The sequence below is a fragment of the Triplophysa dalaica genome, chromosome 4 (genome assembly GCF_015846415.1).
Source record: "Triplophysa dalaica isolate WHDGS20190420 chromosome 4, ASM1584641v1, whole genome shotgun sequence".
NCBI lineage: Eukaryota > Metazoa > Chordata > Actinopteri > Cypriniformes > Nemacheilidae > Triplophysa > Triplophysa dalaica.
This window is the reverse complement of record NC_079545.1, coordinates 11,078,937-11,547,493: the sequence shown is the minus strand read 5'-3', so window position 1 is coordinate 11,547,493 and position 468,557 is coordinate 11,078,937. Positions and strand designations below refer to the sequence as shown.

At 38.7% G+C, this 468,557-nt stretch overlaps 30 protein-coding genes, 1 non-coding gene and 3 pseudogenes across 54 annotated transcripts; 21 read left to right on the top strand and 13 right to left on the bottom strand.

Moving 5' to 3' along the window:
• The first annotated feature begins 72,118 nt into the window (after positions 1 to 72,118).
• fam222aa (family with sequence similarity 222 member Aa) lies at positions 72,119 to 123,308 on the top strand. 3 transcript variants are annotated; one of them, XM_056745871.1, is made up of 4 exons: positions 72,119 to 72,356; positions 73,070 to 73,124; positions 101,003 to 101,157; positions 120,121 to 123,308. In XM_056745871.1, the coding sequence occupies exons 3-4, from the start codon at positions 101,055 to 101,057 to the stop codon at positions 121,581 to 121,583; spliced, it is 1,566 nt and encodes a 521-aa protein (XP_056601849.1). In that variant the 5' UTR covers positions 72,119 to 72,356; positions 73,070 to 73,124; positions 101,003 to 101,054; the 3' UTR covers positions 121,584 to 123,308. The 3 variants fall into 3 exon arrangements, with proteins under 3 accessions (XP_056601849.1, XP_056601848.1, XP_056601850.1); XM_056745870.1 differs by having other exon boundaries at positions 72,120 to 73,124; XM_056745872.1 differs by lacking the exons at positions 72,119 to 72,356; positions 73,070 to 73,124 and adding an exon at positions 77,798 to 77,817.
• Positions 123,309 to 137,219: 13,911 nt separating this feature from the next.
• trpv4 (transient receptor potential cation channel, subfamily V, member 4) lies at positions 137,220 to 159,601 on the bottom strand. Its single transcript, XM_056747087.1, has 17 exons — positions 159,381 to 159,601; positions 155,063 to 155,141; positions 152,552 to 152,985; positions 151,105 to 151,280; positions 149,594 to 149,746; positions 147,869 to 148,009; positions 142,692 to 142,990; positions 142,141 to 142,320; positions 141,766 to 141,924; positions 141,537 to 141,629; positions 141,272 to 141,345; positions 140,652 to 140,817; positions 139,525 to 139,591; positions 138,950 to 139,254; positions 138,717 to 138,844; positions 138,512 to 138,624; positions 137,220 to 138,431 (listed from the first exon to the last, which is right to left on the bottom strand). The coding sequence occupies exons 2-17, from the start codon at positions 155,069 to 155,071 to the stop codon at positions 138,319 to 138,321; spliced, it is 2,610 nt and encodes an 869-aa protein (XP_056603065.1). The 5' UTR covers positions 155,072 to 155,141; positions 159,381 to 159,601; the 3' UTR covers positions 137,220 to 138,318.
• Positions 159,602 to 160,386: 785 nt separating this feature from the next.
• On the bottom strand, positions 160,387 to 165,654 carry gltpa (glycolipid transfer protein a). The gene is made up of 5 exons (XM_056746022.1): positions 165,410 to 165,654; positions 163,125 to 163,183; positions 162,882 to 163,015; positions 161,882 to 162,032; positions 160,387 to 161,758 (listed from the first exon to the last, which is right to left on the bottom strand). The coding sequence occupies exons 1-5, from the start codon at positions 165,510 to 165,512 to the stop codon at positions 161,576 to 161,578; spliced, it is 630 nt and encodes a 209-aa protein (XP_056602000.1). The 5' UTR covers positions 165,513 to 165,654; the 3' UTR covers positions 160,387 to 161,575.
• A 1,191-nt stretch (positions 165,655 to 166,845) lies between these two features.
• tchp (trichoplein, keratin filament binding) lies at positions 166,846 to 172,654 on the top strand. The gene is made up of 13 exons (XM_056745075.1): positions 166,846 to 167,077; positions 167,281 to 167,483; positions 167,786 to 167,996; positions 168,083 to 168,139; positions 169,590 to 169,658; positions 169,918 to 170,091; positions 170,997 to 171,109; positions 171,194 to 171,260; positions 171,345 to 171,517; positions 171,617 to 171,698; positions 171,775 to 171,960; positions 172,040 to 172,183; positions 172,296 to 172,654. The coding sequence occupies exons 2-13, from the start codon at positions 167,293 to 167,295 to the stop codon at positions 172,326 to 172,328; spliced, it is 1,500 nt and encodes a 499-aa protein (XP_056601053.1). The 5' UTR covers positions 166,846 to 167,077; positions 167,281 to 167,292; the 3' UTR covers positions 172,329 to 172,654.
• Positions 172,655 to 172,821: 167 nt separating this feature from the next.
• On the bottom strand, positions 172,822 to 194,347 carry git2a (G protein-coupled receptor kinase interacting ArfGAP 2a). 8 transcript variants are annotated; one of them, XM_056745074.1, is made up of 20 exons: positions 193,713 to 194,347; positions 189,904 to 190,037; positions 189,086 to 189,198; positions 188,832 to 188,937; positions 188,096 to 188,182; positions 187,855 to 187,985; positions 187,641 to 187,735; positions 187,354 to 187,399; positions 186,963 to 187,014; positions 186,472 to 186,544; positions 186,262 to 186,359; positions 182,341 to 182,452; positions 181,930 to 182,075; positions 181,662 to 181,811; positions 179,381 to 179,659; positions 178,354 to 178,440; positions 176,070 to 176,152; positions 175,666 to 175,857; positions 174,112 to 174,175; positions 172,822 to 173,993 (listed from the first exon to the last, which is right to left on the bottom strand). In XM_056745074.1, exons 1-20 carry the CDS (start codon positions 193,795 to 193,797, stop codon positions 173,781 to 173,783), a joined length of 2,346 nt encoding a protein of 781 aa, XP_056601052.1. In that variant the 5' UTR covers positions 193,798 to 194,347; the 3' UTR covers positions 172,822 to 173,780. The 8 variants fall into 8 exon arrangements, 7 of the variants coding, with proteins under 7 accessions (XP_056601052.1, XP_056601045.1, XP_056601046.1 ...); XM_056745067.1 differs by lacking the exon at positions 178,354 to 178,440 and adding an exon at positions 175,220 to 175,375 and having other exon boundaries at positions 175,666 to 175,860; XM_056745068.1 differs by lacking the exon at positions 178,354 to 178,440 and adding an exon at positions 175,220 to 175,375.
• Positions 194,348 to 194,599: 252 nt separating this feature from the next.
• On the top strand, positions 194,600 to 202,060 carry ankrd13a (ankyrin repeat domain 13A). Its single transcript, XM_056747095.1, has 15 exons — positions 194,600 to 195,110; positions 195,419 to 195,554; positions 195,872 to 195,996; positions 196,603 to 196,648; positions 196,729 to 196,872; positions 197,020 to 197,209; positions 197,405 to 197,471; positions 197,676 to 197,757; positions 197,881 to 197,942; positions 198,024 to 198,154; positions 198,385 to 198,542; positions 199,331 to 199,477; positions 199,663 to 199,838; positions 199,924 to 199,985; positions 200,261 to 202,060. Exons 1-15 carry the CDS (start codon positions 195,003 to 195,005, stop codon positions 200,454 to 200,456), a joined length of 1,830 nt encoding a protein of 609 aa, XP_056603073.1. The 5' UTR covers positions 194,600 to 195,002; the 3' UTR covers positions 200,457 to 202,060.
• A 6,123-nt stretch (positions 202,061 to 208,183) lies between these two features.
• Positions 208,184 to 216,002, bottom strand: slc6a4b (solute carrier family 6 member 4b). The gene is made up of 13 exons (XM_056745744.1): positions 215,522 to 216,002; positions 214,280 to 214,414; positions 213,894 to 214,113; positions 213,385 to 213,523; positions 213,154 to 213,288; positions 212,321 to 212,424; positions 211,444 to 211,571; positions 211,228 to 211,340; positions 210,820 to 210,951; positions 210,357 to 210,456; positions 210,085 to 210,185; positions 209,028 to 209,195; positions 208,184 to 208,497 (listed from the first exon to the last, which is right to left on the bottom strand). Exons 1-13 carry the CDS (start codon positions 215,739 to 215,741, stop codon positions 208,417 to 208,419), a joined length of 1,776 nt encoding a protein of 591 aa, XP_056601722.1. The 5' UTR covers positions 215,742 to 216,002; the 3' UTR covers positions 208,184 to 208,416.
• A 10,017-nt stretch (positions 216,003 to 226,019) lies between these two features.
• sgsm1a (small G protein signaling modulator 1a) lies at positions 226,020 to 257,312 on the top strand. Of its 3 annotated transcripts, XM_056746544.1 has the most exons (26): positions 226,020 to 226,094; positions 226,187 to 226,230; positions 235,027 to 235,102; positions 240,670 to 240,832; positions 241,577 to 241,729; positions 241,834 to 241,901; positions 242,610 to 242,755; positions 244,758 to 244,895; positions 245,297 to 245,421; positions 245,746 to 245,813; positions 246,431 to 246,594; positions 247,491 to 247,620; positions 247,814 to 247,978; positions 248,544 to 248,670; positions 248,796 to 248,860; positions 248,984 to 249,129; positions 250,740 to 250,868; positions 251,100 to 251,282; positions 252,029 to 252,100; positions 252,347 to 253,219; positions 253,307 to 253,431; positions 253,511 to 253,593; positions 253,722 to 253,831; positions 254,344 to 254,440; positions 254,830 to 254,997; positions 255,352 to 257,312. In XM_056746544.1, the coding sequence occupies exons 1-26, from the start codon at positions 226,076 to 226,078 to the stop codon at positions 255,438 to 255,440; spliced, it is 3,726 nt and encodes a 1,241-aa protein (XP_056602522.1). In that variant the 5' UTR covers positions 226,020 to 226,075; the 3' UTR covers positions 255,441 to 257,312. The 3 variants fall into 3 exon arrangements, with proteins under 3 accessions (XP_056602522.1, XP_056602523.1, XP_056602524.1); XM_056746545.1 differs by lacking the exon at positions 247,814 to 247,978; XM_056746546.1 differs by lacking the exons at positions 226,020 to 226,094; positions 226,187 to 226,230; positions 240,670 to 240,832 and having other exon boundaries at positions 235,039 to 235,102.
• Positions 257,313 to 257,915: 603 nt separating this feature from the next.
• trnak-uuu (transfer RNA lysine (anticodon UUU)) lies at positions 257,916 to 257,988 on the bottom strand. The gene has a single exon. It is a non-coding gene; the product is annotated as a tRNA-Lys (tRNA).
• An 18-nt stretch (positions 257,989 to 258,006) lies between these two features.
• On the top strand, positions 258,007 to 263,161 carry gatc (glutamyl-tRNA amidotransferase subunit C). 4 transcript variants are annotated; one of them, XM_056746327.1, is made up of 5 exons: positions 258,007 to 258,325; positions 258,447 to 258,488; positions 258,769 to 258,935; positions 261,937 to 262,040; positions 262,358 to 263,161. In XM_056746327.1, the coding sequence occupies exons 1-5, from the start codon at positions 258,164 to 258,166 to the stop codon at positions 262,408 to 262,410; spliced, it is 528 nt and encodes a 175-aa protein (XP_056602305.1). In that variant the 5' UTR covers positions 258,007 to 258,163; the 3' UTR covers positions 262,411 to 263,161. The 4 variants fall into 4 exon arrangements, with proteins under 4 accessions (XP_056602305.1, XP_056602304.1, XP_056602303.1 ...); XM_056746326.1 differs by having other exon boundaries at positions 258,766 to 258,935; XM_056746325.1 differs by having other exon boundaries at positions 258,438 to 258,488.
• A 142-nt stretch (positions 263,162 to 263,303) lies between these two features.
• On the top strand, positions 263,304 to 265,040 carry LOC130419520 (polyubiquitin-like). Its single transcript, XM_056746331.1, has 2 exons — positions 263,304 to 264,204; positions 264,299 to 265,040. The coding sequence occupies exon 2, from the start codon at positions 264,306 to 264,308 to the stop codon at positions 264,771 to 264,773; it is 468 nt and encodes a 155-aa protein (XP_056602309.1). The 5' UTR covers positions 263,304 to 264,204; positions 264,299 to 264,305; the 3' UTR covers positions 264,774 to 265,040.
• A 630-nt stretch (positions 265,041 to 265,670) lies between these two features.
• On the top strand, positions 265,671 to 267,210 carry LOC130419521 (polyubiquitin-like). The gene is made up of 2 exons (XM_056746332.1): positions 265,671 to 266,321; positions 266,422 to 267,210. Exon 2 carries the CDS (start codon positions 266,426 to 266,428, stop codon positions 266,891 to 266,893), a length of 468 nt encoding a protein of 155 aa, XP_056602310.1. The 5' UTR covers positions 265,671 to 266,321; positions 266,422 to 266,425; the 3' UTR covers positions 266,894 to 267,210.
• Positions 267,211 to 268,731: 1,521 nt separating this feature from the next.
• On the top strand, positions 268,732 to 269,637 carry LOC130419519 (polyubiquitin-like). Its single transcript, XM_056746329.1, has 2 exons — positions 268,732 to 268,848; positions 268,966 to 269,637. Exon 2 carries the CDS (start codon positions 268,973 to 268,975, stop codon positions 269,441 to 269,443), a length of 471 nt encoding a protein of 156 aa, XP_056602307.1. The 5' UTR covers positions 268,732 to 268,848; positions 268,966 to 268,972; the 3' UTR covers positions 269,444 to 269,637.
• Positions 269,638 to 272,787: 3,150 nt separating this feature from the next.
• LOC130419517 (polyubiquitin-like) lies at positions 272,788 to 273,338 on the top strand (annotated as a pseudogene).
• Positions 273,339 to 276,117: 2,779 nt separating this feature from the next.
• On the top strand, positions 276,118 to 277,123 carry LOC130419518 (polyubiquitin-like). The gene is made up of 2 exons (XM_056746328.1): positions 276,118 to 276,272; positions 276,390 to 277,123. The coding sequence occupies exon 2, from the start codon at positions 276,397 to 276,399 to the stop codon at positions 276,865 to 276,867; it is 471 nt and encodes a 156-aa protein (XP_056602306.1). The 5' UTR covers positions 276,118 to 276,272; positions 276,390 to 276,396; the 3' UTR covers positions 276,868 to 277,123.
• Positions 277,124 to 277,930: 807 nt separating this feature from the next.
• On the top strand, positions 277,931 to 278,901 carry LOC130419914 (polyubiquitin-like; annotated as a pseudogene).
• Positions 278,902 to 280,273: 1,372 nt separating this feature from the next.
• Positions 280,274 to 280,974, top strand: LOC130419516 (polyubiquitin-like; annotated as a pseudogene).
• A 1,733-nt stretch (positions 280,975 to 282,707) lies between these two features.
• On the top strand, positions 282,708 to 283,708 carry LOC130420109 (polyubiquitin-like). The gene is made up of 2 exons (XM_056747201.1): positions 282,708 to 282,851; positions 282,969 to 283,708. Exon 2 carries the CDS (start codon positions 282,976 to 282,978, stop codon positions 283,444 to 283,446), a length of 471 nt encoding a protein of 156 aa, XP_056603179.1. The 5' UTR covers positions 282,708 to 282,851; positions 282,969 to 282,975; the 3' UTR covers positions 283,447 to 283,708.
• Positions 283,709 to 291,615: 7,907 nt separating this feature from the next.
• LOC130420108 (polyubiquitin-like) lies at positions 291,616 to 292,609 on the top strand. The gene is made up of 2 exons (XM_056747200.1): positions 291,616 to 291,757; positions 291,875 to 292,609. The coding sequence occupies exon 2, from the start codon at positions 291,882 to 291,884 to the stop codon at positions 292,350 to 292,352; it is 471 nt and encodes a 156-aa protein (XP_056603178.1). The 5' UTR covers positions 291,616 to 291,757; positions 291,875 to 291,881; the 3' UTR covers positions 292,353 to 292,609.
• Positions 292,610 to 294,485: 1,876 nt separating this feature from the next.
• Positions 294,486 to 294,917, top strand: LOC130419911 (ubiquitin-like). The gene has a single exon (XM_056746919.1). The coding sequence runs from the start codon at positions 294,486 to 294,488 to the stop codon at positions 294,915 to 294,917; it is 432 nt and encodes a 143-aa protein (XP_056602897.1).
• An 847-nt stretch (positions 294,918 to 295,764) lies between these two features.
• pxmp2 (peroxisomal membrane protein 2) lies at positions 295,765 to 298,058 on the bottom strand. The gene is made up of 5 exons (XM_056747199.1): positions 297,870 to 298,058; positions 297,335 to 297,457; positions 296,870 to 297,032; positions 296,172 to 296,291; positions 295,765 to 296,075 (listed from the first exon to the last, which is right to left on the bottom strand). Exons 1-5 carry the CDS (start codon positions 297,977 to 297,979, stop codon positions 296,007 to 296,009), a joined length of 585 nt encoding a protein of 194 aa, XP_056603177.1. The 5' UTR covers positions 297,980 to 298,058; the 3' UTR covers positions 295,765 to 296,006.
• Positions 298,059 to 298,422: 364 nt separating this feature from the next.
• On the bottom strand, positions 298,423 to 303,150 carry usp30 (ubiquitin specific peptidase 30). Of its 4 annotated transcripts, XR_008906502.1 has the most exons (14): positions 303,023 to 303,150; positions 302,324 to 302,433; positions 301,966 to 302,148; positions 301,762 to 301,865; positions 301,552 to 301,650; positions 301,036 to 301,099; positions 300,857 to 300,951; positions 300,650 to 300,709; positions 300,407 to 300,493; positions 300,235 to 300,312; positions 299,913 to 300,132; positions 299,687 to 299,792; positions 298,959 to 299,601; positions 298,423 to 298,873 (listed from the first exon to the last, which is right to left on the bottom strand). XR_008906502.1 is itself a non-coding variant. In XM_056746148.1 (13 exons), exons 1-13 carry the CDS (start codon positions 303,091 to 303,093, stop codon positions 299,358 to 299,360), a joined length of 1,521 nt encoding a protein of 506 aa, XP_056602126.1. In that variant the 5' UTR covers positions 303,094 to 303,150; the 3' UTR covers positions 298,423 to 299,357. The 4 variants fall into 4 exon arrangements, 3 of the variants coding, with proteins under 3 accessions (XP_056602126.1, XP_056602127.1, XP_056602129.1); XM_056746148.1 differs by having other exon boundaries at positions 298,423 to 299,601; XM_056746149.1 differs by having other exon boundaries at positions 298,423 to 299,601; positions 300,235 to 300,309.
• An 834-nt stretch (positions 303,151 to 303,984) lies between these two features.
• svopa (SV2 related protein a) lies at positions 303,985 to 312,876 on the top strand. Its single transcript, XM_056746644.1, has 16 exons — positions 303,985 to 304,169; positions 305,981 to 306,141; positions 306,529 to 306,614; positions 306,806 to 306,904; positions 307,005 to 307,076; positions 307,175 to 307,299; positions 307,390 to 307,453; positions 307,563 to 307,688; positions 307,786 to 307,914; positions 308,064 to 308,137; positions 308,291 to 308,367; positions 308,700 to 308,804; positions 308,934 to 309,045; positions 309,508 to 309,589; positions 310,386 to 310,475; positions 310,660 to 312,876. Exons 1-16 carry the CDS (start codon positions 304,135 to 304,137, stop codon positions 310,870 to 310,872), a joined length of 1,650 nt encoding a protein of 549 aa, XP_056602622.1. The 5' UTR covers positions 303,985 to 304,134; the 3' UTR covers positions 310,873 to 312,876.
• A 147-nt stretch (positions 312,877 to 313,023) lies between these two features.
• On the bottom strand, positions 313,024 to 316,696 carry LOC130419716 (D-amino-acid oxidase-like). The gene is made up of 11 exons (XM_056746645.1): positions 316,470 to 316,696; positions 315,782 to 315,977; positions 315,498 to 315,612; positions 315,062 to 315,138; positions 314,516 to 314,581; positions 314,255 to 314,309; positions 314,071 to 314,175; positions 313,908 to 313,990; positions 313,649 to 313,766; positions 313,446 to 313,544; positions 313,024 to 313,332 (listed from the first exon to the last, which is right to left on the bottom strand). Exons 2-11 carry the CDS (start codon positions 315,973 to 315,975, stop codon positions 313,201 to 313,203), a joined length of 1,044 nt encoding a protein of 347 aa, XP_056602623.1. The 5' UTR covers positions 315,976 to 315,977; positions 316,470 to 316,696; the 3' UTR covers positions 313,024 to 313,200.
• A 243-nt stretch (positions 316,697 to 316,939) lies between these two features.
• Positions 316,940 to 319,713, bottom strand: LOC130419144 (D-amino-acid oxidase-like). Of its 2 annotated transcripts, none has more exons than XM_056745608.1 (11): positions 319,558 to 319,713; positions 319,281 to 319,476; positions 319,029 to 319,143; positions 318,836 to 318,912; positions 318,568 to 318,633; positions 318,376 to 318,430; positions 318,062 to 318,166; positions 317,898 to 317,977; positions 317,625 to 317,742; positions 317,419 to 317,517; positions 316,940 to 317,285 (listed from the first exon to the last, which is right to left on the bottom strand). In XM_056745608.1, exons 2-11 carry the CDS (start codon positions 319,472 to 319,474, stop codon positions 317,154 to 317,156), a joined length of 1,041 nt encoding a protein of 346 aa, XP_056601586.1. In that variant the 5' UTR covers positions 319,475 to 319,476; positions 319,558 to 319,713; the 3' UTR covers positions 316,940 to 317,153. The 2 variants fall into 2 exon arrangements, with proteins under 2 accessions (XP_056601586.1, XP_056601587.1); XM_056745609.1 differs by having other exon boundaries at positions 319,542 to 319,626.
• A 98-nt stretch (positions 319,714 to 319,811) lies between these two features.
• On the top strand, positions 319,812 to 360,715 carry ssh1a (slingshot protein phosphatase 1a). Of its 5 annotated transcripts, XM_056745606.1 has the most exons (17): positions 320,305 to 320,398; positions 323,912 to 323,949; positions 326,473 to 326,620; positions 339,521 to 339,659; positions 339,895 to 339,995; positions 346,983 to 347,047; positions 347,862 to 347,983; positions 348,671 to 348,739; positions 348,974 to 349,039; positions 350,583 to 350,777; positions 351,077 to 351,170; positions 351,246 to 351,374; positions 352,810 to 352,856; positions 353,373 to 353,519; positions 353,680 to 353,880; positions 355,145 to 355,748; positions 356,082 to 360,715. In XM_056745606.1, the coding sequence occupies exons 4-17, from the start codon at positions 339,655 to 339,657 to the stop codon at positions 357,135 to 357,137; spliced, it is 2,901 nt and encodes a 966-aa protein (XP_056601584.1). In that variant the 5' UTR covers positions 320,305 to 320,398; positions 323,912 to 323,949; positions 326,473 to 326,620; positions 339,521 to 339,654; the 3' UTR covers positions 357,138 to 360,715. The 5 variants fall into 5 exon arrangements, with proteins under 5 accessions (XP_056601580.1, XP_056601584.1, XP_056601582.1 ...); XM_056745602.1 differs by lacking the exons at positions 326,473 to 326,620; positions 339,521 to 339,659 and having other exon boundaries at positions 319,812 to 320,398; XM_056745605.1 differs by lacking the exons at positions 320,305 to 320,398; positions 323,912 to 323,949; positions 326,473 to 326,620 and adding an exon at positions 337,449 to 338,509 and having other exon boundaries at positions 339,004 to 339,659.
• Positions 360,716 to 369,570: 8,855 nt separating this feature from the next.
• LOC130419079 (coronin-1C-A) lies at positions 369,571 to 406,473 on the top strand. Of its 2 annotated transcripts, none has more exons than XM_056745502.1 (11): positions 369,571 to 369,710; positions 383,142 to 383,341; positions 395,416 to 395,538; positions 396,963 to 397,092; positions 398,031 to 398,212; positions 398,567 to 398,686; positions 398,937 to 399,041; positions 401,075 to 401,220; positions 401,803 to 401,860; positions 402,492 to 402,734; positions 404,046 to 406,473. In XM_056745502.1, exons 2-11 carry the CDS (start codon positions 383,144 to 383,146, stop codon positions 404,163 to 404,165), a joined length of 1,425 nt encoding a protein of 474 aa, XP_056601480.1. In that variant the 5' UTR covers positions 369,571 to 369,710; positions 383,142 to 383,143; the 3' UTR covers positions 404,166 to 406,473. The 2 variants fall into 2 exon arrangements, with proteins under 2 accessions (XP_056601480.1, XP_056601479.1); XM_056745501.1 differs by lacking the exon at positions 369,571 to 369,710 and adding an exon at positions 371,657 to 371,758.
• Positions 406,474 to 406,616: 143 nt separating this feature from the next.
• Positions 406,617 to 409,393, top strand: selplg (selectin P ligand). Its single transcript, XM_056745503.1, has 2 exons — positions 406,617 to 406,777; positions 407,286 to 409,393. Exon 2 carries the CDS (start codon positions 407,286 to 407,288, stop codon positions 408,165 to 408,167), a length of 882 nt encoding a protein of 293 aa, XP_056601481.1. The 5' UTR covers positions 406,617 to 406,777; the 3' UTR covers positions 408,168 to 409,393.
• A 719-nt stretch (positions 409,394 to 410,112) lies between these two features.
• Positions 410,113 to 413,571, top strand: LOC130419479 (transmembrane protein 119-like). The gene is made up of 2 exons (XM_056746260.1): positions 410,113 to 410,221; positions 412,638 to 413,571. Exon 2 carries the CDS (start codon positions 412,653 to 412,655, stop codon positions 413,331 to 413,333), a length of 681 nt encoding a protein of 226 aa, XP_056602238.1. The 5' UTR covers positions 410,113 to 410,221; positions 412,638 to 412,652; the 3' UTR covers positions 413,334 to 413,571.
• Positions 413,572 to 417,153: 3,582 nt separating this feature from the next.
• On the bottom strand, positions 417,154 to 419,045 carry LOC130419480 (iron-sulfur cluster assembly scaffold protein IscU-like). The gene is made up of 5 exons (XM_056746261.1): positions 418,889 to 419,045; positions 418,195 to 418,308; positions 417,997 to 418,107; positions 417,828 to 417,906; positions 417,154 to 417,688 (listed from the first exon to the last, which is right to left on the bottom strand). The coding sequence occupies exons 1-5, from the start codon at positions 419,021 to 419,023 to the stop codon at positions 417,597 to 417,599; spliced, it is 531 nt and encodes a 176-aa protein (XP_056602239.1). The 5' UTR covers positions 419,024 to 419,045; the 3' UTR covers positions 417,154 to 417,596.
• Positions 419,046 to 419,298: 253 nt separating this feature from the next.
• Positions 419,299 to 431,152, top strand: LOC130419478 (squamous cell carcinoma antigen recognized by T-cells 3). Its single transcript, XM_056746259.1, has 19 exons — positions 419,299 to 419,644; positions 421,508 to 421,634; positions 422,073 to 422,177; positions 422,400 to 422,584; positions 422,725 to 422,830; positions 423,769 to 423,893; positions 424,633 to 424,788; positions 427,113 to 427,251; positions 427,359 to 427,466; positions 427,618 to 427,695; positions 427,786 to 427,844; positions 427,948 to 428,057; positions 428,141 to 428,253; positions 428,339 to 428,415; positions 428,528 to 428,696; positions 428,896 to 429,344; positions 429,515 to 429,667; positions 429,865 to 430,052; positions 430,803 to 431,152. Exons 1-19 carry the CDS (start codon positions 419,444 to 419,446, stop codon positions 430,990 to 430,992), a joined length of 2,838 nt encoding a protein of 945 aa, XP_056602237.1. The 5' UTR covers positions 419,299 to 419,443; the 3' UTR covers positions 430,993 to 431,152.
• A 1,691-nt stretch (positions 431,153 to 432,843) lies between these two features.
• On the bottom strand, positions 432,844 to 436,084 carry LOC130419412 (protein adenylyltransferase FICD-like). The gene is made up of 3 exons (XM_056746140.1): positions 435,984 to 436,084; positions 435,161 to 435,499; positions 432,844 to 434,982 (listed from the first exon to the last, which is right to left on the bottom strand). Exons 2-3 carry the CDS (start codon positions 435,429 to 435,431, stop codon positions 433,904 to 433,906), a joined length of 1,350 nt encoding a protein of 449 aa, XP_056602118.1. The 5' UTR covers positions 435,432 to 435,499; positions 435,984 to 436,084; the 3' UTR covers positions 432,844 to 433,903.
• Positions 436,085 to 458,826: 22,742 nt separating this feature from the next.
• Positions 458,827 to 462,995, bottom strand: LOC130418841 (uncharacterized). The gene is made up of 7 exons (XM_056744978.1): positions 462,909 to 462,995; positions 462,692 to 462,757; positions 461,523 to 462,600; positions 460,265 to 461,328; positions 460,102 to 460,176; positions 459,958 to 460,023; positions 458,827 to 459,874 (listed from the first exon to the last, which is right to left on the bottom strand). The coding sequence occupies exons 3-7, from the start codon at positions 462,503 to 462,505 to the stop codon at positions 459,057 to 459,059; spliced, it is 3,006 nt and encodes a 1,001-aa protein (XP_056600956.1). The 5' UTR covers positions 462,506 to 462,600; positions 462,692 to 462,757; positions 462,909 to 462,995; the 3' UTR covers positions 458,827 to 459,056.
• Positions 462,996 to 464,720: 1,725 nt separating this feature from the next.
• LOC130419900 (uncharacterized) lies at positions 464,721 to 466,682 on the bottom strand. The gene is made up of 4 exons (XM_056746905.1): positions 466,582 to 466,682; positions 465,162 to 465,843; positions 464,919 to 464,987; positions 464,721 to 464,833 (listed from the first exon to the last, which is right to left on the bottom strand). Exons 2-4 carry the CDS (start codon positions 465,835 to 465,837, stop codon positions 464,757 to 464,759), a joined length of 822 nt encoding a protein of 273 aa, XP_056602883.1. The 5' UTR covers positions 465,838 to 465,843; positions 466,582 to 466,682; the 3' UTR covers positions 464,721 to 464,756.
• Positions 466,683 to 468,557: the final 1,875 nt, after the last annotated feature.

The following is a 468,557-nucleotide window of genomic DNA, read 5'->3' as shown; positions in this document are numbered from 1 at the left end:
GATGAAATAAACGCTCTGCACTTAGTGGCGAACAAATTTCCCTGGAAGTCCCCGAGAGGGGTGTAATTTTAGTGGAGTTTAGTGAGATACAGATAAAGAGGGCTGTCTTCAGAAATCAGGACGTTGAGCTGGAGAACAGGAAATGAAACGGTACAGAGTTGTGTGTGTTTCTCTGTACCGAAGGCCAGTAGAAGGTCAGAACCTTTGCTTTGTCAAATGCACTTTGAGAATACCTTCTCTTGAGGTCATAGATATGAATTTGAAATATTGCTTTGTTGTGAATGACAGTATTTTTTAAATTTGAAAAGGGCAGTTTTATTAAGGGGAACCTATTTCAAAGCAGTTACTATTTTGCAAAAGTAGTTCAACTAGAAAAGGAGGGTGTTAAAATTCAGAGACAAGACCACAGAGCTCAGAAAAAAACACTACAGAGTTCAGAGGAAGTGACCTCAGACCCCACATCTGAGTCTTCGTCAATCAGGGCATGTGGCATTTATCCATGAGCTTGGCTGCCGTACCTATAAATACATAATTATTTATTTGCCTGATTCCATCAGCTCTAAAGGGTAAAAATGACTTGCATCTTTCTCTCTGATTTTAGCTCGCCTCATCCACTTTAGCCAGATCCAATTTGGATCTCATCCTCAGACAGATTGAGGAATCGCTTTTCAATCTCTGATCTGTTGTAATGAAAAGAGAGGGTACTGCCTGTGAATGCGGTAACGGATTAGAGAAGGGAGGAGAGGGCGGAATCGGGTGTTTGCGAGAGAACAGATGAATGAGTAAAGCTGGCTTTAACCTCAGGGGGGCCCAGATCCTGCGTCCCTGGTCCGGCCCCCGCCACCAAATCCTGTCGACCTGCTGCTAGTCATGCGCCGCGTGTTTGTGCTGACAAACAATTTCTCTGTGAATCGTTATTGACTTTTCCCTCTTTTCTTGCTCTCCTTCGCTCCCTCTTTCAAACATTTTAAAGCACAGGCTACGAGTTAAACACTATTGGCAGTTTTGAAGTCTGTCCAACAAACTGCCAGTGGGGATGCTGAAGAGAAAAGGTCAGTTTGGGGGGGATCTGGAATGATTGATTTTTTCCTCTCCGTCTTTCTGTTGTTTTTATTCGTTTCTAAAAAAGTCAGGAGGCTTTTGTGGTGGACAGGTTGTATGAATGAATAGGAACTGGCTGGCCGGGGCGCCTCTTGCGAACCTTGACCCTTTGTGTGGCGTCTGCGTGTTCTCGGTTCTGTCGATCCGTAACCCCTCCCGTAACCCTGGCTCAAATTTAATTACCAATGAGCTCTTCTATTGAAATGCATGGATGAAGAGGAATGAGGGAAGAGCTCGCTGTTTCTTCTCCCTGTGAGGCACAGATGGTATTTTTTATCAATGTCACACGCAGCTTCTTTTTTGTGCTGAATAGATAGACGTTCAGATAACGCTGGCAGCCATGAAACGGGGTCAAGGATGGAGCGGAACGGCAAAGCTATTGAAATACCATAACAAACAAGTATTCAGGCCTCAGAGTGGGTTTATTCAGTTTCTCTTGCGTGTTAGTTTTGCATAAAGGAATGTCAGTTTAAATGAGTTCTCCTTGCCCGTGTTCGTGTAATCGTAGTTCAAGAGCGACAGTTCAAGTAATGGTTGAATGTGAGAATGTGTTGAGAGTTTTTCGCCTTTCTGTGCGCATGTGAACGCTGTGTGGTGTTGTGACTCATTCTCTGCGGGGATTTGACATTGCACATGATAGATATGAACTCAGCATTCGTCTGACTCTCTTGTAAACGAATCATAACAAAAGTGCACGACGGCGGCGTGGGGCTTTCTGAGAGAGTCGCAAAGATAAAAATTGATCTCTGACAGGCGCTCTAAGAGTCTGTATTCTGCAATTTATATGTCCACAGCAGGTTCTGCCTTTTTGTATTATTTCTTTAGCTTTTTCCTTTCCCCAGATGACTAGTTCGCATTTAAGTTCTTTATTTCTATGGGTATGTGTATGGTCCAAATCCTGGTGCTGACCCAACTCGACTGAAAGTCTTTCGTCCTGCCCACCCCTGACCCCCTCACCTTCGTTCAAGAGCGTGTGGCCCTGCAGCAGAGCAGGGCTCTTTTTTCTGGGCTTGTCTTGAGAAGATGCTGTGCGGTGTCAGGGTCAAGGTGGTGTAAAATAAGAGTGTGTGGGAGTTTGTGTGTCTTTCAGACTGGAGAAAGGCATTCCCCTTCTGCCTGGCCCTGGTGAAAAGTGAGAGCAGAGGTCAGGCGACCCCATTAAGACTGTCGGGTGCGGGAGAATCTGGCACAGACCTGCACATGTCGAGAGGCTGAGACACGCATGTGTGTTTGTGGGAGAAAAAGAAAGAAAGGGAGACTGTGAGCGATGAATCAATGTCGAGATGAATCAATGAGCAGAGAAGACCGATGCTTATATGTTCTTCAGATTGATAAATTTACTCCTGACTTGATTAATGACAGCATTTAATAATATCTCAAGCATATCACTTTAGTGATAAATAACTTTCTTCAGCACATGCCCGATTTTAAACCAAAATCGTGTTTCACGAATTGGTAGGCTTTTTAGACACAGTGCCAAGCTTTTTAGACATTTTATATAATTATGTGATTAATGCTTCACACACTTTACAAAAAGTTCTCATTTATTAAAGGAATAGTTCACCCAAACTTAATTTTCTGTCATTTGTTTTCTTATTTACTCATCCACAAGTTGTTCCAAATCTGTATTAAAGTCTTTGTTCTGATGAACACCGAGAAAAATATTGGGAAGAATGCTTGTAACCAAAAATTTTTTGGTCACCATTGACTACGATAGTAAGAAAAATTGCCATATACATTTCTTTGTTCTGTTGAACACAAAAGAAGATGTTTAGAAGACTGTAGAAAAGCCTACCAGTTTGACTTGCCGTTGGGATTTTTCCGACTATGGTAGTCAATGTTGGCCAAGAATTGTTTGATTTAGCTAATAAACTAACAATGCATTTATTTTTAAAATGTTTACAGTTAAAATTACATATACTGTATATGTATGTGTATATATATATATATATATATATGTATGTGTGTGTGTGTGTGTGTGTGTATGTGAAGAGTTTTTTCCAAAAAGAAGATAAATAATTTTTTAAATTGTTCAAAAATCATGTTTTTTAATGTTATCATGTTTTTACCTATGTTTGGTCGGTGTATTTTTTAGTTATTATGGTCTAAATAAAAAAAAAAACTGCAGTTTGATTGATATTAATTGGAATGCAAAATATCTAATTTTGGTATGAACTCTCCCCACATATATGGGCCATTCGGGCAAATTTCTGTCCGGCATAAATAAAAACACATTTATAAATCTTTTACTTCAAGTATTCAAATCTAAATTGTTCACTAAGATTCTTCTTTTCTCTCTAGAAACCCACAAGTGACCTCAATATATATAAAATAATAATTTATTGTGTTCCTTCAATTGGGAGATGGCTGTCCCAAATCCCTAAATTTCAATTTATGTAAATGATAAAAAAAATGTATTCTATATTTTATTTTAAAATGATAAAACTTAATGTAAATAATGTGTCCAGCATTTTCATGTCACTACCGAATGTTTCAGTCCATCGGCTGAGACTGATTTGAGCCACACCCCTTCATTTTTTATATAAAAAAATTGTCCCTTTCTATAGCAACATGATGAGTAGATCGGTCTTATTAACTAGAAGTAAATGTGTGTGGAAGTCTAAACATTTGTGTGGAAGTTTAAGGAACGTCACTACCAAACAACTTTTTTTTGCAATTTAACGTGGGGTAACCGATTTCAGAATTGCGCTTTAGACAACTGAGTCGGGCCGAGTACCAAAACAACCTTGTAACCATGCATTTATGCAAACTTTTTGAGGGTTATTCCATAACATTTAATTTTATGTGTGTATAACTGTTCAGAACTGTTCAGAACGGTGCTTGCTATAACCATGTGCTGATTAGCATCCTTAAGCTAGGCTCAAAAGTATTCCAAAATGGTCACTACCAAAACATTCACGACCGAAACATATCACTGGGTGTTGTTTTGGTAGTGACACATTTTTTTTGATAGTGAAAAAATGGAACACTTAATCCTTTATTTGGGAAAATTAACAAAAGTCGTTACAATTACAATCATATTTTAGTATGTTTAGTAGTAATATAGTTTGCGAGCTGTAGGTTTTGTATTAGATTCTTAATCTCAAATGTGACTGCTATATGTACTGGCTGCATGTGCAACATAGTTAGTTATTTGTATAAAATGTTGATAGTCTGATTCATATTAAATATTGTGGTCACTACTAAAGCATTACAAACACTGCTGAAAATCAATATATATATATATATTATCAACTAAGATGTTTGGATAGTGTTTGGTTCAATGTATATATAATCTAATGAATACTTAACTTTGAAATCAGTATGATCAATTGTATGCCTTTTACAAAGAAAGACTGCATTCAAAATACAACATTTTTTAATTGAAAATATGATTAAAAATAGAAAACATATATTTGTATGTAGATTTAAACAAAATCTTAAAAGGTCAATGTAATCATTCTTGTTAAATTATATATTACTTTATTTCATTTCGGTTGTGACAAAATGTGGGGAGAGGAAGAACATTCTAAAACTTTATGAAATGAAAATATGAAAAGTAATTGCACAATTACTGGAAATGTGTATCTTTTATATTATACAATTTGCAATTCTGGGGGATTTTTTTCCCAAGATGTTTCCAACTCTGACTTTCCACCAATTCCGTAGAATGGCCCATATAAATATTTATTTGCTCTGTACTTTTGTTTATGTGCAAAGTCAGATCTAATTGCAGAGTCCTTTTGGTTTGTACCGTAGCGTTTGAAGAGATTTATTGATTTTTTGGGTAGCAGTGCTCATCTCTGCGTGGCTAGTGCACAGAGCATGAGGCCTGTCAGGTTTTTCTCTGAAAATCTCCCCGGGCAAATCAAAGCAGTTTAGAGCGGATAGAGGAAAGGCACCTTTACACAACAGTATATTTTTGTAGCCTTCCCCTTTTGCTTCCATTAGCCTTGCAGAGAGAAAACGGCTCTGACTTATTGCAATGTCAGTGCACATTTACCAAGTCTTTTTAACTCCACTGTGAATGACGGTTGATTGCATGGTAGATTTTCAGGTGTCTGAATGCAGCCTTTGTGGAGGCGCTGGACACGGTCGCATGTCGAAAATTAATTAGCCTTCAGTTAATTCGTTCATCTGACATTTCGCTCAATTCTTCCTCTCCTTTTTAAAATGCAGATGTTCGTTTGATAAGAGAGCGTCGTCTGCCCACGGAGATAAGTGTAATTTAATCCAATGCAAATGCAATTGCCTAACCGCTTAATGGAGAATGTAACATCCCACTTTGATTTCTGCTGCATTTAAATCAAAATTGAAACAAGCAGTTGGCATCCATGCGAGTTCAAACCCTTCTCAGGCGCATCAACCGATTTGATCTGCATTTGAATATATTAATATTGAACAGTTCTATTCCAAAACCAAGTAGGCTGAGCTGCCTCGCTGCCCACATATGCAGCAGCCTTCAAAGGTAACCAAACTGTTTTGGAACCTTATAAAGGGTTCGATTGGAACATTGTACACATACAGTGGTAGCATCTACATAATACATAACTGTGTCTTCAGAGGTGTACAAAGACCTTACATAATGAAGAGTTATGTTTTTATTATCTAAGAATGAGCTATTTCTATCTTCATATACCGAAAGTTCCCTTTCATTGTCATGTTGTTTCTTTAGTAGCCCTTAACGGACAAACTACAGAGCATGTTTCGTAAATAAGATATATCTTAGTCCTGTGTCAGCCACCACAGTGCTTCGAAACCTCATCGCTAGATGTCGCTAAATTTCATACACTGGACCTTTAAATATACTTTTAATTCTACGTTTATTTACAGTTTAGTAAACATTTATCATGGCACTGTGGCCATTTTGTATGTTTTAGATGTTTCTTTCCTAAAATGTCACCTCACTCGGTTTTGGATTAGAGCAAATATACCGTATACCATATCAAATTATGTTTTATGTGATCGCACCATTTCATTTGCAGCAGTCAATTTTGCCCCCAGAGATACATACTAATTGTGAGACTTCATTCTCAGTGACTCGGACCGTGAGCGGGGATTTGTCCTGCGGTCACCTTGCCTTCAAATTATGTGTGCAAATGACCTGCGGTGGGGCCTGACTGTGCCAGCCCTTCTCCTTTCCGTCTGCCCACTCGGCTGCTGTAATTAGAGCCGCGCAGGTAGGAGTGTTTCGATTTCATCTGCTGAATTCCTGATAATATCTAATAATCTGAAAGCGTTTTAAAATTGGTCTCTTGCGCTCATGCATTATGCATGAGCCACTGATTGCTTCTTTGCATAGATTAGCAATCATTTTACAGATATATTTTAAGAGGGAAAACGCTCGGCGAGATTCTTCTGACGTTTATAAGGACGTGAAGACTGTGGCTTTTGCATTGGCTCGCATTTAAGATGCTAGTTACAGGTAATTTAGGCCTCGCTCGCCGTCTCTCTCTCTCCTCTCTGCCTCCTGATTTCTGTATCATCAGTGGAGGAATGTCTCTAATTTCTCGTCCTCTCTTCTCGTGATTACTCACTTGTTGAGCATCCAGGGATTCGGGCATCTTTTTGTGTCCTGCGATGTTTCACAGGGTTCTCTAGTGCTGTTGAGCAATCAGAGCACAGTTGTAAGGAGGCGCCGTCATCTGCATATATGTGGGGCTCTAACCGCAGTCAAACGCTTTTGGGGAGTGACCTCTCCCTGCCCCTTGCGGCAAGCACAGATTGGCACGAAACAGAAGGTGTGGGTATGGTCTAATGAGCGGGGATACGAAGCCATAACCTCATCCCAGGTGAGCTGTACTGCCTCCATCTCCCCGGCAGCCGGTTGACCTGCTCGCCACTGCGTGCGTTCATTTATATTAATGCTCGTGGTGTTAAATGCTCCGAGTCACCTTGGACTTAAATTGCTGTCAGGAGGAAGGGTGCTGAGACTTGACAGTGATATTCAGTAATAAGAAAACATGTTCTATGGAGCTTTCGAGTGGATTTAAAGAGCGTTTCTTAACACAGTGGGTCACAATATGAGTGACGCGCAGCCGGCCGCGTGGGAACTGTGGCACAGCGTAATACAGGCCCTTAAGATTCCACTTCAGAAATTAATAGTATATTTGAAAAATTGATAAGGACATGTGAGATAAAGACCTCAGTCATCGTCAATGGGCTATAAAAACTTTTTTTATTCAATATCAGATGTTTTGTAGCTCAGCTCATGGTGGTAAGATTTCCAAGGTCATGAACGCTTGGCAATGAACTGCATCTACTGATAAATGTATTTCTGTAATGCACAAAAGCAAGCAAACCTTACATTATGTGACACGTTTGTGTTTTCGAATAGGGTGTTAATGCCATCTGTAAAAGAAAATGTTTATGTGTGATGCTGCGTACACAGATATGGTGTCAGTATAAAGCAAAGTTATTATAGATGTTTTATTGATATTTTTAAATAGATTTTATGTTTAAAAATCTAATTTCATTTTAGTATAATTCATAGCAATTTTGTTAAACGCTTTTGTCATTCTATTTTTCGTTTATTTTTATATTTATACAAGTTTAAAAGTTTACTTTGCTTGGTCAGTTGATCATTTTTGTGCCTGATCTTAAACTTAAACTTTTCTTATTTTTATATTTAGTTTAAGTTTTAACATTTAAGCCTGTATTTTATTTGATTTAAATGATCAGAATTTTTTGTTTATTTAATTTCCTATTTCAATATTATTAGTTTTAGTTTACTATAGTATATCAAGTCCCAGATCATTGTCACATACACTAGAATAACATAAAAAATATTTTTTTGAAAAGTTCTAACTATGTCTCAAACTGATGGACTAATAGTATGTACTTCATGGGTGTGAGTATGTAATAAGATGAAGAAGCAATATTCAGACACTCCTACATCATAAAATAGTTTCTACCTTAATTCATTACCTTAAAAGTTACATTTAGGTTCATGCATTAAAAAAGCCAGAAAAGCACTCACCCCTACATTTATGCATTTGTCAGAAACTTCTCCAAAATAAATTACGCTGCATTCAAGCTATACATTTTATGTCTATATGACACTACCAGTTATTCACCTCCAATCACAAGTCTTCATTCGACTCCACATGATCGCCGCTACCTCACCTTTACTCCCAAACATTAACCGCCTCAAATCTATTGCATTCTCTCTACTATCTTGCCCCATCTGACTGTATGGGCCGCAGCCCTGCGGAAGTCACTGCCCTCTTACTGACAGTCCATCACTGCATGGGGTCGCCAGAGCAGGATTTTACCCGTCGGAGACAGAGCGTGATTGGGAGCAGTGTGTGAATGGCCCTGTCACACTCGATAAGCCGGCAAGACGCCCTGAGATGGGGACATATGGCATGTTTGACAGGGAAAGAGAGGGTGTGAATGGCACAGAATGATAAAATGCTGTTTTTCCCCCCTTTGGCAATGTCATGCTTTCAGGGAAGAGAAGCGTGCAGAGGGGCTGACCGCTATTCAGCCAGGCGCAAGACCGTCTCAAGCCCTCGACTGACATCTCCTTCAGAGTCATGAGGCTTCTTCTCTCTCTTACTCACTTACTCTTTCTCTCTTACTGGAAGATTTGGATGACACACACAATTTTAAGATTTCAACAACGCTTTCTCTCCTCATTGTCCTGTAAATTAATCTGTCATCAGTGTTGATAGCAATTGTGACTAATTAAAAAAAGATCTGTTGGTGTCACTCATTAACAATTATGTAAAATGATTTTAATAAATAATTAAATAATTTTTTTATTAGAAATGTGGCTCCAAGAAAGTTATGCTAAAATAAGACATATTATTTTAAAGACTACTGTTCCAGTGGATGAAATGTAGCGTCATCTAGTGGTGAGGTAGTAAATTTCAACCAACGGCTCACTCCACCCCTCTCTTTTGAAGCACTAGGCTGGGTGACAGATGATTAAGACGTTGTCACTTTTTGGGTTTTTTTTGCCGAAGAAGATAAGGTATTTAAGAAACACGTTCTGTAGAGCAGTTTGTCCTTCATTCAAAATAATTAACTGTCGCTGTTGTTAGTTTTAATAAACCCATCCTTGTTCACATCACATAAAGAATGCAATTAACGCTGTAAATGTTATTTACACTAAAAATGTTTACTTTCGGCATAACTTAAAAAGTGTTTGACTGGTCAACTTTACATTGTTGAGTAAATCGCAAAACCCTATAATGTTGGACCTGTAGTTGAGTTAACTTAAAATAAACAAGTTAATTCAACAGCTCATTCTAAGGTAATAAGAACATAATGCTTCATTGTGTAAGGTCTTCATACACCTCTGATCAAATAATTATGTATATTATACTGCATTTCTGTCAATAGATCCTTCAATAAATTATTCAATGAACTTTGAATTGATTATTTATTAATTATGATGACAATAAAACATATATATTTGTTTAAGTATATTTATCATATTTATTACAGTATGATTATGTTCTGTTGTCTCACACACACCTCTTAATCCAAACAGATCCACAACTCGTCCAGATGTTGCATCCGCTGGCCTTTTATTCTGAAGGTACATTAAACACATATATGTTTAATTGTTCTGACATAATTCCTGCTGTCAGTGCGGTCCGTGATTTAGACCACTATCCTTGTAACATGTCACAGAGTATATGTGTCAAACCCGAGTGCTACTGCTCCTTTAGCTTTCAGTCAGCTCTTTTCCCAAGGGGCCTTCAGTCAGAGAGTAATCACACACGCTCGCGTTATAGTGACACACTTGAGAAAATAGCTAAGGGACCTTTTGAGGACAATGCTAAGAATGCAAGCTAAATGTTACATGTATACAAAATCGGGATGGATTTGAAGACAAGCATGAAACAACCATTGATGTCAAACCTGGTGTGATTTCCAAATGCAACATTAGATTAAAGTTAATTTACATTCAGTCCTTAAGCAGACGTTTTTATCCAAAAGAACTTACACAGAGTTCAGGGAGCAATAAAGCGATATGTCATACAGGGACAATAATACGATAAGTGCTAATACCGAGTTACTAGTTTCCACAAAAGCCAGAACAATCGCTGTTAAGAGAAAGAGAGAGTGTTTGTTTAATAATTTACCTGTCAGGTAATTTCATTGTATCACATTTAATACTGTGGTGCTTTTTAAGAGCTTAACAGTACAAAAATCTCTATTTGAGTGAGAGAAAGCAAGTCATCTGAATGATGGGTGAGTAAGTAAAATCATTGCTGTGTTTGATTTTTGATCTATTAAGTGGCATATTTATGCAAGAGAATGCGCATCAGGTCTGATAGTGAGGTAACAGTAGTGTTTAAAGCCTAACATTAAAGGCTTAACTCTTTAAAGGGATAGTTCAGCCAAAACTGCTGGCATCATTTACTTATCCTCAAGTTGTTCTTAACCTGTGTCAATATTGTTGTTCTACTGAACACAGACAAAGATATTTGGTAAAATGTTTGTAAGCAAACAGTTCTGAGGCACTATTGGGTTCCATAGTAGGGAAGAAAACTATGGTAGTCAGTGGTGGTTCCCACATTCTTCAAAATCTTTTTTCATGTTCAACAGAACAGAGAATTTTATACAATGTTGATTAAATGATGACTGAATTTAATTTTTTGTGTGAACTGTCCCTGTAAAATTTTTCAAAAAAACTCTAGGCGAATGTTATATGTTTTGATTAGATGAGTACTTATATCGACAATATACAATATATTCACAATATCCCAAATGTTTCCAACTATTTGTATAGTAATAACACAGTCTCTGATGTAAACCTCGGATCCACTTTTACTCCCGTAGAAACCATGACAAGACAGTCTCGTGGACAAACGTGAAAGTATTAGTTTGTAGCGTCTATTAAGAAACTATCTTCTTTTGCACAGTCGATATGGAACACACATATTCTTTACTGTTTGCAGCTGGTTCTGTCGGCAAAGACAACTCCCTTAAACATACGTTATAAACAAATGACCCAAGAAGAGTTTGTGACAAAAATATATAACATTGGTGTGGCATTTCCTAAATGGAGAGAGCTGCTTTTAACTAGACAGAAACGTATCAGTTTTGAATGTGTAGCAGTGGAATATACATTTAACTTTTTTCACTTAATCATAACAAAACATTTCTTCTGAGGCCACGTTTTAAGCACGATGCCCTCAATCTCAGCAGGACAGTCTCTTCACTTCAGTGCGTTGATGGAGAAGTGGCTGCTATTTAGCATGAAATTCTGACGTTTTTGATTATCTCCTCTGATAGTGTGAGAGATTTTGTGAAGCTAAAAATCTCATGTTATGTTTTCAGTGTTTATGAAAGGGATGATTTTTCAAAGATGTGAGCGATGGCCAGAGGCAAACCTTCATTAAGTGGGGGCCCAACGCAAAATGAATAAATGGGGCCCTTATGATATTAACAATAAAAGCATATTTGTTTTTCATAGAAATAATAACAGCAATGCACCTAAATGTGCCATTTGTTACCATTGTGTAACATAAGCTGTGATATGCAGTTTCACTTCAGTTCATCTAATGCCACATACAGAATAACAATAGCAATATGATAATTTTCTTAACAATGTCGTCATGGTTGTGAAATGTTTTATTTAGAGGTAAATATCTGTACTGTATAGTGAGATGAGGTGGGGTGAACTGAGCGATAACTTTACAGTAGATGAGAAACTGTATTGTATTGGTCCAGGGTCACATTATGTAAACTGCACTTATAACAAGGTACAGCACATATGCTGATGTCATAAAAAATAGCAGTAAATACACATCCTGCCCTGTTCTTGGGAATTTCACTCCACGCTGCCAAGCAGCGGATTGGAGAACGCGCTAAAAAAAATTAAAGACGGGGCAGAGACAAAGTCTGCCACTGTTTTCATTTTGTGTGTTTCGGGGATATCATAATGAGCGTAGCGGGAGAGAGGGCCCAGCAAAGGAAGTTGCCGAAATGTTGTAGCGGTTTTATTGAGGCAATGTCTGACTCTTTTAATGGTCGGGCAATTTCCTACCTTCCTGCCCCATTACTACGTTTTGGGGTAGGTGATTACGTCACATTAGCAGCCCTATTAGGTGAGGTGCGGCAAGTCAATTTACTGCACCAAGTAAAAAATTCCGATATGTGCATTTAGATTATTTTTCAAGTTCAGTGTATTTTTTTGTCAAAATGAAACAACGCAGGGAGGCCAGCAGAGGAGGGCGAACAAAGTATTTTGGGGGTGCTGGCTGAGAAGTTTGGGAACCCATATTTTTGAGGCCATCCACATGGAGACCAGGTTAGCTGTATACATAAAGAATTTGTATCGTATTGGCGTTTTGTCCACACGGATCCGGCATTTTGGGAGCCTCAAACCAATTTTTTTTAAACCGGGTACTAGATTGGATGAATCTGAATACGCCACCTTTGCATTTTCGTGTGTACAGCCTATCTGTATATATTTTAAACCGATGATGTCATCACCCCAGCGCATAAAGTTTATGCGCATACACCAAATCTTCTTCTCTGTTTTTAGTGTGTCTCTCTGGCAGAATTCGAGTCAGTTTAGTGGTTGAGTGTGTACGCAGATATTTCTTGAGACGACACAACTGATCGGATAGGGAAAGCTGGGGCTTCGTTTGGATTTGGCCTAGTTGTCATGTGAGCTGTCTACTCTTTGACCTATACGATATTATCAACAACCTGTACGTAGGTGTTGGTAAAAACATAATTTAGTCACCAGAAATTAATTTATTGCTATTTACATTTGAAAAAAGGAAATCTGCCTTAAACTTTGCGATATTTTTATTGAATAAACTTTTGAATTTGATCTTTGCTCAGCTCCCGTGGCATCATGTCAAGGAATAGTGTCATCCGTTGCACATTCATAAATTTCGGTGGAACTAGTAGACCTTGCAAGTATGTCTTGCCAAATTTTTTTGCACATTGAGGTTTTCGGACATACTATTCATGACTCAGGCCTACTGATTTTCGCCTACTATAAACTATGGAAATAGGCGATTTTAGATGCAAGATTAGACATTAAAAAAGATGAACTGTTCTAGTATCAATAATGTAAGTGTACAAGAAACATAAGATCTGTGCTTTGATGAAAATCAGTTTAGGTGTATAAATATTTTCCAGTGAGCTCACTTGTTATATGTGACATTTCCGTTTTCATTTTTTGGAGGTGTTAATAAAAGGAAAACGAATCTGAAATGCAACATTTTTTTTTTTGTAAAGCAGCAAGAACAAAATGACCGCTGGCTGTGTTTGAAATGGCATGCTAGTATACTACTCATTTTGTAGTATGCTCAAGAGATACTATGCACAGAATATGAATAATGCATTTGTATTGTATACCTGACGTACTACAAAAAAATGCTATATGTGCAGTATACTGCAAAGAATACTATCCCACAATGCAATGCTCTCCACCTCCTCCAAGTCAATGTAAGGGTTATCGTTTTTGACAAGGTATTCCTAACTCATTATGTGATTAGAAGCACTGAGAAAACATTTTACAAAAATGGATTAAATATATAAGATTAATATTTTATATTTTATAACAAGACATGCTACAATGAGTTCATGATAAACATATATATATAGTATATAAAGTATCATGTAAAATTGAGTGTATACTCTGCAGTATGTTGTTGTTTCATTTCCAACACAGCCATTGGCCACATCGGTTCTCTAAAACTATTGCTGCTCATTTTATGTAAAGTAGTGCTCATGTGTAATTCCATCACCGAACGCTTCGCAATGTACAGAGTCTGCTCAATGTCCATGTCAGACGTAAATTAAGGTTGAGAAGAAAGAGAAACCTCTAGGTTGTGACTGACAGAGTTCTGCTCCTTAGAAGCAGGGCATGGATTCGAGAAAATGCAGTCAAAAGCTTTCCATGACAGCACTGCCTCACGCATAAGACGCTCCTGCTCTCCGCTATTCTGAGATGTACTCACAAAGTCTGTCCCTCACCACCACAAACATGAAAGAGTCTCCCTGATATTCCTCTCAGTAAGAAAAACATCTTAACTGTGAGTGTCATTCAGAGACCTGGGAAATGAAAGAAGCCTCTTTTATCTGTGCTCAGCTGAACAGCCTAAAGCCACTAAGACACATTACTGTACTCAGTCACAATGCTTATATTTCCTCTCACTGTTCGACGTGATAAAGATGGATGAGATGTGATATAAACGCACGTGTGAGTGATAGATTATAAATGGAACCTAGCAGAGATGTTTTTTGGTTCCTGTCCCTAATTGCCTGGCCCTCTGGGTGCTGCTTCCTCTGCTTGCCTTGGGCAATTACAGAAAGTTGTTTTGCATCCAAATTTCTCCTGCGTAATTTCTCGAATGACCATGGTGTGAATAATGTGGATGGTTTGGGGGGTGTCTGGCTCCCAAATTAGAGCTAACCATGGTTCTCGAGAGATTTTCCCTTTCTGAATTTGAATAGGACAGTACATTGACATCACTTGATGTCATTATTTGTTATTTGATTAAACAGTTTAATATCAGTAGTAACAAAAATATGTGTCATGTTTAAAACGATAAAATTAGAGATACATTTTTTTCGATGCAAATCTTATTTGTCTTGAATCTTGATTGAAAATTTCAGACATTAATGAATTACTTTGGTGGGTATTTGATTTAAATGGCATAGACAGTTTTGTAGAGGCTAGCAATAGCAAGCTAGCTTTGAAAGCATAAAAGGGGAAAACATACCACCCTCCAAAGCCATGTCAATGACATTTCTGTAGGACATGATTTTACATGAACAATTAACATAGACTTTTGTAATAATTATTGTTTGAACTCGGATTTGTAATTTTTTTGTTTATGTAATGAGTTATGCAACCCAAAACCTGACAGACAGGACATTTTTCATTTCAGACTGAGTGCAATGATTGGACATATGTTTTGTAGTCTTGAGACTTTGCAACAAGATATGTGTGTGTTTTTATTATTTAGACCACTTTACTTATTGATTGCTATCAGGAAGACACTTTCAACTGGTTAAGCAAAAGATGTATCGGAGCGATGATGTATTTCTGCTAAAATCTTATTCAGAGGAGAAGCGCTTCAGGCTATATGTTTCGTGCAAATGCCCTATTTCGTATGACTTCGTATGGTCTTATTTATACATTTCAGTACGATTTGCTTTCGTGCCAGTGACTTTTGGTTTAGGGGTCTTTTGTCTATTAATCATATTCACTCAATATTCACACAAATCCAGTGAGATCAGGTTGAAATCTTACCGACCTTAGCTGTAAATGATTTACACACTTCATAACTGAAGCTGTCTGAGTTGTTTGAGTATGTATCTGATCACATTTATAATGTGATGTCCTCCCCAGTAATATATTTACCCTAACGTGGGCGTACAGTAAGTCTCGGGTATATTACAGTAATACAATCTGTTTCTTTTTTTTCCTGCGTCTGTGGGTGGCATGTGCAAAAGTCTGTCAGATTATGTGCGTGTCTATATGCATAAGTGCACTTCTTATATTTTGTTATCGGAGTGAGCAGCAAATTTAAAGTAGATAGCGGCACGTCCTGTAAATTGACAGCGACACGCACGTCGCACAGAACACCTCCATTACTCCTTCTTCCCATCTCTGTAATTAAGAGAAACATTTGGTAGTAGATTACAGAGGGGCAAAGCCTTTGAGCCGGTCTGTCTGATTAATAAAAGGCCGCTAATTTCAGCTAAGGAAGGCTGCGCGCTTCACAGCCCCACCTAATTACACATTAGGGGTGTGAAAGGCCTTAGCGCTTCTGATCGGTGGCTTGCACACACCCACACTAATGCCTGATCGGCCAATTGCAGCCAGCCCACCGCGTCTCCACAGCTGTCAGAACACAGAAGGATGAGGTATGAGTGTAGAAGCAGAGATAGATGTAGACAAAACATGTGAGGCAAAGGCAATGATGCCAATGACCGTGGTTTCATTTTCCCTCAACCAATGAAACAAATTAGGGACGAGCGGACAAATCAATCACTGTTTGAATGCAATACTCTATCTACGTTGAAGCCATTAAAATCTGCGGCCCGATTTGTTGAGGGCTGGACTAAAATGTAATCTGTTTTAATTTATTAACAAAGTTCGCTGCTCATTTTACTTCCTTAACCTGACATTTGTGAGTTTTCATCGGTGATTCTTAATGGGTTGGAGAAAAATTGCCTTTATATGTACTCTGAGAGTAAGAAGGTAGATAGCCCTGTTGAAAGAAACCAGCATATGCTTGGTTAGGTATGTTTTGATGCTGGTTTGTGCTGGTTGAAGCTGGTCATGTGTTATGAACCAGCACATGACCATCTTAAACCAGCTAAGGACCAGCACAAACCAGCATCAACACATACCTAACCCAGCATATGCTGTTTTTTCAACAGGGAGTATCACACGAAAAACCGATGTTTGACGTTTTTGATTTAGTTGGCGAGGCTCTGTGTGTTATAAGCTCATATCCTCAGGGCTGTAATTGATGTTTGGGAATCTGAGCCTGGAAATATAGCTCATGTGCATCCCAGCATTATTGCGTTTGATAGGCGGGGGCGATGGCAACAGCTGCAGATGAGAGACGAGTCCACTAAATTACGCCGATCGGAAGCTGCTGGCTAACAGGCTGTTAAGGTGACGGGGAAAAGCAGGTTTTTATGGCAAGCTGCCGTCATTAACGGAATCAAGCTGGCTCACTTCAGTCTTCAGTCCTTTCTGCTCTGCATCATCTGCTTGTGTCTGTATGAAGAATCTCAAATTTGAAGTGTTTACTCAAAATTCTCACGCCCATATTCAATTTTCAATATTCAAAAAAATAATTTTGAAAAATCTTCACCAGTCAGTATGTTTTTTACCGATTCTCTTTAACTCCAGCGAGCTGTTTAGCCGAGAACTGCAATGACTAGATTGTTAAGTCAGTGAGCTGAACTCAAGAACTATTAATACAACCTTCAATATAAAGATAGATTTTTAAATGAATCAGACTGGTCCAGTGAAGGAACTCTTTGACCGAATAAAGATTTTAAATATTGCATCTATATCACATAAAATAAGTTTATGGATGTATGGGACACTTGTATAAAGTTCATTTAATTTAAAATTATGCTTCTTTTTAGTTAAATAAAGTTTACTTATGTACTTCACATAAATATACTTTCATTTAAGTATACATGACGTACACTGACAGAAATATCTATATTTGGCCTATATTTATACTCAGTAAAAGTTACAGTATATCTCCATCAAAAGACTGACAGAAATGTCTATTTAGCTTATATTTTTTCTCAGTGTTAGTCAAGCAAACTTAGTTTTAGGGTCTTTGCACAAACATTCCAAAGTTTTCGAATGCGTGAAATTTCGTGAAATTGTTTTGTGTTCATACAGTGGAAGTCAATGGGGGTCAGTGTTGTTGTGTTATCGACATTCATCAAAATATCGTCTGTGTTCTGCAGAAGAATGAAAGTCATACAGGTTAAGAATGACATGAAGGTGAGAAACAGTTTAACGTGTATTTTTCTACAATTTTACGATGCTTTTGTCTTTCAAGGAATTTTTGTTTAATGGAAAAACAGAATGCAGCTGTGGAACATGAGGGTTTTAAATTTTTGGTGAACTGTTCCTCTTATACATTCATTGAGTTTCACACTATACAATGTTGTCCTGATGAGTCTTTGTAAATCTGGCAGTGCACTCTGTTCTGGGTGGAGAAGCGAGATTTAGTAGGGTTGACTGGCTCTCTCAATGCTCGGACTTCACCAGATGTGATGATTGAATCAGACACCCTGTCAAAGCTGATGCCAAGCCTGTGATGTCATCTGGTCGTCGGGCAGCAGGTGCATCTCAGCGCACCTGGAGACCCCCAGGGTCACGTGAAGGATAGTAAAGGATATACGAGTGCAGAACGAGGGAAGAATTGGAAGGTGTGAAAGAAAAATGAGAAACGGTGGGGGTCATGAGTGTCTAAAACGTGTTGGATCTCTTTCTTTTTCTCACTCTCTCTCTAACTTCCCCTCTATCTTCCTTTCATCCATCACAAAGACATGACAGCAGAAAAGTCATGCTCCAAAGAGGGAGCAGAAAGCAGAAGATAATCTTTTTTTTTCAGACACTGATAGACTGTGTGCTGAGGGTCTCTGGTCGCTGAGAAATTAGGTTAAAACTGCAGGGGGGAGAGCAGATAATTGGCCCTGTCTATCACCGGGACCGGCCCCTCTGCAGTCACTCACGCAACCAATGACATTTGTTTCCTCTTCTTATCCACCTCGGTTGCTCTGAAACCTCACATTTTTCACAGGCAATATTGCAGAGAAAATTACATCCTTCCAGGCCAACTAACATGTTTGAAGTATTCTCAAAATATGAAATAAAGAAGATAAGACAAAATTGTTGCATTGGTAATTTATGTTATTTGCAGCGTAGCTGTTACATTTAAAGGGATAGTTCACCTAAAAAATCGAAATAGTTTTTTTATTAAAGCAACCTTATGTCGTTCCAAAGCTGTGCAGCAACCTTTTGCAGAACACAAAAGAAGATATTTTGAAGAATGATGGTAAACAAACAACATTGGACCCCATGACTTCCAACACTGTATAGACACATTTTTTACTTACATTAGTATGCAACCACATATAGCAACACTCTGGCCGGGACAATGCACAGTTTTGCACCATCAGCAACCACTCAGAAAACCTAGTTACATTAGTAATTATATAAGCAAAATGAATTTACAAGCAGTTCTGCAAAACAATTACGTATGAAGTACATGATGAGTCGTTTTCTTTCTGTCATCAGTTCCTTGTTCTCTGGGGACACGGTCCAGCATCATTTTGTACTTTTCACACTCGTCTTTTGTTCAGTTTGCTACACTTTTGTTCCAAGAGGCTTGTTAGTCCAATCGCCCACCCGTGTTTGCATAAAGAGTTTGGTCAGCAGAAAGCGCAGCCCACCATGCACAATTCAGCAAAATTCTCATCAAAAAGAGCTCTCATCAACATATTGTCATTTAATTGCATCTGATTGTGAGATTGAATCTCATGGCAGTTCAAAGTGAGTCATTACGCTTGTAAATTCATTAAAGCAAAGTCTCTTAAACTTCACCGAGCTCAACTTTACATTTCCGACACAAACTCTGAAACGAATGGGATTTATTGCAAGTAAAAAAAAGTGTCATTCTAATATGACAAGGAATCAGTTTTATTGCCACTGAAAATGAACGTTCTTGTTTCCATGCATCATTTTTTATTATATCTTTGGAGGTTGGCACCATACATATATCATGGATAACAGCGAAATCACTCAGATTAAAATTAACCTATACTCTGTTCTGATGACATTTCAATGCGGTAGAGTGGACTCGTGTCCTCCAGGGTCTTTATTTCTGTCAGTGAGTTGCTGTTTTTATTGATTTTGTTGCTGGACATTAAATATTGTAAATCTTTATATGTGTGTAATTTTTCTATTGGCAGAAATGCAATATAAAATACAAAACTTAGTCTTCAGAGGTGTATAAAAATCTTAGATAATGAAGCGTTATGTTTTTATTACCTTAGAATGAGCCAAAGTGCTTCGAAAGGGATCAGAGAGCATTGGAGTAAGCCATTAGTTGCAATTTACAACCTCACCACTAAGCGCACGCTAAATTTCATACGCTGGACGTTTAAAGGGACAGTTCCCACTGAAATAAAAATTCTGTATATGAGTCCTTCTTCTGTGAAACACATAGATACATTTTTTGAGAAATGTCTGAGTGGTCCATATAATTGAAGTCAATGGGTGCCAATGTTGTTTGGTTACGAGCATTTGTCAAAATGTCTTCTTTTGTGTTCTGACGAAGAAAGAAAGTCTTACAGGTTTATAATGTCGTAAGGATGAGTAAATGATCATCACCATAGTGACAATAAACAACGACAGTCCTTTTTGTAAAGTATTATTTCACATTTTATTCATTGCTAAATATTTTTATATTTAGAACTCACACTTATGCAGCTTCTGTGCCACAGTGTAAGTTTCCTCATGATGTCTTTAAATGCTGCTTACAGTCAGCTCAGTACCATCAAACACTTATTTAAAATAAGTCCCTCTTTCTGCTAAGCGTCTTTATTCACAGACTCTTACTTTCGTCTACACCTCGGCAGAATTTCCTCCTACTTGCAAGGCAGTTCATTCTTCACGTGGTGTGTGTCGCTGCATGCCACGAGAGGCCCAGGAGAGAAGGGAGGTGGAGACGAAGGACCTCGTTTTTCTTCATCCCTGACTACGCAGGACGCCGCTCGGCCGCCCTGCTCGCCACGATCCCCCCGCCGCTACCCCGGGCGGCTAAGCCAGCTGGTGTGTCCTGCACCGACAACCAGCCATTCATTTCCCCATCCCGTGATTTATGGTTCGCTGTGTCCGTGTGTACATGATTGTGTGTGCGTTTGGTATGGCGGAGCGTTTTGCTCGCTTGAGTTAGTGCACTGTCCGGCCTCGTCACGCGTTGCCGCACAACGGTCTGTAGCAGCTAATTTACACGGGCAGACAGTCACATATTTCAGGCCTGCGCCCGCTGGATGAAGATGGGTTGCTGTCATGAGGGATTGTGTATACAAATTGATTTTCACTGGAGCCTTCAGCCCCGGTCTGAGCCGTTTTTTGTCTTTCTTTCTGTTCCTTAATCTCCTCCTTGGTCTCTTTGCTTTCCATTTCTCATTCACCGTTTCCCTTATCTCAGTGGGTTTGTGTGTCTCTCCCTCTCAATCCATCTTTCTCATTGTGTGTGCTTGCGCATATGTGAATGTAATGTGATGTGACCGGGGTGAAGGTGGGCCGTGCCAGAGTTTTCTGGCTGTGCGCTAGACTCCAGCGCCTCGCTGAGGGCAGAGGGGAGGAAGGTCAGGCCGGGGCAGGGTTGAACTGGCAAGCCTGCATTCCGGGAGTATTAATGCCTCTCGCTGACCCCTGTGCTCAGAGAGAACTGGACAGAAAAGCATGTTTGATTCATGAGAGTCCTGCAGAGGTGCTTTGGGGCTTTTGGCTGCACTGTCCTTTTAGCGTAAAGAGAGCTGCCAGAGAATCGGACCACCCCCGAGCCTTGCATAGCACGGCGGATCATTCTAATGTGGGAATGCAGGCGGGCGCGTCTCTGCCCTGGGGTGGTAGAATCATATATACATCTAACTTTGCAGTCGTGGTTAAGGATGGGAAGTTTAACCTGGTGTTATGCTTCCCTGCAGAAATTGTACGGCGTAATGTTTGTGGATTTGTGTCATATTCGTTTTCAACGCGCTTTTAAAAAGCGAGAGGGCCAGTTCTCAGAGGGAGGTCATGAATTTTAGAGGGGGCGAATACAAGTAGTTTGCTTTCTCTACAGTTTAGATTGTAGTGCCATTTTTGCATTTCAAACGCTATTAAGATGCATCCTCAGAAGGCCACGATTCAAGGGTCACCCAAAGTTGCGTTCCAGGCTGAATCTCTCTTTTATTCTTCTCCAGCACCCAGAGGGGGATTAAAGTGCTCTAATCCCAACAAATGCTGGTTTTGAATTCAACCACAGCTAACAGAGGGAACGCCAAAACACAGCCTTGGTGTTCACCTAGGCAGATATTATTATTTTGGAGGGGGTATGTGCGTGCATTTGTTATGCGTTAAAAAGCTTAGACTTTCATGAGAGCCAGAGGATTCCGAGTGACACGGAGCTGACGAGCAGCACAGATTCTCTGAAAGATATGAATAGGAATACTTGGGGATTAACCGGTCAATATTGACAGTGTATTTAAAGGGATAGTTCACCCAAAATACAAATGTCAATGTTTTATTTACTGCTGTTCAAATATTGTAGTAACTATTTCTCTAAATATGAATCATAAGGCTTCCTTATGTGCTGTATGTGCACTATATAAAATCCAGTGTGTTTACACGCTCATTGTAGTAGTCCTGTTCCGGCATTACTCATGTTACCTTAATGACTTTAAAACAAATCTCAAATCCCTCTTATCCTTCATTTCCTGCCTCTCTCATCCTTTTTCATTGTTTCTTGCCAGGGAGTTATTTTGTTGTAAAGCCTGTGGGTTCTATTCCTCAGTGTGTTTCTTGAGCTCTGGCTTTTGTTTTGGCTAAAATTATGTCCAAGGATTAAAGGGAAAATAATCTTGCTTTTACTGTTGGTTCCGTCCCTGTTGAAAAGTGATATGTTGATAGTAGGTTGAAATCATGCCGAGATGCGGGCCGCAGTGAGTTTGTATATTTGAGCTGTTCGTTGAAGCAAATGACAACGATGGAGTAGAAAACTGATGTCACGTACACGTAACATTGTCAAAAGGATCTGCGTTCACCTGGATCCTTGGGAAGAGTCAAACACTCTATTATGCATGCAAGGTCAGTAGCGATGTCACTTTAAAAACACTACGTGCTGTGCACAAATGCATAACCAGGTTTTACTCAAAAGTGCTTTTACTACCTTTGGTCGGTGTATCTAGAATTAGGCAAATATAAATAGTGTGTCTTACTTCACTACTTTTTGTAGGGACATGTTGAAAAACACAAACTCATGAAGGCCATCATAGCCAAAACACATTTTTTTTGTCTTTAGTTGTTGAATGAATGACTAATTTGACTAAAAACCTAGTGAGCTGCACATGACTATAAAGGCAGCACCCATCGCCATCATATCTGGACCTCACAAGTGCTTTAATGCTCTGCATTAAAATTGTTGAAAAACGTTTTCAGATGAGCAATGTGGAGATTTTAGTGGCATCTAGATGTGAGTTTGCGACCAATGGCTGACTCCACCTCTCACACCTCTCTATCGAAGCACTACACTGGCTGACCAAGCTTGAAGATGTCGTCATGTTTTTGCTTCTTCTCCGAAGGAGATAACATATTTACGAAACACGGTCTGTAGAGCAGTTTGTCCATTTAGGGCTACTGTAGAAACAACATGCCGAATTCCATGTCAGGACCCGATGTGTAGGTCTATATGTATAGAAATAGCTCATTCTAAGATAATAAAAAGATAACGCTTCATTATGTAAGGTCTCTTTACACCTTTGAAGACAAGCAATAGATCCTCCTAAATATCACACACAGCACCTTTAATATGCAACTTGTTTTGATTAATATGTTTTACTATCATTTATTAATTTATGTTCTTCAAGATGAATTTATAGAGCAGTGTTTCCATGGGTTCAGATCTCAGTAGCTGATAAAAGTATACAAGTTGTTACTTTTAAGGAACACTTTGAACATCAGCACGTTTGATTTATTAAGTTCTTCAGCAGTTCTGTCTGCAAGTACGTTATCAACTAATAGGATCTACCCTCCCCTTTCCCACTGTCCGCTCTGTCAGCTGGTCGACTAATACTGATATTAATGAATTCATTGCTTTAGTCAGAAAATCAATAAGCACTCTGAAGCATCTGCGGATCTGAGCGTGCCCGGATGCTGACCCACTTCCCATGTAAAGCAACACGCATCCTGAGGTTTGTTTACCAATGCCTCATCGTACATTTATTAAATAATGCCGTAAATGAGGAAAATAACAGCTGCTGCCAATCCTAAACACCTAGATATGAATTTCAGGGGAAAACTAGGGCGTGCAAAATATTTTCTGCTGCGCTGAAAAAATGTGGACAGGAATACTCCGAAAAGCAAGATGCTGACACACAGTGCAGGATCAGAGGAAAGAGAGAAAATTCTTCTTGTAAACTGGATGTAAGATGTCAGATAAGACAGATCACCCGTTGATGTTGGTTTGGTAAGGAAAGTAGACCTTTGTTCTGGACTGCTGTGTGAATATGTTAAAGGTCAAGCAGCAGGGACGTACGGGGGCTGCTCAGGGGTCAAGCAGTCTGGGTCATTTACATATTGCTCGGAGAGAGATAAGAAAAAAAGAGTGATGGTAAAGAGAAGAGAAAGCATAGACGAACTATTGAAAGCAAGCAGAAAAAAGGGTGAGGAGTCAGAGACGTGTCTGGGCTGTCACAATATCAGATTTTCACCTCACGGTTATCGTGGCCAAGATTGTTTGTGGTAACGATAGTATCGCAATATCTTTTTGGATGAATAAAATTCAAATGCATCTCTCATTTGGTTTATTTTAAGTTTTCTCCTACATTGGCCAGAAAAAATCACACTTACATTTTTAGTGTAGGGATTAGAGTGAGAGAGTATCCATTGTGGCTCATGTGTACATGTTTCCAGAGCACACATAAGTAATCATTGTTGATAAATCCCACATGTTCTTAAAGAGACAATATGGAATAATTTTGTTATGAAATATCCAAAAATCACATGCACAGCGTGATATATTTCATGCAGAGTCTACTTACATTCTCCCAAATGTTCCCCATAATGTGCAAATCCAGAGAAAGTCCTATTTAAAATAATGGCCCGTCCCTTGCATTTGTTGCATATCAGTGACTTAATATCCGCTGCTCCGCACCACCTTCAGTTTCCGGTTGTAGAAACTACACAACACGCAAATGCGGAAGTGGTTATACAACATCTGGAACGCAACATCTGTTGTCCTGTTTTTATGGATTACGATAACTCTTTGGCGAATAAAGGAAACCGAAAAAGCGTATACGTAGGCCAAATATCGGATATGGTGATTAATATCGGAGTGGCGTTTTCTAAATGGAGAGAGCTTCGCGCCAAACTTGGATTCGACAGAGTCTCCGCGCTCGCATTTGTTTAACAGACAGGTAAGCAAAAAAAATATTGTACACGAAATTTGAATAGTTATGAATGCAGTTACCCTATGAAATACACTATATATCGCACAAAAATATGTAGCCAGTAACGTTACTTGTGAATGCTGTGGGTTCGTACAAATTTACTTTTTAAAGGACGACTGTATGACTGTTTTAAACATGTAAAACTGTGTAGCATTACGATACCAAATCAAAAAGTCAAATATCAATTCAGGGCTAACGTAGCATTACATTCCACGTTTCTTGCAAGCTAATTCATTACGATGAATAATTACGATTAATATGAATTCATTACCTGATGGGCGATCTCCATACGCCTCTGGATGGTAAAAACGACATGTCCCATAATTCCAGTCTCCTACATAACGTCATGTAGCTTCGCCTTTTGTTATTTTGAAAGTGCACCATCTGGCGGCCCAAATATTCCATATGGCGGCTTTAAGCACAATGTTTGTTAGTCAAGCGTTTTTACTGATACTGTTAACTGGGAAATCTTTCATGTAGCTCAGTGGTTGGAGAGTGGCGCTAACAACGGCAAAGTCATCGGTTTGATCCTAGGGATGCACATAGTCATACTCAGAAACCCTGAATTTATAGTATAAGTTAGGAATAACTGTCGACGGGCCGTTCAATTATTCTTAAATTAATGCACACCCCGAGGTGGTAATGCAGCCACGACGCGAAGCATTGACTTTCGAAAATAATTGAACGGATCGGAGTCAATTATTCCGCTTATATCACGGTTACCACAGCACATAGTTAAAATATTTAATTTCAACGTTTGTCATGTTTTTGTCTTGCTGTTGATGGTAGGACTACTTTCTTGCGCATCTCATTTCAAGCGTCCGCTAGAGCGAAGGGACTCAGAAGCTTGAGCCACCGCTACGTGGTGATGGTGCGTGTGAGTGAAATTGCGAGAGACCGCAGCCAGTGATAATAAATTATTTATTCCTCGTATTGTTTATATCATCAGCAGTAAGCACGCAAACTTTTGAATCAGTAGGTCTATCAAAATATATTTGTTATCAGTTATAAGCAGCATGAAGAGAAAAACGAGCCAGTAGGCTATCATTGTTTATTAACGTGATTTTATTTATTCGATTTCAGTATATTTCTTGTCTCTGAAATGCTTTGTTTATTTAAACGAAACGGCACACGCTTCCATTAACAGTAAAGTTTGACATTATAAACTTCAGATCAAGATCAGGGTGCTGTGAGGTGGTGTCCTGTAGGCTAGACTATTTAACCTTTCTGATGTTTAAACTAGGCGATTTGATATTGAACTGTAATGCGGTCAGTAGACCTGGAACACCTTCATAGGTGTACATTTACTGAAAGTTAATACATACCCATAGAATGTTTGTCAACCAATCAGATTGAAGCATTCAACAGCACCGTGGTATAATACAATGTAAGTCGCTTTGGATAAAAGCATATGCCACACGCTTAAATTTACTGTATATCATTAATTCTTAAATATATTTTATATATATATATATATTTGAATCCAGTTCTAAATATTCTGTTGGTTGTATTTTGTTCTAATGTTTGTGTAGTGTTAAAAAAACTGAAACAGGAAGTGCTGCTTAAACAATGTTGCTTTTGTTGATAATGACTTTACAGTTTGCATAGCAGCTGTACTACTTGTTACTAAATGCCTCAGACAAAGCTCTGTGGCCGCATAGCTTGCAAATCTTGGCAAATGCTGTAAACATTGTTTTTAACCTAATTTCAACCTGGTTTCATCTTAAATTTGATTGCAGTCCGAGTGATACAAAGCTGTGCATCCTGACTTCATGAAGCAAAGCCAGCCAGTCAGATCAGAACCGCTGACTCCAACCATCTCTCCATTTATGTGTTTCAATATCTGCATCAGACGGTTTGTGAAGGGTCTGTGGGTGGTCAATGGGCAATCTTAAATTTTTTATTCATTAAATCTCGGGCCAGTGAGTATACTGTAACAGATTTAATACTCAGTTAAGGCATCCCCCCTCTGGACTGCAGAACAGATGTGCCCGCGTAGATATTATGCCTGAATCGGGAAGCCTAATTGATATCCCCACCCCCTCTATTCCAAACAAACACACAAACTCTAAATCATCTCTCTTTGAGATTAGAATGACGTTGTTTACGTGAATACAGTATCAAAGTACGATTAAGCAGTAGTATGGCTGGATTATAGCTGTTTTTCTTCTAGGTCTCTGCAGCATTTGTGGGATTATTTTATTCACGCTGATGGGCTGCAACAGTGGATTATTAAAATACAGAGCCATTTAGCCACCCGGCACCGCAGCGTATTTTTATGACCTTCTATATTTGGGAATGAGTCATTGAAATATACTTTAATTTAATGCATGTCATTAATAAAGCATTTTAGATGGAATTCAAGTGCTCGACATGATGTTTAATATAGATAGAAATCTAAAGCAGAAATGAAGATTATCCATTATGTCCAAGTTATGAGTCACTTACTGATTCTTTATTTGTATTTTTTTCAATTTTTTAGAACTATAATATTTGTTATATACAATAGTGGTACAAAGGGGTGTCCTGGGGTTTTATTTGAACAATATTTGTTTTTAATGCTCGTTCAGGTTCGAGTAAGGCATAATTTGAGGTGTATGCTTCGAAATGGACAAAGCACTTAACTTTTATAGTATTTATTGGATGAAACTATTTGGCAAAAAAAGCTAATTGCAGTAGCCTATTCAGGGAATGTGGATTTCATTCAAATCTAGAAAAATGCATAGACAAACATAAAGCTTGTAGGAACTAAAAGAAACGTTGACTGCAGTTCTATCTGTTATTAATATTTGTTGATCCAGTTGTTTATTAATATTTTGTTGCCATTCTACTGAGGTATGTCCCTAAAAACTTATCATTTTTTTTAATATATATTGTGTCTATATTTATAGCGGTATATATATGAATACTTTTTTCTCTTTACATATATCATTTATAGTTCACATGATGTTAACTTGATGTGAGCACGGTTGTTATTTACTGTATATAAGCGCTTGTGAGCCTTCTTACATTCTGTGCTGCACATGTGATTGTAAACACTTTGGAAATGTTGTTAGCGAGACAGAAAGAAAAGCATACAGTTGAATCACGTTTGGTTGCGCAATCCTTCACGTCAACATCAAAAAGCAGATCATACATACTTGACTTTCCCTGCCTTCTTTGTCTCCATTTCAGCATTCCCCTCTTCGTCTTCACTTTCTTTAGTTGGCTTGTAAATGCAGCTTCTTGTCTTTTTAGCATTCAGCTGTGTGATCATGTGCATCCTGGTATGTCTTTCACACCGCGAAGGGCGTTCCAGAGCGCTTGAGCCCTTTCACAGGCTGGTGTGACCCCCTGACCCCCGCTGAGAGGCAGCTCTCCAGTGTCTGGCTCCTACAGGTCTGTGGGACCCGCCCCGGGTCTGAGGGTCAACAGGCACTGTCCCACTCCTTTTCTACAGAGGAAATAATGGAGACACCATCTCAAAGATCATGCAGATGTCAGGTGAAAAAGTTTCACAGGATGTTTCAAGACAGGTTTAATTTTTTACACCCATTAGGCAGTTTTCTTCTCTTTTAATAAGAGAATCATTTACATTAAAAAAAAATAGGTATTTAATTGGCATTTCTTTTAGATCTTCAAAGAAAGATGGGTCAGTTTTTATGTTGCTGTGGAGGTCAGGCCACAAAACATTTGCTGTGTAAATAACTGTGTGAGAGAACTACAGATCAAGCAGGTGCAGCTGAAGCAACTGAGTGTGTAACTGGTTTGGACTTGGTTCAGGGCTGTGATCCATTTGCTACATTTTAGGCATAGTGCGTCCCCTGGGGGCCGATAGAAATGGATGAGCAGTGACTACACGATACATACGAAATGTGGTACAAAATATAAAAAGTTGAAATTTGCCTAGTTATCTAAAACGTGCATCAGATCTTACAGTTTGGACCCCGAGGGGGGAAAACTCAGCAATTCGCAATTCTTGGTGGAAAGTGAGATGGGTGGGGGGCGGGTGCATCTTTTCTTCTCTCTTCTTCATTCTTTGCTTCCATTGTGCCTGTCAGGCCTCTTTAAATCAGTCAGTTCTCCTGCTTCATTCATGCTGTCATCATGCTGCCCTTCACTCATTCATCCTATCACGATTCATCCTGTCATCTCAGACATTTTGTCCTACAGTCGCTGTCACTTCCCGAGAGCCGTTTCATCCGCTGTCTCTCTCTATTTCTGCTGATGATGGTGCAGCTTTGTGCATTTATCTTGAAGTATATTACATTATTTATGATTAGTTTCATAGTGACACCTAATCATTTTAGCATGCCCTTCTTTATTGTTCTATCAGTTACAGTATCAGTTGTTCATTTACGAAAAGGAATAGTTCGCAAGATGTAAACACTTGTCCAGAAGCACCTCCATTTTTAGTTTTTATATCTTTTCATATATGAATAGGATTTATTTACATATATGTGACCCAGGACCACAAAGCTCATAATTCGCACGGATATATTTGTGGCAATAGCTAACAATACATTGGATGGCACTAAATGATGGATTTTTCTTTAATGCCAAAAATTATTAGGACGTTCAGTAAAGATCGTGTTCCATGAAGATATTTTGTAAATTTTCTACCATACATATATTTTTTTTTTTGTGAGGGGATGCAGCAAAATAGCTAACAGAAGTGCCCAGAAACACACCTACAATCTTTACTCGCTGTTGCCCGCTCTTTGGGAATTACCCACTCAAGTTTGGTATCTTTCGGGTTCATCTACTCTCCACAATGTCATTACAGCGGTAAGCCAATAGAGAGCGTTAAATCAAACCTGTTTCTTCTTACCAGCGGCCTGTTACAGCGCCTCTCTCTGATGGACAACTTTAATGGTGTTTTTCTCAATATTTTGAATTTTTGCAACCTCAGATCCAGTTGTATTAGTTGTATCTCAGCCAAATATAGTCTGATCCTAACAAACCATACAATCGTAAGCTTATTTATTCAGCTTTTAGATGATGTATAAATCTCAATAAAAAAATATCCTTATGACTGTTTTTGTTGTCCAGGGTCACACATAATGAAATCTTAAAGATGTTCTTTTAACATTATGATTCGGTTTTAAACGTTCTGTTGGGTGTATTTTGTTTGTACGTTGGTGTAGTGTTAAAAAACTGAAAAGGCAAGTTATTCTGGACCAGCATTGAACTAACATTGTTTACATCTTCTGAAGTGATCTATAGCCAAAAAGAAGAATACAGTTTTCATATACTCTCATCGTTCAGACCTGTATGACTTTGTTCTAGAAGTAAAGCATAAAAGTTTATTTTTCCACTATTGTTTGATCACTCTTATCTGTTTTTTAAATGTGGTCCACACAACATTGGTTGTATTAAAATTCTCTGAAAAATCACAAAACTTGGCTGAATGATTAGTTAGCATAAGATTAGTTCATTTAAAGTGAGAGATGTTTAGGTGAATGATGAGTTACGTTTCAGTCTAGTTCCAGACACAAAACTGTCAAAAAAATGTTGAACAGAAGTAGTTTGGTCTATTTGATATACATTTATTATTAATTTTGCTATAATGTTTTTACAATGTTGTTAGATCTTGACATCCACAATTCTAAAAGGGATTTTTGTATTTGGTGAACTGTTCCTTTAACATGTTTATTTATTTTTTCCTCTTAAGCAGTTTTTTTTGGGGGGTAATTTACAATCTTTGTTGTATCGATGCTAGTGCCTCTTAGCGACGAAAAACCGCTCACATTCATCCCCACAATGTAAGCATAATTACGGTGCAATTACTTATTCATCATATCTGCCAAATTCTGCCAACAGCCATGTGGTTGCAGCCCTCACAGACGACACTGAGCTCGGGCTCACGTGAACGCTCTTTTCCAAATTGGAGCCGGCCTGGCCCCGAGGGCTCGGAAATATAGGAAGAAAAAGTCAGACTACACTTTAGCGTGGACTCCAGAGCCGCTCCTTCGGTAAAGTAATTAGGTCTTATTCTCTCACGCACAATGGAGGCTTTTCTGAGCAGGGGGAGGGTGGGTAACAAATGCAGGTTGGATCCGGCCTCTCTTTTTTCCCAGATCTACAGTTTCTCTCGGTGGATGCATGGGTGCAGGAAGCGTGTATTTAGCGTGTATTCAGGGGTCGGTCCGGTGCACAATAAAACTGAAATTAGAGAGCCTGAGCGAGAGCCAGCTGTGACACAGGTCGCCTTGTTCAGACACATGTGCATAATGGATCGGTTTCATTCCACAGCCGTCGCATTTGCACACGAGGAAAGGGAGGGAGAGACAGAGCGGGCGAGAGAGAGAACAAATGGCCATGGCTGTTAAATTAAGTGTGGAATGAATGCATTATGAGCTATTAGGCCACAGATAAGAGGTGTCCTAAAAAACACAGCCGCATAATTGTAAATTGTGATGCTGGAGAGCGTTCAAAGACCTGCGCCCTGGGGCCGGATTTGGAATGGAACGGGGGGTTGTTGGGGTAACGGCTTTTTGCAGTAGGGTGGCATAAGCTATTTTACCAGCATTTGGGTCAAACTTTACCTCTGGTCTTTATTCCATCTGGCCCTGCTGCTCTAGTGAAGGTGCCCAAAGCCACGGGGTGGCATTCTGGCATTTTCTAGAGTCACGTACCACGTCGAGTAGAGATCAGCCCAGCGTGAGATTTTCCTTTCTTAGTGTGACTGTAATGCAACGTTGCCTTGCAGAACGCCCCTTGCCGTGCTAATAGGTAAGCAGCCCACTCTTGCATCTGCGTTTTAGGTGTTTTCTCTGTTTAGTGGCGTTCTCTGGGGAACCACAGCCTGAATGGATTAGGCCACGTTTAGACGGATGACTGCTGGCGACCAAAGCTTTAAATGTATTAATCCCTCTCTTATCAAGCGGGAAATGATAAATCGCACAAGCCTGCTACAGGCCAACCTTTGCTGTCGTTTGAACAGAATCAAAGCTTTAAATCACACGCCGGAGCACCTGGTGCTGTGTGTACGTTTGTGTGTGCGTGTATGTGTGTGTGTACTGTGCCCAATTTTAAAGTGATTTAGCAATGCTTTGATGGGGTGAGGGAGGTTAGGAAATGAGTATGAAAACTAAATTAAGAATTCTACACAGCCTTTAATAAATAGAATCGCTGAGTAGGGAAACTTGCTGCGCTGTTGTCGCGTTGCATTCAATCTGATAAATTCCCCCGTGGCGGCGAACCAGGAGCAGCAGTCAATCAGTGCTTTTTACGGCCTCTTTTTCGTGTGAATTACGCACTTTATGGCCCTGTCTGGCACCTGTACTCTATTTCTCAATGCCCTTGCCCCGTACTTCTATGCGTACTTCCGAAAAGAGGAACATCAGCATTCCCATTGCTCCCTCGGAGGAGACGTTCGCACAGTTTCTCGTTTATCATCTGTGGCTTTTAGGTGTAGCTGATAATGTGCTACAAAAATATGACCACGTAGCTCCTGAAGCACATGATGTACGGTTTTGGTAAACAATATGAAAGCACTTATTTGTAAATATCGAAACAAATAAATATCTGTTTGACTGTGACAACTGACCCCATATAGTGTCATGAATATGATGTGAGAAAGCTAGTAGGAACATATCATGTATCTTTGTCTTATGCATTAATTATACAAGTATTTGAAAGCTTTTCTTAGCCCGAATTTAAAGAAACTGATTTCCAAAATGAGTAAAAATACAATCACCTCATAAAAGTCAGTCACAAACGGAAATACAAAAACATCTTCAAGGGATAGTTTCCCTAGAAATGAAAATTCTGTCATTGTTCTGCCTCTTGTCATTTCAAAACCTGTATGAATTTCTTTCTTTTGCAAAACACAAAAGATGATATTTTAAAGGATGTTGGTAACAGAACAATGGTGATACCGGTTGACTGTTTTTGTGAGCATATAGACTTGAATGGGTTCTGTAAAATTTTCAACATTCTTCAAAATGTCTTCTTTTGTGTTTTGCAAAAGAAAGTCATGCAAGTATGAAATATAGAGGATGAGTAAATGATTACAGAATTTTCATTTTTTGGTAAACTGTCGCTTTAGGGTCAGCAAGCGTTGTCTGATACGGCCACTTCAGAAAGGACATCGGCAAGCGAATCTAAAGTGTGTCATGGCTCTTTCAGATATTTGAGTCTAGGAAAAGCAGCATACGGATTCATTGGATGTTACAAGGTGTACCAGGTTTGATTTTATTTTAAAGATTGCTGCTGTATTTTACTGCGCCTGTCGGATTAGCGTTATGTAATTTAAACCTTTCAAAATACACCCAGCCTCATCTGTTAATCTGTCTGTTGTGGCATTTAGAAGTGATGGTTTGATGATTTCCCCCACAAAGCATCAATCAAATTTAAATGTCAAGTCTTCACGGTGAAATTCAATGTCACTTTATTTCGTTTCATAAAGTTTGCTGCTTCTCTGTAATTTTTTAAGTGCCAGAACTTTCCTCCTGATGGCTTAATGGTGCCTGCGGACGCATTATTGAATTTGCACATTTAATCATATTTACACGCCATTAATCAAATGCCACGTCGATTCATTTTCATGACAACACGGACCAAATGTACATTAGTATGTTTCGAAGAATTAATAGTTTGAATGACTCACAGTAGCTGCTTTAGATGCAAATAGGAACCTTATGTTTTAATTTATGTTTAGATATGGCTGTATATATTCATATATTTTAATTAAATTTTTTTAACATCTACAGAGAGGATGTGTTTAATGTCTAAGAAGGACAGTAACTTATTTTATTCAACATTGAAGGATTAATCATTTCTCTGTGACATTTTTCACATCTGAAGGTGAACGTGTGTGTCTGTGCGCCTCAGTCTAATTTAATATAATCTCTTTATCTGTATTATTATTTTTTGTCTCTCAGTAAATTTAAATGATACTCATGGGGGATATGTGAAACGTAAACTACATCACAGCTACATTTCTGCTCTCGAATCAATAAAGCACCTGTCAATCAATCTATAAACTGTATCGGTTCAGCCACAAGTTCTAAATGAATGATTTTCATTGAAGGCTAGACTGCATAAAATATAAAGCAGTATTGACTTCTGGGCTGCAGTGAATTTTAATACGTCCCAATCTGCATTAGGCTCGGGGTTTGTGGGTAAACTTGCGGACCCTGGAGACTGCGCAGAAACAAGAACTCCATTTGAATGTGTGGAGGTCACAGGAAACATTTGCAAATTATCTCACCGATGCGTCTTTCTGATCTCCTCACAGATACTGGAAAACCAATCTGGCCTGCTGATTGCCATCTTATCTGACTGCACTTGGGAATTGTTCGCAGTTCGGTTCGGGGACAAAATATTATCCCCCACTTCTCTAGGACTGCTTTATTGCTCAGTGGTTGATCTTTCACGGCTCATTTTAAGGAGTTCTTGGCTTCCAAGTTTCAACTTGGTCTCAGATGTTTCTCCTGAGAGAAAATAGAAATAGAACAAACTAGACAAGTGGTTCTCAAACATTTTCATTGTAAGCCCCCTTTATATGTTGGGTGCATAGCTTTGTAATAAAGACTTATGTTTTAATTAAAGACATAGTCAATTGTACAATGCTGGACCATCAATTCTTAGGTTGGTGGTCTTATTTTTCTGATGTTTGATGGCACACAACAAATATTTCATAAAATGCCTCAAAAACTGCTTCCCCCGGACCGAATCCATATTGGGGTCTTGGCCCCCAGTTTCATAACCACTGCACTAGACAATTTTTAAAATACACTGAGAGTATGGAGCTATATTATTAATATAGAATGTATAAATAATCTAGATTTGGGTGGATTTGATAGGAAAAGTTCATATACAATTTTCCTAAAATAAATATCTGAGACTAGTAGACTTTAAATGATAGTTGACCCCAAAAACTGATGTCATGTCATTTATTCAATCTCTTGAGATTTCAAACCTGTATGACTTTCTTTCTTCTGCACATCACAAAATAAAATATTTTTGGAAGAATGTTGGAAGAATGTTGTTAACTGCCCCCATTCACTTGCATGGGTTTATGTCCTTACGATAAAAGTCAATGGCGACCAAAGCTGTTCGGTTCCTAACTTTTTATTTTAAAATATCTTTATTTTTGGATGAACTATCACTTTCCTCTCCTTTGATTCTCATTGTTGTCTAGGAGAAATAATTGAGATAATTAAAAGATCAGTCATTTTTCTTTCTCACGGGAAAGACTCGCAAACAAATGTGCCTTTGATTTATCTCTGCTAATGTAACAGTTGGAAGATTATGAAAGACGTGACACTGTTTCCGCATTTATAACCCCAGAAGAACCTATGAGAAAAATTGGAAACGTACTTTGTTTTGACAACTGTTTTTGGATATAGCAGATAAGAAAAACAAGACACTGTAAATAGAGCGTCAATCTGATTCACGTGTCAGAAAAGACATCCTCCATTTCCCTCTGTTTAGAGTCTTGTGTGAGGTTCTTTAAGTTGAGTTGTAACTTAAATTTCAGCTCAGAGATGAAGTATTTACATCCTTTGTTCTTCAAAGTGGTTTGCTGTACAGACAGACTGTGGGCAGTGTTGACTCTGTTCCTGTTATCCTTTTGATGAATGCTGTTGCCGCTGTGGGCATTACCTCCCTTCGTGAGGGGCCTATTGATCAGGGCCATGGCAACCTAGTACCTGCACAGGATTACTGTCTCCACCGTTAGTCACAATCAATGACTCCGAGACAGCCACGGCTACGATGTCCTTACAGGAGACAGAGGAGCTTCACTTTTTGTTTATTAAACAAGACGTACATATGGAGAACAATAGCGTGGGGCTGACATCTGACAGAGTTTACAGTGATAAACTGCCGGTATGAATTTTTGTCAGGGTAGATTAATGTCTGAAAGTTGGCGTTTGAAAATTGATGTATTGCGATTTGTTTAGCACTGAGACCATGGATGTAGTTTTTCTACGGTTGCATTTTTGCTTTTTAGGACATAGGAGTGGGTTTGATTCAATAGCTTTTCAGTAGCTTAACTGTATCTCAAGGAGCCGGTTTTTGGTTTGTTTTCAAGGGATTGCACTTTTTACTCCTAAACTGTGTAACCGAAATTCAATCTTAGGCTGAAAGCATCTCTCAAAAGCATACATGTAAGTGATTTTAAAGCGGCCCTAACACACAGGGTTTCTGCCAATCTTATATTAATCTTGAGTACCTATAGAGTAGTATTGCATACGTCGTATCTTTGAAGAGAGTTTAGTTTGATCACATTTATAAAAGATAGATAAACCTGTACGATTACGGGGGGGGATTGGTTTGGCTGAACTAAAGCACATTGTCAACAAAACACAGACATCAGTTTCAGTCACCACATGCGGTTCATGTCCAGCATCTTTTAGTGCATGTTACGGCTTCAGTTTAATCAGTTTCAAACAATCTCCAAATCCAGCGTTATATCCACAGTTTATATAACATTCATTCCCCAATTGCAATGAACAAACAAACACCTGAACTTCTCGAACATATGCTATTTCTCTCCTGCACACAAGTGAAAGTGACGTCTGCGCAAACTCCTCTCTATGCTGCCGCGTGAGCGTCCCGCGTGCTTTTCCGGGAGAATTTTTTTTATAAAACAGTTTTATATGTCTGAAAAAAACTTTTGTAAACCTGTACTGTTGATGGGGGAGTGTATTGAGCACAGAAATACTACGTAATACGCCCAAAAACGCCTTGTTTTTTGACAAGTTGACCATGTTAAGCAGAAGAAGACAGCACGTTTAACATTGTAAAGAAGTAAGAATGCATGACACATGGTTGCAGCACCCCTTTAAGAAATTACAGCCATGCATTAAAGTGATAGTTCACCCAAAAATGTATATTTTGTCATTGTTTACTCACCTTCAGATTGTTTCAAACCTGTAAACATTTCTTTGTTCTGCTAAACACAAAGAAAGCCATTTGAAAGAATGTCAGGAACCAAACAGATCTCATCTGTAAATGGGGGATGAGATCTGTTTTGTTACTGACATACTTTCAAATATCATTTCTTTTATCAACGTTTGTATCAACCTGAGGGTGATTAAATGATGACAGATTTTACATTTTTGGGTGAACTGTCCCTTTAAAATAGGATGAATTATTTGTAAATTTACATAAAAATGATTTAATAATTGTGACACAAATATTACTGTGCATTACTGGGATGTCAACTTAGGGTTTGATTTCTTTAAATTGTTGTGGTTCATTGTTTACAGTAAGTTGTGTTGATCTTTAAACTGTAGAACTGAAATGCTGTTGCATCTTTTAGCATTTTTTTGTGTCCTTTAGAATAAAGAAACACTTTTTAATGGATCTTAGGTGCTGTTCAAGGTAGGGCCCATGTTTTTCTTTAAACACATTAAGGCATATAGGAATTAAGTCCTTAAGTAGGTGAAGCAGCTTGCGTGAAAAAAAATAAGGACTAAATACTGTATCAATAGTTTATGAAGAACTTAGAACTTTAGTACGATAAACATTACTAAAGACTAAATTATGTCGTATTTAAATTCAGCCTCAGATGTTTCTCTTAATTAAAACAGATACAAAATTGGAGATAATTCCCCCCCAAACTAAAATGTTGCTATTATTTATTCACCTTCACATCTTTTAAAATCTGTATGACTCTTTGCTCCGTGGAACACAAAAGAAGATTTTCTGAAAAATGTCTTTGTGGTTTCGTGTCAATACAATGAAAGTCAATGGTGGACAATGTTTGGATCCCAGCGTTCCTCAAAATGTATTTTGCAGAAAAAAGAACATCATGAGAATGAGTAAATGATGAAAGAATTTTCATTATTCCTTTAAGACAATTGTTGATATAGCATTGTGATTTAGGCCTTTACAATTTTGTGCTTGGCTTTAAAATCTTGATCTTGTCAAATGTGAATATAATTTGTGACATTGTTAAGATCGCCAGAAGATACCCATATGAGACTTTATAGTTTAGTAGAACCATTTAAAATATTTATGAGGTATCGTGTGTGATTTTTCTTCCCTATGGGTGTACCCTTTTAAATTAGGCAAGAATTTTCTGCTTGGGAACTTGAGGAGATAACATCTGATAGATCAAACAGTTTCGAGAACACATGTGAATCATTGCCAAATATCTTCTCTTTTCATGAATCATTTTAAGCTTCCAAGGTTGATTTTTCCTTTTGAAATATCGCCAACAAAACAGGTCGCCATATTTACACTATAATTTGCCAACCCTTTCATATGGCATGAACACACAAACAATGATAACAAGGTCTGACAAATCAAGAAAACTAGACTTGACATATCATTTGCCATACATTTCACTGAATGTGTGATTGAACGTGACAGTTTTATTGTGTATGGGATTTTTATATGATGTGTAGTCTGTACAGAAAAGCAGACAATGCAATTCGGTCTGATCTTCTTCAATCCCTATTTTAAATGCAAATGAGGAGTGTTTATCGGAGCTTCTTTGCCTGTTTTGTGGCAGTGAGTTGTTGACCTTAAGGAAATGGAAATTTGCCATGAGTGAAGCAGCAGCCATCTGCCCTCCATCTGCAAAACAGAGGGAGAGATACAGTATCCCGTTCCTGGAGAGAGATGGACAGAGAGATTATACTTGTCTAATCAGAATAATGTTATTGGACTTGCAGAATCAGTGTAATTTTGTTAGGCCGATAACCCTTGTTGGTCTAGGTGGACCCTTAGAAACGTGCAAAACTATCCTGAGCTTTGGGTCCAGAGGGATCCACAGCAATAAGAAATAGCTTTGAAATTCCAGAGCTCTCAGATAGAAATGACCTGCCTATTGGCTTTATCGATTAAACCCTATTGATCCACTTGACCTCTTACGTTTTCACATTCCTACACATTCAATGTAATCCTGATTTTGTGATGTCAGCTTTGAAATGATCGACTCTTTGTTCCCGGCTAATTCAAACAAAGTGGAAAACAAAAAGACGAATTCCAATAAACGCATCCCATTGTGAGGGGTTTTCCTTCAAACAATGAGCGAGTTTCAATGAATACGTGGCCAATGCCGTTTCATGACACAAGTCTACTGGATGTTTTTTTTTAAAGCTTGATGTATAAGGCTATGAACAGGGGTTGATGCACAATGACCACATTCTGTATAAGCTGAAATAAACTGAACTCACTTGTTTGTCCGTTCACAGCTGCAGTCTTTAATTGGATCTGGAGTGAGTGACACTTAGTTTGTAAAAAATACATCTGGCCAGCTGTCAGCATCTGTGATCTCGTCTTCATTCTGTGCCCATTACTCAAAAATTAAGCACCAAGCGTGATAAGAGGTTCTTTTGTGAGGCGAGTGCCTTGTTTTTAAAGATGAACAACAAAGAGTATGACCAGACCTGCATTGTTCAGCTTGGGGACTTGTTTACTGGATTAGATGTGTCTTTTTAAATATACCCAGGTAAAAAAGTGCACTAAAATACAATTACACCGAGTACACTTCCATCAATGTACTCAAAGTGCTCTATTTTCACACATTAAGTTTGTACTCAATATTCTAAAAATATATTAGAACATAGCACAGTTGAGTACACTTGGGCTCAGGTATGTTTTTTTAAAAAGGGCAGCCTACAACTTGAGGGTCTCGAGACGCGGGCGCCTCCTCCGTCATGTAGCCGTCAAATAAAACAGTTGTCACGCCAAATTGCTACTTTAAAGAGAAGTTTTAACGGCATCTTAAAAACGTGGCGCTCGTGTGTGAGACGCTTCAAAAGACGCTAGCGTAACGGTCATGCACATCCGTCAAACGCGTGTTTATGTGGAAAAACAATGGGAAAGTAGCACATTGGAATGGAAAAATGCATTCTGTCTGAATGGCCCCTAAGGGCGGTTTCACATTAGCACTTTTGCTGCGCACCTGGGTTCAATTAACCTTAGAGTTCGGTTCGTTTGGATGATGTGAACGCTGTCTTCCGAACCCAGGTGCGCACCCGCAAACTGTACACTGTACACTGGGGTGCTGTTCATGTGAACTCAAGTATGCTTCGCTGCTAATATGAACGCAATCGAACCAAATCGCGGAAGTGAACCGCTATTAATGACATATTATTTGGAAAAATGTGTGTGCTTGTGTGTTTCACTCAGTTTTCAGACGAGCGAAACTGATGCGCTCCAAGCAGAGAGCTGAGAGCATCTAGTTTCAGTTTGCCTTCAGCATTCTTAAGAGCATCACATTCGTAAAAAGTATAAATAGATAAATACATAAATGTATAAAAGCAAACCAACCACTGTTCGGACCCATATAAAATTGTATATACGCAGTCCAGCAGGGACAGGGGGAGGGGGGAGAAATCGAACTAGGGTTCGGACCAGGTAATCGAACGAAATGTGCTACCACCCTTAGATCTCATAGGTCCGGTATATGAAATCTAGTGCCATCTAGCAGTGAGGTTGCGAAATGCAACCAACGGCTCATTCCACCCCTCCGCTGTGAAGCACTACGGGGGCTGACACAGGACAAAGATGCTGTTACATTTTTGCTTCTTTGCAAAAGGAGATCACACTCTGTAGAGCAGTTTGTCTGTTAAGGGTTCCTGTAGAAACAACATGGTGAATTCCATGCAAGGGAACCAGTTGTGTATATGTAGATATAAGTATCTCATTCTAAATTAATACATAACGCTTCATTATGTAAGGTCTTTATACACCTCTGAACACATAGCTATGTATATCATATTGCGTTCCTGTCAATAGATCCTCCAAAAAATGACACATTGAACCTTTAAGTTTATGTTAAAAAGTTTGAAATACCTTTTTGGTATATTAAGTACAACATTTGTGCTTTAAAATACATCTAAGTGAATTTGTGCACCTGGGTATGCTGTCATTAAGAAGATGGAACAGACTGATAAAGTATTGTGTGTGTTCATAATGTGTGTCAGGGATGTAAAAGTGATTTAAGGCGAAGGTCTTGTAGTGTGTTTTCATATTAAAACAGCATTTGAAAAACGAAAACAATCTTTGTTTATATTGGCGTTTCAGGAGAAATCTCAGTTTACCCTACACTATCATAAACGCATATCACATGAACATTCAGACACGCATGGCTTGCACACAAATGTAAACCGTGTCTTTATTTCTTTTTTGTATGTGTACTGATTATGATCTTTGTCTTGTTTTCCAGGAAACAATCTCAAAATCTAGATGAATTTACCTGAGAAACCAAACTGCATAAGATATGAAGACTTGTTGTCTTGATGAGTCATAAAAACAGTTTCCTTGGCAAATTTTCTGTTTTGAATAAACATCAAAACATTGAAAAAAATCCCACACCTTTATTTAAAACACTTTCTTTAAAATTAATTCTTACCTAAGTTTAAGCTTTTACATTTGATTTGGTCTATGTGTGGACAGTTTAAAAAAAATAACGTGCTATAAAAGGTTCTTCTCATTGGTACCATGGACAAAGAATTTTATGTTCTCAAACAACGCTTTAGTCAAAGATTCTTAAAAGAAACAATTTGTTCTCACCCATTTAAAGAACTATTTTCTTTTTTGGTTCTGTCGACATTAAAGGTTTATGCAACCATACAGCCAAAAATGGTTCTTCTATGTTGTCATGTAGCACCTTCATTTTTTATTGTGTGTGTGTGTGTGTGTGGTTGTAAAATATTGTGGTACTGATTTGATCAATGATCAGAATATGACCGATTGCATGTTGATGGAGAGCAGGTTCATTGAAAGTGTATGCGTGTGCTGATCTATATTTGTAGATATAAGTGAAGTTTGCATGTTCAGCATGCAACCGTCTCCCGCTGCTTCTCTCCGGCAGGAAGTGAAGTTACCGGTGAAGGGGTGGACGACAGCATCAGAGGCATATGGGTAAATGGAGCTGCACAGCTGGAGCTCCCCGCTGCGTCCTCATTGGCCCCCGCAGCCCGTTGCCACGGTACCAAATGCCCGGTCATGAAATATGGATTCAGATCAGGCGCCGTGTTGTCATAATAGAAAATAAACCAAACCTGAGAAAACAGAACTCGACACAATTTGGGAACACAAAACAACAAACCTCACAGGAATCTTTTATTTTACACCGATTCAGATTCCAGTCTGACCCCATTCTGCATTAAGTGCAATATCTCTGTTACGCCATATCATGACCGCTGGCTGTGATCTGTGTTTAGTTCTGCTGCCGGCTGCTTCAAATTCACCGTAGGTTTGCCAGGTGTAAATTAGCCACAATAATCTCTGCCCTTTATGCCGTTCTTTGGCTGCTATGACATAGTCTGCCAGACATTCAGATCAAACAAAGCCAAAGCTCAATGTTCTTTCAATAGCAAACATTAGAGGTTATAAATGTGTGTGTCTTTTTCGAGTCTTACCTTCAATCCATATATTTGGAAGGCCACGTCTGAGAGCAGCACACACACCGCTCCTATAAAGCGGTCGTATTATCTTTACCACGCTTCACGTCACATTGAATTTCCACTCCATTTGTGCATTTGAGCAATTAGCCACGGGCCCAGAGCAGCTCTTTGAACAATGAACCCCCCGGTGGTTTGTCTTTAGCTTTGATTACCAAATGCCTCAGGAAGTACTTTCTATTTAGTGATATTAAATCAGATTCAGAGATGACCGGTATCAACCGTATATCCTTAAGAGTTCAGACGCCTTATAGGGAGAGGAAGAGTCTTGCTAAAGTTTCGTTGGCCATGTATTAGGGAAATGGTTTTTAATGCCAAGCCATCAGGAGGAGGATGTTAAAAGGATGTATTTCTACACTACTAATGGAGACTAAACTTGTATGAAATATCAGGAATAGTAACTGATGTGACGTGCTATTAGGAAAATTGCTGGGAAAATGGCAACCACATGTATCTGATGACTTCACCGGTGTACTTCGCTGTGTTCAGATCGATTTTTATATACACTCAAGATATACAGTATACACATACAGTGCATATAGTGTATATACAAACGCACACACAGCTCATATCCCTCCTTGTGGACAAATCATTAAAATAAAATTGATCGAATGTTGTTTCCGTAATGGATTCAGAGTAGAGAATTGGTTAAATCGCATATTGGGGCTCACCAGAAACAACAAAAATGTATTGTATATTACAAAATGTGTATGTTAACAAATGAACGCACACACACACATTTTATTATCTCTGTGGGGACAGTCCATAGGAGTAATGAGTTGTATACTGTACAAACTGTATAGTTTATCCCCAACCCCTAAACCTAAAGATCGTAGAAAACTTTTTAGATGTTCAAAATTATCGTTCTGTACAATTTATAAGCTTGTGTGCCCATGGACCTCAATTTTGGTCCCTACAGTGACACGGGTCCCCATGAGTTGGTGTGCATTCAGGTTTAGGTCTCCACCAACACATAAAACCAAGTCCACACATACGTTGGGTTTCATGTTTTATGGGGACATTCCATAGACGCAGTGGTTATACTGTCATCATATTCCCTACCCCTAAACCTAACCATCACACAAAACTTTCTGCTCTTTTAGATTTTCAAAAAAGTTAATTCTGTATGATTTATAAGCTTGTTTCCTCATGGGGACCAAAACAAGTTCCCTAAAGGATTTTGGATATTGCCATCTTTTTGGGGGACATTTTGCCCCATACTGTAAGGTTTAGCAGGTACACATATATGCACACACATATGTATTTTTATATTGTTATTTGGTATATTGTTTGAATGTACAGTATATATAAATATAAGTGTGTGTGTGAGTGTGTGTGCATACATTTGTTAACATACACATATTTTGTAATATACAATCAATTTTTGTTGTTTCTGGTGAGCCCCAATATGCGATTGTACCAATCCTCTGCTCTGAATCCATTACGGAAACAACATTCAATCAATTTTTTTTAATGGTTTGTCCACACTGAGGGAAATGAGCTGTAGAAAGTTTTTCTATTACTATAATTTGTCGACTGTGTTTTCTGCGGATATCCTGCGTGACATCTAGAATATTCAATGCTGTTGTTTAAGAAAACAGTCAACTGTGGATTTGTTGGTAAAACCTGTTCAGTCAGTCATATGACGGGAGGAAATGACATGTAGCGCCTGGTGAAAACGTACCCTCATCTGACTTAATGGCCATCGAGCTTGCACACACACACACACACACACATACATACAGGAAATTATGCGTGAGGTGCTGGCCTGCACGCAGGAAGTGGAGGACTGCATGTCATGACGGATTTATACAGGTCGGTTTCTATCGACATAGACCGCCCACAAATAAATCTGCCACAAAACCTTTTAAATTATAAGGGAGGGTGACAATCTTTTGATCAGGATTTGAAAAGGTGGTATTTTTGTAGAACATCAGATGATGAAGTCACATTAGAATGCATTATTAAATTCAGACTTTTGAACAGAACTATAGGATGAATCCCATGGCGTAACATTTTTAATCTAGCGATATTTGCAATTGGTTTAAATTTTTATAGAGGTCAGGGATAAAAAAAAATGGATGAAATTTCAAATATATTTAAAAGTAAAATGGTTAAAGCTATCATGCATTATTTTTACAAAAATCAAGAAATCGAGCATATAGCGTTAGTTCTGGCAGGGTCACGTGAGTCAAGCTTGAATTGCTAGAAATATGAGGCAGTCACAGTTTCCGTTTCAAAATTCATTCAGCTAAAAGCAGCTTATCACTTTTCTCAGGAGCAAATCAACCTCCTCCATCCCCAGTTCCACCTCACATTTACAACCATGAATCGACTTCTGTTATTCCCATTCACAAGTCTCAACTACATTTTAATTATGTGTTGCACTTAAATGTCTTTAAGAACTAATGACATCTGCTTGTTCTGTTCTGTTTACCCTAAGGGAGGTTATTGCTGCATTCCCTGCTCTCACTCACGCTGGCTGCATGAATGTGCAGGGAGTTTTGCACATTTTTACCGTCATTTTTGACGGTAGTGAACCTGACAGAATTATCATAACAATTAGCAATATCACGAGGTGTTATGGCAGCCGGCATGATTTCCCCCGGCGTCCTCAAAAATCAGACAGTCTTTTCCAAAACAAACTTTGCGATGATGAATCACAACTGTGTTCCAAATCCCATTTAAAAAATAATAAGTAGATATGAAATGTCAAAAACTACTCCCACTCTCTCTTCTGCATGAGGTTGTCTGAAGAGGTGAAACCAATTTGTTTTCAATCTGAGAACACGGCTCCTCTGATCCCCATGCGTTCTTTAAGACAGGCCTTGATTATTGTTCTACGGAGGCCTTCAAAGTCAGCTTCAACAAAGACCATCTCACCGAGGTGTCACAATAAACACTGTCAGCTTTGACAGTTTGCTCAGCGTGACGCCTTTGAGTGCTATATGGACTAAAAAGCTTAATTTATTCATTTGTCTGTGAGAAAAATCGGCATTTATTGTTGATTTGTTGAACATTAAAGGAAACACGAAATAGCTTTTCGTATGAGGAGAGGAGCTGACAAAGCAAAGACCTTGTCGACATCAACCAACAAGAAAGGTCGGAAAAGGACGCTTATTGTATATTGATGCAAGACGAGAAAGGCGTACTTATTTTTTTCGTCTTTGAAACAATATTTCATAAATAAACCCAGCATGGGTATTAAGAGGAAGAGTAAGTAAACACAGACCACTTCATCCCATGTTGACTTTAAATTGTTCCTATTAAACATCTGCTGACTATGAATGGATATGTGGGGTCGCACAATATCATATCACCATTTGTGTGTGGGAGTGTGTTTGATCTGTAACCGAACCCGTAGACTTCTCTCACCTCTCCTCTCCAGAGTTTCGGGGTTGCCGAATGGTTCCTCATCATCTGCCACATCAAAGATCTCAAGATCTGCTGTCTTATCCAACCCTTCTCTTTTTTTACCTTCCCCAACCTTCTTCACATTAAAACACAGAATTGTTATATTTATAGTAGCGTATGTCACGTCACATTCTCCTTCTGATGTTTCTCGCCTCAGCCGCCCTCAACCAGCCCACCACAGACGTCCCTCTATAAAATTCCCTTTTATTTATGGCTTGTTTGCTTTTTATTAGGTGGCTGCGCAGACCCCAGTCGCTCCCCGCCGTTTGATGTGCGCTGCTCTCTTGTTACAGATTACGATTCACATCTGCAAAAAGACAGAAAGGAAGGAAGAAGAGATGTTAAAAGGAAACAAGGAGAATGCCACAGGCTCCGTTCTCGAGACAGAGGAGAGTGTGTCTATTTACCGTCCTACGTCTTGGGTGTCCAGTGATGTCCAATGAGCTCCACAGGTAATTGAGTCATTGTTTTTTTATTAAAAGTGGGTGACGATTCTTAAAGGGATAGTTCACCCAAAACACTTTCCTTGTAGCATGTATGTATAATGCAATATAAAAGTAGTTTTAAACCGTTGTAATGCACCTTTTAATGGATTGTAATGTCTTTTACAGTTAATACATTATAACACTTAGCAATTCATTGTTACACTACACATTTTAAATTGGTTATAATTCTTTATAACTACATATAATGCATTACAACACACATTATGAAGAATTATAATGCATTTACCCTTCAATAACTCTTCATAATGCATCATACATAAATGCTTCAAGGAAAGTGTTACCAATTTTCATCCTTTACTCAGCCTACGTCTTTCCAAACCTAAATGCATTTATTTTTTCTGCAGAACACAAAAGAAGATATTTTGAAGAATGCTGATACAGTAACCAAACAACATTAACCTCCATTGTATGGACAAAACCAAAAAAACTTTTATGAAAAAGATCTTCTTTTCTGGTCCACACAAAAATGAATTATGACCATTTTTTGGGGTTGAACTATATGGCATTTTTTAGAATCATCCTAGAAAGTATAAAAAGCGACACCACTCTGTAAAATCAAATAGTCCTAAATCCTGCCCCTCTTTCTGCCTCTAGGACACGACTAAAGCCACTAGCCTGTTCTGACTATTTACAATTGCTTCGTTGCCTTTTCTCCACCAAGTATATCTGTAAAATGGGTTTAGGAGTGGAGATGAGAGATTGCTTTTGGATTGGCCTCAGCTTTCTAATCCTCTCTCTCTATCTCATTCTTCCTCTCCCATCTCCCCTCCTGCTTGGCAGGCCCACCTGGAGTCATTAATATCAGCAGTTCCACCTGTTAGCTCCAGGGCTGTGCGGCTGCAGCCAGGGCTGTCATTAGCCTGAGTGAGGTTGAGCTCCCAAGCCCGCGACCTGCCTCGTTTGCCTGCCTAATTTATTTACTGCGAGTCAGTGGCAGCGTGGGGACTCGCCAGGGTCTTCCGCAGAGCTCGGTTTCTCTCTCTCTTTGCCTCTGCCTTTTAAAACCAAAGACTGAGTGCTGTAAATTATCTGAATGGTGCTCTTTAAAAGGAAAGGGCTAGCGGAGGCAATGATTGGTCACAGTTTAATGGGACTCTGGTTGTGCTTTAGAAAACTCTTAAAGCTGCCCGGCTTTCGTTGGTTTCTGCTTCACAGCATGCGCAGACACACAAGTAAAATAACGTCTGGTTTCCTGACACCGATAACAATACACGTCTAGTGTGGCAGAGTTGTTTTCTTTTTCTGTGGGTTTTCGTCTTAAAGTCAGCATGAAAGCAAAATCTATTGACTGCTGAGATCATATATGAATCTTAAATCAAATATTAATGATAAACTTTGCCTATAAATCCCGATGAATCTGAAGTTATTATATTTTGATGTAATTTCATGTATCAATAAATCGTTCAGAATAGAATGATAATTTTAAAGATAATTATAACTATATGAACCAGATTATTATGCTGTCTCAAAATAGCAGATGTAAGCACACTTAGTTTGTCTTAAAAAGTACTAAAAACCTTTTTTTGTATATTAACTATAAAAGTATTGTGTGAAAGTAGAGCACTTTAAATGGCTCTAAAAAAAATTAAACTAATATCATTTCTCTTTGTGTTTACTGTTATTGTTGTAATTTTTTTAAGTACAATGGCTTTACAAGTCATGGCCTGTGGTGAGTTGCTGTAACTTATGCAAATGAGTTGAAAAGTTCAAATTAATTTTGATAAGTTACAACTTCAAATAGTAAGTTGAATTGACTTGTAGGGCTAAATTGATTGTACTACAAAAATCGAGGCAGGTTTTTTCTCCAGTGTATAGTTATTTTTGGTGTGAATGGCCCTCAAGACCATAAAGTTATATTTAATGACATGTTGAACATCCAATAACATAACACTGTGTCCTAACCAGATGCCACACAACAACGTGATTAAGAATGGTTCTATTATTTAGAATTGAAGAAATTCTGAAGATAAGTTTGATGATGTCTCATTTGCTTAGGATCAATTCTGTTCTCTTCATTTCTGACGTTGTGCAGAAGTTCTGCTAGGCAGAGCAGTGAAAGTCTGAAGACGGCACAGTGGCACCATGAAGGTTCTTTGAAGAGCAGAGAGTGCTGATTAATGATCTCGTAAAGGGTGAGAGCTGATTTTGATGGAGGACTTTATAGATCCTGCTGCCTTGAAGGGTGGGGGATTCTTATCCATTCATTCAGCATTCTAAAGGCATTCGAAGCTTGGAAGAAAGCTGATGAAAATAAGCTTTTATATCAACAATGATGAACCGTCTCCCAGCTGCATGTACAGCGGAGGTCCGTCAGAGCCAAGTATGTCAATGCGGGTCATCTTGACTTGCCGAGTTAGCCACGTAGTCTCCGTCTATCAAAATATACAGACTGGACACACACACTCCAACAACAACCAATCTGGCCCAAAGTGCAGCTGTTTGTCATACGGCGCTATCGAGAGCTAATCATCCAGGAACCATTGGCCTCTTACAAACAATAAATCAATAGTTACTATGGCGATGGAATCTGAGAGAAAACAGCAGGGCCTTTTGACGCAGACAGGTAATGAAATGATAATACCTTGCAGATGGAGCGGTTGTCAAGGAGTCACTGACCTTGAGTTGCTTTGTTACTTTTCCTCCGGGTGGAAGAGGAGAGAGTTCTGTCAGCGGGGATAGAGGGGCATCTCAGGGGAGCGTTTGTGCACCTGCACTGACAAAATACTGTGTTGGAGAGAAAGAGCACATTAAGGTAAGAAAAAAATTTCTTTGTTTTGGTGCTTCTTTTGAATACTGTTATGTGTCCTTCAGGTAGATTGTTGTAGTTTGAAAAGCTTTACTGGGGAAGCATTATTGCATATTGTATTGAGTTTTTTATGACATTTCTGTGTGGTTTTCCTGTCTCTCTGGAGACTCTAGACTTGTTTTAGTCTGAGGTTTTAAAACTTCAATACAAAGGAAATGCTAACAACTTCTGATTATTCCATTAACGACATAATGCAGCTTCTCCGAAACATTTTGTTTGTCCAAAATGGTCCTGTCATACCAGATGTTTTCTTATTTTATATATTTTTTTCTCTACTAAATTTAGTTCTAAGCTGATTTGCAAGAATGAACATCATGCACATTGGGGAAAGGGCTTTAGAAATAAACTGAAACTGAAATTGAAAGAAATTAACACCTGGGCATGTGACGCCACATGTTCACATTTTTACTTTAATTACAATATATTCTATTATACCACGATACTTCTGTTTGGTAACATTAAAACATAAATTTTCTGCAAAGCTGCTTTGAAACAATATGCATTGTGAAAAGTGCTATACAAAAAAATGTAAGGAAATTGAATATTTCTTTGAATATTTATTATTGTTCTTAATAGGGATGCACCGATACTTCTTTTTCCTTGCCAATCCGATTCCGATACCTGAATTCTGCATAATGGCCGATACTGATCCGATTCGATACTAGCACTGTTTTTAGAGTTGCATATTTTATTTTTTATTGCCAGAGGTGGATAGTTCTTAAGAATGTTTACTTTCAGAGTACATTTTAAAATATCTGTACTTTATCAGAGTACTTTGGCCAAAAAATACTTCCCTACAGTATTAAGAACGTCATACTTATTCCACTACAGTCCATAAATAAATGTTGTTTTTAAACTTTGAATCCATGAGTACATTAAAATCTACCACTTTCCTTTACTTAAGTATTTTTACTTTTAAAAGTAGAAAATTATGATTTTTTTAATATAATTAAGTCGTACATTAAACTTAAAAAAACATACAAAAATTGTGGTCTCATGAAGCACAGATACTTACAAATGTTTAAGATAAAAATCTCTGTTTATTACACAAAACTATCACAGTATAAAAGTCTCCAAACTCGCTCATGCACATCCTGAACACAAAATGATGCGCTTAATACATTTGCTTCTATATTATTTAAAGTCATGCGCATTGGACGCATGATGGAGTGAGCGGACATTCCATCTCCTTTTTCGCCTTTTTTTTGGATAGTAGCAGCAAACACAAAACCTTTTCTGTTTCCTTGTCGAGCAGCTGCTTGCGAGACGCCATCTTGAATGATCTGAAGTAATTCCAGTAATATTCCTACTTCTCTTCTACTTCCTACGGATTTAAAGGACGATTTTGCTTGTGCGCCCCCTGTCGTTTCAAAGAATATCTCAACAGCGAACGCATCATTTGGGGAGATGGCGCACATTCAGCGGAGGCTTGCGAAGCGGAGCCAGGCGCATGTATGAACAAGGCTTAATGATGCGCTTGATGCACCCGCTTCACTCACGACCATCCCGGATGCTTAATAATGCATCCTAGTGATGATCCTGATGTCACGGGGATCTTTTCTTCCCAAGTTCAAAACAGTTATTAGACAAAGAGAAGAGATATGTCCAAACTGGCAGAGTGCATCGAGGACATAAAACATTGGATGACTAGTAATTTCCTCCTTTTAAACTCTAGCAAAACAGAAATATTACTTATAGCACCAAAATTAAGTAAACCGAATATCTCCGATTACAGCCTGCAAATTGAAAGCTGCACTGTTACTCCAACAAATACAGTTAAAGACCTAGGCGTTATATTAGACGGCAACCTGTCATTTAAAAATCACATCTCAAATATCACAAAAACAGCCTTCTTCCACCTTAGAAATGTTGCCAAATTACGAAATAGTTTATGTGTTGCAGACGCAGAAAAGCTTATTCATGCATTTGTGACCTCACGGCTTGACTATTGTAATGCTCTACTTAGTGGTTGTCCTGTATCATCTATAAACAAACTACAGTTAGTTCAGAATGCAGCTGCCAGAGTTCTTACTAGGTCAAGAAAATACGATCACATAACCCGAGTTTTATCATCGCTTCACTGGCTACCCATTAAGAATCGCATTGATTTTAAAATTATTTTAATTACTTACAAAGCCCTGAACGGTTTAGCACCTACTTACTTAACCGAGCTTTTATCACGTTACAACCCATCACGCTCGCTGAGATCTCAAAACTTAGGACTTTTGACAATACCTAGAATAACAAAATCCACCAAAGGTGGACGAGCTTTCTCATACGTAGCACCTAAACTCTGGAATAGCCTTCCTGATACTATTCGAGGGTCAGACACACTCTCCCAATTTAAATCTAGATTAAAGACACATCTTTTCAGCCAAGCTTTCACTTAATGCATAGTTAATGAACAGCAGCTACGCTAATTATTCTCTTTATTCTCTTTCCGCCAGGTAGGAAGAAGTTCCACCATGTCCAGACGACGGATAGATGCCCATCCCCAATTTGAGATTACACCAGATACAGCTGCAGACTGACTGACCATCCCAGCTCCATCTAAGGCAATTCCACCAGCTGCCAAGAGAAATATGACCATCGGACCATCCCAGCTCAGACCACTACATCCCCAACCAAGAGCAAAGACGGACTATTTGTCTTATTAATGCTGAAATTACAATATTTGGTATTAAATGCTAAACTTAAATCACATGTCAGCAGTTTGAGTGCAGCTATGACACGTCAGAGGGGATCTGGCCCTCCCGGTTGAGCCTGGTTTCTCCCGAGGTTTTTTTTCTCCATTAATCAATCATTGGAGTTTGGGTTCCTCGCCACAGCAGGGCAGTGTTGGCCTGCTCACCGGGAGACTGCATTCATTCATTTATTTATTTATTTAGAAATTAGATGTTATTTATTAGAATGAACTTACTCGTTGTATAAATACCATGCACTGTGCTGTGTTTTAACTTTTCTGTTTTTCCTGTTTGCCCCTGTAAAGCTGCTTTGAAACAATACACATTGTGAAAAGCGCTATATAAATAAACTTGAATTGAATTGAATTGAATATGTTATGTGTTTAAATCATAGAACATTGCATCCATCCTAAAGTTAAAGAAAAAGAGTTATTGTGTATGAATCACGCGTAACATAGACGATAACATAGCACCCATCATGTTCATGGAAGAGGTAATGAATTAATAATATGTCATCGTGATAAATTAGCTTGCAACAAACGTGGAATTTAATCCTACGTTAGTCCGCGACTGATATTGGACTTTGTCAATTGATTTGGTATCGTAATGCTACACAGTTTTACCTGTTTAGAATAGTCATACTGTCATCGTTTAAAAAGTAAATTGGAATGAACCCACAGCATTTACAAGTAATGTTATTGGCTACATATTTTTGTGCAACATATACTGTATTTCATAGGGTAACTCCATTCATACGTATTCAAATAATCTGTGCATGAGTATTTCGTGTACAGTAAAAAAAAAAGTGCTGACCTGTCTTTTAAAACACATGTCAGAGCAGATTCTCTGTCGAGGCCAAGTTGGTCAAGAAGCTCTCTCCATTTAGAAAACGCCACTCCGATATTAATCCTTTGTTTTATTTATACGTTTGTCTACATTTACACTTGTTGTGGTTTCCTTTACTCGCAAAAGAGTAATTGTGATCCATATTAACAGAACAACAGATGCTGCATCCCGATGCTGTATAGCGACTTCAGCTTAAGTTGACAGAACACCGGAAACTGAGGGTAGTGCAGAGCACCGGATATTAAGTCACTGATATGCAACAAATGCAAGGGAGACAAGGGACGGGCCAATTTTTTTAAATAGGAATTTCTCTGGATTTGCACATTCTTGGGAACATTTGGGATAATTTAAGTACACAACTGCATGAAATATGTCACACTGTGCAAGTTATTTTTGGATATTTCATAACAAAATTATTTCATATTGTGGCTTTAAAGGTCCTATGTGTATTTTTTTGGACGATCTATTGACAGAAAGGGAAACTAATATACATAACTATGTCTTTAGAGGTGTATAAAGACCTTACATAATGAAGCGTAATGTTTTATTACCTTAGAATGAGCTATTTCTGTCTAAATACAGCGTGCGTCCACTATCATGGAATTTCGGCATAAAACGGACAACCTGCTCTACAGCAAGTTTCGTAGATCTCCTTCGGTAAAGAAGCAAAAATGTGATGACAAGTTTTTCCTGTGTCAGTTGCCATAGTGATTCGAAAGGGAGGGGGAAGGGGTGGAGTGAGGCATTATTTGCAATTCGCAACCACTTCAGCAGATGGCGCTACAATCTCCACATTGCTCCTTTAAAAAAGAAAAGTGATTAAAAAAGTCAACATTTAAATGAATGCACATATAAATAATCTCTCACTGTGTAAGTTGTGTAATGGTTTATAGAAAGCTTATAATGTGGCTATTTTCACACTACTGTGTAAACTATAGGGATTTCACAGAAATTTAGAGAATGATTCACTGTATTTTAAATTGCCCACAACAACAATATTGTGCAAATAAATGATAATGATAAACCATATTATTGAATAACAGGCAAACACAACGGGAATCTATTGACACATGTGAAAATTTGTCACACCTGCAATTAGCATAATATGAACATTACATGAAAGGTTAATGTTAAAATTTCATTTATCCTCTAGTGAACAATATATGGTTCTAGTCCGTTCATCTGTGTGTCGTGCAGGGTGAAAGGTCATGCTCCAGGAAGCACTTCAAAGAAGAAGTCAAACTGGCCAATTGCATGATGCAAACACTGTGGGTGATCCTGAGTGTATGTGTTTCTCAGAGTGACAGAAAGAGCAGACAGATCGGTAAAAAAAGAGCGATGAGGGATGGAAAGTCAAAAACTGCCTTTTCGCTTGCTGATGAAATTGAGGACAGTGTAGAGTTGGGTGAAAATCGGCGTCTGTGATGGAGCAGAGCTCAAAATTGCTTTAGCCGAGACTCTATAAGGAGGAACAGAGAGGGAGAGAGTGAGAGAGAGACAAAGAGCGACACAGGGAGAGAGAGAAACTAGAGACAAAGAGAGCGAGAGTGGGCTCCCTGCAGGCCTTGGCAGCTCAATCCTATTTATTGATTTTCTGTCCACTCCTTCAATATGTGGAATGTGTGCAGGCCAATAGATGATGACAAACGGGGCCGCCAGGGACAGCAGCGGCTCTAATTGAACTTGATGGAGTACAGCTGAGGATCAAAGGTTGCACACACTCTGTGACATTACAGGTTCTCCTCTGCTGGAGACAGAGATGGGCTGTGTCCAAAACCTCAGAAGTGCTGCCTTTGCAGGCCGTACAGGGAGCATAGTGTCTATGCATAGTGTACAGCACAGTGTACAGGGTTTGCGTCAGAATCAGTCTAAGATTCCGTGATCTCCGCTTCCTTAATCTATGATATCCCACAATCGTGTGTGTGGGTTGGAAAGAAAACATTACATTTACATGTATGGATTTGGCAGATGCTTTCATCCAAAGCGACTTATCAGTATGTGTGATCCCTTGGGGTCGAACCCATGAACCGCTAACACAATGGTATCTGATAGATTTAGTAAATCACTGTAATTCATAAATGTGCATTTGTTCGACATATGATTGATTTTATGTACAGTAGTGGCCAAAAATGATGACCAATATTTACTTTTAATGATTATTTGGGTTCAATGAAACCAGCAAAATATTAGCTGTTATGGTACAACATGGTTAAAACACTGAACTTTAAATGCATGTTCACTCTCACAAAAAAGGTGCTTCACAGTGTCATAGAAGAACCTTTTTTAATGGAAATGGTTCCATAAAGAACCATTATCATTCAAAGAACAAAGGTTCTAAGAATATAAAAGGATAAGAAAGAAATGGTTCTTTAAAGAACCTTTGATTTAATGTTTTTTTGTATTGGACGAAATTGTTTATGACCCAGTCTGTGAAATCCAGGCTAAAGTCTCACAATGTAAATGTGAGACTCCATTTGTTTAATTTCAACTCAAAAAATAACTATTGTGCAGAGTTGTACACCATTTTGGGACACTACAGTAAATGGACATCGTTATGGCTAAAGCGCACTTGGATTTGTTTCCAAATCATTTAAAGGTCCAATGTGTATTTTTTTGGAGGATTAATTGACAGAAATGCAATATAATATACATTACTATGTTTTCAGAGGTGCATAAAGGGAGGAATGAGCGGCGGAGTGAGTTGTTGGTTGCAATTCGCAACCTTCCCGCTAAATGAAGCTAAATTTCATACACTGGACCTTTAACTTGCCGTTGGACCTCTTTGGAAGGCCGGTAGAAACATTGTCTACTTTACAATTTTCCATAAAACATCGTAAGGCTTCGAACCTTCATTGGTTTACACTGGCTCAATGACTGACCCCTGTGGCAGTGTGACAGCCACCTTTAGTTTCGGACACAGCCACAAAGAACAGGGAGAGGTTGATGAGGAAGAGAATGTGATCTTTTCCAATCTTCCCCTCCTCTTCCTCCTCCCTTTACTTTCGGGCCTCGGTAAAGCACAATGGAACCTGGTGCTTTACAATAACAGCCTCCTGCCAAAAGCACAAGAAAACAAGGGGAGAAGAAAAGCTCTGTGCTCTATTTTGATGAAAGTAACAAGCACAGCTTGTCGTAAATAGGCTTTCTGAGGCCCAGAGGCAACTCCTCCCCCCAGGGGAGCCGCTTTCTCTCTCTCTTTCTCTCTTTCTCTCTCTCTCTCTCTCTCTCTTCCTCTTTCCCCAGGCTGCTGTCGCCAAGAGGGCCTTGCAGCTGACACGGAAAAAGCACAAACAAGAAGTGTCTTCAGCTGTTCCGACAGAGGGAGGAAGTGATATTTTCTGGGAGAATGGTTACTTGCTCACTCAGGTTTTGCCGCCCTCCGCTCATGAGGGAATAAGACATGAGTATGACATGGTGGAGAAGCCCAGTGTGCTACAGCGTGCGGTGTAGTCTTTAATTTGAGGTTTTCTGGGAAGCCTGGAAAGTGGAACCCCGCTGACTTCAGGAGTCTGAAGACTTTTGTTTTGTGCATCTGTGACTGTGTGTGTGGTGTTTTTTGTGATGTGTTGAGTTATATGAATTTTGCAGAGTGAGGTGTTGCGTTTGTGAACTGTGACGTTTTTTATGATTATTTTAGGTTTCCTTTGTACCTTTTTATATAATATTTTGAATTCAACATTTACAGTAACACTTGTGCTATTAGAATTTTTGTTTGTGTTGTAATGTGTTGTGTTGTGCTGTGCTTTGACTAGGCATGAGCCGGTATTATATTTTGATGGTATGATAACCTTTAGCAAAAGTGTCACGGTTTAACGGTATTGCAATTACAACACTAAATGTTATTTTCATATGTTTTTTGTATACAAACAACAACTTTTCAACTGGACACAGATACATCAGATTTTTAACCAACATTCATAGAACATATATGACATGGAAAAAATAAAGCCTTAAATATATATTACTCTTTCAAAAAAACTTTTTTATATATATTAGGCCTAAACATCAAACATTGCATTACATAACTTAATTGTGCATTTTTGTGTAAACACAGCTCATACCTTAGAAACAATATCACAGAAAAAAAAAAATGGTTTTGAAACCTTGACTCTTTCGAACCTCTGTATACCTTGGAACCGGTATTCAACCCATGCGTAGCTGTGACCTATGCCATGCCATGCCGTGTTGTGTTTTCCATGAATTGTGTTGATTTTTGTATTGTGTCAGCTTGTGCTGTGTTGTCTGTTGTGTTATCTATCATACTGTGCCCTGCTGTGTTGTGTGTGTTACATGGTTTGTGTCATGCTGAGGATTGTGTCAGGCTGTTTTGTGTGTGTTATGTACTTTTAAACTGTGTTGTTGTGCTTTGTGTTGTGCCTCATTTGTGTGTTACATAGGTTGTGCCCTACGTTGTGTCAGGCTGTGTTATACTGTGTATAACATAAGTTGTGGTATGTTGTGCATTGCGTCAGCTATGTTCTGTGTTACATGTGTTATTCTGTGCTGTGTGATGATGCTGTGTTGTTTGTGTCATGTGTGCTGAGTTGTGTAATGCTGTGCATTTAGTCAGGCTGTGTTGTGTGTGATATGCTTTTAAAGTGTGCTGTGCTAAGTGTTGTATCAGACTTTGTTATACCTTGTGTAACATCGGTTGTGTTATGCTCTGCGTGTCTATGTTCTGTGTGATGCTGTGTTGTTGTGTTAAGCTTCACAGGTCATGTTGCCAGCACCACCTGGTCCTCCAGATTCATCCTCTACAACATTAGGAAAATTAGACCTTTCCTCTCCGAGCATGCTACGCAAGTCCTAGTCCAGGCTCTTGTCCTGTCCAGACTGGACTATTTCAATGCTCTACTGGCTGGACTTCCAGCTTGCACAACCAAACCTCTACAGATGATCCAGAATGCAGCAGTAAGAGTGGTCTTCAATGAGCAGAAGTCACTCCTTTCTTCGTTAGGTTACATTGGCTCCCTATAGACACTTGCATTAAATTCAGTGCTCTGCTCTTGGCCTACAAAACCACTGCTGGTTCGGCACCCCCATACCTTTACTCGCTAACAGTGTTATGCAAGTTACTTCCAAACTGTAATACATTACAGATTACTTGTAAATGTTATTTAAAAGTAATCCCTTACCTTACAAAATTGCTGTCTCAAAATTGTAATAAGTTACATTACTCCTGTATTACTTTTGAGTTACTTTCACCAATATAACTAGAGAAGTAGAACTTAACTTTAAAAAAATGTCTTTGTATTTTCAAAGTACAAAATACTGTTGCCAATCAACCTCTTTATTAGACTGCTGATTATTTGAATTAACTCGGCAACACAAAGATACTTACTGTCGTATACTGTGGTGGGCTAACTGAGACTAGTTTTTATTACACTTATGCATTCTTGTCCTTATGTTGGTCCAATTGCTTTTGGCAATTGTTTACCTCCTTTGTAAGTCGCTTTGGATAAAGCGACGCTGTTAGGCTGTGTTGTGTTGTCATAATTTGCTGTGTGTTGTGACAGGCTGTGTTATGTGTGTCACGTATTCTGCTGTTTTGCGTTGTGTCATGTTACATGGGTTGTGTCGTATTATGCTGTGTTGTGCTGTGCGTTGTGTCAGGCTGGGGCTGTGTTGTGCTTTTACTTTGCTGTGTGTTGTTTCATGTGTTGTGCTATTCTGCTGTGTTATCTATTAATCTCTGCCATGCACTTTAGTGTCAAGCTGTGTTGTGTTATGTTGTGTTGTGTTTTGTTAAGATGACGTGTGCTGCGCTGGTCTTACGTTGTGCTGTGCGGTTTTATGCCCCACTGGCGAAGGCCAAGCTAAACTCGTCACGCTCTGCTTGTCTGTGTGCACAGTTTCCTGATCCCTGATAACCCATATGTGCTTATTCAAATAGGAGCTGCTCCAGGCTCCCCCTTGCAAATAAGAGGCCATCCGCACGTATTGTCACACAAATTAAAAACGGCAGTTTGTCTGGCGGATAAGAGCGCGTGTCTGCACGAGAGAGATGGGGAAAGGTGTGGACACGCTCCAGACGGAGTCTTTGATGTGCACGCCCGTTCTCCTCCTCCACTGAACCTCTTCCACTTCCTCCTGTTGCTGTCATCTCCGTCCCTCCGGAATAAAGGAGGGAAAAAAAGAGAGAGAAAGTGATTTTCTCTGCATTTGAGAGCCCTGAGATTTCTGGGGGCTCTTTTTTCTTTTTGAATAAATCTTCCAACCTTTTCTCCTCCATTGAATTGAATCCTTCACCGAATAAGCCGATCCTTCCCAATAGTAAAAGTATTGCCGGCCAGTCTCTGTGAAAATAGTCTCGCCACATATTCATTTTAATTACTGCTGCATTCACAAGTCCACATACCCTCCTCCTCAGTAGGAACATACAGGACGGCCTGTCCTTTTTGGTCAGGTCTAATGGATGGTTTCGTCAGTTTGTGTGGAGGCTGTGAACTTGATCTGTGTGTAAATAAGGGGGTCAGGATGTTCCGCAGACTGATATTTAAATCCAAAGTCTCTTTTTCATCTACCCCTAGTTTTACCCTACCCTCAGGTGATTCTCAAATCTCCCACAATTCCACACTCTCACCCTCCCTCTCTGTTTCTGTGGCTAACAGCTGGTATCTGTGTGTTTCTAGTTGTAAATTCTCTGTGCTTGTGTAAAATCTTGTTAATTTCTCCAATTAAAAGATTCAAATTGCCAAACTGGATTTTTTAAATTTGATAAAATACTGAAAGTTTGTTATTATCTACAGTATTATCTTCATAAAATTGGTCATAAAACTGAATGTATTTTTCTTAAATGACTGAAAAAATATTATTTTTAAACCCCTTCAATTTTGAGCATAAATTACACATAATTTTGTTTGACGTGAAAAAAAAAATCTTTAAAATCTATTCTCTGATCCTATACAATATCTTGCTTAAGGGATATTTCAGTTTATTTATTTTTGTTTGTTTGTATGGATGGAAAACAAAAATACAAATATTTTAACAGTGTGCTCACACACATTCATGCTGGTCTTCTCAGGCAGGGATGGTTAATGACTTACTTTGCATACTTTACTTTTAGCGTTCGCTCAGTAGCCCCGAAGTTGTCCGGTTAGAGGGAATCAAACCGAGATGCACCTTCATGGGACTCACAATGCTTTAGCCGTTCACCTGGAAGGTTATTAATTGTTAATGGGACATTAACTGAAGGTCTTTGACAGATTTTTGTGTGATGTACCTGAGATTAGCAAGTGATATCCAATGAATTATGCATTTGAAATAACGTTCAAATAGTACACATATAAGTCTTTAGTTCTGTTATCATTGATTTACCGATTTTTTGATGAATTATAGATTTTATGTTTTAATTTGGGAACATCATCTTTCTTTAGAAAACCAAATGAAATATGTGAAACAACTGAATCCTAAAACATAAAAAAGGGGTACTGTATGACCATAAATCTGCCACTTACCGTAACAATGTCAACCGCCACACCTCTCTGCAGTGACCCCTCAGAGACTACACAGACCATGAGGTCAGATTTATGAAAGGACTTAATGGAGTTCTAAATAGTAGAAGCATGTCCATATAAACCTGTCAGTCACAGCAGTGAGTATAAACATAGCCTTCAGACTTTTTTTTCCAGAATCTCTGCCTACAGTTATATTGATGTGTGTGCATGTTAGAACCATTTCTTGTGTTGCTTTTTAGACATGTTCCCATGGTAGTACTATGGCTTTCTTGATCACCTTGATTGGGGTATTGTATAAATACTTCCGTACTCCAGTTTCTTTATAATTCTGTGCAATATCACAGTTCTATCTGGTGCAATTATTGTACCATGATAGTACTACATTGGTTTTTGTTACGACATAATGTGCTCTATGCACAGACAGTTTTGATTGTTTTACACACTATTTTGTACATCTGCTTTACGTTTCTCTCTCTCTGCAGGGCATGGTGGTGACGTGTCGACGCTAATGGCATAAACACATATATATGCCGAGGGTGTGCATGACACATAAGCCATACAACTGAAAACCCCTCGGCAGTGTTCATATGTGTGCATATGCTTGGCCCACAGTGTGTATGGGGAGCTTCAAACAGAAATGTGGCAACACCGGTGATTTATTTTACGCTCACCCCACGGAGTGGCACACAATCCCACCACCATATACATGCTGTGTTTAATAATATGGATGAAATAATTGCAGCAATTCCCTATAGGCAACCTGAATATACAGGATGTAAAAACACAATGCAAACGTGCAGACATGCAAACATTTTCCTCTAACAACAGAGCATGTACACAGCACTACAAGAAGGTATGTTTCTAATCTGTCTTTTTGACATTTTCTGTGAAAATGTGGCAATAGCCTTAATTTAACGAAATTGTAAGAGGCAACATTTAATATAATATGAACGTTTTATTCCATTGACAGACCGTTGGTAAGAATTTGGTTAGAAATTCGAATAATGTGTTAGATGTGGAAGTTAACATCAGATCATTTCTTATGCAATTTAGTAAATTGATTTATATATTATATTTATTGTGAAACTATTTAACCAAATATACGTATTAAGAAAATATGTCACTATTATTATTGCTGCAGTTAGAAATATATAAATAATGTGAGACTGCAACTTTTAAACTCATAATGCACGGCTGCATATTTCCCATCAGGCTTAACAACAGTTTAACTGTGACCAATTTGATTGTTTAGTAACTTTCAGCAGTAAGCTTTAACTTACCGTGGATGTTTGCTGGAAGATTTTCCATCACGGCTGTCTGTGTGTGACAGTCGCTCGCATTCAGGAGACTGTCTGCTCCCCATATTTCAGACAGTTTTCTCATTAAAAGAGCTGAATGTGCAAGACAAAGCACTAAACTCTGAGGGTTGTTTAAAAGCAGTTTAAGTCGCTTTTTCTGCACTTTGTGTGTGCTGTCTGTCAGAAACCCGGTGCATCTCAGTTTGACACAGACTGAGGATGCATGACAGCTATGCCATTATACACACACATATAATGTCCTCGCTTATTTATACCATATCTTCTTTCCCCGTACTTTATCCATACGTACCGCATGCCCATATATTTTTTTACCGATCTTGTTTCTTTCATTTAGCAGAAAAAGTGAGAGATCCATCTATCAATTTACACCTCAGAATTTTCTGTTGCCTCCCTCTAAAGTAATAGTTTCATCCCACACACAAAACATCACCTGAACCCTGTTTGCCTGCATTTATTACTCTTGAACACTTAAACACTTAAAACACACACGTGGTTTCCAATGAAGCTGAAAGCTCCATCCTGCACTTTTCCTGATCCGATCTCACAGGTTAATTACATTGTTTTGTTGGTGTGTTTTAAGTTTATTCAGACAAACAAATAATGCTCATCATCTCTCGGGTAATTAAACGGACCTCAACTGAGCGAATGCACAACCCCCCCGCCCGCTCTCACCCTCCCTTTCTAATAAAAAAGGGCTCATCTCCACAACGTTCAAGTGTTCTTCACTTTGACAAGTGTCATTTAAAAACCTCGTTGTTATGGCAACCGCAGACTCATTACAGTTAATTCACTAATTGCTAACTGGAGCTCTGATTGTTCGAAATTACCTCAGGGACGTGGTTAACCCTTCACTTGGTATGCAGATCAGGCGGCCTGCTAGTCGCTGCTGCTCATAAAGGCCTCTAATTTAACACAATGCTCTTTAAATTTGCTTCCTCCCCCTTCCCTTTTTTTTGCTACGGTTCTGCGTTGGTCCCCTTGCATCCCGAAGCCCCATCAGGCAGTTTGTAATCAAGAGGCCGGTTGCCATAGTGATTAATCGTCGCCCTTTCTGTCAGCAGTTTTCAGAAAGATGGGCTTGATGTTTGTTTGTTAATAGGCCAGTAAACAATGGGACCAGAGTTTTTTTTCTAAATCGCCCTTCGTGGATGTTTTCCATGAAATGCTCCATCGCTAAATGCTAAAGCTGTAGGCCTAATGAATCTGAGAGAAGGGTGATGATGGATAATCTGTTTTATAGGAAAAACCAATACAGCCTTATGGGAATTCATAACTGAATGTTTTAGTGAGTTAGTGGTTCATTTGTCTTATTTTGTAGGATTTGATTTCACATCAGTATTGGTTGTGTTCAGGGTTGAACTTCTTGCTTGCTTTTTTCTAATAATTGTATTTGTATTTTTCACATCGTAAAAATCACCACCTTATAAAATAGTTTTCCGTGAGATCAGGTTCTTACTTTACATGAAAATACACGCTCTGACCCTTAAAGGGATGATTCACCCCAAAAAAATATATTTACTTCATCCCTCATTCATCTTCAGGTAATTTGGAGACCTGAAGGTCTTTCTTTCTTCTGCAGAATACAAAAGAGGATATTTTGATGAACGCTGGTCCAAACAGCACTGAATCACATTTACTTCCATGTATGGACATAATCAAATATATAAAATATAAGAAAATATCTTCTTTTGTGTTTCACACAAAGTGAATAAATGATGACATCATTTTTATTTTGTAAGAATACATTGAAGTTGATCTGTGTTTAAGTACTTAGTTTGGCTTCATAGACCTTAACAGAGACACTAATGTCACCATCAGGCCACGCCCCCATCACCTACAGCCAAAGTTGCCAACCCATGCTTTGTTTTTGTGGTCGGTGAATGTACAAACACTAAGGCCTGGATGACATCGTGCATGTGTATATGTGAGAGATTGAGAGAGCCCTTTGAAGCACACACAGCTCAAAGGCCAGAAAGGCAATCTGAGAACTTCACAGGCACATGGGATAAAATTGCCTTGAACCCAGAGGTTCAGGGAAAGAGCAATTTGTGTTCCATCTGTTCGGGTACTACCTATTAAGGACATGGGCACTCTATGCCTGAGAGAAAGAGAGAGAGACTCTAAATCCAATTATTTTAGTACAGTACTGCGCTTTTCCTTTTGAGGGGCAGAACGTCTATGTTCTGTTTTGATGTTGTTGTTTTTGTCCTTAAAGACCAAGCCTCTGTCATGCTCTAGACAGGAAATCCTCTCACAATAAGGATTACGGTGCATAGAATATACAGTTCAATACAGGTCTGAAAAAGTACTGTGTCTGTGAAGATACTGAGAGAAATAGCTTTCCAAACCCTATAGGGACTTATGGGCCTAAGCATTTTCAATTAAGCTTAGTGAAAATATTAGACAATATGGAAGTGAGAGAAATGATGATGAATAAGTGAATATACTGTATATAGAAATGTTATTTGATTAATACGGAAAAGTAACAAAAAAGTCAGATATAAGGGGGCGTCTGCAACTTTTTATCCATTTTGGCTGTTCATTTACATTACTTTGGTAAAAGTTTTCTTGCCCCCAAAACGAACCAACTGCTGTTTGATTTTTATTAATTGGAATGCACGGAAAAACATGATTTTGGATTTTTTTTAACTGAGCTTAGTTTTGCAAATGAACTTTTGAGAAAGGGTTTTAAGTTCAAGTGTTTGATTTCAATACCATTGCTGTCTCGTTGTAACTGACAAAAAAACACATTTGTGTTACCTGTTGACTTTATTAGATTTTTTGTCATCTGTAAGCAAAACTTTTCAAAAACAGTGGAACGTTTACATTTTTTGTACATAACTGTCCTGTAAATATACCCTAAATAATGTTTATTAATTTATGCTTTTTTTAAATCTTTCATCTTTTACTCACACTTACGTGATTTCAAACCTGTATGACTTTGTTTGTACTTCAGAATATATTTATAAGAATGTGTATTCCTTTAGTTCATTTTGTTGAGTACTGCTTAAAAGGGGCTTTGTCATTTCTTGGAGGATCTGTTGACAGAAATGCAATATAATTGGGGATGCTCGATAAATTATCGGCCATATAGATAATAAAATGTATGCCAATATATTCTTGGTTTCCACTTTGAATTTTAAATAATAGCAGTTCTCCACTTTTGCCTTTTGTTTCAGTCTTAGGGAATTTTAGATTAATATTTATATTCTGTGTATCGGCCAATATATTGGTTTCCAGAGTTAAAGAATTATCGGTTATTGGCCAAGATTTTCATATCGGTGCACCCTTAAATATAATATACAAAACTATGTCTTCATAGGTGTAAAAGACCTTACATAAATAAGCGTGATGTTTTTATTATCTAAGAATGAGTTCATTCTCTTTAGGACTCTTTAGCTCTTACAGTAGCCCTACACAGTCTTTTTTGTAAATACATTGTCTCCTTCAGGAAAGAAGTAAAAACGTGACATTTTAGCCCTGTGTCAGCCTCCATAGTGTGTCGAACGGGAGGGGTGGAGTGAGCCGTTGGTTGCAATTTGCAACCACACCATGCATGGGACAGACACAAGAAATGTATTGATTGAACGAACTGCAAGTCACTTTGGATAAAAGCGTGTACATGTTAATGTGTCATGCCAATGCAAAGCATATTGAAATCGGAGGAGCAAAAGTTGCTGTTTATGTAAAGTGTCCTGGTCACCCTTCCGTCTCAGTTAAGGTGTTTCCTCGCATGATTGGATACAAGGTAATATCTTTCAGAACATAGCTTTTGCAGTATTAAAGATTTCTCTCCCTGACGTGAGTGATGTGAACGGATCGGTTCTCTTAACTTTTCACCCTCCGCTGAATTAACATAACACTAGCCAGGAGGGAAGTGTGTTGCCCGGGCAACGAATTGCCACCATTTGCAGTGGGATCAGAGTTGCAAACTGCAAAGGGTAAAACCTTTAGCGCTGGGTAAAAGACAGGCCCAGACGGTCTTATGCCTGTCAGAGCCTCCAGAGTGAAGGGAAATCGAGTGGTGGAATTGCTTTGGCAGTTGATTACATGGGCCCAAAAAAGACTAAGAGATTAAAATGCTGCATAAAGTCGCTCACCCAAAGGTAATCTCATTTTATCTGATGTGACTGCAGAGCTAGGGCTCTTTTCTCAGCAGGAAGTCTCTAAGGATTGCTGATGGAAACAGAAAAGGGCCCGAAATCCTGCGAGTCTTAGGTTCTTTGCGACGTCTGAGTGAGCGATGCATCGGACTTCGAGAGGTTCGATGCTAATCAGCCGGCCTGTTCTCGTCGGGGAAAGGTGGCTGATGAGAGCCACTGCAGATTAAAATGACGCGTGATTGTAGATTGCGAGAATTTCAAAGTGGCTGACATTATAGCTGCGTGATGAACGTCCTCGTGGTTTGGAGGCGGCCAGACAGGAAATCGGCTGCATTTACCATCCAATCACGGTCACGGGATGACAGTGACATTCCTCACCTTCGCCCGGAGGTGCGTATTTGTGAGTTCTCAGCGAGAGCCCAATTAAAGCATGGTGGGGGAAGGATTTCTTGACCATGCCCTGCATTAGTGAATGACAATAGCTGCATTGAGAGAGACGTGCCTCCTGACAAACTGATTTCCAGGTGCTAAACAGGCTGCAACACCTAAACGCCTCCTCAGGAAGGAGGAGGGGGAGATGAGGGTCTAATTCACGGTTTGAGTTATTAAGAGAGGCAGAGGAGGTGCCGGGATGTGGGTGGACAGACGATTAGCAACAGCGGTTTTCTGCGAGGCAGGGTAGTCGGCCTCTCTTCGCGCCAGCTGTGAAACAAATGGTGTTTAAACGCAGTAATGCGGCAAGAGCAGAGCGAAAGATTCTGGAGATTTGCACACAAAGACTGATTGACAGACGGAGAAGGAGGAAACGCAGCCAACCTTTAAGAAAGCAGAGGGGAAGGAAAGTCGAGTTTGATTAATAGATAAGCTGAGCCAGGTTCAGGCACCCAGCATCTTTCGGGAGGCATTAGACGGGGAGATTTTCCGGGTCAGAAATGAGCAGGTGCCGCTTCGGGGAGGTTGGAAATGGTAGATGTGAATATTGAATACTGAAATACGCCGCAGCCGAGAGAGACAGTGGAAGAGTGGTCGATTTCCGAAAAAAGAAAACCATGCGGGCAAACGGAGTGGCATACATCAAAATTGCATTGAGAGAAATAAAAAGCATGAAAGGAATGGTACACGGAGACATTGGGCCCCCCATCAGCCAAGTGACACAGTGAACTGGGGAGGTGGGGGCCGGCGGAAGAGCTAGCATGGAAATGAGCACCTGGAGCTTATTTATCTAAAAGCTTCTTTCTGCTCACACTTTTTATCACATAGCAGGAGCTGACTGGCAATAAAAACCACTTTGTGAATCAATTATGTCCCCGGAATGCTATATGGACTATTTAATTGTACAGCTCTCCATCCTGCAACTTTACTAATTGCACAGCGCTTCCTTCAGCCGGCCCCCCACTATCGAGCACTGATTGCATGTTACTTTTTTCACCCGTTCTGTTTGGTTTCTAGTGGTCTGAGCCTCTCCGTCTCTGATTTCTAGATAAGCCCCATTCTCAGAGCCAAAATGGTTCAGGTAGTTAATAATGCACATATTTCAGAGCAAGCGTTTCATGCTAAAAGCAAAAAGACTGTGGCGTTTCTTGTTTTATTCAGGTGCAAAGCTATTCGGAGAAAAGCCTTCTAATAAAACATAATACTCGAGGTCATAGGTTGCCAGGTTCGACTGTTGCTTCTGCAAGCTCTGTGGAAAGATTTTTTATGAATGGAGCTAATAAAAGTCCCCTTATTTGTCCCCAATCAGACACACAATTCAAATCATTTAAGTGCAGACTGACCACAAGAAAGTCTCATTTCAGTTTCAAAGGCAAACTGTGATTTAGTTGAACTTGAAATGGCACAAAAGTCCTTTCATAAATCCTGCAGTGACGACACAGGGGTCTGATTATGAGACCGAGAATAAGAATTCTTCCTGAATGTGAACGGCTGCCCATTTCAAATGTAGCAGAAGTGGATACTAAAAGGCAAAGAAGGGCGGAACATTCCTCATTTGGACTTTTGCACCTTTGCTATAGTATCAGTTCTGTCTGTACCTATCACGAGAGATGGATTGGAGAGAAGATGATGATGCTCTGGAGAGAGAGAGAAGGAGAGAGAGCACTTAAAATCCCAGATGAAAAAGAGGACCTGTCAGAATTAATGGTCCTGTTTCAGGTGAGAAAGGAGGTGTGAAATTGGTCTGAGCAGAATGTTCTCCAAAATCACACATGATCTGACTTTTTTTATCTGACCTCAATGAGGGACAATAATGATGAACTGCACTTCTAAAAACACACGTTCATGAATCATAACGGTTATATCGAGAGACAATGATCCTAAAATTTATTTGGACACAGTTAAAATGTGCATCTGCAAACAAAGGTTGCTAGGCATTTGTTCGCCATCGCTTCACTTTTCTTTGACATTTGGCAAATATTTTTTAAGCACCGTAAGCCTTTTTAGTAGATTTATGAAGTCTGTTCCCCCTTAAAGTGATAGTTCACCCAAAAATAAAATTGCAGTCAGAATTGAATAACCCTCATTTCAACCTGAATGACTTTTTTTCTTCTGCAAAATACTAAGAAGAGTATTGGTACCCGTTCACTACAAATGTGCCGACAAAAAACCAAAGCAATACAATGAGTGAATGGGATGTTCGGTTACCGACATTCTTCAAAATATCTTGTTTTGTGTTCAATTTCATTTATGTGTGTTCATTATCTACAAAACATTCTTTATGAAATATTTACGTTGAACAGTGTGCTAGTGCTGTTTTTATTCTTAAATAAATTGTTGCACTTGGAGGTAACTACCTTCATACATCCACTAAAAAGTGACCTTGGTACCAGTTAATGTGCCATCAAAAGCTCTTGAAAAATAGCAGAGAGAAGATACTTCTGTTCACAGAAAAATAGTTTGCCATTTCGCCAGTTATGTTTTATCTACCACAACGGCATCCATGTATACAGTATTTTACACCTACAATAAGTGTCCCAATGTTATTTGCTTTCCTTAGGCTCAGTGGTTAGAGCTTGGCACAAGCAATGGCAAGGTCATGGGATCGATCCCAGGGAATTGCACATAGTCAGAAACTGAAAAAATTATAATACAATTCAATGTAAATCACTTTGGATAAAAGCGCCTGCCAAATGCATAAATGTAAAGGTTATTTTATATGAGGATATACATCATGAGTGGGAAAAGAGTGCACTTAATTTACTTTTCACCAACCTAACTAACATTACCATTACACACCGACTATACCTTATGACTCCTGTCACACCCAGAGATCTCTCATGTTGTTGTCAGTTGCACTAAAGCCCCTTCTCTGTGTCAGAGTGCCTTTAGAAGAGCCATGCATGATGCTGACACACGGCCTGGTGAAAAAAGCCGAAAAAGCCTGTTGTTGGCAGTTCTGTCCAAATCAGCTGTTGATTACAGAGAAAACTGTCAATTCACTGGTGGTTTCTGTCAAAATTGAACCACTCGGAGTCTGCAAGAGCCTTTTCTGGGGGAGGACAGAGATCTCGATGTCGTGAGCTTTTGTTCGGATCACCGGGCGCCCAAGGCCAGCGGATCAGAGTCGTTTTGCATTTAAAAGAGGATTGAGCATTTTAACTGCTTTGCTTTTCCCAGGTGGCTGAATATCCCTTCACATTTGCAGGTAAAGAAAATCCAGGTTAAATTAGCTTTTGCACACAGGATGGTCTTATCTCATCAATATCGCTTTTTTTATCTCACCCAGATCACACCTGTTCTTTTGTTCTGCAATGGAAAGCAGGGGGAGTAAATCACCTTTAGCAGATTCCTCAGGTAAGTAGACCCGTCGGAGCCAGCGCGGGCCTTCACACCCAAAGGTTTAATCACACAAAGCCAAAATCCTCCACAGCAAGTCTCTTCGGTTATAGTATCAGGAAACGCAATTTCATTGTGCTAATAAAAGGCCTTATCTCCATTTTCCATCTAAAATGCTAACTTTGCCTATTGTACAGTTTCACACTTACTCAACCTGAGCCTCATCCTTCTGCTCTCTTAAGAAGGTGTCATTAAGATTAAGTAATACGTTAAAAAGCTAAAGTGACAGGAGGACTATTTAAATATTGGGAGATTAAGAGCACAATGGTGCCTTACATTGTGTCCTAACCAGGTGCGATGCGACGTGTTTCCATCGCAAGGTAATTTGTCTGTCCACACTGAATCGCTGATGTTATGTACATTAAAGGCAACGTGTCTGGAAGGATGGGAATTGCATGACTGACATAAAGAAAATAGAAAAATGATAGCTTGGGTCATTTGTAATTATGTGGTTTCTACTTGGATCAATACAATTTCTCGAGGTAAAATGTTTTTCTGTTTAAATTGTGTCACATAAATGGGTGCACGTAACTAACTGCTGACGTGTCACCGATCTTCATGGAAAATATACATCTCTCTTTAACCTTTACTGTTCTGCCTGAGGCCATAAAGCAGAAAAAGTCACCTGCGGTGGTTTGTGTGTGTGTGTCGTGTGTGATACCTGTGACCCTAAACCTGACTCCCTATTTCTCAATCTCATCAGATCAAATCAGCAGGGTTTTTTCAGCCTGATATCTATTTGCCCTTGCCCTCCTCTGTGCACTCCATCATCACATTGCCCTCTCAATCTCCCTCTCTCTCGCTCCCTCGTTCTCTTTCTGTGTCCTCTGACCACCTGACACCTTTTCAGATCCTCCCGTGTTGGCAGACAGCACACGTTTCACCTGGCAGCGGAATTCAGTGATCCAGCCATATTGATGGCAGATAAATCAATGTTATCTCTTTTTCCCATGCCTCTGTTTCCATCGATTTCTCTCTGTTACCTTGGTGTTTGTGAAGAAGAACCTCGGTCAATTAAACTGCCTTACTTCGTCCAAGGAACAAACAGAAATGCAAGGCGAGGACTCCGGAAGGGACAGAACAAATGTTATTTAGAGTAGAGCAAGATCAAGGAAATAAAAGAGTTGCTTCAATTTCGACTGAATTTTCTAATTTCAAGTGACAGTTTTATCAGAATGAACAATTTATCCAAAGCATTGATGACACATTTTGCCATTGTGCATCTCAGAAGCCGGTGAGTCACTTAAATGCTATTTCCCGACCATCTTCCTATTTAGTAAAATCCCATCAATCACAAAGTGAAAACTTGTAAGTATGCTTCACTCCTACTCATCTGTTGATTTAAAAACTAAACTGTAATTAAACACAAAAATCAATAATTAATTATAATTTAAATTTAAATAAATATTCTGTACACTCTCAATCACAGCAGTGGTTTCATAACCACAAATAGCCTATTATTATGGGAGACTGTTGTCACATTTTATACTGAATAAGTGAATATTTTGTCTTTTGTGACAACTTGTCCCATGGTGTTTTGCCCCAAGAGGCAGGTTGTCATACTAGTACTGTATATTCTATTTAACTGTCTATTATACGTTTTTGGCAAACGATAAAATATTAATAGTTGTAATGTATAATGTAATGTATTTTTATGACAAATAGCATCATAGTTGACCTTAGTCTAAATGTAGACCAAAGCCACTGTGTTTTAATGACATAGACCCATCATTGTTATTTAAGCGTGAAACATGGAATTCACAATATGTATTAATACAGTTTTACATGGTTTTGAACGAACAAAACAAACAACTGCAAATCTGCAAATATTTGCGAAATAATGCAAAATAATCTGCAAATAATGAGGTGTGAAGGCAAATGTACAGTTTACATGAGCTGTTCCTCTTTTTCTTTCGGTTCTAATCTACCTCATATCAATTATAAAATGATTTGATTAAAAACTGAAAAGGTCTTCATATTGTGCTCAAGACAGTGTGTGTTTATGCTTGGTTGATTTCAGATGTGAAAGGCATAGAAATGCATTAGTCAGAGCTGCAGTCTTCTGTCAGAATCTTTCCTCGGGTCATTCTATAGTATCAAGCCTTCTATATAATTCTGATCTTGTCAATGTCAAACTCACTGAAGCTTAAGGTGATTTGAGATGGATGGTAGTTTTAGAATAGAATAGAATAGAATAGAATAGCTTTCATGAATTGCCCTGAGTCTGCATTATTAATCCTAAACCGGTCTGTGTTTTGTGTTTCTTTCATTTGCACTTGCTGGTAACTATGCAATCTCATCTCATTGAGAACAATTCACTGGTAATCAATTGAGCTCCAGCTTTGACATGCATGTGGGAGAACATCTTATCTGTTGATTCCATAAGCAGATGACTCGACTAACATTCTGTTCGGGTTTGCTCAAGTTTGATTAAAGTGGACGCAATTTGCAACAAAGATTGAATGCGAGCAGTCTGGATGCATGAGGGCGCATAAAACTAATGAATTATTTATGCTCCAGACAAAACAAATGTGTCAAATGTCATATCATACTGGATAATTTCCCACTGGCTAAAAAATGGCATTTAAAATGATCGTAGTTCTCAGGAAATGCTATATATTTGCACATTGTTGCTATTATTATTTTGTGATTTTATCATGACACTAATTGTAGAATTTAATGAGTTGTACATTTTACAAGAGTATTATTTATGCAAATAAAGAGTTCCACCATTATTTGTTGCTAAAGGCGAATATAAGATGACCTGTGGTAATGCTATTTCCAGTCTCACAAGATCAACGTTCTGTCCCTTAGTATTTATAATCTTGCAAATAACAAACGTGCTTTCTAATATGACGTCTGGACGCTGACAGCGTCCCCGTGGTAACAACCCTCAATTACCCATGATTGGCCGACCCGTGGGAATATTTAAATTCCCCTGTGCGCTGATTGGCTGGTGGGCGGTCTGTGGAGCTGTGAGAGCCTGCACCGTTCCGGGTTATTGTCAGTCTCGGCAGCCCGGCGCAGGGGAGAGGCGCAGTGCCTGTGATCGTTTAACAGAGCCGCGGAATATAGACAATTTATTAACGTATGCTCGTTAATTCTTTCCTGACGTCATTGTGAACAACAACCGCAGGCATCGGAATGCTTCAGAGGATTAATTAAACGGACATCGGAGTTGAAATCGCGACTGAAGCTTTCCGAGTCAGGGGATGAAGAGAGCCGCTGGAAGTGAACGGTGATTTCTCTTCTCCTGGATTAAACGGCGTACATCCAATACCCGCACCTGCTCTACAATTGAAGGAATATCGCCTTAAACATAACAGGGGCTTTACAGTATGTTCCGTGATGAAATATTATAATTGATTGTAGACGCCAAAGTCCGTTCGCTGTTTGGATTTAAGGACATTCGCGAATCGCAGTTTATTTAATTGGCGAAGCACTTATTTATTTATCGAATGCGTGTCATCAGAATAAACTGTCGTTTTTACTGGAGTTTGCAATTTCCTATTTAGCCTTACTCGGAGATTAATCCAGTAAGCACACGGGTAAAACATCCTGAACGATTGAATCATTTACGGTTGTTCAAAACGCAGTTAACGGAGCGCAGTTGACACGGCGGTTTTTTTTTTGTTGGGAACATTTCCTCACTTTGGTCCGCTAACGTCTTTAACAAGAAGACAGATCGGATTCATTAAAAACACGATTTTTTACAAGTTATTTTACAGCAAATGAAAATTTCCCAGCGGTCCAGCAAAAGAGGCTCTTTTTGGCTGACTTTTTACGCGCATTTAAAACACAGATAAAAAGGAAATAAACTTTATAACAAATCGACAAAATCTACCAGGGATTACACATCTTTGCTTCACCTGAGGACAGAATGAGAGTTTGCTGATTTTATTTAATTTTTAACCTCATTCTGCTTTTTCCATCGCTACGTCGTTCCCACAGACTCGTCGGCACAAACCTGCATGGACATCTAGTCAGCACCCCAGAGCGATTTATGGTAAAAAAAACCCTCCTTATTTATCTTATACTTAACCATTTAATGTTCTTTTTCCTAATAACGACATTGCTGGCTTTTAGTGTCCAGCTCTCATAATTAAATAGTCTTTATATCAGTAGTGTGTACGTAGTTGATTACCGTCGTTATTGAAATATAGCGCAACAACTACAGTTTCTGCGCAAATAGCGTAGTTTTGTCGGTTATGCATTATTCTGTTATCTATATACGGAGTTTTCTGTCAATATTTATGCCAGTTTATTGCAAATACCTGAGTTTAAGAGTATCTGCTTAGGAGCAATATGGTTACCAAGGTCCATATTTGTAATAAGTATAAAATACAAAGATTAAACGTGTTTTAAGCATTTTTAAATTAAAAAGTTTCAACTACGCAGAACCTGTGACAGCAACCAGAAGGTAACGTAACAGGCTCGCCTTTGACTGGAGTTTTAGATTAGCTTCATTTGAATAACGCTCTCCTTCTGTGGCCATATAATCTTGTGAAGTGACACCGGGTGGGTTTATAGTAGAACATACACCTTTGTTTCAAGGTTTTACCTGCAATAAATAAAGGAAGTGCCGTAAAAATGGAGGTGTCGGGCACTAAATGGCCCCAGGACAGGCTTTGATGTGCGCTATGGGTGTTTTAAAGAGTGCGACAGGATGAATGCTCTGAAAGCATAAAATCTGGTTACGGCATGATGGCAGGCAGGAGAATCTGTATAAAAGGTGTGAAAGTCTTTGCAAGCACCCTCTCGTTTTAGTTTCGCCGCCGAGTGTATGCAACGATTTGCTTTTGGTCAAGAAATGGAAATGCTGGTGCAGGAGCTTAGTGGTTGATCTGGTCTGGTAGGTAAAGAATGGGCTGTAGATTCGAACCCCAACAGGGGTAATCCAATGACTGTGTTTGTGTCCCTGGCCTGAGGCAAGACGCTTAACCTGAGGTTGCTTAAGGGGACTGTCCCTGTGTAAAGGGTGGATTATAGCAAGCAAATGGAAAAAAGGTTATTTGGTTAAATGGATGTGCGGTTAGTCGTCACAACAGGCTTCTCACGTGGCACTATTATCCTCACACTCAAACGTGGGCTTTCGCCATGAATTGTTTGCAGTAGCAAGCATTTTCCAAGAACTGCCGCTTTGCTTATCCCGTCTCTTTGAAATCTAATCAGTACTCTTTCAGGGACGCTGGCTAAAGTACAGCCCAGGTTTTATTTGTTTGTGAACACAGGTCAGTTGGTCTAAACAAATTGTCCTTCCCAGAGACTTTAACCCATCAAATGGCAGAGTTTCTGAGATTAAAAGGATAGTCAGAAAAAGTGCTCGTTTTTGAGATGTTGCTGTGTTCCCAAGAATCAATGTCACAACAGCTTTGGAAGAATTGAAGTGTTTAGATGTGGGTTGTTACATACTTTTTAAACAAATGCGAGTAGTTTCCCATTGCAGGATAAGCAGCCGTTTGGACGAAACCTACTGTAAATGTGCATATCGATCGTCAGGTTAGACCTTAGTTTAAATTTCTTCCTATACATCACAATGTAAGTCTCGCGGCCCCCCCTTGTCATTTCTCCACTCTTCTGACTAATGCGATTGCCCCCTGCTCCACGGTGGACGTTCCACTCTGCAAGTCATCACTCTGGAGGCTTAGTGCTCTGGCTCTTAGCTTGGATCCAGCATGTGGCCTTCCTCAGGGCCTGGCAGCCTCATTACCCCAGCAGAGTCCCTCACTCTGAGGGCTGCGACTCCCTCCACCCGTGGAGACGGCACCTGTCAAGGAGTATGCTCACCACTCTATTGAATAAAACATTCGGTGATGTACGAGTGGAAAGGTTCACCTCCGGGGGCCAGAGTTGCCTCATTTCCTACTCGTGCTGCACATCCGTGACCCGCTGAGCAAATTGGCCCGGTATTAGCTCTGTGGCTCGATCTCACCTAAACAAATAGAGCTTCCAGCATAATGCTAATCTCGGCTGAGCCGAGCATGTGGGGGGGAGACGGAGAGATAGCTGTTGTGGAGATGGTATGGTCTAATATTTAGGTCACTGAATGGCGTTAAAGTCGATTCTCATTTTTCTTAGCTTATTAAATTTTTCTAGTTGTCAGTTTCTTGTTTTGGTTTACTTTTTTCACATTTATCTTAGTCACATTTGGAGAATCATTGGTTTTGGGTTTGCGTTGAGCGGTGCAGTATAGTAAGCTTAACAGAGGTAATTATGAACGGCTTTGCAACTGATGTCAAGATGTTTTGGAAGAATTGGGTACTGAAAGCCACCCAAAAACGTAATTTATTTTATCACCGTCAGCAGAAAGCTTTCTCTGTACGGGGAAACGCAATTTGGTTGCAGTTCAACCTCCACCGACTGTATTGAATGAGAAAGATCTTAGTGTGATTAAATCAGGAGTGAATTTCTGAAGTTAAGCTCGCACCCGTTTTACCGTTTCTGCCCTCCCTGCAGATGTTGATGGATAGTTTAATTTTGGAAGGATATTATTAAAGAAGCACGCACTGTTCATTTGAATATAGAGATAAATGTGCAGATTGATTGATTGATGGCCATGGGGTGAAATCACTCAACCGTTTTCTTATTAAAACGAGAGCCAGGAGAGAGAGCGAGGACTTCTTTTATGAATATTGTTATATTGGTAAAACTTTAATTTCCTGCTTTTTATATTAATCTACGTTTTCCTATAATATCCTAACCAGTATTGTCCCAGTAAAGATTTTTGGTTATGTAGTTAAACCTGAAGCGTAACTGAAAAACAGCAGGATATTTCTCTGTGGAAATCAATAAAAGTGAGGGGAAAAACCACCAGCTGACACACAAATGCTTTTTTTCTATTCTTCAAGTGTAAATAAGCTTTTACAGTAACACAGCTTTTAAAGCGGCAGTTGACACATGGCCTAAAACAAGCATTCTTGCATTTCACCCCTTTTCTTTTCCCGAGGGGCGTGTGGCAGGATTAGTTGGATGGATGGGGTGGGACATGGTGCTTGAACTTATCTCTCTGGAGTGTCCAAACAGTGGGTCATTAGGAATCAACCTCTCTCTCTCTCTCTCTCTCTCTCTCTCCCTCTCTTCCATAGCTCAGGGCAAAGTCTCTTTCTCATTCTAGTTTTCTCATATGACTGCTTGATTGAAGTGTAATGGGTTTGTTTGTTTGTTTGTTGTATAGTACATGTATAAAATGTATACATTTTTGTTTCTCAGCATTTTGTTTTGTTAATGCATAGAGGTCATTGCCACACAAATGCTTGGTCACTCTGTGTTTGTCTGATCTTGAGGTTCAGTTGAATTTTAACAGGTTAAAGGGGGGTGAGGCAAGACCTGATGCCGACCTTGTCCCAGATTCAGCTGTCGCCCATAGTATTGTTCAAAATGGCAGCTCTGATGTCCGCACGCCAGCGTGAAAAAAGTGTCTAAACTTGCTTGTTCATTTTGCCTTCACCACCAGAATTGTTCTCCTTCATTTTGTGCATTTTTGAAATCACTGGTACTTTGAAAAATGAATAGACCAATTTACTGCAGCTGCTGCGAAATATAGAATAAAAAAGCGTGTCAAAAGAAAATGTCTTTGTTGGTTTTGAAAGTGCGGTGAATGGAGTGTGAATGCTCTCGTGTCTTTGCTCTCCTACAGAGCTCCTTCTGCGAGTATTGAGCGCTAAGGAGGTGCCATTGTTCCGGAAGATCTATTATATCTGTGCCCCTGGTAATCCGCAATTCCAATCCTCTCTCCCCCACTTCGTTCCCCGAGCCGTTTGTACAATGCTAATGTTCCCAACATCTGTTAACGTGCAACACCTGCGGTGGAGACTGTTTGATTTTCTTCTTTATGGCATTCCTTTCTCCACTGTTGCTACATGAAAGGCTTAGCCTGAATCGCTTTCGTAGGTGATATTGATTAAAAGTGTCAGGATGAAAATCCGATCATGGAACGGGTGATTTTCCTGGTCTAAATGGAATTTTAGGCTAACGCATCTTGTTGTTGTTTACTTGACCTTTGCTTCGCTGTGGTTTCAATTTCGCCAGCTTTACCCTTATCCAGATGAGACCGCAAGTCGTTTGATGATGATTTAGCCGTCCCATCTCTGACACCTTGGCAGATTAAAGGAGACTATGATTACTCAACGTATTAGACGTCTGTGCTTTCTTAGCTGCTAAAATGTGAGCTGTTCGTCTTGTTCGTTTGACCTTCCATGTTACAATAAAAGTGAGGCAGAGTGAGGACAGTTCAACCCAAGTTGTCTCTTTTGAGGTTTAGCCTCAAACAGTTCAAAGTCCCGTCAAACTCTCTTTGAGCATCTGAGGGAGCTGTTTTATCATCTATTTAGAGTGAAAAAGATACCTGTGGACATGTTTGTCATTTTATGGTTCTGAGAACAGAAGAACGAGAGATTAAATGGTGTTTGAATTCAGCTCAACGCTTCTGAGCCTTCAATAAGACGTCCGCTCTGCCTCATAGCTAATCGTGCTAGCGAACAGGAATCTTATCAATGTCGCTGTCTCTGCGCAGACCGCGAGCTCATAGAGCTCCTTTGAAGGGCAAATTGTTCTTCCTTAAAAAACAAACGCCTGTGTAATCGGCCTCCTGGGCAGATTGATTTCCTGCTGGTGACAGTGGGGGATGCTGGGAAGAGGTCCCGCACATTTCTCCTGAAGGACTAAAAAGTTGACCAGAGCATCAATCATTGCGAGTTATGGTGAGTGTGTTTAAAATAACTTTTTCTGTGGAACTCATAGGGGGTCCTGTTTTTTCTTGTAAAAGGAACAGTTCAATTTCAATGAGTTATACTGCTTCTTGTTTTCAGTTACTGAGGTAGCACTCGCTTCACTGTTGTTTCTCTGCCAGCATAATTCAACGAAATGCTTTCAGGGCGCCTCAGTTATGTGCTCTTGCAGATATCTTAGTTCTTTCACCCATTTTCGCAACAAATGTGGACAATATCCTCACTCGCATACCCTCCCGTGCTTCATTTCATCATTGTGTCGCCCTGTAATGAAACCGCTGTTGCAAACCAAGGCGTTTAGACAACATTTCTGATCAGCGCTTTAAGGGATAGCTTAAAATTAACATTTTTGGTTATTACCCTACCAGACCAAACCTCTTTAACTTTTGGTTTTGAGGTAACTGTGTGATTTCATTATTTACACAGCACTTTTTATCATTTTTGGCTATATTGTGGATATACTGCTTGTTTATGTTTCCAATGTAGACTTTAACATTTGCATCATTTTGTTCACACAAGCGATGTATCTCTCATGGCTCCAGACCCTTACTTTATCCTGGATCAGCAGGATACGTTCCTGACGCCCGCTAAACTATATCAACCATGTCATGATAAAGAACAGTGTTGCATGAGCATATGGCCACTGATAGGTTGTGACACATGCAGAAGATATGGGTTTACAGTGGGCCTGATGTTCTCACTGAGTGGAAAGTTCTCCTAATCCCCCGGAGGATAAAACAGTCTGGAAGTCAAATCTCAATTATCCCACTGGCAGTTGGTCATCAGTTTATTCTCCCTATGTAGTGCTATTGAAAGGGAGATGGATGCATAGCCAAAGTTCTGTGAAAACTGAAACTGATCTGATTGCTGCTGTGTATAAACATCCTTGAATAGACGTATTTTCAACTCTATTTACTAGCGATATTGGCTGGCAGAGGGAGTGACTAATATTGTTCTCCCACAGCGCTCCTGGGCCTTATTTATTAACGTTGTAGTGGGCAGCCTTTAAAGTGGGGGTTGAAATTGCGTGCTCGCATTTCTGTTCCTGCGTATTAAGGCTATTAAAACATAGTGGGAGCCGTAGACTGTGACCTGTTTACAGATCCCGTTTAGTTTACTGCCAGGGAAAATGGGTTTTGTCATGCAGCGCGGTTCAAAGTTTAACACGTTTAATTGCGCTTTTAACCACAGCTGAAAATAAAGTTAAAAGCAGCAGTTTATTTTCCTCTTTTCGCATTCAAAGGCGACAAAGTGGGTTGCGTAAATCAAGATGGTGACAAAGAACAGTGTCGTCGCTTGCGACTTGAATAGCCCTCACACACACACAGCTCTAAATGTGTTAGTGCAGGCTGTGTTTCCGTTGAAGCTGTTAGTCAACTCTTGTAGTGTTGCTGAAAGGTAATGAAATTTCCAGCGACTGCAGGAAACAATGCCTCCCGCCTTGCCCACGTGCGATTAGCAATCCCACATCTTGGCTGGCAACTTCACGCTGCGTCCTGGGAATGCAACGGAGATTAATAAACTCTGGAGATTTCTATCACGTTTTGCCAGGCACGGACGTGAGGGCGCCAACGTCGTTCATGGGTCAGAATGCAATGTTTCACACCCAGACACCCTTTCTGTAGGTTTTGGATAGGAAAAAGGCTCATTGGTCTTTTTTATTATCGTTAAGAAACAGTAGGGAACAGCCAAGCATGCACACCTATAATGTAACTCCATTTTTTCCTGTTCAGCACACTGTATGCTGAAGTTTCTTCCATCTTCGGCCAGTGTTATTGCTCTTGTCCAACGGTTCTAAACCAACAGTGATATTAGGCCCTCGGGCGTCTACTTTTCTGCATGCCTTCCTCCACTGGAGCACAGGACGAAAGCCGGACACACACACTTTTCCACCCAACCTTCCCGCTTTATTACCTCCTGCCTGCTGTTGGAATTACTTTCCTCCCTCGAGTGAGCCGGGCATAGGCGGCTTTATTGTGTTAACCTATTTGTGTGTCAAGAGCGATTGCGCCAGTCTTTATCACTGTTTGTATACGGAGGGGTGGGGGAGGTAGAGTAGGACGGACGGTCGGTCACCTCGCACTCCTCTGGGGGATAATGACTAGTTGCCAAGCAATTTTTAGCCACCCCCAACCCTTCATCCATAGTAATCACTTTTATCTCTCAGAGATGTCATGTATATTTATAAGTCCAGTCTCATGCTATGAAACCTGCCTAATCGTTTGTTTCATTGGGCGAGTGAGAAGCCGAGCGTCTAAAGACCGCCCTGTTTGTTAATCAAAATGTTTTTTTAGCTCCTTCAGTTTGTCAGAGCTGATTTATAGAGAACTTATATCATGTCTGTTTGCTTTCTGATATGCCCCTCTCTTTTCTATCATAACTTAGAGGAAAATGTGTTTTTGAGTTTATATGGTGACAATTTTTGAACACTGTTTACTATACTATACTATACTGTTATATATATAATTATTTTATATATTAATATTAATGTTTATAAAATAAAATAAAATAGCATAATAAAGATTTATCTGTTATCTATATTTTTTTGCTTTCATAGGACACATTTAACATTTATTTGAAACTACCCATGTAGAGCTGTAAAGCTTTTCCTGTGCCTTATTTGCTTTTTAATGTTGATCATTTATGGCATGCATTTACTTAAAACCCTGAATGAACTTCCTCCCATGGACCTTTGGCCCTTAATATACCAACAACCCAGCAGTGATGAGGACATGTGATATGCATGCTCTTTGCTCATTGGCTTACTTGTTGTGTTTTTTTGTGCTCTCTTACTTTTATTAGCATTTTGATTGAGGTGGTGGAATTGCTGACCCTCCACAGACTAATGAATTGCCTGCACTGCTTAAGGGAAATGAAAGCTTTGGCAGATATGTTTGGCCCGAAGCCGAGTGTTTTATCTGTAGACGTCCCTTGCTGAGAACGTAGTCTAACCCAGCCTTTCAAACGAGCCTTTATTGTTTGTAAAATCCCATGTTTGCTACCCGCATCCTCTTGTGTGCACGACTGCACGTGCATGTGTGTTTTTCTTATGTTACCATCTGCGTCCGACCCCAATTTACACGTTAGCTTTTCCCGGCGAAAGTCATTGATGTTCTTTTATCCCACGTCAAGTTTCAAGCGTAATTTGTGTGCGGCCAATTATCTCTCAGGCTTTGAAGACTTTCCTCTCGCTTCTGCAGGTTGGGATGAAAAATTAATTTTGAGCTTCCCCAGAGCCTCAAAGCCCAAATTAGATTCTGATTTAAAATCAAGGATGCCTTGCTTTTAATTTGACATTTCAGTTTTGATATTTTTTCTGGGCTTAACGCCTTAATTGGAGTTTGAAGCACTTCAGTGATGCTGAAATTAAATTCCTCTTTTGTTTTATGCTTGAAATAAAAAAATTTGCCTTTAAAACGCAACAATTCTGAGGGTACTATGTTGTTTGTGTGGACCTATTTCAAGTTTAGATAGCAGTCTAGTTATGGTAATGGTTTCCGTCTGTCTGGTGTTTACACAGGGTTGCATGCGCGAGTTATTTGTTATATTGACGGGTTCAAGAATATGGTTTAATTATTGATAAATAGAAGTATTAACTCTTTGACTCTTGATGGTTCAATGTTTTTTATCGGCAAACAATATTTCCGTTCCATTGAGAAACATTAGGGAAACATGGAGGCAGGGCTGGTTTGAAAGTAAGCCATCATCTTTTTTGATACGTGTTTTTAAAAAAAAAGCAGTGTCGCATCAAAGCAGCAGGACTTTTTTGGAAACCTGCAGGCGACGGATGTGATTTTTGGATGGCTGGGATGTGTGCGAGTTCTCCTCATCCTGTCCCTCGCTTAAGCGACTCGGCGTTGATTCCGTGGGATCCGTCTGCGAGAACGGCTGTGACAGCTCTCCTGTTCATGGAGTTAGAATTCAGACATGCTGAAAAGACAACACGCACGTTCTAACCTCCCATGTGTGCCTCCTCTGGAACATCTGTCCAGCTGTCAGCCTGTCTCAGCCAATCAGATTGTGCTTTGGGCAGTAGCTGTGGAAGTGTAGTCAGTGTGTGTGTGTGTGTGTGTGTGTGTGTGTGTGTGTGTGTGTGTGTGTGTGTGTGTGTGTGTGTGTTTGTGTCTCTCTCTCTGAGGAATATGAGAGTGTGTTGGAGCATTGCTCTGTGCTTTTACACCAAACATGCATGCACACACTCCCTCAGTGCCTGTTTACCATTAATGTGCAGAGATGTGAAGAGCAGATGGCACCTCATTTTTCTCTCCTATGTTTCATGTTTAATTCCATTTTTTAAATAATCCTGTCAATTCACATGGTTTTCATAGCAAAGAAAAGAGGGGTGTGTTAGGAATTGTATGTCGCAGAGAAACAATGAGGCAATGACATTTTGTCTGACTGGCGAATAAACTGGTATCTATATATTAATGATTCCTAATGAGTGATAACGTGTAACTGAGGTAACATTTTTACGACATAAATAATGTAAATTTGACTCAATCTATAATGCGTTTTTGGACGCATAGTTACAAACTGCATCATTGAACTATACTATATATACCAAACTGCACATGTAAAATGGAGAGTGAATGCAAATGAAAAGGCTTTTGTACATTTGAAACAAAGAATTCGGTACATGCTGTATGTTACATTTGTATCTGACTTTTTTGTGTTACTTTCAAGTTTCTTTTGTATTTAACTAAAAATACTTTGTGATATAATAATGATAAGCAATTTAATCAAAATGTACGTGTGAGTAAATCTGATTTTGAACCTCTTCATTGAATCAATGCTAATGCGATGCTAACAAATTGAACGTTCGGATTAACATTATTATGTTTTAGTCACCCAAAATATGCAGTTATGCAGTAATGTAGTTTAAACAAAATGTTGTTTGTAAGTTGAATTAGATAAAGAAGTTGTCTAATAGTTGTAGATAAAAATTGTTAGATAAAAGTGTCATAAGTGTATTAGATAAAATCTGTTTTGTTCTTTTCTCATTGGACCCTATATCCTCCAAAAGGAACTTTTTCCTTTCATTTTTTTTTCTTCATCAGTCCATGACTGTAACACGTTCTCTTGAGTTTATTAGTGTGTCTCTTTGTTGTTTTTAACCTCTTTCCCCTCATGATGCGACCTCTCCTCAACGTGTACTCTTGGCTGTTAGATCATAACCCTAATTCTCGACTGCTTTTATAAGAGAGTCCATCCTTCATCAGTGGACAGGATGAAGCTTCAGATAAAGGAGGAGAATTCTATTTATGTCTGCCTGTAAACAAAGTCACAGTGAGGGAGAACTAATGGCCTGGAACTGACGAGAGCCTGCAGGGATATCTCAGTCTCCCCCCCCCCCCCACTCTCTCCCGCTCTTCCCGTCACCCTCTTTTCTCCACTCCCTGTATTCGTGGTGGTGTAGTAGATGAAGAATCGGGCTGAAAGGACCAATGTTGAAGCCGTCATTTTTCTGATACGAGTAGAAAAGCTTTCAGGTCTGTAAAAGAGCGAGAGAAAGAGAGACCAGAATCTGAGAGACCGTAGGGAAATTTCTCCTGGGAAGCAACTGTGCAGCGAGAACAGCTGTTCGAAATGTTTTCACTCTCTTTCTCTTCATATGTCTCGCTTTCTCTGTCTTTTGCTTTTAAGCTTTTGGCCCCAAATTCATTGCGCATGAAACAGTAAAGATAGGCTTTTACATATAGATGTTCGACCTGTGATTTTGTTTTGAAGGACATTTGATCTTTGCAACCCTCTTAAAATGTTTTTAAAGATTGACTGGGCGAAATGTGGGATCGCATGCTCAAAGTATTCTTTGATTGGTCCCACTTGAATTGATCAAACTTTAACGCATTGGTTTTTAATGGTGTAATTATCATCTTTATTTATGAATGACGTTTGATGGACGCTTCCTGCGCGATGACAGCTGCTGGTTATTGGAGAGCGGTTGATTGATCCACACTGATGGAGCAGACAAGCCGCAAAACTTTTCCATTGAGCCTCGCAACGCCGGGCCCATTCTGTTCTCTCTCTCTCGCGTGCGAGTGACAGACTCGCGCCGCGTATTGAAACGGGAATTGTTAAGCAGACGTTCGGTGGTAACGCTTTGTGTAGTGATTGAAGGACAGAGATTCAGCCTTCTCTGCAAAACTTGAATTCTGTGAAAACGCGTCCCCTCCCATGCTCTTCACGGCGATGCGTTCGCTAACCCCGGTGACAAGCAAAACGCTGCCGCTGGTGACTTTTCATTTTATCATTTAAATTCGCCCCATTGATGTCACCGGCTTTGATTGACAGGCTAACTTGAGAGAGTAGCGATAGCAATCAGTCCTCATCAGCTGCGTTTGTGACCGTGGACAATAGTTTTTTTCTCTTTCCGTTTTCACACTTGTTTTTTTCTCCCGAGCCCCCCTCCCTCCTGTCACAGAAAACTCAGACGATTGCATTTCTGTCACGACAGAGGGCTATTGATCTTTTAAATCCGAGCCAGACCTGAGCAGCATTGTGTTCAGGAATCCGAGACCGCTCTGCAGAGACCACTCTGAAACGGGCTCGGTCTCTTTGTAAACGGCGAAACCGAAGCTTTCTGAACAAACACAATATTAGAAATCTAATCTATCGGAGAGGGCGACATGCAGATGGCGAGCTGATTGTCAAATCGGGCAGTCCACTTTAACCCGATATCCCTCTGTTTCCTCGCTCTCATCTCTTCTGGTTTGTCAGTTCTGTTTGGTGTCGGCAGGTAAAATTTTTCTTGTAAGGAAATTCTCTTTTTAACCTCTATTTTTATTAGTGGCAGGTCATGAGGGTGCCTCTGCTCTTTTCGAAAGGTCATCATGCAGGGGTCACAGCTTTAGGCCAGGAGATATGGGACCGGCATGTTGAGGCACCCCTGGAGCGAATCATGCGGGTTCGTTGGTCTCGCTCGAGGGTGAAACAGCAGTGGAAAAACAGGCACATTAAAATCAACACATAGCTTAGAGGCAAAAACATCTCATCTGTCCTGTGAGGAATGTGAACTAATAACCTTTCACTAACTGAGCTGTTACAACTACATTTATACATGTTACATATATATATTGTCAAACCAAATTTTTTGTTGGTGGTTGCTAGGGTGTATTGAATAATTGATAGGTGCATGGTAGAGTTTCTGATTGGTTGCTCAGTTGTTTTTATCTCCCAAGTCAAAAGCCCACCAAGGAAATGTCCAATATTTAAAGTCAGATATCGCTTTCTCTTTTTTCTTGCCTCCAGCCTCACATCCATTTCATATTAAACAATAAACGCATGAATTTACATCATTTCCTCTAGTTTTGAAGGACTTTTGATCTTTCTGGCTCTCCTGCTTTTCAAGATCGAATTGAATGTTGATTAAAAAATGTCAGATCACTCGATAAGCTGGATATTTTGATGTTTTATGAAACAGAATTTAACATTTGTGTCATATAGGATCAATTGTACCGGCAGTAGTGATGCTTGCCTGATTGGCTTTAATTATGTGAAGGAAATGATCTTTTAACGTTACTTTTACGGACAATTAAGAAATCAAACCTTTCATGTAAGTTTCTAGAGCAAGGTCACAGATTCATTTTAGTGCACTTCAGCTTTAGCAACTCTCTCCGTTTAATGAAGTGTCGCCTTTTAGGAGGCTTAAAAAGTGTAAAACTAGTGATTTGAGGAAAAATAGCGCTGCGTCTGATAAACAAGATTTTACTGTTTTTTTATTTGTGTAGCAGGCTTAATAATATTAGTTCAAACGTGCTTCTTTTAATTGGTCATTTGGCATTTAGCTGACCATTTTTATTGAGAGCGGCTTACGGTACAGTAATTGCAGGAGCTGTCCCCCCACAGCGACGCTAGGTCAAGCGTCTCATCGTATGGCAAAATGCTAATCACTTCTAAGTAACTTTCCGGTCACAGTTCTACCTTGAATCGCTTTGTTTATTCCCAATGTTCTCGCCTCCCCCGGCCCCCTTCTCCAAATTAGGATGAGGTGGTCGGATCTCCACCTGAGGAAATTCGATCAGCGGGCAGAGAGGTCCAGATAGGGTCTGCTGGGTAGAGTGAGATGACGTGATGCTACTCGATAGGGGTTTCTCCCACGGACTGCTCAGGGATGAAGCTCTATTGACTTTCTCCAGCGGGAAATTTCTCCTGCGGTGTCTCCATTGGTTACCAGAGATTCGTTATATGAATTTTTCACTGGTTTCTTTTAAAGGCAGCAACAAAAAGTAGTAGAGGAACTTAAATGAGCACAGCGAGACAGTCTATCAGTTACACTTTCTTGAACATCTACCGCTGAGAAGACATGAGCTTTGAAATTTAGTCAAAGACAACATGAGGCAGTGTAGCAAAACTCATTTAGCTTCCATAATGTGATGTATTTTGTAGTGAAAAAGAATATTGGGTGTAAGTTATAGCTGGGTGGGACTCGATTTTATTTATTGGGATTAAATTGGGTTGTAAAACGCTGTTATTATATTGGGTAATTAAAAATAAAAATATTTTTTTCAGGCCCTATAATTTATGCCTATATATTTTTATAGTTAATATACTTTTACATAAATTTAAAAGTAAGCTAGAAAGCAATTTCTTGCAAAACATTTTTTAAACACGTCCATAAACCCGGCCGACTGGACAAGTCATGGAAGAGTGGTGAAAATTCATTGGTCAAGATGCGAACCTTCCTTTAGGTTACCGGTTTACATTTAATCATGATCTAATCTCCTTCCCGTTTTCTAACCAAACAATTTATTTATCTAAATATTTGTGAAGTTTCCCAGCTTGGTGATAAAAGGAACTGTTTGTTTTGATGATTCTCTGCCTGTCAGTAACCGTATCATCTCGCCGGCAATGTTTACTGTCCATTACGTCCAAGCAAACACAGACGCTGCTGATCTTGTGTGCTCTCCACACAACCTGTCTCCTCTATGTCTGGATCATAAAAGTGCATTCAAAGCTTTGAAATGCCTCCGCTCTCCCAAGCCCCAGACACTTGCTGCATAGCTCAGCTGTGTGCAAGCATTTCACCCCCCTCGCCCGCCCTCGCGGCCGCCCTGGTTCTCCTCCCTGTATTCATGTGTCTCTCTTGACTTCTCCAGCCCATTGTTTCCTCAGGGGATGGATTCAGCGAGCGGGGAGGGCGCGAGCCTTCCGATCAATAGCCGCCCCATCTGTCTGGCCTGTAGTTGAGGGTGGAATTCAGCACCGTCTGTGCGGTTTGTCGCCGGATTCTGCCTGAATGGGGCTCGAGGGCTGGGGGGCTGAGGTGGGGCAGCTTGTCCCCGCAAGCCTCTGCTTTTGTGCCGCCTCCCTCCCCAGCCTAGTGATTAGCTGGCTAGCATGTGTGTGTGGAGATGAGAGGCATCTATTGTGTCATTTCACAGGCTCCCGGGAGACAGGGTCACCTTGTACCCCGCACAAACGGTGTCCTCTCTGGGTATTTTGACCGTCTCTCTTATATGAGGTCCAGACACCCAGGCTCTGAGCACATCTATCTCTCATCTCACCCTTTTGAGATTGCCCCTATTGAGAGAAAGTCTGGAACTGGGCTTTCAAAGCAGACATCTGAGATAGTTGCACAGTTGACATCAATCTTCTTGTGAGACACTGGAGAAGCGCTAGATCGGACCGGGCAGCTGAAATCTCCTTTAAGGATACTGAAGTCTGTATTTGGGTAGTTGACAAATAAAACCGTAAATGTGTCACCGTTGGTGAGACGGCAAAAATGTAGAAAGAAAACTAGCAATGAAGAAAAGTCTCTCTTATGCTGTTTTATATTATAAATATAATTATTAATCATATAAAATAAATTATTAATGTTTCGTTTTCATTTGTTTTGCTATTGCACACCATAGGAGACCATTCCAAATGAAGGGACCATTCCACATTTTGATTTAATAAGCCTGCATTTCTAGATGTAGTGTGGCCATTCCAGTCCAGTATCTGTTGAATTTCAGAAAGATTGACAAGACTGTGATCGAAGTAAAAAAAATTAATCACATAACAAAATATTTTCGAACATGAATAAATATATTGGTTGTATTACTTTATAGTGGATCTGAATGTCCTTTCTTTGACGTAATTGAGGGTTTAAAAATGTTTCTCCAGATTTCATTTTCTGGAAAGGAATGCAAATAGAAACAATATTTTTATTTGAAATATGGGAGAAATATTTTTAGTAGTTCACAGAATGTAACTAAAACCATCATTTTACCTATAAATGGTAAATTCAGAAAAACTGAAAATAATTTTGACATGGTCTCTTTAAGTTTTTCCACACTGTAAATGTTAGCGTCTACAGTGCGTATTATGTGTGCGTGTATGTGTGTGTAGACTGTTGTGACAGCTGCTTTGCCTTGATCTGTGCACTATGAAGAGGATTGTGATCCTTGGGGAGGCTGCTCTGTACTGATATTTTAGAGCATTGGCTTCACATGAAGGACGGAAACAGTGGCCCCAACCTCTCTGGCTCAGGGACTCTCAGGTCAGACTGTACCTTTTTTACGTCTCTCATGGCCGCTGGTATATTTTTTCTATTTTTCAATACCAACATGAAAAGACCCGCAAACCTAGCATCAAGTTGACAGAAAAACAACATGAATGCAAGGACAGCGTGTCAACAGGGTTATCTTTTGCTGTCTTATTAGCTCATTTCTTTCGATCTCCAACAGCTCGGCTATTCTCTGTGGCTGTTAGCTACTGCTGCGCCATCCTGTCATGTAAATCTCCATTAACTTCGGTTCAGCCGTCAGAGGCCACACTGCTCCTCAATGAGCCCTTTATTACCTCATATCTAATTGTGTGGCTCATCACAGCAACTAATCAAAGAGACTCGTATCCAGCAGCAAGGTTACGTGGCGCTAAACTCAGGAACGCCAGAAATGTTTCCAAGAATAGCGCGATGGCAACCTGTTCTTTTTGTCTAGATACTCTTATTTATATAGTTTTAAACATGATTTTTTTTGGGACAAATTATCTATAAACAGTTTTTTTATCATTTAGCTCAATTTAGTTTGAAATGAGAAGGTTAGTTCACATACAATTTTAAATTGTCAATTGATTCACCTTTGTGTCCTTCTGAACCCATATGACTTCTGTTCTTTTGTTGAACACAGGGAGACATTAACAGTGATGTTAGCAACTGCCTCAGTTCCGCCCCATTCACGTACATTGAATTTATAGTGTCAACACTGTTTTTTCAGAAAGCTACATTTTTCAGAAGAAATAAAGTATTTTGGGTTTGGAACAGCATGCGGATGACAACACGATTTTTGCTGTTGGGTAAACTAAGCACATTCCTTAAGCAAGGGCAGTTTGAAGACAACAACCATCCATTACAGTGGTATTTCTAAATGAAACACTGTTTATTGGCAAATAATATAGGGAGGGGGTATGCATCAAGTTTTGATTGGATTGTTCAAAACAGACTATTATATTATTGGTTAATGTTTTTTTTCTTTCTCACGCAGTGTTACATCAGCAGAAAAGTAATTTCAGAGGTGGAGGAAGATATTACATCTTGATGAAAGATTATGAAAGCAAGCTTTTTTCCTCAGCTTCAATGCGCACTGCATAATGCACATCTTTCTAGCCGCTTAAACCAGTCTATGGTAATTTTACAACTCCATCTCCCAGTTTGTCCTTACAGCTTTTTATTTGGTTTACCTTGCTGGCCTGTTGGACTCCCAGACAACTAGCTGTGAAGTGCTCAAAACCATTTTACTACCAGCTTGACGGGCTGGGAGACCAGCAAACCATCTGAGGCTGGTTCCCAGCAGGCCACAATGTCCATTCATTAAAAATGCTTTTAATGCTCCTTTAAAGAGGAGAAAACCTCAGAACTAATATAATCTTCAATCCTATACCCACTAAGGCTTTAGCTGGAGAAAACGTTGGTTTTAAGGGATGGCGAAAGCAGTTGTGCTTTGCCTGCACATTCCAGCATTGCACAGCTCCTCTTGGCTTTCCTGGAAGGAACTCTGGGTCTAATTTTGCCTCTGCGAGTTTGGGAAAGAAAGAACGAACCTTAGTGGAGGGGTTGGTTTGCTCTTAATGGAGGCACTCAATGGCTATCTCCTCCAGCCAGCCCCGAGCTAATTTGAGACGAGGAGGATTGGTGTTTGCTGTCTCTATGTGCTCTTCCCACCTAACATGCTTTTATCGCAGCGTTTTAGCGGCCAAGGTTTGGTTGGGAGAGCGAGCGGGAGAGAGTGTAAAGGGACATCTGCCTTTTGTGTCTCCTGGGTTCTCTGCCATCTTCTCCTTTACTCTCAATTAAGAAGATTTAAACAGACAGTGTTTGTCTTAGTCCACACTAAAGAGGAAACATCAGCAGGTGTGTGTGTGTCTTTGTGTGTCCGAACAGACACGGCTGAAAGGCTTTCTCCGTCGGATGGGCTTCGTCGAGACTAGCGACGGCTTTCAGCGCGGGGGAGAAAACTGCAGTGACAGCACAATGAATAAATTGAATAAGGCTCGAGTAGTAAATTGTCTATCGTCGGTGACAAACGATCTGATAGGAGCGCGCGGGGCCCTCCGACGCCGCCATCCCGGCAGAGCTGTGAATAACTGGCCTGACTGCGCGCTGCTTAGCACAACGGCCTCGCATGTTCACTTAATAATTTATACACTCTGAAATATTTCCCCCCTGAACAGATCCGCCAGCAGGACGGGGACGACCTCTGGGAACGTCAGGGTAGTGCTAATTTGGGGGACTGTGACATGCAGAGGTTTCTCTCTTAGAATTTTCCCCCTCTTCGTTTGGAAAGGGATAGCGTTTGAGACGTCAGCTGTACGTTTCGAAAGTTTTGCCAGGGCTTATTTAGCATAGACGCTCCACAAGATAGTGGAAGTCTGCCAAGCTCTGACACACTGTTTATGCTGACATAATGTTATTTTTATTTACGTTTATGTAGATACGCAAACAATATTGGAGTGAATTCCCATCACTAAATACTTAAGTATTTGTTCTTGAGAAATCAAACCCATGACTGCCGTTGGTGGCACCATACTTTGAAGGTCCAGAGTATGAAATCTAGCGACATCTAGCGTTGAGGTTGCGAACTGCAACCAACAGCTCACTCCACCCCTACCCCCTCCCTTAGCTGTATGGCAGCTTACACAGGACTAAGATGTCTTCTGTGCCGAAGGAGATAATGCAATTTACGGAATGCGCTCTGGAGAGCAGTTTGTCCATTTTGGATACTGTAGAAACAACATGGGGAATTCCATGTGAGGGGACCCACGGTGTATGTAAATAGCTCATTCTAAGATAATTAAAACATAACCCATCATTATGTAAGGTCTTCATACACCTCTGAATACATGATAGTTATGTATATTATATTGCATTTTCAAAAATGACACATTGGACCTTTAACATCTGAGTTAATGGGACATCTTTACTTTTTGCTTTGACGTTGCAAATCATTGTCAGTGTAAACAGCCATTTATGCTGTTACGGACATTCTGAAATATTAAATGTGCATACTTGTGTACATTTTCCGAAATCTAGTCTCCGCTTTGTCCATTTCGGGGACCAATAAACCAAAAATCTGTTCTTGTCAGATGAGTTATATTTGGTGTCCTTCAGACCTTCAGCACTGATTTAACTTCTCGATGGGATTTACGGTCCACATACAATACATACTCTGTGTTTGCACTTATAGGGGCAGCTATAGTTCCTCATGTGGCTTTTGCGTTCCCTGCTATGTTTTATTTCTTTAATAAGCCAGGCATTTTTTTAAAGTCCCGTTCGGGGCCTGTAACCAATTATGCAAACTATTAAAAATTTAAGAGGGACAGTCTTTTATAATTTAATCCTAAAGTAATAGATTCTGTTAAATATGCATGAGCTTGGCTTTATAGATGAAACTGGAATTAATGTCTATCAGAGGCCCGACCATGAAGGCAGAGGAAGATGTGGAGTGCAGAAGGGGGGCGTACTGAGGGGAAACAGGAAAAGAGAAGGAGATGGGATATCTTGTCATTATTCAAATAGGGAATGATTGCCATGGACAGAGGCAGACTGTCTATAACCAGACCAGACGACTGGTTTAATCATAGCAAATATTGAGCACATTTACTAGGGCTTGGCAAGATGAGAGGCTGAAAGCTGATCCGGCTGTCCCCTAGTTCGATTGTCTCCGTTTTTTCTAGAAGGAAGGTTGTGTGGTTGAATGGAAGGGAGATGTGTTTTGGGCTCTGGTTTGTTTTTGGCAGGCCATGTGACAGCTTAATGAGGAAGTTAAGGAGCGTGCATCGGAAGGTCAGGGACTGCCGATCAGAGAGGGAGTCGTATATCCCCGCATAAAGTCTCCTCACCCGTATCCTGTACACTCAATCTGTCAATCTCTCGTCAGCTCCGCTTACCTCACCGGCAGGACACACATGGGGTTTCTACACAAACACATCCCTTTTTCAGGTCCACCTTGTGTGTAAATGTAAATATGTATTTATGGGGTATTTGAAGAATGATTCAAGGCAAAATGCTGATCAAGACCTCCACAAGCGATGTTTTTCCGTACCACACCTGTGAACCATCTTTCCACCCTGTTATTTCCAATGTAAACTGTAAACTGAGCTGCTTTGTAGTGGGTTTTCACGGTCCGATGGTTGCAGGCTAATTGCGTGTTGAGTTTTGCCCGGAGAAGGTCAGTCGGCGGTCCTTAACTTCCACACTGCCATTAATCCCACAGCGACAGACAGACTCCACTCGGCGCTGCTCGCAGCGTAAACGCTTTGTTTCGAGGAGGACTGCGAAGAGAAATAAAGGATTTATGAAATATTAGATTATGTGGCTGCTGAAGTTTTGCCTTTGAGGTGGATGTGGTTTTCTTCTTAACTGAATTGAGGGTTCTGGGTGAGTGGTTGAGAAGAGAGGATGTTCTGTGCACCAATTTCAGTATCTCCTTGATGGCAATGAGATGAAACGAAGAACATAGTCTTAAGTCTCACAGTAATCTCACATTTGACTCCTTTGGAGTGCTTTGTATTGTTACTGCATGTAAACATGTTTCTGTTTCTCTAGAAATATAACCAGATTAGCCAGCGATTGACCATTTACTTTGTAAATACCCATGTGCACAGAAATACGGTGCATCAAGAATTTACAATGGATGCGAATGCTGTTTACTGTTGACCCGAAGCTTCCATTTAGCTTCATGAGCTGTGAAAAAGCAACCTCCGAGCTATAATATTTTTCCTCTGATGTGTGTGTGAGTGCGTTTCAAATGTGAATTCCAACCTCAAATGTGATACGTAGGATTAAAAGAGGACTGCAGGCATGATTTAAGGATATCTAACCCCTTCAATACGCCCCGCATATCTCGAAACCACGTTTAACCGCCGACCCAAAACCTTCTCTCACTTTCTCCCGAAATACATATTAATAGATTAGAGAGATGAGGGGGTTTGTGGATACATTCAGCAGTTAAAACGGAGGCTGAGCTTCGGTCTTCAGGTCGGTTTTATCTGTTTTTTAAGTCAATGGCCACATCCTCTTTGCAATGTAATTTAATCAGAGACTGTGTGGCTGTAGGCAGCATCTGCACTCAAGAGTACAGCGAAAGAGAAGTGAGAGAACACGCTTTTTTTTAACTAATCCTTAGATTTCTCTGATCACTCTGCTGGATGAAGACAATTACCAGTCCGCTTTTTCATGCTAATGCAATCTCTAACCAGATCTCCTCCTAAAAATGTGGGGGAGAGAAAGCGAGAGACATAGGAAGAGATGGAAAGGTTTTTTTAGATTAACATTTAATTATGAACCGTTCCCCGTCAGGCAGGCGAAGGGGTCAGGAGAGGAGGGCAAGGCGCAGAAGAAAAAGGCCAGGCGGTAATTTAAGATGTGAACCCTGTCTGGGTACGTGCGTGTGCACCACTCTGAAGAGAGAGAGAGAGGGTCAAAGGCCATGTCTCATCATAAGCCAGGCTTCGCATGAATGTGCCTGTTTTCGAGCGTTTGCACGGGAGATTTTAAGTCTGGTGTTTGTTTTGTGGTAGGATTTTATGACATCTTACTTCGAATAAACAGCGTTCTTGAATAAATGGTCTTTGGCTCATAAGATTTGGAACTCAGTGGCAGATTAATTTCCCAAGCCTCTCTTGACTTCATAAGTCTCAAGCTGTCAAGACTCGTGAGGCTGTCGTGCTCAACTATCGGCGTTGGGGACTACAGCAAGGGTCTTTAACATTTTTCAGGTCATACAGAGATGGACTATGAACCCCTGTTACATTCAGTCAATGTCATTCCGAAACCTCGGATGTCCAGGGAAATGGAAAATCACTGTACTTTTTTAAATACTGTGTTGTCAAAGTTGGCAAGCACTTTCTATTGGTTAAATATTTGTCAAACCCATTGACCAACATAAAGGGTCACTAATAATAATGATTTATGGCAGTGAGTAGTAGGGATGCAACAATACAGCTCACCCACGGTTCAATACAAACCTCGGTTTATGGCCCGCGGTTTTCGGTTAGGTTCGGTTCTGATGGCTTCGGAACATTAAAGTGATTGTTTTATGCTTATGTGACAGGAACAGTAAAAACTTAAGAGGACTTTACTGAAATTCTCTTTATTTTACTTGACTTGTTGTATTATCTTTAAGCAAAAAACCACATGTACAAATTCCTGGTGTATTTAATAAATGTAAAGATTTTCACTGGCAGCTCACAGCAGTTTTTGGTTTACTGTTCATCAACATGCCAGTAAAATAAGCCACTTCAAATGGTTTTGCCCATCAGAGTTATTAAAATGACGGAATGCAAAACTTGCGATTGCTATAATAGAAGTAAACGTGGCTCAATGGGAAAAGCCAAAGATAATATATTAACAAGGTGCATCACTGCCATTGCAATAAACTGGAAGAAATGCAATGCTAAGTAGCTGCTTGGAGGCGCTCTTGCTATGGCGTAAATAGCTGCCCGAAAGGCCGCCAAGTGGCATGATGATTTTCGTTAAACGGACTTTGGCATGGTGCTGTAGACGCTCTTTCTGCATGTGCTGAGAGTATCGCGAATGTGCTGCTTTCGTATGTAGTGTTAAAATACATTCTTAATGTGCCGAATTTGGACAATATCACTTTAGTACAACGGGAATACCATAAAGCCAGCTCGCGTCTGTTTGTCAGCATTATACTCTACAGCAGCATATTGCTCCTCGTGTTGAAGTCTCGCTTCACCGGCCGATCACCACTCGCTATTAGATATTTGGAATGCGTTTATCCATCTCAGCATAATGACAAACACGGATAGAGCCAGTTCACAGTGTAATTAAGTGCAGATTTTTTTTTTTACGCGAACCGGAAAATCTCAATTCACTTACACGTATTGAACCGTGGAGGTCGAACCAAACCCAATATTATATTGAGTATTGTGGCATTCCTAGTGAGTAGGCTATAGTGCCATTTCAGTGTATTCACTTTCTACATACATGTTATTTTTTATGGCTTTGCAGCCTAAGCATTATACTGAAAGCATTTTTGTTTTAAAGGAATCATTTAGCCAACAACTGGTCCCCATTTGACTCTCTATAGTTTCAATAAAAATTGCTATGGTGAAGTCAAAAGGACAATTTTTGGTGAACTTTTCCTTTAAAAAAATTCTAATGCATTTTATTATGTGAGAGACCGAGAATTCACTGAACGTTCCATTCTTACCTATAAGTTTAATTGAAGTTAATAAGTATGTCACATTTTATTGTAGCAAAAACTTTTAGTTTCAGAATTGTAATTTTCAGCCTCCCCAGATATGCTGACATTCTCTGGGAGATGTGGAAAATCAGTTGCGTGTGTTGTGCGTTTGTACAGGCGTATCAGGTCGACCCGGCCCGTGTTTGGAAAAGCTCTGCTTTGTATGTTGATTTGCAAGCCTTGCAAGTTTGTTTCGTTCAGGTGCACATCGTGTGGCGACACAAGGAGATAATGACCACATGATCTCATCAGTGTTGGACTGCGACACCCTTCTATGAAGCTCATATAAGCACACACACACACACGTAGGGGAGTCTTATCTCAGATAAACACAGTGGAAAGCAGATGAGAGGTAGAGGTGTACATGTGTGTGCGTCCTTGAGGATAAGACGGTCATGTGAGGTTATAAGCCAGTCACATTACTGGAGACAAAATTTGTTTTTTAGATGAACAGTACAATGGCATTCATCAAATTATAATAGTGTGTGTGATAGAAATGACGACCATTAGCCAAACTAGATTTAAACATTTTCTTAATGGCTTTACTGTGCAAAACTGCATGCAAGTCCGTTGCTATGAGGTTGATAAGGTATTCCATAGCCGTATTTACACAAGTCAACATCAGTTTGTCAGCTCCGTAATAGGATGCTATTAAAGAGTCTTCGACTGGATTGTTATGTCTTTGCGCCATTAACCAAACAGCTATAATGGAGACAACTAATAGTGCAATGTTTATGTGCATTTCTTTTATCCGGGCAGTGTTTGATCTATATAGATCGCATTACAGTTTCTTTTGGTTTGCCTTTACTGGTTTTGTTACAGTCATTATAAAAGTGTTCTAGGTTACAGTCGAACCCAACTGTGTGTTATTTTGGCTTTCAAAATGTATTTCTTCCAGTAATTGATTGTTTCTCACTCGATGGTAATGACTCATGGGAAATTGAGGTCGGCAGGCCTGCAAGTGCATTCTGGGATACCGAAGTGAGTGCACTGACACTGTACATAGGGTTTTTAAAACAGTTTGGCTTTTCTTTTGATTTTTCTATTGATTCGAGCTGTCGATGGTACATTAAGCTTTCAGTCGTTTTGGCTGACCGTCTGGTCATGATTTAGGCGTTTGTACTTCTCGTTCCTCATTTTCTTAAATGACGGAGGATCATCTTTCAGCCGTCATCCCCTTAGGCTGCGATCAAAAAGCTCAACAAACAATGAACAAAATATGGCGAGAGAAGGCGCTTGAATATTCAGACTAACAAATGAATGCCCTCAAGGGTTGGGGGTGTTGTGGGTAGAATGGACCATTGTTTTCATCTCGTGTTAATCCTAAACAGCGTCCCAGTGTTATGTGAATGAGATTAGATGGGTGACAGTTTGATGGTCGGCACTGTTCCTTTTTAGTTTAGCGGTGCTTTTTTTAAAGGGTTGGTTATTGTTTACGGACTACCAGTGATTTAGGCCTGGCGTATGCAAGCGTTTCTTTTTCTCTCAGTTTATATAGTAATAAATGCATATAATGGACAAATTTTTTTTAGTTTGATTTGTTTCCGAGAATTGATTGATACTGACCCAAAATGATTGTTTCTTCATCAACACAATGCCAGAGATGTCATCCACAAAGCTTATTTTAAAGACTCGACTTTTCTCTTCAGCATTAAAAAAGAGCTACGCCAGCAAACAGTGTAAAAACTCAAAATGTTGTTTTACTAAAAAGGGGATTTTGAGTGAATTTGTGAATACATGAGTCCTATCCGTCTATTGTAAAAGACATGTTCCTCCACACATTCATAGCGTCTTATCTCAGCCGATTCGAGATAACAGGCGCACAGTCTTGTGTGCCGTGACGGAGATAGATTGAAAGGACAAATTTACTGCCGGCATATGTTTACGTACGTTCCGCTAGAAGCAAAATAAATGCTCTCCCATCTGCTTACAGTTGCAACAATGGATGACCTGTGTTTGACCCCGGAATGGAAACGGCGTGGCAGCAGATGTGGATGCTGTATGCATATATTGTCAGTCACTGAATGAGACTGTATGTATAGTGAAAGCTTGCGTGTGCGTTGTTTGTTTGTTTTCGGTTGGACTGTTTGCGCTTTGTGAGGCTCTGTAGGTTTTACATCCTCTCCGGCATTCATGTGTCCGCAGGCCTGTGTCGGGTCTCCCTTTGCATGCATGTGTGTCTGTGTGCGTGCAGTCTTGTTAGCAATCCCTGTATTTATGACCCTGAGTGTGTGCCTGTCTGCAGATGTCCCTATCACGGTTTTGTTTGTTTGTGTTTTGCATCCGTGTTTGTCCTTGTCCCATTGCACTGTGTCTGTATGCGGGCGGGACTGGCTGGGTTATTGTGATTTCGTAAATTTTCTCCACCTGCATACACTGCATATTTGTACGTGTGTCAGTGTGACACAGTTTTTGACCCAAAATGATTATTAAAGTTAGGTTTTAATTGCTACTAAACTTTAATACAATTAGTTTTATCTAAATTCAATACAAAGTGTATTCTAAAAGGGGTCGAGAACACTGTCTGTCCGTCTAATGGGCTTTTTCATTGCTTTCAATTTATCGTGTGTGTGTGTTTGAGAGAGAGAGAGGGAGAGAGAGAGAGAGAGAGGGATTATAGGGAACTGTAGTGGCTGCTTGTTGAAGCTGAAGAAAAGGGACTGGGTGTGTCGATTGGATTAACTTGTTTGGGCTTATTAAGAGGGGACATGCACAAGCCTTTTAAAAGCTCTACATGGGGTGCTGTGTCTGTCTCTGTTTCTCTCTCACACACACACCGAGCTGGCAGGTCACCATTCAATTAGGAAGAGAAGCCCCCCACCATCCATCCCCTGGTTTCTCAAATGCAGGCCCTCTCTCCATCTCCCCCTCGCTACCCTTTACATCAATACACTTAGATTATCTAAAGGTCTTTCTTGGTCATAATGGATGACGCGCAAAGATTTTATAGACAGGAAATCAACTTTTGTCTCTCTCACATTTCCCATCGTGCTTTTTGTGTTATTTTCTCCACTCTTCTTTTGTTCTCACTTATACCTGTTTTTGTTCTCACCTTCCCTCACTTTTCAGCCTATCGATCGTTCAGCTCTCCCACAGAAGGGCACTTCAGAGAATATAGAGGGCTCAGGCCAGCGTGAGGTTAATTCTCCCGCTGGAGATCTCGGCATGCATCAGACAAACTAAGTGGGTATGTCCACCTGGACTGTATATGGTTACAGATTCAAAAGCACTTTGAATGCGGAAACCGACTTGCGCACAGTATTCCAAATTTCTTTTACTAGAATTTCTCGTCTCGGCTAGGGATTTCGCGGTCCTTTTAAGCATTAGTGTAGTGAGACCATACTAATGGTTAGGGCTGTCGGAGACGGCATAGGTGGAAACTGACCACTTATTCAAAAATTAATGGGAGAAATTGTAACATTCAATATGGTTTTAGGATAGAGCCCTCACCTCTTAACGCAAATATACAGGTATGGTTTTTACACTAACCAAATTCAAGCAGGATGCTGTTGAGTGACTAATATGCTGTCGATCAGGCTATTTCTCATTCATGAGACAAGGAATCAGTCATACGTTCTACAATCTGACCGTTTGATTGAACATTGGGTTTTGTATGACATTTGCTCTCAACAACAGCTCATAAACCCAGCAGTTTGAGGGCAATAAAGGTGATAACAAACCTTGTAAGTGTTAAATGAGTCAATGTCACAAAGTAACAAACTGGAGATCTGTCGCTAGTGATCAAAGCTAGACATTGTTGCGTCTGCTGTCGTTTTGCGCAGGCTTTATTGCTGTTGCGGTTGATTTATTCACACAAGCACATGTTAGCCAACATAGTAACACAATTTGGAGTTGAATGTGTATGTACTATAAATAAATATTGACAACCAGACAGGCAACAAAGAGTTGCTTGTCGATCTCGCTCTCATTCTACTCTCAGCTCCTTCTCATCTGTCCGCATTCACGTGCAGATTTTTGGAAAAAGAGTCTCGGGCTAATCCATTTCCTTGCTGTGACAGAAAACCATTGAAGAGACTGGAGAGACAGAGATGTGTACCGATGAGTTGCGATCTTTAACACTGATTTCTCATGTCAACTAAACAGAGTGATTTAGCAATCTTTGTGATTGACTGGATTTCTTTTTCTGAAAGTCAGATTGATAAAATCAGGAGGACTTGTCAGGCTATTTTTAATAAAGCTAAAGGTTGTTTAGCATTTGTTCAAAGGGATAATTCACCCAAAATCCAAACCTGTCATTCTTTATTCAGAAAATACTTTACTAGAAAATTCACACAAATACATACCATGAACTTTGGTAAAAATTAACCAAAAAGTTCTGGACCTGCCTGTAAATGCCTCATGCCTGATGATCAGATCACATGTGTTGTTAATAAAAATCAAAGTACGCTACCCTTGCACATTGGAGATGAAATAATAGTACTGATCTTGGTAAGAAGATGAATCTACTATATAATGCATGCAAAGCATTTTACCTCCATTTACTCCCGTGGCCTTTTCCTTGTTGCTTAACATGATGCCATTTTCCGCACATTTTACCCTGATTTTAGTTTTTACTTTGCATCTTAAAACTGGGTAGGCGCTGATGGTGGGCGGCCCCCTGATCTGCCGTCAGATGCTCCCAATCACGTATTCACCGACAGAGCTGCCGTTTCCTGTGTCGGCTGCCTGGCAGCGAGCCCCTTCTCCACCTCCTCTAAAGCGAGGGAGAAGATGGAAGGATGCAGAGGAATACAGCCAGAGATTTATGGCCCGGGGGGAGATTGATTACGCCCGTCACTGGCCCTGATGTGCGCTTGGCATTTGGCCCCCCCACCCAACTCATCAGCATGTTATACACACACAAACAAACACACACACACTGTTTGGACATTCGTACTCCAAACAGCCACTCTGACAAGCTCCTGTAAATCGCCTCTAGCCTTGTTCTGACAAAACACTGCGTCAGTCGCCATCTGAACTGCAGACAGACGGTTTTCTCACACTCTCTCTGTCGCATTCTCTCTATTTCTAAAACCCATCATCTCATAAAAACACACATCAGTACCTAGAAAGCGTTTCCTTCAGGTCAACACAGGATTTGTTCTGTTCGCGTTGGTTTTTGGAACAGCTTTGTTTCTCGTGTGAAGGAAAATTGCGATAGGCCGCTGATGGATGAGTGTTTTGGGTTGGCCAGGAAGGATGAGGCTGTTGGATTCTCATGTGATGCAGCAGGTGTGTGTTTGTAATTCAGACCACAGAGCAGAGGGGCAGCTGGAGCAACATTAGACTTCCACCTCACATAAGTTTCTCCTCCTGTGCTTCACAGGTGTGAGCTAATAGAGCCGAATTTAAGACATATATGTCTTTTATATGTGTGTGTGTAACCATATATATGGTTCCCAAATGTCTTTTCCAACATTATCTATAAGTTTCACTTATTTAATGCTAAGTGTACTCTTTTCCTTCTTCAGGTCGGCCTCGGCAAACCAGCGGCTGTAAAATTGTACCTGCGTCTGCGCAGTCATGCTGGCCTGTTTGCAGAGGAGGCAGAATCCTGCGCCCCAGCACGCCACAGCCGTCTGCAGCAGCAAGAGTCTGGAGGCAACGCAGCACATCAACCGCAAATGTGAGCAGAAAACACATAAAAACGTTCACACTCAGTCTGTATTTACGGTATCGGTCAAAAGTTTGAGATTAGGTGGAAAAAGGCTTAAATTGTTTTAAGTGATTTTCCCAGACCAAAATATAGGTGTGCCAACATGTTCATTTCGGTCATAACAAAACGAACATTTATTAGAATGCATGATTGGATAAAGTAAAGTAAAGAAAAGCCGCCAATAAAAGTCCAGAATGGATAGAAAGTCCTAAATATGAATTAAAAAGCATTTTTGGATCAGACCTCAAGACGTTGGCTAATAAAATGCCAAAAGTAGATTTTACACAAACTGTGAAGATGCTAAAATGTTGATTTATTTACATTTTTCTTCATTCGCATTTTCTTCATAATTATATTTTAATATGTATAATTTTTTTTAAATGAATTAGTCTGGGATCCTAAACGTTTGACTGGTAGTGTAGATTTCTCATGTTTGATTGTTTCAAATGTTCTGATCTTTTTATCAGGTTATTTTGATCATTAATATTTTATTATTGGCCAACATCTGTGCTTGAAAGTAAATAGTTTTTGTTGCGTTTGTCACTGACACAGTATGTTAGACTTGCGTCTAACGATGCTCAGAATAATTGAATCTGTCTGTACAGGAGCAGATGAATAAAACAAACTGACTATAGATTTTCTTTAACACATTTTACGTTTGCGGCTTTTTGTGCCAGCTTGAAGAGATCTTAAGATCATTTTATGGCATTCTGACCCCCAGCAACTTGAAATTATATTCATTTGATGCTCCAAGAAGCTTCACAATACTAACATCTTGTTATTCACGGCCTCAAATCAAACGCTAGTGGCTTTTTATTCTTGTATTTGAGTTTCCTCACAATCTTCTCTCTCTTCCTGTACTGTATGTTGACCTACACTTGCATTCTGTAGTTAAATATATTCTGTTGTGCTGTACTTTCCCTTTATCTTATTATTTAATTTGAACAGATCTGGAATCATTAATAACAAGCTGTGTGATTCTGTTAACATATCGTACCTCAACATGCTCTCATATCTTGTTGTATCTGATAACCAGAAATGATACTGGTAGTTCCAGGTAACTTTAGCAGAAGTAAAACATCAGATCTGTTAAATACTGTACACGGTTTGTATAACGGCTGTCTACTGATCTGTGACTAACTACCAGATTTTGTGACGATATATGGATCGTTTGTATTCAGTTTCATCGTTCAAAAGCCACAGTATCGGCAATAATGACAAACAAGCTTCTCAACATGGCTTCAAGGCTTCACCTCAACCCTGGCCTTCAGGTTAGCTAAACATTTGCAGCTAAAAACGTCCTTGCTAACCCACACGGACACATGGCGCACAAACAAATCTGCTTATTTTCCAGATGAGGGTTTCACACGTACAGTACTTGCGCAAAACATTCTCTCATTGTGTTTTTTTTGGAGCGTGGTGTCTAAAGTTAGGTGTCCCTGTTTGTTAAGGGTTCACGAGAATTTTTACAGACAAACTAAACTCAGTCTGACAGGCTCCCGGATTCAAGAACACTGTGTTTGTCCGATAGAAGATCCGGCGGCTCGCCTTAAAGCCTCAGATTAGATTTAAATTGAGGGAGCTCTTCCTGTAATGAGGAGGGAAAGAAAGGAAAGAATAGAGGGGGGTTGTCTTGCGTTTGGATTTTTCCATGACTTTGGTTCCTTTTGTTGACATGGCAATATTCCACATGCGCAAGCTGATTACAGTAAGGATGGGCAGATGAATGTGTAACTCCTAACGGCTATCCCTGAGGTTCAGCTGTGAGCTCAGAGCAGCTTAAAGGTAATAGGATGGTGTGTTCCTCCTGCTGTTCACTGATCAGCGTGGTATCATTCTGCTTTCTCCTTCCTATGCAGATAGGAGTGGGATGAAAGAGCTTTCGAAGAAAGGGTCACCTTAATGGTTCCATAAAGCAGGGGTTTTCAAACTTTATGATGCCTATGACCCAAATAAGATGTGTGTGGGACCCCCTTTTTCAAATACACACCCATCTTTAATTTTTATGTGTAAAGAACATTTCGGCTTTGTTAGATAAATAGCAAATGTAATAATGTAAAGACAACATATTGTTTCCAGTAGTTGGCTACACTCGTGAAATGTATAGACTGTTTCATTGGCAAACAACATTAACGTTATGTGGCCCAAACTTTACTTTCGGTAGACCTCCGCAAAGAATCAGTTACTGTTAAGTAGTTTTAATTGAATTCCATACATTTGACAATAAAATAGCCAATAAAATGTTAATATAAATGACTAATAATGTAACGAAATATAAAATAAATGATTAAACAAGTTAACTTCAGGCCAGGCGTTTGCGTCCTATTTATGTAACCTTGAAGAGACATTTTCAATTCAAGTTTATTTGTACTGTAACACTAGGAAGATACAAATATAAACAATTCTGAAAACCATGCATGTTGCTCTGCTCCCCACTGATTTCACTACCTCTCATAACTTTAACTTAATGCTGCTATTATAATGTTTACATTGCACTACAGGGCTGCCATGCATGACGGAACTGTACACACCAGTACTTCATGTATCTGCTCTACCGGACTGTTTACACGCATCATTTGCACTCTATACTGCTCACTTGCACACCAGGAACATTACACTGAATGCTCATTTGCACTAATGGACTACTCTCATAACTGCATTAACTCATCTACTGCACTGTAACTTTCATAACTGCATTAACTCATCTACTTCACTGTAACCTTAATAACTGCATTAACTCATCTACTGCACTGTAACTTTAATAACTGCACTAACTCACCTACTGCACTGTAACTCATCTATTGCATTATTGCATCTATCGCATAACAAACTGCATCTACTCATCTATTGCACTATAACTTCAATAACTGCATTAACTCATCTACTGCACTGTGACTGTATATCTGCATCTACTCATGTATTGCACCGTACCTTTAATAACCACATTAACTCATCTACTGCACTGTAACTTTAATAACTGCATTAACTCATCTACTGCACTGTAACTGTATATCTGCATCTACTCATGTATTGCACCGTACCTTTAATAACCACATTAACTCATCTACTGCACTGTAACTTTAATAGCTAATGTCTGTAACTAATGCACACTCAAGTCACTTGCACTATTGTATAGTCTATATTGTTATCTGTTCATAACCTCCTGTACATTAATGTTCACAGTATATAGCCTTCTGTATATATTGTTCATAGTACATACCGATTGTCATATTTTCATAGTACATGCCCAACGTAAATTATTTTCCTAATATTGTATTCTGTATTTATTCACACTGTATATCTGCACTTGCTAATTGCACTTCTGGTTAGACCTAAACTACATTTCGTTACACTGTACCTGTATATGTGTAATGACAATAAAGTTGAATCTAATCTAATCTAATCTAATAAACACTTGAAATGAAACAATAATAATGTTTTTTTTCGTTTTGTTTAAACGTTTACTATTTTGCTTTTATCGTTTTCCCTGAAATTTCTAGGGACCTCTTTTAACCTGAAGGCCCTCCCAGTTTGAAAGCCCTTAACATAAAGAACCTTTAACATCCGATTGTTACCTTGAACAGCACAATTGTTATTGCAAGTACCTTTAAGTCAATAGTTATTTGTGGAACCAAAAATGGTTCTTTTCAACGACAAGATAAAATGATAAAAGAGCTTCTACAGTGAAGGTCGAAAGGATGCATGGAAATGCAGGATTTGAAGGTGGTTACAAAGTTTAAAGGCCGAAAATGTTGCTTGGGGGCCATTGGCAAACATAGTGATGTTTGAGTAGATAAAACCAATGAGAGCATAAAGAGAAGAGACGGAGACCGCCATGCCTGAGCACATTGATTCCCTTCCTCCAATTTCAGTAGGATTTTGCCACTTCCTTTCTCAACCGCTCCTTATTAAGAACCAGTCAGTAGGGGTCCAGAGCTGAAATCAATAGAAACAAACAGCTTCTCACTCGCTTAATCCCTAAGATTCAGATGCGAAAAGCTTTATTGGCATGACAAACTGTCTTTAAATTGCCAGAGCATAGAAGCATTAAATATACATATTTACAGAATTACACATGTTAAAAACATTAATAGTATATATTATTTCCCATTTTGATAGATTCTTTTAAGTATTAGTACTAAAGTAACTCGCTCACTCTCTCGTACAGTTTCACCTTCTGGTCTCTCCGTTTGCTTTGGTTGAGAAAAGTTCATAACAATAATGATTTGTGTGCTTGTAATTGATTATAGTTTCAGTGTCTGTGCTCTGGTTTCAGTGGGACTACACTGTCTGAGGCTGCAGACAGGAGAAAGACAGAGACTATGGTCTGCTGCCTGCAGCCAGCTCCTATCACAGCTCCTCTTGTGAAGTCTGGAGCAGCAGGCAGGCAGTCTGGAGATGACTGAGCAAAACCGTTACCTGCTTGGTTTGCTGTACCTCAGATCTCACCCGAGGAGAGAGAGAGGTTATTTCAGTGAAATAAAAACATCCCCCTCAACATGCAGATGAGGAGCATCTGTGAAGTTCATTGGTGCGACTCCTATTAAAAATGCCTTGTTCCCTTAATAAAAGAGGACTTAACTGGCTCCAGCATCAGCTGTGAGCGCACGGATCGGCCCGCCAGACAATCAATTTCCCCCGAGCTCATGGAGCTTAGCGGGCGAAACGAGAGCGAGGGCGCGATAGGAAGGGGGTCGTTTCCATTATCGCACCTCTTTCCCCGGCTGAGCAGAAAGAAGCGTCGAAAGTGCAAAGTGGAGGTATGGAGAGTAGTCGAAAGAGCGATAGAGCGACGTGCTTTAGAAAAAAAATCATTGACCAGCCGCTTTTAAAAATATCGTATTAGATTAGCTTCAGTGAAGAGGCCTGTTGAGTTTCCCCCTTCCAGCCCAGAAATGAAAATGAAACGCTAGTCATTAGTTAAATTATAAATCATAGCCGCTTGCTTTCAGCATGCCTAAATTCTCTGAGTATGTGGCCGCATTCTCCCGTGTCAGAGCTTGTCATTCTAATTAAATCTCGCTGTTTGGGTGACATTTGTAGCGTCCCCCCATCACCACGCACTCCGCCCCCCCGTCTGTCTGCCAGTAGCTTAGATGGCGACATGAAAGTCTGAGCATGAGGGCAGAGCCTCGCTCATCGGAGCGCACCCTGGAGACACGGGCTTGTAGAAGATATACCAATGACCTCTATGCTGGACTTTAAACTCGCTCTCTTCATTTACTCTTTTCAATTGTGAAAATACTTACCCGTGTGTTCTGTTTGTGTCTCATCTTTTTTCTTGAGTCAAAGAGGGTTTTGGCACCCAATCAGATGCACATACGGTGCTGTGACATCATGTGTAGGGTCACAACAGCCAATCTGGTTGAGAGAGATTATCACTTCCCAACGCCTGATAGAAAAGATCCCACTAGAGAGCCTAGCGTGTTTACTCAGAAATATTTAAATGCGCAGCTAAAGTGAAAGCTATCACCCAAATCTACTACCGAAGTTGCACTGGATTTAGTAGAAATCTGCATACTTTGACCTTTCCTCATGGATTGAGAACCGATGTCTGTGGTCCACAGGGAATTTTCACATGCTGCACGCTCTTTTTTTTTTTAACACGCAGTCGTGTTCGTATTGAAAATTGATTCCAATGCCCCGCCCACTCCATCTCTCTCTCCCAATGGATTTATCAGTATGGATTTACCTTATAACCGGAGTTATCAAAATCTCTTTTTAGTACATGATTGTAAGTACGTTCGAATTGGGCTTGTAAGTAAACCTCATCCTGCAAGAAACCTGCACATGCACCCACAGGCTCACTTCCAGACCCTGCTGGGGACCCAACTTTTTCTCTGTGTCCATCCTGGTGCCACAAGCGGAGAAGGGACGGGGAAGGGTGGTGAAGGGGTTCCTATGATGCTGGTGGCTGTTAGTATGGGTTGGAGTGAGGGAAGAAAGAGGAAGAGAGGAAAAGAGATCCCGATCACTCTCCTGTAGGGGCCAAGATATAGAGATGTTTAAAACACAGATGTAGACACATTTGTTTCACTGTATTATTGAGGACATTTCATAAGCTTCTATTGTTTTCGTACCAGAGTAATGATATTTTCTATTCCCTCTAAACATAGCCTTTGCATTAACTTTTCACATCATAAGATTTAAATTGGAATGTGATTTGGCTTGGTTTCAAGCCTTATTTGCAATTTAGGACCACCTTAACAGACCTTGGCTTACGGTTTTTGCCATGTTTTACTTTTATTTTGCAATTAAATATTGTATGGCTACCAAGTATATAATCCTGAGGAAAATCTTAACCTACAGTGGTCTCATTCGAATGTGATTTTGCAGTTTTTAGGCATCGTTTGCACTTTAGGACCACACAAAAAGTCACGTTTAACTTAATTTTAAGGGATAAACATCTGTCTGACAATGAAGCACAATATCAATAGAGCTATATAATGTGTTATGAAGAAAGAGGGTATTAGTGTGAAGAAATGTTCAAAGGACAGATCATATTTAGAAAGTGTGTCTGCGCAAGAGAGAAAGAGAGAGAAGGGTGTAGTACACGGCGTGCAATACTAACAGTGATGCTCCTTGGGGACCTTTAACATCAATTAGAATAGCCTGACTGACACACACGGTCTCCTCTGGGTAAAGTGCGTACGCGTGAGTGTGTGTGTGCCAACAGTTTCTCTTGCAAATGGGAATCAGACACATTAGTATGAAAGACGTGGTTTGCTTGATTGGGTTTCTTGTTTCCTGTCCTTACACGTCTCTGCGGTCTAATATTCTCAGACACATTGTCAAAAACAAACAAAGACATGTTTAGATATAAATAAGTGTTGGGAGACGGAAATAGATTGCGAAAATGTTTTACCTCCTGTGATTTGGCCGTCTAGTTAGAATTTTTGCTAGTAGATTGGCTTATAACTGGTAAATTGCTTAATGTTATGTGCCAGTGTGTGTGTGTGTGTGCGTGTGTGTGTGCGTGTGTTTGTGTGGTGTTTAATATTCATTTTGAAGCGGTGGTGGGCTTGTTTTCTAAATGGGAGAGCATAAGGGTTGAGAATTGCTCCAGGCTAGCTGCAGGCAAACCCTCTTTTTCTATTTACCTGCATACTCGCCCTGTGAGATCCCTCGATTTGTCAGGACACACACACAGCCGCAGTTTTTTCCACCTGTTATATGTTCCTTTGAGATCTTGTTTGTTCCTTTGAGATCTTGTTTGTCCATGTAATCTCGGTCTGATGCTTCGATTTGTCTAGCTGCTGCTTTTGTGCTTATATCTTAGTGTGTGTGTATGTGTGCGGCGTGCGCGTGTCCACGCTATTCGTGAATTATTGTTTTTGACAAGGCTTCCTGATACTAATCGACCAGTCAGGAAGGAGGTTGTCTTTTTAGATCAAAGTGAAGTTGAAGTTTTTTCTCGTGTTTCGGGTTATCTATTCATTATCTTTAACATCAGAGTCTTACAATGAGATTCTTTGTGTGATGTATCAAAAAAATATATATAAATAATTCAACTTAAAAATGCAAAAAAATGTGTTGATGTGGAAGGGATAGTTCACTCAACAAGGAGAATTATTTTATCCTTTACTCACCCCCTTTTATTACTTTCTTTCTTCTGCAGGACACAAAAGCAGATAGTATGAAGAACGTTGATATCTAAACAACACTGGAAACCCATTGACTTCCATTGTTTGGACACAAAACCAATCTTTTGTGTTTCACAGAAAAAATTATCAAGGCTTTGTAGTGCATAAGGGTGAAGAAATGATGACAGAATCTATTTTTGCGTGAACTATCGCTTTAAATAACTTCAGATTATTTATCGTCCATTAACAGCCTCTGAGCTCATAGTAGGTCTGCCTTTAATTTGGAAGTTAATTTGTTAGGTTCATAATTTAAAAACCAATTTCCCTATGGATCAAATGAATAGGAATTTTAATTCCGAAATTGACTTTTGCACTCTTTAAAGCATTTGTTAATCCCTTAATGCTGTCAGTCCCATAATCTTTTTTTTCTCTGCAATGACAACTTTTATTACAGTGACTTAAATTCTCACTCTCTCATAAAGATATGCTCAGATATAGAGGTCTGTTCATTCTGTCGATTCAGTGACCCTGCCATCTCTGTTGGCGTATGTGGGTTGGCTGAGGTGGTTTCTTTTCTCTGCTGTATAAAAGTTAAATGGTACCCTTCATGTTTTGGTTTTCGTGGGTGGTTATCGGTAGACCTCCACATGCAGAGGTGTGTGCGTGTCGGTGGGCTGGATAAGATCCAGAGACAGGAGGTGGATTATGGGATGAAAGGGAATTTTATAGCTTCATTACCGTGGTTTAAGATATAAAAAGAATTTGTCTCAAAGCAGGTGCCGACACAATACAGACAAAACATGTCTCATAAAATACCATACCGTCGAGAAATGAATGGAACACAGTCTGGGTTTCTGGAAATATTTCCCTTTTCATTTCCTCTGTAGACGTTTAAAAAAAGTTATATAAAGTTAAAAGACACAACAACCTGCTGATGAATTAAAAGTTTTTCTTTGAAACTCTACTATTGAACTTTTTCTAATGATTAAAATGACAGTATTAATCAAATTATACTTTGTTTAGTTTGAGATACCACAAGAACACAGCAAAATAGCTGTATGTTCATTTCCATATACATTTCGTTTCGCTTGTTGGATTTGTGCTTTGTTTTCCCTCACACCCCATGCCAAACGGCCAACTGGCGAACCGAAACAAAGTCACCCAGTTCTCGTCCCACAATGCCCCTGACGTGTCTGCTGACGGTTAGTATTCCACACGGGCGTGAGGAGGACAGTGTTCGTCAGCTCCTGGCACTGTTGTTGTGGATGATGAAGAGGCGTCAGGAGGAGAGCCAGCGGATGGGGTCTGTGGAGTTCTCCTCAGGGAGAGGAGGGGCTGTTATCTTTCTCATACTGCTACAAGCACTGAGGATCTCTTACTCATCTTTCTTTATAATCTCTAGTACCTCACGTTGTCCTCCGGAGTATGGAGGGCAGAAAAAGCTGTTGGGTGCTGAATAGCAAAAAGCAAAAATCACAATACAGATTCAATGAGACTAAAGGGATAGTTCACCCCTGAATAGAAATTCAGTCATTATTATTCGATTTCATGTCTTTCAAAACCTGTGTATGACTTTTTATTTTGTAGAACACAAAAGAAGATATTTTGAGGAATGTGTTTTGTGTCCATGCAGTGGAATTCAATGGGGCCCGATGATGTTTGGTTACCAACATTCTTCACTATATCTGCTTTTGTGTTCTGCGGAAGATAGAAAGTCATACAGATTTGAACTTGAAGTTGAGAAAATATAAAAGAATAAACATTCTTGGGTAAACTATCCCTTTAAGCTAAAGCTTCCTGTTCGATTCTAATAAGCACGACTGACCTATCACATTAGAGTATTCCAGATAACTGTTTCACATATTTTCAGTATTTTATTCTTCATAATGAAGCAGAAGGTTTTTATAAGCAGGAAAAGGAACGAGTGTTGTCTGTTTTCCCACACTGTGTGTGTAGATAGGCTGGCCCTGCTTGCCTGATAGAGGCTGTGAGTAGACAAATGCAAAGTGACACTTGTGTGTGTAGAATGGTATTTGTAGTGACGCTTTGACCGCAGATAATAAAGTGTTCGCCCTGAGGTGATTTCAGACGGCAAGCACCCCCAATGAAACACGCTTACTCAGAAAGAGAGAGAGCGGGAGAGAAATGGAGAGATAGATGAGAGCGCGACGAGGAGACCGGACGATCGAGAAGGACGGTGGAGTGGGAGTGTATTGTTTGTAAAACGGATTTCAGACTTTTAAAACAACATGGATAGTGTGTGTGAGAAAGACCAGGCGCTTTCCAAAACACGTTGTGTTTTTTATTGAATTATTTTGGAATTGGCTTTTAAGTGATGTCACGTTGAAGTATTACACATTTAAACTTCTTGTGTCATCCTTGGGTAGATATTGCAAAAAATAATGTTAAAAATTATATTTCCTCAGAGAAGGTCTTAAGTACCAAGCACATTATTCATGTGCATTTTAATTTGACTTGGAGCCCCTGCGCTTATTAGCTCAGAGATTCACCTTTGATTGGGTACTGGCTGCTGTCTGGGGGGAATAGCTCAGTAACCCTGAAATGTTTTGCCAGTGCACACTAAGCAGGAAATGAATCTATTAAAATCAGATCTTGGCCCTAACAAAATATTAGATGAGGCTTTAGACAGCTTTTTTCATTTTAACTGACCCTGCCTGTTAACACAAGCCTTTCTTTATAAATCTGGCAGCAATTATTTTATTTAAATAGGAAAATTAATCTTAGCAACACACTTAGTAGACAGACTTCTTAAAGGGACAGTCGTCAATTTCTCACCCTTGAAGTTGTTCCTAATCTGTATAAATGTCTTTGTTCTGCTGAAGACAGAGAAGATATTTGGAAGAATGCTTGTAACCTAACTGGACACCCCCTGACTAACATGACAGCAAAAATTGCTTAATAAATGTCTTTTTTCTGTTGAATACAAAAAAAGATATTTTTAAGAATGTAGGAAAGCAAATAGTTCTGGGGCACTTTTGTCTGCCATTTTAATGTTCTCTACTACGGTTGACAATGGTGGCCAATAACTGTTTGGTGACAAGCATTCTTCCAAATATTTTTCTCTGTGTTCATCAGAACAAAATCGTTCTGAAACAAGTCATAATAAATGATGACAGAATGTTTTGGTTAATTTCTCCTTTAAAGACTTTCCAAATCTGTATAATTTTGGTCATCATATTAGTACTATTAACCAAAATCAGTATATGGGCAATTCAAGCATTATGGACGTGACATAAAAATACTCAGAGAATGTATTTGTTAATGAATATATTGAACCATCTTGTTCAATATAAATTAAAAGGAATTAATTATGCACAAGCCTAAAGCAACAATACCCAAGGAATAGAGAAGAGTCGCCTCTCTATAGAACATGAAATAGTTAATTTAATTTTCATGTGTCCATTTATGAGGAATATGTACAGTTATAGATGTGACAATCCTGAAATTGACACTTACCTGACTATGAAAAACCATGCACCTAAAATAAAACAAATGCTATAAAAACGTGAAGAGAGACCTCACATGGGTATTTGAACCACCAAATGTTGATATCTGTGCTGTTACAAAAGTAAAAAATATTTATCATGGTAAGGTTGACATTTTCAAGGAATTGCCCATATACTATACCGACATTATGTGCACTCTTATTTACATTGCTTTTTGATCACCAGTTTTCCAACAATAATGAGTTTGAAACAATACGTTAGTGCGTCTATTTTTATCAAGCTATGCATATTCACATCTCTCTCCAGGATTCGGCAGACAGGAAGACAGGTCCCCAATCCTGTGCCATTATTGTCATTAGCGTGTGTGTGTTTGAAAGGGGCAGAGATGTGTAGCCGAGCCTGTGGTGCAGGAGGTCCGGGGGAGGACAGGCGCGTTCTTTCAGCTCGCCACTCAATTAGAGGCACAGAGGCACACAGAGGCATGCTGGGTTAATTGTAGAGCTTCAAACAGCTGCCACATTCAGAGCTCCATTGTGCCTGCAACGGTTGTTATGGCGGCTGGGGGCCTGGGTTAGTAATCGCTGAGTAATCAGTCTGAGAGAAGAGCAGATGACACGGCCATTAGCAACAGGCAGGTATTGTTTAAAATACAACCACACCAGAAGCTCCTAGTGCGCTCGCCTCTCTCTCTCTCTCTCTCTCTCTCTCTCTCCAACCACCCCCCGTCCCACTTTTGTGAAACCACTTCACTGCTGATAGGGTGATAGAGCCAGAAAACACTGGTTGTGTGGTTTTTGTGGGAGTTTGCACTTGTTGCAAAACTACAAATATTTAAATGGAAAATTGCAATTAAAGTCTCCTAAATCATTTTATCAGAGTAAGTGTTGTAAAAGGTGCCTGAATGATGCCATATATCCCAGATATTTCTCTATCCCTGATAGCACAAATACATGTGGGAGACGTCTATTTGATATCTGCAAAACATATTTTTTGATTGTTTGCTTATCTGCAATGCATCTCTTGAGGCGTTTTCTGTCAGATGTCATATAGACACCTAGAAGATTTCACATTTTATGCATTTGTCAGAAGCTTTTATCCAAAGCGACTTGCATTGCATTATACTATATATTTGTATAATAGACAAAGAGCGGCCACAGCTTGCACCTGACTGCAATTGAAAAGAAAGTTGGCCTGGCCCAAACTTGCCAGGGTCGGGTGTGGTGTTCGCATGGGTATATAGTCAAAATCCTTTGAAGTCGATGTTAGGTCCCATCTTTGAGCATTTGTTTTGACAGTTTGCTGACAGTGCGGTAATAAGCCTGCTTTCAAAAAGGGAAAATGTTCAAAACCCAGTGGATGTTGCGTTGCATGTGTGTATTTCTCAGAATCAGTTCCTGTTATTCTGTGCAACAACCCATATTTGTAAGACCAAGGGTTGATGTGGTTTTATGTGTATTCATTGTTCTGATGAAGACAGGCAGTAGCTGTTAAACCCCACAACTCAATGTGTGAGCATGATCTGCACAACATTTTTCCGGCTTTTTTAACCTCTTGTTCTTTGCATATTTTGGGCAGAATATATTTAATGCTGAACATTTTAGTACTGGTACTAACATTTGGTACTATGATATGTAATTTTCTAATCGCTATGGGAAGTGGATATTTCTTGGTGATTAATTGAAACTGCGGTGCTCTGAAAATATTCGGTAATTTTGTGTCACAAGTTTTCTTTCATCACTGCATCATTTCTTGCAGATGCATCCCTAAGCACACATGTCTCTCTCTCTCTCTCTCTCTCTCTCTCTCTCGATGCACTGCTTTAAAGAACGAATAAAGTACTTGTACAGAAAACTCAACTTATTTTTAGGACCTCCATTAGCAATTTTCTACCCACTCATCTTCATATTCCTTCTTATCATTTTTAAATCTAACTCCCCTATAAAGAGTGCACGCATACACACGCTTGCTGCTAATTAGAGTAGTGTTAATTGAGTATTTAGGATTATGCCTCCTCCACACTGCATGCTCGCTCAAGGGCAGCCCAGGGAGCATGAAGGACGCACATCCCAGCCTCCATAGCTCTCCGTCTGGTGTATCTGCATCCCAAGCTGACCCGTACACAACTCAACCCGACCCGTCTACTCTACGATGGAAGGGCAGCGTTCCGAACGTAGGTGCGCGAGGTCGGACGGGATGGCTGGGAGGTTTCAGGGATCAGGTCTTGATGTCTTTTACTGTGCATTCTGTGTGTGTGAGGTGCATTGGCGGTAATGAGAGATGGCATTTAGAGAACTGCTACTCCGACACACGGGCACTCAGTGCCAGCCGCGAGTGATTAAGGACAGAGGTCATTCTGCTAATTATCCCCCTGCCATCCAGCTTCCCGCAATCTTCCCCTCCCTCACTCATGCTCTCTCCGAAGGTTGTGTGCCTGGCAGGACCGGATCATTTGTACATACGCCAGTAAAGCTGAAAACGCGAAGCGTGAGCAAATACGTTCGCTGCGGACGGTAGTGAGATAAGATTGTTGGTAAATGCACGTGATCAGAACGGCAAGAGAAAAGAAGAGGAGTAATGGGTAATAAATGGACAAGATTGAACCGGTTCACTTTGTTTCTTGTTCACACAGTGTTTGTGAGAGCAAATACACACACACACGGTAGTTCTCGTTCTGTAGAGAGAGAGAAGGAAAAGGACTGCTGCTATCCTCAAGGGAAATAATTAATCCGTACAAGGCTGTCGCATGTCGAGATGAAGCAAGTGTGAAGCATTTTACCCAGGAGGCACTGCAGACTGTCGCCCATGCAGACACCTGTTAGAACGCCTGCCCCACATTAGCATACGCAACACACACGTACAACATTGCAAACAGGAGTAACCACAACACACCTCACTCCACCAATCCGGTTTATGTGTGTGTGTGTGTGTGTATGTATGTGTTAGTATGTGGTTTCGTGCTTGCCTGTTTTCAGAGTATGTTTTGTTTGCGTCTGTGGCATGTTTGTGCTGTGAACGTGTCTCTTGTGTGGATTTGTTGTTGAGCTTGTCCTGTGGGTGTGTTTCTGTGTGTTTAGTTGTGAGTGTCTGTGTTTATCACAGAACGCCATCTGTAGTGTGCTCGCAAGCGTGATCGCAGACATCGAGCACCAATAAGTCACGCAGGTCTGAGCCGATGAAAGATCTCACGCACACACACTCAGGGGAAGGCCTGTGTGACAGATAATGTTGGTGTTATTCATGGGGGGAAGTGTGAGGAAGCTTGTCAAGTTGTGTTTTTAAAGTTCAGATGGTACGTTTGTCCATCTGGTAGTCTCTCATAGGAACATATATCTTATATTTGAATGAGATTTTAGTCAATGTTACTAGACATGGACCTGTGTTGCATTACTCTTACTTAAACTATATTTATACATTTAAAAAAGTACATACAATTATATATTTTTTGATATTTTTGTTTTGGATAATTTTTTGGTTGATATTTTGAATTTTTGATATTTTTTTATGACAGTGGGATTATAAGCAGGTCATTATAATATATGAAAAACACTAAAGGAGGTCCATGGACGTGCTATTCTAGATTCTTAAGAAGACTTTTTATGTCTTTAAATTAAAATAATTTTACTTTTGCTTACTTTACATCAGAAAGAATCAACATTGATGTCAGATTAAAGGATTAGCTCACCTAAATATATTTTTTATATTTTATTAAATGTATTTATTCACCCTCATGACATCCGGGATGTACACTATTTGACTTGTTTCTGTTACACAAAAATACATAATTTTATATAAAATTTGTCATGTCACAATGTTGAAGCCACTAAAAACTGCATAACGCCATCTTTAAAGTAATCGAAATCCAGTGAGCCAAAAGTGTCTTACGAAGTAAATCAATACATTTGTGAGAGAAACTATTATCAATTTGAGCTTTTCTTATGCAAGAACCAATAAGATTAGAAAATTATTGACATGCCACACTGATCGGTTTATTTGGATACACAACTCATCGCTAAATGAGCTCAAATATTAATCGTTTGCTCTCATATTGTTTCATTTATAGAAAAAATATACTTTTCTGTTTAACAGAGAGATGAGCCATATATAGCTGGCATACACATGAGGTCGAGTAAATTATGAAAGAATTTTCATATTTGGGTGAAGTCTTAAGTTTTTTTTTCTTTTGATCTTTCTTTTGATCTAATCAGGTTTAGAAATAATTGATGGCAACTTCAAACCATCTTGTCCGTCTCTCCCTGTGCTCATAGCTGCAGTAATAGCCAGAGGTCTTCGTGGGTTGTAGCCGCTCTGTGTGACTGAAAGGCCTCTAATCCCCGTGGCCTGTGAAGTGTGAAACCCTTTGATGGCAGGTCGGGTCTGGGAGCCTGTTGACAAACAAGAGCGAGGCACAGAGAGAAAGACAGCAACATCGGCTTTATCCATTGTACGAAAAGATTCAACACACCTCTTTAGGCACGGAAAATACGCATCTGTCACCCGAAAAAAACGGACAACGATAGCATTAGCCGTGCTTTAATGATAGTTAGCACGTTTTCGCCCCCATCGGGCAGCGAGATTGAAGGGAGGAGAGAGATGGAAACCTAAGGGAGAGTGACATGGCAAAGGCTGTTTCTTAATTAAACCATGTGATGATCAAAGATATTCATCCCATCCACCCCCCCCCCTTACGTGAAGAAGATCAGAAAGTTGGCTCCTCCATTTGCATACGGACCAGTGACGGCGCTTTGAAATCCACTTTTTTCCTCTTGGAGCCAATGAAGTGAGGAAACTGTCAGTCTGGTCGTGTCGCACACACACACACTCTTGCAAACCCTCCCCACCCATACTTCTGCGCTGGCTGTCGGAGAAACATCAAAGCACCGTGGCGCTGCTGTCACCGAGAGGCTTGAAAGTGTCGGCCCCTGCTCTGGCCCTGCATGGGCTGGACAGATGCTCGACAGCCCCCTATTTCATCTGACCCATTTAGAACAACTCCAATTAGACTGTGACAGCGAGGTGATGAGCATCCTTTTATCCGCTGCCCGAGAAAATGCCAACTAACGTACAGGCTTTACACGCCGGATCTCTGTAGTCTCAGGAATCCTTTCAAAGGAGTTATTAGACATAAGTCGGTACAAAGTGGCGAATCACTAGAATTATTCGGATTTCTGCATTAATGCTGCTTAAAATGTGACCTGACCTTTGTCTTGGACTTGCATAATTAAATAAAGAAAAATGGCATGCAGTGTTTTAAAAATTCCATATCAAAAAAAATTCAACGTTGTCGTGATGGAAAAAATTTGAGGTCAGGTCAGTGGAGTCAGGAACATCAGACAGGTCTCTCTTTTAAAAAAAAATCTATTAGAAATGTATTTAAAATAGAGAACAAGTTGAATTATAAGTATTTTCACGGCTAAAGGACATGGTTAGGAACCAAATATCTTCAAGTGGTTTAATTAAAAAATGTGTACATTTTTAACAAGAATCTTTGTTTTTGTTAAGACAGTTTTTGCTATTTTGCCACTAAAAGAGAAAGTCCTTGTCATGTGAACCTACTCAAGATTATAAGTTGACTTGTATGAATGCTGTATTGTAATATGCACAATAAGGACATGATGCAATACACGGCATCCAGACCCAAAACTATCTGTTTTTTTATAGAAAGAATGCTCAAATAACAAGGAAGGGCTACAAAGGCGTTCATATGACAGTCCATAATCTTGCCCAAAAAAATGATTTTTCAGTTGAGTTGCTTGCGAGTTGAAACAGACGAGTTTCATTTTTCTTAAAGTCTCAAGGTTGGGTTTGAAAAAGCAACATTGTTTACCTGTACCAAAGCCATCAGTCCAACTGTGATGCATGAGGAAGGAAACATAATAGCATGCTTTGCTTTGGTACCTCAGAGTCTGAAGGTCTCAAAGTCCACGAGAGAATAATAGATAGTTTGGTTTAGGAGTTTCTGTCTGTGTGATATACACCCGAAAGAGGTGAGTATGACAGTGATCCAAAACAGAGGTGTGTTTCAGCAACAGAGGCACAAACGGATGCAATTTTATATTTTTTGCCAACGTCAATAGGCCTGGTCCCAATTCCGTTGAAATGCTGTGGTCTGAAGCCGGTCGCTCAAGCGAGACGTCCTATAAATATACATGAAACCGTTTTGGGCAGAGGAATGAGTGAGATGCATCTCCGACCACTTCAAACCTCTGTGCACCTGCTGTAGAAATATATCAAGGTTTTCTCTTTCTTTGTGACCTTCTTTGTGTCACAAAAAGTGTGTTGGTTTCAAATTAAGCAAATGTAATGAATATGTGGAGTCAAAAATATTTGAACAATTTATTATTTGTTCCAAAAGATCAGATACTGCTACTACCTGCCGGAAGATTTGAGTTTGATTTGACTTTTAACAGACGTTTACTGCTAGGGATTTGTTAAGCAGTTTCCTAAATGCAACATCAACAGTTCTCCCGTGGCACTTTTTTTTAACATGCCATTCGATTTTCAAGGGCTTAGAGCACATGGATGCTGTAGATTTAGCTGCATTAGTGATTGAACTGTGGCAGCTTAATGGAAGCCAGGAAGACTTTCAGACGCGTCCGAAGTGTGACAATCTGAAATTTGACAACTTCCTCACAGCTGGATCCCTTGAGGTTGGGAAAATCACTCTGACATTTGCTGACGCCGCCATTTGCGGCGGTTTAATTTAAGTGGGAACGATAAAAAACAAGCAGAAATGCTTCTCTTTAAAATATCATTTTTGCAAGGGTTGGTAGTCATTTGTGGCAGTTGATTTATCACTTGTAAATTGAGTGCTTTGCCTGCTCCCCCTCTGCCTTTTTGTAGCACTGAACTAAGTAGCCATGAAATTGCCTGAATAATGTCGTTTAAATCCAATCTCACCACGGCCCTTCACCTCCGCTCATCCTCTGCCTCGTGCTGCTCTTTCCTCTTGTTTCCCAACCCCTTTTCTCAGAATCCCAAAAGCGTTTTCTCAGAAAACTCTAGATACAGGGTGCTTTTATCAAGGGCGAACAGGGTCCGGCCGCCTGGCCACTTTATCTTGCTGTCTAAAGACAGACATTAAGACTTACGGAGTTTTTTACAATTTTGTACAATTTTTCGACATAAAATCCTCCAGTTTGAGGTCGCTGCAGTTATTTTCTTCTGGCTGTAGAAACCCGGTTACAAATTCCCTGTGGGCGGAGTTTTGGAGGTTTGTGGGAGGGGTGATGTATGTCTGTCTCCTCAATTGGAGATGGTGTGATTGAATAATTGAGAAATTGGCCTGGTCAAGGCTAAAGACCTGCTGGTACTACTTATAAATCTCAAATGTGTCAGTGCAATTAAACAAGTCTTTTATCCTCTTTACTTCCTGCTCGCTCTCCTTTCCGTCTCCAAGGGTAACCCAATTTTGAACAAAAGAGAGGCCAAATTAATTTCACAAAGCACTGGTTTAATAATGCCTTGGGTGCCTGATTTCGAGTTAAAAAAGAGCTATTTATCCAGGGATAAACGTTCTCTGGAATAGATAGAGGGAGAGAAACTGGGGTATGCAAAAAAATACAGTGTCTAGAGGGAGACAGGGTTTAAAACCATTCCGTGTTTCATATACTGTAATATATTTTGTGTCTGCAGTTTGTATGTTTACATTGATGTTCTTTGTGTGCAAGTGTGCAAAACTGGTGGCAATAAACTACACAAATCAAGTCAGAAAGATTAAATTATCATATGGATAAGGATATGGCAAACTTTAGAGGGAACAATGGTGTGACCTTCAGCTGAAGGAGTATTGGCTTAGTCCAATATTTGCCATCACAATTGTTGAAACAACACGTATCTCAGATATGATGCCTGTCTCATGACATTGCTCTCTGTTTGCTTTGCAGGTGAGCAGACTGTCCCCATGCCTTCCCCGCGCTACCCCAGCACAGCAGAGCTGGACGCCTACGCGCAGAAGACTGCCAACAGCCCGCTGTCCATTAAGATCTTCCCAACCAACATCAGGGTCCCCCAACACAAGCACCTTAATCGGACTGTGAATGGTTACGACACCACCGGACAACGCTACAGCCCCTACCCCCACATCCACACTGGAGGCTTCCAGGGTCTGCTAGCGATCGTCAAAGTATCATCGTCAACCTCATCATCCTCATCATCCTCTTCATCTTTCTTACCCTCCACAAAGGGCGTTCTCAAAAACACTGAGGGCAGGAGGACTAAGCTGTCTCCGGCACAGATAGCGGTGGCACCTTATCCGCCTCCAAACAGCAGCACTTTAGGTCATTGCCACGGACAGATTGTGTACCACACAGGTCCCCCCAAACCACTGGAGGCCACCACGCTGTCGGTTCCCCCTAACGTCACTGTGGCCAGCTCGGTGATTCCCGTGGCTGGGGGCAGAGGACTGAATCTCCCTCCTCAGTCTAACCTTCCCTCCATCCAGAGCATCATTTACCAGATCAACCAGCACTGCCAAGCCCAGGCTCTGCAGCAGGTGTGTCACAACGGGACGTCTACGGGACCTCCGAACCCGAGCCCATCCAAACAGGGTTCCGTCAACACCTCAGGGGGGGCTTACGTCACCAGCGTGGCTCCGCAGGGAAACGTGGCCTATTCAGGGACGCTGCTACCAGGACCGAATGGGGAGGTGATGAAAGCCGTGGTGTATCCCGAAAGCATGGACTACCTGCTGTGGCAGAAACAACAACAACAGCAGGCGATGTTGAGGATGTACAGCGGGGGAAGCGGTGGAGGAGGCGCTGTCAGCAAGTCGCCTGAGACCTGTGTCCCGGGAGGATCCATCATGCTGGGTGGAGCCCAGTTGTCCTCTTCCAGAGGTTATCCGATGACGGCAAGTTCGAGCGGTGGGGGTGGGCTCGAAAAGGTCAGCTCCTCTCCATTGAACTGCGTGGGGATGCACGGGAACTTTTCGGTCGGGCAGTACTTCGCGCCCCCGTGGAACAGCGTCCTGGTTACGCCAGACAGCGACTGCTACAATCCCCAAGAGTTGCCTGGAGGCACGAGCACAGCCGGACCGGCGACGGGGCACAGGGAGCTTGGATTCGGCCATCATCACCAACATCCTCATCATCACCATCATCATCATCACCACCATCCTCATCACCCTCCCATAGACAGCACGGGTGGTCTGTGCTGTAGTCTGCCCAGTAAAAGTCTCTGTAATACATCAGTGTTGAGCGGCAGTCTCCAGTCGCTGGAATATCTGATCAACGACATCCATCCGCCCTGCATCAAGGAGCAGATGTTGGGGAAAGGATACGAGACCGTGTCCGTGCCAAGACTGTTGGACCACCAGCACGCACACATCCGCCTCCCTGTTTACAGATAAGATGAGACGGACGATGGGTCAGGCTGACCAACGTAAAGACCTGTTGGAAAATCTTTAATCAAAAACTGTGGATATGTTGCCATTGCGGATTGCCTGGATTTGCAGTGGAATTTGGTGATACTGCTCCAAGCAGACTGGGGAGATCTGGATCAAAACATGGTGAATGAATGCTGGAAAGCCAATCTGTGCCTCTCGGCCCAGAGCTGAGAGAGTGGCTGGCTGGGAAATGGAATGTTGCAAGATCCTAAACGTGGATTCTGTGATTCTTGGTTTTCTTTTTTTACCAGGAAGTTTTTAAATCGTTTCTTTTGGTGATTTTCCCCTTTTAATTGTTTCATCAGACTAATATGTTATGTTTTGGGTGAGAGTCAATGGTTTATATGAAGTGAATATGGTCTCTCCTTGCGAGTTTTAGATTGAATGATGATGAAGGTCTTAAAGCACCATGGTTAAATACATGTGCTCAGTAAACACTGTAATAGAAAAAGGCCACATAACAGCATCGCAAAGACCAAAAAAGCGATAAGATCAGTGCTTTTATGTTAATGGATATTTCATTGAATTAAAAAAGCTTAGCGGTATGGAATTATGTTTTTTCATAGAAATTGCACTGCTTGGGGTGTAAACATTTTGTGAGAGTACTAGGAGATTGGAAATTAGAAGTTGAATATAATGTATTTAAAGAACTTGAAGACTTGAACCTATTTTTGTTGTTTTATATATATTTGTAGTTTATATAATATGCATTGGCTGCTAAGGGAGTACGAGTGTAAAATGCTTAGGTTTTTAAATGTTTCGTTAAGAGTCTCTCATTTTGATTTTAGTCTCTTTTGACTGCAGTATCATTTCTGCTGTTCTCATGGTGGAATCGCCGCCAAGGGCCAAACAACAGAATTCTCATTTATTTACTTACACACTGGAATCCACATTCTCCAAAAACGGCTCGGTTAGGCCGATCAGGTATTTTTGAGGTTCCTTTAAATGGAACGTCATATAATATTCTGACATGCCGAAATGCTTTTAAAATCTGGAAATGAGCTGTATGTTGTAGGAATTCTTCATTTCCGAGCGGAGGGTTTTGATTGGTTCGGGAGCAATTAACTCCTCCCTCACAGCTTTGAACCGTTAATGCTAATAATAGATATCGCTGAGGGGAGTTAACCTATGGAGGTGTCACTTGACCATTCCTCTTTTAGAAACGATGAAAACAATCATTGTGGTGCCTCTCTCAAACAGAGAGGATGAGTGTTCACCTCGGCTCCGTGCTAGAGGTTTCGAGCAGGGTTGGGGCCGCTCGTAAGCTTTGTCTCAACACTGAAATATTTATTCCGACTGTGACTTTCCTGTGAATGTACTGCACTTAGATTACTGAGAAGACTAATGCCTTGTGGGACAGAGAGGGGGAAATAAAGGAAAATTGGATGGGCACAGCGGTCCCCGGCGTTAAATTAGCATTTCTTTTGTCAGTCAAATTTCACCGGTAAATTGAATTCAGAAACTCGAGAGAGGCAACGGGGGGGTTCTGTCGGAGGCAAGAGCTGACTACAGTCTAGATTTATGAAGTGCAATTATTATGACTGTATTAACAATTTTGTTTTCTCTGAGCTTACACCAAAAAAAATGTAAACTACAGCTGTGTCTACATTCCCAATGTACCACATACTCATTCCCTTCTTGTTTTGAGGTGCAAAATAAACTGATTTCAAGACTTTATTGAAAAACCCATGTCTTTGCTTTGACCTTGTTTTTATTCAAATGCATTTCGTTAATGCCAGTGGGATGGGGATGATCTATAAAGAGTGGAGTGGGGGGGACTTTATTACACATTATAAAGTCAGTTTTTTTCATGAATATTAACTCTGTCATTCACACAGCAGTTTAGTTGTTAAATACGGATTAGCAAAAAAGCTAAATAAAATTGAGATAAATGCAAAAAATTTAACAAAAATCTAATTGTTGTAATTCTTATAAATATGCTTACAATGAATATAATGATTGTCTCTCAAAAGTGAGATGACAAAGACTTCATTGTTTAAAACCAGTTTGGTGGTGCTTAATTCCAGTGCGACCTATATTTTGTCGAACGCACGCGCCTGGCCTGAAGTTAGCTTCCGGTCTGTGTTTGTTTATCGGTCTGGCTAGTGGCTAACAATATATTAACTATAACTATTATATTCATATTAGTTTATATTAATATTTATAGTACAATAATTGTATAAAAGGCAATATGTTATATATTATTGTTTTTTTATTGTTTTATACACGTGCAACTTTATCGCATTTAAAGTGAAGATTCACCCAAAAATGTTAATTCTGTCAGCATTTACTTCATCCTCTTGTCATTTCAAACCTGTATGACTTTCTTTCTTCTGCAGAACACAAAATATATTTTGAAGAACAATGTTAACTGGCCCCCATTTACCTCCATACAGTGGAAGTAAATGAGGGCTTTCCAACTTTTTTCAAGAAATCTTCTTTTGTGTTTTGCAGAAGACAGTCATAAAGTCATAAAAGTAAAAAAGTCATAAAGGTAAAAAGTCATAAAGGTCTGAAACAACTATCACTTGTTCGTTTTGCCAACACACTACATTTTTGGGGGGTTATCTTTCGGTCAAATTTGGACAAACCCAATGGTTGTGTGAATAATAACCCAAAATATGATTAATATGGTATGGAATATGGATTTGACCCAACAATGGGTTAAAACAACCTAGAATTTTGGGTTGAGACAACCCATCATATGTTCATTTATAAACCAATGGTCGGTCATTTTTGACCCAGTGATAGGTTGAAAAAAAAGAGAAGTAATGGTTATTTTCCTGGTAACCAAAAATAGTACTGGCTAGACATACTTTTAACTTGCTAGCCAATCTAACTTATTCATTCTGTTTGTTTTCAAAAGTTAACCTGCAGCGACTATTCTATGCAGATGTATACCGGGACTTAAAGGTGCAGTTTGTAACAATTTTGCAGTAGAATGTCCAAAAACCATTATGCTAGTGTTATATATTTTGTTCAGCCCAGTACCTACAATATCTCAAATGTTTCCAACTACTTGTAAATCATGAGAATGTCATTTCAAAATCGATGCAACAACTGTTTTACTCGTCCAATCAATTCGCAGTGAAAAATGCAAGCCACACCCACTAATATCTCCTTTGAGCTTCCTTTTCACCCGGAAATGTTTCAGGAAAACCAAAGTAAAAACGATTGCAATTTCCGTTTAACTCTGACTTTAAGTTGGGAACAGTTACATTTGTTTAAGTTGTTGCTTTTGAAACCATCTACAAGAAAGAGGAAAAGTATTTTATTGTCTTGTTGCACACAGGGGAAACCATACATGTATTCAATACAAGAACCTAAAGATGATTTTCTAAAAAATGAGTCCTCTCACTTTTCTTCGCATGAACTTTGAAGCAGAAGCATTTTTTGATGTCTGAGCTGGTAAAATAATCTCTTCAGAAAACAGCAAGAATGCTGTAACTCCTCGGATATCCGTAGTGTCTCGGTAGAGTACACATGTAAGATCCGATTGCTTTAGTCAGACTGAGCATGCTTAGAGTGTGCCGTATTGATCTACTGTGGATTTGCTCATAACAGCGCACCGCTTGCTTTGAAGACAAACGATGAGAACTGTAGGGAATATAAGCACGCAGAATACCTGAACTCCAACATACACCCTGCACCTACAATGCTAAACTCAATCTTCAAGCATTTCATTTCAGTTTGCAGTCCATAGGATAAGGGATGAAATCTGTAAAAAGTGAGCGAGTTCATGTTGGTTGAGCAAACGAGGAGCTGCATAAGTCCATAAGCATTTCTGTGTGCACGCTGTCTATTTTCCTGTGTGTAGTTTTTGTCAGTGTGAAAGATGCGCCTCTGATCACATCCCTGGGGCTTTTCCTCTCTGCATCCCCGTTCCTGTCATCCTTTATGTTCTGTCTCTGCTGTGTTAATGGATTTGAGGAGTCGCTGCGGCAAACAACTTTATCTTTCGCTCACTCCCTCGGGTTTGTGCCCAGAAAAATTCTTTATTTCTTTATTAATTTACAGTAGAAATAAAATTGTGTTGATCGATAAATGCTAATAACGATGCTGTTTCTATAGCTCAAAAGTTGCATTAAGATGGTTTTATAGTGCATTGAATTTGAACAGCTTTAACCAGATGGCTAAATATCTCTGATGACCCACGTACTGTTTTGGAATAAGATGAGTGATAAAAAGAAACATGACAAAAAACTTATATTTTATTATTAATATTTGCTTGAGCTGATGATAAGAATTCTGTAATGTCTGTTAATGCCAAAACAATTAGTCAATACAACATTCAACCCATTTATTTTCTGCCTTGCTTAGCATCTTTTTTGCTGAACCGGCCCGAGCCCTCGTGCACCCAAAGAGACAGATTGGTGTCAGGAACAATAGGCCTCTTAGCCTCCATACGAATAATAGCATTAGAGCCCATATAGAATCTGTAAGAGTGTAGTCCTCTCATCTTCTTTGGCTTTAAGAAGACATATGGAGCATCAGCAGCTGCACCTGTCCTTTGAATCACCATCTCATTGAGTAATTATTTGTTTTCCAACGGGATTATACTTACCATTGACTGGCACTCAGATGTGAGTTTTAAAAGAAGGCAAGTCTATGGAAAGATTAGGAGCAAGAGACGACTCGGGCGGAGGGTTCAGAGCAGCCCCGGAGCGTGCTTTTGCCCTGGTTGGTAATCAGGATAATTGCTGCGATGCTAGTGCTCTGGTCTCCAGTCTCTGAGTGTGTGCGCCTCTGTGGCCCTCTGTGCAGATTGGCCCCTCAGGCACCCTGAACCGGGCCACTGAAATTCCCTTCCTGCAAAGATAAAGAGTGAGACAGTTTCACCTAAGGCTTGTCTTATTAGATGTACTTATAAGATTCACTTAATGAGGATCATAAAACTGATTCAAATACGCTGTTGTCACACAATTCTTAAAGGGGCGGTACGCAAAAAATAAACGGCATCGTTACATTCGAGTAATTTTTAAGCATGAGTTACTCTCTTCAGTGGAGCAGTATAAGACTCTCTTCTCATGCAGTTTATCATGTCAGGTTTCATAAACTTACGAAAAACAACTACACTCTTAAATATATAACACTTTAAGGTATTTAAGCTATCTACGCTATATGCCATCAGAGAACCCTTTTTGGCTGTATGGTTCCATAAAGAACCTTTAACATCTTAAAACATTTCTGTTTCATGAAAGGTTCTTTGATGTGAAAAACGGTTCATTAGATTCGGAAAATGATTTTTTTTTATTATATTTTTTACAATATGAATTTGATCAAAGCAGCTATACTAGTAAAACACACAAAAAAATGTTAAAACGTTAAAAATAAATAAATATGTATTTATATTTAAAATAAAGGTGCTTAAAAGGTTCACAGAGATGCCATAAAAGAACCGTTTTTGGTTCCACAAAGAACCATTTCTGTCTTACCTTTTTATAGTCTGAAGAACCTTTTTTCACCACAAAGAACCTTTTGTGAAACATAAATGTTAATGTATATAATAAATAAAAAATACATAAATGTTCTTCAGATGTTAAATGATTTTTATCGAACCAAAAGGTTCTTCTATGGCATCGAAGAATCTTTTGAAGAACCTTTTTTTAAGAGTGTATATAAAGACATTATAAATTATATAATGGAGTACAAAACCCATCGCCTATGTTCTTTCGAGTCCTTAGATGTAAAAAAAATCCAGGAAATACCCCAAAAATGTAATCATAAAATACTGTGTTGTCAAAGTTGACAACCATTTTTTTGGTTTTTCATTGTTTAGATATTTGTTTCTTTTAAGAACCTTTTAGGAACCTTTCTACAACACACCAGGTTTGAAATAATCAGAGTGAGTTAATTTCCTTTTGTGGTGTACTGTTCCTTTAAGACTTTTCTGGAGCAGCAGATTTAAGAGACTTTACATTCGATGCTCATTTGGATTCACCAAGTTTTTGTCTTTCTGCTTCACTGCTTCACTCTTTTTTATCCTTCCTGTGCCCACACACCTTGACACACGGTGAGGGATTTTGTTGTCACTTAACCATTGAAATGACAGAGGGGGTCAGAGCATCCCATTAACAGATCCATATGTGGGCTTTCATTCAATACCCCGCTCTCTCTCTCCAGAGGGTCTTTATTCTCTCTCTCTGTCTGTCTCTGTGTCGACAGTCTTTCTGTCTCTTTCGACCTCTCATTGTGATTCAAATAACTAAACCATCTCTCTTCTGCTCTTCTCTGCTGGTTCAGTGCCACAGTCATTAATTAGTTCATCTTTGGTTCTGTTTAGCTGTCGGGGGAACAGCTCTGGTTCCATATGGAGTTTCAGTCATGATAAGGTAAACATGATTAGAATCCAATTTTAGAGGATTTGTAGCCTACATACTCAGGGGTCACCGATTAGCGGGGTCGTGGTTCAGGATTGGAGAGAATTATTAACAAAGTTAACAAACAAAGAACAGTTGAAGGAGACAGAGATGCATCTTTATGGTTGCATGTTAATTGAGAGATTACAAAAAAGTTACAAAAGAAAGTTCATTTTTCCAAGTCTTGTTGAGACTGTTGTTGAGAAATTTATAAAGCAGTAGTTTGGTTACAAGATTGGTTCTTCCAAATATCTTTCTCTGTGCTCATCAGAACAAATAAATGTATAGAGATTTGGAACAACTCGAGGGTGAGTAAACGATGAATTTTCATTTTTTTTGCACAATATTACACCTGCATATTTCGTTTCAGAGCCACACAACACGTCACTTTAAGTTATGACTGTTCAAACGTTTGGAAGGAAATTAAGAAATTGGACCTTTTGAAAAATCCCTGCTGTATATTATCAGCCGAATTTGACTTGGTTGAAATCATAGCTAAGAACTATTCGTCAAAACTGTTTTTTCCACTGGAATGAATCAAATGCAATTTCTGGCCTTTCTATCTATATCAATGTTATCTACATCTAGATCCACGTCTATGTCTAGGCGAGTTCTGGGCAACTCTGGTGACGTTGTGCACAGCAAGCCATTGTTACACAGCCAAGTATTTGAAGGGCACAGGCCCTGTGGGAGAGAGACAGGAGCCAGTAACAGGGCGAGAGATATGGCGGCACAGTGAGCACGATAGAGACCTAAATCCCATAATCCCTCTGGTTCAAACCACAACTGAGACTCTTTCTCTTGCGCGGGGAAATCATGGCAGGGTCTAACCCTTCGGCGAGCGTGCGTATATGAGGCCAGCAAACAAGAAGTGTAGATAAAAAACTATGCCTGTCTTTTCCTCCTTATCCATCTCTCTCGGAAAACAGAAAGCGAGATGGTGGAGGAATAAAAATAAGGGCAGCTGCTCTCTCCGCAGATCTCTGGCACGGCGTATCAAAGATGGCACGCACACGAGCGCTCACAGGTCTCGGCCCCCATTGTGGGTCGAACGCACAATAAGGTGCGTGTCGACTAAACATTCAACCAGCAGCTTTTAAAAGAGCATCGGCGTGGATGTGGAATGTATGTTCTCCCGTTGAAAGCTTCGCTTCTGCTTCTGATCTGGCTGCTGTCCAGCGCACATACTGCGCATATAAAAGAGCGATACAGGGCCAGTGTTCATCCAGCTGATAGATGCCAGGGGCCCAGTCGCATCCTGGATAGCTCCGATCATCCGAACCTAACAGCCCTTTGATGGAGTAAAGTTACTATACGCTAAAAGCATGAGGCTTGATGGGAAAGTACACTCAATAGTGTGTTTCAAAAAATAACTTCAGTGCTTGGATGAGTCGTAGTCCCTGTAGTATATTTTTTGCGGCCGTTTTTAATTATTTTACAATCTTACCATTGTTTACAGTTAGTAGGCCTACTCTATTACTAATACACATCTAGATATATGCTTACAGGGACAGTTCACCCAAATTTAAAGGGATACTCCACCCATAAAGGAAAATTACTCACCCTCAAGTCGTTCCAAACCTTGAAACACAAAGAAAGATATTTAGAAGAATGTTAGCAACTGAGATTTCTGGGGTAGTCAAAAATGGTTTGTTTTCCTAAATTGTTCAAAATATATTCTTTAATGTTTAACTGAACAGAAAATGTATAGTATTTTTACTATGGTGTTCAATGGTGCCCCGGAAATCTAGCTTGCTTACATTCATCCAAATATCTATCTTTGTGTTGGACAGAGCAAAGAAATATTTACAAGTTTGGAACAAGGATGAGTAATTCATGCAGAATTTTCTTTTTTTGTTATCCCTTTAAATCAAAATTAAGTTATTTATTCACCCGTATGTCGTCCAAAACCTGCATATAAGTCTTTCTTCTGAGGAACACAAAAGAAGATTTTTTGAGAAATGTTCTGATTTGTGCCCATACAATGGAAGTCAATGGAGGCCACTGTTGTTCAGTCACCAACATTCTTCAAAATATCTTCTTTTGTGTTCTGCCGAAGAAAGAAAGTCATATAGGTTCCGAATGACATGACTTTCCCTTTAAATATATACTCTACAATTTATTTTTGTATGTAGTTTGTTTCAAAAACACTTTTCACAGCAAGATGAAACTTTGCTCTTCACTTAAACACTGGAAGAACAATCGCCTTGTTTGCTGAGTTGCAAAGCAGACTCCAGCACGGACTTCACTGGTCCGTCCTCTGAGGAATTGCAGTGAAACCGAAGATAGCTGAGGCAGAGATGAAAGAAAGCCAGAAAAGAGAGAGAGAGAGGGTGAAAGAGCTTTGTATTTGTCGCTAAATTGGATTAAAGATTTAGCTGGCATCATTTGTAGTAATATATGCAGAGTTAAACTGCGCTCACAAGCCTCTCGCACTCAAAGAGCTTTAATACGGAAACTGAACAAAGTGCATTCAGCTGGGCTGAACACAATCTCCACGGGATGAGCCGTTTCCTTTTAATGTTACCATAACTACACTTCACTGCACTTCTGGCAAATGTCCCTCCCTTTGAACAATTTCAAAACTCCAATGTTTCTCTCACTGTCTTATGTTAGAACACGGAAGCGTCTGGAGATTAGTTCGGCTGTTTTATTTCCCATTAATTGCTGTATTGTTTTGTGGAGCTCACACAGAGAATACATCTGCGATTGAGCACAAGCGATGTTTTTAGCACATGAAAATGAAGAATTGGTGGATAAAGATGAAAGAGAAAGAGAAGCTTGGGACAATGAACCCCAAGGCACGGATTCTGTGTCTTGCGTGCACTTTAACGCTTCACAAAGAAACACATTCTGTTTTTTTTTCTTTTGAATGAGATGTACCTTGTTAATCTGACATTTTGAAAGATGAAGACAAAGAGGGTATGAAAGAACAATATAGATGAATGCTGTAGTCAAATCTCTGTTCGGCTTCACGTGTGCCAAATCTTTCTTTTCTTTCTTTATGGATTACTCGGCTCATTCGAACGAACTGTGCTTTTATGGAGTAACAGTACGAGACGTTTTAATGTTCTGTCTGCCAGCCCACTTTTTCTCGAATATCAATCCTGTTTTGGTTTGTTTCGGATGGCTGAGCATCAATTGAGCACTTAAAGTATGTACTTTGCTAGTGCCGGGAAATTAAATACTTCTGAGGTATAGAAGTAAAGCACTGAAATGTGTAAATGTTCTTAAAGAAGGTTAAAGAAATGGATGAGAGGAGATTGAGAATCTTGAGGTAGTTGATACACCATGTTTAAATGTTATTATTATATTGCTTATATTGTTAGCTTTCTCTTTTCGTTGGTCATCTTCATGTAATATTCAATATTCAAACTTTCCTATTCCTAGGGAAAGCTCACCCAAAAAATTATTTCTGTCAATATTTACGCATCCTCGAGTTGTTCCAAATCTGTATACATTTCTTTGTTCTGATGAACACAGAAGTCTGTCACACAAATCACACATTCTTCTAAAAAGACCTTCTATCTGTGTTCATCAGAACAAAGACATTTATACAGATTTGAAACAACGTGGGGTGTGTAAACGAAGAAGGGATTTTCATTTTGGGTGAACTGTTCCTTTAAGGGCAGAAGGTTCGTTTTTAAGCATGGAAAGGTGGAGCATCATATTCATCATGAATGTCAAGGACTTTGAGAAGAAAGTAGAGGGTGTAAGAGTGAAACATGGATGTTATGCCCTTTATATTTTGTACACCTATAAAAGACTTGATCCCATTTAAATCGGTCATTCAGATCAGTCATGCATTCTCGGTTTACAAAAGAGCTCATTCCAGACTCACTTCAGACTGGTTTGACCCAATTTAAGCTCCGATCTGCTGGAGGTCAAACCGGTTCACCTTCTGAACTCTTTACTGCTGTGTGTTCTGCTGCTGGTCTCTTTGACGTTTATCATTTCAATCATATGCTCGCTTTTCTGTGCAGCTGCTTTTGTCTTTCTTTGAAAATATAGAAAAAAGATCATATTATTCAAAAGATAATAATAAAGATAAGCAAATTTCACATTTCATCTTCTCACGTCTTTGTTTACCCATGAACGCATAGGCTATACAGTATTATTTTGTTTGTGTAAGAAGACAGACGATATGAAAATACAATTTCTAAAAATAACTGCATTAAAATTCAGCAGCGGAGAAATGTTCACAAATCAAACTTCAAGCACCCCAAATTGTGCCATCAGCACTCCACCCATAAAGCGTGCCGTGTCTGACTTCATTAAAGCTCCCGAGTGAAGGTGCAGCTGCACGAGGGTGTTTCATTAACTCTGCAATGATTGGGGACTTAATCAGTCGTAAGAACAAATTCAGTGAGCAGGAAGGCTTTTATCAGTCAGACTCACTCACCTGCACGTCTACTGCCTCTTAGCCAGCAGTGAATTAGCAGAGCGACAGCTGTTGAAAGCCAATAATTACACTGCTGCGTATACAAGATCATATGCGCACTAGAAGACTAGATAGATTTTAGTTCATGTATTTATATTAGATATATATGATCAGGATGCGTCAGATCATTCGCTTTTGACTAACATAAAAAGGATTGAAAACGTTGTATTCATGTTGCATAGTTGTACTCTACTTGGCATGTACTGAAACACAGCTCTGAGAAGAATTTAAGAAGGCTTGGCAAAACATTACACACAACACATGCACAAAACTGAGGCATGCCAGGAGAATGGCTCCCAAATATTACCCCTGATCATTCTTAACAACTATAGAAACAGACAACATTTTAATATTTAATGTGTGTATTTTTCCTGCCATTTTGTTTTTCAATGCATTTTTGTTTATTTGAATGAATCGTTTATTCTGTGATACACTGTAGTTTGCCTTTTAGCCAGATCATTTTGTTCATCCGTTTCGTATTGAAAATCAATATTTGTATGGTTTAATCAAAACTAAGGGGGTATTTAAAGCAAATATTTAACAGATTTACACAGGCCCACTGACATCACTTTTGGACACTACTACAGTATAATATTACATTATATAGAGAGAGATTAAATTTGTGCACAATATAACACTTCATTATAGACATTGCAGTATGAACCTCAGGTCAGATTTTCAAATCTGTAAATTAGAATTTACATTTTTTAGCCAGATTAAGACTTTTTTACGTAAGAGATTTTTCAAAGATATGACATGAAATCTTGGAAACGTCTTTCTGTCCCTCATTGCTATTGCCACATATTGTGTTGCATTCGTTCAGAAATGTGTCACGTTGGTGAAGAATCTCACTGTTGTGTCTGAAAGCCATGAGTTCCTCTTTCTTCAAAGCGAGAAAACATTTGCATGGGAGAAAAGGAATGTGTGAACCAACAAAGAACAGAAAGATGTTAAACAGTGTCAATACTATGACTTTTTTCTGTGCGTCGGCTATAGGTCATGCCCAGATGAGTCTTATATTACTCCAATTAAAGGAGGGGGAACTTTTCATTTGACCGTTCACCCGAAAATAAAAATACTGTCATCGGTAACTCATCCTCAAATTGTTCCAAATCTGTATAAACGTCTTTGTTCTGATGAAAACACAGAGAAAGTGGTTTGGAAGAATGCTTGTACCAAAACAGTTCTTGGTCGCCATTGACTACTATAGTAGAAAAAAATCTTAAACGAACTGTTCTCTAAGTCCACACATTTACTACAAAAATTCTATTCAGTATATTTATTCTCCTTAATATAATGTATACAACAAGAAGCATACATTTGAGACATGTTTTCAGAGTCTTCAGTGTGTTTTGGTTTGTTCGAATGATCAAATGTGTTAATTTTTGTGTAGGTCTTATGCTTAAAACAAGCTGAAAATACATTTTCTTGTACGCTTGGCAGACGGTTATCCAAAGCAATGTGCAGCGCATTTAAGGTACTTGTTTTATCACTATGTGTATTCCCTGGGGAAATGTTTTATATTAACTGTAGGATCCTTACACATTTATACTGCAAAGCAAGACAAAGGTAATAAGAATAGCATTTTGTTGTGTTTATTATTATCCCACACAGATGAAAAAGGGCAATTCACTTTTAGTTTTGAGCACACGCACGCACGCACACATATTCATAGTATCCGTGCACATAGCAAATAAGCCATCTGCTCAGGCCTGGAGGGCAGAGTTAAATCAATGTTAGTCCAGAGCTGGCAAACAACACCCAGCTATTGCACCATAATTCTGAGGCCAAACATTCATCTTTATTTTCTTCATCTCATCCATCTTCTTTTCTTCATTTCCTTCCTGTATCTTGCTTTCTCTTTCCTGCAGCTCTCACCTGTGGTCTGTCTTTCTCGTCGAGGAGTTTGCGGCCGCGTGCTGAGCTGCTTAGGCTCGGCTGTGGTTACAGGGGTGCTGACGGTGACACTCGCTGGACCAGACCGTGCCCTACTTAGAGAGAGAGAAGGCGAGGAGGGTGAGTAGCCTAAAGTGTCAGCAGTGCGAGGTGCTCAGCGCTTAGATAAACTCCTTTGGGATTAATGGCCTAGTTAAAATTGGAGCTAAAGAGGATTAGCCTCCTCAGAGAGGTGGCGATAGATCCAGCATGTCCTTCAGCGATGGAAGAGGAGGAGGAGGAAGATGAAGGTGGGAGAGAGGGGGAGTTCGTAGGTTGCTAATGAATGCATGGGACATGGAAACTGTTATGTGGGGTGAGATGATGTCACAATGTTCCTTGACATTATGGAGGTGGAAAGTGATGGCCAAGACGAGGTCAGTTTGTAACAGAGAATCGTGACAACAACAGAGTTTATTATTTTACTTGTTTACTGTTAGGAATAGTTTCATCTAAGCACTGACAGTGCATACAATGTACGCATGTTTATGAGTCAGACAATTGTTTGTTTAGATCAGACCCGTGACTTTAGGGCTGCTCTGCATTCACTGATAGCACACTGGACGTTTATTATTTACATTCGCAAGACATCTTTTTATTGTTTGATCATCTGCAATATGTCTCTGTCGGATGTCAGATGTCATATAGACATCTAGATGTCAGCATGATGTTTATAATTTAGAATGTATGTAAAACTGACGTTTCTAAGACGTTTATCAGATGTTTTTACACAGCAGATGTTTCCCATATATCTTTAGCAGACATCTTACACAGCGAGCTACAGGAACGCAAAAGAAGTGTTTGTGGTGACCTTGTCGGACTGTTTTTAAGATGCTACTAAAAAACCAGAAGGTAGGCTACTTTAGTGGGTTTTTTTGTTTGTTTTTGAGGTACTTTAACTGCCAAGGCATTTCAATGAACACCATCTGTGCCTCCACATTAGCCTACTTTTTCTAGGGGTTAGTTTCGGTCATTATATTTTTAAGGAAAAACAACCAACACCATCAAAAGTACACACACTGAAGGAACAGTGATGACGCGAGTTTAGTGGTGAGCACTAGTTGGAGTTGATGTGTATTGACGACACACAGCGCTTTAGCGTCATCTAGCGGTTAAAACTAGAACAGTTGAGAAGCGGTCAACTAGTCCTGAATTAAACGGAACCTTTAACATTAACGCCGTGTAAATATTTTTCGCACCGTGTGTTTTCGACATAAATGGTTGACATTACATGTAGGTGAGTAATAAAATGTCCGTTTATTCCCCCGAAATATTTTAGGCCTACACACGTTATAATAATACCCTGATAGCACACATACAACTGGCTTACGTCTATTTGACGTCTGCATTTACATCTGCAAGACATCTACAATACAAAGTTTGCTCATCTGCAATACGTCTCGGAGATGTCTGCTGTCAGATGTCACATAGACATCTAGAAGATGTCTGTAAGATGTTTATGATTTAGAATTGATGTAAAGCTGCTCTTTCTAAGATGTTTAGCAGATGTTTTTACACAGCAGATCTCCAGATCTTTAGCAGACTTATTACAGAGGTTCAGACCTCTCCGAGACGTATTACAGATGAGCAAACTATGTATTGCATATGTCTTGCAGATGTAAATGCAGACGTCAAATAGACGTAAGCCAGATGGATTGTGCTATCTGGGTACAGTTGCCTGTAGGCATTCATGATCTAAAATGAAACTGTTATGAGATGCAAATGACTCAATCTAGCAGAAGATAATGAGGTTTTTCAAATGAGAGAAGCACTTCTGTGTGGCAAATGACTAATATTCTTACATTAATTAACCATGTTGACCAACAAAATCATACGAAAATAACATGGTGCTAGAACAGTATGGTATTTGTTGTAAAAGCAGCAACCAAACGTTATATGGTTTCACAACAATAACTATATATTTAAGCATTATATTGTTAAACTATGCAAATGCATGCACTTTTACCATTTTCTGAGTTATGTGTCCATTTCTGAGTTATGTGTCCATGAAAGATGCCTTCAGTGAGCAAACCTTGCAGTAAATGTTTACAGTATTTTTACACCGATCATTTCATTGTCTTCATCTCACACATTGTGTGGATTGTAACCAGTGTTGGGTAAGTTACTCTGAAAAAGTAATTAATAATTAGTTACTAATTACATATACAATACTGTAATCAACAAATGACTCTCTCCAAAAAGTATTTAGTTACTTATTACTAATTACTTTCTATATCCTATATAAACATTGGTCTGATGGGGCCAGCACGACAACATCATCCGCAAAGAGCAGAGATGAAATCGTTTGGTCCCCAAACCCGACACCCTCCGGCCCCTGGCTGCGCCTAGAAATTCTGTCCATAAAAATTATGAACAGAACCGGCGACAAAGGGCAGCCCTGCCGGAGTCCGGATAAAGCAATGTAAGTCGCTTTGGATAAAAGCGTCTGCCAAATGCCTAAATGAAATGAAATAAATGAAATGTACCGGGAACAAGTCTGGCTTACTGCCGGCAATGCGAACCAAGCTCCTGCTCCGGTCGTTCCGTGACCGGTTAGCCCTTAGCAAAGGGTCCCGAATCCCATACTCCCGGAGCACCCTCAACAAGATGCCGCGAGGGACACAGTCGAATGCCTTCACCAAATCCACAAAACACATGTGGATTGGTTGGGCAAACTCCCCTGAACCCTCCAGCACCCTGGAGAGGGTATAGAGCTGGTCCAGTGTTCCACGACCGGGACGAAAACCACACTGTTCCTCCTGAATCCGAGGTTCTACCATCGGCCGGATTCTCCTCTCCAGTACCCTGGCATAGACTTTCCCAAACCTATCATTATAAATCTGAATACTTTTAAAATAAAATGGCTAGTGTATCCAAATCTTTTTATTGAACAAAAACTCCATGTGTGTCAATACAAGACATAAAAATAGTTCTTAAAAGCAGCACCAAATATCTAACATATTGCCAAGACACATTTTCCTCTAAAGAATATATTACCCTCTATTCTTATACATCCCTCTTCTACCGAATATAGTCAATGCTTTAAAAAAACTTCAGATCAAATATAAAGGATATTTGAAAATGACCATAGGCCTGTAAACAAAGGCATCTCAAAGCCCTATTCCAGTCCATTCTTAATCCACTAAATCACAACACAAAAAAATTAATAAGTACTGAAATGGTCAGTTTCTTTTAAAAAGACAAAAGGCACACAGACAATGTCTCAGACTTTGTAAAAAAACAGCGTATCATAAATACATAAAACAAAAAATGAAAGTAAAAAGTTGGATGCTTTCTCGCTTGTCATGTTTTTTCTGAATTACATGTGAAACACCTTCACTTAAAGTCATTACCAACATCACACTCATTAAGTCCAGTGTCACACCAATGCCAGCATACTGAGGTGAAAATAGCATATTACTGAAGTCTGGCATTGTGTACACTCCTGTTGTGAGGGCCACATCTGTTTCTGCATGACCTTTAAATTACAAAACAATGCCAAAGGCCAAATCCAAAACAAAAATTATTCTTTTCCATTATGGTTGGGCAATATAACACAAAAGCATTATAATATGATATTTCATAAAATGAATGTTGTGATTATGGCAATGCACCTTTACACTGAGGTAATCTGACATGATTATTGATTACAATGCAACCTTTTCCACTTTATCCATAAAACAATGCAGAGATTTGTCACTTGTCAGGAGAAAGTACGGTAGACATGACTACAGTAGATGCCGGTATCCAGATCAGAGGCACTGTTTGTTCTAATTTCTGCATCTTAATAATTTAAACAAGCTCTCGGTTTATACAATCTATTGCACAGTCCATGATCAACAAAAGAGATTGTCCCTGAGTGTCTCATGGGTCTCAAAATTCACACTTTAAAAATGATAAATATGGCTGTTCTCATATGAATAAAAACATTGGCAGCTTTAATAAAACACATCATTGTCCTGCTTTAGCTTTCTGATTTATGTCTGTGTCGGCTTGTGAGAGGCTCCATCTCTAAAACATGATCTCGGGGGTTCTTGCTCAGTTCGACCACTCTTGGCACGACCGTCGACCAGCGATCTGTTGTTGCGATAAAGCAAAATAATGTTTGTTAGATGATTCTTTTAATAAGTGTTTTAACATATGTGTACGTTACTAACCTCTTCGAAGGCCCCGTCCTCCCTGTGTGTGTTCATAATAGTCTTTCTGGCCGGGATCCTCATTTATGATGCCCAGATTTTGATTCCAATGGGACCACTTCACCTCATCGACTCTAGAACACGAACAAGTAAAATCCATATCACCGTAAGTAATAGGAATAGTTCGACTGTGATTTAATAATGGATAGAGGGGTTGTAGCTGTACCTGAAGCACCAGCGTTTGTCTGGCGTTCCATCAAAGCTCCTGCCCAAAGTAACCATCTCTCCGACCCGGAAAGACCTCCGCAGACACACAGGAAAGGAACGCTCGATGTCCAGTATAGTGGTTGCCCACTGATATAAAACCAAAACAAAGTAGCAAACATATTTAGCCACACCCCCTTTTATTAAACCCCACCCATCAGTGACATGCATTCAAAGAATCTATATCTCTCTCACCTGCAGTTTCCAGATCTTCTTGCTCTCTTTGGACACCTGACCCACCGTCTCCCCCATCAAAGCGATTAACATGTTGAGTAACAGGACGAAGGTGAGAATGATGTATGTGACCAGGAGTACGAGGAAGACACCAGGATACTGTGCGCCTTTAAGCATGTCATCCAGCTCTCCTATGCCGATGGTCAGCTTAAACAGGTCCAGGAGAAATTCACTGAAGGTGTTTGTGTCTCGGCATTCTGGGTATTTGGGGCAGGTACCATTACAGGTCGCCTCGTCGGGGCAGATGGTCAGTAGAGAAACTAACGCTGTAGAAATGATGAGAGGCAATAATTACTTAACATAGTTAAAACAATATGGCTATCTGCAAATCAACTAATGTGGCTCTCTTTTTATTATGTACAAAAAACTGACTGGGTAAGCGCTTGTTTGAATTATTTTCATTTTTCGCTCAAAGTAAATCAGTTTTAAAGGTCAAACAGGATCATATTGACCCTCAACAGCGCAGACGGGGTAGTTTGTAATATGGGCTGCTAGCCTATTAATGAAATGAGATTAAAAAAAATTGCAAGCAATACCTGATGCGTAGCCAATCATGAAGAGCACATACACCAGCAGGAACCGGAACAAATCTTTAATGAGAATCTGAACAAAATATCCGAATTGAAGGTTATGTATAATGATATCTCAATTAGACTTACAATATGGAAAGGAAGCTGACAGGCAAGTATTTACATTATACAATGATTTGATGTAGTTCCCAGAAGTTATCACTAAAAGGAGCAGCTAGTTACGCTTAACTATGGAGTCATGTGTCCAACATAACAAACAGAATAATATACTGTAGTTACCTGTTTTTATAAATTCATCCTACAGAAAGTTTTGTTGCTTTCAGTAGCTTTGAGGTCATTTTCATACTAGTAATTTGAAAATACAACAAGTGATACTAAAGAGTCAGACTAGACATTGAGCATCTGAAATTCGTTCGGACGGTACTGGAAAAATGGGCAGGAGCGATTCCTCCATCTTTTACATTTCCGAACCGAGAGATCACATTGTGACTTTTGATCTTCTATTAATCTCACGCGTTCACCTAACTTGAACTTGGCTACGCATTGAAATGCAAAATATCCTCCGAGGGGCTTGCGTTTAAATGCGTATGAATGGAAGTCAATGGAGCAAAAAGGCAAGTGTGACCGGGCCCAAACTCTCATGCGCAAAGGCTCTGGTTCACACCAAACGTGAATTAAGCGATTTGCACGAGCAAATTACACACAAAGTCAATGCAAAGACGCGTATGCGTCCTCAGTGCAAGTTAAACATTTTCAGATAGATGCGATAATCAAAAATATAATCATTATTTCCTCTTTATATTATAACGTAAATATCGAAAAATTTGAATCAAAGTTTGAAGAAATCAAACATTTACATTTAGAACTGCCGGCAAATTGAAATTTATTAGGTATAAATCAAAGAGCAGCATATTTTCAGTTATTTTGAGTTTATAGCTTTCAAACACGTTAAAGCTGCCACCAAATGTACCCCTTTCAAACAAGTCAGTCAGAGCTGCTGTCAGAAGAACTGGAAAATCATTTGAATCACAATCGCAACCTTATTTGACTATAACAGTGGAACACTAACTTGGATTGAATGTTATAGTTTGTTTGGAGAAAGATGAAGTGCTTGAATATAAGGCACGTTATACCTTCTGAATCATGATGCTGTAGGTTCCAGTGAGTTTAAAGCCTCTGGTAAAATACAGGGTGTTCATCCAACCCAGTGCTAAAGCAAATACCATCACAGACAGGTAGGCCTCGATTCCTGACAGATACAGCGCTGAAGATACCAGAACCAGCAGAGAATAGATGAAGCTATCAAAGAGAAGGGAAGAGTCATAATAAAAAGAATAACTAGGTGTTCAAGAAAACTGACTAATGATCAGCTTAATACTGACGACTAAAATGATGATGGTTTTTGGGAACCTCATACATTTGTTAACTATGAAGGTTACAGAAAGTGTATCACTGAGTTAATCTTTTACTCCGTTGCTAAGCTACACGTGTTAGACTTGCTTTTTCCATTTGAAATGCCTCACTGGTTCAAAAATGCCACGTATTAATTATAATTAACATAAACATGTTGGCAAACTGCACTCATCTTTGCATAAGTAGCGCTGCTTTTATGCAATGAGATTAACTATTAAAACATGCCTCCAACGAAGTCGTGGAATTAATTAGACGGCTCAATTAAAAGGGGGAGAAAATCGCCTTAGGGAAAGACATGGAGAGTGAAGGAACACACAAAGAACGGGACCGAATGTCTTACTAGAGCAGTTGAAAGGATCCATCAATAAATAAAGAATTCACCCCCGGGCACTTCTTCAGGAAAAGGTCCTTAATCTAAAAATCAGGGGAGAAAACCAAGAAACGCTGCTCAAGATACAGTATGTACCGCTATAGATGAAGAGGGAAGATACTGCAGAGGAAATCGGAAAGTGTATGAAGGTGAGTTTGGGTGCAACAGTGTTCTTATAGGATAAAGGGATGATCTTGTATTGGAAATATCGGGTAGTTGTGAAGGCATGGCTTACGTTTGTTATGAAGAAAAAGAGCCCAGAGGCCAATGTTATGAGCTCCCCCGCCAAACGTAGTTTGTCCTCTGTAGTGTTATAGGAGTAAGGGGGCTGTGGAGAGACAAAATGATAAGAGATCAACTCTGTATTGGCACAATAAACATAAATACCAGTCATTCGAATAGAATGAGATGGACCACCCAGAGAGAAATGAGGGAGCTTGCTTAAAAAACTAGACTGTACTCACTTTTCCAATTGATGGGCGATAGTAAGCCACAAGAGTGAAGATGATCATAGTGACAAGGTAGGAAAACACACTGATGTAGAAGGTGACGGCAGCAAATTTCTGCCACTTGGCCCTCAGCAACTCATTAATGGGCTCCACTGCCAGCATCTCATGGCGATTCTGAAAGGAGAAATAATGAAACACTTCAGAGAGTTTGCAATACTGAGGTAGTCACGCTTTTCAGTGTTTCACTCTCTTTGGTTATTGATATTTGGCTGTTTTTTTTTTTTGTTGAATCCAAAAATGTCCTTTAACAACCATCAGCACACATTTAGGATACATTACACAACCTTTAATCAGAAATTTTAAGTCGCAAATGAAAAACCACACGTTCACCTCAATCTTGCTGTTGTAGACAAGTATCTCCAGAACAGAGACTTCCTCTCCGCAGGTATCCAGAGAAGAAAGATCATAGAGATTGGAGTACACGGGTCCATAAGCCCAGTCTTTAAACTTCCGAGAGAGATGACGGGCCTCCTCATCTTTAATCTCTCTCCGAATGATGTGTTGAAACACCTGTAGAGAAAAACATTAAAGGGACAGTTCGCCTTCAAAATGAAAGTTCTGTCATTATGTACATGCCCTTTTGTCATTTCAAACCTGCATGGCTTTCTTTCTTCTGCAGAACACAAAGGAAGATATTTAGAAAAATGTTGGTAACAGTAAACAGTTGCTCCCCCTTGACTTTTTATAAAACCAATGCGTTTTCTTTAATGCCAACATTTTACAAAGTTTCTTCTTTGTGTTTATCAGAAGAAAGAAAATCACACAGGTTTAAAATGACAACAGGGTGAGTAAATGATTACAGATTTTTCATTCTGAAGTTTTCTAATGTAAGTTTTCAAAGCTGAAACGAACACACAGGCTGATGTAAGGTGGACTCCTACCCCGATTTTTCCCAGCTTGGCGGCCATCATGAGAGGGGACATTCCGTCATTGTTAAGTATATTCTCCAGGTTGCAATCTGGGTAGAGTTTGCAGCATTTAATGAGGAGCAAGTCGTACATCTTGGTGACAAATCGCGTGTTATCCCGGGTGTTGTCTGCGATATGGACCAGGGCGTGCAGCACGCTGTTTCCCCTAGAGTCCTGCCTTCTCAGGTCTGCTTTTTTGTGGCTGTTCTCGGTCAGGTAATGCACCATGTCTGGTTGGTTGGTACAGGCTGCGAGGGAGAGGGGAAGCTCACCTGAGCATTGAGGAAAAACAATGTGAGCTTGTCAGTGTTGGTGGATTAAATACGAAAAAGAACACTGCTTGTTTGCTTTAAGAACAGCGTCTAAAACATACTATGATCAGCTGTGCTATATTGTATGTCAATATTTTATTATCTATTTGAAAATATATGTGTTCACAACTAGGATCATAGGGGTACATGTTTCAAAATCAAAATGGTTGCATCATCTGAAAGCTGAATAAATAAACTTTCTGTGGATGTATGTTTGTTGAGATAAAACTATTTGAAAATCTGGAATCTGAGGGTGCAAAATGTAAATATTGAGAATATCGCCTTTAAAGTTGTCCACCAGAGGCAATGTAGTAGTCGTCGCTAACAGGAAACAGGTTTGTTTTAAAGCAGCAATGTGGGATGTTTAGGAGGATCTATTGACAGAAATGCAATATAATATACAAAACAATTTCTTCGAGGTGTATAAAGAACTTCCGTAATGAACCATTATGTTTGTATTACAATAGAATAAGCTATTTCTATTATCATACAGAGCGGGCCTACAAAAATTGAATTGCCGACGACATCTTTTTGTACTGTGGTGGCCACCATCGTGTTTTGAAAGGGAGGGGTTGCAATGTCTCAAACTCACCGCTAGTGGACGCTATAAGTCCCACTCTAGACCTTTAACGCTCTCTATTGGCTTAACACTTTAATGATGTTGTGGAGAGTAGATGAACCCGAAAGCGGAAATTCAGCTTTACATAGATACCAAACTTGAGTGAGTAATTCCTATAAAGCGGGCAGAAGTGAGCGACGTTTGTAGGCGTGTTTCCTGCAATTTTTGTTTGCGATTTTACTGGATTTTTTACTGCAAGTTTTATATATTTACCGTAGAAAATTGACAAAATATCTTCGTGGAACATAAAATCCTAATGATATTTGGCTTAAAAGAAAACTTGATCATTTTGACCTATAGATTGGGTCTCATTTACTAAGCATGCGTCCGCACAAATTTGAATGAAAGAACACCTCGCTCTCTCTCTAAGACAAAATGATTAAATGTGTTTTATCTTACACCGTGTCAACACCAGACACGACATTAGAAACGCATTTGAGCCCATTATAATTTCAAATTTTGTCCACACTGGATGCGGCGCGGTAACACGCAACAAACTCATTAAGAACAAGCTTGTTGTCATGTTGCATCGCGCTTGTCGAAGCCTCCGGTGGAGACACGGTGTTAGGATAATAGTTATGTACTTTAAATCATATATATATATAAAATTATAAGGTGTATACTTAATTTAGAACTTAATTCATATAAAGTGAAAGAGTTAGAAAAGCTGTATTAGACTAAAGCTTGAGCTGCGAGGTTTCTCTGAAAAACAGCGCTTTTACAGCCGGAACTGCGTGTTTGTATAAATCAGAATCAGAAAGAGCTTTATTGCCAAGTGTGCTTGGACACACAAGGATTTTGTCTTAGTGACAGAAGATTCAAGTGCACATACTTTAAAAAAAAGTGATAGAAACTGGTAACAAAACATAAAAAAATAATTATCTGAAAGACAATACACATTTGACAAAAACGACAATAGACAGTATATTGTATGCACAAATGTGCTTTATACAAACTATATGGTGTTATATACAAGTTATGCAGGGGAATGTGGATAGCTGAATATTATATCAACGACATATGTATAATAAATATGAGTATATAGTTGTGTATTTACGTGTTTTTATTGCACAGTAGAATATTTAACTGTTCAAGAGATGGCCTGCAGGAAGAAACTTTTCCTATGTTTGGCTGTTTTGCTGCTCAGTGCTCTGAAAAGCTGACTAGACGGCAGCAGTTCAAAGAGAAAGTGTTCGAGTTATTCTGCGAGTTCTAAAAGGTGTTTTATTGTGTGTGAACTGATTTTGAGAACTGCTTGGAATTACTTGCAAGAGCGCATCTGTAGACAGCATTACATGGGGTTGCCTGGAGTATCTTTGATTTAAGTGTTCAAAGATATTCCCTCACGGCTCTCGTCCCGTCTTGCTCGTTACAATAACTATGGTAGGTCAGTCTTGCGGTGTTAAAAACTGCAATAGCATTACGCAGAGTCATTCAGGAAAAGCCCACGGTTCCTTCGATTTCTCCATTTATCAAACAAAACAAGTAACTGTACATATCAAAACAATAGTAGCAGTGGCGTAAGATCCTCCCAAGATGGCGGCACCACTGCAACATGAAACATAGGGCATGACGTCAGTCGTCAGCTTCACATTCTCCACACCCATGGGAATTATGACTGGTCTTGTGGTCCAGGGTAACAAATAGCATAATGCAATGTTAACAATACAATAGGAATTGCAGCAGGAATTTGGAATACAAAATATGATATAAGCACTTGGTTCTAATATTGAAATGTGTTATGAAATATATTGTCTTATATTTTCCCATATATTTAATTATGTAAGGGTTCCTTTTTTGAGATTTCTGTCAAGCTATTAGACCCCATCCTCCAGATGTTCCTTTAATCCATCATTTCCCTAGTTTCCCTAACTAAATACCACAATGAGAAAATACAATTACACACTAAAATCAATCACTCTTGCGCAGGGCTCGCATAACAAAAGTGCTTTGATCTAAATGTCACCATTGGTATCCAGTACTCAATTATTGGTCGTCTCACGAGAACTCTTGGCAAACAGGAAAACCAAACAGCAAGTTGAGAGTGAGCTGTTGCCAGGGGTGACAGATTATTTTCATGTCACTTCTTATAGAAACGCTTCGCTCTCATTGATTTGCATGCGCTCAGAGAGCGGTTAGCGTGACTGCTAAATCACATTAGCTGTCAGCGAGCTTGGGTTTGAGATCACGTCACCGAGAAGCTTCGCGCTCAGATCAGAGGGGATTAAACGCTGACAGCCGTGTCTAATACAAATGAAAATCATTTACAGGTGAATAAAGGAGAGATGGAGACTCCTGGCAGGACACCAGAAAAGATAATCCTGTTCTGTCATCCCTGGATTATATTAAAATAGTTTTGCACCTTTCAATCAGCTCCACAGCAGACGTCTTGTTTTGTGATTTAAAATGAGCGGATGTAAATGAGGTTCAGGAGCATTAAAAAGGGAATTAAAATTTCTTTGTTCAGAGAATCGTAATTGTTTTCTGTACTATTGACATAAAACTCCAGCACGAAGGATCAAGTAAAGTCTTGAACCATTTTATTTTCTAATTGAATTTTGCTTCTTCAAAAAATATATAAGAAAAATGTAGGCCAGAAACAAATTTTACTTATTAAAAATGTTTTGAGTCCTAAACAGTTTGCTTTCCATATATAGTTGTCACAATTTCAGATTTTACTACATGATAATCATGTCAAAAGAAATTCAGAATAACAATATCATCATGATACCTATAGAAATGTTGTTTTAAAGAATACATTAATATCTTTTTCACTTTTGTATCTTCTTTTTTTGGCCAATGAATCACACTTAAAATACAGGTGTAGTGAGGCATGGTTTGTAACTGTTGTTCCCAATGTACCCATTTACATTTATGCATAAAGGTCCTACAGCGCATTAAAGGAACATGTTTTATGTTTCCTGTGGACTGAACCCATGACATTATGAGCAACGCACTGTGTTTTTATTTCTTTATTGTAATATTTCTAATATTTCCTCCTGTACGACGCTTCTGATTTACATGACATTTTGTATTTAGCAACGATCTAGGGACACACATAAAAAAAAATTCAGAAGCTTTTAAACTGGTCTCACATACTATGAATTTTACTACAAGCTTATCGAAAGGGACTGTAGGCCTGGATTCACATGATTTGTGGCATATATCGTCCAAAGACAGTGTTGACAAAAAAACATTGGTAGTCAAATAGCAGTCACATGAGCAAATATAATCTTTGGTGGGGCCAATAATAACAAATTGGTCTGCATCATGTGAGCTCAATGTCCATGAGAAAACCTTTTATACAGGACAGTATAGATTCTGTGGAAGCATGCTGAAATATGTCAATAGAGGGCGCTACACCCACAGTAAACCTCTGAATGAAATGGATACTTTGTTAATGTTAAATCTGTTATAGAGTTCAGAGCGTCTGTTCTTTTATACTTTCCAAATCAGGTACTTTTACTTATTTGTCTGAACTTGCTGGACCTTGTCTGACCCCAATAATTGCTGCTTGCTGAAAGAGCTGTAGTAACATACTCTTATCAACAGAGGGCAGAAGATGTTCAGGTAGGTGGCCTTTGAATGTTTTCTGTTGCAAACAGAGGCTCCTTTAACTCGCTTACCGCCACACTTGTTTTATTTATGACGTAACGTCTTGTTGATGTTCTTCAAAGCTCCACAAACAGTTTTGCTCACAGCTAAACATTTTATGAAAGCACAAATTGTGTAGTACTCCTCACTTTTGCCAACCCATAAGGAAAAAATAAAATCGCCTGATGTTTCCATGGGAATAGTTTGGTTTTACAAAATATCATGTGCCCAAATATTGGTTATTCTTGGACAAACCCATGTAAGCAAGGCTACTCCTCCTGAAATAAAATAAAATGTTTGTCTTTATAGCATCAAAGTTTTTGAAAAAATTAAGGCAAATAGCTGATAAAACGGGAAAGGGAGCTTCCCACACATAGCTTTGGGATGAAAGCCAGGAATGAGTGTTGTAATGAGGTTAGTCTCTTATTATTAAACCAGATGTCTCAAACTAGTTTATAAAAATGTTAGTAATGGACTGGATGTGCTTTTGATATGAAGTGCAAAATCTTCTCACAATAGAAAAAAAACATGAATATAACAAAAAAAAGCACATTTAAAAAAGATTGTTCTCAAACAATAATTACTCAAACATTCAACAAAATCAAAACTATTATCAACAAACTTACCAAAGTAGAAATATCCACCCTCTTCTCTAGGCTGGAAGAATCGTCCTCTTGCCTGGGCATAAACATCGGCCTCTTTCTCCACCAGAAGCTCCACATACGGTTTGCATCGGCGCTCTATAGCAATATGCAGTGCAGTTTGACCTGTAGACATGTCACATTTAATTCTGAATAAAGATGCCTGTACCAACAACTTAAAATGAACTGATCACCATGATTAAACAAACCGTTCTGTCTCATTACAGGAAAAACAATATCTATATCTTATCTCACAGAACAGCAGAAAACAGCACAATATTATTAGATACTGTAAACGTATCTTACAGAGGAAGTAAAGCAACATGAAAATAAGTAGATAGACCTTGGATATGTTTTTGTGTGCTTTGAGTTTTAATATAGAGATCGTAACTTTCTTACAATACTGTAGAGGAGATTTTTGTTAAATGTTTCAGCTTTGACTTTTGCATATATTAGATCTTTCTGCGGCGACTGTTCACACTGATGTTTAGTAATGACCCGTGTATGTAATTTGTTTGAATAAAACAGCGCCCTGTGTGCATAAACTAAATGATAATGTCATATGTACTTACTACTACCTTCGCGTGTATGAACAACACGCAGAAATCATCTGTAAACCAGTGGCCACTGCTGAGCAAAGTGGGTCCACCTTGTTCCTTTATTAAAAGATAAAAGATTTTTGATTTTCTAAAATGTATACAAACAGACTAATGTTTAACTAACATTGTTAACACTATTACATCATTCAATTTGATTACAAACGAATAGATGTTAAAGAAAGCCTGACTCAAGAGAACTGTTTTACTTAACTGTCCCGAGAACAATGGGGATGATCTTGACTTAATTTTAGTTGTTTAGTTCATTTGTATGTGTTTTGGCTTTGTGTCTTGAAAAGGGAAATCTATAGACAGGCAGACGTAGTCTGACATATACACTTTCCTGCCTCGAGGTCTGGAAGCAACACAGCCAAACTAATGGAACCGATTTGTGAGCGACTGCATCCTGTGGACATTTAAAAGAAAGATAGACTACACAAAGTCTGCATTATGTCTAGTGTGTATTTCAAGACATGTTACTTCCCAATATAAAATGTAAAAGAAAAAATTGAAATGCTATCATACTTCACATCACAAATCTGACAAATACTTAATCATAAATATTTGGTTTAGGCTATTTTGAATAATTCTATAATAATAATATTCTGAGTCTTTGGCCATATCGCATATATTTGATCATTTCGGCATTTATGCTTTCTATTTTCATTGAAACAGAAATAGAGATGGGGAGAAGAGCGACCAGACGCAAGACCAGCTTGTGTCACAAAAGGATGTCATTCATGTGGGCGCCAACGATCAATGTCTCAGCACCTGCTTTTACCCAGGCAAAAGGTCTGACATCTGTTTTCTCAACATTAATTCATCTGAAGGCAAGGAAAAGTTGCGTAATATTACAACGGGTGTGGCACTGTCGAAATTAAAAGGCTTGCGTCCAGTCCTTAACACAGACAGGCCACAGAGGAACCGCGTTTGTAAGGACTCTTTGTGCTGCTCAGGGTGGAGACTACAGGCAATTGAACGTCAGCTCAGAGGAAACTTCTTTAACACTGAGTTCAGTCAGAAGCACAAATGTGAAACTCCACATTTGACCAAACTTCAAGCTCTGGCTACGAGCTGAGAATCTGGTTTGTGTGTTAAGTGTTGAACGCATCACCTCTGTAATATACATCTCTGAAAGGCGTGTTGATGAACTCTCGCAGGTTTCCTGTCTGTTCCGCAATGTCCACTAAAACAGGGATGGTGTCATTCTGTCCATTCTGTAGGTTCAGCAGAGCTTTTGGTAAACATGTTTTTCCAGTAGAAGGCTCTAAAAGAAATACAATAAAGATAATCTGTTAACAACAGATTACAAGATATTTAAAAAATACTTTAAACACAGTGGTTACCAGGGTGTTGCTATACAGTTCAGAGTGGTTTCTTGAAGGAACTGTTCACCCAAAAATGAAAAATCAGTCTTCATTTACTCGCCTTCGAGTTGTTCCCAATCTGTAGAAATGTCTTTGTTCCAATTAACACAGAGATAGATATTTGGAAGAATGCTTGTAACAGTTCTGGGCCACCATTGACTACCAAAGTAAGATAATTTGCTTAGTACATTTGTTTGTTCAGTTGGACACAAAAGACGATATTTTGAAGAAGGTAGGAAAGCAAACACTTCTGGGGCACTTTTGACTACATTAATTGTAGTCAATGGTGGCAAAGAACTGTTTGGTTACAAGCATTCTTCCAAAAATCTTTCTCGGTGTTCATCAGAACAAAGACATTTATTCAGATTTAGGGCGAGTAAATGATGACAGAATTTCTATTTTTGGATGAACTGTCCCTTTAATACGTTGATTAAAAAAGTATTGCTCTTCCAGTTTCTAAACTTAATCCGTTTCATTCAGGCGAGGGGTCAAGTGGGACCTCTTCCTGTGTCTACATTTGGCTTGAGAAACTTAGTTATCCGTCTCTGATCCCTCCTGAATTTTTCACTTTCTATTTGTGACAGTTTGCTGCGATTTCTTACTGCTCTCTGTTAAAAGTTTATTTGAGTCTTTGAAACAGGAAGAAGGGTTTGGAGTCCACCTCACAGTGTCACACCAAATTCATACATGTCCTCAGTTACATGAAATAGGCACAATATCAGTCAAAAAAAAATCTCAAACATGAGGAAATAAAGATAAGGTAACAAAGAATAATAGGGACATGACCCAGATCAGTTTAAAACAGGAGTGTTTTTGACTATATAATTAATAGATTTAAGCATTACTAAATATAAAAATGACCAATTTTGGGTATTGCTAGATTACTTAATACAAAACAACCCTCTTTTTATGTTTACAAGAATCTCTTTTCTTCTTTGTTATGTAATATGTAGGTATCGATAGCCTCAGTCACCATTTATTTTTATTGTTTGGGAAAAGATCAGTGAAAACATTCTTCTCATTCCTCTAAAGAAACTCCTAAAAGTTTGGGTTATATTTTTGATCTTTGTAAGAAAATAATTAATATAATTTAAAAAAGAGATTTAATTAAACTTATATATATTTCAGTGAGTACCATATTTGGGGCAGCAAACCCAAAATTAAAAGACACACCCAAAACACACAAACTCTACTGCCATATACCTCACTGAACTTTGCTGGAACCTAGCTCACAGACTAAACCCTTCCCAGAATGCACCTTTGAACTCTTCATCCGTGAGCCTCTTTTCTTGCGTCTGTAGATATGGCAAGAGACCGTCCAGAGCTCTCGGGTCTGCTCGCGATACAGCATCAAACAGCAGCCCGCGGTTGAAGACGATCGGAACTGCGGGCTCTGGGGATCCCTCATCACATGACATCTCAATCTCTGCCTTCCTGTGGGGGTGAATATAATAAATGTACATTATCTTCAGATAAATCTTAACTGCCTGGTTTCACAGACAGGGTTTATCTTAAACCAGGACTTGGCCTTAGTTAAATTATGATAATCAAGTAGATTATATAAAAATGCCGTAGCAAAACCTTTGCTAGTGTGAATACACACTTTAAGGATTATTATTAAGGACAAGTTATTTTCAGTTAAGACATCTCAAACTTGTATTTTAGTCTGGGACTAGGCTTAAGCCTTGTTTGTAAAACGGGGCAAATGTGTTCCAAACCAACAACCGCATTCATTTTCATTTCAAGTTTTAGAAAAAGTTCAAGACTACTGACTTCAAAGTACTGTACTTGGGCAATTCCAGCGTTATGGACGTGACATTTTGCCTTATTGACGTAACATAAAAATGCTCAGAGAACGAATTTGTTACGATTATATTGAACCATCTGTTAATATTTAACTGAACCCTTGTTGATAGTCAAAAAATCTGAAAATGTCAGTCTATGAAAAAAATATATTTAAAAAAAGGGAAATAAACATGAATGTGACAAAAAAAAGGACAAGTTTTTTGGGAAACGATAAACTTTGTAGGATTTCTACAAAATAAAATGCACAATTGTGAAGCAATAATACCCAGTGAATGGAGAAGGGATGCCCCTTTATAGAACATAAAAACTTTTTATTCATTTCATGTGTCCATTTATGAGGAACATGTAGCGTTATGGATGTGACAATCCTGAATTTTTTTTAATGCACAATGTTTAAACGGCTGTTTCAATGAACCACTCTAACTGACTTGAAGTTCCCCAGACTGAACTTACTGTATGTCATGTACAATAATAGTCCAAAGCTCTCTATAATATACTGGGGATGTAAGCTGTCTAACCAATTCTAGCATAAACATTGTTCCAAAAGCATGCATGGAAACAACGGCGGACATTAAAATTCCCTACAGTGCATATTCACAATAGAATTCAATCATTTGTAGACTGTCTGTCGCACAGAACATAACATATACAAATCGTAACAATCTATGGCTATATCTATCACCACAGCTACAAGGTCTGCACTGTGTCATTCAGTAAACAATGTATGTATCCGTTTTAACATTCTTCAAGGTCAAGTTAAACATAAAGTAAAGGATGCCATGACACTTATTTCGGATAAGATGTAAAGGAAAAACATATTTTGAACTACTGTGTAGCTGGATATATATATCATATTTTCATACTGTGTATGCATGTCTAAACAAGCTATCATCTCTCACCCCCGTGGTAGCTTCTTTCTGCGTTTCTTCTGATTGTTGACCTCCCTATATGTGCCGTAGTCAAACAGAGAATCCATAGGTGCCTTCTTTGGTCCAGGTGCCACTGGATACTCAGAGATGGTGGACTCCAGGAGGTCCATGGGATTAGGAACCCCCTTTTTAAAGGCTCCAGGGAACCTTATCCGCATGTTCTGCTTCAAGTCAAGATTTTGCCCTGGTCGTCCTGGATCCTGCGGCGAATCCTGGGATGGCGGTGATCCGTCCTCATTCTCCAGTAGTTCGGCAAGAGAAGACATGGGAAAATTGGGATCTCCATCTGCCGAAGAGTCCTTACCCTCTGAGTCCTGGGCAGCAGTCCCAGGAGGCGAGGAGATTGAGTTTGACTCTGTTGTAGCCAGACGACAGCGCTTAAGAAGAGTGGCAGCATTGAAACCCTGGTTGAAAATCAAGAGAGATTTAGAGGACAAGAAACATCATATGGCTTGAATATGGTGTGTTAAGTACAGGTCAAATGTATTTATTAGTCTTTTCTTATTTGAATTCTGTAAAATCAACTGTAAAGAAAACATGACATTAAACAAACAATAATAAATATAATGGAAATGTGTTAATCTAAGAAATAATTCTGTTGAGATGCATTTTAGTGCTAACACTATAATAAATAATTATATAATTTCACCATGTTGGTAAAGCCAGTCAAACTAAGCAACACTAAACTAGACCTGTGTCAAATGACCTATTAATATGGTATTAATTGTTCTCTGTAGCTTTCCTGTAGCTCAGCGGTAAGAGCCTTGCGTTAACAACGCAAGGTTGTGGGTTCGTTCCGGATTGCGACAGGGATTGCAAATACCCATGTATAAATGTATAGGATAATACAATGTAAGTCCCTTTGGATAAAGTATCTGCCAAATGCGTAAATGTAAAGTGTGATCTTTCTTTTCATTGAATCTCAAGCTGGTTATGCGTAAGAGTTGGCATCAACAAAAAAATCGATACCAAACATGCTACTGAAGGCGTACAGTTTAGAGCCATTTAGTCTTGTAGTCAATTTTTGCCTGGTCTGGAAACAATTTTGTTGCATCATTGGCAATGTTCACATGCTGCTAAAGATATCTAACATAAAATGGCACATTCTACCAGTAGTCATTTGTAAATATACAGATATTCACAGATTAACGCTGTTTAGTTTAAACTTAAAAAATGAAGCAAAGAGGCCTAATGGTTATTTAGGCATCAGTGTTTGGAGCTGAGGGTTCTAGTCGTACCAGGGTCTTATTTGCCAAACTGCTTTTCAAAACCTTTTTTTTCAGTAGCTTTGGGTAAAAGCATCTGCCAAATGAGTAGATGTATAATAATCTCTACTAACCATCAAAATGCAAGCAATATATTCACACATTGATTTGAATTAAATCTATCTTTATAAGATCCGTGCAATGTCTACATTCTGTTTAATACCATATAAAAGCTGTACAAAAGTATGCCACTTTGCCTAAAATGACTATAGTTCTGTGTAGATAAAATGTCATATCAGAGTCCCTTAAAGGAGCAAAGTGGAGATCATAGCGGCATCTAGTGTTGAGGTCGCGAACTGCAACCAACGGCTCCCTCCTCCCCTTCCCTTTCAAAGCACTACGGCAGCTCTCAAAGACAAAGTTCTTGTTGCGTTTTCACTTCTTTGCCGGAGGAGGTTAGGTATTTACGACATTCGTAAATGTTCTGCTCTGTTGGGCAGTTTGTCCGTTTAGGACATTGGTCAGCAACCATTGCAACCAAAAGAGCCAGCTTTGGTTTAAAGACGAAAAACGTACTAAGCCGAATGTTTCCTTACCATTCCATTTCTAGCACAGTGTTCGGCGCTGTCTCTCATCTGTCAAATCAGAAATAAAACCGCTGCTCTCTGTATGTTTTTTTCTGTCATCTCCAGCCACTCTAATATGTACATTGCATGCACTTATTTCGTCTGTTATTCAAATTAAATTCATGAAAAAGCAAATACATTTAACCAGCCATTCACCCTGCTGTAATTTGTATGCTTTTACAGATATTTCTTGAAGAAAAGGTGAACAAAATAGACAGATTACAGCAGCAGGTGCAAACGTGCCTCTTTCGTACGCTTGTGAACCGATCGACCAAATCACATCTAATTACAAGGCATAAACTGGGCCTTATAAAGACCGCAGGGAGCCACAGCAGGGGGGCAGAAGAGCCACATGCGGCTCGAGTGCCACGGGTTGCCAACCCCTAGTTAAGGGCTACAGTAGAAATAACATGCTGAATTCCATGGAACGGGACATGGAAGATAGAAGTGTATGTAGGTAGAAATAGCCATTTCTAGGCAATAAAAACATTACATTCATTATGTAAGAAAGACATGTTATGTATATGATATTGCAATTCTGGCAGGGGATCATACTAAATATTACACACAGCACATTTACACTTTGCAGTGTCAGCTGCAAACAATAATGGATACAGAACTATTACTAGTTAAGAATATATAGTACTTACTTCACTCATTGTCTTGTATGTTGCGTGCTGTTTTCCAAATAACAGATTTCTCCTCAGGAGAGCAGAGAAGCGTCAGTGCCTACAGGTGCCAAAACAGAGCAGAAGAAAATAATAAAAACCCATGTTAAAACAAGGCTCTGCTGTGTTACGGTGTAACTGTGGTTTGCTTATCCTGGTTTCTTGATTCCAACCCTGCCCATTTTTAGGTTCAGATTATAATTGTTTCCCAAATTCTGGATTAACCTCAGGATTCCTCAGGTCTCTTTCTCAAAGCACCCTTTTGATTTAATACAGCCAGGACTTTCTTTTTGGGAAAGATGCAACAAGTTTTTCACACCTGGATTTGGGGATCCTCTGCCTTTCCTCCTTGCAGATCCTCTCCAGTTCTGTCAGGTTGGATGGCAAACATTGGTGGACAAATATTTTTAGGTCTCTCCAGAGATGCTCAATTGGGTTTAAGTCAGGGCTCTGGCTGGGCCATTCAAGAATAGTCACGGAGTTGTTGTGAAGCCACTCCTTCGTTATTTTAGCTGTGTGCTTAGGGTCATTGTCTTGTTGGAAGGTAAACCTTCGGCCCAGTCTGAGGTCCTGAGCACTCTGGAGAAGGTTTTCGTCCAGCATATCCCTGTACTTGGCCGCATTCATCTTTCCCTCGATTGCAACCAGTCGCCCTGTCCCTGCAGCTGAAAAACACCCCCACAGCATGATGCTGACACCACCATGCTTCACTGTTGGGACTGTATTGGACAGGTGATGAGCAGTGCCTGGTTTTCTACACACTTAACGCTAAGAATTAAGGCCAAAAAGTTCTATCTTGGTCTCATCAGACCAGAGAATCTTATTTGTCACCATCTTGGAGTCCTTCTGGTGTTTTTTAGCAAACTCCATGCGGGATTTCATGCATCTTGCACTAAGGAGAGCCTTCCGTCGGGCCACTGTGCCATAAAGCCCCGACTGGTGAAGGGCTGCAGTGATGGTTGACTTTCTACAAGTTTCTCCCATCTCCCGAATGCATCTCTGGAGCTCAGCCACAGTGATCTTTGGGTTCTTCTTTACCTCTCTCACCAAGGCTCTTCTCCCCCGATAGCTCAGTTTGGCCAGACGGCCAGCTCTAGGAAGGGTTCTAGTCGTCCCAAACGTCTTCCATTTAAGGATTATGGAGGCAACTGTGCTCTTAGGAACCTTAAGTGCAGCAGAATTTTTTTGTAACCTTGGCCAGATCTGTGCCTTGCCACAATTCTGTCTCTGAGCTCTTCAGTCAGTTCCTTTGACCTCATGATTCTCATTTGCTCTGACATGCACTGTGAGCTGTAAGGTCTTATATAGACAGGAGTGTGGCTTTCCTTATCAAGTCCAATCAGTATAATCAAACAAAACTGGACTCAAATGAAGGTGTAGAACCATCTCAAGGATGATCAGAAGAAATGGACAGCACCTGAGTTAAATATATGAGCGTCACAGCAAAGGGTCTGAATACTTAGGACCATGTTATATTTCAGTTTTTCTTTTTTAATAAATCTGCAAAAATGTCAACAATTCTGTGTTTTTCTGTCAATATGGGGTGCTGTGTGTACATTAATGAGGAAAATGAACTCAAATGATTTTAGCAAATGGCTGCAATATAACAAAGAGTGAAAAATTTAAGGGGGTCTGAATACTTTCCGTACCCACTATAAATCGTGTCCGAAATCGCCTACTTCCATACAATATAGTAGGCAAAACTATATGTCCCAAAAGCAGTATGCACAAAACAGTAAGCGAGAAATATGGTTTACTACTTCCGCCAAGATTCGCGAATGTGGATCGGATGGACACTTTTCTATCCCATGATGTCACAGGAGCTGATCAACAGTCAAATTTCAAAAGTAAATCAAAAACATAGTCCCAATAAATGAATTTCTCGTGACTAAATAATGTTTTTATCAACACTCACCAGTACGTTGTTGTATAAACGTAATAGCTCAAAGAGCTTAAGGGTCACATGACAATAAAACATAGTGAACGCAGTATGTTCGAAATGTATTCATACTACTCCCACTCATACAACATAGAACATACTGTTTTAACGGCCGATTAGCAGGTACTTATTCAAATTCAGTACGTACTCTCACAGTATGTGATTTCAGTTTCAATTGTTATATGTGTGATTACCATAGCAGCCAAAAGTTTTTGAGAAGTAAACTGCAGAAGTACTATGAATCTAAAACATTTAATATGCATAATTCACATTTTCTCTTTGTGCTGATTACTTTTTTAGGCAAGTAAGTAATATTTGTTGCACGTTTCACACAATTGCACATAGCATTTGGAAACTGTACATTGCAAGAAACAATAGGTTAAACCTGTAAATAAAACATCTGTACACTCTTTTTAAAAAATGATTTTGTCTATATTTTTTCACTTTTTGTATAAGTGCAATATTGTTTTTATTTCATTTCTATTTTTTTCTATCTTAATGTATATTTGCACAAGGTGTACACTTTCTTCTGCACTAAGCTCCTGTTGCCAAATCAAATTCATTGTGTTTGTAAACAAAATTGGCAATAAAGCTCCATCTGATTCTGATTCTGAAAATGTCCAACGTTTTGAAAAAAAGAGACTTCAAACAGCTAAAGAAAAACACAGAACTTTTTTCATTCTGAAAACCCCCATCCCACCTAACTAATATACACCTACTCTAAACCCATTGTTCACACGCTTCAATGCATTGTGGGATTTTATTCCAATAATAAACTGATTCCCTCATTTCCCAGAGAACACGTTGACTCACAGTGCCTCTCTCCCATTCTCTCCCAGTTCAAGGGGAAATTCCTGTCCATCCAATTACCAAATCTTAACTCCTGAATTTGAGGCAACAATGATAAACCAATGACGACATCATAGAACCACCAGTGCCGATGTTGCGTTTAATGCTTAAAGTAATAAATCACTTTACTTTCATTGTTTACTTGAATCATTTCAAAATCAGATTTTTAAAGAATGCTACTTATACATATTTTATTTATTTGTTTTTTTGGAACCAGCCACTCCGTCAATACAGCTTCAAAACATATATAGATGACATCAAAATCATGTTTTGATTATAGGTAAATGAGTAGCGTATGATTCTGCAATACAGTAGAATGTTGGGAACAACATGAGGGTGAGAAAATGAAAATTTGACATTTTTCCGTTATTTTAAACACAAGCCCGTAAAATGGCAATCTGGTCTGCTTCCGGGCCACTCTTTTCCCAGGTCTATACAACGGAGCTCATCTCCATGATTAACCAGCACAGGTCCTGTTCAGACACGTCTGAGACGTTCCAAAAGCATGACATCTCTAGTAGTGTCCTCTGATGAATCACAAACATATATACACTGAACCTATTCTCTTGAATCTCTTACATTACAAACATTCTCTTACGCAAGTTAACAAGACTCGACTCTCAACGAGAGCTTGGTCCATATTTCCCTAAAATGTGCTCTGCTTGGTGTGGAGGTTTCCGTTTGTCCATGTTTGCTTAAGCGGGGTGGTGGAAAATCTAACACAAACCCCCACTGTCACCGTCGCTGGCCCTGGCCTGGCAAGCATTATACAAATACTGTCTACAGAAGCGGATCTGACCTGACTCCAATAAGACTTCACTCCAATACACACCATTATCACAAGAAAGAGTGAAAGCAGAACGTTGAAGGGGTTTTGATAACCAATGGTAACATTGGAGTCCATCGATTTGGGAACTGGATGGCGCATCAGAGCACGCAAAAAAACTGAGCTTAAGTGAAATAAAACAGATGGAAAAAGACAATTATATCACTTCTAGATAAGAGTTGGAAATGAAAGATGACCCCAGAGGAAGATTTAGACTTCCTTCTAAATGTCACAAAGTCTCTAAGGAGTTGAACAGCTGTACTAACTGGTGTCTGTGCATGAGGTTGTGGGAAAAAAAGTTATCCAAAGAGTTTCCAGAGCCGGTTCCTGATGACAGTTCAGTCACAGTTGTGATCTCATGCAATGACTGTAAAGATCCCAATTTTGCGAAATGAGAGAAAGAATAATCTTACATAGCAGATCTGTGCATGGCAAACACACTCCGTGTGTATACAAACAACACTCCGATTTGGAGATATCAAGTGAAATAGGAAGAGGAAGCGGTTTAAAACTAAGTCTAATAAAAACATACAGTACAGAGAGATTTTAATCTGAACATTTAGGGATGGACCAGTAAATCAAGAACGTAAGCTTTCGCATAATGTTACTTCTACTAAATACACTAAAGCTTGCTTTTCGCTAATACAAATGAGTGCAGTTTCTGTCACAAGAGTAAAGCACCTCACCTGCACAAATGAAAGTTTCCCGCAGTTTCTTTTTTTTGATGAATCTGAATGTTGAATTTGTCGAGAGGTCAAATCCGCGCTTTCATTCATCGGATGGGAAGGAATCCGTACCGCACTTCGACTAACTTAAAAGCACTTCATCTTTCCAGTTCAGACTGGAGATAATAGGAGGGAAAGTTTGGAGAGATGTGGCGTTCTGGTTTCTCACCGCCCACTTTGAGGAAACCTGTAACGTTAGACACAAGCGTTAGGGCGTCTATGTAGACACATTCTAACTTCTTAGTTTAGAAGCTTAAATCGTTTTATCTTAGAAAACCTTGTGAACCAACTAAATATGTAAAGTCAACGTGGAAAACATTCACGTAGCATGAATCTATAGTTAGCATACTGTACTTGATCGCCCTGTAAACTTATAGGCTGTAACATATTTCTTAATTGGCTTCAATTATGTCTGGATCTGCTTTTCAATATATGTCGTGTACCCGTATATTATATATAGATAAATAAGCACACATATACTGAAGAATACGGTCTTTCATAACAAGTCAGACCGGTTGGTTGGCTAATTTACATGGCACGGCCTTCCAAGCAGCGTTGCCAGATCTGCGTGACAAAACTAGCCCTACTCTACTATAACCCTACTTACGATATATCTGAAATATACCTGTTACTTGCTATACATTACATACAATTTCGTATTTAAAATAACTGTATAATTTATCACAACTTCAGTCTGATTCACATACATCTACTTTGAGGACGAATTGGCAACCCTGTTGCCAAGTTTTCTGCAGAGAATTTAAATGCAAAAGCGCCATCTAGTGTTTGCTTGGCGCTAATTACACAACGATTCCTCGCGTGTTTACATTTCATGATTTTGAACGTGTATTTGTAAATGAGGCGGAATTTAAACGAGGCAATAAAACAAATTGCATACTTACATTAGAATAAAAATTCTTATAGGCTATAATTTCAATGTTATTGTGAGGCCAAAGAAAAAACAGGATTACACAAGAACATGATTTTTATTAGATTTTAAAGAGACTACGCATAACAAAGGTCAATTTACACATTTAAGATGTGGGAAACAAAACAGCACCAGAATGCATCATACAATCACAGTAAGTCTTTTGACAGGTTTCAGAATCATGTCCTCTATGCCAGCTTTTGAAAAAAATCTTCAATTTGGAGTAATAGAAAAAAGACCACTGGTTGAAATAACCTTTCAAGAAAGTTCTGTGAACATTCATCTACTGTAAAATATATAATTGTTGCAGCTTTGGGGTCAGTAGGGACAGACATGAAAATGTATGACAGCAACAGGAGGCATCTTACATCATTAAGTCATATTACATCATTAGGGAATTAATGTTGTTCAACATTTGCTTGTCGACAGGGTCAAACAAAAGTGTTGGAAGTAAAACAAAAACGAGAAGCCTTTAATGTCAGAAAATGCCATGTCAAAACCAAAATGCAACTAGAATTAAAAAAAAATCACATAAATAAATGAATTTAATATTTCATAATTTAGGAGTGACAAGTTAAATATTACAACCTGTGCCATCATAAATTATTTTGTAGAATTGATATGGAAAGAAATTTATATATTTATATATTTATATCTATATATGAGATTTACGAAATATAAATCACCACTCAATTCGGGTCCTTTGCCATTACTTCTGAAGAAGTAGTTTCTCTACATTCGATGTTTAACAGCAGGTCACATTCAAGTATTTTTTTTTATAAAATACATCCAAAGTAAACAATATCACATCAGATGTTTGGTTATTAAATCTGCAGGCTCGTTTTGGTAAAACCCTCATTTTTAGTTCGCTATTTGATTAAACAAATAATGAAATAACCATCTCATACACATCTCCTCGAAGTGTATGAAATCTAATTAGTGAAAGTCATTAAAACCCATCGTTTTTAAGAACACAACTTTTTGAAGGATGCAAACACATTCACACCAACAACAGCTCAAGGCAAACAACGACAGGCAAAACAAATTGTCCCTTTAGATATCACAAGAGTCTTCCACAGCTCGGATCATAATTGTCCCCCAAGAGAAAGCAAAAGCTTCAATTACAGAGATCCAGTAAAAAGAAAGAACGCTGCAGTGGAGAGACTTGTCTATTGGGAGGCAACAGCGATCCTCTGGGACAGCAGAAGGTTTAAAGTTTGAATTTGGATCACACAGTGTAGTCCAACTCTGCGTTCAGCTTGGTGTACATTTCATAGATGGCGTCAATTGTAGCCGTGAAGTTTACTAAGAACAGCCGTACTTTATCCAAGCATTCTTCATCCTTAACCTCTCGTCCTTTAGACAGCGCTTTGATAAAATCTGATTTGTACGGAGCAGCATACAGTGCTGCCTAAAAATGAAAAACAGTACATCAAAAGTTTTTTAACCATTTACATTTCTCATTACAGAAACATTTCATTAAAATACAGGTTATTTCCATGACGTCCTTTGTTACTTTTGTTATCAAGCTTACTTGGAAGAGCTTCTGAACAAACCAGCCATGATATTTCTTCAAGGCAATCTCATAGGCCTTGGTGACATTGACTCTGATGAGATTAGGATTGTTTTCATCCTTTTCTCCATCCACTAGGCTTTGCAGAAGAACCTGGATAAAGCGTAACCCCCTACCAGAATAGAGAACACCTTGACATGTATGCATTTTGCAGAAAATCATCATATGCAACTTACAATGCTTTTTAGATATACATTTTTGCGTGTGTGTCTTTCTGGTGAATTGACACGGCAATGATTACGTTGCAAGTGACATGAAAATTCTCACACACGCCTCATTTCTTTCCAACTCCTATGACTTTCTTTCACCCGTGGAACACAAAAGGAGCAATTAAGCAAAATCCTTCATTTCCATACAGCAAAAATGAAAAAGCACCACAAAAGTAGTTCATTATGGAGCTGCTCGGTAGCTTTGTGTGAGAATAGATGGAAATAACAGAACGTTTTGGAATCCAAGAGTTCTCAAATGGCATTTTTGTATTCATGTAAATTAAAAATATTTAAACTGGCAAATGCAACAAATGCCATTTGCCTTTCTGTCATTTTTGGAGCTCAAGAATTTGTCACATTGTTTTGTATACAAACATGAATAATAAAATCGCCACAACCAAAGATTAAAAGAAATAAAAATACTTTTAAACATTTTAATATTTTTAGAGCTTTTGTGTACTTACTTTCATATTTTTGTTTTCAACTTTTATATGTTGATATGTTTTTTTTGGTCGAGCACCCTTTACAAGTTGGTGTGTGTGCTTTTGTTATTGCTTTGTATAGAAAACACCACTGGGGACATTCTACTCCTTTTGTGTTCAGTGGAAGAAAGAAAGAATGAGTTTGAGAATGAGTAAAGGATAACAGTCTTTGTGCAGAGCAAAAGAACCCCATGTGATGTTTTATCATACAACTTATACAATACCTGTTCAGCAAAATAAAGCAGTATACGTTTTCAGGTCCAAACTTGCCTTTTCAGCCACATGAGGGCAAGTGTTGCTCCAACTTTTGGCCATTCGGCTCCATGCATGTCTTTTTCTGCTTCCAAAATGTTTTGCAGGGTTTTAAATCTGCCGGGATTAGTGTCATACACGGCCTTGATTTTCTGTAAGAAACACAAGATAGGTAAGGGGAGTTTAGGTTGTAAAGGTTGTGAAGGTTGTGAAGGTTACGTAGTGCAAAGCTTATCCACCTTCGATGTCTGTAAAACTTACAGTTATGTTACCCGCAATATCGGCCTTGATGGGAGAAAAAACTGTAGAACCAAGGCAATCTATGAAGAGATCAGGAGAAATGGTAAATAAGATTGCACACAACCGAACCTCCCTTTAAACACACAAGCAATTTGTATGTATGAAATGAAATCATTCATTAGTACAGACTGTATTATAGCATGAAGTTTAAGCAGATTATGTCTTGCAGCACCCACTCTTTCACAGGAGCTGTGAAGTAATCTTTTTACATACAAGAATCGTTCAAAGAATGTTCCAGATAGGCGATAAATGAACCGTATTTTCAGTTCAATTCTCAAGAACTCAAAGTGAACTCTGACATTACCGCCTAAAAAAAACCCTGAATAATTAACCATGCTTAGAGAGCATGACAGATTTCTGAAAGCACCCATGCGGTTCATTAAAATTTCAGTACCTCCCATTATCACATTGAGACCAAATGTATTGCGGGTCTGATAATGAAATAAGCACTTTTGGAAATGGAAACATTGAACCTGTGATGTTTCCATTACTGACAGGGGTTACTCCACAGTATACTGTATTCTTTGACTTGTAGACAATTTTACAAAATTGTTTATTGTGCATTGGTTTCGGGAGCTAATAACATTTACATTTATGAATTTGGCAGACTCTTTTATCCAGAGCGAGTTATATTGCATTATACTATACACTTGTTTCGAAGTATGTGCAATCCCTGGGATCGTACCCTACCCATGACCTTGGCATTTAAGTTATAACGCTATGCTATAACCACTGAGCTATAGGAATGCTGTAACCAGAGATAATTGAACGCATACATTACCTACAAATACCCTCAAATTTACACCTCTTTGGTAATTTACCAAATAATTTACAGTGTACTTGAGGTAAAGGTATACATTATGTGTACTTCCTGGACTCCGGAGTTGCTAGTGCAATGCTTTTTTCAGTTAACAGACCCAGGAAACAGCATCTCTGGTTACAGTGGATTCCACATGAGCTCCTAAAACATTGCTCAAACATTGCTTTTTCACAAAGAAGAAGAACACAAACATTCCCTCTGTACACATATATAACAATGACAGCCCTCTCTCCTGCTCGTTCTGGTGTTTGTACGCCACACAGAGCTTTTCTTGATAAGTGTGAACTCTAAACAAGGGCAGGGAAACCTAACTGTCTTTCCATGAGAGTCAGAGACATCGGCAACAAGCCATTTTCTAAATCACACGATGACATCACAGTACACTATGACAGATATTTGTCCAATCACTGCCTGCCACTAATCAAGCAAGGTTATTCTACTGAGATGAAACGCTTACATCTTTCATTCACAGACAGGTTTAACTGGGCTGAGTTTCTTGTCAAATAATTTTCTATGATTCACTATTAAGTTCTGCTTTTTTTGACCATGGCCAGAAAGGATCCTTTTAGAAACCGCTATAAAAGAAGATTGAGAGCTAATCTGAAACCCTCATGCTTGGTCAATTTATTTCAACAGAATTTTTTCATATACACAATAGCAAACGAGGCTTCGAACAAAGATGTTCAGATGTTCCGTCCCGCCACTGAATGGACGAAGGCAACTTAACACCATGCTAATCAATTTCCTCAACTTCTGAAATCGAGGGCAACTGATTAAATTATGCATGCAAGGTCCGCTTTGTGAAAAGAAATTTGATCTAAAAAAAAACGATTAGTCCTCAGAGAAGACAACAGCTACTAGTTGACAGCAAGGCTTTGTCAGACTTTGCTATTGTCTTCTGCACAGCCCTGAAGAGGTTGATCAGGATTGGAATAAATCTCACGACTGATCAAGGAGCTGGAAAATCCCTGAAAGTCAGATGACATCTTGCTTGTGAATTTGCAATGCTGATTTACATAGTGGAATTATATTCCTTTATAAATGCATAATGAAATGATCAGTATCTGCATATGGTAACTTTTGCCTATTCTGACTAATTTCTGAATAAGCCTAATACATTCAACATTTAACAAAAGCTTGTTTTTGCGACATGATGGTTTAAAATAACTTGTCACATCTAACTCATTTTAATTGTTGTCAAAAGGTCTTCAAAGGACAGTTACTGAGAGATTGGGGCGAGATCTAACGTTAGACAAGAAACATCGGAACTGAAAGTGTTGCTTAAATAAATTTAAACAGATTTTCAAATGGAACTTTGCAAAAACTTTGCAACAGAGATCGTTTAAAAACCAAGCCCCTCACATGAGCACCTAGTTCATGATCAAATCAGAGCTCTCAAACTATGAGACATGACGGAAGGACCTACCGAAGAAAGGCGGAAGATGAGACACCGCCTCAAGAAACGGCCGGGTTTCCACTTGTTTGTCGGCCGGAAGTTGCCGGAACTGGTGCTCCATTAGAAGAGCCATGGTTGCCTAAAATGTGCCAAAATGTCCTTTTTGTCTACAACATAGGACGAGGACAACACGGCAGAAGTTAAGGCAGAACCCGGAACTACCGCCGGACAGACGAGCGCTTACTAGTGCCAGTTGTATTATCGGCACTTAACAGATAGACTGCCTCCTAACCCCGCCCCTTTATTCAAACATATGAAGACGTGTAACAGGTGGGTGCGGGAAACCCAATCATATCAATAGGGGCGGAGCGGAGGCTTTTACGAATAATAGTTTTTATTATATAATAATAAATAATAATAAATAGAGTTTATTATATTTTTCCCTTTTGACAAAAACAAGACAAATTTGAAAAGTTTTTCATTCGTTTATTCACAGTTACGTGTATTGTTGACTATCAGTGATGGAACGAATGGAAAAACAATCTCTAGATGTTGCTTCACGTAGCTTTAGTTAAGGTTCAGAAGTGATAAATAATCTAGGCGTTTTCCCAGTAAAGAATCGGGCAGCAACGCAAACGGCTTAATTTGACATGGTATTGTGGACTGTATAAATTGTTTACAATATAATGAAAACAAGAGCGGCTCGGGTTCGAATCTCTGCTGAAAGTTCAGGGGCCTCGTGTCGTTAATAATTAAAACGTCCTCTGCCCTGTACTGACATTAGAGGTTTAAGCGGGGAGTCTTTCTGACGACAATTAGACAAGATTATCTGGTCACGATTAAACATTCACAGGCAATGTTTAATTTATCTATCAGCAGGTTTAACCCTGAATGACCCACAGATGTCATTGCCTCTTTATTAATACTAAAACCAGATTCCCTCACCTATGTCACACCTCAAATGAAAGATTATTTAATAATCGAAAGTAGGGTGGTGTATGCCGTCACCTGCACTGCTGGTCTTGATCAGAATATCCCTAAACTCAGTAAATATGTGTAAATATTATTGAAAGTTCAGTATCAATGTAATATGATTGGTACTTTACTTGAATATTTTTCAGTTGCCATTAAAATGGGGAGGCAAATATTTTTTCTATGGCATGTCGTTGACATGTGAATTGTATGCAATGGATACTATTTGATAATTGTCATTGTTATGTAAATAAATGACTCAAACATTTTATTCTTTAGATCACGTAAAAGGTGATCGTTCCTGCACTTCATTAACGTTTATTCAGGTTCGATTAATTTAGTCTTATATTGCTAAGAAACTTAAAAACGGAATATTTTATGGATATTTAAATATCAGTTATGGATGAGTAATACACATGCTTTAGATAGGTAATAGAGGTGATGGTAAACGTCACCTTTCAACTCTGTCACCCTCAAATGCAGAAATGTCTTTGCGTTTGTACCTCACCGCTCGCCGTAGGTAACCAGGAAGCAAGTGTCGCTGTAACCAAGAGAACGCTTCGCTTTTTACCCTTCCGTTAGTGTTTTGTTGTTAAAGCCCGCTGTTGTTAACGGCCTTTCTTACAGAAAATACAGTTCTCGATTTCACATTTCTTATTTAAACTAGAAACGTGCTGCAAGATACACGTGCGAGTGTGGTTAGGTAACAAGCTAAAGTATTAACACGTGAGTTTTACACGCATGCATAACCTGTACGATTATTGTTGACACTTTGAGCGCTTAAGCTTATATATTATTTTCCAAAGCATATCATAATCATTAATATAAATTGTATAATGGTTGCATTTAGGTTACCTGCAATGTAAAAGATTGTGAGTCAATAAAGGTCAGGATAGAAATAAAGCTTCAGAACTAAACTGTCTCTGCAGACAGTCAGATCGATGGCTTTACCGACGCTTTCGGCCCGCTGGCCGGGTCGGGTGGGAGCTCTGGAGAGGCAGCTGGTGCGGCAGCGCGAGCAGGAGGCTCGATGGAGGCAGCAGTGGGAGCTGCACTCTCAGTACTTCAGAGAGCAGGAGGTCCGCAGCAGCAAACAAGCACACTGGAGCTCAAGACACTCCTTCCAGCGCAGGTACAAACGATAATGATTCATTATAGACAATCTGGACATCACCCTACTGTAAGAAGTATGTAACAGAAAAATAACTTTTACCATTTGGTGAGTTCAGTCAATTTGTAAATGTGTGATTTCCTATTGTAATTTGTTGCCCATAAAAATTTCCAGTATATATCAAACAAGGCATCAAATTTAAGACCTATATAACTTAACAGGAACTAAGGAAAAGAGAAAATAAAAAATAGAGAATCCAAAATTATAATTCAAAGCTGTCATTTTAATAACTCCTTGGCATCTGCTTTTCTTTGGTCTTTTAGTATGTCAGCGTTTCAAAGAGAGCGGGTGAAAGAGGAGAAGCAGCGGAAGCTGCAGGAGCGCCGGGAGCGTCTGATGACAATGCTTCAGGAGGAGAGAGATCAACTAGAGGCCGAGCTTAAAAATGTTCTCCCAGACAGAGCCACACATACCAGAGAGTTAGTAGAAAAAACAGATGCCCTCCGGTCTGCAAGAGAAGAGAGACGGAAAAATGTATGTAAATCTGTAACTTCAGATCATTTTGATTATGGGTTTAATAATGTCTGATCTGAAATGTCGAAGAATTTTCTTTCTTCCAGCTGGCACAGGAGCTGCTAAGAGAGCACTGGAAGCAAAACAACTCTGAATTGCAGAAGGTCAGCCATTTATGAGTAATGCACTGTATAACGAAAGGAAATAAGAAATTGACCTCAGCTGAAAATGTTAATATATCCCTTACGAAAATGAACCATGTTTTTTTTGTGGTACAAGTGTAGTAACCATGTTTTTTTGGTGCATTGATTACTTTTTTTACTACGGTAACCATCGTATACTTTGGTTTTTGCAAAAGACATGGTTTTCAAAACCATGGTTATTTTGTGATAACCATTGTTTTACTACAGTAATCATGTTTTTTTGGTTTTAACTGTAGTAAAACCAGGGTATATTTTCGAGAGGGATGTAGTATAAAAAAGAGCCAATCTGGTCCCTTGGTCACTTGTTGCAAACATATGAAAACAACATGATACAATCTATGTATGACTATTCTGTGCAAAATTATATTTATATTTATTGTCTGTCATGTTCATGTAAAAAGTGTTTTTAACGTGGGAAAAATTATATTTATATTTCCACTTTCAGACGTACACTCACCTAAAGGATTATTAGGAACACCTGTTCAATTTCTCATTAAAGTAATTATGGTGGTGGTGTAATGGGGTGAGGGATGTTTTCTTGGCACACTTTAGGCCCCTTAGTGCCAATTGGGCATCGTTTAAATGCCACGGCCTACCTGAGCATTGTTTCTGACCATGTCCATCCCTTTATGACCACCATGTACTGATGGCTACTTCCAGCAGGATAATGCACCATGTCACAAAGCTCGAATCATTTCAAATTGGTTTCTTGAACATGACAATGAGTTCACTGTACTAAAAAGGCCCCCACAGTCACCAGATCTCAACCCAATAGAGCATCTTTGGGATGTGGTGGAACGGGAGCTTCATGCATCCCACAAATCTCCATCAACTGCAAGATGCTATCCTATCAATATGGGCCAACATTTCTAAAGAATGCTTTCAGCACCTTGTTGAATCAATGCCACGTAGAATTAAGGCAGTTCTGAAGGCGAAAGGGGGTCAAACACAGTATTAGTATGGTGTTCCTAATAATCCTTTAGGTGAGTGTATATCCGCCATATATCTGTGATTCATAGTACATATTCATATGATAACCACTTTCACCATTAAAAACCAAATGTACCTTTACAGCTCAAATAACACATATTATAAAGTGAAAATTTAAGTAAAATTTTAAATGATTATTCTTAAAGAAAAATATACTTCTCAAAAAAATTCATTTTCTATCAAATATTTACAATATTTTTTTATTGTAAGTTTCTGATTGAGTTGAACTTGAATGTAGAACGTTCATTTAAGACACATTCCAGGTTTGTGGGGAATTATTGATCATGAAGTAAACGTGACTGTAAGTTAATAGGGCTTGTGATGTGTTTCTTCCGTGACTGATCTGTAACTCTGAGCTCAGGGTTTGGTTTCAAACACGTGCAGTGTTGTTTAATCAGACATCTCATGTTTGTGCCCACAGGTTGAGTCACAGCTGCACAAAGATCATGTTGTGAGCCAGTGGCAAGCCCAACAGCAGGAGAAAAAACAGGTAAGAAGAGTGTTAAATGCCAGCGCTGCCATGCATGAATGGTGACCAGCTGAGCATCATACAACATTAACATCTTGAGGTTTACTGTATAATATTAATATACCATATTACAATATAATATAAATAAATGTAGACAATTATCTCATTTAGCTGAACATCTTGATTCAATTATGTTGCTTTAGATAAAAGTGTCTCCCAAATGCATTCATGTAAATGCAAAGATTTTAAATACACTGTAACTGTGTGCTCCTTCTTTCAGGCTGAGGAGAGAGCTCAGGAGGAGAAACGGCGTGTGGAGAACGAGTATGAGAGAGCCAGACAGGAGGCTTTGGAAAGAATGAAAAAAGAAGAGGAAAAGAGAAAGCAGGAGGAGATAATGCGTGCTGAAGACCTCCGTAAACAGATGGAGGAGCTCAAATTACAGGAACAAGAAGTGAGTCATTATTGTCTTTTATTGGGAGAACACATCTTAGAATAGAAACTTGCATTATAGTCATCCTGTGTTACAAGATGGATTTGTCACATGTGGTTTGTGTTTTTTCATTTACAATCTTTTATTTCTGTGACTTCATTTTATTTAAATATTATTATTTCCATTCAGTCTGAGTTCCTTTAATATTATTATTTTTGGTAACGACAAATATTATTGTAAGTCAAATGACATCAAACTGGTGATTTCCAGTGAAACTATAAATTACATGTCAACTTATAAATAATGATCATAAGCTTAAAGTTTAAACATAGATTTGAATCTACTTGCTCAAAAGCTGATTCTTGTTCTTTTATAACCAATTCAAACTATGGATTGGAGCTTTACATGGAAGAATAGATCCACACAAATGTTTAAATACCGTTAAAGGGACAGTTCTCCAAAAAATTAAACAATACTGCCATCATGATCTCACCCTCAAAATGTTCTAAACCATTACAAATTTCTTTGTTTTGCGGAACACAAAGGAAGATATTTGGAAAAATGTCAGTAACCAAACAGATCTCATCCCCCATTTACTGCCATAGTAGGGAAAATAAATACTATTGGAGTCAATGGGGAAAGAAATATGTTTGGCTACTGGCATACTTCAAAATATCTTTCTTTGTGTTCAACAGAACAAAGGCATTCGTACAGGTTTGGATCTATCTGAGGGTAAGTAAATCATGACAGAATTTTTATTAATTTGAACTTTCCCTTTACATTAAAAAAATATTTTATTTAAGGAATATTTGTGAACCACTATTTATTTATGAGAAAAGAATACATTTATACTGTGAGTTTGCATGAATAAAAAATAATTCAAAGGCCCAGAGGCAATTATTCCGCTTATATTATGCTTGTTTCAGGCTGAGCGTCTAAAGCAGGAACAGGAGGCACTTTTGTCTCGGTGCTGGGAGCTTGAGAAGCTCGAAGATGAGAGGAGGAGGATGGAGGAAACCAGGAGGAAAACAGAGTTTGGGTAAAAACTATTTGGCATATTTTACTCTTTGTTCCTCCTGGACTTCTGGGATTAGACTAACTGCACTGTTTTTCACATTCAAAGGCATTTCTTAACTCGGCAGTACCGCGCACAGCTGAAAAGAAGAGCACAGCAGGTGCAGGAGGAGCTGGTAGGTTACAGCGAACACTATTTGACCCCTTTTTAGAATGCTAAACATTGACAGCTTGACTGCAATATCTTGATCGACCACCAGGAGGCAGACCGTAAGATACTGGCAGCTCTGGTGGAAGGAGAGCTGGAGGAGCAGAAGCTGGAGAAAGCCAGGAGAGAGAGAGCTGTTGCTGACGCTGCATGGATGAAGAGAGTCATTGAGGAGCAGCTTCAATTGGAGAAGGAGAGGGAGGCGGAGTTTGATATTTTATATCGGTGAGTAGTGTCAGGATGTTTGTTAAGAACTTCCAGACGATCCTAATGTGATTTTACTTGTACTATAAGATAAAAGTATGTTTGTGTGCTGCCCATCAGAGAGGAGGCTCAGCGTGTTTGGGAGAAGAGAGAGGCAGAGTGGGAGAAAGAGAAGAGAGCCAGAGAGAGACTCATGCGGGAGGTGAGACATGTGTTTGAGGATAATGTCAGCACATGATGGCTCATTTTTGGCTCATTTTTTGTTCAATGATTGGTAGGTCCTGGCTGGACGTCAGCAGCAGTTGGAGGAACAGATGCACGAGAATAGGCTGGCGAGGGAGGAGTCTCTTAGGAGGAGAGAGGAGCTCATCCAACAGCTGGACCAGGAGAGACTCACCCAACGCCAGGAGAAAGAGGTGCAGGAGGGAGCCCGTACTGCACGAATGCAGGAGATTAATGCACAGGTGTGTAATGTGACACTGAACAGAAGCGTATACGTTTGAAGGTGAGCATAAGCGTTAAAGGGATGCTTTCAATCAACAGGTGGAGAAAAGGTGCAAGGAACAGTGGGAGGAGCAACGGAGACGTGAGGAAGAAGAAGAGCAGGAGAGGGAGGGGCTTAAGCAGCAGGAGGAGGAGCTTCATCTTGAGACTGAGAGATTGATTCGACAGGGTTACCGGGAGAGAGTGAGTTCAAGATTAAAGTGATCATGAAGATGGCTTTATTTGAATATAAATATATACATATATAATAAGCATATTACAATGAGATAATTGATTTTTGTTCTTATTATGACAGATTCACAGCAGACCCCGGTCAGCATGGACATGAGAGCAATTTACACAGGAATCTTCGTGCCACATTTTTTTAGGATAAGAAAATAGGAACATGTTTTGGAATCAGTCAGGAATACCCTTGTGTCCATGATGAACTTGCAAAGTTCGGTCTTATATTAAAGTTGGTTTAGAGCTAGAGCTTTAGAAAGCTTCCCCTTCAGAAATAATATTTATATGACCCATGCATTTTTATCATCTTTAATAAATTGTTCTTATTTTAAAAAATTTTGCACTGGTGCTGAAGTTTCACGAATTGTAGGTTTGTTTTTATGTATTTTGTTTAGATGAATTACAATGTGTTTTAATAAAGAAAAGATACTATTACGGTCTACTGCATTCTTATGCAATATATTACTCCAATAATAAAATACAAAACATAAAAACTGATAAAAACATAATATACTCTAAGCAGAAATATGATGCTATGTGGTCAGTTTATCATGCGGCTCAGTTTCTGATATAAACAAAAAGCACTCTGAAGCAACAACTTGGGGTCAAAATTATAAATTACATTTATTTAAAAAAATAAAAACACATTGTACTTTTTAACACAAACAGTGCTCGAATATTAATTAGTGGAAGACCAGTTCATTTAAACAACTATAAATGCTCAACAAAAAAATTTAACACTGAGCTATAGAGGTCCACATTTGGTTTGACCAAGTAAGTTGCATTGTGAACAGGAAATAAAGAGCAATTAAAAGAACATTGAACTTAATGAGGTGAACAAATTTTGTAGCTTGGTTCAAACTAACAATAAAAAACATGACAGCTACAGTGTCAGTCTGCTGGTGAAGATTGTCTCTTCAGCGAATGTATTGAAAACAGCTGCAATAAAAGAACAATTTACAGTAAGATTGTATCTGTTAACATTGTCTAGTTAATGCTTTAACTAACATGAACTAACAATGAACAATACATTTCCAACACGCTACCATGAACACTTTTATTTGTGTAAACTTGCATTAAAAGTGTGATGAATGCAAATACAACCTTATTGTAAATGTACAAAAACATCAGATTTTTTTTTATGTATTACAAGTATTGTTCATAAACCTTCATTTTTTCTTACATACAGACTAAAGCTACAACCAATTGATTTATAAACTATGACAAAATGGCAAATTCAATGCCATTATTTTTTCATTCTGTATATACTTCAAGTATACAGTATAAATATGATTGGGTTGATGGTAGAAATGAAAGACACAGAAATCTTAAAAAAAACAATTTTGATTAAAGAGAGAAGATCTTTCTTGATCGCTCATCTACATGTATTTTACTTTCATGGATCAAACATAGACACATCCTTTTATACAATCCTTAAGAACATTTCAAGCTTTATATTATGGCTACTGAGATCTTAAATAAAAACAAAAACATGCAAATATATCTTACAAATTACACAAAAAAATGTAATGATACAAGGGACTGCACTACAGGTGGATCAGTTGTTGTTTTCTTTGGTGGTTATGGTAACTAGTTGCTTAGCCGCCTTGGCGATGTCATAGGCACACTGGATGACCTGCTGGGTGACCAACTGCATGTCCACTGCCGGGCTGTTCTCCAGAAGAGACGCCTTCTTACACTCGTTCTGTAAACGGTGTGCGCTTGACGTCAATAAACGCAGTGAGCTTCTTACAGTCTCAAACCGTGGCCTCTGTGAACAAACATCAAATACACTTATTTTAATATAGGAATATCTTTATTCCGAGATGACCCAAATGCAACTTTGTTACATTAAAACTTAGATTTACATGAAGAGAGAAAGTACAAACCTTAGGGAAAAGGCCGGCCATCTCATTCACGGCCACATATATTCTTTCTGCACAGGGTATAAAGCTGCAGAAAACAAACAGAGAGACGGATGTTAAAATTCTGAAGCATAAGTCAAGAGTTAGGCGAGAGAAAGACAAACCAACTACAAAGAAATCGGTGAGTAGAGCTTTAAAGCCAAACTTTACACAATCACAGCATACAACAACTACCATAATATTGTGTTTACTCAACGTGATCTTTTTTCCGAAATGCATTTTGTTGAAGGATTCATTTATTTTGTTAACTGTGCTGTTATAGTTTTAGCTATGACTTCTTTGCAATATTCCACAAGAAAAACAATAACGTGCAAATGTTAGTTATCTTGATACAGCCCTAAAATATATTTACAGTAAGAGGACGTTACATCGGTTTTGTGATATTATATCCAAATAATACAGTTTATCAAATTAGACTTTTTCATAAATCATTACTATAAGTCACTCTTCATGTTGGTCTGCCAATATTTAACCTATAAAAAGTATTAAACATTTTGTTCAACAGAACAATAATTATACATTCTATAAGGTAGTCAATGGTGTCCCAGAAATCTCAGTTGCTAACATTCATCCAAATATCTTTTTTCATAATAAATCAAACAAAAAACTTTAAACAGCTTTGGAACCACTTGAGGGTGTTTTTTGTGAGAACTATCCTTTTAATTATTGAAAAAATGAAATGACCGAAATATTTCACTTCTTATAAAGTGGCAGTTTTAGAGATACAAAGTTCCAGTCAGACATCAACAATATCCTTGCATCAACAGAGAATGACTGGTAGGACATCATTTCAGCGGAATTGCAAATTACTTTGTTAAAAATGACCAAACGTGCACAGCACATCATTTACATGAGTCCAGAAACATGATTAAAACCAAACAGGGTCAGTTTCAAAACTGACCTGAATGCAAACTGCTTCAGACCTTGAGTGTTTAACATTCTAGCGCACATACATGCATGTTACATGTTAGTTCTCCGAGTCCACGGTTGTGCCCGTGTGTAGATTAGTGCGTGAGTGATGAAGAGAGAGGTAGACACTGTGCCTGTGAGGCAGGGACAGAGGCCAGAGTACCAGGAGGCAGGGCTGTTGGGGGCGGCGGGGTGGGGAGTTCTTAGGCCGAGGGACTGCATGGGAGAGGGGGGCTTGTCTGCCCAAGGCACCAGCGTGCCGAAACAACCCAGACTGTGTCTGAGTCTGCGGACACTCTCCCTCTGCTCACCCGGGGCACTGGTGGGAAAAGACACAGAATGGGGCCCGAACGGAACGTGCGATCATGACCGATTCCAAATGATGAATCCAGACAAATGAGGACAGGAGAAAAGAAAGAGAAGATGAGAATGTGCTACAGGAGGAACTCATTTAACGGATGGCAAAATTAAAAACAAATGTCAGGTTCATGACCTATGAACAGCGATGGGGAGTTACTAACTAAAAGTAGTAAAATTAATTTTAAAATGTAACAATTTTACAAGCAAAGAAAAAAGATGATGAACAGAACCTGGGACGGGCCTTCTCACCTGTCGTGCTTATTCTCCTGTGCAGCCCTCAGCAGGTCCTGGATATTCTTGGTGATCTGCTCGGTTTTCCGGATGACGTCTTCTGTGCTGGGCAGACTGGGGTCAGACTCGCATTCGTGATCGTCCAGCTCTGGTATGGAGTTGCTCTCTCCCATCCAACCGCTGCTGCGTAGACGACATCTACGGACAAATCTGCTGTGGCAAGATATAAGTGGATGAGTAATACTTCTACGGTTACTTGATGCAAGTCTTATAACATCATTAGTGCGTTTGCTATATATACCCTTGGCTAAAAGGGGATGACTGACACAGATACAGTATTTACAATCGGCAAAAAAAGGGCTTAGCTGCAGACAGTTTGGTTTGATGGTAGCAGGATTTGACAAAGGAGTTATTTCATGTACCCTGAGTCATCCAGATCGGATTCGTTGACCGTGTTGTCATAGTCACCGTCGGATGCGCTACTATGCTTGCCAAACTTGGAGGCCTATAAAGAGATGAAAGGACGCAGTAACATAACACGTGATGTCACAAGATTGAAATATATATATATATATATATATATATACACACAGTGCAACTGTAGTGAGGGCATTAGACACATTACAGTAACTGTAATCAAACTGATCAAATATAATACACTCTACATATTTTTATAGAATCCAAGTTAATGAGATATGAAATATATATAGTAATAGCAACAGCAATCTACAGTATTAAAGGTGAGCGTAAGCAAGCTTTTAAGCATTTAGCCCAAGAAGCATCATGAGTTCACAGCAAAGAGAGCAAACGTGTTAAAACCGGCAGCTTGGTCCGTTCATCATAAATGCATGTTTAGTCTGGAATACAACCAATTAAATGCTGCTTGTTTCGAAACTTTATATTTTTTATATGATGACATAGTGTAGCAGTTCATCTCATCTAATTTTTTGTATCAAGCTGCAATCCGTAACCTTTGCCTTTTCCAGGTTACCTTACAAATATATCTTTACGTGTGTTGAAATCAAAATACATCCAACTCACATTTCCCACAAAACAGCTCAAAGTCCCAGCTCAAAGTTTTATTCTTTATAAGTACGCAGCTCATTTGATTGCTTGATTCTGATTGGCCAGTCGCCACAGTCCAAGGGTTGTTATTTTCAAATAACAACCGCTTCAAACTAATAACACCCTCTAACCCGGATGCTGTAAATAATTTTGAGAGGGGCAGTTTAATATTACACATAATATTCACACAAAAGTGAATCATAAATATTTATTTTAATAACATATATGACATTATATTTACAAATGATTAAACCCATTTGCCTGTTTGTGATGTTTGAACGTAACTAAATGGCTTTTCCTCAAGGAAGGTCTTCCTTCAGTAAAAATGAGCTAATCAAATATTTCAAATTCATTTTATGTCCAGTTTTTCAACCAGCTGCCTGTACATTATCCCTTATTTAGAATTATTTTTTTATTTTGAATCAACAGATGCAAACAAATTGGACTCAATGTTGTCCGAAATGTGCGTAGCGTTTGGAAGCCATACATTTTTATGTGACATCCGTACCTCCTTGAAATCGACACCCTGTTGCCCCCCATTCAGACAGTTTTGAAATACAATTTTCAATGTATTGGCTCAAAAACTGCTTTTTTAATTACTTTTAACAACAAAAATCTATATATTGCAGCTTTAAGATAGTTGTGTCTGTACCAGCATTTCTCTTAATTTGCTTCATCGGTCTGATCATTATTCCTTAACAACTCCCGTGTTGATCTGTAAGCTAGAGCAACAACGAACTAGCAAAAAGCTGTAAAAACAGTTGGCATAAGAAAAAGCACGGTGAAGCACGTTAGTCACAAAATACCGTATTACCAGCCAGTATTCAAACAGCATCTTTGCTGTAAGCACAGTCCAGCAGATGCAAAATATGAAGCAAACAGGAGATTTTTTTTTTTAATTGCATGTAGGTTGTAGCTTGGATCTGTGCTTCTCATCTCAGTGCTGGAAACGGTAAAGATACTTGACTTACTTATTGGAGTGTGAAATGGGGTCAGATTCCAAAAGCACTTTGACTGGGACATTATAAAATTACTGTAAGAGAATATTACAGTCATGGGTTGAGAGGGAAGGGTTGGTCATAACGCTTAGATCACTACAAATGTGATTTCTGGAGAACACGTTCTGCTGAAAACACTTAAATCAATATTTTAACTATATTTGCAGACATAATGGATGTGCATTAAATTATGTTCTTAACCACCATTCTTGGCACTTTCAGTTGTAAAATTCCAGCAAATCCTGATTCCAAATCGACATCCAGAACAGACACATATGAGAAGCAGATTTGACTCCAAAAATTCAAAACCACACTCATTAAAAAAAACAGAAAAGAGCTCAGTGTGCAGGAGCAAGTAGTAAGCAGCGGGGCACGGAAATGACAACACAAGCCATCAAGTGTTCAATGTAAGGATGATGGTGGAAATGATAAAGGCAGAAATACGTATCAGTAGGAAACAGCAGCCCTTGGAGGGTTGGCATAGGGGCCGTTCATGCGCTGTGATATGTGGAGCACAACATGAGAAGTAGGGACTGATGGGAGCAGAGGATGAGATGGAGGGAGGAGGAGAAGAGGTGGTGATGGGCTCTGGGTGCTTTCGGACGGTCCCACGGGGCACGGAGCATGTGAGGATGTACTTAACCCTTTCTGCGCTCTTGTTCGACAAACAGGACGGGGTGGGGAGTAAAGGGAGGGATGAGGAGGCGGCATCAAACATGCCTTTTTCGATCTAAGAAGGGGTGCAAACCAGACTTATAGCAGTAAATGAAAGAACAAGGTTAAAAAAAGAAATGCATGGAAGAAATGTGATTTATATATTTGGCAATGGTACAGGTTATCTGAAAAGTTTACAACTAGGCATTTAGGAGCAAGTGTTTAATGATGATGAGCGATGTATGATGTTCGAAGAGCAGTTTCAAGAACTTTTCCATGCGATTTTACATTTCAGTAAAATTACAATGAAGTAAATGCAATGAGAAGCCATGAGGTTAAAATATTTTAATACCACACTGAACACTCACAAAGTCTAAAAAAATTCTGAAATAAACAGTATAACAGTATAGGGCTTTTTACATTAAGGGGCTACTGAATTTGAGGAACTAAAGGAAATATGTTGGTCTAAAACAGTATTAATAAGCAATCAAAACATCTGCAATACTGTTAAAGGTGCCCCTGAGTAACTTTTTCTGACTGAAAAAAATAATACTATTAAAATCGTTAAAATGATGTAGAAAAGGCTGCCGTTTCTTCACATAAAAACCTGCCCTCCACATGGGGACCACCATCTTCAGATCACCTGACCTATTGAATACTAGTACCTTAACAATCCTCCTATTTTTCACACCAATGCATTCAGTCATATCAAATTACTCAGAACACCTTTTAACTTAAAATGAAATGCATAACAGAACATAAAATTATAGTTAGAGGCATTGCAATTTGTACTAATGTACTTTGAAAAGCAATGAAAATGGGACGGTGTGACTTTTGCATTAAGTTTGATATTAAAACAGTAAAACAGTGACACCTTAAGGACCTCAAAAAGGTCTCCACAATTTTATTTACTACAAAACCTTGATGACAGACAACATACCACCGATATATTAGCATGCTGCAATATGAGGAAGGACAGAGAAAGGAGAGAGGGCAAGAGGCAGGTCTGTACTTACATGGGTCGGGAAGGGTTGCAAGGAAGGGAAGGTCTCCTCGGGGTAAATGGCCTCTCCCTTGGAAAGAAAGGGCTTCAGACCAGAGCTGGTTTCATACATAGACATGGGGCGGCTCGCCCGTGCAGACAGGTGCCATTTCAGGGCAGAGGAGGAGGAAGAGGAGGAACAGGAGGAGGGGCTGGAAGGATTGGGGTGGTCAGGACCCCCGGGGGCCTGATAGGGCTGTTGAGATGAGACCTGGCGTCTGAGAGAGCCGTTCTCACTTTGCAGAGACTGTAGCTGAAGAGAGAAAGGCGTAAGCGAGAGAGACGGAAAGCAGAAAAAAGCAGAAAATGTAGCAAAGCTAGCTTACAGAGAACTTGTCGATCAATAGGTATATGCAACAGGCTTGCTATATATTCACATTAGCTGCAGAAGAGATGAATCCGGCTTTTCATCTTGTAATTAAACTGAAAGATATTACCATGAACAAATTGTTTTTTAATTAGGTTGTTCAAAAGAACATTGAATCTGGGGTTTTCCCATAGGGTTTCTGTGCAAAACTGAGATTGGGATTAATATGTCTATGCCAATTCAATACTGTTAAATAAATGAATACGTTTAGCTACATGCCTTCTAAAACAATCACATTAGATTTAATTAATAACATCAAAAAAAAAAATGTTATTGCAAGGTTAGCGTTACTTAAATTATGTGAAGTGAATAATGCAAGTCATATGGCTTCAGCCGACCAATAATATTATGAAATGAAATCAGCAAGACTCTAGCAAGAAAAAGGTCTTTTCTTAAGTAAGAAAGCATAAGTTAGACATGTTTAAGAACAGCAGGGAAAGCGAGCCTAAGACAGCTCACTCCACAGCTCAGATTGAAGTCAAGCAGCTCTAGAGCCAGAAAAAGACTAAATGTGTACAATATAAGCGCAACAAAAGAGCTCCCAGATATTCCCTCATGATAACATGATTTTGGTCATCACTATTTTTAACCACCCAGATGTTCAAACCAATGCAAAGCCACACAGCTTCACCACAAGAATTCACTCTAATACACATTTTTATAACCATATTGTCTGAAAGATATACAACCTTTAGATATTTTCCGCAAGCATATAAACAGCCGGGGAGAAAAACGTAAGAGACCATTCCAAATTTTCATTTCAAGTCAGCATGAAAACTAGATGAAAAGGTTATCATGAAAAAACTTTTTTGAACTTTTCCTAATACGTGTACAAATATAAGTTTTGTATTGCTTATTAGTGTAGAGCATCTTTTCTGTTATTTTAACCGGTTCTCCAGTTTTATTTTTCTGCAAATATGTGCAAATAGAAACAATATTTTTATTTGAAATTTGGGGGAAAATATTGTTAGTTTTCCCAAAATGAAACAAAAATGATTGTTTTACCTAAACACATACCTATAAATAGTACATTTTAAAATCGGAAAAACGTCTCTGAAATGGTTTTTCAATTATTTCCGCGGCTGTATATACATATGTATTTCTGTAACACATATAAAATCTTAATATTCTGATCAATATGTACAATTAAAGGAACACTAAACTCTGGCTTTTGTTGTGTTGAAAGGACTGAAAGTGGTTTTAGACATAAAACATGCAAAACCATCTGTAAACCTTAAAGTTTAACAGTACACCATCACTTCTAATCATTGGTTAAGAAATGCAACAGGAAACAGATTGAAACTGTAACTTCCTTAAAAAGCAGGGCAGATTACTGAGCCTTGTGCTCATATTCTAGCACGGAGCAAACATTATAAAAACATATTTGTTTAAAACAACAGTTTCTTAATCTATGAAACTCCATCAGCAGTGTTTGCATTTCTGGTCTGTATTTTTATATTTGCTTAATTTTTTTCTACCTGTGCTTTGGAAACTCTTAAACAATGACTTTACATACAGCTGCACTGTGCATGTTTACAGTTAGTGAGGTTAGTTTGCCAATAACCAAAGTCAGTCAGTAATGTTTTGATGTTAAATGGCTGTTCAGTCCAGAATCAGAGGATCTTTCCAGGGGTATGGAGGTCAGGGTCATGCTGGTTACTTGAACACTAGATCACAGTTATCACAGTTTTATTAAGAAGTTAACATTCCAGACAATGTTAAAAACTAGGATTGGCTCAGAATTGATATTTGGAGTCATTTCCTTGCAAGCATGCGAGATCTGTAGGTATGGGATTTAAAAAGTCTTGCTTGGCCCGAGCCAAGGAGCTAAGACAACAAACGCTCCTCAGACCAGGATGTTCAGCGTTCACTGCTGAATCTCCGGTACCTTTTTTTGCACCAGTTTCAGCTCTTCGCTCAGGTTACTGTTGGCCTTCATTAGTTCCTGTATTTTGACCTCAGAGGCTGAGAGAGCGTTCTTCACTTCCAGAAACTCCTGCACGGAAATCGGGCCATCGGACAAGTCCGAGTCCAAACTCTGAAGAGAAAAGCAGAAGTCGGAAAAAAGTAGCAGACAAAGGGGACATGTACACGTTAGTCTGTTGGTATGTAATTGTGATGACAAGCATCGCACAGCAATTTTTGTATGCACAAACCTTAGTTCGGTCTGCTTTACCGATTCGCAATTCTGTGTCGGTGTCCTCATCTGATGCCACGCTGTCATAGTCTGGCTGGTCGATTTCTTGGTTGTCACTTCCATGACGGCTACTTAGACTTTTGAAGAAAACGTTGTCGACGTTGTCTATAAAGCAAACATAACAATGATGACATATCAAGAAAATAAGCCTCGAGAGAAATCAGGGACTACAATGCAAATAAAAAAATCCTAAATCGAGACACATTTACTTGAGTGACCGCACGATGTTTACCATTTTTTTTTCCTTAGCCCATTGCCAGATATTTTTGCTGGTTGTTGGCATCACTTATTTAGATTTTTTTTAGACAAAAATATTAAGAAATTATTTTTTTGCCGGGTAATAGCCGCTTTGTATAATGCAGAATTATACCTTTGGGGCTTGACACTGAACTCCCCTGTTGACGCCGCTTTGCATCACTTAGAATATCAATCACAAGTGTGGCAAATTCATGAGCATTAAATCTCGCAAGCTTTTGTCGTCCCTGGAAAAAAACAGGCATATTATGATAATGAATAAATATAATATGAAAATGCAGTCATTTTATATTGATTCTAGTTTCAATCCTATAACCCCTACTGTATATCATGTGTAAAACGCAAAAAAAGAAATGAATGAAAAGACATAAAACATGCAAATCCTGTTCCAAGTTCCTTAGGCTAAAATGCTGGATGAGTTTTGGATCCATCCATCCATCCATCCATTTTCTACCGCTTATCCGGGGCCGGGTCGCGGGGGCAGCAGTCTAAGCAGGGATGCCCAGACTTCCCTCTCCCTAGCCACTTCCTCCAGCTCTTCCGGGGGGACACCGAGGCGTTCCCAGGCCAGCCGGGAGACATAGTCCCTCCAGCGTGTCCTAGGTCTTCCCCGGGGTCTTCTCCCGGTGGGACATGCCCGGAACACCTTACCGGGAAGGCGTCCAGGGGGCATCCGGAAAAGATGCCCGAGCCACCTCAGCTGGCCCCTCTCGATGTGGAGGAGTAGCGGATCTACTCTGAGCTCCTCCCGAGTGACCGAGCTTCTCACCCTATCTCTAAGGGATCGCCCGGCCACCCTGCGGAGAAAGCTCATTTCGGCCGCCTGTATCCGGGATCTTGTTCTTTCGGTCATGACCCACAGCTCATGACCATAGGTGAGAGTAGGAACGTAGATTGACCGGTAAATCGAGAGCTTCGCTTTGCGGCTCAGCTCCTTCTTCACCACGACAGACCGGTACAGCGACTGCATTACTGCAGAAGCTGCACCGATCCGTCTGTCAATCTCCCGCTCCATCCTTCCCTCACTCGTGAACAAGACCCCCAGATACTTGAACTCCTCCACTTGAGACAGGAACTCTCCACCTACCTGAAGTGAGCAAGCCACCCTTTTCCGGCTGAGAACCATGGCCTCAGATTTGGAGGTGCTGATTCTCATCCCCGCCGCTTCACACTCGGCTGCAAACCGTCCCAGTGCATGCTGAAGGTCCTGGTCTGATGGGGCCAGCACGATGACATCATCCGCAAAGAGCAGAGATGTGATCGTGTGGTCACCAAACCCGACGCCCTCCGGCCCCTGGCTGCGCCTAGAAATTCTGTCCATAAAAATTATGAACAGAACCGGCGACAAAGGGCAGCCCTGCCGGAGTCCAACATGCACCGGAAACAAGTCTGACTTACTGCCGGCAATGCGAACCAAGCTCCTGCTCCGGTCGTAGAGGGACTGGATGGCCCTTAGCAAAGGGTCCCGAATCCCATACTCCCGGAGCACCCTCCACAAGATGCTGCGCGGGACACAGTCGAATGCCTTCTCCAGATCCACAAAACACATGTGGATTGGTTGGGCAAACTCCCATGAACCCTCCAGCACCCTGAAGAGGGTATAGAGCTGGTCCAGTGTTCCACGACCGGGACGGAAACCACACTGTTCCTCCTGAATCCGAGGTTCTACTATCGGCCGGATTCTCCTCTCCAGTACCCTGGCATAGACTTTCCCGGGGAGGCTGAGAAGTGTGATCCCCCGGTAGTTGGAGCACACCCTCCGGTCCCCCTTCTTAAAAAGAGGGACCACCACCCCGGTCTGCCAGTCCAAGGGCACTGTCCCCGACCGCCACGCGATGCTGCAGAGGCGTGTCAGCCAAGACAGCCCCACAACATCCAGAGACTTGAGGTACTCAGGACGGATCTCATCCACCCCCGGTGCCCTGCCACCGAGGAGTTTCTTGACTACCTCGGTGACTTCATCCCGGGTGATGGGCGAGTCCGCCTCTGAGCCCTCGGCCTCTACTTCCTCAATGGAAGACGTGACGGCGGGATTGAGGAGATCCTCGAAGTATTCCTTCCACCGCCCGATGATATCCCCGGTCGAGGTCAACAGCTGCCCCCCTCCACTGTAAACAGCGTTGGTGGGGCATTGCTTCCCCCTCCTGAGGCGTCGGACGGTTTGCCAGAATCTCTTCGAGGCCGACCGATAGTCCTTCTCCATGGCCTCGCCGAACTCCTCCCAGGCCCGAGTTTTTGCCTCCCCAACCACCCGGGCTGCAGTCCGCTTGGCCTGTCGGTACCCGTCAGCTGCCTCGGGAGTCCCACAAGCCAGCCAGGCCCGATAGGACTCCTTCTTCAGCTTGACGGCATCCCTTACTTCCGGTGTCCACCACCGGGTTCGGGGATTGCCGCCTCGACAGGCACCGGAGACCTTACGGCCACAGCTCCGAGTGGCTGCGTTGACAATGGAGGTGGAGAACATGGTCCACTCGGACTCAATATCTCCAGACTCCCTCGGGATCTGGTCGAAGCTCTGCCGGAGGTGGAAGTTGAAGATCTCTCTGACAGGCGATTCGGCCAAACGTTCCCAACAGACCCTCACAGTACGTTTGGGTCTGCCGAGTCTGTCCAGCTTCCTCCCCCGCCATCGGATCCAACTCACCACCAGGTGGTGATCGGTTGACAGCTCCGCCCCTCTCTTCACCCGAGTGTCCAAGACATACGGCCGTAGGTCAGATGAAACAACAACAAAGTCGATCATTGACCTCCGGCCAAGGGTGTCCTGGTGCCATGTGCACTGATGGACACCCTTATGCTTGAACATGGTGTTCGTTATGGCCAAACTGTTACTAGCACAGAAGTCCAATAACAGAACACCACTCGGGTTCAGATCAGGGGGGCCGTTCCTCCCAATCACGCCCCTCCAGGTGTCACTGTCGCTGCCCACGTGGGCGTTGAAGTCACCCAGCAGAACGACGGAGTCCCCAGTCGGGGCGCTTTCCAGCACCCCTCCCAGAGACTCCAAGAAGGCCGGGTACTCTACACTGCCATTTGGCCCATAGGCGCAAACGACAGTGAGAGACCTATCCCCGACCCGGAGGCGCAGGGACGCGACCCTCTCGTTCACCGGGGTAAACTCCAACACATGGCGGCTGAGCTGGGGGGCTATAAGCAAACCCACACCAGCCCGCCGCCTCTCACCCTTGGCAACTCCAGAGTGGTAAAGAGTCCATCCTCTCTCGAGGAGTGTGGTTCCAGAGCCCAAGCTGTGCGTAGAGGTGATCCCGACTATCTCTAGTCGGAATCTCTGAACCTCACGCACAAGCTCCGGCTCCTTCCCCGTCAGAGAGGTGACGTTCCATGTCCCTAGAGCTAGATTCCGCGTCCAGGGATCGGGTTGTCGAGGCCCCCGCCTTCGACTACCACCCGTTCCACTTTGCACCGGCCCCTTACGGTCCCTCCTGTAGGTGGTGAATCCACGGGAGGGTGGTCCCACGTCGCTCCTTCGGGCTGAGCCCGGCCGGACCCCATGGGGGAAGGTCCGACCACCAGGCGCTCGCATACGAGCCCCAACCCCGGGCCTGGCTCCAGGGTGGGGCCCCGGCTGCGCCATACCGGGCGACGTCACGGTCCTCGAAATTATAGTCATCATATGGGTTTTTGAACCGCTCTTGGTCTGACCCGTCGCCTAGGACCTGTTTGCCTTGGGAGACCCTACCAGGGGCATATAGCCCCGGACAACATAGCTCCTAGGGTCTTTCGGGTACTCAAACCCCTCCACCACGGTAAGGTGGCAGTTCAAGGGGCAGTTTTGGATGCGTTCTTTAAATGAAAATTTTACCTTGTATTGACGAAAGTGTATGTAAAAACAAGTGGAGTGTAACAGTTTTGCCGCTATTTCCTCTGTTGGCACGTTGGCCACCACATTTAAGAATTTTGCAGTTTAATCTGCATGAAACACTCTACAAATGTCACTGAAGTGAGAACTCTCTGATTTCCTGCTGATATGACTTTAGTGACAGTTCTTTATATTTACAGTCTGTTCAGTACTCGCCTGGTTGCGTGTCGATGAGTACTCGGGGTTCACAGGAAGGAAAGGCACAACTGTTGTCTCCGTTACCAAGGCGCTGTGGTTCTGAGTGGCCAGCCAGACTGCGATAGACACGCGAAGATGCTCAATAAGAAAAAGGCTTCACACTGGCACGGCTGCATGCAGGATTTTGTGTTCAATATTTTGTTTCTTTTAAGAAGTGCATGATCTCACCTGCATCTGTCTCCCTTCGGTCTACCTCATCGTACACGTCCATTGCCAGTTCCTCAAACAAATGATCGCTGAGCTGAAATAAAGATAACAGAGCTGTCACGTCACTCCAGATGCTTTTAACCGTTGTCTCTTATAGTGCATTATATGTTCCTATACATTTTATTATTTCATAGGATCAAACCCATGATCTTGGCATTGCTAGTACCTTGCACTACCAGTACATGTAACATTTGTTACTGCAAAATAAAAATGTAATTCTTAGATCGTTTACTCATCCTCTGCAAAACACAAAGAAGATATTTTGAAGAACGTTGGAAACCAAACGACATTGGCCCCATTCACTTCCATTGTATGGACACAAAACCACAAAGACATTTGTCAAAATATCTTCATTTGTGTTCCACAGAAGAACGACACATGAGGTTGATAAACGAGGACAGAATTTTTCTTTTTGGTTGAGCTGTCCTTTTAACAAAAACTAAACGACTTACAGATTGCAGTTTTCTTTTCGCAGCTTTTGCAAACTCCGATAACTCCACACTTCTATAAGAGAACACAATGTTTTTTTTTCACAAAATGCTGTGATGGTATAGCCAAAAAACACACAAACGGATTTTCAACTGTCATTCTCAATTGCAAGTACTTACACATTTCTTTTTCATCAAAGAGAGCAAAAAACAGAATAACAACATCATAACATTACTTCAATCATAAAGACTGGCTGTGCCGAGGAACATTATCGGGTGTGATCAGTAGATTCCAGGTCAGCAAGTTCCAGAACATGACTGAGCACATCCCACAATGCTCCTCTGCATCAGAAACCTCTGGCATCACCAGTCTTGTTTACACAAACACATTCAGATTTGAGAATCATGTGACTACCTGTCCGCCATCTGTGGTATAATGAAGTGCTGTCCATTCTTGTGATCTAAAACACATACAACGCATTCATTAGATTGACACACTGGCATTGTACACATCAACTGATAAAATTACATCGCAAACTATTAAAGCAAATACAATCTGCATCACTGAGATTTTAATGAGCCATCTGGCACTTGGAAGACCAACGCAAAGGCGTGTTTCTAGCTTCAACGGTGTAAGCGATCACACTGCTAGATATCAAAACATCAGTCTTCACAATAACACGCCATTATGGCATGACTCACCAGGCTTTCGCCCACAGAGGTAGAAGGCAAGTCTGTCTGTAAGCTCATACTGTATCTCCACCAGCCGGTCTGCTAGGTCCTGATGGCCGGCCTGCCTATTTAAAAACAACACAACTATGCTTTAAGAGTGACCTGTGTTCAATGAATATAGTCACTATTCTGACATAAAATACAACCGATATAGCCACATTTCATGAGACGTTCAATATATTACCTTGCATAGTTGATGGGTGTTTTGCCATAAGAGTCCGGAGCTCCAGGATCCGCCCCATAAACACACAGTAGCTCAGCCTGGCACACCTGTCCTGCCTTAGCTGCTATGTGAAGTGGTGTGTTTCCTTTTTCCTGTTTAAACCATTGCAGAATTTGTTAAAAACAAGTATTGGGCGTCCACACAATCTGAACTAAATTAAATAAGATCAAATACATGAAGGTTTATATGTGGAGGTTTTTACCGGGTGGAAAAAGTTGGCTTGTGCTCCAAGCGACAGTAACCGTAAAGAAGTCTCAAGATTGCCAGTTCTAACACTTGAGTGAAGTTGCTATAAAAACAAACAAAAAAGTGCTCATCAATAGACTGTTTCATCGGACGTGCGCACACCTGACCCCCAGTTAATTTCCGGTTTGTCTTTGGCTAGTGTCTAAAAATATACATTCCCACAATATAAATAATAAAATAAAAATAGTTATATTATAATTTTATAGATAATAAGTGTATTAAATAAACGATTTGTTGAATGGGTCCTGCAGTTTGGTCACATTTAATGGTACATAGATATCTAGCTGTTGAGCTTGGTATTGGAGTCTTCAGATTTCAATTTAAGATTATGAGTGCACACAATTTTTAAGAACAGAATGACCCACATAGAAAAATATTTACAATAAACGCTGCAATATTTCATTTCAACTGCTCAACAGTTATTGAATCTATCCGGAGGACTAAACTGACAATAAGCCCCGCCCCCTTAAAATTCCATATAAAACCAACCACACAGAGAGTTTTCATTATAGAGATGAAACTAGCAAGTTGGTTGGTGGGGGTAAGCAAAAGGTCATTTCATAGGTGTCATAAATATATGTCAACCCTGAAATACTTTATCAAACAGGATGCAAGGAACATTTAAAACACAAATACATAATAATTGATCAAAATGAGAATATAAAGTTTCAAACAGGAAACTCCTTCAATACCTTGCTTAGATCTGCAGCTGCTGAACTGTCGTCGTCTCGACAGGGTAAACGATGGACGAAAGCCAGCATTTGATACTTCGCTTTTATGAACTCTGTCTTGTTGGGACTTTCGGTGAAAGAAAAAAGGGAAATATTAGGACATGTCTGTAATTGTCATTTGTCACGTTTGAAGAGTTGACGGATATCTCACTTTACTTGCCAGAAGTCACTATTGTCATCTTTTATATATAACAATTTTTACAAAAGTGACTCACTGGACTTTATCCTGAGGATTGGTTTTGCGTTTCCCGCTCATTAAAGATGAGGGATCCAGCAGTGTGTGCTCCCATATTGCATTAGCACCGTTGTTGTATAATATCTGAACCATCTGTAGATGAGAAGAAGAAAAAAATTACAAAACAATTTATTCAGCATGACAACATGCTTTTTGAATGTCTCTCGAGTCACTCTCTGGTGGACTGGACCTAGATTCTCATTAACAAACCGCTTTCTTACAAACATTCAGACATCATTGACTGATTGTAAAAAGACACAAATCTAAAAATAGAAATGTGACAGAGGAACTCAAACAGACTTTTACTACTCTAGATCAAAAGAGACATTAGTGAAGACCAGTCGTGTACCAAGACTTAACCACAAGTTGAGACAGAAGGTGTACAAATGCACACTATGTATATTTGAAGAGTTTGGTTCCAAAATGAGATAACTCTGTTTTTTTGATTTTTCACAAATCATGTTTTTTTATTGAGCATTCCAATTAATATCAAAATGTGGTTGGTTTGTTTTGATTTAAGCCATAACAAATGGCAAGAATACATCTAACTAACACAAAAAAGACATGATAACATAATAAAAAACATGATTTTTAAAAAAAGGTTCAAAACAGAGTTACGTCATTTTGGAGCCAAACTCTAACTTTGGAGTAGTCATTGTTGTAAATGTAATTAAAGGTATTTAAAAATAAACTTGACTAGCTCCTATACCATTTTTATTTATAAACATCATAAATTCCAAAGGTTGCCACTTGATACAGCTGTCATGAATTATTGTGTAACAGTGAGAGTGGGCTCACCTGAAGCTGGGTGGGCGGCCAAGGCGTGTGTGACAAATGCCGCACTTGCGAATTGTGGCGACCCAAACTGCGGTGTACGCCGCAGCAGGCGTCACATATGAGAACTCCTCTGTTTACAGACGCCCAGTGAGGATCTTTGGGGCCACAAGAAAACAACAGCTTGACAAGAAGTACACAAACACTGTTGATGATGAGTCAATACACAATAATACCAATGGAGCACTGAAAAACTAAAATTTACATTTACATTTAGTCATTTGGCAGACCCTTTTATCCAAAGCGACTTACAGTGCACTTATTACAAAATACATTTGTTTATTTCAAAACTCAATAAAATTCAACCGGCTCAAATAGTCTGTAATTTTGACATTTTTTTTTTTAGACCATACCATAATGTAGTATTCATATAAAGAAAGACTACTTTGGTAGGTGCACGTCCTAGTATTTTACTTTGCATGCATGCAATGTAATTGCAATAAAAAACGTGGGTCCAAGTTCTTCCATATAAGGTCAGCATAGTGTGAAGTGAATGTCATCCTTTTAACTATTGCTGTAAATGTGCTAACTTCCTCTTTAATACGCATGCAAAAACCACAACAAATGTCATGCAGCTAAGCTTTACTTCTAGGGTATGAGCAGATGACTGGGAAACACTACTCTGTGGGTTTTAAGTTTCACAACTTTGCTACTGTAGATGTTTGGGGGGATATCTACTGCAGGGGTTAACTGAAAAGTTGCAAACCAACCAAAATTATTTATGAAAATTCCCCTGAAATCCATTATTATTCAAAAAACAATATTAAAATTACTTTAAACGCATAAGCACAACAATGAAATAAATGTTATGAATTTAATATACTTAATTAATTTCTAATTATGTATGATAACTAAAAACTGATTTAGGCACTTTGGCTTTTCTTTCTTTTTTAGCAAAACATGTTGAGGTATTGATATTTTACAGTTTTTAATGCTAAAATTAATGCATTTTTAAAGTGATATTTTACCCGAAAAATTACTTCCGCAGAACACAAAATAAGATACTGGAAGAATGTTGGTAACTGGCACCCATTCACTTTCATTGGTTACGTGTCCATACAATAGAAGCGAACGGGTGCCAGCGCTGTTCGGTGACCAGCTTTCTCCAAACTATCTACTTTTGTGTTCTGCAGAACAAAGAAAGTCATTTAGGTTTGAAATGTCAAGAGGGTGAGTAAATCATGACAGAATTTTCATTTTTTTTGGGTGAACCATCCCTTTAACCTTGTCAAACCTTGTGTGTGTATTGCCCAAAACTAAATTTGAGGATTCAAGTAGATAAAAAAGTCATGTTTGACATCTCACACAACCAAGATTTCTTAAGAATCACCCATGCACATGTCTGCCAAAACGCCATAGTTTAAATAAAGCAACACAACAACAAAATAAAAAAAGTGTTTTCCTGCCCGTTTAAAAAACAACCAAACCTATTTATTTTTGCAAATACTAATTATTCCCATTTATATGTGATTATTTAATTGTTTTTATTATTAAGAGGTCATTTGTACTTTTATTTCACAATTATCAAAGATTCTTCACCTCTTATTAACTTCCCTACCAGAAACACAACAACAACCTATTTTGGGTCCTGACCCACAAGAGATCCACTGTACTGAACATAAGAAATCAACCAATCAGAGTTCTCCAACTACACCTCTGAGTCACTGCTAGCACATCAATACTTGTCACCAGATGTCATCCATCATGGACACATACAAGTGTGAAAAGAATGTCACAAACATTCAACCCTTCACCAAATCATGACGCCAAACTGGGGACATCAACATTGGGCCTATGACTAATGTGTCTGAGCAGTCTAGTATTTACAGCATTGTATTTATTGCAACCCTTCCCCCAACTCTTCCCAATGGAAGATTCTGGCTAACTTGCAATTTCACTTCCTTCAGAAACATTGATGCAATGTACATGGGAGTTTTCAAAAATCCCCAAAACAGAGACTTTGGAGGATTTCATTTTCACTTTCGGTCTCAATTATATTTTTTCCAATTAAAATTTGAAAGAGTAAGTAACATTAGATCATGATAATTATGATATTAAAAGTTGACTCTTCTGTACTTATATTGTGTAGTGCTGAGACCGGCTGAAAATAAAAAGCACACGAAATAAGTACAGAAGAGTCAAGTTTTAAACAGGAAAATATTGAAACTCTGGTCATTTTTGAACACGATGCCACTGGTCTAATTGGATTCAATGATCTATGCTAAGCTATGCTAAAAGTGCTATTGACAAACCCGAAGATTATAATTATATTAATATTTATATTATAAGATAATAATAGATTCCAAAACAGTAAAACTCAACTTATTAACTCTGGGGGCAGTTGGAGAATGAGCCTATTTCCAAAAAAACTGGAGGGTTCCTTTAAGCATTACAATAAATATGATTTTATTTCATTTGGATTAAAAACAAATCCTTGTACTTTGTCCGTTTTGTGGGAAATTGAAGCTTCCCACACTTCCAAAGTCACCAACCAATTTGCGTTTCACAGTCAGTGTGAGGGATGTATTATATTACAACTGTATCACACAAGCAGAAAGATCAGCTGTCTGAATTAAAGACTGATACGCTGATAATCTGAGAGTTGCAGAGAAGCAAAAGTCACTTCCCTTCAAACACAGGAAGTATCAAACAACAGCTGCAAAGAGGCCATGGGCCAGAATCAAGCACCTGGCACAGCATCGTTCCCCTCTCACCCCTCCTTTACTTTCTCTCACGAGCGCTCCTCTTCCCAATGAAGTCATGCAGCAGCTAAATAAAACCCCAGTCAAGAATAACTTAAAATATTCGCACCCTAACAACAACTGTCCCGTGACACTGACACGCCGGGGCAGCCCAGGCCAGCTGGTGACTGAAGCGTAACTAATCAAGGGGAATCAATATCAGACATGAGGAGAAAACCGAACCACATAACAAGTCAACTGTCTGGCGTTAGCAATGATTCACAGTTCAAGCAGCAAAACAGGTCTATTGACACTACATTTGGCTATACAATTATCCTGAAATTAATTATGAACTTGAAATTTGAGGTCCATCACAATTATAGTCTTTGATGATCAAAAGTCTGAGCAAGCAAGACAGGATCAGCGCATTTCTCAACAGGAGAGATAAAATAACATCTAAACGCTGTGTAATATAGACGTTGATGTGTGACATTAATTTCGTCATATCTACCAATACATGGTTTGTTCCACTTGTAAAGCTCTATTATGTTGCTGGATGCCCCTTCATGATCACCCACATAGTACATTTATCTATTTATACTCACACAATTGTACAAAGAAAATGGTCACAAATACATCAAAATGTATCAAAAGCTCCCGCAGCATCATTTGAGGGTGCAAACGGAGAGCTGAGTCAACTCCGCATGAAGTGACAGTCTGAACCTCTAGTGTAGTCCCTACCTAGACAGCATTTCAGAGTATCACCGTGCAGTATTTCAAACAAGCGGTCGTTTAATATTTTAGTCACGAACATATGATGCTTAAGATGTGTTCTACTTAGGCAGCTCAGAAGGTCTTGAAACACAACCAGTAGGCAAACAACATACACGAATATTACCCAACTTGCATTTGCTAATCATGCATTTGTATCTGTTTAATTGCGACTAATGGTATGCAAACAAATCTTTTTGCGATATTTATATAACAATGCACTATTATTCCGTCCAGTAAATGCACGATACCTTCCAGTAACGTTAAATGGTTGTCCACTTCAAATGACATAAGGCATTTAGAAAAAAAATGTATACACACCCGAACTGCTGCAATCCGCACAAACTTCGCTATTTCGAAGCCGTTTCGACATCCTTGTCTCCGGTGAAGTCCTTCTTATCACCATGTAGTATAAACCGCGAATCGTCAACGGATAACTTTAACGCATGCACAGCTTTACCATAACGACTGCATCCGTTTGAAAGTCTTGTATGACTGAACGAGGATCTCGTGCCCGATAAAATTGTGCATACAGAAGATAGTTAAACGCGTGCATGCGTCCGCGCTGGCTGTATGAAATAATATACGTCTGGCTTGAAATTAGGACAGACAAATCAGGCAATCTCTGTCATGCTGAAGTAAAACCACATTACGGAAATGCTTGCCAGCAACGCATCAGATCGCAAAATAGTGCCATCTGCCCTCCCTTGGCCGCACATTTGAGCTTAAAGTGACGATAAATCAGCTTGTAGCGCTCCCTCACACGAAGCAGGGAAGCGCTACAGTATAGGTATGTTTTTCTAAGGCGGTCCGGAGATTGCAGTGAACATGCAACTATGAATCATAAATCCATTTGGGCTTTGAGTATATTTATAAACTGTCAAATGAGTCAGACGCCGTCGTAAATGAAATTCTACGCATGTAGGACGCGATCTGTATATCATGCTGTGGTTGGGGGCGCGCATGCGCAGGAATGATGGGTGGGTCCTGATTTGCTAGAAATCATGCGCCCGAGTGAATTTTAGACTGTACCAAGACATACAATATAAATTATTATATTTACCAATCTTAAATATACAACAATTACATTTACGTTTCTATTTTTATCATTTTAATAAAGTTACACCAAACATGTACATTTTGAATTCAACCACAGATTGCACTGCACAACCACCCTTTTTTTTAAATATTGTGGTTCAGCCCGGCGCTTTGGGACTGCCCATTTAAATGCAGCAATTTTATTATTTATCCCACACATTGTTATATACATTCGTTTTATGAAGCTAATTGGGCACTCGCTGTTTATTTTACACACGAGGCATTGTTAAAAACCTCTAACCAAATCGAAAAAACATGGAGGAGTGTTTGGAAAAATGGCTGGCTACACCCCCACCCAAATAGTCTGAACCTGGCACTTCCTTGTTTTTCAAAAGTTTTATTTTGAAAAAGTTGCTCGCGTTTTCGGTGTCTTTCTGTCTAAAAATCCACCTGTTTAATTCAGTTACTGTGAGTTAAACGCATGAAGAGTTTGGAGGGCTCGTGACAGTAGCTAGCTCGTAGACTGGCTCTTGGTTTTAGAGAGCTAATCGCTGAGAGTTTGATCGAGGCACAATGTTGTCCGCCACCGCTGCCACTGACGAGGATTTCAGCCTCAGGTTTCCACTGCACGCCCTGGTCTGGGAGAATGACTACAGGAGGCTGGAGAAAGAAATTCAGACGGTATGAGTTAAGTCGATGATGTAACAGTAAAATACTGATAGGGTCTGTTACTGCTATAAGCATTGTGCTGTCTGCTCCAGTGGATCACAACATGACTTGCTTCTCGTGTATTTAAAAAGACTGTGATTTGCATTTGATGCTTAGCGTATCAAATGTCATAAAGTACCAGTAGCAAGTATCCACTTGTTAGCTAATGTCACATTGCATTAGAATGCTGGTAGGCACTGAAACTGAAACAATGTTGTCATGTACATACTCAAGTGTAGTCTACAGATACAAATTCAGAACTTTCTTTGCGCTCCTTTCAGAATAACATTGAAGAAGTTGATCCACGAGGTCGCACCCCTCTTCACCTGGCTGTCTCACTGGGACACCTGGAGTCGGTGAGAGTGTTGCTAAGACACGGGGCAGTTGTTACCAAAGAAAATGATAAACATTGGACAGGTGAGAGTTAAGCTTGTGAATTCCACTTGTGAAGTTTAATTGTGGGTACAAATATAATACGATAGTGCTTTAGATGTACTTTGCCTACAAAGTAAATTGCATTGGCTCCCATGATGACTCCATTAGCCCCATTTAGCATCACTTTCTCAGTTTGTCTCATCCGTGGTTTTCTTAGCCATTGAAAGTCCAATCTCTAGGCCGCAGTCTATCAAGGGATGCTGTGAGGATGCAGTGTCACATAACCCAATAGTTGCCTCTCCAAAGATATTTTCTGGTCAATACTGGCCATTTAGATCCTTGTATGCGTGTCTGTGCAGTTCTGCAGGAGGCGGTGAGCACGGGAGATCCGGAGATTGTTCAACTGGTGCTCCAGAAGCGGGATTATCTCAAAGCCTCCACTGCGCTGGGTGGTGTTCCGGAATTACTGTGCAAGATCCGTGAGGTGCGTGTCTCATTTTTTTTGTCTTTGAAAAATCGGTTGTTTTCTGATTGTTTGGGACTGTTTCTTATGCTGAAATGATTCTTATTCTTCATCTCTTCTCCCCATTATTCAACTTTTTTCACACCTTTGTATATATGAGTTTAAATATTGAAATATAGTCATGGGATTTTGAAATCCCCTCTCACATAACTTCTATCAATATTTCCAAATGTGGCGTTTGACATCATTTCGTGCTAACTTGTTGACTACTGTTCAGCAAAAGAAATGAACACAACATTTCTGTCAATGGTTCATGTTATTTGTGTTGACAATGACATTATATTGTCCATCAGATGTCATTCTCTAGGTATTTTTATGAAATCATTTTACTTTGTATTAAATAAATAACAAATCTTCTGCATACCTAGACGTCAAAGGAATTACATCAAGAGGAAAAAAGTCATTATTTTTCTTGCACTATTTTCACCATTTACCCTTTAAACTTCCTAGTTTCTTGGTAATGTATCTAACATCCTACAGTCTCATCTGTGTGATGCTGTCTGCAACACTTTTCAAAGCAGCTTGTGCTGAGTCCCTTTAATAAAACGAACCCCCTCTTGTCCCAAGTCCCCAGATTTCTACATGGAGATGAAGTGGGAGTTTACCAGCTGGAGTAAGTGTTCATTTCCCCAAACTTAATCTGCACATGAATCCTTAAGACTGACTCATAAAAGTCCTCTGTTCTCGCTCTAGTTCCTCTCGTATCCCGCATGTGTCCCAGCGACGTGTGCAGAATCTGGAAAAGCGGAGCTAGTCTGAGGGTGGACACCACACTGCTGGGCTTTGAAAACATGACATGGATCAGAGGCAGAAGAAGCTATATCTTCAGAGGAGATGGTTAGTCACTAGCTCTGCATGTTTAAATGTGTTTACACATGAATTTGGTGTTCTGTGAAATGTGTTCCTCTGAATTGCACTTGAATTACACCACTGTTTGTTTGTGGTTGATCAAAATCATGTTGAATGTCATTTGCCATTTAACAGACAACTGTACAGAGCTGATGGAAGTCAACCATGAGGAAGAAGTTGTCGACACGGAGCGTTTCGATCTTTCGCGCGAGATGGAGGATGTCACGCTTAACAACATGCAGCCAGCTGAACAGGAAGTAGCCAAGAGACTGACCACACCCATCGTTAACACTTACCTGGACACGAAGGACATTGCGTTCGAGAGGTTAAACCCGTTTACACAGTTTTTTGTGCACGATGCCACATTTGAATGCTACATTATTATCGGTTATATGCTATTAGCACTAAAAGCAACAGTAGGGCTTAAGATTCCAGTTTCATTGTCAAGCTCTTGAATGATCACCAGGAGAGTATTGGTCTTTGTCTGATGTCAATGAATAATGTACCATTCTGTGCTCAGGTCTAAGTCAGGGATCTGGGGCTGGAGGTCAGACAGAACTGAGTCGGTGAATGGATTTGAAGCTAAGGTGAGCCAACACACCAACTGTTCTTGATGATTACAAATCTTATAGACTTTGAACTGAGTTTTGTAATGAGAAGATCTTACCGTCTCTCTTATCAGACGACAACTGAATGAAAGAGAAGTGAAACTAAGTGTGGCTCTATTTATAATAGCAGTGAGTTTAAGAAGTCGGTCTGTGTCATGTGGGTGATAATGCTGGATTTGGCAGGTTTTTACAGTGAACAACGTCAACGTAGTAATTCGCACCAGGACTGAACATCTCACAGATGAGGAGAAGGCCAGGATAAAAAGTAATTAACCCAGTTTTTAACATTTACACTCAAAATATCTTCCTTATGCAAACCTTTTCAGCTGGGTTTTTAGTAGGTGTGCTTTGCTTAACTATCCATTAATGAATGTTTTCATCTTCACAGGTGAAAGGAACGTTCTGGAATCTTTACTCGGCACAGTGGAACAACAGATCGGTGCTCAAGGAGTAAGACCAACACAAAACCCAGTTTTAATATATTTTTACAAACCTGAAAGGATTCTCAGTTGATTCTCTACGTGATAACAGGACATGACTTTGGAATATGCCACTGCCACAAACCCCACCGCCATCACTCCCGAAGAGTATTTTAACCCCGACTTTGACCTCCAAGGCAGAGATATCGGACGACCACTTGAGCTCACCATCAGAACACAGAAGTAAGCCCTTTCGTTGGACCCTTGCTGAAACTCTAAGCAACAGATTTTGGTCTAACTGTAGAATGTATGTCCCACATCGGTGTGAAAGTTAAATCGCAGCCAAAAGCTTGTAAATATTCTACATTTTAACCATGGTTTAGGAAACGCCCATCTAACATTAGGAACGCACTGTAATCTCACCATTTTTACAGTTGTATATATAATTAAAAAGTCTTGTGTTTCGCTCTCAGGTTTAAAGGCACTCTGTGGATGAGTGAGGAACATCCTCTTTCTCTGGTGGAGCAGGTCACGCCCATCATTGACCTGATGGCCCGCACCAGCACCCACTTTGCCCGACTCAGAGATTTTATCAACCTCAGGTTTCCTCCTGGCTTTCCCGTCAAGATTGGTGAGTGAATGCCTGTGTGCTTTTAGAAAACAAAAAAACTCCTATATTTAGCTTTGAAATGCAACCTTTTCCAACTATGTAAGTAAATATGTCAACCTTGTCGAATAAAAGGCACAGCATTTAAATTTACCTGATTCAGCACACTCCCACTTCAAATTTATGCTGCATTTTTTTTCAGTTAATGTGTTTCTTGGAATTCAAACCCATGACTTTGCACTGCATAAGTTAAAGAGAACATATCTAGAGATTTTTGAGGTCCTTCTTTGGTTTATGGAGTGTCCAACAACAAGTTTATGTACATAGAAGATGTAAAAACACCATTATTTCGTTATAAAAGGCAGTTATTCTTACCTTACTTCTTGACTGACTCTCAAATGATTTGTTCCGCAATTCATCTCTCTCATCTGCTCCTTTTCCGCTAGCTAAGTCTGATGTGATTGGTCAGATGGTCTACCTTGAATGAGGCTCACGCGCTACAGTGTTTGGGGGAGAAGTGTGAAGTTTTCACAGGCAGTCCTAGGAAAACGTAGGCAGGGACTATATGTAGTGATGTAAATCCGCGGCGGTTCGCGAATCGGACTAGGGACGACTCGTTTGCGTGATTCAGACTCGACTCCCTAAGCCAATAACTTTGTTATTCATTCACCTTCGGATTTGCAACTTGGCAGAGTGCTTACTTTCAAACGCGGCAACATAACACACTGCAGAAAATGTAAATTTCATGATTCCATGTTATGTACTCTTTAAGGTTCGCCAATTCAAAACCATCCGTTCTGTTGTTTCTTCAGAAATCCCTCTGTACCACGTGTTAAATGCTCGCATCACGTTTGGAAGCGTCAACAAGTGCAGCAATGACGAGCCTCTGGACGCAGACCAATCATCTTCCACGCCCTCACCTACAGAAGAGAAGTGTGAAAATGATGTCCAGGCGTCAGGTTTGGAGATCTTTTCATTCCTATCTGTAATAGTCGCAAAATCATTATCTTCGGTTTATCATCAGTCTCATTAACCTTAGGCATAGATCTTAAATACATTTGGACCTTAGCCAGCAAATCCAGTTGAGACGCATTCTAAAAGACACGAATTTGTCAGCTAAAAACATTTTTGTGGTGCTCTACAGGACCTGATGTGTTCCAGGTTTGTGCATCTGTATTCACGGCTCCTTCACATTATCATCATCGAGGCGGCAACCGGCATTCTAACGCACGTCATTACAACCCAACCAGTCACGATGAAGAGCTGCTTCAGTTTGCCATTCGGCAGAGCCTGATTGAGTCCAGTGCATTCAACACTCAGGTTCAAATGATTCCTGGGAGAGTTCTGGTGCTTTTATGGATGCTTCTTGTCTCTAATAAGCATTTGTCTGCTAATTGTTTTGCAGGATTCTTTGAGCGATTCGGATGGACTGGTGACACAATCTATGGAGAACAGATTAAGTGATGGGTAATTTTTATGCTTCTGTTATTTGTGGTGTTATTTTCTCTCTCTCTAAATTCAAAAGATCTGAAAGTATGTAGTCATAAATGCTTGGCTTAACTGGCATGTTTGTACATACAGTGATGCAAAAAATACGCTTGCATACTGTAGATACAACCATTCAAATTGCTTTCATAGTTCATATTCACACAAGAATGCACAGTTAGCGTATCTTTCAAATGTTATATTTCCATTTTCCTTATAATTTTTTTAAGTAGTCTCGTTCTGTTACACTATCGCAGATCTGGGTCTGAAGGAGTTTTAGTCGACCTCAGTGACACCACACCTTCCAGCACTGGCTCAGTCTCCAGCCCTGACATTGACCTGCGATTGGCCATGGAGCTGTCCGCCCAGGCACAGGAGGAGGAGGAAAGGAAAAGAAAGAAAGAAGAAGAAGACTTGGAAAGAATTTTACAACTCTCACTAACAGAAAAGTGACAAAGTAAGATGGTCGGAGAACAAAGGGAGTTCCTGTTCTTGACATAATCATTAAACCTTTTAATTTATACTCTTCCTCTGATTCATGCTGCTTTCTCTTGCCACTGACAAACAAATACAAATATTGTTTTTGTTAATTTTAGAACTTCCTGCTTTCTTTTCCAAGGGTGTTTTATTTTTATCTTATTTGATGATCACAGACACGATCTAACTCAAATGGGCTTTATCCACTTACGTTTTCTCTTGTAAGGATCATGCAGTCCATTTCGTGGAATTCAGCTGCGTTGTGTTAAAATGAATGTGAAAGTCCAAACATGAACCAGTGTGTGAGAATGTATGAATTTGTAGTAACAAGATTGTCTTGGCAGATACAACCGGACGTGTTTTCCTCCAGAAGGTGTTTAGCATTAATATTATTAGTTTTAGATTTTTATTAATATTATATCTCAGGGTCCGACTGGTCATCAGTTGTCTGTTCCTTTTAAGCATTTTATTACCGCCCAGTCAAGTGAGAGAATAATATGTTTTATACTAATAATAGTAAGACAGTACCATCCTAACACGTGTGCTAGTGACCTAAGCACCTCTACCGTAAAGGCAATAATTTACACCGCCGTGCCTCCCCGGAGTAAGAGGCACTCGTGCAGACTGGAATATTCTCGATATGGGCTGTCAGATGTAAGCAAATACACCTCTAGCTTTTAGTCTGCCTGAAATGTATAATAATACAATTAAAACCGCCCGTGTCATCACAGCTCTTTTAATGCAAAGCATGAATGTGGTCACTTTTCGGCACCAACAAAACCTCATTCTAAACTAAAGGACCAGCTATGTGTCTTTTAGGTGTTGTGAAACTAAATGTTTGTGGTTGGATGGCATTGTCTGTTAACCGAGCTTCTAATGTGGTAATGTGGACGAACCTGCTCTGCTATTCATTAATGAATGCCACTGTGGTATCTGATTGCTTTGTAGGAGATTTCATGCAGTTCCTTCCTGTTTTCCTTCTATAGATGTCTTAAATGTTGTCTCTTGTTGACGCTCTTTAAATTCCGTGAGGTGCAACAAGTATTACAGCCTGCAGTATCTTCCTCACGACTTTTGTATGAATCGGTGTATGTGTTTTGAACACATGCTGTTACCACATTATGTTATGACAGATGTCATTATATTATTTCCTCTGGTCCAGTAAATCAGGATCTGATGGTGGGTGGCAGTCCCAATCCTGCATTTTAAATAGAGATTTTTGTATTTCTTCTCTTGGACAGAAAGCTAATTTTAGTTTTCTGATTTATTCCTATGCTACAGACTACAGTAAATCACAGGTTCTATATACAGAAAAAATTTACTGAACGTAAAATTCATAAGCTTTCATTACTTAAGACTTCATTTTACTTGTGGCATTTTCTTGGGTCTAAGTCTTAACTAATTGCCAAAATGTTTAATGATCTTTACCGTATTAGGGTTTACGGAGTTAATTGTGATGCTGCAAAATGCAAGATAACATTGTGTCTGAGCATGTTGAAAAAAATCTGAAGGCATTTGTAAACTGTGATGTATGTTAAAGGAAGAGAAACATTTTTACTTTAATAAAAGCACTTTATTGACTTTTTTTGGCCTTTTTTGAAACTGGCAACGGCAAATAATAACAGCAACAATAAAGCAAAATGATAATTACATTTCTGTAGATTTGACATTGTTAACTGTAAATATTAATGAAACAACATTATACAACAGATTATAACGGAGCGATAGACAACAATGGGTGAAAGGAAGTGCTGTAGTACTGTTGGGACACAGCATTTTTTTACAAAAACCAACAGATGGCACTGTTCGGATGTGTTATGATGCGCTTGACACTATTTCTCCTTTCTTGAGTTAGCTCAAATATTTAATATATGTGTTTTTCACAAGCAAAAGTATTTGTTTATTCATCACCACGTGTGCAAGGAATACGATTCCTGTGTACTACTTCGCATACTATCCATACTAAATAGTTTTCGGAATTATGTTGAAATAAGTAGGAGGGTCTAAAATAGTGCAGGTCCATGCAAACTTGAATTGATATGCCCAAAAATATTGTGTGGGGGAGTGCTACACTAAGTTCATGAATTAAACAGTATAATAAAATTACATAAGAAATAAAGATTAAGCAAATGCTGAATTGTAATATATTTTTAGGGCATAATAAAAGAATGAATTGGGACGCAGCATAGTGTCTCAGCAATCAGATTTACAGATTATATTGTCTAGGAGGTCATACAAATTACAGTAATATTAATAAAAACAGATTGTATTATGAGAAAAGCACTAAGTCATTATCTGTTGGGTGGCACGATGCTTAACTGTACATATGCCTCAAATGTGACATTTTTGTATATTCGAATAGACGTTTGTTGCCACCTCATTTGCTTGAGTTGCTGCACTTCTATCTTAAAAGACCTTTGACTGCAATATGTTGGCAGATGAATCTGTATGTCAGCTTTGGTTTTAGGCAGCTTGCTGTCAATCTCTGCCCGCTGTGGGGTAAAATCAGCATTTCAGTGAGGAATGAAAGCATGAGTTGAACTGGGTGAGTTTTATGGTGTGTAAAAACATTGACATTTTACATTATAGGTCTTATTGTTGATACAGATTTTTTGTGCTGCTAAATAATTGTAACATATTTCAGATATAACAAATATAAAGATTCTTTAAAAAATGATTGAGCCTTAATTTTGTTCATTCACGTACAGCCTAAATTCATTGTGAGGCTATAAAAGCCTTAATTTCCTTCATGAAAATAAATGGAGGCATTCACTCATTTAACTTAATTTGCTAAAGTGTCTTGTCCCTCAGTTTTAACTAACCAGGTGTTTAGCGCTTGACTCCAGAAATCATATTGTGGTATATTTTGAGCCACCTGCTAAAATAAAAAATTATGTCAATACAGATAAAGGTCTCCATCTGTCTTCTGTGTAACCTGCATGAGGATGAGTTATGTGTGCCTCTGTCAAATCTGAGTAGATGAAATTCAAAAGGGACTGGTGGGATTGATAAAACAACACTTGAAAGTAGGCCGGTACAGTTTGGGGGTTCTTTCAGTAAGCACACTTAAACAGACGAGAGAGATAGGAAGAACTAAATACACCACTTACATTTAGATCAAATAAAATCTGATGTAAACTTAATCTAATTGGAACATGAGAATTCTCTGGCGATTGTGCATTTAGCTGTGAAATTCAGAGCATTGTTTGATTTGTAAGGAATTTTGTGGAAGTCATGTTTTTTCGTTTTGGCTATACTAGTTTTTGGAAATGTACTGTTTTCACACCCATAACATATTTCTCATAAATGGGCAAATAAAAATGAAGAAACAAAATAGGAATATGATTTGTTTGGTATTATTGATTGGTTTGTACATTTTAATACAATGAAATGTTACAAAATGACGTGTCTCTCTAACACATGTCATTTCCGTCACATCCACAATGCATATATTTCCTCATCTTAAGTAGAAACCATGTGCATAGACTGATATGTTTCTGTTGTCTGTACTCTATAAACATGAGATTAGGAAAATCATAAACATGATTCTTTCACGTATTGGTAATAAATACATTCTTGTTTTGACTGTAAATGGCACATCCAAAGCGCTGGTATTGTCTTATTATCTTCTGACGCCATAACAGTATCATTATCATCATTTTTAGAATGAGGAATATAAAAATAATTGATTACACTTTATGTTCTCCTTGGGGCTGTTGCATTCAATCTTTCGGTAATTCTCTGCCAGGATAGTGATTCAGACAGATTCATGTTTTATATTATTTATTGAGTTGGCCTATTTGAAAGAAATCTGACATACCCCAAACAACCTAATAAATAAACATCTTATATTAAGAACAATCTTTAAAATAAAACGTACATAAATACAGACTGTTAAATAAAAAAAATACATGCACAAAAAGGATATAAATAATTTAGCAGCTTTATGCAAACAATGCACTGAAAAACAATACTGATATACTTTTTATACAGTTTTTTGTCTAATTACTTTTAAACGGTGAAATCCACATTGTCTGGATTACAGTATTGTTAAATTAAAGAAGAATGGATTATTTTATCTAAGCAATGTGTTTTAACAACTTTGTTTATTCGCTCATACTGACGTTGATAATCCTACAAAGGTGAAGGCTTGCCTCATGAATATTAATTAGTGCTATGACGTCTCGTTATAATCGTCCAATAGCGACCCTTGGATTGTGAATATTAAGTATCAACCCGTCATCATGGTAAAAATTGTAATCTCATCCTATTCATCGCATCTTTTATGAGTGTCATCGGCGTCGAAGAGGTTTGTAGACACAAACAGCCATGCCGATCATGATCACCAACAGTGTGGAGAGAACACTTAAGAGAAGAACTGCAGGAGAAAGAAAAAGAAACAAATTTGGTCGTGATATAAACTGAACATGCTAATACGAACCATGTAGTTCTCATTCAAACATGCTAACCGGCTATCTATTCAATAGCTCAATTCAGCAGACACCACAAGACTTTACGAATAAAACTAAATGAATTATAAACTGTGTTGTCATGTAACAATGGCAGGTTCACCTTACTAGATGCGGGAGGCCGAAACACAGTTTCAATTGCATTTACCATTCAGTTCTTACCTAAATTTTGCCTCAGCAGAACTTCATATGGTCTGTTGTTGTGTGCTTTAGATTCCCCCAGTTGTGCATTTCCAACTGAGATCAACGTTATACAGCTCACGACGAGAAAATGCAGCCGTGTTGACATCTTGGAGCAGCGTGGGATGCAGAATCAACCAAATAGCGTCGCTGCTGCAGGGTCCTAATGCCGCCCTAAAGAATCAATCATTGTAAGGCTTGTGATCTTGTTTGTGAAACAACTATTGGATAGACGTAGTTGTTACAACTATAAAAGGTTAGGTCACACCACACTACATGATTCTTAAACTAGCATGATTAAAAATTGTGTTCGTGTGGGTCCGGTTAAGCCAACGTTGTTTGCAGTGTTGGGTAAGTTACTCTGAAAAAGTTATTACTAGTTATTAATTACATATTTAATAGCGTATTTAGGTTACTGTATAAACGACTCTTTTCAATAAGTATTTAATGACTTATTACTAATTACTTTCTATAACCTATATCAACCTTGATTAGATAAGAGATTCAAGGATAGACATGACACACTCTTAACTCGTTAAAATAAATAATATAAAACTACATAAAGTATTACGAATGTGAGAAAGACACATTAATTCATGCATTTCATAATTTGACTTTGAATGTCAATTCCACTATTGTATACATTACACAGTATTTCGTTCAATTACATCCAAAATAACTGTAATTAAATTACAGAAAAATAAGAGTTTTTAAGGAATTCAATTTCTGTAATTAAATTACAGTAACAAAGTACTTAATAACTGGTTACCCCCAACATTGGTTGTTTAGACCAAATATCCAAGAATGATAACTTTTTTATTTTTATCAATGCATTTAAAACGGTATCTCCAAAACATCCACAATGAAAATTCAAACTTCTAAATCATGTTTTAATTCAGTAGGGATATGTTCAAGGAGTAGGGAAATAATTTTTTACTTGTCCCAACCAGGTCGAGCCCTGTCGCGTCCCTGTTTTTGCCAAGTGGTTGATATCCTTTGGACAACATCGTGTTGACCCTGGGACAACATTTAAATCAACCAATCTGACTTCAGAAATAAAATTACACTTTATTTTAAATTTAATCTTCCAACCAGGATTAGATGCATCTAGACCATTGTTTTTCACTTATTATTTACAGGTCGATCTTGTTTTTAGACGAGGCACAATTTGCTTTTTATTGATCACGTGTTATATAAAACATTGTGTTTAAAGATGATCAAAATCCTCAGTTGTATAATCATACTAGTTACAGTAATATTAATTAAAACAGATTGCATTATGGGAAAAGCACTTAGCCATCTTCTATTGGGTAAAATGAAGGCTCAATGGTTTACTGTAAAATTATGATCAGTGCTTTAAAACTGAATTGATCACTGAAACATCCACAATGAAAATTCAAACTACTAAATAATGTTTTAATTTAGTAGGGATTAGTTCAATGGGTCGGGAAATAATTTATTTGCTTGTCCCAACCAAGATAGAAAACCAAGTGTATGCACCTGTTGTGTCCTTTAAGGGGTCTTAAATTAGTTGTTTTTAGATGAGGCATAATTTACTTCAGAAAATTTGTTATTTTCACCACGTTATATAAAATGATTGTGTTATAGATCGTCAAAATCCTGAGATGTAAAATCATAGGGAGTAAACTTTTTATAAATGCAGTTTTTTATGAATTTATATGAAGGGGATCGAGGGATTACATCAAATACTTTTGAAAATGAATTTGTCACACTGCAGGACTGTTTAAGTAGATAAAGTTAAGCAGTAAAGTGTAACAGCATCACTGAAGGTAATGGTGACCATACACATCGCTTATTACAAACACCTTGCCTCAAATGTCTATTCCAACCTGCAATGTTAATAGCTGTGATATTTGTCAACTACTCTGTTGTACTTTAGGTCATAATACAGTTCTTCACTGGCAAGCCTTTTCCATGCAATGTGGAACTCTCAGTCTTTCATTTTGGTAATTAACAGAGAAGCGCAGAGCCTACAGGCCTTTTGTTAGGATCCTCTGTAGTTGAATCTGAGGTCCACCTCTACTCCAGTCCTCTGCACTGAAGCCTTTGATCCATTCTGTGTCCCCTGCTAGAAGAGGTTGAATGTGGAATAGCATTATCTTTTCTCTATTCTCTCACCCCGTACCTGAAACTGGCACAACTGAGGCCTGTTTCCCAGAGCTGTGATTGGCGACGATTGAAGATGTAGTCTTTAATAAAACATCTCATTTAAATGCTTGACACAATGCTGTTCTCTTACCCGTGTTTGCAGATGCTGGACACTGCAGCTCAATGCAAATCAACATGTTAATTAAGGCGCAACAGTGCAACGCAGAGAGAGCGATAGATAGATCGATTTATAAAGTTTATACATTACAGCTTTATTCGTTTTCACACAAACAAGCAGAACTCTCCACCACAACCTACAATGCAGACATGGTATATGGACACCAATATTGCAACTATCCATAATAAGACATTCATAGAGCTAAAACTCACTTACACAGTTCCATAACACTGGCTGTTCTTTATTTGGAAAATTTATGGGAAGATTTAGCTCTTACACATAACATAGTTAGAATTTGGTCTCAAATTCTGTCAGAGAATGAGAAACAGTCATGTATTTTAAATTCCAAAGCAGGAACAGAAGATATTCCTTTTTTTACTTTTAACATGGTGAGGCACAATATCAATACGATACAAAGTTTTGACATAAATTAGCTACAATAATTAGGCTGAGTTAAGGCAGAACACACCATTATGTTTCAATCTTTACAACAGCTATTTCTGAAAAATGAGTGAGAATGAAATATGAAGTTCTCGGTTCTCATTGGTTGAATGTCTCACGATGAGGTAATCTTGCAGATATCTCTTGCATGTTTCTCAAAAAGTGTTTAGTGGAAAATATATATATAGTATATATATTTATATGACTTACAACATAAGCAAATACCACAGAACTGTTATACATGTTAAACCTTAAAAATGAAAGAAAGAACATCAACATTTTAGTTAGATTGCACAGCATGATAAACCATAATTTATAACGAACATTGTTCTTATTATTATTATTCAGAGTCAATTCAATTGTATGTTATATTTCTTACAAATACTTAACTTGGAACATTATTTTCAGTTGGTGGATCCCTTAAAGAAATGTATGCAAAAGTTGCCCTTTACCTTTATACTGTAAATTCTTAGCTTCCTTTTTGAACAGATGTAACTCAAGATAAATGTTGTTTGTGGATTGTGTTCAGTTGTTTTGGTCTCGCTGGCTGGAAGATGGTCTAAGGAACAGGACTTAAACCCATGCTGTCAGGATGGATGTCTGGTAGAGTTCTCTCTGGTCGCAGACAAACAGCAAGCCGCTGAAATTGGATCCAAAAGAACACGTGATAGAACAATTTTGTACTTTTTCAAGCTTCATGTCCTGACCTGTTGATCATAGAATCTTAAAGGTCCATTGTATGAAATTTAGCGGTATCTAGCAGTGAGTTTGCAAATTGCAACCATCGGCTCTCTCCACCCCTCCCTTTCAATGCACTACGGTGGCTGACACGGAACACGGTGTCACGGTGGCAAGATGTTGTCATGTTTTCACTTGTTTGCCGAAAGAGAAATTTACGAAACATGCTCTGTAGAGCAGTTGATCTATTTAGGGGTATTTTTCAAACAAAACAACATTGTGAATTCCATGCAAAGGGACCCGCGGTCTGGTGTATATAGATATAAAATAGTTAATTCTAAAATGATAAAAACATAACGCTTCATTATGTAAGGTCTTTATACACCTCTGAAGACATAGTTATGTATGTTATATTGCAATTCTGTCAATAGATCTTCCAAAAAATGTCACAATGGACCTTTAAGTGTTTCAGGATGTTATGAGCAGTCATACCTGTTTAAGCGAACCTGGGGTCCACACAAGCTTATACACCATGTATATGGGGATCCACATGAAGGATGAAGCTGCAATGAAGTATCCTGTTGTAATACTCCAGTCTGGGAACTCATAGTCGAATAGTGAGAGGGGCTGAGGGTTCAACAGTGAGCTGATAATAATGTACTGAAACACAGAAAAAAGATTTAGGCTTAAAGCGCAAGAATAAATAAAGTGTTTTTTATCTGTTTGTTTCCTTTAAACGCTGCAGGATATAGATCTTATTAAAAATGTATGTGCAATTTTCGGTATAATGGTCTTTTGACATGACAGAAAACCTGTTGCTTAGAATTTTGTTCTTCACTTTCGTGTTATGGTTATGTTTATTGGAATTAAAAATACTGGTGGCATCGTTTTAAAATTATCTTAACAATTGTAATATGATTCAAAATCAAACATAAAACTAATGTGAATTGTGGCATAACATTTTCCTGAGACCACTGTAGGGTCATTCTTTAAAAAGGTAAATTACCTCCCAGCATTACTAGGACATTGTAGGGCCCTGCTCTCACTCAATTGATATGTTTGAAAACTGCGAGGCTATGATCAGATTATTGTATATACAGTACAAAAAGTCGTTTGTTATCCTGCAGACCCTGCATATCACCGTAGAGACAAGAAAAGATCGGCGGACTTGGTAAAACTGTAACAAATGTCTTCTCTCCAGCAATTCAAATAATCTCACACTATCTCTGGAGATGAGCGAGGAAAAGAACAGCAAAATGTAGAGAGATAAAAATGTCAACCGTTTATTTCACCACAGGCCTGTTGAGGTTCGCTATGATGTATGCAGAGGTGTCATAGGAATATTAAACTATAAGAGTGCACAGGGTCTGACATTTGCAGCCGGGGAAAATTGACAGTGTGGAGAGGTGAGAAAATAGGATTATTAAGGTAATAAGAGTGGATCATTAAACAATTTCGAGAGAATAAAAGATTGTGTGAGCATTTCACATGCAGGCAAAAGTTTACACACGGATCTTGGATGTTATGTCAGATGATTATTCAAACTTACACCCAGAAATGCTGGACTGATAGCAACCCAACACAATCTCCAGAACAGTCCTGGTGTAAAGCCCAGCATTGCTTTGATATCGTTGCTGAATCTATTAACACCTGGGGAAAATTGATAAATGCTCTGAATTACTTTGAACATATGTTACTGTAAATATAGTCTTTATTTACCGTTAGCCTATGTTTGGCAGGGATTTGTATAGCAAAGTACAGTCTTTAGGACATCATACTGTAATATTTATAAAACATGATAATGTAAAACAAAAATCTTACCATAAAACCAGGATACTGCAGTGGCCTCCAGAAAGACGATAGCTATAATTGAAGACCCAACTCCAAATTCTTCTAGCAACTTTACCACATATGCACCACCCTGGCAAACAAAGTTTAAACTTAATTTGGACTATTCTAGTTATAAATCGAGCAACATTTGAATTTCAACTTCTGTTTAAGTGTCACGTATTCATAACGCCATGCATTTTATGTAAATATGCAGCTTTGCAACAATGCAAAATTGTGACTAGCACTGTAGAAGAAAATTGAACTGAATTAAATCAAACTTCTGCACGTTTTATTTTTTACTTTTGTCTGGTTTGCTATGACACACACCGATTCGTCTGTAATATTTTTATGTTTGCAGATGTGAGTCCATACATGCATCAGAAGGCAGTGCCAGGTTGTATTAAGATGCATTGGTAAAATGTACAAACAAAGACAGAAGATCGCCGGAACTCACTTTCGTAAGGGTGCTGAGAGAGCCCACAAAGCAAACAACGACCAGAGCGAGAACAAACAACTCTCGCCGTTGGGACAGGACATCTGGATATTCGTCCATCACAGCTGTAATTATGGCTTCTAGCCCACCAAACTGAAGTATGCCACAACGAAATAACACGGCACACAAAAGAAATTAAACAGCGAGTTTAATAGACATTATATGACTCTGATTATTTTTATTATATTCAATGAATCTGATTATTTCTTCTGTTCTTTTTGCATGCATGCAAACTTTTTAATGTAGATAACGTCATTTTTGTAAACTTCATGAAAAAGGTTTGAATATGGTTCTACTTGTTTCAGTTCTGAATGTAATTCAGGATGCATGCTGATAAGACAAATGAAAGCAGCGCAGGTGTGTACATACAGTGCTGTCCAACCCTAATGTAATCATCATCGCAAAGAAGATGATTGCGAAGAAAGTTGATCCAACCATGTTTGCAATGGCCTCAGGATATGTGATGAAGAGCAGGCTCGGACCTAGAATAAAGACAGACATTTGTTTAGTCACGAAAGAATGAAACCCTTAAAAGTCACTACCTTACTATTATTAGAAAAAAAACAAGGTTGATAGAAAGCTCACCTTTGTCCCTGGCTACATCCTCAATGTTTATATTTCTCTGTTCGGCCATATATCCCAGAACAGTAAAAATAACAAATCCGGACAAAAAACTCGTAAGGCAGTTTACCAGACTGGTTACGATGGCGTCTCTGTACAAAACATAAACAAAACATAGCTTTTACATACAAGAAATCAAAAATCATCACTCTGATGATAGTATGTTGTGGATGGGGGTTGCTATGTGGTTGCTAGGGTGCTCTAGGTGGTTGCTTAATTGTCTAAATCAAGCCTTGTTTTGTTGGGTACAGTACATTTATTAAATAATATAAAAAAAAAACATGACCGTAATTTTATTGAATAAATGATAGCTGTGATGTTATTGTGTATAAAGGATGGGGTTGGGTCAAAGGACGGTTGAATCGACAGCATTTCCCCTCAGTTAATAGACAGAGAGTCAAATGTAAATAAATGACTAAGCTGTAGATAGAATCATAATTGGAAGTGAATGAGAATGGTTCTGGCCAGACTTGACAGGTCACTTTTGTTACTGTTAACCACTAGTGTTTCAGTTTGAAATAACCAGCTGTTATTCAGTATTTTAGAACTTTATTGTTTAAGTATAATAGTATAAGCTGTTAGAATTAAAAAGGTATTATTTAGGAATTGAATTATGAAATATTAATCAGTTTCTGTTTTAGATTTTTATGGCAATATAATGCTACACAGCTAAATCACCAGTGTTAAAAAAAGTAAATTACACTTTGAGAGTGTGAATTATATATTCACTGTGAGTTGTAATTTGACATTTTTAACACTGGCAATTTTGTTTTGTACTGATGAATAAACACTTTAAAATGTTTGTAGATTAATGCAAAGAATATGATGGCTTAATCATTACCTGTAGCAGTTATTGTTAAAGGGATTGTAGCTTGAAAGGGCAAGCAGCACACCAAACCCAGGACCAAGAGAGAAAAAGATCTGAGCTGCTGCATCCACCCAAACCTACAGAGTCACAATAATTTCTTATCTTTACTCTTATTCAACTGTTAAACAATGTGGGGAAAGCTTAAAAAGTGATAACATTTTTGAAAGACTGGCAATTTGGGATGGGTTAGATTGGGAAATGGCAAAGACAATGACATCACAGAATACTGGGAATATTGACGAGGCGGTGCTTGCTCAGATCTGAAGATTCGTGCAACATGAGAAACGCGTGATTATGTGTGTGTGTTTGCCAGTGTGTCAATGAGTACAAGGGCCTTTCATGATGGAAAAAATTCTAAACCAATTACGCATCTCATTAGCCCCTAGTGCTTTATTTTTGCTTCTCATCACCCTGTCGCTGCATCTCGGAGCAAACGACTAACTGCAAGCTTTTAAAGCAAAGAATACAGAGACATCTGGTAATTTTTGCCTGCGTTGACCGTTGTGCTATGTAGAAATTATACTGTTGATAAAAATTAGGAAAGAATTGTGTCGTTTATGATATATCCGTAGGCCAAGTCAGTTCCTCTGCTATTGATATGTGGGCTACGTGTACATATACCTCAAGTGCTTTTTATTACCGCATGAAATGCCTTCTCCGGAACAATATAGAATTATAACAGCACATAAATACATTTGAAAAGGTAACAAGATAGGCAAAGATGTCAACAACTCAATGCAATTTAGCAATGATTCTGTGCTAGAACCAAGAGAGAATAAGAAAGGCAGTAGAAAATAAGCACTCACACTGGTCTCCTTTAATTTTTCCCATTTGGGATTGAGATAGAACACCACTCCCTGCCACGCTCCTGGCAAAGTGGCACCACGAACCATTAGGATCAAAAGCACCACGTACGGCAGGGTGGCAGTCACCCATACCACCTGAGACAAACAGGGGGAAGTGACTTTTTCCTCAGATCAATAAACATTTTGTTTAGTTTAGTTACAATTTAGCAAAGAGAGTTTCGTTTTCCTGACCTTTCCTGATGTCTTGACTCCTTTCCACAGGCTGAAGTAGACGATGGTAAAAATGAGGAAGAGGCACAGCATGAGCTGCCAACGAATGTATCCCACATTGTCAAGCCCAGACGATTCATGGACCGCCAAGACGTTCCTCCTGTTTTAAGAGGGATGTTCAACTGTGGAGTCAGTGAATATTTACCTCAGTACACAGCGCTCGCCATGACCTGAATGTACATATTTCACAAATCTAATAGGCATACGTGAAAAGTGAATCAGTCAACAAACTTTTAAAATACAAAGGAACCTTGCAATTTTTCAGATACTACTAGTCATCATTCAACAAAATATGTTATAGCATGTTGGTATTGTATTTTTCACATTTCCATTTATCCACATGTTTCTTCTCCTTTCTATCCCTTTCGCTAAATCCACACCTCATTTTGCTTTCCCTGCCTCATTCATCTTTTTATCTTCTTCTCTTTGCTAAATTTGCCCCAGCAGTGCAGCCACTTACATGCACTTACGTGTAAAACTCCTCGGCGGGTGAGCGTGAGTAGTTCGTCCAGGTCACATTGTCTTTTCCAAAGTAGTTGGTGCAGTTTTCTGTGTTCCATTCATTATCACAGCTGGTCCAGGGCAGTGTGCTGCTGAATGAGGAGTAGAAGTAGAACAGAGCCCAGGCGATGATGGTGTTATAGTAGAAGGATACATACAGGGCAATGATGCAGATGGCGAAACCAATGCCTAACAGAGGAGGAAATTATGTCAGTGTGTTGAAAATCCAAATCAGACCCATTATTCTATCTGTTTGATTCGTTTTTTTTATATCCATCTTACTTAAAGACAGAGATAGAATATTAAAATATTTAGAATATATGTTTTCTCTATACAAAACCAACTGACTACTTACCTTTAAAAATAGGGCAAATGTGTTTCCATATGGATATGGCACCTGTTCTGTGGAACTGTCCCAGAGCTAACTCCATGTAGAAAAGTGGCACTCCACCAAATATAGCCATCAAAACGTAAGGAATAAGAAAAGCCCCTGAAAAATGGGAAGCGTGAAATATGACCAGTCTTTCATGTCTAAACCAATCGATATTTGTCCACATTCAAGAGCTATTAAAGGAAGGGGTACTTCACCTTAAAATTCTGTCATCATTTACTCACCTTCGTTCCAAATCTGTATAAATGTCTGTGTTCTGATGAACACAGAGAAAGATATTTGGAAGAATGCTTATAACCAAAAAGATCTTGCCCCCCATTGACTCCATAGGAAAAAATAAGACATTTTGAAGAATGTAGGAAATCAAACGGTTCTCGGGCATTTTTGACTACCATTGTATTTTTTAATTCTATTAGTCAATGGAGGGCAAAAACTGTCTGGTTATTCGTATTCTTCCAACTATCTTTCTCTGTGTTCATCAGAACAAAGAAATGTATACAGATTTCGAACGAAGGTGAGTAAATGATGAGTACATTTTTTCATTTTTGGGTAAAGTATCCCTTTAAACCAAGTAAAGAATATTAAACTAAAGAATAGTTCGGCTGTTAAAGGTAAAACGTATAATAGGCGACATCTCTGGTTTCACAAAATGTGGTCTTGTTCTATTGTTAAATGTTAATTCTGAATGCGCAGTTTGCATGCGTGACGAATGCACTTGTTATTTTTGTATCGAGTGCGACATTTAATGTTATTTTCGATTATTTAGGATGCAAAACGCACACAAAAGATCATAAACTTAATAAGTGTAATGACATGAAAATATCATAATTTTCTACACATTTCAGAAGCTTTTTCTGTAGGCAGGTTGCTGTATTTTGTACATCATCTTTAAATGTGTCAAATATAATTGATCAAATACTAGATCTAACTTCACGTAGACAGTTTTTGAAAAACATATTTTGCTTAACTTAAAATACAAAAATTCTTTAAACTGAAAAGCTTAGCTTGTCAATGCTTTTTAATTGACCTGTTAAGTTCAGCACCTCGGACAGCTCATAAATCAAACAATTTTACTCTTCAAATGTATTATTTTCCATTTTAATTTAAGTAAACAAAAATCATTTCTTCTGTTGTTTAGCTTTAAATATATACATACAGAAATCAGTGTCACACATTATTTATTCAAAGTAAAAAACAAAGTCTTACCGCCGCCGTTTTGATAACAGATATATGGAAATCTCCAGACATTTCCAAGGTCCACCGCGAAACCAATGACCGATAACAGAAAATCCATTTTTTTGGTCCATTTGTCCCGCGATTCCGTCTGAATGATGACCGGTACCGGGTTGGTGTTGTACCCGGAGTTGTTGGGAGGACCCGGGGCGCAGAGGTTCCCGTGCACGAGCACTTGCTCTTGGTGGGGCATCGTTGGCGCACTGGTAACTTGGCAAACTGCAGAAGTAGTTAAGACCTGGCTTTTAAGTGTTTAATGTAAAAAGTTGCAATGTGTTTTGGGTTAGGCTCGTGGTTGTGCGGGGGACCGCAGCATTCTGCTGTGGTTGATTTCCCTGCTGGTTGGAGTAAAACCTTGAGGATTAACCAGCGAGTCCCTCCACCTTAGCGCGAGAGATGTGATCGAATGAGATTACACGCGGGAGATGCGCGCGACACCATCACTCAACCCTGACATCACGCGTGCCCCATGCTATGATTCAAATGGACCTCTCCAAGTGCGCGCTTGAGTTCTCAAAAGATATTGCTCTATTTGTCAATGTAAAAATGACTTATGGTAAAGCTTAGGGCGAAAAGAATGGTTAAGACATAGTTTTATGATCATATTAAAATGTTACTCATTGTGCCCCAGTTCGTTTATAAGTTCCCAACTTGTGTCATCAGTTGGATGCAAAATCAAATAGAAAATCTTTTTTGTGGCATTTAAATAATAATCTTACACAAAGTGGGCAACAAATTTATTAGAAAAACTCATAAACAGACAAACCTATCACCACAAGTCTCATTTATAAGATAATTGGGGAACCCCTTAAAGTTGAATATTTTTCATTTTAAGGTGAGAATAATACTTTTATTCAATGAGTATAAGACAATATAATAATTGTCTATATTATCCATGTTAGTTGTAGCTAATTTCAAAAAAATCGAAAAGCTACGCATTTATGACACGTCTTGTTTAGTGTCGACACTGAAGGATTGTTTGTATTGGAAGTTTATTGTTTGTTTAATATGGTTACTTTGTTTATCTATTCCCTATACCATATACATTAGGTCACTGTATTAGATGAAGAATGGATCAGCAGGCTTCTCGCCCACGTTATTTTGACAGCAGAGCAGTGTGAATAGCATTTTGAGTTTCCCTGGCTTCCTGGGCAGGCAGATGTAATATTATTTACTGGAGATCCAGGAGAGTGTATATGCTCTGTGGTCTAACCGTTCTCGTTAGGTAAACCTAATAAAAAGAGTTGGAAATCAAATCCACCGCTTTTAGCACTGGATAATCTTAAAAGTCCTAACTAGATATGCAGACTGGAGTAATCGCGTAGTCCAATGGCCAGAGAGTGCAGCAAATAAAGTTAGACTACGAAATTGAAGCCTCCACGAGGCCTGGTTCAAGACCCAGGTGAAATACAAGAGTTCTTAAGTGCATTAAAACAGATTTAGGATATGACAGGTTTGTTTTGACTGCGTTCATATGCATGGTTAATGCTGCTTTTCTTTAGTCTATACCAAAATGCATACACTGCAATCAAAAGTTCACTGAAATTCTTTTCAAGAAAATGTTTTTATTTCAACCTGTGAGATTACAGTAAATGTTTGATTTTGTGTACAAACATCCCAATTATATTCATTTCTTCATGACAAACCTCACATTTATTTAAAAACATTATTTGGGTTGAAAAACAATTCAAAAAGAATCCAGGATATATTAGATACTATTTTTTTTAAAGGATAGTATGAGGTTCATAAAACGCCAAGAATGTTTTTTATGACAGTTCTAGGTAAAGGTTGGCTATTTTAAGCTATTGTTTTAAATATTTTTTAGCCACAGACATAATTTTCATAGTTACATATTTATTTTTATCTATAGTTTTGAATATTTATTTTATTTATAATCATTATTTCATACGTTTTACTTATTATAAAATTTGGTAACAAAGTGTTGTTTCCCTACATTTTGACTGAAGTGCACAATAAGGTGCAGATTCAGAAAGCGCTATTTCTTTCCATCTAAAATCCAATGTAAAAATGCAGTCCAGGCAATTTCTTGTAACTTCAGGGTCAAAAGTGGTCATGGCATCTCTCTTGCAATATGGTGTTTACCCTCAAAACTAATCCAAATGGTTCATTTAGATATTAGAAATGTAAGTGCTCTCCAAGTCCAACCATACTTGCAGTTGCAGAAAAATATTAATTGCTACTAAGCAGCACACCATTTCAAGGTAAATTTAGAAAAAAAAAACATTAATTGTTGCTACTGCAACAATACTTTTGGTTCTAGAAATGTTCCGGTCATCTTTGACAATGAAATATTTTCTCCTACCTGAAAGGTTATATGACGGTAACTTGCACTTTGGTAAAGATGAATCAAAAGATGCATCATTGCAAAAGATACATTTGTCTGCCATCCTGTAACAAAATCCGGCAATGACTTTCTTATTTCCAGGCTAGTTCCGCTGTTAAAAGCTTTATCTGTCACTCCTCAGTTGTGAAGCCCCTCTCTAAGCATCCTACTTTGTATCTCATTCTACCTCATTATTTACACCAGAGACATGTATGTAACTCATACTTGCAAGATGTCTCAGCTGAAGTGTTTCTGAACGGGCTGCCGGCCAAGGAGGTGTTAGCCCAGTGGCCTAATGGATAAAACATGAGGCTTCTAAACAGAGGATTGACGATTCGAGTTCTATTTGTGTTGTCTTCGAAAGGAAACAATACCTGCATTCTGCATTAGTAATGGATTGCAGAATAAAGAAGAAAAATCTGCTAAAAGGTGACTAACTGCATTAGCCCGTTGCGCGTATGCGCTTTGGCTTTTACAGATCAAACTACATCATCGCTACCTAAAATAAACCAATACCTTTGTATTGCTTGCCTGGCTGGATTTATTCATTGGCTATATCAAAGCACTTTCTCCAGAGTAATCAAATACTAATGCAATGTTTATTGGATGAATGTATCTCTTGTACAGTAAGGTGTTGGAGCTTGAGCTGGCACAAACGTGTACAAACAGACACACTTCAATCTTTAAAACGTTCAAATAACATAACGCTCAACCTTTTCTCTCAACCCTGGCTCTTGTGAAGGGCCTGAGGAGCAGAATCTAGTCAGGCAGCAAAAAGAACTCAGAAGAGTCCAAAACACTATGAACATGCTGGTATAAGATGCCCCATGAAGCTGATCTGAAAACTGTTTTTTTTACTGTATTTTTCACACATTTGACTGGCACTTTTATCCAAAGTGACCTATGATGCATACAGACGCTCGACCAGTGGATCTTTGCCAGTTATGGTAATAAGGGTCAGCTGGCTTCATCATTGTGAAAGAGTATCTTTGTCCGAGAGTGCACAAGCCCCAAATCAAACTATGGCTCTTCATAACGTTCATGCTGGGGAGGTGGATGAGTTTATGTGTGTGGTTAAAAGAACATCAGGCTGACAGGGTTGACATGCCTCTCTGCCCATCGCTGAAGGGCCACAGGCAGAGGGCTTGTGAACTCCAAACTGACAGCTGCTTTATTCTATAACTACAGCACAGCAGCTGGTGCTTGTTGTTTTGTCATTTCTTAAATTCTTTCACGGCTGAAGTCCACAATATAAAGGTCACATCTGTATCTTTTATTTTTTGTAACTGTCTGCATTTTCACAATTTTTCCCATCACTGACATTTGCAAAGCATTTTTGGTCATTCTGCATGCATTGGTCCTAATTCTTGCAAACATCTAAAGAAACAATTGCACAGTGAAGATGTGGAAAACCAATTTGGGAGGACAGAAATGGTTGTCATGCTTAGAAAAAGCTTATTAATCAACTAACCTGATCTCCCAGGTATTTGTTAGTATTTTACAGGGTGGCTATTTGAATTTGTGCAATGTGAATCGTTCAAAACATACGGTTATAAGAAAAAAGCTATACAGAAGCCCCTAACCTCGCCCCTAAACCTAACCTCACTAGCACCAAATTGCTAAATTGTACTGAAACATACATATGTATAAGATCGTTCAAATTCATAAAAATTAGCCACCTTCTAAGAGTCACAAATATTTTTCATTTTAGTTTCTAAGGGCATGATGAAGTTTATAGTAAACTGTACTTTTTTTTGCTGCCTTAAATTTTGAATACAATCAACTAGATTGTACATTTAATACATTTTGGCCAGTGATGAGTTGATATAACTTGTAAAATACTGTGCCCTCTACTATTATTGGCACCCTTGGTAAAAATGAGCAAAGAAGGTTATAAGAATAAATCTGCATTGTTTCTCGTTTTGATGTTTTATAAAAAATCTACAAAATTCCAACAATTCTTTCAAGGAAAACAATATAAAGTAGGGGGAACATCAAAGTGTAATTTTTTTTTTCTTCCATACATTTTGGACAAAATTATTGCCATCCTTAAATTTAATACACTCCGCAACCTCAATTTATAAGAAAACTGCTCTGATTGTTTTCTTTTCGGTCTGATGAGGTTTGAGAGTCATCCGAGTCCGTTCCTCTCTAAAAAAATCTTCAGATCTTCATGTTGGTGCTCCCTTTTCTTCAGTTGATCCCATTCATTTTCTATACGGTTACGGTCAGGGAACTGGGATGGCTACGACAGAATCTTGATTGTGTGTTCAGTGACCCCTTAGTTAATTTAGGCTTTTTGACACGCTTTTATTAAAATGCCTTAGAAAAATGCAGAATTTTAGAATTTTATTTTCAGTTAAGACAGCTCAAAATTATGATCAGATGATTTGATAATCATTATCATCAATGCATTGTCTATGAAATCAGGGCTATATGTAAGAGAACCATTGCATCAATGAGTTGCTCATTCTTATTACTTTTTCTGCGTGTGTACAGTAAGTGCATCCATTCAGATTTGCCTTGACTTTATTATCAGATATAAAGTTAAGTGAGTTCATGTGCTAGTGCATAAAGCCTTCCATTGATCGAGATCAACGCAGACTACATTAAGAACAGAAGTACTGATAATACTATACTCTTTCAGAATCTGCTCCTTAAAATCCAGAATAAAGCAATAGTATTCAGTAGTTTGTAAATTGCAAAAATTCCAACAAGTCCCGCATGACATACCATGATGTAGTGAAAAGAGCCCTTTTCACTGATGAACTAGTCAACCAGTCGTGAGATGCAAAGTCACGCCAAAGTGTCATTAAGGAATTCAGCCATGTAGTGTTCTTTCATTAGCTTTACTGCTCTCATTAAAACATCATCATAGATGTGAGAGACTAATCCATTCTTAGCACACTTATATACACATAAGGGCTGCTAATAACTCAATATATTCAAATTAGCACCTCCTTTCATGTGTTTTTGTGCACTTTTCCTAGGAGGGATTATTCACAGTGACCTCTGACATAATGTGACCAAGCAGATGTGCTTCAAAACGTGATACAAGAGCATGCATGTTAAAGTGTGCATATTTTTGCTGATAGAAGTGTGCATTTTTTGTGTTCATTTCGAATTTTTGATCAGTGTCAAGTATAAATTCTTGTTTCTTGCTGATGATCAATGTTATTAAGCACTGTAAAAGTTCTATGGTGTCTTTAAATGACGAATTTTCTACAGGTGTGCATTATTTTTCAGTCAAACGCACACCGCGGAACCGCAGATGACACAAAAAACTCCATGTCACGTTTTCTCTCCAAATGCTTTTCTGATCTGACCAGGCTGTTGAATACGATGAAAGCAAATATCGATAGTTGGCTTTTCTGTCTAAATGAAGCAAACGCATGCGTTGTGCTGTCTGTCTTCCTCTCGCTCAAAGTGACGGCAAAGTGCACACAGGCTCAAGCCGAGACACTTAAGAAATTAGTCCTATTAAATATCTCATATAATATCTATATCAAATATCTTAGAAATGTCTTGACAGCAACATCAGAACAACGTGGTGATCGTGGTATAGGCGGAATAATTGACTCCGGTCCGTTGATTTCTTAGAAAATAATGCACAGCCCGAGGTGTGTAACGTCCACTCCGCGCATCAGTCCTGGTGTGCATTATTTTCTAAGAATTCAACGGACCGTATAGTCAACTATTCCTTACTCATGAAGTAATTTACGCATATAATATAACAGTCATGTTAAAAAAGAGAAAAAAATCTAATTTAATTTAATTAGTATTTAATTTAGTAATAAGTACCACATTCAAATGGTGATCATGAAGATATAAGTATTTTTATATTCGTAAATTTGTAGATTTGTTGATTGTACATTTTCTTATGTTGACATTCCGTCAAGCCTAAAAGTACCAAAATATGTATTGTACGTGTTTGTCATAGTTTCTTCAAGTGTTGTATTATGATATACAGTACAGTAGGCGCTATATAAAAATGCATAACTGTAAGGGTTTTGATGTATATATTCGAAGAGTTTCGTTCCAAAATGAGATAAGCTGTGTTGTTTATTATGGCCTAAATTAGAACAAACCAACTGCAGTTTGATAATTAGAATGCACAACAGAAAAAAAACATGATTTATCAAAAAGGATTAAAACGGAGTTATCTCATTTTGGAACCAAACTCTTCATATATATATATATATATGATATCAGTTTTCTCAGTGCAGACAACACAATGATGTCATCAAATGTGCTAGTCTCTATATAGACTGTAGGAGAGATACAGTACCAAACAGCCATTATAGGAAGTCTACTCAACTCAGAACCATGTGATTATATTGGGCTGCCAAATTAGGTGTGGTGTTTCCATTCAGGCTTGTTAAATTCATACAATGATTATAATTTATGAAAAAAAGGCATTCCACATTGTATCACAGGACAAAAGACATCCCAAGAGCAATGCTTCTGCTTAAAGGGGAAAGTTCACCTGAAAGACAAAAAATCTGGCATCATTTATTCACCAATGTCATCACATACCTGTATGACTTTTTTCTGCAGAACACAAAAGAAGATATCTTAAACAATGTTGCTAACTTCAAAACCTTGGCCCTCATTGACTTCCAATGACATAAAACCACTGAGACATTTCTCAATATATCATCTTTTGTAATTTACGCGGTTTAAACCGGTTTTTAATGTTAACGTATGTATATTGAAATATCATATTTCTGTTTGTAAATCATGGCAAATGTGTGTGGCTAATAGGATGAGAGATGCAAGATTAATGAAGTCATAGAAAAATCTGAGAAGCAAATTTGCATCTTCTTACTTCAGTCCAATCAAAAATAAATCAAACCTTCTGAAAATAAAGATTCTCTTCAGCAACGTTTCTTTCAACCCACTTTAATACTGTCTAGGGTTCCTGAGTTGATAGTGGAGAATAAAAGAGTTATTGATGTTACATTATGTTCTTCAAATCACTGTATTGATTTTATATAACATCCATTACATAGCCTAACAGAGTAAAGTCCTGAATAAAGTAAAGTCCTCCTGGGTTTTTTCTATAAAGATGAGACATTAAAAGGTTCTACTATGGCAACATATGAATTTAAAGCTTATCGCATCAAGGATGTTAAACCTATTTGGAATTCTTTTTTTGATATAAATATCAAACAGATCTCTTTCTAAAACTTTTTGCCTGTTGATTTTGCCATTATAGTTCATGGGTCATGTGCACCGGATTAGTATGGTTGGCCTCGTGTCTATGTGAATCACCTGTCTCCCCTCTCGCCAGTTTATTCAGATGACAGATTTTTCCTTTAGGTGTAGCCTCACCTGTCTAATCAACTCTAGTCGATCATCATTGTGTCAATCAAGCATGATGATATATCAGCCTGTGGAAACAGCAATGTGATGTTTTTCTGTTTTCTTTTTCACGATTCTCATCTTTTCTTTCGCTTTGAACTTCTATAACGTTGTCCTGTCTGTATCTGATATGTATTTACATCATATGTCATCCAAAGCTGATCTCAGGCTATATTTGGTGTTCTGAAGTCACCACCTAATGGACACTGCTATGTATTGCAAGTTGTCACAGTAATGATTTAAATTCGTTTTATATGCTTAAGTAAAAAGATTATGAACAAATTTTTAATTCTTAGTTTTCTCATTTTAAATTACTTTACTTCTTTTTTATTTGTGTTTTATGTGTATTTTATATAGTTTCCTGTGAAAAGCGATACAATAATCAATATGAATTGAATTGAAAATAGCTTTCATTTCATTTAATTCTTATAAATAAATTAATTCACCATTTGCCAAGATATTACAAAGCTTCCCGTAAAATTCATTTACATGTCTTTATAGTTTTTTTTTCTGTCATATATGCTGTATGTTGCTTTTCCATCGACAAAAATAGTCATTACTAAACTAGATTTTTATGTAATGTAACTATTTTTACAACATTGCAAATAAAACTGATTGTATCATGCATGCATACAGTATCTGTAAACTTGTTTGTCTGTAATAGGCTTCTTATTTTCTCCACAAGATGACGCTGTGGTAAACCTATTGTTGTTATAAATATTATTGCTCGGGGATTGAAATGCATGTTTTTCAGAACAGAATGTTCAGTACAGCCTCAGTATCAAGCACCTTTATAATAACATGTATCTGTACATGGCAGTAATGATTTTCACAACCTGTCTTTTAGTGTGAACATCTGTTCAGTTGCACCTAATTGGCATGCAGATTTTCTCATTGCTTTATTCACCAGGAGCTAATTGGGATTCTTTATATTAATTGTGCTAGTGTGTGATCTTATTTTTTGAAAATCATACCTTTACTTCAGAGCCATTGCCCGGTTTTAATAGTTTTCATGATGCCGTCTATCAGCAAGGTTTCAGGCTGTTTTATGTTAATTTGTCCATGTCACCGCCTGTCTCATGTTTGACATATGCATTGCATATCCAGTCATATTTTAGGTCAATTGCTGTTGTGATTGGGGTTCCCTTTTAAAAAGCTCTCTCGTTCAGCATAAGTACTGTCAACCATAAGAACCTTGAATAAATTAATGACCGAATATTTTAATGGTGACCAAATGCAGGCCTGCTGCCAACAGCAAGACTGTTACCAAGGCAGGCCCCGGATTGAACATAATCAGATACTGTTTGCTCATTTCTATTTCAAGGTCCTCTCCTAGCCCTACCTTTTGGCCTTCCAATCATGCATCCAGTAAGTATGTTTCAGTAATTTGTTAGTCAATCAGTCAACCATTTTCAGACATGCTTGTTTCTGTTCCTGCTTTGTTCAAGTGTAAATTGGTTTTAAGCCACATTTTCTTCTTTGATTTACATCGCTGTGTATTAATTGTCCCAGTTAAATGTAATTATATAGAAGTCTTATTTCAACAAGGAGGTGCCATTTCCCTTAGAGCTGATGGGAAGGAACACAGTTTGCCCAGACTTTACTCAATTAGTTTCATGTTAATGGGCCCCTAGAGTGTTGCTTAGCAACACACCTAGTTGCTAAAGATTTGGTTTTGTAACCATGTTCCAAATTTTTCTCAAAGCTTCTCAGTTGGATGTGATTCTGAAGTGGGAACACTGTGAACACGCTAGTGAAAATCATGTTGTGTACATGCAGACAGGGGCGTGGTTACCATTTTTACCACCTAAGCAAAGTCAGGCCTGACGCCCCCCACACATTGCCTAACATTTTTGCTTGAATTGCACGGCAGTACATGGAATTAATGAGATATATATTACATACCATACAAATACAAACTGGATTTATTTTACGTCGAACCACATAACAGCACAAAATTCTATACAGTTTTTTATACGAATAAACCTTCTTGGTTTTGGGATGAAAAAGTGTCCTTTGTTTTATTCAGAATAATAGAGAACGCCTTTAGCTAAATTATAAGAAAGTAAAATATGCAAGATTATTCTTTTCATGCTTCTTTTCATAGAATTGTTTAGCTATATTCGTAAAATTAGTATTCGATTTCTTTTATTTTGCTTTCTTTCGTTTTTGAGGTCCTATTTGATACGTGCGCTTCATTGCGTATATCCGAGTGTCTAAATCAAACGTATAATTATTTTCCTGCTTGTAGCCACTAGGGGGCCCCCAAGCCTGCGGGGCTCTACGCGTTTGCGTGGTGGTTAATGCATGCAGGTTTACTAGAAAGTGCACGAATGAACGTCAAGCGGCTTGTGTGACTTTTTAAAGCTGCAATTAACTTGTGTGTTTATATTCGCCCTCTCTTTTTTTAACATACAAATTAAGATTACGTTAGGTACATATATTACGTGAGCAGAGTGCATTTAACAATACATCCAGAAATACCGACTAATAAATGAAAGGTACCTGAAACTATCAATTGCCTACACGTACAACATTTACCCTTTTGACAGTAGCCTATGTTCCACCTGCCTGTAACGGCATAAACAACAAATATAACTGTAACATGTATTTATATTGGACAAAAAACAACTTTACCTCCTATTCGGACAGCACCACCACAGTAAATTAAAATAGTACATACAACAGTTTGCCATCTCCACCTCTGTAAAGAAACCCTCTTGCTGCAGGTTCATTGGGAGGTCACGTGATCTCGGAGCGAAAGCGTGAAGCGCAGTTTGGATGCTGGGCTTCAGTCTAGTGTTGAACGGAGAGCAGACATGGCAACTACAACAGCAGGTGAGACAAAATTCTGCTTTCGTGTTTTCACAATATGTTTCGCGTTTTGGTACTATTTAATAACTCATTTTCTACAATCCTTGCGGTTCTAGAAGCAGAGACACGGCAGAGGCTACTGCGAAACGTCATGAGGGAGGTGGGTGACAGTAAAAACAAATAAAGAACATAAGCCTGAAACGTTAAGCAAAGTAAACATAAGCTTGAATCACCGTTTAAATTATGAATCATGTTTTAGAATAGCGCTCGAGCGCATTTATATTTATCTTAAAGAAGGCGGGTGAATAAACTAAATCAACGTTTCCTTTTATTGTGCAGTCGTTTGTATGCATATGTTTGACTGTAAAATCAACAGAGCAAAAGTAGTGAATTGGAGATCTCAGTCTAAAGTATGGCATGACCATGAATTATTTATTTTATGTACATATGTTTCCTGCTTGTACTGCAGCTGTTTTGTATTTATTTCATGAAGCACCTGTCAGTTGAATGGCATTTGTCAGAGATGATAAGCACTTTCCTTTACTCATATTTATATTAAGAAAGACGTGCGTGTGTTTCAGACAGATTTGCAATATACGTTGAATGAAATGTTCAGATTTGTTATCACACTGCAGGATTTATTAATGCCATTTAGGGGAAATCTCTTTAGGCAGTGAAGATAAGGTCTTGACCATCAGTCATTTTTTCACCAGGTTTCTCATGATCCTTTTGGCTCATATAAGCAGAACTTGTGTGTGTGAGTGTGTTTTGTTTATGTGCATGTGTGTGAGTTAACATTGGAGTTTTTGCTCGATACTCAATAGTTGAGGTTTTCCCATGAGTGGAGAATCACTTCTCTCACAGCCAGCTTTTAGTGTTCAGCCTCTCCCTGTACTGACTCTTAATGGATGATTCCCTATTGTGGATTGTGGTTGACGTACTAGCTAACCCTGAGTGGTCACAGTTCATTCACAGAGAACTGTCTAAAGTTAGTTTGTCTACATTTGTGGTATTTTTTTTAATTTGTGTGTGTTTTAAATACTACACAGCTGTGTGTTTGATGCCAAATGCTGCAGGGTAGCCCAGTAGACACATGCAACCGGACATTAGAGTGCTTAAACACATTATTATGATTGCTGGAACAGATTACATCATAGTAATTGGGGGGAGATGATCCCATGCATGCACTGTAGGGCTCATAAATACTGCCTGTTGTTAAGCGGTGGCATGTTTACAGCAAAGCCACATGTACTACCTGCCATACTTACGCTTTAGCTGAATTACAGTTGTGTATTGCAACCAACGGCTCACTCCACATTCCCTTTCAAAGCACTATGGTGGCCGACAGAATAAGATGTCCTCACATTTTTGCTTCTTTGCTGGAGAAGATGATGTATTAAAGAGTACATAACTAGGAATTTTTAAGATCCTATTTTGGTTTACGGAGTGTCTAACAACAAGTTTATGTACATAGGTGTAAAAACACCATTCTTTCGTTATAAAAGGCAGTTATTCTTACCTTACTTCTTGACTGACTCTCAAATGGTTGGTTGCGCGATTCATCCGTCTATGACAGATCTGTCTATGGTTGCGCGAGCTACAGTGTTTGGAGGAGAACAGCAAAGTTTTCGCGGGCAGTCCTAGCAAAACGTAGGCGGGGACTATATGTAGTGATGTAAAGCCGCGGTGGATGACTCGTTTCTGTGATTCAGAGTCAACTCCCTTTTTTTCCAAGCCAATAACTTTGTTATTTATTCACCTTGGATTACAACTTTGCAGACAGTTTATTTTCAAACACGGCAACATTACACACTGCATGAAATGTCATTTTCATGACCTCATGTTATGTACCCTTTAATGAAACGCGCTCGGTAGAGCAGTTTTTTCCGTTTAGGGCTCCTGCAGAAACAATGTGGAGAAATCCATGCTACGGAAACCGCGTTGTATGTAGATAGAAATAGCTCATTCTCATGGAATAAAAACATAACACTTCATTATGTAAGATCTTTATACACGTCTGAAGACCGTTATGTTGTATTGCATTTCTGTCAATAGATCCTCCAAGAAATTACATACTGGACCTTTAACTAAAGATATTACAGATTCAGACGGAACAACACCAAGGCATACTTTTTGCCCCTCTCTACGTTGTCCACACCTGTATTGACACAAGGAAAGAGTCATGCGCAGACATCCTCTCCACACTCATGAGCCCACTGTTTGTTTACCTTTCCTATTCAGCTTCCTTTAGCTAGTTTATAACATTTATTTTCACTGTTCCCTTGAACCCTTTCAACATTCTAAACTGAATTGTGCTGTTGTTTTCAAAACTCGGTTCTTTTGCTTCATTTATACAGCAGGAAATACTAAATGGATTTGACCCTTTTTAGCAGGGCCACGGCTGTTGCAGTTCTTTGTATTGTTTTAAATCCTTAGCCTTACAGGAAAGTATAGATTTCCCATTTGTAATTAGCATTGAAATGGGCTTTCCCGACTCACTTCACACACCCAGGTAATGTTGATGGAGTATAAATTGAGCTATTCTGAAACTGAGAGAAAATATGTTTGCGAGACACATTGTAGATAGATTGAAGGTTTAGTGGATGCATATAGACCACTTCGCAAGATGTAAACACTGGTCCAGGAGCAATTTCGGTTTCATTTTTATATAAAAAATAATTTTTGTTTTGTTTTTGCTAAACATTTAAATCTCCATTTTCAAACTCTTAACACATAAACAAAAAAATTTAGTGTTTGTGTAGAGTAGATTAATATTTCATTAGTTTATCATAGTCTCTCTAATCTGTTTTAGTTATGTATCCAAGTATATTATGATGTTTGTCCATCTTTGCAAAAAAAAACATCTTCATTTGCAAGCAAGCCGTCATTTTTTCCATTATATAAACCTGTTTCAGTCTCTGAGGCCAATGAACCAAACTTGAAGATTCTTCATTTTTCCAATGCAATGCTATAATTTTTTTAGCTATCAATGACAACATCTTTAGTACATAACATTGCTTTGTTCATTTATTTTATTTTTTAAATCTTACATAATTACATCTTAAAGATACTTGTTAAACATTTTGATTTGATCATAAATGTTCTGTCGGTTGTTGTTTTATGTTTAAATGTTTGTGTAGTGTTAAAAAACTAAAACAGGAAGTGGACCATAATTGGATTTAATTTTTCCAAAGATGTCTATAGGATTCTTCAGCGATAATCAAATCATGAAAATGCTCATTGTTTTCTACATTTAAAACAGACAGCATCTTTGCAAAGAATGTTTTTTGCTTTTTCTTGGGTATGTTTTTTTGACAGCAGTTTCTGTGATGCAGCACATATTAAAATCTGATCATCAGTGATGTAAAACATCTGTTATTATCCATCAGCTAAATAATCACTATGTTCTGGGTGCCGGTAATAGAGAACTATCGTCTGTGAATGTGTCACGAATCATCTTGTTTTCAGATGTTCCAGTGAGCGGAAGAAACATTTGAACCTATCAGCATCAAATCACTAGCAAAAGAGCAAAAATGATGCTCCCGCATCCTATATTTACTACATGCAATCTCTTCAATGAGATTTACTACATGCAATCTCTCTAGCAATTTAAATATTCATAATAATTCATTATATGTATATATATATATATATATATATATATATTTTTTTTTTTTAATATAAATTAATTAATTACTTCTAAACATGTGGCACAATAGAGGATGTTGTAGAGGAAGATGGAAAAGAGTAGCATCAAGTACATGAATAAAGAGCCAGATTCCATCAATAATCATTTTATTATCCAATGTAGGCTTTTATTCAGGCAATAGTACATTTTCACTAGCAGTCCCCTGTAGTCCCATCTTCAAGATTTATGCAATAAATGTATTTGTTAACAAACCAATATGACACTTCTGCTTCAAATTAGCACATGCGTGTATGTGTCATGGAAAAATGTGTTGCCCTAAGATAATAATAAGTAATGCCCAATAAACCTATTGCTGTAGAGCCATATGGACAATGGACAGATTTAGATCAACACCACCCACAAATCTGTGTTGGTGTGACTTCTACTGTATATTTTATCCATGCAAATGTGCGCTTGCCATTGTGCGGTGCTTATTTCAAAAGATTTTTTCACGTATTCTGAATGCCTGCCATTGTTTTTATCTCTTATTTGTTGTGCTATTAGCATTGGTTAACTAATAAATTTGAAGCAACCATGACATAAATTGGGTTTGGCAAGTAGACAAATTTATAAAGCAGTGTGGCAGTACCATTCATTTTACAAAGAGACAAGGTTTAATTTGTCCCGAGAGGGAAACTGTTGTTTTGCAATAACTAGAGGTAAAGAGAGAGTTCACCCTAAAATTTAAATTCTGTCATCATTTACTCATGTAATTGCAACCTGTATAAATGACTTTGTTCTGATTAACACAGAGAAAGATATTTTTTAGTTCTAAGACATCATTGACTACCATAGTAGGAAAAATTAAATGGTAGTCAAAGGTGCCCCAGAACTGTTTGTTTTCCTAAATTCATCAAAATATAATTGTGTTTTTTCTACTATGATTGTATGATAGTAGGTAGATGATGTCCAAGAGATGAAATTTCTAATTACTAGAATTCTTTCAAGTATCCTACTGAGGGTGACTAAAGTCATTTTTGGTTGTACAATCCCTTTAAATAGCAGATAATAATGAATATTAATAGGAATTAAATGAAATCGAAATAAAACTAGAAGAACTGGAAAATTTTGGACAATAATACGTTATAGATGCTCAGTCCTGTATCCAAGCATATTGTATCCTGCAGGTTAGGTCTATGATAATACTTATTTACAATTTTTAATCGCATTTCCCTCCATCTTATAGTGGTAAAGAGATGTTGATGATGTTGAAGATCATCTGTGATACTCAAGAGACGATATAGAGTGTGTGCAGTAGCGTTTACATTTTATCTGGATTATAACATCAAGGTCCGGTTTCACAGACAGGGTTTAGCTTAAGCAATGACTAACCCTTAGTTAAATGATGATATTTAAGTAGCTTTTAAAAAAAAATTATGTAAAAAACTTTACTGGTGTGCATCTAGAGACAAAACAATGACAATGGCATATTTTAAGATATTTCAGGGAATGTTTTTTTCAGTTCAAACAGCTCAAACTTTCATTTTAGTCTGGGACTAGCCTTAAGCCTTGTCTGTGTACCCAGGCACATACTGGACAAGCTTTAATGCGGATCTGAATTGTATCAGACGGCACTTTTTCGTTGCACATTTTGAGCACTTCCATCAGGTTTTCCCAGGTGTTCAGACCTTTTTTGGGTCAGACTGATTAAAGTAGCACTTTATGGAAACAAGAGTTGACACATAGATGTTATTTAAGTCTGGCTTAACGTGGAAAAATAGCCATAACACTTTGCTTTGTGTCCCTGTGCTGTGTGAGGTGTCATTTGGCTTTACTGTAGAAACTGAACTACCGTAAATGGCAGCTGTTACCAATATTACATGATACTGACTGACAGTCCTGTAGTTTTGTTTTCCATTGGGGGCCCTGAAGAATAATTGGGCCTGTAATTGCTTTTATTATGTGAATTTGCCAGATCCTGCTGAGCAGTGTAATAAGCCACTCAATCTCTTTTCATTTCACACACACATTCTCTCAGTTAGCTAAAGTGTGGTAATGTGCTGCATAATTTTTTGTGCTTGTGGTATAAGTCATGATGAACCGCTTTCCCATTCACAGTTTGGTCTGGTTCGGAGTTGAAGCAACAGTTCAACGCTGTGCCAACACATTTGGGAAGTAACTTGGCAACCTAAGCTGTGAGACTTTCCATGCCATCTCCATGGAAACCTTTGTCATGCCGCTGAGACAGCCAAGCTCCAAATATACCCCTACAGCTCTGTGTCTCTCTCTCTCTCTCTCTCTCTCTCTCTCTCTCTCTCTCTCACTCTCTCTCGCTCTCTCGCTCTCTCTCTCTCTGACACACAGAGCACAAGATCCTCTACCTATTCACACACACTACAGTTAAATGAGTCTGATCAATAAGACTTATAGCTTGGACACCATTAATGACCATGTATTGATAGACCTCTTATCACATCAATGATGTTTAATTCAGCCGTGGTAATGCTCCCTTATTGATGTCTGATTTCTGATTTGTACTTGTCATCTGTCACTGGTTACCAAGTCGATGTTATCACTGTTAAAGAAATGGATAGTTGTGTACAGAGAGAGCAAGACATCTCATTAGATTATGCGTGTTGATTCAGCCCTAGAGGAAAAGCTTTCATGAACTTGAAAGGGCATGAAAAATCTATTCCGGGGTTTTTCAGAGAGGCTGTCTGAAGTGCGGTCATGTAGCTAAACTCTTCAGGGCTGTTTTTGTGAATGGTGCTTGCCATTGTAAAATTCTTTCACAATGATTTTGGGTATTAAGGGAATGGGTTTTAAACAATGTAACATTTGTTAGTATTACACTATTGTTGTTTGCAGAAATAAGGTTTACAATTGTGCAAGGGGTGGAGCATGTACATAACTGTGAGAAATTTTCTGGAAATCTGTGGATTCTGGATATCTGTTTGGCCGGTTTACACAAATCATTTAGAAAACTTTATAATTTGGAAAAAAACATGTCTGTTTATCTAGATAACAGGCCTTTGTTTCGTGGCACTGCTCATTAGTCTTTGACTCTGATCCATATCTCTGTGAATCATCCTGTTTGTTCAGTTGAACATAATCTTTCTAGGTCTCTGTGAAGGAGATTTGTTTGCAAAGCCAATCCTTCATTCTCTCCCTGGAGGTATAAAGGTGTGATTCCATAGTATGGAGGAGTTAGGTTTACCTAAAGTGTTATTTTTGGCATTAAGATGAATCCTTTGTGGTGTTCAAGCTCTTGAGGTTGGATTTATTATTGAATTGATATACATTATATAGAATTGATGTGTGGTGCTAAAATGGTAATAAAAAAATCTATATAGGATACTATTGTAGGTAGATTAGTCTTAGCTTTTATATGGGAAAGAAATGATCATCAGAATCTCCATTTCCCCCAAAATAATGTTGGAAATAATAAAAATCATTAATATTTAAGTGGTAGGTGCTGTGAAAGAGATTCAAGGTCTCTGTCTCTCCTCCGGGGTGGCAGGGTCACACAATGTCATTGGGTTTAGCTGTGAGTGATAAGCTTGTGTTATATTGTTATTAAAAAGGTCCAGGTGAATACTGTCGGGTTGCTAGGAGAACAATGGATATGACAGGATGGTAAGATCAGAATCAAGTTGGCGACCACAAGGGGCAAATTTTAATGATGGACAGACATATCAAGGTCAAAATCTGGGTAAGACTCTCATTCAATGAAATAAAAGTAAATGTGTAACATATCTCATGTGAGATCATTACAGCCACATAGACACTATGGATCAATGGTTCTCGAAATTATAGATTGCTGGTTTGTTTTGATTTTGGAGTACATTGATTTTTTTAAATCAATGTACTTAAAAAATTAAAAGGCTATCCTTTATTTTTATTTTGTTGTTGTTGTCAAAGCCTGTACTTAAAATCAAACATTTGACACAGATCCATCTAAACTACACCAAGGACATTGAACAATAAACAGCTTTGGTACAATGTTGATTCACCAAAATCTACTGGAAAATCTGTGGAGATGCATTTCTACAAATCATCCTTCAATTTTATGTGCAATGTACCTACTGAAGAAACACACGACCAGGAAATCACCACCAGCAACTTCCTTAAACCAATCAACCAGCTATTTTCTCTCAGCCAGACCCTTCCATACTGAAAACAGAGAGCTAGGGATGTTGCGGTGATGATATTTCCCCACCGGTTAATCGATGTATAAAAACACAGGTTGTACCGGGGATGAGGGGTTTGCTGTGGGGTGGTCGAAGATGCAGCTGTGCGCATGACGCGCTTTACTTTCAGTTAACAAAAAAAAGGGGAACGGCAATTGCTTGAATTAATGGTGGGTTCAATATCTTTCTTAATAAAAACACACAAAACAAAAAAAGAGTACAAAGACATTTTCTTATATTTAACGCAGACCTTACAAAATTTATAATCACAGCACACATAAAGCAAAAAAAAAAATAAGAAGATAAAATAAGAAACATTTACATTAAATAAATTGCCCATATAACAAACCGAGTCATCAAGGTACACATTGTGCAACATATAAATAAATAAATATGAAATTAATAAGAAGGAAATACGAAACAAAAAACTTTGTTAAATAAATAAATAAGAAACGAGTAAGAAAGGAATACTAAACAAGAAACATTTATGTTAAATAAATGGAAAAGCAATGGCTTTTGAAAACTAGAATAGAAAGAAATTAAAACTTAACTGGCTTTTGATGACAGTGCTTTCATATAAAAATAAAAAAATGACGCTGGACAAGTGATGTAAGCGGTGGGCCGGTGGACACCGTGTATCACCGCCGCTGACACCGACTATCGCAACAAGCCTACAGAGAGCCCATAATCGCTCATGCATGTGTGTGCGTGGGTCACTCTAACCAATGAACAAGCATCCAATATCTCACCCAATCATCCGTAGAAAGTGTGCTATTTTGTATGCACTTGTATTGCGTTTGCCATCCAAAGTAACAACCAGGAAACTCTTGAAAAATCACACATGCCACCTCTTAATTTCTTTTTCATTTCCTCTTTAGAGTCTAGGGAGGTGAGTCATCCATCTAGTATTGTCTGCATTCTTCTTACTCACCACGTATTGCTGTTTGCTTATAGTTTTTTTTCTGCAGTTTGGCTTTAACCAGTGTACTTGTATGATTCATGACCCCCAACATTTGTCTGATGCCTCACTAAATTAACACAGAGCATGCACAAAACATCTTTGCACAAAAACCAAACCATTTGTATTCCCACTTTAAACTTTCATCTTCATTACCTTTTGTCTCTGTCTCCTCCACAGGTTAAGCAGATCATGGAGGAAGCAGTCACAAGGAAGTTTGTGCATGAAGACAGCAGCCGTATTGTCTCATTCTGTGGTAAGACCATTGAACCATTATCTGAAATGTGTCAGTGCTGTAGAACAGCCCTGTATTTTGGTGTTCAAGGGGAGGTAAACCCAAAGTAAAATGGCTCATATTTGTGAGCCCCGACTGGCCTCTGAGAGCATAAAATGTTGTTCTTTAACTTAAATTGAGAAGTTTTAGAAGTCATTTTGATTTTTAGATTTCTTTTGTGTTGTCTTTTAGTATCTGCCAAATGTTGGGGCATTATGGCTTAGCTGATGATTAGGTCGAGCAAACATTTGACCGGTCTTGGAAAACAAGTCGGATGTTCAAAGAATGTTCATATGCTTATAAAGGGTTCTTATTTTACTCATTTATATGTGTGTTGTCCAATCAAGTGAATGTGTAATGGATCCTGCTGTATAGCAGTTGCAGCCATTGTTGGCTTACAATCTGATTACCATCCACATAATTACATTGTCTCTGTTCCACATGTGCAACACAGAAGCGCATTCACCACCGCTGTGCAAATACACATCAGTGTACTACCATGACATGATGTTTAATGATCGGCTGAAATATAAACGGAATAAATGAGTTGGTATTAATAACGGCAGGTCACATTCAACCTGTTTAATGCAATCTTTCTAATCCTGTCTGGCATTATTCACAAGTACTGGAACAAATTCTAAACAGCTTTAATAACTCAAGGTTGGCTGGCGGTCTTACCATCCGCCTAGAAATGTAATCAGCACATCTCTGTGAGGGGTCAAACGCTTGCAGGTTTGCAAATCGAGTGTTTATTTTCCTCTCTGCATCCCAGCAATTATTCTTTTCTGAATCTCTCATCAGGCTTGCAACAACAAAACCTTGTAAAAAGCGAATGAAGCTACTTTCTTTAGATGTGAATAACAATTAACACTCATGTCAAAAATGTGGCAGCCATGGGATTCGGTAGGTGACTGTAATGTGTGACACATAAATTATGTTTCTAAAGCTCAAATAGCTCTAAAAATACTTTTTCCTCGGAGCTACTGCACATAAGCACAGGTTGGAAAATACCTCACAAGACATGTAGAGAGAGTGTCCCGTCACCTCCGAAGATGCCAATGTTTTTTACGGCAATGGCGGTTCATGGAGCCTCTCAATAGTTTTGGAAGTTACTAGTAAAGCATGGAGCTGCAGCTAAACAGTCCGGTGTAGATCAACTTTGAACACATTTAACACATTTTTAAGCATTTGATATTAACGTCACCAACGCCAACGTTTTTTAAAACGTGTTCACTGGTAATTACTTGGTGACTAAATATCTATTAACATTTTAAGAGGATTGTGTCTATGTTGCATTATTTGTGAGATTTAGATGCGCGATGATGTTAAATGTCCCTGCCAAAGTATGTAGTCACTTTTTGCAGCTTGTTAACAACCAGAGTTTATAAGACACAATAAAGCTTTAAAAAATCTTGAGCGGGTTATAACTGCCAGTTTTTATGTCATAAAACCAAAGCCTATGTATTTTTCCCATAGACCTTTGGAAGATCGGAAAAAATAAGATCTGTGACTAACAAATGTTCATGATGTTTACACGTTTTGTCTATCAAGATCATCTGATTAGAAAAGATTAGCAAAATCTTTGCTGTTTTTGAAGCCTAAATACAAGTATAAAGCTTACCCGAGGCTATTAACAGATTGCTCCGTGGTCGCTCGATATCAAAGTCACCCCCACCATCCTCCGACAACTTTCTCAAACTTTACTAAAAACGTGTTCCCTGGTAAGCAATTACTTTGTGAATGAATCCCCTACAATGATTTCATACATTTGTGCCCATGTTGCATCATTTGTATATGTGCGATGACATCTAATGTCCCTACCAAAAGGTTTAAAAAATCCCAAGCTTATTATAACTGGTTTGTTTTGTGTCAAAGATTTAACGTGAAAATATTTACAGGTTTTGTTAGCCACAGACGTTTACAAATACCCATTCAAAAAACCCATAGACTTTGGGGCGATGGAAGCGGAAGTCTTGAAATGCTAACTCGCTTCCGGGGTTTGCATACAAAAATACGTCTTCCTGAGCCACTACATTCTTCTGTATCTATATCTCATTAGAGAAATATATAAATAATTTCTCATTGTTTCTCTTAACTAAGAAATTAAATCTTCAGAGCTTACATAAAATAAATAGAGGTAACCTCTGAGCAATAAAACATTTTTCCTGTGGGCACTCTTGAACAGAATCAGAGCAAATGGGATACAGAGAGATGATGAGCACCTAATCATATTTCCAAAACGAATAACTTACTGTAATATTGTTGTAATACTGGTGCTTTACTCAGTGGCTCTGAGAGGTAATGAAGAATAACCAGACTTTATTGGCTGCCCATAGGGGGGTAATTAGCTATCTGGATTACAGCAATGTTTACACACTGCCAATGGAAATGTAAACACAACATTTTTTACTACAGAAGATGTGCCCGATGCGATTAACAGCCCTGCATGCTTCTCTGTGCCTGACATCTCTTAATTTCGTCTACCTGTGGCTTTGATGGCATGTTGTTTGTCTTTCACACTTTTACCACATTACATAGCACAGTCCTGAGAAAAATGCAGTGTAAAGTGGTCACTGGAGAGGCTTGTATCCATCTACGTTGCTCTCTGTTCTCACGGTGGCAGTGTGATTAGCAGCCAGTAATGCAAGCAGTATGATTACATTTTTAATGAGCAATTGACATCAGGGTTGGGGGTGGCTGCCTGCTCCCTATGCCGTTTCCTGTGAAAGCTTGAATCTTTGGGCTTTCATGTTGTTATGAATCTTGCTTCTGAATATATTTTACTACATGCTATCTTTCTTTTTCCGTCTGTCTCACTCGTTTTCTTTCATGCAAATCGTTTCTGTTGGTTTATTGGATATTGCTATAAGATTGCTTTCCTTTATCTTGCATACCGATGCGTCACATTGCCTTTTCATCGGCGTCTCTTGCACTCAAAAGTATTGAATAAGGAATGAGTTGGAATAAAAGCGAATATATGTAGGCTTATACAGCATCACGATCATCACGAATCTCGAGGAGGGTTTAGTCACAAATCATTCTTTAGAAGCAAAAACAAAGCTACAAAACAAAATGATAAAGGAAACTAGCTTGAGAGAAATGTTAACACAAAAGAAAAACATCTGTCATGGTGACCCTGATGTCTTTTAGATCTGTATGACTTGGAGGGGAGGGAGAACAAGATGTGAGAACAGAATTCAGAAGCTTTCAAGATTCAGAAAGGAGAAAGAAAAACTTTTAAAGGATTGCAAATAATGTAGCACTAATATGTGCTATATTCCTGACATTAGGTTTTAAATTGAAGGTGATAGTTTATCCAAAAATGAAAATCCTGTCCTCTCTTGTCATTTCAAACATTTTTGTCTTTCGTTCTAATGCAGAACACAAAGAAGATATTTTGAAGAAAGTTGGTAACGGCAACAGAAGTTAAATGAGCAGTTCACTTGAAAAATTGCCCCTTATTGACTTAATAGGAATAAAAATTACTATGGAAAGTGAATGTGGAGAAATTTTTAAGTTAAACTACTCCTTAATCAACATTCATCAAAATATCTTCTTTTGTGTTCTGCAAAAGAACGAAAGTCATACAGGTTTGAAATGATTAGAGGGTGAGTAAATAATTTGGGTCGGCTATCAGTTTAATGCTTTGGCATGTATCACTTCTAATATAACAGTCTAACTACGATCTTTTGGCCCCATGTATATTTGATCTCAGTTAGAAAAGCCATTGCACATTTTTGGGTAGTTCTGCTATTTTTCATGGAAAATATTGAATACAGTTTAGTGATTTGTACTTTATATACTGTATATACTGCTTTACCACAAAGCAAAATTTTGAGAAGTGCTATGAAACAAATACATCTAATTGAATTGAGTAAGTGCTATGTTAGATTTCTAAAGCCATATGGCTTTGTGAAAAGACAAAAATTCCAAGACCAAAAGTTGATGTCTGATTTGTGCATTTTATTTTAATATTAAATGGCCAACAATGTCAAACCTGGTGCAAGAACAAGTCATATTATCATATTTCATGTCATTTCATGATGTTTAAGTCCCTTTTGAATTCTTTACAGTTTGAAATTTCTTAGAGAAGAAAGGCACATTTATTCTGCAAACCTTTGTCACATAGGAAAGACACTAGGCATGGCAAATGAAAGCAGAACTTTCATTTCCCAACCTCATTAGCTGTTTTGTTCATGAGAGTGATAATTGATGAGACCTTTGAACTTGTTTGGTGGTCTATGCTTCGTCTGCATTCATTTCACTGCTTTCTCTCATTTTATTTGTGTTCACCCTTCTGCATGAATCCATTTCATGTGGTCAAAGAGAAGCGTCAGATTAAAGCACCTGCTGTGTTTGTTTGAATGTGCATCTCTGTCGAATGTGCATCTGTGCATTTCTATTCTTAAAAAAACTGAAATTTTATGTTTAAAATAAACTAGGCGGTGGGATCTGCAAATGAATGCATTATGTAATTGTATTTTAAAGTTAAATGGTAATTTTAACTTATCTAAAATGCATTATTGAACCATACAAAACTCTGTACAAAGTGTCATTTTGTCAATCCCCTAATAAATGTGTGCTGTCGAGAGGTCCTCCAAGAACGGGGTGGGGACCGCTGCACTAGTTAACCCACCCATCCTCAGTCTCTCACATGCTTTAGTTTGCAATGTAACAGACTAACACGAAGACAGAAGAGGGGATAAAGAATTGACAGCCTGCTGCAAGAAGAGAAGGAGATTGAAAATGAGATTATAACCAGATCAGAACAGAGCCAAAGGAGCGAAGACAGTCACACAGGGACTGATGACAAAACAGAGACATTCACAGAGAGCGGCAATAAAAGGAAAAAATGTCACCGTAACGAAAGGGAAGAGGAAAGTGGCAAAAATTTTGGAGTGAATGTTAAATTGGATGGATGAGATGGCATAGACAGCATGAGACAACAGGCTGATGTGGCCCTGCTTAGCTTTCAGTGAGCACAAGTACTCCATCAGTGAGGGTTTCCATGGCTACGCAGGCTTCCCCCCCCCGACCCCATCCGAACAGATTCACAAGATTAGTCCTGAGAGAGCCTCTCAATAACAGGTCTGCAGCCAATGCCACGTATACAGTGTGTTTGTTTTTCTCCTTTTTTCTCCTATCTGTGAATCATCACACCTCAATGTACCATTAAACAAATGCATGTCACCAATGAGTTGTAAAACAATTAATTATGGGCAATCTTGTTACATAAAACGAGTACTTTATTTACGTATTTGGTAAGCTGTGTATCAAATGGGTAAACACACTGTGAGCTGCTTATTATTGATAAGGAATATCCATAATTCATTGTCTCAAAATGACCCTACATTATCCATTATAAAGATTGTGAAAACACTCAGATATACATGAAAATGTAATTTTTGTAAGAAAATTGTTCAGAGTAGTTACTTTGTACTATTTTGCAATCCGTGTTGTTCATATGCTCCTAAGCCTTTAAAATGGCTCACAGGGAATGGTTCATTTTTGTGCTGATGTCCATTTTCCCTGTGCGTAAATGTGTTCAGCTGCCGTTGAAGCATGCATTCTTCATGGTCTGAAGCGGAGAGCTGCTGGTTTCCTACGAAGCAACAAGATAGCGGCGCTCTTCACCAAAGTGGCCAAGAGTTTCCCTCCAGCTGAGGAGCTATGCAAAAAAGCCCACGAGCTGGAGCTGGTCTTTGAGAGCAAGTGAGACTGATCTGAGAGACAGACATACATTCACACTTGCAGTACAGTATAAAATAAATCAAACTGAAAGCGTCAGAACACATTCTGCAGAACACAAAGAAGTTAATTAGAAAAATTTTGTTAACTGTTCCCCATTCACTTGCATTGGTTTTGCGTCAATACAATAGAAGTGAATAGGGGGCTGTGGTGTTCGGTTACCAACTTTCTTCAAAATATCTTCTTTTGCAATCGGCGGAAGAAAGTCATAATGGTTTGAAATGACAAGAGGGTGATTAAATGATGACAGAATTTTATTTTTTTGGTAAACTATCACTTAAGAAGATATATTTTTTGGAATTGTCTTTGGTTTTGTGTCCATACAATGGGAGTCAATGAGGGCTAATGTTGTTTGGTTACCAATGTTCTTCAAAATATCTTTTGTGTTCTGCAGAAAAAAGAAAGTCATAAACCATAATATTTAACCTATATTAGTGTTGTGTACACCATAAATGTATGATGTAGAATAGATCAGCTAGGATTTATACTCATTGGTACCTAATGGACCAACATTTGTAATCAAAAATGAAAATTCTCTTTTACTTCTGACATCATTCGCTGATAAAAAAGTATGCAAGTTTGAAACGGCATGAGGATGGAAATTGGGGTATATCTTTTTGCTGAATTAACGCTACATTGGAATTGTGTTAAATGTTTATTCAGGCACAATTAAAGCCCTTATTTTGTCCTCTGCTGTTTACTTTTAAGGCGAAGCCAGTCTTTGTCATACAGCGAGAGTTCTCGTAAGATGCCCAGGTTTCCAAACTTTACTCCTCAGGCTGCCAGACACGTGTGGATCCACACCTCACTCATCGAAAAGGTGCTGGACAAGATTGTGCTTTACCTGGTGGAAAACAGCAGGTGAGAGAGTTGGGAAAGTGATATGAAGAGAATACAAGTCTGTATAGTTTTTAGGCACAACCAACATAGATTCGGTTTCTTAGCTAGTGTCCATGTTGTTTCAGCAAGTTTTATGAGAAAGAAGCCATCCTAATGGACCCTGTGGATGGCCCGATCCTCGCCTCTTTGTTAGGTACACATGATATCTTTATCATCATCATCGTTATTCTGTAGGGGAAAGTGCACTCAAACGTAAAAATTCTGATGTAATTTACCATACCATGTGCTATTTCAAATGTTTTACGTTCAGTGGAAGAATGTAACAAGGTTCATTAAAAGGAAGGAAGGAGGCGGGAACCGGCGAACATTTAAGGCACTTTAATCAAAATAAACAAACAATAACACGGAAGTAAAAGACCAAAAGAACATAAATATAAACTTAGCACATGTCCGGGCCCGGTTCAGCCCCGTCGCTCGTCCTCTTATGCTCCCGAATTCCTCTGTGAGATATGCGGGACCGGAATTTTTTATTTGGGGTGAATTATCCATTTAAAGCCACAGGTTGTTGGGTGTCAGTAGTGTAGTAGGCGGGGCGAGAACGTGAGTCGAGGCCGGTGAGTGAGTATTAATGAGCGTCAGCTGTGCGCGCACCGGTCTCGTATCACCGAGGAGATCTGGAGCATAAGAGAACGAGCGACCTGACTGTCGATGAGAGAGGACCAGGCCTGGGTTTATGTTGCTGTGAGGGGCTGCCGGCTGTCTTTTACTTTGTTATTATTTGATTAAATGTTTAAATGTTTGCCGGTTCCCGCCTCCTTCCTTCCTTTTATTGAACCTTTCTACAGTGTCATTTTTGTATTGATGGAGTATTGTACTCTCCTCCTCCTTCTGTCTTCATTAGTGGGTCCTTGTGCTTTGGAGTACACTAAAATGAAGACAGCAGATCATTTCTGGACAGATCCGTCAGCCGATGAGTTGGTGCAAAGGCATCGTATTCACAGCGGCCACTGCAGACAAGACTCCCCTATTAAGAGACCCGCCCTTTGTGTGAGTGACATATGATTATACAACTATGCTGAGGAAACCCTGAATGGCAGTATTTAAGAGGATGTGTGCCATTTTTCCTTTATTAATATACGTTCTCCCATCCTAGTTTAACGTTATCACTGTGATTCTGGAATGTTTTTTTTTTTAAGTAAAATGTTTTTTCCTTGGGATTTTTGTTGGTGCTGCTAATGTATAAAAGTAATTTACTTCACCTATTAAGATGTTGTAAAGATTGTTGGTTTTAAGCTGGCATAAAACAACAATTTAGAAGGACAAATTAAAAAAAGTACCAGGTTCAGGCCTGTGTTTTCAAAGTTTAAAACATTTTATATTAATAATTATTCAAAATGAACATGTTTTATTATTATGTTTTTTTCAACCCACATAACAGATTTGTCGTTTTCAGTACTTTTTTTTTACAAGAAATGAATAAAAAAATTCTCAAATGTGATTGAACAGATGTAGATGACAAATACTAGCCATGTCTTTGTTGCGTGTAATTGAGGAAAAGAATAGGTAAACATGTCACATATTTTATATAACTTATGACTTTTTTAGGTACATTTCTATGGTGGTCCATAAACACATTAGCGCCACGCAGGATTTAAAGAGACTTCCCAATTGAACACGAAGAATACAAATTCATGCCATTCTAGATTTGCCATTTGGTTCAAGCCATTTAGAATTAATTTGATGTTTTTAAACCATGCCTGAAGAAAATGTCAGGGGTCAAGAAAAGCTTCAATTCTAAACACAGTCAATTGCATGTCCAATTGAATTCGCAATATGCAGTGACAACCAATTAGGCTCGTTTTTCAATATTCTGCTCTCTTATTGTCAACCTTTACTAGATTAGTCATTTAGCTGACATAATAATTCAACTTGTTTAAGGTCAACTAAAATTAAATGACACCGCTTAATAAAGGGTCATTTAAATATCAAGAGTCGTTTCTATGCACCGTTAGCCAAAAAAAAAAAAATATCCATGAAGCAACGACGCAATTTTCTGCGTCTCAAAAAATTAGAGCTACAGGTGAAAGATCAACACTAGTGTTGTGGACTTGCCTGCCTCCAGGCATTTTAAGAGAGTCCTGCTGTGGTCAGTGTAGTAGAGTACGGCTGCTGTTACTGAGGAAAAACTGAACCTCTACTCAAAGACACACTTCACATCATTACCCAGCTCCATTATCACACACAGCCGTCAGAATCCTGACTGATCACCCTCTCTGGCCATCTCCAACACACCCACACAACAGCAGGGAACACGGTGCATGTTTTTTCACGCTCGTTTCCTGGTGACTTTTGATAAAGAATATTAACTATTGAGCTGTAACCGCGAGGTTCCTGAGTGCCTTTTTGATACATGACGGCGGAGACGTTGAACTAAGCACTGTAAACTTGTAATGATTCAGCTCGGGGGGATGCATTTCTCCACCCTTTAGACAGAGATAGTAAACCTATAGGATATGTGACCAATGCATGACTGTAACTATGATAAATATGTCTGATAACAATCTATTATAAAATTAGTGAACATTGTCTGGTGTCATCAGTCTTTAAAGGTCCAGTGTATGAAATTTAGCGGCATCATGAGATTACGAATTGGAACCTACGGCTCACTCAACCCCTCAATTTTAAAGCACCATGGCGGCTGACAGGACTAAGATGTCGTCACGTTTTTGCTTCTTTGCCGAAGGAGATAGCGTATTTACGAAACACACTCTGTAAAGCAGTTTGTCCATTTAGGGCTACTGTAGAAACAACATGGCGAATACCATACAAGGGGACCCACTGTGTACGTAGATAGAAATAGCTCATTCTAAGATAATAAAGACATAACGCTTCATTGTGTAAGGTCTTTATACACATAGTTATGTATATTATCTTGCATTTCTGTTAATGAATAGATCATCCAAAATATGACACACAACACCTTTTATGTGATGTTTTGGTTATAGTTTTGCAGTATTATAGTATTGTATTTGTATATGTGTGCATTCAGATTCAGAAGAGACACTCCAGTAGCAGTATGGATGAAAGATCGTCTCCTTCACCCTCTGCACGGGACTATGTAGAGTCTCTTCATCAGAATTCCAGAGCGACCCTCCTGTTCGGCAAAAATAACGTGCTGGTGCAGCCGGTAAATAAAAGCAACTGCATTATTTAACCTTATCCCTTTAACTAGAAGCCAATTATTGTTTGATCTTAATTTAAGTTTTGTAAAAAAAGAATATAAAAAAGCAACCAAGCAATCACCATATGGCATATCAATGATGATTATTTAAATACTTTTGTGATGTTGAAATCATAACAAAATAAAATTATTGTCATTACATATTCTATTATAGGCTAAACTTTTAGTTTCTTGCAATTACAGTATATCACAGGGTCGATGCTCTTTCTAGACACATGGGGGGTCAAATGTTAAATGTCCCTCATTTAGAAAGAAAGCAAAAATGAATGTAACACATTCATTTCAGTTGTTGAAATCACATTTTTTAATTAAGGTTGTTATTGTTTGTTAATGCTGTCTACTGTTAGAGGGACGATATGGAAGCAATCCCAGGATACCTCTCTTTGCACCAGACGGCTGACAGCATGACTCTGAAATGGACGCCAAATCAGCTAATGAACGGCTCCATGGGAGATCTCGACTATGAGAGGAGGTTGACTCAAAGCATGTTTTTAATTATTAAGATAGAATAAATTATTATGGAAGGTTGGAAAGTTGGTTCAGTGCCTCTGCCATGTGGCACTTTGAAACAGATGAAAACAATCGTATGCAAGTTCAGATTTTTGTAATTGGTTTGTTCTAGGAGCTTTCTACATAGGAATTTCATTGTGCTAATAACAAAGTTTTAATCTCCAAAGGAAAGTGTTCATTTAAGTTTCCAAACCATGTTTTTTTGCATGAGGCCCAATGCTGAAGGTTTATTACTCATACGGTTCTTTTAGTTACGTGACTAAGAATTTAACCTGGTTACCCGCAGTGTGTACTGGGACTACGCCATGACTATCCGCCTGGAGGAGATTGTGTACTTGCACTGTCATCAGCAGGGTGAGTTACACTCACAAGTAAACCTTGAAAGACGATATAACAAAACGACACAACATTTGGTAAATGTAAATAGTCCATAATGCTGACCGTTTATTTGAAAACTCAATAAGTAACGCTTTGCGTATATACCACCAGTGATACATAGATAGTTTATAGTTAGTGATATATAGATAGTGATAGTTAGAAATTCTACAGCATTTAGAGACCCTACCGTGTTGCAAAAGATAAACATTTGAAGATGAATCTGTATCAAGTGTCCTTTGTTAAACCCCTTGTGTGTACTCAAATTTGCTCATCAATTTTCCTCTAATGTACTTCATATTCATCCAATCAGAAGATCAGCAGACTGAAGAGAAGGCACAGAATTAATGAGTAACTTAATTACTTGTGAAGCGAGATGAGAATTTAAAGGGGATCTGTATCAGATTAAAATGAGCTAATAATGGGAATTAAAGTCTTTTAGTACACACTTGGTCATGACTTCTTATATTGGAGGGTTTGAGGGTGATTTGGGATTGAGGGAGCATTTCCAATGTAGATATACGTCACACATTTTAGTCACAGTATTTTTCTATATGTTTACTTTGTATTCTGTTTATATATGTATTCTTCTGCAGTGGACTTCGGTGGAACAGTGGTTCTGGTTAGTAAAGATGGGATCCAAAGACCTCCACTTCGTTTTCCTCGCGGTGGTCACCTTCTTCAGTTTCTCTCCTGTCTTGAAAATGGTCTGCTGCCGCACGGCCAGCTGGACCCTCCACTTTGGTCCCAGAGAGGGAAGGTTGGCAATAACATTTAATATACTTAATATACACAGGCTCACATCTAACTTCTAAATAAGAAGCACAAACCCGATTTACAAATAGAAATATGCAAGTCAGATAATGATGAAAGTTCCCCATTTTCTGAATGATGGTTTGTAGAACATTCAGCAGAGTACCCAAATCTGGTGTATTTTTTGAGACAATTCTGTACTGCTTCAACATTGCAACCGAGCCTTCAGAATCAGTGCTTTACAAGGCCAAAAGAAAACTCAGCTGCTGTTGAATATTTACTTGATTGTCGTTTGATAAATGATTGCTGTCATGATCACTAGAATCTGCACACAAACATCTTAGCAGTTTTTTTTTGCTTACATACCACACGCAGAATGTGAATTCATTATCCTTGTTAGAGTTTCATCTTACTAAGACAAATAAAGAAAATGGATTGTTTTGGTTTCTGTAGATGATTAGAAAATTCTTACCATATAATTTTACGATTAATACATGTAAAAATTTTGCAATTCATTACAATCCTCCGCTGCCTGTAATTTTCATTTCATGGTTGTTTATATTTATTACTGCGACTTTCATTTATTCGGTGTAAGGCTGTCAAACGATTAATCGCATGCAAAACAAAAGTTTGTTTCATAATATACTGTATGTCTGTGTATTGTGCATATTCATTTTAAACACATACAATTATAAACACATACATGCATATATATATTTAGGAAATATTTACGTGTATTTATGCATATTTCTATTTTCTTAAATATATGCATGGATGTGTATGTTTTTATAAATGCAAAATGAATATGCACAGACACATATTATATAAATACAAACTTTTACTCTAAATGCGATTAATCGTTTGACAGCCCTCTAATAGATTGATGTTCTCGTCTTGTTCCAGGGCAAAGTATTTCCTAAACTAAAGAAGAGATGTACACAGGGATCTTCAGACTCTGTCTCGGACAAAGAAGAGGAAGAGGCAACTGATTACGTCTTCCGCATTGTGTTCCCAAACAGCAAATCAGAATTCGGTGAGACAACTACAATATCGTAGCTTTTATATCATGATACAAATATTATCAAAAACTTGAAAAACTGGATGATTAAGGCTGTTCCATGTCCATGTTATTTTTGTTTATCCATTTACTGTGTATGTACCAACATAAGCATCCCATTGCTGTCCTGATGTGATTTTATAGAGATATTCTGACTGATTCATTACAGTGACTGTTACCCAGTCCTCCCAGCTCTCTCTGGGTACTACCCTCCAGGGTCAGTCTCTCTCTCTGAACTCAAGGGGGGGGTGGCCTCCTAAATGCCAGACGCTGGTGATGCCAAACGGCTACCGCAGATGCCCGAGAGAGTCTGCATCCTCCCAAAAGTCCAGCTGTAATTCTCCCCGTCATCTCTCATTCACGTGCTCGTATATCTGTCTGTCGCGTCACCTCCAAGCTTGTTTTTGCCCACTTTTATTGCTTTTTCATCTTCAATCGCTTAGACTATCGCTTTGGTATTGTAATTAGCTCTGTCAAAGGATTCATTGCGATTAATCGCATTCAGAGTAAAAGTTTGTGTTTACATAATATATGTCTGTGTACTGTGCATATCCATTTTGTATTCACATGCATGAATATATTTAAGAAAAATCTCAAATCTAAAAATAAATATAATTTAAGATATTGGTAAATATTAAAAAAAAACATATAAATATTTCCTAAAATGTACAGAATGTGTATGTGTATTTAGAAATACAAAATGAATATGGGCAGTACACATATATTAAATAAACACAAAACTTTTATTGTAACTGTGATTAATCATGATAAATCGTTTGATTTTACTAGATGGGTTTGATCATGAGTGCTGCTGTTCTGCTTGTGGCTACATATGCTCCTTTCTGTAACCAAATGTTCAGAACATAATTCATAACATAATATCTTTTTATATGTGGCAGTGGGGCCAGAGTTGATGGATCAGGGAGCAAACATGTGGCATCCCACACCAAGGAAATCATCCTGTTCTTCTTGCTCCCAGAGTAGTTTCTCTGATGGAGGACCACCCAATGGCTGCAATCATGAGAGGTATCATGTCCAACCAACAATAGTAGTCGTTAAAATGCAAGATAGTGTTTTTTTATGATAGACGACAGAAAAAGTGGTCTGTAAGAAGAGATTTATAAAATATTAAGATGTAATCTCATCTGCAGGGCCCCTCTGAAGTTGCTATGCGACAATATGAAGTCCCAAATCATCTCCAGGGCATTCTATGGATGTTTGTATTTGCTTTGTATTTAAAATCCCACACCAAATATTGCATTTACTTCTACAAAATATGACCTTTACAAAGCCAAGTGTGTCTCTCCATCAATCACACTCATATTTTTGTTGCTGTCAGGGCTGGCGTACTGTCGCCACCTGTCCACGGTACGCACTCACTTGTCTGGCCTTGTCAATCACGCTATCGTGGAGCCAGATGTGCCCACCGATGGTTACAAAGGACTCACGACGGCAGTGTGGATGAAGTTTCTTCAGGACTGCAGTGTAAGCGCACACACACAAGCCTGTTCTCCAGCAACACAGACATATTTAAATGAGCGGCTGTGCCAGACACTCATTCATATTCATTTGTCCCTAATCAGTTATCGTGGTAGCATCGCATAAACAATATGTTTGGGTGACTAATGCTCAGAGACTCTGTTCCGGAGCAGCGACTTGAAATGAAACGTTTGCAGAGCATAAAATCAATAGAAAATGACCTACTATTCCACCTATCTGTACTGACAAACAGGCAATCTATGGAGTTCACAACTCTATGTATGTATGTTGGGCAAATAATATAATAAAAGGTTAAAAATGTATTCATATCTAGAGATCTAGAGTCTAGATTGTACTGTAGGACACAAAATATGATATTTTAAAGGAGCCAATCTTTTGCTGTTTTTGAGGCTTTGATTATGTTTTTTTGCTATTTAACAATGGATGTTCATGTTTCTAATTTAAAAAAACACTTTATATTTCACATATTTTAATTCTTTGGTTCACCGCTGTCCTTCTAACAAAACGATAGGATTTCTTCTGGTCTATATAAAGTCCCTCCTTCCGAAACGCTCTGATTGGTTAAGCTGACTAGGTCTGTTGTGATTGGTTCCCCTCTTAGAGTGTGTGAGGATGTCCCTCTCATACAATATCAGCGAGTTTCCTCTTCTCAGTGATTGGTCGGTCCCACTCTTAAACCTTGGCTTTTAGCAATAAACAGTAACAATGGCGTCAACTTCTCTTCATCTGTTAATAACATACGGATTGATCGAAGTGTAACAGAGATCTGCTAGTGCACGTGCAAATGTTAATCTTTGTTAGAGATCAAAAAATGTTTCTACTATGGCGAGGGAAATGACAACTGAATGGCGTCAGACCGGTTAAATTAACACTAATAACAGAAGCATTAGTTTTGCCTTTTTATATTGGACCCGTGTTGGATAATAAAACAAGCAGATTGACAAGGAAACATTTGCAAGCAGGACTTCAAAGGATGTTTCATAGAAGTGTTTTAGAGGTATGCGCACACACACAATATCAGTGTATTACACAGAAAAGCTCATGGAATCATGGAAGCTGTTATTTCGTGGCTCAGTCGAATGTTTACGATCTCATCTCTGATAACAAAACCTTACTCCAGTGGCTCTTCCTCTTCTCTAAGGAAGGCCTCGCCCCTATTTTGGCGTATTCCTTTGGACGGATGGTAATAAAAGCACTCGGAATAGTGACATCATGTACCCGGGAAGTAGAGGGCTGTCGTCTGATTCCTGCAGTTCTCTGTAGTCCTTGAAAAGTGAATTCTCTTAAAGACAATATCTCGCTTGGCACTAAACTTTGAGCTTTATCATTTTGCAGGTATTATTTATGCTTTAACAGCAACATCACACACCAACTTAAAGTTGAAAATGGGATCTTGTAAGAACATTGGTAACCAAACAACATTGGCCCCAATTGACTTCCATTTTATGAATACAAAACCACTGAAACATTTCTCAAAATATCTTATTCCACAACAATACAGAATTTGAGGCTGGATAAATAATGATGAAATTATTTTTAGGTTAACATGGACAAACCCCTCGTTGTCATGTATATTTGTGCTGTTTGATTTGCAGTCCTGTGAGGAAAAGGAGCTTCTGCGGCTTGTTTATTTTGGTGGAGTTGAACCGTCTTTGCGTAAGGAAGTCTGGCCTTTCCTGCTGGGTCATTACCAATTTGGGATGTCTGAGGCAGAGAGAAAAGAGGTTTGCCTTTATTAGTTCACTTCAAAACACTGTGTAAGATTTCCAACGATTGCTGAGGATTAGTGGAATATGGCAAACACTGTCAGCTTGACTTACATTTTAAATCAATGGTTAAGGTTAATTGGATTTCAGATGGCCTGGGAAGCAAAGCCCTTTTGCTACTGTTTTCAAATGGCTTTCATTTTTAAGATAACCTTATCTTTGTGTTGGCTAAAACTCTGACCTTCACAGGTGGATGAGCAGATGCGAGCGTGCTATGAGCAGACCATGAGCGAGTGGCTGGGCTGTGAGGCCATTGTTAAGCAGAGAGAGAAAGAACAGCACGCCGTGGCTTTAGCCAAGTGTTCTTCTGGTGCAAGTATGGACGGCAGCACACCAAGAATATTGCACAGAGACTCCACTATCAGTAATGAGGTGAGGGAGAAACTTTAAAAGAACAGAATGTATTGCTATTCTCTGAATATACAGTATATATATTTTTATAGATGGGTGTCTATATATTCATATTTTTCAATTCAATTTTATTTATATAGCGCTTTTTACAATCTGGACAGTTCCAAAGCAGCTTTACATGAGAATAACTGAAAAACACAGAAAATGTAAAACACAGCACAGTGTATGGTGTTTATAGAACAAGCAAGATCATTCTAGTAAATAATATCTAATAAATGCAGTCTCCCGGTCAGCAAGCCAGCCAACAATGCCCTGTTGCGAGGAACCCAAACTCCATTGATAATAAAATAGTTTCATTCTTTGAACTACTAACACTTTTTCTCGCAAATTTCAAATAAAAATATTGTTTCTATTTGCACTTAATCGAAGAAAATATAAACGGGAGAAACTACAGATATATAAATAACAGAAAATATGCTCTGTAATTTTTCAGACCTCTTAACTACAAATAAAAAATGTACAGTAATATTTTTACACTTATTTAGGAAAGTGAATAAAAATATCTGATTACCTTGATTTTGATCACAGTTTTCATGTGTCTTGTCATGATGTCATGGTGTCTTTCACATTGCTGTTGGATGACTTTGTCACTCCTGAGGTTTGATTTACACTGGACTGGAAAGATTAAATTAAAATTTGGAATGAACTGGATTTTTTTCGCGGTTGTATGCTGGATTAACAAATGCTATGTTGTGTGTATGTTTAAGTCTTCACAAAGTTGTACTTCAGGCCGACAAAGAGATTCCAGGTTGCAGAGTGACTCCAGCAGCAGCACACAGGTAAACCTGAGACCAACCTGTAATGTCACAAATAAATTAATATTTGTGTTTAAGCAAGTTAACATTTCTAAAAAAAATTCTCTAAAAACATTTCTCTCCGTTTATTTCATTGAATATTAATTGCGATACAAACAGTGCCCCTCCTTCACTAATATCCGTCACCCTCGCATTCATTCCTGGTAGTTCTTCACTTCCCAAAACCCCTTTCCTTGGAGTAGTCTTCTTCCCTTTGGCTTGTTCTTTCAGGTCTTTGAGTCCGTCGAAGAGGTGGACCAGTTCGAAACAGAGCCCAAGAGCGAAGGTGTCAAACAGGTCCCCAAAATCTCAAACGGAACATCCCAGAACGGCACGAGTTCTCCAGACTCGGGTCACCCCTCTTCCAGAAACTTCTCCGTTACATCTGGCCAGTCGGATTCGATAAGCACAGAGGACAGCGGGTTACACGAACCAAACCTCAAAGCGCTACAGCTGCCCGCATCGGCACACAGCCCAACAAAGCCCAATCAAAATGCAGATCAAAGTGACTTCACCAAAATGGAAATGGGTGCTTTAGATAGGGAAATCCAGACACAGCGAATGCAGCAAGAGGTTTTAAAAGCAACACAGAAAAAGATGGATGAAAATGAGGTGGAAATGAACTCTGAGGTGTCGAGAGAAGACAAAATCAGTGTTAAAGAGTCACAAAGGGCATTCAAATCGACTGCTGCTGAACCACACGAGAAGATTGTTCAAAAGAAGACCACAAACAAAGACAGGACGGCACCGGTGGTGGAAGAGACTGTCGTCCCATTGGTGCAGGAGGCTTTCAGCAGAAGAGAGATGAGTAAAGTCCAAGCCCCAGACGAATCAGACGAGTCTCCCTCTGCCATCGAAATGGAGGACATTCCTACAGCTAATGTTTGCATGGCCTGGAAGTCTCCATCCAAGACAAGTGTGCAGACAGTTGTGCCCTTACTGCACCTCGGGCTGGAGGAGAAGACCAGCCCAGAAGAACGGGTTTCTCTCCTGTCTGAAGAGCCGGGGATGGAGAATATCTGCCCTCAGTTTGATTCACTCACAGTGAACGCGGAGAAGAACGAAGTTATCTCTCCAGTTTCCTCAGTAGGGACCACATATTCTGTAAGCACATCTCTAAGATTTTGATGTGAAAATAGTAGTCATGTTCATACGACACTTGTGTATATCTGTTTGTGTATGTTATTGCAGCAAGAGCTTTTGGACATGTACACTCTGAACCTGCATCGCATTGATAAAGATGTTCAGCGCTGTGACCGAAATTACTGCTACTTCACACCTGCTAACCTGGAGAAACTGCGCAATATTATGTGCAGGTAAAACAGATTCTCCCTTTTTTATTGGTCGGTTGTAGAAGTGATCATATGTTCTGATATAATAATATTCTTTCTACAGTTATGTTTGGCAACACCTTGAAATCGGATATGTCCAGGGCATGTGTGACCTACTAGCTCCTTTACTTGTTATTCTAGATGATGGTGAGTTTGTTGTTGTGAAAGATACATGTGTGTGTCCTTTGAGTTCATGCCACTGTTTTTTAAACAAACTAAGCAAGTCCCAAGTATGTTTTGCTGTTTCAATTCAGTTCTTTTTAATCATTTTTCAGAGGCAATGGCTTTTAGTTGTTTTACTGAACTAATGAAAAGGATGAATCAAAACTTTCCCCATGGAGGTGCCATGGATACCCATTTTGCCAACATGAGATCCCTCATCCAGGTCAAACATCCACTTTCCGAATATTACACCCTAAGAAAATATATTTTCCAGTATATTAATATATTAAATAACTTACTATACACTAATTTAATACAGATGAATACATTCTAAATATATTACAATATATTACCTTTTACGTAAGGAATTGCCACTTTCCATTTATTGAAATATATAAACTCTTTATTTCAATATATCGTTTCTGTCCTTCTGAAACCTTGCATGTCCCAATTTCAGGAAATGGAAAAACACTTAACTTTTTAATGATTACACACTGTGTTATCAAAGTTGAAAAGCACTTTTTAATACATTTTATTGGTTAGATATTTGCAAAACACAACAGAAAGGGCCAAAAATAAAAATCACAAAAATATGGAGATACTGTACAACGTTTCAGAAGGACAGCAGCGATATCAAGATGTCTTATTTTAGCATTATAGGGCAGTGCATTTCAGATCCTATTAATAATGTTTTACTAGTATGTGGATACAGGTGTACGTTCTCTGTGTATTCAGATTTTAGATGCAGAGTTGTTTGAGTTGATGCATCAAAATGGTGATTACACACACTTCTACTTCTGCTATCGCTGGTTTCTACTGGACTTTAAAAGAGGTAATGTTTCTCTGACAAAAACCTAGAAAAAACTAATAAAACATAAATTTAATCCTTCAACAAAAAAGCGCAGTTTATGCATGTGACAGTAGAAGAATGGTCTGCAAATAATTCTCCAGTATCATTTTACTCAAGATCTGAAGGACATATATACATATTATGTATGTATGTATATAATTTAAAAAAAAGAAAGAAAAGAAAGAATAAAAATGACTGTTCAAAATGGAGTTTTTGCCAATTCTACTCTGAAAAAGCAATTCAGAGATTACAGCTCCCCCTGCTGTTAATATAGACCGCCCAAGTTATGCATTGTGTATATATGAAAGCATGGTTCATAAATGAACAAAAACACTGTAGCCTTTCCCCACTGTTGTGTTTTAAATCCTTAGAGTTGGTATATGATGATGTGTTTGCGGTTTGGGAGGTCATCTGGGCTGCCAAGGCTGTCTCCTCCAGCCATTTTGTGCTCTTCATCGCCCTCTCGCTGGTGGAGATATACAGAGACATCATTCTAGAAAACAACATGGACTTCACAGACATCATCAAGTTTTTCAATGGTAAAGAAATATTGTTTTCATTATATACCCTGCTACTACACCTCAGGGTCAAAAACCTTTCCAGCAAAGATGAAAATTGATATTCACATCCCATAAAAACAGGAAATTAAAACACAAGCAAAGTTGTGCAAAGGCCTTGGCAACAACAAGATTGTAAAATGGCTGTGTAATCTACTAGTCAAATTGAAATGAACAGTTGCATTGACATTGACAGCTTGTTAGTCGAAACATCTGCTGATCTGTTTGCTTTGTGTTGATTGTAGCTGAACAACATAACAATACTGTATTATTTTATCCATTCTTTTTTAAATAATTGATATACGCAGTTTATTTAAATATTGTGTCTTTTTTCAGAAATGGCTGAGCATCACAATATCAAGCAAGTTCTGACTCTGGCACGTGATCTGGTGTGCAAAGTGCAGACACTTATAGAGAACAAGTAATTCCAAATGTCTCACATCTGTTCTTACTCACGTATCCCATCAGCCCCTTCACAAAACAATGGGAAACATTTGGCCAAATCTTATTGAACGAAAAGTATATGGGTAGGTATTATAGCATTGCTAATGCTAAAAATCCTGCTCAACCTGAAATCAGTCAGTGTGCAGTTCTTTTATAGAGCCATCTGGCTCTCTTGTCAGGTTTAACTGAACATCAGTCACAGTACATAAAACTTTATGAATAATTTTATGCTGCTCATGAGATGATGATGATTCACTCCGTGACACAGGATTTTACATTGTGTCTCTCTAAAATACATTGATAATCGTACGCTGGTGACTTACAGTTTCCTTAGACGTTTTGGTCTGATTTGTTTTATTTTTAAGGGGCTCTCACAGTAGATTCTGTGGTCAGGTCACTTCCATTCATATGCATACATGTGGGAGAGTAAGACAGCATGCATATTTGTAGCATTGTCTTCTTTTGCTGTGTACCAAAGGGTTGGTGAACTCTACATCTCAATCTCACTGACTAACCAGTTTTAATAGTTTACAAGAATATGAACTTAAACTGAAAGAGAAACTTTGATTTGGAAGTAGGCATTTTAAAGTACTTGTAATTATGAACTATTTATTCAAATCAGACTGTCGGGTCTGAAGAAAGTGGGGATGTTTTTTTTGCATGCTTATTTTAGTGTGACCAGCTCATGTAAACCTGCCCACTTTGTTAGTATTCTGTATTCTGATTTGCCACTTATTATCAGTTACTGTCCTGTGGCAGTAGGGGTCACTCTGCTTTCAGTTCAGTGTTCTGCTTCAGTTCAGTGTTCTGACCGTTTTTTGCTAAACCATTGTCTAATACTGTGAGTTGTTACACTGAATCAAATCAGGTTATTTTATCGCACATTATGTTCACAAGGAACACAAACAATGTGTTTTCTCTTTGTATTTGAATTGACCAGAATTGATTAAGAACATCCATATTTTCTGTAATGTTTGAGTCCGTACTGTGTTTCAGTGCAATAGTCTTACGCTTTCAATCACCTTTGGCATTTAGATTGTTTTAAAAAAAATCTGTGCTTGAATGTGTTTGTTTGTGAGTGTGTGTGGATTTATCACAATCACTACTGCGAGGCCTTGTCTGCTTGATGTATTCCTGCTGTTTGTGAACTGTACAGAAAAATTGCTATATTATTGCTATATTTATTATATGGAAAGAATCTATATTATTAACTGCAGTGTGATCCGTGAACTATTTTAGAATAGACATTTGATATTTAGACAAAATAAAATCATCATGTTCTTATTTATGTCTTATTTGAATTGATCGTTCAACCACACTTTCCTTTGCCGTAGCTCTGCCCTCTTTTTGCATTAGCATAACATTTATTTCAATACCTAGTAACACAATGAAGTATTGATCCTATGAGCGGACCAGTAAAATTAGAGGTCGGATAAGTAATATGGCTAACATGATATTTCAGGTATGAAAAGTGAAAGTGCAACAAATTAATGACGTACAGATATGTTATAATTGTATTTTAGAAACCACCTGTTTGCAGTATACGTCTGGGTTTCATTCATATTTAATCTTAGTGTGTTCAGATATGAGCAGTGTTTTATTATTGTCCTGCATTGCTTCTGTCTGATTTATCAATTACCAAAATGTGTTCTTAAAGCAGTCCGTTTATTTCTACATTCTGAGTCTGTTGTTACATACATACTGTATATTTATTTAAATCTGAATGTATGCATTTTGTCTCTGCTTTTTATGTTATGCAACACTGTGGACCATTATTATAAAAAAGTGTTACATTCTAAATGTATATTAAATGGTATATGTATTGGTTGGAAAATAAAATAAAATGGAATTGTTATTTTTCCAACAAATCTAATAATATTTCTGCGCCTGTAGGCAATGTTTTAAAAAGGTTGGAATCTTGTTGTGCCTGAATGTCCATCATTGAGAGACTAACACCAAAACAATATAATTTAACTTTTAATTATATATATATGTATGACTATTATAAAAAAAGACAATTTATTAATAATTTGTGTATTATTTGCACCATTATTTGCATCACTGAATGTTTTTGTCAAACCAGTATCCTAATCCTTGCATGAATTTGTCCATCCCTTTCACAAGGGGGGTTTAATATGACACATAATAGTATCATAAATAATTTAATTTAGATAATATTTGGTTTTCAAAAGATTATGGTAATTTTGTCCATAAGAGCGCCACATTGGTTACAAACTTTCTTTCTCTGCCTTTTAAAACTAATATTTTATGTGATTGGCCAAAAATAAAAGTAAACCAAATTTAAGTTTTATTTTCCGACGAGCATTATTTATTTTTCACAAAAAAAAACACAAGTTTCTGTTCCTTTGAAGTGGTCGTGTAATCGTGTTGTCATATTGTAACGGTCTTTACATGAAGTTAACGGCCAAAAATGCCTCGAAAAATAAAAGAACATTCGCCCGAACAGGGACTTGAACCCTGGACCCTCAGATTAAAAGTCTGATGCTCTACCGACTGAGCTATCCGGGCTCATACATGCTAGGGAACTCTCTTTGTTTCTGAACGTTAATCCTGCATTCTAAGCATTTCGACTTCCGGAAAAGTGTAAACTTTTGGCTTTCCGTAGCCGGATGTTTGTAGTTACGAGTCCTTGGCAAGACATGTAACCTTGTAATCGCTCGGATTTTACAATTTGGTTTCAAAAATGTTTTGCAAACATGCAGCTTGGACGGCGATGCGACCGACGCATCCTCGGTGTAAAGTGCGCGAGCTGCCCGCACTACGCTCTTTAATATCAGCTAACAGGACGTCATGGAGCCGCTGGATACACGAACGGCATTCTAGTACCTCAACCACCGAGTCTAAGGTACACGAGATTAATTTGAAGATGTCACGGTGGGATTTTAAATAATATGTAGGTGAACGTAATGTTTTGCACCACTTAAATAAATACGTTGAATCATGTGCTGTTTCGTAAGGTTCCACAGATGCCCACGTGGGAGTCTATAGGTGAAAGCCAGCTTCCACCGGTAATGTCTCTCATTTATGCTAAACCACATTTGCTGTTCTACATAGAAACGCAAATTACTTAAATGTATGTTTAATGTCAGACACTTGAATGTGTATTCTCGCACCTCACAGTAGGGTGCAGCATCGCTCAGATTTAGCTATCTAGTTCTCCCTGTAGTCTTTTCTGAAAAGTGTTCCTTAAAATGAGCCTATTTACTATTTTGTGATATTTTAATTCACTAATAAAAATAGATCTAGAATTTATATAGCTATAACTTATTTGACTATTATTTGCAGCAGACAAAAGTCTCTCCAGATTTGGTGGATAAATTGGAAAGATTAGCCCTTGTTGATTTTGGCAGTAAAGAAGGTGTGGACTGTCTGGAGAAAGCCATTCGCTTTGCTGACCAACTTCATGTTGTTAATACAGATGGCGTAGAACCGATGGATTCTGTTCTGGAGGACAGGTGAGAGATTTTCACTGCATAAAATCGAAATTGAAGTTTTGTTGCTTTAAACTGCAGTATTTGATATATACAGTATCTCACAGAAGTGATTACAACCCTCACATTTTTGTAAATATTTTATTATATCGTTTCACGTGCAACACTGAAGAAATGACACTTTGCTACAGTGTAAAGTAGTGAGTGTACAACAGTGTAAATTTGCCCTCAAAATAACTCAACACACAGCCATTAATGTCTAAAGCGCTGCCAACAAAAGTGAGTACACCTCTAAGTGAAAATGTCCAAATTGGTCCCAAAGTGTCAATATTTTGTGTGGCCAACATCATTTTTCAGCCCTCTAAGAGTTCAACAGAGCGTCACAGGTTGCCACTGTTGTACTCTTATGGTGGATGTTAGACCACAGATACTCGATATGGTTTAGGTCAGGGAACATGCTTTACCAGTCCATCACCTTTACCCTCAGCTTCTTTAGCGAGGCAGTGGTTGTCTTGGAGGTGTGTTTGGGGTTGTTATCATGTTGGAACAATGCCCTGCGGCCTAGTCTCTGTAGGAGGGGATCATGCTCTGCTTCAGTATGTCACAGGACATGTTGTTATAGCCTAGGCTATCTTTATGTAGAGAGAAAAATCTTCTTTTTAGATCCTCAGAGAGCTCTTTGCCATGAGGTGCCATGTTGAACTTCCAGTGACCAGTATGTACAGTCGTGGCCAAAAGTTTTGAGAATTACATAAATATTGGAAATTGGAAAAGTTGCTGCTTAAGTTTTTATAATAGCAATTTGCATATACTCCAGAATGTTATGAAGAGTGATCAGAGGAATTGCATAGTCCTTCTTTGCCATGAAAATTAACTTAATCCCAAAAAACCTTTCCACTGCATTTCATTGCTGTCATTAAAGGACCTGCTGAGATCATTTCAGTAATCATTTTGTTAACTCGTGAGAATGTTGACAAGCACAAGGCTGGAGATCATTATGTCAGGCTGATTGGGTTAGAATGGCAGACTTGACATGTTAAAAGGAGGGTGATGCTTGAAATCATTGTTCTTCCATAGTTAACCATGGTGACCTGCAAAGAAACGCGTGCAGCCATCATTGCGTTGCATACAAATGGCTTCACTGGCAAGGATATTGTGGCTACTAAGATAGCACCTAAATCAACAATTTATAGGTTCATCAAGAACTTCAAGGAAAGAGGTTCAATTTTTGTAAAGAAGGGCGTCCAAGAAAGTCCAGCAAGCGCCAGGATGGTCTCCTAAAGAGGATTCAGCTGAGGGATCGGAGTGCCACCAGTGCAGAGCTTGCTCAGGAATGGCAGCAGGCAGGTGTGAGCGCATCAGCATGCACAGTGAGGCGAAGACTTTTGGAAGATGGCCTGGTGTCAAGAAGGGCAGCAAAGAAGCCACTTCTCTCCAAATAAACATCAGGGACAGATTGATCTTCTGCAGAAAGTATAGTGAATGGACTGCTGAGGACTGGGGCAAAGTCATATTCTCCGATGAAGCCCCTTTTCGATTGTTTGGGGCATCTGGAAAAAGGCTTGTCCGGAGAAGAAAAGGTGAGCGCTACCATCAGTCCTGTGTCATGCCAACAGTAAAGCATCCTAACACCATTCATGTGTGGGGCTGCTTCTCATCCAAGGGAGTGGGCTCACTCACAATTCTGCCCCAAAACACAGCCATGAATAAAGAATGGTACCAAAACACCCTCCAACAGCAACTTCTTCCAACAATCCAACAACAGTTTGGTGAAGAACAATGCATTTTCCAGCACGATAGAGCACCACGATTGCCACGATAAGGCAAAAGTGATAACTAAGTGGCTCGGGGACCAGAATGTTGAAATTTTGGGTCCATGGCCTGGAAACTCCCCAGATCTTAATCCCATTGAGAATTTGTGGTCAATCCTCAAGAGGCGGGTGGACAAACAAAAACCCACTAATTCTGACAAACTCCAAGAAGTTATTATGAAAGAATGGGTTGCTATCAGTCAGGATTTGGCCCAGAAGTTGATTGAGAGCATGCCCAGTCGAATTGCAGAGGTCCTGAAAAAGAAGGGCCAACACTGCAAATATTGACTCTTTGCATAAATGTCATGTAATTGTCGATAAAAGCCTTTGAAACGTATGAAGTGCTTGTAATCATATTTCAGTACATCACAGAAACAACTGAAACAAAGATTTAGCAGCAAACTTTTTGAATACGAATATTTTTGTAATTCTCAAAACTTTTGGCCACGACTGTAGAGTAGAGAGTGAGAGCAGTAACACCAAATTTCACACACCTGCTCCCCATTCACACCAGAGACATTGTAACACTAAATATAATCACATGACAACGGGGAGGGGAAATGGCTAATTGTGCCCAATGTGAACATTTTCACTTAGGTGTGTCCTCACTTTTGTTTCCAGTGCTTTAGACATTAATGACTTGGCTGTGTGTCAAGTTATTTTGAGGGGACAACAAATGTACACTGTTATAAAAGCTGTACACTCACTACATTACATTGTAGTAATGTTGTCACATGAAAAGATAAAATAAAAAACTTACAAAAATATGAGGGGTGTACTCACTTCTGTGAAATGCTGTATAGTCCATCTATATGATACTGCTGTTGATCAAATAAACTTTTGCAGATTTAGCAAACTAATATGCATTTCAAACTAGTGTTTACTAAGCTTGCATGTTTTATGCTGATTTAATGCCATGGGCAATTGTTCCTACAGTACTTTATCAGGTGGATCACAGATTTTTTTTAATGAATTGCTATGAATATAAACAGTTTTTTTAGTGTACCTATTACCAATAATGTCATTCTCAATAATTCAAAGTGTTTAAAACGTATTTTATTGTCCTTAACAAATAAGCTTTGATTCATGTAATGTTTATAAGAACACTTTACAGAGCTTTACCCAGTGGGAGTGGCTATATTTTGACCAAATTGTTGACCTAATATTGACTTAAGTCAAACTTTTCTTTGAACTTGTTCTCTTTTGGTGTACAGAGCCCTGTATCTTAGAGCTGATACTGTAACTGAGGGTGAATGTGCAGAGGAACTGCTCACTTTGGCCAAACAAACAGTAGAGGAATACTTTGTAGCACCTCCAGGTTAGTCACTGTAACTTTAAAAAGACAAGCTGTAACACATATCTGCATACCAACATTAGTGATTTTTGATATATTTTGTGATTTTAAAGATTTCCCAATCTCATCTGGAGACGAACAACTTCAATATTCTGTGAAAAGTTAACACTATTTTTATAGGCATTTATTTTAAGTAACTGTTTTTAGATTACATTCACCTGCACTAAGCCTATTAAAAAATACTTTAAGTGAAGGTGACGTGACATTCATGTGACCTTTTTTTTAATTAATTGAAAATATTTCTGTACTAATTGGTAATATAAATCACTCTCTTAACACAGGAAACATTCCATTACCACAAAGGGAAGAAAGATCTGCTCACTCTGAACTTTAAGAAAAACATCTTAATGGCTCTGATTTGATAATAAATACGTCAACTATTTACCTGTGGCTGGAGTGGTACCAATGTTTCAAAAGTAACCAAAATACTTTTTTACCAAAAGTATTGTTGGTTGGCAGATAATAAAAACCACAATGCTAAAACAGCTAACAAGGGGTTGGTCTGGGTTTATTTTTTTTTTTACAAAGGCTATTTCTGTCAGATCGAAAAAAACGTTTGTGTTGTTTGTATGTTGCTATTTGGATATTTATTAGGGATGTAACGATACGTGTATTCGTACCGAACCGTCAAGGGCAACATTCCAAATATATTCATCATTCCTAAACCACAACTCCTTCGAAGAGCAGAGCCCTCGGAGTGAACAAGGCATTTGCATGCATTCTGTAGAGCTTTGGAGCACTTGGCAAAAGAAGCGATGTAATTTCCTCATTATCTTCAGCTGGCATGTTCCTGTGACAATGCAGCATTTTTTTCTATCAGCAGATGTCGCTGTTTTAATGGCATAACTTAAGCATAGAACCTGTTTGCAAATAAACAATACATTTTATATTTTGAAATATGTTCACTCCAAAGTCTAAACTCTGAAGGCTCTGCCGTTTGAAGGGAGTAGGCATGGTAGGCACAGGCATGATGACTTCATGTAGGAATTTCCCCCTCGACAGCACGTGACGGTTACTGTAATTTTCACAAACATGCACAAAAAGTGGATTTGAATTTTCTTTAAATAAAACTGTTTTAAAACATATTTTACATGGTGTGGCCTCTGTTTTTGGCTTCTTATGTCTGATTGTTTCAATTTACCACAACATGTGTTACAACCCACTTCGGTAGTGGGGTACATTGTAACAGCCACACCTTGTTTCGTAAGCAATTCATAAGGGCTGTGATATTCTTGGCAACAATTAAAATATTAGCAAAAACAATGCAATGGCAGGATATTTACACTCAATTTTAGTTTGCGATGACTAATCGGAGTAATTTCTTATGTAGACATAACAATGAATTTTAACGTCTTTACACAAACCTGAATGAATCGGCGAATCAAGACTAAAGTCACGTACCTGAATGTCACATACCTGAATGAATCACCGAAGCAAGACAAAAGTCACGTGTTGTAGATTGTGTGATTTTGTCAGGAATGGAAAATGAAACCTTTTACAGGTGTGTTGGTAGGCAAATGACATGTAGTTTACATCTACAAGGCTCACATTTACTGTAAGCATTTATCAGATGCTCGGGATAAATGAAACTTACAACCATGAGAAAGACAATAGTCATTCATATTATAGGGAGGCAAAATGTTAGCTTTGCTAAGTATCATCAACTGTGAAATACCCTCTCTTGATATTAATTTTTCCCAGTTCTTTATTGTACCTGCATGAATTAATTGTTTAAAACAGAATTCAATAAAAATATCAAATTACAGGGAAAAAAACTATAAACCATCAACACGTATAAACCATCAATGTCAAAAAACTTGATTTAATGTTGATCATATGAAACATGAATTATTATTACATAACTTTGCTTTAAGTTTTATTTATTGACCTTTTTGGCGAGCATGTAGCCAATGTACACTGTTGATTGATAATATCTCAGGATTTACATACGTCCACTTTACAAAATGGAAAATGAAAGTTGCCAAGCAAGTCTTATGAAACGAAACATTGTTTTGAGGCGGGACATAGAGGAAGCTTTAAAAGGCCTCTTTCGCTGAGCCACAAGCACACTTCACTTAACAGACTAGAGGAAGAAAACCTTTAAACAGGGAAAGATCTGAACAACTAGGTAAGCTTCTTATATCTCATGATAAACGCATTCAAATTAGTATGATAAGTTCAGAATTGTAAACTAACTTACTTTTTGTGAATCATTTTGACAGACTTGTGATGGAGCTAACAGTAACAGAAATAAATGGAAACTCACAGCGTCTGACTGTGGACTGCAATGCCACAGTTGGTGAACTGAAGCTGCTCATTTCGCAGCACTTCAATGTGAATCCTTCTCAACAGAGGCTGTCTGTAAATAATGGTCAACGAATCATCCTTGACAATGATTCAAAAAGCCTCAGTGATTGTTATGTGACCTCAGGGTCCACAATAGCGCTGTTTAGGAACACTGGACCTATGCAGGTGTTTGTCATTAATGAGAAGGGCATAACGAGTACCTACGAGGTTGATCCCAATGAGACAGTGAATCAGCTCCAGCAGAAGATCTTCAATAAAGAAAGAGTCCCGTTGGACCAGCAGAGGCTCATTTATAACGGCAAACAACTGGAGTCCGGAAGGATGTTGCAGGACTACAACATCACACATCTAAGCACCATTCACATGACTCTCCGTCTCAGAGGAGGTTAATGGGGACAATAATAATCCTTGTGTAATGGATCTTTTAAAATGGTGAATGGAAGAATAAAAACTAAAGCACTTTATGTCACTGATGTGTCTTAAATTAGTTATATTCATACCTGGTGGCAGCTAAATATTGCGTTTTCTGTTAATGCAAGTTATTTATTTAATCTTTAAATACATGGAGTGAATTTATTTATGCAATTCCTATGTGTTGTCTGCTTTCGTTGCCTACTTGTATGCTTTTATGCTTCATCAATAAAATGTTTGGATGAACTTTGTTGTGCTCCACTTTTTATCCACATCGAATGGTTACCACACAATATTAAGAATTTAGACATATTTTCGTATCACATATTGATTGGTAAAAATCAACGCGTGTTATATCCATAGGTATCTTAAAACCCTTTAGTTGATAAACTTGAATATACTAAATATAAAACTAAAACAGTTAACTCTTTAAATACACATTCTATTTTACAATAATTGTTTAACTGCAATACGCAACCCCACAGCCTATAAGTACAGGGATGAATAAATATACAGTATATAAAATTAGTCCATGATTTCACCATTGGTTCCTTAATTACAATATTATTTTGTCCCCTAGTTATAACTGGATGTGATAAATAAACTATGAAATGATTGTTTTCTGCATTTCACTCTTAAAAATAAAGGTGCTTAAAAGGTTCTAACGGTTCAGTCTAAGGTTCTTTGAAGAACCGTCTCTGTCTTACCTTTTTATAATCTGAAGAACCATTTATCGCCACAACAGTCTTTTGTGATGGCTGTTAAAGGTTCTTTATGGAACCATTTTGACAAAAAAGATTCTTTAATCTATGGCATAGATTCTTATATTATTTAAATTTTCACCTTTTTCTTTAAATGTAATTTTTTTACTTGGATCTCATATACATTTACTCTGAGTTTCTTTTATTCGAATTTAACAATAAATGTGAAAATAATTCCCACCATAATTTATCAATATCATTTTAACAAGATCAAGCAGACATATTTCACATGATAAACACAATTAACAGGAAACAAATCACCTGAACGGAAAACGAAACCTTAAACAGGTGTGTAGTCAAATGACGTATGGTTCTGTGACGTGCTTCAATTAACCTGGGCATCTTCATCACCTGACCATGGGAAATTCCCTCTCTTGGGAAACTCATGCATAATTGATAAAAAATCAAGTCTATTAATAATACTACAATATCTTGCTACTAATGTTTATCACATAGAGCAAAGCTATTGCATAAAATGTTTCGTTATAAACTTATATTTGTTTATCAGGTACTGGTGAAACCTTTTGATTTATAGTTCCTCAAGCATTATATCAGTGTATCTGCAGAATGGAAAACGAAAGTTGCCGAGCAACCTTCAGAAACAAAACAGTGTTGTGAGGCGGGGCATTATAGATGTCCTATATAAGGTTAAGGCATCTGCCCTGACCCACACTATTCAATTTTGGAGTGACTTTCAGACTCAAGAAAACCAGTTTCAGAAAAGAAACGAAACGAAAGATAAGATGAAAAATAATTGACATTCTCGGTAAGCCCCATATCATGATAACAAAACATAAATACATTAGAATAAGTATCTATAAATTCATAATGTAAACTAACTTGTTTTTTGGAACTCATTTGGACAGACTCATGATGGAGATTATCGTAAAGGGATTCAATGGAAACACAGAACGTCTGACGGTGGACTGTGATGCCACAGTTGGTAAACTGAAGCAGCTCATCTCAACACTCTTCAGTGTGCGACCTTTTCAACAAAAGCTGTCTGCAAATAATGGTCAAAAAACCAACCTTGATGATGAATCCAGAAGCCTAAGTAGTTACGGTCTGCACTCAGGGTCCACCGTAGTGCTCCTCATCACCAACCCTATACAGGTGTTTGTCAAGAATGAGGATGGCCGGACAGGAACTTATGAAGTTTACCCCGATGAGACAGTAGACCAACTCCAGGCTAAGATCTACAACAAGGAAAGAGTACCTGTGGATCAGCAGAAGCTCATTTACAATTGTAAACAACTGATGCCTGGAAAGAAGTTGCAGGAGTACGACATCAAACCTAAAAGCACAATTTTCATGACACTCCGTCTCCGATCTGGTTAATGAAGAACAGTCATGACACAATTTATTGTTGTTACAAAGATTAACATTGTCAAGCCTAACACCGGTATTGTAGTACTTTGGATTTATTTAAATGTTGGAGGATATCAGTTTTATGTTTATTTAAACAAAATTTTAAACTATTTATCTAATATATGCATACATTTATGACATAAACCACTTTTTTTTAAACCTTTTGCAGTTTTTTTGTATTTAAACTGTTTTATGTAATGATACATAATGATAATAAGATACATAAAGCAATATGTAAAATTCTTAAACCAGTAAATCAAAATTACATTTGTTGCAGCAATTCCTGGTTATGTGTTTTATTCATAACACCTTTTACCCAAATGAAGCTCTATTTGCCGATGTACAAATAAGATTACACTCAAATCCATTTCATTGAATTTAAAAGTGTTCTGAAAACCACAGTCTTGAACATTTAGGAAAGAAGAATAACAGAGTATTCGGAGCATCATGTTCAAGTTTACTTTTACATAATAATATTTATATAATAATGTAATGCAGATAAATGAATATTTTATGACAACTTTCAATTAAGCCTATTTATTCTTCACCCACCTGCATTACTCATCTAGAATAATAATATCATGTGTGAGGTGAAACCTATTGTTGTTTCATAGGCCGGGCCTATACATGCTACAATATGAACTAGTATTGACAAAGGCAAATACTAATAAGAAATTAATAAAATGATTAACCCGACTGTAATCTAGCGAATACCTGGATTAAAAATCTACCGTATACTTTAATTTACAATCAGAAAGTTTTTTAACCAAAGTATTTTAATTTATGGGCAGTTGACAATAAATGTGAAATTCTTCTCCATTTAAAATAATGCTGGGCAATTTTCAACACAGAGTCAGGTCAAAAAGGGTCAAACCCAGCGATTGGGTTACAATAACCCATAACATTGTTTATTATTTAGGGTAAAGCAATTGAGCATTTTCAGGTTAATTTACAAAATCCTTTTTTGACCCTATAGGCTGACATGACATTTCCTCATGATTTTTTGTGCTGGAACGCTACACACCTAACTAACAGCCACCGACTCAGGATTGCAATGATAAGAGACAGCATGTCAAACACTGCTTATATTCATATTTAAACAAACATTAAACCCAGAATAGCGATTTAACAAGTTCAGGCATGTTTGTGTTCATATTATGTAAAAGACAGCAGATGGGAAAAGAGAGTCAACAAATCACCTGAAAGGAAAATGAAACCATTACAGGTGTGTTGTTAGAATGGAGGAGGAGACATTAGCTGTGACATTTTCCCTTGGCATTCCTTATCACCTGATCACGGGGAATTCCCTCTCTTGACAGTGTTTGTTTCTTGCACCGTTATTTCTAGTGAAAGCATGAAACTCGTAACTAATAGTTTACTACATTTACATTTAGTTATTTAGCAGACGCTTTTATCCAAAGCGACTTACAGAGAGTTCAGGGAGCAATAAAGCGATCACAAAGGGGCAATAATACAATAAGTGCAAATAGTGCTACTATACTTTACCCTATATACTACTGTAGTAGATTTAAAACTTCTAAAGCAGGCTATGGAATTGTACCACAGTTTCCTATAGTAGATGTTTTAATTTTTTATTTTTATGCAAGTCTGTTAATGTTATTGTTAAGCAAAATAAGTGTGGTATGTTTAGCACGTATTGGTGTTGTGCATCCTGATGATTTCTCAAGCATTACATCAGCGATTATGCAGAATGGAAAACGAAAGTTGCCGAGCAAATATTCGGAAACGAAACTGTTTTTGGGGCGGGGCATCAAGGATGCTTTATAATGCCTGTACCCTGAGCCAGACTGTACCCTGAGCCAAAGTAGAGTTGTGTATGTGATATTAGTGAATCATCTTACAGCACCAGACTCAAGAAAGAAAACCAGTAAAACGGTAAACAGCGACGGACTTTTCACATCTCGGTAAGCTCTTTATCACATCACACGATAAACATATTAAAAGTGCGCTGAAAAGTTCAGACTTTTAATTTAGCTCGTGATTCAGTAGTTCTAACTTGCTTTTTCTCATTTATTTGACAGGACCGCGATGGATCTAATAATTAAAGGAATAAATGGAAACACAAAACGTCTGCGTGTGGACTGCAATGCCACAGTTGGTCATCTGAAGCTGCTCATTTCGCAGCACTTTGGTGTGGACCCAGTTCAGCTGAAGCTGTCTGCAAATAATGGTTTACGAATCAACCTTGACGATGATTCCAGAAGCCTCAGCAGTTACGGTTTGCACTCGGAGTCAGTGGTAGCGTTCATCGTCACGATCCCTGGACCTATGCAGGTGTTTGTGAAGAATGAGAAGGGCACAACGAGTACCTACGACATTGATCCCAATGAGACAGTGAATCAGCTCCAGCAGAAGATCTTCAATAAAGGAAGAGTCCCGTTGGACCAGCAGAGGCTCATTTATAACGGCAAACAACTGGAGCCCGGAAGGATGTTGAAAGACTACGACATTACAAATCAAAGCACCATTCACATGACTCTCCGTCTCCGGGGTGGTTAATCGAGAAGTTTGACCAGAATCTACAATCATCATCCCCAACATTCCTACTGAATCTAATCTGTATATTCTGATGGAAAAGACCAGAAATGCAATATAACAGTATTGAAAGTTTGAAAAGATTGCACATTATTGTCTTAACGTAACAGCATTTAATCATTTGTGCCATAGGCCTATATATGTATTATACATTTATTGAATCTTTTATTGTAATATTTAAAATGTTTTCTTTCATTGTAAATAAAAAGATAAAAACTCTGACAATAATTGCGACATTTATCATTTTTTATCGACTGTGATCAACGTTCTTGTTATACAAAACCAAACTTATACGATTTGCAGTTTATGCAAAAAATATATACATATTAATTTCTACATATGTAGACAATATTCTAGGCCTATTTTATAATCTTGGCAACAAGCAACTATAGGAAATAGTTTATTAAGCAGACTAAACTACTGATCAACTTCACAGTCTTGTATATGTACAGTATGTTCATTAACTGAAATGGGTTCAAACCTTCCAGTTTATCTTAAGTAACTCATTTTAAGATTGTTTCGAAGGCGGAGAAGTATATGCCTATCTTGCCCTGCAAAGACCAAATTTATATACCCGACTTGAAAAATAAGTTAAATCAACCCAGAAAGAACAAAACTGTTTACATATTCATTGCTGATCTTGTATTTATACAACTAAAAATATGGATCTAGGGAATATAAATAGTGTTTTAAAGCCAAATAGGTTGACTTTTTATTTGAAGGGTATATTGTGCATTCTCATGCATTAGCGATTATGCAGACTGGAGAATGAACTTTGTTTCGAGGCAGAGCATGAAGGATGCTTTACTTTCTACACTCCGCAGTGATTAAAGCAACATTTTTGAACTTAGATTTTTTTGTACAGAAACAATATAATACCAAAACAACTTCTCCTAACACATCTCTGTCTGTAAAACATACAAAAATAAAACAATATACATTTTAAATAAAATGCACAAAAGTATTTCAAAATGTTTTACTTATTGTTTTTTAGATTTTTAATGAAATTTCGTGCCTGGAATGTGCAACGTTGCCCGTTGGTCATGTAACTGCAAAACTAGCGTGTAACTGCTGTCATGGTTTCACCTCTCCTGGTCAGGTATTTCTTGGTTTAGAGGTGGAATCATACAGAATCCTTTGTTTCATGTGGGGAGAGATGTTTTTTGACCTTGTGGTCTTCCATACTCTCCCCGAGTCGCGACATCGTTCCTACCCTCCTGTTTCCTAGTTTGTGTTTATTAGCTTTCCCTGAGTGTTAATCTCTTGCACCTGTTCCCTCTTGGTTCCTCTCCCTTTAAAACATCCTCGTGTTCATTGTCCTGTGCTGGTTCATTGTGTATGCTGTATGTCTTACCTCGTTGTAAGTTGTGTTTCCTCGTACATCGTTCCTGGTCACTATTTGAATGTTCCTGGTTACTGTTCCCCTGCCTTAGTAAGTTTAGTCAGTGTTTACTTCAAGTGTTTTTTTTTTAATAGTTTAGTAAGTCAGTGTCTGTTGTTAAAGTTTCTGTCCTGTTTTCCCCTCGTGGGTTTTTGTTTTGCCCTTTGTGTTAGTCTTGTTTATTGTGAATAAAATACCCTGTTAACCCTCTACCATCTCGTCCTGAGTCCTGCCTGCAATTGGGTTCGTCCTTGAGTTCCGTGACAACTGCACTGTTCTGTTATTTTGTAAGGAGATTTCCAAGAGCTGTGATCCAATGGCAACAATTACATTTATTCATGCAATTCCTATGTGTTCTCAGCTTTCGTTGCCTACTTGTATGTTGTTATGCTTCGTCAATAAAATGTTTGGATAAACTTTGTTGTGCTTCACTTTTTGTCCACATCGAATGGTAACCACGCAATATTAAGAATTAAGACATATTTTCGTATCACATATTGATTGGTAAAAATCAATGTGTTATATTCATAGGTATACACAGTACACGTGAACATGTGAGTTTACACTTCACACATTTTAATTGTGTTTTATGTCATTTATTACATCCACAAACCCTGATAAAAATGTGAGGGAACTTTTTATCCTAATACCTTTAAGTTGATCAACTCAAATACACTAAATATCTAATACAGTTAACTCAAGAGTATCATTTAAATACATAAATTTTCTTTTACAATAACTGTTTGACTGCACTACGTAACCTCACAGCCTTTGTGGCTGTTACAGAAGCACAACAGGGATGAGTCTCTACAGTATTATGCATAAAGTTTACTCCAATTTTTTTTTCCATGATTTCACCATTGGTTCCTTAATTACAATATTGTTTTTGTCCCCTAGTTTTTTAACTGGATGTGATAAATAAACTATGAAACGATTGTTTTCTGCATTTAACTCTTAAAAATAAAGGTGCTTAAAAGGTTCTAAAGAACGATACATTCAAAGGTTCTTTAAAGAACCGTCTCTGTTTTACCTTTTTATAATCTGAAGAACCATTTTTCGCCACAACAGTCCTTTGTGATGGCTGTTAAAGATTCTTTATGGAACCATTGGGCAAAAAAAGGTTCTTTAATCTATGGTATTGATTCTTTTATTTCTTTAATCTCTCCTTTTTTTGGCAAAATTGTTTACCTTGGCTCTCGTAAACTTTACTCTGAGTTTCTTTTATTCGGATTTAACAATAAATGTGAAAATAATTCCCACCATAATTTATCAATATCATTTTAACAAGATCGAGCAGACATATTTCACATGATGAACACAATTAACAGGAAACAAATCACCTGAACGGAAAACGAAACCTTAAACAGGTGTGTAGTCAAATGACGTATGGTTCTGTGACGTGCTTCAATTAACCTGGGCATCTTCATCACCTGACCATGGGAAATTCCCTCTCTTGGGAAACTCAAGCATAAATTATAAAAATCAAATCAACATCTTACTACTAATGTTGATCACATAGAGCATAGCTATTGCATACAAAATTTAGTTTTAAACTTTCATTTGTTTATCAGGTACTCATGCTTTAACCTGTTGATTTATAGTTCCTCAAGCATTATATCAGTGTATCTGCAGATTGGAAAACGAAAGTTGCTGAGCAAGCTTCAGAAACAAAACAGTGTTGTGAGGCGGGGCATTATAGATGTCCTATATAAGGTTAAGACATCTGCCCTGACCCACACTTTTCAATTTTGGAGTGACTTTAAGACTCTAGAAAACCAGTTTCAGAAAAGAAACTAAACGAAAGATAAGACGAAAAATAATTGACATTCTCGGTAAGCCCCATATCATGATAACAAAACATAAATACATTAGAATAAATTCAAAATTGTAAACTAACTTGTTTTTTGGAACTCATTTGGACAGACTCATGATGGAGATTATCGTAAAGGGATTCAATGGAAACACAGAACGTCTGACGGTGGACTGTGATGCCACAGTTGGTAAACTGTAGCAGCTCATCTCAACACTCTTCAGTGTGCGACCTTTTCAACAAAAGCTGTCTGCAAATAATGGTCAAAAAACCAACCTTGATGATGAATCCAGAAGCCTAAGTAGTTACGGTCTGCACTCAGGGTCCACCGTAGTGCTCCTCATCACAAACCCGGTACCTGTACAGGTGTTTGTCAAGAATGAGGATGGCCAGATAGGTACTTATGAAGTTTACCCCGAAGAGACAGTAGACCAACTCCAGGCTAAGATCTACAACAAGGAAAGAGTACCTGTGGATCAGCAGAAGCTCATTTACAATTGTAAACAACTGATGCCTGGAAAGAAGTTGCAGGAGTACGACATCAAACCTAAAAGCACAATTTTCATGACACTCCGTCTCCGATCTGGTTAATGAAGAACAGTCATGACACAATTTATTGTTGTTACAAAGATTAACATTGTCAAGCCTAACACTGGTAGTGCTTTGGATTTATTTAAATGTTGGAGGATATAATATATGTATACATTTATGACATAAACCACTTCTTTTAAACCTTTAGCAGTTTTGTTGTATTTAAACTGTTGTAATGTCTTAATAAGATACATAAAGCAATATGTAAAATTCTTAAACCAATAAACCAAAACTACATTTGTTGCACCAATTCCGGGTTATGTGTTTTATTCATAACACCTTTTACCCAAATGAAGCTCTATTTGCCGATGTACAAATAAGATTACACTCAAATCCATTTCATTGAATTTGAAAGTGTTCTGAAAACCACAGTCTTGAACATTTAGGAAAGAAGAATAACAGAGTATTCGGAGCATCATGTTCAAGTTTACTTTTACATAATAATATTTATATAATAATGTAATTCAGATAAATGAATATTTTATGACAACTTTTCATTTATCTTATTTATTCTTCACCCACCTGCATTACTCATCTAGACTAATAATATCATGTGTGAGGTGAAACCTATAGATGTTTAATTGGCTGGGCCTATACATGCTACAATATGAACTAATGTTGACTAAAGGCAAATTCTCCATTTAAAATAATGCTGGGCAATTTTCAACACAGACTCAGATCAAAAAGGGTCAAACCCAGCGATTGGGTTAAAATAACCCATAACATTGTTTATTATTTAGGGTAAAGCAATTGAGCATTTTCAGTTTAATTTACAAAATCCTTTTTTGACCTTAGGCTGAAATGACATTTCCTCATGATTTTTTGTGCTGGAAGGCTACACACCTGACGAACAGCCACCGACTCAGGATTGCAATGATAAGAGACAGTATGTCAAACACTGCTTATATTCATATTTAAACAAACATTAAACCCAGAATAGCGATTTAACAAGTTCAGGCATGTTTGTGTTCATGTTATGTAATAGACAGCAGATGGGAAAAGAGAGTCAACAAATCACCTGAAAGGAAAATGAAACCATTACAGGTGTGTTGTTAGAATGGAGGAGGAGACATTAGCTGTGACAGCTGATCTGTGACGTTTTCCCTTGGCATTCCTTATCACCTGATCACGGGGAATTCCCTCTCTTGACAGTGTTTGTTTCTTGCACCGTCATTTCTAGTGAAAGCATGAAACTCATAACTAATAGTTTACTACATTTACATTTAGTTATTTAGCAGACGCTTTTATTCAAAGCGACTTACAGAGAGTTCAGGGAGCAATAAAGCGATCACAAAGGGGCAATAATACAATAAGTGCAAATAGTGCTGATATACTTTACCCTATATACTACTGTAGTAGATTTAAAACTTCTAAAGCAGGCTATGGAATTGTACCACAGTTTCCTATAGTAGATGTTTAAAAATGTATTTTTTATGCAAGTCTATTAATGTTTTTGTTAAGCAAATTAAGTGTGGTATGTTTAGCACGTATTGGTGTTGTGCATCCTGATGATTTCTCAAGCATTACATCCAGGGGTGCCGCCAGAAATTCTGGGCCCTATGGAAACCAAAATTTCTGGGCCCCCTACATTTTTTACAGATAAAATTTAACCCAATAAACATGCCCTGTATACTTAAAAAAAGATACTTAGCACATTGCATAGTTAAAATGTCTAAAGATGAGTACAAAGCCTACAAAAACAAGAATTTTTTTTAGAAATATGTACTTGTTTACATAAAAGGGAGAACATTTATTATCTCAATTGCAATTGCAAGCACAAGAGAACATTATGTATTGACATATACTTAACATGAACAAGCTTTAGCTGGGTCAAACTGCTCATTCAGGAAACATCAGCTACAGTAGAGACACGTTTTATTCAATTTTATATTATATTTTTCTGGGGCATTTTATTCATATTAAGAACGTCAAGTTTGACAGTATCGATCTTAGCAGCCGCACTGTCACTTCACAGAACACACGACACGGCAAACTAATTTTGTAATTTTTGAAGCGTGTAGATTACTTTTTGTTTTGCGAAGTTATCATCATGTGGCGAACACAGTAGATAAGACGTGTTTAGAGGCTTCAATCTTCGCGAAGTTTCGCGCTCAGGCTCACCTTGTTCGGCTGAGACGGGGACGGGGGGTGGGGGACGTGGGTGTGCAGCAGCCGCTGAATCTGTGTCTACGAGACATGATAACCCGTCCCGGAGACAGCAGAGATGTTATTATTGTTGGATGTAAATCATAATTCAGTAATTATTTTACTAAGCTAGCTAGATAAAAGCAGGTCATGTAGCAACAAAAATAAGTTTTGGAATACAGGAATATGGCAAGCTACCTTTCTTTTTGAAAAACTGTGTGACATACTGTCGACTTTGGCGTTCTCTGTCTTCTCTTGACTTCTTTTCCTTCCGTTTTTGTTTCCCTGACTTTTGATGTGACTGTCTGCGGCAAGTCCAATAAGCAAGAGACGCTACACTAGCGAGCGCAGGTGGAATGAACCATTGTGAGAGGGAGCAGGGAGGGTTGTGACCGAAACAGTAAATACATTATTTGTTTTTTAAATATTAAATCTATGGTCAAAACGGACAAAATACACATTTAGTGCACGAGGGGCCCTAGCATATTTAATGTATGTATTAAAAAAAGAGAAAAGAAATAGGAAAATAAAAAGGGGGTCTGCTCTTCTGGGCCCTAAATCAGGCTGGGCCCTTAGAATCGTCCTAACCTTCCACCCCTTTACGGCGCCCATGATTACATCAGCGATTATGCTGAATGGAAAACGAAAGTTGCCGAGCAAATATTCGGAAACGAAACTGTTTTTGGGGCGGGGCATCAAGGATGCTTTATAATGCCTGTACCCTGAGCCAGACTGTACCCTGAGCCAGACTGAACCCTGAGACAAAGTAGAGTTGTGTATGTGATATTAGTGAATCATCTTACAGCACCAGACTCAAGAAAGAAAACCAGTAAAACGGTAAACAGCGACGGACTTTTCACATCTCGGTAAGCTCTTTATCACATCACACGATAAACATATTAAAAGTGCGCTGAAAAGTTCAGACTTTTAATTTAGCTCGTGATTCAGTAGTTCTAACTTGCTTTTTCTCATTTATTTGACAGGACCGCGATGGATCTAATAATTAAAGGAATAAATGGAAACACAAAACGTCTGCGTGTGGACTGCAATGCCACAGTTGGTCATCTGAAGCTGCTCATTTCGCAGCACTTTGGTGTGGACCCAGTTCAGCTGAAGCTGTCTGCAAATAATGGTTTACGAATCAACCTTGACGATGATTCCAGAAGCCTCAGCAGTTACGGTTTGCACTCGGAGTCAGTGGTAGCGTTCATCGTCACGATCCCTGGACCTATGCAGGTGTTTGTGAAGAATGAGAAGGGCACAACGAGTACCTACGACATTGATCCCAATGAGACAGTGAATCAGCTCCAGCAGAAGATCTTCAATAAAGAAAGAGTCCCGTTGGACCAGCAGAGGCTCATTTATAACGGCAAACAACTGGAGTCCGGAAGGATGTTGAAAGACTACGACATTACAAATCAAAGCACCATTCACATGACTCTCCGTCTCCGGGGTGGTTAATCGAGAAGTTTGACCTGGATCTACAATCATCATCCCCAACATTCCTACTGAATCTAATCTGTATATTCTGATGGAAAAGACCAGAAATGCAATATAACAGTATTGAAAAGTTTGAAATATTTGCACATTATTGTCTTAACGTAACAGCATTTAATCATTTGTGACATAGGCCTATATATGTATTATACATTTATTGAATCTTTTATTGTAATATTTAAAATGTTTTCTTTCATTGTAAATAAAAAGATAAAAACTCTGACAATAATTGCGACATTTTATCATTTTTATCGACTGTGATCAACGTTCTTGTTATACAAAACCAAACTTATACGATTTGCAGTTTATGCAAAAAAATATATACATATTAATTTCTACATATGTAGACAATATTCTAGGCCTATTTTATAATCTTGGCAACAAGCAACTATAGGAAATAGTTTATTAAGCAGACTAAACTACTGATCAACTTCACACTCTTGTATATGTACAGTATGTTCATTAACTGAAATGGGTTCAAACCTTCCAGTTTATCTTAAGTAACTCATTTTAAGATTGTTTCGAAGGCGGAGAAGTATATGCCTATCTTGCCCTGCAAAGACCAAATTTATATACCCGACTTGAAAAATAAGTTAAATCAACGCAGAAAGAACAAAACTGTTTACATATTCATATAATTGCTGATCTTGAATTTAAACAACTAAAAATATGGATCTAGGGAATATAAATAGTGTTTTAAAGCCAAATAGGTTGACTTTTTATTTGAAGGGTATATTGTGCATTCTCATGCATTAGCGATTATGCAGACTGGAGAATGAACTTTGTTTCGAGGCAGAGCATGAAGGATGCTTTACTTTCTACACTCCGCAGTGTAGTCGGTGGCGCTGTTGTTCACAAGAAATTGACTTGCCAACAGCTATAAAACTAGATCACGAGATTTGCCCATAGAATTAGGGATGGGCGATAATGCAAAATCTGCTATCGATCCGATAACAAGTAAATACAAGGTCAGTATCACCGGTATCGATACCGATACTTATTACTTTCAAAAGCATTCATCATTGTCATGATGTATGTGGTGAATGCATCATCTGTATCAGACGGAAAGATTTTGAAATTTGTGCTATCAAGTATATTGTCATTTTCAAAACCAAGGACAGATTTTAAACCCTTTTATGCCAAAAATACATATTACTGCAATAAACTATTATAGATTTATAGACATGAAATTCACATTTTTTTTGGAGAACAACTACATTAAACTTATAAACAATATAATAGCAAAACAACTTCTCCCTCAACACATCTCTGTATGTAAAACAAACATAAATAAAACAATAAACATTTTAAATAAAGTGCACAAAATTATCACTAAAACTTTTTTAGATTTTTAATGAAATTACGTGCCTGGTATGTACAGTTACGTTGCCTTTTGGTCCTGTTATTACAAAAATAGTGCATAACTGCACTGTTCTCAGTTATTTTGTAATAAAGCTTCTCATATCTCATGATAAATCATTCAAATTAGGATGATAAACTCACTTTTTGTGACTCATTTTTGACAGACTTGTGATAGAGCTAACAGTAACCAAAGTCAATGGAAACTCACAGCGTCTGACTGTGGACTGCAATGTCACAGTTGGTGAACTGAAGCTGCTCATTTTGCGGCACTTCAATGTGAATGCATCTCAATAGAGGCTGTCTACAAACAATGGTCAACAAATCATCCTTGACAATGATTCCAGAAGGCTCAATGAATATGGTGTGACCTCAGGGTCCACAATAGCGCTCCTTATCATGAACCCTGGACCTATGCAGGTGTTTGTCATTAATGAGAAGGCCATAACGAGTACCTACGAAGTAGATCCAAATGAGACAGTGAATCAGCTCCAGCAGAAGATCTTCAATAAAGAAAGAGTCGCGGTGGACCAGCAGAGGCTCGTTGTCAACGGCAGACAACTGGAGTCTGGCAAGATGTTGCAGGACTACGACATCAAAGGCACCATTCACATGACTCTCCGTCTCAGAGAAGGTTAATGGGGACAATATTAATCCTTGTGTAATGGATCTTTTTAAAATGGTGAATGGAAGAATAAAAACAAATTTTGCGTTTTCTGTTAATGTAAGTTATTTATTTAATCTTTAAATACATGCAGTGAATTTATTTATGCAATTTCTGTGTATTTTGTGTTGTGCTTCACTTTTTTTCCACATCAAATGGTTACCACACCATATCAAGTATTTAGACAAATGTTCGTGTCACATATTGATTGAATAATGTAAGGGAACTTTTTATCCTAATACCTTTAAGTTGATTAACTCAAATACACTAAATATCTAAGAGAGTTAAATCAAGATTATCATTTAATTACATAAATTCTCTTTTACAATAACTGTTTGACTGCACTACGTAACCTCACAGCCTTTGTGGCTTATACAGAAGCACAACAGGGATGAGTCTATACAGTATTATGCATAAAGTTTACTCCAATTTTTTTTCCATGATTTCACCATTGCTTCCTTTAGTACAATATTATTTTAGTCTCCTAGTTTCTTAACTGGATGTGATAAATAAACTATGAAATGATTGTTTTCTGCATTTTACTCTTAAAAATAAAGGTGCTTAAAAGGTTCTAAAGAACGATACATTCAAAGGTTCTTTAAAGAACCGTCTCTGTTTTACCTTTTTATAATCTGAAGAACCGTTTTTCGCCACAACAGTCTTTTGTGATGGCTGTTAAAGGTTCTTTATGGAACCATTTTGACAAAAAAAGGTTCTTTAATCTATGGTATTGATTCTTTTATTTTTTTTAATCTCTCCATTTTTTTTAGCAAAATTCTTTTATTTGGCTCTCGTAAACTTTACTCTGAGTTTCTTTTATTCGGATTTAACAATAAATGTGAAAATAATTCCCACCATAATTTATCAATATCATTTTTACAAGATCAAGCAGACATATTTCACATGATAAACACAATTAATAGGAAACAAATCACCTGAACGGAAAACGAAACCTTAAACAGGTGTGTAGTCAAATGACGTATGGTTCTGTGACGTGCTTCAATTAACCTGGGCATCTTCATCACCTGACCATGGGAAATTCCCTCTCTTGGGAAACTCAAGCATAAATTATAAAAATCAAATCAATATCTTACTACTAATGTTGATCACATAAAGCATAGCTATTGAATACAATTTTTTTTTTAAACTTTCATTTGTTTATCAGGTACTCATGCTTTAACCTTTTGATTTATAGTTCCTCAAGCATTATATCAGTGTATCTGCAGAATGGAAAACGAAAGTTGCTGAGCAAGCTTCAGAAACAAAACAGTGTTGTGAGGCGGGGCATTATAGATGTCCTATAAAGGGTTAAGGCTTCTGCCCTGACCCACACTTTTCAATTTTGGAGTGACTTTAAGACTCTAGAAAACCAGTTTCAGAAAAGAAACTAAACGAAAGATAAGACGAAAAATAATTGACATTCTCGGTAAGCCCCATATCATGATAACAAAACATAAATACATTAGAATAAGTATCTATAAATTCATAATGTAAACTAACTTGTTTTTTGGAACTCATTTGGACAGACTCATGATGGAGATTATCGTAAAGGGATTCAATGGAAACACAGAACGTCTGACGGTGGACTGTGATGCCACAGTTGGTAAACTGAAGCAGCTCATCTCAACACTCTTCAGTGTGCGACCTTTTCAACAAAAGCTGTCTGCAAATAATGGTCAAAAAACCAACCTTGATGATGAATCCAGAAGCCTCAGTAGTTACGGTCTGCACTCAGGGTCCACTGTAGTGCTCCTCATCACAAACCCGTTCCTGTACAGGTGTTTGTCAAGAATGAGGATGGCCAGATAGGTACTTATGAAGTTTACCCCGAAGAGACAGTAGACCAACTCCAGGCTAAGATCTACAACAAGGAAAGAGTACCTGTGGATCAGCAGAAGCTCATTTACAATTGTAAACAACTGATGCCTGGAAAGAAGTTGCAGGAGTACGACATCAAACCTAAAAGCACAATTTTCATGACACTCCGTCTCCGATCTGGTTAATGAAGAACAGTCATGACACAATTTATTGTTGTTACAAAGATTAACATTGTCAAGCCTAACACTGGTAGTACTTTGGATTTATTTAAATGTTGGAGGATATAATATATGTATACATTTATGACATAAACCACTTTTTTTAAACCTTTAGCAGTTTTGTTGTATTTAAACTGTTGTAATGTCTTAATAAGATACATAAAGCAATATGTAAAATTCTTAAACCAATAAACCAAAACTACATTTGTTGCACCAATTCCTGGTTATGTGTTTTATTCATAACACCTTTTACCCAAATGAAGCTCTATTTGCCGATGTACAAATGAGATTGCACTCAAATCCATTTCATTGAATTTAAAAGTGTTCTGAAAACCACAGTCTTGAACATTTAGGAAAGAAGAATAACAGAGTATTCGGAGCATCATGTTCAAGTTTACTTTTACATAATAATATTTATATAATAATGTAATTCAGATAAATGAATATTTTATGACAACTTTTCATTTATTTTATTTATTCTTCACCCACCTGCAGAACTCATCTAGAATAATAATATCATGTGTGAGGTGAAACCTATTGTTGTTTCATAGGCCGGGCCTATACAGGCTAAAATATGAACTAGTATTGACAAAGGCAAATACTAATAAGAAATTAATAAAATGATTAACCCGACTGTAATCTAGCGAATACCTGGATTAAAAATCTACCGTATACTTTAATTTACAATCAGAAAGTTTTTTAACCAGAGTATTTTAATTTATGGGCAGTTGACAATAAATGTGAAATTCTTCTCCATTTAAAATAATGCTGGGCAATTTTCAACACAGAGTCAGGTCAAAAAGGGACAAACCTGTTGGGTTACAATAACCCATAACATTGTTTATTATTTAGGGTAAAGCAATTGAGCATTTTCAGGTTAATTTACAAAATCCTTTTTTGACCCTATAGGTTGACATGACATTTCCTCATGATTTTTTGTGCTGGAAGGCTACACACCTGAAGAACAGCCACCGACTCAGGATTGCAATGATAAGACACAGTATGTCAAACACTGCTTATATTCATATTTAAACAAACATTAAACCCAGAATAGCGATTTAACAAGTTCAGGCATGTTTGTGTTCATGTTATGTAATAGACAGCAGATGGGAAAAGAGAGTCAACAAATCACCTGAAAGGAAAATGAAACCATTACAGGTGTGTTGTTAGAATGGAGGAGGAGACATTAGCTGTGACAGCTGATCTGTGACGTTTTCCCTTGACATTCCTCATCACCTGATCACGGGGAATTCCCTCTCTTGACAGTGTTTGTTTCTTGCACCGTTATTTCTAGTGAAAGCATGAAACTCGTAACTAATAGTTTACTACATTTACATTTAGTTATTTAGCAGACGCTTTTATTCAAAGCGACTTACAGAGAGTTCATGGAGCAATAAAGCGATCACAAAGGGGCAATAATACAATAAGTGCAAATAGTGCTCCTATACTTTACCCTATATACTACTGTACTAGGTTTAAAACTTCTAAAGCAGGCTATGGAATTGTACCACAGTTTCCTATAGTAGATGTTTAAAAATGTATTTTTTATGCAAGTCTATTAATGTTATTGTTAAGCAAATTAAGTGTGGTATGTTTAGCACGTATTGGTGTTGTGCATCCTGATGATTTCTCAAGCATTACATCAGCGATTATGCAGAATGGAAAACGAAAGTTGCCGAGCAAATATTCGGAAACGAAACTGTTTTTGGGGCGGGGCATCAAGGATGCTTTATAATGCCTGTACCCTGAGCCAGACTGTACCCTGAGCCAGACTGAACCCTGAGCCAAAGTAGAGTTGTGTATGTGATATTAGTGAATCATCTTACAGCACCAGACTCAAGAAAGAAAACCAGTAAAACGGTAAACAGCGACGGACTTTTCACATCCCGGTAAGCTCTTTATCACATCACACGATAAACACATTAGAAGTGCGCTGAAAAGTTCAGACTTTTAATTTAGCTCGTGATTCAGTAGTTCTAACTTGCTTTTTCTCATTTATTTGACAGGACCGCGATGGATCTAATAATTAAAGGAATAAATGGAAACACAAAACGTCTGCGTGTGGACTGCAATGCCACAGTTGGTCATCTGAAGCTGCTCATTTCGCAGCACTTTGGTGTGGACCCAGTTCAGCTGAAGCTGTCTGCAAATAATGGTTTACGAATCAACCTTGACGATGATTCCAGAAGCCTCAGCAGTTACGGTTTGCACTCGGAGTCAGTGGTAGCGTTCATCGTCACGATCCCTGGACCTATGCAGGTGTTTGTGAAGAATGAGAAGGGCACAACGAGTACCTACGACATTGATCCCAATGAGACAGTGAATCAGCTCCAGCAGAAGATCTTCAATAAAGAAAGAGTCCCGTTGGACCAGCAGAGGCTCATTTATAGCGGCAAACAACTGGAGTCCGGAAGGATGTTGAAAGACTACGACATTACAAATCAAAGCACCATTCACATGACTCTCCGTCTCCGGGGTGGTTAATCGAGAAGTTTGACCTGGATCTACAATCATCATCCCCAACATTCCTACTGAATCTAATCTGTATATTCTGATGGAAAAGACCAGAAATGCAATATAACAGTATTGAAAGTTTGAAAAGTTTGCACATTATTGTCTTAACGTAACAGCATTTAATCATTTGTGCCATAGGCCTATATATATTATACATTTATTGAATCTTTTATTGTAATATTTAAAATGTTTTCTTTCATTGTAAATAAAAAGATAAAAACTCTGACAATAATTGCGACATTTATCATATTTTATCGACTGTGATCAACGTTCTTGTTATACAAAACCAAACTTATACGATTTGCAGTTTATGTAAAAAAAAATATATATATTAATTTCTACATATGTAGACAATATTCTAGGCCTATTTTATAATCTTGGCAACAAGCAACTATAGGAAATAGTTTATTAAGCAGACTAAACTACTGATCAACTTCACACTCTTGTATATGTACAGTATGTTCATTAACTGAAATGGGTTCAAACCTTCCAGTTTATCTTAAGTAACTCATTTTAAGATTGTTTCGAAGGCGGAGAAGTATATGCCTATCTTGCCCTGCAAAGACCAAATTTATATACCCGACTTGAAAAATAAGTTAAATCAACCCAGAAAGAACAAAACTGTTTACATATTCATATAATTGCTGATCTTGTATTTATACAACTAAAAATATGGATCTAGGGAATATAAATAGTGTTTTAAAGCCAAATAGGTTGACTTTGTTTGAAGGGTATATTGTGCATTCTCATGCATTAGCGATTATTCAGACTGGAGAATGAACTTTGTTTCGAGGCAGAGCATGAAGGATGCTTTACTTTCTACACTCCGCAGTGTAGTCGGTGGCGCTGTTGTTCACAAGAAATTGACTTGCCAACAGCTATAAAACTAGATCACGAGATTTGCCCATAGAATTAGGGATGGGCGATAATGCAAAATCTCTCGATCCGATAACAAGTAAATACAAGGTCAGTATCACCGGTATCGATACCGATACTTATTACTTTCAAAAGCATTCATCATTGTCATGATGTATGTGGTGAATGCATCATCTGTATCAGACGGAAAGATTTTGTAATGTGTGCTCTCAAGTGCAAGTAATTGTCATGTGTATGTTAAAACCAAGGACAGATTTTAAACCCTTTTGAGCCAAAAAAAATATTTTTACTACCGCAATGATCTATAGATTTCTAGACATGAAATTCACACAAAATTATTAAAAGCAACGTCTTTGAACTAAGATTTCTTTTTGTACAGAAACAATATAATTCCAAAACAACTTCTCCTAACACATCTCTGTCTGTAAAACATACAAAAATAAAACAATATACATTTTAAATAAAATGCACAAAAGTATTTCAAAATGTTTTTGTTATCGTTTTTTAGATTTTTTAAGAAATTTCGTGCCTGGGATGTGTTGCCCGTTGGTCATGTAACTGCAAAACTAGCGCGTAACTGCACTGTTCTCAGTTATTTTGTAAGGAGATTTGTAAGAGCTGTGATCCAACGGCAACAATTACATTTATTCATGCAATTCCTATGTGTTCTCAGCTTTCGTTGCCTACTTGTATGTTGTTATGCTTCGTCATTAAAATGTTTGGATGAACTTTGTTGTGCTTCACTTTTTACACACATCGAATGGTAACCACGCAATATTAAGTATTAAGACATATTTTCGTATCACATATTGATTGGTAAAAATCAATGCGTTTTATATTCATAGGTATACACAGTACACGAGAACATGTGAGTTTACACTTTACACATTTTAATTGTGTTTTATGTTCATTTATTACATCCACGAACCCTGATAAAAATGTGAACTTTTTATCCTAATACCTTTAAGTTGATTAACTCAAATACACTAAATATCTAAGAGAGTTAGATCAAGATTATCATTTAAATACATAAATTCTCTTTTACAATAACTGTTTAACTGCACCATGTAACCTCACAGCCTTTGTGGCTGTTACAGAAGCACAACAGGGATGAGTCTATACAGTATTATGCATAAAGTTTACTCCAATTTTTTTTTTCATGATTTCACCATTGCTTCCTTTAGTACAATATTATTTTAGTCTCCTAGTTTCTTAACTGGATGTGATAAATAAACTATGAAATGATTGTTTTCTAAATTTAACTCTTAAAAATAAAGGTGCTTAAAAGGTTCTAAAGAACGGTTCAGTCAAAGGTTCTTTAAAGAACCGTCTCTGTTTTACCTTTTTATAATCTGAAGAACCATTTTTCGCCACAACAGTCCTTTGTGATGGCTGTTAAAGATTCTTTATGGAACCATTGGGCAAAAAAAGTTTCTTTAATCTATGGTATTGATTCTTTTATTTCTTTAATCTCTCCTTTTTTTAGCAAAATTGTTTTACTTGGCTCTCGTAAACTTTACTCGGAGTTTCTTTTATTCGGATTTAACAATAAATGTGAAAATAATTCCCACCATAATTTATCAATATCATTTTAACAAGATCGAGCAGACATATTTCACATGATGAACACAATTAACAGGAAACAAATCACCTGAACGGAAAACGAAACCTTAAACAGGTGTGTAGTCAAATGACGTATGGTTCTGTGACGTGCTTCAATTAACCTGGGCATCTTCATCACCTGACCATGGGAAATTCCCTCTCTTGGGAAACTCAAGCATAAATTATAAAAATCAAATCAACATCTTACTACTAATGTTGATCACATAGAGCATAGCTATTGCATACAAAATTTAGTTTTAAACTCTCATTTGTTTATCAGGTACTCATGCTTTAACCTGTTGATTTATAGTTCCTCAAGCATTATATCAGTGTATCTGCAGATTGGAAAACGAAAGTTGCTGAGCAAGCTTCAGAAACAAAACAGTGTTGTGAGGCGGGGCATTATAGATGTCCTATAAAGGGTTAAGGCTTCTGCCCTGACATTGTCAAGCCTAACACTGGTATTGTAGTACTTTGGATTTATTTTAATGTTGGAGGATGTCAGTTTTATGTTTATTTAAACAAAATGTTAAACTATTTATCTAATATATGTATACATTTATGACATAAACCACTTTTTTTAAAACCTTTAGCAGTTTTTTGTATTTAAACTGTTTTATGTAATTTCTTAAAAAGATACATAAAGCAATATGTAAAATTCTTAAACCAATAAATCAAAACTACATTTGTTGCAGCAATTCCTGGTTATGTGTTTATTCATAACACCTTTTACCCAAATGAAGCTCTATTTGCCGATGTACAAATAAGATTACACTCAAATTCATTTCATTGAATTAAAATGTGTTCTGAAAACCACAGTCTTGAACATTTAGGAAAGAAGAATAACAGACTATTCAAGTTTAATTTTACATAATAATATTTATATAATAATGTCCATCCATCCATCCATCCATCCATTTTCTACCGCTTATCCGAACAACCTCGGGTCACGGGGAGCCTGCGCCTATCTCAGGAGTCATTGGGCATCAAGGCAGGATACACCCTGGATGGAGTGCCATCCCATCGCAGGGCACACACACTCACTCACTCATTCACTCACGCACTCACACCCTACGGACAATTTTTCCATAGATGCCAATCAACCTACCATGCATGTCTTTGGACCAGGGGAGGAAACCGGAGTACCCGGAGGAAACCCCCGAGGCACGGGGAGAACATGCAAACTCCACACACACACAAGTCGGAAGCGGGAATCGAACCCCCAACCCTGGAGGTGTGAGGCGAACGTGCTAACCACTAAGCCACCGTGCCCCCCGACAGATAATAATGTAATTCAGATAAATGAATATTTTATGAAAACTTTTCAGGACTAAGCATTCTCCAGCGCGGCATGTCCTGCTGTTCACTCTCATCGAGGAGAGGGATGAACATTATCGCAGCATTAGGTGTCTGGGCGTCCAGCACGCTGAAGCAGCGTTCGTTGACACATCTTGCCCGCACTGCGGGCAGATTGTCATTCAGAAGTTGCGGTCACTGGTGTCTGTCTTCCTACGGGAACCAGCCACCATTTCGTCTACTACCCGGGTTGTGACATCTGTGGCAACGCCCCCGATGACAACCCACGTTAGCAGCGTTAGTGATATTGGGAACTCTGCGAACGTAAACCCGCCAGCCAAGTGCTCACGGGCCGATCGCACCCCGATTCGCTCTTCTGATTCGCTCTTCTGTGCACCTGTGCCGCAGACGGCTACTACCTGGGGGGAATCGGCCACGCCTACCGTCCAAAGCCCGTAAGACTTCGGCATCATTGGTGTCGAAGGCTTGCGATGCCGCAGGCCAGGCTGCCCCCACAGGCGGCACCCCGGAAGCAGAGGTCGATGGGGAAACCTCCACCCCGTCAGCAACCTTCTCGCGAGAAGGGACACTGACGGGAAGACCCCAGGGAGAACAACATCGGGCCGACCTTCACAGCCACGGCTCTGATCGGTCGGAACGGGGCGACTCCTGCCTCGTCACCAAAGCCGGGCCCTTTTCAGGGCCTGGCGCCCACTTACTCACAGAGTTTTTCCGTTCTCCCTGGGTGTACTTGTAGCAGATCGCACACTCCAATGGACTGTGCTCGGCGAACCAACCTCACACCCTGGCGAGGCGTGAGGTCGTACACATGCGACAGCTGTCACTACTCTCAAACTGTCAGTGCGTGCCGTTGTCCCACCAGGCAGGCAAAAAGGCGGAACCAACCTTCCCTCCGGGGACCCCCCGCCACAGACGGTTAGCTCTGCTAGCCGACGAAACCACCCCCGGTGGGAATGATGAAGCAGACCATCCCCTTGGTCACCCTGTCACAGTCCCTGGGAGCTCGAGGGCTGCCCACACTGTTTCGCTGGCTAATGAGGGCGGTCCGTCTTGGTTACTCGATCCAAATCGCCAGAGACAAGTTTCGGAGCATCATCTCTCCCTCTGTCAGAGGCAGGGACGCCTCCTTACTTCGGGTAAAGGTCACCACCCTTCTGGCAAAAACAGGCATCGAGTTCGTCCCTCAAAACCAAGATGTTCAGTGGGTCACGACCCAAACTTCATCGTTCCCAAGAAAGACGGCGGGTTGCGCCCCATGGGTCTGCGTACCCTGAACAAAGCACCTTCACATGCTGCCGTTCAGGATGCTCACGCAGAGGCGCATCCTGACATCCATTAGGTGTCAGGATTGGTTCGTGGCAATTGACCTGAAGGACGCTTACTTTCTCGATCCCCCTCGACACCGGCCATTCCTATGGTTCGGGTTCCAGGGGACGGGCATATCAGTACAGAGTCCTGCCTTTCGGTCTGTCCCTGTCTCCACGGGTCTTCACGAAGGTCGTGGAAGCCGCCCTTTCTCCCATCCGGGACAAAAGGTGTGCGGGTACTAAACTATCTCGACGACTGGCTTATCTTGGCACACTTGCGAGATCTGTTGTGTACACAGAGGGACCTGGTGCTCCGGCATCTAGATCGATTGGGATTTCAGGTCAGAGGCAGAGGTCTCCCCAGGGCAGAGTACCCTCTTTCTCGGTATGGAACTAAACTCTGTCACTATGACGGCGCACCTGTCCGCAGCACGCGGCCAGTCAGTGTTGAACTGCCTGGTACACTTCAGGCAGTCGGCGGTCCCCCTGAAACAATTTCAGAGGCTCCTGGGACACATGACGTTCTCCGCGGGGGTAATACCCCACGGATTGATGCACATTAGACCGCTTCAACACTGGCTACAGAGTCGAGTTCCAAGGACAGCGTGGCACACCGGCAGCAGGCGCATGGTGATAGACCTCTTTGCCTCCAGCGACACCACCCATTGTCCGCTTTGGTACTCCCTGACCGAGGCCCCCCTCGGCACAGATGCCCTGGCGCACAGCTGACCACGGGACGGGCAGAAGCACACCTTCCCCCCCAGGAGCCTCCTTGCACAGACACTGTGCAAGGTCAGGGAAGAGGAGCACCAAGTGTTATTTGTTACACCGCATTGGTCTAACCACACTTGGCTTCAGAGTTGATGCTCTGGACAGCGACTCCCCCTGAAGCATTCCTCAGGGGAAGGACACGTTCTGGCATCCCAGATCAGACCTCTGGAACACCCATGTCTGGTCTCTAGACGGCATGAGAAGATCCTGAGATGGCTACTGCCCCTCTACGGCAGAGACCATCACTCAGGCTAGGGCCCCATCTACTAGGCAGTTACATGCCTATAGACGGCGCCTCTTCTCGTCCTTGTGTCTCTCTCAATGAGAAAGACCCACTGAGGTGCTCGATCAGGATTGTGTTGTCCTTCTTACGAGACTGGAGACTAACATCTCCGCTCCAGACTGAAAGTGTATGTAGTCGCTATCGCCACTCATCACGACTCAGTTGATGGAAAGTTTCTAGGGCAACACGACCTGGTCAGCAGGTTCCTAAGGGGCGTGAGAGGGCGGAATCCACCTCATCTCCGCTCCATACCCTCTTGGGACCCTACGTGGGTCAAAGAGCCCCTCGGAGGTTCCGATCTTCCTCACCTGAGTAAGACGGTCCCCCTGTTGGCGCTTGCATCCTTCAAGAGGGTAGGAGACCTCCAAGCATTCTCTGTGTCCCCGGATTGACTTGAATTCGGCCCTGGTAACTCTCACGTTATCCTGAGAGCCAGGCCTGGATACGTGCCCAAAGATCCCACTTTTCTCTTTCGGGACCAAGTGGTGAACTTGCAGGCTCTCCCCATCGGGGAGGAAGACCCAACCCCATCCTTGTTGTGTCCTGGACCGGACGCAGAGCTTCAGTAGCTCTGACCAGCTCCTTGTCTGTATTGGAAGACAGCAGAAGGGGAAGCTGTCTCCAAGCAGAGGCTGGCGCACTGGGTCGTGGACGCCTTTACGAGGAATTCCGTTCTCAGAATCTCCCATGCCCACTGAGGGCTTACTCCACACGGGGTATAGCCACCTCATGGGCACTGACCAGAATCGCCTCTCTAGCAGACATCTGTAGAGCTGCAGGTTGGGCTATTCAAACACCTTCGCAAGGGTTAACAACCTTCGCATAAACTCTGTGTCCTTCTTACCCAGACACTGGTTAAGAACATGCATTCCATCCATCACTAAGCAAGCACCACCCGGGGGTTGGCTGGGCAGAGCAGCCTTCCCCCTTAGGCCGGGATACCATATGAACTATCACAGATAGCTCTAACCGGACCTAGTCCTATCGGATGCAGTAACACCCCCCTGTGGGCTGTTCCGTCTGATATATCCTCATGGCAACGGTTCCCACACATGGTAACCCATGAGCTTCCCCAGGTGGGCCTCCACCTCGCGGTTAACTACCCAGTCCGCACGTTCCATGCGTTCTCCTCCAAGGAAGAGACCATACCTATATCCACCATTCCCTCCCCGCGGGTAGGAGGTGGCCTCTGCTGCGCTTCTCTGATTAAGAGCCTGTCGTTCTTGACACAATGTCTCGTTCCCTCCATCAGGGAACTGAGGTAACATACGTAACCAAGACGTTATATTCATATTTAAACAAACATTAAACCCAGAATAGCGATTTAACAAGTTCAGGCATGTTTGTGTTCATGTTATGTAATAGACAGCAGATGGGAAAAGAGAGTCAACAAATCACCTGAAAGGAAAATGAAACCATTACAGGTGTGTTGTTAGAATGGAGGAGGAGACATTAGCTGTGACATTTTCCCTTGGCATTCCTCATCACCTGATCACAGGGAATTCCCTCTCTTGACAGTGTTTGTTTCTTGCACCGTTATTAATGAAAGCATGAAACTCCTAACTAATAGTTTACTACATTTACATTTAGTTATTTAGCCGACGCTTTTATCAAAAGCGACTTACAGAGAGTTCAGGGAGCAATAAAGCGATTATAAAGGGGCAATAATACAATAAGTGCAAATAGTGCTACTATACTTTACCCTATATACTACTGTAGTAGGTTTAAAACTTCTAAAGTAGGCTATCTAGGAATTGTACCACAGTTTCCTATAGTAGATGTTTAAATTTTTAATTTTCATGCAAGTCTATTAATGTTATTGTTAAGCAAAATAAGTGTGGTATGTTTAGCACGTATTGGTGTTGTGCATCCTGATGATTTCTCAAGCATTACATCAGCGATTATGCAGAATGGAAAACGAAAGTTGCCGAGCAAATATTCGGAAACAAAATATGTTTTTGGGGCGGGGCATCAAGGATGCTTTATAATCCCTGTACCCTGAGCCAGACTGTACCCTGAGCCAAAGTAGAGTTGTGTATGTGATATTAGTGAATCATCTTACAGCACCAGACTCAAGAAAGAAAACCAGTAAAACGGTAAACAGCGACGGACTTTTCACATCTCGGTAAGCTCTTTATCACATCACACGATAAACACATTAAAAGTGCGCTGAAAAGTTCAGACTTTTAATTTAGCTCGTGATTCAGTAGTTCTAACTTGCTTTTTCTCATTTATTTGACAGGACCGCGATGGATCTAATAATTAAAGGAATAAATGGAAACACAAAACGTCTGCGTGTGGACTGCAATGCCACAGTTGGTCATCTGAAGCTGCTCATTTCGCAGCACTTTGGTGTGGACCCAGTTCAGCTGAAGCTGTCTGCAAATAATGGTTTACGAATCAACCTTGACGATGATTCCAGAAGCCTCAGCAGTTACGGTTTGCACTCGGAGTCAGTGGTAGCGTTCATCGTCACGATCCCTGGACCTATGCAGGTGTTTGTGAAGAATGAGAAGGGCACAACGAGTACCTACGACATTGATCCCAATGAGACAGTGAATCAGCTCCAGCAGAAGATCTTCAATAAAGAAAGAGTCCCGTTGGACCAGCAGAGGCTCATTTATAGCGGCAAACAACTGGAGTCCGGAAGGATGTTGAAAGACTACGACATTACAAATCAAAGCACCATTCACATGACTCTCCGTCTCCGGGGTGGTTAATCGAGAAGTTTGATCCGGACTGACTAAAGCTACAAGAGTTAAACCGACAAAATACACAAACAGTCCTATTGAACCTGATCTGCTTTTTCTGAAATTACAAAAAACTGAGAAGTCTTTAAAAATATAAAAAACAGTGATGTATAAGTTACTTTAAAAAAATTACATGATGTCTCATGACTTAATCTGTTGTCTTTATATAAAGCTCCCATTTATATTTAATGTTTTCCATTCCTTGTAAATAAAATGATGATTGCTCATTACAACGCCCTTTTTCTCATCTTGTTTGGTAGGCTACACAGAACACAAATTTCTACAAATTATTTGGACACATCTTAGTCTTGACAATCAAAGCTAAATGCGTCAATTTATTTTCCATGCAAAAGGATATCACATTTTAGTCCTATGCTTACCTGAACAGTTATATAGTCGTTTATGAACAACATGGGGTTCAAAGCTCCCAGATTATCTTTTTTCATTATAACTAAAGTCAACAAGCGTCTTTTAGAAACAAGAAGAACAAAATCTATGCTGTGTGTGTGAATTGATTTTGTACAGAATGTGGTTCAGTTCTCTGTCACTTAATTTGAGTGGCTTTAATCAACAACAGACTCTGTCACATTGGCGGGGACACTGAAAGATGCATCAGGTGATTAATTCAACAACCATCAGAACCGTATATGGCCCAAGAAAGATTTTGATAATGAAAATAATAAAAATGTAATTGCAAAATATATCAAGTATTTACGAAGACTAAAAAAATCTGGAAATAAGAAAACATTAACGGTCATGAACATAATCTACGTACATATAAATTAATGTAGAAAACCATGGTTTTATTATTTTCATTCAGTAGAATTCTAAGAGTCTATTATAGTTAAGTATATAATATAAAAATAAGTATTTTTTTGCAAACTGATTACCAATTGAATTACCATTCTTACAAAAAATAGGTAAACTAGATGAGACCACATAAATTTGCGTTTTCTATAGCTTTACTATAAATATTGCTGAACATGACTAATACCACTTTTTGTTTTTGTAAGGTAACTTACTTCTTTATGTAACTAAATGCTATTGTGAAGCAATAAAGGGGAAACGTTTGTTTAGCAGGTTTAGGATGTGCATCCTGTGGATTTATCAAGCATGAATCCGTGATCATGCAGAATGGAAACTGAAAGTTGTTCAACAAATCTACATAAGGGACATTTTTTTGAGGCGGGGCATGAAAGGTGCATTATTCTGCTTCTTCCCTGACCAACACGATTCGATTTGGTGCCAGACTAAAGCAAGAAAACCAGCGAACAGCTCGGTAAGCTCCATATCACATCGGGTGAGAAACACTTTAAAAGTAACGTTAGGCCTATGTTAAGAAAATGTAAGGCTTTTAAATTTGGAATGATACTTCTGTAATCACACTTATTTGGCCCTAACACCCGGCGCAGCGCAAGTGTTTTTCTAGTTTCAGCCCGACGCAGTTCTCATTTTCCCGTCCTGCGGCACGTTGTTTAAATAGCAAATGCAGACGCATTGTTTTCAGACGCATTTCCATTTTGAGTAACTGAAAATAGACTGCGCCATAGATCAACTCAAACTGGTCTAAATTTGTTTTTGTTATTTAAAAAGCGCGTTAGCCTCTGGGCGGTTCCACACCGCTCTTTCACTTTACTTATCACTCAGAGGAAAGGCCAGGAGCACACAACCATGCCAAATATACAATTAAAATGTGGATTAAAATGTAAAAGATTATTAATGTGTACATAAAGATTACATTCCGGTTTGTCCATAAAGCGCTCGAGCAGACCAATAAAATGTGTTTCCTCCCCGGAGACGTGTCCTGTCTTTGCTATACAGCAAATTCCGCCTTGTATGTAGTGAATCCGCCATGGCGCGAGCGCAACTGGCTCTAAAGGTAATGAGAGATGAGACCCTGATTGGTTTGCACGTTACGCAAAAAAAAACATTACTCATTAAGAGAATCGGGAAATTAGATCATGTGTTTTTCCTATTTTAAACTATCAAAAGGGGATTCGGATACCATGAGGTCACCTGCGCTGTGCGCTTTAGACCATGCGCTTAATCGTGAAAATAGGGCCACTAAACTTCCTCGCTTTTTCTCATCTAGACAGGCTTGGGATGGAATTAATATTAAAGGGATTCAACGGAAACACGAAACGCCTGACTTTGGACTGCAATGCCACAGTTGGTGAACTGAAGCAGCTCATTATGCAAGACTTCATCAACTTTGACAATGATTCCAGAAGCCTCAGAAGTTATGGTTTGACCGCAGAGTCCTCCCTGATGCTACTTGTTACAAATCCTGTTAAGATTCCTGTAAGTATGCAGTTGTTTGTCAGGAATGAGAAGGGCACAACGAGTACCTACGACGTTGATCCCAATGAGACAGTGAATCAGCTCCAGCAGAAGATCTTCAATAAAGAAAGAGTCCCGTTGGACCAGCAGAGGCTCATTTATAACGGCAGGCAACTGGAGTCCGGCAGGATGTTGAAAGACTACGACATTACAAATCAAAGCACCATTCACATGACTCTCCGTTTACGTGGATGATGACATCTACTGATTTCTATGAACCTATCAAAATCTTGCTGGTTGTATCTAAAAAAAATTATTATATATTTACTTAGCCACATCCTTTAACGTCTTGGGTGCAATTAAGGAACAAAAATGTCCATCTTTTTTTCTGAAAATAAGATTCTGTTTATTTAAAGATGGGGTAACACACGCAGTTTCTGCCAATCTCATATTAATCTTGTGTGCATATACAATAGTATTGCATACTTTGTCTCCTCGAAGAGTATTTAGTTTGATTCAATTTATAAAAGAGAGATACAGCTCTGCGATTATTTCCAGAAAAAGATGAGCTGCTGGAGGTGGGCAGGGTGGACGGACCTACAGCAAGAGCACACGATACATCATCGCATTATCATTCATGTTGTATACATTATGCATGTACGCGACGATTGCCAACAAAACACAGACATGTGACTCAGTTTGACTTACTGTGTGCAGTTCATGTCCTGAATCTTTTAGCGCTGGGACCGCACCATCAATCCGTTTCAAACTATCACCAAACCCAGCGTTATATCCACCATTCATCACTGAAATGCAGTGAGCTAACAAACAGAGCTAAATTTACGTCAGCCGAGTGAAGTGGCATTAATGGTCTTTAGCTCAGACTTCTGAAGCAAGTTTTAGTCTGGAGGAGTGTATTGAGCACAGAAATACTACATCCATCTAGTTTTTTTAACGAGTTGACCATGTTAAGCATGATCTGCACGTTTAACAGTGTAAAGAAGTCAGAGTGCATGAAATAGCATGTTACCCCATCTTTAACCAATGTTTTTGACAAATCATCTTCCGTGCTTCCTTAAGTAACAAACGTGTACTTCTAATGTGTGGTGAAAGTAATTTAATAAAAACAATAATAACTGTTTGTATAAGTTGATCAGTAATTACATTTTACTGCTTCATCCCTGTTATATTACATTAAATTACAAATATAGTAAAAATTGTCAGATGGCCTGGAAGACATCAGATTATTTTTATCTGGTACACTGCTGTCCTTTTAAGGCACAAACTGGTTTAATCCTACTCTAGCCAGCTAGTAGCTTGTTTTGATGTTGATCAGGTTTGGTTTCATTTCCTGGCAGAGGCTAGGTAGGCGTACCAGAACAAGGCAACAATGTTGGCAAAAAGCACTCGAAACTGCAGAGTCAGAAAAAGAGAGTGAGATAATAATAATACATGAGAAAGTATGTGTTATTTAATCTGAATGGAACTGATTTGTTGTAGCAGTTTTACCTGTACAGGTATATAGCTGATGTTGATAAACTGAAATGGGGTCCAAACCTTCCAGTTCATCTTCAGTGAAGACCAGTAAGAAATTGTAAGTTTCTTCTGAAGGTCTCCAACTGTCTTGCCCTGAAAATACATATATATTAGGTAATTTTAATTTTTTTTTATTTTAAAGACATTAATGGGTTGACAACCCTTGAATGGCAGCTATAAATGAAGTAACTCAACAAGAAGTTCATCTTTTGTTACAAATGAGAAAATAGGCAAGGCTTCTCTTACCACCACAAAGAGAAAATATCACGTATTTAACAGCATCATAAAATATTTGTGTTGAGTGGATACAATCCAGATAACTTTTGTGATTTCAATTTTTAAAAACTTGACATGAAGAAGGAGAAGAAAGGGTCAACAACCAGCTCATTTGAATCACTACATGTGTTGGAACACTGAAATCTGCAGATCAGCAAACAGATGAAGTTCATTGACCAGTCCTGCTGGTTCCATTGCTGGTCAAAGTATGGATAACAGCCTACGTACTGTTTTACTATCATAGCAATAAAATGCCTTTTAAATCAGAGACCATGATTGACGAAAATTCCTATTATTCGACATAATAATAGAATGACTTATGTCACAGACTTATAGAGGGCACATTAAAGGCCCAAGATGCCTTTCCAAACTGCACCAGATCAACATTACAGTACCTCGAAAGCATTCATGACCACATAAAAAAGCAAGAGGAAAGCCGGGGCGAATATTAGACGCTCTAGTAGAAGGCGTTTGACCAGGCAGTATGGAACGGTGGTTGGAAACAACACCTCCAGGAGATGGTAGAAGTAATGACTGAGCGGACCTGTTATAACAAACCTGAAACAAGCAAACAGATATTTCAAACAGCAGAAAGGGACCAAGATCACATATTGTAAAACTAATTATATTAGAACACTAATCAACAGTCAACAAGTAAACGAAACTGCGATTTGTAATGATTCGATAAAGAAATTCCTAGTATTTCTTTCAACTTGTGTAAAATTTTCAAATGCAATGAACACATGTATCATCGGTCAAATGTTATTGTGAAAAAAGATTATTTTCAAGACTATGCAGGGTGCAAACACTACAACTGTATTTAAAAGAATTATGTGATTGTGTACAAGTAATCACTCTACCCATAAATGGCAAAGTGTACAGGTCCCAGGAGATTGATTTTCTTCCTTTCACTATTTTCTTTGCTGTTTTTACTGGACTCCAAAGCTTGAGACAGAAGATTTCCCAATGATGAAAGAATACCACTGTGGAAAAATAACAATAGCAGTCATTGTATCATTGTACCTACATTGCCTTGCATCTACTGTAGTACACTTGTCTTTTTATGTTTTTGTCTTACAATGAGTGTGATACTTTGTGACAGTGGGATTGTTTGCTCCACAACACCCTCAACTTACTAAAATAATAAGAGACAGTCACAGTGCAAAGTCCTGTGCTTACAAAAACACTATTGGGTAAATCTACTTTTCTACTATCAGTGCAAGCATAAATCTAGAGTATAAATCATCAGTGCGTAATAGTAACACTTTGATAGGGGTTAGAAAAGGTACAGAACAATTATTTGCGAAACTTTGTATATTTTTTGTAAAATTTAAGCTATGAGAAACACACAAAGCCAAAGCTAACAAACTAGCTTTAACAAAAATATAAACTGACCTCGTTACAGATTTAGTGAGGATTGGATATTTCTTTAATAAAAGCAAGTATTGTTGTAGTACCCTCGCAGGAAAAGCGGAATGACGGACAGGTACACTTTGTGAAGGCATTATCAAGTTACTTTTATAACGTCTGTACACTTAAAATGAGCGTTTGATTGTTTAACAGCACGAATCAGTGACTGTGGTGGGGGGAACGTGGCGTGGCTGGTCTGAAAGTTACGTCACAGGACGGGCGCAGATCTATTGGTTAACGTCTCCTTAGCCGCACCCTAAAGTCCACGTGCTGTCTCCCAAAGGGGCGGACCGTTTGTAAACTATTAAAGGAATAGTTCACAGAAAGAGATGGTTGTCATTTATTCAGCACCTTTCCGATTGCGTTTGACTTTCTTTGATAATTTTTTTTTTTTAATAAATATTATGGCGATCAACAAAATTTGTGTTGTACATTGTATTTTTTCCAACATGTCATGGTGAAGAAACAAGTAAATACACTGAAAATGGTCCTGTTGTTTGTAAAACCATGTGAGATGGTTAAAAGGAGAGAGAATAAATAACATTGTTGCAGATTTTATTTAATTTGATTTACACATGAAAAACATTCATACTATCTTACACATAACTTTCTTAAAAATATACTGTTGTTTAAAAAGCGTCATGTAGTGTTAACCTATATTTTATGGAATAAAATTAAAGTGTCAGCAGAAACCTATCAGATAATCTTCAGATTAATGCAAGATGATTGTTTATGACCAGACGGCTTAAAGTAACAGTTTTATCACATTCCTGCAAGGTTTCTGTTCACATATTCACTGAAGTTAAACCACATGGGATAGGTCAAACACAACCATAACTTGATTCATGAGGAATAAACAGACACGACATTTGAAAAGGAAACATCCAATAATATTGTGTGTTCTCCTAGTTTATGAATGTGTAACAAAAACAGTTAGTGGATTTTACAAGTTTAGAAAACTCTTACATGTCAAGACTGCTGAGGGAAATCTGTAAATAAATGAATAACAATGAGTCATTCCATGACATAATAATGTAAAATGATACAAAATGAACAACATGCAAAGCAACAAACCTGAGACAATTTGCTACTTTTTGCTGACAAAAACACAGGATTCCCACACCAGTGGTAGCCAGAAATCCTGTGCGGCATTATTCCTATGCTCAGACTACGATGTTGTACAATACACCTGCTACACGAAGCAAGGGCAGTTTTCTAACGGAAACAAACTCCATAGACACTGAGCAGGACAAAGGTGCCATGAAAATCCAACCTTAAAATCCCAAACCCTCCTCCTCCTCTCTCTTTCTTCCCTTAGAGAGATCAGAAACAACATGTCCAGAAATGCACACCAAACCACATGCACTGCACGGACGCATGATTGGACTTGGCCGGAGTAGTATGTCCTGGAATGGAGAGGAGTAGGCATACGAGGATATTGCAGGACAACTTGGAACTAACTCAAAAGACATGCTACTCCACCTTCAGGCCAGGCCTTTGCACTCGTTCGTAAAACAGAAGATATGCGCTGGAGGAAAGCACCTCCTGCAGAGTCGCTTTCCTCACAGAATCATCCGAAACCCAGAGCCACTGGGAGTTAAATGGAGAAGTTCCACGGGGGGAGGCAGGGCAGCGGCGGTAAGTGATAAAATGTCCAGAGCGCATATCACCGTGGTGAACCAGAACTGCTGTTAACCGGAAAAGATACTCCGAAGCACTAGTCGGGAAAGAAAGTCACTTTTAAAATGGAAAATGCTTGCTTCAGACTATTGAGTCAATCGAAACAACAAATATGCATATACCTGTATTCTAAAGTGAGGTTGAGCTGTGACTTCAGTCCTGGTGAGTGTAGAAAGAAATTAAAGGTTCCATTGGACATTGACTTGTTGTTGTTTAAGTGTTCAGGATCTGTAATGAAAATGGGATTAAACAGTTCAAAAGATATCAACAGTTACCTAAGGTCCTGGAATTGTAAGTGAACGTATATTTTACCGGTGAGTTTGCATAAGAGTTGACAGTGTGTCTTACCAACACCATTGGCAGCAGTTTTGTCTTTTGAGTCCCCAACAGCTTTAGCAGGAATTTTATTTGTTCTGTTGTTCCTCTGCTGCTTCTGGCCTGCAGTACAGTACTTGTATCGATCCATAGACACATATTCTGTGAATTGGACATGTTCTTGTTTCTTCATGGGTGTGCCTTCTTTAGACCAGGTCAGCCTTTGCAGATGAATGCAGAGGCACTGCGGCAACTAAACCCGAAAATAAGCACACATACACCAGAAGGTATAAAAGCAAGGCTAAAAGGCCAAATGTATCTGGACATCTGCTATTTATAAGTAAATGTAATATACCTTCCCAAGTTTTAACTGCTTAACAAACGCTGTCCTCTGACTCTCAAAAACTTGACGGTTCATAACTTCTCCAGCCTGCTGTTACAATGAGAAATGAGCAGATCTGTAGTTCCCGACACATACATGATGACGTAATTTTACCACCATCAAAAATTGTACTGCTAAACCTTACCTTGGTACAATTTTCACACTCCACCTCTTTAATAGTTTCAGAAGAGATGAAATGCTGAAGACACTGATCCAACGTAACTGGTCGGCCCTAAAAAAATGAAATGCAAAATACTTGAGAAAAAATTTACACACAGTTCTAATCCTTTAAAGCTGCAGGTCTTTTTTTATGAATTAATCACAACCTATGTAAGGAAGGTGATCTACACATATTATTGTGCAATAAATTGTGCACATTTTTGCTTACCCACTGACTCGAAGGAATAGAAAGAGACAAGCTGTCGAAAGAATCATAATGCACAGGACTCTGAAACAGAAAATACGCATTGATGATGTGACTAATGAAGGACCATTTTTATTTTGCATCATTTATCACATCTAGCTAACAAAGTGAATGTTTATTGACATCTATAACGGTTCATTTTAAATATATGGAAAATGTAAGAAAGATCACCTGCTGCTCACACCGCTTGCAAGCCATATAACTTGTTAATCGGCCATGAAAAGGGTGCCGAGTCCTCCATAAACTTGGAATAGGATGCATTGGGCCTGGGGAGGTATAACAAAATTAAGGCCTGTTCCTACCAAGCAAAACATATATTTATATTTGAACATGAAAATGTATCAATTTACCTCCACTTCTGCAGCTTATGTTTTTTTCTTTGGACTCGACAGATTTCTGAAAGCATGAAGAGGTCTATAAGTAAAGTTAATTAAACTTCATTATGAGGCGAGGCAGTTGAGAGCTTCACATTCTGTTTTTTTTTGTTATTGCATCGAGCATGTTTCAGCCATTTTAAAGTGATACTTCACCCAAAAATGAAAATTTGTGATCATTTACTCAACTTCGAGTTGTTCCAAAATGTGTATACATTTCTTTGTTCTGATGAACACCGAAAAAGATATTTGGAATAATGCTTGTAACCAAACAGATCTCAACCCATTGACTACCATAGTAAATTTTGCTACTATGGTAGTCAATGGGTGTTGAGATCTGTTTGGTTATAAGCATTATTCCAAATATCTTTCTGTGTTCATCAGCATAAAGAAATATATACACAGTTGGAACAACTAAGTTGAGAAAATGATCACAGAATTTTCATTTTTGGGTGAAGTATCACTTTAAGAATGGACTTCTATGGTGTTTACCTCCAACGTTTGCATATCAAACAGGTGAGCAACTCTGGGTTGGTGTTCCCGCTCCTCTTCTAATGAGGATGTGAGGACGTGGAAGAGCTCATGAGCATCCTGAGGACAAAAAAGCTGCTTTTTGAATTCCAATCCTTAGTTTACAACGTTTAGCACATAGTAATGCTTTACAAATCTAAAGGTTGACTTTTGACAATGAACATAATCTACCTGTTCTTCAAATGAGCTGATGTGCCATCTGTAAAGTCTGAGAGCTTCTAAAAGGCAACTTGCATCTAAAACATCATCTTCCCCTTGATCATGGCTCGACAGGGCTGTGGATTAGATGGAAAATGTACAAAACAATCTGTTAGTGTTCTTACATCCTTCGAAAGTGTAAATCAGTGTGTGTTTTATTAGTAAAATGGGGGTAACCTTTAAGTAACTGCATTAGAGATCTGGAGAGCTGAGTGTCTCTTTCAGTTTTATCTGGCTGTACACTGCTTTCATTCGTAAAATCTTCAAGCCATCTGATGAAGGAAGGACAAGCTGCCAGGCCCTGAAGAAGTGAGTTCATAAAGCATGTGTTCCCCAGATTAAGCAGACCAGGAACCATACCTGTGAGAGAAATTATATTTTTAAGCACATTTTTTATTTGGCATGCTTATGTTTAAAGACAGTACAGTAGTCATGCAGGTGAGCAATATATAGCTTAACATGTAAACTAATGCCAAATAGTATAACAATATAAAAGCTTTGCTTTTTGGGTGCTATGCATTATTATATTACTGACCTTTTCTCTTTTTCTTCCTATCCGAAATTGGACCCCATAATACGTATACTCCAGCTGCCATGGCAGCAGCTATCCCACCAATCATACCCCAGTTTTTTATCATCTTGTTCCTGAAACAAAGGGATGCATAATGTGAGACAAATATGAATCCACACCTTCCTGTCATTGTTAAACACCCCAGTCAACCATATAGAAATAAGTTTAAGAGCATCACAGTACATGCAGGAAGATAACAAGCAGAGAAGCTTATTTGGTTTATAACAGAAGTGACACTTGTGGCAGACATGAAATCAGCACTAGGTTTGACAGCTGTGTTATATAATGCACTAACCTTGGCTCTCATACAAAACAGCCACCATTACACTCAACACACGTTTTAATAACACATAACTGTAAATCAGACGGAAGACTTTTACTGAGCAATTGTTGGCGATCAAGTTGTAATGAACCAGCAGAACACTCCGTTCATTCAGGAAAGTGTCCTCGTGGGTTGTTCACTGCTAAAGCCAAAATAATATCCCAATAAAATACATATTTATGATGTTTAGTTAAAAACACGCACAGACTAACCCTGTTACTAAACCGAATATGTGCTGGCCTTCAATGCAACACCTCGCCAATCATAGTTCGCCATTTACCTAACGTACGAGCTACACAGCTCCAAAACTCTGATGTCAAATTTAACTACTCAACTCGTACCTTGCAGCGGATCCAGTGCGCAAAAACTCTCGGACAAGCTTGTCTGCAGCTCCCTGTTTACACCAAGGCATATTTCAAAAAGCCTGGGTGTGCGGAACAAAACATTGCGCATTGTTGTTGTCCAGCGGACTTTGCTCGGAGTAGGACGAGCGTCCGTGACGTACGAGGAAGTTTTGAAAGGCTCGAAAAAACTTTATTTATAAGCCTTTTCAGAATCAATGAGAAACATTAATTTGAAAGTAAAACAAGAAAATTAAAATATAAACCAGAGTACAATACAGCAATTAAAAATAATTCACAAATGAAAAGGGTACCATTTTCAAATACGTTCATACTTGCAAAGTTTCATGTTTTTTTTATCTTACAATTGTGTTAACAGTGAAATATAGGCTTGAAACATTTTCAAAGTGGTAAACCCTTTTTTTAATGTTGAAGAAAAAAAGAAGAAATTATCTAAAACATCTGTTTTGTTGACTGAAGAGAGAAGTACAAGTTTTGATTCAAGTCCGGCTTTTTTGTGTTTGCTCTGTGAATTGTATAGGCTTAAATCAACAGTCAATATTAGTTAATCGATAGTATTTTCATTTTGAAGAATTATTGTCAGATTTTTGTAGGATAAAAACATGATGCTAATGTAGTGTAGGCCAGTTTTGTTGTGGGTTTCGGGTTTTTTACTCAACAAACTGCAATGCTTCTGTTGGTTACAATGACTGTGTACAGAGTAGTCTTAACTTAACTTTACGCAGAGTACTCAACAGCACTTTGAATCATATGTGTGAAATATTTTCCCAGTACACTAAAACCAAATGAATTATTGAAAACAAAGAGACAAATAAAGAACATTAATCTATTCCTTTGGTTTCACATCTCAAAAATCACCTGCATCTATAATATAGTCCCCTCCCAGTGTTTTAGTATTACATAGGCGTTCTTGCAGTGATCCAGCACGACCCACCGACCAGACTGAAGCAGAAATCATGGCAGCACAACACCGCCCCTGTCTGAGCTCTCCGCTGTCCTCACGCCCGTGGTGCTGAAATCTGCGCTCGCCCCGACAGCTATGTGACGGCAATGAAACAAAGACACGGGGTGCACGACGAACGATAGCGATAATGGACGATGATTTGTTTCAGTTAAGACAGCTCCCGTGAGTGTGCATGTATATTTTTATTTTATCCGAGCCTATGTACAAACACTCGTCTGCCTTTCCTTTGTTGCAGATTTCTAAAGAACGTCAGAACCCTGGGGGTTAAAATGTTCTCTCACTATTATTTTGAATGTCTATGCAAGCTTTAGGGATTTGTTTGAGGTAAAACGAGAATACGCGCGTTCAGGCTTTATGGATTTGTATAGGTGCTGTGTTTGGTAAACAGCTCAGGTAGATTAAACTGACAGCTTAGTTCAGTTAAAACAGTAATGTTGAACAAAACAGCATTTCACTGCATTGAAGATGACGCCATCTATTGAATAACACAGCGGTGTTTATTTGTGTGTGTGTTTTTGTGGAAGCGCAGACATTCATTCTGTTCATAGATCACAGTTCCTGCCAAGATGACTTTGAATATCCTCCATTCATTTAATGTTACGCAACACCACATAACTCAATTGAATTGGACCATAGCAAATGTAAAAAAAATTGCGGCTTTCTGTTGGGAATCGTTCAAACACGACCCTAAAACCCTTGTTTCACATTTCTAACCTTGGATTGAATTCTTTATTTTTAAACCAGGGTGACTTCTTGTGTGCTAGACATGGAGTTATTTTGATAATAAGATGCTTTTATGCAAAGCAGACATGCAGTCCTATACATTTGTTCAATTATAGTGCGATGCCCGGGATTCGAACCCATGACTTTGGTGTTGCCAGCGTCACACGCTACATGCATTATGGCTCGTATATGACCACCGATGCTATGCTAAAGCTCTTTCCACTGATGTAAGAATTTTGAATAAAAGGCCTGCTTATGTTATTCCTGTACTGCTAATTCTTGGCATTCATCCCAGTTGCCATCTGACCGCGTGCAGAAATCATGATGGCAGTGCTTATTTACTGTGACATTGTTGACATTATCAGCTAGGGCAGGGTCCATTTGCAAGAAACCCTTTAGAAAACCCTTAATTCTAATTGTAAGTGTATTGTCACTAAGGGTTTCTTGCAACTGGGGCCAGGTCTTTTCCATATTTGATGGAGATAAACAGTGTTCTTACTGTTTCACAAACACCCTTTATTTCACCATCATCATAGATTAGCAGCCAGTACTTGTTAATTTTTTATAACTGTTTCTGAGTATTTGGGTTTGTGTTATTTGGTTGCTCTCAGAGAAACATGCCTGAGTCATTTCATCTCTTCTGTGCCGGAGGAGGTCAGATGAAGGCTTCTGTTTAATTACACTGCCTGTCTGCACATGAAGGCATTATCGCCAATAGTAATGCTGTGTGAGCGTGACAATTACAGTAATTAAACCATGGGACATCTAAGTGCTCCTCTTATTTACTCCTCCTGTATCCAATCTGTCTTCATAGCTGTGAAGCTGTTCAGTGATATGCCTTAACGATCATTGTTGTTTAATTTTGTTTTTTATACATTAAGATGCATGTCGTTCACCTGATGAAACACTTCCAAACATTACTCCACTGTATCTTTGCACATTGTGTCTAATCTGCAGACAATTCTGTTTCTCTCTCACTGGTGTTTTCTTTCCAGAACAGGGTCTGCACGTGTAGGAAACTCTCTCATCACCTTGGCAACAGCTTCTTATTACGTGCATCATTAAGTCTTTCACATTGTTGTATTCCATGTACAGCGGAATATTCTGTACAGTTTTTTGTTTTCTGATGATGGTTACTGATATTAATGGTGTGGTATAAAAATACCAAGTAATAATTATTGGTTGCACTCCACAAATGTTTTATCATGAGTACCAGATGCATCATCTGATTGTCTATTTGGCTCTGGCAGAGTGGTGAAATTTCGGCGTACAGGTGAAAGCACTCGTTCAGAGGAGGAGTGCGGTAGCAGGGATGAGGTTCTCCATGTGGAGGGAGGGCGGACGGACATGGAGTCAGTTTCCCTGGCTGATGGTGCTCCAGTTCCCCGGGAGTTTGCTAATCCCACCGATGGTATGATTGGATTCCCACTTGTGATATTTATCATGATAGATTCTTTGTAAGAAAGATTTCCATTCTTTTAATGATCACACAAAAATACTTTTTGGAAAATTCTCAAATCATGCTGGGATTACACAGATCATAAGGTTCCACATATTGTTAGTAAGTAAAAAATGAACATACCTAACATTAACCATGTTTTAATTTGCACTTTCAATAATGACAAACAATTATTATGTTAACCGAATTACCTTTGCATTTAATTAAAAAGAAACATGAAACAATCTCACACAAAGTTCATTATTGATCACCAACTATACTCATTTTTATTACAGCCAAAATTATAACGTTTTTTAATCAAAATTTTCCTGCTCTGTTTATTTGACTGTTTCTCAACAGATACCTTTATGGTGGAGGATGCAGTGGAAGCTATTGGCTTCGGGACATTTCAATTAAAGCTGTCCATCCTTACCGGACTTTCATGGGTAAAAACAGTAAATAATAATTTTACCCTCACAACACATTTTGTTTTGTATCCAGTATAGTTTTATAACTTTCAGCTCTCCTTTATACATCTTTGCTATTGGTATTCTGTTTAGTCAGGTAGAGAAGGTTATATTGGTATATTTTGGTATTGCTTTATTTGTTTCCACAATGTGGTGTTGATTGTGTGCAGATGGCAGATGCCATGGAGATGATGATCCTCAGTATACTGGCCCCTCAGCTACACTGTGAGTGGGCACTACCCACCTGGCAAGTGGCACTCCTAACCTCGGTACTTCCACTTTCCTCAACAATGATTCCAACTTGCTCTATTTGAGAAAACTGGGTGCTGTAACTGTATTTCTATCGTTTTTTATGTCTTTCCAAAACAGGGAGTATTTATTGGAATGATGATCAGCTCTTCATTATGGGGAAATATATCTGATAAATATGGCAGAAAAACAGTATGTTTAAATATTACATTGTGCTGTATAACTGCACAAAAGTTATTTATAATACCAGTTTGAACCACTAAAAAATAATGGATCTGTGTGTATGGTAGGGTTTGAAGATGAGTGTATTCTGGACCCTGTTTTACGGCCTCCTCAGTGCATTCGCTCCTTTATACGGATGGATTCTGTTCCTCAGAGCTCTGGTAGGCTTCGGTATTGGAGGCGCTCCACAATCGTAAGTGTGACAAACAATTGATAAGTAAAAATTTCATGGAATATTACTGAATACTTAGAAACTTACAAAACGTTTGGCTTCTTCACTAAGAGTGACATTGTATGCTGAGTTTCTCCCCATGCGGTCCAGGGCCACTTGCATTTTGTTGATAGAGGTAACAAAGTCTCACTACTTTTCTATTTTATACAGCACCTACACCCCAAGTACCCTGTATCAGTTATGAATTGTTTGTGCATAGTTTGAGTTTTTATTCTCTTTGGTAGATATTCTGGGCCCTGGGAACAGTATTTGAAGTGCTGCTTGCCATTTTGGTGATGCCAACATTGGGCTGGCGCTGGCTGCTGGCCCTCTCCACAATTCCACTTTTTATTTTTGCTATTCTTTCATTTGTAAGTTTGAATTCTCAGATGCCTAGTTCATTTGGGCGTATGTATGTGAATAATATTTTAAGGAACGGCTGTGTAAACTAAATGTTTCATAAAACAGTGGCTGCCAGAAAGTGCACGTTATGACGTCCTGACAGGGAATCAGGAGAAGGCTTTAAGCACACTTAAACGAATTGCTGCGGAAAACAAGGTTCCCATGCCACTGGGAAAACTTATTGTGGCCAGACAGGTAAATTACTGCCTACTAACATCTTCAGCAGTTATTGTTAATATTGTTAAGGAAATTGTTAAAACCCTTTAACCACCCATCATTTCATAAATATTGTTATTTCTTATCAGTCATCTCCAGTTTTGGGGTGTTATTGTTTTCTTCGATAGGAGGACAGGGGGAAGATTCAAGATCTTTTCTCTCCACACTTCCGCTGGACCACTGTTCTGCTATGGTTTATATGGTATGAGGGGCCTTTGGGTGTCTTCATTCTTAAAATTGATCTCTGCTTCTTAATGTTTTGTTTTCCAGTCTTAAATGGCGAGATTTGCTAAATTTGATTTCTGTTTATGCTACTAAATTTATTTTTGCGTCACTGTCATATGTTCTTTTGCAGGTTCTCTAATGCGTTCTCTTATTATGGTGTGGTGTTGCTGACCACTGGTCTTTTCCAGGAAGGAGGGGCCTGTGGTCGTGAGTGAAAACTACTATATGTTTAAAAATTTATAGTATGCCTACTATTTAAAAAATATTGGAAAATGCTATATCATTAAATTTAATCGAAAACATTTTATAATTGATATTAAATACTGATATAAGAATTGTGACATTGCTTTTGGTGCTGACTAGGAATTATATAGGTCAGGATGCGCTGTAGAATATGTTTGTTGTGTTCAAAACTTTTATCAAATTCAGTCAAACCATTAACCATGCATTTATACAAAATAAATGCATACTTTATAAGGATGTTGAGGATGAGTGGGACGGATTTTATTTTTAACATATTGTCCTGTGTCTCCCCCTAGAGGCAAAAGGAAGCAAAAGGGATCCAAGTTGCAGTTTGGAGTGCAAGTATCTGAATTCAGATGATTACAAAGATCTTCTTTGGACCACGCTCTCTGAGTTTCCAGGTACACTCTTGAATTGTATCAAGCAAATCATTTTAAATACAGTACATTAAAAGCAGGGAGTACAGGATATAACCTAAGTGTTTCAAATTGTGATAGGTCTTACATCAATTATTGACTGATGCTTTGCAGGTCTGCTAGTGACCCTGTGGGCGATCGATCGATTGGGAAGGAGGAAGACTATGGCACTGTGTTTCTTCGTCTTCTCCCTCTGCATTGTGCCACTCTATGGATGTGTAGGAAGGTGAGAAAGCAAATTCAATGTAGATAAGTCTTTTTAAATGTTAAAACTATAGACAGAAAAAATCTATAGAAATCATTAAAGTGATAGTTCACCCCAAAATAAAAATTCTGTCATAGTTTACTCACCTGTATGACTTTTTTCCGTAGAACACAAAAGACTGAATGAAAATTGTTAACTGGCACCCATTCGCTGGCATTGGTTTTGTGTCCATACAATGGAACTGAATGGGGGACAATGTTGTGTGGTTACCAACTTTTTTCAAAATATCTTCTTTTGTGTTCTGCGGAAGAAAGAATGTCATAAAGGTTTGAAATGACAAGAGGGTGAGTAAATGATGACAGAATTTCCATTTTTGGGTGAACTGTCACCTTAGGGTCAAATTATAACTTCATGAAACCTTTCTTCTTATATTTTTAATTAGACTTTATGCCATATGGCTTAACTGTTTCGCTTATGTTACAGAACCGCTTTGACAGTTTTGATATTCATTGCAAGAGCCTTTATTGCTGGGGGATTCCAAGCTGCGTATGTGTACACACCAGAGGTGAGGACTCCTTTTAATTCAAACAAGTTTATTAAAACTTTTTCATGGAGTTTTTATAAATAAAAGTTTTTTTTATGGAGTCCTGCAAGAGCTGTGAGATAGCACAATTATTTGATTAAGTAAGAAGCAATGTTCTGAGAAATTGGGGCCCATGGGAAAATCTTTCCTTCTTTGGTCATCGTGAAAAAGTACGTAATAGAAAAATAGGCAAATTAATTCAAGTCAAAACCAAAATCGTCATTCTTGGCTGACAAATTATGAGGAGAATCTTCTTTTGACTGTCAGTGTGGTGTTGTTTAGCTCAAGGCAACAGCTGTGGTGGAGAGGGAGTTTGAACTTGGGAACGATCTAGTTCTTGGCTCATTTCCACCACTTGGCAGCCATTTCAGCAAGTCACCTGCAAAAACACAGGGCACTGTCATCTGCTTGTTTCTTTATAAACCCTGAATAGAGTTCATCTGCAGAAAAAGGGTAATGTGTTAAATATTATCCAGCGTATGCAGGTTGCCAGCTTTTTTATTGTACATGGGTTGAACACAGTTTACCTTACAGAACAAAAAACGTTGTCTGTGTTATTTAATTGACCTTTAAAGTCTAATAAACCACCCCGTAGTGAGCGGAATTATGATGCATATAGTACAATAATAGATCTTTGGGAGGTCATGTCATTTACTACCCACTCGGGTTACATAATAGTTCAAAGTACATTTCTACAGTGTGATAAGGATAGACATTGTTAAATAAGATGATAATGACCAAAGTTACTCAGTATCTATCTCTTGGTGTTTTTCTTCAGGTGTATCCCACGGCGACAAGGGCACTGGGTTTGGGTACCAGCAGTGGAATGGCTCGGGTCGGAGCTCTCATCACTCCATTTGTTGCACAGGTGTGAACACATTTTAACAAATAGCACGGTTTAAAAACAAATGCACAAGAACAACATGCACAGTTTTTTTTTTGTCTGATTTTTTAGGTACATCATAAATAGTAATTAAGGAATGTTACAAAAAATATAATTCTAGAAAAAGCAACAATGGAATTGATACAGCAATTCTACACCTTTTCTCCAGGTGATGCTGGAATCATCTGTGTACTTGACTCTGTCCGTCTACTGTTGCTGCTGTTTGTTGGCTGCTATTGCGTCCTGTGCCCTTCCCATCGAGACCACTGGCCGGGGCCTGCAGGAGTCCAGTCATAGAGAATGGGGTCAGGAGATGATGGGACGGGCACCAGACCATAGCCCTGGTGGGATTCCACATTCCAGCTCTGAATCCCAGGACTAAAGGGACACAGATGAGGTTTTTTTAAGAGCAATTGGTCTTAGATCTACTGTAGGGAGGGAATGTACTTTGCAAAAACAATGTTTGTCTAAACAGACCTACCTGATTCAGTGGTTTTAAGAGTTGCTCTGAATTGATTTTTTAAGTTCCTTTATCAAAGTCAAGAGGTTTCCTTTCATGAATCTCCCCTCGACCAGAGATATTGAGGGGAATATATATTCATTGAAGTACAACAGAAGATAGGTTGAATCCTGGATCTGAAACACTATAGCCCGGTTTCACAGACAAGGCTTAAGGTTCATACCAGCCAAAAATTAATGTTTGACCTGTCTTAACTGAAAATAACTTTGCCAGAAATATCTTTAAAAATATAACAGGCATTTTTTGTCTCAAGATGCACACAAGTAATGTATACTTCTAAGGCATTTTTAAAATCAGCGACATAAATATCTTAATTCAACTAAGGCATGGTCCTGGTTTAAGCTAAGCCTTGTCTATGAAACCGGGCCTATGACACTTACACCATTTTAAACATACATATGTGATCCTGGACAACAAAACCAATCTTATGGGTCTATTTTTCGAAATTTAGATTTTTACATCATCTGAACGCTGAACAATTAAGACAATTTCTGGCGGAGATACAACAGTTTAAAACTATGGAATCTGAGGGAGCAAAAATACGAAATATTGATAAAATTGCCTTTGAAGTTGTCTATCAGAGGTGCTGTAGCAGGCCATCCACTCGCAAAAATTATGTTTTTTAATATTTAAGGTTGGAAATTTACAAAATATCTTCATGGAACATGATCTTTATTTAATATTTTAATGACTTTAGGAATAAAAGAAAAATCTGTCAATTTGACCCATACAATGTATTTTTGTCTTTAACTAAAAATGTTCCAGTGCTACGTAAGACTGGTTTTGTGATCCAGGGTCACATATGGTCCTAAGAATGTTAATGTATATTTAAAAGGATAGTTCATTCAATTAATCACCCTCATGTCATAAACTTATGACTCATGTTACTCTTTCTTCTGTTGAACACAAAAGAAGATATTTTGAGGAAAATCTTTTATGGTTTTATGTCCATACAACGGAAGTCAGCTGGGTTCACTGTTGTTTGGTTACCAGCATTCTTCAAAATATCTTCTTTTGTGTTCCACAGAAGAAAAACAGTCATACAGGTGTGGAATGACACAAGGTCAAGTGAATAATGAAGGATTGTGCATTTTTGGGTGAACTATCAAATTTAGAGGAAAAGTGACCGATTTTAACTTCTCCCAAATAAAGAGCACAAAAAATGTGTTTGTTTGTGGGTCAGAATGACTGTGAGTAGAAAGTGTAGATTTGTGTGTTTTATTTCTTTATGTTCAAAACGGGCCTTACTCTCCACTCCCAACACTCCTTCGGGGAGTGCATAACAACTTTTGATTCATAGCGCAAAAGGCTGGATGCTGCTATCAAGACCAGCACACAATGCACCAGTTGTATTGCTTTTGTTGAAGAAACATTTACTAGAGCATTATAGAGGCTACATAATTCTTAGCCATTCAGTTTTGCTTTTACTGACATCATGATGCACACAGTGACATCTGGTGGACATCAACATCTTCATTTCATACCACATAGCGTTGGAAAGCACCTTTCAATGGGTGTCAACCGATTCACTTGTAAGCTGTTTAAACTCAAATTGTTCCCTAAGCACACACATCAAAGGTCTTTAGAAAATGTATAATCTTGAATGTACAGATTATATAGAAAACAACATTCACCTTTGTGTGTTCAAACGAAGACAAAAACTGAAAAAAATCAAACAGGTTTGGTAGTCAAGAGTTAATAACAGAATTTGCATTTAAATACAGGAACTCTTTCATTACAGTCTATTCTAGTACCTGAGCCTCCTAAAAGCAGATGTCTAAAAAAATTGCTTGCATTAAACGCGCAACAAACATAAACGTTATTTTATTTAGCTTTTGTATCTCTCTACCAATTGAACAGTCCTTTGAGTTGGTATGTATTGAGAGGTGGGGTTGTGAAGTACGCCTGCCTTTGCGATTTAGTGCTGCGATTTTGTGTCTATGTGCAGATTTTCTGCCACTGCACCAGATGTACATGTGTATGATACCGTAACAAATAAATTATGCGTCAAAAAGAAAGCGATAACGTCTTTATTTATTTGTTTAGACTTGGCATGTCAGCTGTGTTATTATAGTTTTTCATTGTCATTGGTATCCTTGTAAATCCATCTATAGCAAATGTATTCCACAACTCAGTAAATCTGTTTTCTTCTGTAATCAGTATGACAAATATTGTTGATGTCTAGATCTATTAAAGACGTGATTTGGAGTGTGCTAGCAAGCCTTTCTGTCCCAAGATGCCTCCAAAGAGTCGCGCGGCTTCTTCGGCACATCCGCGATGAATGGTCAGTCCAAAACCTCCGTGTCCGTAGTTATGGATGACCTGTGTTAAATAAAGTCATATGGTGAGTGTGGATCTTTAAGGATCAATTCAGGATAACTCAGTTATGATCTTCCATTAACAGACTTTCAGAGCAGAGGTCAGAGTGAGCTCACCTCAATTGCATTTGGTCCAGACTGTATGGTCTCTCTTTCCAGTCTAACTTTGCTGCGTGAAGGCCTGAGACCGGTCCAGTCTTCTACTATCCGCGCATGCTGGAAAGAAAACAGGAGATTTAATTCGCTTCATCCTCTGATTAAGCAAATAAATGGAAACTTTTAAATATCACGTTAAATTCATGGATGGATCGAGCTCGCACCTGTAGACTGGGCTCAAACTTGCAGGCTGCTTCCCAAATTTGTTTATGATCGACAGAACTATTCTGCTGATTCCAGTTTCCTACTTGAAATACTCCACCCACAGTGACTAAACGGCTCCTGCGGACACACAGAGGATCTAAGGTCATAGAAGAACCACAATATACTCAGTTACCAATACTATTATAGAATAAATAAATTGAAAAAAGGAGGGAGGAAAATAATAACTGGCCTGTTTGCAAACAGGTCAATATAACATACCCAGGTATGATGTATGGCGAATTATAGACACCTGCCGAGAAATCATGTGTAAGGACCCAGTGCTTCAACCAGGGAGCATCTACCTGTTAGTATAGACAGCACAGCACATGAGATCAAACGATTCTGTAATGAATCCTACTTTGACTCATCCACTAAACCTCACCTTAATGATTTGACCTCTGCCAGGCTTGAGTTCAGGGTCAGGCTGTAGTTCACCCGATCTCACACCAGAGCAGTTGATGATGACATCAGCACCACTGTCTGCCAACTGGAGGCCATTTTTTAGATCATTCAAAAGTATAGAGTCACAAATGCACAACATCAAAGCTTAACCTAATGCATCACACCTCTTTAAATGATTGAACATTCCTCTGATAAAACTTGATGTTTCTTTGTCTTAACCTGTGGAAAACACAGACATAAAGACGTTAATCATTGGCTGACCTAAAAAGCCATACTGTAAATAAGTAACACAGAAGAGATTGTAGATCCCGTAATAATATTACCATATCAAAGTTTAAAAAATTGAATGAATATTATTATCAAAAAAACCTGTGTAGATATTTCTAATTGTTCATTTTAGTGATTTGGTAACAGCAATTTCTCACCAGTCCATAAGCCAGGGCAGGTATGTCTTTCCTTCAATCATAAGAGCAGTATTAAACCACCCAAAGCTGGTTGGAAGAAAAAGTAAAGGCGATGGTGACAACCACATTAATAACAATTGAAATTCAATTTTAATTGATCCATTTATTTATTTAAACCTCAAATAGTGTAACAACTATAATGTGCGGCAAATCCTTTTAATTCAATGTGAAATTTTGGTTTATAGACGGTTTTGATAGGATCAGGAGAGCAACATTTTACTTGATTTACTTGAAAATTCAAAATTACTTTGTATTGTATATCTATAGACGGATTCATCGGACAGACTCGACTGGCACGATTCCGGAAATTAAGTTTGGTTTTAATGTAACAATTATATTACTTTTATATATATATATATTAATATTTTATTGCATAGTAATAGTAAATTCATTAAAACAACTCAACTGTTACTGAGTCTACCGCGAGTTAAGTTTGGGCCACATAAATAAAATATGGCCTTGTACTCTTGATTCAGTATTGACTTTATGAGATATGCCAGTGAGTACCTGTATCCAGGAAACATTTGAAGTTCACGTTCAGTCAGCTGTCGAAAACCCAGCACTGTATCTTTAAATGAAGGCTCCTGTTTGAGGGGAACAGAGTGATTTTATGTTAATTCAATTTCACAAGTATTTCCTAGTAAGTTGTTTATGATTTCGTATAGCCTTTTAACTTGTGCCAGAGATAGCAATTTCTGTAGCAGTCTACATTAGATGGGTCAGTGCAACGAACAGTATAACAGTAAGTGTATATTCTTAACTAGTGTTAATCGGCCAAAAAAAATTCAGTCTGACCTCTTCTTCTTTTGTTCAGTTATACAGTACAATAAACTGCATTATGCTATACGTAGCAATAGCACATGGCAAGTAAACTTTACAAGTCTTTCAATTACCGTTTTATAGATCTGATGCATCTGAAGGAAGAAAATGACAATGTTCTCACCGGTACACGCTCGGTGCAAAGGTTGTAGCCAGACTCGAGAAAGATTCCCATTTTGACTGACTCTGGAGAGCTTAGAAAGCTTAGAAGATAGTCAAACGTCTCTTTGTTCCATTTACTGGAAAATGAAATAAAATATCTGTTATTTGTTCTTTATTAGACACTTGCAGTGGATAATAAATGTACATAAAAGCAAAAAGATTTCTTTCTTTGTCATTTTCAGCGCAACTCTGAATTGCCACTGAGAAATCAGAGATTTGGATATTGCACACAAATGACACCCTCACGTTTCTTGCACGTTCCCCTTGTCGTAGAGATATGGCTGCCAGAGTCCGGCTGCCCCGTCGCTGGTGGTCAGTGGAGTGAAGACATCTGCATACACCTCTATGGTGAGAGGGGTCACCCTGCCATGAAAGTGTTGGTAGATGCTCTGTGCAGTGGACAGTCCGATGACCCCAGCTCCAATCACACACACCTTCATGTCTGCAGAATATGCATATTGCTGTCAATAGATCTTTTGTAAAGGAAATGTACCCAGGAATAATACTAAAGTAAAAGTGTAGTAATAGTTTCTGGCAGACTGATTGCTATTTGTATGACCACAGCTTAACTTCAAATAACATGGTTACTGTAACATGTAGGGGCGCGCTTAATGATCATTAAAAAAAAAAATTTCATTGTTTAGAAAAAAGTGCAAACACAGATTTTAACAAAATATTATAGCAAGCTGATCTGAACTTGCACGTTCAAAGCAAACTACTTATCACCAATGAATCAGAGCCTGCCATATGTCTGGACTAACGTTACTCATAGACATATTTCAAATCTCGTGTCCATAAAAGTCCTATATGGATATATTAATAACAGTAACAGGCATTGCGCGGGCGTGTTAGTTATTTATCGCCTGTTTTTGAATTACTTCAGTTAATGGACTGCAAGCCAAAATAAGAAAGAATACAAGAAACACATACGTACTCCACGATCTTTTGTTATTGGTAGTTTCTCAAAACAGCAAAAACAGGTGTTGAATAACGTTGCCCTTTAAAATGTTGAATTCTCTTCAGCCTTGCAGCTTTATCAAACAATGACATGTCGATTTAGGACTCCGAAACCTTACAACTTAACTTCCTCCCACCTTATGTAACTTCAACCGTGAAATACATCCAATAGGAGTCGCTGTTGTTCGCCTTCATTTGATCTAAAGGCCTTCTCACTAACCACAAAACATGAAGCCCCGCCTACTTACAATTTCTACCCAATGAAATATTCTTAAGCCTGGCGTACAAGATGAATACTCGTGTTGAAAATAATCAGACACGAATACAATTGTAGCTACTTTTAATGCTTGCTGTGTCTTGCTATGGATAATTTAAGTCAATGTATTGGGCTCAACAGTGGTTTGATTTCTATTACCTAACTGTAACAATAAAGCATTAAACATTGAATATAACAGCACTTAATTCTTTATTAAACATTAACACAGAAAACTGTTGCCAATTCTGGTTTGTCATCTTTAGACCACAGACGAATTATTGTTAACATAACATGAGTTAAAAAGGTATATGAATGCAATCATTCATCACTTGAAATCAGTATGGCAGATTTGTGAGAAAACTGCCGATGTCTGAAGAGATAACACTGTGCAGATGCCCAGATCTATCAAAGACGTGATTTGGAGTGTCCTGGCAAGCCTTTCTGCGCCAAGATGTCTCCAAAGATTCGAGCAGCCTCTTCAGCACATCCGTGATGGATGGTTATTCCAAATCCTCCGTGTCCGTAGTTATGGATGACCTGTGGTAGATGATCCATAATATCGTGGTATTTTTGGACTAAAGAATCTTGAAATCAATCTTTTTGTCTATCTATACAAATCTCACTTTTATAATGGCATCAAATCTTAAGTGTAATGATCATATGAGAGCACCTCAAATGAGTTTGGTCCAAACTGTATGGTCTCTCTTTCCAGTCTAACTTTGCTGCGTGCCGGCCTAAGACCAGTCCAGTCTTCTACTATCCGTGCATGCTGGAGAGAAAGAAAAGTAGATCTGACACACTCAAAGGAAAATTCTGAAACATTAACAGATTAGACATGACACATTTAGTGAAACAACAAATGGATCGAGCTCGCACCTGTAGACTGGGCTCAAGCTTGCATGCTGCTTCCCAAATTTCTTTATGATTGACAGAACTGTTCTGCCTATTCCAGTTTCCTACTTGAAAAACTCCACCCACAGTGACTAAACGGCTCCTGAAGACACACATTAACTGTACATTTGAGGTCATATGCATCACTCCTGATACCTTATTTGATCAATTTAAAAAAGATAAGAGAGCAACACGGTATATTTGACATTCTATATTAGTCTATATCCAAATCTCCATGGACTGTGAGCATAAGCTTACCCAGGTATGACGTACGGTGAAATACCATCTGATGAGAAATTGTTCGTGGTGATCCAGTGTTTTAACCAAGGAGCGTCTACCTGTTGATTTATGGACAACACGTAATATGAAATTGATTTGTTTTAAAATTATGACCTCGATCAACTTTTTTCACTCAACTTCACCTTAATGATTTGACCTCTGGCTGGCTGGAGATCAGGGTCAGGCTGCAGTTCACCCGATCGGACACCAGAGCAATTGATGATGACATCAGCACCACTGTCTGCCAACTGGAGATAGATGAGAAGTTTGCTTGAAAGTATCTCAACATGCATTTGACAAAAACTAGGTTTCTAAATCAACAAGTGCCACAACATCTTGAAAAAAAGGTACAGGTTTGTCACACAGTGTACTTTTAATTGATATTTATTTTAATCAACCAAATCTGAAAGACTAAAAACTGAAATAGCCGAGCTATTGAAAATGAAAGTGTGCAAACCTCTTTAAAAGAGCCAATCTTTCTCTGATGAAACGTGACATTTCTTTGTTTTAACCTGTAGAAAGCACCAAAAACATCGATAAATGCTCATCCCAGGTCTAAACGTTAATCATTGTTAGACCTGAAAAACGTACACATATGAAATTTCACACTTCAATTTTAGTTACTGATTAGATAACGGTTTTCTCTCACCACTCCATAAGCCAGGGCAGGTAAGTCTTTCCTTCGATTATGACAGTAGTGTTAAACCACCCATAGCTGAAACGGTTGGGCGAAATGGAAAAGTAGATAAGTTCAATTACATTTCAATTTATTAAGTTCTGTTTATTAAACATCAACACTTAAAAAGTCTCACTCTAGCATATTAATAAATGAGTGAATGGGGAAAGAAAATTATATGGATATTGTGCAGGAACAGCGATATCAAATTACAGCAATAACTCATGAAAAACAGAAGAACCTGTATCCAGGGAACATCTGAAGTTCACGTTTAGTCAGCTGGCGAAAACCCAACACAATGTGTTTAAATGACGGGTCCTGTTTAAGGAGACCAGGGTTCAGTTTTGTTCATCTATAAAATGATAAATTATCTGTTTGACACCATGGCTTAATTTTGTATATGTCGCAGGCATTAAAAGTGAGAATATTCTCACCGGTACAGTTTCAGTACAAAGGTCGTAGCCAGACTGGAGAAAGACTCCCATTTTAACAGATTCTGGAGATCTAAGACAGCTTAGTATGTAGTCAAAGGTCTCTTTGTTCCATTGACTGAGAAAAGGAAAAAAACAGAGCTGAAAAAGATGCACTAGATCCACATTATATACCGTCATGTTGTCTGAAAAGATGTGCTTATTTGTTTGCCATATTTATGGAAATCTGAACTCAAGAACATTTTCAACCCTCACGTTTCTTGCACGTTCCCCTTGTCGTAGAGATATGGCTGCCAGAGTCCGGCTGCCCCGTCGCTGGTGGTCAGTGGAGTGAAGACATCTGCATACACCTCTATGGTGAGAGGGGTCACCCTGCCATGAAAGTGTTGGTAGATGCTCTGAGCAGTGGACAGTCCGATGACCCCAGCTCCAATCACACACACCTTCATGTCTGCAGAATGTGCAGACAATTAAGAATGTGATACCGCGTAATGATCCATAATTCAATTTACTCACCAAAGTTGTTTTTTACCTCCGTTTGCTCCGAATAAAATTACGTAAGGGTCTTCTCGGCCTCTCCTCTCTTGTCAGAAGCAATCCAACGGCAGATTAACTTTAACAGCGGAATTTACAAATTAACTTTTTTCCAAATTACGCAACTCCTTGACGTAATAAATTCTAGAGATGGCGCTGTACGCACGTTGCTCTTTGATTGAGTAAAGTCCATATCGAGCCACGATGACGATTCCCTTGGACGAATATCTACATCTAACTCATTTAAATCTTATATGATTTATAAACGTACTATAATTATCGTTGTATAAACAACATCGTCCCCTATAAACATTTACAAATAAAACGCTATTCTAACATCCGACTAAGCGTGACCAAACTTTAATTGTTAACGTTGAGATTTAAATTTTAAATCTGCTTTTTACAAACCTAAGCAACACAACTTTGTCGAAGAGGAGTATTAAAAGCTTTATTTTCTCCCCCGCGCCACCACCAGGAGGTTTCGGATGGACATTATAGTATGATGAGTAACTGTATCATCTAAAGGCAGCAGACGATTGTGAGGGACTGTGTGCACCACCAACACCATCATCATCATCATCATCATCCAGCTCATGTCAAAACGGAACCAGCGCCACAAACACAACAATGTCTTTCTAACAGCGGTCCCTTCAAGCGTTTGGACTGGACACCACAAGCCCCGTTTGACTGGCGTTGCTGCTTGGGGGAAATCCGCTAGTGGGTTTAGACTGTGATACCGCTGTTGTGCTGGGAGATCTTCCTTCATGGCTCTGGTTACCCTGCAGCGCTCGCCCACTCCCAGCGCCGCGTCCACTTCCAGCACCGCCACCGCGGGGGAGGTAAGCGGAAATAAACAGATGAATGACAGAAATAACGTTACAAAATAAACTCATGAATCGTGTAGGCCCGATGCTAATACGTCTCCGGTTGTAGGGCTAACTAGCGGGATGCCATTAGGGTTGATGGAGAAATCCAAACGATGCAAACAGACCCATCATACTACGTACTTCTAACGACGCGACTTATTGCAACGCTGTGTCACTCTGTATTATGATGTTTGAGCTGGCACATGGTTCAATATTCTCTGTGCATGCTTTGTAAACGGATTGATACAACTGTTAAACGTTTCGCCGTGTGTGTGTGTTTGTACAGCGGATAAAAGAGGTCGGAATTAACATTTTTGCACTGTATATGGCGTCGTCTTGAGATATTTTAAAGATGATTTGTTTAAGGTAGTCACTCAGCCCTTAGGATCTCGGACAGGTGTTTGTTTGGGATCGGATGTAAAGTCAATGGAGTCAGATGAGTTTGATCCAAATCACTTCAGTCACCAAATCCTTTATTTTTTTAATAATAAATAATTGTAACCGCCCGGTTTTTTTTTTGCAGACTAACGCTGCATATTTTGTGGTTGAACTGTGGTTACTGGTATGGTGAGACAATTGTAACATTTGTGGTTACTATGGTTACTACAAATAGTGGAGCCATGGTTAATTTTCTAAGGGACAGTTATAATCTTTTGACATTATACTGTAGTTTACTTGATCGTGCTGAACTTTGTAGTACACCAAAGAATATGAACTAATATAACTCCTATATTTTAAGAAAATTGTTCATGGATAGGGATTATACAGAAATCTAAGAAAAAAATATAATATGACCAACATATATTTTCCATAAACGTACCTTAAAGAGTATCTCAAGTGACATGCTGAGTTTGATAAATAGCAGACTTTTGTATTTTGTTGCCACTCCTATACAATCTGTGGACGTACAATTGTGAAGGAAAATCACATGGTGGAGAACAAACCCCAAATACGATGTATTTCCATTCATACACGCACGCTCAGTAATATTCACGAATATTCATGGAAGTCCTGCCAATTCTTAAGATGGGTATACAGGATATACAGAGTATGTCAATCCTTTCTATGTATATTATGGTTATGTTTGTAAAAATCTATAACGCATTGCTGATGTCATGTGGATTGGAGAGGTTTGTGCAACTGTAGGCATGACATTTTGAGAGAGGATAAACAACGAATTCCAATCAGAGAAATGCTCTGCAATGCCATTCCTATTTAGTTCCTAATCTGGATTGTGCTCCCACACATTCTCCTAGCCACTGCATTAAACGTCTGTTTCCACATTGCTACTGTAACACTGGGGCAGATTTGGAAGCAGCCCATAATGAGCGTCAGGTCTTCGTGTGTGAGTTGAAGGTCTTTCCCCCTGAGGCCTGCGCAGACATTTAAATCTGAGTCATTGTTCCCTGGCACAGCTAAACTCCTCTCATGCGATGAAAGACCTCCTGTTTAAACCTTTTTAACAAGACTCACTTGGAGAGTTGTATTGCTGTTCATTCTTCGTGATTCTCATGTGTTTTTCCTGAAGAGTGTCAGAAAGCTGCATTTTCCAAATGTTCCTTTCAGGTTTTAAAGTGCTTTTCCTCCACTAAGAACTCCACCCTCATGATAGTTCCACTGACATCATAGTTGTCATAGAAATGCATGTTGCAGGTTAAAGCCAGTAGGGGGCACTGGTTGTGCACATTTGAATTGCCATTCTGGGATGATGGAGATTGAATTATGAGACCTACTCATATTTATATGGACGCAGTTGAAGGCGTGATTTATGCATCATGTTGATCAAAATATCAGGATCGGGTTAACTTATTTGTTTCAAAAAATGTAATCTATGAAAAGTGCCATAAAGGTCCAGCGTATGTTTGGGGGCGAGGACATGCAGACTATTTAGAATTCACAGCACATCTCATACACACAGTCTGAGCACATGCAGCTGCAATGATGTCATTCTCTTTCATGCACACAGAGAGACGGAGAGATGGATTGGAAAGGAAAAAATGATAGAGACACTCAGAGAGAGATAGGTTGACTGACAGAATGAACAGCAAAAGGAGAGGAAAACAGGGTTTGAGAGATGGTGATGTAATGATGAATGTTTGGTTAATCTTCATCTCCAGGGTGGCACGTGTGTGAAACCCCTACAACAATGAATTTTAGTTTTACTACAGTAACCAACCACATAGTTTTATAAGGGAAGCTATTGTGCTTTTTAGGTCAACATTCAACCTGACCCCCTTTGCTTTTGCAATTCAAGTTTTGGTCTACTTGGGCACAAAATTCTGAGGAAAGCTATTGTGTTGACTGGAGTTTTTATCAAAATGTATCTAGATCTGAAACAGCTTTGCCTGATGGACTAATGTCACTTTATCCTTTTGATCTCTTATCCTCCATCCTCTCATTCTATTGTAAACCTTTTTGATTATTGAGTCCATTCCTAAATATTTGTTCAAGTCCCATCCAGTTTGTTTTTTATTGTAAATGTAGTTTTACTCAGAAATACATCACAGGTATAAAATAGGTTGCAATCGATTTTGCATAATGACTTTAAAGGGACAGTTCACCCCAAAAATAAAACATTCTGTCATTATTTACTCACCCTCGAGTTGTTCCAAATCAATATGATAAACACAGTGAACAGAACAAACAAAATTAAATTGAATTAAATTAAATTTCTCTACACCTTATTTGTGATGTTCTGTTCATCCACTAGATTGTAATGCATAACGAAAAGATTCACACCTTCAGAACCTGTTTCTGTTTAGAAATCTCTTTGTTTCCGTACTTCACCGCTGCTTATAAATTTCAATAATCCGCCTTCTCCATATAGAGACAGATTTAACTACGTGACGAACCCTGGCACGCCCGATTTTTGATGTGGACATGGTTTCTCCCCCATCAGGCATCCGTCCCATATGACCGCGGCACACTCGCCTTTCTGTAACCTAATAACTGGGGCTGTCATATTCCCATACAATGAGGAACTATTTTAAAAACACTCTTTGTTATGATGAAACTTTATCTTCAAGGCCGCGTTTTTTTTATGTCGCACTGTTCGAGCTCTGAGAAGTGTGGGTTAGGAGAACATTTCTTTTTTGTCATTCGACACTACTGTGAATGGTGAAATATTAACCTTTTTGTTATCTAGGGCGCACATGTGTGTATAGGGTGCAAATTTAGAACATTGTGCATTAGCTGAGAAATCTTGGTCAGGATGTTTAGCTGAGATCAAGAGGGAAAGCATTAACCAGACTGTTAAATTGTGTGACGTTGTGGATTTTAGAAAAGTTTTGGGACCGGAGCAATTCTGGCGTCTCAGTTGTTTAGTTCGGATTTTGCTGACATTTTGACAATAGTTGAATTTGTAAGGGAAACTTATAATGTGGATGTTTAAAATAGGATGACCATTTTCTATTTTAGAGGTCTCAATACTCATTCCTGGTGTAGACAACTAACCTCTGTTTTCTTTTTCAATATTTGTTTTGCCAGGACTTTGGAAGTGACGATGAGCGTCGGCTGAATCAGAGGTAATTTATATATCTGTTTTGTATGTGTGTGTAAGAAATGGAAACAGTGAATGGACGTCTGTGTCTCTTCTCAAGCATCAATCTGTCAAAAGCAGATGATGAAGAGTCTGCCAGTTGAATGATAGGATGAGTTCTCATCACACCCTGCTGTTAAGACGCGTTTGAGAGATGGTTCTTCTGTAACACATATAATAAAGGTTATCTGGGCCCAGTCGTCTGATCACTACTTTCACTGCGGCTCCAATGCCAGGGTGGGTCTTATTACATTCATAGATGCTCATTGACAGGTTTTATTGCGGTTCCAGATCTATAGTTCCTAAGGGAAGTCAAATGGGTTTAACGTAAAGGAAACCTCTTTCAGCCACTGTATAAATACCTGCCTTTTGGTTGTCAGGTTGTTTGTTATTCAGGACAGATCAAAAAAAGCGGGGATGTTTATATGGGATATGTATCAGTTTGCTCACAATATGATTTGCATTCCAATACATTAGTAGAGCAACAGATCACAAAATTCATCGTTCGGATCATATTATGGATTTTGTGCCACAGATCGGAAAAAAATTCAGATCAGCTAATGTAAATACTCATCATAGTTTTGTTATATAAGTTGTTTAGAGAATTTTATAAAAAGTTGTGAAGACACTCTGAAGATATCAACAGATTAATTTAACAGAGAATCTTGTTTCTAAACGGTTATTATTTATCTTCTAGGCTGTGTCATACACTATACATGTATTATAAAAAAGTATGAAATAAACGAGCAGTCAGAGTAAACAGCTGACAAAAGGATGACTTTCTCTAGTCATCTTATATGCATTATTGAATCATGAGTGGGTTGCGCGTCAAAATTGCACGTAGATCGCGTGATTTACTCATTGGCTTACGCATTGACAAGATTACTTTAACTTTACAGCTAGTTTACCCTGCAGTTTATAGGAAAATGAAATCTCAAAATTGTGTCAATTTTTCATTCAACATGTTTTAAGATCTTCTGGCTACTTCGGAACACAAATAAATATATTTTAGGTGACATCCAAGAGATTTCCAGGCCTCCTCATAGACATCACGGTTATAATTGTTGTCAAGGTCAAGAAAAGTACTAAAGACATCCGTTAAATTGGTCCATTTGTTTCTTAGTGGCTTCAATTTTTTGAAGCGACGACAACACTTTATGTGCAAAAAACAATCAAATCAACGACTTAATTCGATATATTCTCCCATGTCTTGTCAGTCTACGCTGCGCGTTCACGAGAGCACTTCAATGCATGCTCATTAGGTGTATGGTTGGGCAAAAAAAGTGCAAGTCTTCCTCGAAATCATCAGACATTCTGCGAAGATCAGTTTATATACAGCATGCGTCTGCTTGTAAACAGAGTTGCGCTTCCGGGTTGTCAATCAGAAAGTCGCCATCTACCCCCACCGAATGCACATGCGTCGAAGTGCTCTTGTGAACTCTTAAAACATGTTGAGGGTCTTGTGGGTGAGTAAAAAATAACAATTTTGATTTTGAGATGAAACTTTCCTTTAAGTTAAGAGATACGCAACAAGGCGATTTAATATTGTACTCAACAATGGAGAGAGAGCGCTTATGCGCACTAAAACAATATTTTACTCTGTGATGAATAAACTTACACTTAATCCGCGGGCCACATGCATTCCGAACTGTACGGCGCAATCCGTTTCACTACTACAATACATGTGTCATAATTTACATAATTTACACAACATGATTTATGCTACATCATCATTGTGATGCATCAGGATATCATAATTAAATTATGATTGAAACTACAGCAAACATATATAAGAAGGGTCGACTTTTCAGTTTTTTACTTTGTTTTTATCCCATACTGCATTCCATAGAAACAGCTTTTTCAATTTATGTATCTTTTAGAGCAGTGGTCCTCAATCCTGGTCCTTGCGGTCCCCCGCTCTGCATATTTCGTATGCTGCTCCTACAGCTTCGGAGGTTTGTTCAATATGCCCTTAAGAGCCCTGCAAAGTAAACATCACAGATATTCTGCCATAATTCCAGTTCAAATTAGCGTATATGTTCCATCCAAAGGGCACTAAGCGTGACTACGCAAATCTCAAGATAACAGTTTAATAACCCTTCAAACTCCCGTAGTAGATTTGGTTTGTGTGAGGACGCTAACTTCATCGGATTTCCTGTGTGCTGTGAGTATAGAGCAATGAACACTGTTCAGGGAGCATGTCAATCGGAACGATTCATTCATTGAGCTCTCTTCTAACGAGCTGGCCATTTAAATCAGCTGTGTTAAACAAGAGAGAGACACAAAATATGCAGAGCAGGGGTCGGCGAGGACCAGGATTGAGAACCACTGTTTTAGAGGGTCTTCTAAACCAGGGATTGTGTCCTTAGGGATCAGACTAATGTCTCTGTGTTTTCAGACTCAGAATCAAGGTCATTGAAACGGGTAAAAGAAAAGTTTAAAGAGATAAATTGTCCTTTTGTCAAAGTTGTGTATCTAGCTTCATCTTTATTTCAATGTTGCTATCTAGGTAACAGTCCTGAAGGGTCAAATAACAACAACATAACAGGCCAGGAATGTCAGGGTGCTTGTAAAGGAAGAGGATGTCTACAGAGAAAGATTTCTCATCCTAAAGGTCACATTGCTCAGGAAATAGCTATTGTGTTGATTTTAAAGTGGTTAGTCAGTTTCTTTTTTATAGAGTAATTTACAGTAAAGCAACTGTGATGTTTCTGTTATTGCCTTTAAAAAAAATGTACTCACGGTATAAAAATCTAAATGCACTATTCCTCCAGTTATGGTATTATGTGTATGTTACAGAAATGACTGCCGTCTTTTTTTATTTGACGTTAAAAATGTGGACGAGCCAGTGTACCAGTAAGGTTACCTGATGAAAAACTCACTAATGTTGTTTGACCGTCATTCTGGACAAAAGCATATGTGGCATTAAGAATCTAAAAATGGTTATCTGAAATGATAATAGAGAATTTGTTGTTCTCTGAGCATATTTTAAGCGCATTTTGTGAGTCTGTCTCTCTTTGATAGGACAGAATTCAGTGCTTTACGGTTTCTGTAATAACAGGATATGAGAAAAGGAGTCTGGGATTCCAGCTTTTGCGATTGTCAACACAATGGAGGCTGTGTCTGATTTTCGTTTTTTCCTGTGACTCACAGATAAGACTCTATTCCCCAAGCACCTCTCTGCTCAGCAGAATTTCCTTACAATGAGAAATAAAAAAACACATTGGCTTGAAAACATATTTACATGCATAAGTCTATACTTAAAAAAGATTTATGATTGTTGCATTAGATGACAAAACCGAGTGGCATTTGTTTGAATGAAAGAGTTTTTAAGCGAAACTTTTGGAAAAAGGTGAATAATGAACATAATGAAAGCATATAGTTTTAATAATTCATTATAAATATTTTTTTTGTCAAACTTTGTGGAAAAGTCCATGGTTTGTCACAGCGCCTGTATGAAATGCAAAGAAGTACTTTAAAGTCCCAGTGAAATCAAAAATGATAATTCTTATTTATATCGCACCATTTGTAGTAAAAATCTTATCAATGTGGGTCATTTTATTTTAACATTCATGTAACACATAATCTTCAGTTAATATCTGAAAATGCACTGAGGCCCTGAAATGACTATCAATCTCAAATAAAGTAAACTAGACAGCTTGGCCAGATCACCCGTTAACTCCTCCCCTTCAACTGTCAGTCTGCTGCCAAAAATCAATAGAACAGTTGTTTTACACATCCAATCAATTCACAGTGAAAAACGCAAGCCACGCCCACAAATTTTCCCCTTTGACATTCCTTTTCGCTCGACATTCGAATTTGTTTCCACTTTGTTTAATTATTTGCGACGAAGTGTAAATTGTTAGCTAATATTTTGGGGTCCTTTGTATTTGTCATGCTGCTACAAGAATAGGAACTTCAATTTAACTTAAACATGACCTTTATTCCAAAACTCTGCAGATCATAGCTCTCTCCAGATTAATGCAAACTAACAAAAATATTGTTGTGGGAACAGGATGTCCTAGAGGCTCATGTAGGACAAATCCACTTTTAATGAGGAAAAACAAGGTTAGGATGAAGTCACTAGTGAAAAGGATGGATGGAGCTTAATAAAATCAACGTAAGAATAGATGCATCAGCAAACTTCATGCACGAAGAGCAATTTCATTGATGAAGGATTTACATTCAAAAGATAAAAACTCAAAGCACTTTAAAATACATGAAATACTTTGAAAAACAAGCTGTTGCCTCATAGAAGAGATCCTGGTATGAGGTTGACTGTTTTGTAATGATCATGTGTATCTGTATGTGCACGTTTCATAACCTGTCATTTCAGTGATGGGACAGTTCTCAATATGTGATGTACTCTAGTTTGTTTATACACACGTTTAGACATGCGTCCCTGCATGAGATCATTGAATTTACACTGAACATTGGAGTTACACCCTATGTTACACAATGAATAGCTAGTTGGAAAGCATTTAAACCTCACAGATTCCTTTTAGCTTACCTAAGGCCCACCTGTCTTATATTCGCTTGAAATGGCGTGAAGATATGAGATGCGTTATGGCAAGAATCTGCAGTCGATACGTGCAGGGCTTCACATATGGATTGTGAAAGGCTGATGGATGCCACCACTTAAATGATTCAGATACACTGTTTGAATGTTTTGTTCATGTAACTGACTCTTACTATGTCTTCTGATTCAGAATATCAAAGCAGATTTCATGTCTCTATGTATTTTATTTTACAAATTATAGCTACATTTTTTAATTCTGTTACATAGTTCTGCCCATTTGTGTTGCAGCAAGGTTATTATTTCAAATTACATAAAGTAAAATTTTACTGTACATGTCGTAATAACTGTAGGAAATTTTGGCAATGGTGTTGTAGTTTTTGGTTTTGATGCAGCATTTTATATAAAGAGTTCATAACATGAGATCATTAAAATGACATTACATGCAGTGTGTAATGTTGCCGTCATTGAAAGTAAACAGTCTGCCAGGTTTTAAATCCGAAAGTGAACAAAGTTAGTGGCTTGGAAAAAAGGGAGTTGACTCTGAATCATTCAAACGAGTCATCCCTAGTCCAATCCGCGAACCCACTATTCTACCCCAAACACTGTAGCTCGTAGACCTTCTGACCAATCACATCAGATTAGGATAGCGGAAGGGATGGAGGGGAATTGACAGATAAATCACGGAACGAATGTCAGTCAAGAAGTAAGGTAAGAATAACTGTCTATCATTCCGAAATAATGGTGTTTTTACACCTTCTATGTAAATAAACTTGTTGTTGGACACTCCATAAACCAAAGAAGGACCTTAAACATCCCTAGTTATGTAAACAGAATCAGCATCAGAACTCACGGATGTATAAACCCATAAATAAAAAAATAATCGATGAGATCTATTTTAATATCTCAATGACTTTTTCTGCACCACCATGCCATTTGAGAGCAAATGGAAATATTTGATGTGTCTATCATGTGTCTCAAATATTTATCCTAAAACGACACAAAAATCTCACAAATGTCTCCAATGTCATCTTTACACAGGCGAGTTAAGGCGTCTCTGTGGCGGATTACATTTCTGTGTGAGGACGCAATACCGCATGAAAGCCGATCTAAAATATGCCATCTCTGACCCTTCCAGAGCCTAGTATCAAAGGCGACTCTGATGCGGCTCAGGATTAGTGTAAATGAAGGTGTATTAAAGCCGCTCTAAAATAAGTCATTGTCATGTCAGAAGAAAGCGAGAGAGTGAATATGAAGACAATAACACACAGCTGCATTTGTAGGCTATTAATGACAGATTTTTTTTAAATAATTCAAACATACATTTTTCGTTTCTTTATAAAATGTTTGGAGTATTAATGTTTGTGCTGTGGCTGTTTACTTAGTCAGGCTGTGGCACAGTTTGAATGAATGATGTACATTTTGAGACTTTTGAGATTTTCAGCCATTCATATAGTTTAGATTAGTTTTTAATGGCAAATTACATTTAAATGTTTGGAGGATAATTGTCTTTGACTGTGACTGTGTGTGTGCGGAATACAGATTTTTTTAGTTTTTTAACTCATGACATGAATTGTTTAAATTCATCCTTTAGCTCCTCTCCTTTTTAACATTATTAATTGTGATGAGAGACTGTGTGCTTTTCTTACGGTGTACCTCAAAACAGTTGCATCATAATAATATAAGTGTGCTTCGGTCCAGATCGTAAAGTGAGGACAGTAGTAATGGGGACATTAGCGCTTGTGCACAGATGCCCGGCCCTAGTAGCATAAATTATTTTCATCGGCCTAGGATTGAAATGCAATACGACAAATTTAACGACAAAGATTTTGTCGTTATATATCCAAAATGATCTCATTGAGGACAATATTTCATACACGACAACGATCTGGTAACATTAACTGTAACACCGGAATTGTTAACTTGGTCGACAGTGACGTTTTGTTCTTTTTAAAACTTATGGCGTCTTTTCAATATGCATTGTTATTATTAGTGTCAGTATTGTTTTGGGGGAGTTTAGATTGTTTAATTTAAGGTATTATTTCGCATAATTGAATTACTGTGTAAATGCATTTATGACGCTTTAGAGCCCCATTAACGGTCTGTGTAAATGTACATTTATACCGCTTCAGATTCGGTTTCTGTGCCGCCTTTGCTGTGTAAAGAGGCCATTGTGAGTTTCAGAAGAGATCTAAAAAATGTCACAAACTGAGCTCAGATTTGACCTGACGTTTCCTTCAAAAGCCAATATTATTGCAGATTCCAGTATGAACATTTCTCATTAAATGAACCCAAGATTTTTTTTACTTGTAGTATACACTCACCTAAAGAATTATTAGGAACACCTGTTCAGTATCTCATTGATGCAATTATGGTGGTGATGTAATGGTGTGGGGAATGTTTTCTTGGCACACTTTAGGCCCCTTAGTGCCAATTGGGCATCGTTTAAATGCCACGGCCTACCTGAGCATTGTTTCTGACCATGTCCATCTCTTTATGAGCACCATGTACCCATCCTCTGATGGCTACTTCCAGCAGGATAATGCACCATGTCACAATGCTTGAATCATTTCAAATTGGTTTCTTGAACATAACAATGAGTTCTCTGTACTAAAAAGGCCCCCACAGTCACCAGATCTCAACCCAATAGAGCATCTTTGGGATGTGGTGGAACGGAAGCTTCGTGCATCCCACAAATCTCCATCAACTGCAAGATGCTATCCTATCAATATGGGCCAACATTTCTAAAGTATGCTTTCATCACCTTGTTGAATCAATGCCACGTAGAATTAAGGCAGTTCTGAAGGCGAAAGGGGGTTAAACACAGTATTAGTATGGTGTTCCTAATAATCCTTTAGGTGAGTGTAAAGGGATAGTTGGCCCAAAAATGAAAAATATGTCATTACTTTTTACTCTCATGTCATTTCAAACCTGTATATGACTCTTTCTTCTGTGGAACACAAAAGAACGTTTTACAAAAAATGTCTTAATGATTTTGTATCCATACAATGCAAGTCAATAGGATCCAATGTTGTTTGGTTACCAACATTCTTCAAAATATCTTATTTTGTGTTCTATTAAAGAAACTGAAGTCATTCAAGTTTGAAATTACATGAGAGTGAGTAAATGATGAGAGAATTGTAAATATTAGATGAACTGTCCCTTTAAATTTACAGTTACATTCTCTTCGTGTATTTTAATAAATGCCTCAATTGTTTGGATTTTATATCTTCTTAAGCGATTTTAGGAGAAACATCTGAGACTCAACTTCGGTAGTCTAAAATATCCCTTTATAATATACAAAAAAAACTAATTTTATTTTACGTATAAAAAAATCTTGGGTTCATTTGATGAGAAATGTTCATACTGGAATCTCCAATAATATTGACTTGATTTGAGCTCAGTTTGTGATATTTTTGAGATTTCTTCTTCTTAAAAAAAAATGCTAAACCCTCTCCTTTCTATCAACAGGTTCTGGTATAGCTTTTGTCGAAACTATTAACTTTGTATTAGCACCTATTGTATTATTGTTCCTGTATGACATATCGCTTATTGCTCCCTGAACTCTCTGTAAGTAGCTTTGGATAAAATGACTAAATGTAAATGAAACACAACTCAGAATCTCACGAAAGCTGAGCAATAAAATGTTCCTTTGGGAACTACCTTTTATGCTTTCCCTATGGACAGAAAACCTCTTGTACAGTATCTCTGAAAGGAATCTTGTACTCAGGAACGCTTTCTGAACCGGCCAAAAGCCTTTCCCCGTGAAATCAACCATGTGGCACAGTACTGAGCCAGCTTGTGATTTCACCAAACTGATATAGTGGCAGGAGGAGCCAAGCACAGCGATCCGGGTTTATGTTTGGGTGTGCCTGTCTTGCACATCAGGGTTTGAGTGTTGGTATGTGTTTGTCCATGGATTTCTCTGATCTGTGTTGCATTCTTACTGCTGGACATGGTACTCTTAATTTGTAAATGTCAGTATTGCTTAATTGTAAAGGCACTTGATGAAGTGCGGCTGCTTAAACTGTGACGTGGTATTTATAATAATGCTGAATGCCTTACAAATTAAACCAGGAGGAAAGAAGACTGATTACAATAAAAACATTGAAGCTGTCTGATAAAAACTGCTTCTGGGAGATGTGACCTGTCTGCATTTGAAAGCAGTCGGTCTATTGTACATGGCAAATTAAATTCAATGACGTGATGTTTTTAATTCCATTCTGCAGTGCGCTTCATAACCCCTTCCATCGCTCCTCCATATCATTGTACGATCCCGTAGAATAATATTTTACCCCAGTTTTAAACAACCTTTTTATATTATTTTATAGTTCACAGAAAGTACAGTATAACACCAGAGTGATTTCATTATAAGTAATACAGTTTATAAAGATTCAGTTTAAAGATTCTATCTGAGGCAAATGTATGCTGCAATTCATATGATTAATAGAAAGGGCGGAGCAAACACAGGCATGTGGCCACAGTAGATTTGAGAACTCTGATGTCATATGCAATCCATCATCCGTTCTCGAAATGACACCTGAGAAAAGACTGACTGTGCCTCCCCTCTATTTTCTCGGCCCCTATTTTTTCTCCAGCTCCCTTTAAAGATGAATGTTAACGTTACGTAACATCTGCCCCAAGAGGAGAGGCTTTCATATTTTCGTGCCCGGGATATAGAAAAGCGACTGTGGCATCTTTTGTATACTAGCGCACTCAGCACAATGGAGTAATCTAGACAGGGCACCTCACCATCCGCACACACACACCTGATCTGCTTAAAGTGCCGCATGAAGGCGTCCTGATAGTGTTGCCGTAGATATGCTGAGTCACATGGGATCTGTGACTTAGCACGCTGAAGCAACTGAGGCTAATCTGTCTTGAATATACCTAGAATATACTTTGTGTATATTTTTACACTCAAACTTAAAGAACATGCACACACACACACGTTTGGTTTTATACATTGTGGGGACTTTTATAATGGGCAGAACAGATTCTATGGGCTGACCGTCAGCATAGCCCTAAACCCTCACACAAACCTTTTTACATATATAAGCATTATTAAGCATGTTTAATAATACATTTACAAATTTACTGGCATATACATTTCAGTGCTTATAACAGTATTGTTACAGTATATATAACAGTATGGGCGATTACCAAAATCATTTCTTATGTTTCTGTAATGGTTAATCCTTCAGTATGTGTAAGCTCTTTAGGCACAGTAGTATTTATTATGCTAAAATGTAATTATGGTTTTTATCTATGAATTTTTTTATATAATGTTATACATTTACATTTTCATTCATGCAGTTGGCAGACACTTTTATCCAAAGCGACTTTCATTGCATTATTCTATACATTTTATACATAGGAATGTGCAATCCTCTGGGATCGAACCCACAATCACTGAGCTACAGAAATACAAAAAATTCTAAATTCTGTCAGCATTTACTCACCATCTTGTCATTTCAAACCCGTGTGACTTTCTGTTTTCGGCAGAACACAAAAGAAGATATTTTGAAGAATGATGGTAGCCGAACAACTTGCATTGGTTTGTGTCCATACAATAGAAGTGAATGGGTGCTGCCATTGTTCAGTTACCGACATTCTTCAAAATATCTTCTTTTGGGTTCTGTGAAAGAAAGTCAGCCACACGGGTTTGAAATGATAAGAGGGTAAGTGATAACATTTTAGATGAACGATCACTTTAATAGAAAAATTTAAATGGTTGAACGTTGTACTTGATTTTATTTCTGACTTTTGTAAGAAGTTGAGTATTAATTTGGGTATGAAAATGTGGGAATAAAAACAGTATTTAGTAGAAAATTATAATTCATTTTTACAAGTTTTTTAATGACAGACGGTCAAATAAATTTCATACGCACTGTATTTTGCATGTATAGGATTTTTTCTTGATCAGTAAGACTTCCTGGAATGCCTTGCCTAATAGATTTCTATTGCAAGACCATCTGCACTCATTTTATTTTCGTAACTGAGGGATTTTGTGAAAATCAACAGTGTGCCACAGATGTAATCAATACAGCTGAACTTGTATCGAACCCAGAACATTTATTTGAAATATGTAAACATATCAGCATTTTGTTTATTTGTTTAAGGATGAACAAACCACTGAGGCGACTCATGAACGTAGACAATCCAAAAGAGTAAAAATGTCAAAAACCCTTCAGTCAGTCTCCTTCATCTGGCCTTGTTGGTTATTTTAGACTTCCCTCTTCATTTCCCTTTATCTTCATGCTTCCTTCCTTCTTGAATATCTCTGTAGATTTCTTCAGGCTATTTCTTTGTCTTGCAGTCTCGGTTTACTCTTTGTTCTGATTTATCAGCTAAGAGAAGAAAGAGTGTCTTCTATTAATCTAGTGTGTGTGAGAGACATATTACTCTGTATTTTTTGACAGGCAGATACCTGAGTACAGACGGCTGGCCTGACCAGAAAGACTGTCTGCACTTGCTTTACTGCAGTGTATTTAGAACACACACACCTCGTGCCCTGCCTCACTTCCTAATGAGATTTAGAGGTGTGTGCAACACTTTGTGCTGAAGTAGCAGGTGCCGAGGCGATGCTGTCCATGTTTAGTCCATGTGCGGCTGGCACAGAGGATTCTGGGACGGAGGACTTTTGGGTGTGGCATGCATTGAAGAGTCCCCACTAAGAATATCAAGGTGTTTGGTTCCAGTTTTTTTCTCTTTTGTTCGGTTTTTGCTCGGTTTTTGCTCGTGGCTGGGAGGACAGCAAACACGCGTCTTATTGTCATCTTTAGGAACAAGCTCCTCTTTTTACTGCCGGCCACACAATCTCCAGTACACAGAGATCCTGTTTTTTTGCTTTGTTTTGTACTTTGTGCCTCCTCAATCCTTCCGCCTCTCTCTATCATCTCTGTCATTTTGCTGAAATAAAGCTTTTTTAGACCGACACCAGGACCTCTGTGGCCTGCTGGGATTTTTGCACTGTCAGAGTTGTTTGGAGTGCTCTTATTTCAGAGGAGAGATAACACACACACACGTTGTGGCTCAACCATTCCAGTAGAAATGCAAAGAGTAGGGAACAGGTTTTTCTTCCTCTCTATTTACAGACAGAGCACATGAGATAGAGAGGGAGGGAGGACGGAGGGAGTGCATCAGTGTGTGTGGCGATTTCGCCACAAGGAAGCTCAGCAGGAACTTGCTCGCACACTCGAGTTACGGAGGGCAGACACGCTCCTTCTCTCCTATTCATGCCTTTTGTCATTGACTGGAGATCTGACCGTAGCGTGCTGCTACAGAACCGGCCGAGAGAGAAGCACTGCAGCCGGCAAGCATGCATCTGGTCGTAGACTCCGGTCAGGACGTTGTGCTGAAGATGATGCCATACTTCGTGGATAATGCGTTTGTCACGCAGAGCCAGATCTACCATATGTGAGTAAATCTGTGAATCAGAATTGGCTAAATCTAAACGATGCAGATTTATTCTTATTTGTCGTGATTCATTGTTATGCATGCGTTTAATTCATTGCGATGCATGGCAGCATCATAAGTAGTACAGAGGACACATCAGCTTAGGCTTTAGGTTATGTTTGACTCTGTTAGAGAAGCTGACTGTACAGTATAGGGAGTGTTTGTGCTGACAATCCTACTATACTTTGTTTGTCGTCTTTGGTACGAAAACAACCAGTTTCATATGAGTTGTTCCAAGGCTGCTTTAAAAGTATGAGATTCAAGAATAATTTACCTCTCCCAATATAGTTTTAAGATAGTTTTAAATACACACATACAATGTCTTATGTACTGTAAATGCAATGTAAAATGAAAAATACAATTAACACTATTTTAAGTCATTTATCAAATAGGCAAATTTGTTACATTATTGGTTAGATAATCAGGTTTTCTTGTTTCAGGAAGCACACAAAATTCTCTTTTGAATATTCTTGTCATGTTGGGATAACAAGATTTTCGCACAATCTTTTGGAATCTTAGCCAGCTGAAATGCATTCTTCTGTTAAAGCAAAAAAGATTTAACAGTTACTAAGAAATTCTGAAATGTATTTTCATTTTTTTCAGCTATCTTTTGTTTTGCTCATAAAATAAATGTAAACTTGCTAAGCTCACTGTTTATTTAGATTTGCTTGTTCTTTACAGTGGTCACAATCTATTGATTTACTTTGACCCATCAAATGTTTAGTCTCTGCATTCAGGCAACTTTTTTTGTTCTTATATAATAGAGATTTTCTGCATTACCTCAGAGGTAGTGGTGATGTTTGCATATCTGAAAGAATGGCATGTGGTTGTCCGATTCTATGATTTGTATTTGCCCTGGGTTCTGTTGGAGTCACAGGCTGTCTGTGTTATGTGAGAGTAGATGTGGCACTTTTTTCTACAGTGTACAGATGGTCGTTTCCCAAATATTGTCTGAGACCAAGTCTGTTGGAATGAATCGTGATTAAATAACAGAGAGTCATATGTGAAGAGCTTTCAGATCTGGCTGTGTATTAAACACATCAGTGTGTGGAATTGTACTTTTATGTGAAATGTCATCACAGAACTGTACAGTATGTGTGTAGAGCACAATAAATAGGAACAAATAAAAAATGGGACAATTGCAATAAAAAATTTGGCCAACATTTATAATCATAAGGTTACATGATGTACATATTTTTTAAAACTTGAAGTATGTTTATCTTTTACTTCAGTGCCCTTGGATTTATATTTGTCGTAAGTGAATATTGCCTTTTCTGAGGAATATGTGTGTTTTTTTCTTATAGAATTTGTTCAAAATTAAGTAAGTTAGTTACTTTTAGAAGAGTATTCACAGAGGAAAGTGTGTGCTACAGTACCTGTTCAATTTGTCAGCGCATAAAAGTTTAACAGTGTTAAAGTGGCTAATGACACCCAACATGCCCTTAAAAGGTTTCTGTGATATTCACCTGGCAAAACATTTTGCCACTGTTTCGCAGTTTTGATTTCAGATGTTCCACAGAATAGTCGATTACACATTAACTTGAAGGTTTACCAGGTTTAAAACGCAAGCGTGAAACGTGGACAAAGATGTTTTATCTCCTCACAATTCTTGCCCACATCATAATTACACCCTTGGTGATGAGTGTGTTTTTGTGCATCGTCATTTCCAGCTGTCTGTTTCACTTTTGTGACTCAATCCATCAAGCCAACAGTGCCGAGCTGCCTTCAGCCATCACATAAATCGCTCAGAGGGGCGGACAGAGTGAGAAAACAGCAGGGTGAGGAGAAACAAAAGAGAAAGGATGGAAACAAAAGACTCTGTGATTCGCTGACACCCTCGAGGACTTTGGAGAGAGGGTGAGAAAGTGGAAGAGGGGAATGAGAGAAAAGAAGGTGAAGGAAGTAGGAGAGAAAGAAATTGGGGGGTGGGGGCTTTGGCACAAAGCGAGTTTTGTTGTTGATTGCTTGTCATGTGATGGTAGAGGGTTGCGTCGCTCCTCCGAATGCCGAGACACTTTAAGCCCAGTCGGGAAAATGAGGTGATGGGTAAGCACAGTGTCAGGGCAAGAAAAAAATGCAACCCCGAAATGTTTGGGCTGCCTAACCCCCAAAGCAATAATTGGTTTAAAGGCGGGATAACATGCAATGTCATGCATTCTGACTTGTTTACATTGTTGAACATGCTGGCTTCTCGTGCTTAACATGGTCAACTTGTTTAAAAACGAGTTGGACGTATGACGTAGTATTTCTGTGCTTGATACACTCCCCCAGCACTCCAACTTGTTTCAGAAAGTTATTCCTTTTCTTGGGCAATTCTCCCTGAAGGCGAACGAAAGGGCCCGCCCCCGCTCCAACCGATGAGCAAGACCCGCTCACCATCAATATTGTCTGCGCTTCGTCAATATTGGCTGCGCTGTGGGCCTGCAGGTGCAGCTCGTTACTGTTGAGATAGGGAAGTTTAGGTGTGTCTGTTTGTTCACGACATTTCAGTGATAAATGTAATAGAAATGGCTTAAAACGGATAGATGGCAAGGTCCCAATGCTAAAAGACGCCAGATATGAACTGCATGCGGTAAGTCAAACTAAGTCATATGTCTGTGTTTTGTTGCCAATCGATGTGCCGTGTACGTGCATAATGTAAAAAACATGAAGAGATTAATGCCAAGATGTTTTGTGTGCTCGTACTGTAGTTCCGTCCCACTGCCTGCATCTTGCAGCTCGTGTTTTTCCGGAAATAATCGTACAGTTGTATCTAGCTTTTATAAATTTCATCAAACTAAAAACTATGTGAAGGTACGACGTGTGCAATACTACTGTATAGATACTCAAGATTAATATGAGACTGGCAGAAACAGAGTGTGTTAACAGATCTTTGAAGAAATAGCTCACTCAAAAATAAAATCCTGTCATTTGTTTGTAAATAAGGTCAGTACCAATAATGGACTGTGTGAATGTGACTAGTAGGTGACTTGTTTGCATAAATAATATTTTTTTATTGAGCCTTAAAGAAAGATTTTTTTGGGAGTAAACTTATTTACCCCCTCTTGTCATTCAAAACCTGTATAGGACTCTTTCATCTGTGGAATCTTAAAGATGTCTCGGTGGTTTTGTGTCCAATACAGTGGAAGTCAATGGGATCCAGTGTTGTTTGGTTACCAGCTCCAATTATCCAAAGCGACTACTGTACAGTATATGTTTGATTTATATTTTCAGGGACTCAAACCCATGACTTTGGCGTTGCTCTCTTTCACTTTCTTCCTGTTTTTTCAGTGTTTTGAGCATACCATCCACACAAATCTTGAATGCATACATGCACCCAAGTTTCATTCAGCTGTCAACATCAGACAAAATCACTTGTATCAGAATGACAATTGTCAAGAGTGTTTTCATGACAGCTCATTGTGAAGAGATCAAAAGCGTCTGTTTGTATGTGCTGTCTGTTCAAGCACCGAGTTTCAGTGAAGACTTACTTGTGCCTTAGTGCATCAGAATAATAGTGAGCCTCTGGCACTTCACTTCTCTTTAGTGTGTTTCATAATATGTCAGGGTAATTGCTACCACACCTGAGATCTCATATCTACAGCACCTGTCGTGAGCATATGGGTCAGTTTTGGAGATGTGGGTTGTGCAACATGGAAATTTCAAACCCAGAGGATTAAAGATGTCTGCTGTCATAACCATTCAAATGGGCTGGAAGTCAGCAGTGATGTTAAATGCATGAGGTCAGTCTCTTTTTGTAGTGTAATGTATTTAAACTCCATGTTTAATTCCTTCCATAAGGCTTTGACTGGTTGATTGCTAGACAAGGGTTGAGAAAACAGGCGTGAGTCTTATGTAAGAAAACCATGCATTAATTGCTAAGAGCCAAATCCACCACCCAAGTGATGTTTTTTCTTTTGAATAGTTTGATTTGTTTCTATTATTTCTCACATTTTCCGCCCTTTCTGTCTTTTGCAGTCTAAGCGAGAGTTTCTTCATGGTGAAGGGGGCTGCTCTGTTTCTTCAGCAGGGAAGTTGTCCACAGGGTCCGAGAGGTCACCCGCATCACAAGCATGCAGGTGAGTCCAATAAAGAGATTTAAGGGTTTCTAAAAAATGCATCTCACCATATCCCACACTTTTAGGGATTTTCCTACTATGGTAGTCAATGGGTGTTGAGATCTGTTTGGTTATAAGCATTATTCTAAATATCTTTCTCCGTGTTCATCAGAACAAATAAATTTGAACACTTTTGGAACAATTCGAAGGTGAGCAAATGATGACAGAATTTTCATTTTTGGGTGATGTATCACTTTAATTGCCCAGACCTCGGCTGGTAAGGAGGGTTCATTTACTAGGTTTAGTTGAAGACCACTGGCATAGATGAACCACATTTAGTTGAATGGTTTCATCCTTTAACATCTTAAAAAACTTTGTTTCTCAAAAGACTCTATGTAGTTGAGAAATGTTCTTTAGAACATTTGTAGCACCTTTTGTAAGATTTTATATTTTTACTAAAAAGACTGAACATGTTCTGTAAATATTAAAGGTGCAGTAACACTGTGTCTACACCAGATGCGACATGACGCAAGGAGCATTGCGACGCACCACATCCAGTGCAGACAAAATGCAAAATTATAGTGGGATCTGCATTCTATTGTCTTTTGTCGTGTCGCATCATGCCACATTCAGTGTAGACACGGTATAAGTGATTTCTAAAAAACGCTGCTGCAAAATTAACTAAACACCTAAACAAACAATTTTTTAAATATTTGCTGTGTCTGTTCAATGTGTGTGTGTTGAAAAAAAAGTGTGCTTGCTCATATTCCTGGCAGTGTAATCAGGAAAAAATAAGTGGATCGGACCCACAGGTCCATTACATGCCTGTTTCTTTTGCGTAGAAGTGTTTGTTTGGTTATTAATTTCAAATAACAACAGTTTTCAGAAATCTCTTATGACACCTTTAACCACAACAAAAAATATGTTTATTGCAGAACGTTTGTTGTATTTTAGACAATCTCTTGTTATTCTACTAATTCTGTCAAAACTACTGTAGAAACAATAGCATTTTGGTGGAAATTATGCTTGCAATAGTAAATTTTTTAAGTGCCATTGCCTGGACTTCTGAGGCAGATGCTGAGGGAGTGATAGACAGATCTTAGTGCTGGATAAGCGTCTCCCAGACCTGTGTGTGTGTGTGTGTGTGTGTGTGTGTGTGTGTGAGGATTAGCTAGATTAGCAGTTTAGCTCAGCAGTCAGCACATTGGTACTGTGAGAACAGATCTGTTCACCTTATGCAGGGGACACATAAAATGTAAAACACTTTGTTTTATTGGATAGGGTTCCTGATGCTGTGGGTCACTTATGTTGGAATGCAATTTGTTTGTTGCAATTTAAGAGTGGTTCACATAATCTAAGAAAGCTAAAGAAGATTGTTTGTTTGTTTGTTTGTTATTTATAGGCTTTGCATAATTTTTGTTCAGAGCAGTCAAGAATGGACATGAAAACCATAGGGGGAAAGATAGATAGGGGATAAGATCAAAACTTGAGTCTGCCAGTTTCTGTATAGACATATACCTTAGTCGTGGCTTTAATTGTTTAGTTAAACTGCATTCTCATTGACTCTCGCCTTAAAGTGAAAGTTTCCTTGACCTTCACACCATTTTAAACCTGTATGACTTTTTTTCGTCAGCAGAACAGAAAAGAAGATATTTAGAAGTTAACTTGCCTCCATTCACTTGCATTGGTTTTGTGTCCTTACAAGAAAAGTTAACGGGTGCCAGCACTGTTTGGTTACCAACATTCTTCAAAATAACTTCTATTGTCTTCTGAAAAAAAACGGAGGAAAGAAAGTCAAACAGGTTTGAAATGACAAGAGGGTGAGTTTTCATTTTTGGATGAACTATTAGGATACTTTTATATGCGCCTGTGTGGTTTTGACGTTTAACAAAGACATTACAGAAATATCAGACTGAAGCTATAAATTTCTATTATACATAAAGTATTCATACCAGCATTGGTAGAAAAAAACATACATTTGTGTAACTGGACATTTAGCTGAAACTGAGAGAACAACCCAGCTTGCGACAACTTGCCCCGGTGTCCATGTGCCATGTTTTTCAACAAACTAACAAAATATTTAAAAGAGCATATTTGATTTTCTGCTTTTGTATTTAAACAATCTCTTATTGTCCATCAAAAGCAGAGACACAAACAACAGATGTCCTATCCGCCATTCATCCAGCACCTTATTACACGTGTGACATGCTGACTTAATTAAACATTAACATTTTAACAGACATATTTACTGCTAAACAGAAGGGTGTGCATTGCTCTGGGCATTTGTGTGACAAAAAGTTCACACAGACACAACAAGCCCTCTGGGTGTAAGGATTCATGGCCTCTCAACACGCCTTCAGACAGGTTGTCGTGTGATGGCAGGCTTAGACAGATTGTTCTGCTGTTTTTGGTGTTGTTGTTATGAACGGTTCCTCATGTGATCTGATGTTATCAAGCATCTGTTTTGTTTAGTCGGTTAATATTATGCTGTCATCCAACTGTCTGGTTCTGTTTTTTACATGCCGAGTTTGAATGCATCACAAGCGAGTTAGTTTGACTGCTAGTGTATAGAGTTTACAACGTCATCGCATTCTTGTACAGTAAGTAATATGTTGGTATAAGAACTCAACAAGTTTTCAATCACAATGAAATAGACAAAGGCTGCTTAGAAAGTGACTTCTGCAAACAGCATGTGTGTCGTCTTCACTGAACGTCTGTCTGGAGGATCTCGAATTAGATTAGAAGAATTAGATCATTTTGATCATAAAAGAAGCACAATTGCATCATAGTGATGAAAAGAGAAGTCAGCGATCTCTTTTGAGAAACTGTGGTTGACTATCTCAGATCTTTATTACTGTAACAGTCGAGGAACAAAATGTTCTCAAAATGTATTTTTTATTATTAAACATTTCTCACACTGTGCTGTCAAATCGTGAAGCAAATGTTCATTTTGAATATAAATCAACCTCTAAAATATCTTCGCTCGGTGCTGACATGGTTTTTAGTGACATAGATGTTATTTTGGTTCTTTTTTGTGATTCTGACGTCATCAGTCTCCTCTATTTTCATCCTCATGCTGCCAGGAGCCAGAGAGTCTAAAATATGGACAGTCATGTCGTGTCATTAAATAAAATAATTTACATGCAAAACTTTATAAGACTGGATATAATTCCTTAGATTTGTGCATTTCTTAATTTTAAATACTCAAGATGGTCATGTCATACACATTTTCTCTATATGGTACACATGCAAAGTCTAAGCTATTTCGTATTATAATGATTTTCATGATCCTTTTTTAATGTGCTTTTAAAACTTTCATGAAACTGAATCACCTTTATCATATGAGCACCGGCGGCGCCAGGGGGGGTCTTGGGGGATCTCAAGACCCGCCCAAAAAACGCCTTGACCCCCCATTTGACCCCCCACCGCCTCCGTGATTAAAAAATATTTAATATATATTAAAATATATATATCCGGGATAAAGATTTAACAATGGCCCTCTTCAAACTACGCAGAACAATAATAATTCATAATTTATTCGACATATAAAAAAATATAAACATAAGAATCACTGCGACGCCCCATGAACGTTGCTGCCGCTGCGCATTACGTCATTGCGTTCAAGCCGCTGCCGCGAGCCCGCAAGTGCTGCAACGCACTTTATATCTTTAAGCTAAAAATGGATCGCTTCGTCATACCTAAAAACAAATTGACAGCAGACGGAAATAGGACTGAAAATATACCCGTTGCAGTGGAGGGCGAGCCCTGCTTTATCCTAGAATTAGAAATAGAGGACACCGAGGAATTAGAGCAGTGGTTCTCAACTCTGGCCCGCGAGATCCATTTTCCTGCCGAGTTTAGCCCGAACTCTGATATAAAACACCTGAACAAGCTAATCAGCGTCTTTAGGAATAGACGCGTTCAACTTAATGCGGCGCTGCGTAAATCTATCAGCGTATGACATTTAAGTACCGCGAGAGCAATTCGAGTGCAGATTGTTCTGTACGGATTTGTATCGCTCTCGCGGTACTTTAATGCGATATGCCAAACAATCTGTGCAGCCCTACATTAAGTGGCTAAACTCTGCAGGAAAATGGATCTCGCGGGCCAGAGTTAAGAACCACTGAATTGAAGGATGAGGAGGTGGGACCGGAGCAACTCGCATATGGAAGCATATGTGTTGCAAAATTCTATTTGCAATGTAATATGCAAAATGGCAATGCAGTATGTAAATTGACAATGCAATTGTGTATCTAAATATACATTTCAAATAACGTATGTGTCATTAAGTGCAAAATGAAAATAAAAATTCAATTATATCAATTACATTTGGGAGTTCCTACAGGGGTTTTATGATTACAAATGTAATTGATATAATTGAATTTTTATTTTCATTTTGCATTTAATGTTGCACATACGTTATTTGAAATGGAAAGGATTTAACAGGGGATTTAAGCTATGGCCCAGATGAGAAACCAAGACAGCCTAAATTAAAATCATAACCGTGTCGTTCTTTTGGATCGCAGGGGCAGCTAGCATCCTAGGGTTTTAGTTACTCGTGGTTCAAACAGTACCAGTGTCTTGAATATTCTGTCAAAAGATGCGGCTTTTTGTTTTGCCTGTCGTCATTTTTTTCACAGTGTGCATTGATCTGGTTTTATTTGTTTAGTAGCAGTAATATGCAGTTATTAGCCATGTCCACTGTATTTTTTTGGGGTTTTCATGAGACCCCCCTTGAAATGACCAGGACCCCCCATTGCCCCCCCAAACAAAAGTGTCTGGAGCCGCCACTGCAGATGAGGGTTTGGCCTGTGGTTTGCTGTCATGTATTTTGTAAACACAAAACATCAGCACTGAAATGTGCAACACAAACACAAGTCTGAAATAGTTTGAGATCTTGTTAAAAGTAAACTATAAAGCCTGAGTATTTAACAACTCAAGCTGCCAAAGTGACTGTTTTCTTGCCGCTACTACTGCTAAATGCTTCTCAAACAGCGTACACAAGGAACGGCTTCTTCTGCTCTTGTCGTGGTTGCACAAGCAACATGCCTGTTGACACTGACGCCTAGGGACCATTGCCTATCGACCGTCGCGTTGCCTACACTGTAGAGGCTATGCCATGGGTCTGACGCAGAAGTAAAAAAGGACACTTAGCCCAAAAATGAAAATTCTGTCATCATTTTCTCACCTTCGAGTTGTTCCAAATGTGTATAAATGTCTTTGTTCTGATAAACAAAGAGAAAGATATTTGGAAGAATGCTTGTAACCAAACAGATCTCAACCCCCATTGACTACCATAGTAGGAAAAAAACAATGGTTATTAAAAGTGCCCCAGAACGGTTTGCTGTCCTACATTCTTCAAAATGTCTTTTGTGTTCAACAGAACAAAGAATGATAAAGTAATTTTTTCCTATTATTTGCTACTTTAAGGAATAATATTAAAGGGGTCATATGACACGGCGAAAACGAATATTATCGTTTGCTTACCATATTTTGAACATCAGGTTCCATAGCAATTGTACTGACAGGTACGCCCACCTTACATTCCTATACATTTGGGCAGTCTTAGTCAAATCATAACACGAACTGACATGGATTTGTGGGGGTGTGGTTACACAAGGCGTTTCAGGTCTGGATGAGCATTCGCTTTTAGATAGAATGCATCTTTTGTTGCGACACTTTAATTTTGCAATTTTTCGTGTCTAATACATGAATGGGCAACTTATAACACACCAAAGACACAGAAAAACACGTAAAACACGTGTTTTTATAGCACAGTGAATTTTTTATTTTGTAAGAGGAAATTAATGTCTTGTGACAAGACTTTGAATTACTGTTTCAGGGAGTGACTCACAATGATGAACCCCTGACAATAAATGAAAATAGTCAAAATAACATTTTGAAATACAAGCCAAATTATGTAACTAATAGGGAATTAGTTTGTCATACTGCGTTAAATCAGTCCGACTGATGTTTATCGATGAGTAACTGTTGTTCTCTTCTTGCTGTTTTCATCCGTGCTGTTTTTTTAATCAAAGCGCTCAGTTGTCTGTGTTGCCATAGCTAATCTTTTACATATCAGCTTTTATCACATAAGTATGTAAACGTATGTAAATGTGTCTCATTGTGAACCGTCAGAAGACCACAAGCCTTGTTTTGGTGTACGTCAGAAACATAGCCTCGTTTTCATATTACAGTCAATAAACTGTACATCATCCCTTTTGATCATTGTATACGACATGCTTGGGATCTTATGCTTTATTTGGCTTTCATATGTTGGCTTTTGTTTATGTATTTCGTATACTTGGCTCCGTATATTAGTTACATCAGACCTTCATGGAATGTGCCAAAACGTACAAGAACAGGAAGAGGTTTGTTTGTGTAGGAAAGCAAAGTAGGCAAAGATCCAGGAGGTTAGTTTGTGTAAAGGAAAATGAAATGAAGACGGATCAATGAGTATCTCTTATTGATTCGTAGCGGAGGAGGAGGGGCTGAGTTGATGCAACAATATGATTGACATGTCGTCAGATTATAATTATTGATCTTTTTGACACTAAAAGGAAAACTTACTTGTACATACCTGAACATACACCAGCCAAAAGTACAAATGCATTTGCTTGCTGGATAACCGTGGTATAACTCCCTTATAGGAATGTCTTAGACTTGTATTTACAAACAGGCTCCTTTAGATATCAGCGCATTCCCTTCGCATTACATATGTGTGTATTTGGACACTTTGTACTCTGTAAGATTGTAAAATCAACAGTGCTATAAAAACATTAATCGAATCCACATTGCTTTCTTCACACCCAACACTTAAAGATTCCTATCATTCACATTTTTGGACCGCTTGCTTTCGAATAGCCCAGGATCCCTCCTCACGCTCATACACGGCAGGTGTGATTCATTCATTCCTGAATGTGGATGTTACATCGTCTTTGGTGTTGTTGTTTACTTCTATGGTTGTGTTTTTATTCAACAGATTTAAAATCAAAATTTTCTCAACAGGTGACTTACCTCAACATCTGCAGGTGATGATCAACATTCTTCGCTCTGAGGATCGGATCAAACTGGTTAGAACGCACACACACACACACTTCTTTATTATACAAAAGAGAGCTAACTGTTTTGTTGTTTTCTTAATAGGCTGATGATACTTTTAACCACACAAACATGTGGACATTTTAGATTGATTTATGTACATTTTTATTGGTGTGCACCCCCATGACATGTTTTATTATATTTACGAAAGCAATATAGCCAAACAGAATTGTATTATACAAGTAGAAGTATAGCCAAACTTGTGTATACATACACAAACAGTCAGTGACTTTACTCTTGGCGGTGAGGCAGCCTGAATGGATTTTTATGGTCTACAAAAACTCATTTAGTAACCCCATCTCATTCTCTGAAAAATGCAAAAGAAGTTAGTTTGAAGAACGTGTTTAACAAACAACATTGGCCCCCATTGACTTTCATGGGCAAAAAAAATTGAGAGATTTCTCAAAATTATAAATTCCACAGAAAGAGTCATGTACAGGTTTTGATTCATTGAAGCATGCATGTATAATACCTTATAAAAGTAGTTTACAGCATTTTAATGCACCTTTTAATGCATTGTAATGTCTTATAAATAATTGTTATTATACACTATAACACTTAGCAATTCATTGTTACACTACACATTTAAAATTGCTTATAATTCTTTACAACTACATATAATGCATTACAACACACATTATGAAGAATTATGATGGATTTTACCCTTTAATAACTCTTTATAATGCATTATACATACATGCTTCAAGGAAAGTGTTATCAAAGAGTTTTTTCAGTGACATGTTTAATATACTGTGATTTCTCATTGCTGTCTCTGACAATTTCTAGGCGGTGCGGTTGGAGAGCGCCTGGTCGGATCGTGTGCGATACATGGTGGTGGTCTACACCAGCGGTCGACAGGACACAGAAGAACACATACTGCTGGGCATGGACTTCAGCAACAAAGACAGGTGACATGAGCGAAAATGCCTTTAGCATGATAAAACGAAAAGTAGTTTAAAAATTCACAGCAAAATATCTTTTCTCACCTTCATGTTTTTCCAAATGAGTCTGATAAAGGAAAGGTTCCTTTAAAGAATACCAGTAAATTGGGGACAGGGGTAATCCCGGTAATCCAGAAGTTGCGAACGTTTAACTTCTGTATTCTGACACATTTCCGAGTTTTGAAATGAAACTGGCAGAGACTGATGGTGAAGGGGAGGAGTTAACGGATGATCCGGCCAAGCCGTCTAATTTATGTAATTTGAGATGGTTAGTCATATCAGGGCGGAAGTGCATTTTTAGATTTTAACTGAAGGGGGTACTTCAATTTTTAAAAGGAAATGACCCACATTGTTAAGATATTTACTACAAAGGCTGCAATATTTCATGAAAAAATAAGAATTGTCATTTGTAATTTCACCGGGACTTTACTTTCTTGAAAGTGGTCAATGGAAGAAAGAAGAAAATCATACAGGTGTGTAAAAAAACGAGGGTGAGAAAATGATGACAGAATGATCATTCCTGGTGCACTATTAATTTGATGCAACTACTGATTTGTGCTGTTTCATCGAGGCGGGTGTGAAAATTGTGAAAAAACCTGCTTCTGTTATATTCTTGTGTAATACATATTATCTTGTTTTTTCTGTCATTCACAGTAAGAACTGCTCCATTGGGATGGTGCTGCCCCTGTGGAGTGATACCAAGATTCATTTAGATGGAGATGGGTGAGTGCTGCCTCCTCTCGACACCGAGAGAAATTCTGGCTGTTGGACCCTTATAGACATTTGGTGCACAGATCTAAACTATGTTTATGAACCACATTTTGTGTATTATAAACAAAATCTGAAACACAGGCAAGGACAAAAATAAGAAGTATCCCTTACTAATTGTTATTTACAGAGGTTGTAGTTCTTTTGTGATGACGTATGATGGCCTTAGTTAACCTCTCGTGTCTCCAGGGGCTTCAGTATGACTACGGCGGGGCGCACGCACATCTTCAAACCTGTGTCAGTGCAGGCCATGTGGTGAGAACATTATTTTTTATGTGCCAGTATCTGTTTAAATTTTGTAATTGGACTTTGTGGTTTTGTCTTGGACTTCGTTTCTATTCTGTTTTGTCAGCGTTTGATTAAAATAAAAAGCTCTCTAGCAACTTTTCACACAATGACTTTTTGACTGATTTTAAATCAGCTGTAGGTAAAAGCTAAATCTTTTTTTTTTTTTAAAGCTGCTTCATGATTGGCTAGATGAATTTGTACACTCTGTTTGTAAGGTAGAAATCAAAAGCTCTTTGGGGGTTTAGAGAAGATATGAGAGAACCTTTTTTGTACTTGTTCACATGTGCTTTGGGAGTTTGATGTCTATAAAGAACTGAGCTCCACACTGCCATCTGGTGACTGTTCCCTTATAGCACATGTACATCTGGCTTACTCTGTTTGACATCTGCATTTACATCTGCAAGACATCTACAATACATAGTTTGCTCATCTGCAATACGTCTCTGAGATGTATGCCTTAAGACATCATATAGACATCTAGAAGATGTCTGCAAGATGTTTATGATTTAGAATTGATGTAAAGCTGCTCTTTCTAAGATGTTTAGCAGATGTTTTTACGCAACAGATCTCCAGATCTTTAGCAGACGTATTACAGATGTTCAGACGTCTTTGACACAAATTGCAGATGAGCAAACTATGTATTGCAGATGTCTTGTAGATGTCAATGCTGATGTCAAATAGACGTAAACCAGATGGATTGTGCTATCTGGGTTAGAAAAGCACTCCAACAGTTTTAAAATTGATATACTGTCGAAGGAACAAATACAAGACCATTTCAAATACCATATTCAGTTTTTCTGACTTTACTATTTATAAGCATGTGTTTAGGTGAAATGATTATTTTTGTTTCATTCTGTAAACGTAAACGGTAATCAATATTTCTCGAATATTCCTAAAAAATGTCTAGTTTCTATCTGCATTTATTTGCAGAAAATGAAAACTGGAGAGACAGGTCCAAAAAACCTCAAAACTGCAAAGAAAACAAGTTCATATTCATTTACGACAGTAATATTTGTACTTGTATTTAGGAAAAGTTCAAAATGATATTTTATGTGAGATCCTCGTCCTGTCAAGCTGTCAGCCTCCGCAGGTTTGATTTTGTTGAAATTTATAGACTGGACTGGAATGGACACAATACATCTAGAAATGCTGTTTAAATGAACATTTGGAATGGTCTCCTAATGATTATTATATCAACGTTCATCTTGAGTTGTATTATTGTATGCCAATATTATACCAACTAAGTAGTCATGCATGTACACACAATATTAAGAAAACATAGTTTGGTTATTTTTTCAAAAAATGTACACATGGTACCATTTCCAAAAAATCTTTGTGATTCATTTTTTGTTGGAAGAGAGCTAGTTCAATTAACTACTTGAATCTGTTCACAATGTGCCTTGTTATTTTTTTCTCAATAGGTTTTTCTCTTTATCTTAACTTTTTAACAAACTTTTTAACTTTGATCACTGGTCAAGATTAAAGCTCACATTGAACCCGTTTCTTTTAGGTCAGCACTACAGATTCTGCACAAGGCGTGTGAGGTATCACGCAGGTTTAACTACTTTCCCGGTGGCATGACCCTCACGTGGATGGGCTACTATGAGAGCTGTATCGGCTCCGACCAGAGCTCCATCAACGAGTGGAATGCCATGCAGGACCTGGAGACATTACGACCGGATTCTCCCGCAGTCTTCGTAGACAAGTGAGTGCAAACCAGTAATAAAAGCCAACGCTCTTGGCAGCGCTCAATCCCGGCAGAAGATTCTAATTAACGTTTGGATTTGCTGTTGAAAATGGCTTATTCTTGCATTCCTCTCTTGCGACTGACCGAGACTACAAGCAAGAAGCATACATGTTTGTTGAACGTTGTCACATGTGTAATCTCATAGATGTTTGATCTGCCCGATACCCACAGGAAGTGAGGTGGTGCGCAAATAAGATGTTCTTTGATGCTCTTTATTGAACTGCCACAATAGATGGTGTTCACTTTCTGTTCCGCAGGCCGACGGAGAGAGAAAGAACCGAATGCTTAATCAAAACCAAACTCAGGAGCGTCATGATGTGCCAGGACCTGGAAAATATCACGTCCAAAGAGGTCAGTTGGAAATACAGTTTGTACATTTTACACAGATGATCAAGTTTTTCTTAGACGATTATGTGTGTTTCTCAGATCCGTAATGAGCTGGAGCAGCTGATGAACCGTAATCTGAAGGAGTATAAAGAGTTCATAGACAACGAGATGCTGCTTATCCTTGGCCAGATGGACAAAGCCACTATCATCTTTGACCATCTTTATCTGGTTAGTGCTGCATATACTGTAGGTGACCTTTTCAAAAGTTGACCCGTGCCAATCCTACTCGAGAATCGGAGTCTCCATGTCACTTTGGGATTTGACATAAGGAAGCAACATGGAAAACGAGCTTTGTCATTTGAGGCAAGAGATATTTATTAGGGATGCACTGATGTATGGGCCACCGATATTAATCTGCCGATATTGGATTAATTTAACACCATCGGCATATTGACAATAGCATGAAAAAGGCAGATAGTGATGGTTTATTAGGGCCCTATAATTTCCATGATGGGGGAAACACAGATGTAAAGTAGCAAACACGGATGTAAAGTAGCAAACGCCAGAAAGTAGAACTGAACAGCTTATAAAATTCAAATTGTGCTATGAATAGCGCTAATAATTATTCAGCTGCAGTTTAAATATGCAATCTGCTTGTTCTGTATGTGAATGGGTGGTGTGGCTTTGTATACTGTAGTGGACTTTTTAGCATCTGGTGGACGCATACACATAAACTGAATCAGCGCTGCTCTAACAGACTTTACCTCAGGCGCATTTTACCGTTTCATTTAAAAGAAGATGCTTTCAAACTTTGCAGCAGTCTGTCGTCAAAATAAAAGGCCAAGTTAATCACATGATAAAACTGCTACTAAAAATGTCAAAAACGTATAATTAAATGTAAGTAGACTTAAAACAGCAAAAGAAAAAAAAACATAAGATACTCGTTCATATTAAAAAGGTTGTACTCCACAAAAAAAGAAAACACAGAATCTACAAAAAATGTATGGAATTTAGGAGAAAAATTAAACAAATTTCATAGGTCCCTTTTTTGTTAATTAACTGAATGGAGGCAATGAGTTGGATGTCTGAATATCCATTTTTTTTCTCTGAGTAAGATAATTACTGTAAATAGCAACAGCACAGAAATTATTTAATTTTTTTTATAAATGTTCAATTTTAAGTCAAATTCGAGTTAATGTTGTTAATAAAATAAATATTTGATAAGAAAAAATCACCTTTAAAGATTGTCATGTTGTCTTATTGTATTTTTATCTTTACCTGCATTAAGGCACATTAACACCACTGCCTCTCTTAAAATGTTAAATGGATCCAATTCATGTTCAGTAAAATTAATTGAAAACTAGCATATATGGTGAAGTACTTTATGCGATTGACCAATAACGGTATCGGAACCAGCCAATAGTTGTTTGTTAAAATAGGCATCGTCCCAAAATAATCCTATCGGTGCATCCCTGATATTTATCAATGATAAATTGATTTCATTAAATAAGAATATATTGTGTTTAGCAGTAATTAGAAATGGTTACACATGCAGACGTTTTTTCTCCCAAAATTTCACTTTAGGGGATCTGTAGTTATAGCAACCTTTGTTAAATGTAAAGCATTTGGGTTCAGCCAATGATTCTCTACGTACATCTTTCAGGGCTCTGAATGGAATGCTTCCAATCTAGAGGAACTACAGGAAACTGGGTGAGTTTTTTCTTTAAATGACATTCCCTTATTGTTCTTCTTCCCATGTTTTCTATAATAATACCAGTTCTTTAAATGGGTTAACTTTAGTTAAAGGGATAGTTTACCTGAAAATAAAAATCCTCGTTTAATTTAATACCCTCCTTTGGCAACTTTGAGTATGGATGTAGTTGAACAAATAAAAGTGGTTTTATGTACATTCAATATACTGTAAGTCAATAGGGGTCATTGTTGTTCGGTTACCGACATTCTTCAAAATCTTCTGCAAAAGAAAATAAAGTATTTAGGTTTGGAATGACATGAATGCATGATGAAATCATTTTTATTTTTTGGTGAACTGAATTTTTTTTAAGTTGAGCTTGTATTATCTCTTAATTTACTCTCCTGTTGCAAAAGTTCAGAGCAAAGCTGTCTTTTACAGCTTTCAGAGTCTCTAAGGAAGGAAATACTTCCATGCATATGGTTTTCCATTTTTGTGCAAATGTTCCAATTTTGAGATGTTCATGTCTGTTTTAGGGTGGGGTATATCCTAAATGTTACGCGGGAAATCGATAACTTCTTTCCGGGTACATTCTGCTACCATAACGTCCGAGTGTACGACGATGAGGCCACAGATTTGCTGGCACACTGGAATGATACCTACAACTTCATTGTCAAAGCAAAGTAAGATGCTGTTATGTGACCATACTTTGTAGACGTCTTCATTCATCAGTTATTGACAACAATGCTTTTATTTCAATAAAGTATATTAAGCTAGAATCAAATTTTTAGGGATCAGTTGTAAAATATTCTACTTAATGCTGTTTTTCTCTGTACGGTTTAGGAAGACTCAGTCCAAATGTTTGGTTCACTGTAAAATGGGTGTAAGCCGGTCTGCCTCCACAGTTATAGCCTATGCTATGAAAGAATACGGCTGGTCTTTGGAGAAGGCTTATAACTTTGTCAAACAGAAGCGCAGTATCACTCGCCCCAACGCCAGCTTTATGAGACAGCTGGCGGAGTATGAGGGCATACTGGATGCCAGGTATGAGATTTAAGAGGGGTCATATGACACGGCTCAAACGAATATTATCATTTCTTTTAGATGTAATGTGTTTACACGATTTAAGGTTGAAAAACGCTGTATTTTCCACATACCGTGCATGTTTGTCTCTCCTCTTTACCCCGCCTCTCTGAAAAGTGTAGATATTTTACAAAGCTCAACGCTCTGAAAAGCGAGGTGTGCTATGATTGGCCAGTTAACCAGAGCGTAGTGATTAGTAGCACATTGCAAGTGTGTGACAGAAATGTAACGCCTTTTACCATATTTTGAACATCACGTTCCATAGCAATTGTACTGACAGGTACAATTTACTCACAATTTACCCACCTTACTTGCGTACACATTTGGGTGGTCTTAGTCATACCACAAACTGACATGGATTTGTGAGGGGGTAGTTACACGAGGCCTTTCAGGGAGGTCTGGGTGAGCATTTGCTCTTAGATCAACTTTTGTTCCGACACTTTAATTTGAGCTATTCAGGTGTCTAATACATGAATGGGCAACTTATAACACACCAAAGACACAGAAAAACACATATTCGCGCCATTTTACCCTTTAATATAGCTCTAGATTATTTTTTGTATTATATTGTTGGTGAATTATGATTTTTTAAGTGATTATAAACACCTGTGGATAGCCAAAACAAAGGGTCATGAAATAAATTTAGTAAAATTTACGTATTCATTTATACACTAAAGATTAGGATCACTCATTCAGTTTTTTTTTCACATTTAAGAAAAATAATAATATTGTAACTGTGGGAATAAAAGAGTCTAAAGATGCTAACATATTATTAGATTCATAATTTATTATATAAATAATATTTAGTGTTTTACAAATCAGCTTCTAGAGCTCTCAACCTGTGAAGCGTTTTAAACAGTATTGAAGGATATGCCTCTTATTGGCTGCATTTATTGATTAGTTGGTCCAAGAAGTCTGTTTTACATTTTTCAATGAAAGAAAGAATATGTTGGCACAATTATAATTTTTTGCCTACAACAGTAATTTCAAAAATTTAAATACACATTCAGGGTACAGATTTTTAAGATCATAAAAAACATTTTTGTCAAGTGATCCAAAGCTTTTGACAGGTTACATAGTAATTTTTTATAAACACTGCCTCGAAATACATTTTACTGTTCTTTCATGCCCATCTATATATATATATATATATATATATACTGTAAATATGAATATAACCACTGTCCGATTTGGACCCTATCTTGTTTCTTTGTTTGCACTACAGTAAACAGCGGCATAACCGTCTCTGGCATCCTGATTCAGAATGTGATCACCCCGACTGCCAGCAGGCCGCTGCCCCATGCTGTTCAAACGCTGAGGGCATCACCCACAACCCCACAACTCCTGGAATAACAGTTTGCTGTGAGCCCACAGCCCACTCGTCTCCCATTAGCCTGGATCTGGACCCCGCCCACCCACAAAACTTCCACTACTACTTCCGCTGTCTGTCCGACTCCGCCCTCGACAGCGAACCATCAACGCCAATCCATGCACCACCTTTGGTAGATGTGAATCGCGTGTACATCGAGGTTGCAGATGTAGAGAAAGATGCGCTTCTTGATGAAAATCTTCCTTTACCCCACTTTGCCGTTCCTGGGGACGGTACGGCCGCTCAGACGCGTTCCCGAGGGGCGGAGCCTCTGGAGGAACTGCGACTGCGGTTGGAGTTCAGCACGGTGCAGGAGGAGAATGAGGAGGAGGCTCAGAAGGAGCAAGAGGAGATGGAGTCGAAGCCGTCGGATGATAGAGGGATCGATCTGGCGAGCCTGAACCATACGTGCAATGAGAATTCCAACAACAACAATCACAGAAAACAACACAATCTCACTGTGAGTGCACTTGACCACATAAAAAATTATGTTTTCTGAAAGGGACAGTTTATCCAAAAAAAAATGTTCTTAGTTATAATGTATATTAAATGAGCTGTGTCAACCTTCTTTCAAATTGATTCTGTTCTGTGGAGGTAAAATAGATTTGAATCAAATGACATAAGATGAATAAATGATGACAGAATGTTTATTTTTGGGTTACTGGTCCTTTAAATTCTGATGTTTTTGCACATCCTCACTTAGTAGATTAGAATCTTGAAAAGATTTGCAGCAATACTCTTTTTGGATCCATTCTAAATGCATTAAAATGTCATTTTTATCTCTTTTGTTTAGGAATGTGCCAATCTGAAGCTGCATACTAAGGCTAGGCCTGGTCCTGGCTCGCCATTCATTTCCAGGACCACCCAGAGCGCTCTGTTAGAGGTTAACAGACAAGGCCTTGCCCCTTTACCCCTCCACAGCGCGCCCAGTATCTCCATTCAAACGCCACCCTGTGCCAACTCTGTGACAGCCAAGTGCGGCAAGCTTGCCTCTGATGTGTGCCTTGATGCCAATGCAATGCCCTTAGGAAATACTGACAAACCAGAAAGCAAATCCCTTGACCAGGATAATGGGACATCGCTGCAGGAGAACAAGGTGGAAGGAGATGTAATGCAAACAGAGACAGATTCAAAGGGTTCTGAGAATGAGGGAGATGTCAAACGTATGGAGTCTGCATGCACATCACAACAACAAGAAACTCTGATGCAGTTGCAAAGGTCCGGACTGGTTCGCCGTCGCACGGAGCGCTTGGAAAAACTCTCCGGGCTTTTCCAGGAGCGTGCACGTGCCAATGAGCAACGGGGTGCTTGTTCTAGCAAATCTGAGGATGCAACCAACAATTCGATTGATACTGACCCATACCACACTTGTTTCGGAACACGGACAGATTTCTCGACCGAAGCGGCAGTGCCATTGACGAACGAGACCTTGCTGGCCGCTCTCGGTTCGGGCGGACTGACGCCCGTCTCGTCCCCGCATGGTTCCACGCTCACCCGCAGTTCCAGTAGCGACAGTATCCGCAGCGTCCGGGGGAAACCAGGGCTCGTGCGTCAACGCGCGCAGGAAATCGAGGCTCGAATGCGTCTAGCGGGACTTACAGTACCGTCACGACTTAAGCGTTCCAACTCTCTCGCCAAACTGGGCAGCCTCACGTTCTCCTCGGAGGACTTATGTTCGGCGTGCTCCTCCGACGTAGGAACGCTACTAATGCTCTCGCTGTCTCCAGAGCCTGAACGCTCGGTCACCCCAGACTGGGTCAGACCTTGGCCATCTTCCCCTCCCTCGACGTCCACCGATATGGACCTTTTAAACCAAGGAGATGCGGGACCTGGGGAGTCCAGGAGCTGACTACAAACAACGGGAGATTTTAAGTGCCGCGCTACTTTTGAGATAGATGTTAATAAACGTTTGAACATTTCAGGAATCCACTGAAGATCTTTATGTGGGTAAAACAGGTTGTTTGAGTTTGGAAATGTGTCTCATGCAAAAAACATTCAATATTTAAGGAATCGATATCAAATATTTCAAAACAGCCTTTCTTCGCATGGAATCCAAATGGACGCGTATTGCACATGTTTATGCAGAAGTCAACGGTTCACAAAGCTTGACAAAGGTTTTTATTCTTCTTGCTGTCGCTCATCTCGCTGTTCTGGAGACAAAATATAGGATCCCAAATGCTGTAAAAGAAAGAGTCAAAATAGACCATTGTGTAATGTTTCCAGCCCACCCATTCATCGCACTGCAAATCACTTATTTTGCGGCACAAAATGAGTCACAGATTCCTTCGGAAATGGTCACAAATTTATAAAAGGGTTATAGTTGTACTCCCGCTGAGCTTTCACTTCCTGACTATACAGTGTAAGGAAACGCATTCTTGATTAGAAAAGTTCTTTATGTGCTGATAGACATCATGAATGTGCACGAGAAACCTTGGTTCATCCTCATGTTTCTCTTTTATCATCTGTAGAACACTGATCGTTTAGAGACAGGCTCAATACCTCATTCTTATACAGTAATGTTTGTAGGGCAGATCAAGGCTTGAAGGATGTGGGACAGTTTTGGCCGATGCAGAAAACAAAACACGGTGACTGGCAGCACTTCAGTGTGTACGGTGAGGTCTGAAGGGTCATTAAGACCACCAAGAGGAGCGTTATTTTAAGATTATTCATTTTATTCTCAATGAGGGTGGTATGAAAGACAATCATTCAGAAGGGTTGAGAGTCAAGCACCTTGCACACGGAGATAAATTTAGACTTGGCAGATTTGAGTTTTTAGGAAAAGCATGGCTTTACTGTTGCAGTTTCTAATAACAGAAAAAGTCAGTGAGCTTGTACTCATTTTATGAAAGTTGGACTTTCTTGTTTTTAGTTTCAGTAGCAGAAGAGCAGTTTGTCATTCCAAATTTGATACAAATCAGTTACTTCATTAATTAAAGAGAGACTGTTACATTTTTTAGCCCTTTATGCTTATTCATGTGATGAGAGGCTTGTGAGGTAGTAGTTTAATGGGGTGGCACATTCCTGGAAAGCTGAAAACCAACAGAACTTTTTGTGTTTTTGATGTTAGTCAGCTTGGTATGTTCCGAATCTTTGTCATAGCAATACTCTGTGAGTTTTCAATAAGAATGAAATGAAAGGTGAAAAGACCTTAACAAGACATTAAATTACAACACCATCAGACTCCCTATATGTGTGACACCATAGTTCGTAATATTGGGAATTTCTTAAAGGAATAGTTCACCTAAAAATGAAAATGACTCGCCCTCAAGTTGTTCCAAAACTGTTTCAATTTCTTTGTTTGGTTGAACACATAGAAAGATATTTGGAAGAATGTTAGAAACTGACATTTCTGGGGCACCATTGACTACCATAGTAGAAATAATTATTAAATAATTTATTTGTTCTGTTCTTTGCAGAATTTAAAACAAACAGTTCTGGGGCACCTTTGACAACCATTTTAGTGGACCCCAACAGTGCCTCAGAAATCTCAGTTGCTAACATTCATTCAAATATATTTCTTTCAACATAAAGACATTTAAACAGATTTGAGTAACTCATGACAGAATTTTCATTTTTGGGTGAACTATCTCTTTAAATGTGAGCGTTTGGATCTCTAGGTGACAAGTCCATGTCACAATTAACCAAAAACACAAAAGTATTTTGTTTTATATACCCATTATTTTTATTTTTTATTGTAGTACAGTATATATTGTATTACAAAAAAAATAGCGTATTAAAAAAGGCACAATGGTTTATTCAACGCTTTCAATGAGACTTGAGGCGGGCATGTCCTTGTTAAAAATAATACGCATATTAATAATTCAAATGGTCCAGGCTTTATTTGCTTTAAGCAAAATATCATTTTTCTATTCTTATTGATTTTGAGGGGAAATACGACCTGTTTACTCTGTGTGTGTCTGAAGACCACTGCCATACCATTGATGTGATCACAACCCAACAACAGTACTTGAGGTTTATTATGCAGTATAGTTTTACTTACATTTTTTTAAGATTTTTTTTGTACACTTATCTATGCCATCATGTCAGATTTAAGCAACTGAAATGTGATTTGTGTGAGTGGCGCCTTGCACAGCGGCTGCACCATTACTGTGAACTATTTATGAACCCTTTCAGAATGTGTGTGCGCACGCTTTAAGATATGAGCGGGCTCATAGTACACATGCAGTCTCCACCTTCACACAAACACACTCAGCAATACACTGTCTGTAAATACTGTATGTTGGTCATGTAACAGGGTTGCTGGAGTTAATGGTACTTATATCTGATAGTCAATAGTTAACTTGAAACATTTCCTCATACTGTAGTTGCTTGCAAGTTGCATGATGGTTTTTGATTGAATGAGTATCATTCGTCAACACCATTATTATTTTATTTGATCTACGGGGCTTAAACCGATTAGGACAAAACTACTAAAAACTGTAAAATGTACTAAGCTCTAGGCCAGAAAGCAGTTTGTGTCATAAACTGCTACTTATATCCTTCTAGAAGGAAATGCACACAGTGAGAAGTGACAAACTCCTCCCCAAAGATTTTCCATCGGATGCCATATTGAAGTCAAATTTGGGTCGGAGATTAAATGGTTTCGGTTGCCTACATTGTCTTGATTCATCAACATCAAGTGCCTTACCCAGAAGCACTAGAGGCTAAATGCTGACAGTTAGTCAAAGTGAGAGAGTAGGATTACTGTACATGGGCACATTTTATAGCTGGTGGGTTTTTTTGACTTGCACTTCTGAATCATGTTGTAGAGAAAATATAGATTATTGATGTTTGGCTGATTTGAAGCAAATGCCAATTTGTGAGGGCTGTAAGAGACTGTTGGGATTTTATTATGTTTAAGTGATGACCAAAGTTGTGTGATATTGATCGATATTATTACATGCCACATGATGTTTTATTAGGTACAGCCATAGATTCAAGCATTGTCAGCTGACTAAAAGAGATTCTCATGTCACGCTGGTTATGTCAAAAAGTATCATTTGTGAATAAAGAATGCTGTTCAATTGCAGTGGTCACGAATTTGGAATTCTCTCTCTCTCTCTCTCTCCTTTTCCACACTGGATGCGACAGGCACAACACGACAAAAGTCATTAGAAACGCATTAGAACCCATTATAATCTCAAATACTGTCCAAACTGGATGCGGCACGGCAAGACGCGACAAAAGAACGAGCAGGTTGTCATGTCGCTTCGCGCCAGTTGGGTCCTGTGTTGACATGGCGTCTCTCTCTCTCAATTTTCCCTCATCTTTTGTCACTGTTGTAATTGCTTTTAAGTATGCAGTATAGTTTTGTCCTTTGTACTGCAGATTTGCTGTAGTTCCAATGCATATTGCACTTTGTACATTTTGTTGAAACAATGTACTGTATGTGTATATTATGGAAATAAACTTTTACATTCAATTTTATTGATGTTTTTATTTGATGTTGAAATATTTAAATCTAAGTTTTAGGGTTTTTATAGGCACACAATCAAATAAGAATTTGGTCCCTGCAAAGAATCTCCTGTTCCTCTTCTGTGATTGGTTATCTGGATTTAAGCACACTAGTATGACATCAAAGGTCACCATCTGTGCTCTGTATATTCTGGGTTGGCTGCGGTAAGCTTATGCAACTGGCTACATCTCCATGTGTTCATGACATCAGAGATTTAACTCCAGGCTTAGAGGCTGTTGGAAAGACGACTTGATAAATGAGCACCAAGGCCAAACTGAAAGTCTGCAGGAGATCAATCATTGCTTTTTTATTTTCTCATTAAGACACGTTTGGGGCAACTGAATGTTTTTGCTTCAGCAAGCACTAGCAATTAAAATTCATGCAATGATATCCCTTTTATACAATGGAACTGCATCTTAAAAGAACAGCTCACCCAAAAAATGTATTTCTGGCTTCATACTCGACCTCAGGTTGTTCCAAATCTGTTGTTCTGATGAACACAGAGAAAGATATGAGGAGGAATGCTTGTAACCAAACAGTTTTTGGCCACTATTGACTACCATAGTCTTTGTTTTGTCGAACACAAAATACATTTTGCAAAAATCCAAAGCAAACAGTACTGGGGGCACTTTTGACTATACCATTGAAATTTTTCCTACTACATGTCTTTGGAAAAATGTACTTTGTTTCGATATTTTTTGATCTTATCCAATGGTATTTTATACATTTTGTAAGTGTGGCTTAGGTGGCACTTTTAATGGTAGCTGTAGTCACACATGAAAACGGATGCCTAACATTTTGAAGCAGTGATACGATCTGAAACAATGTCTCCTTCCCTCTTGAGGTGAACAGTGACCTTCAGTTTTCTCCACAGCAAGCATGCATTACTACTTTTGTCTGGCCTGGTTTCTCTCTGTAAACTCAAAACGGTGGCTGTTGAACCGTGTGCTGGAGTCATTTGTACTTTATTATTTTTTGAGAGAGAATGAGAGCATCCTGTTATGATGGTTGCCATGGTAGCCAGGCACAAAACAGGGGGATTTAAAAAGCTTTGTTCCCTTGTTTTTGCAGCCGCTTATTGGGCAAACTGTAGTCTTTATATCAATGTCTCCACATCTTCCCCCCAAATATTGTCTTCATTCCTTCTGTACTATCAAGAATTGTTCAGCTTTAGCTGTTACATGGAGACAAGCACAGCATTGAGAAGATTGTGTTATATTGAGTCTTATTCCCACACTTGTGAAGTAAAGCTTACTTGCTAAATTAATTAAAACTGAACACAAGTAGTAGGCTAATACAAATTAGATAAACACAAAAAATCATAAATAATGAGAACTAGAACCCCCACCCTTTCGAAGCACTGTGGAGGCTGACACAGAATTAAGATGTCGTCATGTTTTCGCTTCTTTGCAGGAGATAATCTATTTACGAAACGCACTCTGAAGAGCAGTTTTGTCCATTAAGGGCTACTGTAAAAACAACATGAAGAATTCCATGTAAGGGGACCCGCGGTGTATGTAAATAGAAATAGCTCATTCTAAGGTAATAAAACATAACGCTTCACTATGTAAGGTCTTTATACACCTCTGAAGACATAGTTATGCATATTATATATTGCATTTCTGTCAATAGATCCTCCAAAAGATGACACATTGGACCTTTAAATGTGTTGTTCCTATTTTTAGAGAAAAGGAGAGGGGCCCCAGGAGAAATCTCACTTCTACTTTGGTTCATTACACCCTTGAAGGAATGTGTGTTGGTTTTGATCAAAGCAGTGTAACACAGAAATGTACTTATAACAAGTCCGAAAATTATTTAATCTGTAAATATTATTTAGCACATTGAGACTTATTCTTAAATGCAATTGGGATTAACTGTGAAGTGCTTTGTTGGCTCATTGTAAAGGTTGCTTAAAAGCTTATAAACTGTACTGATAGAACCAAAGCAAGCTGGAACAAAGGTTTGGTAATGTCATGTCTAGGACTTGTTTAAAAAAGCAATATACTCGAAACATTAAAGGGTTAGTTCACCCAAATATTAAAATTCTCTAATGAATTACTCGCCCTATAGTTGTTCCGAACCTGTATACATTTCTTAGATCGGTTGAACATGAAGAAAGATATTTGGAAGAATGTTAGCAACCGAGAGTTCTGAGGCACCCTTAACTAATAGAAGGAAAAAAATTGTTCTGTTGAACACTAAAGGTTTAGGAAAACAAACAGTTCTGTGACACTTTTGACCACCATTTTAATTTTCCCCACAATGTTTCCCAGAAATGTCAGCTGCAAACATTCTTCCAAATATTTTTCTTTATGTTCAACCAAACAAACAAATCTATACAGATTAAGAACAACTAGAGGGTGAGTAATTCATGACAGAATTTTCATTTTTGGGTGAACTATCCCTAAGGCTACGTCAGATGTCTTATTAAAGAAATAGTTTACCCAAAAATGATAATTACAAATCCATTGCAATGTAAATGAATGGTGACCACAACAGGCAAGGACATATTTTTAATGCATAACTTCCTGACACAAATCTGATAAGACCTCAGTAGGCCTGGAATTGAACATGTGACTGCTTTTATTTTTCTGTCCACTTGAACAGCCCCTGGCCTGCCTATATTGTATTCAAGAAAGTAATATGTATTTGGCACAACATGAGGGTAAGTTAATGATGACATAATATCCTGTTAATATCCAGCTCCTGATCCTGAATGTAATTGTACGGTTACATAGCGAGAGGACTAACTTACTGCGTTAGGCAAATGTGACTGTGACATCACGAGAGAGCAATAAAAGCCCTTTTGCTAGCAGAAGTCTTCCAGAACATCCATCTATGCAACAAAGAGTGGTCTTGTCCCTGGAGTTACGGTGCAGTCGCAGGAGTATCGGTGAGTGTTCAGTTTAGATCCAACCTTACGAGTAGATTTAATGAGTTGCACTCCGTTGAGCAAGGCCGATTACTCGGATATTGATTTAAACAGTTGCTGATCGAGAAAATAAACTTTCAGAGGCAGAGGACACAGGTTTCACAGGGTTGTCTGGTCATGCTTGATTCTGTACATATGGTAGAGGTGGTGAACCACAAGGAAATCAAGTGACTTGCCTTAAGTGTGATGGATGCAGCACAATGAGACACTTGTGAAGCGGTTGGATGGGATGGACTTAAACAGGAAATTAAATGAGACATATGGACTGGGTAAAGTCTGATAAACTATGTTTATAAGTATTCGAGAGCATGCTTAGATAAACTTAACTTGGCTCTGTACACTGTAGTAGGCTTTGTGAGACATGTCTTTCTTGCTCTTTTTGTTGTCCTTATGTTTGACCCAATTGCTTTCATTGTTTACCCAACTTGTAAGTCGCTTTGGACAAAAGTGTCTGCTAAATGACTAAATATAAATGTATTCCTTTAGACAAGGATATATAAAGATAAAAGAGGGTTTAATATGAAATCTGTTGTTCTAAGATTTATTTAAAAGACAAATAAATGTACCCACTTTTGCCAAGTTTGTCTTGTTCTCCTCTGTCCTGCTACACAGTTGAAAAGCATCCCTGTGTGCTTTGTATGTTCCTGCTTTGCTGAACTCACATGAACTGTCATATGACATGGAAGCCAGCATCTTCCCGTAAATGTGTTTATATGCTGTCAAGATGTAGAGATGGAAACAGGAAACACATTGTCAATCGCACAGACTCATTTATTCTGTGTATCTTCTGCACTTACTGAAAGAAGAGTCATTTGCTTTGCTTAGAATCATGGGAAAAATTATGTGCTCATCAAGACAGGTTTAAAGGTTAACCACACACACAGTACTAGATGATTCTGAAACAAATCGGCAATCGGTGTACCCATGACGTACAGTTATTATGATAAAAGGAAATTCAATTTTATTTATATAGGCCTAGCACTTTTCGGAATGTGCATTGTTCGAAAGCAGCTTTAGAGGAGAAAATAAGAAAAACAGAAAAACACAGAAAAGGTGAAACACAGCACAGTGCAGAGAACAAGCAAGATCATTCTAATAAATACATAAAGTATCTAAACTTCACATAATAGACTCTATTTAATGTGATGGAATGTTATATTTTGAAGTTTAAGAAAAAAAATGAGAAAAATACAGAAATTCTACAATAGATGATATATAGCTATATATATAGACATATAGCTATTAACATCCTATAAAGCAAAAATAAAACATTGCTGACATTTCTTACCAGAAGTGACAGAAATGAATGCATGTTATGAACACACTGTCCTTTGACCAGATATTGTATAATGGACAAGTGAGAAAATGAATCAAAGGCCGTGCAGAAAGGAAACAGATAGGAAGTCAAGATTTCATCAGTGGCGTTCATGAGCATAAGCCTTTAAAATGGTGTGAGAGAGGGTTCTGACGATTGATTTGATTTAAAGGAGTAATATGACACGGTTAAAACTAATATCTTTGTTTGTTTTAGATGTAATGCAATGTTTATTCATGATTTAAAGTAAAAAAACGCTGTATTTTCCTCTTTGCCCCACCTATCTGAAACCCACAGATATTTTATAAAGCTCATCGCTCAGAATTAACCGGTTAACCAGAGCGTAGGGATTGGTCAAATACTGCAAGCATGTGACGGAAATGTGACGCCTCTTACCATATTTAGAACATCAGGTTCAAAAGCAATTGTACTGCGTACATTTGGGCAGTCTTAGTCAAATCATACCACGAAATGACGTAGATTTGTGGGGGTGGGGTTACACTAGGTGTTTCAGTTCCGACTTTTTTTGTGATGAAATTTTTGCAATTTTACGTGTCTAATACATACGGACTCTGTAGAGCAGTTTATCTGTTGAGGGCTACTGTAGAACCAACATGGTGAACTGCATGAAAGGGGACCCGCGATGCATGTAGATAGAAATAGCTCATTCAAAGGTAATAAAAACGTAAACCTTCACTATGTAAGGTCTTTATACACCACTGAAGACATAGTTATGCATATTATATTGCATGTCTGTTAAAGAAACACTTGTCTCTGTGTTTTCAGTATGAGTGTGTGTCTTCGAATTTATGAAATTGAGACATAAATATTGATTTTTGCATCATACAGCTTATTTCCAAACTCATATGTAGTGTGAACCAATAGCTTTCTATGGTGCAGAGATCGTCCGCAAATCTTGTGATTCCAATTCCAAGTTTTTGCTGTTGGCTTATGTAACAAAATGAGCATGGATGATTAGATACGCTGTAGTCACAAGGAATAGAAAGAAGAGGGAGAGGAATAGAAACACAGCTCACACCAAACATTCCTGCTGTAATATTATTCTCAGATATTAGTTTTTCAAAAAACACCCTAAATTAAGTTTTTAAAACTCAACAACAGTAAGAGATGCAAACTGATGCAAAGTAACAATAGCAAAGACAGAAACAGAAAAAAACAGTTAATGAGAGTCAGTAAAATCTTAATAGTGTACATGGGAGTGAGGACTATTTCACATAAACACTGGCACGACCTGCATGCCAGAGCAATGGCATCATCAACATCTTGCGCTCCACCACAATGCACTGCCAATAACATCTTTTCTTTTTCCATAGAATGAAATGGGACAAAACCAAGGCAGGGAGGGGGATCCAGGGCAGGACAACAGCTCTGCAGGACCAAAGGAAAAGGGACCAAACCCAGACCCTGGGGGGGAAACGAAGGAAGGAAACTCAACCATTGAGACTCGTGATGTGGTGGCAGACGAAGAGAATGCAGCCGGTGGAAGCTTGGATGAAGGCCCAGGCAGGGAGTCAACATCACCTACGCTGGAGCGGCTTTTGGAATCTTACGATAAGGTGTGTGCTCCCACGGATGGGGGGTTGGTGGAGGGAGGGGATGGAGAGAAAGAGGGAGGCTGGGCTGAACCGCTGGCTTCGCAGCAGCTGAATGAAATCAGACGGTCTGATAGCAGCACACGAGGCACACGAGAGGCCAGAAGCGGTGGAACTGTGTGTGAGAGAGAGGATATGGAACAAGCAAGAGTTGGTGAAGCTGTAGACCTGGGGAGTATGCTAGAAGACGATCTGGATGGAGAGCTTCAGGAGAACCTGAGGTGTGACCTTCTTGGCAAAGACAAGAGGGAATGGCCTTATGAGAAAGCAAACGGGGGTGAAAAGGAAACACGTGAATTAGACGAAAAGGCCAAAATGGAATCTGTCTATGAAATTGAAAACAAGCGAACGTGCCAAGATGGAAACGGAAAACTAGAAGCTGGAGCTGCAGATATTCTAAATATAAATACCGGCGGGATAGTGGAAGTTGCCAGTGATATCGGTCTAACACACACAAGGCCTGTTAAGATGACGTCTGAAGTGACGGAGAAGAAGGACTTCTCAATGGACACTGATGAACACTGGGAGGGTGGAGTTTTCAACACAGGTACCTCACCTGCAGTCCACTTCTTGAATCAAGACAAAGCATCCCTTTCCAGAACTAACAACGAAAATGAAGAAGAATCACACAATAAGAAGCTGTTTAACACATCAAACCCTGGGATGAACTCATCAAAGACTTTGAAAAACATAACGGCAGTAATTCAGCAAGTTAAAAAAGAAACAGAGAAGCCATCTGAGGATCCAGCTAAGGATGTTACAAAAAACCCAAACACTGAACACTCCCCAAAGAATGTTGAAATACAGGGACCTACAACGAAAGACGTTTACGGAGGTAAAGAAAATGTTGCAGGCTTTCAGCCAGCGGATGATGTCAGATTGACTAGGTCATCACTAGCAGGTGCAGATATACAAAACCAAGCTGTGAGTCTGGAACAAGCACGGAGCCCTGAGGACTTCAGCTCCTTAGAAGTGGCATCCAAGTCACCCCCGAGTCACGCTGAGAGCCATCAGCAAATGACTGCAGGCGAACTCACACAGGATGAGAATGAGAAAGAAAGACAATTTAATGTGTCAGACATGGAGAGCTTTGGGACAAAGGAAACTTCGCTGGAGAGATCACCTGCTGGAGGTCAAATGAATAAAGATGACATAGGAGAGGCTGAAGAAATAGAAATTCTGGAGAGCGCTTCAAAGGGTGTGCTTTGTTCCCATGTAAGGATAGGCGAGATTAAAGATCTTTCTCTGCGTGGAACAGAAACGGAAGAGGGTAATATTGCCGTTGTTAATATAATGGGTAAAAACAAATCCGTTCAACAAAGCTATGAAGATGAGACATCCTCTGAAGACATTACAGATTCTCACCCCCCTCCTAAAACCGATATCCAAAAAGACGAAATGGAGGATTCCCTTCTTTTACAGAAGGCCAAAGTACACACAGAGGACAGTCTAAAATGTTTTCCGCAGCCAGAGATACTAAACCTGCCTGAGATATTAAGTGAGACTGCACATAATCTAAACTCAAAGCTTAAGTCTGCTCCAAGCATGGTGACTGATGCTGACCAACACGAATTGGACAGGAACAAGACCTCAGGTAACACGATGTCATCAGGGAGAGACAAAGACAGACAGTCTAATCAAAATATCATTAGCTCAAACGCGGACATATTCAAGGAAACATCTGTTACCGGTTCTTGTCCTGAGACAGGTTCAGATCCCCAAGACGGGCCTAAAGTCACACCACATCTTCCAAGTGTGGACGAGAATGCCGTAATCGCTCTGTCTGGTGCCCCTCAGCATCACGAAAAAGGGTTTTTAAACATATTCACAAATAAGGCAACAGATGAATCCCATCAGGATGGATGCCCTGCAAGATTAGCGTTATCAGACAGCGCAGCGAACACATCTGTCTCACAAGACGTGCAGCATTCCTCCTTCGTGTGCAACCTAATAAGTATGCAAGCTAACGAGAAAGAAGATAAAGAGCAGAGCAAGCACGGTTCACATGTGCAAGCCTCCAAGAGTGAGAAACAGTCAAGCCAGCCTGATGAAAAGCAAGCAGCGGAGATCAGTCTGAACACAGATGATGCTTCCACAATCATGGAGATAACACAAGGTCCTCAGAAAAGCAAACATGTTTCTGATATGATAAAGGAAACTATTGAGTTGCAGAGGAAGATGAAGGAGTGGACCAAGCCAACAGAGACCCGGGTCGACCTGACCTTAGATACAACGCAGTGTGTGAAAGTAGCACAGATGAAAGCAGCATTCGATTCACCGAAAAAATCACCTGACAAAGCAATAGAAAGAAAAGCCTCAGTGAAAAAAGGTAAGACAGTTGCTGTTTTTGCACAGCTTTTTTATTGTGGATTTATTTGAATGCTTGGCTGAGAATGATTGTTGCTGCATGAATGCTGTTCCATTTCAACATGTTGTGATGTAAACATTTTTTTTTGAAACATGATCATAACATAGAATGTGTTTTTTAAAACCTTTTTTTTGACATAATGGTGCCATCTTGTGGCAATATTCTTATAACAAGATGATTTTATCATAGACGGTTTTATTAAATAGTCTACAAATTACGAATCGTCCAAAATTGATTTAACATCATTATTGTTTTTACATTTTTTAACAGTTCTTACATAAATGTGTCCATATATTATTGTGACCAAGGCTTTTATCTTCTGGATAGCCTACTATAAGATACTATAATCAATAAAATAAAATAAAATATAATTGTAAGTTATACTCGCATCACATTGTTTAGGACATGATAAACTGATTCTTCTTGTGAGTGCAGTCATGTAGTCCACACCAAACATCGTACCTGTTTACTCTCCGAACGGGTGGGGCCCCGAGTAATATATTTCGCGATTGCACATATTTGACGCCACTCATTTCGCACTCGTCCAATCGTATTTGTGTAAGGCGGGTCGTAATAAGGCAAGGCGTGGCTTCCGGCGCCCCTCAGACAAGTTGAGTGAGTGAGGTAGTCACAGGGAACGTTCGCGCGATCGGAGACTGCTGCTGGTGCATTACAGCTGTCTATATTTAAAAAAAACAGTCGGACAGGGATATATATTTTTCCTACGACAGCTAAGAAGGTAAGGACGAAAATACGCTCTTTCTAACGTAATGTTTGCGGCACGAGGCGAAGGTTCGAACTGGCATGCGCAAGTGCAACTTTGCTGGATTTGAAAATCTGACCATGCAAAGGGATCATGGCAGCGTGGATCAGGCCAGATGGGCAGATCTTCGGGGCTCAAAACGAGGGTTTTCTTTAACAGATTGAGCGCAAGAGGCATGTTTTATGTTTCAGTTGACATGCTTTCCTGGTTGGATATTTAATGCATTGGTGCGATGCATTGAAATTGATAAAATTCCTTTTGACTCGGTGATTGAACAGCGCTGATCTCTTGAAACAGAAGTTGATGTCGGTGCTTTTAAATTGTAAACTATTTTAAATTCATTCGTTAAGAATGTCAGATTATTGCCAATTTATATTATTTTAGATTCACATGATCACTAACTAAAAAATTGAATTTGACTCGATGAATCTTTGTGATCAGATTTGTAGAAGAGATATTTGGTGGGCGCCAAACTGATAACGTTTAATCTATTGAGAACACCAGCAAAGTTCTCACTGAATTTATGACACCACTCAGCTTGGTTTGATCATGGGAGTTGTAGAGCTGTCAGTTCAAAAACTGCTGCTCTGGGTTGTCCAATATTCACTGCTCTGAGCAAAACTGTAAACCACAATTTTGTTCGAATTTAATAAAAGAGACAAAAACCATAACAAGCAATCAAACACCGATCATTCACCTAATATTCCTCATGTTTCAAACCTAGGAGATAGCAGACAAGCTCGTGCTCGACACGTTTAGTGAGTTGATCGAACTTCCTGTAACGTTAGGCGTGGATTGTGCAGGCATATCCAAGATTTGCCCAAACATTGTATTTGAATTTCATTTTCCTATTTCGTAGTGTAATGCTAACTAGATCAGGATGACCTCACCCATTCGCTCTATGTTATACATCCAACCTTTTTCATTCCTGGACCCGCCTAGACAGGTATGATCAAGACCCACCAAAGTATTTAAAAAAAGAAAAGCAGGGAGAAGCACACATTTGCTTTCTTTTTGTAGAGAGTCTTTTTTCAGTTTCCTTGTCATTGTATGAATGAAATATAGTTTATTTGTATTATCAAAAATGATAGTTAAAGATATCAAAACCTTGTCATCGCCAGCAATTGATTGAATTTAAGTTTTGTGTGTCACACATCGAGGTTGCACATTCAACTCCACTAAGGGATTATGCATATTGCACATAGTATCGGAAGGAACATGTAGGAAAAATCTTTCGTGAAGAAGAAATGGGCTTTGGAAGTCATGAGTTTCCAACCTTTTTTCCTTTTACGTTTTTCTTTAACCCGCTGGGTTGTTTTGGTTTGACTCACCAACTTGCCAGCCTGTCGAAATAATAAGAAATAATGAAACCTTAAATTAAATAGTTTATTAAAATATTTGTGTAGTAATCATCAAACGGACAGTATGTTTTTGGATTTCACTTATTAAATTGCTTTCATCTTCTTCACAGTACCAGAAGTCCTCATTGAACAAGAATAGAAGTCTGTTATGGTTCAATCATTCATCTGCAATTGATTTTTATATTTATTTGTTTGTTTCAAGAGACGTGTCTTTGTTCCTGTTGTTTCTTTGTTTCTAGTGCATGACATTGCCTAAGGCCATGCTGAAATCTTCATGTGGTAATGTTTTGGCTGGACGTCAGAATGGATCAGCCGGTATGTGTATGCTTGTGTAGTGTACGTCATCGTATCGTCTCCTCTGTGACCGTATCCTTGTGTTCGTTGGGAAATGGGTCAGGGTGCTTAGATAAGTTAGTTAGGAGATGCAGGAAGTGGCTGTGGATAAGATGCAGCTTCAAGGAGTGTGTGTGTGTATAAGAGAGGAACTATGGACATCGGTAGGCAGGAAGAGACTTTTACAGGAAGTGTTATTTCCTCTTAAAAACGGACACATTTTAGGTTGCCTTTCATGGTGATCGGATAGTGTTCTTGTTACTTGAACATTCTTCAGAGCTGCATTCTTCAAAACATCAAACTTTGTGATGGATATCTCCCCATCAGCAGGTATGCAGGGTTGCATACAGCCCTTTTTAAGACCTGCATCTATCATTCTACAGCATCTTTTCATAAACCTTTTCTAAAGATTCTTGTTGCTCATTTTAGGACTAGAAGATTCTTATTAGGTACGCACCTGTCAAGCCTAGGATTTCTTGTTGGTTAGAGAAGAAGAAGGAGAAGGGTCACTTGTTCTATATTTTGTATATTATGAATATGAACAATTGCCTTTTATTCAGTGTTTCAATATATTAAGCGTGGCCTAAGACGACATGCATATTGTGTCTTATAAATGTACTTAAAACTTCATGATTGCAAAACTATTAAATAAGGATGTACAGATGTAGCCTACACTACCTTTTTATTTTACTCAATCGTTTTTACATAGGAACAAATGCAATTGCATAAAGTGTTTTTGATTTATTCGTAGTAAAATGATTATTTTTAAGTTAGAGATGACGTCACATGTCGTAGACGCTCAATAAAGACCCATAAAAATGGGAACATGGCCTATGAATCATATATTTTATGGCTGCAGTGAGTCTGTATGCTTTTTAATTAGCATTGTAACGGCCCAAAGATCATGATGTCTAACTTTTTTAGTTTAATTTGTTTTTGTTCATTGTTTACCCAAGTGAGGTGAACATGGCGACAAAGTGAAAGGAGATTTGTCTGTATAAGTGTAGAGAGCATCGGCATTAACTGACTTCTTGTCAGAGTTGCAAGTTTCTTGTTGCGGAGGTTCAGAATACCACCATCTTTTATAAATTTGTGCAATTAGTTCCGTTTTCTTCAGTCTGTTGAATTGAATATCCTCGTGTCCTGTGTTAAGATGTATATTCATCTTATAAAAAGCATTGTGTTAGAAGAAAGGTTTTGTGTTTAAATCCCAGGGAACACATGATTAAATGGAAACCTTGATCAGAACTGGATAAAAACATTTGTCAAGAAATGCGTAAAAGTAAAATGTAAGTGTATTCATTCAATATTTTGTGCAATAAAACATTCTTCCTTTTAAATTTGTTGAATACATGCCAGTTTCCAGTTATCCACAAGTAGGACACTGCTTCTTTAGCTATGGAGATTGTTTCTTTGACTTGGGCTTGTCATTCAAAATAGCCACGCAACTAGTCAATTATTCAAACTGGCTTTTGCACTTTCCTAATAATAGTATCCCATTTACGTAATTTGCTACAGCTCTCTGATTTATTGTGCTTCTGATGGCAGTGAATGAGATTGTCATGCAGGGCACAAGAATCTTGCGCCCTTATCTCTGTTATGAAAGGCAGCTAAATCTTAGCTGGGATTCCGTCACAGTGGCCCTCTTTGGCCCTGAGGCAGGAAGAGGATTTAGGTGGCGTCATCCCCCTCTGTATCGTAATGACAGGCAGACTCGTCCAGACTGTGGCTTTTGGCTCATTGGGAAGTGACAGCAGATTGCTCTTATAAAACATGATAAACAACGCATATATTATGTGAGTGCATCTCCATATTACAAAAATTCTCCATTTCTATGTTAGATATAATTCATATTCTGACTTAATTTGTTATGTTTTGATAAGGGTGTGTAGGTATTTGCATAGGTGATGCATCGGCTTCCATTTGCCTATTCCAGCCACTGATTGGCTAATGCTTATATGGCAGTCTACGATTAAAACATGAGCTTAACATGACTCAAAACTGCTAAACAGGCAACCACTGAAAAACCTTTGGGAACAGAAACTCGCTGTCACTGGTCGTGCTGTGGGATGGACCAAACCCTGTCTGACAAGGAAGTAAGCAGTATTATCACTCAACTAGTGATAGATCAATACAAGCCAATTAACCTCTTTAAACCACAGTCAAATTGCTTTGAAGCCGAGATGGCCAAATTCGGCCAGGGAGCTTTCTATGACAAGCAAATGAAATCGAAATGCACTTTGCAAAGAGGAAATTAACCTGTACCCGTGGTGAGACTAAACAATCTGTCCAGGCCAGAGGTTTTAATTTTCCGTCATTTTGACAGTCAGGCTCGTAAATAAATCGTCATAATCTATTTTTACCCGTTATGGTGTAAGGTGATGTTACCTAGCATATTTTTTTTAGGTCCTTCTTTGGTTTATGGAGTGTCCAACAACAAGTTTATGTACATACAATGTGTAAAAAGACTATATTGTCGTAACCTTACTTCTTGACTAACTCTCAAATGATTCGTTCCGCGATTTATCCGTCTAGGCCCCGCCTACCCGCTAACCTTGTGTCATGTGATTGGTCAGATGGTATAGTCTGTTGTTATTGGTCAAACGCGTTCATCATTTGTCGCAAATGGAACCCCCCTACCATCATTACAGTATTACGGTTTACATGTGGTTGGATGTCATGTATATTCTATGTGTAGCTAGAGATAGCGGCGATTTTACCGTACCAGTTTGAGCCCGAGTCTGACGAGGAAGCATCAGAAGACGCTAATCCACAACAAACTCCGCCACGACTGGAGCAGGATGTTTGTCAGTGGCAAGTGACAACTCTTGTCATAAAAACTCCCAGTGTGACAACATGCCTGTTGTGCTTTTGCTCATCACTGAAATAAAATATATATTTTTCTTAAAATCCTGTTAATACGTTAGTAATACTATTATTTCGTCTGATCTGTGCGTTGTCGTGGTACATAGATAGAGCATTTCAGAAAGTCGACGTTATGAAAAATGATTGTAGTTTCACCCAAATATATCTATATAGAAGCACGTGCGGCAAATGTGTCAAAATGCAAAGTTAATAGCAAGATAAACAAACTGTAACACCCCAGAAATAACGCTACATGCTAATGTTAGTGTTATATAATTTAGCTAAACACAGACATAAGGTACAAAAATATGTCTTGAAGTTAAGACAAAATCAATAGTCACACTTACAGGTTGGGATTCGGTGGAGCTAACAGGTCCAAATAGAGTTGGTATTTCCCCCTCTATCAAGGATAGTCGTTTCACATACCCTGCAGTGAACGCGCCAAGATTATTTAACCAATCTTCGGTTAAATGTCGCGTGCACAGTTAAACCCTGGGGTTATACTCCTTTGGTATCGTTGGAAAAATTAATTGTTACCATTTTTTTTCCCTCAGACGTTCTTCCTTTGGTAGTTGAAATAAGACCGACTTAGTTTCACACCGTAGAACACAGGTTCTAGACATGATACACACGCATCACGAACGAGTGACAGTGTTTGGGGGAGGAGAAAAGTTCTCACGGCAGTCTCAGCAAAACGTAGGCGGGGACTATGTGTAGTGACGTAGATACGCAGGTGAATAGTAGATTCCACGTGTCGTTTGTGTGATTCAGAGTTGACTCCCATTTTTACAAGCAAATGACTTTATTTAATCACCTTCGGACTTACAACTTGGCCGACAGCTTACTTTCAAACACGGCAACAGAACAGACTGCATGAAATGTCATTTTCATGATCTCATGCTACATACTCTGAAAATACAACTGAAAACCCAATAAAGCCAAAGTTGTTTACATATCTAATGTCTCTGTTGTCAGACATAAAATAATATTTACAGAAAAATCTTTGTTAATATGTCCAGTAATAATGACAGGTGCTTGTAAACCCTGTTTTGTAATCATTCTGTGAAAGTATAACCTTGTAGACAGAAAGCAGAGTGTTGCGGCGAGCCAAACAGAGATGCTGTGTTTCCAGATAGAATGTGAAACATGTTTGTTGGTTTTATAATTTTCAGATGTTTTATAATATAGTTTTCATTATTTTACAAACAATCTCATTTTTCTTCAGTATTGTCCAGCCCAACTTGTACTCACGTATGTCGACAGCAAGGGTGCCATAAGGGCCTATGTAATGTCAATGCTTGCCTCTGCTTATACAGCGTTGTGTCTGGGTGGGCTGGAGTAGGTGAATGTGTTATATTTTGGAATATGTGGGATTTGAAAACCAAATCCTGTATCCTGTATCGTGTGTCTTAGTCAACTGTAGCATGGCTCTGTCTAACCTACATGTCTGCCCAATTTCTTAAAGGGGTTCACCCAAAAATGAAGATGCTGTCATGAATCACTAACTCTCTTGTTGTTCTAAACCTATATCAATTGGTTAGGTTGAACACAAAGATATTTGGAAGAATGTTAGCAGCTTACATTTCTGGGACATCATGGACTACCATAGCAGAACAAATGTAATGGTAGTCAAATGTGCCCCTGAACTTTTTGCTTTACTAAATTCTTTAAAAGATCTTATTTTGTGTTAAACAGAACAAAAGCCACACAATTATGTTTCCTGCTATGGTATTCATTTCTGCCCCAGAATTTGCTAACATTCTTCCAAATATCTATCTTTGTGTTCAACCAGACAAATATATGACATTTATACAGGTTTGGAACAACTAGAGAATGAGTATTCATGAAAGAATTTTCATTTTTGGGTGAAATAATAACTTCCATTTATTTTTCCGTCAGTGTAATAATTCACTCTCGTATGCAATTTCTCTGCCCGCGTTTTATCAGAGCTGTGCAATGCACCTGCAGATAGATACAGTCGTGCATCCATAATATGTAAAGGTCCGGGGACTTTCACAGCACACTTTGCCCGATTGTCAACCTGGACGAAAGTTACCCTGTCATGCCATTCTAAAACAAGGTCATTTATTTAATTTTGAAAGAGGAAGAACACGTGTTCTCAGATCAGATTTGGATAAGATCTATCTAGCTCAACTCTTTCTGTTCCCCATGAACCCTGTGATGCGACGGGGCCGCTTGACAAGGGTTCCTTTGTGCTGTGCTGAATACAGGAAGTGAAGGAATCGCTTCAGATGGTTGTGGAGGCGGTATCCCTTGCTCTGATTCATTGGCCGGAACTCAACGTGAGGTGAGAGTTTGGCCTTTATTGAAAAAGAAGAGACGTTTGTTGTTCTTGATTGTTGAATTGAGTGAGGGTTTGATCAAGATCATTTTCAGATTGCTCTGATAATCTCTAAAGTTCTTCTTTTAAAAAAAACCAACTTCCCTGTTCAGTTGAACAAGCGACAGCAATTTGGTTTATAGCCCATCCCTATGTCCATTCAAGTGGGGACAGTCTGAGTTTTAAAGGTATTGTTTGCTCCCGAGTAATATCCTTTCATTTATTCACCCTCATTTTTTCAGTGAGGGCCAATGTTGTTTGGTGACCAGCATTTTTGAAAATATAATTTTGGGGCCCTGGAGTTTGGTCACAGCATGTTCTCATCCAGCCTCTCAGGTCCAAACTGACTAGACAGGTCAGGCATGACTCAAAAATGGTACACAACATGTACATTCAACTTTCCAGATATTTGCAAAAATAGCTGGGGCTTGTGATTTTGTTTTCATTGTAGATTATTTTACCCAGAGGTCCAGTGAGCTCCACCTTTCCTGTGCTTTAACAGATGATGTAATTAGATTAATGACTCACTTGGAATTACCTTAAATGTGGTGAAGTATTCCAAACTTTACCAGTAATTCTACTTAAGTATGGACAGATGGATGGAAGAAATTTTACTCTCTGATTTGCTCTCTGCCTACATTCCTTGTTGATTCCCTCTATTTTATGGTTGTACACGTGTTCTAAACCTTACATGCACATGTCATGTGATTTTGTTTAGGTCAAGCAGTCTTGCATCCTAAGTAGGTTTGCTGGTCTCCCAGCTTGGTTGCTGGGTAAGAGGGGCTGGATGACCAGCGTAGACCTTCTTGGCCAGCTATATCCAACATACAAGTTAAGACCAGCAAACCAGCTTAGCATGGTTGTTTTATCAGCAGGTTGACTTTTACTCTTTACTCCCTTCAAAGCCTTAATGTAGGTCAGTAGGTAACCCACTTTTTCAAGCGTGTGTCCAGAGTAGATCAGGTTAACTTAAAATCTTAGACTGACCCTTGTTTTCCTGACACACTGTGCGGCTTGGAAGACCAACAAACTTGTTTTTTTACCACAGCTAGTTTTGGATGACAACACGTTTTGCCATCTGTAACCAATTTTGTTCCTGTAGGCAGTCTGCTAACATGTCTGGTGTGACCGTGTAAAATCCACCCTCTGTTTTTTTGTGGTATAATTTGTGAAGTTTTTAATGGGTAAAGAATGTGAAAGCGATCCTCCCCGACTCATTGTTCTCATTGTAGCATTCCATCGAAAACCTTCCAGCTGCTTTCTGGACATTGTCTGGAATTTTATACATTGGTGCTTAGGTTATTAATATTTCCAGCTCAATCTGTCTAAGACTTTATAAAAATGACCACAGTTGGGGCAAAAATAAGTACATTTACACCACATCAGTACGTGTTGTGTGTTTTGTCTTGAGGGTCAGTACAGGCTTGGCATTGCTCATTTACTCTGCTCGTTTATTCTTGAATGTTGATACATATAAGCTTTCAGTTGCACAATATGGATGAAAATCACTGTGTCTGCAGACATTCCAAGCATGCAGCAAAGATCAGTGTCTGGTCAGGAGTTTTAGGCAGTAAGTTGGCTTGCAATTCTGTTTAACTTGTTCCAAAAGATAAAGACTAGTTAGAACGAGCAAAGGATTGTTTGGACAGAGCTGTTTAAATAGGTGTCAGAGCGAGACTGTAAGACATAAACATTTATAAACAAATAGGATGGTATAGTGACTTTGGATGGATTTATCATAGCTGGTTTCTAGGGATCAAACTAGAAAGGGGGTCTACAGAAGTTAAGAGTAGACTACAGAGTCTTCAGAAAAGTTCATTCACCACCAGATGACAGGTTTTCACCCAGCTTGGCTTGGTTCTAGGGCTGCGCTTATCAATTATCAGATTTTTCCATCGATTAATGGGGTATTCGGATAATAAGTACTTTTTCTTTATTAAAGAGCAATTCAAAGTATACAAGCGATACAAAAGACAGGTCTTTTAAAATAAACAACCAATTTTTACCTTTACCTCAACTTTTTTAGAAAAATTAACATATTTATTTCTGAAATTTTCTGTATGAATGGCACGAAACGGCTACTTGTTAGCAACATTGTAAGTACTTTTGCTCATGATGAATTCATTTCAGTTGTTTCATGTCAGTTGTTATTTTAAATATTAAAATAGACTACTAGGACTTCACTTTAGCACCAGAGCCTCGAACACATTTCTCAGTTACCAGGCCTTTCTATGTTTCATACACACTGTGGCTGTCAGAATATAAAATAAATGGCTTGATAAAACATTAGATTTTAACTTTTTACATACACATTCCATTGGGCTCAACTGATTAAATATTATTTATTAAAAAAAATATTGTCTGGACCTCAGGCGCATTAAAATATATAGAGACCCTACATCCCCTCAAAGTCGTAAACCTAGGGGAAACAGTGGTCTCCGTCTAGAATGTCATCCTGTCATGCAGTTTCGAATTGAAATTATGATGCCTGGCAATACATTTGTGCCGTTATGCTTTTTCTTGAAACATCTCTTGTTGCCTTTTTAGGCCTTTTCAGTCCGATAAATTTGTTACGGAGTAAGGTTCCTCGCCACATGTGCTGACAACAATATCGAGCCTTTCAGCCAGGGATTCTGTGGTGTAATTATTTTGGGGATTTGATTTGTATAAATGAACGCTTTATGGAGTTACTGTATGTAACTGACTTAATGGCTGTTGGATGGTCTGGGTTGCCATGACTCATGGACGTGTCAAGACAGGCTTTTGTATGGTAGAATGATGCAGCAAATTGTGCTAGTCAGAATGTAGTTTGCAGTTGATGGACAGATACTTAAATGGACAGTTCACCAAAAATGAAAAGTCTGTCATTTACTCACCTCACTTTTGTATTTAACAGAACAAAAAAGGGTTTGGAACAACTCAAGGGTGAGAAAATGATGACAGAATTTTCATTTTTGACAGCAATTTTCATCATCAATGTTCGAAAGTCAGTAATTTTAAAGGGACAGTTCATCCAAAAAAAACAAATTCTGTCATTTAGTCACCTTGAGCTGTTCCTGTCAGCAATAGTTAGTGCTGTCAGCAATATTGATATTTCGAAATGTATCAGCAATGGTGCCCCAGCAAAATATCTTCTTTTGTTTTTAAGCAGATTTTCATACTGTGGTGGTTAATGGTGGCCAAGAACTGGTCACAAGCATTCTTCCAAATATCTTTCTCTGTTTTCAACAGAGCAAATATATATTTATACAGATTTGGAACAATTGCTGAGTAAATGAAGACAGAATTTTTAGGTGAAATGTTCCTTAAAGTAATATTACTAAGATTTTTAAAGGTTTTGAGTGATGGCATTAGTCAGCTAAAGTAGAGGAATTTTGCGTATTAACTCCTTTTTCGGCAAAAACAATATATTTGTGTAATTTGGTAATACATCAGACAGTGCTTTTTGCTGCATATTGTACCTACGTTTTGGCCTTAAAAGGCCAAATTTATTCTCTGCGTAGCTTTTTTTTCATTCTTTCCAGTGGTATTTTGCTGGTGTTGCTAGGCAACTCATGAGTGTTGGTAAATACAGGCTGGATTTCACCATGTGTTATTTGGCAGCAGATGTCTGTTCCGTTTCTGAAAATCGGACTACAGCAAAGCTCCGCCTTTAAACAGTCAACCGCTCGGCCTTTTGACTATGATAACCTGTGGATTCAAATCTTACTCTCTCGCTCGTGTTGCTCTCTCTCTCTTGTTATCTCTTTTGCTCCACCTGGCCTACAGCACAGCTGCAAAGAAAACTTTTGACCCTAGCAACTTTCGATGTTAAACAAGTGTACTGCTGTATGGTTTGGAAGGGTTGTCATGTGACAATCTGCTGTGCAAATGTGAAGACTAAAGACCAGCAGCAGGGTATTTGTGAGCCAAGTGAAAACAAGGTCAAAATTTATGGCTGGATCCATGGGCACTTGAGACATTTTTTAGAGCAGTACAGATGTCAACGTGCAATTATCATGCTTGTATGAAAGGTGTGAGACCAATAAAAATAGCAAGAATGGTCAATGCATTTGCATAATCTTCATTGACCGAGTAAAATGAGGTACGGCTTTACGACTCACCCTTGTTGTTTTCCTTATATTAGCCTACATGCACTGAGGTTGCATAACCAAGTGTCTTGCCCTGCAGATCAGTCCAAGATGGCATTAGGTTCGGGTTGTGCTGTTTAATGCTGTTGAACTGGATTAGTCTTAAAATCTACATGAAGTCAAAATGGAGTTTTCTGGTGTTGCAATTCAGCAGTGCAGTATTCCAAATAAAGTTTTTTATTTGATCTAAATAGATTTTTTTGCTCCTTTGCTTTCTTTTTTAGCGGTCATCCGAAATCCTTTTTACTTTTTCATTCATCCTCTCCAACCATGTACTGGTATGTAAGTTCTCACCATCCAATCAATTCCAGACAGAAGAAATAAGTGCCGCCCACATATTTTCCTTTACATTTTTCTAGAATATCAGATTTTGGAAGAAGCTGAAAGTGTTTGCGAAACGGCGTTTCTCAAATTTAACGACATATCATCCTTGTGTTAGAAGTTGGGTTCTTGTGTCAGTGTTTTAAATCTTAGCACTTGTTGAGAGTTAGCAGGGTTAAACATCAGTTTGGGTCCCAGTATATAGCCCATGGGCGTAGTTGGAATTTTAGTGCACTTTTTGAATGGTTCACTTGGAGTTCAACACAATCTTTACAGACTTTTATTGTTTAAGAACACCAATTTGGACCAGACCTTTTCCGGGGCATTTGTGTGATGTTTTCATTCTAATACAGTACTGTAAGTAATCACCATGTTGAATTGTAAACACAACTCTTAGATTAATTATAATGAAATAAGAATGACATGATAGTGTCGTGACGCACCAAACGCTTCAGATGTACATTGGGTGTGAAAATGGGATTCACCTTTGTGTAAGCTTTGTTTTCATGGTTTTTAGGTGTGCCATGTGATGAATTTCACAAAGATGAGGTATTACTTGACATATGCTCTGAATTATACCTTTGTACTTGGAATTTATGTGCTCGAGCTGTGTTATATCAGAGATATTGTTGTGATTGAGTTTAACAGGCAGGAGTATGTAAGCAATGCCTCTTTATTCTTCTACAAACAGAATTTTGCAGTTGAAAGTGAATGTATGCGTTTGCTCGGTTTGCGTTGGCTAGGGTGAGACAGGTGACATAATGTATTTTTTTTAATGAATCTATTCCATACCAAATATTCTGCATTTATATGACTGCAACCATTGTACCTGTTGTTTTAGCTTGTCTGCTGTGCAATATCCTATCCCCTGCCAATATCAACCATGTTTAAGTGTTAACCTTCATTCTCTAAAACGTCGATTCATGTTCAAATTTCAGAAATCTATTCATTCACATGTGAAGTCCTGCAGGCAGAATTCGATCTCGGTCATTCATCTTAAGATCATGTTTTTTGTTAACCTGTTAGGTAAATGGCCAGTAGAGGAATAGCATGTGATAGGTGTAATATCCTTTACGCTACGTTGTACACTCCATTATCAGGAGCAAAGTTCAGATTTCTCCATTAGCAGACTTCCACGCCTACAAAACACGAGTGGTTTCCTGACCTCAATACACCCCCATCCCCTGCTGCTCTACTGGCCTCAAGGGACCCCATTTCCCTCTACTTCTGCTACTGGATGTGCACTATTGGATATTTTCGCATCCATTACACCTTAATATACTGTTTTGTAACACCAAAGTTAAAAAATATATATTTTTGATATGAACTATATTACAGTCATTTATGTTTGTGTCCATCCAGTCTCAGTGTTTCTGCTGTTTTGGTTGGGCCTCAATTGTTGAGATTGAAAAGTAGCACAGAAACTAAATGTTCTCGTAATTCTGGTTTGCTTTCAAACTGAAACAAGCTACAACAGAGAGCAAAGAAGCCAAAATGAAGCAATGACGCTAATATGGAATATACTTTGTGAATTTACACTACCTCTTAGTTTGAAAATCATCTGGTTTGAGGGCTGGCAGATTTAGCATGTTTCACCTTGAATATTAATTGTTTTATTAGCATTTTAAGATTTATTTATTTAAAAATCATTTTAATATAAATGATTTTTAAGACTTAAAAATCAGGTGACGTGACAATTTGATTTGATGTAGCACTGTTCTGTTCAGATAACCGTTGATATTTAAAGCCACGTTTTTACCATAAAAGAAATATGTTTACGCATTTGGTACATTTTTATTTATATATATTTTTTAATCATGTGATCACATGCAATGCTCTACTGCATTGCTTTTACACCTACTGCGTGTTCTTGTGTCACCAGCCATGTAAAGTTAGTATGAATATGTGGAATCTCAACCATTTCAAATGGCATTTCCTCCACTTGACTGCTTTATAGATTGAATAATGAGACTTGTTCATATCTTCTCAGTTCAAGCACTCAAGCGTTTATCACGTGATTGCATCTTTGTCATTCGCATCCTGTTCTTCTCTGCAGATATGTTCAAACGGGTTGTGCGACAGAGCAAGTTCCGGCATGTGTTCGGGCAAGCGGTGAAGAATGACCAGTGCTACGATGATATCAGGGTGTCCCGGGTGACGTGGGACAGCGCCTTCTGTGCCGTCAACCCCAAATTCGTCGCCCTCATAGTGGAAGCCAGCGGAGGCGGAGCATTCATGGTTTTGCCACTACATAAGGTGAGTACTCTTAACACGTTCACTTAGCTTTTGTCTATTTTGCGAGTGAAACTTGTTTTCCGGCTGCATTGAGTCTAGATTTGGACTAGTGGATTCCGAATCCTGTTATTTACACATTCCATCTGTTTGTTCTGCGTGTCTGAGTGAATGAACTGAACAGTTTAACGTGGTACACGCGTGATGCTCATGAATTTGTCTGTGTCTGCGCTTTATGAGGACATGAACACATGAACTTCATCTCCAGAGTTGCTCTGAGAGTTTATTTCGCGAACATTTTATTGTTTGAGTGAAGAAACAGACATAATAAAAATAAGCGTCTTCTGACAACCTGGCAAAGTAAAAGTCTGGTATCTGGAGAAAATATTACTATTTAATAGTAAAAAAAAAGAAACTCATTTAGATAAACTAAATGCATCATGCATAAGCTGATGTTAGTTGCTTACCTTTGAAATTATTCTTTCTATTTTTATTAATGTTTCTTATTTAAACATTTGTGTTTAAGTGCATTTTGAATGTAATATTGCAATGGAATGTACTAAATGGGTTTAGTTGTGTTTTGATTAATGAATGCAATAAATATGTACATTTTTCTAAAAAGGAAACAAATAAGTTGTTCATTTTAAGAGACCTGTCTTATTTTTTCTTGTATATTTAGTATTTAGTACTTATTATCCGAATACCCAATCAATCGATGAAAAAATAAGTAGAAAAAAAGCTTTTTTCAGCTGTGACCAATGATCTATATAAATGACTGGATTTCGCATAGAGAGCTAAACCAACGGCAGGTCGGTGAAGCCAACGGAAGCGATTGGGCCGCCATCTTGTATGACCAACTGACAGAAAGCGCCTTTGACTTAGTCAAAATGACAATCTAAAAGAACCAGTTTTTCAGCTTATCAGGCGCACGATAAATTTTTAGTTTACATATGTGCTTTAATTAATTGTTACTTATGTTTTTCCAATGTTAATGTTTATTTTGGGCAGAATAGCGACGTATAGAAGGTAAGTGTGTATTGCACACTGTTGTAATGGCACATGTGGAAATGTTTAGAAATAAAGCTTCATGACCTAAAGATCATTTACACCCTGTATTTATATATATTAAGATGTCAGAATAAGCACATTTGTCATATGTTCAGGTGTCTCGTTAGTCTGCTGATCTGATATTTTCGCTACTGTAATGAAAATGAACGTAACTCACTCTAATACATGTACATTTATGCATTTGGCAGATGCTTTTATCCAAAGCGACTTATATTGCCTTATCCTTTACAATTGTTTCAAAGTATGTGCAATCCCCTGGGGTTGAACACACGACCTTGGCGTTGTTGGCGCCATGCTCTTGCCAGTGAGCTGCAGTAAAGCTAAATAAGCTTTTTTTGAAATAAACATTTCTGTTGCAAGAATTTACTGTGGGGCTTTAGATATAAAAAGGGGGACTGGTAAGTTAATGCTTTATCATTAATGTGTGATAACTCCCTGTTCATTTAATAGAACGTTTGGGCATACCAACATGGCGGCACGGTAGCTTTAGTGTAATGACGTCATTAGCAATCCAGTCATTTATATAGATCAGTGGCTATGACCCTTGACATAATTGATGGAAGCTTGATTTAGAATTGAACTTCTACACCTGAAGCTTTAAATTTGGTGGAGAACATCAGCTTTTGATGAACCTTAAGGAATTTTTTTTTTTTATTACACTGTGAAAAGTGATTTTTTTTTGGTGTTTTTGAGAAAGGAAGAATGTAAGTGAGGCAGTACAGATCCTTGTAGACACGGTCTTAGTTTTGAATGGGCTTATGGTCTTTGTTCGGGTTTGAGTGCACACACATGTAATTACAGCCTCACGCTCTGGTGGTTTTGCAATGATTAAGGTGTGATTCATCGGACGTCTGCCTTGATCTATTTGTGTCAGAGTTGTTAAGAGTGGAAGAAAGACACGCTGGATGTCTTTGGGGCTTTGGTGAGCATGTCTTACCTACATTGCTGAAACATACATACTCTTTATGTTGCGATTTAACCATTTAGTTTCTATCAATTCAATTTTACCTAACCACTGTTACATTACAGTAATTCATTCATTTACTCCCCCGCCTTGTTGTAAATGCGTTACAGCTATATTTTACATGTATAAGTATTGTAGGCAACATTAACTTACTGGAACAGCATTGACATTTTTCTCTTGTCGTACTGAAGCGATTTCTTATCCATTGATGTATGGATATCTTGTTCCTTACTGGATTTCTAAGCTTGAATGTAATGACAAAAGTCAAATTTCCAGGGCTGAATCTGCAGCGATTTGTTATTCGATATGTGAAGGTCTCATATTTGTTGGGGTTTCATTACAGCAGAGGTTAATGCACTTCCCTCTTTAACCTTCTGTCACAGACTCAGAATATTGTGTTACAAAGGCAGAGATTTGTTTCTTCTAGATAAAGAGTGTGTCACCCTGTCTTGCGCATACGTGAGTGTGCATGTTTGCACATGTTGAAGTGTGCGGTTCACTCTCTGATTCGCAAAGAATGTTTCTCAAATCTTCTACCGTTTAGCCCCTTTCTGGATTTACATAAATGTACAATTTAATGTTTTGCATTAAATTGGTGTTGTTAAACATTTTTATCTGTCCAAGACCATTTATCTGTCCTTTGTTTTTAAAAGCACAGTGTAGTTTTTGTGTGTTTCACGTAGGTTTAAACACATAGGTGTGTCATTTTGGAGGATCTATTGAAAGAAATGAAATGTAATATACATAACTATGTCTTCAGGGGTGTATGAAGACCTAACATAATGAAGCGTTATGTTTTTATTACCTTAGAATGAGCTATTTCTATCTACATGCACCGTATGGAATTCGCTATGTTTTTTCTACAGTAGTCCTAAACGGACAAACTGATTACCAGAGCATGTTTGTATATACATCTCCTTTGGGAAAGAAGCAAAAACTGCCTCAGTAGTGCTTCGAAAGGGAGGGATGAGGGGTAGAGTGGGCTAGAGGTCGACCGATATCCGTTTTTCAAGGCCGATACCGATTATTTCCATGTGAATTAGACCGATAACCGATATTTTGAACCGATATATATATATGGTGTAAAACAGTAAATTTATATAAAAATTAAGAACACAGGCTATGAAACATTTGAAACATTTTAATTCTGACTGAGATATCTTAATCATAACACTTATATTAATAATAACAAAAGAAAGAAGGGGGCACCCAGCAGAATTCTGTAAACCACAAGCAACACAGTAAACAACTACAAGCAACAAATAATTGTAGTAGGTCCCTAAAGTTTCCATCGACTACAATTAAGTAAAATTGAAGAGAGTTAAAATAACCCACAAACTGTATGCTTTATGATTAATCCCATTTTTAGTATGTGTAATGACATTTTTCATATTTCTCTTTTTTAGATTAGATTATGGTTTTCTAAATTTCATCAACATTGGTTTATTAGACCACGAGAGCGCTCTGACTGAAGACCAACGATTCAAGTTTTTTATGCTTTAAAATGGCTTGTATTTTTGAAATGGTGTAACTTAAAATGAGGTGGAAAACGCCAACTCGATGAATTACAAGAAACGCGTGTGCAGTGTGCTGCTCGTTTGCAGAGCAAAATCATTGTTATACTATGGATGTGAATTATATCTACATGATGATAATAATGCGTAAATCCTGCGAAACCTGCAGGAAACCCGCAAAGCTGCTCCGAAATTCAGGCACTATTTCACTATTTCAACGTCTGATGCTGCCTTACCTCAGAGAGCATGAACACGAAGCAGCTCCAGTTAGTAAGTGCTTTCGGTGTGAGAGTTAAAAAACTTTCTGTTACGCATCCTCCCACGTTGATTGGCCGGACTCGTGACTTAGTCCCAACAAATCAGAGGGGCAGTAGGCGGGCATTACTCTAGGCAACAAACTAGAGTGACGCGTTCCGACTGCTCTCACTAAATACATGGCTGCAGCGGAGTCAAAAAGCGCATTTCAAAATTAAATGACTTTTTGGCAAATCGCCTTTTGAAAATGACCGATATTGATTATTGGCTAACTAGCAACCTCACTGCTAAATCCCACTAAATTTTATACACTTGACCTTTAAAGCGGGCGTAACACACAGGGTTTCTGCCAATCTCATACTAATCTGGAGTACCTATAGAGTAGTATTGCATACTTCGTATCTTCGAAGAGTATTTAGTTTTAGTTTGATCACATTTATAAAAGATAGTAACAGCTTTACGATTGTTTTCCGAAAACATATGGCCCGTCCGGGGGGAGGGGTAGACTGAACCAAAGCACGTGCGCACCCATTGTCAACAAAACACAGACATCAGTTTCACTCACCACATGCGGTTCATGTCTGGCATCTTTTAAAGCTGGGACGGCTCCATATATCAGTTTCAAACAATCTCCAAATCCAGCGTTATATGCACCGTTTATATAACATTCATCACCCAAATGCAAAGAACAAACAAACACCTGAAGTTCGCGAATGGATGCTCTCTCTCCTGCACACAAGTGAAAGTGACATCTGGGCATTCTCCATCTCCTGCTCTCCTGTGGCCGTGTCGCATGCTTTTTCTAAGAAAATTTGTTGCGAAACAGTTTTATGTGTTCGAAAACACTTTCCGAAACCTGTACGATCGCTGGGGAAGTGTATCAAGCACAGAAATACTACGTAATACGCCCACCTCGTTTTTTGGCAAGTAAACCATGTTAAGAATGAAGACGGGCACGTTTAACATCGTTAAACACCGTTGCAGGGCCGCTTTAAAAAACACCCTCAGTTGCCATTGGTCACATTGTAAGCACAAGAAGATACATTTGGATTTAGTAGTTTCACCAAAAAATAGGATGAAAAAAACTCAAACTGTTTTATAACGACATCAGCACGCTAGATTTATATGAAAATACTAGTAAAAGAAGCCATCTGTGGAAAGTGTTGGATTCAGCGCTGACTTAATGTATCTGATGGTGTCATTTTGCACATCTCCGATTACTGTGGTAATAATGGCGAGATTAGCGCTACAACCCAAAGCAACGGTGTTGACATTCGTAACAGCGGTCTGTAATTAGAGAGCGCTCGAACGCGACCGTGACATCCAAGCCTCTGGCACTCAGTTAGGATCCTGTCATCATCACTCACAGACACACACACACTCGCGGAAGATGTCACAGACTGCCCTGCCAGAAACGCTGGCCAACTAGAGCGCATTTATCTTATTGACATGATTAGAGGTTTTTTTCACTTCCTGCAGACCGCTGCTTTGAAGCTTTTATAAAAGTTCAGCTTTCAGGTTGGATTAAAAAGTGATGGATTAAGCCGCTATTAATCTTTTGTCATTCCACCCCTTATGTCAAGTGCGAGTGTGATGGGAAATTGTTAATCTGTGAGAAATAAAGCATGTCCGTTCTCAGATTCTCACTGTTGAGTATTCTCAGAACAGATTGCAGGTCATCTGTCTGTCCCTCTTACCTAAAACCGCATTAGTTCACCAAAAAAAATGACCCACCTGTCATTCAAAACTCTTTCTTCTGTGGAACACAAAAGGAGATATTTGGAGAAATGTCTTTGTGTTTTTTTGTCCATGCAGTTGAAGTCAACGGGACCCCAATGGGACTTGACGTTCTTCAAAATATCTTTTGTGTTCTGTCCTCATATACCCTTTAGTGCACACATTCCCCTTTAGTTCCTCTGTGTGTATGCGCTTGCACACCTGCTGTCCTTCTGTCTAATGCATCGCACCCCTCCTTACGTATCCACTCTCAGGCTGATTTGGTTTTGCACTGTCTGTCTATAGGCCGGGCTGTCCTATTCTCAGCAGCCCCCTGCGAACAGACAGCTGGCTCTGGGGGGCTATTGTCCCTCAGCGTATGCCAGGCCCTGCACACCCCTTTGTTTCCCAGATCAGCTCTGTATGGGAACTCCTCAATCTCAGCAGACTCTCTTAAATCCTCAGACTTCCGTGATTGTCAATTGTTTTACTGTAAAGAACATGCTAGCAGATTGGCCGAGTGTTCGTGGCTCTTGAGAAGAACATCAGAAGACTTGAAATAGTTTGTTGGTAAACTCAATGTACTTCTATATTGTTCTAATTGTAGTTAAAAATGACATGTTGGTTATTGTAGTGATGGATTCATATGGAGGGAGTCGGGGGTGGAGTTTCAGCTGGGCCATCGCTGGATTCTTTGTGTGGGTGACAGATCAGCTCAAATCAGACTCTTTGTCTTTTCCCCCTCAGGAGACCATCAGGTGTCTATTGTCAAACTAATCACGTGTTGTCTTTCTCTATCAAGACCCCCTTCCCCACTCAGATGTCTCATTTCCATACGAAGGAAACAGTGGGAAACAGATGACCAGTGTCTTCCACAGTCCTTGCATTCCTGCTTTCCATTCAAACTGACCAGAGTGACTAATTTTCCTCCTTTCTGTCTGACCACCTCTCATATTGAGGTTATAGCCCGAAAAATGACCCATGGCACAGGAAACTCCCCATTTACGCCTCAACACCAGACTCCGTTATGGTATTAGCGACTGTTTCTCTTTGGCAGTTCAAGTCATGAAGGAAAGACGTTGGTTGTTATGTAGCGATATGCTTCTAATTCATTTTGATACCTGCTCATGTGCTGGTTTTGAAGTGTAAAAGTGTTCTGGGTTCAAGAGAAGTTCAACTTTATCGACAGTATTTGTCCATTTTTTACTTTTGAAGAGTGGAGATTTTAAGTTTTAATTTTGGTTGTGACCAAGAACAAACAGTTCAAGGCAACTTAGTGACTTAATAATTGTACATTACATTAACACGAGACTACATAGATATGGTAGCGTCCTGTGATCTTACTACACAATACCGGGTGGCACTTTATTTCACAGTCCTCTTTCCCAATAAATATAATAACTGGGTGATAACTAGGTACTAGCCCTGAACCTACCCCTAAACCTAAACTTAAATCAAGTGGTTACCTTATACTACTCAGTATTTTCTTAGTAAGTACACTGTAAGTACACGTACTGTAAAATAATATGCAACCCAATACTGTATCAATATTATGTTATGCCACAAATGTATACTTTATTACGTTTGGGGGGAGGAGATTGCCCGTCATCCAGAGGACGTCTGATAAGTTTTTATCTTTGGACAATTTTATACACTATTATTTCTATTTGATCGCACATTAAACTCTGACTACAGAGTAACAAATTCCAATGCGTTGTGGTTAAATTGTGTTATAGACTGTTTCGTCGGACAACACGTGCCTGACCCGAAGTTAACTTCGGTCTGTGTTCATGGATCATTCTGGCTAGTTCAAAAAATATACCATTTCTATTTTATTGCATTTATATTAAAATTTTAATGTATTATTTGTATTAAACAATTTCTTGAATTTAATTGAATATCCATTTTTTAAAAATAAACAATTTGAGTGGGTTGTGTTTACAGTACTTGGTCGCGTTTAAGTAAGGTTCTTCTACTTCTAACCCAAAATAATACTGGCTAGACATTCTAACTTGCTAGCTAATTTATTATTTATTTATTTTACTTGTTGTCAGAAATAATTCACAGAGACTCTATTCTTTGCAGATGTGTACCGGACGTTTGGGCCACAAAAGCGTGCATGCGCAGCAACGTTAGTTTAAGTCATTGCTTTGAAACCGTCTATATCAGCTTTGAAAAACCGTACACTAAATATAAACCTAATCATTATATTTGTGTCACAAATGTCCAAACTGGGCTAACATTAAACCCAGATTTTTCCTTTTCAAAAAAGTTAGGATCTGCATGGCTTTTGTTTAAACTATGTTGGACATCTCTGATGGGTTTCCTGTATTTGAACTGAACCCTCTGCAAACCGATTCGGTTTCTGCTGTCACTGCTGTCACAAAAAAGAGAGCACCAAAGATGAAGAGAAGAGAGGAAACAGGAAAAAGGAGGGCATAGACAGGAAGTGAGTTCAGTCCCTAAACCCCAAAGTCCAACTCCATATATCCTGTGCTGTCAGATAGACAGATGTAACTCACATCGTGTGTTTGTGGCCATGGATGTGTCGTTCTTATTCCTAGTCTGTATTTCAGGAGCCCCCTACTGTTCATGGTGAACTGGCTGTGCTCTGGCTGCTGCTGACTGCAGATTTTACCTTATATGGTCATCCTCAGCTCCCCGGCTGTCAGCCTTCCAGGCCCATTTCCTCTTTTCTCTCCATTGGCTGAACCGCAGCACTCTCACCCAATAGATTCTTTGATTGGGGTGTGTAAGAAAAAGAGAAAGTGTAACGTGAATTTTTATATATATTACCCAAATTTTTACAAAATGTATATTTTGCAAAGTGTCGATACAAGTTCACTGTTGTCACATATGTTTAGTAGGTTTAAAATAAACTCTGTTTAAAACGCAATAAAAATATTGGCCTAATAGTAGGTCTTTCTTTTCATCTTTCTCAATCATTTGATATTTTTTAAACCCTCTCTTTCTAGTCATATCAATTGGTCAGCCTCAAACACCTGTTTGCCCAGAGCAACTCTCTCTGACACTGATGGCTCCGCCCCCTTTGCACTGATTGGCTCTTTTCATTATCAAGGAAATGACATGAGATCTGGTTGGTCAGCTTCTGGTATGCTTGAGTTAGGACACCCCTGCCTCTTAGTCCTTGTAGATGTAAATATTAAAGATGGAAGAAATGGAAATTTCCACGTTGAATGGATAAAACAGACTTTACTGCAAAAATTGACTGTGCTGGCCACCTCTACAGTGAATCTGGTCTTTCTGTTTTGTGTGTGTGCTTTTCCATGATTTAAACGTCCCCTCTCTTTTTCTTTTTATCTCTTCAATGTAATGTCCGTCAACTGTAAATGGATTTATAGAGATGAGGAATGTTTTTCTTATGCTGTTTATTGAATGCGTTCAGACAGACTGTCTTTATCTGAGGTAGGAGTCCGCAGTAAAGCTGCTACTGTTGCTATGCAACAAGTGTGCCTCAATTCTTTGCAGTGATGTGTCGGGACAGCTCCAGTTTTAGTAGGCTGTAATTAATTCAGATAAATATTCATGATGCAAATTCAGCCCTCCACAGTGATGTTTATGATTCAGCCTGAGTTGGAGTTAATGACGCAAAAACGGCTGCAAAACTTTTTATAGCAATATTTGATCTCTATTACTGTAGGGATCGTTCACCCAAAAACGAATATTTCGAAAAATGGATAAAACTTTTTTTATTTACCCTAATGTTATTGTTCGAAACCTGTATATGACTTGTTTCTTCTGTGAACTCAAAGGAAGATTTATAAAAACATATTAGTGGTTTTGTGTCCATAAAATGAAAGTCGGTGTAGTGGGGTCCAATGTTGTATGGTTACCAATGTTCTTAAAAAAAGAAAAGGTTTTCTGCAGAAGAAAAATGTCATACAGGTTTGGAATGACACGCAAAACCCACTGCTATAAAAATAAACTGTGAATCTGTACTTATTGTCTTTATTAATGTAATTATTAATGTGGTTTGCTATTTGTCATCATCTACGTATGTAATAAACTTCAGTGTTTATGTGATACACACATGAATGATGTTCTAATGGTGTGGCTTGTTGTGCGCTGTGATCAGACTAACATTTTTGACCATTAAGCTCTCACCCAGCAGTAGTCTTTTAATACGCGCATGAGATGTCTTGCATTTTTCTGTCTGGTATCTCTGAATATGTTAATAAATAATGAGAAGTCTTGCATTTTTCTGTCTGGTATCTCCGAATATGTTAATAAATAATGAGGCAGCAAGAAAGGCGAGCCATTTTGAAATCCATAGAGAGATCATCATTACTGACCCTCTGCTCCAATGTCAGTGATCTATAAAAAGCACATGACAGTAATGTCTGGAAATCAATTTCGTGGCTAATGCTTTTACTTTATCAGGATCCTCCCTATTTAAAGGCTTTGGGATACTGGCGAGTTGTCTTGAGGAAACCATTTATCACTTTCAACTATCAAATTTTACTACTGCTTTTTACAGAAAATAAAAAGTCATATACAGGACATTAAGATGAATAAATGATCACTCAAGATTTATTTTTGTGTGAACTATCCCTTTAAAGTGACAGTTCATCCAAAAATGAAAATTCTCTCATTATTTACTCACCCTCTTGTCATTTCAAACCTGTGTGACTTTATTTCTTCCCCAGAACACAAAAGATATTTTGAAGAAAGTTGGAAACAGAACAGCACAGCCCCCCCATCCACAAAAACTAATGCGTAGGCATGCGAGTTGACAATATTCTTCAAAATATCTTCTCTTGTGTTCTGCTGAAGAAATAAAGTCATTTAGGTTTGAACTGACAAGAGGGTGAGTAAATGTTGACAGAATGTTATCTATCCTTTAAAGTCCTCCTGTTAGCTGAAAGCACAAACACTAGGTGTGTAAATTGATTCTTTTTTTATTGTATCACCGAGAATGATGAAGAAAAAAAACTACACTTTAGAACCAATACATGTTAGCACCCACATTGAATTGACACAACCTTAACTTGTATCTTCAGTGGAAAATCTTGAGTTTCTTCACCGGTAATGATGATGTTGTGTTGTCATAGTTTATTTGGTAGAACATTGTGTTAAGTTGTAAAGGTTATGGGTTTGAATCTCCGAGAAAACCCATACCGAAATGTATAGAATAGGTGCCCTGTATAAAAGCATCTGTGTAAATGTACAATATGTTGTCAATCATTTCACTTTAAGGCAGCAAACGCAAGACAAGATGAAGAAGTCATGCAAAAATAATGAAAGGTTCTTGGTTTGTTGTCTTTGGTGAATGTGATGATTTTTGTTGGACTTTGAGTTTATTCTGTTGTTATTGGCTGGCAGCAGCACTGTATCAGTGTTCAAGAGCCAGTCTGTCTCGGTTTGATTAGCTGTTCATAGTGATTGGTTATCAGTACTCTTGATAACACAACACTTATTTGTGGACTGTGATGGAGTCTTGGATAGTTTTTAACTTATCAGACATTTTCCCCCGTGTTGCTTTTGATCCTTTCCCGCCAGACTTTTTCACCGTGACATCATCGCTCGGCATTCAAAACAATCCACACATACTTCAAAAACACATGATGGGCTATTAACTCACGAAAAACAGCGAAAGGTCTGCTGTAGTTCCTCTCTCATAAGGCGTTGTTAATTCCATGCCCAGACTTGAGAAGGAATGTGTACACAGCGCAGGTTTTATGTACAGGTGGGGTTGTGTCTTCATTTAAGGGTGCTGGTTCATTTGCACAGATCCAGGCTGGTGTGCTTTACTAGGCGGGGCTTTGCGTAGTGATGTCATCGAACCACAGGCAAAGCAGCACCCAATGAAAAAAAGCTGTGTGAACAAAAGTGTGGGTGTGGTTGTGTCTAAACACACATTGAACAATATGATCGGATGACACCCGATCACACGGCCCAATGCAGAGATTGTGGTCTTGCAAGAGATCAAAGGTCGTGACCTAGAGAAAAGATGTCATCAGGAAGTCAGCTGACTGGGCATGACACCACAGCCATGCCTTTATTTGTTTGCTTCTTTGTTTGCGGTTTAAAAGAGAGAAGAGAGTGAAACAGAACACTGGCAGAAATGAATATTGTTCGTTTAAATTCTACTCAATTGCTTAATTTTATTTTGTCACAAATCATTTTGATAGTATTGTACAGGATAACATTTGTAATTTACAACAAGTAACATCTATTCATTTCTAAATATCCTTTAGCTTTCTCACACATTTTTAAGTGTCCGTGTGACCTTCCACTTCGAATGGAAAGGTCACGGGTCCGCTTCACACTCAATTCTGTGGCTGCGTTTGGAAGCCGTGTTGAAAACAAAAGCCGTGCAATCTGTTCTTATTTTAAATCAGCTGTCGTGTGTTAATGTTACAATGCCGGACGAGCTATTCTTTGCAAATCTACAGAAGAATGGCGGTCTGCCCACCCAACTTTTTTTTGTAACATGAACGTAGGCCATGCCAAGTTTATTTTGGAATTACGTAGATTTCAGCTGACATAGTGTGCATTTCACTTTTCCTAAACATGCTACCATAATCTAATAATTCCCTTTCTCTGTTTTCTCTCCTCAGACGGGCCGTATAGATAAGGCCTACCCTACAGTATGTGGCCACACCGGTCCTGTTCTGGACATTGATTGGTGCCCTCACAATGACCACGTCATTGCTAGCGGATCTGAAGACTGCACTGTGATGGTACGTCACCCTTCTACTTTTCAGTTTCTTTTAACGTTTCAAAATTCTGATTTACATGATTGGACTTTCACATGCATAGAACATTAATAGATGTATTGCTTAAGTCATTTTCAAAATATAACAGAATACAACAAATATTATGATAGCGGTAATACTTGGGAAAGGGGTTAAATAACAACTAAAATGGACACAAATGTAAATCTGCATCTTTACCTACCATTACTAAGTCCAAGTGCGGCTGGCAAAGTCATCCGCGTGACTCATTCGAGCGGCTGCAGATCGGATCACAGCATAAGCGATGGGACTTCTGGGCTGTTTCAGATTAGTTTAAGGCTACCCTGAAGTCATAGAATCAGCAGTTACTATTTTAAAGGACTGAGGTCAGTCCTGCTGGCTCTGAATGTTTTTGTATCTCGCTACTAGCCCTTATTTGGCCGGACTGCAGCAAAAACATCAACTTCAGTGTAAAGAGTGAGCGAGCATGAGTTTATTGGGACAGTGTTTTTCATCTTCTTTTGAGGATATGGAGGTTGATGAATCAAGCTGTTTTTCTTCATCCCAACCTCAGAAATTTCAATTGAGTTGTGTGCATGCCTGCATGTTATTCGTGACATAATATTTTTAATGATATTACAGAATTATTTAACAAAATTTGACCAAGCAATGAGAATCAAGCATTCCTGAACCTGTGCTACATGTATATTAAAGGGATAGTTTATCCAAAAATTCAGATTCTGTCATCATTTGCTCACCCTCAGATTGTCCCAAACCTTTATACATTTCTTTCTTCTGCTGAAGATGGAAGATGTTTTAGAAGAATGCCAGTAACCAAACAGATCTCATCCCTCATTGACTCCCATAGTATTTATTTTCCCTACTTTGGCAGTTAATGGGGAATGAGATCTGTTTTGTTACTGACATTCTTCTATAATATCTCAAATATAAATAAACAGTGAGGGTGAGTAAATGATGACAAAATTAAAATTTCAAGTATAAGTAGATATAAATAGATTAAGGTAATGGGCCTAATTTGTCGACTTATTATACAAATAATAACCTGTGTTATGCACATTGATAAGATGAGGAAGTGCTGCGGGTCTCTGTTATTTGCCCTCTGCTGCCCCCTCCAGGCACTTTTTTGTAATTGTGAATGTAAAAAGTCTGTCCTTAGTTTACATTTATTTATTTGGCAGACGCTTTTATCCAAAGCAACTTACAAGTAGAAGAGCATATAAAATTTTTTTCAACGTATGGTATGTTGCTGTGTGTGTGGAACAGGATGCAAATCTAACTTTAACAATTTTCTGATCCAATTTTTCTCTCATTACCTACCTATTCTGCTTCCCTATCCATTAAATCATCAATGTAAAATAAATATTGGAAATAAAACGTTTTAAACTGTTCTGCTCTGCTGTTGTTCTCAGGTGTGGCAGATCCCAGAGAATGGTTTGGTTACCTCATTGTCCGAGCCTGTGGTGGTATTGGAGGGTCATTCAAAAAGAGTGGGCATTATTACCTGGCATCCCACTGCCCGTAACATCCTCCTCAGTGCAGGTAAGAAACAAAACGTTTTTGCAATGATTTCTCATTGTTAAACTGCTTTGAATTCCCAGTTAAAGTGGTAGTTCACCCAAAAAGGAAATAATAAACCTTTATGACTTTCTTTCCACTGCAGAACACAAAAAGATATTTTGAAGAAAGTTAGTTACCAAACAGCACTGGCATCTATTCACTTCTATTGTAAAGAAACAAACCCAGTCCAAGTGAATGGGATCCAGTTAACACATTCTTCAAAATATCTTCTTTCGTGTTCTGTGGAAAAAAGAATGTCATATAGGTTTGAAATGACAAGAGAATACAGAATTTTTATTTTTAAGTAACAGTATTCAAAATGAACACATAAGTAGTGTTTATTTTGGGGGCTTTGAGATAGAAGTTGGTTAAGTAGAGACTGAAAACACAAGAGGGGGAGGGAATCAGAAAATGGTGTCAGACAGCGTCAACTGCATGAGCAGCATCATGCCACGTGTTGAAGCACACGCGTTAACCTTCAAGCCACATCTTAAACGTTTATTTTTTAAAGATGTCTCGGCAGTTATCCAAGTGCATTTTTGAGTAACTGTCAAGCACTTAGAAGGAAAATGAACTCCAGCTGCTTTCAAAGAAGCACTGCCAGATGTTATTGAAAACAGCTCAATTCATTGGGCTTCAGTTCAATGGAACGGATTAAGTACAACAAATCTGTTTATAACTTTAAATGGTTAAAAATAGATCTTACCTTTAAATATTAAATATGAAGACAAACTTGATCTTTCTATGAATTAATTTCTTTTGGACTGTCACATCTGTATCTTCTGTTCAGTTGTAATGTGACCACTGTGCGCCATGCACCTTTATCTTTTATCATATTAGTCTGTTTTAGTCATAACATGTCTTAAACATTGAAATATGCTTATACGCGTGTCATGTTTTCTCCCGGGGTTTGTCCGCAGGGTGTGATAATTTGATTATTATCTGGAACGTGGGGACGGGAGAGGCCATGATCAATCTGGAGGATATGCACCCTGACCTCGTCTATAGCGTGTGCTGGAACCGTAGTGGCAGCATCATCTGTACCACCTGCAAAGACAAGAAAATCCGGGTCATCGATCCCCGCAAGGAGGAGATCATTGCGGTCAGTGCATGCGAAATGAAGATACCGTTTGTACTATTTTTTTAACTGTTTAAATGAAAAGTTGTTCTACACTTATATCCGTACGTTATATATTTTTATAACATAGCTAGACATGAAAATATATTGAAATATAATTTTTTATTTATATTAATGATTGCAGATATCTTTAGTGTAAAAAATGTAAAAGGGAAGAAATGGCTTATGTTTATCTCTGAATTACATGGACATTCATTTTCTGTTGTCAAATAAAGTTATTGTATTTTGCTGTGCTTTCATGGTCCCAAAATGATCTGTCTGTTCTGTTTCGCATTAACGTGAGCAGTGTTGTGATGTGTCATTGTTTCTCCCTGGCAGGAGAAGGACAAGGCCCACGAGGGTGCCAGACCCATGAGAGCCATTTTCATGTCTGATGGCAAAGTGTTTACCACTGGTTTTAGCCGCATGAGTGAGAGACAGCTTGCGCTGTGGGATCCGGTCAGTTGCCATGGAAACCGCACACGCATTTCATTCCAGTAGTTGTTCAGTCGCAAAAATGCTAACAAACTCCTTACACTAAGCTAAAAAAAGATTTTCTCAATAACACTGTTTAAATGATGTAATAAAGTGTGTGCGCTTTCTGATACGGTTTTCTGTGAAGTGCCTCGATATAATATTTGTAAAAATCACATATCGTTGTAATTTCTGCAATATTGGTCCGTTACGGTTTTTCTATTTTTTTCCACAGGAAAATATAGACGAGCCCATTTCTGTTCATGAGATGGACACCAGTAACGGAGTCCTCCTGCCCTTCTATGACCCCGATACTAATGTGGTCTACCTGTGTGGAAAGGTAACGTTGCACATACATCTGGATCGAGTGTTTCTGAACTCAAGAGTTCAGCCATGTGATCTGTTCGGCACAGTATACACAGCACAACATAGTCGTGGATTTTTTACATCTGCGTCAGACCTACACCGGTTTATACTTGTGTGTCGTTGTCTACGTCGACAGACAATGGCCACTAGGCATCATTGTCCACAAGACACGAGGCGAAGAAGAAGCGGTTTGTTGTGTACTCCATAGAGATATATAAATAGACTGTGCATTGGCTGCTTTGCTCCACTGCTGTGATATGTCAATAATGGCACCATATTGGTGAGGGCAACAGTGCAGTAAAAGCCCACTGAACCCAATGGGAGAGCTGCGCCTTTTCAGCATTAAAAGCACAATAACATTTACATTTCTTAACATATTTTAATGGTTTACGATATACGTATAGAGTACAACTTTACCATGTCTATTGTTGCTTCGTGTCTGGATTATAGCTACTTTAAAATTAAAGGGATAGTTCAGCCAAAAACTACAACTTGCCATTTATTTACTCACCCTCAGGCTATCCGAGATGTAGGTGAAATTAATCTTGACAATATTTGGCTGATATCTTTAATATCTTCGTATAGTGCCAAACGCATTTCACTTTAAATGCTCCGTAAATGCTGCTTCTCCCGCCAAAGACGCGTCGCATATAGAGACCTGCAGACACCTAGAGCAGGTAAATTGATGTAAATTAATAATATCAATAGCATTAATAAGTAGCATGTTAAGAGCATTTCATAATGAATCATGTTTTAATCTGGGATTATTTAGAATCAGTTCAAGTATGAATGGCATGAAAATGCTACTTGTTAGTAACTTTGTAAGTACTTCTGCTCATTATAAATTATTTTCAGTTGTGACATTTAGTTGTCAGTAGTTTTATTAAAATAGGCCACTAGGACTTCGCTTGAGCACGAGTGCCTACAAATTGTGGGTATCTGAATATAAAATAAATGGCCTGATAAAACGTTAGATGTTCGACTGGGCTCAATTGATTAAATATGATTTATTTGAAAGTGAAGTATTGTCCGGTCGTCCGCCACAACGTCATAGAAATATAGAAAATATAGAGACCCCCCCAAAGCCGTAAACATAGGGGAAACACTGCAGTGTCTGGTGCGTTTAGTGCCACCTGCAGAAATGGAGTGTTGAGGCTGTACAGTATGGCTAATATTATTAAAAATGGCTTTCAAATTTATGATTTATTGAGCGAGTCACTTCACAAAACGTCAACATGTCTCCAGAAGCCGCTTTTTGGAATCATGTGCTTTAGGAACTCTTAGAACGGCGGACCCCATATACTCCCATTATATGAAGCAGAGAGGGCTGCGGATTTACCAAACAATCTTCTTTATGGTTCTACTCAAGAATTTTTGCCCTCACCAATATGGTGCCTGCGTTGACATACGATCCAGCGAACAATGCAGCGTCTAGTTATATATATGTCTATGGTGTAAGCTGCATGAGAGCTAAACTGCATTTAGCAGTGATAGCAGCAAATAAACAGCCACTTTTGCAGCTTGAGTTGTTTAATACAGAAAAACACATAATTTATTTAGATAATTCCTTGGGAAATGCAATAAACCCGACCCTATCGCAGATTTTTTTACCTGCAGGGAGAGGGTTCAAGCAGACCAATCACAGCACTTGTGACCCGAGCTGCATTGACGCGCTGTTACATTTTTGGAGAGGTGCTCGTCATTGTACTGGTATTTTCGGCTTTATTTAACGCCCCAAAAAGCACGTTTTAAACCCTGCGATAATTTGCGCTTCTTTTGCGAGATTGTGTTTGACATTATAGGAATGAATTAATGTCCTGTGTTTTTAATTTGCGGCCTGTTAATAAGTCACCCGCAGGAATCTCCACTCGGCGCTGTTTTTAAATTGTGATCTCTTGTCCTGTTTAGTAAATCTTGCCCTGTGTTTATATCAGAGTACTACGTTTTTTAACATTCTATACTGCTATTGCTTTGTACCGTGTCTAACTGAAGCTTGGTCTCTGATAGGGGGACAGCAGCATCCGTTACTTCGAGATCACGGACGAGGCTCCTTTTGTCCATTACCTCAGCACTTTTACCACCAAGGAGCCCCAGAGAGGCATGGGATACATGCCAAAGAGAGGGCTGGACGTCAACAAGTGTGAGATTGCAAGGTGCGCAATTACAACTGTAAAATGAATGCTACATTTCACTAGCTATGTGTGTGTGGATGTGCTGCAGAAACCTGTCAAACATATGTCTGGGTCGTCTTTGACGGCAAAAATAATATATATTATAGAAATTACAATTAGCATGAAGAACTAAAGGCCTATTTTTGTTAGTACCCCTCCCCCGTGAATAAATCTAAACAAATCTGTGAATCTATGAATTATTTACTTTTGAATATGCAATATATATTTTCTATTTAATATATAAATATATGTTATTTGATCTGTTGCTAAGATTTAATGTGGGGTTTATAGCCAAAATTTATCAGCAGACATTCATCGAGCTTGCAAATCCTGCCAATAGAGGGCAGCACTAAACCATGTCAGTCTAGAAGACCCTTAGGCCTTTAAAAGTCATTTCTAAGAGGAAGAGAAACATGACTAGAGGTCAGTTTGGGGGTGTACGTTTGGTGTTTTATTAAACTCTTACATTATGTTCTTTTGTGTATGGTGAGTCACGGACTAACGTCTGCAACCCTTGTGGATGTTTTCTATAACAGACCTTTGTGTGTGTGTGTGTGTTCTCAGGTTTTACAAACTGCATGAGAGAAAGTGTGAGCCTATCATCATGACTGTGCCAAGAAAAGTGAGCCTCTTGTTTTCTTTTGCTGTGTTGTTTTAAAGGCTACACATTACAAACGCTGAAGGCAGGACAGCACATCCTGAGCCACAAATACTTCTTCCTGTTCAGCTTAAGTTTCCCCCACCGTGTTGGTTCACATGACCCTGTTTTGAAATTGCAGTTTGACTGTTTTCACACTTGGTTTTATACAGTTGATTCGAATCCAAGTTCAGTATATTATTTGGCTTTAAATTTCAGAGCATTTACGTCATAAACCGTAGTGACACCATTGGTACCGGCAGGAGTTGTTTAGCACTGTATGAAGGCAACAACTTTAGGGAAGTCAGCATTATATAAAGAAGGAGTTGTTCACTTTTTAAAGGAAGTAAATGAAAAACTGCTCATCATTTACTCAACATGATACCATTCCCCATGTCCATATATAGGTCCCAAAGTTATAGCTCAAAAAAGCATATGCAACCATTGATAAAGTAATCAAATGTAAAGTACTTCCGTGGGTTAAACTCTAAGCTTGTGACGAAAAACATTTATATTTGAAACTTAGCAAAAATAAAACCAAAACAAACTCATATCGTCACTACATTTAATAACTGACTGTGAATACAATCATTAATAACACCTTTCCCTCCGTCAGTCGGACTTGTTTCAGGACGACCTGTACCCAGACACGGCGGGACCCGATGCCGCCCTGGAGGCTGAAGACTGGTTCGATGGAAAAAATGGCGACCCCATCCTCATATCCCTGAAAAACGGATATGTCCCGGGCAAGAACCGTGATCTCAAAGTGGTCAAGAAAAATGTCCTGGACAACAAGTTGACCAAGAACACGGAGAACACCGCCCCTGCCAACAAGACTGCCAACTCCACGCCATCTATTGTGAGTGAGATTTATAGACTCTAACCTTACCTGTTTTCGGTCCTCCGGGTTTTTTTATATTATTTTTGTTTTTTTATCAGTACTGTTCAAACCTTCCTAAATTGTAAACTGTGCCAAAATTCCCTCAAATCTATGAACAAAAATGTTTTTTCTGATTTGAACTATAGTAAAAACTCTACTCTATGGTAATACTTTTTAATAACTTTAAAAAAAAAAATGTTTGGTTTTAGCTGGGTTGGGTTTTGTTTTTTGAAAATGATCTCATTATCACATTATCAACACATTATGAGCATGCACATCATTTCGCCGTTTTCACAAATTCAGGTTTACACCAAGTGACATCACCAACTACTACGTAATTGGTTATGCAAAGCTATGTGATCAGAAGTTTTTTTGACAACATTATCTGTTACGCAAAACCTTTCAGAAATGCTCTGTCCCATTTTTTGTGTAACTTTTATGTTAAATTACCCATAATACCCTCAAATCTGTATTAGAAACATTCTTGGTTATTCTCTGGTTTGGGTCATACTACAGTCTCTATACTCTATATTCTTTTTAAGCTGTATAATAAACTGTTTTTTTACTTCTGATTTGGATAATACTGCAGTCACAACAATGTTTGTGTTGTTCAAGGCAACTTCTCCTTTTAATTCATGTAATGGTTTTACAGTCATCTGAGATAGATGTTCAACTGTAGGTCCAACCTCCAACCGCATCCCCATTTTACCACATGACAGCAACCCCACATGTGCGCTGTGCCTTCTAAACTCTGCTCCCTCCGCTCAGGGCTGTAATCACAGGAGCAGTCGTCCCGCCCTTCAGACACACCAGCATTAGCTGCATCATACCTACACATTAACCAACTCTATAGCTTCGGCCCGCTATACAGTAGTTAAATATGGACATACGCTATATTATAATGTGAAACTTATCTTTGTCACCATAAAGTCTTTAGCATCCCTAAGCATAGCCACCTTAGGTTTGTTTTCCATAAGAACTGTAAGTTAGTAACAATTATCATTCATTTGGTAACGGTTAATATACGGTATAATATTATTACTGTATAATATAGTAAAACCCGGTTTATTTAAATTTATTTCAAAAATCTTATAACAACATTAAAATAAGGTAATTTGTTCAGTAGGCCAATAGGAAACAAAAGGTTGCTATTAGATTTTAGACAGAGTTTTTTTTTGTCCTTTGTTTGTGTTTATGGGTTAACATTGATGTTGGAATAGAATAGAATTTTAAATTGACTGTATCAAGACTGTGATCCTGAATATTAACACTTTGGTTCTTCCTCCACAGAAAAACGAAGGCAAGATGGACGAGATTTTAAAAGAAATCAAATCTCTCCGAGAGCTGGTCAGCAGTCAGGATCAAAGAATTGCCAAACTTGAGGAGCAGTTGTCTAAAATGGACAACTAAAGGAACCCGTACTCCCTCCCCTTTCTTTCTATTCAGGATATCCCATTGGCCAGGTGGGCGGGACCCGTCACTGCCAATCACCATGACAGCGTTCCGTCTAAAGCCTGCCTTACAAAGACTCCAAACAACATTCCAAGATAAATAGTTACTTCCATTTGCAATCCCCCAAAAACCTGTTTACAGATTTCCATTTGGAAATGAGAAGCAACTGAAAATCTCTCCCCATTTAGCTTTTACTCGGTCTCACTCCAAATCTTTCTGTAATGGCTGTGTTTTATCTGGTGTTCTTGAATGGTCTTAAGTTTTTGTTTTTCTTATTAAAATGATTATGACCAATTGCATTGTGAAGCAGTTACATGAACTTGATGAGCTCAGGGCTAGCAGCCATCAGTATTGAAATCGCCCTTCTCGCTCTTCCGACTTGACAAATTTGTAAGCACCTTGCTGACAGTATTTGATTAGCTTTTCTCTATCTCAATGATGTACTTATAAGGGACAAAGTAGTATGCTAGTAATGAGAGGAGGGGAATCATTGGATACGTTCATCACTGTTGAAGGTGTTAAAAACGAAAGATTTTAACAAGCTTAGAAAACACGTAGAATTTAAAAATTTGACAAATCTCCACTGATGATTATTCGCGACCCATGTCAAAAGTGTAATGATACTGTAGACTAAATATCAAAATGATTCTTACAACTCAAATTGCTTATAATGGCTTAATGCATGCAAAGAGCCTTAATTTGTTTATGAACGTCCCCTATATTAATACATATCGGCACTTTTTTCTGGGTGCAGGTCTCATTCCGTAGTGTTTAAGTTTCTTTTCCCAAAACAGAATGAAAATCTCAGAAGCAAAAATTGGGGGCATAGATGTCCATTAGCTTTAAGTAGGTGGCGTAGGGTCTCTTAAATGTTTCCAAAATGTAGCTGATCTTTTCTTTACCGACTTAAACTACTTTACTCTGACTGTGGACTCAGGATGGCTAGTCAGGTGTTTGTTCAGGTCTATAAGCAACACCATAAGTGCTTCGCTGTTGGTGTACAGGTCTTCGCTTTGCTTTCTTGATTCTTTCTGTAAAGCTTGAATTGTGGCACCCACACTGTCTGAAACTAAATTTGCTGGAGGCTTCATCAGTCATTCGCAGCTTTATACTGTGTCGTAGGTTGCATCTGCCTGCAATGCAGTGAGTCATGACTGACTTCCTTTTCCTAAAGAGTTTCTTCAATAAATAATTGTCCGCCCTGCTCTCCTAGCCAAGCAGAACCAACATCTCTCTAGCGACGACTCAAGTCTGGTCGTTTTTTTTATGTTACCGTAATAGTCATGTCTCGTATGCCACATGTATGGTGTGATGACATCCGTTTTTGGGTTGTGTTGTTTCTATGCCAACAAGAGTGGAATGCAAATCTGTGTCGTTTTTTTTCTTCCACGTATCTCACTCTTTGAATCACTGCCTGAAAACACCTCCACATGGTTCACAGTATTAGAATAAAAGTCCAACCACCTTCTCATCTCGCAACAACCAACCAACCTGCAGGAAGTTGATTCGAAAGAAATCCTGAGATATGTCAACATCACAGCCATACCTCTGACGTCCTTCTTTTTCTGCTCTGTCGCGCACGCATGTTTTCGCTCTTCTTCAGTGCAATTTTGATAAAGTTTAAGTTTTGGAAATGTAGGGGCCGTATTTATGGGTAAGATGTGCCAAGATGGAATTATGTTTGAAACGACAGTAGGGCTGAGGAACGTCATGAAACGTCAGCGAAGATGTGAACAATACACGACGATGGGTTGTACAGCTAGATTGGACTTCCTTGGGCCTAAAAATTTGCAACACTTCATGATTCCTACCATTTACGGGACTTGTGATTGGTCCATCTGTGGCTTTCAATGATCATGAGTGTTTAGGAGGCCTTTAGATCAGAAGGCTTTTATGACGTGGCCTTAACTGTTTTTTTAAAGCAGCAAATTATTGAAATGAATGCCAGGGGTTATTGTAGGTTGAAAAGAATGCAGGAAAATGCTGATTTTGATGCTTTGTAAATACTTTTTTATTTTTCCTATCTTTTCTTTTGCTGTAGGGAGGCTTTTCATTTGGATTCCGATGATTTTAAAGAATAATTCCACTTTTCCCCACACCATTATGCACACTGTGAGCCTTGAATGTTTTCAGTGATCAAAAATCAAATAGAACGGGAGGAAATTGAGAATGCAGTTTTGTGGATAACTGTTCCATTTTTGTTTGTTCATCTGGTTCGAGTATAAAGAGTCTTACAGAATACCAGAAAATAAAAAAGTAAACTGAATGTGCGTCGTCTCTTACTGTGTCCATGTTGAGCTTCTCAATGGGAGGATGTGATCATTTAAATATGGTTTCTGTCCTACCTCACTGGTTTAGGGAAGTAAGATGTGATATTTAAAATAGCGCCTTGCTCATTGCGTTTGCGTCAGAGTTTGAAAACCTCAGTTTTAGCTTCACACTTTGCAACTCTACTTCCTGTATTTTCACGCTGGTTTGGAGACATCGTTACATTTTCTGCCGTACACAGCGAGGGGTTTAACATTTATATCGACCTCCAGATCGGCATCAGGTCAACGTATAAACTAAAGGTCAGTGTTGTTTTGATTTTAACTATAGGCTTGAGTTCCCCCCAAAAACATTAAAGGTAAAGATAAGTTAATGTGATTTGTGGGTTTGAAATCATTAAACGGAATGTATTGAAATATTTGAAAAATGTTAAGGATAGACATTTCACAAATGTTAAGTTGATATAATTGTAAAATAAGAAATTGGGGAGTTTAAGTGAGCGTAAAAGTTATTCAATAATATGGCCACACCACATGTTTGCCATTTACTAACCAGCATGTGAGGAGTACAAGCAACGTCTGTTAGTGTATGAATTTTTGTCCTCCTATTATTGGACCAGAGTACTGAATTGTCATTGTTTCAAAGTTCCTCTTTGTTGAATACAAACGGGCTTAGTTTAAAACACATTCTCTAATAGTAACATGCTTATGACTGCATGTGGATGCTTCTTTTGAAGGTAAAGACAAGTTTGTGTGCTTTATTTGTGCGTTCAAACCACGATTGCAACATTTTGTCTTTTTTTTGGTGCAGATGACAATGGTGACTAATCGGCTGTGTTTGTCAGTTCTTGTTTTGCTGCTCGCTGCGAGCACTTCGGTCAGGTCAAGATATCTCCGGATGAAGAGGGATATCGGTCTCAACCCAATGTTCACTAAAAACAATGACAGTACAGCAAATGTAACTGAAGCTCAGGCTATACAGTTGACCACTGTACAACCTTTGGCTTCATACACAACACATGCGACAGAGGAAACTGGAGATATCTCAAGGATGAGCTCGGATCATCAACATGCCTCAGATATGAACCACACCCGAGAAAGCAAAGTGAACGAGACTTCTGAAAAAAGTAACCACACTGCAGGAACTGAGAGTATGACGGTCCATCCGTCAAAAGGTAATGAGACAACTTTGTACACCCAAGCACCCGTAAGAAATGCCAGTACTGGACGCATTACACAAACAGGAAGTACTGCCCCCACGCTTCCTGCTTCGCCACTGCCTGGTAAGGTGACTGAAATGCACACAACGGCTTCTAAAGCAAAAACTACCACTACAAAACAGACTTCAAAGGCTCTTCCGTGTCCCACCGCCTCTCTGAATAGAGATGGGCTCGTGAGCCGATGCCTTATCGCCATCGCCTCAGTAGCTGCCGTGACAACCATCTTCATCATTAGCACCATCTGTCTGGCTACGAAGCTCTCGACATACAGATACAGATACAAATCACGTCTTCTCCAGGAGACTGAGATGGTTTGTATTTCTGCTTTGATGAACGATACTGATCACCCTGTCCCGAAGCCGAGACACCCCAAAAGTAATGGAGCTTTAATCCCCAACGGTGAGGATGGAGATCCTGATGGAGATAATCTCACCCTCAACAGTTTTCTTCCTGATACAGAGGGCCCACTTTAGAAGTAAAGTTCATTTCACAAAAATCACATTGACATGCATCATGTTTGTTTTTCGAAATGCAAGGAGGACAGAAATGTCAAGTGAACACACTTCCCCAAAACAGTGCAGGGACACAATTTCATATTTATTGTAAGGGTGGGAAACACATCCACTGTGCTTTCTACGCAAGTACCTTTTAAAGCTTATATCAATATTTGGATCGACCCTATTCACCTTCTTTCTGACTTATAGGCACTGTCATATTTAAATTAATGATGAACTGTCTCATTGTGCAACCCATGCAGGCGCAGCTCTAGAAACGTCTGCTTTCTGTTGCTTATGATCAAAACAATGCTAGGGTTTCCTGGCGAGTTTCTCACTAAATGAGAAAGAGCATCTATATTACATTTATGCATTTGGCAGATGCTTTTATCCAAAGCAACTTACATTGCTTTATCCTTTACATTTAACATGGGTATTTGCAATCCCATGGGATAGAACCCACAACCTTGCGTTGTTAACGAAATGCTCTTACTACTGAGCTACAGGAAAGCTCTGTATTCAAACTATATTCGTTGTTTTTGTAAGTGTTGCTAAAAACATTTTTTGTTGTTGTTGTGCAGTAATGCACCTTAACAACTTGGTTCGTTTATATTTTAATAACTTGTTTTATATTGTATTATTTCATGATTTTATGCCTAAAACACTTTTAATAATCTTTATTGAATCCTTTCAGCGTAGAAAAACCGTACTGCTGTCTTAAAAAGTGTAGGCTTTAGTTAAGCTTGGCAGAATGTGTTGCTAAATATATTGTAGAATATGTTCTATTCCTATCTGAGGTTAAACTTGTGCTATATAATTTACTTTAAGTAAGTGATGTTTGAGATTCTTCACAGCCTTATACGTTCGGAGTGTAACATATTATCATTGTGAATGTACATGCATGTAAAGCACGAAAAAAATATTTTTACTGAATACTTTTACATTGTATGCGTGTTTGAAATAAAAATGCCTTGACCAAAGTAAACGAAGTATGCTATAATTTGGGAAAACGTTGTGACTAAGAACAGTATTTCAAAGAAAAGGTAGCTTTAATAAACTGTCAGTTTATTACATTTAGGATCTGTTTGTTCATTTTTTTTAAATGTATAAACAAATTAGATTTATATGGATTATGTATCTTGGTGTCATATATGTACAGTCTATACATTTGTGACCTATTAAAAAGCAATGTTTTTGCTCTTGGATTTCAGCTTTTAGTTATTTAGAAATAAATAGTGTGCTGTTTTACCCCATTAATGTTATCTGCATTAATTTACATACATTTGGTCATTTAGCAGACGCTTTTATCCAAATGAAGTTAACAATGAAAGCAACTGGAACAACATAAGGACAACAAAAAGCATAAGCGCAGTAAAAATGCTCTCATATAGGCTACCACAGAAAACAAATCAATACGTTTTTTTTTTAATAGAAAGAGTAGAAAAGAGATAGAAGTCAGAACTAATCGATCAGGTGCTGACGGAAGAGATGTTTTTTCAACTGATTTCTAAAGATGGCTACAGAATCTGCTGATCTTGTAACAGTGGCCAGATCATTCCACAAATGTGGAACAGACCCAGAGAAGTTACGTGAGTGAGTTTTTTCCCTTTTTGGGATGGCACTACAAGATGTCAGAAATGATTTAAATCATTAAATTCAAGCAATACTTATATGTTCATTTGAACATTCAATGGGTGTTTAATCTCTGATGACGTGAATGAAGGAAAGGCACATATTATTTTAAACTACATGTTTTGAGTTTTTTTCTTTTTGGTGAATGCAGTTCTCTTGGACCTCTGCTCTACAAAAGCGTGTTAGGCGAGAGAGAGAGAGAGAGGGAGGGAGGAGATGGAAAAAGAAGGAGGGAAGTATCCCTTACAAATGATCCTCAACTGATTTTTTAGGGAAACCCACATGGCCAGAAACTGCCAGACACTTTTCAGGACAACACGGGCAACTATTTTACAGTAGCTATTTTTGATTTTATTATAATTTATCAAATTACTTCACAGAGCAGAAGCAACAATACAGCTGTGAGTATGTTTTATGTTTTCTTTATGCGCTGTAGAGCATATAAAACATTTAAAAAATATTTTTGAATAATTGTCTAAATGTTTAATTGTCTAAAGGTCGTGTGTGAGGAATATTTATCACAATTTGTTTACTATTTATTTTTTCTGTTAGTTGTTTTGTCTTTTTCTCTAATGGTTCTATGATACTCTTGCTTTTCTAAGACTTTCAGACAGCCTCTAAGATTTTTAAATAATCTATTGCTAATTTGCAGGCCTTATGAATGTAATGGTAATATCCTGGGTGTAGTTTAGTCTGTTGCACATGTAGCGATGGGCACAGGTTTCAACCTGTGTGGCAGGACCACCTAGATAGTTAGTTACTGAACAATACCTTTACCAGCTTTCCATTCATAATCTACAAAGTAGGATTAAACTCATTATGTACAACACATTATTATTAATACAGCTGAACACGCATTTAATTTTGACATGATTTCCAGTTGAACAGACAGCTGTGATACTATTTCAAAAAGGTTGTGTGGTTCTGGTTAGTCGGATCTGGTGTACACTTAATAGAAATACATTTTTAAATAATTAAATGCATATGGAGATATTATTCCATTGGATGATACTCATGTGGTTATGGTGGTGTCACTCATTTGGAAATACCTCTTTTTCAACCTAATCTTTTGGAACCTTTTCACCTAATGGTAAAATTTCCAATTTTTACTGCGTTGCATAACTAAAGTACCTCTAAAATATTAAATAACTTATTTTGTATTGCACGATGAATTAACAATGTATATTATACGTACGTGTGTTCTTATGGGGGGCCGAAATAGTCTCATTGGTCTTCTGCCCATTTCATTGCAGCTGTGCTGTAAATACAGGCTTGAGAGCTACAGCTGTCCCACGCCTTGCTTCACCCTCAGAAATCTATAACTGCCCCTTCTTTTGCTTTTCTGTGGTGAGCGGGTGGCGTAAACCAGGCTGGGAAATTACAAGCCAGGCCTGAACTCCTTCTGCCTCCGCCCCAAATAAGTAATAACTAGATGTGTCAGGAATAGCACTCCTGCAAGGCTACAGAAACATTAAAATATGTTCTGCACTGCAAGCTTACACTTGTTGATATGTAATATTCTGACTCTTATTTAGTTTAACATGGCACCATTTCTGAAATTGTGTAAATGTTTTAGATCCGTAACACATATTATGATTTTTGATTTAAATATTTAAAAAGATTTCTTAAAGCTTCTTGGTAAGGTTGTATGGTTCAATAACCTTTAACATCCGCAGAACCCGCACAAATGATTCAGTGTCTTAACATTTTGTCATCTGAAACAAAAATTCCCACAATGCATATTTAAGACAAAACAATTCACATACTGTAAGTATCTGCCGTAGGATCTGTGCATCGTTGAGTGTTTACCAACGCTGACTAAAGGAAACCAAAAGAGATTTTATAAGTAAGCTTCCTTCCGATTCAGCAACAGTACTTGTCAGATGAACGTTTAGATATCTATATATATTCACATACATCAAATTGTATCTGTGAGTTCATGCCCTGCACAAAGGCACTGAAATCAAAACTGACAATTAAAACATTTTTATAGAATATTGCTTTTATTTTAAATAAACTTTTAGTGGAGGTCATTTTTTTACTTCAGGTGCCCTCAAAATCTACTGACTGTCCAATGGCCAGGCTTCCATCTTCCAGTGAGCAAAGGACGAAATCAGTCATGCCCTATTTTTTCTGGAAATTGTTTCATTAGGACATATGTCACAAACAAAAACACAACCACAACTTTTGTTTCATGCTGACTTGATAATACCAAACATGGTTATAGATGGTTTCATCTGAATGCGTTTGTTGATCGATCGGGCTAGTGGATAATATCACTATTTATATTTTATTAAATTTATATTAATTGTAATTTGTTGTAATATTTTATTGTATAACGATTTTATTAAATAAACAATTTGTTAAGTGCGTCGTGTAACTTTGTCGCATTTAAGTTTAGCCATGCAACGGTTCTTCTACAGGAAACCCCAAAAAAATATTGGCTGGCTTTAACTTGGAAGCTAATATAATTCACTTGTTATTTATTTTGCTTGTTATCAGAGATAATCTGCAGAGACTATATTCTTTGCGGATATGTACACAAAATTAAGTTTAGGCCACGAAAACGTGCATGCGCAGTAACCTTTGTTACTGTTGTTGCTTTCAAACCATCTATAATGTTTATTAGAGTATATTTCCCTCTCTTTTTTCATTTATTTCTTGTTTAGCTGATAGAAAAAAATTGTATGTCAATAATAAAATAGGAAATTGTATATATATATCTGCCTTGATGACACATAAGAACTGCTCACATTCTGTTTTGTTAGAAACATGCAAGGAAGGACTTTTAACAATCATGTTTGTGTGTTCGCACAGGTCTTTAAAGAAAGTATGTCACTCTCCAACTCTCTGCGATATCTCTGTGTGCTCACGATTGCTCTTTGGTGCAGCACTTGCTTCTCTGAAGCCATCCCGTTCAACGCATCCATGGAGGGCAGCGGAGACGAACCCGAACTCATCTTCCCCATCCCTCGAACCACACACATCCCCCCATCCCCCTCCCCTGCTCCAAACATTACCGCCACCTTCATCCGCATCAAAGACTTCATCTTCAACGACTTGGTGGACTTCCTGAAAGAAAACATGCTCCTCATCATCGTCGTGACTTGTCTCTTAGTAGTTATTATCTTCATCGTCTGCTGTGCCTCAGCAATGAGCCACAAACGCAAGCTGGAGGCCTATTATCCACCGAAGACCTACACACCCAGGAAATACATAAATCAACCAAATAAAGCCATGGAGAAGCCACAGCAGACTAAGCCCCATCACCAGGATGGCCAGACGACTAGCGGCAAGCCCCTACGAGAACCCACTAAAGCATTAGTGGGGGAAAAGGAAGGGAAAGACCCACGGCCCAAGCCAAAGGAAGTCCAGCAGGTGGTGGATGTTGAAGAGGTGGAGATGCAGAAAGATGAACCAAAGAACCCTCCACCGAGCACCTCAAATGGCACCTCCAGTCAGCCTCTGGTCTGTACTTGTCACCTAAGAAATGCCAATCCTTCCATAGCATGAGAGTTTTTCACCTATAACTAGAAACAACATTGATTCAAAACTTTTTCAGCTGTTCGGTAAATGAATCTTAAATGAATCAAAATTAATACCCTGTTTTGTTTGTTTGGCAACCTTTATTATTTGTGTGTTTGTGGCAAAGTCATTTCTTATGTCTTTAAATATACATTTTCATTAAAAGAACAAATAAATTGCTAATTGACAACATTAATATATATTTAAAATAAGCTTGAAGACCTGACCAAATGTATTTGAAATTCTTGTCTTTATTCTGTAGTTTTTTCAGACCAGTTTTCTTCGATTATGTTATAAATCAAATTTTAATCTAATCTTTATATTATTAGTCTTCCACGATTTATGATGTAGTCATCATTCCTGAGTTTGTTATCTGGTGTTGTCGATTTTATTTTATCTAAACTTTCCTCAATGTTGAATTTAATTTGTTTGCTCCATGTTTCTCCGTTATGTTTATTAATCATTATAATAAACTTTTATCTCAATCTGTTTGATTTACATTACATTTACAGGATTTACATTATTATGGGGCTGTCATGGCATCAGATTTTCACTATATGGTTATTGTGGTCAGCTGAAATTGTGTTAAATATTTTATAACGATAACTATTGAATTTGTTTTTTAACTTAACACTTAAAATATAGTTTGTGACTATTAAAGCAAGATTTTTAATGGGTGCTGGATTATTTACAATATTTACCACATATGTAGTATTAATATAAGGTTAATAATCATGGTTTTCAATATCAAAGTTATTGACATTACCAGTATATTGTTTCCTCCCTAGTTCATAATATAGTTTGTCTAACGCCCAACAGAACGGCTACATTGAAAGCATATCAAGAGTTTCTCAAATGTTATAATCCAGAGTTGTGTTGGCTGTAGTGAATGAAATTTAACCCAGACGAGCTTGATGGCGGCAGCTTTTGTCACATCCATACAACCTCCAATCAATATTTCAGAAGTTCATTCCAAGAGTCTTTCCAGACAGTTCTCCTTCAAGACTGAAAGCAAAAGACGCGGACATGATGGAAAGTACTAGCACCAGACAATTCATTGTGAAACTCAAGTCAAAAATGAGTCATTACTAAAGTGTTCAAAATTTTAAGAGTCTCAAATTTTAACAGTAAGGACTATGTAAGACTTTAGTCAAAAGGGTCTGTCTAATAAAATAATGTTCTCACCTTTCAAAATATGTGGGGCTTTTTGTCCCAGTGATGATATCAGCCTTCAATAGATTTATAACTACCTCAATGCAAATAATTGAAATTAAAACCCCATTACCATGGCACAAGGCCAAGTGCTAGCATGTATTCACTGGAGTAGACATCAAAGATAAGCACTGATGCCTACATGAGAATGAAACTTGAGCTCAGAAAAAAACGTCTCAAATTTCCTCTTCTTTTGTTCACAAGGTGTTAAATAATTCTTGAAATACTTAAAGCTCGCACTACTTCAGGAGAAAGTGACACGTACACTCAGTGAGCCTCATTTCTAAAATGTTGCGCAAAAAACGCCCTAAGTTTTCTCAAAGTACGGACATGTGATTCATAGAACGAACGTACGCACAGAAAACGTGTGTTTATTGCACGCCTCTGTTTCAGATGTGTAATCTATACATTGCAAATAATCTTAAAATTGCGCAGATTCAAATCTCCGCCATTTAACAGTGTCTAATTAATATCATTGACATATAAAAGAGCTCCTCTCACCGTCAAATCCTTTACGAGCAGCAAGAATGACTTATATTTCCAAAGCACTTTTCCAAGTCAAAGACTGTTTTTATCAATATGAGCGTTCCCCTGGATTTTGGCTTTATAAATGAGGCCCATGCACTTACAAGTTGATCTTGGGTCAACATAACCAATTGACTTACCTACGATTCACCAACTTGAAAAGTACTCCATCAAATGATGTTTTTGTTACTAAATGTGTGTTTTTAACAGCAACTGAACTACTGATCTGGTATCATGGGAAAAGGAACTAGAGTGCCCAATTAATTCACATTGCGAAGAAGATACAAAACAGGTAATACAAAACCTTAAGGCTGCCATTAAAGTTTAATGGGCCGCTACCCAGAAGTTTCAGGGTGAGCACCGACCATTCGCTGATAAGACATGAAGAAAGACAGAAGAGGTTAAGGATGTGAAGCAGAAAAAGACTAAAATTTGAACGGTCATATGAAACTCACAAATGGTGAGTACAAAGATACACAAAGAACATTTGAGTTTGAACAATTGATTTAAAGTGAATTAACAGCATTTCTTTCTACATTCTCTCCTTTTCATTAAATCTGTTTAATCTTCTTCTGGACTCTTTCTCCCTCAAGTGAGACATGTGTCCTAGTCTTCTCTATCTCTTGTTTTTTCTTCGTTCGCATCTCCTAGTTGGTGGAATTTTGTATCCTTGTCCGAAAGGCTGTTGCTGTCCCCATCCCGGTGACCTTGTTCTGTGCGAGTCCTTGGGTCTGCTCACTCTGCCTCGCTCCGTCCCGCTAAGCACCTCTGTTCTGTCCGTGGCACGGAATCGTCTCTGCAACGTGGACAACATGTTTCAGCCGTACTCTGAACTACAGGAGCTAAGCCTTGGACACAACCAACTGGCTCGATTTCCTCGAGGGCTGCCTTCGAGTCTGGAGACCCTTCAGCTCCAAGAGAACCAGATCTCGTACATCATGGCTGGATCTCTGAGACAGCTTGGGAATCTCACACGCCTGGACCTGGATGATAACCGGATACGAGCCATTCAACCAGGGGCGCTGCTGGGGCTGACCAGATTGAGAATGCTAACTCTTAAGGGGAACAGATTATCTCGGTTTCCGGCACATTTACCTTCTTCGCTAACACACCTCGATGTGTCGGAAAACTGTATATCTACTTTAGATCTTCCCTCCCTAGGTGCTTTGGTAAACTTGCAAATGTTGAAGATTAATAGCAACTGTTTGCGGTCCATACCTGAGCGGGCTTTTGATGGACTGTCCCACCTTCAATCGGTGGAGCTAACCAATAATCTATGGGTTTGTGAGTGTGACATCATGTACCTGTACAGGTGGCTTCTAACGGACAGGATACAGAGGGCAACAGATATGACATGTACAGCTCCTTTGCATTTGGCACAGAAGTTGATTCTAACTCTATCCGTCATGGCCATCTGTCCAAAACTTTTTAAGCCAGTTGAGAGAACGTCGAGTGTAAATTCGATCACAACAACTGGGAAAGTGTTTGAAAGCCATGTATCACAGACTACAAGTGCTTCCATGTTGGTGTCATCTAACTCTGCATGGAACGTACGCTCGTTTAACTGCAGACCATCTTTGAAGCAAACAGAACCCCTTCATGGAAACGTGTCAAGGTCCTTCTCATGGTCAGACCAGCCCACATTACGGAGACTGAGCTATGAGGATTGTCTCTCTCTTAATGTCACATCTTTTATGCCCCAACCTACCCAAGAACCCTACAGTCCATCTCCAGAGAAGGTAGATGGCTGTGTGGAGAATTCAACAGGTCAGCAACCAGTAGCATCAGCCAATGTGGTGTCCCATGGATCCACGACCCCCATTGGGCTGCAGATCACACCCTGGACAGTTCTGCAGTCCAGCGACCCTGCACTCATTACAGTTCTGGCTGTGCTCTGTGTGCTTACAGTACTATTGATGCTCACAGTGCTTTTGGTCCTGAAGAACGTCCTTCTTGGAAACCTGAGGGTCGCACCACTTCCGCATGTTCAAGAAGCTAACACACACTCATAGTCTGTTGTTTTGGGATAAAACCTTGCAGAAAACATGACAAGACAATGAATCAAGCAAAATTGATATTAAGGGCCTTTATTGAGTTGTGCAAGATAAAATACAGCATTGAAATCTATGTATCTTTGTCATGGAATCAATTTGCGCTAGTTTAGGTGTTTTTCACTGCCCACAATCCCCTTGGGGAAATAGATCTGAAAAGATACATACATTTTCCCTTAATTTATACTTCTCATACACTGGTAAAACTAATTCACAAGCATTGTAGTAGTATGCATTAAATATGCAGAACATAACACATCACAGTATGAATGCAAGAGTTTATTTTAATGTGCGTGATTCAAGACACTGAATCTAAAAGATCCTCACAGCAACCATAAGGCAGTACACTTATAATAGTAATATATTTGCGCTTGTTTTTTGAAGCCTTAGTCAGGAAACAAACTACATCATGTTTCTGAGTCAAGGCCAGCGGGTGACAGAGACTCATCTGTGCATGAGGACATTAATTTCTAGCTTCGGCCAGCCTCTCCTTGTCGTCTTTTTGTTTAAGTCTGTAGTCTGCTAATGCAGCCTTGATCGCATCTTCTGCAAGCACTGCCAAAGAAACAAATGTCATAATACAGATCAGGGAATCAGATTATTTGAGCTGCACTGTTGATATGACAGAATAATATCACATATGCCATTTTTTAATGGTGTAAATGTTTTTGCTATGTTAAAGGGCCACACTTACTCGAGCAATGTAGTTTGACTGGTGGAAGACAAAGTTCTTTGGCAATCTCTGTGTTTTTTATTTTAAGAGCTTCATCAACCTGTATATGGAAAAGAGCACATTAAATCAACATTAAAGACATCAGATCACTTTGTTAACGCGCTCAATTATCTGAGTCATGATGACGTACCGATTTTCCCTTCACCCACTCTGTGGCCAAAGAGCTGGATGCAATGGCTGAGCCACAGCCAAATGTTTTGAATCGGGCATCCACTATCTTTCCATTGTCATCCACCTGAATCTGCCAGACAGATTTACAACAAATGGTCTGTAAATTATATCGTGCTGCATATTAATTCTGATAAGTATTAAAAGCATACGTCCATACCTGTAGTTTCATAACATCCCCGCATGCAGGTGCGCCTACCAAACCAGTGCCCACATTCTTGGCTCTTTTGTCAAGGGAACCAACATTTCTGGGGTTCTCATAATGGTCTACCACCTTAAGAGATAAGTAAAAAAAACACATTGTGAAATCTACACGTATACGACCAGGTGTCATACTTAACGGTCACTGGTCACACTTCACCACAAATGAAGACGTGACCTTGAGAATTCCAATCGTGTACGTTATAAATAATGACTGTGATAAATAAAAAGTAACTTGAAGCCAGCAGAGCAACCATACAGAAAACATCAGGCCATAATTAAATCTCTCATTTTATATGACAATAAGTTTAGTTTTTACCCGATGCACTGTTACATCATTGACCATCAATGAACATATTTGGGGGTTTCCATGACAGTTACACAAGCAGACATGAAACAACTGTAAACGTGGTTTATAACGAAAAAGATATAAACCAACTAATGTATACGTTTATAATGTAAACGGACTGCACATACTGAAAACAATGGATAACGTTACCCGTAAACCTGACTTGTTTACATGTGCAGCTGTTAAATAACATTAGCCTTAGCAACCAAGCTAAAAAGTTACCTGCGACATAAGTTACGGTGAAAGATTGAACCAACCCTTGATATTTATCACGATATGACCAGAAGTAACACGTAACACGTACCTTTTTATGATAAGGGCAGGCTGATCTAAATTCTGGTAATGACAATAATCTGTGAAACAGTGCTGAAGATGCACAGCGTTTGGTTGCCGCTGCTAACGCCATGATGACCGAAAACGTATTGTCTACCGCACCCATGAGACTTAACCAATAGGGGGCGAGCTTTACGCACCCACGGAATTCAACCAATAGGCGGAGTGCTTTCACTGGCATTCACAGGACTCACAGCTCAAACAGTTTACAAAATGTTTACAAAACGTACATTTTTCTCAGGTGTGCATTTATTCACTGTTTATATTATTACCGCTGTGATGCACAAAATAAATCAACTGTAATGCAAAATCATGTATTGCTTTACGCGAGTTCACATCGCTCTCGCGGTACTTGGATGTCATACACCGTTTGGTCTGCGCAGCGGTTGCGCTGTGCGAAGTCGAACGCGTTTCTTGTTTTTCCCCGAGCTCCGCCTTCTGGTCGCACGAGCCCCTTGTTTTTCGCGTGAGCTCTTGTGTTGTGCTCGCGAGCCCTGCCCCTGTATCCAGGCAGATAGTTCGCAACATGGCGGCGACGAGTAACGAAGAACAGACGTTGTTGCCCGATATCGAAGAGGAGGCTGAGGGCATGGAGCGAGAGATGGAGTCAGAGGAGGACGAAGAAGAGCGGATGGGAGTCGAGCACTCCGAGGAAGATGACGACGACAAAGATACTTCTGAGGACGAGAGGGAGAACGAAGCGGAGATCCAGCGCCTGGAGGAGCAGGTGAGAGGAATGAATGAGGCTAAAGGCTGTCCCCGCATACGCAGCTCTCGAAACACCGCTTAAATGACTGTACAGGGCAATTTCTCTTCATAAATTTGATAAACACGCATTTTTAATAGGCACTGTTAACCTCGTGTCATAAACAGGGGCGGGAAAATGTAGTTTCGAGGAATGGGGCTAGCCAAGACTAACTTAGCCAACTAGCAAACACCTTAGCGATAAAACTACCCAAATTTATATATTCGCTCTTTCGTTTCATTGTTCCCACCACCTAGAGGCACTAGATATTTCAAGAGGGGTTATGTGCGTGTACATTTAAAATATTTCTTGTCAATATGTAGGAATAAAAGTTAGACGTTTATTGAGCGTGTTTAGGTGAGGCATGCTTGCGCGAGGAGTCAAAATACGCGCCATAGAGCATAGATTGAAGGGATAGTTCACCCAGAAATGAAAATCCTGTTATCATTCATTCACTCTCAGATCGATCAAAACATGAATGCATTTCTTTGTTCTAATAAACACAAAGGGGGATATTTGTAAAAATGTCTGTAACCAAACAGATCTCGCCCCCCATTTACTGCCATAGTAGGAAAAATAAATACTATGGGAATCTATAGGGGATGAGATCTGTTTGGTTACTGACATTATTCCAAATATCTTCCTTTCATAGTTTGATTAATGTTGAAAACATTCATTTTGGGACCCACTCACACTGATGAAAACTGGGGCGCATTGATTGTAAAGTTCAATGTCTATGTTTGTCTCATGTGTCGCTATGATCTGTTGCTGATCTGGTTTGTAACAGCTCGTATTTGATTTTTCTCCGGTGTTTTATGTTCCTTACATGAATAATAATGTTGCCAAAATATAGACAACATAATGAATTCTTCCGAAGTCTGTTCATCTGTCTGTTTCCTGCCTGTGACTCTTATCTGCTTTTATTTCTGCAAATCATTATTCCCGTTATTAAAAATACAAGTCATTGAATTTGTATGAAATAGCAGTCATGTTTTCTCTTGACTTTATTCTACAGCCTTTTACATTTAGTATGGACAATGTCCTGCAATGCAACAGCTGTCCTGTGCACGTTCCAGGTTAATTTCAGCTGTGCTGTGTTCTAGCTTCAGACGGTTTCTGTTATCATGGGATAAATTAGAAAGCACAATCAACCTTTCACCTCACAAACGTTGATGACTACAAGCCATGCGGTTAGCCATCGTTTGATTTATTCCCGTTTTTTAAGTCCCACAGAGAGAATTGCTCCTTGTGGGAAGTGGCACTGTGCCTGTGTCACCCACTCTAGTATGCTAGACTGGCAAAAAATGCCCGCCTTGTCCAGATGAGGCTTTAGCCATCCACCCCCCAGACTTATTAGTTGTTCGCTGTTTGGGTTGGTGTCCTGGGAACAGAAGAAAATGAGAATCTGTGATGATAGATAGTATTATTCAGTAAAGAAGAATAAAGATGTAAATTGAGTTCAAAGTGCCAGTCTTATGCTTCCTATTGCATTGAGACACTGATGTCTTTTATTATTTGCATCGTACTCTACAACAGTTTCACATTGGTTTGTTTATTTCAATTAAAGATTTTGTCATGCCTCTTTTTAATGATGTTAAAGGAGAAATGTGGAGATTTTAGCGGCATCTAGCGGTGAGATTGCGAATTGCAACCAATGCCTCACTCCACCCCTTTCGAAGCACAACGTCCTTCGATCCTCCAAAAATTACATGCTGGACCTTAAGCATGTGCATTTGCTCTAATAAACCTAGAAACTAGTTGTCAATTTCACATGCAGTCATATTATGTGACTACAACTAAATCTCTTACAAGAATAGTCATTGTACCCTGTTCCTTTTCCTCCAGCTGTCAATCAATGTATTTGACTACAACTGCCATGTAGACTTGATCAAACTCCTGAGGCAGGAAGGGAAGCTGCACAGACTGCGCAAAGCCAGACAGAAGATGAGCGAGCTCTTTCCTCTCACCGAAGGTGAGTTTTCCTCTTCTTTTCTTTGGTCTCAATGTGCCTTGAATGGCAGCCAGATTTTTCTCTGATTGTGTAAGAGAGAATGATGAGGATAATGTGAAGTTTTAAAATGGAAGGACATAATGTGCTTTTTAGAGTTCAGGCCATCTATGTTATGTCCTGTTAATTCATTCCTGAGGTTTGCACACCATATGAAGGTTATACTGAACTCTACAGGAAGCTTGATCTCCAGGTCTGAGCACCTGAACGAAAAGCCAGGTTGTTATTGTAGATTGTAAAAATGTTAGGATAATGATAAGCGTATAACCCGTCTGTATGATGTCCATGAGTGTTGCAATTTTTGTAACAAAACTTGAAATGCTCTTGAAATTAATCATAGCTGGTGTGTCTGCATTTGGGTATTGTGTGAGTCTCTCATATGTGATTTATTTGGTGGAACAGAGATTTGGCTGGACTGGCTGAAAGATGAAATTCGTGTAACAGAAGATGAGTCGGACCGCGAGAAAGTCTACGAGCTATCTGAGAGAGCTGTGAAAGATTATGTTTGTAAGTGTGCTGTTATTATAATGCATAGACTGACATGGATATGACTATATTCTCTGAAACATGCTATAGTATTGGCACAGGACTGTCAAAGTCTCTTTGGAATAGTGTGATACATTTTTTTTGCTGTTATCTTGTTTGTTTTTAATTAGAAAAGTAAAATGTGACCACAAGCTATATTTCAAAATTGCTTCTTTTAAAATCTGCTCATAACGCCATCCACAGGTCCAGAGATCTGGCTTGAATATGTACAGTACTCCATCGGGGGAATGGGAGCCGAGGGAGGCATTGAGCGGGTCCGGTCCATCTTTGAGAGGGCGCTGACAGCAGTAGGCCTACATATGACTAAAGGAACTTCAATCTGGGAGGCGTACAGAGAGTTTGAAATTGCTATTCTCTCCACAGTACAGGTACATGAACTCCTGAGTTTCTCAGATATATGTTTTAAGATATTTATTGAAGGTCTTTAAAAATACATGAAATGCGCAAAACTTGTCAGTCAGTTTGTTTTATATGTTATTGTGGTTATAAACGTCCCTGTCTTTGACAGCCTCCTCCTGGCAGTGTTCCCTCACAGGAGCAACAGAAACTGTTCACCGCCCAGCTGCAGCGCATACACACGCTTTTCAAAAGGCAACTTGCTGTACCTCTGATGGGTAAGACCCCCCTAAGTCCATCAGTTTCTTATTCTTCTCTTCCTTTCCAGTCCTGGATTAAACAATCGGAAATCCCTACATGCACAGCCAGCAGGGTTTGAGGAGAACGGATGTCGAAAGAATTTAGACCATGAATGTGGCCGAAAGAATTTAAACTATGAACAGAAAATTGTGCAATTTTGAAAGGAAAAAATAGGGTTACATGGACTGTAAAGACGAAACTAAAGTTTGGCCAGACAGAATTGATTCAAACTTTTAATTGATATTGATTAGGAAAGGTGGTTTCTAAAAGTAAAGTCTAGGTGCTGTCAGGTAAACCCTGTAACGCAGGCTAAGGGCAGGAGAGTCAGGAGCTGCCTGCAGATAGCCAGATGGTCTGGTTTTGTGAGCAGGATTCTTTTCCCATCTCTGTTTCTCTCGCCAGCTGCTTTTGGCACCAGAGATGCAGAAATGACTGAACACATCTCACTAAATCCAGAGAGCCAGATCTGAGATTAGGATTTCGTACAGCGTGGCTCATGTTTCCAGAGCCTGTTTTCTTTGTATGACATTGTCTCGGAGTGACAATGCTATCGCTCCCTAAACTCTCTCTAAGTTGCTTTGTATAAAATCGTTTGCTAAATGACTACATGTAAATGTGATGCCATGGGTGATAAAACGTAATTTAACAGAGGTGTTATGTAAAGCAATATTGAAGACATTTTGTACTTGTATCAAAAAGGGTTGGTGGGATGGTTTGCTAATTTCTGGTTTGAAAATAAACAAATGCATCCGCAAACAGCTTTTAAAATTGATTGTTAACAAGCTAGAAATGTGAATATTTGTAATGTTTCCCCTGGTCTTAAGATTTTGTTCAGGACTGTACATTGCCATTTAGAAGGGAGATGTTTGGATGTTTGTTTGCTCATTATTGCATGCGAATATATTCTGTTCTATAGATATGGAGGGAACATATGCAGAATACTCGGACTGGGCAGATGATGGTGTACCCGAGATGGTCACACACCATTACCGACGTGCACTGCAACAGATGCAGAAATGCAAACCTTATGAGGAGACTTTGGTAACACACACACACTTATCTCACTCGAGTAGCTTTACGAGAGGTTTAATTTACATTTTTCATTATTTACTGCTGAATTATTGACTGCTACTATGGCAGCAAATGTGATGTAAAATAACATTTTACTGCAATTGTCTGACAATATTTAAGTAACTGCCAGCCGTGAAGAGACATTAGGTGTCATAAGTTAGGGTTAGGGTTAGCACCGACTGTGCTAATGAAATCTGTTTTTTAGAAACACTCTCATCAATGCATTTCCCATTTCAAAACCAGACCTTAATAAGGCTATCTGTGTATGAAATACATTTACCCAAACACCGACCATCATAGTTATTTTCTGTTGTGTGTTTGTGTATTTGTCTTTTGTCTCAAGAAGGTATCAAAATAAATAAACACAAAGATCTCATGTTACTATAGTACCGGATTTTAACTTAACTTGCACGGTTCCCAGACAAAGTGGATATTCCATTTAAAAGTCAACTTATTACAGTGATTTTGACAAATAGTGGTAACTTCAGGAGGGGAGAGGTGCTGTGAACATTCAACTTGGGTCTCCATCTCTGTAAATTATAATTAACCCTCACGATATTTAGTCCAGTGCTTTTATGTAAATTTCATTAAAACAGATTTTTTTACTTTAAGCATTAAGTTTTCCAAATGTAGTTTTGTTTTAATTGTCTTGAATTTATTTACAGGCATTTGTAACCACTTTCTCATGCTGTTGATTTTGTTCTTAAAGCTTGTCTCTGAACCTCCAAAGCTGGCAGAGTATCAAGCCTACATAGATTTCGAGATGAAGGAAGGCGATCCAGCCCGAGTCCAGATCATTTTTGAGCGAGCGCTGGCGGAGAACTGCCTCGTGCCCGACCTGTGGATCAAGTACACCGCGTATCTGGTGAGCAACCCACGTATTCACTGTCATCGAGCAGCACCCCCACCTCCCTCCGTTTATTCAGGCGCGTAGTAATTGCTTTAATGGAACAATAATGAGATGCATAAGCCGAAAACCAGCAACTGGCTCATCGCTGCTGAAAACACATTATAAAGCCCACATCTCACCAGATGGCTGGGGGAAACTGAGTTAACTAGACAGAAAGAGAGGTGAGAGAGAGGAAAATGTGAGGGAGAAGGACAGAGAGAGACACAGCTTCCTCATATTAGCATCCAAAGCTGCAATCCATTAGAGTATTCTGATTCAGCAGATGAACTAAATGAACTCTGGTGTTAAAGGATGCCTACTGAAGTTTGATGGTGATGCCTATTCAGGCAGTTGAATTCCTGGCAGCTCTATACGTGTGAAGAGTAATTAAATCAATCATCCATGCTTGTGTTCAAATAGGTGATTAAATTGAGACGCTATTTAACTAAATGATATGCACCTCACAATGTAAGTCACAAAACTGCTTTGCCTAATCGATATAAGGGTGATTACTTTTTACAAAGCTCCGTATTGTATTGAAACTCTTCTTCAGAAATGAACCAATTTAGGAGGGAGGATAAAATGTAGTTTCTACGGTGGAATAGAAGCTGTGAAAGCTGTCACTTTCATTTGGAAGCGATCAATAGCATTCAACCCCTTCTTGGCATTGTGCAGTCACCAAAATGCCTATCCCAAGTAACTAACTTCCTGGCATGCACCGAGAAACATTGCACCCAGCAGATATCCTCATTCAGTCTTTTGATTGAGCAAAGCCATTTTTAAAGACCAGTGAGCAGATGTTGAGTTGGGGGGGCCAAAAGGGTTTGCAAAGCGGGGATTTTAAGCATCTCTCATTTGTAAAGGCATTATTGCATTTCACTGAATGATTATTGATGTGGGGCAGTTTCCCAGAGACAGATTTAGCATAGTTGAATATTAAATTGTTCGCTTTGCTCACAATGGTGGAGCGATTCCCCGCTGAACGTCTCTTGTAGCTCGAGGCTAGACACGTAATCGTTGAACAGCAGAGCTGCTTGTTAAGGGGTTGGCAGGAGAATGGCAGCATTGGATTGGCTGTGAAGATTACAAGTCATTATGGGGCGCTCATCACACGCACCTGCTCTTCCTGAAACATGTACGTTGGCTTCATGCTGTGACATTTTCTGTGCAGTTTTGCAGACAAATCAGTCTTATGGTCTTTTACCTGCTGGAGGTTTTATGATCTTTTACCGAACAGATCTGTGATTTCATTTTGAAAACTTACAATTTCTGTAATTAAACCAATTCCCACTATAACATTATTGTTTACCTTCTGGCCTGACAAAATTGTCTAACAGAACACAGACGTGGGCACCCAATTTACATTTCGCGTCTAAAACCCTGTGGAAAACGTGAGCCGTGCCTCTTTCTCTCTTCAAGTGACCCGTGGTGTTTCAAAATTAATGCTTGAAATAAATCTTTGATGGTTGTTATCTAATAATCAATTAGATTATGAGATTTCAGCCTGGGTTTTCACGATGTGTTTTAACAATGTTTACATGCTGATCAATAATGTTAATGCTAAATGTAGATAAAAACGTTATGGTTAATAGAATATCATAAATCTGGTCGAAAGGTTGGAGACATATAACAAACAGTAAACGGACAGATAGAAATGCTTAAAATTTTGCTTCATTTTTTTATCTTTTGTATGTCCATTTACCTTCCCTGCATGTATGCACTAGTGTTGTTAAAATAAGCAAGTGTTTTCTGCTCTTCATGGCGCGCATATTTGGCGGCGGAGAAGCACCGCGCGGAGCCGAAAAGGTTCAAATGAAGCGAGTATGGCGCTAGATAAAGATATCAACAGAATATAGTGGCAAAATGTCAGTTAAATAAATGTTCCTGCAAGCGTTTGATGTGATTCTCCGTTGTGTAGACGCGGGGCTCATTTTAAACAACTAAGATATTCAAAAGTTTTAAATGGTTTATTAGGCCTTCTCGGGTCCGGATGGAACGAAGCAAAGGTCCGGATCTGGACCGCAGTCAGCCAATTGAGGATGACTGGCGTAGATGTTATAGTAGCTTTTGATAAAGCACTGTGACCTTTCCATTTTGATCTATACATTTTTGAAATGGGATATTGAAGATAACATTATTTAACAGGTAGAACCTATAGATCACAAATCTGGTTGCTTTTGAGTCAGACTGCTGCCCTTTGTGAATGCTAGCTCGGTCTCCACCTCCTTTAAAATAAATGTTTTTTTTCTTTGAATCGATGATTTGCTCAGATATTCTTTTTTTCTCCTGTTTTACCGTAGGATCGTCAGTTGAAGATTAAAGATGTAGTTTTATCTGCTCATGAGCGAGCCGTCAGGAACTGCCCCTGGACAATGGGCCTGTGGAAGAGCTATCTTTTGGCATTGGAGAGGCATAGAGAAGATCATCAAACAGTGACAGGTGCTGAAAGCCACAATTTTGTGAATTTGGAATTTTAGTGAATCTCTCCTATTCTTCTAAAACATTTTTGCCATTCATTTATTGTGACGTAAACATCTTGTTAACAGATGTGTTCGAAAAGGCCCTGAATGCAGGATTCATACAGGCGACTGATTATGTCGATATTTGGCAATCATATCTGGACTACCTGAGGAGACGTGTTGATTTCAGCAAAGGTTTTTTTAGCCGCTTTAATGCCTTTCTTCTCTGCCCTATTATATATTCTTGTAAAGTCTGTTGTCCTATATTCTTAATCTTTGGTCCATGATAATAATTCAGTAAATATGATTATTCATTATTGATGGATGGATTCATTGATTATTACAGAGTGGAGCAGGGAGCTGGATGAGCTGCGGGCGGCTTTTACACGCTCCCTTGACTACCTGAAACAAGATGTCGAAGAGCGTAAGTGTATCTGTTTATAGGATGCATTCAGAAAAATATACAGCAGAAATAGAGACAGATAGACTCAACCGCTATCTCGTTCCTTGCCAGGGTTCAGTGAAACTGGAGATCTGTCCTGCACAATAATGCAGATCTGGGCGAGGATAGAGGTGAGGAAACATTACACCGTTGCATCTGTCCACACTCAGTACTAATTCTGCTGATTACGGTGCAGCTAATACAGTATTGGTTGCATCTGATCGCCCTGAACAGGCCTTACACTGTAAGAACATGCAGAAGGCCCGTGAGCTGTGGGACAGCATCATGACAAAAGGGAACGCTAAATATGCCAACATGTGGCTAGAATATTATAACCTGGAAAGGTCAGTGAACATTTTAAAGATGGTGAAAGTAAATAGGGTGTTTGTGTTGTCATGAATGTTCTGATTGTATGTATGTGCATCAGGTCACACGGAGATGCCACCCATTGCAGAAAGGCTCTCCACAGAGCTGTACAGTGCACATCAGACTACCCTGAACATGTGTGTGAAGTCCTGCTTAGCTTTGAAAGAGTGGAGGGTGAGTTGGATTTGGAGATCAAGGATCAAGGTAGTGTTAGTATTGCCGCTTATGTGGGAGTCTTACCCGGTGTCATTCTTCACAGGTTCTTTAGAAGATTGGGATGGTGCAGTGCAGAAAACAGAGACCAAACTCAACAGGGTGAACGAGCAGAGATCAAGAGTAAGAGCACAGTCCATACGGTCTTTCTTTTGTGTATGATAATGTACATGCATTTGCAAGGCATCCGACAGGAAGAAACAACTGGTAGAAATAAGGCTTTATTTTCCCTTAGGTGGCTGAGAAAGAGGCTTCTATTGCTAGACAAGAGGAGGAGAAAGTCGAACACAGGAGGAAAGGCAAGGCAGATAAAAAAACCCAGAAGAAAAGCCAGAAAGCAAACAGAACCGGAGATAAACGGAAAGCTGAAGATGAATACGAGGAGGAATGGGGAGAGGATACAGGTATGAAAAAAAACATTTCTGTTTGCTTTGTAGCACTTATTAAGAAAACATCACTCCTGCTTTTTTATTTTTTTCATAGTAAAATTCAAAACAAATCTGTATAAATTGCATGTAGTATGACAACTAAATGCATTTGGCCTTCAGCTACTGCATACAGACTTTTAGATATCAACAATATTGACACTTTAAATATGTGCAGAGCTCCCCTCAAAGAGGCACAAAGGGGATGCTGCGGAGGAGCTCATGGAGACCGAGAGTGGGCTTTTCGGACGAAGAGCTCCACCCCCGCGTAAAAACGGGCCGCCTGGTTACCGTAAAAATCAGCAGGTTGCGACGGAAGCACCACGCCAGACCCAGGAAATGGCACAGGAGCAGCGTAAAGATGAAAACAGCATCTTTGTCAGTAATTTGCCTTTTAATCTGGAGGATCCTGAAAGCAAGCTGCGGGAGTTGTTTCGGACCTGTGGGACTATTCAGCAGGTGCGACCAGTGTTCACACCGAAAGGTGTTTTTAGGGGTTATTGCTACGTGCAGTTCGAGGACCATCTGGTTGTACCAGAGGCTTTGAAAATGGACAGACTGGATGTGAATGGTCGGCCCATGTTTGTATCGCCTTGTGTCGACAAGAATAAGAATCCTGATTTTAAGGTATGAACATACAAAGCTTATGATGAAATTTATTAAATCTTTTTGGTTATTTTGTCTGGATGTTTGATATTGTTGGCATCTGGCGAATTAAATGGTTTACAATTTATCTTAAATGATCACTTTCAGTGTTTTTTGTTTGTTTAATTTGACTGATGTTGTCTTCCTGGCAGGTCTTTAAGTTTAACACGTCAATGGAAAAGCACAAGATCTTTATCTCTGGCCTGCCTTACAGCTGCACTAAAGAACAGCTAGAACAGCTCTGTAAGGAACACGGCACAATCATTGCCAGCCGGCTAGTCACCAATCGTTCAGGCAAACCCAAGGTGTGTAGCTCTCAGTTACCAACATAAGTGCACATGAAGATTGTACAATATCCATTAGAATGTCGTCACATTGTCTATTTACTGTTTATTTAAAACAGGCATTTCAAATTGTTTAAAATGGGTAAATGCATGTCTGTTTTTTATAATTATAATGAATGGTTGTTGTCCATACTAAATTCTGGTGTGCTCTGTGCTAGGGTTTGGCATACGTGGAATATGAGAATGAGACACAGGCCTCGCAAGCTGTTTTGAAACTGGACGGCACCATGCTGGAGAACCTCAAGCTCTCGGTTGCTATTAGCAACCCACCGAGCAGGAAGATTGAAGATAAAGTAGTGCCCAGTCGAATCCTGGGGGCAGCAATGCCTAGGCAACTTCAGGGAGCGTAAGTATTTGATACACCAGATCAGCTGGTCATATGTGTTGAATTACTACCTTTTAGGTGTCAGTAATTAGAAACATTTAAACAAATTAGCAACTAACAAAGCTTTACTGTAGTATACTCAATTTAAACATAAAATTGAGTATGTGTCTACATGCACAGTATTACTCCGAATATTCATAATAAGCTGATAACAAGTAGGTCATGTAAACGCGTATAACTGTTTTCTTTTATCAGGTCATAAACGGCGTAAGAAAAACCCACTCTCCAGATGTAGTTTTTTGCCAATCACTCGCGCTGCATGTAAACGCCTTTACCATGTTTCTCTCAGATTTGTTTATGTGCACATGTCTGACAGCGAAAAAGTCCCAAATGGAAGTAATAGTAAAATAACGCATAAATGTCCGCTCTTGAATCATGCAGTTGATGTAGAAACGTCAAAATGAAATATGCAGGTACTGCAGACATGAGAAGAGATATAAAAATGCAGCTTCTGACTGTTTTCCCACTGCATTTTTAATTACTAAACAGACTATCGACGGTGACATCACTGCACACGAGAAACCCAGCAAGTCTTAAACTTTCATGAAACGCAGTTTTATGCATAGCCTTTTAAGCAGATTTTTGATAGATATCTGTCTGTTTTGTGCACGTAAACGCACTCATTGATACATTTGAATGCCTGTCAATTTTGTGCATGTGTGTGCTTTACATCCTCCTTTTCCACATCCGTTAACTTATTTCCATTCTCAGAAGGGGGAAAGGACGCACTCAGATCTCTCTGATACCTCGTTCACTTCATCGGCAGAGCACACCCGATGCCAAAGCTGAGAACGGGACAGTAACAGATGGGGTGCACGGAGGACCAGGAACCACTAACCTGGCCACACAAACGAAGACGCTGTCCAACGAAGACTTTGCCAGAATGCTTCTCAAAAAGTAAAATCGTATGCAGAATCAAACGTAAAGAACACCTGCCTTCTGACAGAAAAGCCATGCTGTGTCCTTGCAGAGTCCAGTGAAGAAACAGCGTTTTATTTGAGCCTACTTTCTGTAAATACAAGACCACCCCTGAAATATATTAAAAATATTTTAAGACCTCATCCATAGAGTTGCGAGTTGTTTTGATTTCTTGGTAATTAAGAAAAGATTTGGGTAAGGGTGATAAGATTTTGTCAGCGAGTATTTTTTAACAAGCTGTTAAAATGATGTATACCGTCGTTTTAAAAAGGTATATGCAAGAACCTTTATTATGAAGATGTGTATTATAAATGGGGTTTCATAACCTTTTTTCACTCCAGACCCCTTTTAGGCAAATAGATGACTTTTTTATTTAGGCAAAAATAAATATGGAAACAAAAACTTAATTTAACATATCTTAACTGCATGATGTATAAATAAGTTATTTGCAGTACCACATCCATCTAAAACAGTCTTGCATGTGTACATTTACAAATATCTTCTGTAATAACAATGTCTTCAAAATGAAGATAAAATGGAGTAATAGATCCGCACCTTGTGAAAATATGTTTGTTTTAAGGGATTCACTGTGTATTAGACAACAGTGCTTTCATTAGATGCTGTTCATTGTAGTCTAGTGGAGATCAGTATAGGTTCTTTATGCAAAAGTTTTAGAAATCCGTCATGTATTTTTAGGCATTTTCTCCAAGTTCTAAATCCCTTTAAGTTTGATGTTTATTAATAGCTGACACAGCTTGTAAACCTGCCTTACCTTGTGCACTCAGTAATGGGCTGAAAGCGGACGCTTGTGCTCCATAGATAGACTGATCGAATGGGTTTAATTGAGACTGACTACATTTTATTCTTGATTTAACCGTATCTAGAATTTTAGATTTTATGTGCTAAGATTGGGAGTCGAGGGACAGGCTGAAGGGCACGGTTGCTGCCTTGGAACAGCTTTGGAACTGTTCTCTGATGTTTAAGAATCTATGCAGCTGTATATCGCTAGAACCTTCCGCTATTGGTTCACCGGATCTTGAACCCGTCCTATACTGTATTGTATATACAACATATAATATAGATCATTTTAAGTGTCATGGATATTAGTATTGTTTTCTAGTTTTGATCTCTAGTGGACTCGTGTATTTCATTTACTGATTATATTTCACATCAGTAATTTTCCACTGCAGTGTTCTACATAAGAGGTTTCCTTCTCACATTAATATTTTGGTCGTGTGTGTCCCATTACCCTGTGCATTGTTTTTTATTGTGTTCCTTGTTCATGCCCCTCAGTGGTTGGCCATAGTTTTGTAAAAAAAAATGTCTATTTTGAACTAAAACAGTAGCTCTATATATTTGCGTTTGATCACCGCAGTGGCCTAAAGTAGTGATTGAGAAAAAAATGTGTGCAATGTTTTATTGAACATTTTTATTCATTATATCATTTATGTTGTTTCAGTTATTTGATTATAGATTGGTCATTTTATTTACCAGATCATGCCAGTGTCATCCTAAGACACAATAATGTTCTTTTAGTATTCCCTGTGTTGCGCAAATTGTATGTAGTTCTTTTTATTCCTGAAATTGTTTATTAAGGCAAATAAATGTGTATGGTCGTCAAACACATCATTTGTGTTATATTTAATGTTATCTTACTTTTGTTTTAGAGTCATAAAGGGATGGTTTACCCAAAAATTACAATTCTTTCAACATTTACTCACCCTCTTTCCAGAACTGTACAACCTTTTCCAGAACACAAAAGACGACATTTTTCAGCACGCTGGTATCCAGACACCATAGGACCCCATTGATTTCCAATTTATGAACACAAAAATCACAGAAATTTTCAAAATATCTTTATACTTAGGAAAAGTCATATACATGTTTTGAACATGATGGTGAACGAATGATGACAGCATTTTTTTGTTTGGGTGAACTTTCCCTTTCTAAGTGAATTAAGTTGTGGTGTTTGGATACAGGAGGCGAGAAGAAATTATCACATAAATACTAAAAGTGAATAAGACAAAGCTGTTCAATAATTTATTCCATACACAAAGCAATAAAAGTGAAAGTGACCTATTTGTCAGATTTGGTGACCCATACCCAAAATGTGACTGAAATAGCCTTTAACTAGCAAAATAAATTATAGCTATGCTATATTGCAACGAAAGGGCTAAAGGTTGCTTTTTAAAGTTATAGTCAATATTTAAACCAGAAAAAAGGAAATGTTATTTGCCCTCAAACACTTACATATTTCTTGTACTCAATAAAACCGCTAAATTACATTTTAAAGAGCAGCAGACTGTATACAGTATGTATCCTTAAATTACATGAACGTAAGATATTCAATTATACATAGAAAAATCAGAGATAAGAATAATTGTAATGATTGCAAAGTACGCAAATAGCTATTATTCAAACAGATCAAAATTCTGAATGTCACGTTTCCTCATATGTACCTTAAGCTACAGTATATAGATATGAATAATCATGCCACGAGAACACAAATTCATAATTTATCAGAAAATGACTCGTACTAAATAGAGATTTTAGAGCTATTTTTCGCTCCAAGTTTTGATTTTTGAATAAAAGCAAGCTACTTAAGAAATTAGAATTACACAACTAATATAAATGCAGTTGTGCGTAAGGTATGTCCTACACACCGTTCACCAGGCTTTTCACACTTACAGCTATTAAACTTTCCTTCAATTTGTTACTTAAAACGGACAATAAAGTTGAGGATAAAACAGTCTTTAATGTGGCTACACATCATCAAAAACCAACAGTTATACATTAAACAGATGATATGAACAGAGAATCATCCTGCAGCCCACATGGTCCCTAAATGGCACATAAAGTACAGGTGTGATTTATTCCCCACAAACTAAAATTTCTCAGCTGTGGGCAGGTATGGTTTGTTTACAGTCCGGGCATGCGTGATTGCTAGCACCAGGCAGCCCAACTGCGTGCTCCGTTGTGGCTATGAGTAGAGTATCCAGTGTAATTTCAGTGCATTTTGCGATAAACCTAATAAAGGGCCGGACATCACCCTCGTTGGCTGTATCCAATGCAGTGTAATACTCTGCCCTCTGTTCCTTACGAATGGTGATTGGCGGATAACTGGCTTGCATTAGGATCAAATTCATAAGAAGTCGAGATGTGCGACCATTCCCATCCACGAACGGATGCACGTAAACCAGTTTATAGTGCGCCAGAGCTGAGAACTCTACAGGGTGTAGATGTAACGTCTCTTCTGAGTTCAACCACTGCACCAGTTCCTGCATGTGTTTATCTAGGTCATGTGGGTGAGGTGGAATGTGATGCCCAACAAACACCTGGGTAGTCCGGAATCGCCCGGCTTCGACGGGGTCGACGTAGCCCAGAACCCGCCGATGTATCTCTAAGATATCATCTACGGTGATGTCCTTGGCACGGGAAAGAAGGGTGGTGTTGATGTACTTCATGGCGGCGTCCACACCAATCACCTCATTCTGTTCTTGAAGGCTCTTACCCGGTACAGCGTATCTGGTTTCTATAATATGGCGAATCTCTGACAGTGTGAGCGTGTTGCCTTCTATGGCAACCGTATGATAAATGTGATGATAGTAGGTTTCCTCCATCACACGGCGCAAGGCAGAGTTTCCCTTCGGTATAGACATGAGACGTCTTACCTTCCCCTCTATAATTCCAAAGTACCGCTGATCTATTTCCTCTACTAAGGGAAGAGTGCGGTCCCTGCTCACCAAAGCTTTCTCGTTGCAAGGCGAGATGGCGAGAGCTTTGGTGTAGAGGTGATCTGCTTGGACGACGTCCTTTTCTTCCTCCAGAATGGTTCCCAATTCGGTGAGCGCTTCCACAAATTCCGGGTTCATTTTGAGAGCGTGAACAAGCAGTTTGTGAGCTTTCTCTCGCTTTCCTTGCTTTTTCATCTCCAAAGCCTGCTGAAGAGCCGTCTTCGCCTCAAACTGATTCTCTGTCATCAACAGATGGCAAAAATGACATTCAAGCAGAGATTTATACTATCCATCTCTCCAAAGAAGTTTAAGTTTTGCATAGTAAACATGTTTGACCTGTTTAATCTGGAGTATGACATTTATGAATTTGGAAAAATTCTGAACATGAAAAAAGTAAGTGGGAAGCACATACTGTACCTTTACTGGGCTTGACTTTTTGTGGAAGTAGATCTAGTTCTGTGAACAGGACCGTCAGGCTGGTCGTGTGAACCGTAGGTCGCTGGACACCCCCCCACAGCTGGCATCGCAGGAGAGCAATGCCCTTCAGGGTGGCACAGCATTGCTCCTCTATGCCTGCTAAAGGCAGCAGCAGGACAAATACTGAGCCCAGAAGAGCAAACAAGACGGGAGTCCAGCCCCACAGCAGAGGACTGCTGGTGGCATGACGCAACACTGCCAATGCTCCCATCAATCAAGAAATCCAGCTTTCTCAGGCCACATTGCTGACATTCTAGCATGGGACTGCTATTTGAACACCTGTGTGAAATGTAATAAATAGCGTAAATCGTTAGTAGTGTCATTTCCCCCTTGAAATCTAATACAGCTGTGGCAACATGCAATAGCTGGACATGAAAAAGAAGCATCTTGTACAAAAGATTTGTGACATGAACATGCTTCTCCTGTAATATGTCAAACGTAATTTGGTGCTCTGATTATCGAATGAAATTAAGATAAACACTCTCATTAGAGTAGTTTTATGTGCTTTTATTAGACTACTAAACTCATTTATTGAACGAGCTTCAATGAAAAAAAACCAGCAAAAATGATGTGGAAATAGTCCTAGTCTTATTTGACACACACAAAAAAACAGTCAATGAGTCTATACACATAAACAGCTCTGGATTACAGCTGTTCTGAAGTTATGACATCATCAAGACAAAACCGAGACCCGGCCCAAAACCTCAGAAAAAAGTATTTCACTAAAACAACAGCATTTTAAAATAATTAGGTTAAAACTTACCGGTTTTGTTGTAATTATCTTCATTTTTATTATAAATAAGGGAATTGAAAAGGAATATACCGCTTGTGTGCCGTATGAAACGTCAGCTTCCGCAAAAAATGTCGCCTACTTGTAAAGTAAAATCTGATTGGTTGGTTTTACTTTGTTTCTGTTTAGTGATTGGTCAGCTGTTTGCCCCACACCCTCATGCAGCGACACCATTTGATTCACAGCGAACCTCATGATTGGATCTCATCTGAATCCAACACCGGGTCACATATTAAACCTTTGTTTTGCTAATTCACGTATTATTTTTATGTACAATTATTTTATAATTATTGTAAAATGTAATTATTTTGTAACTATGGGAAATATTAAAGATTAAAAAATATTTATTTTACGAATACTATGGAAATGGGAATGCGCAAGGAAAGCATTTTTCCTTGAGATGTGTTACATTTTTCTGTTATAGTGGGTATTATTTGTCTCTCCGATAGTGAGTCAGATCTCACTGTCTCGTATTGCCCGGATCAACACTAGGGGTCAGAATCGTCTTAATTTTTCATGTCGTTTTCGGGTCATGCACACATCTGTGACTATTAATCCATGTAATTTAATGACGTCACTTTTCACTTCAAAGAAACGGGCTCCTTTAAATTAGCCTTTTAGGCAGTTTAGCAGAGAAATTAAACGTTTGCTTAATCTTACACATGTGCACATGATGCTGTCATTTTCTGCACCAAACTGTAGATTTACACGTACATTATAAAATGTAATTTACTGTAGAGAAATTAGAAATTCAGTTAAAAGGGATATGCTTGGAAAACAGATTATTGAGCCAATCAACACTTTCACAAATCAGTTCCCCCTCATACTCATTTGGAAACTGATTGATGTGATGAGTATATAGTTTAAAAGACTACATAATCAATGTTTTTGGTAATAGATGAGGTCAGGGGTTACCATGGGAACAGATGTGAGGAATATATGACTCGACAGGAAGCAAAAGTAAGCCCCCTAATAAAATAGTTAAACTAGCACGTCCGTCTGTACTGTAGCGGAAAAAAACACAACAACATGAGCAAAAGAACAAGAAAAAGAAGGCATGTGTTTTTGTACTATTTCAAAGTCTTATTTAGTTTTGGCAAATTATGCAAGTATAGATAAACAAATTCAGTATTTGTCCACTGGCATACAGGAGTTTTGACTGTGGACGTTCGATTGTCGTGAATTTAGGGACCGTCTCTAAAGTTACACAAACATCCCAGATAGCACCCGTATGTTTTGCCGGTGTTACAAAATTTTCTGTTACCCGTGATATTTTGTGACCGCAGTAGGCGCTGTTGTCAATGTCGACAATTCTCTACGCAATGAGCGTAAATTCGGGCGAGGATGCGCTTTGTGCTCGTGCACGTTACTGTGAGCGGGCTTTTCGGAAAGTCTGTTAAGAGTGATGACGTGACGTGAGTGGCTGAACACGCAGATTGAACTGTACGAAGCAGGATCATTTAATTCCTCTAATGATTGCGTTTGGCATTATTTTGATTGCCATGGTAATTGTTTATTGCCAACATGTAAGTGTGTGTGTATATATAAAGTGAAAACACACATCTATATATATATATATGTGTGTGTGTGTGTGTGTGAGTAATATGTGTGTGTGTGTGTGATTATTTGTGTAAAAGTGAATACAAACTCACACACACACACAATATATATATATGTGTGTGTGTGTGAGTTTGTATTCACTTTTACACAAATAATAGAACAGCAATCTAAACATTGTCCATTTAAGAAACATGAACATCAATGAGCTTTGTTTTATACATACATGCATTATAGGCTATTAAATGTAAATAAGAAAATATTATAAAATGATATGTTTATAATGTACAGAGTAACCTTGTAGTCCTACACCAGGTCACCATATCTCACAATGCACGGTAACGGGCTAAAAAAATCTGTTACCTTCCCCTGTTATACACAGAATATCCTTATTGTTCTCCATATTCACTCTTTAGATATCTAATGCCTTCTATGTCTTAGGCTATCCTGAAAAGCATTTAGCTGTGATGAGAACAGTGACTGTGGTACAGCAGGTCACCATATATCACGATGCACAGTAACAGGCTAAAATAATCCGTTACCTTCTCCTGTTATACACAGAATATCCTTATTGTTCTCCATATTCACTCTTTAGACATCAAATGCCTTCTATGTGAGATGGTGGTCTAGTGGGTTAAACCACTGAACTGGTAAATCAAAAGGTTGCTGGTTCAATCCCAGCAGCCACCACCAGTGTGTCCTTGAGCAAGACACTTTACTCCATGTTGCTCCAGGGGGATTGTTCCTGTAATAAGTGCACTGTAAGTCGCTTTGGATAAAAGCGTCTGCTAAATTATTATTATTAATTATAAATTATTATGTCTTATTCTGAAGTGCATTTATCTGTGATGAGAACAGTGACTGTGGTACAGCAGGTAACCATATCTCACAATGCACGGTAACAGGCTAAAAAAATCTGTTACCTTCCCCTGTTATGTACAGAATATATTTATTGTTCTCCATATTCACTCTTTTGACATCTAATGCCTTCTCTGTCTTGTCCTGAAGAACACCATTTAGACTGAGAGACCATTTAAAGGCTCAGGAAACCTTTGCAGGTGTTTTAAGGTTATTTGCTGATTTCTGAGACACTAGTTTTCATTATCTATTAGCCATTATCATCACATTTATCAAAATAATGCCTTTAAATATTTCACTCTATGTGTAATGAATCTATATAATGTATGGGTTTCTGTCCCGCTCCATGCCTGTTTGTTTATTTTACAGAGCTGGGCAGCCATTAGCTAATTGCGGCACCTCGCACCTATTTAGCGCTCACCTGTTCCTCGTTACACTTCTCCTATTTAATCCTGCCTTTTCTTTTGGTCTGTGTCGGTATGTCTTGTGTGCAGTGCAGCTTGTGGCTGTACAGCTTGTGGCTGTACAGCTTGTGGCTGTACAGCTTGTGGCTGTACAGCTTGTGGCTGTACAGCTTGTGGCTGTACAGCTTGTGGCTGTACAGCTTGTGGCTGTACAGCTTGTGGCTGTACAGCTTGTGGCTGTACAGCTTGTGGCTGTACAGCTTGTGGCTGTACAGCTTGTGGCTGTACAGCTTGTGGCTGTACAGCTTGTGGCTGTACAGCTTGTGGCTGTACAGCTTGTGGCTGTACAGCTTGTGGCTGTACAGCTTGTGGCTGTACAGCTTGTGGCTGTACAGCTTGTGGCTGTACAGCTTGTGGCTGTACAGCTTGTGGCTGTACAGCTTGTGGCTGTACAGCTTGTGGCTGTACAGCTTGTGGCTGTACAGCTTGTGGCTGTACAGCTTGTGGCTGTACAGCTTGTGGCTTAAAGGAGACTATTACATCTTTTTGTCCAGGGCCATCAGGCGAGGAGATAATCTCTGCTCTTCCGGACCGTGAGACTGTATAGAAAGGTTTTGCTCGGACGTCTTTTGGCTGTACTCTCTGTCCACTGTCCCAGCGGACGCAGGCGCTCTGAGTGCTCTGCTTTTTCTGTTATCGTTTTGTTCTGTTTCCTGTTTATAAAAAATTATATTTTTAGCTCTATCCTGCATCTGAGTCCTTTGTCCCATGACAGGTTTCACTTTCTGAAATGAGTGACAAAAGATATTGACCTTTTCATGATATTCAATATTCGATTTAGTTTATGACAGTATGTTGTGTATGCATTTGAAAGCTGTTCAATGTATGTTTTGTATTTTTTTATGAGCATTAAAAAACTATCTGGACCTCTCTGACCTCATTGCTGGCTATGGCCAAAATTTGGCGCCACTAAAGTCACATCTAATTGGCTGAGACATGTTATTAAATCGTCACAAAATTAATACTTTATACCTTCAAATCTTACATTACTGAAAGTACAATACTGTAATAATTTAGTTAAAATATTTTTATTTTTTTAATATTCTTCCCATCTCCCCCTATCGCACAGCCAATCACGTGGGGGCTCCGTTAGCTAGTTTGCACCCACTGGAAAGGAGATTAACGTGATTGGCAACTGATATTGCATCTGTGCAAAATGCATGGTAATATGCAGATGGAGCTGAAGAACTTTCTTTTAAAAGGGGAATATCCCAAAGATGCTGATAAACAGCACCGTTACACTTTAAAAAGAAGAGCTAACAACTTTCGAATCATTGGTAGGTAACCTTAATAAGCACCTGAGAGAAAAGTACACTAGTGGGTATGGCTATAGGCTTTTCAAATATTCATTATCCCCACTATAAATATAGTCTCACTACAGTAACTGTTAACCATGGTATTTGTGTTTAAATTGTTATAAATCTGCCAAAGCATCGATCGCTATTACACTTTTACTAATAAAGCATAGTTAACTTTCTTAAAATACTTGTTGAAAACTTCACTCACTGATGTAGTCGATCAAAATGTATATTTTAAATATTATATGTGCACATATAGGTTACATTTTATATTTTTTATCTCTGACATCAATATTGTAATACATTTTGAAAAATGAATCACAGATTGGCCATGTGGGATTTCATGTGAAAATAAAGGTTGTTTTGAATGGGTTAACTTTTTGGAATTTATTAAACTTTCTCATATATTATTATGTTTTATTTTAATTATTATTATTATCTCATTATTAGTATGCAGAGAAAATACTTGCTGGAGAGGCTCTTCAATTTTCAAATGACCCCTCTCCGGCTGAAAAATACAGAAGACAGGTGGCGTTGACACTCCTAAACAAGAGTATTATTTGCTTATTTCTGTGATTTTCACAATATCATATATTATTTCAATGATTAACAGATGAAACCCATTCCTAAATTGTTTTGTTTTATTGGTGACCAGATGACCTCAGTGAGCTTTGCCACTATAGTGGGGAGAAGGATGCAGGGCAAGGAAGGACAACTGCCAAAAAAAAAAGAAAACGCTTTGGTAAAAATTGTATTAAGTATACTTCTATCATGATAGTATGCTATACTGTATTTCAGTTATTTATCTTAGAAATGTTGTTGCATTACTATTACTTCTGTTCCTACAGGTCCAGTGTGACGTGTGTGACCGATGGTTCCACATCAAGTGTGCTAAAATGGTGGACCCAAGGAAGTACTTCAGCTGTTCTGCATTCCAGTTTGTGCTTCCAGTTTAAAATTCTACTGCATTTCTTTTGCAAACATGCAAAAAAAGTAATAAAGTAATGTGCAAGACTTGCGCTTCATTGATGTGGTTATTGTGATTGTGTAGGTTTATGTACTAATTTTAAGGTACATGATAATCAAATGCTTCTGAAATGCACCATAATATATATTTTTTTAATAATTATTTTGCTGTTTTGAAAAATAAAAATACACTTAACTATACTTAAAATCAAAGTCCAAGTTACGTGCATCGTGATATATGGTGACCTGCTGTACCACAGTCACTGTTCTCATCACAGCTAAATGCACTTCAGAATAAGACATAGAAGGCATTAGATATCTAAAGAGTGAATATGGAGAACAATAAGGCTAATCTGTGTATAACAGGGGAAGGTAACGGATTATTTTAGCCCGTAAGTGTGCATCGTGAAATATGGTGACCTGCTGCACCACAGTCACTGTTCTCATCACAGCTAAATGCACTTCAGAATAAGACATAGAAGGCATTAGATATCTAAAGAGTGAATATGGAGAACAATAAGGATAATCTGTGTATAACAGGGGAAGGTAACAGATTTTTTTAGCCCGTTACCGTGCATTGTGAGATATGGTGACCTGGTGTAGGACTACAAGGTTACTCTGTACATTATAAACATATCATTTTATAATATTTTCTTATGTACATTTTATAGCCTATAATGCATGTATGTATAAAACAAAGCTCATTGATGTTCATGTTTCTTAAATGGACAATGTTCAGATTGCTGTTCTATTATTTGTGTAAAAGTGAATACACACTCACACACACACACACTCACACACATATATATATATAGATGTTTGTTTTCACTTTATATATACACACACACTTACATGTGGGCAATAAACAATTACCATGGCAATCAAAATAATGCCAAACGCAATCATTAGAGGAATTAAATGATCCTGCTTCGTACAGTTCAATCTGCGTGTTCAGCCACTCACGTCACGTCATCACTCTTAACAGACTTTCCGAAAAGCCCGCTCACAGTAACGTGCACGAGAACAAAGCGCGTTATTGCCCAAGATTAAAAAACTGCGCACGAGCACAAAGCGCATCCTCGCCCGAATTTACTCTCTTTGCGTAGAGAATTGTCGACATTGACAACAGCGCCTACTGCGGTCACAAAATATCACGGGTAACAGAAAATTTTGTAACAGTTTGAAAGCGGAACGTCGCCCCCCCTACCAATAACATTGAATAAGTATGGTCCAAGCATAGTCGGATAATTCATTCAGTTAGTGCTCTGACTAAGGCTACGTTCAGCCCCGACAAAACGTTGCAACAGTTTTTTTTAACGGAAACGGTGGTGCGGTTGCGATGACGCAAGAGTTTCACTATGGCAGCTGAGATGGACATTCTTTGCGTTCCTTTTGAAGAATTTTCGAAGCCTGATGAAATCGGTATAAATACGTGTTTAATACTGTAAAATACATCTCTTCTAATATCTTCAATAGTTGCATATACCGAGCTGCATCAGACACATTTTAATGACTTTACTTGGACCCATTTCATTTATTCATTCATATTCATTAATTTATTTATTCATTCATTTATATAACTTGTTTTAAGGTATTTAATAAATAAAACGATTGGGGCCCAAGCAGCTGCTTATTTCGCTTATGCCTCGGGCCGGCCGTGCACCCACCAAACAATAGAAAACGTATCTGAAACCCCGCTGCACACCGTTGCAAACCGTTTCCAGAAAACATGTCGTTCAACCCGGAAACCGTAGCAAACGTTGCGCACCGGTTTGAGTTTGAAAATGCCCCGGGTCTCTGTCGCCTCTTTTCCACAGGCCGATGCTGCGCTTATCTATTTGGGCATGCACATTCGTCATTTTGCAACCCAACAGAGAGGCAACGCGGATATTTTCAGGTAAGCTTTCACCCAATGTAATTAGAAAAAAAAATATTTTGTTAATTATTTGACTCTAAAAAGTTGATAGTTAAGCACCCGCTGTACTACAGAATAGGTCAATTAGACTGTGGGCCCAAACTAAGTTAACATAACTGGTAAAAGCTTTATGTTTTACCAGAATATGAGCACAAATTAAGTTACCATTTGTTTTAACGTTCTTTTAAAGCTGACTTGAACTAGCTGTCGTGTTTTTAAGTGTGGAATAATGGAACAATGGGTTGATAAATCATTTTGTTTATGCTTTCACAGAGGATGGCTGTGCATTTGCATCTGCCAAATGAAGACGTAGGTGAGGTAAGGCATTAAAATATTAAATATTAAATTTGCTTATGCAAGTATCGATAATTTATTGCACTAAACGATGATTTGACAGGATGGGATAAACATTGATTTTTGTTAGCTATATTGTCTTTCTCTGTGCTGAGTGTGTGTCCAGCTGCACAGTGGTGTGTGTGGTTATAATCCCCACATTAATTTGTAATTCATTGTCTTAAAAGTGTATGATATATTCACCAAGAGGTATTTTATGCAATAAGAAAGTGCTAGATACTGGCAATGGTTGTGAAAAATGTGTTAATTTTAGTGCCAGCGAGGGCTGTTCAACATAGGTAAATATACAAATATAAAACAAATTTTACTGATGCACAACATGACGCAGAAGGGACAGTTATACACATACATATTGTAAATGCTTAGTATTGTGGGATATGAATGGCATAGATGTCAGAAAATAAGAAAATTATTTTAGAAAATTGCATGTCTGTGGTCCTGAGGACTGAGCCTAATTTGGATTTAACTTGTCTTAACACAAAAACAGCTGTAAATGATCATGTTTATGTCCAGAATGCAACTTTAATGAGCCGAAGAGAGTACACATCACTCCTCTCCTATAGTCCAGGCCAGGGATAGGCAATGTTTTGCTTCTATTGTTTACCTCTTTTGTAAATTGCATGGGATAAAAGCATCTGCTATATGACGAAATGTATATGACTAAATGTTTGAATTTAGTAAGTATGCTTTTGCTCATACAGGTTCCCGGTATGTTTAGCAACAATCCTGTCCTTACAGAAAGGTACTGTATGCCACACATGATTAGCACTTGTTTCTAACTGTGTGGTCTAGCCAAAAATAATAATTTGAGTGTGATTGTAATATTTTATGTTACCTTGTAACAAAGTAAGAAGTTTAAAAACATGCAAATCAAAATACAATTTGCAATCTGTTTACTATATTTATCTATAAAAGATATACAGCCTGCAGAACTAAAATATATTGTAAAAGCAAGGAATAATGGTTGAGTTCTTGGAAAATAATGCACTTCCAGAGGTGCTGTTTTATCTTAAGACATTTGTGTGGTATTTATCCTGGATCACCGTCGTTTTTAGGATTAATATCTTATGCATCTCATTTGAAGTTGTTGTTTGTTTTTCTGTTTCAGTGACCAAGCAGGAGAGGAAGACGACAGAAATAAGAGGGTAGTAGTGATTGTTAAAGGAAGGGTGAGGGAGTAATATTTATAGAATGGAATGTAAAAGGTTGGAATTTTTGTATTGTTTATACCCCGGCACCCCACACCTATTTTTCTTAATAATTTCTCTTTTGATGTCAGTTCTTAGGAATGGTTCCCCTCACACACATCACAGAGGATGTACAAGTGGCAATACAAAACTGTGTTGCCAATTAGCAAAAACTCTCTGAGCTACATCATGCCGATGAAAATTTGTAAATCGTGCAGACTTCGGCCAAACGTACGTGTGCTATCTGAGATTGATATTCCAATGTCAATATAATTTACAGGGAATGATTTAGTCACAAAACCAGCTGTACAATGTTCATGTGAGTCTCCTCTATAATGCACACCACTGGATTTCATTTGCCCATAATAATATGTAATTTTTGTGGAGAATAATTAATGTGTTAAAATTGATTCCGGATTAAGGAACTAATTCTTCCCCTCAGCTATTAGAGTCTTAAACAGGTATGATAGATCCAACTATGAGATATGGCTCGTTGATCTTATAGATTTAAACTTTGAGTCCAGTTTCACTAGATTTCTCTCTGTCATGAACAAATGAAACCTGGAAATATCAACTCCGTTGTGAGTCAATCCTTTAACCCAACCACCAGGGAGATATAGAGCTGAATGGAAGAACAGCAGGCAGGAGACGAAGTGATGTTAAATAGACAGAAAAATGATTTATTGAATAATCTCAGTTGTGCGTTGATGCTCAGTCAAGCTCTGTCAAACTTCGTCTGACTAGAAGCAGATTCAATATGTGTTTTTAACCGTTCAAGATTACAGTATCAAAACATTGTCTCATGACATTATTATGAACCTTGAGATGGAGACCAACGGATACTCATATCAGCATTAGTCAAAATGCAACTGCCAACGAGGTTAAACAACAGGAGAGTAAGGATCAAATAATACAAATAGAAGTGAAGAATAAAAAAAAGGAATGAATACATATGATAGATGAATATTGTAATAAATGGGATAAATGAAATAGAATAATAAAATGAAATAAAACATGAAACAAGTGTATGTTTCTATCCAGATCTATCATTCCCCCCTCTTAATCATATATGAAATAATTCGATTATGTATGATTATAAATCTTAAGGATTAAAAGCAAGCAACCTCTCATAATCATGACGAACAAACAACCACAAAAAAATAAAAGTTTGGTTGATCAGGCCGTTTCCCTTCTCCATGCCCTTTAAATGGACAGATCATTTTCTCCTTCATACTCGCAAGAGAAAAGGATGTGTGTCTAGTCTCAATGTGTCTAGTCTCTGCGTACTGATCTCGAGGTTGAAAATAGAGAAAAAACATTTTATCCGGTCTGCAGGTGGTTGACGCCACGGAGTGTACTCTGTATGATAAGGCCTGAATCTCTCTGCAAACTGCTTAAAGGCTGCCGACATCAATCTGTAAAAACAAAAAGGAGAGAGAAAGGAAACAGAGGAATTACACATTCGAGGAAACAAATGATGTCATCAAACGGTGTTGAAGCGTTGACCTTATTTTAACTATTTTGACACCCTTGCAAAATCAAGCAGAGACTGTACGACTAAGCTGTAGTTTGGGTTAAGCTAATAACCCATCGCCCTCCACCTATGTTCATCGTGTGGGTGGCCCCCAAGTCAATAAAACTCAACTCAACTTTATTTATATAGTGCTTTTTACAATTTTCATTGTTACCAAGCAACTGTACATGAGTTACATTGAATACAAGAAAAACAACTAAAGGCATATACCTGTAAATAACAAGAAAAAGGTGAAAACAACGAAAGACAGACATACAAATGCTCCACACACAATATGCAGACATGCTTACACACATAGACACACACACGCAAACACACACGCACAGTGAAAGCACACATTTGAGATAAAGGAGAGAGAACCACAGGTCAAATATTAAACGGACTATAAATTCTTATGTGCAATATTAATTATGTCTAACTTCTAATCTCTAAAGCAGCCCCCCCAGCCAGGCAAATGGTGCAAAAGAATATGCAAACGGTGGCGAGGAACCCAAAACTTCAATCGAGAAAAAAAACCCAGGCCCAACCAGGGGATTCCAGTTCCCCTCTGGCAAAAGCTGCTGCCTCTGCACAAGCTCAACAGTGCTTGCACGACAAGGCTAAATAAAAAATAAATAAACGTACTAATAAGGTAAATTAAAGATTTAAGATTATCATTAACAATCTAATAGCATTTGAAGTGTTGTAGAAAAATTGTGTCAAGTCGCTGCGTCCTTTATCCAGCTCTATCATCTTAGCTCTTGTCAGGTCACCGCTTCCCATTCTCAGCTCTGTCATCAGGTCTGGGCATGAACTGCATCCTGCAGTAACCTTGGAACAAAAAGACAAGACTGGCTGAGATTAGAGTACTGTTCTGCACTCTTTGGTGCAACAAGTACATCATTTGTTGTTGGATGTGTTCCTGGTTCCGGTTGATCTAAATAATGCAGCCTAAATCCTCTGAGGATTAATATTATGGAAGTGTAGTGTATGCAAGATTAAAAAGATGCGTCTTTAGTCTAGATTTAAACTGACAGAGTGTGTCTGCCTCCCGGACAGTGCAGGGAAGAATATTCCAAAGTTTAGCGCTTGATAAGAAAAGGATCTACCACCTGCACTTGATTTTGAAATTCTAGGTATTACCAACTGACAGGACGCCTGAGAGCGTAATGCACGTGGAGGACTGTAATACATAGATGTTATATCAAATACTGCGGGGCTAGACCATGTAGGGCTTTATAGGTAATAAGCAAGATCTTAAAGTTAAAGCGATGCTCTATCGGTAACCAGTGCAAGGTTGACAGAATCGGGGTTATATGCTCATACTTTTTTGTACCTGTAAGAACTCGAGCTGCCGCGTTTTGAACCAGTTGCAGTTTTTGTAATAGGCCTGCAGGGCAACCACCTAAAAGTGCATTACAGTAAACTAGTCCTGGTGTCATGAATGCATTAATTAATTTCTCTGCATCTGACAGTGACAGCATATGAACTAGTTTAGATATATCCTTAAGATGGAAAAATGCAATATTACAGGTGTTGGCGACATGGCTCTCAAATGACAGATTACTATCGAATACAATGCCAAGATTCTTAGCTCTTAAACGAGGATTTTATTGAGCATCCGTCAATAGTTAAGCAGTATTCTTGGTTGTTCTGATGGCGGTTTTTGGTCCAGTAAGTAACATCTCGGTTTTGTCCGAGTTCAGTAGTAAAGAATTGTTACTCATCCAGTTTTTTAAATCAACTATGCATTCCTTTATCCGATGGAACTGCTGGGTTTCATGAGGCTTCAAGGAAATATAAAGTTGAGTATCATCAGCATAACAGTTAAAGCTAATTCCGTGTCGCTTTATTATATCTCCTAGAGGTAGCATATATAATGCGAAGAGCAGAGGCCCTAAAACTGAGCCCTGTGGTACACCGTACTGGCCTTACGATTTGCGGGACACATCATTGTTTATTGCTACAAATTGAAAACGGACAGATAAATAAGACTTAAACCATTTCAATGCTATTCCATTAATGCCGACGTACTTTTCGAGTCTGTGTAGGAGTATGCTGTGGTCAATGGTGTCAAATGCAGCACTAAGGTCTAGCAGCACCAATAACCAAATACAGCCACAGCCAGACGCTAAAAGCAGATCATTTGTTCCTGGTAACCAAGATCTGGAGTTCCTGGTAACGACATTGATCGCCCTGTGATAACCTCAAAAGGACTCAACCCAGTCTTTTTGTTAGCTGATGAACGGATATTGCACAGAACTAACGGAAGAGCATCTTCCCATGTCAGTCCTGTTGTTTCATATTTTGCCAGTCGTGTTTTAAGAGTCCGATTAACTCTTTCAATCATACCTGATGATTGTGGGTGCCCTGGACAATGAAAGTGCCATTGCATTCCCAGAAGTCTGCTGAAAGTGCCCTAGTGATCGGTGATTCTATTGTCCGGAACGTTAACATAGAGACACCAGCCACCATAGTCAAATGTTTACCGGGACCCAGAGCGCCTGGCATCAAGTCAAATTTAAATGTGCTGGCTAAGGCTAATCGTAAATACAGTAAGATTGTTATTCATGTCGGCACAAATGATGTTAGACTCAGTCAATCGGAGATCAATAAAGATAATATTAAAGAGGTGTGAGCTCGCAAAAACGATGTCAGACACTGTAATATTCTCTGGCCCCCTTACTGCTTACCGTGGTGATGAGATTTATAGCAGATTATCATCATTAAATGGCTGGCTGTCTGAGTGGTGCCTGCAGAATAATATAGATTTTATAAATAACTGGAAGAGTTTTGAGGGCAGACCTGACCTGTTGAAACGAGATGGTCTCCATCCCTCCTGGGATGGGGTTTCCCTCCTCTCTAGAAATTTGGCACACAGTCTTAATAATGCTAAAGTCTGACTACCTAGGGCCCAGGTCAGGAAGGAGACAGAATGGCTTAACCAACTGTCTGCTTGCCGTCTCGCGTTACAAAATACACAAAATATACAACATGTAATAATCCCTTTTTACAAACAACATAAAATAGAAACTGTGTCTGTCCCCCGGATTAGCAAACATAAGATATTGCGTAAACCTCTTGAAAGTAATTTAATAAACATTAAACAAATCAAACATGAATAAAATACAGATAATCAACTGTAAGACTCGGATTGCTTAATATTAGATCTATCTCAAATAAAGCACTTTTTGTTAACGATTTGATAACCGATCATAAAATAGACATGCTTTGTTTGACAGAAACATGGCTAAAGCCAGATGATTATATTATTCTAAATGAATCCATTCCATTCCATTCCATTTTCTACCGCTTATCTGAACTACTTCGGGTCACGGGGAGCCTGTGCCTATCTCAGGAGTCATCGGGCATCAAGGCAGGATACACCCTGGATGGAGTGCCAACCCATCGCAGGGCACACACACACACTCATTCACTCACGCACTCACACCCTACGGACAATTTTTTCCAGAGATGCCAATCAACCTACCATGCATGTCTTTGGACCAGGGGAGGAAACCGGAGTACCCGGAGGAAACCCCCGAGGCACGGGGAGAACATGCAAACTCCACACACACAAGTCGGAAGCGGGAATCGAACCCCCAACCCTGGAGGTGTGAGGCGAACGTGCTAACCACTAAGCCACCGTATCGACACCTAATACTAAGGACAAAACATTTTTAAAATTTATTCTAGCTATTGTATATAGGCCTCCAGGGCACCACACAGATTTTATTCAAGATTTTGGTGGGTTCTTATCAGAACTAGTACTGGCCGCAGATAGAGTCCTTGTCGTCGGTGACTTTAATATCCATGTAGACAATGATACAGATGCCTTGGGACTGGCTTTCAAAGACACTCTTAACTCCATGTGCGTTAGTCAACATGTATCAGGACCCACTCACCTTCGTAATCATACTTTAGATTTAATACTTTCTTATGGTATAAATGTGGACGATGTTAAAATTGTTCAGCAGAGTGAAGACATTTCGGATCATTATCTGATATTATGTTTGCTTCAATGGCTTACGGCTGCAAATCAAACTCCTTGTTACAAATATGGTAGAACGATTACTTCAACTACCAAAGATGCGTTCCTCGATAATCTGTCTGAATTGTCTAAAATATCTAGCATGAGTAAAAACGTTGACGATTTTGACACTACTATTGAAAATTTTAACTCTACTTTCTCGGAAATATTAGACACAGTTGCTCCTCTGCGTTTAAAGAAAATTAAAAATAGCAGCCCAACACCGTGGTATAATGAACACACTCAGACTCTAAAAAAAGCATCCCGTAAAATGGAGCGCAACTTTAAGAAAACGAATTTAGAGGTATTTCGTATAGCATGGAAGGATAGTACTCGAAATTACAGGAATGCCATAAAAACGTCTAGATCCGCCTACTTTTCAACACTAATAGAGGAAAACCATCACAACCCTAGGTTCTTATTTAACACCGTGGCTAAATTAACAAAAAATAAGTTGTCATCGACGTCAGATTCTGATTATCAGCATAACAGTGATGAATTTATGAACTACTTCACGAGTAAAATCCAAGATATAAGAGAAAAAATTATAACAATGCAACCTGTAGTGAAATCCGCTGAACAAACTAACTATAGCACCCCTAAGGAGAAATTGCAATTATTTTCTACACTAGATCACAATGAACTGTCTAAAATCATTAGATCATCTAAATCAACAACATGCATGCTAGACCCTATACCTACAAAACTACTGAAAGAAATGCTCTCAGAAATTATAGATCCTCTTCTTAGTATTATTAACTCATCTCTGACATTAGGACATGTGCCTAAAGCATTTAAGGTGGCTGTTATAAGGCCTCTTTTAAAAAAAAACCAAACTCGACCCTAAAGAACTAGGGAATTACAGGCCTATATCGAATTTACCTTTTATATCCAAAGTTCTGGAAAAAGTAGTTTCAACTCAATTATGCTCCTTCCTCCAAAGGAATGACATTAATGATGAATTCCAGTCTGGATTTCGAGCATGTCACCGTACAGAGACTGCTTTGATCAGAGTTACAAATGATCTGCTTTTAGCGTCTGACCGTGGCTGTATTTCGTTATTGGTGCTGCTAGACCTCAGTGCTGCATTTGACACCATTGACCACAGCATACTTCTACATAGACTCGAAAATTACGTCGGCATTAACGGAATAGTATTGAAATGGTTTAAGTCTTATTTATCCGACCGTTTCAATTTGTAGCAATAAACAATGAGGTGTCCCGCAAATCACAAGTCCAGTACGGTGTACCACAGGGCTCAGTCTTGGGACCTCTGCTATTCGCATTATACATGCTACCTCTAGGAGATATAATAAAGCGACACGGAATTAGCTTTCACTGTTATGCTGATGCTACTCAACTTTATATTTCCTCGATGCCTCATGAAACCCAGCAGTTTCATCGAATAAAGGATTGCATAGTTGACTTAAAAATGTGGATGAGTAACAATTTTTTACTACTAAACTCGGAAAAAAACAGAAGTGTTACTTACTGGACCGAAAACTGCTATGCGTAACAACCAAGAATACTGCTTAACGATTGACGGATGCTCCATAAAATCCTCGTCATCAGCTAAGAATCTTGGCGTTGTATTCGACAGTACTCTGTCATTTGAAAGCCATGTCGCCAACACCTGTAAAATTGCATTTTTCCATTTTAAGAATATATCTAAATTATGTCATATGCTGTCACTGTTAGATGCAGAGAAATTAATTCATGCATTCATCACATCAAGACTAGATTACTGTAATGCACCTCTAGGTGGTTGCCCTGCGGGCCTATTACAAAAACTGCAACTGGTTCAAAACGCGGCAGCTCGAGTTCTTACACGTACAAAAAAGTATGAGCATATAACCCCGGTTCTGTCAACCTTGCACTGGTTACCTATAAAGCATCGCATTAACTTTAAGATCTTGCTTATTACCTATAAAGCCCTACATGGTCTAGCGCCGCAGTATTTGAATGAACTTCTATCGTATTACAGACCTCCACGTACATTACGCTCTCAGGGGTCCTGTCAGTTGGTAATACCTAGAATTTCAAAATCAAGTACAGGTGGTAGATCCTTTTCTTATCTAGCGCCTAAACTTTGGAATATTCTTCCCTGCACGGTCCCGGAGGCAGACACACTCTGTCAGTTTAAATCTAGACTAAAGACGCATCTTTTTAATCTTGCATACACTACACCTCCATAATATTTATCCTCAGAGGATTTAGGCTGCATTATTTAGATCAACCGGAACCAGGAACACATCCAACAACAAATGATGTACTTGTTGCATCAAAGAGTGCAGAACAGTACTCTACTCTCAGCCAGTCTTGTCTCTTTGTTCCAAGGTTACCGCAGGATGCAGTTCATGCCCAGACCTGATGGCAGAGCTGAGAATGGGAAGCGGTGACCTGACAAGAGCTAAGAGGATAGAGCTCGATAAAGGACGTGACAACTTTGTTTTTCCTACAACCTTTCAACTGCTATTAGATTGTTAATGATAATCTTAAATCCTTAATTTTTATATTTTTATCAAGCCTTGTTGTGCAAGCACTGTTGAGCTTGTGCAGAGGCAGCAGCTTTTGCCAGAGGGGAACTGGAATCCCCTGGTTGGGCCTGGGTTCCCCTGAGGGTTTTTTTCTCGATGGGAGTTTTGGGTTCCTCACCACCGTTTGCATATTGTTTTGCATCTGCCTGGCCGGGGGGGCTGCTTTAGAATTCATACTTGTATTAAATGTGTCTCATGTACAGCTGCTTTGTAACAATGAAAATTGTAAAAAGCACTATATAAATAAAGTTGAGTTGAGAGTTGAGTTGAGTAAATTTCTTGACACACATGGCCAGTGAGCATTGTGCCACAATCAGAATCAATACTGGTCGGAATTCCCCATCTGGGAATCACATCTCGAACCAAGATTTTAGCAGTAAAACCAGCAGTGCCTTTCTTAGTGGGGAAAGCTTCCACCCATCTAGAAAACTTGTCTACTATCACCAAAACATCCTGATAACCGTTACATTTAGGAAGAGTGATAAAATCGCATTGCAATTCACGAAACGGCCCAGAGGGTGCAGGTGTTCGATTTGAAACTGATGGAATCGGGGGTACCGAATTGTGATTTTGACATGTCATGCATCCGTTAGTTACAGCTTCTGCATGTTTCCTAAATCCCCTTGTCCACCATACTGTGTTAAAGCGTGAACACATTTGAGAAACCCCTATGTGTCCTAAGCTGTGTATCTGTGTGCCCAGATAAGAAAGCAAGGCTTTTGGAGCTACAGTTCTGTTTTGATATCTCCAAAATTTGTCATCTGACAATTTAAAACCATTTTCCATCCACTCCCATTTTTCTTCTCTGGAGCACTAATTTTGCATCTCCGCTATGTCTTTGAGCTGTGAGTGCTGTTCAATGACCTGCAGTTGATGTGCTTGAGCATTAGGAATGTCTGCCGTTCTTGCGGCGGCAACCTTGGCTGCCTGGTCAGCAAGAGAATTTCCCTTCGTTTTGGGGAAGCTGCAGAGCCTTTAAAAGATTTTCCACCACTCTACCATTTTTTATAGGCGTACCTGCATAGGTGAGGAAACCTCTTTGCTGACAACCTGCTCTGAAATTATAAACCACACCAAACACGTAGCGGGAATCACAGTATCACGGGAATTACTGTTTTGTCAGTTGCCAATTTACATGATTTTGAAAGGCAAATCAATTCAACTTGCTGAGCGGAAGTTCCTGGTGACAGGGCCCCTGAAGCCAACATTTCTGAATCAGTGGTAACTGCCCAACCTGGCTTGCGTTCCCCATTGTTCACAAAAGATGACCCATCAGTGTACAAAATCAGATCAGGATTTTGAATTGGTCAATTTTCTAAGTGTTCGTCTACGCTTAAATTCTGTACAATCTCTGCACAGTCATGGCCGTCTGGACATGTGCAGCTCTGCCTAAAGACAACAAAGCATGTACAGAATGTGGACAAATAATGGTACATCTCTGATCAAGCACTAGAGGAGTCACACAATACAAAGCAAGATAAACTGCTTGAATTGCTCGCAAGCAAGGCCCCCACCCCAGTGCTACTGTGTCAAGTTGCTGAGAATAAAACCCCACACGTTTAGTTAAAACGGAGGTCATTTGACCTTTTTGTTCATGAACATGCAATGTGAATGATTCACTGTGATCTGGTATTCCCAAAGCTGGAGCTACACACAAAGTCTGTTTCAAATTCTCAAAACATAAGTGAGTATCAGGATGCCAGTCAACTAAGTCCTGTGCTCTGAGATTCCCTTTCAAAAAATTGTTTAAAGGTTGTGTTTTCTCTGCATAGTTTTAAATCCAACTACGATTGTAGTTACAGAGACCCAGGAAAGATCTTAACTCTCTGATTGTTTTGGGAAGAGGATGTCTTTTAACAGCCTTGCAGCGGCTTGTTGTTACTTTCATCTCACCATGAGAGAAACTCTGCCCTAGATAGTTTACCTCACTCTGACATAGCTGAGCCTTTTTCAGATTCACTCTGTGGCCTTGGCTGTACAGAAAATCAAGCAGCCACCTGACATCTCTCTATTGTTCAACTTCATTCTCTGAACAGACCAGCACATCATCAATGAACTGATGTTGACTCAAATTCTTTCAAGTGTCTATGTAGAGCCTGATGGTAAATAGTCGGGGCATTATGGAGGCCTTAAGGAAGACAAATAAACTTGAAATGCTGACCCTGAACTGTAAAAGCAAACCATGACTGCACATCTTTAGCAAGTGGCACTGATCAAAATCCATTAGCCATGTCAATCACTGAAAACCAATTGTGTTCTTGTTTAATCAAACTGAATATTGTGGCTGGGTCAGCTACGAGAGGAGTGATCTTATCAATGTACTGATTTGCTACCCTGTAGTCAATTGTGAGTCTCCATGAACCATCAGGTTTCTTTACAGGCCACACAGGACTGTTGCTAGGGCTGTTGATCTTAACATTAATGCCTTTCTCCTCTAGTTGTTCAATCACTGGCATAATGCCCTTCATGGCAGCAGGGTTGAGGGGATACTGCTTAGTGCAAGGGGGCGCTGTCCCTGTAAATGTGACTGGTTCCATAACAAGTAACCCACAATCTGTTTTATTATCTGTCCAAATCGCATGGGATCGTAAATCAGCTTTGACCAATGTTCTTAACCTCCAGGTTACTTTGCCCTCCTTAAATTCAAAGTTAGAACTTTGAGTTATCAACTTTTCCAACCCCAATAATGGTTGAGTGACTTCACCCACCCAAACTGCAGCATTGAACTCTTTGGCCCCAAACAAAAAGGTTATTGGCTGTGTTTTTGTTAAAAATGTTCCCTTTCCTGTTGGACCTGTGACATGAATGGTTTCTGTTGTCATCAAAACATTTGAAAGATAACCTGACGGAATCACAGTTAACTCTGCACCAGTATCAATTAGGAAATCTACATCTGTTTGTGTGTTAAGAATGTGGGCCCTCACATATAAGCCATCTGACTTATGCATAACCACTGCCTCCAAGGCCGTGAGACAGTGGTGACCTAGTTTCCCCATTCCTCTGCAGCTGGCTGTTGGACAGCACCCAACAGCCTTTTTTGTGTCTCACTGGGAAGCTGAGCAAACTGATAAACTGGATCTTAGACATTAGAAACATTGGGAGGAGGGGGAAAACTTTGCCAAACACTCTGCCCTCTCTGCTTTTATTTTTTTCCCAGTGTCCTTTTTCCACAACGCATGCAAACATCCTTTGGCACAGTATTTCTGGACCGATTTTCAGAATCTGCTTTCAAAGACCGCATTGATTTTGAGGCTTGGCCGGAAGCGGGAATCGAACCCCCAACCCTGGAGGTGTGAAGCAAACATGCTAACCACTAAGCCACCGTGCCCCCGCGGGGGCCGGTCGTGGATAGGTGGTATCCACTGACAGCCAATCAGATTGAAGCTCTTCTCCTGTTGTCCCAGGTCCTTGAGTGATGTCACACTCAAAAAATGCTGGGTTATTTCTGTAAACACATTTTTGGGTTATTTGTGCTGGGTCATAAATTTGGGTTGTTTGAGGTACTGTAAACACACAGTTGGGTTGCTCATGCTGGGTCAAATGGACTGTAGGGGATCTTTCACCACTGAACAGCTGGGTTGGGTTATTTTGACCCAACCGGTTTGTTCATTTTTCCACTTCATCGAACCTTCTGGATCCTTCACGCGTCTCCTTGTCAGACGGCAACACACATCACAGCAAGCTGATTTTAAAAGGTAAATAAATATGATAATATGATTATTTGTAATAACTTGTGCTAAGAGCACACTGATTTTACTGTTTAATGCAGTATTTGATCTGTCGGTGTGCGGAGGAAGTGTTTTATTATGTGATTGATTAACGTTAAGTAATTTAGCAGCTTAGCATGCTATTTTTTTACAAAAAAAGTCCTTAACAATCGCTTTATCCTTATGTTATATAAATGTGTGTACATGTGCATATATTTTTACTTTAAAAGGTTTTTATCCTTCACGTTAAATCCTCATGGAAATGTATGAACTAGCCTTAGGTCAGAAATACATGGTATAGTTCGGTTACTGTTTGCCTACTGTATGGCTTTGTAATGTTTAGTCAGAATTAGATAATTTCATACAAAACTTAATCTAAGGGGATATTTTTTCAAGTGTCTGTGACGTGCCGGATCCAACCAACTAGCAATAATTTAAAATTTAGCATTTTCGCGCTTTTTTCCCTCAGGTAACGTTACCGTTAGCTGCATTAGTTAAAAGCTAAGCCTCTTAATCAGCCTCTTAACAGCAAACGATAGAAATAACTGACTTTTATACCATTTTCCAGCTGGTAAAAATACTAGTGTTCTAATAGTTTTGCCCATCACTGTGTGATTTATGTATATCCTCAGAAGTAAATGATATACAGTATGAATGTAGTGAATGAAGTAAAATACTAAAAGTGAAGTTTGAAGTTTTCTTCTAAAATTAGCATTTTTATAAGGCCTCTGTGTTTGTTCATTAAATGCACTTAACTTAAATGTTGGTTATGTTTTAAGACTAACTGTCATATATTTAACAGGTGGGGACTTTCATGGTGGAAATACTTGCAAAACGCTGAGACCAGTGATATAATCTGCACATTTTGTGCCTTTGGGATGAGGCAGCAACCTCAACCCAGACCTTCAACATTGTTTCGGGACACGCCATTGAAACTGACTTGTTGCTCAGTTGATCTGTTTCAAGTCCTTTTCTGTGCTTGATGTTAACTAAGCAGTCTCTTCCTACTTAGGAATTTCTCCAGCATGCAGTTTATCGTATTGATGGACATGAGTCTAAATGTGGGAAGTTTTTGAGGACAACAGTTTTTTCTGGACACATGCTTTAAGTTGTCACATGTAGTGTCTGTTGTTTGGAGTCTTTGTTTGGCTTAGTTTTAATGGGACACTGTTTGGACTGATTCTCATGTGCCAATAATATATTTTTGAGTGTTCTAATGCTGCAATGTTGACATATAGAATAGGAATCTACAGTGCCTAATTCACCCAGTTTTGTGTTTTTAAAGAAACTGATCTACAAAAACTTGTTTTTATGTGTCTGTAGGTGTTGGATGAAATGTATGATAATTGCACCCATTCAATAAATGTAAAGAAATAAATTTAATAAAAATGCATATTTACAATTGCATTTGTTTTGTGTAATTGTATTACATATAAAATATAATAATTTTACATTCCCTTGAGATTATATATTTTTATTGGTAAATATAAAAGTAGCAAGGCAATGAGACAACATATAACCCAATGTTTAGGTTATGTTAACCCAGAAACACAGTTAACCCGACCCACTAGTTGGGTCAAACAAACAACCCAGCATTTTGGGTCAAATGGTTCAACCCAGCACTTGGGTCAAAATAACCCAGCGCGTGTTCTGTCCCATAGTTACCCAGCAGCTGGGTTAAGGTTGGGTTATTTTCTAACCCAGCAATTCTTAGTGTGCACAGCCAATCAGATTTTTTCACATCTTTTTTTTATGTTCGTTTGCACGGAGGTTTGAATCCCACTCGAAGCAACTCTGAAACATTGTTTTACAAACATTTATGAGTTTTTTATTACATTTAAGCAACCTTTTAAAATGTTGGAATATTGACAAAGTATAAGTATTAAAAGGATTTAAATTGAAATTGGGTTAAATGAAAATGTTGACAGAATATATTCATTGATGGTGTTTTATTTATCATTTCTTTAACCACAATAAATGTTTGAAAACTCTATTCTTATGAACATTAATTTGTAACAATTAAAAGGTTATCTGAAATGTAAATGTTGGTGTTCATAACAAAATATTCTTAATGTCAGTGTTGAAATAATTTTTTATTGTTCTCTTCACTATATGTTATTACCCTGTAGGATTTTTGATCAAATGTACATAAAATAATATTTTTAACAGCACCGAATGTATTCACATTTATGAAGAGTATTTTTTTATTTAAACTCCAATTACAATACATATGTCTCTTACCTTTGTAGTGCTATAACATTTGTAAATAAAATATATTTTACATCAGTTGAAAATATTTGCCATTTATTTGTATGTATATAAATATAAAAAAAGAGTAGAGGATAAGTGCTTTTTTAGATAGTTTTTATTGTTTTCTCAACATTTAAAAAGGCAAAACAAACAAGCAAAAGATATTTACACGTGGAAAATTCTCATTTACTTTTTTCCAGAAACCCATCTCTGTCTTTCCATATTGTAAAAAGTAGACTTTTGAAAGTCTTTCCAGGTCATCTCTTTCTCCATACCCTGTTCTCTGTGTATGGAATATACTTTAGCAGGACAATAAACATATTTCCCAGCAATTCCAGGAAAGCCCGTATGTATGTGTGGACTGTTTGGACCTTGTTTGAGTTCCATTTTACAAAACCGACACAGGCGACCTACATGCGGAGATTCAGGAATTTTCGTTTTTGCTGTCCCTTCTCTTCCACCCTTTTTTTTGTATCCAGTTCCCTCTGGAAGAACTCTGTTTCCATAAAATCTTTAAAAGGCATTATGGGATTTGTCAGGCCTTCACCACTATAAGCCTTAAAAACCTTGGTGGAACAGTAGAAGTACCTAACAGGTCCTTGCTGGTAAAAAAAATGGATGGAGGAACCATCACTTTCATAGCGAGACTTGGGCTGTCTGCAGGCAGCACAAGTCTTCATCTGTTTCTTTTTTTGTTCTGGTTGTTGTTGTTGTTGTTGCTGTTGATGCTTCTCCATAATACCCTCAACGATCCTCTCAATGGTTGCGTGTGAAAGTGGTGTGGTCAGAGCAAGTGCTGGTGGGTTTACAACTGCAGGATTAATTTTAACCACTGGCACACTAGTAGTCTCGCTCCCCTCTGTCAGAGAGTGCCACAGTCGCTGTGTCTGAAGTAGTTTTTCAGGAGAAGTATTTAACGAAGAACTGGTGTTTAGCAATTTGGCCAAGTGCTTGACATACTGAGCTATGTGCAGTTTTGTAGTAGGATGGAGCATGCTGTTGGGATCAGTACTGGAGTTATGGACCATTGCTGCATACTCCTGATCCACAAGTTTGAGCATATCCTTCTTCCCATGATGTTCAGTAAGCAGGTTGTCAATTGCCTCCTTCATTGCCGTTGTCCACCGTTTGTGGTCTAGCACAAACACCCTTCCACCAGTCTTCACAGGTCCAGTACGAGCGCTTGCAGGTGAGGACACCATAGGCAGAGGCGGTACATGTGTTGTTCCTATAGCACAGAAAATCAGGCAATCAATATTTTGGCTCTTATACCATTTGTTAAATTAATTTGTTAATTTTTTTAATATTCACCTGGCTCTGACTGAGGCTCTGTGCAGGCACGGTGAAACAATGACACAGGCAGCGTATCAGCAGATTCTACAACAGCAGCAGCACAAATACTTTTTTCATCAAGGGCATTTTAAGCATGACACTGTACATATGTAAAATGTTTACCTGGCTTAGGCTGAAGATCCACATCAGCACCATGGCATGAGGACAGCAAGGGGGCAGGCAAAGTGGTAATGGATCCTAGAGGAACAAAACAGCATTAATAGAGTCACTTTAAAGACATTAAGTGTATGATAACGTCCTATATATTCTTTTAAAAAAGCGTTACCTGACTCTGGATGTGGATCAAGGTCAGATGAAAGGTATCCAGCCCTGGCAGTGGACGGTCTGCTTTGCTCGGGAAGATCTAAAGGCAGATCAGTTTTGCTCTTATGCTTTTCCCAATCTAGCACAACAGGGCGACATCCAGGCTCCACATAGTCTAGCCCAAACCTCTCCCCAGAATCCTTGCTGGACACTAGAAGGGCAGGATACTTGGGCATTCCGAACACCCTTTCAGACGTAGTATTGAGATCTGCGATCAGGGATGGATCAAATACACCAGGAAGCCGAACACCTGGTGATTTCAGGTCCACCAGGCGCTGAAAGTTCCAACGTGCCACTCCCATCATCCCCTGGGCTTGAAACAACTCAGAGGAAACACGTGTGCCGGTGACCCACTGAGCCTGGTGGAAGTGGTAGCCCTCCTGCTGTGATGTGCCTCTTATTGGCACCCAGACATCAACTTTAGCTCCCTCACCCTGGACGTGATTAAGCTGCAGTGTCCCACCATGCCTATACAGGATCTCACCTGCTACTTCAGGATCACTGAGACATCCCCTCAAAATATGGACACGCTGAATGCGCCATGTCTTCAACATAGAGGGTTTGTAGAGGTGAACACCATTTGGATCAGCTGCCAAATGGAAGTGCTGCGTGACCCCCTCAATCCTTTTGAGAAGTTCTTGAGAACCAGGAATCTTTGTTCTGCAGTGCTCCCGAATGTGCTGCTTGGTGGGGTTGGCTGGCTGAATACCACAAAATGCATAGGCATTCTTGAGCTTCATCAGGTCTTCTTGATCCACCACACAGAAAGCAGCAGACAGGAACTGGGTGAAGGAGCTGTATAAAGCATGATGCTCGGAAACACAATCCCGGTGAAAGCGCCTCATGCAATGAAACAGGTCGAGCTTGACATTGATGTGCTGATTGAAGCGAGATCTTGATGCGCATGCATTTTGCAGTTCACCAGAAGTGGCCTCGGCAATATCAGCATCAGCAGTTCTCCAGGCATTCCAGTTGAGATGTTCTCCTGCCTGCAGATCCGGCACCCTGAACGCTGCACAGCAATCCCTGAAACAGAAATATATATATTTTTAATTATAGTATAATTAAATTTAATTGTAGTATAATTACATATTAAAACTACAGTATTAATAGGTCTAAACAACAGTTTATGAGTAAAAAGAATGTGCACAGATGGTGGATTGTGAGGAAATGCAGGCAAACGATTGCATGATTCAAATGTCCTGTCCACCCAATGGTACCTTGCCTTTTCCACTCCTGCAATGTTGTACCGGTTTGCTAGGCCCTGATACATGGGTTCCAATGACCTTTCCGTCTCAGACTGCACCATCACCCACGAAAGGATCATCCAGTTTTCGTTCATGGTGGCGTAAGATGACATTGTGCCAGAGGTAAATGTAACTTTCCTTGCCACTTTCCGGGTGTGGTCAGAACGTAAAGCCTGCCCAAAGGTGCCCTGCAGTAGCTTTCTAATAGCTACCTGTTGTCGCTGGTACTCATAAAGGAGGCAGTCAGTGAGGTAGTCTGCAGACACAGAGATTCCATTCCATCCATCAGGATCATCATACTCGCCAAAGGGAGCAGGCTTGGTCTCATTTCTTAGGAATCCTGTGATGGTTTTCTGTCCATACTTTCCAGCCTCAGAATCCAGGACATTCTGGCAACTGAGGAGGTAGGCAAAGTCGGCACGTTCAAATTTCAGGTGCATCATTTCAATCACCTGCCTGGCCATGTCTGAGGGTGATTTTCCGGTACGCTGCAGCTCATCCATCACAGATCTACAGATGGCCTTCTTGTAAGTAAGAATTGCTGGCAGTACATTTGTAAACCGTTTGGGGAGCTTTTCCAGCCACTGTGGGTTGTCTGCATACCACCTTTTCTTGCAGACTTTGCAGCACAGCCGAGATGAGAACAGGTAGTACTGACCTGTGATGCCCACGATCACACGAGGTCTACCAACTCCTGCACACGTGACCTGTGCTTTGCTACACCCCGCAATGCATGGCAGAGCATAGTTACTCTTAAGTCTAGCCATCAAGGTGTCATTTTCAGGTTTCCAAATAAAAAAAGGATGAAGCTGAAAATATTTGGCTGACGGCAGATCAGAGACTGTGTCTATCAGCTCAGGTTGAGGAGGTAAACGCCACAGTGACACGGTCTTCATGGGGTTGCTCACAGGAGGAGAGCCTGGCCACAGACCCATGGATTCCAACTCAGTCTTCATCCAGATCCTCTGTTGATGAGAACTCTTCTACTGACGCGTGTTATTATCATTTCCAGGAAGCTGTGGAGCAGGAACTCTAGGAAGGGTTGGTGTGCCTGGGTGTTTGAAAATAAGAAAAAATAATAAAGTATTGTTACAGATATTAAATATGGTAATCACTTTTATATCCACAGAATACTCTCTTACTTTGCGCTGTCGGTCGAACAGGTGGTGGAACACACACTGAAGGAGGAGGAGCAGAGGAACACGGTTCTGAAAGCACAAATAAAATAATTAAAGCTGTTGTAAACAAAGTTAAACAAAAAAAAACCCGTTCTAGACATGTGACGAGGTCTCTATAAATTCACAATTCCAAACATAGAAATGATTCAACCCATATATATCTAATGCAACCCATTCTTACCATCTTTGTTAGATTCCTCAAAAGAAAGTGTCCTGCACGCTCGAGAGATACTGCCCTCTGATGAAGAGAGACACATTGTAAAAGAGGTGATAGTTTTAAAAACATGCATTTATAATGTATGATTCAATGTAGGGGTGTGCGATATGACGATATTAGATCCTGAACGATTAAAATGACTGCACGATCCACTTTTTCGGGAAAATCGTTAAATCGTCCTATATAGTGCTGTTCTATAGAATTCGTCCACATACTTGCGATAGATTGCGCCATGTTAACAAGCTTGTATACGTTGCTTGTGAATTCAGTAAGATTAAGTGACGCGGTCAGTGAAGATGGAGGGAAACACGGAGGACTTGGTCCCTAAAAAAAATTCTCCATCAGTAATATTGAAATGGTTTGGGTTTTCCCCAACTGACACGGCCCAAACAACAGTTATTTGCAAATGTGGCAATGATAAGATTCGAGCGTCGTAAGGCAACACAACGAACCTTTTTAACCACCTCAAAATAAAAGGGACTGAAAGAGTATGCCGACAGTCAAATTATAAAGGGATCCCACGCGAGTAAATCAGGTACAACCAAGCATACGGAAACTAAAAGGCTTAAACAACGACTTTAGCGAAAGAACCATTTGAGAAAGGAACTCCGTATCCGTATGACAGAATGAACAAGCGCTGGAAAGATGTCACTGACGCGGTCGCATTTTACCTGGCCAAAGACATGATTCCCATAAAGACTGTGGAAAATGAGGGCTTTAAAAAACTGCTCAAAGTCGTAGATCCACGTTACGAAATACCCAGCCAAAAATATTTATCCTCCACGCCCATTCCACAGCTTTACTCTGAGTGCCGCAACAAGATGAAAACAAAATTCAAAATGTAAAGTTTTTTGCTAACAGCTGATTTATGGTCTTGCACTTGCATTAAATATTAACTTGATTAAAATATTCTTCAAAATATAAATGGCAAAGAGTATATTTTTATATGGGGACTTAGTTTGGCTGTATTGAAGCCCCTTTAATTTGCAAAATAGTCTTAAAAACAACTTGAAGAAGAACCGCGATAAAATCGTGAATCGTGATCTATCTGGAAAAAATCGTGATTTGAATTTTTTTTCTAGATCGCCCACCCCTAATTCAATGTATCCATAAACTTGACATTAGAACACACCTGTCGCTGAAACACCTTTTTTTGATTGTGTGGAAGCTGATGGTTCCTGCACAAGAAACATCAGCTCTTTAGGAAGGGGCACTGGTGTTTTCAGAGCTGGCACAGCTGGTGCTTTAAAAAGGAAGTCAGAAAAAAATTCAATTCAAAGTTATAAAGAAGACAATTATATGATCAGAGAGGCGGAAATAAAATGTGTTTACCATCCACAGGAGACAGACGCAGTTCCTTTCTAATGACCATCAGTGGTTTCAAAAGGACAGTAGATGGTTCTGCAAGACATAACATCTTGTTAATAATATCAATAGTCTTAAGAGATCTGCTTACTTTAATAGAATGAATGAAATGATGCATTAAGCCTTCTCAAATAATGTCACAAACATTTTAAACTAAACAGGGAATGTAAACAATGTAATTACAAGAACATGCACGTCTTCATGTATTAATAAACTGAAATATTTATAAGTTTACAGTCAAAGTGAGCACTTACCCAGAATGGGGGTTTATCAGTTCATCGTGGTGGGGGAATCAATTCATAGCCCCTTGAACAGTTAGTATGCCAACAGCACACAGATTTGTTAGTGACACACGGCCAACACACTGACACATTTAGACAAAAAAAATTCATATTCAGTTTTGGAGAACATTTAATTTCATAATTCATCAACACGAAAGTGCTGACACTAAAGTGAATAAAAACCTGTCGTTGTTTCTGTCGAGTGTTTCACTTCAGCAGCTGAGCACGCAGATGATGCTGGCGCTAACAAATGTAAAAATTAGGGAACATTTATTAAATATATCAACTTATTTAATACAAGATGTCATTTAAGAAAAAAAACACTCACACTGCACCAGTAGCTTAGAGGGGGTGATGTTCAGCATTGCAGTCTCCAGCTCAGCGTCTTCATCCATCTCTGTATGGTTGACAAACAAGAGTTAAAGGTTGCTTTTACGCTGCACTTGGATTTTTTCAAATGTAACTGTGCTTTACAAAGAATAAGGTAAAGTATGAAAAGTATGTTTATACTTATTGACATAAATGTAAAGATTCTCTTCTGAAGGCCAAATTAGGGGAAATAACAACTGACCTGTGGGCTCAGATGTGGCAGGAACATACGGACGGGCAGACTGCTGCTGCTTCAGCAGGTATTGTTGCAGTTTATGCATCCGTGTCCCTCGGACACACTTAGCCCCCATTACAAAGGACGCGTAACCATCAGCTCTGCCGTCCCAAATCTCCTTCCATGTACTCTTGGCACGAGCTCCGAAACCAACCAGCTGATCGTCGCCTGGTGATGCCGCTGTTGCAGCTGGAGTTTTGGACGTGTAATGTAAAAGAGACAGAATCTCCTCAAAGCTGTGGGCGTACTGCATAAAAGAGACCAGGCTGCTCTTGCTGTGCCCCTCGGTCATTGTGACTCCTGCAGCCTCTTCTTGCTGAAGGTTCTTCATCAGAGAGATGGTGTTCCCCAAATCATTTTCAAGGAGCCACCGGAAGGACTTCCCCTTGTATTTCCCAAACTGCAGGATGTACTCACCAAAAACTTCTTTTTGGTCTGAGGCATCACCTCCTCTTTGACGGACCACATTCAGAGCATTTTGTCTCACAAGCTCCAGCTTAATTGGTGCCGACTTGTCCTGCAAAGATAGGTTGTTTTTTATTGTTCTCGCCTGGTCAGTTGGATCCTGCAGAAGATATCCCAGCGGTCCCTTACGAAACGCAACCTTTACCCTTCCAGGAAAAAAAATGACCCTTTTCTGCATGATGACCTGCGAGACAAAAATGGCAGTTTTTTTTAAAGTGTTAAAATTTACATTGGAATGAAAAAGATGAAAACCAGATGGTTTTTCACAAATGCAGTACAAACAGTGTTGTGATGAAACGGACAACTGTATGCTTTGTTTTCTAATAAGCACTCCAATATTTTACATTTCAGAACAAAAACTCTATTCATATACATAAAACACTTCCAACCAATGATGTCCCTTACTAAAATTAACCAAGGTTTTACTGCAGTTAAAACGGAATAAAGACAGGGTTACTGTAGTAAAACCATAGTTACCAAAAGAGAACTATGGCTTTAAAAAACATAGTTAAAGCATTGATACTGTGGTAAAAACAAAGAAAACAAGGTTACTACACTGTTACCACAAAAAAACATCCTCTAATTTGATTTATAATTAACTGAAAATACAAATTATGAGGGCAAGATGTGCAAAAAAATCTGGTAAACATCCAAACATCCCTCAATAAACAACACACAAATCTATATGTAAACATCACACAACAAAGAAAATGCACAACCATAAACACGAATTACGGTCATGTTCATTCATACATTAGCGAGCAAATGACCCAGCGATGTGTTTTAGAGATAAGTTTGGAAACAAACACACAAACAATATCTCATTGGGTGCTTACCGGAGTTTGTTGACAAAACCGACTCTGGTGTTAAAATCAACACACGTGTATTGCAAAACACGAGCGGAGGATTTGAAAAAACTTACTTTTTATCGATGAGACGAGAAAGCGATGAATAAATCGAGCAAAGTTCTGGGCGAGTCGTGTCTCTCGGATGCGGAAGCGAAAATGGCGACTTCAAATCTCCCGGCGGTGCATGACGCGGAAGTGCGCCACAGAGCGTGAGTGGCCGAAAGGGTATTGCATCCGTAGTGTTTTAGCACTACCATTGAAAATGAATGGGAAACTGTTTAGGGCCGTTTAGCGAAACAATCCCCGGCGGCCGCTGCTCGGCCCGAGCTACATCACTGGCAGTTTTCATCATATCATCAACAGTGAAATTAGTGTCTGTGGGAGTACCTAAACCCTCTTTCCTGTTACAAACATTTAAACACGTCTTTGGCATTTGCAGCCACATATTTGTAATGGACTTCATCACGACCATGAATCTCACGATCCATTAACACGATTCCATCCTTTGTTTTCTGAATATAAACTTCAGTTTTCTTTTGGCCTTTTTTAACATCAACCCTCAAGGGTCTGAGTCTTGCCTTTGCTCCCTGACATTCATTAGAATCAGTCTCTGTGTCATAATCAGTATCACAGGATTTAAGGATTTTCCCTTGTCTTACAGAAGGAGGTTTTTGCTTCTCTTTGTCCTTTTTACCCTGTTCAAACTGATCTTCGAACTCCTTGCACCTGTCCTGTACACTGTAAAAAATAACACAGATATTTACTTAAAAAAATTAAGGTAACAGTATTACACAAAATATTTTTAAGTACTTTGGAGCATATTTTAAACGCAATATTTCATGAATAAATCAAGTAAAACTACCTTAATTATTTAAGCAGGTCACATGATAAACTTTAAAAGATGAAGGAGAATTACTCATTTGAGCATTGGATTTAATTTCTTGATCTTTTTTAACTTCATTTTAACATTTATTATTGTTCACAACATAAACGATTTACAAGTAAGCTGACAGTTGACTCAGTACTGACATTAGCAGCATTGCTGTTCACTGAAAAAACACTGTACAAGCTCTCCCACAAACTAAGTACAAGCAGCACTCTTCTGAAAGATGGTAACCACGAAACTCAGAAATACAAAAATAATATCTTCTTAATCTTAAAGACAATGGAACAATAAACACTATCAAGTCTTTCATTTCATTCTAAAGCACATAAAATAGCACTTTTTAATAAAAATGACTCTCCTAATGCAGTCACATGCAGAGCATGCTGGGAACTCTAAATTCACTGCTCAGTTAGGGATTTTAATTTAAATAATTCATGTAGTTTCACCACAAAATAATTAAGTAAAGATCCTTCATACAAGTTTAAGTGGGTTGAACATGATACAATTAAGTCGAATTCATTCAATTATTTGTGCATTTAGAGTTCTGAGATATTTCTATAATTTTAACTTAAATTTTGGTTAAAAAAAACAAGAACACAGTTGTATTAAGTAATGTTTACTCAATTAATTTCATGAAATCTACTATGACAAAGAATACATTTTTACAGTGTAGAGTTGTTATTTCTACAGTCATGACTTCCTTCTCTCTGTTTAAATCATCACACCTATCTTGTAATCCCCTCAGTTTGCTTTCCATAACATCTTTCTCCCTGTCATGGGTATCTTTGTCTATTTTCTAGTGGTGGGCCATTATCGCCGTTAACGCGCTGCGTTAATCTATTCTCAAAGTTGGGTTGGGAGCTGGGTCAATACTACGCAAGCTATGATGACTTTCACCTTAATATTTAAGCACGGATGTATACCTAGCCCAATTGCAATGTAGGGGGCGAGAACGAGTCTTCGAACCTGTATGCCTAACGTTACTGTGAAATTACTACATCACATTGACGTGCTAACATGGATGCAGCTGTGAAGTCACCGGGTTTGCTTCAGGGAAAGTTTATTTTTAAGAAGCTTCCCAATGGAAACCTCGATAAAACTAAGGTTATTTGCACCTTTTGTAATGCGGAATTAGTTTACTGTAGGAGTTCTTCCAGTCTAAAG

What these genes read in the sequence shown, in the direction of transcription:
- LOC130419716 (XM_056746645.1), bottom strand. Translation starts at nt 315,975, where the DNA reads ATGAAGGTGTGTGTGATTGGAGCTGGGGTCATCGGACTGTCCACTGCA. An exon ending in CAAATGTTTCCTGGATACAG is followed by an intron (nt 314,582 to 315,061) that starts GTACTCACTGGC and finishes TCTTCCAACCAG; the next exon opens with CTTTGGGTGGTTTAATACTG. An exon ending in AGTTTGAGCCCAGTCTACAG is followed by an intron (nt 313,545 to 313,648) that starts GTGCGAGCTCGA and finishes TTTTCTTTCCAG; the next exon opens with CATGCGCGGATAGTAGAAGA.
- trpv4 (XM_056747087.1), bottom strand. An exon ending in CACGGATGAAGAGTTCAAAG is followed by an intron (nt 149,747 to 151,104) that starts GTGCATTCTGGG and finishes TATTTCTTTTAG; the next exon opens with AGCCTTCTACTGGAAAAACA. An exon ending in ACAGCATCATGATTCAGAAG is followed by an intron (nt 139,592 to 140,651) that starts GTATAACGTGCC and finishes TATTTTGTTCAG; the next exon opens with ATTCTCATTAAAGATTTGTT.
- LOC130419911 (XM_056746919.1), top strand. Translation starts at nt 294,486, where the DNA reads ATGGAATTAATATTAAAGGGATTCAACGGAAACACGAAACGCCTGACT.
- LOC130419518 (XM_056746328.1), top strand. Translation starts at nt 276,397, where the DNA reads ATGGATCTAATAATTAAAGGAATAAATGGAAACACAAAACGTCTGCGT.
- LOC130419144 (XM_056745608.1), bottom strand. Translation starts at nt 319,474, where the DNA reads ATGAAGGTGTGTGTGATTGGAGCTGGGGTCATCGGACTGTCCACTGCT. An exon ending in AAGGGGAACGTGCAAGAAAC is followed by an intron (nt 319,144 to 319,280) that starts GTGAGGGTTGAA and finishes TCCTTTTCTCAG; the next exon opens with TCAATGGAACAAAGAGACCT. An exon ending in AGATTGGCTCTTTTAAAGAG is followed by an intron (nt 318,167 to 318,375) that starts GTTTGCACACTT and finishes ATCTATCTCCAG; the next exon opens with TTGGCAGACAGTGGTGCTGA.
- LOC130420108 (XM_056747200.1), top strand. Translation starts at nt 291,882, where the DNA reads ATGGATCTAATAATTAAAGGAATAAATGGAAACACAAAACGTCTGCGT.
- slc6a4b (XM_056745744.1), bottom strand. Translation starts at nt 215,741, where the DNA reads ATGCCCCACCAAGAGCAAGTGCTCGTGCACGGGAACCTCTGCGCCCCG. An exon ending in CATTTGCCCTATTTTTAAAG is followed by an intron (nt 214,114 to 214,279) that starts GTAAGTAGTCAG and finishes CTCCTCTGTTAG; the next exon opens with GCATTGGTTTCGCCATCTGC. An exon ending in CATTAGGGTTGGACAGCACT is followed by an intron (nt 210,952 to 211,227) that starts GTATGTACACAC and finishes GGCATACTTCAG; the next exon opens with TTTGGTGGGCTAGAAGCCAT.
- pxmp2 (XM_056747199.1), bottom strand. Translation starts at nt 297,979, where the DNA reads ATGCCTTCACAAAGTGTACCTGTCCGTCATTCCGCTTTTCCTGCGAGG. An exon ending in CTCACTAAATCTGTAACGAG is followed by an intron (nt 297,458 to 297,869) that starts GTCAGTTTATAT and finishes ATTTTTCCACAG; the next exon opens with TGGTATTCTTTCATCATTGG. An exon ending in TGGTCATGAATGCTTTCGAG is followed by an intron (nt 296,292 to 296,869) that starts GTACTGTAATGT and finishes ATGTATTTTCAG; the next exon opens with GGCAAGACAGTTGGAGACCT.
- gatc (XM_056746324.1), top strand. Translation starts at nt 258,164, where the DNA reads ATGTTTTGCAAACATGCAGCTTGGACGGCGATGCGACCGACGCATCCT. An exon ending in CCTCAACCACCGAGTCTAAG is followed by an intron (nt 258,326 to 258,437) that starts GTACACGAGATT and finishes CTGTTTCGTAAG; the next exon opens with GTTCCACAGATGCCCACGTG. An exon ending in ATACTTTGTAGCACCTCCAG is followed by an intron (nt 262,041 to 262,357) that starts GTTAGTCACTGT and finishes CTCTTAACACAG; the next exon opens with GAAACATTCCATTACCACAA.
- sgsm1a (XM_056746544.1), top strand. An exon ending in GATCCTCGCCTCTTTGTTAG is followed by an intron (nt 241,902 to 242,609) that starts GTACACATGATA and finishes TGTCTTCATTAG; the next exon opens with TGGGTCCTTGTGCTTTGGAG. An exon ending in ATCCTCCCAAAAGTCCAGCT is followed by an intron (nt 247,979 to 248,543) that starts GTAATTCTCCCC and finishes TATATGTGGCAG; the next exon opens with TGGGGCCAGAGTTGATGGAT.
- git2a (XM_056745067.1), bottom strand. Translation starts at nt 193,797, where the DNA reads ATGGTGATAAGAAGGACTTCACCGGAGACAAGGATGTCGAAACGGCTT. An exon ending in AATCCTCAGGATAAAGTCCA is followed by an intron (nt 188,938 to 189,085) that starts GTGAGTCACTTT and finishes TTTCACCGAAAG; the next exon opens with TCCCAACAAGACAGAGTTCA. An exon ending in TGGCCGGCCTTTTCCCTAAG is followed by an intron (nt 173,994 to 174,111) that starts GTTTGTACTTTC and finishes GTTTGTTCACAG; the next exon opens with AGGCCACGGTTTGAGACTGT.
- LOC130419519 (XM_056746329.1), top strand. Translation starts at nt 268,973, where the DNA reads ATGGATCTAATAATTAAAGGAATAAATGGAAACACAAAACGTCTGCGT.
- selplg (XM_056745503.1), top strand. Translation starts at nt 407,286, where the DNA reads ATGACAATGGTGACTAATCGGCTGTGTTTGTCAGTTCTTGTTTTGCTG.
- LOC130419478 (XM_056746259.1), top strand. Translation starts at nt 419,444, where the DNA reads ATGGCGGCGACGAGTAACGAAGAACAGACGTTGTTGCCCGATATCGAA. An exon ending in TCAAGTACACCGCGTATCTG is followed by an intron (nt 424,789 to 427,112) that starts GTGAGCAACCCA and finishes GTTTTACCGTAG; the next exon opens with GATCGTCAGTTGAAGATTAA. An exon ending in ATAAGAATCCTGATTTTAAG is followed by an intron (nt 429,345 to 429,514) that starts GTATGAACATAC and finishes TCTTCCTGGCAG; the next exon opens with GTCTTTAAGTTTAACACGTC.
- LOC130419479 (XM_056746260.1), top strand. Translation starts at nt 412,653, where the DNA reads ATGTCACTCTCCAACTCTCTGCGATATCTCTGTGTGCTCACGATTGCT.
- ssh1a (XM_056745602.1), top strand. Translation starts at nt 320,324, where the DNA reads ATGGCTCTGGTTACCCTGCAGCGCTCGCCCACTCCCAGCGCCGCGTCC. An exon ending in AAAATATCACGTCCAAAGAG is followed by an intron (nt 351,171 to 351,245) that starts GTCAGTTGGAAA and finishes TGTGTTTCTCAG; the next exon opens with ATCCGTAATGAGCTGGAGCA. An exon ending in GAGGAACTACAGGAAACTGG is followed by an intron (nt 352,857 to 353,372) that starts GTGAGTTTTTTC and finishes TGTCTGTTTTAG; the next exon opens with GGTGGGGTATATCCTAAATG.
- LOC130420109 (XM_056747201.1), top strand. Translation starts at nt 282,976, where the DNA reads ATGGATCTAATAATTAAAGGAATAAATGGAAACACAAAACGTCTGCGT.
- gltpa (XM_056746022.1), bottom strand. Translation starts at nt 165,512, where the DNA reads ATGGCTCTTCTAATGGAGCACCAGTTCCGGCAACTTCCGGCCGACAAA. An exon ending in GCCCTCATGTGGCTGAAAAG is followed by an intron (nt 162,033 to 162,881) that starts GCAAGTTTGGAC and finishes CTATTCTGGTAG; the next exon opens with GGGGTTACGCTTTATCCAGG. An exon ending in TTGTTCAGAAGCTCTTCCAA is followed by an intron (nt 161,759 to 161,881) that starts GTAAGCTTGATA and finishes TTTCATTTTTAG; the next exon opens with GCAGCACTGTATGCTGCTCC.
- LOC130418841 (XM_056744978.1), bottom strand. Translation starts at nt 462,505, where the DNA reads ATGAAGACTGAGTTGGAATCCATGGGTCTGTGGCCAGGCTCTCCTCCT. An exon ending in GCAGGAGTGGAAAAGGCAAG is followed by an intron (nt 461,329 to 461,522) that starts GTACCATTGGGT and finishes TTTCTGTTTCAG; the next exon opens with GGATTGCTGTGCAGCGTTCA. An exon ending in GGATCTTCAGCCTAAGCCAG is followed by an intron (nt 460,024 to 460,101) that starts GTAAACATTTTA and finishes CTGCTGTTGTAG; the next exon opens with AATCTGCTGATACGCTGCCT.
- usp30 (XM_056746148.1), bottom strand. Translation starts at nt 303,093, where the DNA reads ATGCCTTGGTGTAAACAGGGAGCTGCAGACAAGCTTGTCCGAGAGTTT. An exon ending in CATAAGCTGCAGAAGTGGAG is followed by an intron (nt 300,952 to 301,035) that starts GTAAATTGATAC and finishes ATACCTCCCCAG; the next exon opens with GCCCAATGCATCCTATTCCA. An exon ending in CTATTCCTTCGAGTCAGTGG is followed by an intron (nt 300,494 to 300,649) that starts GTAAGCAAAAAT and finishes TCATTTTTTTAG; the next exon opens with GGCCGACCAGTTACGTTGGA.
- fam222aa (XM_056745871.1), top strand. Translation starts at nt 101,055, where the DNA reads ATGCTGGCCTGTTTGCAGAGGAGGCAGAATCCTGCGCCCCAGCACGCC. An exon ending in GCAGCACATCAACCGCAAAT is followed by an intron (nt 101,158 to 120,120) that starts GTGAGCAGAAAA and finishes TTTGCTTTGCAG; the next exon opens with GTGAGCAGACTGTCCCCATG.
- LOC130419521 (XM_056746332.1), top strand. Translation starts at nt 266,426, where the DNA reads ATGATGGAGATTATCGTAAAGGGATTCAATGGAAACACAGAACGTCTG.
- LOC130419412 (XM_056746140.1), bottom strand. Translation starts at nt 435,431, where the DNA reads ATGGGAGCATTGGCAGTGTTGCGTCATGCCACCAGCAGTCCTCTGCTG. An exon ending in AAAAGTCAAGCCCAGTAAAG is followed by an intron (nt 434,983 to 435,160) that starts GTACAGTATGTG and finishes TGTTGATGACAG; the next exon opens with AGAATCAGTTTGAGGCGAAG.
- LOC130419520 (XM_056746331.1), top strand. Translation starts at nt 264,306, where the DNA reads ATGGAGCTAACAGTAACAGAAATAAATGGAAACTCACAGCGTCTGACT.
- LOC130419900 (XM_056746905.1), bottom strand. Translation starts at nt 465,837, where the DNA reads ATGCAGAAAAGGGTCATTTTTTTTCCTGGAAGGGTAAAGGTTGCGTTT. An exon ending in TGCCACATCTGAGCCCACAG is followed by an intron (nt 464,988 to 465,161) that starts GTCAGTTGTTAT and finishes TCAACCATACAG; the next exon opens with AGATGGATGAAGACGCTGAG. An exon ending in CTCTAAGCTACTGGTGCAGT is followed by an intron (nt 464,834 to 464,918) that starts GTGAGTGTTTTT and finishes TACATTTGTTAG; the next exon opens with CGCCAGCATCATCTGCGTGC.
- tchp (XM_056745075.1), top strand. Translation starts at nt 167,293, where the DNA reads ATGGCTTTACCGACGCTTTCGGCCCGCTGGCCGGGTCGGGTGGGAGCT. An exon ending in ACAACTCTGAATTGCAGAAG is followed by an intron (nt 168,140 to 169,589) that starts GTCAGCCATTTA and finishes TTGTGCCCACAG; the next exon opens with GTTGAGTCACAGCTGCACAA. An exon ending in AGGAGGAAAACAGAGTTTGG is followed by an intron (nt 171,110 to 171,193) that starts GTAAAAACTATT and finishes TCACATTCAAAG; the next exon opens with GCATTTCTTAACTCGGCAGT.
- ankrd13a (XM_056747095.1), top strand. Translation starts at nt 195,003, where the DNA reads ATGTTGTCCGCCACCGCTGCCACTGACGAGGATTTCAGCCTCAGGTTT. An exon ending in AAATGATAAACATTGGACAG is followed by an intron (nt 195,555 to 195,871) that starts GTGAGAGTTAAG and finishes GTGTCTGTGCAG; the next exon opens with TTCTGCAGGAGGCGGTGAGC. An exon ending in CCAGTGCATTCAACACTCAG is followed by an intron (nt 199,839 to 199,923) that starts GTTCAAATGATT and finishes ATTGTTTTGCAG; the next exon opens with GATTCTTTGAGCGATTCGGA.
- svopa (XM_056746644.1), top strand. Translation starts at nt 304,135, where the DNA reads ATGGACGATGATTTGTTTCAGTTAAGACAGCTCCC. An exon ending in TCCTTACCGGACTTTCATGG is followed by an intron (nt 306,615 to 306,805) that starts GTAAAAACAGTA and finishes GATTGTGTGCAG; the next exon opens with ATGGCAGATGCCATGGAGAT. An exon ending in CTTGCATTTTGTTGATAGAG is followed by an intron (nt 307,454 to 307,562) that starts GTAACAAAGTCT and finishes TCTCTTTGGTAG; the next exon opens with ATATTCTGGGCCCTGGGAAC.
- LOC130419079 (XM_056745501.1), top strand. Translation starts at nt 371,737, where the DNA reads ATGGATATCTCCCCATCAGCAG. An exon ending in TGGTTTTGCCACTACATAAG is followed by an intron (nt 383,342 to 395,415) that starts GTGAGTACTCTT and finishes TTCTCTCCTCAG; the next exon opens with ACGGGCCGTATAGATAAGGC. An exon ending in AACAAGTGTGAGATTGCAAG is followed by an intron (nt 401,221 to 401,802) that starts GTGCGCAATTAC and finishes GTGTGTTCTCAG; the next exon opens with GTTTTACAAACTGCATGAGA.
- LOC130419480 (XM_056746261.1), bottom strand. Translation starts at nt 419,023, where the DNA reads ATGGGTGCGGTAGACAATACGTTTTCGGTCATCATGGCGTTAGCAGCG. An exon ending in CCTGCCCTTATCATAAAAAG is followed by an intron (nt 418,309 to 418,888) that starts GTACGTGTTACG and finishes TTATCTCTTAAG; the next exon opens with GTGGTAGACCATTATGAGAA. An exon ending in AGTGGGTGAAGGGAAAATCG is followed by an intron (nt 417,907 to 417,996) that starts GTACGTCATCAT and finishes TTCCATATACAG; the next exon opens with GTTGATGAAGCTCTTAAAAT.